The sequence below is a fragment of the Pogoniulus pusillus genome, chromosome 17, assembly GCF_015220805.1.
Source record: "Pogoniulus pusillus isolate bPogPus1 chromosome 17, bPogPus1.pri, whole genome shotgun sequence".
NCBI lineage: Eukaryota > Metazoa > Chordata > Aves > Piciformes > Lybiidae > Pogoniulus > Pogoniulus pusillus.
In genome coordinates this window covers 18,531,065-19,107,780 of record NC_087280.1, presented here as the reverse complement: position 1 = coordinate 19,107,780, position 576,716 = coordinate 18,531,065, and the positions used below count along the sequence as shown (strand labels likewise).

Here is a 576,716-nt window from a genome sequence, read left to right as displayed (position 1 = left end):
GACCGGAGCCGGCAGCAATCCCTCCAGCTCCTTCAGCTGCACTTTACTCCCCTCTTCCCCAGACAACTGCGCTATCACCGTTACCTTGGCTACATTACTGCGACAATGCCGAAGCAAAGATCAGCACTTCTATTGCAGCCCTCGACTGTTAACCCATCCCTTCCCCTTCACACCTAAATTGCATTGATCTTAAAATCCCTGCACAGAAGGGTGGCGAACGAGGAGAAGGAAGGCAGGGGACAAAGCTTCCTGTGCTCACAACACAAGCATTTACAGTCACAGCTCTCCTTGCCAGCTCAAGGAGTTTGAGCCAACGGCTCAATGAAATTAATAAGGCTCTGTCCCAGTACCTGCTACGCTAAGTGAGAAGCAATCCTGCCATCGCTGGCACACGTTCCTGGCTCTTTGGCAGACAGAGCTGGCGGGAGGCATTGTGGGATGCCAGGAGATGCCCCTTCTTGGGTTACCAAGCACTCTATCAGCAGCAGGGCAGCCCTTCTGCCTGGGGTCTGGCACCATGACACACAGCTTGCATGGCACGGCAACTGCTCCTGTGCCAACACTTGTTTGAATAATGATATTTTCAAGCTGACGCCTGCAGAGATGTTTGCATTTTGCTCACATGCACCTCGGGAGTGTTTTCTTTTAATTGCTCTCACAGCCTGAGACTTTCCTAAAATACTTAATAGTTTCACTGCTCCGCTTCCAGGAGGACTTCTCTTGAAGATCTTGGACTTTCTGAGCTCTAGAAATACAGATGCTAGTTTTCCTGCTCTCGTCCCCTGGCATTCTTTTCCTGCTCTCATCTTTTGGCAATCAGATGAAGCCCATTTGCAGGAATCTACTGCAGACGTTGTTTTCAGCTGAGTAGAAACTCTCAGTTCCTTTTGCTGTTGCTAGCTTAGGAACATTTGTGGTTTCTGGCATGTCCCTAACAGGTATGAAACTCGTACTACTGCTGAATCATGAGCTGTGCAGGGATTGACACAACACATCACACAGTCAACTTTCAGAGGTGCCTTTGGCAGAACACTCAATGGGAGGAAGGAGAGGTGAAACCTCTGTGGGGATGCAGGGGGTGGGGACCACAGGTCAGCGGCAGCTGGGAAGGGGTGGCCCTAACCAGAAATGGGTGTGGAACTTGTGGCTCTGCCCATGAAGGATGGGGCAGAGCTCCTAGGAAGCACAGCTCAATTGTAACACTGCTCTTGCCCTGCGCGATGACTGCAAGTGAGGGGAGCGGCGTCATGCTTGTCTGATAGCCAACAGGCAATGCCACTCCTCCTTACCTAGACACATCTAACCTCCTGTCCAGCACCTCAGGTTACTTTTAGTACATTAATGAGGAATATAATTAGAAACACTCTCTATTAAGGAAAAAGACAGGGTGAGCAAGGTTTAATCCTGAGCAGACACACTCGTAAGGAGTTTGCTTTTCTGCGTCAGTTCTCTAACTGCCAGAAGGATCTGCTCCATCAAAAGCATCTGAAATCAACAGCTGCAAGTCTCTCTACATCTTTTAAAGAAGAAAGGAAGAGGTTGCTGCAGACAGACCCTACCATTGCTTGGTAGTAAGGAAAAAAGCTGGGCTGTTCCTGTTTGGAAGCCCATGCAGAGATACTCCGTTGCATGCGCAAAGCTGCTGTCTTTTGAAAGGATGGTTTCATACAAAACGATCAGCGCCTTAAGAACTTCCTGGCCACAGTGAACTGTTGGTAATGGCCCACAAGTATGTGGTGGAGTTTGCATTAGAATAAACAGCCTAGTAAAGTATGCTGTTAGTCATGACAAGAGCAGTCACAGCCTATTGTAACACAACGCGAATTCATTAGGTGCTTCCCTGTCATCCACATGAGTAATAATAACAACAACAATTAATACTTCAAACGCGAACGAGTTCGTCCTGCTTTTTAAAAGCAAAATATATTGCTGCCCTTATTTTAAGGATGTGAATCCGAGATAAGCAAGAAGGGTGACCTAATCACTGTTATTCTTCGGAGCGCACCATCACTTATGGTGTGTTGGCGCCTGGTTCATTTAGGTAATTATTTTTGTGATCCACCCATACATAGGAAAACAGAGACAAAGATTTGGAAATGGAGAACAGACGTAAGACCGTGCTGTTTTTTGTAGGATACTGGGTACTTATTACGTCTGGCTGGAGGCAACAGATAAACGAAGTTTCGGGAAGAAAGGCGTAGTATGATAGGTGAATGCATTCTGCTTAGATCTTGGCTCCAGAGCCAGTAAGCATCACAAGATTCATGCACATTTGCACTTTATCCTAAACACTTTGGTGTCAGAGACAGACTTCAAAAGAGAGCAAAGACTTAAAAATCTATCAGTCTCTTGGGTCCAGAACCAGACCTGGTATCACTAGGGCTAGATTCAACACAATCTGGAAAGGACAGAGAGCCTCTGTTCCTACAACCAGCATGCAAAAGCGTGTCCCACCAGGCAGGGCTGAGGTGGTAGTTAGTAATCACTACATAATTCTAGTAAGCCTGTCCTGGACAACTCTGAACATTGCTTATTGGTTGGCCTTTCCTACATCCTGGTCTTTGTGCTGAATTCACCAAGCACACAAGTCTATTACTGCTTTTACCTACCTCAAGAGCTGTTTATTTCAGGTATCAGAAACTTCAGCTTTTGATTTTAGACACCCCAGATCAATCCTTTTATAAGAGTAAAAGTTTAAGCTTCAATCCTTTTATAAGAGTAAAAGTTTAAGCTTTTTTACCAAAGTCTCTGAATTCTTAATAAGTTGTAGAATAATAAAATTCATCTATCCTAGAGTTGGTCTACTGCATATATCAGAGCAATTTTCCTGGGGGATGCAGAAGTCAGTGACTCCTGAATCTGTCTTGCTCTCACACCAGAGCAGGACAGGGCACAGGTCAGGAGCTGTGTCCCGGGTTTGGGCTGATCCCTCCCCTGGGAAGAAAATTCACAACACAAACCCCCCTACTTTTTGAAAGTCAGGGAAAGATGAAAGTGTATTTTCTTATAGTATAAGTATAACAATATAAAGAGAGATAATAACTAGAGAAGGAGGGAAGGGAAAAAAAAACAATACAATAACCTTACGGGAGATGGGGGAGGGGTCAAGCGGCGGCGAAGCAGCAGAAGCAGCAGTAGCCAAAACAGCAGCCGGGGAAGATAGGCGAAGCTGCAGCAGCAGAAGCCAGCGGGAGAAGGGGGGAGAACAAACTGTGCTTCTAGACATTAAGTTCTTGATGCTCCAATGAAATTATATTAATTTATCTATTGTTGCCATTTATGTGGCCTGTCCCTGGAATGTTCATCTCTCCCCTATGTCTGAGCTAGAGGATCAGCTCAAACGGCCACAAGCTGCATCAATTCCTCTGCAGTGAAGGAACCATTTCTCTCTATGCCTGTATCAGTCACATTTCAATGACACTGGAGGCTGAGAAAACCACGGTGAAAGAAATACTCAGAAAGCTCTTGACTCAAATCAACATAATGCTGACTCTGCTGGCAAGGCAACTGCCCCTCACCATACCCAGACCACCACATCCAGATCTAAGTCAAGATACCACCAGAGTTCATCAGTACACTTCTCACACTGAGTTTAGCAGGAGGATGAAACTGCCTTTCTCAGACGTCACAGCAGAGACTTTTGATGCTAGTGTATGACTGGCAACAGTTTGCGGGAAGATCCACCCTCTCTCAGTCTGCAACCTCTCCCATTCACGCCTATGTGCTTGCTTCAGCCTCAGGTTTGGCAGGCAGGCAGAGAGCTGCTTGGTTATCTAAACAGGTGATACAGGCAGCAGAACAGCTTTGGCACATGCTGCTCCAAGCTTTGTGCAACCATATCCAGGAGTTTTCAAAGCTCTTGGATTTTGCAAAAGAGTTTGCAAAGCTGCAAGAGGCCTTTGAGACATCAGCTCAAACACATCTCTGCTGCTTGCTGACAAAAACACAAAGCATCACCACTGTCACCCACATGCATGTTGAACTGCAGAACAAATGGGCTGCTTTCTTCACCTTCCTGCCCTGTTAACTTAATTGACAGATGCTGAGGAGGATCCTGTGCTTTCCTGCAGGTTGGGACTGGTGGACAGAGCAAGGGAGGATGGTAGAATTTCAGATTCAGTTTGGACATGCAGTTTAGGCAATACCAAGTACAGAAATATCATTGGGCTTGAGCAATGAATGCATCTGACAGGGAACCATGAGAAAGGGAAACCCCAGAGGGAATTGGGAATATATCCAAGCTTCATCAAAACCAAGCAGATCTTTTCCAGAGTCCAACAAGTTGAATCAGTGGTCTCAAGGCCATTCCTACTCTGACCCTTGCCTCATTACATTGTATGTGTTGTGATTTGCCCACTGTTTTTCCTGAGCCAGCCACTCTGAAGCAAAGGTGGGTGGTAATGACTACATCTGACTGCAACATCCTTCCAATCTTGGGAGCCCACAAGCCTGGCATATCCCCAGAACATTACCAACCTCACCTAATTCCCAGGAAAGATATTCTAATGGAATGGCAGATGCATCTTTCCACCACACTCAGGTTCCTTAACTCACCACTGTACCTCCCTCTTTCCTTTTTCTCTCTTTCCACACTACAATCCATCAGTAAGGCTTTGGAGAGCAGAGAGAAGTATAGCACTTCATAAAGGAGGGTGTAGTGATCTTCCACTCTAAAACACTTGCCAGTTTCCACCTTGACACTATTCACTTTGTTCACCTATGTCTGGTGACTGACTTCACCTCTCTGAGACACGTTAAAAAATATTTTGAGGGTATTTGTACTTAAATAATCCATTTTTTTCAGAACTGGTAACCATGGGGTTGAATGAATCCTGTCAACATCCAGAAAACAAACTATTAATTTAATGCTTAAAGAATTATCACTGCATTGCATCATGCACCCTGTTCACAACCTGCAGAGACCCTTTTTCCCCCCAGCAGCCCTGGCCAACAGCAGACCTCTTTGCCCAGCACTGGGTTTGGTGCAGCAGGAGGTCATTAATCATCTCTGCCCTGCACACATGTGACCCTGGTGGCCTCGCTTTGGCCACCAGCTGAATCAAGCTGTGATTTTGCCATGTAAATGACATAAAAGAGCAGCCCTGTGCAGCAGAGGACTCTGATGGATCAGATTGAAATAGCAAACTAATGCTGGTCTATCCAGGCCACTAAGAATCAGAAATCAGATTACAGAGAAGTCACTCACTGCACTGTCCTGCAAGCAGACACTATTCAAGGGACATAATGGAGATGGCAAGACTATTAGAAATGAAATGAGCAAACAATGCTGAAACACAAAGTGAAGTCTCCACTAACATACATCATGCAAAGGGTTCATTGCTGGGTGAGGACTGAGAGTAAAAAACCCTTAATTACTTCCAAATATGACACCTCACTTCAAGTACTGGAGCAGGCAAGGGTGTGATACTCTGCTACACAATGATGGAGCTGCTGAAGGGTGGGCAGAAAGGAGGGGAACTGAGGCTTTCTTGAAAATGAAGTACCTCTTGCAAAGAAAAAGGATCTTTCTTCCAATTTAAAAGATGAGTTTTTCTTTTTGCTCTGAAAGATATTTGCTCTTCACTTGAAGTTGATCTTAATCATCTAATAAAGACACAGGAAGGGCAAGAACACACTGCAGAGAATGCTGTGCTAACATGCAAAATGTGTTTTAAAGCTTAGATAACACTGCCTGTGAGGCAGGAGGTACCCATACTTCTTATCTTGGTACAACACCTTGTATATGGAGTCCTGGCTCCCTCCTAACTGGAATAATCCTGAGGTTCCAAGTACAGAGGTAGAATATGACCCTACATGTAAGATTAAACTGTTTATGGATGTGACCATCTGGACAAAACCAAATCTACTGCAAGGGAAAAAAGGCTAAAGGTTGCTGTGAGGACAAGTGGCAAGGAGAGAAAAGTGTCTGAGACAGCTGTCTGGGTTTTAAAAGTGGTGACCAGAATCATAGATTGGATGGGACCCTTCAAGACTGGACCTGAGTAAGGCATTTGACTCTGTCCCACATGACAACCTGGTCACCAAACTGGAAAAACACACACTTGCTGGGTGGAGCACTGCTGGATAAGGAATTGGCTGGATGATCGCATGCAGAGAGTGGTGATCAACAGCACAGTGTCCACCTGGAGACCAGTGACAAGTGGCGTCCCCCAGGGGTCAGTGCTGGCACCAGTGCTGTTTAACATCTTTGTCAGTGACATGGACAGAGCAACTGAGTGCACCCTCAGCAAGTTTGAAGATGACACCAAGCTGTGTGCCACAGTCACTTGCTAGAGGGCAGGAATCCATCCAGAGGAACCTGGACAGACTGAAGAGGTAGACCCAGGCCAACCTCATGAAATTCAACAAGGCCAAGTGTAAGGTCCTGCACCTGGGTCAGTGCAATTCTAAGCACAAATCCAAGCTGGGTGGTGAATGGCTGAGTGCAGCCCTGAGGAAAAGAACCTGGGGGTCTGGGGTGATGAAAAGTTCAACATGAGCTGGCAGTGTGTGCGTGTAAACCAGGCAACAACCCTGTGCTGGGCTGCAGCAAGAGCAGTGTGGCCAGCAGGGCAAGGGAGGGGATTCTCCCCCTGTACTCTGCTCTTGTCAGACCCTACCTGGGGTACTGTGTGCAGTTCTGGAGCCCCCAGCATAAGAAGGACATGGAACTGTTGGAGAGAGTCCAGAGGAGGCCACAAAGATGCTCGGAGGGCTGCAACAGCTCTGCTATGAGGACAAGGTACAAGAGTGGGAGCTCTTCAGCCTGGAGAAGAGAAGGCTTCAAGGAGACCTTGTAGTGGCCTTCCAGTATATGAACGAGACCTACAGGAAGGCTGAGGAGGGACTATTGACAAGGTCTTGTAAAGACAAGACAAAGAGTAATGGGTTTAAACTGGCAGAGGGGAGATCCAAACTAGAGGTTAGGAGAGGGTTCTTTACAGTGAGGATGGTGAAACACTGGCACAGGTTGCCCAGGGAGATTGTGGCTGCTCCCTCCCTGGAGGTGTTCAAGGCCAGGTTGGATGAGGCCTTGAGCAACCTGTTCTAGTGGGAGGTGTCCCTGCCTATGGCAGGGGGTTGGAACTGGATGATCCTTGAAGCCCTTTCCAACCTAAACCATTCTATGATTCTGTAAGAGCCGGAGCTAATCTGCAAAGCAGACCATGAACAAAAGAAGAGGGAGAAAACCATCCCACCTGACCTCAGCCTTTCTGTCCCAGTCATCCCACTGATGGGAGAGCAGCAGGTGACTTTCTGGGGGAGACAGACCCTGTAAGTGCCTCTGACGAATGTCCTGCTGGTTAACGAGAAGTCAGGGAACACTGTTGTTGTGTATATTGCTATGGAGAGGGCTTGTGTCCCTGTTATTTGTAGCCTGGTAAACAGCTACAAAACTCTTTTCTAGAAACAAGTATGAAGGGCATTTGGCACTCTCTAAGCTTGCATGAACACTGAATCACAGTAGAAACATCTCAGGGACAGATGGAGAAGGCATTGTTTATGTGAGCACACATATATATACGTTACTGTGGGTGTATAACTGCAGGTCCCAAGGGGAACCAGGAAACCTACCCAGCAGTGAAGCCTCTTGTATTATGCAAGCTTCAACCTACTCCCTAAACTAGAAGTGAATGTTAATTTAAAAAAAAAAAAAAAAAAAACAAAAAGGGGAAGCTGGTTTTGGTGGTTTGGGCTTTTAGCCCCACAACCCTAGCTGTCCAAAAATATTCAAACAGTCAATTTGCAATATAATCAGAAATCATGTCAGAAAAGTTCAGAAGATACCTATTTTAAGTGTTCCAGAACTCAAGCCCCCAGTCCTTGCAAGATCACTCTCCTTCATGTTCAGCACACTCTGTTCACAATCCTGCTGGCCAGGAGGCTCCTCTGCATGCCTCAGACGTGTGAGAATCACCCATGGCTCCCTGTCCAGAACAGAAATTTGCTCTCTGTGGGAGAGCCTTTGCTGTGCTCTTGTATGAAACGCTAAGAAAATTCACACTTGCAGGTTGTTGCTCTGCCCAGCTGACAGCATTGGGGCACACAGAGAGCTGAACTGGGAGAGGATCTGGACTGGGAGAGGATCCAGCTCAGCAGGCAGCTGGCCTTGTGTGCAGCAGGCTTAGACTGGAAAAGCACCTTGTGAGGCACCTTGAGTCAAAGATAATGATGCTCACTGCCTATAAATAGCTGAACTAAACAAAAAATCCAACCCCCACATGAACTGTTGAAGCTCTCCTCCCTTTGCCATCAGCTGTACTTTGTCTTACAGTATGGGAGACCACAAAGCTAAGGACTGAGGGGAGCAAAACAGAGTCCTTGATCAAAATCCAATCCTATTATTTTCCAGCTTGTGAAACAGAAGACAAAAAAAACATTTAAGTGTCCATCGTTTACTAGTGACCTTTGAACTGACATTTTCTGGCAGCCTTTGTTTGTGTTCCCGTTGGCAGTGGCCTGTTTCAGATTGCCGGATGTGTGCTCCAGACGTGGTGAAGCATATCTGAGCCCACAGAGGTTTCAGTTTTTACAGCCACCTGGATCCTAAAGTAGTTGAAATATGGCTTAACTCCCCACTGTGTTAATTCTTTGGGAGGCACCCAGGCCAGCTGAGAAGATACAAGTATTTCACAGGTTGAAGTGGTCATTGCCCTGTGCAAAGTGACGGAGTCCAGTCCCTTTTGGTCCCACAGAGCTTAGAGTATGAACCCAGCAGGATTAATCCTCCCAGTGAACGATCAGAGTCAGTGGTGCTTTCTGCATGTGCCAAACACACCTTTGAAAAACAAGAACTTTACCCCAAGTAATTAAAAGTGAATATTATCATTATTAATCGCAGTCAGCTGAAATCACAAGGACCTGACAGAGCAGTATAATAATGAGTGTCCCAGCTCTGACACTGTTCAGTGCTAAGCATTTCCTAACTGGCTGAAAATAGCATGACAAAATATTGGAAAGGATAAGAAATGTAGTAATAACACTGTTTGGTGAAAATGTTGTTTGGAATTTAGATAAAATTTAATAGAATCACCTTTTGTAAAACACTTTAAAGACTATTTATCAGATATAATCCTAGGAAAGACCTTAGTTATGTCTCAAACTCCACTTAGCAGTCCTGTCGCTTCATACTGGCTCACATAAGCTTTCCTTAACAATCTCATTTGTGAGGATGCAGCAAGTCAAGAATTTGTGAAAGAACAGCTTTGTATAAAAAGGAAAAAGAACCTCCCCAAACCCATGAGACTCAGAGATGTGGTGCTTACATCAGCTTCACATGTCAAGGATGTCCTGTTCATTCATGCTGCCTCTGTGTGTGTGTGCCTGCATCCCAGCCACACACTCAGCCTCAGCCACAGCTGCATGGCTGGTACTCACTGGGGTGCTGGTCTTGGATGTGCCATGGTCACACAGCTTCTGAGCCCCAGAATTTTATGGGTTTCACACAAACTTCTAGAGTGTCTACAGTGCCTACAGCAGTGACTCAGTGCTGCAGGTTCTCAAAGTGCAAGGGGAATTGAACATGGCTTTTTGGAGAAAAGTATTTCTTCTTTCAAGGAACATCTGTGAGGTTTAGGTTACCTCACAAAAGATTTTCTGGGTGGTACCTTGGCAGCCCCAGCAAGGCAACTGTGTCAGTCACTGAAAATAAAAGCCTGACTTATGGCAAACTCAAAATCTTCACTCCTGGAAAGAGCTACGACATGTAAGATGCATCCACAGGAACATGCTTTGAATCCCCTCCTTTCCAAGCCTACTAGCCACTTTGAACATAAAGCCATCTGAGCATTCCAGAAACAAGTAAGGACTAGCTCTTTCTTTTCTCAAATAAAGCAGACCAAAGACACAGAAGAGACTTTCTCTGGGAAACCCATGAGCCCAATCCCACCAACTGCCTCAGCCATGCTCATCTCTTTTTAGATCTCCTGCTTCCAGCAGGAATGGCAACTGCAACACTCCTTCACAGCATGCATGTCTCATCCTTCTAATAGAGCCTTTGAAGCCACAACCCTTGTCCATTCTCTTCAGCCTGTGTTTAGAAACTTGCAGAGACTTCAAGCTTCCCTCAGAAGTGCAGCAGAAGTGAAGTGCCCGTTTCAAACACAGGCTTGCCTGCTCTGCCAGGGGTATTGCAACTCTTAAGTATCAAAACTGCAGCTGCAAAAAGCTGTCCCTGAGCTACTGTTTTTGTCAAGCTGGAAGCCTGTTGCCACCCCTGCAGCTGCTACAAGTGATATTTTCTAGGATTATTTCTCTTCCTTCTCTCTCCTCCCTGTCTTTGAAGTATTTGCTCCAAACTCTCAAGACCCACCCCCAGGGTGCCAAAGAATGAGTTGTGTTCCTGCTGGCCTATGGATCATTTTTCATCATGTCCAGTGTGGCCACATAGAGTAGATGTGCAGTGTCCTGAGTTGCAGTACAGACACAATAACCAGTCTGGTCTGTGAAGAAACTCCTGGTCTTTCAAAACATTCACATGGTTTCCATCACCAGATTATATTGCAATAGGAGTATGTGTTTTGTTTTTTAATTTCTTCATCCTATGACACTACTGGGGAATAAAACCCAACAAAAATCACATTTCATGAGCTCAGGGTAAAGGAGGAAGGAAATTTTTTAAATAGTGCAATAAACAAATGACAGCCTCCCATCTGCTTTAGGATTCTCCTTCCCTCATTCTCTGTTTCACTTCCAGTATTTACATTTGGATGTGCTCATATCTCTCTAGTGAGCTCAAAGGTCACTGTGCCAGGCAAGCAGCTTGGTAAAGCCTCATTTTCAGCCTGGATACCAATCCAGCTCTCAGCAGACATGAAGATGGTTGCCCAGGATGACCACTGACTGCAAGGTATCTGTGAAGGCAGAAACAATCTTTCTTTCCCTGTTTACTGACAGTAAACAAGACAGAGAAGTATTAAATGTGTTTTCTTTTCAGAGAGGAGACGCTGCCTGGTAAAAGCAGAAGCTCTCAGCAAAGCAGTTTTCAAGGGCTCTCATCCTAGCTGACCGTATTTTGTCAACATTGCTGAGAAACCTCAAGCCAATGCTGAAAGGTCACAGCAGGTTTTATGCCTTGCATGAATTTTGAAGAGCAGTGCACAAGTGCAGATAGCTCCAGCTGTCATTCAGGAGAGCTGGCTCAATAGCCACAGCCCCACAAAGCCTACAGTTAGAAACCTCCATACCTACTCCTGAGAGTCTCACAGCTATGAATTTATCACACAGAAGCAGAACACTGTTTGTTTATGCCTTCATATGCAAAGACACAGACAGAAGTGAGAAGTAAAACTGGATGACAGATCCTGAGAGAAGAATATGTCCTGACCAGGAGCAATTATATCTCAACCATCCTGTAACACAGCACTGTGGCAAGGCAGAGCCACTTAGCAATTTTTAGATGTCATTTAAAACAATCTTTCCACATAAGATAAACAGGATTTTGTATTCCAAAAATACATTAGTGAAACATTCCTGCCAGTTCAGCTCCTGCTCTCAGTGTAGGAAGATGTTGTAGGCTCATTTCCTGACAGCGCACTAAAACAGACCAGGAAACCAGCAGATAGCTCTGATTGGTTTTATCTGTAGGAAAGGAATTTCTGTGTTGCCATCACTGTTTTCCAGTACAACTTCTAGAAACTCAGGCACTTAGCTCCTGCAGACACTGCAAGCAGGTGAGCACTAAAAGGCAACTTAGATGCTTCAGAAATATGCATTTAGACTCACAGAAGCCTAACTTCCCAAGTCACCTTTGAGGAGTTTACCCTTGCTAGCAAGCTCTTCAAGTGTATCTCAACCTGGACACTGGGGCTGAACCAAACTGACGGGAAGAGAAGGAAAGAGAAGCAGTGCATGGAGCACGTAAAGTACCAGAGAGAGTAATGTAATCCAGCAGGCAGATGTGATGGGTGCAGGAAAAAGACAGAGGGATGAGGGGAGAAACACAGCCCTGCACACTTTTAGTCACAAATACAATCCTTACTTGCCTGAGAAAAGGATTCTATCTTGCAAATCATATGAGGACTGTAAATAGGCTTCCAAGCTTCCCTTTACCCAGCACTACTAACATGTAGCATTCTTTTCCACATTGTACTGGGACTACTGTGCATTTTCCAAATGCATTCAGGATTATCAATAAACCTTGGATTCAAAAGCAGAGGAAAAATCTACTTTGGTTTTCCTTTCCATAGATGCCCAGTGCTTTGATCCTAGCAAATGACCTAGATTCAATGAAGAAGAAATCTAATCACTCAGAGAGAGCCCATGCTGAACAGATCACAATATTTGTTCTCTGATCCTGTCACAAAGACGTCATCAAGCTTACAGCATGCTGACTTCTCTTGACTAATCTGCACAGAAATATCATCCAGGAAGCTCTTTGCAGGGACCAGAAAACTGCAGATACTATGCTCAGGTTTTCAGCTAAATGGGCATGTGACACTGTGTTTTAATTTTATCTTAAATGTCCTAGCCAGAAATCTCATGTGGCAGCCAGTCCTGAGAATTCTGTAATATGATAATTAAATGTCTGCCTACAAACAAGTATTTGTATTACAAGTGCTCTCCCAGGGCATTCAGCTATGCAGCATCAATTGGAGGCAGGCACGGAAGCAGTTTTTCTTGGGTCTAAGTCTCCTGCTCTGTCCCAAGAGAAGTAGAATAGCAGTATGTGATCCTCCCCCAGCAGTGTTGCCCAGCACAGCCCTAGCAATAAAAAAAAAAAAAAATCTCTCACATTTAGACACTATGTGTGTCTTTTATTCCAAAGATTTCTAAAAGCCATTTACTGGCTGTGTATCTATCTCAGCATATGAGAGTGCTTCTATCTAGCCAGCAACTGAGAGGAGCACAACCACTCGCTCATTTTCCTCATCCAGTGGGATGGGGGAGAGAATCAGAAAAACAAAAGTGAAACTCATGGGTTGAGAAAAAGACAGCTTAATATGACAGAAAGTGAAGACCATAACAACTATCAGAATAATAACAATGACATAACAATAATAAGTGTTAATTAACTTGCAATAATAAAATTGGAATACACAAAACAAGTAATGATGGTTGCTCACCACTCATGCACTGCTGCCCAGCCAGTTTTCAAGCAGCAACCTCAGTTTATATATTAGATATATATCCTAGGGAATATCCCTTTGCTAGTTAGAGTTAGTTGTCTTGGCTGTGTCCCCTCCCAACTTTTTGTGTACCTCCAAGGATCTTGCTGGTGGGGCAGGAGAAAATGAAAAGTCCTTGACTTCATATAAACACTAGCTAGGAAGAACTGAAAACATCAGTACGTTATCAATATCTCTCTCACACTAAATCCAAAACACAGCATCATACCAGCTTCTAGGAAGAAAATTAATTCTATCCTAGACAAAGTAACAGTGAAGTCTCAAGTGAACTCTGCAGAGTCTGTTTCTCTTCCTTAGGAAAGGAATGCAAAGGCTGGTACTAAAACTGTCAGGAGGTGAAAAAGCCCATGCCGCTAAATGCACCCATTTCTGAAAGTCAGCTGTGCAGAGAAACACAGCAGTGCAGGACAGATCATGAGAAAAAGTGCTGCAGCCAGCTGGAAACGCATACTGAATTTGGGTGGCTGAGATATTACCTCCAAGGAGATGTCCACACTAGATAATTAATACAAGAAGCTCCTCCTGCTCTCCTAACCCACACCAGCCAAAGGCTTGCACAGGAATCTACTAGCATTAGCATTTTGCATTCTGTAAGTATTGAAAGGTTGGGATAAACCTGGCAGCAAAAAGCAGTAATGCAGGGAGTCTGACTGCCAGCTCTGAAAACATCTTTCCTCTACTACTTCCACAGACCACCTCGTGTGGATGCAGCACAGAGTGACTGTGGGCTTAGACACTAGTGCCAGGCTAATAAGTCCTCTTCAAAAGAGCAAAGCAGTGCAGAGGATGTGACTGACTCTCTGCAATTCCCCCGCTAGCTGGCTGACCTGGTGTCAAGCCCGAGCTGACCCAGACGAGCAATGTACTTGTGCTCACATAACCCCACATGTGAGCTAACACACTCTGACAGATAGTATGTAACTCAGATAACCAGGGGCCTGACTCTGATCTATCCACACCAGCCTCACTGCAGCACAGTGCCACTGATTTCTGCTGAAAACCTGCCAAGGTTAGACTGATTCAGGGAAGTCCAGATGTAATTTGCCTGCTGAAGCTAGGACTGCATTTTAAGTGAGACCAGATTTAATTAGCGCTATTTTAACATGATGAGTTGAAGAATTAGGAAAGGAGGGAAATAAAGACAGAGGTCCATCAAGTATGGATTCCACTTTCTCCACTGCAAGCTTACAAAATGTGGGAGAGCTGGGGAAGGGAAGAGAAATTACCAAAGGGGAATAACGTTTCTCCTAACAAGATAATGCAGGGTTTGGAAATAAAACCAAATAGAAAAAGCCTGGAGTTAAGAACCCTGCTGCTTAAAATCAGCACTGAATTTCCATCACTGCAGGTTGTAATGGAGCGGTTCTGCTCTGCTTTGTATTTAACATTCTACATTCCACTCCTGTTCACAGACCTCTGTGGAAAGCCAAGTTTTGATGTGGGATTACGGTGCAACGGCTGATGACCACATTAGCCATCTGGTCTCTTGCAGGTCCAAACACAAGTCTAGGTCTTTCTCAGCCAAGAGTCATTGGCTAAATGAAGTGACATTCCTGATTTGCGCGTCAGGACTGTTTCCACTACTGCACACACGTGAGCGTAGCTGCGGTTTGCTGCTTAGCAGGGTTGAATTACGTTCAAGATCTGCAGGAAGAAGACTTCCAGCCGAGACCAGCCACTAATGGCTCACCTGGCAGAGCTGCTGCCCATGGCCTAGGCAACACTTGCCAAGTTCAGGCATGGCTCGTGATGAATGAAGAACACATGCAACAAGTCTAGCCACAGCTAGACAGACTCAAACAGCTGGCCAGGAGCCAGCAGATGCAACACCACACGTTTTACAGCGCACAGGGAAAAGGAGCGTGATCGTATATCTCCAACAACAGACAAGGCTCAGCATCTTTGCTCTCTTATTTATGGCAAGCCTGGTCTGCCCAAGGTTCATGCTCCAAAGAACTAAATATTCCCTGACAAACTCCAAATGGAACCTGAAATTAGGCTGAAACACGTTCTAGTAATTGACAACAGACAAGAACTTTTATCTGCTTTAAATCAGAGCAGAATGAAGCAGTTCAAGGAGGATTGGCTATGTGGTGGAAATGCTTTAAATGCCCAGAGGAGCACAGTATAAAAATGGAAACAGCCTGATATAAAGCCTCTGACGTCAGAGGGGCTGTTTCCTCCAGCCTCAGCCAGCTCTAATAAAAATCTACTGAGAAGAAGCATTTACTTTGGAGTCTGAAAAACTTACTCAATGTCTGCTACAAAACCAATGTTGAGAACTTATTTGTAGGAGCTGTGGTGGCCCTGGTGTGCTTCCTAACGTCTCCTGTTGCAGCAGACAGACCCACAGGCAACGGATGGATGCCCGGCTGGTAACCAGCAGTCAGCTGTGCACTTGCTCTCAGTCTCTTGCTTGTGGGTAAAAAGCAGTAAAATAAATGAATAAAGGGAATTTCCTGGAGGCTGCAGCATTTCTCTTACAGCAGCAGGAGGTAGATCCCATATACAAGGCTAACTTCTGTTGTACCACATCGCTCTGCAGAGCTTCCCCATGCATTTCTCTGTGCACTGCCAGGCAGGTTCAGTGACATGATGACTGTTACATCTCTCAGCTCTCCCCAGGTGCTGGATATTTTCATCTTCACACCCACAGTCCTCCTCCAAAAGACTCAGCTTGGTTCTATCTGATCCAGGTATGGACATTTTCCTCTCCATCTGATGGAAAGACACCCACTAGGGAAGAGAGGAGCCATTTAATGGCCTCCTGACATTTTTGTAGGGTATGTCAAAGGTGAAAGAGTAAATAAAATAAAACCATCCTGTACTGGGCAACTGCCTCTTTCTCTCTGTGACATTTTCCACCATCTCTTTAGGAAAGAAAACTGTCTGACTGCAGGCTCTGGACCAGGAGAGGAGTCCCCTGCAGAGCACACGTGTACACACACCCAGCCTGCACCATGCCCACAGTCGTCACTAAGAAATCAGGCCAACTTCCAGAGTATTTATAGACCTTGAGAAAGAGCCAGAACACTCTCTCCAAGAGGATGCACAATTTAACACTGTACAAAGTCATTAAGCCTTATAACACTGCCTGTACAGCCCTGCACTGGTAACAGGGCATGTTACCAGACATGGTAATGGGCTAATGAAGCCCACCAGACTTCACTGGGTAGTTCATACACTTGCAGGCACACTAAAATACCCCTGCAATCCTACTGTGAGCAGAAACACAAGCCCAAACAATTGCTGACAATAGTACAGACACAAGTGTACTCTTAAAGTTTAGCATAGGACTTTGCTGATGGCAAAGAAGTCTGATGCAGAGATATGAATTTGCATTTTGCATTGCATAACAGCTCTTCTCTGCTCCTCCCTTTACTTAGCTGAAGTAAATATTTTACAGTTTCTCTATTTTGTTTTTAGCCCATTTTGAAGGAACCCCAAGTTTTAGCCCTCCAACACATGCTATCCTCCCTGCAGAAGGCCTTTGCAAACAGTCCCAGCTATTTATGTGGATGAGGTTGGTGGTCCAATTAAAATAGTTCTCTTGCACCCTTGAACTTTCTTTAGCCTCTCTGATGGAGGAGATTAAGGCAATGCAAGAGGAAGTAAAAGTTCACAAAGGGATGATTTGTCAAGGGATTTCCACAGGTTAGCTTTTATTTAAAGCTTTCTCAATCATCTTATCTTACTGGGCTTTAAAGCTGGAACAGTCACCTTGGCACCTACATCTATTCCCTGAAGTGTAGTTATAAAAATGGCTGAGGAGGCCACTTGAGTTACCAGGACACTGACAGCCATCTGCTGTGCTAAGGCAGGCAGATAAGCAGCAGGCAGCTGAGGCAGCCATCACGACCAGCCTGAAATAAAGTCTATGCACTGCAACCTTTCTTCCAAGAGCCACTGCTTCTCAAAAGTGGTTTTACCAATCTCTAGACTGTAAGATAACCTTAAAACATGAATTAAGCATAAAAGGCAATATCTGGTTGGCTCTGCCAAGAGTCTGAGTTACAAGCTCCAAACCCTGAATTCCCTAAAGCCCCTTCTGAGCAGATCTGCATTCTGTCACATGGGAGTGTGCATGCAGCAAGGTGAGTGGTTTTTAGAATTTGACCAAGGATGTCAGTGCCCAGAGTTATTTGCACTCTATTTCCCTACTCCAGTCCCATGTACATGTTTATAGAGCATCCAAAATTCCTGGCTGAAGAGCATTATTTCAGTTCCAAGGAGTATTACTGCTGGTTGTGTTAGTTCAGCGGTCTGGGAGTTTCACTGAAGTCACTGGAGATCGAATAGAGAAGAACCTGATCTGGAATCTCCCACCTGGGCTTGTGAGTAAAGCCATTTATATAGCTTCATTCAGCCAGACCATAGCTGTCTAACTTCAGATCCTCTATAGCACCCTAAAGCCTAGGAGAACCTTTGTGAACAACTTATAAAAAGCAATGCCAAACCCTGACACGACTAGAAGGCTTGCTGGGAGCAACTTCTATGCAAACCACGTTAGCACTCTAACAAATCTTATTTGTTCTTTTTCCTTAACATCTTTACTGCAGTCTTAGCAAAGTGCATTTCATTGCTGCCCACTGCTGCTTTAACAAAACCAAGTTCTTTTAATTAAAAAGTAGATATAAAGCCTGCAACCCCAAGCAACGGATAGACAGATAGACATATTGACTGAAGGCTCCTCAGCTGTTTGAGTGCTATGCCATTTTCTGACTCTGCAGCAAAGATCTGTCTCCTAAGCAGCAAGCAGTGAAACGTATTTGATGTCTGTAGTTATCTGCTGCTCAGATTCAAGTCATTCCAAATCATTCCCAGTACCACACTACAGCGATCTCTCTCTGCCACAAGGGGCTATACGCATCCAATCTCCATGCATTTACAGTTTGTAACTGTAGCTGTCTAGTAATGCTCTGCATATGGGCTTGAAAGAACATTATTGACAGCATATTGCTTAAACTAGGTGAGAAACTACTTCTCAACCTGTTTTCAACCTCATAATTCAGCAATGTCCAAATTAATTTTATGATAATCTCATGCATCAATAAATTCAACTCACAGGTGGCTGACAGAACCCAAGATTTTGAAAATTATGTGCATTCCCCTTCAGGGAGCAGACAGAGGCAGAAGCAAAGGCTTGATTGCAGCCTGTGTATTTTTAGACACGTTAATTAAATCTGCCACATCATTTTAGATAGGTGGCTCTGCAACTTTAATCCCAAGGTGCTGCCTTTCAGAGGGATTCCTGCGGGAGTCAATTATATTTTGTTTGCATAGTGTTAACAGGTGGTACCTGCAACTCTCAACTCTGGGCATGGAAATGAAAACCCAAAGAGCAAATTCTGTTCACTTTGCTAAAACAAATGTAATGGCAAGCAAATAACCAAATGCACCCCTGGGAGAATTTGCCTTTCTCAAACTCATCAGAAATATAGTTTGCCCACCCAAAGTGAACTACTGGTCAAGCCTGGCCCCTTGCTCAAAGAAAACTTGGATTGTTTCTCCTTCTTCTTCCCGAATTTTGCTGCTTTCTCTGTCTTCCCCAGTACTGGTTTGCCAACACCCCAGTCTTCCCTTGTAGGCATAGGAAACTGATGAGTTCTCTCTTTCAGCAAAACCTCAGTGAGGTTGAGGGAAAACTAAAATAGAAGGGAACAACTCAGGCATGATGATTTACACTGATGATTTAGCTCTGAGTCTGCTAAGCTAGCATATAAGCGTGGGAACCAAGGCAGCAATTGGAAGGAGTATTTCTGCATTGGTTGGGATTTTTGAAGCACCCATTGGAGTCTGACCACACTCACAAATCATCCAATTAAAAACCCCTTAATATCCAAGGCCCTGTAACAGTGATGACAATCCACTGCTACCCACAATAACAGATGATTAGTAGAAGGCGGGTACACAACCACAAGAGTCAGCAGGATTGACTGGGCTAGGCTCAAGTCCTCTCAGAATAACTTGACATGATTTATGCTGCTGGTTGGACAGATTTTAGGCTGACTTGATCTGACAATGAGCATCTCACAGTCATCTCCTTTGATTTCCTTTTTGGCCTAATCTTCCCACAGATTTCATATGTAAACCTGGACAAGCCTACAGCCCTTACAGCTGAAGAAGGTCCTGTTTGTGGACACACACCAGCAGTTCTCTAGTGTAAGAATGAGCCCATAATTTGGCCATTTCTAAATTGTGATGGGGAAAGATTCCTCCCTTGTTTTTCCATAGTTTGCTGTTTCTGCACTTTATGAGCACATTGCTTACTTCTGATGCTTGGGTTTTGGTTCCTGCATACCACACTTGTGGTTTCCTCTCTGATCAACAAGCACTCTGTCCAAGCTTTTAAACATTATTATTAATCTTGATTTATGTGCACCTTCCAAGTCCACAGGTCTTCTGCTAATCTCTGTTAAAAGCAATGAGTTTTCATCCTAAGTTTGCTGGCAAAGAAGTTTGTTTGCCTGTACAAGGCTGACTAGGCTGGGATTTTTTCCATTAGATGGTAAAAAGGTTTGATATAAAACCAGGCACAAGTTAATAGCACAGTCATATCTCCCCAAGTCTTACTGATTGGGAAGACCTGACAGGCAAGACAGGGCTGTTCTCTGATAAGGGAACTGTCAAAACAGGCCAGACACTATCACAGAAACGAACAGGAAAAAGACCACTGAGGTTACAGAGCCCATCCCTTGGAGGAAGGGCAATGCTCTCATGCACTGCTGCACATATTTTACTGCACAGAAGTTCAGTCCAGCATCATTACAAGAGACTTAGTGAGGCATCCCCCACATCCTATGGAACAATATTCCAGTATCTGCTAAAAAGTTCAGCCTAATTTCAACTTTTTCTTAGCTTTATCTTTGCTACTACTTGCTCTTTAGGTTGCTGTGAGGAAAGCTGCTCTCCTCCTGCTTAGGCAAAATAGGCGAGAAACATTTAGCATTTTCTTCACAGTCATAAATAAATCTCCTCAAAATATTACTTGGTGTTTACCTCTGCTACTTATACATAAAAAGTCATTCTTATTCATGTGATCAAGGTCAAGGAATGCAGTAAACCATGCTTGATAAAAAAGATGTCCTTGTGGTAATTTCAACATAGCTAAATAGGAAGAATCACTGTCTCGATACAGCTTTAACTTTCAATCACGCATCAAAGAGACTCAACCACATTGTCTGGTGACCTCAGAAAAAAGTAGCCTACATGAAGTCAGTAGAAGTTTTATCACTGATTTCAATGAAAGCAGGATTTTTCAAACGAGGATTTCATTTAATAAACTTTCTGTTGTTCTCTATCCTCTAGAGGTGAGTTAGATTTGGAACACACGGACAGAGTTAAGTTGATCCCCAGGAAAATCAAAAGCATGAACACAGTCTGCAATTTAAAGTGAAGAAAACCCAGCTCCCCAGTAACTGTGGTAGGATAAAGGTGGGTGTGTGATTGCAGAGAATATCTGGTTTTGATGTCAGGTAAGATGCACTTCCCTCTCACTTTGCACCTAAGCACATGGCATCTGCTCCCAGTTTCTCAAGTGGGAATCAGATGCCTTATGGTTCCTCAGGTTTCTTCATATAGGTCCACTGAAGGGCACATCATCCATCATGACCATTGACTGCTCCAGGTACATTTGTGGATATTGCCTTCCTCATCTGACCATTATACAGCTTCCATGCTGCTTGCCCACTACCACCAAAAAACAAGGTAAGAGAACATATGTGAAGATCACTGAACTAGAGATAGTCTTCCTCTCCAGAGCTCTCTTTCACCCATCTAAAGATTGCTTAGCTTATCAGGTCTATCAGAAAGCTGCCCAAGGTCATGCATATCAGCAAGTTATCTGGGCTGATTTTTCAAATGGTGTTAAGCAACCCTTTCTGACCCAGAATCCAAACACCCCAAGAGACTGGTTCAGGAAGGAAAGGGAGACTGGAGCACAGGGATCATTATCTTATCAGCTCTTCTGTCACTCTTTAGGGTTTCTTTACTAAACGTTTCTTCAAACTTAGGCCTCAATTCTACATCACTTTGCTTACATATCAAAGGGGGAGTTTAAAGGTTTCATCAAGTGGGAAAGCAGATGCATACATCCAAACACAAATGGCAAGTCCTCTGCACTTTTGACTTTGGGATTTGATTTGCATGAAAAAGCAGAAGAAAATCAAGAGAGTGAAGTGTCCAGCCAGATGACATCTTCACATTAAGGTTCCCACAGACACAGCTGAAAACCTCGGGAGAAATGTCATCCTAACACATTTAATTCTTTAAAGAAGAATGAGAATGGAACCATAAATCTGTTTCACTCCAGTATGATTTCAGGCCACTTCCAAGCTCATGTTTATCACCAACTGAAAAACAAGGTTCAAATCTTTGAGATTCATCCTATTGAATCTGAATTTCTATTCCCATTCCCTCTGCCACTGGAGCTGGATCTAAAGTTTGATTCATTAGAGACAGGTGATTCGAGGTGATCTGGCTTAGACTTCAAGGTCTGAGTCACTTCTTTATCCTGCATTGTAACTGAAACAAGAATATCATCTGATAGATGCTCCCTTTGACTTGCTTTCTCTGCCTTCAGTGGAAGGGCACACACACTATTAACGGATGGAGCTTATTTAATTTAATAAAGGCTGGTTTTAATCAGACTTAGAGTCCATAGCAATTAACAATGAAGTCCTCAGTTTCTGCAGAGGTCATCAGTCATTTCTCTCCCAGACAGCTGGGAGAGATAAGGAGGGGTGCAAGAGGATGACAGCCAACCCACACTAGCCTATACACCTGGATCAGGGCACAGGCACAAACTCCTCACATGCTGTTTGAGGAGAGCAAACCTCAGTGATAGACCAGTGAGGAGTGCTGCCCTCACTCAAAGCCACTCGGTATCCAGATGAGGCTTTTTCCTCACACATCTGACAACCTGCACAGAAAGCTAATGCAGAAAGGCCTTGCTGTGCCAATGCAACTTCCCGAGCATTTCTGAGCCTTGGCTATTTATATGTTTATCTATAGCACCCTGCAAGCAGGTTTATGTTTGAGGGGCAGTGGATACCTGAGGCCAGGCTTGGAAACCTTTTAGATGTCACACTTCACCCATGTGTGACCAGCAGACAACTCAGTGAAAGGCAGAATCAAACATGGTCAGGAAGCAAAGGAAGCACAAGAGCCACGTTTCTGCACTGAAAAATCACAACCTGTTTTGCAGAACTGTTAAAAAACCCCACAAGCTACAGCTGCTTTCAGAAGCTGAGCAACTCAAACCCCTCAGGTCATTCTGAGATGACTTAGCAGGAGTACATATGCTCACAAAGTGACCTGCCTAAATCATAGCAGCAGTTATTATCCTGCCTGGTCCCCTGGCACTCACTCTTCTCTGTTTTGAATAACTTTCCTTCCCAATAATTCCACTGTTATAGTCAATGAAAAAAAAAAACCCCAATATTCAAGACCACAAAGGCAGCTTTTGAAGTAACAAGTGAGAGAAATTACTGTCCCAAAGAGGATATGAAAAAAACCAACAGTGAGAACTGCAAATACTATAAATTTGCTCCCTGTTTTCCCACTACATTAATAATGTTAGGATTAATGTCCACAAATCTGTGTATTTCAAATGCCTGAGAACAAGAGGGATTGTAAAGCTGACCTGTTCCTTTGCCAAGCCTTTGATTTCTGCATTATGCCTCCAACAGCTTATGAAAAATGTAATATAAAACCCTAGATGGCAAACCAAACTCTACTTTTTTTTCCCCAGCATTCAGCACAATTCAAAGCATAAAAACAAAGCACGAGGTGGCATTTCCCCCTTCTGTAGAGGTGCACATCTTTTCCTCTAAAACAGCAAAAGAAAACCTTTTATTTCTTCTGCCTTTCTCCCCTTCTGGGAAGAAAAGGAGAGGTGCTGTTGTCCCATTAAACAGCATGTCCACCTGCTCAGATAAGGCAGGCTCTCCTCTTGAATTTGCATGTGAAAATTACCCTGCTTCAGCTCTGGAAATTGTGCTTGTAGGTGTAAAGAGAGTAGCTTTTCTGCTTTGAAGTTTGCAAGGCAGCAACGATGAAGGCAGGAATTAACTCAATGCTCTTGGTCTCCTCCACATCAGACTTTTGAACACAGAACAGAAACACAGCGAACAGCCAGGTTACGTTTCTTTTTGTGATCCGCAGCCCTCAAAGAGAGGAAACGAAAGCTGTATTTGTTCCTGGAGCCCAGCCTTTCCTCTGAGCTGTCTGTTACTGACTCAGGCTTGTGTTGGAAAAATACATCTTCAGAGAAGTGCCAACATCAAACACACCAGAGATTTCACAGGTACGCATATTGAGGCCTCTCTGAAGTGATATTTCCCAATGAAAGTATGACCAAGGGAATGCACTGGAATGTTTTAAGAGTAAGAGAGTCACTCACACTCTTCTCTGAGCTTCTAACAAAACTGGGACAATCTTTTCTTATTTTTTTTCTTTTTGTGCTAATGGCCCCTTCATTATCAACACAAAGTTCTAATTTGGATCCTCCTCCAGGAAATCTCTTAAGCATGCACTTAACTCCATCGTCATTTAAACAAGGAAACAAACAAGAGAAGTTTTTGCTTCACATACTGCAAGCGTTACCAAGACCGAATTAGCTATTTCTACAGTTCCCTGAAAAGGGGATGAGTGCTAAAGCCAATCTCAAAATCCACCATCTCTGGAGCAAATGGCTGATAAGTCTGCAATAGCTCTGACCAGCAGTGAGGAGGGCAAAGCACATGCCAAGGCTGCTGCTGGTTGGATACAGTCTCACGGTGGGCAGCTGGGAGCTTCAGAGGTTTCCAAACCTTGCTGGTCCACTAGCGTACTTCATGCAAAGAGCCCTGGCCAGGATGTGCCTTGTTCTCTGTAGCTGCTGTCTTAATTCTCTGAGGACTTCTGCACTGCTCTGTAAAGAATATCAGTCTTCCTAGTGCTCTCTGAACAGGATAAATGGCACTCAAATGAAGACTACCTAGAAAACAGCTGAGAAAGCCTTGATGTTTTCATCCCTGGGTCCCTGTGCACTCTTTAGCTGTTACTTACTCTTCAGCTGCTACTTACAACACACAAATGATGGTTTCAAACATTCAGAAAAGAAATAAATGAAGAAAAAATGTAATTATTTCTTGATATTTTAATAATGATCCCTGGAAGACAAAGCATTAGATTGGTGCCTCTGTACCCACCTCCGTTTGTGAAATTAAAACCTTTGCAAGATTTAATAATTAGAGGCAGAAGAGATTTTTAGGGGAAAAGATATGCCTCTGGTCTTTAATTTTACTCTTTGTCATTTTATAATAGCCTCAAGCTAAAAAGGAAAAATACAATAAAATAGATAATTCTGTAACTTGAAGGTGTATGCTCAGGGGTTCAGTCCTGCCAACAAGCAGTGCTTTCCCTACCAGTATACATAACACTAGTCTGGAAAATGTAGCAATTAGAGTTAGATAACCTCATCAAATGAGAAATGTGCAGAGAGGCTGCCAAAAGCTGGAATAAACTGCCATGAACTGATTGCTGCCTTCTACCTTTCACAATGTTTGCTTTCCCCCACCCCAGTGTTCTCTCTGAAGGCTGTTATTGAATACCGTTCCCTGAAGATTAGGCAGCCTCTCACTGGCAGCCCACCTTTCTTCTTGGCCATTATTTGTCTATTTATTCTTGTGTTTACCTTTGATGTACTCCTGACAGCAATCAGAGTTAGGCCCAAATGCTGATGGGCTGAACGAGATTAAGTCTTTTGAACTACCCGTGCAGCCCCAGCAACTCCTGCCAGATAAGGATGTTGAAGGTCACACCAGGATGGATGTGAAGTATCTCACCCTGTGCCTCATCCAGATATGTGGCTCTGTTGTAGTCCCCAGCTACACAGGCAAGATATTTGGGTCATTGTTTTGTAGAACTTTACATGTACAAGAGCAAAGACCCCTCAGTCCTGCTTCTGAGTAAGTTAGTGGCCATCTATCACCAGCAGTCTTTGATCACAGTGTGGAAAGAGGACATTAAATTGAACCAAGAGCTGATAACTGAGAACAGGACTGTGATAAATTCACAAAGAACCTAAATACTGAGGCTGAGCATCCAGCTTAAAATCCACACTGACACCTACTGAAATTCTGACAGCAGACAGTCTTTTCCCTGTGCCTGCAGAATGGCATGTATTCAGAGAGCTCTCAAGGCCAAAATTCACTTCTTCAGATTGGCTAATTTGAGTTGCCCCATTAAGTATTCCTGAAACGGTCTTAGACAGTCAAACGTAATCTAGAAATGTTCTGTAGATAGGGCTTCAGCAGGAATCCTTGAAATAAACTACAGTAAAAAGAGAAAATGATAGTCCATAATAGAATCACTCCATTCAACATAATAGAAAATAAAGCATAATCAGTGATTTGAAGAGCCACACACTGTACTGAGCACTGCACATTACTCATTCTCTTCAAATGATCAAAATTGCCAGGATTTTCTCATGTCTAGAGACCAAACAACCTCATAAAGAAACTGCTGAATATCAAGAGGAAGATTTTTCTCTACCAAGAAAAACACTTTGGTGGCATTAAAGTCTTGCAGTCTACATCTTAAAGGCTGCAGACAATATTCAAAGGAACCGTTTTAAGTTTTATGATAGCCAGAAGTCCTATTACACCTCTAAGCCAGCTTGCCAGCCTCCAGACCTCACCAAAGGATCATTTCTAGAACATAAGAGAATGAGAAACATTAAGCTCAAAGTGAGAGTAAATCTACCTGATGTCTAGTGAACCCTGCCAAGCCTTTGTGATAAATCACAACCTAGTATCTAACCTAGAGCAAGTTGCCATTGTCGGAGAACAGCACTTGTTGCACCGTGTGGTCTTTTGCTGCCTCTAGCACAGTGCACACATAAATCTTGTAAGCGAACTAAGCATAACTAATGCTTTGTGTAAGCAATTGTGTCGATGAGTACTTAGGAACTCAACCTTCCAGAACAAACTGGCTTCCAAAACTACCGGTGGTAGTTACTTAGTCCAGCCAGTAGCCACTAAGTCTTCTCATGATGTCAGTTTTTAAGCAGAATTCCCCTGATGTCATGCAGGTACAGAAGTACAAAAAGAGGTCTCATTGTTCTGAAATGCTTCATGCTCCAAGCTCTGAAGGTTTACAATCATTGTGCAGAACAGTCAGACCCTGTGTGACTGTTCACTTTTTCCCTGTGTGTTCACCTGGGAAAAAGTGGAGGTCTGGTGTTCCCAAAAAGCTATTTAAAGTGGGTGTGAAGAGGCAGCGAAATCATCTTCCCTCCCGACAAAGCCTTCTCCTCCTGAGAGCAAATCAAACAGCTAATGGAGAGCATCACAGAGCAACCGGCCTCCTTCAGTGCTGGGCAAGTGCCCACTCTAGCATCAAAGCCACTGTATATGAGCCAGACATTGGCAATCTGGTATCACAAGAAACTGTCAGCAGTAAGCAACATGGGACACAAGGTCTGCAGGACCTCTGATATTAGTTGTGAGAATCTGCAGGATTTACTGTCAGAGCTAACTTAGTGCCTGATTTCCCCACTGCATGGATTCCTTCACAAGTGTAAGCCATCAGCACATCTCCATGGTTTCTTCCTAATGCAATAAATAATTTTGCAGCACATGTGAAAACTTGCACTGGAGACACTTTACCATGTTATTACAGAAAATGCTTGAAGGGTTTAGAGCTCCTGCCAAAACAGACAGTTCTGCAAGCCAAATACATGCTTCCACCAGAGCTTTGATGTCCATCTAACTGTCTTTTAGTCAAATACGCCCAGTTCATCTTGTCTAATGCACTGCAAAGCAGTCTCTATTTGTTTAAGCCACCTGTATGAGAATCTCATAATCTTCAACACATGAATTGCCACAGCACTCCTGTAAGGTAGGGAGAAATCATGTTTTGCAAACAAGAAAATGAGGTCCAGAGATGATCTGTGCCAGACTTGTACCAAAAGCAAAGTATATCTATGCCACAGGACAGGAAGGAGAACTGGAAAGTGAAATTCTGTTCATTTGCTCAGCTGGTCCCCAAAGAAGGAACCATTCTTGCTCCTACCTGTAAAGTAACATGGGTTATTTTGTTCTGCCGAAGCGAAGTTGCATTTATTTATTGCCAGGTCAGAAGCTGACAGCAAAACAAAGATGAGAAACCCTAAAGCTATTCCTCTGCTGGTCTTCTGTCCCGTTCGGTGCTGAGGAGTCCTCTGCTCTGCCTGTGCTGTGACATCTGACAGGCCCAGAACCCTGCATTGTGATTTAGATCAAGAAGGGGATGTTTGTGTTTCACATCAGTGTCGAAATGAGTCCCCGCTTTCTCCTCCTTCTAATGCAGGGCACGGCTCTTCAATCGATGCGCTCCGCCCTGGGAGGCGGCAGGTACATGCTCCAAGTTCCGCTTCGCTGTGTGCCATTGTGTGGTGAAACCAGAGTCTGTCACCCTCTTGTCATGTTAAGAGAATAATATAATTTAATCTTTCCAGGCAGTATAAATGAAGCTGCTCTACCCTGAAATAGATACATGAGCGTACAACATGCAAAAGACAGCTCCTTCGATAAACATGTTACGCTGTCTCTACCACACTTGGGGACGTTAAAGATGTCCAGGGTCATGGTCCCCTCCCAGCACAGAAAGCTGTCACCACGTATCAAGGGGACCAAACTACTACTTCTTTGTGCCACCTCTGGAGGTCAGGCTGACCTGCAGGTTTCCCCTTCAAATAGTTTAATTTTAGCAGAGTGTTAGCTTCACTGCATGAGACCTCCCTCACACAGGGGTGCCTGTGTCACCAAACACCACTCCTCTCTCACTCCCTTCCCTCCACACTCTCACGCAAGATGTTTTTCACTCTCACTTCTTCCTGTATGACACCAGCCATTCAAAAGTCTCCCCATTAGAGTAATTCCACTCATTTAAACATGGGAGATTTTTTTCTGATTTGCTTTCATCACACAGCATCTGCTCATCCTAGGCCTGTGTGATTTCCTGCTCCCCCTCTTTGTTTTGTATGCTGGGAACAGTGAGCACAGCCTCACCATGGAGTAAGAATGCTCACAGTGTGCAGTCCTTAGCAATAGAGAAATAAAAGCCGTAAAACATTGCCTAACAGTAATATGGAGCGTAGAAAGATTAGTCATAGTCAGCATACAGCCTTTTACATACAAAAAAATGAGCAGAGCAACCCACCTTTTTGAAACCCTGCTCCTTTCATACAAACTTTACTTCTGGTGCTACAAGCATCCACACTTTTCTGTTGTTACAAGCACTCAATATGGTATATCCCCCATGTCAGACAGCAGGTTGGGGTTCCCAGTGGGGAAGGAGAATTTTGCAGAGCCAGTGAGCCCTGATCATTCCTTGCAGTAACATATTTGCTGCCTAGAGACATTGTTCAAACATCATCAGAAACCCCTTACTCCAATTTCCTTCCACTTCATCTTAAAGCCAGAAACCACACTTGTCCTCTCTGGAAAAAGAGAGAGATGCAATTAGTTTGAAAAACCTTAGACATCTTTGATCTGGAAAGCGTAATCCCTCTTTAAACAAATGCTTGCTTTCTACTGCTCTAACATACTCCTGGAGACAGCACTTAGATTTGGATACAAACTCTTCCTTGCCACCTGAGAGACATAGTTTGTGTATTTGGTTACAAAAGGCCAACAAATGGCAGGTTTTCAACGCCAGAGAGACCTTTGAAACGATCAGTGGCTTGTAAAAGAGTGTTTCTGCCTAGTGCTCAGTGGTTTGGGGGCTTTTATACATTCATAAGTGATTTTTGCATTTATGGTCTTGTGGGACAAATAACATTGCTGGAACCAAGCAGCATGACCGAGTATAACACAAACTTCTTTGCAAGCCTTTTCTGGCACAGATGAAAATTCACCTCCAACAAAGCAGCTGTTACAGCAAGCACTTGTGCAGCTCAGAAATGAAGGCCAGGCACAGGCTCAGCCGTTAGAGAGCAAATAAACTCTCTAGGGATTAAAACAGATTGCTAACTGCAGAAAGCCTCCAGAGGCAGTTTTAGGGACAAGTGGTCAGGGCAATTGCCCAGAGCCAGGGTCTAGGAAAAGTGCAGGCAAGCCACATTAAACACAAGCCAGCAGGAGTGGGACCTGTCTTTCACTGCAGCTCGGCATCGTCTCAAGCCTACAGACAACTCTATCAAGACACATTCCTTGTTTTCTTCTAACGCAGGTTTCCTAATCATGGACACTTCTGGTAAACTGTGGCCCCTGCTAAAGGAATGACACTTGCAGTACTTCTCTCCTTTGTGGAGTTCACAAAGTTCAAGCCCTCAGCAGACCATTATAGCATTTACTCTGACATCTTGTATATCACCACCTCCTAAAAATCACTCATACTCTTGTGTAGAGGCCAAAGCTTGTGTGTGGGAAAGCTCCTTTGTAAGAGCAGCCCCAAGTGTTAGAAGTCCTGTTCACATCGCTGACATTTGGCAGGCTTGGAAGTGATTCATGAAGTCAGTTCTTGAGACAGAAGGGTCTGTTGAAGTGGTTTGTGATCTCACTCCTTTGAAGAATGAAAAGTGACAGCAAGACTGAATAAACAGCTTAACAAGTGTCTTAGGCTTTGCTCTGCAAAGCCCAAGACTTGTAGGTGTGGAGCATGCTGAGTCCTGGGACCCACATTTCCAAACGTCTTTGAGGTGCAGAAATACACACACATATCTCTGACCCATGCAAGGAATGGCAATCAAGAAAGGAAAGAAAAGTAAAGAATGAAAGAATAAGTGCAGCTCCAGAGCTGTCAGTCTTTTGAGACTGGAGCACATATCTCAGGCTCAGACAGTGCATAGGGAGACACAACCTTAATGGCTGGAGCCTGGCCCTGAAGTGATCTGTATAATACTCAAGGCCATGTTCAAATATGCTTTCTCTGCTCACCCAGCAGAGTCCTTACTAGCCACAGAGCAGGCACACTGTGAGAATACAGCTTGTTGCACAATGGAAGGGGATGGTAAGCCAACCTAACATCCAAGAGATGTTCACACAGTCAAGGGCAACTTAATTACAGCAGCTCTGTGCTTCACCTACTCAGCTGCAAGCTCTTTGTCTGCCCTGGTCACACTGAACTCTGTTAGAAAAACCTCAACAAAAAAAGATTCTCAGAAAAAAACAGTAAATGCTGTTTCAGTTCCTAAACACTACAAGAACTGTGAGCTGCTAATGGGGGAGATTCTCCATGACTTTCTGGTATTCACTGAATATTTCCCCAGATTCCACAGCAATCAGTGCAGCACCGAATTTCCTGAGCACACACTGCTTAAGTACAAGATGCTCTCCTGCTGATTTAAAACATTCTGTCAGGAATGCCCTGCAAGCTTCCAACGCATCACAGTGGCTTTCTGGACATGGATTCCAAGAGGGCTACTGGATGAGAATCCTGTTTTCTTCAAGTTTTGCTAGCATAGTTGGGCTTTCAGGCCCTGTTTCAGGAAGCTGTCTGGAATAGCACCAGGCAGTGCTGGTGCCACAGCAGCATACAGGAGCTGACAGCACTCCAGACATGACCATAGTGAGGCAGCACAGCTGTGGAGCCATGTAGAGTGCAGGCTGATATGGCCTGGGCATCCCCACAACCTTTTCTCTTAGAAACATCATGTGCCAGGAGTTATGGGGTTTTTTCCCTTCTCGATCCCAGTATTTCTGGCTTGGAGACATTTGTAAAGTTTTGGCTTCATTTTATGATAAAATCAGCTTTCAGGAAAAAAACAATGGGGGGAGGTGGGGAGGTGTGTGTGCAGTGAATGCATCATTCAGAAGAACATTTCAGAGGATGGGTATTTTTAATGACAGGACATATGCAAGATTTCCCTTGGACTTCGGAGCAAGCACTGGTGCTGGACATCTCAGAGGAGAGGGAATTCCTTATTTCAGTCAGCCCTGGCTGCAGGACTTGACCCTGAAAGACTAGACAGGTACTAAAGAAGCAAATATAGTTAATGATGGATAGAGCCACTGAGACATTGATTTTCAGAAGGAAAATGACGTCCAATTCTCTAGTCTTATCTTGCTGACATACAAGAAGCTATATTAACTCTCGATAAAACTAAGAAAAGAATGATGTGCCTTTTATATGGAAAAGCCTGTAACTACAATAGACACTGACCATGAATATAAATGGGAATACATACAAAATTAGGCCAGGCAAATTAGCCAGTGCTAAAAGCCTAGATATAGCCTGCACATGCCAAATGTTACTCTGGAGAAATCTTGTAATTGCTTTAAGGATAGGCTTAAGACTGTAAGTAAAAGCTATTCAATAAGCAAGCAGAGCACAGAGCAGGCAGCTATCAGGAATATCAAAACCGCTTCTTTGCATCTCCATCTAGTGGGTCAAACGAGTTATTGCTTTATCTCACCGCGCCTCGGTGGCATCGCACGCCGAGATTTACCCTCCTTACGTAACAAGCCTTTTGCTTCCCTAATTCTTTCCCCACGGCTTTCTGCTATTCCCTCAGCTGCATCTCTCTCTTTTTGTAACACGAGAGCGATTCTCTACGTTTCTCCGCTTTGCTTAACGGAACTCAACGCACATTAGGGTCATTTTACAGTGAGATTTACAGCAACATCACAAAGAGAGAAAATTGTTGTAAAATAACCACGGACAACATTATGAACTAGCAATGAAATCAGCAGCAGTGCACAGCTGGGTATTTATGTCTGCCACCTGTTCACTTTCACATCCTCTTTCTTTTTTTCAGGCCACCTCTAATCAGATCAGCCAATTCAGCAAAGAAATGATTTGGTAATGGTTCACATGAAAAAAACAAAAAGTCCAAACTTCACACAGCCCTCCCAGACACCGAGACTGAGCATGTAGGGGTGTGCCAGGCACGGATATAGAGAAGATGCATCACCCACATTGCTGATGTGTGACAGTTACCAAATAACCATCTCTACATGCAATACATGCACAAAACCATGCATCCAAGCAGAGATAGAAATGGTAAATATATATCTGCTCACTAGGCACATACATCCATCAGCTTTGGCATTCAGAGTTGCAATCTCCTGTTCACATGCTGCAAGCTACGGGTCCCACACAGTACAAGAATTTCCTTGCAGAGCTGGCTGGTCATTGGGATAATTCCTCTGTGTAAAAAGAGGTCACCTTGAGATCACATCAGGCACTGTCAGTGGGTATCCCAGCCACAAGATGATAACCGATGCTCAAGTAGGGCTCAGCCCAGCAGCCCTCATGTTGGGTGACAAGGACCAAAGAATGCTTAAATCAGGGGTCCTCAAACTACGGCCCACGGGCTGGATACAGCCCCCCAGGGTCCTCAATCTGGCCCACTGGTATTTATAGAACCTCCCCCGCCAGGGGCTGGGGGGGGAACCAAGCAGCCACTTCCTGCCACTTAATCTGCTCGCCTGCCTCCGCAGCCCCCAGGCACCTGCCGGGACTGGGCTGGAACCAAACTATAGTCTGGCCCCCAACAAACTATATTTGGGCCCCGACAGCGTCTGAGGGACAGTGAACCAGCCCCCTGTTTAAAAAGTTTGAGGACCCCTGGCTTAAATAGTGAGGATGAAGAAAATAGTTTTGTTCTTTAGTCCAACTTCCAAGCTGCACCAACCATGTTGGATTACACTCAACATTTCAGCTCCAAATATGCTTTCTATTTAGCGCTGAGATCGTTCACCAAGACCACCCTTGTCCTCAAGCAAAAGCAGACTGAGACCAGCCACTTCTTGCAAAGAATTTTCAACTTTCTTTCCACCTCTGGCAAATATTCCTACATCCAACAGTCCAAAATAATTGCTGTGGGATCTGTGAACAGCCTGGTGCATTTAGATATCTCAATTTGCTTTATGGATCATTTTGTGACAAACAAGGGCAGAACAGCCACCTTGGGTAACATCCAACCAACAGTGATAAAAAGCAGCCCTGTGTGCTGCACCACCTAGGAGAAATGTGTGAAAGGGCCTGTCAAAAAACATTTGGATAAAGTATCAATAACCCTTATTGTGCAAACCACAAAACTCTCTGGAATGGAAAGCACATGGGCTGAATTTTTAATGTCTTGTCTTGACACAGTCAGTGCTGTCACAAACCTTTAATTGTTACACTCAAAGCAGTTTTGCTTGGATGCTGCAGCTCTGCCTGTAAACAAAGCTGCCTGGCTAACACACACTTGCAATGGGCACCTGCGATCAGGAGGCTTTTCTCTTTGCACACAGACCCAGTGAGCAAAACGTTAGAAAGCAAGTGTAGAGCTGGTGAGATGTTTCAACTGAAATGTAGTTTTAAGTGAACATTCCTCACAACGAGTTGCTGTTTTCTGTGAAAGATGCCACAAATAGGAATGCAGTGATCAGGTCTGGTGCCCTCGTCCCTTTTCCACTGCCAGGTTTTCCAATTCCAGTTCCATCTTCCATATTCTATCAAAACCAGGTATGTAAACTGTGACTTTGAGTGTGTCATGGGAAAGCAGGTCCTCACACAGAAGATTATGGAAAATGCAGTGCCTGAATTACAACTCTTAAGAAATTCTGTCTTAATCATCTAAATACCCAAACATTCTGGGTTTCCTCCTAAATATTTGGTGTATTTTCCCTTTTACCAGAAAACTCTAAATTGTCCACGCTTAGACAAACTCAAACTCTTTCAGCCAAGAACTACAAAACAACTCTGTCTTAAACAACTGCTTGGAGCTGTGTTAGCCCTGCTTTCGTTCACTGAGTCACACATGGAGGAACGAGACACAACTTCAGCTCCAGGACCATTAGCAAATGCTTTCCTTTCTCTGTTTCTCAATCCACCCACCCCTGCCCTAGGCATAATGAAGTTTTCTCTAACTCACAGGCTTCAAGGCTAAACAGATTAATAATTGTAAACCACTCTTCCCTCAGTAACTAGATGAAAAGGATATAGAAATTAAAACAATGCATACACAATTCTTATAATAAAGACAATATGAAAACCCTTGTGAGAGTGCTTGAAGGCCATTGGGTAAAGTCATTCAGTGATGACCCTAAAACTATAATAAGCTTTTCATCTTGTACAGCTTCTCCAACCAATATGATGTGATGGTTAAAAAAAAGAATATCAGGCTTTTTTAGCCCAAAGCCTGAAGGCAAATCTATCCTTATTAGAAGTTCTGCAGGCCAAAATGGGATCAAGAAACTTCATCACTTGCAAGAAAATAATTATCCAAAAGGTGAAAGACAAGGTACTGAGGACCTATCCAAATTGCACAGAGATAGCACAGCACAAAGCAAAAACAAATCTAATATTGTGATCTTTCTCATGGTCATTGGTCACAAGTACTCCTTTATCCCACGGTTTCTGAGGAAAAGAGAAGGAACAGTTCTGGCAAAGAAATCTCTGCCTTGCAGCTGAATTTTCAGAACTACAATAGTTCATATGGACATTGTATAGAAATTAAAAGATCAGGAAATATAAGCAGCCTACAAGTTGTTGTTGCATTTGAGACGCATGAAGGATCAAGCAATAGTAAGTCAGATACTGTGCTGAAGTTAATAGGAAAGTACACAAGGCGAGAATGACACATATGCTTCAAAAGCATGACCCCACTCCTGTCCACAAAGGCACACAAAAGAAAACTGAAGGTTGCAGTAAAACTCGTGAAGAGTGTATGTGTGCAAGAAGGAGAATACACAGATTAAACTCCATCAATATCTACTATTTAAATGTCACTATTCAAAACTCTGTTAAGAGACAAGAGCTAAAATCACCTCATTGCTTCTAACAAGAGCTTCTGTAACCTTGGATTTCTATTTTGCTTTCAAAATTAGAATTCTTATAGCATCTTAACTATCAGACATTGCTTTACTGAACAAAAATAGCTTTTGGGGGCATGGGGGTGGGTAGGTGTGTGTGCTACAATATGCCTTAAAAGAAAATCACTTCACAGTATCACAGTATCATCAGGGTTGGAAGAGACCTCACAGATCATCAAGTCCAACCCTTTACCACAGAGCTCAAGGCTAGACCATGGCACCTTGCCTTGAACAGCCCCAGGGACGGCGACTCCACCACCTCCCCGGGCAGCCCATTCCAGTGTCCAATGACTCTCTCAGTGAAGAACTTTCTCCTCACCTCGAGCCTAAATCTCCCCTGGCGCAGCCTGAGGCTGTGTCCTCTCCTTCTGGCGCTGGCCACCTGAGAGAAGAGAGCAACCTCCCCCTGGCCACAACCACCCCTCAGGTGTCCCTAGTCCTTAAACACTATTCCTTAGGCAAACAGCAAGCAACCTGACCAGCTTCAGCCACCTAATAATATACATGACTCCTGCTCTTTGGTGCTACATATTGTGCACATTAGACCACAGAAGCACAGTACTGGGGTGGTAGGGACAGAGCATTGCAAGGTGGCCTAACTATCCACAAAGCATAGGAGAATTAGGAAACAATGCTGAGTTACACAGCCTGCTAGCACCAGTGGTAAAGTGCTGCTTGTGACAATGTGCTGCTCTGAGTTAGCAAATCACAGTTTTATTGCTATTTTATTTGGCTGCTGCAGAGGGAGGCATTTAAAAGCTTAGGTCAATATCAACCATTTTTAGAAGCGACAGACATCCGCAGTTAAAAGGAGCTTCAGCTGCAAACTCAGCTCTTCGGAGTCAGGCCACAAACGCGCTTCTCCGGACAGACATCCAAAAGCGGAGGCACTCGAACCCAAGAGCTACAGCTGGGACAGTTGGGCAGGTGTTTAATTCTCCCTGACTCTTTCAATTTTATTTACTGAGACCAAAAGATGGACTGGCCAAGTACAGATGAGCAAATATAGCACTCTGGGCGTTTTGTCATTCTGATCATGCTCTCAGTGAGCATGACATCACTCCTTATCACAGCAGGCGAGACCCTGAGGGAAGGGAAAAAACTAACAACTTTGACACATACCATGGACCTGATTCACCCTTGCTTTACATCAGCTTTATGTGCCACGGCAATTCAGTGAAAACCTTGGTGAATTAGACCTGATCATTATCAGGTATCTAGCTGGCTGGTTATATCTAAAACTAAAGAAAGAATGGTGTTTGCAGTAGCGTTCCTGCCACCAGAAAGAAAACTCAAAGCTGTCTACAGACCAGGTCTGAAAGGGGCACATTTCTCTCTGGTGCGAAGTCACTATACTGCTGAAAGCAATGGAGTCTGGATCTGCCTTCAGGACTGCAGGGATGACTTAATTTAGTCCACCTTGATCCTACTGCTTAAGCAGCTCCTCCTCCACTATATTTATTCCCACTCTGTCAAAAGCTACAGATTTCATCTTGCAAGCACAAGTCAAAGGTCATAGCTCCCCTCATGGGCTCAGCTACTGCAAGGGTAAGTTTTTTTCTCCTCTTTTTTCCTCTAGTAACTACTCGTCACACATTGGCGTGTCTCCAAGGTCCTCAGCTGACTGCTACATGTTGTGCACATGAGATCACAGCAGCACAGTACTGGGGTGGTAGGGACAGGGCACTGCAAGGTGGCCTCAACTGACTATCATTTGCTTCTGTGTCAGAAATGCAAGAAGTACCTGCAACCGTCTTGTGGCAAGAAGTGAGCCTAACAAATTTCAATGAATCTCTTGTGTACCTATCACCAGGGTTGGAACAGGGACACAGAATCATCAGGCCAGTAGAGCTGAAGGTAAATTGGTGTAGACACATGTCAAAAAAGGAAAAGAGGAAGAGGAAGGGAGTGGACCACTCAGCAAAGAGATGGAAATACATTTATCTGAGAACTACTGTAAAAGCCACCACACACCTTGCAACCTACCACATGCACCACAATATCACTAGTAGCATGGGCCTGTCTTGTTTTCCTTCTAGCTGTAACTGCAGCTCTGACTCTAGAAAGCCTCTCTCCTCCTTTTCTCCTTAATCAGGATCCTTAACCACATGGAGTAAACAATGATCTTGGCCTAATTTGCAATGCTTAGCTAAGATCTATCTGTAAGTGCTATGTCAGTGTATTTGCTGGATGTATTAAGGCAGTTAGTCATCTCTGCTGCTGAGCCTACAGCAGTATTTCTACAACTTCAAAGGCCCTTACAGAGAATAATATCTTTTGGCTAATTAAATCAGGATATAATGTAACAAAGATTTTTTTTCCTTCTCTTCCTTGAGTTTCTGCTTTCATAACCTAATCAGGCATTTTGCTGGGTGAAATATCTCTATTAAGTCTCTCATTTCTCAGCCACATGATACAAAAACAGGATGATAATTGAGGCTGCATAATTGATGTGGGCAATGACAGAATATAGAAAAGGGCTCCATTAGCCAGGTCACATCATTAGCATACATTACGTTCAACAAGATTGCTCTCTTCACCTCCTATTTATTAATGGGTTAATCCAGTCCCATCAGCCTGAATACATCATTGTTTAGGTGCTTTCCTGTAAGATAGAGTAGCTCAGTTTTACATTAGGAAAGAATTGCTGCTAAGGGCAATAAAATCCCGTAAGTGTCAGCGTTGCAGTGGTGCTGTCTGCAGAAACTCTCAGCTCCTCTAAGAGCCAAAGCTGCAAAAGGTCTGCAGCAGCAACAAGCCTTTGGCAGCACAGGCCTAAACAGAGAGGGGACTCCTGCAAGTATACAAGCCATTTCCTGCCAGATCAGATCACACATGGACTCTTCGAATGATCCCAGCAGCTACTCTGTCTTTGAATTCCTGTCTTGGTTACAGGATGTTTCTCAGCAAGAACTGCTGGAGCATGTTCAGAGGTGGGCCAGGAAGATGACCAGAGGGCTGAGAAGACCTCCCCTATGGGGAAAGGCTGTGGGAGTTTGGGCTTCTCAGCCTGGAGAGAGGAAGGCTCTGGGGAGACCTTACAGCAGCCTTACAGTACCTGAAGAGGGCCTACAAATAAAGGCAAGCTCTTTTTAAAAGAGCGTGCAGTGATAGGATGAGGGGGAATGGATTTAAGCTTGAGGAGGGGAGATGTAGACTAGAGGCTAGAAATAAATCCTTACAGTGAGGGTAGTGAGACATTGGAATGGGTTGCCCAGGGAGGTCATGGATCCTGCCTCCCTGGAGGTGTTCAAGGCCAGGTCAGATGAGGCCTTGAGCAACCTGGGCTAGTGGAAGGTCTCCCTGCCTTTGGAAGAAGGATTTGAAATGGATTTTTAAGGTCTCTTCCAACCCAAATCATTCTATGGATCTACGAGGAAGAGTGAGTTTATTTCCTCTCCCACTGTCACTGACATACATGTTAGCTTCTGTATCAAAAAGAAAATTCAAAGCTAAAATAATGTTTGAGTCTTACATGTGCTCTGCCTCCCTGCAGTGGTGAGGATATCTGTTTCCTGCACTGACTGCCTCTTTGGGTGAATCTGCCTGAAGAATTTGCTAGAGGGTTGAATGCAGGTGCTCACCATCCCAAAAGCTCTGGAAAAGTCCACTTCTGCTAGCACCAATGCAAAGGTCTCTCACAGCGCTCTGGTAGCTCCTGGAGATAAAAACTGATCCTGAAGACAAGTCAGAACAACCTTTATGTGCTGCAGAGGAGCTCTCTACTTTGATTATATTGTGATGCCAGAGAAATTTACCCAATAAACTGGTATTTACTTAGGTGCCTTAACTTAACCTGTATGAATATCTATGGTTAATTCACTAAGTTTAGGATTAGTGGCATAGTTCAATTGCCACAGGCGAAAAATTAAATGGGATACATAATCCAGGACTGACTGCTACTTTCCTCATCTGAACCTCAGTGCTTGCTTACAAAAACCCCTTGGGACTCCAAACCTGAGATTTCAGAGTTGTCCTGGACAACTTAGATGTTCGTTTTTGTGTTGTCATTTTGCAATACATCGACCATGATGTCATGAACTGCTATTATTACTATTCCCTTTCAGCTGATTGCTTTACCCAACTGAACTCGGAGCTTCCTTGTGCTAGACACAGCCTCTAGTCTAAATCTCCCTTGGCTAGTGGGTGGCCAGTTAAAGGACAGAAGAAAAGATGCATTGTTATTCCTATTTTACACCCAGGTTGAAAAAACCCTATGTGACTTGTCTAGTTACACATAAAATCTAGGGAAAAAAGGAAGCAGGTATTTTTGACCGTAGCCATGCTCTTTACCTGTGTTAATTAACCTGCCTCAAGGCAACAATTATCCACTTCCTTTCCTGGCCTAACCATGCTCCCCTCCACCAGAAAGAGAACAGAACCAGAGAGGTTGATCTCTCAGCTTAAGTGTGATTCACTTATTGTTCCTTTAGGAAGAAAACAGTCTTTGTAAATTGACTTCTTGTTCTGGGAATCTGCAGATCAAGCTGCTGCGCTACAGCACAGACACCACCAAGACCACACAGTTAATCATCACTGCTAGGTGCACTTCTGCCTAACAGTGCAGCCTTCTCCACTTAGCTACTTGAGCAGAGTAAAAGCACAAAGTGTTCTCATTTTCATATCTCATTCAGAAAATGTCACAGATAGACTTCTGCACTCAAAGCCAGTGATGCATTGATATATTTACTAGCATATCATCATCGGTACTGTGGCTGAGACATGAACATAATCAATCTGCTGTGTTTGGTTTCTCAGACATGTTCAAGTTACTTTAATAAGACAGCAGGTTGTCAGATTTTCTAGTGACGTGCCAGAACAACTTATTTAACACTTAATAGTAGCAAGTTAAAGTTCAGAAGCTCTGGAATAAAATGAATGCTTGTGTCTATTAGCCAGCCTTTCACTCGTACTCCTCATCAACGACACGGGTGAAGGAACACAGTGTACGCTCAGTGAGTTTGCTGATAACACAAAACTGGGACACTGTGTGGCTGTTACCCCCTCAGGCTGTGGTACAATTCAGCCAGACTTGGACAGACTGGAGGGCTGGGCAGAGGTGAAACTCATGAAGCTCAACAAGAGTCCTACACCTGGGGAGAAATAACCCCCTGCACCAGTACAGGTTAGGGGTTGAGCTGCTGGAAAGCAGCTCTGCAGAGAAGGACCAGTGAGTGCTGGTTGACAAGATCATGGTGAACCAGTAATGTGCCCGCGTGGTGTATCTGCATTAGCAGGGATGCTGGACAAGATAATTTTCAGAGGTCCCTTCCAACCCCTACCATTCAGTAATGCTGTGAGCTAGTATAGAATGCAGCACAAAATAATTACTGTGAAGACCTCCACAAGAGTACAGTTCTCATAACAACAAGAAAATGGATCTTTCCACCTATCCAAGACTCTGAATTAAACAATATATAGTCCTTAAAAGTCTTCAAGTGCCATTTTAAAGTGAAAAAGAACATTTTTAGTCTTCTCTTAAATTAAGTAGGCATTTCCATTCCAGCTGGTATAAACAGAGAAAGGAGGATCAAACATTCCTTTTCTTGATAGACCCCTTCCCCAGTCCTCCATCACAAAACAGATATAGCTGTTCTGCTACAAAAATATTCTCCTATGTTCAGCTGGCATAAAGTATTTGCCTACTTTCTATTTCTCTTTAATGTATTTAATTTAAATAATCTTCATTCTGGTTTCGATAAAATATAGTTCATATACCTAAAGACAAATAAATCCTCTCTGAAACTATTTCCCCTGTGAAAACACACTCATTATCAGACCTGAAATTGCAACCAGGATGAAATGGCACTACCTGATGATTTCACTCTCCAACTTGCATATCTTGATTCAGATTTCCACATCAGCCAGCTGACAGTAAGAGAATTGACCCGGGGCTACCGAGCACCGTCCCAGTTTGAACCTCTACAGCACTGCCTTGACTGAGGACTCCATTGACATTCAAACAACAGACCCTGCTCTGGTTTAAGGCAGGATTTAGTCAGCAAATTCTGTCTGACTTGCATGGCAGGTGGCTCAGGGACAGACTGAAAAAAAAGTCAGAATCTAGAGATTTGGATTGTCCTATAAAGAGTAGATTGGAGTGCTAACTGCCAGTCCTGACTAAATAACCCTATCACCAACAGAAATGTATGCAGCAGAAATACAGGCAGGCTAGGAGCGCAGCTCCATCTGCCTTCTCCCCTCTTCTGAAAGGAGTAAGCAACCAAGCCTATTAATTTTCCCATGCATGCAAGACCCCATGTACTCACACTCTGCAGAGGGCTATAAAGAGCTGGGATTTCTTACTCCCACACTAAGTCAGATTTTAGTCCCGAGGAGAGTGGCTTTAATCTCCAGTAAGGTCAGCATAGCTTACCCAGACAAAAAGAGAGAGAGGAAAGGGCTCTTTTAATTGCATTAATTATGATACATTCTCTTTTGTTTCTGATGACTGTTGCATTTTAGGATCCAGGAATGGTATCACTGAATTTTAATCAGAGATCTGAACAAGCTACTGAAATATGATTAGTTTTTCTATCTGACACTGTGATTACTGCTTAGGAGACATCTGCTGTTGCATAAAATCAAATCTTCCTTTTCTATCTTCCATTGTGTCATCGCAGGAGCTTTTCTCTTTATTTAAAATAAGTGGAGACAACCTCAAGAAACACCCCAGCAAGGAGGCAGGGCTCAGCCTTTAGCACTGCATGCCCTCCAAGAGCATTCTGATGCACCCCTCTGATGTTTTTTTTGCCTTTTGCAAGACCTGTAGACTGACAGATTGCCCACTTTTACAGTGAAGAAGAAAGCTTTGTCGCTGTGCATTTGCATGCATGGGATGTGGCCTTTCTCTGTATTGCAGTGAGGCTGCCAACTCTTCCCATTCTCATGGCTCAACTCTTCTCATTGTCCTTGTGACACCTGGTTACAGGAATTGCTTGAACAGGCTACAGCTGAGTCTCCACTCCTACTAGCATGTGCTGTTGAAACGCTGCTTCAAAACAAAGCATGTTGCTCTCATCTATGCAGGTGAAAAGGCCTTTTTCAAGATGACTTCATCAGAGGCGGCTTTAGGCTACACATTAAAAGAGTGATCTTGTGAGGTGCTGATCTCAACCAGGGTTGAGGGCAGCACTCAGCACCTCGCAGACAGGATCCAGAAACTAAAGGTAGCAGCAAAGGGAGAAGACAGGGGGGAAAAAAAGAGACAGAAGGAAGGAAGGAAGGAAGGAAGGAAGGAAGGAAGGAAGGAAGGAAGGAAGGAAGGAAGGAAGGAAGGAAGGAAGGAAGGAAGGAAGGAAGGAAGGAAGGAAGGAAGGAAGGAAGGAAGGAAGGAAGGAAGGAAGGAAGGCAGGCAACCAAAACAAGAAAGAAATAAAGACAAAGGTAATATTTTTCACATCTGACCTCAAAGCTGCTGGGACTGCTGTGAGGTATTTTTTGCACTCAGGTTAGTCTGTTCTAAAAGGCTGTGGGCATCAAAGAGAAAACATTATAAAATATCTGTCTTCCACTCGCCTGCATTTTGCCTGTAATAGGTCTCCCACTCACACTGTTATTCCCCCCGCCCCGTCTCATCTCACTATAGCACAGAGGAGGGCTGCTCACAAGGCTCATTAATATGCATAAAGTGCAGTATAATTAGTTGCCACAGGTAACCCTTCTATAACTGTGTGAATTGAGCTAATGTGCAAATATATGAAGCACTCTAAGTAGGATGGTGTAAGTAAAAGTCCCCCATTTCATAAAAGGAAATATTTGAATAATATGCAAATGCACTGGATGTTATTAACAGGATGTCAAGGTTTGACAGTCCATGTTATTGTGGAAATAAATGAGTTTTGACACAAATAACTTAGATATGCATTGATTTTTTGAGCAAACGTTGTAATGAGATGTTATGTATTGTAGTGCAGGTTTATACAGATTTTGATGACTATTAGGGGAAAACATAACAGTGGATCAATTATTAATGCATTCATTAATATGCTGCAATGTGTAACAATAATTATTTTCTTTCTTTTCTTGCAACCCCCCTCCCCTTCAAAATGCAGTTCCTCTTGCATTTTTAATATACCTGCTTGAAAGTCTACAGAGCAGAGTCAATAGAGCATTCAAATCGTAGGCATCAGGAAAGATGAAATTGTTTCAAAAATAAAAGAGACTATCTAACAGCCCTTGACAAACACTACACAAATGCTCCTTACACTCTGAATTTCTTCATTATAACTCTCTGGAGGAGCCATTAGCTTCTGTTCTTTCAAGGAACCCAGTTCACATGCTGAAACTCATCACCAGGTCAACACTTCCTAATGCTGGTCAGTGAGCTTATGTGAATTTCCATTGCGCTGGCATTTGCTCCTGAGAGGCAGAGGAGAGATGCATCCAGAAAGCATTCAATGCCTAAGGACAAACATCTGCTGAAATAGCTTTTTGGCCAAGTTCACCAACAGGGGAATCTGCAGTTGATCCATTCTGCTGAACCTGCCAGCTGTCCCTGTTCTCTGCCATCCCATTTCGATTTCTAAAATGATTGTCACAGAGTCTCAGTAGGTGTTTTGGAGTCCTGCATGGAAGCCCTCACAGAACCCTGTTCATTGGACTGACTACCACGTTTCAAAGAGTGCTCCAAAGAGCATCAGTGTGTGGAAGGGGATAGGCATGGGCAGCCCGCAGCTAGAAATCCTGAGCTGATGGAAAGTAGTACAGATTCAGCTTGACTGATTTCAGCTTCCCTGCAATGCTGTTTCCACAGAGCTCAACTTGCACAGTCAGTTGCACTGGTGCAAAGTTGATACAGTAGGCATAAAACACTCCTTCACTACAATGGCCACAGCAAAGTGTCCCATAGTCCTAATTCATTTTTAAGGATGAAGATAAATGACTGAGCTTTCATATCATTAAGATACTAATTTATATGTCACTTAAAAAAAAACTATCTGTGCAATACATGTTACTAATTTGTAAGATCTTCTCTAATATTCTCAAGATGTTCTGGCCTAAAAATGTTACTCCATAATAGGATCAGACAGAGAAGTGAAACAGTATTTGTGAACACATTTTTTCCCAGTCATTTCATAAAGAGTACCAAAGCAGCAGCTGTTCTGGAAGGTGGCCATCTGAAGAGAAGTCATCAAGTTTTGTCCTTGGCAACTGTGTCAAGAGAAACTGGATTATCTGGGGCTGGTCAAGAGAGGTTTTTCTCTCAATATAGGAGAGTAAGTATGGCTGAGGGGTTTTTGGCTTCTTGTGAAAAATGGGCCCTATCCACTTTGTGAATCAGCCAAAGAGAGTGCAGATTTTCCCAACTCTGCAGAAATACAGAATACTCAAAGCTTAGTCCTCCAGTGAACTTCCTTCTACATAGGAGAGAAAGCTCCTTACTGCTTGGAATTAGGTTTGTTAAAAGATATTAGGAAATGCATTCTGGCTGGTAGAGTGTGGAGGCAGAAGAAGATGTTCTGTTGACCTTTCTCCATAATAAATGGGATTCATCTCACTTAACTTTAGCTCAGTTTAATGGCCTCTTGTCTATGATGATTCAACCTAAACAACTAAACACATCTCCAAACAGCCCTCTCCCTCCTTCTCAGTTGTCAATACCTAAAGTCTGGATGAACAGCTCAAACCCAATGCCAACTTTCAGACAAGTTTTGTGTATGGCTGCTGACTTCAATGACTCAGCAACTTCCAAGAGCCCTGAAATACTTGGGAATTGTAGCATTTAAGCATCTCTAAGATGAAGAAATATGATTTAAAAATACTGTGTGGTTACATGTGGTTCTTCACAGAGAGAGTGATTTGCCATTGGAATGGGCTGCCCAGGGAGGTGGTGGAGGCACCGTCCCTGGAGGTGTTCAAGCAAAGACTGGATGATGCACTTAGTGCCATGGTCTAGTTGATTGGATAGGGCTGGGTGATAGGTTGGACTGGATGATCTTGGAGGTCTCTTCCAACCTGGTTGATTCTATTCATTAGGAACTTTTTATCACACCTCAGACCCTAATCCAGGACAGAAGTTGCCTTTGGAATACCTAAAGTTTTGCCATGATGCTGGAAAAGCAGACATACTGCGTATTTAGTCCTCTACTATGGACCACCATGACTAGGTTTAGTTGCCTTTCAACTGTGACATGAACAAATAAACAATACCCCAGGTCCTGAGAGAGAAAAAGGGAATCTAACACTAGATTTAAAACTGTGGTTGGAATCACAGGTCTAGTAGAAGTAAGCAGCACATTTGCTAATCATGTGCATGTTGTAAGTACCAGGCTAGCTAGAGATATACTGCCCAAAGCACTCATTTTATACAGCCAATTAGCATGCTACCTAAACCATTATCTAGTATTACTGTGGGTATCATAGTGCACAATGAAGAGGTTCATGCAATTATAACACAGTCCAGATGACCTTTTGTACCGCAGGTAATACACTGCACCTCTTGCACTGTCTAATACTGGCCGGTGGACCTGAGACAACCCTGAGTAGTTAAGCTACAGAGAAGATTTCAAAAGTGTTTCCAGCCTTCAAGCATCCAAAATAATAAGTCATTTGAGATCTTGTGTTTTCAAGAACAGGTACTGATTTTCAGGGGCAGATTAGATGCCTGAACATTTGAGGCTTTTGCTTTGGAGATAATAACTCTCTGATGGATTTTGCTCACAGACAGTCATCATCACTGGGTAAGTGAATCTGAAAGCAGCATGAGTGTATAATTGACTGCACACTGGGGTCTGTAGCTCAGCACGGCGACACAACCGAAGAACAGTGAAAAGCTTAACTGCCAAGAAAAGGAAATATTTTCCTTAGCCCATAAAAACCAGTCCCCATAATGGCAGGCTTTAAAACTCAAAGCCAAGTTTTCACACATGACTTCCAAAGCTAACAGACTCCCTACTAATTATTCCCCCTTTTCTCTTAGAGATTTAAAAAATATTCCAATTTTTACATTTTTAAATTTCCAATCTTAAGAGTTTCAACACAGATGAAAGCAAAGACATCAACTCCTACTAATACCAATACTTTTTCTAAGCACAGCTTTTAGTGCTACAGGCCATGTCCTGCGTTTATCATTTGCATTTATTTATAAAGCTGTGGTCTCCCATCGCTGGGTAGCATCACATGTTGCGTATTTGTGTAATGCAGCAGAAGGGAATAACTGGGATTCCTGCTAGAAAACCTAAAGAAGTCATTTTGTGTTGGTTATTTCCAAGCGAATAATAACACCGTGCAAAAATACAGCGCTCTTCCTGCTGCAGTATTAGGAAGTCTGCAAGAGATCATCTCACGAGGGAAGGACTGACAGCTCAGAATTAACCCAGGCAATGCCAATCAGAAACAGAAAATACTTTTCTGCACAGTAACTTCTACTTACGACTCTGGACTTTTTGGAGAGAAATTTTGGAGTCTTTTTTCAAAGGAGAGATGATGTGAAGTGCCATTGACCATGCACCTGCAAAAAAAGAGACAGATCCAAGTCTTCTGCTCATCCCTAAACTGAGCAGTGAGTGCTGCTGCAGCACACTGGAGGCCTCTGGTTCCCACTGCTCCTGTTAGGGCACCTGACTAGGGTGTGTGACAGTTTTTATTACTCCTGCATCCACATTATTTTTGTTCAGTAGAAAGCAAAGTACGGGTAGCAACAGAAGACCTAGGGAGAGATGCACAGCTGGTTTTTAACCCACATGCAGCTTGGAAGCATATCTAAGTCTGGCTGCTCAGAGGACCTCCCAGGTCTCTAGTCAGGATGATGCCTCTCTGTGCAGCTTATGGGCCAACAATATAACCCATAAGCTGCTTTGTTTAGTTTGAAGAGACATCTGACTCTGCCTGCTTCACCTGAGGCATCACTCTTCCTACTTGGCATACAAAATTTTCCCACTCAGTGTTATCATTAAGACCACTACAGCTCCAGCATGTATAGAAATAATATTCCTTCATCCTAGGAGAGACTGGTCCACAGAGAGCAACATATTTTGTCCCCTTCTGACTCACTCTAATCTTCTGTGTCTGAGGATGAATAAAGAGGAACATGATCACTGTATTTCCAACATCCCAGTCAAGTCAGTAGCTCCTAGGCTGTTTCAGATCTCAGGTCAAATAACATCCATGAGCAGACCCTCAGTTATCACTGTGGCTTGTGTCAAGGTACACCAAGGCAACTATGTGTGCTCCAGAAAGGGTGAAAATGCTGGAAACAAGATTTCTCTGTGGAAGGGTTTCCAGAAGAGCACAGATTAATTGAGAGCATCAAGAAATATGACAAGATTCTCACTCTCTCTTCCTTTCCCATTGTAGCTGCAGTATAGTTACAATAGACAGAGCTTCACTCTACAGAAATCAACACAGGACTAAGAACCTTGCCAAGGTCTTTCTGCTGCCTTGATAGTTTCCTACATAAGGGTCATGGATAGACAATCAGACAACTAAGGAAAAACTTTGGTCCATAAGCAGACCTGAGATGGATTTTTTTTCCTCCTTTTACTCTTTCCATCCTTCAGTCCAGAATCATAATAGTGACAGAAAAAAATAATTAATACATGTCCAGAGCCAGTGTACAGGGAGAAAAGAAGAGGAATGAGGAATTTAAAACTAGGCCAGAAACACACAACTTTTATATTCAAAATTTCTTTCTTATTTTTAAGCAAGCACCCAGTATGTTTTGATCATTTTCTACAGTTTGATTTATTTTTTTTTCACAAAACAGATTTACTTTTTATGCCAGCTCCAACAGACAAGCAGGCAAACAGGCAGATAGCTGCAATCATCTATTTGAAAAGCTTTGCTCAGGTTCTTGCCCTCTCTAATGTGATTGCCAACAAGGACTGACAGTTGGTACCATCTGCAGTGCTGGTTTTTCTGATTTCAGTAACTTCTCAGACTTCCATGAGACAAACAGGTCATTTCAGATTAGACATCAAACTTCACTGGCTTTTGATCTCTTCTGCCCAGGGCCACATTTGACTACAATCTGTCACTTGCAAGTCATCTATCAACAGGTTGTTCCTACTTCCAAAATCAGTGAGTTCATGTGGGAAACCACAGATTGAGCTCCTGCATATTTTGAAACACTTATTTAACAGAAGGAGGATATTTAAGAAAACTTTTTAGGGCCCTTCATATTAGTCTATCAATTAAACTTTTTTTGTTCATTAGCAGGGGAGGGGAAATTCTAAAATATTGCCTACTACAACCAAAAGGAAACTATTGAAAAGGATGCTAAAATTCATTGTCATGGATACCAACACATGGTTCTGTAGTGCTGAAGAGCAGTTCAGACAATTCTTTTTCCTCTTGCTTATCAGATGGATGATATATTGCCCTCTATTAGAAGAGCTTGCACAGACAAGCCTCCCAAGATCTTGGCCCTGGCTCATTCAGTAAGTGTAAAACAAGGGAATCAAAACCACCAGAGCGCCACAGACGAATACTTGAGAGATGTGATGCTGCACATGTCATGAAGTGCCTGCACTGTGCACAACAAATGGCACAAATTTAAGAACACAGAAGTAGTATTATACAGTTAAATAATTCAAGAGTTATTCCTATTTAGAAATTGATAAACTCAGAAAACATTGACAACACAGTAGAAATATGATGTCTGCAATGTCCTGTTGGCTCAGCATTGATTCATGACCATATAAATAGAGTAACCAAAAGTTAGTGTGATGATGATGGGACAACTTGCCTTGTTTTCATGACTGACTGATCTAGGCTGCATTTGTAGGACTGGCTATGAACATAAAATCTCTCCACTTCTGCACCTTTAAGTCACATGTCTTCTTTAACAACACAATTTGTCTTGGTTCAGCATCTCACCCTGCTATTCTACCTCATGTCAGACTATTTCCTTTTTATTTCTAAAATGAAAAGTAATTCAGTCATCTGAAGACACTTCATATGCCAATGGCTGCTTAATTATATTATAAAGATATCTTAATTGTTTAGGCCAAAGTTTTCAGAGGTGTTTCAATATCATCAACATCCAATTCCACATTCTTTTTGTGGACTCAGGTCTAAAACACTTGAAAGCCTGGACAATGAAAGAAGAGATAGGAGAATGACTACTTAAGCCTGTATAATATGTGGGGCTCCTCTCTTCCATACTTAACAAGAAAACAACAAGGAATAAGTATGTTTTTCAGAAAAGCTTCTTGTCTTCATATGAGGGCAAGAAAAAAAATATTACCATTACTCTTAACTCACCACTGCTTATTTATACCCTTGATGAGATAAACTTATGCCTGAGTCACTTCACTTCAGCAACCAAACACTGCTTCCTGTTATAACTTCACTGCTAGATTAAAGAACCTCTTACAAACTAGCGTTTTCCTGCTGTGGAAGCACTTAACACTGAAGACAAGTCATCTCTCAATCTTCTTTTTCATAGGCTAAGAAGATTGAGAGTTTCTCATAGCAAAGCATTTTCCTTAGCTCTTGTATTACTCCAAGCATCTCTTTTCTGCATCCTCTGCAACCTCTCCAATTTACCAGTATATTTTGCAGAATGTGAGCATTACAAGTATTAGGTAAAGTGCAGCACCGCTGGCTTCCTAAAGACAGAAGTGAAGCTGCCTTCCTACTTCACTGCCACCCTGATTAAATATCCATGAATCATGTAGCCCCTGTGGAATTTGCAGAGAAACAGGGGGTGGTTCTGCAGCCACAGCATGGAGCAGCACAACTGAAAGCTAGATGGTGCCACATATTCTCATGGATTCTTTTCAGCTTACTAAAAGCAATATATGTTCTTATGGATGGGATCTGCTTTGCTCCAATAAGCACGCTGCAAGCCCATGAAGGAATCTGCTCCACAAGTTTATTGCTCCAAACAGTTTTGCTGGAACTATATGCTGACTTTTTTTTGTACTGCCATTGTTACATTTCCTTTTCTAGTGATGGGCTGACAAACATGTATCTTAATCGTGTTTTCATGGCTGCTTTTACAGTTTAATGGCATGTTATAGCCTAAATGGTCACCAATTGAATGGGCCTTGTTGGTTTATGAAATAGCTGTTAATATTAGATTGCACAGTTGGGAATATTACGGCGTGCACTTGTGCATGAAATATTAATTTGTCTGGTGAGAGCTAAGACTATTTGAAGTGTAAGAATTGAAATTTGGGCAGGGCTTCAGAACGTTGTTGCCAGTGGCTTAATGATGTATGCAGCATGCACAAGCCTGAGTCTTTGGGGTAGCACAGCCTTCAGTCAAGGCCCTTGGCCTGTACTTTCCATTTTGTCCTTGTTCATGAGGAATGCTGCAAGAGAAGCACACAGATTTCTATTGCATGCTCTTTCATTTAGCCAGTCCAGGACGTTTTCCAGATGATCAGTATATCCTGATCAAAGTGGGTCATGCAGTGCAGTGGCAAACATCATCTTTGCTGCCAGTTCACAGTAAATTTTGGATTCCTGAGGATAGTCTGTCACTAGTGTGTGCTCCTCTGGGGTGTAATTCTTATTAGAAGAGACAATATAAGGTTGCATTTATCTCTCAAGTATCATCAAATGAGATATAGGAAAAAGAAACCCAAACACATTCAAAGAGTTTGTTGCATGTGTAGAAGTTGAGCACAAATGGGATGGATGCATGTGAATAACTCATGAACTAGAAATGTCTAACTTTAGTGATTCCAGATATCATGTTAGCACAAAAGCAAAATTAAAGACTGAAACTTTTCAGAGTTCACTGAAGTTAAAATCGTATTTGGTGCCTTGACTAATCCATGAGTTATTTCCTATCCCTTCTCCTGATGTTTACCTGTTCAGGTAAAATTCAAAACTTACCAATGTCTATTAAACTGTAAAACACTTGAGACATTGTCCTTTACCACATCAAAGTTCTGCCTGGCTACCAAAGTTCTTTCAGGGTTGTTTTATTATTGCTATTTCTTATTTACTTATATTGTTTAGTAATGGTTCTGTTTGCATTTCACACAAATACACACCAGGAGAATCAGACCATATTATCCTGGTGATTGCAGGGGAGTGGGGTATTCCTTCAACTCAAACTGCTATTTAAAAGCTTCATAACATTTCACTCCTAGGACACTCAGCACAGCCTCTCTAGATATAGCTAGCAAACTTTACAATGTATGTTTGAAAAGCAGTTTGCAAAACTGCGCGAAGCAATACTGCTAGTGAACTTCTGGAATTTGCTGCCACAGGAGGCTGTGGAGGCAGAGAGTATCTGCAGAGTTTAAAGGGATTAGAGAAAGTCACAGGCAAGAGGTCCACAGAGGGGTAACAGGGATGTACCCTCTAACATCTTTAATCCAACGATTACAAGATGCTGGAGGCACATAAAGGGAAAGGGCTGCAGAAGGTGGCTAGAGTCACATTATTCCTCCTGGACAAAAACGTTTGAGGGCAGGCAAGACACCCAGGCTGGATGAATGTTTGGTCTGACCCAAACTGTATTTCTGAAGTTGGTTATTTATCTCACAGCCTTTTTTTTTTTTCCCTTGCAGTTGAAGGCATTTTCAAGGCACTCAGACCTGACTGTAGGAATAGTGTGCTCCTGCCAGTAACAGAGGGAGCCTCCTTACGGTGAATGATCCCAGCATGGCTGCAGGTAGCTCAAATATCAAAAATGAGATAGCATTAACCATAGCAACACTTCCACTTCATCCAGTTTTGTGCCACTTCTGGGGATTCTGATAGAGTTCAGGAGACACACAGAATATGTAGGGACCTCATACAGCTGCTCTGATTTCTCTCTCCATCTGATGAATCAAAGTCTCTCTCAGAGGAGACCTCTCAAGGACTACTACTTCTCTGATATTTCTTGATTAGCATTTCCAGGAGTAATTTTGCTTTATAAGGAAATTCAATGAATAGAGTTACTGATAAGCCTGAAACTTGCTTCCCATATTTTCAAGTGGCTGATGATTTTGAGTACCTCCATTTGCAGCTGGACACTTAGGATGTTTTAAAGGGTCCCTAGTTTTAGAAGCCAGAAGTTCCGCAGAGTGAGAAATTTTTGCTTCTTTCCAGCACCTCAAATTGTGCACTGCTCTCTGCAGAGAAAGGAAATCAAAATCATCAGCCTTTGGAAAAATCTAAACCTCAGATTTTGAGATGAAGAAGAATTAAAAGGGTAATTATAGTTGCCAAGAGAGAAAAAGACTTCAATACATGCCTTCAGGTGAGCAGATACTTCAGCCCTGATGAAATGCATGGCTTTATCTCAAACACACCTTTGACATTTCTAGTGTATGTGTTTGGGTGGAGATGGGTGTAAAACAGAACACGGTTCCCAGAAAAAAAATGAAAGCAGACTTCAGAGCTCGATGGGAAACATATGGTGACACCAGATAAAAGAGACAGACAGAAAATAAAAAGAGCAAAAAATCTGCCAAAGGGGAAAATCACAACTCACATCCTCTGCTTTGGAGATGGCTTTGTATGATTACAAGCGTGCCGTGAATATGGCTGTTCTGATAAAAAAAGCCTGCACCATCCACACAGGGAAGTATTTCTTTGGGAGGTAAACTGCTCTTCACTTGGTTTTGCTTTTGCTTTCCCCCTCAGTTAAAGCAGCTTTTGGGTACAACCAGCCACGCAACACGCAAAGCCCTGCCTACAAGCTAATACCCAAATGTGCGCCCTGATTCCTAAGCGCATATTCATTTGAACCACAGTGACAGCCTCATTTAGAAACAAATTAGGGGTTAACTAAGAAGTCCATGACGGAGGCAGAATCGAGTTTCCCTTTTCCCCTCACTGTCTCTTAGAATTAGAAAGTGTCTATGAGCAGTGTGTGTCAAGAATATGAACATGCGATGTCATTTCTCCTGCCTCTAATTGAAGCCAAGATAAATGAAGTGGAAAGGCGGCGTCCAATCCAATCAAAACATGAAAAAGGTATTTTGACATGTAAATTACAAACTTCCTGTGTATTTTGTCTCCCCAATTACACCCTCCCCTGTCATGTTTTTTAAAATTATATCTTAATCTCCCAGTCTCCTAATAATTATGTCATCATTCTTGGGCCTTGAACACTGTGTAATGGTATTTTATAGGATGTGCCATTCATTATTAACTAAACTCACTCTCTGTCCCCGGTGATGCTATTTCTCATGGTGTTCAAATATGCATTGTGTCAGTTCTCCCTTTGTAAATGTTAGGCCAGTTCCACTCACTGCTTCTTGATTAAATGGTATGGAGTAGGCAAGATACTTTCAGACAGTTTTTCTGCCCATCATTATTTCATAGGGAAGCATGCTCCCTAGTATTTTTTTAATGGAATGGGTGAACAGTTTCAAACATAACTTCCCAGTCAGTTCAGATCACTAAAAGAGCTTTATGACTTTCATGGTGTAATTGACTGTGTTTTCTCTCCACCTCTTGAAAGAGGAGACATTATTGGCTCAAATTAAAATGCACAGTAAGGGATCGGGGATGAGATCAATGCGGTAAGTAACTACACCTACGTGACAGTATTTCCATCGACTGTAGCAGTCTTTACATCAGATCTAACATAAGGACACCAAGGATCAAATTCATCATGTCTATATTTAGACGTTGTGAATGCTACATCTAAGGTAGTTGGCAAGACCAAAAATAAGCACTCCTGGAATGCTATTCATCTCATTCCTTTAAACTTCTACTGTAGGATGAGATTAATCACACCTTAGAAGTACCTTTTTCTCTCACAAGAGTAGAGGAGGAGAGGACTCCTCATGGCTTGTTCGAGCTGTAGAAGTCTACTAGAAGAGGAATCCCACCCCAAATGGAAAGGATCCTGTCCCTGGAGTTAAGGGCTGCCATGGTAAGGGGGAACAGAATACTCCAGTAAGTTTTGTGATACTTCATCTTTCTATCAATGGTTACAGTTCCAGGTTACTGAGGAACAGCACTCAAACCACAGTCATTCAGGTTTCTAAGCAGAGTCTATCTAGAATATCAGCCAAACCATCAAAGATTCAACAATATCAGACATTGCATAAACCTGCCATTATTTTTCTGTTCTCGTGATTACGAGACAGAAAATTTGGTGGTCTTTATGATGCAAAAGCAAATATACAGTTAAATGCAGCTACTTGAGCAACTTAACTCCTGGTTTTGAAAGTTCAGAAAGTGCTCTCCAGAGGTGACTTGCACATAAACAGCTGGAAAAACTGCAAAGAAAATTATTAATCTGGCTGAATTTAAAAGTGATGTTAAACAACTTCTCTCCACACCTACAGTTTAATGTTCTCAGTCAATCCCTCAGTGAGGCAGAGAAGCCTGTGAAATGCTTTTCTCCCAGGCTTCCTGTTATTGAACACAGCATACACACGAGTCAGTCCTGTTTTTCAGCATGCATCTGCACCATAGGAATTTTGCCCTGGATTTGAACCCCTCCTCACCTTTGTCTAAGTTCTCTATGACTGAATAATGATCCTAGTATCAGAGATGGTTTGCAGAAGGAAGTTTGGCTTTGGATACACCTGGGTGATCTTTTGTTATTTATTACTGTAGCCCGTGAGTGCAACAGAGGAGCTGTGCAAACTCCTTAGCGACACAAGCTCAGAAGTGAAGGAAATGGAAACCTCTCCTGTGTTTCAGCATCATCCCTCTCTGCAAGAAGAGCTCGATTGCTGGAAGACCTCTGGTCTACAGCTGTGCAAATAAAAACCAAGAACCCTGTCTTCCTCCCTCAGCAAATGGGCTGCCAGAGCTGGGTCCCACCTCATTAGGCCTGGGAACTGCCTTATCCTGGTGCCTCCAGGTATGGACACCTCCTCTTTATCAAGGACAAAAAAAGTATCCAGATCAATAAAAACTATCAGTCACTCCACACTGTCTTCTTCCTGGTGTGTTTTGTCATTTTCCCCAAACTTGTTGAGAAATATTTGACCTGTGGTGAGACTGCTGGAAACAAAGTAATCTCCTCCTACTTCACACAGACTGTGGATGGTCCCTATATCTCTCTTCTACTCTCCTCTCCAATATCCTTCTAAATTGCTTTTCTTGATCCTGATCTCTCTGCTCCAAAAGCCTACACTTCTGCTCCTCTGTCTAAAAAGCACTCAAACAGTAACTTTTGTTAAATTAACCTGCCGAGGAGCTCTGTTCTCAACCTGCTCTTTGCAGCCAAGCCTACAGAGACACCAAGCCTCAGAAGGGCCTCCTTAACCATCCATCCCCAGCTGGAAACTGGCTTTATATATATTCACAGCACAGTGTTGCTGCTCTGCTCATTCCCTGACACCTTGTACACAAAGCCTGGCTTCCCTAGAGATGAGAAAGGCTTCATGTGCTACTGTAAAACACCTTCTCCAGCCTCTGTCACAAAGCTTGGGCCATCTCCTGACAGGCATATCCAGAGACATATACACCTTTCAGTTCCTCAGAGAAGAATTCATCTTTCACAGCACTAGGAAGTTGCTTTTACTGGAACAGAATTGAGACAGCAGCTCAGAATTGTTTTAGCCATCCTGTCATCTGAAGGTTCCCCTGCTTGAAGAGGAAGCAAGATTTATTGCATCTCCTCCACCTGAGCTCCCGCAAGTAGTCATCCTGCTTTCTACCCCACTGCAGTTTCCTAGCACAGGCTGGCCAAGCTGTGTTAGTGTCGGTCCCAGATGTGCATGCTTGTGCTTTGGAAAGCAACGGTGAGATTCCTGCCAAGCTGGATTTAATCCATTAGCACAAGATGGTCCACGTTCATGTAGTTGGCCTCCTAGCACCAGATATAAACAACAGGCACTCAGGTATGGTCATGCCAGTATCATCTTAGTTATAGCCACCTAAAATTACTGAGTCTTTTTCCCCAGCTGCCCCACTCCTTCTGCACAGGGTTCATCTCCCTATCCAGGAAGGTTCCTACACAGACAAACTTCATCCATCTCTTGGAGTTCTCCTTTACGTACAACACACATCTCTACCCAAATGAGGTTGCAAATGGGGTATCATCTCTCCTCTCAGTACACACAATAACACAAAGGTATCTCCAGTCAGAATAAGCTGGGTTAGTATGTCTCTGTCCAGACAGTTTGCAATGCTTTTGGTTTAGCAGGAGAGTTTTGCAGAGTTTGGGGGGCTTTTTTCCCCTGTTTTCCCTTTTTTGTTGTTGTTTTCTTTAAGTTAAGACATAAAGACAATCCACTCAGAAAATTATTTACCCAGCTGACGTTCAGATATGGCAGCAAAACTCTTCACTGGTGTGCTGCCCCTTAGATGGATATGTTTAAAGGGAAAGTTTCCTCTAACAGTTCTTGTGGCACAGCCAGAAAGCATTTGCAGCATAAGTTGTGGTGTTGCTCTATTACCTACACAGCCCGAGTGACCCCACAAAAGCACTGCATGTACCAATGTACCAGCACTGACTTTTTTATGCACTCTAGTATTCTGAAATGCCTTCATGTGTCCTTCTCCCTTTCCATGTGCTCTGAATTTATCTGAGCTTTAATAGCTTTTGTCATGTGCAGCCTAAAGTGCTAAGCTCGCTCAGTAGCAGTTACCAGACCCCTTCCTGAGCAGCTCTCATGTATCGATCACAGCGAGGCGGGCAGGCCACCGGCACCGAGCCACTGCGCTGCCAAATGGCTTCTCGCCATCTGGACCCAAGGCCAGCAACGCTACACGGAACACAAAACAGGTCCTCCTGGGCATGCAGAAAGATACTGCTCGTGAAAGACCTCTGCTGCCTCTCCCTCTGGCTCTCTACTGCTCCTGCAATCACATCCTGTGTCTGGCAGCAAAGCCTCAGCATAGCCTCTCTGAGTAAGAGAACCACACAAGGGAGGACTGAGCAAAACAAATGCAGTAAGAACTTGTACAGAACTTTCCTCACAGAATTTCTTTCAGGGATACTAAACGTGCAAATGGGATATGTACACACATCCATACAGGTACACAGATATCCACACTCACATACACACGCACTGACCTCAGCCCCTAAAGTAACTGAGGATAAAGAACCTTTTTTGGTTGCATCTGGGCCCACCACAGCCTCCAAAAGCCCAATTACCCCTGCTGCAGAGATGTTCACCAGTACAAAACAAAGTAAAAATGCCATTGTAAAGCAGTGTCCAACAGTGGCTCCAGCTTCAAACAGACACCCTCATGGCTGGAAGTCCAGGTCCACCACAAAGATCCACCCTGACATTGAAGAACCACCAAGGCCTTTTGTCCGAAGCACCTCCAGCCCTGGGCACTACTGAAAGGGGCTCCACCTGCTCTGAAACTGCAGGTCTCACTGAGTAAGTGTAAAAAAGTGCAGTTTTAATACCTCAACAAATTCTCAACCCTCAACAGAAGGTCACACTCCCCCATATCAGCAGCCAAGAGCACTCAGAATGGATCCCAAGCCTGAGGTAGCTCCCCAGCCCCACAGTGTGAAGGAAAAGCCTTTTCTGGCTCTTCTTCATGTGATCTCTGATTCTAGGCCACAAAGATCCTAACCTTGTTTTAAATTGCAAAAGCACATAAACATGCAATAAAACAATGCAGGAACTCATGCTTCAGACTTCTGATAATGCACCCTTCCTTCTTGTGGATCCATTACTAGTAACTTTCTTCTATTGCTAATTCATACATTCGTATTGCAGCACTGATTTAATTCAGGGGTACATTTACTAGAATGGACATAAACCAGGTAATACTTTCAATACATTTTTAGTGGTAAGGGATTTGAGAGAGAGAGAGAAAATGGTGAGGAAAAATACAACCACTCTTCAATGAGCTACAGATCAAGTCAGCATATGTGTGAAATCTGAAATTCTCATAGATTCTTTTCCTCCTCAAAATTTTGTAAAGAAAAGCTGTCATTTGTCAACCATTACCAAGTACATGGAGTTTGGATCAGAATCCAGTTGTAACCAAAAAGCCCTTTACCTGCATCAACATCATCCCTACAACGGTGCTTTTGCTAACAAGATATGGAGTGAAAACAGTGGATGCCAATATCCCTGCAAATCCCTCCTTTCCTCTTTTCTTGCTATCAAATCCTTGATTTTAATTCCAAAGCACAGAATTAAACACATACAAATTTAATACCACATGCTAAAGCAGAGTTTGTTCCTACTGGGCCAGATCCTCCACTGCTACGAATCGATACAGATCTCTTTAGTCTAAGTGCATTTAGATTGTGAATCCAGCCCTTGGGATCCTTGAGCTCACATATAGGAAAAGTCTGCTTTTAATTAAAATAAAAATAAAAGGCTTTGTAAATGTGGGCTTACAGAAGGATGAGGCCCCTCTACAGGTGTATTTTGGTTTAGTTGTAGTTTCAGAGATGGAAATTCAGGGCGAAAACAAGAATCTGAATGGCTGTTGCCTTGGTTAAAACATTCTCAGGCTAATTTCAGTTTTGCCAGTACCTATCTTCTGAGAAGCCTGTCCCAGTTTCACCAAACTCTTTGCCTTTGAGATAGGAAAGGAAACTATGTTTAAAACCCACTGTTTTGATATATACAAGCCAGAACTGAACTACAACTGTTTTGTTTGGCAATTTCCTTTAATTTTATGTTAAATGATTCAAACCATCCTCAAAGGCAAAGCATTTATGGAACAAAACAGTTGTTTTGGAGAGAAATAAAACATTTATTTTGACACAAAAGAGTCTGCTCCTTCCCTTTCACTGTTTGATTTCCTAACTTTTTTCTATTTTGCTTCAAAAGAAACATATTTATTTTAATTTTTTTTGCACTGCCAGAGAACAAAAATTATCAATTATTTACACTGCTCTAGATAAACCATGCATAAATCATGAATAAAAACATACATTAATTCTCTCCACTGTAAACTACTATCTGGTGAAAAATAAAACACAACAAGAGTCTAAACTTATTCTCTGTCTCTCTTTGTCTTGTTTTTCCCTTAAGATTCCAGTGTAACAGCTTAGATCTTGGGACAACCTTAGAGCAGCCACACTCCTTCCATGTTGTTATACTACCATCTACTGATAAAAGGATGCTACTTCTCTGGGATCTTACCTCCCGTCTTCGTCACCTTGGTGCAGCAAACAATATTTCAACTCAATCAGAGCTCGAAAATGAGCATTAGCTGCTAGTTCAAGCGTTATCACCTGAATGCTCTCTTCTGCAATGCGAACATATTCACAGAGTAATCAGCTGCACTTCAGACCCCTTGTAGAAAATGAGGTATTGAGGGATTTATATTTGTTACTTCCTTTGTTTCTTTCAAGGGAAAAAAAAAAAGAAGGGGAGGGAAATGATCATCAAAAGCCTTTTGTCAACTTGAAGGAAGGAGGCTGGGTTAGTCTTTTGCTAAAGTGAGGTAACATCAAATTGCTAGTTTAAAGAAGCTTAAAAATTCACTCCATTTAAAAACAAAACAATAACAAGTTTTGCCCTATAAAATATTAATTGTTCCCATTATTAACAGCAGGAAAGGCAGTGGCTTGGCTTTTTGCAGTGTTCCCACACCCCTCTAGAGGGTTCTCAGTGCTTCCAGCGAGATGTCCCTGGTCAACATCCAGAAAAATAATCTCATCTGGGATTACTATTCCGTTTTACAGAATGGAAGAGAATAGAGAGAAGATCTGAGGACTCTTTGCAAGATCTCTGGATGAAACAATTGGAAGTGCCAGTTAATTTCATATCCTTTGCCCTTCTCAGACATACCCAAAATAGAAAGAGTGGCAGGCACCTTTTATTTTAATCAGTGTGCTACAGTGATTTGGGGCTAATTAGATGTTAGTAATTAAGAAAAGACTGCTGTGACGGATGCCTTTGCAGGTTGCATTGTTGATTCAAGAAATAAGACTGTTCACCTTTAAGTATTGTCAGTCACATTACTTTAGCTGGGAAGAATTAAATGTCAATTTTATCTTGCTTCATCACTGCTCTTTAATCAATGTCGATGCATCACTTCCCCCTATCATTCCTCCATCAAACACTGACCTGGAAATCTGACACGGAGCTTTCCAACACCAGCTCAGCTAATTAAGAACTTTGTTATTCCACCCTCCATCTTTTAGAGAAAAGTAAGAAAAGTACCAAAGACATTCTTGCTTTCATGTGAAAAAGCATCAGCAGGGGGTTAATAATAATTATTAAAATGACTGACAGCTCAGGCTATGCTGTGATTTGGCCCAGCCCTGTAGTCCTGTAGTCATGGAAAGGTAAAGGATAAGAAAAGTCAAGTCCTGAATTACTACAGTGAATAAATGGGATTTTAGAGAAGAAAACAGCTTCCCACCCTCGGACTACAGGAACAAACCAAGATTGCCTTGTAGCCTAGAAAGGTGCTGCTATTTATCTTTGCATTTAATCCTTTCAGCGTGGTAGCCATATCCACATTAAATCACTGGGTGTGCTAAAGATCAGAAGGACCAAAGGCTCAGGAGTGCTAAAGAAAGGGCACTTAGAGCTGTTCCAAAGCATCAACCACAGACAGTGTGGATGACCAGTGAGGAATTAAAAGGAGGGATGCGCTATATACATATAGGTTTACTGGAGACAGAGGAGGCTGTTTGATGCTTCTATCATCACAAATTCGGGGAGTCCAAAGCACAGAGTACAGTGCCAGTATTCTGAGGGTTGAGAAAATGATTGCCCCAGTACCACAGACCTCACAGCCTGAGCATGATAATAAGAAATGCCACATGCAAGCCACCTGTATGTGGTAGTACATGAAAAAAAATGAGGCAAGGTAAAAGAATAAAGAATTCTTGATCACGACCATGTCACTGCTCCACTCTTTTCAGCAGGCATTTAGTGGGAAAGCAAGTGAGTAAGCAGTTTAAATGTTAAAAAAAACAGTTACTTTTGAAGATGGTCTCTACCTTTCCCTGAGTCCATGGGGAACTCATAAGGCCAGATACTGCAAAAGTGTCTGCTGGAAAACTTGGCTGGTAGAGAATCAATTAGCTGTGGCCTGTCAGAAGCGGGCATAGATTTGTCAATACTGAGTAAGAGTGATAAGCAGGATGGATATGGACTGTGAAGGCTCTTCAATAAAGAGACAGTTAAGACTAGCAATGAGGACTCAAGAGGCAGAGGCAGGTCAACACTTCATGGACATAGAATCCAGCAGCAAGGCAAATCTGGGCAAGAAATCTGTTTGTTTCTGCTGTGTGTGAAAGAAATCTTGGGTTGCATTTTCTGAACATAAGCAAGAGGAACAGCTAAGGCATATATTTGGCTGGTGTCAGTGTTTTCTTATTCAACTGCAAACAGTATCAGAAGGTTCAAATTTGGTTGGTCTAACTCTTTAGAGGTGAGGGAACAAAAGCACAAGCACTTGGCACAAACTGTTGCTTATATTATCTCACCCAAAAGACCTGCAGACTTAACAATTTAAGTAGATTCTGAAGGCTTTCACAGGATTACTCATGTGAGAAAGACATTTTTGTTGCATAAGAATGAAGAATCAGAACTCCAAATACATTTTAGGGGACTGATTTCCAGTGAAAGATGCAGAAAAGACTCAAGTGATACTTTTAATCTCCCTTTTTAAGGCAAATATTTTTCTTTTGAGAACCTTTTTCAGGTGAAAAAAACTGCTGTTGAGTAAGTCAGGCTTCTTAGAAAATTCATCACCCATCTCAAAGTCATCTCCTACTTTCAAAAGCAGATACGTGCAGCAGCTTTATCCTGACACAGAACTTGTCCTAAGGATTCCAAGCCATTCTAGGTCTGGAAGCTCTCAATTCCCCAAACCAACTCCTAACCCACAGCAAGATGCAGCTCTAGTTAAAACTCATTGACTTACAATACACCCACAAGACCCTTCAGATTCCCCAAGTTTTGAACCTTTTTGGTTTTTTCAGTCCATAAGTGGGATACCCCAGGGACAAAAACACTCAATGGGGGCAGCGCTGAGAGAGTAGGTTTTAAGTCTTGGCACTGCCTCAGCTTCTGAGGCTGCAAGTAAATCAATTTGTCTCTCAGGACCTCACACTCTCATCTGGCAAATGAAGGTCCCTAAATGCATAGATTTTGTGAAGATCAATTCTTTAGTATCAGTGAACAGCAGCATTAGAGTATCTACAAATGGACCTTGGTAATACTGTTGTGTCTTTGGTACCATCTTATGGATTGCACTTGTGCTGGAGCACAGTGACCTTGATTCTGCAGGCTGTGTAAGCATATACTTAAAGTTTTGCTGTTTTTCAATGGCTTGCAGACCCAGTGCTGATCCATCCATCACACCCAATGCTGATCCATCCAAACACACAGCTGAAGAAATAAATATCTTCTCAGTGTTCATATTATCATCCAGTGTTTTGGGGCCATCTCATAAAGGCGCTTATGTGCAACAATGCCTAAGCAAAATGAGTTGATTTAAGAGGGCTGAGGGAACACTTAGCTGAGAATTTCCTGGCTTCAGTTAGTAGCAGTCAGAGCATTAAGATTATATTTCAGTGTCAGTATATTGCTTTTATCTGCTTTATTAAATTTGCTTTAACTTGCATTGACATTTTCTTTCCCTTGTTACTCAATCTCTCAGCTGTAAAGATTCCGGTTTCTGACTTGTTTTGCCATTTGTATCAAAACCAAATATTAATGCAATAGGAATTCTTAAGGGTTTTTTTCCCACCAAGATTTTAAATCAAGCACCACCTGCTTCTGTGGCTGCCTAATTTCCAGTCCCATCCAGGTCAGGAGCTTTTGATTCAAAAGCAGCTATACCACCAATATACAGAACTGGTTCCTCCAGAACATGCAGCTGGGCACCACTGGCTGTCACCAAAGTCCTGTTTACATTCATCATCTCCTCTCTTACAGATGGAGCAGCAGTACTGTTAGCAACAACCCTGCTATTACCAATTGTGGCTGCAGACAATGTCACATAGTGCCAAGTTTCTGGAAGGTAACTTGGATTTCAGCACACTCAGTATGCCACCTCTAAGGATTTTTGGGTGGCTAAGTGACAGTGTCATGGGGTTTGCTTACTGGAAGTTCACTTGGCAAAAATCAGTGCACATTTAAGCCATGTATTGGTGTGCAGTGGTACAACTCTGCTTTATGCACAAGACACAAAATCTGATTCAACTAAAACCACTTAATTCAGCTTTTCAAAAGCAAAAGCAATTAATGTTTCAGATTTGATTGTAAACAAAGTCCAAAGAACAGAGAGAAAATATCCAGATCAACCAGAGCTTTACGCCAAGCATACAACTGTTCTAAAGTATCTAGAATCTGTACAAATAAGTCAGACCAGCACACTGACCTTAAACATGCTTCTGAGACACTGTGTGAGGCTTTGCAGAGTCCCAGGAGCTGATCCTGTAATGTAGGAGGAGTTGTAATGCAGGCCTATAGCAAGGGTTACTCAACTTCCTATCAGAGCTTTTTTGCAGTCAGGATTCCTTTGGGGTCCAGTCCCCAGCTATAGACTTGCACAGGTGAACCACTGAGCAGAGAAGACACAGCATAAGGCATGAAACGCTGTGCTGCCACTGAGAACAAAACAAAAAGCTAAATTTTGGCATAACCTCTAAAATAGAGCACAGTGACACAAAGCCAGTATGAGCAGAAGTAAGACCTTCATCCTTTCCGTGACAGGGGACAAGATTTTAGGTTTAGACTCTCCAGTACTGAGGGAAGGATATGACTCCCTGGCAAAATTCCCTGGAACAGGAAGGTGGAGAGAGAAATCATTTTGCCTGTGCAAAAGGAGAGAAGAAATTGGTCTCATGCTCCTGGGTTGACCCAGGTCATCTGCAGGTCTCACCAGGATATTCCCACCTCAGTGACAGAGGAATAAACCATCTGGCAATACTACTGTTCATGCAGTGACCTAATTTCAAAACACCAAGCTCCAGAGACCTGTGGAGATGTAACTTCTCTCCAGAGAGAAAATCCCAAATGGTCCTTGCTTTATATCAGAGCCTTGCTGTACATGTGAATAACAAACCACTGATGCAAGCAAAAATCTTCACAGCAAAACTGTCAATACTTCTCTCCTTTCTTTGTGTACAGGGGCTGCTTAGCTCCCAGGGAGCTGATGATCTTCTGCACTATCGATGCCAAAGTGCAGCCCAGAGACATAGTGGATGAGCACTGAACAAGCCACAGCTTCCAGGTCTTTGGAGATACTTAGCAAATTGGACCTGTGGCTTTGTTCCCAGTGTGCAAAGATCCACATAGAATCCACATAGAATCCACACATAGAATCACACAATTTACTTAGCCCACTGTACAGTTCAGGAGTTCTTCAGTTCAACCCAATCCACCAGCAACACATCTGACGGTAATCACTACTCGAGACACTGTGGTGGGAGAGGTCTGAACTTTTGAGGACAGAAAGACTGACAAAGTTAAATGTCTATTTTCTGTGGATATTTTCTGGTTTGGGGGGCTAGGGGAAGGAAGTGATATAACTAAAGCATGGCCAGGATTTCAAAAGGCTGCTACAGAATAGGCCCTACGAATGGGCACCAGTGCTGCGGAGCACAAAACTCTGTGAGCATTAAGTGTTTCATCAGGTTTTAAGCCACAGTTGAAACACACAGTATGTTTCAGGCACAGCATTTCTCCACCACATTTGCCTGGGACCGTGCTCAGATGAGCAAACCACAGCACCAGCTCCTGCTCTTTGTTCTGTGAATGCTGGCACCAGGTCTATGGATGCAAAAGTCTTGACACCAGTGTCAGAAAGTCACACGAGTAGGGCAACCATCAAGTGACAATTCTAAAAGAAATCACTGCAGGTGTCTTTTGTGTAACCTTCTGCTTCCTGAACCTTGAGGGCACACTTACTTTATGTTGCTCAGCTTTCTCAGCTCTAGAAACCTGTGCTTTTTAAAATGAAAACTGCAACTCAAGCTTCTTCTTTTCCTTCCAGCAGCTACAGCTTTAAGAGAAAGACCAAAAGTTGCAGTGAAATTGCCAGGGCTGGCAGTGATTTGTCTCTGGCCTGAGGCTGTCCAGGCAATCACCAATCTGCCAGCCACAGGGATCTACCTGCGCAGAAGCTACACATGTAAATACAACGTTCCTTTTGGCCTGCAGTTGAAGACACCTGGGTCCACACCATCTTAAGGATATAGTTTTCTTTTCCACCCCCCTAAGAGGGTTTCTTTATAAAGTGTTTGTTTTTCCAGGAAGGCCTGCCAAGAGGGATTGATGGTCTTTTTATGTCAGGGTCTAAAGTGCTGATCAGATTGTCACAGACCCAGGTCATCCACCCCTTTGGAAAAGGACTCCTGCCATGTGTATGGCAATAAATACCCACAAATACTGCAGCAGAGCAGTGTCAAATTTACTAGGAGGACAAAACTGTCAATGTGCCTGCTAGGCTACTGCTGCATGTTCTCTGCACTGAAGACTGTTTCCAACTCATTACAGACATTTTAAGAGCCTGATTCATACCCAGCATAACCCTGTGCAGCCCTAAGCCATGCTCAACACCTGTTGCCCTAACTCTCCCTCAGACAGTGCTGGGAGAACTGCAGCCAAAGAATGGAATTGAATTTACTGTTTGAAGGGAGTGCTGGTACCCCTGCTCTGGAACATCTCTTTATAAAGGCCACAAAATCCCTCCCAGTCAGTGCTGAACTGAGCCCAGTAACTGGCGTGGGGCTCTCCAGACTCACACTGCCAGTTGTAGGCCAGCCTATGGTAACATCCAGCTTTGTTTTCCCCCTTAAGAGGTACTGATAGGAAAAAAAAATACATATATATATTTTAAATCAAGTTCTCAAGCAGCCTGAGCAAACAGGCCCACCTCTTCTTTGTAGAGTACCCCAAAAAGGGGCAGCCTGGCTCAAGCTCTGTTTGCAGCCTGTCCTGTAGGGTTGTTAGCAAATTTGGGCATGGGGATAGCCTCTAGCTGCCAAATCAAACACCACATAGACCCACCCAGAGCATCCCAGCACTGTACCATGGACATTCAGCTCAGACCAGTCTACAGCATCCTGCTTGGTCTAGACATTGCAAGTACAACATGTCACTTTTTCTACACTAATAAACCCATAAGGGCAGGGAAGGCTGCAGGAAAAATGAGAACTACCGGAGCAGAACAGCCCCTGAGTTTTTGTTTATTGCAGACTAATTAAAACAAAAAGTATACCATAACTCAACCCTTAATAATAGGTAACTGGATGTGTCATTACCTGACCATGTTATATTGCAGCAGATATGTAAAGGTTATAAGATCATTTTTCAAAGCAGTGCCCCACAGCTAAGGGTTTCCTGGCACTTCTATAACAAACTTAGCAACTGAAGCAATTTTACCTACTAAGGCTAAAGCGAGAGATTGCTGTATCTAATGCAATCTAACACACACTGTCCCTGAACCCAGGAGTGAAATTGTTGGCATATGACATCATTGCACAGGACACTAAGATACCATTATGACTAAGAGGTGATACTTCCTCAAAAGATCATTTTTCTCCTGAATTATATGAAATGTCCACACTAGTGGTGGGCATTTTTTTTGTTTCTTTTGTGCACAGAGTTTATTCAGTCCCACCCAAAGCACAAACAAAACCTCAGTGTTTAGAGAAGTAATAAAATACTGTGGCGTGAGTAATCTACCTGGTTGCCAAAAGGATTTGGAGCAAAAATAAAAGGAGAGCAGGACAGGAAAAAAAAGTCCTAGGCCTAAATGTAATAAAGCCTGTAGGCTTCCAACACCCCACGGAAATCACTGTTCATTACGTATCTCCAGCGAAGGGTACGTCGCCCATGTCTGAAACCATGCAGCTGAACAACCCAAGATCCACAGGTTATTAATTTCAACCCACTGTCAATCACTTTCCAATCCATCCAACTGATGTTTTCCACCCTGATCTGCAATATCTCCACCGTGGATTGAATTTTCAAACGTCCAGCATTGATTGAACTCTCTCCATTAAAGCCATCATGGGCATCAGGAGGAGCCACACTGAGTGCGCTTTGGACTGACAGGCAGGAACCACCAAAGGCTGCAGCTGGGCAACATGCCTTTTAGCATGGGCGTAGCAGAAACACAGCTGGGGACAAGCCACTCTCTTCAGTGGCCTTATCTCTGCTTTACAATGCTACTTCTGACCCAGAAAGCAGCCTTGCCAGCTGGGCAGACAGAAGCACAAGGCTGTGGGCAACTGAATGACTCCAGTACTCGAAACGTGAGGTTTTGTGGGTCTGTCCTGTGCAGCATGGATGCACACAAAGTGATCCCTGCAGATAACTTTATTTTTGGCTTAGTGGTTTATTTTAGAAAGTAAATAAACCAAACACATACATAGGCTTGGCCTAGAACCAAATGAAAAAACCCACAATGGTGCACACAAAAACTGTTCTGACTGTTGTGCCCTGCCCAGAATCTCCTGCAGATTGAAATGCAGGCTTTTCTTTCTGAACCATAATTAACGTTTTTGCAATATTGCCTCAGAGTTCACCCAGGCTATCTGATGAATCTGACTAATAGGAGAAGATGCTTTTAACCTGTGGGCTGCCAGACAGCTGGGTACTTCCTTGGTCACATATATTTGGCTGTCAGATTGAAAGAAAGGCAGCAGATTCAGGGTTAAGCACTATTCCTGTCATGATTGCCCTGAACTTGCCCAGTTAAATTGCAACAGCATGGGTCTCCATAATTATCTAATTGTTAGTGTTGTGCCTTTATGTAATTTATGATGTAGCATTAAAACCTGACCTCTGGTTTGAGATGAAGTGCAGTACTGCTGACATCCAAGCTCAAATTAGTAGGTAAGTAAGCACCCAATTAACGATTATGCCACTGAGCTTTCATTTCAATCTGACCACACTGCTACACTAATCAGTTTTCTAAGCCTTTCACCTTCCCCATAACTAATAAGCATTTCTCCTGCTTTTTATGTCTGCAAAAGCCTTGTTATCCTCATAAAAAGCACTCCAAGATTGCTGTTACCAGTAATTCCTGCATTAAGCCACAGGCCATATTACCAGATCTCTAGCCACCTGATCAGTAAAACCCAAGGATAAAGCACAGGCAAGTCAGAACTCTGCAGCAGGGCAGAGAAGGAACAAGTTGCCTTAGACTCTCAATTTAGATGAGAATTTGGACCTCCAAATGATCACAGTTGCAAAGGAGTTTAAGGATGCAGAACAAAGGGGACTGAACATCAAATCATACTCTGCAGCTGACTCAGTTCTGTCATATTAACAAAATAGTGACAAAATCTGGAGCATGAAGGATCTGAAGCTTTAATCTGAGATTCTTTAATTACCTTTCATTTGTCATGATTCAGAGAATGGAGAGGCATTGCCTACAAGGATGACTCAAGCTGCATGTTAGACATTGTATCACAGCTTGCATCACTGATAAAAGTGCTCCTTCTCTGGAAAATCTGAGCTGCAGAGCTGAAGATCACTTCCTGAAGTCATATAGATACAAGAAGCAGCCAGGACTTGAGGCCTGGAAAACAACATCTGCAACTCTGTATGACTGAAGTCTGCTGGAACACAAGCCTATGGGGAGAAAGAAACTGCACTGCAGTCCCATCCTCTCTCAAACTGCAGTTTGCCAGTGCTCTTCTAATCTCTAGAATTGTTAAGACAGTTGGAACCTCTTCTCAGAAACCATCTCTTCAAATCTGATCTCAACAGTACAAAGGACAGCTTTGAAAGGTCCATGTTTTCACAGCTGAACACTGATTGAAACACTGAAGTGTGCAGCAAAACATGATTTCAAAACAAGTGCAAGGAACCACCATGTTTTGAATGGAATCACATGGAGTTTAAAGCACTAAGGCATAAACAGGTGCAGTAAGAAGTGTCAGGAGAAAGGGGAAAAAAAACCAGCAAAACCACAAATGTAATTGGTGTTTTGCTTAAGATTTGAATATTCCATCAGGGATTCCCACATAAAAATAATCTTAAACACATACACACAAAAAAAAAAGGTAGAAAAATCTGCACGTCACAGGAAATTAGTGATGTGAAATGTGTAGAAGAGCTGACAGAGTCATACAGCTATAGTCTAATTTCCTGTTCCACCATAGAGACAGCCATGATCAGCTGGACTTAATATAGCCTTTTCCATGGCAGCTGGGTCAAATAGTGGCCTAAGCACTGGAAAATTGCCTGCCATGTGGATGAGTTTAATGCACAATAAGCTGTGTGGTAAATAAACACGTTTAACATGATCAAAAATAGACAGCACACTCAAGAGTTTTATGACATATCCAGATAGATGCAGCCAGAGACTCACTGCAAATTGGCTGATTCAGGATAACTCATTCATGTGACCCAGTTTCAGGGGCCCACAAGCAATTTTCTGCATGACACCAAAGTGTTCCAGTAAGAGCCATGCGTGTGATGAACAAAACACCATCACTTCTCCAAACCCCACCTATATATGGCAATGCTTTCAAAATAAGAAGTTCCAATTTAGAAGGCATCACTACAAACTCTCCTTGGCTGCTGATGCCCCCAAGTCACGCCACGGTTTCCAGCAGCATTGAAAAGCTGCTGCCCCTTTCCAGGTCTTGCTCACCTACACTATGGTGCTGATTCTCCAACCTGTTTTCTGTTAGCAACTGCATCCACCAGCTTACGCAATCACCCATGTGTTTTTTCAGTGGCACTAATGAGCACCTCGGTGGATTAGGGACTGGACTGCCCACTCATCTCTTACAAATTACCACAGATTTAAGGAAGAAAAACTATTAAGGAATCTATAAGGACTTAAGCCTGGGTTTTATAGCCACCCTTGCCCTGGCTGAGTCAACAAGAAAGCACTCTACCTAACTAATTGGGAGTCACTCTGCCTTCTGACATCCGTGCCTTCAGCTCTTATTTTGAGCTACTCGGAGGAGAGTTGGGAATGTTTTAAATTATTGATGAAAATAGGAAACCTATCTCTGAAACGCCTTTGGCAAACTCTTAATATTCTGGGATTTGGCATCACAACAATGCCTCTGCCTCACTCGTGCTGTTGATGTCTCTCACCCATTTACCCGCACTATAAAATTGCAGTTTCTGATTAAGTCCATACAGTGTGGAGAGGCAAAAGCAAAGTGCATTGTTTATAGCTCTGAAAGCTTCCAGGTAATTCATCTCTGGCGCCAGAGTCTGCAAACCCTTCCATTTGCAGAGTTTTCATTGATGACAGCAGTCCTCAGAGAAGCCAGCCCAAAGCAGTCAGTTGTCATAAACATATTGGGTAATTATCTTAATTATTTATAATAGCACCAGTAAGCAAGCCAGCACTGAATGCACAGGTCCTGCCCTGGACAGCTCACGTTTTAATCAGTCGTGAACACAGCGTGCGAGACGCAAAGCAGGGATGACATACAGGATGCCAGGTGAGTTTATTAATGTAGTAGGAAAAAGGTTCATCAGCAAAGAAGTATTAATGTTTTCAGACCCTTTGACACGAGAGTGTTAAACCTGACCAAGCTTCACATGGCAGAGATTTCCCCCTCACATGTATTTAAAGGTAATATATTAAAACATGATGAAGCCCTACAGAAATCTTCTCATTATTTTCTTACAACTCACATGGTTTCAGTTTAACTGCTTTGGCTCAGGCTGTACTAACTATCTTCAAAGTTAGCAGAGCTGAGTGAAATCTTTGATTCTTTGAGAGAGTTTGGGACCAAGTTGTCATATCCAGAAATGATAGGGCACTGCTCAATTTCAGCTTTGGTGGCTCAAGAGAGCATTCCTCACAAATAACACTAAGGTTGATTCAAAGGTATGAATTACACCATCCTTTCAGAAAGAACACCAGCTACATTTCTCTGTATCAAGAAGGCAGGAAAGCAGCTTATAACTACTAATGGACAACGTTTCATCACCACCTTTGAGGAAAGAAAAAGAAAAATCTCAAGGCAAGAGCATGAACCTGTCTGCAGTCAGATGGCAGCTTGGATGTTGCCAGGAATTGAACCAAACTCTCCCAAGTTTGAGAGCTGCTCCCTTTTTGTCAGACACTGCTTTGCTACTCAATCAAGTTTCTTCAAGTGTAACACTGAAATATAAGTCTAACAAAATCTCTCAAAAGATGTGGTCAACAATGTGTGTATATGGACACATAAGGACATATATCTATTGTTTATTATACATGTAACTATTATATATATAAAAAATATATAGTATAAACAAAGTCTGGCCTTTCCTCATAAAAACATTTCTACCTGGATCAGGGCAACTGATTTTACTGGGAGCAGTGACGGAGGTTGGATTTGTGTTTAACCTATGGATTTTGCAAATGCTGACTGCCAAAATGTGTTTTCTCAGCTGGTTGGCGTGCTGGTCATTCATTAATCAACCATCTTTTATTATCCATTAGTCTACATTAAGCTAAAAAAATGGATTTGGAGCAGGGATCCCATTCTTCTTCTTCTTGTCTTATCTAATTTTCTCTTCTCAGAGGAAGTTTATATTTTTCCATTTGAAAGAGATAGAATTACAGCAAAAGGGTCTGCCTGCACTGACAGATCTAGCTTTCTTTTCCTCCTCAACAGCTGGGTTATTATTAGAACTGGCAGAATAATTCATAATGAATAATCTGACACCTCTTTTTCCATCCATCTATCACAAGTTGCCCACATTTATTTGTTACTCCAAATTATTAACCACAGACTTTCTGCCAATACCTCTCGAAGGGGCATTACTGATAAAATACAGTCTTTGTCACCCCCCACCCCCACCAGGAAACCCTTTCATTAAAGTTAGAGCGGAAAGCATTAATTACCCTTTATTTAAAGGTAATAACTCATCTTCTACAATCATTCCTCAGAGATAGATGCTACTGTGATGACCCAAACTACTGCAGTTTGAATTTAGCATTGAATGTGGATGAAAACTCACCAAGAACACTAGGAAAAGCAGTTTTAGCCGAGTCTTAGCCTTGCAGAGTTTTCTGGTGGACTACAGTTTTATCAGAACTACTTGTGTCCATAAGAGAATATTTGTGTCCTGTTTAAAAGACTTGGGAGTCATCAGTCTTTAAGCCATTGAGTGTGATCATCACAATCTGTAGGCTATGTTTTGAAAGATTGAGGCTTTAGGAGCAAATAAACCTCATTTTGGTGCCCAAAACATGGGTGAACATGTTTCTATGCCAGGATGTGCCCTTCTGTGACCGTTTGCGTTTGTTACAGTTCAAGTCCAATACAGTTCTGGGGCATGTTTCTGCTAAGCCTCTAGGTAAATCAGTACATGACTAGAGAAATGGGCAGCCCAGGAACACATCCATTGAGCCTCCAAACTTGTTTCTCCTTCTGTTGAGAAGACACAAACATTTCTCATTTCCTTAAAGGATAGGGCTCATTCCAAGGCCACGTTGGTGGTGCATATGAAGAAGAACCAGCCAAGACAACCTCTACCTAGAGCAGAAGCATTTCCTTTTCAGCTTTGAACAGCCTCAGCTACCTCCTGACAGTAATGTAAGTTGAAACAATTTATAAAATACCCCAGAAGGCTTGCAAACTAAAGACAAGAACCAGCAAACATAACAGAACTGTTTGGTGCAAGCTCAAGTAAGTCTATAGCATGTGGGTACAAATACAATAACCAGGGAGCCAGTCTAGAGACATAGAAACTACAACAGCTCACATAATCTGCTGTTACCTGGCCCTGACTATATAAAGGCTTTCAGTTACTTTAAGTTCAACAGGTGAGTTTAAACAACCTGTTTAACATAAGACATAAGGCTAAAAACCAGAAGTAAGCTAAACATATTGGCATTCTGGCACCTTATGCTGAGTAACTTATACATAAGGTACTGCCGAAATGGAACATATGGTTTCGGTCCACAGTGACTTCTTAAACAGAACATTCAAGAACCAACCTCAAATGTATATGTCCAGCAAAAACTTTCCTGTGCAGAGTGTAAAGAGTGCAGTCTACCTCCACCATTTTCCATAATGATTTATATTTCCCTATTGGATTTTGCTCTGAAACAAAGCAGGAACACTTACAAGATCTCGCCTAACAGCACATTTAGGGTGATAGCCCTGTTTCAACACAACTGGGCTTACTTCATTTTGACATGCTAACAGCAGATGCAACTTTGATGGATTAACAATCTCTCAGGATAAAGGCCTCCCTTCCAAAACGAGCACCAGTTGAGGTTCAAATTGTCTACAGAGGAGTTGCTGCACTACAGTCATCAGTGCATCAATTCTCTCCTTGGTTGTTCTGAATACGATCTCCGACTGAGCACCATATGCATGCCTGATAGCTGCCATTAAAAATCATCATTGCACACACCAGTCCCTCAAATACAGTTGGTGGAAAATAAACTCAGAATTCCAGCATGGTAACTGCTGGCAGATGATGACTTTTAGTACTATTCTCAGCCAAAGTACACAGCTACTTTACTCTTGGCTAATGCTGCATCCTTTCTAAGACACCTAAACCTATGTGCAGCATGACAGCATTGCTGCACTTACATCTTTAATCACAGCAGTGGTTAAAAGCCAAAAGTAAGCTAAACATATTGGCACTCTGGCACCTTATGCTGAATAATTCGTACGTAAAGTGCTGCAGAAAAGAAACATCTGCTCTTGGTCCATAGTGCCTTTGCTGTAAAGTATTTAAAAGTTAGCCTGGGATGTATACATTCAATAGTAGCCCAGCTGTATGGTGTCACAAAGTCTGCCTGTACCTGCATGTGCTTATTGTTCACTGCACTGATACAGCACGTATGTACTTACAGCAAAGATTCAAACCCATCTAGCAAACAACTCGTTCAAGTTATTCAAGCATTTTGAGCACCTCTTTGCAGTGGAGGTGGATAGTAACCCACACTTGTGAGTACTATGTGAAACAACATCCAAATCTGCTCTTCCTCTGCACACACACAGCACTCAGGGTGTCAAAGTTTACAGCCTCTTTATAGCATCCAATCTAACTCGTATTGCTTTACATTTATATGTAAGGCCTTGAATCTTGTCTCATCGCATCGCTGAGACTGGAATCAGGTCCAGTGTATCTGGAAACATGCCCAGGCACACATAGGCACAGAAGAAACCTTTTGGCATATCTATGAAGAATAGGCCTTCCAAAAAACATCCAGTATACAGATGAGCCCTCAAATTAGTAGAGAAAGCATGACGACTTCAGCAGTGGTGGCTGATGAAGAGACACACACATATACACCTCTGCCACCAATCGTGCTGCTAGGGCATTCATCAAATTAAGTACCAAGAGGAACAACACCTCTGATATCTCTTCATTTGGGGCTCCAGTAAATGAGGCACTAGATTAGGCCTGACAGAGGCCTAATGCAGCTTGAGCTTTTCCTGGTGTAATTAATTGGAACTTCGCCAGCTTGACAAATTGGAATGATGAATCTATCTTGTATGAATAGAAAAAAAATGCATAATCAGTCAAAGATTTAGTTAAGACAGCTTCTCTCTGACTCCCTGCCATAGCTAAATCCATTAAGGCGAGGAAACATCACTTTAAGAAAAGGCACTGCTCTCTCTACCTTCAATTTATAACTTTTTGTTCTTGAATTTAATGGAGCAGTCAACCTGGACAGATTTGACTTTGGAGGGGTGAGGAAGGAGGAGGTGGAAAAGGTTGGTTTATTTTTAGCATTCTAATCTTCCCTGCGCTTAGGTAGTCTGGGAAAGCAAATAGTCACTTTGGTTTGAACATGTATTCCTGGCTTTGGGGTTTAAATCTTTGGGGTTGCACGAGGCAATCTAATGAGAGTGCCCCACATACTTTGCCACCAAGATGATCCTGTGATAAAACTTGCTTGTCAAGTTTTTCCCCTGCTAACTTGTTTAATTGCTGGTAACATTTAGGCTTTAGAGGATGTGATAGATTGACTGCTCTGCCAGCACTGCTTTTTCCTCTCTAATTACCACCTAGTTGTAAAGGCCTTTTCCTGACAAATGTAATGGAGAGGCAGAGGGAAAACAGGTTTGCTTACTTTGAAAATATATTTTTATCATTCAGCAGTTATTTTCCATATATTTAATTTAAACCATGTGCCTCTCTCCGCCTTGCTTGTTGAACCATTAGACCTGAATTTTGAAGAATCAATTAGGTAGCCAATATCCCCATGTTTACTGAATGCTTAGAGAAATGCTACATTTCCTCTTCCAGGCTGTGGGTTGCAAAATAAGTTACTTACACACTACAGAAGAAATGCTTAGTGGTTAAGTGAGAGTTGACAAAGATGGTTTTCATTTCAAACAACCCAGAATTCCTCCTTGGCTCGCACACACGAAAGCACCAGGCAAATGTTTAGCTGACATCATGCAAATGACTGACCATAGATTTATTTGACAAAGACTTGAGCAGACAGCCTTATATTGCACTCACTTGTACCCCACACAACCCCACTGGAGCCAAGAGGATTTTGCTGGCAGAAATGAGAGCAGAATTAAGCCCAAACACTGTGGTTCATGCATTGAGCCATTCGCTTTTGGCCCCTGGCCAACCTGACAGCCACATTTAAATAAGCCACCTGCTGAGTAGGGAGTTTAAAGAGCTAAGTGCTCGGGAGAGCTTTAGCTGGAAAGTATATTGAACTTATGCAATAAGGCGTGAAGTGAAAGGTTTTAAGTGACAAGGAGTACTGGAGGCCATATTATGGTCCTGACCTCTTGTTCTAGGTCAGATACAGAATACTTTTTGGGATCCTCTCCTTCCTTGCCTATACTACCTAAAATATACCAGGCAGAAGCTCTGTCCAGAGAACAACATTTCATATGTGTCCAGAAAGTGAACTCTACACAGCAGACATTCAAATACCTTTGCACTACCTCTACTAATGCTACAGAACAGAGATGCTTATGCAGCACACATTTGTTTAGGTATTGTTGTGACTTTATTATTCAGAGCTGTATCAGCTGTGATAGGAGCAGAAGTCCTTTTCCAGGAGAGCCATGAGATCCCTCACTTCCCATGTGCTACCTTTACGACTAGGCATTGTCTAAGTCACCTCACAAGCTCTTTCTTTTTCATTCTTACCCTCTTTGACAATTTTAACAACTATGTCTTTAAGCGCCTAGACACTGACACAGGACCACAGTCTTTCTGCTGCTGATTAAGTGCAAAACTTCCTCTATTACCAATCCAGTGACAAAAAAAAACTCTCCAAAGAGAGACTGAACAAAGTGACCAAAAGGGAAGCAATTCTGCTGTTGCAGCCTGTCCCAATAACAGACCGCAAAAGTGTTATCTGCCTCTCTCTTAGCCCCAAATTGTTCTAAACAGGTCTAGCCAAAGACCTTTGGAAGAAGGACCTACTCAGCATCAGTAAGGACAGACCCTCCAGCAGTCAGACTCTTATATTGCTTTCCCTTTGAACTTCAGAGGGGTAAACCTGATACATTACATCTGTGTAGGTGATTCAAACATACCCACACACTTTCCCAGTTTGCACTATTATTACTTAACTTCTCTCCATCTTACTATTTGTTCAGAAAGCCCTGATACAGCCTTCTACCAATAGATTTTTTTATTTGTTTACCCTCAAACTGTCACACAAATGCGGTCTGACTTGGTGGCTACAAGCAGATTGTCAAGTTCAGCCATTGACTCATAGGCCATTATTCATGCAACTGCCATTCCCCTTTTAACCTCTCCAGTCTGTGTTTAAAACCAAGTATCTCCTTAGCTATGCTGCCAGTAAACACTTTAAGAACTTAAATCAAATTTTAAAAATGTTATTTGGGGGGCAGAAAAGCTCCTATTCAGACACAGCACATGAGAAGCATAGAATTCTAGAGGCAAAGGACTTGAACCTTTACTCATTAGAATGCAATATGTACCTCTATATGAGCACTTAAGGGTTAATGATTTGCCAGTTAAAAAGGTGTAGCCATAATGTCCAAGAAACATTACAGAAACCTACTTACCACAATATCTCAGACTCTCTAAAGTGGTTTTGCAAACCCTTTCCAGGAGTGATTTGAACATCGGATCATTTATATCTGATCCCAGCTCAGCTCCTGCCCTGACAGTGGGAATGATGTGCCCAGTGCTTACTGTATTATGCTATTTGCCAGCTGTGATTTGCCCTTTGCTTAACAGGCAGAACAACTGAGATCAGCAGTGGGCTGCTGCACCATAACGCAGGCTGTGGTTGCTACCTTGCAGAGGACCACAGGAGGCTGTGGAGACTATAGGAGTAATCTGTGAGTCATTTGTGAATACACAGAGCCCGACTCTGCACAGCACCTCCCTGCAAACCCCCATGCACTGCCAGCATCTGCCTTTGTCCTTTGCTCTTTCTAGATGCAGAGAAACAGACTAAAGTATACAACCTGCAAAGCAGAGGTCTGAGTTTGAAATGGCTCTGAGTATTTTGTTTTAAAGACTATTTCAGAAATGCAGAAATTTCAATCCCATTTCAGTTAGTTTTTTTTTTTTAAGGGCCCCAGCCCTCACAGCCCTGACCTGATCCTTTATGCACATACCTGCTCCTTGCACAAAAGGTTTAACTTTGACTGTGGAGTTTTCTACTCAAGCTTTGAGTTTAGTTTTTCTCTGTATCCAGTTGCTCATGCATGTGTGCACACCTGCCCCTTGTACAGAAGGTTTCTTTTTTTGTTTGTTTTGGTTTTTTTTTAAACTATCCTTTCCTCACAAGGATGATCAATCGCCTCTGTCTCTTCCCAGTCATGTCCCTATTACAGAAGATCCTGTTCCAATAAATGATTAGTACGTGCAGAATGCATTAAAATGAATTATAATAGCAATCTGATCCCCAGTGCCTTGGCAGAACCTTTCCATCACAGGTGACAGCTGGTTCCCTTGGGCTTAGGTCTGAAGAGAGAGTGCCAGACCTCAAAACTCAATCCAATAACTTTCCATGAACCCAACCAAGTACACGGAGCGTGTAGCTCTTCCATTGTCTCCACACTAGGATACACCTACCTCAAAGGCTATTCAACAAGCTGGCATATACAACCCATCCCAAATAAACCTGAATGCACTTTTCCATATATTATGTGATTACAGCCTCTCTCTGCCTGTGCTGCCATGTTTTATTACAGGCCACCAAAAATAATTAGCTGCTGACCCAGAAAACTGATATATAAAATCCTTTTAATCACCAATATGGCTTTCAATTATATAGTGTAAACTTATTAACCTTTTTACTGCTGAGATTTGATTTATGGAATTCCAGCTGCATTAACATTACAAGAGGAGATAGAAAGTGTCTGTGTGGCATGTTGGGATTAACAACTGATAGCTGGCTTTGCCATTTTAGAGTCTCACAGAGCAAAGGCAGCATCCTGCAAGTCCCCAGGGGCTCACTTCTATCAGAGCTGCGTGAAAAGTTTGGTCTGTGGAGTGAGGCTGTGTAATTCTTGTCATTTGGTATACAAACCAGAAGACACAGGCCAGTTATGGCTTTCAGAAGGAGCAGAGGTTGTGTGAGCACTCGTTGCATTAATAAACAATAACAGCAAAGATAGGGCTGCATTTGTACCTCTCCTTACTCACATGGTCAGAAATACTCAGGTATGAATGGGGACACTTTGTGGAATGCTGTTGCACGGGAATCCTTAACAGCAGCTTTATTCAAACAAAGGTTGAACAGAAAGAGAAGGGTCATTTGCAAGGGCCTGTTTTCATTTTAACTGGACCAATGTTTCCCCTTTTTTCATTTTCCCTCCCCTGGAAATCTGAAAGTTAGCAGAAACATACAGATCATTATAAGAAGCTTGTTCAGTTTTTCCTTGTACAGAAAGAGCATTTACTGCTTTAGAGGTCTCAGACATACCTGGTCATCTTCCCACAGGGCTGTGTTTCTACAGCTAATGCGCAGTAGCAGAGACAAACAGGCCACAGTGAAGCTCTGTTAATTAAAAAAGCCAAATTACTAATCTGAGCCAGTTGATGCATCAAAAGCCAATGTAAGTCACAGGAACCTCAAAGTTAAGTACTACCACATCAGACCTGAGTCAGCCAAGGCTAGGAAGACTTGTATTTCTAGCACAGGCACATCATCCCATTCAGGCCTCAAGAACATGCACAGAAATTACTCTTGTCATAACTTCCATTCACAAGTTCCCTCCCTATTTCTTGGTGGCTCATTATTTGTTATTTAATGGCAATAAAATAGCAATGTTCTTTCTTCTGTGACCACCTAATTACCTCTTTAGCAGTCTCAAGAAGACTAAAATAAGTAATAGACTTGAGTCAAATTTTACAAATAAGTATCAGGCTTCAATTTTTAAATCTTACCCTTCTTCAGTCTTAAAAGCCATTTCACAGTTAACCTAGTTCTTCCAGGAATTTTTAATGTGTAAGCATCCCTAAATGACACAAAATAGGAATGTGAAATACCAACATTCCCCACATATTGAGCCACACCTTCATCATTCACTTCAGTTTTTGTTCTTCAGACTTGAAAAGCTTTGAAAACTGCAGCGTAGAGTGGCTACACAGTAGGTGTTTTGATAACCTGGGCAAAAGTCCTCATCTTTACAGACAGGAAATGCCACTATTTGCTATCTTTTTCTCTAAGGATTAAATGTTATTGAATGTGACACCATTTCCCTCCCCAGCATTGCCTTGCCTGCAAAATGGGCAGTCCAGTTCCCCTTGCTCAGTCCTCAGGTCACTGTTTTCTTTCCAGATAAAGATTTATAATGTTTCACTGCAATCCATGCACTGGGCAAAGACCTCCAAATCCTGACTGTCTGGGTCAGATCTGAACATCCAGCTGATTTATCCCAAGGTCAGCTTTGGCATGTCCTTCTCCATGAGCTGAAACCTCTAGTGCGGCACAGCAGCATGCATTGCTGCCATCCAACTCGCATCAGCTCCTCCAAGTGCTAATAAGGCTCATCACAGAGACAGCAAGACTTTGAACTGTATTCTGTGAAACAAGGAGAATAAAAATCAATGGCACTACATAATCCAGTCAGTGCTTTTCTTTGCTCACAAATCTTCATTTGTTCAGCTGGGAAAATTATTAACTGTCTAGAAATAATACAGTAAAGGCGGTCAATGACCATTATAATGGAAAGACTAATAGAGGTGGTAGGATGAATCTGGTATATTCTGTTCTGCCAAAGCCCATTTGTAATTTTTAATAAAAACAGTAACACTTTACAATAAATGGACATCATTTAATGCTCAATTACTATGAAATTTCTTTGGAAACATATATTAAAGGCAGCAGCTCTGTATTTATACCAGGAGAGTTCCTTGAGATTGATGTTATCGCAGCAAATACTAAGGGAACGTCAAGCCCAACACCAGTGCATTCAATATTCTTGCCCTTTGGGTCAGGCATCCTTTCCTCCCCCAGCCTGACATTTGAGACAAGTCTTTATCTATGTGGAGAGGAACCACATGAATTATGTACGTGCTGCATTTTTTAAAGAAGGAATTTGCCACACAGGCTGGCAAGGCCTTTAGCAATGATTAACTGAGACATTTTTGAATAACAATACTAAAAGGTACAGCTCTTAAACAGGCAGCTTTCTCTTGAAGGGCAAGAGGTTTCTAAACCCCTACATTTATAAAACAAGCATTACTTCACATAAAGCACAAAACCTTTAGAGCAAAACTAACCTAAACTTACTGAACATTTCTCAGAGTGAAATTTAAAAAGCAACACACAAACCCACCACACTAAACCTTCTTCCTCTACTTGCAGAAACTCTTATGCTGTGACATCCACAGCCCTACCACACCACCAGACTTCACCAAAAAGATCTAAGCCCTCGAACTTCCTCAGTACAGGTGTTATTAGTTACCCTGAAAAGCAAAGCAGGGTCTCCTCAGTCACCTACACCTGCCTGCATCTACGCTCCCGGCCACAGATGCTTGTGTTGTGACTCACCACTGCTCTTTCTTGGCAGACTGTGGGAGAACTTGTTGGTCTCAGAGGTATTTGCGAGGGAAAGCAAGGGTATGTGATCAGCGAAGCAGCAAATTGAACCCTAACAGGGTATGGCTGAAGCTTGCTGAAGAAGCCTTAAACCAGAGGCTCCCATATTTTTTTCAGTACGACCACTATTAGCAGCTGCTAGCAACAGACACAATGAAAACGGCTGGACTTGGCTTGAGTCTGGGAAGGTGAATCCCAGGCCATCCTTTCTCCCTAGATGTACCTACAGCCAGGGCTCTTATTAGGAATGCTTATTAGGAAATGCAGTCCCTGGCTGACTTTGTACACAAAATTTATCACCCAAGGCTGGTAGTTACCTGCTTCTATAGGGTGAGGGTGCTGCCCCACTTGTTTTGCGGTGAAGACTGACAACATGAGACTGAAAAGGTCTGAAAGGTGGCAGGTACTGCAGATGGGTTGTGAGAGTCTTCAGTTTGCAACGCTGCTAGGATCAAAAGACAAATTTAAAGGAATATCTCACTTCCCAGACAATAAATACTATCAATAGCTACTTAGCAGCTTATGAAAAGGAAAGCTGCTGGAGGAAGGGGGGCATCCTAAGTGCTCTGCCAGAAGAAACATTATTCTATTTAATCTTAAATCATATTTTGCATCCTCTGCTGGAACACTATTTATCCCAGACCTCCAGGCAGCTTAGACACCTGGCATAACAGCCCATTAATTACTCCAGCATGGGAAATAAATTTTAATATCCTTCTCTTTGATGCTCATTACTAAACACTTCACACATTCCTAAATAACCATCCTTGGTTCATCCTTCTTCCTTTTAGATATAACAGACTTTATTTCACAGTTTGACTTTAATCAGCATCTTCCTCAGCTCTGGGTGTCATGCAATAATGTTTATACTCTCATCTGGGGTCAGCAGTTCATTTATGAACTCAGGAGAAGTTGTTCGCATTATGCTGCACTTGTGTTCTCATCCTGTTAAAGGTGATTACAACATCAAGTCTTGTCCACTGTTTCAGTATCTGAAGATGAAAGGTGGTATGAAGTGTAATGGCAGCAGGTCAGCACTTTCAATAAGCATCCATCTGTAAGTAAGTCCTTAAAATACTGCAGCAGTGTGAAAGGAAACTGCATCCTAATTGGGTAGAGTGAAAAGCCACAGGGCTTATAAACATAACGTGTAGGTGATCTGTCTTGTCAAAAAAGAGGAGGTTTGTTATATGAAGGACACATTATCCTTTTCCCTTCCTATGATTCAGCATGGTAAGTAGTCATTCCTAATTGGCTTACAGCTTAGTATGAAATATTAGGATGCCACACAATGTGATGACACAGCTGGATTCCTAAGGGAAGCCAAAGAGTGATCTGAGAACAGAAGAGGGACAAGAGCAGATGTGGGTCTGAAAAAAAACCAACTAGTTGTAGCTTAGAGAGTAGCATGTCATCCTTCATCCTTCTCCTCCCGTGTACAGCATGCTGTGTGCAGCACACCGTTCTCCTGGTAGAAAGGCAAGAGACCTGTCACTTCAGAGTTCCCAAATAAAACGTCGTGGGGGAATGTGATTGCTGGGAGTATTGAAACAGGAAGAGCCAAACAGGCTGAATAAATCTGGGCAGTAGCTGCCTCATCATGAAAAATACTCTACCAATTTCTCTTTGTGCACTGGAGGATGATTTCCTCAAATTCATTCTTGACTGCAAAGTATTTGCCAAATTACCCAGTCAAGCAGTCTGTGGGTCACTCACACAAGTTCGGCAGTTGAGAGACAAGTGGACACCCAAGTCGTTGTTTCCTGGTCCTGGCCTTGATTCAGGAAGGTAATTAAACAGCTGCCCACCTTAAGTCAATAGGGCTATTCACATGCACTTAAGTGCTGCTGACGCCAGGCTGCAGGGAATAGGCTTCTCAGGGGGAGATTTTTGCTGCAAATACTAGCGTTAATTCAAAATTCACTTTCTACAAAGGCCTTCTCCTGCAGTCAGCTGAAATTAGCTATATCCACTGTTGTGCTTGCCAGGAAACTTGATAGAATATTGCCCAAAGTGAATATAAAGGAGAAATAAACACAGCAGAAATTAATAACAGGAGTTCAGACCACTAGGTTGCAGAGGATGTGTTATAAATTTCATCCAGCTGTAATGCAAATTCTGCCAAATGATTGGGAACATCTCCCTTTTTTATATCGCTGTTTCACTACATATTAATAGCAACCAGTTACTGATGCGGTACTAAAATATTAATGATACGGTCATAAACCTGAATCAGTGCCTAACTTGGCAGAACAACGTAGGGCAACTTTTCAGTCACGTGTGAACAAAACCAGTTTTCAGAAACCATTTTGTTACTGCAGAGCCATGTGAGCAGAAGTAATTGCATGGCTGTTTTAGGCAAAGAATTGTTAGCCTTCCTCAGAAAATCAACAGCTCCATTGAGATACACAGTATGGGTACCCAGATATTTATGCAAGGCTGAGAGAATCTCAAATCAGGCAGAAACAAAGTTCATGCAATTAATTAGTAAGATTTCATCTGCAGCTGGTATGACTGACTTTTATAGGTATGTTAGACAATAGCCTCAAGCCCCTGGGGATTGACAGTTTCAGCAGGATTTAGTTCTTTGTTCTGGACTGAGTTGGAATATGCTTACCAAGTAAGGCAAGAAATTCAAAGCAAAAGCCAGAGCTTTTGGCCCTGCCTGGTATCAGAGCAAGTAAATTTATCGAATTTGTGTTGTATCACCTGAGACCACAACAGAAATTTGGGGATGTTAAGAAGACCTAAAAGTCAGAGACTTCTCTTGTCCCCTTCATCTAATTCTGAGGCTACCCAAGGCACCCTACTCAAAACAACCAGGGGCAGCTGCCAGCTAAACAAGGTAGCCTATGTAATGCTTAACTGGATCAACAGAAGAGAAGCAGGTCTTGAAATCTCCTTGCTTGTCACTTCAGCTATGCTCCAATAGAACTGGGCTGGTTCATTTTATTACTCACATATATCTCCTTCTATGAAGATGAGGCCATATATCTAAACTCCTTTCAAACACCTCTAATCGAAGGTACATTTTAATACACAGAAAGATTTTGCATACTCTGCACAATTCCCAACAGCAGGTAGCAGTCCAGTAAAAGCAGGAATACTAAAATAACATTTTATTTCTACATTTCCACAGGCCACAGCAAATGGCTCACACTCGAGGCTACTAGCATCACTTTCTCTCCACTCCTGATCAGTATCCAAAGGAATCTCATAGAGAGATGACATTTTTATATAGGTTTATCAATACAAACCCAAGGTCTTCACTTTAAAGATCTTTCACTGCTTCATCTCTGAGTCACTGGTGCACAAATAAGCTCACTTTGGTCATGACTACATTCTGAGTTTAAAAGTGCAGGGAAAGGAATGAAAGTAATTCTGTGAGAACAAAGAAGAGTCTTTTTATTCTGTCTTGGTGATGGTGGTTTGGGGGTTTTGTGGAGTTTATATGGTTTTGTTTGTTTGGGGTTTTTTGTTTGTTTTTACTACAGTCACATAAGGGAGGATGCAAAATACCACCAAGATTTCACTTAACATTGGTAGCACCTGGGAGGCAGGTCCAATCACTGCCACAGGGTCCTTGTTATTTGCTGACCAGAGCTGCTGCAGTCACTTGCAGCAATGATAATCTTTCTTCATTATATCTGCAAGCAGATGCCATCGAGGTGTAACTGACAATCATCCCTTTCAGAGTAAGTGATCATAAAGCTTCCATTGCTCTCACATCCCCTGGCTTCTTGTTTATTAATGACACACTTGAAATTTTAGTGTTGTTTCTGCTCAGGTGGGAGATAGCAAACCTTTACTTGATGGACACCTGTCATTAGGAAAGTTTCTTGTGCACCTCAAGTGGTAAATAATGCAGTCTTACTGCAAATCCAAACAGAGAAATGGATTTGATTTACAAATCACCACAGAAGGACAAAAACTGCCTGTGTTTTGAAACTTGTTCTAGCAAGACACTGGAACTACTTCAAGCAGCACAAGAACCTCTAGGCAGCCATTCATTTCCAGCCTCAGACAATCAGCTTTTCAGTTTCTAACAGAATAAATGGCCAATGCAATTTTTCAGGGTTCCTTCATATGTCAATGCTGTCAGCATCAGTGAAATGTCAGGAAGAAAATTATACCTCTTAAACATACCTTTGACAAAGTCTGTGGGCAGTTCACCTCTTAGATCTTCCTTTTCTCTCTTTTTTTGCTATTACAAAGACCAATGGAAGACAATGAGGATAAAGGTAAGCTCCTCTCAGACTTTCCCCACTATGTGACACAAGGTGCATGTGACTCTAGATGGGTCTGCAGAGGCCACAGGACCTGCAGAGGTGCCATGACAAAACTTCATCTTCAAAATGTACAGGACAGTTCCCACAACATCTCCTACAACTAGCCTACCCTAAAAAATACAAAATACAAAAAGAATCACCTCTTGGAAGAAGTCAAACATAACTTGTTCCTTTACTCTTCTTCTCTTACCATGCTTTGCAGATGAATGTTTCATCTCATTCTTCTGTTTCCAAAAAAGACCTTTCTAAATCTTCAGGCAATATTCAGAGCAAGCAGATTTTTCTTTGAGAGTTCAAGGCTGATCTGAGCAATTTAAAAAAAAAAAAAGAAAAGAGAAAAAAGGAAGGTTATAGTACATTTTAAGCCAAATACCCCATAGTATAAAATCTCAGAGGTTATTCTATAAGAAAATATTTTCTGCTAGCAAGTAATTGCAAAGAAATAGTAACAGAGATTCAGCACAATCCCCTTTCTCATGTGTTCTGTGGGATTTTCTGCATTGTTCTCTCTGTTTAAAGGGTTTAAAATGCAAGGGCAAGGCTGCTGAAGTCCTGGGCATATGAGTTCTTTTCTGTGGTAGGAAACAAAGTCCTGTGGATCACATGAAATTCTTCCCAGCTGTTTTGCTTCCCCCATATTTTTGTCCTTTTTTCCTTATGAAAACTATGAATTCTTTCCAGGCACAGATTTTGTCCTAGTGTGTGACAGATCACAGGGTATTACAATCTTATCTGAGGCTGTTTGGGTCCAGCTACAATGCAGGGAGTCCTCATCACTGGGACTCCCTCACAGGGTTTAGAGTCTCCCTTTGCAAAGTTCCAGTGAAGTACAACCACTTCCTTAAGGTGAGTGTTCTCTAAGGCCTCGGGAATCAGAGCTGACATGACGTGAAATTTGCTTCCCCCTTTACCAAGTCTGGTAAATAAACTCAATCTTCTGTACAGTAGCACACACTTCACTTTCCTGTCCTTCATTTTCTTCTCCCTCTTGTGGATTCCAAAAGGAGACCACATAGAGCAACCATCACAACCAATCTGATTTCCAATTTTCTGGGCTGCTCTGCAATCACACTCCATTTGTCACCCGAATGCAGTATCGAATTTGCAGCCTTGGCGCGAATGACTTCTGGAATTATCTCCCTTGGACAAGACACCAAAGCAATTCAAAAGCAAGTAAACAGAATGCAGAAATACCCCTGAATAGGATTATGTCAGGTTTCTAAATCCTAATCCTGTTACTTCAGCAGCTATCTATTTCTCTGTTCCTTCTTCCCTTCTGGCTAATATTTTCCTACCCAGAACTCAGTTCAGCACCACCACAACAATCAAATATATTCTGTAAAGTTATCAGGACTGCATGAGCATTTAGAGCTTGCCAAGACATACTGTAGCAACAAAATAAGTTCTTGACAGCTACTGACCCCAAAAGCTGATGTGATCAAACACATCCCTCCATGAAAGAAAGAATGAGTGTAGTCAGTTTTACCATTTTAAGGCAAATAAATCCTAATCCTTTGCCTTCTGTGGTATTCCTCTAATGACTGTTTCCTTACACATTCAAACATCTACAGCTTGGTGCTATTGTGCGAACGTCACTTGGAATCAAACCAGTGTTGTGGATACAACGTCTCTGAACCTTTTAGTCCAGCTGTGAACTCTGGGCTTAATCCTTTAGGGCGCCCTTGTCTAGCAAGCTTTAATGTCTATTAAATTTTCTACAAGGAGAGCGAAAGTGGTCAAAGCAAGATAGTGCAAGATTCTGTGTTTCATAAATTAATAAGCATCACCAACTGCATTGCTTGACCCTTTAAACCCTGTGAAATTAATATAAGTAGACAACCAAAGTGCACTTGGCCCCTGAAGAGCCTTGGAAGTTCACTTAAGCAATCCAAGTTTCCTTAAAGTTTTATAAGCCAGCTTTTAAAGCAAGTCCTTTGTACTTATTACTGGTGACAGTGAGCATTACAACAGCCAATGAACCTTTGCTGACTTCCGACCCCAATATGGTAGAGCACAGTTATCAAGGGAAATATCAGAATCAAAGCTTGTATATTACATTGAGGTCCTGACTCTTGAAAGAGCCCCCCATAGACTCTTCAGAGTACATCAGTGAAATAAACAGCTAATATTCTCAGACATCTACTTGTGATGTAGGTATATTATTGTTTACTTACGCACTTTTGGCATAGAACACCCTTATCCCCCCAGTAAAACGTGAAGCCTTTCAGGAAGGAAACTGTGGTACTCTCAGTTCCCTTGCAAGAAGATAAAATGTTAAGATCTTTTATTTATCCTGGAAAAACCTTCCACTTGGCAGTGGTGAGTCAAGCAACACTAAGTCTTCATCTTAACCGATTAATGGATTTAAATTATTCAATGGCACTAGGTAGGCATGGTGAGGAATACACAGTCCTCTCTCAGCCCTCTGCAGGGTAAGAATGAGGAAAATGTGTATCCACACCTGCTGCGTTCTGGCATTAATCTTGCAGTGTCTTGTAATACTTGAGTTAGCATCCTGTAGCAATAAGATATTTCACCCTTGCCAGCTGATTATATTTTTCATAATGTAAAAGGCTCTTGCTGAATTATTCAGGTGTTTTTCCCACTGCTAAAGACATGTGACAGAAAAGCTAAGGCAAGGAATCGAGGAATAAACAGGCTGACTGGCAGTGGTGCCCAGGATTAGTAATTATTATTGAACTGTCAAACCCAATGAACAACAAAGTTTAAGCTAAACTTTTCAAAAGGGCAGGCAGAATTTCAAAGAACAGGTGATGAGAAATCACAAGATTATCTGCCAAAGGATATCAAACTCCTACCCCCCCCAGCAATAAAGCCAGGGGGCATGCATTATCTCTTCTCTCCAGCTGTTTAGAACATTTGGGTGAAGTTTCAGGGATATTTTATGACACTGGCTTCCATTTGTTCATCTCATTTGTCATTTGATCTGGACACTGACTGAGATAATATCACAGCGTGGAGAGATTTACTACATAAGCATACGTACGTGTCTTATACACAGACAATACACAATCATACACAATAACAGCATCCAAACAGAAACCACAACTCAATTAGTAGGAAATAAATGATGATATTTCTTACCAGAATATTGTTATTCTCTTCCATTTTCTGGGATCACAGCTTATTAAGCTAGTGCCTGGCTGATATTGCTCTCTTTCCATTCTCCTCTCCTCCCTTCACACCTCTCTCCAGGAAGATTCCTTCTTACCTCATGGTTTGTGTAGGGCAGATGGCTGCTAGCTGGCAGGGAATTTTGAGCTATATCTTGCCACAAAGATGCTCTGAGGGCTGGAGCATCTCTGCTATGAGGACAGGCTACAAGAGTTGGGGCTCTTCAGCCTGGAGAAGAGAAGGCTTTGAGGAGACCTTGTAACGGCCTTCCAGTATCTGAAGGGGGCCTAGAGGAAGGCTGTGGAGGGACTATTTACAAGGTCTTGTAATTACAGTAAAAGGGGGAATGGGTTTAACCTGGCAGAGGGGAGATTTAAACTAGATGCTAGGAAGAAGATCTTTACAGAGAGGGTGGTGAGACACTGGCACAGGCTGCCCAGGGAGGTTGTGGCTGCTCCCTCCCTGAAGGTGTTCAAGGCCAGGTTGGATGAGGCCTTGAGCGACCTGTTCTAGTGGGAGGTGTCCCTGTCTGTGGCAGGGGGTTGGAACTGGATGAGCTTTGAGGTCCCTTCCAACCTAAACCATTCTATGATTCTGCACGGCCTACTGAGGCCTTGTAGGCCTCAAATGGAGATGAGAAGGGGGAAGCAGTTATGGCTTACTCTCAGGCCTGCCGCAGGAAGAACGGATGGAGGATTCCAGACGGGTTCTGTCCAAGAGACTTGGCTTTGCTTGTGGAGGTATCCATTCGACCTGACTGCCTTTAGCATATCACAGTATCACAGTATCATCAGGGTTGGAAGAGACCTCACAGATCATCAAGTCCAACCCTTTACCACAGAGCTCAAGGCTAGACCATGCCACCAAGTGCCACGTCCAGTCCTGCCTTGAACAGCTCCAGGGACGGCGACTCCACCACCTCCCCGGGCAGCCCATTCCAGTGTCCAATGACTCTCACAGTATCACAGTATCATCAGTTGTAGACAGCCATGAGGTCTCCCCTCAGCCTCCTCTTTAAATATATAGATATTTAAGATATTAGATATGATATTTAAATATAGAGATATTTAAAAAGCTATATTTATCTATATTTATCCAAATATATAGAGATATATAACCATATATATCTACAGCCAGCTGCAGTGGAATTAGTGCTTTAATTGCACAAAACAATATAGAGAGGAAAAAACCCACATATAAATGATTGCCATGCACTGACTGCCCACATTGTCTAAGGGAACAATTAGAGCAGCATGAGCAAATCGTTGACATGAGAGAAAACAATTTCTATGTTCAAGACTCTTCCATTTGAAAACTCATGGGTCTGCTGATTGCTGCTTTTCCTCAGTCTTCTTGTTTGAAGGCTGATCAACAGCTGCAGGCAATGTCCAGAAGGTAGAGAACAGGGCACACTTTAAGGAAGGTGACTAAAGAGGTCTGTGTTTCCTCCCAGGGAAAGAAAGGGAATTTTGTAAATTTCACATCTTCAACACCAACTTTAGAAGGTGGCTCTGGAAAAATATCATTTAGCACTGGTAAAACAGGATTTACATAAGAAAGGAAAACGGAAACTCCTCACTAGCTGCCTTTCTGAGTAAATCATCTGTGTAACTCTACCTGGAGTGGAAGAGAGACAAATGTCTTCCAACTATACAAGCTGGTTTCCTTCCTTGGAAGAGTTCAATATTAGAGAACCCACAGGAGCTTGGAGATGGGATATTAATTTGTTCTCCACCTTTCCTCAGGAGATTTCCAGGCTTACAGAACTAATGAATGAGCTCCAGCTACACAGCTCCCATATTCAGGCAGGCCTATGACACATCTTCATTTTTTGGTTCTTTGGATCTGAAAAATTTGCTGGGTCTGGGGGAGTCTCAGAACTGTCATCCAAGTCACTAAGGTCTTCAGCAGACTACAATTCATTAGCCAGCCAGAAAAGAAAGAAAAGCCCTTTTCATCCAATACCCAAGGGCTAATTCGTATTGAAAACAATTTGTTCTTAGTGCTTTTCAAAGCACTAAGGTGAACAAAGAAGAATATTCTCTGTGACAGGGTTTTCTTTGTTTTACAGGTCCTTAGAGTGAGTTTGTGATCTTTGAAACTTTGGTGCTAAGAGCAGTGTCATTTTCCACTGAACTCACCTCTGTGCCCTTCTACAGAAAGCTGACTATGTATGTCTTGCAAGAGAAAAGTGGACATGCAGTTGTTTAGCCTGGAAGTACACAGTGAGAGCATTTCTGTAACTGAGGTAATGAACTTACAACCATAGAATCAACCAGGTTGGAAAAGACCTCCAAGCTCATCCAGTCAACCTATCACTCAGCCCTATCCAACCAACTAGACCATGGCACTAAGTGCCTCGTCCAGGCTTTTCTTGGATACCTCCAGGGATGGTGACTCCACAACCTCCTTGGATAGCCCATTCCAACAGCAAATCATTCTCTCTGTGAAGAACTTGAGGTGAAGGTGTGCATTTTTTTTCTGTTGTTGGACAGCATCTAGTACCAAATGCTGCAATGTTGACTGTTCATGAACACTCCTGCCATAAAATGGCTTTTATTATAATGTGAAATAGCCCAAATATTCATGGTCTGATTTTCTGTTGTCTTTCAAATTGCTGATGCAGTTTCTCTCTGAAATGTTGGGCAGGAGGTATTTTTTCTCAAGGATTTGGGGTGGGGTTTTCCCTTCTCTTTCAGTTTAGCAAAGTTTCAACTGCATTTAGTTATTTCCCAGGAAGAAAAGAATCGGTTTCTAAACAAATTTCCTCAAATACAAAACAATTAAAATGGAGACATGAAAACATGTTTTGATCGAGTACTCAACATTTTTCAGTGGCTAAAAATTGCCAATGAGAGCTTCAAAGTATTCAAAATTTTTCAACAGAAGCCAGGGCAATTTTTATGAAACAACAAACCCTTTCCTGACAATTTTGTCAGTGAAGCTTACAAAGCAAAGAATCTGACAGACAATGCGTAGGAAAATGCTCTAGCAAGACTAACAATTTGCACCACAAGTGCTGTTCTTGGATCAGAAAATTCCATTTCTACAGTAAGTGAATATTAATTTCAAGGACACAACATAGTAACTGGAACCAGTGTTAAATGTATAGGCTGTTGGACACATGTGTTTTAATGAGAACAAATCCTGCTGGTCCAGTCCCATGAAGACAGCCAGACATAAAACCCTAAGTGACTTCCCTTGAATAATTTACATGCAGGCACAACTTTCTTGTTTACAGTTAGCTCAGCTGCCTCTGTGAAGCACTTTCTTGCCATACTGAAATACACTTTGGTCATTCCAGCCCACTGTGTATTGAGACCGTGGGTTGTTTAGGGTTAATAACAATCACCCTAGCTCTGGAGTTCTACCTTCCTGCCCTGAAGCTAGAGGAAGCCATGCTCCATCTCCTCTACTTATCAGTAATGACCTTCATTTCCAGGCTCCTGCCTCCAGAAGGGCCAAAAGGGGAACTCCTACCTAGTCACCACAATGAAAAGCAGAGGCCATCTTCCACTCTTGAAACATACATGAAGACTAATATTTCTCTTCGTGTCACTTTCTGCTTCGGTCTGGGTGTATATTTGCCTGAACATCAACCTCCCTCTGTGAGGCAGAAATGGCACCGAGGTAACCCAGGTAATTATTTTCCAGACAGGAAGGGAAGGTTTAAAATGGGAAACATTGGGATGAGACCTTGACACATTCCTAACTATTGACCTTAAAGCAAAAGAGGTACACAGGCATTGAGGGTCTTAAACTTCAACCACTAGAAAAAGGTCTGTTATCAGCTCTAAGTTCTGACAAATAACATCCTATTCCCATTCTTCCCAGGTAGGCATTCAGCCCAGTGCTCCATTTGGACTATGAACACTGCAGCAAATTCAAATATTGAGTTAGCCCCTAAAAGAAACCCCTCCTGCGCAGACCAAACACACTCTTCATCCCCAACAAAGGATGAAGACTTTCCCATAGCTCCAGAAATATTCATTTGACAGTTTCTCCTTCTTTGGCTACAGCTCTAGTAATTGATCTGCTCTATTATTTTTCCCCATTCTTTCTCTTAGATTTAAATACGTCCTTCATATTTCTGGAGCTTTTTTTCCCCCAGCCTGTATCTCCACTGTTACATTATTTTTTATCTCTCTTCTCTATTCTTCAAGTGTGAAAAGGGTGCTCTGTTCTCTAATATTCATTTTTCTTTTTTTTTTATTCTCCAAGTACTTTCTTTCCCATCTGTAACAGCCCCTAATATGCACCTCCATTCGATTTTACTTACCCAGCTTGAAACCCTCTCATTCTAATTACCTTTTCAGTTTTCTTCTATTTCCTCCCTTGAGATGTCTCAATTAGTGTACTTTTTCTTACTGGCTGTCACCTCTGAGCTACAAGGTGGGTCTAACTCCAACTTAAACCATGCAGAAAATAAATGAGGAGCCATTCTTGGCAGCCCTGCTGAAGGTGGTGTTACTTTACAAACTAGTGCACCTTTAATAGATGATAAATGGGCAGAAAAGTGGCCTTGTTAATGCAGCAGCCCTTGATTTGGTTGCCATGCCGTGTCCTTTCATTACTCAAAGACACAGGAAAGGCAACCTGTGCTAAGTCCTAGGTGAGGTACTTCCATACAAAGAGAGTGAGTGGAGGCTAATTAACATAGTTCTGGTCAAAGCCTGAAATTAACTCTTGTCTTTATAGACCAAAGCTAAAAATGTCATTTGTCTTGCCTATAATTATGTTTAGAGGTAATTATGGTAGCAGAATAACAGCAAGCAATATGAGTCTAGGAGTGGGTTTTCTGCCCTTTCTATCTCTAGCAGAGCTCTAAATTCTATTTCTGTCAAAGAGAACTGCATGAAAATGCAGGTGACATCCACAGTACATTTCTTTGATTAAAATTGGCACTGTGGTATTGAAGTTCACACAGAGCTTTCAGAACTTGAGGAGTAAATTCTCTCTCTGCATGCTCCCATCTAATGGGGAAAAGAGCACCCTCCCCACCACAGCCTACACTGCACAGCAAAGAGGAGATGGGTGCCCAGCTGATTAAAGTGCCAGGCTTGGATCTGACAACCATATCCACAGGAACATGTCCTGCCACATACATACATCTTAGGTGACTTCAAATGAGCCAAGATATCTACCCAGCACAGAGAGCAGGTCTTGTCCTGTTATTAGCACACCATTATCTCCAAATTAAAGCATTTGCCTCCTGGGGTAATTAATCTGTCATGCAGGTCTGACCATACTGCATCCAGCTTTCAGCCTCATTTGTCCAGAGCCAGGATAGCTACCTCTGTGTTTTGCAGAGCAGATATACTCCAGGAGTTTGAACTCACTCATTTATTTTGTTATTTAAATAAATACATTCTTGTTAATATCACTGCTTTTATTGCTAAAATCCCAATGGCATGTGCTGCTGTCACTGTTCAGTTGTGCTGAGATCCATCTCCCCACAGTACCTATTTCACCACCATCACTGAAATTTGTAAGCACATCAGCCATTACCAGGTTGGGGTTTTATCTGTGAGGCAGTGCTAATTGAAAGATTCCAAACTAAACTTTTGTAAAGTCAGTATGTATTTGAGTCAAAGACTAAACTTCTAAAGGAGCTAAACTTCTCCGAAGGGTTTATTACTAAAAGAAGTTTCAAATCACTCACATACCCAGGTTTGTCTAAATGTACATTCATTTTTCCAGTCACTACATTCACCTAAAGCAGCAAAAGCACTGGGCCTGAAGGTCTCCATGTGATACAAAATGCATATATCTTTCTCACTGGAGTTTCTGGGACACACAGTACAGGATCAGCTGCTGGCAAATCCCAAAGTGTGTGACATAAAGGTATGCAGAGTGTATCCACATGGTCCAAGCTTGACTGTTTCTGAAATTATTACACTTTACAATGTAAATTCAGTGAACCCACATAAGGGCCCATAAGATCATTTCTGGCATGAGTAAAAGCTCAGACATAACCATAAGTGTGTCCAGAGAAGGGCCAAAAAGATGATCGAGAGGGCTGGAGCACCTCTCCTATTGAGGACAGACTGAGGGAGTTGAGGCTGATCAGTCTGGAGAAGAGGAGGCTCCTAGGTGACCTTATTGTGGCCTTTCAGTATCTGAAGGGGGCCTACAAAAAAGCTGGGGAGGGACTTTTTAGGCTATCAGGTAGTGACAGGACTAGGGGGAATGGAGCAAAGCTGGAGGTGGGTAGGTTCAGACTGGAGGTGAGGAGGAAGTTGTTCAGCATGAGAGTGGTGAGAGTCTGGAGTGGGTTGCCCACAGAGGTGGTTGAGGCCTCATCCCTGGAGCTGTTTAAGGCCAGGCTGGATGCAGCTCTGGCCAGCATGATTTAGGGCAGGGTGGGTGGAACTAGATGATCCCTGTGGTCCTTTCCAACCCTGACTGATTCTATGATTTCACTGAGATGATGATACTGAGCAAAACATTCTAACTAGTTTCTGGAAGTACTAGAGGAGAGAAAATCACTTGTGCTGACTTTTCCAATGCTTCCAATAGAGCTACCACTGACATTTTCACCATCGTCCTTCATGGTGAGCAGCAAGGCAGAGCAAAATGCGCTCTGAAGGGATCAGCCCTAATGATCCCAAATCCATTGTCATGTCATGCCATGCCCCAAACAGACTTTAGTCACTCTTCAGAGATCAAACCCTCTGGAGCACCCATTCAAGCACAGGGCATAGGAGTCCTGTTTCAAAAATAAAACCCACTCAAAACTATGGCCTCCTTTTGGAAGTTCCATTGTGCTATCCTCCATTGTATATCCCTTGAATTGTGACTTTCCAGAGCTCCAGAGAGCTTCTAGGAAGTGTCTCAAAAGTATTTTTGTTTTCCCAGCTCTATCAGTTCTCTAGTAAAGTGGATTCCTTCTCCCTATAGGTGTTGCCTCACATACCTTTTTAGACCTTTGTAGCTCTTGTGTTACTCCTACTACCTTTACAATTGGTGAAAATGTATTTAAGATGACATCTTCCAGAATCCCCTGACAGATACAAGCACCAAAGCCCATCTGGAAAAGCTGCCTTTTCCCATCATATTTTTGCATCCTTCAGGAGTTTTTCTTGCAAAATTTTGTAATGATTTGCCTAAACAAAAAAAAAAAAACTTTCGAGTTATACATCACTCTGACATCTGTTGTATTCAAACTGTCTTTGGGGTCCTTTTAATTGAGTTTCATCCCTAACTAGGTGGAACTCTAAAGCTGCGTATCTTGCAATGTTGCCATTGATGGCACCTTCACCAGTGTTGCAGGGTACATCTCTCAGCTCATAAGAGCAAAGACACTTTTCTGCAGCACACACAGCCCAGCTTGTACTCCTGGGAGAAGTGCAAAGCGCACAGAGTACAAAACAGCAAAACCATATTGTGACCGAAGTGATCAACAAACAACAACCCTGAAACTCAGCCACACACAATACAGAACTGGCAGAACAAAACATGTGATTTGAAAATAAAAAGCTTTCGAGTTCACAGCTAGCTGCCAGTCATCAGGATCACATCTGACACTCTTCTGACCTGCAACTGCTCCACACTGCTCCAGAAGCTGAAAACTGTGGAACTAGTGCTGGGAGATGGCTGTCTCAGCAAGTTCACATGGCCCCAACCACCACCATGAGATTTGCCACTGTTTAGCCCAGGACTGACAAGCAGAATTTCTTTACATGGTGGACACTGCATCAGGCTCTGAGATGGCTTGCACGTAGCTACTCAAGAACAGGTCCCAGCTGTGCAGTTGCTGGCAGACTACCCTATCCTTTGAGATCAATAGGTTTGTGTCAGCAAGGCCACTTGACAAACAGCAACACCTAGACCCACGGTTCCCAACTCATACTAAACTTGTCACTGTATAAAGCCATTGCAAGGCAGCTTGCTGCCACAAAAGGGCTCACTCTCATTTCTTCCATGTTGTTAAGGCCTGACTGAAAGCAGCTCTTGACCCTGAGCTCATAGGATCATGGTATTTATCTCTTAACATCAATGAGTTATCTAAAATGCTAAAATACTTTTACTGAACAACTTCTACTGAAGACAAAGATGCGTACAGCAGGTTGAAAGAGAAGCTAGAAGGAGAGCTCCTAGTGTGTGCTCAGCATCCAGCAGGATGAAATCTGTCAATGCTATTTGGTTTCCAGTGGCTAATGTAAGTGAAGGAACTCCCTTCCTCTGTGGAAATCTTCTTAAATCAGCAGGAACTCATTTGTTACAATTGCTTCTCTACTTCCACTGCTTTTTGAGAGCACCTTAGTGTTTCTTTGCAGAGCGGCGCAAACCAACGCAGGCAACTCTAAAATGTCTTGCATGCCAGCTCCAAATGCTTACAGTTTATGTAATGCCATGGAGCCAGCACGATAAGATCTAATTACCAAGTGAATTAGTAAAAAAAAACAGGTGCAAGGTTTGCAGAAACGTCTGGAAGTGCAGAGTAAATGGCCACAATTGATAGAGTTATTGCACAGGCATCCTGAGGGCACAGTCTGCAGCGCTTGGGTCCTAACCAAAATCACTGTCAACGGTTGTTGTTTTCTCCATTCTGTTAAATGAAAAGAGCGTGAAAATGATCCTGCACACAGCCATTTAATATTCTCTTGCACATGAACTGCAATTATCAGCAGCAGCAGCAACAACAAACTCTGCTGTAATGTGTTCATGGTTAATCAATTCAATTGATCACTGTTTATTAAATAAAAACCTGCTCTCTAAACAGTTCTTCTCCAAGTGGCATGTTTTGGGGCTTGGGGTTTTTGGTTTTTCTTTTTTAAACAAGCTGCTTGGAAAATCAGGAGACCAATTAAAGCTTTTAATTTAAATCTAATCTAAGAGAAATGCTAGCAATATGTAGTGCCTTCACGAAAGCATTAATGTAGAAGAGGTTTGAATCAGCCTAGCCACTCCCTGCAAAAGCTACACTGCTCCTGATTTTTTTGGATTTTAAAGGCTTTCTAGCCATGTTAGCAACAGCCAACGTATTTATCTGTGTAAGAGACAGTCATGACCAGGTCAGCTCAGGATATCAGGAAGTGGGCTGTTGATAATGCAGATTAGGAGGCATGCTTTATTCACATCAGCACTGTAGCATTGATCATCCCTATTCTGCACCTTTAGAGAGTAGATCGGAAATCAATGAATTCCAGGCTGGAGAGATGCTGTAGATAACAGAAATCCTCTATAGCCAGTTATCTCCCTACAAGGAATAACGATCTTGTACAGAATTGAATGCTCTAAATGTATGAAGAATACACACTACATTACAAGTTCAATGCAAGATTGATGCCAGACCAGATAAGTGTCTGGGTGTATCCCCAGCCCCGAGTGCTGCACTGAGAACTTCCACCTACCGTGCTGGAGTCCTCCTTGCCCTTCCACTGCTCCAAACGGTGCAGAAGGGAGGAGAAGGGGAGTGTTGACACACGAAAATAACCTCGTGCGATTTAATTAAGAGTGCTGAACCTGTGTCACTCGTAATTTATGGCAGATTTGAACCCGTGCCTCCAGAGGGAGAAAATGAAGGCATTTCCAGTACATTAGCTGACTTCAATGGCAAAGTCAAAGCTGACGTCCAGTGACCCTCGAGTGAACGAGCACTAAGGAGTCCCTGTTATCCCAATTATTTCTGACTAGATTTGTGAGATGTTTGCACTACCATGGAATCCAGACACAACCAGGTACCTGCCATAACAGGGGAAGTGCAAAGCCTCCTCATGCCATGAAAGCCTTGTGAGAGAATTAGGAACCTCCACCAAAATCGCGTCATTAATGGTACGTATCATGGAAAAAAAGGGAATGTGGGACATATTACTTTCCCTGTTAGCAGACACCTGGCCTTCACAGGAACTAAGAGAAGGCTTACAAATAAAGCTGTGCCTTTTACAGACAAAGTGAAAAAATAAAACTTAGCAAAAATTCCTCAGGCCAAAGTGAAAACAATAAACTTAGCAAAAACTCTTCAGGTCAACCAAAATATTTCGTTCAGTCTCATCTCAGCGGTTTCACCTTTGATCCTTTGGGAGACTGGAGGAAGGGTAAGAGTGTGCTTTATTTGTGGGTCAAAATGAGACATATTTTGCAATGGAAAATATTAACTTTCTTAACTCTCTCTTTTATTTTTTCAACCAGAATTAAGTGCTACCTATGCAACCAGGTTTCAAATAAGTTCAACTGAACCCAAAATATCCATCTCTTCAGAGGTAGGTGAAGAAATCATTGAAGTGTTTCACTCAGAATTACTTCTACAGAGGTATTTCAGTGAACAGAAAAGCACAGGTTTTGTTCTGGAGATGTTGTTTTTAACAACAGTAAACAAGTTCAATAAAATAATATTGAAAGGAAAACTTTTGACCAAGAGGAGACAAACATCTTGCGTGACTGTCCAGCCCTGAAACCAATAACAACACCACCAGTGAGGCTGAAAGCTGCACCAGCAGCAGCAGCCTCTCTAGTCTGACCTGTTTGAGAGAAAAGAGATTATTAGAGAATAAAATTAAATCCTTTTGATATAGGTTCTGCAGCCAGTGAGTTTAGCACGCAGATGTCTAGTGACTGTGTTAAATCCATATTTACCCCTAGGCATGCCAGCCAGCATCAGCTAAATGGATCCCTGACCATGCTGATAAGACAGCTGACAGTGTGCCGAGGAGAGGAGGCAGGCAGGTAGATTCATCTCAGAAAGATGCCATGGGGAACACTGCCCAGACCAGCACTTGCAAAGCTGTCCCTAGCTTGTGACTAAATCACCAGCCTTGTCTTGGGTGCTCTTTTGAACGCCTCGCTTAAGGGTTGGGGTTTTTTTCCTGTAGGAAATTTGCACTCCGAAGCTAGGACAGCAGCAATGCTGCATCAAAGTGGTTCATAATTAGGTACAAATTTTGCTTGTAGTTCAGCAATTTATACGGATTAGCAGCCGCTGACCTTCCCAAGGCCCCCAAATGCCAGTCTTCATCCTTGGTCACAGAGTGACCTCTAGTGTTACCGATAGCGGTGCCGCCAAGTGCTGGTCTCGTTGCTGAGCATCGTCCTCACCGCCGAGCACCAGCTTCACTGCTGAACATCAGTCTCACTGCCGAGCACCAGCCTCACCACCAGGTGCTGGCTCTCGCTGCAGGCAGCAGCCCTCACTGCTGAGCACTGCTGCCCCTCATAGGCACCAATCCTCACTGCAGGCACTGGACTCTCACTGCTGAGCACTGGCACTCACCACCAAGCACCATCCCTTGCCACAGAGCACTGGCTGGCAACACAGAGCACTAGGTCTCTCTGCAGGCACCAGGTGTGAGCACCAGCTTTCACTGACAAAGCACAGTTCTTCCAACTATCCTGCATTTTGTACCACTGCAGGACAGACATACCCAAAAGCCTGATATGCTGACTTTGCTCCTTCCTATGTCTTCTGCTTCCCCACTTGTGAAAGCAGTTTTCTGCTTCTACTGATTTTCAAACAGAAGTGTTAATGAATTTTTCAAACCCTGATGCATGTTGGTATGGAAAGGTAGAAGAGGGAGAAGTGACCAAACGTAAGTTTGAATCTATTTGCTACAGAGCTCAGGGGTCTATGACCAACTAAATAGACCTGCTGTTCAACAGGATAGCAAACCAGTGCCATCCTCCAAAGGCTACTTCCACATCTTTCCAATTTATGTCTGGAAACTCAGGAGTTCCAGCACGCTGTCAAGAGGGGACAGACATATGGTACTTCTTAATCCTGGCTTTCCGTTTGAGTCTGGGTACACACCAAGCACACACAAACTGAAGCAATCCTACTTCAAGATGTGAAGGGCAGTGAATCACTGCACAGTAGCCAGTGATGAAAATTGATATCACTGTAAGGCAGCTTCTGACAATCAGTCCTGCAGCAGATTTTCTTTTACCCCACAGCTTCCTCAGAGCTAGTTGCTTCAGTTCTGATTAGAAGAGAAAGAACCACTGAGTTTTTTTGCTTGTCCATCACTGGCCCCAGTAACAGTACATACTGGACATCCATGGACAAGGGTCAAAACTACACCGTAGACAAATTCTTCAGATCTTTTCGGTAGGGTCATAAGTACAACATAGTAAACATAACAAAAGCAAAGTTCAATCAGGTCTTACTGAGCTAACCAGAAAATGATTCTTAAAGTCCACCGAAGACCACTGTCAGAGGAGAGGTCTACCTGGAGAGGTAGAAGGCCCATGTATGCCAGGGGTGCAAGTCTAGCACATGATCTCCTTGTACAACATTTTAGCAATACACAGTAAGACTTCACCTCTCTAGTCTCATGATGTTCACATGCCTCTGCCCTAAAGCAACAGCCTGAACTGATGAAAGCTAAACAAGTTGTAAGTGAGGTTCCATGGCAGAGCTGCTTTAGTTGAACTGCTGCTAGCCCACCTGGTGCACTTCAGTGCCGGTGGGTCCCTGTCCTTTGTGAGAGATTAAATTAAAGGATGGGAAAAGTTACTAGAAACGAGAGGAACTGTGTGGGCCACATATGGAACTCAAAAGCCAGAAGGCAAATGGAAAGAGTTAGTATAAGGATGGGAGCACAGAGGTACAAAAAGCTCACAGGAGAAGAGGAAAATTCTGGAGAGCAGCAGTCAGGATGTTGCCAAACTGCCTATTACTGTGATCATGTCATCTTACAACTTCAGTTTTCCTAGTAACAAAAGTTATTGCAAGTATTTTGACAGGGATGGGGGGCCGAGATAAGCAGATTTTCACTGCTGGAATGCAGTCAGAGTTTACAGATGCTTCTTTGGCATTTCTGATTCCTCTTTGCTTTTAGCTACTTCCTTTTCTCTCTCTTTTACATTTATCTGTAAGTACATCTCAAGACTATTCTGAGTTCTGACAGTCTACTTGAATTCATAGGCAGGCTTCTACCCCCTACAGACTAAAACCAGCCTTTGGCACACATTTCTTCTGCCAGATCATAGCATGAAGAGAACATTGCAAAGACTTAATAAATATTTTTTTTAAATCACAATTAATTTAAAATCCTTGTATGATCTCTTTCATCTACACAAAAGGGTTGAAGAGACAAGTGCCTGTTTTAAGACGGAAAGAGGGGAAAGTCCACTAGTAACTGACACAGTAGCTTTTCCAGATGAAATAAAGGCATGGACTGGAATGGCATGAACAGGGTTAGCGTTTCTTGCAGGCCACGATTATCACTTATCAAATTACCCATGAGCAGAGCAAGCCAAGTGGAGCAGCACATCACACAGACACACACCGAACCAAGGCCTGCAGGAAGCTTCAGAACTCATTGTCCTCAGCTATTCTCAGAGGGAGAAATGTAAATTAGGCATGAGAGAGGGACTCTGTTCTGAAAATTACCTGTTCTCATCTTTCTCATCTCAGAATCTTAACAGCTAGAAAGGAACCCACTGCTCAGAAGGGGGAAAAAATAATAATTCTGATAATATACAGGGATGGTGAATATAATAAGAGAAGGGCTAAGGAAGTGGCAGGCTGGAACACATCTGGTTATTGTTTGGTTCAATGTTCTCAGATATTGAGCCAATAATCCTGAGAGTCATTGGAGCAGTTTCCATCAACTTCAGCAAGTACTTAACACACAACCAGTATGACAGACCTATCTACAGCACACCTCGGGTACCACTGCACCAGGAAGCAATCTCAGCTAAAAGGGAAAGCAGATTTGATGAAGGTTGAAATTAAAGCTTGTTCAACACAGGGTACTGAGTTCAAATAAAAGGGAGAAAAACTGAAGGATGCCTAAAGACTCCCTGGCAAGACACAGACTCTGGAACAAGAGCACAAATGATCCACATTCATTTCCAAGGGGCAATGAGCCCTAAATGTTAGCTTCCACAGGGTTATTCCTGAGTGATATCTCTTCCTGCAGACAAACACTCATTAAAAGTGAACCACAGTGCACTGACAGGAATAAGCTAGAATTCAGATACACTTGTTAGGGATCGGAAAAGTGTAACCCTCAAAGATAAAATTAGGGAAAGTTTCTATGTGTAACTTGTTGAGGAATCGAGGGAGAAAGCTAAAATCAAACACCACCAGACAGACAACTATCAGTAACCCAAACAACAAAGAGAGGTACAAAAGGCCAGAGAAATAGCAGCCCAGATGGTGGTCATGTGAAAAAAAACTACATTCCACAGATTGCAAAGCACTTAACTTATTTATGATTACATGAGACGGACAAGGATGGCAAAGTTAAAAAAGAAATGTGCTTGGGCCACAGTCATCACAGGCATATGCCACTTGTGAACCTCACCAGTTCTGACCCCTTGCTTCTTCACTCATGTCTCCAGCAAAATACCTTTGATGTTTCAGAGACATTTAGAAGGGGAAAAAAAATCTCATTAGATAATTTACAATATTGAATACCAAAGTACTTCAGGAATTGATGATCTCGTTGAGAGACAGAATGTCTAGGGAATGTTAAGGCGGCCACAGATCTCCCCAAGAAAAAGAGTAACGTTATTGTAACGAGAGAAGTGAAAATATTGCAGCTTCTCCCAGTACTGCCTGAGCATCAGTGCCCTAACAAGAGAGAAGAATAACCATGTCAGGAACATCTCCCCTCTTTGTCTTCATTAATTTACATTTTTGGCTGCACGCCCCAGAGGTGTGCAGCAGAGAGGAATGTGCAGGCTCAAAAGGGCTCAGCTGGTATCGCAGTCCAGTTCTGCCATGAAATGACTCAAACTTCATTAAATAAAATAGACCTGTTGTAGTCCAAGGATTGACTGACTTGCAGTTTCCCTTGCTCCTGGGTTAATACAGCAAAGTTGGCACATTGATAGAACACTCAGCAGGACAATGGGGTGTGCTGAATTCAAATGAGTCTTCATAGCTTGTAGGACTGTACCTGGGTACTTTGTACGCAGCCTGCTGCTTAGAGGAAGGGAACAGAAAGCAGCTAAAGAAAGAAATCTGCAGTTGCACAGTGGCATAGATTCAGCACAGGAAATCAAGAGTTGTGCAGGTCTCAAAGTGACTGAAAACTAGAGGAGACCATAAATTGCACACTGGAGTCTACATTAGGAGGACATTCTGAGTAGTCAGACTACAGAACAGATCATTATGAAAACTAACAGTGCATCCCCAGGGGATGTTGTCAGAAATTCTAAAACAGGTACAGCCCATGTAGTATACCCAACCTACAGTGCACATCAACTGAATCATGTAGCAAGCCAGTAACTACTAGAATCCATGAGCTGCCTTGGATTAGTTCACATGCTTAACTGTGATCATGCTACATAGGAGATGTCAGGTATCAACCATGCAGAGTTGATGATGTGAAAGATGATGCTCATGAGATCCTAGTGCCAATCTGCTGGAGGTTTCCACTTGTAGAACAACCTAGCAAGAGTTACTGCTCCAGGAGTGCTGCCAGACATCTAGCCTGTTAAACCCAAAGCCCTTTACCAAAAGAAATGTCTTTCCAAATCTTGATTCTGGTTCCAAATTACTCAGTACTCAAGAAAGGGCTGTAGGCATTAGCCTATCCAGGCTTGAGAAAAAAAGGCAGGACGTAGAGCATGGCCCATGTCCACACACACTACTGGCAAAGATCTCCTGGGGAGACATCAGAGCCAGCACAACAGGGAACACCAAGCAAAAACACACATTTGAAACATGGTCTTTGCACACTCAAACTTCAGTCTTCTGCCAACAGTAAGGCATCTCTGTAAAACCATAACTCAGGCTTGAAGCTGATTCCAACCATCAACAAAATAGACAGGTGAGGCTGTGACCCCTCAGAGGACTGCACAATTACTGCCAAGTGTAAAGCAGCAGAGCTTGCAGGAGTCCAAACTGGCTTCCAGGAGGTGTTGAGGAAAAGATTAGTTCATTTTGGCACAAATTATATACAGAAGGGCAGGAAAGAGAGTCTGGAAGCAACATTCAGGCTCCAGGAAAGGCAATTGCAGACAATGAATATTCTCCAAAAACATTCCTCTAACCACATGCAGGATTGTAAAGAGAGGCAGAAAAGCCAGGCGTTAATACTGGGCTGAGAAAATGGTTGAAAGAGCAGATTCATCAGGAACTGGGGACACTTCTGGAAAGGAAAGGCCACATGCCAGCGAGGCAGATGTCTCTGACTCATAACACAATATTCTTATGGGCACTTAGAATCAGGAAGGTTGTGAGCAGGCTTTTCAATTGGAGAGCAGAGGAAAGCAAATAAGTGCAGCGGCATAAACAGCTTTGACCATTGCTTCTCTAAGGACAAAGCCATGGAGATCCTGCCACAGCAGGCAACAGAACAAGCCAGAAAGAAGGACAGAAAATACAGTGGGTGCCGTTTGTTTAGAGAGAAGCAGAACAATGATGGAAAATACCAGAAATCTAATAAGTGAGAAAACTGGCAAGTCCAGAGGAGGGCCATCAAGATGAGCAGAGAGCTGGAGCACCTCTCCTGTGAAGACAGGCTATGAGAGTTGGGGCTCTGCAGCCTGGAGAGGAGAAGGCTTTGAGGAGACCTTGTAACGGCCTTCCAGTATCTGAAGGGGGCCTACAGGAAGGCTGGGGAGGGACTATTTACAAGGTCTTGTAATGACAGGATGAGGAGTAGTGGGTTTAAACTAGAAAAGGGGAGACTCAAACTAGATGTGAGGAAAGGGTTCTTTATAGTGAGGGTGGTGAGACACCGAATCAGGTTGCCACGGGAGGTTGTGGATGCTCCCTCCCTGCTGGTGTTCAAGACCAGGCTGGATGAAGCCTTCAGCAACCTGTTCTAGTGGGAGGTGTCCCTGCCTATGGTGGGGGGTTGGAAATGGATGATCTTTGAGATCCTTTCCAACCTAAACCATTCTACAATTCTATGATTCCTTATTAGGTGAGGACATCAACTAAGTGCATATTTCAGACACTTGGAGAACAGAAGACAACCTCTGTGACTCTCCCCACATACCACCTCCTCCATTTATGGACAAATCAGACAAACACAGGGTGATTTCCACCATCTACCAGAGAAGATGTTCTGTGAGGAATGCCTAGTGGCTGATATTTGTTCCATACTAGAGGCATCAGCAGTGTTCTGACAACAATGTTACAGCACAGAAACAGAGTTTGTGCCTGGGTGCACTCAGTATCTCCCTTGGGAGATGCTGCCACCTTTACCATTTGGGTCACATTCAGCCTGCACAGCTTATCACTGCTGAGCACAACACATTTTTGTATGCTATCAGAAGAACAAAGGCTAAATAGTGTTTTGAGCTGGAGAAGAGACTGTGACAGTTTTGGAAATACATTAATTCCATAAATCAGTAATAATACATTAGGTAAGAAGTTACCACACCAAGGTGAGCAATATATTATTGTATGGTTCAGTCAGCAGGTGTCTTGCCCCAGGAGATGAGGAAGCAATACTTGAAATGGTGACTGACAAGGGGAACTGAGAGTCTACAACTTCACACCTCTGCACAGGCTTGTCTTCACACCTCTCCTCACACTGACAGGAAAAACTGTTATCTTTTGAGGAGCTTCTCCACTTTGTTTCCTTGGTTTCTGCATCCCCTTCTGTCCAGCAGCTCATCATTTGGGGCTATGCTGCCCCTATTTGGTTCCTCTGGGAGGAGACATTGCAAATGCTTCATTAACCACAGCACCTGCGCTGTGAGCTGAGACTGGCCTGTGTCTCAAAGGCATGAAACTGTGGGGCAATAATCTGGCCTCTGTTAGGACACCTCAGCTTTTTGTGTGCTTAAAATTACAAATTCACGGGCTTGAAGGGACCTTATGTGAGGTCATCTAGTTCCTCCAGGCCCGAGACAGGACCTACATCACTCTTGAGAAGCTAATTATCAGGAGAAAACATTCTGAAAGCAGAAAAGCAATTACCTAAACATTGCTTCATTTGAATGCCTCTCAGCTTTCAATCTATACCTGTATCAGTGAGGGGGTGTTTAACGTAGGATTGTGTGATTCCTAGAGTAATTTCAAGAACAAATTGTACCAGAGCCAGAGAAAGAAGGTGATATCCCTAGGAGGTATGTGGGTAACATAATCAATTCATACAGAGAGAGCGGGTGTGTGAGTACGCGTGCGAGCACGGAAACGCACATGCATGCACACACACGCCCACACAGCACACCAGGATGCTGCAGGATCCCACAGGCATCAGCACTACAAAACCCTGCCTTCTGCATGCATTACTTCTGAAATTCCTCAAGCCCTCCTGCTTTGCAAAACTGAATTATTTCAAACCATCATGGAGAAGTGGGATTGAACTTTTAAAGGGGAGGAAAAGCACCCCAGCATTACCTGTATCCAAGCAAACCAGATTGTGTTTCATCCTCAATTGCTCGAAGAATGTTTATAACCCTGATTTCACCTCACTTAGACCTGTTATTTTCCAACTCAGAGAGTGACAAAACCAAGTTGAGGCATTTATCTGAATATACCAACAGCAGTCTGACCCTAGCTTGAGTTAAACTGATTTTTACATCTGAAGACAACAATCACTTTTTGCGTTGTCAGAAGTAACACAGAGGGACAACAATGCAAGGAATGTCACAATATGGGGTGCTACAGACTGGAAAAGCAGCACCCTTGGTCTCTGGTGTGCCCCTGGTAAAATGATCTAAGTGATTCTGGCCCATGGCCACAAGTCCCCTTCTCTGCTGTGTGTGCAGAGAAATGTGTTATGGCATTATGAACATGTCACTGGCACTGCTAGCAGAGCAAGATAAAACCTCACTCATCTTCAGTGCAGTGAGTAGGAAAGCACACAATTCCTTTAACTATTAAACAGAAGTGAGCAATGCTCAGCTCTCCAAAGCTGCTGTAAACTGAATTGTGCCCTGCAGATTCATCACTTATGAACTCACACTGCAGAGCTTTAAAAATATTTTGCTCTCTGCTTTAGGCCTTTTTCACACCTTTATTTATGTGGATTTTTTTCCCCTCTCTTGAACTTCCAAGCCCTCTGAATCCAACCACAACTGAACTCTGAACAAAGCTGGCAGCTATCCTGCCTCACTGATCACCATTCTGCTAGCACAAAGCCCCAGCTCTACCTGCAGTCACCCCTGCCCAGACACTCACAGGGGAAGGGTTTAAGCCTCCTGTACCTCTTAACCTAAGCTCAATTCTGGCACAGCTCAATGGAAGGAAGGACCTGGCTGCAGCAAGCAGTGTGACCATTACTCTTCCAAGAAAGGGAATGTTTTATGTCACGCAGGAAACCATTGCTGAATAACCATTTTTCCAGCAAACACATCTATGCTACTACATCAGCTTCTACAACCTAATCCAGAAGGAGCCATATCTGCAAAATTAAAGGGACAAGATCTGAGTTTGGGGTGAAAAAAACCCTTAAAGTTTTCAATGCAACATAATGTTTCCATCTTACGCCCTGGGCTGCCAGCTGTAAAGATCTGCCTTTGCTACTTAGCTCCTATGGGCTGTTCCTCCACCAGGAATGGAGCTACTGACTCGTTGAAAGTCAGAAGGAATGGCATTTTACTGAAGAAGGCCAGATTCAAAGTAAAGAGTAAACCAGAATGAATCTTTGTAATGGAGGCCCAGCTAAATCTTGGCATTTGGATAATGAATTGGTCCATGTCAGCTACAGCAAAAGAATATTCAGGGCTCTGGGTTTGCACCTCTGACTGGGTGTGAAACCCTGTGTTTCTTCCAGATCAAATGTTGCCATCTGTCTCTGCTTCTCACCAGCTCCATTTGGCCATGTGCCGCTCTTTAGGGCATACGGAGGAATCAACCAGTAAAGATCACTACCTGAGAAGTTCTTTTCCCTGTGCTCTTTATGTGCTTCCTGAAGGTAACCAAGTCTGACCTCCCCCTGCACCTCATAAACATGGCATTGAGTCTGAATGACCTCCAAGTTCAGGGTAGTTCAGATTGCAGATCTGATTTCATTTCACGGATGCCTCATTGTGAGTGTCTTGAAAGTAGGCAAGGGATAGAAGAAGAAAAGATAGACAAGAAACAGCTAGAGTGCAGGCAGTGTGTGACAAGACAACTTTTAACCATTTTAGGAGAGATAACCTGTGATGAAGAGGTAATTAACTGATGCAAGTTGGTAGTTTTTTGAAAATTAATATTGTTTATTAATTTTCAATATTCAGGAGTCTTGTCCCCTCAACCCCTAATTTTAATCATAATTTGATTCTCTAGCAATGGTCATGGAAACCTTATACAAAGGAATAACTAGATCTAGAAATAACTAGCAATAACACAACATTAACTGAACTGGAAGAGAAGGTTCTTGTGGTTAATGATACTGCTTGTCCAGTAGATCTTAGAATCATTGAATCGCCTGGGTTGGAAGAGACCTCCAAGATCATCCAGTCCAATCTTGTCCAACCATCACCCAGCCTTGTCCAATCAACTAGACCATGGCACTAAGTGCCTCATCCAGTCTTCTCTTGAACACCTCCAGGTACAGCAATTGCACCATCTCCCTGGGCAGCCCATTCCAGTGGGAAATCACTCTCTCTGAGAAGAACTTCCTCCTAATATCCAGCCTGTACCTCTCCCAGCACAACTTGAGACTGTGTCCCCTCATTCTGTTGCTGGTTGCCTGGGAGAAAAGACCAATCCCCACCTGGCTACTCAAGGAGCTCCTTTCTGTTTAAGACAGAAGTGTAGGATTCAATTAGATTCAATTAGAGAGTTTGCTAAAGAGGCAAGTATCCACCTCCCAACTTGCAGGGCTAGCTACAGGTTCAGATAATACTCAAACACTTTCGGGGAGCTCTGTTAATACCTTGTCAGCCACTGAGGCTTCTGATTCTTCCCAGGGTGCTGGGGAAAGGAGGCACACAATCTCTGACCTGGTCCTGATTTCTCTGGACAATCTGTGTGTCCCTTCCAGGACTCATCTTGGAAGGAGACTTTCAGGTGTAGCCAGGATGTCTTGGCAGATGTGCACGCTTGGTACAGATGTCACGCTAGCTACGCAGGGCTATTGCATGGAGGCAATTGTGTCTATTCCTGGTAAACTCGAAGCAGTCTCCAGGCAAGCTAGCCCAAAGCACAGGGCTTATTGTTCAGCAGAGCTAACTTACAGCTTAGCAAGGCATAATGCTGTAAAGCATGGCAGGATGCAATGAGGCAGTAACACTGCCAGGAGCAGAGAGAGTACGATAGGAAGAGGCAATGGCAGTAACAGTAGCTAGCAAGCAAGCAAGCATGAATATGATGTCAGAGCACACTGTATTATCTGCTCATCTCCTTTTATCAATACAGCCCAAGACTAATGGACCTTTGGATGCAGAATAGCTAATCAGAATGGCAGTTAGCCAAGCTTAACCATATTAGGTGAAAACATAGGCTTGCTTTACCCAAATCTGGGAAAAATATGGGCCTTGTACAAAACAGGCACAAGCCAGGTGCATGCACCTTGTTTACCACAGGATGTAAACAGGAGTAAAACAAGTCTGGGCAAGCCAGAGTGCTTAGACCCAGGGGCTCCAGGTTCTTTGTCCTCTTTCCTGTGGTTGCTTCTTCCCACAACAGAAGGAAGGACAACAGAAAAACATGCCTAGGCAAGCCAGGACATGTCCAGGCCTATTTTGCCCTATTCAGGCCTACCATGCAGTAACCATGGAAAAAGTGGAGAAACAAATTCATCAACATCTGGCAGGTTAAGTGAATGTTGATTAAAGTACAAGTGGTGCAACTGGGCAGATACAAACAACCATCACTAGAAGACAGAAGAACACCCTGAATCTAAGTAGACATCAATGTTCACTTTCCAAAATACAGCTCAATGTCACATAAGTATGGAGTACAAACAGAGTAACAGCTACGCAAGCTTCTGCGGCTTTGAATGACAGCTGAATCCCAGGAACTCCAGAAGGTCAGATCAGACTCTACATACTACAGAAGCTCTTCCTGGTAGGGCTTTCCTCTTGCTTACCTCCAGAATATTAGCCATCTTGCAAATGTAAAGCTGAGCCCAAGACACAGAATTCCCTACAAACCTTACCCTCTCCACACAGCCCACCAACATCTCCTCACATCTCCTTTCCCTCTCAGTTCCTACCTGGCCCATTAGTTGCACGTTTTCCCTCTGTGCCCACCCTATACCACTGTCTCCCCTGCCAGGCAGGACATCACACATCTGGTCCACATTGCCCAAGGCCGCAGGGAAGATGCTGTAAGCTGTGGGCACAGAAAAGCCACATAGTGGGTTTGTAGCTGATCCTTGTCAACTTGCATCATTTCAGCCACTGAGTTATCTGCGACTGCAAACAACACTTAGAGATCTCTGCATGCCATCTTCACTGCCAGCCATAGCACAGCCTCTGTTTATTGCAACCCACAGCCAGATCTGGAACCCAGCTTGTGAAATCACAGTGCTGGTCCAAGATAATCCATGGCTTGGAATAAACCAGCATATGCACATCCCTTTTGTTATTCTTTCTAAGCTCAGTTCTGGGGGTTTCTGCATACTGGAGAGTGAAGAGAAAGATCAACATAGTGCCTGCACCAGACTGTTTTTCCACCCTCTCAAATTGTGCTGAAAGAAGAAGGAAGCCAGATCCTTAACTCGCAGCAGGAGTGCACTGTTAAAGCTAGCTTTGCAATCTTCTCTTCCTTGCCAATGTTCCTGTGAAGATCCTCCAGGTAATCTGCATGGAGCAGGCTTTGGCTCACGTGCAGTCACTTGTATCTGAGACATCAGCTGCCTGCTGGTATCTCCTGGCTGTGAAGAGCTAGAGCTGCTTCATCGCAGCTCCTGCTGAGTTCTGAGGTTAGCAGAAGTTGAGTGTCTGCTACATGGGGAAGCAGAACACTGCTCTGCAAGTAGCAGGGTCTCCTCTGCAAGTAGCAGGGTCTCACAGCCTCTGCTTATCTGAGAATGCAGCCTGAGATGTAAGGCAGTAACATCTATTAGCAGAAATAGGATTTTGCTTACATGAAAGACGGACACTCCTCCTTCCCATCTCCTGCTTCGCTAGGAACCATATTGCCTTCTTTCTGTAGTGCTTATACCTACAGCCTTTTCACTGCCTTCTAATTATGTTCATAGCTACCAGGCTGTGCTACTTATGCTGAACCCCACTGAACATTAACCACATTGTACAGGGTTGAGCAAAAAGTGTAGGAAGCATCTTACATATCATGGATACTACTTGCAAGAGGAGAAACAAAGTGAGGACCAAACTCAGCTTTCAGGATTTCAGTCAGTGCACTGACAAAAAAGGCTCTGAATCAACTTTTGCACTCTAGAAAGGTTTTCTTTGCAACCAAAAGAGCTTTTTAGAGCCTGTACGAGAGGTACATTGCCCCATGATTTTTTTCAAGAGGAGAACTGTGCTTCAAGATATTTCTTTATATTTCTGAGGCAAAGCACATCTGCCTTTTATTGATCTACTGTGCAACTGGAAGAGAGCCAACATACTCCCACAGAGCAAGCCCCCACCAGAGCAGCATGATGCTCCATCAAACACCAGCCACCTATCCATTGTCATGTATCCTGTATTTGTCACTAGCCAGATCAATCCCATGCTGTTCAGCACATTTTAGGAACTCAGGCTAATAAATCATTTAAGTGCCTCTCACTTCACAGATGGTAAGTGCAGTTCAATGAAGGTAATTATAAAAAAAATTACTTCTGGAGCAAAAAAATCAAAACATGGGAATATCTGTCTAATAGAAAAGGCCTGCAAAGAGATTTGGGATTTCTAATAATTCTGAAGAGCAGGTTAAAGGTCTGAGAGTCTGACAGTAGGTTTTCCCACTGATTGACTGAATCGATCCCGTCCTCATGTAACAGCTCTGGGCTCCTGTATCTGTGAGATTTCAGGTCTTGAAAACAGTGGTGAAGGGAAAAAAACTATACTGAGCCTCCTTCTCTCATGATAATGTGGTGCTTTTTTTTCTTTTTACAAACACAATATCCATCATTAAGAAGAGAAGATGATGGAAAGGTGGAAGTCCTGCAAGGAGCAGGGCAAATACTAAAGCAAGACCTGAACTCTGCTAGCATTGGCAGACTCAAAGTGAACTCCCAATTTTCCATTTGATTTTTGTTCTTGGATTTCAATACAACATGCTGTGACTGTGTCATTTCAAACTATCACCTACATTGATTTTTCTAACATGCCAGAATAAAACTCCTTGGGTTTTAGATGATATGTACAAAAAGAAGAGGCCCTTCTCAGCCAATGTCACCAAAGGTATATTTACAAATGGCCAAACCACTCTCTCCAGCTAAGAAACCACAACCAGGAAAATTACCTTATGCAGCCACTGAGGCCACAGCTGCTTCCACCTCTGCAATGCAAAACTAAGGGAGAGAAGCAAGATAAATTGGTGAAAACAGTTGTTCTGAAACATCTTGGCCACAACAACCCCATGCGGAGATACAGGCTAGGGTCGGAGTGGCTGGAGAGCAGCCAGACAGAGAGGGATCTGGGGGTACTGATTGATACCCGCCTGAACATGAGCCAGCAGTGTGCCCAGGTGGCCAAGAGAGCCAGTGGCATCCTGGCCTGCATCAGGAATGGTGTGGTCAGCAGGAGCAGGGAGGTCATTCTGCCCCTGTACTCTGCACTGGTCAGACCACACCTCGAGTACTGCGTTCAGTTCTGGGCCCCCCAGTTTAGGAAGGACATTGAGATGCTTGAGCGTGTCCAGAGAAGGGCGACGAGGCTGGTGAGAGGCCTCGAGCACAAGCCCTACGAGGAGAGGCTTAGGGAGCTGGGGTTGTTTAGCCTGGAGAAGAGGAGGCTCAGGGGTGACCTTATTGCTGTCTACAACTACCTGAAGGGTGGTTGTGACCAGGAGGAGGTTGCTCTCTTCTCTCAGGTGGCCAGCTCCAGAACAAGAGGACACAGCCTCAGGCTGCGCCAGGGGAAATTTCGGCTCGAGGTGAGGAGAAAGTTCTTCACTGAGAGAGTCATTGGGCACTGGAATGGGCTGCCTGGGGAGGTGGTGGAGTCGTCGTCCCTGGGGCAGTTCAAGGCAAGGTTGGATGTGGCACTTGGTGCCATGGTCTAGCCTTGGGCACTGTGGTAAAGGGTTGGACTTGATGATCTGTGAGGTCTCTTCCAACCTTGGTGATACTGTGATACTGTGATCTTTTGCTCCAGTAGAAGCTGACATCTGTGACTGTTCAGACCCTTGTCCTGATACCTCATTTCTGTTCTGATTTGCATCTCTAACTTCTGACCACCTCTTCATGTCTCCTAGTTCCAGCTCCAGCTCTAGGCACAGATATGGCCTGCCCCATCTTTTCCAGTCTCCTTTACATAGCAGAACTAGTTCAGCTGAATATTCAGTGACTGGCAAATATCCTGCAGAGTTCGCAGCAAATTCAAAACAACGATCTGGAGTAATCTGTTCGCTATTTCCTTTCTTGTTCACTTCAGTGAAAGATAAATTCACATCCCTCAAGCAATTTACAAAGTTAGTTTTCAAACTCCACCTAGTTTTGCATTAAACTTTACACTCAATTTTAGCAAACCCACTCATCTAAAAAAATAATCATACAAGGCCTTCACAAAAAGCCTTCAGAGCTTAGTGTGTTTACCTGAATCTCTTAGTACCTAGTAAATTATGATCTCCATCCTGACCTAAAGGCATTATGATGACTATCCCAAGGGTATAGCTTTGTTTACAAAGCACTAGCTAAGTATAAGTGGCTGTGTCTCCTCACATCTTTCAGAACAAATAAGACTTTTTTTACTGCCATTACAATTTGAGGAGCATGACACTTAGTCATGCATTCTAAGTGATCTTACATTGTAACATAAAGTAAGAGGTACAGATCAAATGTGAAATAAGATTCCAGGAACTGCCAGGAGATTAGACATATGCATAAAGAAATTTGTTGAATGAATACCTTCCAAGGACCTTAGAATCTCAGCTCTATCTTTCTAATAGCCAACCTCAAGATCCTGCTTACTATGAAGAGTCCTAAGAGCAGCATAAAACATGTGATGCAACCACACAAAAGATGCACACAGTTTGTGTGAATTTTGTCACTGTGCTGAAGGCTGGAAGAACTAGCTCTGTCTCCCAGACCTTGGAACTGCTAGGGTTTTGACACACTCTTAGAGACTTAAGAGATCTTACCTCAGATCCATCCCTGACATTTGAGTACACATCCAAACTGAATCAATACAGTTTAGAGAGCTATCTAAGTTAGCATAAGTTTTGTGATTTCTTGGCTGAAGCTTTCCAGTTTAGTTTCACTAAAGACATCAACTAAACTACTGCATAAACTGGGTAGCCTTGAACTCTTAATCCTTTTCCCACTTTGACAACTTCCATTTAATTAGCACCTTATCAGGCTGAGACATCTCAAGGCACTTCATGCAAGATGTACAGTCCTATAATCTGCAGTGTCAAGGTAACAAATGAAATCAAGAAAGAAAAAAACAAGAAAAGCCTCAATTTAGATTTATAGAGCAAAGGACAAAAGAGGCTGGATTCTCAGCAGGCATATGTCAGTGCCTGGGTTCTGTTCTCCATCTGCTTATACTCAAGTACACTAACATTAGGAAAAAGCTGTCTTTTAAAGTAATGTTTCCTATTCACATTTCCACACATCTTTTTATTTTCTTTTCTTTTCTTTTTTTAAGTATTCAAAAAATAAAATCTGGAAACAAAGTTTTTATACTGCTGAGTTCCTCACTCCACTTTAAAGTGAGATCCAGAAGACTGCATGTGTAGTTAAAATCATTTAGCTTTGCTCACATTGCTTCTATTTAATGTATCCCCTGTGAGTCAAAGTAAACTGTGTCACATCCCACAGCAAGGTGTATGCAGATGCTTATATCTGATGAAGCATTATGATAACTGGCACCCTTCAAATGAGAAATTAAACACTCAAGCAGTCTGGATTTCTCCTGGTTGTCCAGATGGATATTAAAGATTGCATGACACTCTTCACAAAGCATGGGGGACAATGCTGGTATCATGAGCATTGTTGATTCTCAAAGCAGCAGAGCCTTGTGCCTCAAGCTGGGACAGTCCTAGACCATCAGTAGCCACAAAATAGATGCTGGTTTCCTTTAAAGCATTATTAACATAATTAATCTGGATCATGGGTACATTTTGATGTTCCTGTTCAGGTTTTGTTCAGCTAAAATGCCCAGTAAATGTTAAGGTTTTCCCTTTGCCCTTGCCTGATTCATTATCTAACTAAAAGTCCTGTTTCTGGAGGCTATGACAATCAGAACATGCTCAAGCAGTGTCTTCAGGACGGTAGCTAAAGCTAATATTAAAAAATATTAGGACTGAGGTTTAAATTCAGGAGTCCACTCAAGTTCATCTGCTGTGCCAAAGTGTTATTAGAAACACTGGTAAGTAAATAAACAGACACTTCTAAAAATCACATTTCAAATGCCTTCTCTCATAAAGTTATTTGCTAGCCATTGATCTCACTGCATTTTATTATACTCTGCACCCAGCTACATTAACAGAAGTGATGTCTAATACAGTAAAATCATGCAAAACGTAAGTGGTAACTTTAGGAAAATCTTGTTCTAAGGGAAGGGAGAAATTAAATTTTAATGACATCAAAGCACAGATTTGTAAAAGATCTTGTGTTGTTGTTGGCTTGAAAAAAAAGAGAAAACTCAAAAGCTCAGGCATCTTCCTGATTTACAACAATGAGCCAAATAAATTATACATTTGAAAAACAGAACAAAACCAAACCAAACCAAAACAACCACAAAACAAAAAGGAAGACAGAGATTAGAAAATTAAAAACACAATCTAATCTCACTAGTCTGAATAGTCAAGGTTAGTGAGTGCACACCAGTGGGAAAGATTTCAAGGCAACAGAGAAATAACAGCTGAAAAGCAATGAATAAGAATCTCTTAGCTTTCAATATATGGAATATGCATAAAACAAAAAAGTGTCACAAAGCAAAACTACACAAAAAGGCCAGATCAGGTTATGTTTTCAACTGGTGTTATCTGAAGAACTATGCTTTTAAACCCAGATCTCCAAAGATAATATGGAAACACTCAAGAGTTTGTTGCTGTAGAAAAATATCCTTGAACATGATTTCACATTATTCCCTTATTTTCCTCTTGGTTTATGTGATGCTGCTAAATCTAGAATGTATTTTAGTTCAGAAAGATCTACTGACTTGTCAACTTTCAAAATATCCATCAAGCCATTTTTGGAACACACTGGGCCAAGGAAAGGGGAAACCAAATTTGAAGGACTTGTCAAAGCTCATAGTAATTTATGGAGTGAATGGAGACTGCATTTGACAGTAAGAAACTACTTGCCATGACATTACTTTGCTGTGAAATAAATACTACAAACTATACTGGGATGCCAAACTTCTTGCTCATGTCCTACCAGGCAGCTGTGGAATGTGTGGCCCTCTTTGAACTTCATTTACACCACATCTGAAAGGAGACTTCAAGAATCCTGTGAAAACTTTATCAACATTAATGAGTAGAAGTCCCAAGGAAAGGTAAGAGCCATCTTCACTTTCATCCTCTACTGAATGCACACCATGCCCTACCTTATGTAAGTATTGCTCAGGTTATTATAGCACACAGAAGCACCAAGAGAGATCCTGTTAAATCTGGCACCACACACACATATAATGAGATACGTGAGTGGTAAAGCCTTGAGAAATTATGCTCTGGTCTCACAAGATGACACAGGAAGTGCTTCTGTCCCTCTCTTTCAAGGTCAGGAACTGAGAGCACTCAACATTTCTAGCAAAGGTGGAAGTTCAGTCCAACTCTCCCAAGTGCCTTAATTATAATTTGAACTAAGTCTAAAATGTCACACAGAGCAACAACTACTAGCAGGTAAATAAAGGCCACAGAAATCAAGAAAAACTAAGTCTGGCTGAAAATGTCTCATGTTGTCTAGCAGTGAAAAAGGTCTATGGAGATCTAGGTTTTAATAAAACAAGGCTTTGATAGAAATGGTCTTTTTCTGGAGGGGGGAAAAATCAAAACAAAACAAAACAAAAAGCCCCTGCAGAGTACATATTATTGTACTACTGTTACTATTTTATTTCTACAGAAAGATCTTTGCACCAGTATTGTCATGCAGCAGCCTAATCTTCCCCAAATTTTTGGGTCAGAAGTGAGTATATGGTACAGATGTCTCAGCAAGTACTGCTGGGCAAGTCGGTGAAGTGATGCAGTAGAAACACAAGGCTAAGATGCAAGGTGAGGGTACTTCAAAGATACAGGTAAAGACAAGTCACAGAATCACACAGAAATATCCAGGTTGGCAAAGCCCCTCACGATCACCAAGTCCAACCTATAACCTTATTCTACAAGACTCACCTTAAACCATATCCCTAATAACCATGTCCATACAACCCTTAAACACATCCAGGGTGGGTGACGCCATCACCTCCCTGGGCAGCTCATTCCAGTGACTGACCACTCTCTCCATGAAAAACTTTATTCCTAATGTCCATTCTGAACCTCCCCAGTCTCAGTTTGAGGCCATTCCCCCTAGTTCTACCTCCAGTTCCCTGTGAGAAGAGACCAGCACCAGCCTCTCCACAACGTACCTTAGAACAACTCAGCAACTTAGAGCCAGTCTGGTGAGATAATTGAGAGTGGTGAGCTCTGAAGAAGCACTCTTGTGAGCAGGCACACACTGAAAAGGGCAATTGAACACAGTGTTTTGGGGACTCACACCTCACAGAGTTTCTAATAACAAGCAATCATTTTAGCACAACGTTTAGAGCATTTAGAACAAACGAGACAGCTGATGCATTTTGCACTCTTACACTGAGATGGAAGAATGTTTGAGGAAACTGAACACCTCCAAGCCCACTGAAGTGGAAAAAAGGTTACAAGTAGCTGCTATAGCTCAATGCAAGCATTATCCTGCTAGCATTGAATAGAATTCAGAAGAGTCAAGATTAGGTGGCTCACAGAGCCGCTTGAATCACCAGTTTGTGGATTGTTCCCAAACACAGAAGACTGGAAAAAAAAAAGTCAGCTGTAAGAAAAGAGTCAGAGATTCCTTTTCTAAGGTCAGTGGCATGTGCCTGATTAGAATTGCAGGCAGCAGTTTTGGTCATTGTTTGCTCATGTTTTGTCTGTACATCTGAAAACTGCAATAACATTTCATACTCCCAATGAAGATTCAGAAGAGTGAAAAAAAGGGTTTGAAAGGCCCATTTACAATGACCTCCATTTCTGAATCTCTTTATTCCTTATCACTCTCCTTTAATCAGTGAAGGCTATTAATGGAAACAACCCCATGTTTTATTGGGCCTTAATGTCAGGGTTGCTTCTTCAAATGATTCAAGAGATGCCAGTATGCAAGTTTTCTTATGCAGCTAACTAACAGTGAGACTGACTTCCAGTGCTAGCAGTGAAGCTAAAAAACTGTCTTCATCATGAAAACTCTGAGGGTTTCAAATCAGTTGCAGAGACCTCAGGCTATGTTTTTATTTTCAAGCTTCAGCTATTTATCTTTGTAATTGTTCCAAAATTTGATGTTTAAACTGAGGTTTGATGTGGTTTGGACTGTATTTTTTTATTTGCCAGCCTGAGGTCAGAGTTTGCATGAGTGCCTTTATTAGCTTATAGGTTTTTAAAAGGCACATAGGAACAGGGGATTCCATTAGTAGCAGGCAAACCAGTCTTTTAATATTTAGAATGCTGTTTGGGATCCAATTGTGTTTTGGTTTCTATGGAATGAAGTCCCCTACAGGGGAAAAAACCATCAGGGCACTGGGTTCACATTCTGGGGACATACTGGCAGCAAAAAAATAACATTGTGCCAGTTGCAGGCTTTTGCATTTTTAGTGTTTTGCATGCAAAGTGAAGAAACCAAGAGAAATGGTTACAGATGGTTGCAAATAGACTTCAGAAAACAAACTGAATTTACCTAGTGCATCATATATCTCTGCTGCAGATGTTTGCTTGGTTAGTGGGTCCTGCTGAAGCATTTCAGAATGGACTGTTTGGAGATGAAACCTGCTAAGGTCATTAGTAAATCCCACTTTAAAAAAAAACAACCAAGAAACATTATCATTTGCAGCTTATGTTCAAGGACCTGTGATCATGAGGTAGTTGGAGATTTTTCCTTCATCTTCCCTTAGGTTTGCTCTGTTTCTTAAAATACTGTTGAAGAACAATTTAATGAGGAAAATAGGCAGCTCACCTTCACATCCTCAGCATAGCACACTCTCAAGAAGAATGCTGAAATGTAGCATTAGAAGGAACTATTCTGCATCCTTAGAATTTAAACCCATATGGTCTAGTTTCTAATTCCACTTATTTTTTTCCAGTGAGGACAGGAAGGTGTCTGTTAGAACAGAAGAGATTCAGAGACACTATGGAACACTTTTCTTTAAGTAACACTAAATCCAGACTCTTTAGGACTTGAACTTCAAAAAGAGATGACACAGAAATACTTCAGGGGCCTGTAAAATCATGACTGGTCTGGAGGGGTTGGACAGAAATTAACTGTTTGCCATCTCTTCCAATGTAAAAATGAGAGGTTATTAGATAAAGTTATGTGTAAACAAGAAAAATTAGGTTTTTCACATAAAGAGAACAGACCTGTGGAACTCCACCAAGGGCATTGTAAATGCAAATTTACATGACTTCAAAAGGAGGCTGGACCAGGACTGGGAAAAGAGATCCAAGTACAGAGATTCTGAATTGATCCACCTCTTTCCATGACTTTTCAGATCTACTGCCTGCCAATGCACCTTTCCAGTATGTAGCATATCACCTGACTCCAAACAGCTTCTGACTTTTAAGTGCAACCTCTGTTCCCTGTCTGCCCAAAATGCCCAAGCCTGTGGTTATCAAGGAAAGGGTTCAGATAAAGATCTCTTGTAAGTAGCCTCAACGCTTGCAATGTATGAAGATGCTGCACACTGGTAAAATAATTAAGGAGATCAAAATTAATTTCAGCAACTTTGAGTAGATTAGTAGTATTCAACCACAAGAAGGAGGCTTAAACAAAGCAAAAATGACCTGGGAGACAAATCAGTTCTCTGAGAAGTGCATAGAAGTGGCATGTTTAGGAAGCAACACACAAATATTAGAAGAAGGAATCCTGAAGTCTCATAAATTATTGCCCATTTCTAATAGAAGCCCCTGTTTACAAGCTAAGAGACAATTCAGGTAATATAACAAATAGGTAGAATTCTCTGCTAGGCTTAAGATTTATCCCTGTAAATCCAGAACACAGAAATGATGGGTCTTGTATTTCTCACATACACACACTCAAAGCAGCCATTCCCTGGGCAATTTCGTGTACAGGCGTTCATGATCAAAATGGTGCATAACCCAGTACTGCTCATCACTGTGAGACCTGAGTCAGGTTACTCAAGGCTTTCTATGATAAGATTAATAACAGGGATCACACTGAGCCTGAAGCAATGCAGTGTCCAGGTCATAGCAGAATAACTTCCAGTCTACCACAATAGCTTCACGAACTTTGGAAAAACTGAACTAGACGCAGAGAGGTACTGAAAATGTCAAAGTTGTCAGCAGTTCATCAACACAGCATGTATTTTCAAGTGTTTAGGAATCCACAAGGCCATTTCCATTATGGGGCTCAGGGAAAATGGCTTATTGTTCACTTCTAGTAGCTGCAAGAGGAACATTGTGCACTGATTATTGAAAGGTACCTATTGTTGCACAGAATTTCTCAGTAATGCAGGGGCAGAGAGGAGATATTTTGTAGATCACAGAAGGGGAAAAAAAAATCTTCTTTCACTAAAGAAATGCCAGTAGGTTTTGGATAGCCTATCATTCCTCCCACTTCGTGCTCTTGGAGGGGCATGGAGTCTGTTGACCTGCCTTCCAGAGCAACTCATGCCTCAAGTTTCAGAACAAAATTAATGACTCCTCGTATATGTTGTGCTACACAATACAGGAAATGTAGTAAGAAAAGAGGTAAGATCAAGAAGCAGCAGCAGCAGAGATGGAGATATTCCTTTAGGCAAAACTTTTTCCAAAGTCAGCGCTCTCATTAAACAGTTCAGTCAGGATATTCACTCACAGCATTTGGTTCTGTACCCTCTAATGAGAACAAGTTCCTGTGTTGCACAAGAAAACATCTATTTTCTGCCCAATATTCATTGCCACTGATTTCTTGATTAACCCCCTTTAAATCAGTGAGTGAAAAAATATCAAGGGCATTGGATAGGGTTCCAGAGTGAAATAACTTGACATAATCATAGAATCATAGAACCATCAGCCTGATGTGACAAGGTACTGAAGTCTGAAGGAGATGATACTCCCAATTCCAGGCAGCTATCAAGGATGAATTGAGACAAACTCAGGTTCTCCATTAACACCTCTGTGACACAGCACCACCCTGTCAATTCATCTTCATTCCTGTCCTTTGGTATCAGTAACTTCTCAGTACAAGATGAATGAGGGAATTGATCACTTTAATATTTAATAATCAATATTTAATACTCCTGCTGAAAACATGCAGTGAGAGAGTTACAACACGACAGAGTTTGCACTCAGCTTTCTCCTGTGGCATTCACATCAAGAAGCTGAAGGACATTAAATGGTTACATTTGCTATCACAGTAGAGGTGTAACAATCACTGGGTTATAAGCACAAGCACATGATGCTCTATGGATTTTCACATCCCCTCCAGCATATGGAGCATGTGCTGTTGCTCTCTCCAAGCTGCACTTGCTGACAGGAGCTGATGTTTTCACAGGTTGCTTTCTTCCTGGAACAAGGTCAAGATTTGAGGGGCTGCCAGGAAATAAGAAAGATCCTGCCTTTCATGCAGAACTCCTAATGCCTTTCTTAAATATCATGTCATACATTACAGCTCATCAGAGCCTGTGATTGCATGTGCAAAGGTGGCTTCATTATTTGACACAGTGTACTCAGCAAGGCAGATAGTGAGAAGCACACTGCTGTGCTGCACCACTGTGAGAGCTTAGCAACTTCAAACAAAGCCCAATGCTCATTCTTCACTGAACCTCCTAATTCCCTTCACAGGATCCTCTTCATAATTAGATGAATGTTTCAGTCTCATCAGATGAATATGGAGGGGATAGCTACAACTGAAAGTTACAGGGTCATGCATACCACTTAAATCTAGCATGAATATAGGTATTTCACTTGGGAGATCAGAATTCATTACCCAACAGTGGAAAGGCATAGGATTCTCTAAAGAGTGACTCAAAACCTGATATTAAGAGGGAGTTCAGGTTTCTCCATAGATTATGTAGGAAGCAAAAAGGAACTGGCCTTCTAACCTGTGCATTTACGGGCCATATAGATAGTCATAATCAAAGAATGGCTTGAATTGGAAGCAAAGAACTTCCTCCTAATAGCCAGTTTAAATCTACCCTGCTCTAGTTTCAAACCACTGCCCCTTTTCCTATCACCACACGCTCTTATAAATAGTCCCTCCTCAGCTTTCCCATAGGCCCCTTTCAGCTACAGGAAGACCACTTTAAGGTCTCCCTGTAGACTTCTCCAGGCAGAACAAACCTGACTCCCTCAGACTGTCCTAGGAGAACTACTGCAGCCTTCTGATTTTGGCCCTTCTCTGGACCCTTTCCAACAAATCCTTATAATGTTTCACAATATTATAGTAGCAATTTGTGTCTGTTCATAAGAGTGATTTCCTGCACAGAAAAGAAAGAGGTAGGTGTGGAACTGTTTGCATAACACAAGTTTAGAGGTTGCAATGGATTATCACAGGTTGCATGCACTCATACAGCACTGTATGACAAAGTGAGGACAAGGGAAAACAGGTTTTATCACCTTGCCAAAAGTTGGAAGACATTTCTTTATGTCAGGGAGAAGTGCATACCTACAACTTATGTTTTAGTAACACTTAAGGATGAAGACATGAAAGAAATAATTAGAAAGCAAGTTCAAGTAAGCACCAAGTCAGACAGCTTCTTTTAAATAATCTGTACAGGTTGTCAAGGTTCCTAGAAAAATCCTCATATGAAAACTTCAGATGAATGAAAAGACACAGGTAGACAATCCTACTGATTCAGGGGATAAAGCAGTTCAGTATTTCTGAAAGCAAATCTCCATGTAAGAGAATGAAATTCACTATGTGAAATCCCTTTCCCATCTTCAGGGAAGCAGGAGAGTGGAGAGACCATTCTATTTGACACATCTTATCCTTCCTGCATTAACACATACAGAGCACACTCTAATACCCTTCCCTCCTTGGGGTTTCTAGTCTTGGAATTAAGCCTGCAATTGTAGCACTCCAACAACAAAAGGGAACCCAATCTCTTTCCTACTCATTTGTAACACACATTACAAGAATGAAACTTGTCCTTCACCCTCATTCATTTACAGCCATATGAAAAACTTCCCCAACACCCAAGCATACACACAGGTACTTCCAAAGTGTGTAAAAGGAAATGCAGATAAGGTGTTACATTTGCCCTGTAGGTGCCCAGCTGAGCTGGAATCTATTCCAGTCCATATGCTCAGGGCTTTTCTGTATGTGACACATAAGGTTACAAGATGAAAGACCATCTTTTTGTTTTTTATGATAGAGAATGCTACTTGAGATCAGCTGGGATGAAATGTACCAGACCTTTATGTACCTATGCAGACAAGCACAGTAAAATCTGCAAGAAAGGGGAAGAAAAACAGGATTGCATCTAGAAGCAATTAATTACATCCCAACAGCATTATTTTTCTTTCTTCCCAGAACTCACTACAGAAGCTCCAGTTTGCTCTTGCTTTTAATGTTCTGGTAGCAGAACACCCATGACTCACTGTCTCCATTAAAAGATCCATTTGTGTGATGGCTGCCCTTCACATTTCAGGAAAACTCATATTTTGAAATGTCAAATGCTTCACTGTCTTTCATCAAGGCACACAGTTGGGCTTTTTTTGTGTATCTAGGTCTTCTCAAACCTTGCTTCTATGACCCTTTTCAAGCCTTGGACTTCGCTACAAGCTGTATCATTGTGCCAGCAAAGCTGATTGAAAACTCCCTTCAGAGCTTTTTCCATCAGACCCAGAAATCTTTGCTGTGCAAGATCACCCTTCCAAACAGGACCTAATCCAGATACATCACTAAAATCTGGTTGATAATAGACTTGTCATCCAAAATGAACTGACCACAATTTTACCTGCTATTTTTTCCCTTTCCCATGCTACCCATAACCTCTACGTCCCTACACTGAAAACCACGGACCCATATATCCACCTGGCTCCAAAATTTCAATTTTGCATATCTGAACCACTGAAAAATACATCTTGAACTCCAGTAAAGAAAATGCTATAGAAGTATTTGTGATGATTAGTCTCATGCTCCCACAGCAGCTCTCCATTTCTACTTACCTTATGATCAGCTAGACAAAGGTATGACCTTTGCCAAGCCTGGCACAGAGGCACACCACCAGGTAGATAATTCTACATGTATCTTGTAAGCCAGGTGCTGTTTTCAGGGACTTTTGGAGACTAAGATTTTTTCCTTTAAATTGTAAAATTATGATTCTGTTGCCATGTGCTTTGCACACATATAACTTCTTGGGGTTTGACTGTAGCCAGAAGAGAGAGCATATACTGAGTTTCATGTAAATGGTTTCCTTTTCAAACCCCCAACCCCTTCTGTCTAGGAGAGGGGCTAAATTCTCCCCTTCAGAATAAACAAGCCTTGAAACTTTCATTTCTTTCTGACTTATCTCTGATCTGTTTGAAAAACCTGACCAGATCTTTCTTCTAGTCTCACAAAAATTCACGCCAAGAGAAGTAACATCATCACAGCCTGTCAACACATAGAGGCTAAACAAAGAATGAAACAGATCAAGAGAACAGAGATGAAAAGCTTTTGTGCCCCTCTTCCCAAACTATTACTCCCAAAATCTGTTTAGAGAGAGGGGAAAGGAACCATTGTTTAAGCTAACACATCAGCCAATGTGATTATTTAACTAACTATCTGCATCCCCAGACATATCAAATGGAATGCAATGCCAGCTGAAAGTATTATGTAGCCTTCAGTGATGTGAAACATACAAGCTCTAAGGCATACAGTTTGGCTGAAGACTCCAGCTGGCACTGGTAGTTTTATTGTACTGTGAAAAACACTGAAGTCCTCAGATGCCCTGCTGATCATGGGATCTGAGAAACTTTGCTGTCTGTCTGACATGTATCACACTGCAATTAACACACTCCTCTCTCTTTCTGTTTCCCTCTCTGCAGACAGACACAAGTACACACACACTGCCTGCATGATTTCAGCCCAGAACGCTTGGGTCAGGAGCCCATGTGCTGTTGTGCTCGGAAGGGGGAGGCATTCTTTGTCCAAGTGCTAAAAAATCTGGTACCTCAACTTTCACTTCAAGGTGGCTGCAGCACATGTCGAGACCATTAAAGGCTATGTTTTGCTTCCTAACTTTTCACACTTTTTCCTCTCTTTATGACATGTTTATTGGCCTTGAAGGCTGAGGAGGGATAACACAGGAAACCAAAGTCCTCCATCCAGCCCTGACTCAACTATTGTGCACCTCAGCCTCATTTAAAGGCCAGTTGCACTTGACAGGGTGGCTAGCCAGTGTGAGCAAGTAGAACCATTAATCCCTGTTCACATCTGATTTTTGGCAAAATCTAAGCCACTGGGTCCAGGGTAGTTAAATGTGCAGCTTGGGCTATTAAAAAAAAAAACAACAGGTTACAGATGAATATTATTTGTTCTGAAAACAAATCTGCAAGGGGTTTTGGAGACTAGAGCCTGGAGAATTACAGCTTATTTGTGGAACTTTAGCAGGAAACTGCTAATTATGACACCTGCACAACTTTCCTTGCACTAGACCCTGGGGATACATTGCCTTACCTATAGAAGTAGCCAAAGCCTCAGGCTCTTAATGCACAGCCATCACCTAAAGTGAGAACAGAACAGCCATAGGGCATCTGCACTCAGATGAGAAAGGGTATCACATGGTTTAAGCAGGAGTTTTCCTTCCAAGGCAAACTACTTGAGTTTTGAATACCCTTCCAAGGAGTTTTACCCTTCAGGCTGTTGCGAAATCACCAATGTGATTCATTAAAATGGCTTCCACTTGAAGTTAATCCATATGCAGCACTACAAAATTGTTGGGAAAACAGATTCACACTTCAGGAATCAAAGCCAATCATCAAATAGCTGTGACTAAAACAAGGGAATTTCACACAGAACCATTTCAGGTTAATTTTGCACAGAATCAGAGAATCATAGAATCAACCAGGTTGGAAGAGACCTCCAAGATCATCCAGTCCAACCTAGCACCCAGTCCTATCCAGTCAACTAGACCACAGCACTAAGTGCCTCAGACTGTTTCAGGTTAAACTGGATATGTGTTGCCCAAGTCTTGCCTTGGTCCTCCAGATGAGATGAATATTCATCTCCAGACCTTAATAAATATCTTGTTAGAGGTATGTTCTAAAGCTGCCAGGTTTGCACAGTCCATGCTTTCCACTACAGTGTTCACTTTGTCAACAAAAAAGTCAGGATTTTGTTCAAGAAAGCTGCACTTGAGGGTTTAAGTCAGGCAGTGGTTTAATTAAGATGGTCTTGCAAAATCAGAGAAGTTTAAATGTCTTGCAAAACCTAAGGTTCTAAAAATTGCATAGACAGGTATATCCTGGGTGAGACTTTAGGAACAATCTGCCTCAGCAGTTTTTTCTATGCTGCCCACTGGTTATGTGGTAATGAAGCTGGTGCTGAACACTGGTGTGTCTGCTTAGCATGATTGGTACCTCCTGAGCCATGTTAATGTACCAGCCCTCCTCCTCCCCAGCAGTTATCCCTTTAGCCTGTGTATGGGTTTTGAATACAGCAACAGGCTGATTTGGCTGTGTGTTCCTGTTCCAGTGCTGCACTGGGTATTTCTGCATGGTACTTTATAACACAGAAAGACACTCTGACCACCAGCATCAAGCATGCAATATAGAATCATAGGATAGTTTAGGTTGGAAGGGACCTCAAAGATCATCTTGTTCCAAGCAATCTCCAAGAGCTGCATTACAAATTCCATTGTGGCACATTCCCCACAGCACTGAGAAAGCCTCCTTCACAGTTCTCCAGCAACCTTCCTCTCTTAAGGACAGCTCACACACAAAAGCTACCCTGATGGCAGATAACAACTACGCTTGCTTTGGTTGGTTTGTTTGTGGTTTTTTGGTTGGTTTTGGTTTGGGGTTTTTTTCTGGGGGGGGTGGTTTTGGTTTTTTTTTCAGGGTGTTTGGGTGGGTTATTTTCAGAGGGAGGGGGATATTTATTTATTTGTTTGAACCAAACTGGTCAGTGGCAAAGACCACTGACACTGCCCTCATCTGGGAGAGCACAGCATGCACTCTTTGAAGCCTCTGAGGTGGGCTCTCATTTTATTAACAGAAACATGTCCAAGGTAATAACTGGTCCTTCGGTCTTGCACTGCACCATGTTCAGCAGAATGTGTAGGTGCCTCCAAAGAAAACCTGCCAATGCCATGCACAGACAGTAAAGTCTGAGCCACAACCAAAACTCTCGTCTCCTGAGGTCCTGATGCTCTTGTGTAACATCATAAGGTGCCTCACTCTCTGACTAGTGGATTTGCTGCAAGTCTGCTCTGACCTTATTGAAAGAGCAGTATTCAAACAATGACAAAGCAGGGCAGCATTTTTTTCTAGCTAGAGCAGCCAGGGTTGACAAACAAGTGGCAGGACAAGGTTAAGCAATGCATTCATAGAAGAAAGCCATTATGGGTTTACTTCCTTGCCCCTATCAATGACTTTTTGCAAATGCCTTAGCTCCTTCTTATCTCAAAGTGCTTAAAACATGGGAGCTTTCCAAGTAATAATAAATTCTCCATCTTCAGTTTATACCTCTTAAAATTGACAGAAGCCCAAAGCACTTTTTTAAGCCTGAAAAGGTGGCAGAGACACATACTGTGTTCTCAGCTCAAGAATTTCTGTGGCTGCAAGAAGAGGGAGCTGCCAATGCGCTAGCAGAAATAGCAGCAGTATTTTATTTATCCCTGGAAAGCTTGGCCAGTGTATTTTGCACTGAAGGAACCAATTTATCATGAGAAGAAGAAACTGCTACCTCCATCCCTTTTAACACAGCCCATTGCAGAGCATGCCCCAGCCTGAGGCAGTGAGCCCTGCCTTCCCAGCATCTATCCAACTCATGGCCACATCTGCAGGAGGAGCAGAGGGAAGGGCTCTAAATCCTCCAGCTCAAGGTTACAGAGCCTGTACCTCCATTTCCCAGCGTTCCTATGACAAAATCTAGGAGCCAAATATCAGTCAGTCTCATTGCACCCATTTGTTCTACCAAAATGTGCAGTCACTGGGCTTCTGAGCACCTATGTTGTAAGAGAGGTTTGGAAAGTGGGGATTACAGAAAATGTGTGTGCCAAACTCCTCATCTGCAGCCCAAAATAACAACGCTGGGTGGGGGGGGGGGGGGGGGGGGGGGCGGGGAGAGGGAGTGTGGTGCACACAGCAATACAAAAAGTAGTTTTTGTGCCAGGCTCATCAGTGTGGCAGGGTAATAAGGTCAATGTGAAAACAACTGGAAGGCACATTCCCCAGTAAACATGTGCTGAGTGAAAACGGCCCGACCTTATGTTGTAGAATCCAAACCCATTGAGTCAATTGCCAGAAAACATGACATGACCTTTCAGATTCAGTGAGCATCAGTTCCAAGAGCAGGCTGCCGTGCTCTTTTCCATTTCACTGCTGCCCCCGGAGGGCCTCAAGTCACCTGAAATAATAGCTTGGGCTCAAAATCTGCACTCCTTTAATGAAAAAAAAAAATGCACATGGCATCAAGTTTGACCCTGGTGGCAGATTTTTTTTATATGCTTAGCTCAATTTCTTTAAACTTAACAACCGTGGGGGGGTTATTTATTTATTTTGGGCTTTAACATCTTGCCAGAGCTCAGCTTTTCCCACAGACGAGCCACTTTTGGCAACTGGCAGAAAACTTCTTGGTTTTGTGAATGAGGAGAATGATTAACAGCTAATGAGGTGCTCGTTCCAACCCACAGCCTTCCCTCCCCAGACAAGTAAAGGAAAAAGCTATTCCAGTTGGAACATAATTCGCTTCGCTTTCAAAACTGAGAAAAGCATAAAGATGTATTTTTGCCCACGAACCTCCAACAGAACTTAGCTGCCTCTGAAGGCAGTGAAGCTGTACAACGCTCCAAGCACTAGCAAGATGAGAGGCTTGTGATATTAAGTGCAATTCAAAACACACTTTCCCTCCCACAACTGAATTACTTTCCTTGCTAAACCCTGATTATCATTTTTCTCCCTTTTTTACTGTCTCCCTGACAGACTGGTGGGGCTGAGATCTGAAATCAACTTCAGCTTTTAGGCGAAATATTTATTTTGGGGGCCAAACAAGAAGCTTTTTTGGCTACTATTCAGATTTCCCCCTCTTCTGTCAAAAAAGCAGAAAGGAGAGGCAAGGATCTGTGCCGTCTGGAAATTGTATTTATTTTGACTTGAGCTGTGCCAACCTGCAGTATACAAATACTCAGTCAAAACTGCCTACCATCTGTGTTTATTGTAGAGGAATAGCAACATCCAATGGCCAGTTAAATGCAGGTTAATTGCAGGATGTGTTGAATTCCCTGGAGAGCCAAGTACACAGTTAGCTCCCCTAGTGTAATCGCTTTCTGTTACATGAAGGAAATCAAAAAGAGAAAGAACAACAATGCCAACCCACAGAAGAGCTGGATGCCTCTCTGCACAGAGGGGAGGAATCTGCAGGGAACAATAAGGGTCTATTAAATTCTTCCATTGGCAGACGAGAAGTAAAATTAATCAGCTACAAAAGGTGGGACAAGTGTTGCTGCAACTCTATTGAAGTTCATGGAATTGTGGAAGGGATAGAATTTAAGCCAGGATCTTTCAGTGCCTGCATATTTGAAAGTGGCTTGTTGAAAAAAACTGGGCATTCTTAGAAAAGAAAAAAGGGATGCGAGAGACTCCCTGTGAAATGCCATCCTTTTAATATCCCTCACACTTTCACCACAGCCATATTGACATTCATCATTCTATTTCCTTGCATTTATAAAGCCATCTGGCCAAGATTTTTAAAGCACTGACAAACTGTGGACATCAAACTTTTGAGCTTAAAAGGCCCAGACTGACAAAAGCAGCATTAAAATCAGTGCCCTGCAGAGGTGTATCAGCCTGGGCAAGACAAGATGCAGATGCCGTAGTTCATTTTGGAAGAAGGAGAGGAACAGCCTCTGGCCCACGTGAGCCAGAGCAAACACAGCAGATCTGGAGAAGGGGCAAGGAAAAGGGGTCTGCAGCTTCCTTACAGTCACAGCCTGGGATATCCAGATCAAAAAAGGCACACAAAGTTTAAGGTCCTTAGGTCAACCTTAGTCTCCTCACAGCTGCCATTCTATACTCTGGATTGCACGTGGCCTAAAAAAGAGCCACAAAACCATGTGAAAAAATAATAAGAATTAAAAATAGGGGGTATGTGGTGCATGCAGAAGACACAAACTTTGGGTGGTGTCAGGAGGGGGCACCAGCCCCCGAGGCCTTTACAGAAAAAGGTCTTCTCAGGTGCCAGCTCCCAGTGCCTGCACCACATGGTGTGATGCCACGTGGGGATGTGGATCTCTCTCAAACTACCAAATCACAAAGTAGATTCAGCAATTGGAATCTAGGACCAGATTTAACTGGAAGGGTGAAGAAAAAAGAAAGGAGGAACTCAAGGGACTGCAGCAACATATACAACAGAGAGAAGGCTGAGCTTTGGCACAGCTTCCCCATAAATGCTGCAGCCACATTCAGCCCTGAAAGGCAGCAGCCTGCTTCCATATGGACCAGGTCATAGTTAGCCAGAGCTCCAGAGCAAAGCCTTGGATGGAATAAGGGCACACAATACCTCATCTGTGCTCTGCAGGAGACTGGTATCACAAAGAGCCACATTATTTCCTTGGCATCCCTTTTCCCTCTGGAAGAAGTAATTCACTTTAGCCTTAATGCACCTACTTCCCACCTCTCTTGCAAGCTCTGCAGCTGGCACACTGGACTGGCAGAAGTGTGACCCCTTCCTTCTGCTGAAGGAGAAGCTATGCACCACAAGAGAACTAGAGAGGTTTAACGGGGCAGTCAGTCCCTGTTCCCCCCACCTACTTGTGTGAGCTCAAAATTTCAGCCTCTGAACTGTTACCCTTGGGGGGGATTAATGTGTTTTCTCCTTCCTTTCCACATTGCCAGTGGCGATGTCCTTCTCTCAGACTCCTATTCTTAGGGGCATTTTTAGCTCTTCCTCCCTCTTCTCCCAGATGTCAAAGCTGCCATTAAATCTGCCTGCCCAATTTATAATGCTGAAGGCCTTTCAGCCAAGGCTTAGTCATCTCACGCCTCATCTCACTGAAGCTTTCTCCCCTCCAGGCTTCTGCCCTCATCCCCTCCAGTGCATTTATCCAGAGTCACCTACCTTCTCTGCCATCCTCAGATCCTTCAGCTTCTCAGCCAATGCTCATCACATCAAAGCTTATTGTTTTCACATTCAGCACCTTGCATTTCTGTTTTTTTCTCTCTCCACTTTCCCCTCTTTTCACTTTCATCCTGGCTCTCCTCAGCTTTTCCAGAGGGCAATTTGCTCATGACTTTCTTCCCATCTCATACCAAAGTTGCTTCTATATGCCAGCAACCTGACCAGACTCTACCGGGTTAGATAGTTCTTCCTCACTTTGAAACGTTAAAATAACCATTACCACCATGAAAAATAAAATTAATGCTACATTTCTTTGGTTCAGTTACATCCCTGCCTCACATGTTCCTCTCAGGCTTCAGGTCTTTTGGGTATAACATTATGATTATACACAATAGTATGAAATAGTGGCAGTGCATGGTCTCTCTGAAAACTCTTTTCCCCTATATTTCACCCAAAAACATTCTAGCTCCCTATTTCAAAACCAAATCTTAATATAACTTTCAATATTATACTATTTATTATTAAATATATGTAGGAGGTGTGGGGCTGGATTCTTAAAAAGTATAAACCAGTATGACTTTGTTGAATATGGCTTTAGTAAGTATGTTGAGTAGCATCAGCTGGAGAGTTGGCCCTACAATCTAACATTTGAACAGAATCAAGTCACTCATTCTGAGTTTAATTCAAAAAGCAGCACTGCACCTTTGGGATTTTACATTGTCAAATCTATTTCAGAAGCTAAAGAGAAAATGTTTCTCTTCATATCAGTTTCTCTGTTCAGAACAAGCAATAAGGACATGCTGTTGCTTAAACTGCTGAGCCAACCAACAAGCTGGACATTTCAGCCTGAAGCTGACACCTATCACCATGACCTGTGGTACCCTCATTTATCTCTTGAATTAAAATCATAGAATCAACCAGGTTGGAAGAGACCTCCAAGATCATCCAGTCCAACCTATCACCCTGCCCTATCCAGTCAACCAGACCATGGCACTAAGTGCCTCATCCAGGCTTTTCTTGAACACCTCCAGGGACGGTGACTCCACCACCTCCCTGGGCAGCCCATTCCAATGGGAAATCACTCTCTCTGGGAAGAACTTCCTCCTAACATCCAGTCTATACTTCCCCAGGCACAACTTGAGACTGTCCCCCCTTGTTCTGTTGCTGGTTGCCTGAGAGAAGAGACCAACCCTCACCTGGCTACAACCTCCCTTCAGGTAGTTGTAGACAGCAATGAGGTCTGCCCTGAGCCTCCTCTTCTCCAGGCTAAACACCCCCAGCTGCCTCAGTCTCTCCTCACAGGGCTGTGCTCCAGGCCCCTCACCAGCTTCGTTGCCCTTCTCTGGACACAGTCCAGTACCTCAACATCTCTCTTGAATTGAGGAGCCCAGAACTGGACACAATACTCAAGGTGCTGAGTACAGGGGAAGAATAACCTCCCTTGTCCTACTGGCCACACTGTTCCTGATCCAGGCCAGGATATCATTGGCTCTCCTGGCCACCTGGGCACACTGCTGGCTCATCTTCAGCTACTATCTGCCAGTACCCCCAGGTCTCTTTCTTCCTGGCTGCTCTCCAGCCACTCTGTCCCCAGCCTGTAGCGCTGCTTGGGGTTTTGGCCAAAGTGTAGAACCCTGCACTTGGCCTTGTAAAATCTCATCTCATTGGCCTCTGCCCAGCCATCCAGGCTGACAAGGTTCCTTGTTGATATGGAGCATATCAATGTTTCCTGTCTGACTCCATGGGTCTCTTACACAAGGTTTCCAACCACGAAGTTCATCATTAAGTGCAGATTTTCACCCTCAGGAAGTTCCAGTGGCCCAGAGAAAGATGCTACAGGCTTGAGTTCCTACAGTGGATTCAACTGCAGTATGCAAAGGACACTTAAACAAGGATCCCCAGGATAAATGAGAGAAAAAGACCAGCACACTCAGCATGAGTAAAATAAAAAGCAATCTTCAGCTAGCACCAAGCATGCATATTTTGAAAACCACCCCCTTCAGCCATTACCCACAAAAAGTCAGCAAAAACTTATTTTAGAGTCAGAAAACACAGAAATTTAAAGCATTTGGTGGCACAATCTGTTACTTAAGGACAAGCTCATTAAAAATGCAACACTATTTACTGAAGGCAAAATGCAGACATGCACTTTTGCATGTAAAGCAAGCACTTACTGAATGATAGGAACACCTTTCCTCCTGACTGGAATGGGAAGGAGAGTGGGTTTAATTGTGCTGATGGATGGCTCTCTGAAAAAAAGGTAATAATTGGAGAAATCAGTCCAAAACCTCACACAAACCCATAAGACCAATGACTAACAGATTGAATTCATCAAGCTATAAGGGAGTTAAAAGAACTATAAAATGGACCCTAGGCTGCAGACATCCCAGGGGAGAATGAGGGTGGATATTCTCTAGGTAGCAATCTGAGCAGCACAACTCTTGTGTCTTTAGGAAGCAGCAAACTTGTGAAGGGAGAAGAGAGGACAGACAAATTGGTAAAGGCCAATGTCAAGAAATACAGAAACAGGAGCAGGGAAAATCAGAAATCAAGAGAGGCAACATAGTGGGAAGATGAGACTGAGGAAGCATACTATGATTGTCAGTCCAAATCAGATGGAAAGGAAGGGAGAAGGACCTGGAGCAGAGAAGGTTCATTATGCTCCTTTTTTCCACTGAAACTACTTATTTTGCCTGACCAGCTGCTTCAGACTACAGTTGAAATGTGACAGGGGAACTCAGCTATGTGAGCCAGCAACTGATCTTGCCATGAATTTATACTGCAAATAAATCTGTGTCTTAAAGTAGTTATCCTTCATTTTGATAGATCAGGAGCAAGCCCTTAGAAATGAAAAGCGCTACAGGAGCATGAAACATTTTCTTAAAACACAAAGAACAGACCCTGAACACAAACACTTGAAGCTCACAATAATCAATTGCCTGGCTACAAAAAGCCATATACCAAGTTACTTGAAACGTACTACACATACTGTATACATTCTGTAACATGTCTGAAAGTAAATGCAATAACCAATAAAATAATAATTACCAGGTTAATATGCTCTGTACCTTCCTAGCTCGTTTGTATGATGGTTTTAGTCTGCTCTTCAGAGCCCTGGGTGTCCATGGCTCCCTCTGAAATGAGGCTCTGAAATTTAACCATGAAAAAATAAAATCAAGAGACCTTTCAAAAGGCTTAAATTCAAGCATGCCTGTCCAAGATGAAAAAGGGGAAGAGGCAGACTGGTAAGTTGAAAAGGGTTGAAAGTTTGAGAGGCTTGCAGAAGGGAGTCGTCCAGCCCTGCTACAACTCCATGGCAACACCATACAAGCACTGCAGGCATGGAAAAGAAGGAAGGGCATAGGACAGCTTCTTAGTCACCTAATATAATTTTCTGATCAAAGAATTTATTGCACAGTATCTCCAACATCCCACAAGATTCAACAGACTGAACATCATTCCTCGTTGCTCTGGCTTTGCCAAAAACATCGCCAGAAAGAAACAAATCTGCAACCCCAAGACCTCACTCACTTGACTACTTAACAGTGCTTCCAAGCTTCACACCTGGCAGCTAGAGAAGCATCCCCTCCATTGGCTAACTAGAGACACATACTGACATTAATTCATTCAATGTAAACCTATAAATAAAGCAGAGGTTTATAAAGAAGTCACAATCTCTTCCAGATTGTTTTGCTCCTTTAAATTTTCCTGATGTAGCAAGTATAAGGCAACAACAAAGTTAATAAAGGGAAGAAAAACTGTTCTATTTCAATGCAAAAAATAATCAGAATTACATTTTAAAGATAATTGAAGAGGCCCATATTTCTGTTTCTTCATTTTGTGTCTTATCCCCCACTCCCTGCTCTGCTTCCCTTACATTAAAAAAAAAAAGAAAAAGTGTTTAACACAGACTGTGTGGAAAGGGAATGGAAAGGAAATAAAAGAATCAGTATTCCTGGTGAATAATTTGGCTAGAGGAAAAAGACAGATACAGATCAGATTCTTTTGATATGTTAAAAGCATCCCAAAATGCCTATGCTCTGGATGCTTTTACACAAATTATCTTTCATCATAAAAGTACAAAATACATATAATGGACAGCTCATCTCTCTCCAATGAATATATAGCCACTAGCTGATAAGATAATAGACTAAACAGTGACCTATCAGACTTGACAATCATAAAAGTAGAGTTTAAGAAGTTGGTTCTCACATCTGAGGCATTTAATGGGCAGGCAGTAAGATATTCTTCCAGTCTTCAAATTCTATTCATACCATTCTCCCTTAACTACAGCCACAGCCCTCAAACCTGTCATATTTGGAGAAAGACACTGTTAGTGCATACACTACTCCTGCAGCCTCAGTTTCCAGGAATGACTTCTTGCTTAACCTTAGAATGACACAAGCACCACACAGTTACTCTGAAAAAGAAAAGCAACACAGATTGAAACTCTTTTTGTTGAGTGCAGCAACCCAATTTGTTTTATACTCTCATCACGAGAGGTACCCTGTCATCAGTTGATTAATTGGTTCCTAATAAACAATAATCATTAATGCAATGTGCAAACCAGATGAACTATTAAGAGCTTCAGAGCTGGAAACTGATACCCTTCTCTGAGTCACCCCTGGAATCCAGCCCCCATGGGATCCACATCTCTTCACTGTGACATGGTACCAGTGAGGACTATGCGTATTCCTACATCTCCTTCCTCAAGCACTGTCTTCCAGACAGGAAAGACAATGCACTTTGGGCCTTAATAATTAATCTAGAAGCATCTTCATTCTTGTACATGCATCAACATTTGTGCTACTTTCCCCCCGTTAACTGCAAAAGAGCCTGTATCTGATAGCTGGTTCCTTTCTCTTCTCAGCATCTGCCTTTGGGATCTGGCAGAGTTTATGTACAGATAGGAAATCCTTCTGTAACCAGTACAGCAGGTGACTTCTTTTGAACACTACAGCCTGTATTTCCATAGCTCACTGTCCTACAAGATGCCACACTAACATCGTGTAGTTATTATCTTTCAAATTAACTGCCAGCCTGAAAATGAACAGCACATGGTGCTCAGTCCTCAGAACTGATGGGTCTGAGTCCTTTCTACAGGCTTCTACTAACCAACTGTGGGATCTGGAAAAGTCACTGGCCCTTGCTGTTGCTATTTTAAACCCTGAAAAACAGGACATTTACCTTATTTATATTACCTTACTAATGAGGTTCTAGCAGCAGCCTCTTACAGGTAGTAGCATCTCTTCTTATTAAATGTAAATCCTTTAAAGGGATTTACATACTCATTTCCATTACAGAAGCTAACAGTAAGGAAAATGAGTACACTTGGGGGTACAGACCTCTCAAGCCTTGTCGTTTTCTCCCCAGTCCACACAATGACTGCCTTCCATGAGGACATTGCCAGGCAGATGGATGCTGGTAGTGCAGTGGATGTGGTTTATCTTGATCTCTGCAAAGCATCTGACACCGTCTCGCTCAGCATCCTCACAGCTAAACTGAGCAAGTGTTGTCTGGAACGGTAGAGAAGTGTGCATGAGTTAAGGTGTGCAGTCCGGTGCGATGTCTCCATCGGCTTTTGTGTGGCGCTGTTGTTTTATAGCGGGACTTTCTGCCTCTTGTCATTGTTAAGCCATCCAGTCAAACCAGCAGCTCTCCTCGAAAGCTATTGAGGGCTACCAAGGCCATTACCCTGCCTATTCAGACCAGCTATTGTCACAGGTTGTTCTGAGACAACAGAGTCACTGGGCCCTCACACACCCTGGGAGTGCAAAACCAATGTTTTAACTCTGTCGTGGCAAATTATCTGACACCACTATATGACTGAAATCACCTTTTAGCAGCCTTCTGGAATATATAAGAACCTGGTCAAGCTCAGGCTGACTGGAAGCCAGGTAAGAGCTTATATGATCACAACTCTGGCTTGTTAAGACACTTTCACAAAGGCTTTTTGATGTCACTTGCACCAGCAGCCTCATGCTGAAAGGTTACTTTTACAATCAAAGAGAATCTACCAGCTCAATGCAACGTGAGCCATTTCTTAGTCACTGAAGGAAAAAGCCACAGATTTCCCCCCAGAACCAGCAGGCTATCATTCAACACAGAATCAGGACCAGAACACAGCATTAAAGAGTACCAGGTACATTGGCCTATGGTTGGGTTTGTGGAGCTGTATGAAGCCCTGACTGAAAAGGAATAAAAAGGCAGACAAAGGGATGAAGCTGCAGCCTTTCTGCAGCTGAATATGCAGAGGTATATTCATCCTTGGGAACTAGTGTGTTGGAAGAACAGAGGATTTGCTAGACGTTGTGCAAGAACTTAGGGCTGAGGCAGAAGGTGCCTCTATCTCCTACAACTGTAGCTGGTGCTGCTTATTCCTATCACAGAGCCATGGCAGGGGCCACTTTCCTGGTGTTCTTCACTGCTCAGGGACATTATTCCAGCAAACCAGTCCACCTGGCTCAATTCTGATGGCTCTACAGATGAATTAACACAATCCAGAGGTTTCTACAACTGGAGATTATGAGAGAAGAAGTCCAGTCTAGAAATGCAGCACTTTCTCTTTAAATGGTGCTAGGCAGGCTGGACAGTGCCACCAGTGACTGTTAATCTGAAGTGGCTTAAAAGGATGAAGTTCTACTGGTAGGTACTTTGGAATTCATTCCTTCCGTTTTTTGCTGCCAGACCCTTGATTGCCTGACTTTCTGTCAGTCCTGAAATGTCAATCATTCCCACTCATCAATGTAAGCAGGGATGGGGATGTGGAACCTGTGTGTTTTGCCACAGGGTTAATTATGGTGGCTCATGCATTAGTGTCACGAAAAGTAGGCTGACACTTCATGCTTTCTATTGTATAATTCAACTATCATCAAACATCAAATCCCCACAATATAACACAGCCCTGTATGGAAAGGGAATTAAATGATACATGAAACATATTTCAATGCTCAAGAAAGTATAAATAAAAGCCCAAGAGGTACAATCTTCCAGCAAGGCCTAAAACCCACACTATGTAGCAATCCAAAGTAGTTACTCAAAGAAAGAACAGAAGCTTGTCAGGCCTAGAGTGATGCTTCTTCCAGCTTCTGGCAATCTGCCATTTAGGGATTTCCTGAGCAAAAGGTTGCCTCTGCACCAGTATGTTTAATAGCCCCTGCTGGACCTATTTTCCCTGAATTTGTCTAATTGCTTCTTGAATCCATATCTGTCAGCAATGAGTTCCACAACTGAATTAAGCACTGCATGAAAAACCACTTCTATTTGTTCTGGGCTGAAGTAGCTACCTGAAAATTCCCTTCCTTACCCCTTTAGTCCTGTGTTATATCAGGGGACAGTCATTCCTGATTCATTTTTCCTGTACCATTTATGACATTGCACACACCTGTGTTACTTGTCTCTCTTCCGAGATGAACTGCTCTGTTTTATTTAACCTCTTCTAGGAAAGTAATTTTATACTCTGCACATCCTTGTTGCCTTCCTCAGCATGTTCTCTTTTCCTGTCAGCTCCTTTTTAGGAGAGGATGATCAAGACTGTAAGCTGAAAACATGGGTGGATCATAAGTTTGTCAGTTCCATAACACCATTTTCTGTTTTATCTCACTTAACCATACCTTATGGCTTTTCCCTTTTGTTCTCTGCCTTCAGGCAGGTCACATCTCTTTTCTCTAGCTATGCTGTAAGCTCTTTGGGCTAAAACTAGCTTCTGATCATGTGTTTGTACAGGACCTGCTGCACAACTGAGAGCTACATAACAGCCCTTCTCAAGGTAGACATTTGTAAGTAATTTTTATGCAGGTTGTCAGACAAACCTAAAGCAGCTAACCTCAGTGCTTGCTGCTGGTGACTTACAGGAGATGGCCACACTGACCATGTACCTGTGGGCTTAGTCTCCAAACAGCATTCCACATGACAAATGGTGGGTAGGTAATACAAATGGCACAGATCATAGAGGCAATAGTAAACACTTCTGGTTTAGTGAAGTGCTAAAGTGCTCAGCAATGTACAGGAAAAATCCATGGTGAGCAATTAATATGCTCCAAATACATGTTTTGCTTGTTATGGAACTGCACTCACCAGAGCTATACTTCTCCTAAACTTCCTGGTCAACATGCCCCAGCCAAGCATGGTGTCTTACATTCAAGTCAAGAATCTTTGTGGGCCAAAACTCAACCTTTTACACCCAAATGTTCTCAAATGCTTTCAGAGAAAGCACTGTCTCTCCCCCTTACTCCTTTCCTCCACCATCCACAGGCTCTGTATCTGTACTTCAGAGAACACTTGCAATGAGACTATGAATAAATTTCCAGTACAGATTAGCTGTTGAGTATCTGTGTGGACATACTTATTTGAAATTAAAGTTGCCCTAATTCAATTTAACTTACTTCACTTCTGAAGTGAAATAAGGCAAACGTAATTGAGGCTACTTAAATTCTGATTAAGAGTCTTGACATCTGCTGCAAGTGAAGCTATATTATCCACAGGGAGCTAATTCACCACCATAAGTGTAGAAACACAACCAACTGCATAGTAGGAAAGTCAGAGAAAAAGGAAATCATTAGTCTCTGAATTGCAATAATCACCACAGTGTATTTATGTTAAATGTGCAGTTAATTTGGGAGACAATGTTCTTGCATAGCAAAAAAGAAGAGACCTGTCTTGCTTAGAAGAACAATCCTATAATATTTTCCAGTCAAATTTGTATCTGTTTGTAACAGAGTTACAATTGTGTCAGAATTCCAGAGAAGCTGGCTAAGAAAAAGAAGTGATAAAATTTCATCGCAGTAAGTGCAACACCAATTGATTTTTCCTTGCTAACTCACAGTTGTGTGAGGGTCCATCTTTATGTGGGCATTGTAGAAAATGGTTTAGGAATTATCCTTGTTCACATAAACAGATCACAGAAAAGCCACGTGTGTCCTGCTGTGCTTTTCTTCTCCCTGTCAATCTCCTGGTTAATACACTTGTTTTCACCAGATTGCAGAGCCAGAGAAACCTCAGACTTTGCTGTCTTGACTCTGTACCTGTTCCAGACCACCTCTATGAATAACTGTACTGCTAGTGACAGTAAGAAGCAAAAGCAGCAAAATGTTGCCTGAGAGTGAAACAACATAGTTGTGACCAAGGGTACCTTCTTCAGACTGTTACACAGCCTAGAAATCCTCCTCAGCTCTTTCCCCATACTTGCAGTGAAGTTCTTGTGATCTCCGGCCAAGGCTTTCATTGTCCAAGTCTTGTTCTGTATTCAGACTGGAGAGGTATATGCATGGTTCTAGAGATAAATGAGAAGGAAAGGTGTTTAAGACATTTAAGACCTTTTCAGCATTAGGTTTGAATCCAGTAATGAAAGACCAAAGTGCACTTTCTGCCCCATGCATTTTTCTAACTATATCTTCTAAAATGTTATGAGGTTTGACACTTATTCCTTCCTGTGCATCTCATTCCAACAACTGCACTGCCACTGGAAATTTCTATAGTCTTTAATATTTATGCTGTAAAAGCTGAGAACATGGGCTCTGGCCAAGAAATGTGCCTTTTCTCACTTCCTTCTTCTAGATCTCAGTCAGTTTGAATTGCATTGTAGAATCAAAGGTAATTTCAGAGGGTTTCTAAGAAATTTTCAGAGAAATCTGAAGGTTCCTCATCTTCCCTGCAGAATTTCTCCTCAGAACAACACTACAAATTTCCCAACTCTTCAGCTCATTTTCAGGTAGTTCTGGAACCTCCCAACTTGTTAGCTCATTTAACTGCATTTTTCTAATAGGGTTTTTTTTCAATTAAAACCAAATTAAACAAACCAAACAACAAAAAGGCAAAAAATCCCAGGTCTTTTTAAAATAGAAATGTACAGAAGGAAGAAACAAATCCACGTCTGAAACCCAAGCATTTCATACTGATAATTCCTTTAACAATCTGTGTTCAGTTTTGGGCTTCCCAGTTTAAGAGGGACAGAGATCTGCTCAAGAAATTCCAACATAGGGCTACAAGGATGATTAGGGGACTGGAGCACTGCCTGATGAGAGACTGAGGGACCTGGGGCTTTTCAGTCTGGAGAAGACTGAGAAAGGATTTAATCAATGTTTATAAATATTTGAGGACTAGGGGTCAGGAGTGGAGGGACAGGCTCTGCTCATTTGCTCCCTGGGATAGGACAAGGATCACTGGATATAAGCTGCAGCACAGGAGGTTCCACCTCAGCACAAGGGTGAATTTCTTTACTGTAATGGTCACAGAGCACTGGCACAGGCTCCCCAGAGAGGTTGTGGAGTATCCTCTGGAGACTTTCAAGGCCTGTCTGGATGTGTTCCTCTGTGACCTAAGACATTGTATTGTCCTGCTCTGGCAAGAGGGTTGGACTTCATGATCTCTTGGGGTCCCTTTCAACCCTTAACATCCTGTGATCAAAGTCCACTTTAACAGCAGGTGAGAAGAGAGAACAAGATGTTACATGAGATTTCTGAGGTATTTGCTCCTCTGAGATAATGTTTGCTTATAAAGACAGGGAAGGGGATTTAATTAAAAAAAGGGGGAGGGGGGAGGGGAAAAGGGGAAAAAACCCACACAAAACCCAGAAAGAAATGAGGGAGGATACTAAAGCAACCTAAATATGTAAGTGATACAAGACCTTCCTACTTCATCCCCACAACATTTCAGAGAAAGGCTAAGAATATGATTTTAATGATACCCATGTAGGAGTCAGTTTTCCTACCTGGAATTCCTTGCCTGACAAAGTGATCAAGGCCTCAGCCTCAGGTAACTCATAAAGAAATAATATGTGAGAAAAAAATAATTTCGATGTCTTGTACCACAAAATAATGACCAGCTGTGCCCTCTATACTGGCGTTCTTAGTTCATTACTTTCAGATAATGGGGAAGCAGCTTTGCTCTGTGGTTGTGAGTGAAGTAGACTGGAGTAGTGAGTTCAAAAGTGAATTTAAAAAAAATTTCCTAGAACTCAACTGAGAAGCCTACTGGAAAAGCAGGGCTGAGGAGCTAAATGCAGGAGGTGGACGATTCGGTAATGAATGGAAGGTTCATTTTAACAGCTTGGGCTGCCATCCAAGCTAATTTGTTTCCAAGCCTTCAGTTTGCCAAGTGAAGTGGCTGAGAAATAATAGGGCCCCAAAAATATTTCTAAGGAAACACAATGCCCATTATCACTGAAGGAGAAAGGATCCACACGTTTCAAAGAGGAAAAAGAAATTTGAGACCTACCAACTTCGGCCAGTTCCAAGTGACACAGGAAGGAGCAGTTACAATGTAGTCAAAGGAAAGAAGAGTACTGTTAAATAAAATAAACTCAAAGTCATCATAAAAAATAGGCACAATAAATAGAAGGATGCTTCTTTCATAGAGAGATGATTTTATAGGTGAGCCCATGCAAGCAGCTTGTGACAAGGAAAAAAATTTAGGGACATAGGGAGAAATGGAAAAAGAGACTGGTAAAGAGGTAGTACACAATAAAATGAAAAACAATGACAGAATCTCTTTATGTTCGACTTGGTCAGCATAGGACTTTGTATAAACTGGTTTGGATATTTACTAAACATGAGAGACTTAAAGAATTCACACACACAAACATTTTGTAGCTCTCACTAAAGTCAACAACAGCAAGGAAGGTCTTGTCATTGTGGCTGGAGGTTAAGCCTGGGCTTTCTTGTCCCTCCAGTCACACAGCACCTGTCTGGTCCCAGCCGAGGCATTTAAACATGTCTACATCAAGTACTGGGCAGAAATCCCCAACTTACCAGTAAGGCCACATGGCACAGCACAGTGGTGTGTTGGTTTAACACCTCGAGTCAGGAAATGGAAAAGCCACATTCTGTCCATGGATCAGCCAGATGCAAAGACCAGGCCTGCTGAACAGAAGCTGCCTGTCTGTACATCAGAGTTAAAAGTACATCTGCAGCTGCTTTCTGCCATCATATTCTGTTTCTTCAAATTTATTAAGGTGACACCTTGTCTGGAAACAGAAGAGAGGTAGGGGATTTGATAAACACTTTGCAAAAAGTGAAAGGGTTTTGTAGAGTGGAGCAACGAAGGAGCTAGTTTTATGTGCAGTTAATCAGAGTAAGAGATTTTAAAGTGTTGAGAAACCACTTCATGGCTACAAGAAACACTTGTGGAAGTTGCATACTCTTTATCACCACAGACTTTTATGAAGAGGTTAGACATGGCCAGCATATATAAAGCTTTTGTTGTTGTTGATTTATGAGAACACATTAAAAAATGTTATCATTTGGAAAAAAATCCTAGTTTTTTTTCTATCCAACAACACAACATTCCCATTTTCTGGAATAGTGGGGTCTTAGCTGCTTCAAGTCCTGCTCAGTGAAATACTGAAGTTGCCTTTAGCCCTTAACTTTGGTATTCCTAACATTCAGCTACTGTAAAATGCAGCTTTCTCACTTGTTACACACTTGATGCTATGAACATCCTCTCTTTTTGCCAGCATTGTGCACAAAAGCAAACTAACATTTTGCTAGGAGACCTGCCAGCCTTTTGCATGATACCATCTCAGTGATGTCTCAATAACAGATGAGTACAGAAATGGTTTTCTTGGCCTCCTAAACATCTTCCTGGCTTGAAACCTCCCTTTTAAAGTAAGATCCTGATTTTAAACCTCCTTTTTAAGGTACGCTCAGCCTATATTTTGAAGGAAGAACAAAACTACTAAACTAGTGAAATTCTTTCACTAGACACTGTCCCTGGAGGTGTTCAAGAAAAGACTGGATGAGGCATTTCGTGCCATGGTCTAGATGACTGGATAGGGCTGGGTGCTAGGCTGGACTGGATGATCTTGGAGGTCTCTTCCAACCTGGTTGATGCTATGATTCTATGAAATGGTAGATGGTATTAGGGACCATTCCTAACATTATACAAGTGCCCACTATCTCTATTTCCACTGAGAAGGACATCTAGCACTACAGGATATTTTTTCTGTCTCTAATACAACTGCACTATGAAGTTAATTAAATGGGCACTCAAAGCTTACATGTTCCCTCAAGGTAAACCTGAACTGCAAAGGGAAGGTATGACTGAAGCTTCTGTAGGCACACCAAGCCAAGCTTCCACCTCATGAGCATTAGTAGCAACAAAGCTACACCTGAGCAGGCTTCATTGCAGACTGTGTCATTGCACATATATTCATACAACTGTGTCATCTCTGTGTTTTTCACAGCAGCTACATTAGTTACAGCAGAATCAGGGCTAGCATGGGACTACATTAAACATTTGAGAAGATAGAAAGCCTCTTACCCTCCCAATCACTCAGCAGATTTCTACCTAAAGATCTCAAAGCCTTTGTAACTGCCCCATTGCTTGCCCCTAGAGCCAGCAGCACATTTGTGTGCTCACTGGCAGCAGAGGTGTGCAGTTAGTAAGTGTGCACTATCATACCTTCCATTTTTTCCATGTCAGTTGTTTCCAACGTGGTCACCCCTCCACAGCAGAGCCCAAGGGTTTATTCAGTGCCTTGCAAATTGATTCTTCCTCATGAAAAGGTACTGGCTGGATGCTAGTGACAAAGAAATAATGTGTTTCCAGAAGTGAGACCATTTGTGTTTATTCAATAGGCTGCATCTTAACAATATTCTGTTATTGGAAATCCAAGAACATTAAGAAATTAACCTTTTGGCAGAATTCTGACTGGGTAGGGTATTTTGCTGATAAATGAACAGTACCCTGGCACACTTAAACAGATTAATATTTGTGAATTTTGACATAATTACTGATTTCCTCAACAGATTTAAAGTCTAAGTTTACCTTCATGTTAATCCAATTTCATGCCTAGAACAGAGCAAGCACAACAGAATGTCTTTTATAACCTTCTGATATCATTAATTATTGCAACATTGGGAGTTACAGCATGGAACAAACAGGTTTTTAAATGGAAATCATTTGTCTCTCAGCAGGGAGACTCAACAGTTTTATTTCCTTCAACACCAAGCTGCATTCAAGTAATCTTGTTTCATGGTGATCCTCCCTCGACAACCTGCGAGTCAACGGTGAAATCTCATCTATTTGGTCTCTGGATTGGTCAAGTATGCTACTCATAAGGAGAGGTGTCTATTTCCTCTCCTAATTGTGGAGGAAGGGTTTTCTATATGTTAAGGCCACGCTTTCCCCAAGCTGTGGGCATTTGGTCAGGTTTCCTGGTGATTTTCCACAAAAGGAAATCCCCTAACTCATTAAAAAAAAAAAAATAGATTAATTGACCGGTTCAGTAACAAGCTGCCCCAGGACCCAATAAACTTTACAAAGGGTACATTCCAATTATGACTGGGCTCAGCATGAACCTGATAAGTAAGCCAGCATAATCTTTCTCCAGCATTAAGATTTTTTTTTCTTTTGCCCCATTAATTTAACTCTTTCTCAGCATCTGTGGACTGACCGACTTCTGATTTTCCCTTCCCAATGTATTTTGACCCTACCAAGCATCTCCCAGCAATGTGATCTAACAAGTTCACTAAAACTGACCACTGGCCTACAGTTACTTTCTTGGCACTGCAGTGGCCTTGTAAGAAGAGTTAGCACAGTGCTGCTTTCTTCCACAATTTGCCTGGTGTGATGAAATTAATCCAGACCACAGACTAGAACAGGGAAGTGGAAAACTGATCATCTCACAGCAGAAACATTTAATGGAGCAAGTGGAATGGCTTGCTAGCAGAGTACAGCTACAAGCCTGCCTTCATTGAGTGAGACAGGATTTTTTGGTGACAAGCATAACTGTAACAGCAGCAGAAGGAAATAGAAGGCAGACAAGTTAGGGAGACAAAACCAAAAGTTACTGGCTACAACACATTTGTTGTTTTATATTCTCATACGTTAGTCCACCACAGCATTAGACATAGACATGTGCATCTAAGACTCAAGTACTCCTTTCCCTTTCACACTCATCCCTTTTCAAAGGCACCATCTAGAAAATCCTGATGTTTGGTAACATATACTTGTCAGATGCCACTAAGCCTGGTTAGCCAAAAAGAAGACCTCCTAGTTTTAGGTCTCTGCACCAGTTCCCCACCTGAGGCAGTAAGCTGCATGCAGAGACAAAAGGCCATAAGCTTTGGCTCTACCTCCTCTTTGCCCACAAGAAATATTGTGGAAGCTCAGGCTGAGCACTGGGTTGTCCTTGGCTACAAAAGGAATCATTTAACCACTCTGGCAAAGTCTGGATGTGGCCCAAAAAAATCATCAAGTGTCTCCTCCAAAGACAGGACACAAAGGCTAGGTGGAAGCATGCTACGAACTGCATTGGCTCTGCAGCCTGACCCTGCTGCCTCTCAGCCTGGCTTTGGTACTGAATCCAAAGTGGTTGCCCAGCAGCCTGAAGACTACTGATACAAGACAGCCTTTATTCAGAGAGGCTTATTTGGAGAACACTCAGTGACTCGCTGGCCGGTCACGTAAAGCAAATTTCCACACTTGCCTGTTAACTACTGCTACTCTTAACACCTAAAAAAAGCACTGAATTCTGCACAGAAGACACTTAAAACTGTTTGGATCGACATCTATTTCTGCTGAGATTTAGAATAACATTTTCATAGATTTATTATGCCTAGCCTGCACTGTATTTCTTATAGGAACAAGAATAGCTGTAATTATTGTTGTCAATCAAAGTTCCTCTGAAGTCCTAAGCTTTACTGTTTCAATAACTCTTTTTTACCAGTGGCAAACATCTCCAACACACACTGGGGCCTAATTCGCAGTTTGGTTCCCTTGTCATTTTCTGAGTCATCTTGGTGGAATGCTGTGAGGCAAGAGATTAGTTTTTAGGACTTTGTTTATCTTCCCTTTCTTTACATCTGAGAGCTGTTAGGAAGTTTGATTTCAATAGCTCAGGCATATCCAAGGTGTACTACAGGTACCGAAGGTGCTACGAAATACAAAGTTTGTTCTTCTTCACTACAAAGAGAATACCTGACAAACTGTTCCAAAGTCAGCCTTAGCACATGCAGGTGCAGCTGTTATTGGCTTCGCTGGAATTATAGCTGCTTACAACTGGCACTAGATGTAGCCACTTACAAGTAAATTCCATCTTAGAGGGCTCAACTGTGATTGCACACCCACTGGTGTAAATCAGAAGTAATTCTACCAACGATGCACAAACCTCAAGGTAAACATTAGCCTCCTAAAATAGCTAAGGTGCCAAAAATAAACATGATACAATGCTGATGGATTTATAGGCAACTGACAGATTCCTCCTCAGATTCTTAATCAGATGTCACAAAGAGGTGCTAATATAATTAAGGATGAGATATGGATTAATAGGAAGGAAATATCATAACCTCACTCCCACAATAAAAGAGTCCATGCACTATACTTACCCACAAACAGCACCATTCTTCTGGTAGCATGACATTTGCTAAAGCAAAAGCCTGTTGATAATCCTCTATAGTCCTATAGAGCACTCTGCCATGACTGCTCTTCAAAAGGCCATATTTATCCCCTGGGAAATATAGCTGTATTAATATGACATTTTGTCACAAATTAATCTTAAACAGGGGTAATATTTTTGACACTGAGTTGAAACTGGAACTGAAAAGCAGTTCAGGTGGTTAAAGTGGCAATATCCTGTAGCAGACTTATATTCCCTGAGATAATACTGTTATGGTGTAAGTACCAATGTACTGAGATGGACCAAGAGGGAAAACTGCAAAAGTCTTCCTTCATTTTAACAACAGACATTCAGGATCATTGGCCTTCTACTCTTTATTACAGCTGATAGTACAGTAATGTCCACTGATCCCAAACGTCAGAGCCTGTGGTGCCAGGTGCAGGACAGAAGAACAAATCTTGTGCTCAAAAAAAAGCAGCCAACAGAGATAATTAGCATCTCATCTACCACCATGGTGGGCTGCACTGTTCAACAGTAGACAAACAGTTTAATTCTTTTTTTCTTTATTTTTTTAAAGTAATTTCTCATTAAAGCAATTCGAAGTGGCCTGGTCTGGTTTTTAATTGAAGTCCCATGGCACAAGTCAGTTGTGACGAAAGGGAATCTCTGTGATGTGCTCTCTTTCCTGCTGTGGAAGTTCCCAGGCTTTGTACAGTTCATTAGTGCCAGGCTAATTAACACAATGTAATCTCACCACTTACACCCATTTCCCAACTCATTTGCACGTAGCTTCCACTCTTAGAGAAATCAGGGTAAGCTCATCATACGGATTTCCTCAGGAGCTGTCATACAAAGGATGCTGTTAACCTTCTCTACCCCATTCCTCCAAACTACAGGATGCTGATGGTCAAGGAAGATGGTTGGTGATTTGGTTTACCCAGATATTACCTTATGGGAACTTCAATGTACATCTCAGCTGCTCTCACCAACTGCATATCATTTGCCTTTAATGGGATCATTTTCATTAAGACTAATGTCTCTTCCCTGGCTGTTTGACTTAATTCCCTCTTGAACCTGAAGGCTACAGCCAGAGGCCATCCAGAAATATTTGTGTGATAGGAAAGACTGAAATACCTACACTTTTGATCTGGTTAATATCTGTCTCTGAGATGTGATGTGAAGCCTGCTGACCACTAGTAGTCATTAAAGATCTTACAGCACTTTTTGCAAGAGCAGAGGGTATTATTAACTCTAGGATCCTGGCCATATTCCAGTTGGGATAATTACATTCTACCACACTAAATTTCCCCCTGCAGTTTCAGATGGGGAACTTCTGTTCTTCACTTCCTCTTTTAACAGCCAGTCACTCACGATGAATTGCCAACACGTTCCAGCCCTGAGCTGGGCTGTGGGACTCAGCCCACGGGTACACACTCTGGAAAATGCTCTGGGACTCGTTAGTAAGGAGGTACACACTGTGTGACCTAGAAAACCATAAAAACACAGCTCCAACCTTGGTGTTTCTGCAGGTTGATCATAACACATGTTGCTGGATTTTATTTCTGGCAAATGCAATCAACAAGAAAGGTCTGGGTATCTATCTGTGTCGCCCTCAAACTCCCTGGGCTAGACAAAGAGGTTTTGCTGCTGAGCATTTTATCAGCTGCTCAAGCGAGTGCAAGAATTGATCTGTCTGAGATCTAACATCCAGGCCTTTCCACGCCTGAGTAAGCACTTGGCTGTGTGGAGCATCTCTCAGTTTTTTAGTAACAAATAGATCTTCTGGAAATAGATAGTAAATACAATCACCCCTCATTTCTGTACTGGGAAACAGCAGAAAATATTGACCTGAGGGAAGGGGTTTTCACTTGAACAGGGAGCCATGCTTGTTTATCCAGCTGAGTTGCTTGCTCCCTCTAAGTGCTACTAGCTAAGAATGAAATGCATCTGTAGCAAGGCAATGAGGGAGTCACAGGGGTACCATTTTAATGTCCTAAAGAGACAGAGGGACCAGAAAGAGACAACATAAGAGTGAGAAGCACTTGTACAACTTTGTTGAGAGTCAACCCACCACATAGTTAGTTTCAAAGGTTGGTTTGATTGATTTTCATATCAAAAACATTCCCAGGAAACTTAAGTCTGGGACTCAGAAATTGATGGCTAAATGGACCAACTCACCAAACTATTAAAGAAACCTTGAAAATACGATTTCTGTATTCATTTGAGAGCAACCATACAAAATTCTCTTCTCTGAATTCCTCCAGCTTTAGCATAAGAAAGATAATACGCTGTAGATTCTGTTGCTCCAGGCAACTGATGAGGAACCACTTTGATGTGCTTTGATTAATGCTGGCTTCTTTGATTCAATGATATTTAGTTCCAGCTGCACTTTAAAAAAATATAAATCCTTACTACCACAGGGAAAAACATTAAGGACACTGGCTTGGAAAACACTTGGGCTTATGTTAAGGCTTCTTATTCAAGATTAGAAAGTTTTGCTGCCTGTGTTGTTCTCTCTCCTTTGAGCTGGTCACCTTGACTGCAAACCTGGACACCAGGTATATTCTCCTAGGCTAGTATTTTCCTTCTTTTAGAATGGTAGAAAAACCAAAGTGAAATGAACTTACCCTCCCAAACCACCTGACTGTATCTAGTAGACACCTCTCTCTCTCTCTCTCCCCCTCTCCCTTTCCCTCTCTTTATTTATGTATCTATTTCTTTATCTATTTACCTATCTCTGTGATGGAGGTTTCATGCTCCCTAGAATGATTTATTTTGGAATTTGGCTATCCTAACCACTTCCACTGTCAGGCAAAGAGATCCCTCAGGAAACATAAGGCCTCCAGAGAAATACAACCACTTCTGTACTAAGCTGTGCAAGTTGTATAAAAATATATAGAACCTATCCAATTAGTAATGTTTGACTAAAAAATGATAATGGATTATGTACCCAGCTGCTGTGGAAAGGGGATCAGCTTTAGTCAGAGCAGCTGGAACCCAGCAGGATTCCCAGGCTACTGCACAGCTTTGGGACTTTATCATTTAATATCAAGTCCAGCAGTTTTGTACTAATCAGAGCAGACCACAATATCAAGGTATTTTAGTCTGGTGTCCACTTAAGAGTAGAAGAAACAGAGCCAGCAATCAGAAGGAGGAAAAGAGAGCCACCTATCATGTTTCATTCACAGGCCAGGCGTGCTTAAGTTCTCAATCCAAGAAAACTCCCACATGTTTTTGAATTAGCTGTTGCAAAGTAGCATTTTCCTGAATGGATCAGTACAGCTCATAGATTAAAGGCTACTCTAGAATGAGCTCTGCACTGCTCTGGGTTGTTCTCAGTCTACACTGCAATGTGTATATTGATAGTGGTTTCAGCTATGATTTTTTTTTTTTACATTTTTGTGGAGAAATATGAATTCCCCTATGCCCTACTTTGGTAGCTTAAAGATTGTAGGAGGTCAAAAAAAAATAGGTCAGTGAAAATAACATTGCAACAAGAAATTAATTGCAAAGAACGTTTAATATGACAGGGGACTACATAAAATCCTATTATATTTCTTCACTATCCTACTCAGTAGTCTGTACTATTGCTATACTCAAAGGCCAGGGCAGTCTCCCAGGGTAAATTGCTACATTAGTTTGACATTTCTGGCTCCAATTAACCTTATATTTGAGCTATTTTCCAAGGGTTTAAAAAAAAATCTGTGATAAGGTTATGTTTTTCTATTAAGAGTTTCAATTGCTTAATGGCCTGCTCCTGACGCCAAATCCTCTTTAAACACACCCAAGGTAAGAAAATGAGGCCATAGTTTGACAATCCATTGCTTTTGACAGCAGGACCAGCCTAAGGTGTTCCAAATTCTCCTTCCTTACCCCTGTGCTCACAATAGCACCCTGGTCTTTCCTTTGCACCCACTCAACTAACCACTGCACTGCAATCCAGGAACTAATCTGGCTTCCAAAGTGTGCCAAAACCCCTATTTAGTAAGCCTGGATTGTGAAGGAAACAGAAGAACAGACAGAATCTCTGATTTGACAAGGAAAGCAGAAAAACATCCCAGTCTTGCCCTTAGACACTGCTATTAGTCTGGCTGTAAATGTTGAGTATGGACATCACAAAGGAAGGTACAGAGAGGACATGTAGCCAAGTAGGGGCAGGTGCAGAGAGGACATGTAGCCAGGTAGGGGCAGGTACAGAGAGGACATGTAGCCAGGTGGGGGCAGGTGCAGAGAGGACGAGTAGCCAAGTAGGGGCAGGTACAGAGAGGACGTGTAGCCAGGCAGGGGCAGGTGCAGAGAGGACATGTAGCCAGCTGGGGGCAGGTGCAGAGAGGACATGTAGCCAGGTGGGGGCAGGTGCAGAGAGGACATGTAGCCAGGTAGGGGCAGGTGCAGAGAGGACGTGTAGCCAGGTGGAGGAGGTTCCTGAGCAGGATCTCATAGCACCATTCCACAGAAGAGAACAAGGCCACCAAACGACAGCTGCTGTGGTTCTCATCTCACTTTTTGTTTAGAGCAGTACAGAGACCCACATAAATAGAATATGGCAGCTTTCTCTGTGGATGGGCACTGGCAGAGCCTCCTCTGTTTCCTTGAGCTTTAAGGTGCAGTTTCACTACACTGCTGATGTTACACCAGTTTACTGTGAAGGAGGAAGACTGCCACTCATTCCTAACATAACAACGTTTGCATTCCAGGGGATTGTGCAGGAATGGCATAAACTCACTTAAAGGACTTCCATGTGCAAAGTAATCCTGATCAAGAAGAAATTAAATGTATCTGCCAGTCCACATATTAGTTCACAATAACACAGAAACAAGCAATGCAAAGAACTGTCTCAACAAGGAAGGAGCAGGACAAAGGTCTTTCTTATACCTTGAGCATGGAGTATAAGCATGCTGAGTCTGATACTACCTGCATTACTGGCATTTTGAATACATATCTCCAATTCAGAAAATACTGCCAAGAACATGCAAAAATTTGTTTGGAACCAATGAACCCTCTCCACAGCTGCAGACCAAAAGAGACTGATACCTTCTGGGGGCAAATCAAAGAGAAACAAGAAGAAATTCAATACAGCTTTCTCTATGGCCACTTGCCCAAATGATGTCAGTCAGAAACACTAGCAGTGAAATTAGCTTCCTCCCTCTCTACAGACACAAGCATATATTCATTATTTCTACTTCACCAGAAAGTAGTTCTTGGGAACAAGTCTTGGTCTGTAATTTGCTGGCAAGCAGTTCACTCCAAGTACGAAATTTTCAAAAGATAAAATTCAAGCTATATGACCCTACAATTTGGCAGAAGAGTCAGTGTTAATGCTTTAATCACAATTCTGATAGAAATGCTTACATTTATGAATGCAAATTCATTAGTGACGAGCATTTGCCCAAACCCCATCTCTTTGAAAAATTCCCAATGTCAAGTCTGTTTATTTTAATGTTTCTGGAATAGAATTGCTCAAAAAGTGAAAGATCTTAGATTTTATTTTTATTTTCATATGGATGTATTTCAAATGGAAAGAATAATAGCTAGATTTTGCAGATCCACCCAGCTCCAGTACAAGGCAAGGGGTAATAATACTGCGCAAAGCATCATAGAGACAACTACAGAAGTGTGAGAGCTGAGATATGGTTGGCAAGGAAACCACAATTTACAATAGCCTGGATTTTCATATGCAGAACCCACAGCACTGTAATGTTAATTACCTACAGCAAGGCAACGCTCTGCTTCTGAAGTCACTCCATTGACTACTACATGAGCCAGACTAGGCAAATACCATGTACTTCATCATCACCACACAGAATTTCTCTGATAGATCCAATGGCAAAATCCTCCTCCTTTATTTCAATGGACAAAGATCAGGACCTTGAGCCTTATTCTATTTATTTTAATCCATTCTTAACACAACCTACCATTCAAAGCTAAACACTATGGTAAAATCCACATTATCCAATACAGTACTCTATTAAAAATCAGATTTTCAAGATGCACAGCAAGAAAATAATCATTGCAAAATACTTAAGTTAGGTAACTTAGTAAGTCACAATGTGGTCTTTAAAAATACGGGAGCTCTTGAAATCATGTAATAAAAATGAGGACACTTACTAAGGTGCCTAGAGAAAGTTCGAGTTGGAAGTGAAATGTTAGTAGTCGTCAAAAATCCCAACACTAAAATGATACTTCCAAGCTACAAAGATTATTCACTCCAATCCTGAAATCCTGATCAATATCACATTAAAATAAGGCATACAGAGAAAGTATTAAATCAAACTAAAGCTATTGCTGAAACCTGAAGCACAAGTGTGACTCACAGCCTATGTGGAGATGTGCAGACTCCCAGTAGCCTGCAGGCAAATTTCAGCTTCAGTTGCTCCGAGCAATTGGCCGTTGCTCTCTCCCTTCCTCTCAGGACCTCAGAATCAGAGAGCTGAATCCCAAAATAAGTAAGTTCAAATCTGGGGAAACCTTTCCAGAACTTCACTCTACACCACATACCAACAGTGTGCATTTTGAACCTAGCAGCCTGAGACAGAGATCCTGCCAGCAGACCTAAAGTAACCTGAAGTGCCCTCCGTGTAAACTTGCTGCCGCTAACCCCTGACTGACTCAGTCGTTCCTGCTAGGACGCAAGGACTTTGCTGGGGTGTGAAGCCCAGCACCAGACCCAGAAGGCTCCCTGGCCCTCTCTGCACACCACTGCCCAAGATCAACAGAGCCAACCATTATGTAATCTTCAGCTAATTTGCATTGTAAATGCATGAGCACCACTTCATCCATCTGGAGGTTACTGGCATATCATTTATTTATTGTGGTGTCGAAAAACTACCTTTAGAAATATAAATGCTAATTTGACTGTAAAAAGATTGCATCGATGCAAAGATTCAGACTGGGGGATGTTCGCTACATTCATTAATGCAAAAGAAACGGCTGTGTTTTTTTAAGAGCTAAGGATCAAGGACTGTCTTTTACATAATTAAAACTCTGAAATTTCAATATTATCTTCTCTGCACAAGATTCAGAATTCAAGAAACACCTCTGTGAGTATTAATTGTGCAGCACAATACGGCTGTCCGCTTGTATGATCTCTCCATCCTTTGATGTTTAAATTGATCCTAGTATTCTGAAGACGGTTTCTGCAGAACTGATTTCCTTGTCTTTATTTTAGCTAGGTTCATTCAAAGGGCAAAATATCTAAGCATTCAGCTTTTGACCCTACTGGCAAATATTTAATGTCTGAATTAAACTGGACAGGGCTTTGCCAGAAGCTCTCTTCATGTTTTATTTCTGAAGCTATTTTTACCAACATTTAATCGCTTAAATGTAAGGAGATAAAGACATCTCTGACAAACTGTGTTTATTGAGCTAAATGCCATCAAGGGAAGCCCTTTTATTTTTTTATAAGGGGTTCAGTGCACTTTGCATCTCTGACTTTATTCTGAAACACACGGTTACAACTCTAAAGGATGATACAGTAGCTAACATTACCACTAAATAAATGTACAAGTGTATGGACACAGGAGGCAACGTGACAAAGAGATGGATTGATAAATGGGAAACTACCTTTAATAGGCTCTGAGGAAATAAAAGAGTGGTCTACACTCTCCAGTTACTCTCCTGCCCTTTCTGTATATATTTACAAAGGGCCATTCTGTAAAATCCATCAGCAAGCAAACAACAGCCAGACACCTGATTAAAGGTCGAGCCAGAAGCAACAAAACACAAACTCAAAGTGAAGCCCTTGAGTTTCAGTCCCTCTTCCCTGCTCCCACCAGCCCGTTGGCATTGGAGACCAGATTGCTGGGAGTCAGCAAAATCCAACAAATTGTGGATATCCAAAATACCCAAATCATTTGAAATATTAATGAGGAACTTTAAGAAGAGGAGGAAGGTAGTGAGGAGAGGATTTTAAGAACAAGTAGCCAAAGCCTGAAGATGGCAGCAGCAGAATGACAAAACCAGGCGACCACTAGGTGGAAAGGGCATTGGGAGACACGATCAAGTAATTAGCAGGTGGAAGGGGAAGTTAAGGGTCAAAATCAATCTATCAGGGGGCAGCAAGGAGGTATTACCATTCTTTATTAATCAGTGCAAGAGGAAACCCACAGGCTGCTATGAGAAAATTGCTGTGAAACCCTACACTAGCTGCAGCACACTCCAGAATGGCCCAAAATTTCACTGTGTGCCAACCACTGCTGGTGCTTCTGCTGCACTTAGACATTTTTGAAGGAGAAACAGGACTTTGCTTTGCCCTCAGTGGGTGGACAACAAACAGGCAGACTGCTGTGATAACTGCCTTTTTGTTTATCTAAATGGAGGAACAGACATTCCCAAACTAATTTCAGTCTGCAGACCATTTCAATGCAAGTCATTAAACAAAATAGAACTTTCACTTCCCTGCATCTTGGACAACTACAACTTCTTTCCTTTAAATTGTTTTTATCCTAACTTGTCAAGGCAAAAGGAGCAACATAATACAAACAGTAAGCTTGAACTATACCCACAGGGCAGGAGTTTTCCCAAAAAAAGATAAGAGGAATTTATACAGGCTCTGATTTTAAGAGCACAACTGTGTCTCTGTCTTTCTGAACTACCCATCCTTTGATGTTCAAATCCATCCTCAAGTACTGGACAGTACTGGATTTTCGTGTCTTTATTTTTTGTGGGGTTCATTCAAAGGTCAAACCCCCAAGTATTCAGCTTTTGACCCTAACTAATCTGACAGGCAGTACCACAGCCAGGAAACCTCTCGCTATAGTGAAAAGACAGAACAGCATGTGCTCAGCTAAACTTCTCCACTGCACGTCCTACAAAACAGACTGCTGTCAAATTTCTATATACTATCAGGGAGAGAGCAGTGTTGTAGCAGGTGAATTCCCCCACCACTGCCCAGCCACCCTTTGGTGCCCCTGTGGAGGCCAATAATACTGGTGATTTTTGTTATGGGTTAGTGATCTGTAATTTAACTGGAGACGTTCATCATTCACAAGTCACAGTTGAACAAGCTTCTTGGTGATGACCTGATTGCCCTCCCAGTCATGAAACCAGACTCAGACAGCAGGCTGGAGATATAAACACCCATGTTTAGGGATGAGAGTTTACATCCTGTCTCTCTCTCTCACTACTTCTATTGTTTAATAAATAGGTTGAGAACTCATGCAATGTCCTTCAAGAATCTATAAAGAGCTACATGAGTCCCAGCCATCAAAAAAAAACCCCTCTATTAAGAGTGCACACTGATGATCCACTCACATACATCATAAATAGACCCAAAAAAAAAGTGTGTCCAAAAATCTGAAGACCAAATACAGTGCTTTATTGCACAGTGCTGCATTAATCAACTGTTCTCCTGCCTCCTTAACAACAAAGTTCTCAAATACTACCATTTCTATAGCAATTGCAGAGCTATGTGCTTTCTCCAGCAAAAAAGAAAGGGAGAAAAAAAGAGGTGGGGAGAAGCAAAATCTTTTCCCCAAGGGGCCTCTAAATCCATTTTCAGGCAGGGCTCAGCAAGAATGCTGAGATTTTTCATGGAGAAGGGCTGAAAGTCAATAAAATTCTGAGAACATTTCATTGCCATCACACCATACGAGAGACTTTTGTGAGTAGATGATCAGGCATCTTTATGACTATCTAGTTACTGTGCCCAGCTAATTACCTATTGGAAAAATTCAATCCATCATCTGCTGTCTACCTTCAGCGAGAACAATGCTACTGCCCGCTCCAGTTTCCCAGTCAGAGCAGGCTGCCAGGAACAGTAGCAATAATGACATCCCCTTCTGTCCTCACAGGAACAGAACACAGAAATATAGCTGCTGGGATTCTTCTGCACACTTTTGCCAGTTCTTTTGCCAAGATCTAGCTGTAAGACAGACTGGATCCAGAGATGGCTTCATAAAGTGACAAAAAATCCAACCGGAAACATCACCAAAAAACCCCAACAACCAGATGTGCCCTTTCCCTCACGCAGCTGTGTGAAACTTGCAGCACTATGCCAGAAAAAGCTTTAGCTAAAATACAAAGTAAGGCATCACAAGTCTTAGGATTACGCTCCTGCCACTGATCCTTGTGCAATTCACTCATCTATGCCTTGGTATCCCTTGTCTAAATGGGGATGACAGTACTTTCCCATGCCTTGGTGGTTTTGTGAGGTTCAAGCCTTATTAACATTTGCAAAGCAGATTGGGATCGTTGAATGGAAGCCTGACAAGAACTTTCAAAGCTTTCTTACTGGAAATAAAAATATTGGGAGGAAAAAATACCTGGGTTAGGAGCAGAAGATTTTGTTCTCCTTCTTGATGTGGCACTATTCGACTTGCTGGGACCAGTTTAACCCTGTTCTGCAAGGCCATTCTCTGGCTCAGCTGACTGAACAATCATGCCCTACAACCACCTCTTTTCATACCCATTACAAAAGGTGAGCAATATTTATTGGTTCAAGCAGGGCCAAGGGCTGACATTAAGCAAATTTCAAGGGTTATTTGAAGTTAATTGAATTTAATCATGTAATGATTTTGTAATTAGTCATAGTTCCCAGTCTTGTACTGAAAAAGTCACACTTAAAAATTATTTAAAAGAAAATTAAAGCCAATTTAGAATAAGCAGAAGGAAAGTACATCAGTGATTGGTGGGACTGAGTGAGGGGATCAGAAAGTGTGCTGGCTAAATACACTAACTGCTTAGTGCACTGAACCTCTCTGCCTTTAAGTGCAGCGAGCTGAAGTCCCAGCTAGGTACTTGCACTAAGTAAGGACAGCAGTGAGTTTCCAAAAGTTAGTCATGCTGACTTGGTGGTATTTCTCATGGGCAATGAGTTGGAGGAATCTTGCCCCAGAGGAAAAGAAGTTTCAGAGTCTTTCCACCTCGCCACAGCCAGGTTCACCTAGTTGATCTAAAAGCAAAGGGCAGGGAATTGTGTTTACACTTCCTTAACACAGGACTTACCAGTGGAAAAGCATATTCCTGAGTTACATAGGAGAAGGTAAGTTCTACAATGTAGTTACTCTAGAATTTCAAACAGGTGCTTGGAAGTTGAACCTGAAATTCTGTTGGTTTTTTTTTTACTGATCCTCACTTACTGCTCATCCAGGACACCCCTTACAGCAGCATTACCTGGTCTTGGTGAGCTAGATTTCACCATATGATATTAAAGCACAGCATGTAATGCTGGGAGTTTGCTGGGAGGTTTAAACACCATGTGTTACTCTCCAGGGTAGAGGCAACATGCAAGTCAGCCTCATATATTGTCATTGTGTGTCTAATTCTCTGCATGCCATGTGTCCTGGTAGGCCTGATAGGCCCAAAATAGGCTTATACATGTCCTGGCTTACCCAGGCATGTTTTTCTGCTCTCCCTCCTTCTGTTATAGGGAGAAGCAACTGCAGGAAAGAAGACAAAAGAACCTGGAGCCAGTAAGTCTAAGAACTCTGGCCTGCCCAAACTTGTCTTAGTCCTATGGTAAACACGGTACACACAATTAGCTTGTGCCTGCCTTGTGCAAGGCCTATGCTTCTCCTAAATTTGGGTAAAGCAAGCCTATGGCTTAACCTAATATGGTCGAGCTTGGCTAACTCCCATTCTGATTGGCTGTTCTGTGTCCAAAGGCCCATTAGTCTCAGCCCACTTTGATAAAAGGAAATACACAGGTAAATGCAGTGTGCTCTGTTGTGCTCTGCCATTCTATTCATGCCTGCCCTTGTCTGCTGCCATTCCTTACTGCCTTATTGTTTGCCTGGAAACTCCACCATTGTGAGTTTACCAGGGACAGGCTCTAAATGCCTCCACACGATCAGCATGCATAGCCAGCATGACATCATGCTAAGACTGTACATTGCAAGACACTGCCTGCACCTGAAAGTCTTCTGCCAAGATGAGAAGTCGTGAGATACACAGATTGTCCAGAGAAGTCAGGAGACAAAGTCAGAGATTGTCTGCCTCCTTTTCCCAGAAGCCTGGGACCAACAAGACAGTAACAGAAATCCTTGAAAGCATCTGGGTAATGTCTGAAGCTGTAGCTAGCCCTGTGAGTCAGGAGATAATATTCTGTGAGTAAAAGCTTAGAGTCTCTGTGATTCACCGTTGCTTTCTGCCATAGGCAGAAAGGAGCTCCTTGAGTCCATCTAGTGGGCAAGCAGCATATTGACCACAAGCAGTATATTGACTACAAGAACATTCTCTTGCAGTTCAATTAATGTTTATATATTTTGCTGGTTATTACTAGATCTAGTTATTATCTGTAAAATGTTTCCATGATCACACAAAGAACCCATTATTATTAAAATTAGCAGTCAGAGGTGGTGAGAGTTCTGAGTATCAAAATTAATAAACAATATTAAGTCTGGAAAAAATATAATCTCACATTAATTAATTTCCCTTTCATAACACCATGAAAACCCAGACACGGAAAGGTAGTGCATTCCTAGAAGAAAAAGCTCATTGCTTCCAGGGAATTCATATGGTTCACACCAAAGTGGGCCTAAAGGGCACAAAAAGTAGGCAGCAGCATGAGAACCACCTGCATATGTGACTTTTGAGGTTCAGCAGAAGGTCAAAATGTAACACCTTAAAGAAGCAATAAAGTCTATCCCAACAACAGAAACTGTGCTCTGGCCAACCTCACCTCACCATGGCAAAAGCCTCCTCCTAATGTCCCTTCTGGTTCTGCACTACTTCTGTCTCAAACCCTCCAGAGCAACCAGCACTTTCCCTTGGTCTTGTCTCTTAAGATTAAAAGGCACCCAAAGTCTTACCTGTGCAACTGAGCAGTCTGATAGGGATGCTGACGAGCTTTGTCTTGTCCCACTGCAAGCAAGGAGCTGCCAGGTTTCACTGCAGGCTTTGCCTTTCAGTGCTGTGTTGAATGTCACAATTGCCATGCACTGGGCTTCCCACACAGCAGCATGGCCATGCTCAAGGCAGGCCTCAAAACAGTTGCTTTCATGACCTGGACTGAATGTCTTTGTGGAGCTGATGTCACATGGGAGCAAGGGTCATTCTGCTTCTCCACTTCTTCTCTCAGACTGCTTGAGGCATCTTATATGGTTTAGAGAAACTCAAGTATGAGACATATCAGTAATGAGCATGTGAAGATGCTGAACCAAGTCTTTGTGATAAACATGTGCCAGGTAGCTCAGTTCTCATTAGTTTCTAATCAGTGAAGTTATTAGAGGTTCACTTCAGGATGGACAGCCTGTGGCCCAGAACTTGCTGCTGGTCTTCTATGGGTCCTGTTGGAAGGCAGGGTACAGGAGTATGGCATCTGATTTGCTCTAGTTGCAAGGAACTGTAATCTCAGACACTCCTCAGTAACAGAGGCAGCAACGAAGCCTTCTTGGAGTCTGAGGTCTCCATAGGTGAGCTCTGACAGGAATGCCACAAACTGTCCAAGTGGCTCATCTGGATTTAAGAAGTCCTCCTGCAAAACAGTCAGGCATTTATAGGTACCAGTTAAACAAAGATGAAATTATACTTCTCCTCATCCTTGATAATTCTTCTGAAAGAATTATTTCTACCAAATTACAGAACTGATGTCCCCCCCAGCTGCTTGGCAACGATGAGCCACAAGCAAGACTACCTAGGGTACTTTTTTTCTTTCAACTACTTAAATCGTGTGGAAAATTCAGCCAAGGAAAAATAATCAGACAAAAATTCAGAGCAAAACCAAAAACTAAGTAGACCACTGTCTAATTACAGGATATTAATTTTTCACTTTAGGAATATGATTTTTAAGGGATGGTTTCTTAACATTGTTTACAAATAAAATACTACCAATGTGAATATATTCCAACTTGAAGTAACTGGGATTGGTTATACTGAGGGAGAGGGAATTTCAGTGATAAAACTGGGACAAGACTTTTAGAGTACAGTGCATATCAGGTCTTCATGCTCTTGAGCAAAGGAATAACTTAGAGGCCATGCTCTCCGTGTGCTGCCATGAGCAGTTTTAAAGCCTGACAGCACTGCTGTGTCTACCCAGGACAGCATCACCATGCCAAACACCACAATGCCATGGTACAGATGACGGGTGGCAGAATCACAGACAGTCAACTTGGTGGCTAATTCTTTCAGAGCAAATCCACCTCCCAGGACAGCTTCCAAAAGCCAGTGTCTCAACTGCAGAAGGCAGTGTTTAAAATGATGCGGCTAACAAAGGCATCTTTTCATATTAAACACAATCTTATCCACTCCACAGTGTTCTTCATCTCTCCCTACAGCCATAAATAATATCACTGTATTACTTAATGATATAACTTATTCATTATTTATTTAAATGATTCATGTAGAGCTTATAGCCTTAACAACTATTGCAACAATGATTCAAAAACCAGAAGCAACATGAAAAGGAGATGCTTAAATAATTAAAAGCCTTCTTCCTTTCCTCAGAATGTGTTTTTCTTTCTTTAGGTTTTTTGTTCTCCTACAAGTGAAAGGGCAGAGTGCCATTGGCTAAATGCTGGCTTAGCAAAGGAAAAACAGTAAATCAGAATAATCAGTGTTGCTAAAGCTCTTGTCTAGCCTTTCCCATCCATGCATCTCTCAGGAGGTTAAGTACCAGAGGACCTATTTTACAGAAGGTGAAACTGAGGACAAGAAGGTGATGCAAATGGTCTATGGTCACCCAGAAGTTCACTTGCAAAGTTGGGCATGAATCTCTTCTTCCATCTGCTAGGCCAGACTTCATCCACCAAGCCACGCAACTTTCATTTTTTTTCCCCCTGATTTTTCTTGTTTTGTGTTTCTCTGCCTTTTCAGTATTTACTTTTACATTTATCTCTCTTCCAATGCTTCTGTTCTCAACTTCAAGCATTCCTCCTCCCTCCTAGCCTTTCCCTCCAGGTTTACTTCTCCTGGCATTCACTTTTTACCCACTTTTTCCAATGGGTTTTATCCTCTACAACTAGGCAAATACTTGTCACAGCATCAGTGGGTAATTGAGCAGTTTTAAGTGGATTATCATTGAAATGACTGATTCTACACAATGCAGAAAGCTCAAGGCAGCAACAGGGTGCTTTGCAATTTAAACATTGTAAAGAGAGAGAAAATATTTTCAGATTTCATTTTAAAACTTTCTAAATGCAGAAATGGGAACTGATTCCCCAATGGCAAGGCATAAATACATGCTGTAAACTCAAATCACCAATGCTTGCCTAGTTCTATTAAGAGGAACAGATGAATTATCAGAAACAGGCTTTACAGAGCAGCTGGAGCAATAAAAAGATCATATAAAATTTTAAAAGATGTTCTGGACTACTCGAGAAGTTGAGGTACTGGAATATGCTCAGAGAAGGGTGACAAAGGTGGTGAGGGGCCTGGAGCACAACCTTGTGAAGAGAAGCTGAGGGAGCTGCAGTTGTTTAGCCTGGAGAAGAGGAGGCTCAGGGGTGACCTCATTGCTGTCTACAACTACCTGAAAGGAGGCTGTAGCCAGGTGGGGGCTGGTCTCCTCTATCAGGCAACCAGCAACAGAACAAGGGGGGACAGTCTCAAGTTGTGCTGGCGGAGGTATAGGCTGGATATTAGGAGGAAGTTCTTTCCAGGGAGAGTGATTTGCCATTGGAATGTGCTGCCCAGGGAGGTGGTGGAGTAGACATCTCTGAAGGTGTTGAAGAAAAGCCTGGATTAGGCACTTAGTGCCATAGTCTAGTTGATTGGCTAGGGCTGGGTGCTAGGTTGGACTGGATGATCTTGGAGATCTCTTCCAATCTGGTTGATTCTATGATTCATACAAGCCAAAAAGACAGAAGTTCTTCGACATCACTTGTAAAGTGCAACAAATGAAGTAGATGGACAAGTATCTCCAAGAGAAAACATTAAATACTTAAACTCTGAGATCTCCACGTTTACACTCATATTGTGGAGTATTCACAGTTATAGCACTGAGAACTCATGGTCTTGACTGGAAATTCCTAAAGCCAAACCAACCAGCTCCTTAATCTAGGGATCCTCTCTCTCAATTTAATGCAATTTAAAACAGTCTTTCCAAAAAGAGTTTTAAACTTGTCACTGATTTTGTTGGGAGCGCAGAAAGTTAAATGCCTGTGGATGTTTCAAAGGCTTCTTAAAAATCATATATATTCAGGACACTTGACTGAGATTTGGTAAACATTCAATATCCAGCTCTGCCACAAACTTTGTGTGACCTTGGAAAAGGCATTTAGAGCTAAGCATCTACATTAGGAAGCCAATCCAGCTAGATAATGCAGAGAGACAGAGACAGGCATCAAACAAGTGGCGATGCAGACCACCTAAATAATACATAAAGATATTATTTTCTCCTACTCTTTGTCTCCTCTATTGAGTATTGCTCATTCGATGCTGCATTATCTTTACGGCACAGACCTTTCTTCCACCCCCAACAAGATCCCAGTTTCATATACCATCTTCAAGTATTGCATTAACACAAATAAAAATAAGAATACAAACTCCAAATTGTTGTATTTATCTCATCAGAGCTGCTTACATTTAAAAGATGTAACTGTCACAGTGAACAGCTCGCAAGCAATCTGCAAATTGAAAAGGCAAACAAATGTTTTGTTAAAAGTTACTTGAAGAATGATTCTAAAAACCACAATCAACACAAGAAAACCACAGTCTGCTCAATGACCCATTGAGAACATAAAGATAAGAAGTTTGAACAAAGAAATTCACAACTTAATCTGCCAAACTACCTTCTTTATCCTCAGAAATAGCAAATAAAGGAAAGCCTTTGTGAATAAGGACTGTTCATGACTGGAAGCAGGTGCATTAGATATGGTGGACTGAGAAAGTAGATTCAGTCTGCTGGAGACAGACAGTCGCAACAATTTCCAGTGTCAAAGAAAAATCTGGCACCTTGTTAAATATTAATAAGCTGTCGGGGTCAAAATGTTTAGGTCCTCCCAACTCAATCACTTTCATTTCTACTTCTCAGAAGCCATTCAATTGGAAATACTCTTTCCTGTCTTGCCCCTCCCCATCCAGCCTTCTTACCAAGAACCATGCAGAATCAGATGAAAATGGACAGTAAATGAGCTGGCAACCAAACGATGTTTTTGTCTCCCCTGCCTTGTTGGTATGCATCCTGTTAGAGAGGGACAGAAAACTTAAATACAAGAAAAAGAACAATGTGAAGAGTTGGGTTAGCAAATCTGTGCTGCATTTTCTGCAGGTTAGTGTTATTGATTACTGACACCTAAGGGTCTGACACATAATCGATAGACCTCGTGACCCACATATGTGACATGGCCTGTGGGGGCTTTAGAAACAAGAATGAACATGGCAGCTCCATCCAAAGCTTTTCATATAATATTTATTTATTTGCAGGCAAAGCTGTTTCTACTCAAATTACTGTCATGGTGAAAACTCGTGTCAGAGGGGTTTGCTCATTTCTTCTCCGGGAACCTGAAGACTGGGAGGGGGGAACAACAAAGAAACAAAACAACAACAAAAAAAACCCATCCCAAACCCACTGTTAGAAAAACAAAAATCTAACTCTCTATCAGCAATCTGGAAGCTGAAAACTCCTCTCACAAACTTAGATACAATAAGAACCAGCCATCTGAAGGAGAAAGAACTACTTGAATAAGAGAAAGAGGCAGAAGGTGTTTCATTAGCTTACCATTATCTTTCTGCAAGGTGATCGGCATGGAAAACACCAGCTTGACTTCAGAAGACTGAAGGGACTCTTCTCTGGTGCACGGTCCTCAAAGGTAGATGGCATAAAAAGCTTTTGTACTTCAGTTTGCAGACCAAAGTCTTCTTCAAACATAATTTCCTTGTTTCATTGCTGTTTTCTCTCAATACACACTAGTCACTCAGAATTACCACTGGGTCTCAAGTTGCTGCACCAGACACTCATTCCCTTGACTGCAGCATTTTATTTTTGCTGAGATTTTACAGTCCCAGAGCTTTCCTTTTTCTTGCAGGTCACTATCTTTGCAGTTTCCATACAAGTATTGTCTCCTCTCAGCATTGTTTATTTTGTTTGAAGAGTCTCTGTGCTGAATTTCTACCTATGCCGTATTCAAACAAAGGCAAACATCTGAAATTCTCCATCTGGATTTTCAGACATTGCTAGTTTTTTCATCCCATTTCTCCAGTCTATTGCCTCTGCAAATCTTTTAGTTCTTTTTTTTTTTTTGCTGCCTGAGGGGCACTTGCTATAAATTAGCCATTGCATTGTTGTTGTAACATTTTAAGACCAGTCCATACACATAGGCCATATGCAGGCTACTTTTGACAGTACCTACAGTAAACGGAGGTATGCGACTTCATGAGCACAACGAACAATAGGAAGCACTCCTTACATAATTGGTGAAACCTGGCTAGAAGAAGACAGGAAACCAAGGGAAGATGAACATGATCAGATGGCCTGACTGTGGCTTTGGGTATGCATCTTCATAAACATAAACTGATACTGTCACGTAGCAGGGCTGACACCACGGCAAAAGATCAGCAGTAAGGCTTAGTCTAGTCTCACGTTACTGAGGTGCTCTGCCGCGCAAGGGCCTGATTCTTCACTGCTTTGAAAACTTCAGCATGTAGAGCAGATAACATCCTACTACAACTAGGCACCCTGCCCAATCACAGAAAATTAATTCTTCCCTGGATATGCAAATCCATGCCAGAATAGCCTAGAGTTTTTCACAAGTGAGCAATGGCTTTCCTGCAGTATCTGTTTGCAAGCCAGGACCCAGAAATCACTTGCTGGGGTTCTGAGGCCACAGAAGGCATCCTGCTGTTCTATTCCGTGTAGACTTTTCACCCCACTTCTGTCACATTGACACTTTCCTGGCATATTTTGAAGGAAAATACATTTCTGACTCAAAGCTTTGTGGGCTTTCAATTTTTCTTCCAAATCACATAGAGCCAAGCTTCTGGATCCAAAGAGTTTCCACCAACAGCAAATAGCCAGGACAGAAGCTATGATGCCACAGCAATCCTTTCTTACATTAGATGGCCTACAGTAGCACCTAATCTTGAAATATCAGTCAGCAAAAGTCAATTGAGAGGCTGTTGACAGGTCTTTCCACAACCCTGTTCTCTGTGCCAGCTTCTCTGTAATGCTGGAAAGATTTCAGTTCTAATAAATTCTTTGTCAACATGAGCAAAGTATTTATTGGGCATGTGAAGCATGTGTTCTGCAGAGTTTGTGGTGTACTGCACTGTGTTGCAGAGGAGTAAATGCAGCTTAAGATAAAAGGTAGAAATGAAGCGTGGGGAGTGGGACACACAACTCACTCTCACCTGGTGGCCTTAGGGCAGCTACAGTCATACAGCCATTAACTACAGCTCTGGATTCTCAGGATAGTAGTCATTCCAAATGCCCACCAGAGAGCAAAGCTTAGCCGTTCAACCCTTTCCACTGAGATCCTTTCCTAAACATCCAACTCCAGTGCTTTTCTGTCCCCCATTAACAAAAACAGCAATTTTTGATGCTGCACAGCTTCACCTCTGTGTTGTTCTCTGCTCCAAGCTGGCCACATTTAAGGGAGGGTGGCATGTAGCATTCAGCACTCTTAGTCTGTGAAGTGTTCTGAGTCCTTCAGGATAGAGAATACTAGACAATTTAGCCCCACACATCTCACATGCCAACTATCTAGCGGTTTTCTTCCTCTAGTTTTCAATTTCTTGCTAGACATTGTTATTTTATGGAGAGATGAAAAATATCAATAAGTCAGAGGCAAATAATAACACCCATTCAGTTCACCACCAGAAACTTGGTGAAGATTTTCTCTTTCCACAAGACCCAGCAAGATCCTGCATGAGAGATGGCCTGCTGCTATCATTTTAGAGGTGCAACCCCTTTGCTGGTTTGAGTTTTAGGGTTTTGGGGAGTTTTTTTCATCCTTCCTGATGTAGAAAATTCTTCATCAGCTCCTGGTAAACACTATTTCTGTTTTACCCTGTTGTGCCACATGGGGAAACACACTGCTGGATGCAGGATCTTCCTGGTATCTATTTTATGCCTTCAGGAGTTTTCCAGCAGCCAGCAATAATATAAAAGATCACCATGGACTGTGATGTGACCAATTACAGCAGACAGCAGTTATTTATAGAAGAGTCAGCAGCACTGAAGCTTTAACACCAACCAGCACACCCCTCTGCTTCCTATCACTTAATGTGTGTGCTAGCATCCTGCAACGCCCTGTGTAGCAAGGAGTTTTAAGGCAATTACCTTGGTACCTCACAAAACTGTGGAGACATGTGGCATATGCCCACAGGACAAGGAAGCAGTAGCACTTTACATACATCGTCTCTTCGAGCTGCCACAGCATATTTCATTTTCATAAATCGCTGACCCCAGATGTCACTTCCATTCTGAAATCCTTGTCCGCCTACTCAGCAGCATAGCACATTAGGGCACGGCACAGTCGATGTGTGTAAGACCCTGTAACACACAGCTTCTTGATTTCTAGCTTTGTGCAAAGTGTCTCTTCTTGTCTTCTCCAAGGCCAGTCCAAATATTACAGTGCAAAGAAGACACCCTGTTAGCTGGGTGCCTTTCTGAACTTCACCAGCCAAACAGAAACTAGTTAATGCATCTTTCACTCTGGAAAATTCACAATGGCCAAGCAGATGTTACTTCCAAGTCCTCTATTGCCTCAGCGAATCCCTGATACAAGCCAGGTAGTGCTGACAGTCCCCATCATGCAAATGCCCATTTTCAGAGTTGACATGGAGGATTAGGACTGTTTGGGTCCTGCAGTTTGTAACTCTGGCACCTGACACCAGACAATGAAGAAACTTGGATTTGAAATGGAATTTTGAATTATTTTGCTTGTGGAATATTTAATACACTATGTGAGTGCAAACCCACACTTGGAAGCTGAGGGAAAAAGTTCACGGCCCCTTTCTGAGGTGAGCATTTATAGCAGAGCACACTGCAGAATGAAATGCAATATTGCCATCTACTGCCAGACATGACAGCATCCCCTCTGCATCTGATACATTCAGCTGAAGATGAGATCAATGTTTCAGGACAAGGAATCTTTTAATCATAATGAAAATGTGATCTTGACTGATCCAAGGTCACATTACATTAATACAGTCTTCAAAGCTTTTTTAATAATACAATTAACGATTTCTGCCTTACCATTAAGAGAATTAAAGACCAAAAAGCTTAAGGGGTATTGACCTATTCAGTTTCAGTTTTTAAAATAACCTCAAAGCAACATGGACTTTTTTCCTTTCTTTTTTTTAACACCACCACCACCACCCACTATAAACTCTCAGAAACATAATTCTTGGATCTGTTGTTCTATTTGTGTCCATGAATATCACACTTTTAGAAAAGACTTGGATAAGCCAGCAGAGGGGATCTCCATTCTGATTAGCCAACCCCTTTTATCTTGTGACCCAATAGGTCAGGCTAGGACAGCTCACACTACAGCAAGAAGAAAAAAAACAACATTAATTAGGAAGAGTGAAACTACAGTTTGATGCAGAAAGAGACTTGCTTCCACAAAGACACTTAAATTCCTCTACTTCCCTTTCTCCAAGCCAACAGCCTCATTCTCATCCTTAACTTATCATCTCGCTTAAGCTCTCATCCATGCCTCTGCAAATTACTTGGAAAGCTTTGAAAGAATTTTAATAAAGCCCAGAATACAACCTGGCTAATCTTTGCTTGGAGCACTGGAACAGGCTGCCCAGGGAGGTTGTGGAGTCTCTCTCTCTGGAGATATTCAAGAACTGTCTGGAGGTATTCCAATGTGATCTGCTGTAGGTGATCCTGCTCTGGTAGGGGGGCTGGACCAGATGATCTTTCCAGATCCCTTCCAGCACCTGACATTCTATGATTCTGTGAACTCCTCAGCACCAGAAGCCACAGATTCAAATGGCATTTCTCAACAAGTCATGCTATTAGTTGGCCACTATCCTCAACCTAAGCATCGCTGGCTTTAAGCTGCTCCCTCTGCAGCAGCACACAGCTTGGGATGCTGGCTCCTATTACCACCCACCATCAGGACACAGCATGGATCACACTAAGCAGAGGCTGTGGCCAGAAAGGCAGGACCGATGGGCACTGAAATGGCTGTTGTATGAGAGAAGTCAGCGTCAGAAACCAGTAACTTGGTGAGTTTCACACTGGATGAGTCCCAGTGCTCAGGAAATATTTTAGCCAAACTGGCATTATACCATGTGTCTCTGTATTAGCCAAGTTCTCTGCTCTGCTTGGTTACTTTATTCCTTTTTCCTTGCCTTTTTTCAGGCATTATATATATAATCTGGCAGTTCATATTTATTTTTAAGAAAGGACTCAGCAATCCAGGGTAAGTTGTTTGGAATTGATCCTGTCAGGATTTTGTGAAGGAAGGCACAGTGGTCTGCGGATCCATTCTGCTCCTGGACAAGATGCAAGAGGAGAGGAGCAGAACTGTGTCTGTGCATGGAAAACTGCAGATGAAACCAGGGGACTCTGAAAAATCTGTAACAATGAAGAACACAACTCAGTCCATGTCACCCCACATGAGCCTACTGTCCTGGCCAGGGCTTCCACTATGGGATTTGGCAAAGATGATTCTTCCTGATCAGCTACGCCAGTTTGCTGCTACAAACAAAGAGAGTAAGGGCAACTGTAGCATTTCTGGGTCCTGAGCAGCAGAATACAGGCTGCCTCCTGGTCTTCCAGCACTAGTGCCTTTTTCCCCTTGGCGAGGGCAGGAGACCCTGCTTATCCTGATCTTGCTAAGTTGAGAGGTGAATTATCAGAACAGGTCTTAGCTCCCCTCCAGATCCCATTGCTAGATGGGGAGGGAACCGGGAATCACTGCTGTCATTGTAATTATGCTGAATCAAAGAGACTGGCTGCATGAGGCTGTGACCAGGCAAAACTCCAGAAGCAAAAATCAAGCACATCTATATGTTGTAACTGGTGTTAGCTCTGTCTGTGGTAGAAATCTGCCTTTCCGTTCCTCTGCAGGACTGCAGCACACTCCGTAAGCTTAGGCCTGCAAGTCAAAAGCCAGGCAAGGACAGAGCACAGCATGGTACATGCATCTGTTGGAAGCCAAAGGCTCTCTGAAGCTCTTGGTCTCGGTGAGTAGAAAGACCTGAGGTCCCTCCCTCCCATCCCCAGCATGGCAGAGCAGTGTGCTTTGCTATCTGTTTGACAGCTCACAAGGATATTACATATCGAAGTCCTGGTGTCTTTGATGCCTTAACTGTTCGGGCAGGACATGCTAAATATCATCTTGCAGAAACTTCTGATGTCTACAGGGAGCAAGACCCCTTCTTGACCTTTTCTCTTGCTATTTTACTGGTTTTGTTCTGTGCTTCTCAGAGCTGTTCTTCCATTCCACATGCACAAAAGAGGTCAAACTAGCAGAGGTGGCTTGTGCCAAAGGCTTTGGCTTCTACCAAGAGACACTTTAAAAGAAAGATATTTGTGCTTGTGACATAGAGCAAAGAGGGACAATACGTCTTTCACTCCAATTGATTTACCCACCAACCTTCTACGCAAACAAGGATAAAAGCAGCATTTCAGTCTGTATGACAGCAGATGGGCTCTGCATGCAGCACAAGAGAAATAGATTTTTAAAAGATTGAACCAGCCCCAAGATCTGGAAAGAGTGGGGAAATCAGAAGGCTCTTTTATATCACTGGGCTTGAAGGCAGCATTTACCTAAAATGCCATCTTAGTTAAGACACTTATCAAAGGCTTGGAGGAGAGGGGACATGCCAAGCGAGGAGAAACTCAGACAATTAGTCAGCCAAACTAATCCTTTCAGGAAGGCTTTTTCTCTTCTCCCTCCCCACTTCTTGCAGAAAGCTGAGACAGAATTATTGTTTTCAGGTAGGAGGGTTGAAGTTGTGCTGCACATCTGTATCTTTTAAAAGCAGCATGAAATTAATGCTGTTAAGCCAAGACCATTCCTGTTGACCAGAGGGCACATGTAGCTCTGAAGTGTTTCTTCTCTCACAATCACTGACCTATAACAAAGTCCAGAGAGGGTGAGCTATTAATTTACAAATCAGATGCTGGTGAATGAATACTAACATCCCCAAATGTACTCATCAACCTCTGATCTCCTCCTTGAGAAATAAAGACAAATGAAAAAAAAAATTCTAAGTGGCTGAAACTTCTAAGTGTCAGATGGCTGGGAGAAAAGAATTTAAGAATTCTTTCAGACAGAGTTTCTTGATCTCCTTAAAATGAAGCCTTCAGTTTAACCTAAAACAAAAAAGATTTTTTTTTAAAATGCACTACAAAAAAAAACAACAACAACAAAAAAAAACCCTACCACAAACAAACAACAAAACAAAAAAACAAAGCCCAGACTTCAAGAGCGAAAAAAATCAATAAAGCAAAGATAAAGCCCAAGACAAATACAGAAGATTAAGTGGAGATTTTACCATCAAGTTAGATTGCAAGAGGAAACAAAGTGAAAAGCAGGCTAACTACAAACTCATAATTTTGTCTCCTGTGGACTTAAATTTTACTGCATGCTCACCTGTAACAAGGAATACATAAAGGGAGCCCTGTGCTAATACCAAACAACCATAGCTGGATACATTCTTTGTTTATGCAGTCAAGCCATAAATTGAACAAATCAGAAGTTCTATTTGGACATGTTAATTTTGTCTTTTTCTGGAAAAGCCTTGACATGCAAATGTTAAGACTCTAACTGGGTACTAAGGTTTAGACTGTTCAGTACTGAGGTTTAGACTGTTCCCTTCTTCACTAAAATGAGGATTTGAACACCTCTAAATGATTCCAAATCACCTCTTGTGCTTTACTGACCTGCTAAGGCTTTCTATATGAACACTGGTCACTCAGAATCAACCCCAATTATGTCAGCTAAGCACTCAGCTCTAAGGATATCACTGAGCCTTTGTTTTGGACACAGTCAATGCAAAGGTGCCAAGTTAGTCTGGTTTTCAAACTAATGAGTTCAGACAAGTTAGCTGTTACTCCTACTTTGCCTTCTACTTATAAGCAGCCTTTTGGATGGCTCACTTCTTGTAATCAATTAATACAAAAGAAAATTGGTTATTTAGAAATGTTTGATTTGTACTTCTAAACTTCTACAAATTTTCCCTAAGTACCATAGTAGAAAGAAGACATCAGAAGTTTCATAATGTGCCTTCTAGTAGATACTCCAAGACCTGTCTATGAGTGTCCAAACTCATTCCACAATGCATTGAAGTCATCACAAAGATAAAGGGAAGGATACTGGCCCAAATTACTTATGTCATAACTTCCAAGAGTTGCACAGAGCTCCTATCATTTAGCAGACAGATGTATTGTGTCACACAAATCATGGAGTGTGATACTGCAGGCTTGGAGAACTGGGAAACCACCCCAAAACCAGAGTTATCATTGGGCTTTCAAAGAACAAGTGACAGTACAGACAATTACTGTCATTGCATCAGGAATGGTGTGGTCAGCAGGAGCAGGGAGGTCATTCTGCCCCTGTACTCTGCACTGGTCAGACCACACCTCGAGTACTGTGTTCAGTTCTGGGCCCCCCAGTTTAGGAAGGACACTGAGATGCTTGAGCGTGTCCAGAGAAGGGCGACGAGGCTGGGGAGAGGCCTCGAGCACAAGCCCTACGAGGTGAGGCTGAGGGAGCTGGGGTTGTTTAGCCTGGAGAAGAGGAGGCTCAGGGGTGACCTTATTACTGTCTACAACTACCTGAGGGGTGGTTGTGGCCAGGAGGAGGTTGCTCTCTTCTCTCAGGTGGCCAGCTCCAGAACAAGAGGACACAGCCTCAGGCTGCGCCAGGGGAAATTTCGGCTCGAGGTGAGGAGAAAGTTCTTCACTGAGAGAGTCATTGGGCACTGGAATGGGCTGCCTGGGGAGGTGGTGGAGTCGTCATCCCTGGGGCAGTTCAAGGCAAGGTTGGATGTGGCACTTGGTGCCATGGTCTAGCCTTGGGCACTGTGGTAAAGGGTTGGACTTGATGATCTGTGAGGTCTCTTCCAACCTTGGTGATACTGTGATACTGTGATTACTTCTTTGAAATGTTTGCATCACAATCTTTGACTAGGCTGAAGAGTTCCCTTTAACGTACAACTTTATCTTTGCAATGAAGTCTTATTTTATGAATGAAACATTAAGCATTTCATTTATAAATGAAACATTGAGCATTAAAAAAAACTTTAAAGTAAAAATTAGATCCTTAAATCACCTGCATACTTAATGTGCTCTTCTCTCCTTTGGAATGGTCACATATAAAACACAGTAGCAATGGAAGAAGCTCAGCTTCAATGCCAAGTATAGATCACCTTTGCTTTTCTGATGCTGAGAATACTAAGGGTATATTACAGTACATAAAAAAGAGTCAAAAAACGCCCACAGGAGTACTCTGAAGCAAAGTATGTAATAGGCAGGGAAGGGACAGAAATGGAAAATTAGATGCTCAAGTTATCTGTTGAACAATTGCAACAGAATCATATGACACTGGCAAGCTGTGAAATGTGGAAAAACCTCACCCAGGATTCCTGATGAGACAAGAGAGCATGAGCATGAAGAAGCAATCTGGGTGCAGTTTGCACTTTGTGCAATTCTATGGTTTCAACTTGGCCTCACAAATACTTGAAAAAAAAAATCAAGCCAGGGCCCACTGGAGAGAAACTGCACAGATGCAATGAGACTGAACGGCAAACACAAGACAAGCTTTACCACATCCTCATCCTCCTTTCAGTGAATTGGTAACCTTTCTCTGAAGAAGCCAGCTAACCAGTAACCTTTCACCGAAGAAGTCAAACCAGCCAGGGATGTATTTAAAAGCCGGGCACAGCCCCAAGTATCCAGGAGATGACGACAACGTTCAGCTATGTAATGGTGCCATCTCGTGGAAATCGTAAAGATGACGCTGGATCAACATTTTCAATAGTACCCTGAAACCATTGCGGCCATTAAAGACAACACATTAAACCAGATATCAATCAATTGCTCCATGTCGTTTGAGTTTTACAGTGTGTGTTCACCATTAAGATGCCCACAAGCATCCTGTGATGATTTACAACCACAGGTCATAGCAGCTAACCTGTAATGATCAGTGTGATTGTAACTGCAACTGAATCCCTGATGATGTTCCATTCTTAGAGGAATGTGGACAAGAGAAAATCTCTGAAAGGACAAGAACAGTAAATCAAGGTCAGGAAAATCTGCCTCACTGAGACAGATCCAAAAAACAGTGCTGTTCACTGATGTTGGGATGGACCACAAGGTATTTATCCCCCCCACTGAAAGAACGTTGACTGTACCAGAGCAATAGCTCAGCATTAAACAGAAAAGCAAAACCCATCACAGGAGACTAGAACAAAATTAATTCAGACTAAAAAAAGTGGGTGCAATTGTAAACACAGAACTTCAGAACAACTTGCCAATGAATGTGGCAGATTTCCCACTGCCCAACATCTGAAAAGCAAAACTGTCAAATCAAAACAATCTTTCTAAAACACGAGTTGTTTTAACCAAAACCAATAGCTTGTGATACAGCAACCAAGCATGAAATTGTCTGGCTTACATTACATGTGAAACATCATGACAGATTAATGTAATGAAGTTTCTTGTCTTAAAATCCATATGTTTACTTGTCTTGAGAGCAATTCAAATATTTTCTTCAGTTGGCACACACCCAGATCACTGCTAGCACTAATGCTGATGTCTAACATCTTGCTGGTAGGCCAGACTTCAGTGTCTGTGCTTATGAGAACAATAGGTACAGATTTCCTTTCAGCAGGTCTACCATCTCTCATGCACACACACTCACCTCCTTGTCTCCTGAGCAGAAACACCATTGCATCGAGCCACAGCCACCAGAGTGGAGATTCAGAGATTAAATCAAAGGCTTTAAAAACTTCTCTTCAGAAATTGGAATGCTCTTTCAAGCTTTTGCCAACTTTTCCAGCAGTCTGAAACCATCTTATCCTTGAGTAAATGCAGATTTCTTTTACATAAAAGATCTTCCACTGTGAGACAAAAAAAGTCTGTGCTGTTGGGTAGGGTTTTTTAGATTATGTTCTATTAGGACAGTGAAGATATGGATCTGTTTCTGCTTCAGATCCTCTCAGGATTCTTGTGATCTCATATAAGCAGCACTTCAGGCTGCCAAGAATGAGCTGGAGGTTCAAGCTTCAAAATTAATTACCTACTTTAAAGCACTAATATAAAAACAACAACAACAAATAAAAAGAAAATAAATCACTGTTCAGACTAATGCTGTAAGTCAGCATTTCTGAACTAATAGAGAGTGAACTTGTGTCTTCCTGCAATATGTAGCCCAGGAGTTTAATAGTATTAAGCAGGACCTCAGAACTTCTGGTTCTGGCTCTTCACTGGATATTTATCATGGGCAAATGATTGTATCCTCTTATTCCACTGTTTCTGCTCAGTGTGTTTCATGTGACAGGTAGGGCAGACGAACTGAATGTAAAAAAATTGTCACAAGTTCTGATTAGAAGCATGATGTGATCACTTTTTTTTGATTAGAAGTACCAAGCCATCTGCCAACACCACCTTGTCTGTACCTTGGCTTACTTCTAGAATATGCCCAGTTGCTATCACGAGCATTTTTGATGAAAAAGCATTACCTAGAAACCAAAAAGCTAAACATAGTCGAACAATTCTTATATAGAGGAAGAGGAAAGAAGCAACTTTTCTATGAGAACAGCACATAAAGTGGCTGTTAATGCAGCCAGTGGTTTGCTGGATAATAGAGAGGTGAAACAGAAATGTAGTCTGAGGATATGGAAAAATAGCTGGTTTTCCCTCTGACACAAAGTGTGCCCAGATATAGAATCAATTTAATCAAACTGGGTATCTGCCCACTGCACACACAGTACCTATCCACCTTTTTTATTCCAACACAAAGACATGCAGAGTTTTCTGAGGCCTTCTTAGATAAAAATTTGCTGAAAGACTTAAATCAGATTAAACTACTTAATAGTTTCCACTTGCTGGAACAACTCCAGTTTACCTTACCCTGACAATCACAAAGCAGGCTGTTATGAGGAAACTAGACATAAGGCTAGTTTGCTAGACTGCTGCAGCTCAGGAATCAGCTTTCCTGAGGAGAGATACAATCACTTTCTGTCATACTTAGGAGCTGCTGGTATTACAACTATTCATAAATATTGTGGTTTTTTTTTAAAGTAAGACTTGAACAGAACACACAGTTCCCAGCTTTCCCATTGTGACTTGATTAAACAACAACCTGAAGATAACTGATTATAAAGTTAGTCCTAAACGCATTCTCTTTGAGACAAGAGAACCATAGCAACATGATTAAGGCTGGCACACGATTCCGTGTTCTAATTCTCTTGGCAAAATCTTGCAAGTTCCAATTATAGCTTTTTCTTTTTTTTTTCTTTTTGTTATTTAAAAGAGATGCCTAGAAAGGTCTGACTTCAATGTGTCTCAGGCATATGGTTTACTGAGCAGCTCAACAGGGGAGGAGTTACTTGGATACACGAGTAAATGCTATGCTAAATCACAACCTTAAACAAAACGAGGGTGACAGGGCTACATGTGAACCATTATGCCAAACAGAGGGGGAAATATACATCCCTACAGTGTACCTATAATGCCTGCCCACAGAACTGTCTCCTTGGAAATGCTGGATTCATTTCTGAAAAGAAATAGCTACCTCTCCTTGTTCCAAGGTATCCACTTAAGGATTACAGGCTGCTGGATCTCTTCAGATTCACCAAGACTGCTGCTGTTCGCTGCTGAGCCTTCCTCCTTGCAAAGTCTCCTCTGCCCTACAGTGTATCACCTGTTATCATTAATACAAAATTACAGCTTTAAAAATTCTCCACTTCAAAAAAAACAAACCAAAACCAACATCTAATACAGGACTAGCCTGTGGTGAAATAACAAAATTTCTTTACCAAACCATATAAGGAACAATCTAGTGAAATCTGTTATACACCCAAGCTAATTAAATGCAAAACATTAGGAAAGAGCCTACAGAAAATAAAACATGCAATATGTAATCTACACAAAGTTCTACACCCCAAATTTGCACACAGCATGATCACAGTGCCTGAATTTAAAAGCTGTTTAAAGCCTGTAGCTTGTTCACTCTTCTTCTCAGTATCAAACTTCTGTGTTAATGGAGTTTATATGTCAGCCTGTCCACCACAGGGTTTAAGGCAGATTTTTCTGCTAGAAAAACTCAAATGAAAGCAATTCATGATCAATTGTTCTCTTTGAAAGGAAGGTTACAGCTGTCATTCTGATACCAAGGCGTGTTGCAGTATCACTCTTCCATAATGCAGGATGTGGTTTCCATAGAAATCTCTTCATACATCAGTATCTACAAGCTCTCCAATTATTCCCTTTTGGACATCTCATGCAATCCAATAAAATCTTTTCAGAGCAGGGAAATAACTATGCTCAACTACGACTTAATTGCTTGCTGAGAAGAAAAAGAAAAGACCAATTAGGAAACAAAAGCTTTATTTAAAACAAAACACAAGATGGATGTCTCCAGTATTACAAGTTATGAACAGTCACAGTTTTTAAGACCACACTGAGATTTTGCTTGGTTTTGAATGTACAGTTATGGTATCATTCTAACTTGTTTGGCAGCCTTATCTCCCACTGAGCCCCCAGGGCCTGCTCTTTTTCTGAATCCTTTGCATTGCTGAGTGTTGCCTGCACCATATTCTAAGTCCTCTTGTTCAGGACACGGTGAGTTCAGAGTCTGTGCTGCTGCTGTGTCACCTTTTTTTTCTGCAGCATCTCTTGCCACTTTCCCAACACCATGAATGTATTCAATCCCCTGAAATAAGAACCAAGACAGAGGGAACACCAAATTACAAGCAAACAACATAACCAGTGGCTTGATCCTAACAGAAAATGCTTCTGTCAATCAAGGCCACCATAAGCATACAAGGCAAGAAACGGAGCTGCATTGTTTGTATAGAACAGCTTCTTTCCCGCTGCTCCGCCCGAGTTCCCAGAAGTGTCAGCATAAAGAAAACTGGGAGTATACAGAGCCTTGATCTGGCTGGGTGGGCTCTGCAGCCATGACCACAGCACATAACGCAAGAGCGTGCACCACAGGGGCCAGTCCTGTCACAGCTTCCCCAGGAGACCTATGTCTGAAGAAAACAAACTGATTTAATTGTGTGGCAACCCAAATGCGCTGGGGAAACAACCCCTACAGCTCTTTGTTTTGCTTCCACTCGTCTCTCCCTTTGTTACTTGAAAAATCTTCATTACTGTGATTTGTTTTCTCAGATTCACATATCCCTAACTAGATTTAGGCTACATCAAACCTCTTGGCCTGTTTTAGGCCTCCACCCTGCAAAAAAGCTAAGTATAGTCAGATCTGCAGCTGAGTAGAGGGATGAAAAGTTAGAACCATAAAGATCTTGGTTTACTCATTCTAAAGGTGTCACACTCCAGCCCCTGTAGAGGCGCAAGAAAAGCCACAGTTCTGTTGAGAAAGTTACTGCATAGGTAAACCTTTGAATTTGTTCTATGCCAGCTTGGTTACAGTTCCCTCATCTCAGTCAGGATCATACTAAAACATTAAGCAAAAACTATCCTGCAGTCTTTAACCTCTCGAACAACTGTAGCTATACAAATGAGTTACACAAACCAATTATTTGTGTATGTATAAATATTGTCTTCATAAATTTGTGTGCAGTAAAACAAAATCAGCTACAGTTGTCTGTGATGGTCTCATATTTAAACCTCATCGATGCCTAAAAAGGAAAAAGGTCACCAGTGAAAGTCACAAAATAGCAAATTAATCACTTTACCTTATTCACCTGGTCCACAGCTGGTTCTCTGGGCTTATTGCTCTCAGCATTCCCCATCTGAGAACCTTCTTCAGCCTCTGGAGAAATGGGGTGAATAATTTTGTCCCAGAAGAGGTAAAAGGTAAAAAATGTTAGCAGACTTCCATGAGAATTTTCACTTAAGAAACACAGCCTAAAATAGCTCTTGTCTTTCTCAATTAACCAAACCAGGGTGCCCAGTGACACCACCACAAAAGACTAACATGAACAACTTCACTATAAACTAAATGCCTCTGGGTCTTTATTAGCCTGAGTGTTCTGCTAAATTGATCATCTATTCATCTCTCACACCCAGAAAACAAGTTATCTCTTCCTGCCTTGCAGAAAATACAGATACTCTGATGAATTCAGGTAGAGGATTATGAGCAATCATTTGAAATTGATTCTAATTCTTGTGCAGTCTGGTTTTTTTGGCATTAGTTCACATTTCCATGCTTCATATATATGACTAAACTACTTCAAAACAGCTTACTTTACTTCTTCGTCTATTTAGCACCTAGTACCAAAGTAGTTAAATGATTTCTGCTCCCAGAAGAGAATTGTCACTGTGTTCCTGTGACTTTTTGCTGTTAATAAATCTCTCCATTTTTCAAACAAGAAGAATTAATTCAGAATGGATAATCACAGCAATGTGTGACAAAATGCTTGATTTTTACAGCCCTGGAATGTGTCCAGAGAAGGGCAACAAAGCTGGTGAGGGGCCTGGAACTCAGCCCTGTGAAGAGAGGCTGAAGGAGCTGGGGCTGTTTAGCCAGGAGAAGAGGAGGTTCATGGCAGACCTCATTGCTGTCTACAACTACCTGAAGGAAGGCTGTAGCTAGGTGGGTGTTGGTCTCTTCTCTCAGGCAACCAGCAACAGAACAAACGGCCACAGTCTCAAGTTGTGCCGGGGGAGATAAAGGCTGGATGTTAGGAGGAAATTCTTCCCAGAGAGAATGATTTGCCATTGGAATGGGCTGCCCAGGGAGGTGGTGGAGTAGCCATCTCTGGAGGTGTTCAAGAAAAGCCTGGATGAGGCACTTAGTGCCATGGTCTAGTTGACTGGACAGGGCTGGGGGATAGGTTGGACTGGATGATCTTGGAGGTCTCTTCCAACCTGGTTGATTCTATGATTCTATGTATGCATGCAGGCAGAAATATATGTTCAACACCCAAAGATCTTGATTTTTACAGCCCTAAGCATATATGCAGGCAGAAGTGTATGTGCATCTCTATGTCTCTGTATTAAGATCAGCTGCAGCAAACAATGCTGCAGTTTAGCTGTGCTGCCACTAGATGCAGCCACATAACCTTGTGAAATCTAAAATTCTGACCTCAGGGTTACAGAAACCTTTTCTGGAACGTTCATGATTGCAGAAATCTTGAGCAACATTAATAGTATTAAATCCTGAATACTGGCCCAAAAAAAAGTTATATAAGCAAAATTTTCAATTTTTCTTCTCATTAATTTTGTTCCAAAACATAGCATTGCACATGTCAACGGGGATCTAAGAAATCAGAGCAGAGTAAGGCTTGTCTGTTTTTATGGTGGTTGCCATAGATCAGACTGGAGCTGACAATATTGAATTACATTGTGTTTTAATTTCTACATAACAGGGCAAGTAGGAATGAAGCATGTGACCCACTAAAGATAGAATCCTAGATGGGTTTGAGTTGGAAGAGACCTTTAAAAGGCCATCTAGCAGGGACATCTTCAACTAGAGCAAGTTGTTCAAAGTCCCATCCAATCTGGCCTTGAATGCTTCCAGGGATGGGGACATCTACCATCTCTCTGGGTAACCTATGGCCATGTTTCACTATTCTCAGTGAAAAACATTTCTCCTTATATCTACTCTAAATTTCTCCTCTTTTAGTCTAAGCCCATTGTTTCTTGTGTTATTGCAACAGGCCCTACTAAAACCTCTTTCCTCATCTCTCTCATGGCCCCCTTTCAAGTACTGAAAGGCTGCAATAAGGTCTCCCTGGAGCCTTCTCTTCTCCAGGACAAAGAATCACAACTCTCTCAGCCTGTCCTCATAGGAGAGGTGTTCCAGCCCTCTGATTCTTTTTATGGCCTCTTCTGTACTCACTCTAACAGGCCTATGTCCTTTCTGTGTGGAGGACCCCAGAGCTGGACACAGTACTCTAGGTGAGGTCTCACCAGATCAGAGCAGAGGGGCAGAAGCACGTCCCTCGACCTAGTGGGCATGCTGCTTTTGATGCAGCCCAGGATACAGTCGGCCTTCTAAGCTGCTAACACACATTGCCAGCTCAAGTCCAACTTTTCATGCACCAATATCCTCAAGTCCTTCTCAATAGAGCTGCTCACAATCCTTTAGCACTTCATTCTGCATTGATACCAAATATTGTCCTGACACAGGTGCAAGAGCTTGCTCTTGGCCTTGCTGACCCTGATGGGCCCATTTCTCTAGTTTGCCCAGGTGCCCCTGGACAGCCATGTCTTAGTGTCATCTGCAAACTTGCCGCAGATCCACATGGCTGTGTTTGTTGGAACATGTAAGTGCACAACTCCAGTGGTTTCTATTCAGTGCCACATCCTTTTCCTCTCTGTGTCCCCACACCACAGCTCTAGAACACAAACTCCTTTACATGTATGGGAAGCAGCACACTAGGTCAGATGACAGAAGATTCCTGCACTCAGAAAATGTTTACTCTTTATGAATTATTAAGAAATAGCACAAAACCTTGGAAAATTATCTTGTTTCCTCATCAGCTATCAGACAGAGCCACGCAGGAGTGATGCTGTCTCTAGGTCAAAGCAAAACCAGGAAAAGTCCCCAGTTTTAGCAGGCATTATCTGTTTTGTACTCTCCCTTGGTATTTCCCTGGATGCACAATACACACAAGTAGATATCATTTGTAAAAAAGATATAATAAAGGTATTACAAACTGTTTTAAATACTGAATTTATAGTGGGTTGATTTTCAAGTGAAGATGAATGAAAAATAGCCTGTTCAGTACACTCAGTGTAAACGAAAGTGATACCCAGCGAGTTGTGCATCAAAAGGGAGAATATAACTTAAAAAGCAAGTTTTTTTATTATATATTTGAGTGCCAAATAAACTTGGTTCTGCTCCCTTCCACTGTTAGGACCACACTACAATTAACAATTCATATAAATAGAAAAAAACACACATGCCCATTTCTGGCTGATACTTTCTCTCCCTCCTCTTTTTGTAGGGAGATATCTCATTCCCATGAACAACTGGCCAAGGCAGTTGCCAGGCCTCATGCAGAGTTTTTACTGACAGCCATTCTGGTGAAATTGTATTTACCCACAAATTGGGTTGTTTCTCTTTGCTTATTTTTGTAGAAGATGGCAAAAAGAAGAAAGAAAAAGAGGAAGGCTATTCTCCTCCAGGACCACATTCTGATTGCTGATCTGATCACAGTTTTCTTCAATTGCCATTAACAAGCTGAACTTTGGAAGATGGATTAAAGGAAAGAGCAACACACCAGTTTCTGTTGGTTTAAAGCACAGGGAAGATAAATATAACAGCATCAGAGGAACCCAGCCTAGAGCTAAACTCTGACTAAACTCTCCTGTGGGGTGTTGCAGAGAAGATGAAAGAAAGTGTCTCAACTGAAGGTCCCCAAGCCAATACAAAGGAGGACAGATGTGGGAAGGCATGGCAGCAATTTGCACTGCAGCACTCCTTGCTGCCCTTCGAATAAGAGACAATTTGTCCCCTTCTTTAGGAACCTAGTGCTTGTTAGGGCTTGTGTGCATGCAGCAGAGGGACCAGCCTGCATCCCCAGGCTGGCTGAACAGATTACATCAACGAGATCCCCATGTGAACTGTCAAAAGGTTTTCTTACTCTATTGCTGCCTTTCATGAATCAGGTTCCCAGCAAGAAGGATCTACCCCATAGGAGAGTACTTTAAATCTTCCAAAAAACATAATGAAAGTGTTTGTGTTTCCATCCAAGCACTGGCAGCAAACTGAAGGTCATTAAACACATTGCTCATTGGCTATACACATTTCTTCTTTGTAACTATTTCAGAGAAACAATCCCCTCTGTATTACCCAGACATTGTTGTGCAACAGGAATTTCTGGGGCTAACTTCTATCCTGATAAAAGTGCACTGTAATGGGAGTTATGGCCACTTTAAGCCAAGACTCTTCAGTATCTCTCAGATGCTCTGTAGTTCAGTTTCATTACCTCATAATTTCTAAGCATTGTCCTGTTTAAAGGGAAGAAAGCCATGAACTGGACTGCAGACTCAGTAGTTTCACCATGGGCAAAGAAACCACCTAGGTACTATCACCCCAATTCCATTCCTTGTCTTTATATAACTTACATGGCCAAGTTCATACTGTTTATTTTAACTCACTTTGTGAAGGGAATGACTCCATCTGAATTTTTAACCAGATATTCATTCGCTGGCTCCAGTTTCCTGGTGCTTCCACCTCCCACAGTCGCTTCTGCTCCTCAGGGTAAGTCTGCAAGAATTTCTGACAAACTGAATAGGAGAAACCAAGGAGTAAAGGCATGAATGAATGAAAAGCACAGCAGAAGAGTGAATTCTAGCCTGGAAGTTCTCTCAGAAATATTTTCATTAGTTGCCTTAGGAAGTCTTTTAATCTCTTTTCTCATCTCCTCCTGTCTCACTCTCCTTTTTTTTTTCTTTTTCTTTCTTTTTTCTTTAGCTGGGGCTTTCAGGAAAAGTCCATTTCCTTCAGTCTAGATAACTTCCTTGTGAGCACAGAAATACAGGACTTGAAATTACTTACTGAGCCCTCTTCTTCTGACACTGCATTACAGGACTATCTCCAGACACTAAGCAGGTTTTAGACTACCAGCAGTGGAGGTTTTTTTCACCCTCCTACTCTGAAATGAAAGGTCTTTCAGTATTTTCCAGCTTGAACCATTAAGAATGCTCCTCTAATTTCTAGTTACAATCAAAACTTTTGTATCGGTTTGTTCTTAGGCAAATATCCCCCTCCATTTTACTACCCCTACCCTAGACTCCATTGTTGGAGGTTCTTTACCTCTTTGGGTGTGCCAAACAGAAAACAGGAAGAACTAAGAGAGAAGTAACAGGAGTACCTACTTCAGATGTGTGATGATCTTCAGAAAACATATTCCCATGGATTCTTATCACTGTCAGTACAGGTTAAACTTTAATATCATAAATTATCAAATTTAAGTTAGCTTACATTCTCAAACTGAAATCTGTCTTATTTAGGGTTTTTCTTAGGATGTCTGCAGAGCCAAAAGGAGGCATAGATTTAGAACATACAGTTTAAAAAAATGAAAGGGGATACTTGCATTTTCCTTAACCATCATTCTACCAGTTCCATCAACTACAATAAGACACTGATCTGTACACAATAAAGTTGTTTTCATGCTCTCTTCTATCCATTGTAGCTCATTATAGTATAGAATGGGCAATTTGTCCTCAACATTCTGGTGAGTTTACCAGTGGGATATCAAAACAAAACCCCCAATTTTGGTACACAAACAGCTGCCTTACAGTACTGAGGAGACCACCATCATTGATCTTATCCAAGAAAATACAAACTCAATTATTTCAATAAAAGCCACTGATAGTAACATATATACCAAACTAGAAGTATCTGATAAATAGGGGTTTGCTTCCTTTTAAGCCTCTATAGCACATACTAGTGAAAAATGTGCACATTTAGTAGACAGATACAGAGAAAAAGGTCGCTTGCTTTTGTCAAAGCATGAGATGGTGGTTGAAATGCAATTAAAACCAGGCAGTGATTTCACTACACTCAAAATCTAACTTGCAATATGAGCATTTTATAAAAGTAGGACCCAGAAAACCTAAATGGAACATGTTACAAGTCAAATTTATTCACTCTAAACTCAACTGTGATAACAGCAGTCTTGCAATGTATTGCTAGTGCTAAGTTATAAACAATGCAGTTTTCTGATCCAGAGTGTCTAAACCATTGATGCCTACCATAAGGAAAATGGAAATTATCAAGGGAAGAGAAAGCCTGTTGTCAGTACTATTCCTTCCTGAATTTAGAAGTAGCAGTACCTTAGAAAGTCCTAGGCTACATCTGTATGCATTGGGGTACATCCGTGTACATTCAATGGCACACACTGAACAAGACTAAAAGCAGACACAAGCCAAATTTTGCTGACACCTGCTAGGAAAAGGCTGTGAAGTCATAAATCAATAGAAACACCTCCCAAGAAATGATTGTAAATACTGTATGCCATGCAGAGAGCAACTTTAGCTTAAAATGGTTTTATAAATAGAGCAGGTTTATAAGTAATATGAGCACAGATATTTTCTGTGAATTTTACCAACAAGACCAAAACTTCCACCTGAACACAGAGAAGATAGAAAACTACTCAGTGATCTTTCAGAAGTGCCAAATGCTCAGACAGTCAGTACAAAACAAGTGCCTGGATGACTGAGCAGAGCCTAAGTATTCAGCTTATTGAACAGAATTTCTTACAGATGGAGTACCTACAAGAGCATTATGTGCATAGTGCAGGTTTGACAACATCTTTTGAGCCTTTTCCCTCTGGTGTCATATAAAACGGGCAAGTCACTCTCTATGGCAATGACATAGTTCTGTTTCTAAGAGAGTGAGATAAGAAGGCAAAGTGTCAGGCAGTTTGAGGTTTATGCTTCTCACTGTCTTACATAAATATTGGCCTACCTTTCCATAGGATATTCCAGGCGGCTCAAGAAAGGTAACTGGTTGCATGCTAACAAAGGTCCAGTTCAGATGAGTGCACTGAACTCTTACACAGTTAAGAAAATCCTACCAAGACCATATTGAAATTTATATATTATACATGACCCTTACCTAACGTTTCCACATCAAATGATTTACCTTGATACATGGCAGCAGAAATAGGGCAGCTGATCCCCAAGGCATCCTCAGCCATGAAAGATTGGCAGAAATCATGCAGCATTTTCATCCCTAGGCCACTTCTTCTGTACTTTCTCCGGACAAATATAGTATCCAAAACTGGCAGCAAGTAACACTGACTGGTTATTCCATCGCAAAGACTCCCTGAAAGCAGACAAGTGAAAAACAGATGAATTTGGAAACACAATTGGTATTGTTGCACTAACTGCTGTGTGACTCTAGCCACAAATAGTGTCCTGACATCTTTCCCCAGACTATGAGGATGACCTCAGTTTAGACAGTAAAACACTTTGCAGGAGGATGATTTGAGCAGTTAAACTGAGAGGATATGCATAATAATGTGGCTGCCAGGATTCACCATAGTATTGTCTAGACTCCAATTCTTCATAATCAGACCATCTAGGTACACAGGCAAGTTCACTAGAAAGATGTAACTGGGATACAGCCAATGAGGCATAAATATTCCAAATGTAAACTCAGTATATTCTTTTAGCTTTTGGCTATTCTGGCAAATCATCCCACAAAGTCTTTTTATGAAATACACTGAACTACACAATGTAGTATGAGCTAAACCTCAGAAGATCCAAACTGTCTGATGCAGCCGGATGGTGGGGAAGACTTCCCAGTAACGTTTGAGCTACCAATTTCATATAACGACTGCAGGGAGAGAAGAGAAGCCCTCTTGGTCTCTGCATATATTGCTGTCATGCCTTTTCAAATAGTATGATAACAGTCTTAAAAGAATAAGACTTGTCTGGCCCCATCAATTACACCTCCTTTTGACTTTTACTGGTTAGAAAGTTATACAGTCCTTGTGCTGCATATTCAGTCTTTGATCTCCTAGTTCAGTAAATTCTGTAGACAACTGTATAGAAGAATATTTCTCTCCTTCAATTACCTGTCAACACATACTCAGGAGTCATCTTCAAACCTTTATTGGTGAAAGAATCACACAAAGTGCTTGGGTTGCTGCACCTGAAACTGAAAACAAATCCCTAACTGCTCACACTCATAGGGACTCTGGGCTAGAAAAAAAAAAGTTGCTTCAAAAATCAGAGCAAAAACTGGGCAGCCGCAACAAATCAGCATGGAACAGGAAGGCAAATGACCACCCAGAGGAAGAACTGTATCTGAGAAGGTACCAAGCAGAATTCAGGTGACAGCTAAACTCATGGCAGCAACTTAGGTTCAGATTTACACTGCAGCATCCAAAAGTCACACCTCCATAGGAAGATGAGTATAGACATTAATTAAGGCATTTCAGCAAAATGCCCAAAACTACTCAGTGGTTCATTTTAAGGAAGTACTGTCAGTGCTCCCGTGTAAGTTGCTTAGTTTCTACTGAGTGATAATTTATCTCACTGTTAACACGATTCTACTCCATCCCTTGGAACTACTGCTGTCAATGATAAACTCAGATTTTTCACTCAGAGATGGTCCCTGCTAGTAAACACATTCAGTCACTCGAAATTATAGGGACATGACATAATGCTCAACATGTGGACAAAATACAGACTCAAGTATAAACCTCCAAAGTGTTCAAATTCAGTTCTCAGTGAAAACTGTCAAAAGAAAAAAATTAGAACCAAGGGATTTATTTTGCAGTCATGTATGGTAAACTCAAACTGGAGTCAAGAAAAGTTGAGTAAGAACAGATATTCAGGGTCCAAAAATGTTCTAAAGAGCTCAGGTTCCTATGGCAGAAGGAACATTAGTAATTCCCTGTACGACTTCCATTCAGTGCAGAATACCCTGAAAACAGAACCTCACACTACTTGACAGCATAAGCATTCAGCCCTGAAACGAATGACCAACATCACTTTGCCAACTGCCTACATATAGAATAAGGTCACTATGACAACATCTGATTTATTTTCATTTCTAGAAAATGTTTATTTTACCAGCATATGCTGCTTCTATCTGGTTATTTGGCTGGTTAAATAGAAATGGGTAGCCAGGCCTTTATAACAGAAAAAAGATTACATTTTCTTACTTTGTTGCTTAAATCTCACCAAGACCTTCTCACTTTTCCTCCTTACCACTTACTACTCAGTCCAGATTTCAGTGTCTTGAGACATGAAACTTCCATCATTTCACTTAGACCTGTTTCACAGATCTCTCACTGAATGGCTCTTCCTGAATTCCAGTATAAGACTTTTACTTAATAGGTTCTTTTTTTTCTTTCTTTTTAACATCCTCATGGCTATCTTAAACTGAGGGCTACTTCCTTTCTTTGAGTTAGTGTCTAGTACATTCTATGGATAGTTGCCAGGCCTGATTTCTATTACTCTTTTTTCTGGGTTGCCAATTCAGCAAAGTGTACATGACTGTGCTTAATTCTAGACCCTGATTTGTCAAGGCTGGAGCCCTCCATTTAGCAAGAATCCACATCACACATATTCGGCCAATGCATTCAGATCCAGGCTCGGTCTGCTCCTGCTTAATCAAAATGCATGCTTAACTTCAAACACATGTTCAAGCACATTGTTGGAACAGGACAGTTTGTGGTGGTGTTTATAACCTTTCAATATTTGTAACACATGATATGCAGTTACTTTCTTTTCATGAGCCAAAAAAATGAGTATATCCCCGGTCCCAGCGCTAGCTGCCAGCCCAACAGGGATGTTGGATTCCAGCAGTGTTGCGCCATACATTCTAAGAAAGGGACAAACTCATGAAGTCAATAGCTTTAAGGATTCCTGCATGCTGCAAGTGTCCTTGTAAGTTTATTATTATCTCATATAGTCTATCTCCTATAAATCCTGATGAGACTGCTGTGCAGCAATCCCAGGGGCTGAGTGATTTATGTTTGTACTCCTAATTTTGTGTTGGGAAGATGACAAAAGCTGGTAATGTCTAAAGGCACTGTAAATAAAAAAACACCATGAAGCCATTCTTCACCTTATCCCTGGGAAACATATTAGAGGAGTCATAGCCTAGAGCCATTTGAAATAAATAAAATAAACAAACCAACCTTTGAAACAAAGGCCACTTTGTCTCTGGTTCCCACCCAATAGCAAAGAAGTTACCGTAAGCTAATGGTGGCCCAGAATTGACCACTAGGCTCTCGCACATTTGGTTCAGAGGTTTGGTTCATTGTTGAAACACACAAATAGACTGAGTTTGAGGTGAAGGAGGAGACAGGGAAAATAAGGGCATTGGCAATGGAGATGGAAGTACTCATACAGTCTGCCCTTTGAAAGCCTTTGATCTGTTTGGTTAGGTCACGAGTGCCAAATGACCAACTTATGAGCCAGCAAAATGGTAAACAGATATTACAAGGGCAGGAAAGCAGACAGCCATTAGCATTCCCAAAGAGCCACAAACCAGAAAAAAAACAACAATTCAGTCCCCACATCCAACAGACCCAAACAAAACAAGGTTGTGCATACTGACTATTTCCCTGCTGAACAAGTTGGCTTGGCACACACATGTTTGGACAGGCCTTGAGCAGGCTGAGTGCTTGTGTAAAGGGTGGGGAATATTTCTGCTGAATAGATCCCAAGGTCAACCCATTGTGTGAGCTTGTATGTGAGAAGGGGAACAAAGGTTCTGGCTTCAATAAAATTTAATGAATTCATGTCTTGACTGGTATGTAGTCATTTAATTTTTATTACAGCCAGAACCTTCACTCTGCCTCAGAAATGCACACTAAAAATATTATTGCTAGAAAACAGAGAGACAAAAGCAATTATCCAACAAGATTTCAGCTAATTGTCTGTCAAGTTAGCTTCAATGTGGATTTTTTTTCTCAAATAAATGTATATAATCAGTGAAAAATAAAATCCTATTATGTTTGAGTGATTATTTGTAGAGAATACCACCAGGCCTACTAAGGAATTAAAAGAAATTTGAAAAGACTTGTATTAAGAAAGGTGTGAAATGGATTATAGTTTGGGCAGCCACTTCCAAACACCATCTCTCTAAGGCTTTGGCAGGAAGCAGAGACTGGGCCAGGACTGCTTTGCTGCCTCCTTTGTATCAGCTTTGAAGTTTCGCAGTCAAATCATGTTATGGAGCATCCCTGAAGAGCAAATGAGAAGCCAAGTATGCATCTATTTTTGGTTCAACTCCATGTTTTACAGCCTTCTCAGGCCCTAATTTTGTTAAGGCTGGTTTGACCCACAGCACAAAGAAAACCACTTTCCTCCACACTTTGACTACTTAAGCTTGACAAAAAGGACACAACCTTGGGAAGGGACAGGCCTTGACAATCTGACTCTTGCTTTTTATACCACAGACAGCTTGGTCTGCAAGTGGGAAGCTCCTCTGTGTTACAAAAACAGTAACAGAACAGAAACTGTAGGATAATAAAGTTGTACATAAAAGAGGGAGGTTGTCCTATTTTGTTCTTGAAGGAATTAAGACATTCTTGGCTCGTATTATCCTCCAACTTCTTTACTGATTTATTTGCGTTATGAATCTTCTACATTCTCCTGACATTTTTGTGCAGGTGCTAGAAGTCCACTTTCAGTAATTACTAGTCCTCAGTAAATAAAAAAGAAAAACTTTCAGGGAATTACATGGTCTCATTGTATAAAAAATAGCGTCAGTAACTGTGGTCATTAATCCTACATGACTACACAAAAGACATTCTTTTGAGGTTTTCTCACAGATTTAGAGCATGCCAAGAAAAAGAAATCTGAAAGAAACTCTCAAAACTCAAAAATAAAGTATCTATATGAAGGTTTTCTGCCAAATATTTCATTTTCAAGTTGATGTCTGCAAAGAAAGGGACAGGGAACTGTCATTTCCTGTGGTACCTTTAAGTAGCTACATTCAGTGAGGTCTCACTCCTCAGCTGTCTAATATGGAAGCCGCTGACATAGATAAAATTGGAGACATTTATCTTGCCACATGACAAAGTGTCTTATCAGCCTCATTAGTGGCTTAGTACATCTCATCAATCTTTAGTATACCCAGTGGTAAATGCTGCATGCCTGTCATTGGACAGGAACAGGCACATACCAAAGCGCCCAGGTTGATGATCTGTGTAGTCATGAATAAATTTTAGTTTAATAAAGGTGTCTAATGCTCATGAAAATGATAGCCTTGAAGAATGAGTCTTCTGTTTATCTACACAACAGGTGCAGGATGGCCAGTGTCAGTAGTTGCCAAATTGTCTCGACACCTTGACTTGCAGTTACTGCATCTCCAAGCAAAGCGGGTGCACAAGACCATCTGTCCTTCTTTAACTAGACAATCAGAAGAGATCCAGCTAAGAATGTTCATAAGATAGATATGTTGAGCTGGACCAGAATTACCAAGTTCACTTTGTACAGGCCACCTAGGAACTGGCAAATGGAAATGACTTTACAATATTGCCAAGATAGTTAATTGGAATCACTGAGGTCCATTGAAAATCGAGTTTGCGTAACGGCACACTAAATCTGTAGCAAAGCTAGAACAGACTCTCTCCACCTTGGTCACCAACTCTATGATTCACCCAGATGACTTATGTTTGAAATAGCCACGCTCCACAGAGCAGTTCTGGCTTATTTGGCTCCACTGAAGCATGTTTATTGTCATACTGCAGATAATGGAAAATTCACAGATGAGAAATACAGTTGAATACAACATCAGCATGAGAGTCTCAATTACCTAGTGAAGAAAATAAAACTATAAAGAATGGCCAGGTAATTGCAGAGCGTGGAAATAGACAGCCAGAATCACATAGTAGGCACAGGGGAAAATAATTTCTTCCTAGGACCAGAAGCTGTAACAGCACAATATAAAGTGCTGTACTTAAAGTTGCCCTTACTACATGTTCTGACCAGGACAGTGAGACGTAAAAAAGAACTTATATTAGGATAAAAAATAAGCTAAAAAAATATCAAGAACAACTATGCAAAATACAACTTCTAAGAGAAGATCTTTATCTCATTCTGTTTGACGTCCAATAAATCCATGGCTCTCCCAGAACACAGAGAGAAACAGAGCATGGTTGTCATGAAACTGATCACTAAACTTCAGAAGGAGGAATTATTTTCTAAAAGCATACAGAAAATATCAAAAAGAGGCAAACCCATCAGTTTCAAGCTTCCCGAAAAGGTTCTGGCACAGGATTGCAGTAATTTGTGACCCAAGCCAAAAACTAACAAATATAGCTGCCCAGAGAAGAAAACCACTGGCAAGAAAAGACAGATGCTGACAGAGCTGGACTTGAAGAATTTCTATTTTATGTGGACCTGGTTTAAAACCAAACTGTGACTCTCAGCTCACTCAAAAAGTTTCAACTTGGCTAATACTCCACCTATAACAGGCTACTGTGCAAATTTATTTTACTGAAGCATGAATCATTAGGAGCCCATATGAGTGCTTCTTTCCAAAGGCTTTGCTCAGAAATATTTATGGACTTAAAGGAAAATGTACTACGGCAATTAAGTGTTTGCCAGTTACAGACCAACTCATCAGCATATTCATAGATATATATAGACTCCTCTGTCATTGGCTGAGACTTGACAGTAGAGTAGCACTGTACAGTGGTGTGCAAGCTACATCTTAGCACAAACAAGGATTTGCACATGCCAAGGTAGCAAAAGAGCAGAATGTCTCTTATTGCTACTGGCCTTTGAGATCCATTAGAAAAGGCACTATCAGACTGTCCCCTGGAATCCAAGGTGATCTGTATCTGTACAAGCTGTTTCTTTATCTGTCCTTCATCTGCCCTTTTTGGACAGGCGACAGTTCATAGCTGACTTCAACTATACATTTACCTCCAAAGATACAACCTTCTCTACATTTAAGTCGCTGGAATCAACATCCATAGATCTGAAACACAGATACTATACAGGAGTATGTACTCAGCTGCATACCTGGAGGTATTCTAAGGAAGCCTTTTCCACTCTGGACTGGTTAACAGCAATGTACCTGTATTAATACAAACCTGTAGTGGCACAGGTGTTTCTAAAGAATCAAATAGATTTTGTTTCTTTTCTGTGATATGTTAATCAATTAATAATGAAATCAATTAATTATCATCCTTTAAACTAGGAGTGCCACAAGTGGACACCACATGCCAGGACTGTCCTAGTGCATACACCTTCCTCTACACAATACAGCCACTGCTCCTCACACATCCAGGGATATCATCACTTCTCACCACCAGCCTCTCCTGATAAAATGCTTTTTCACTGTGATCTGCTCTCCTTTTTTCAGGTATCATTCATTCCAAGATGCAGCCCTCCATTCTGTGGGTATGCCCTATATTCTTTGTCCCTAGATCTGTGATCTTCCCCCTTGGCTGCATTAAAACACTTCATTGTAACAAATCAGTACTTCAGATCATTCAGTGTAACCAAGAATATAGAGTTTGGAGCCAGTGTATTTAAATGAAAATAATATGGATGGCTTCCAGATTCTGGGAAGGTTTGTCCCCCAGATTCATTCTGAGACAGATTTGATATAAAAGTGTAAATTAGAGCCAGGATTACTTATATTGAAAGATAAACAAAAGCATTAAATTTCTAGCTATTACCAACCAATGGAAACGTGTCTCTAAAATTACCTTACCTTTCATCTTGACCGAGTAAAAGGCTACAGCCTCACCATTTCTCCAGAGTATCTTGGCACACTCGGTGGCTGAATGAGGTAGAAAGAATGCATCATTAGCTGAACTCCCTTCAAGCATTCCAAAAATAATGTAGTTCAGGACAAAGAGGATGATCCTTTCTCCAAATGTCTGGACCTTAGAGAACAAACCAAAACAGACCATATAAAAATGAAAGCAGAGAACAGTATTTTGTGTTTCATAAAAGGCTTCAAAATTAAAAAGGGCTGGGAAGGAGGAGGTCAGGAAACACATACATTTAATTTGGGGAAAATGCCTCATGAATTAGTTCAGACAGAACAGCAAAACCAGGTTTCCCCAGTATTCCATCCTGTATCCAGAAAGCATAGAATAACTTAGAAACAATTTATAAAGCTCCTGTTGTTCCAGAGAAATTCTAAAGCAGCAGGAAGCACCTTGATTGCAAGTCACAGTAAACTAGCCACAGGTTTGCAAAAAGGATCAAGGCAATTTAATCCTCCCCAAAAGTGAAGAGAGTATTCACTACATTATGTTGATCATCTCTCCTGTTACCTCTCTTGCCACAGTATCAAAGAACTTCAGTGGGCATACCAAGACACTATAAGAAGAATAAATACTGTCTGTCCCAAACAGACTCATAATCTTCGCGTAGGACAACAAACTAACTTTTATGCTGTGTTTCTTTACCAGATGACCAACAAGACAGGGAGATGTAAGAATATAAAGGAACAAGACTATCCTAGTCATCAAGTTGGAAAGTGGAGCCAAAAAGCTATAATACAAATGATGAAAAGGAAATTGAGTTTCCACACATAATGACAACTTACCTCTTAGTAATGAGTTAGAAGGGGCAAGTTTTCTGTTTTCAGATGTTTTTTCATTCCATGTTGTTACAACAGATGCTTGAAAGACTGAAAGCCTATGTTTCTGCTCTAAGTTCTATCTTGCAAGCATTTGTACTTCGAAATTCCTCCAGTTTAATTATTCATAAAAAAATCTAGTTAATCTAATGACTTATTAAACTCAATGTGTGGCAGATACTTGGGAAAGGTAAAGGAACAGAATAATTAAGGACCAAGGTGGACATAGAACAGAGGGTTGGGTGGGAGACAGAAATGACATGAGTCTCACATCAACACAAAGCCCACATGTAGTAGACACCTGAATTCTCAGTTGAAAACAAACTACAGGCTACCTAGATCCCTCACATTATGAAAAAGTAGTTGTTATCCTATAATTTTTCTGAAAAAAGAATTGCAGATATATAAACTATTACTGAATAATTTCATTAAATGAACAGACTACCATACCTAGTTAGATAAGCTACTGGTCCAAAGGATGCTAACAACCTCCCATCAGACAATCAAGCAACATTACTATGAAGAGTTATTGCAAGTGCAGTAATGTGGTTTATCTGATTGTTCCTTTAGTAGGCAGTGAGGGTAAACTAAAAACAAAGCAAAATAAATCCCACAGGTGAATCATAAATTGCACACAGAAAACTGTTTAGAGAGGGTTAATGTGCATGTCATTGAGCAATGAGAGACATGTGAAGCACTTGGCAAGCCATGTAGGCCTGAACCCACAGGTTGTAAAGCATGAGCTGTAAGAGACCAGAGGCAATTCCATAGGATTGTTCTAGCTGGGTAGTTCTAGGGTAAAGGTAACAGTTTAAAATAGCATCCTTACCGAAACCAGCCCATCTCTAGATGGATCAGCTGTCTTTACAACATCTTCAACAGGCCACCAACGCTGGTTCAAATAAACTGCCAAAACTATAACAAAAAAGAGGGGAACACATTACCTGCAAATAAATACAAACTTGGTTCCCAATCTTGCTACAAGCAGCCTCAGATCTACTTCTCCCTCCAGCTGACTACAGTGTGAGCTGCTGTGAGACGGTAGAACAATAACTGTATTACAATGTTACTTCTGTGTCCCTTGATATTCATTTTCAGTACCATAGGAGGCATCAAATGAAAGCAATTTTTCTCAGCAGTTAATGTGACTTTGGTGTGACAACCTGTGTGCCACATGAACAAAGCACTTCCTGCATAGCATCTGTTCAGTAGCACAGTAAGTTTGAGTGGCATTTGGGACAGAGAATGCTACAGGCCTCCCCTCGTTCCCATGCACATATGCCTGTATTTGCACCCATGCAAATCAAACAAAAATTTTTTCATATCTGCTTTACGAAAGCACTTTTCAGCTGTCTTTGTGATTGATTTTCTAGATACCTGTACCTTTAGAGTACAGATTCCTAAATCCCTGTATGGACAGATACTCATAGAAGTTCAAATGCAGAGAGGCTTTTATCAACAAAGGACAGACATATGCCCACATAAGTAAGATATACTTCATCCTGAAGCAAAAATGTATGATAAGCCTACACATAAGTCAAGTCCTTGTGTAGGTGCTATGCAAAACTTGCACCCCACTTCTTCCCATCCTTCCTGACTTTTTTGCATATGCAGAAACAAGTATTTAAGCCCTACTCCTACATGTTCATCTACAGAATTCATTGCTTGCCATTAGATTTACAAGGGAAAGACTGAAGTAGCTACAATGACACTAAAATTCCTCCCAAGACGTGTTCTGAAAGAAAATTTTTACACAGAGGTCGTTTCGAAGGCTACAGAACAGATTTCAAGGATTTAGGTTCTGGTTTTGAATAAACACAGAAATCTGATCATTTATGACCATCAATGCATCAAGCAGCAAAATATTCCAGCAAAAAGAACTTTCATTATCTGTACAATGTTGACTTTCACCTAAAAAAGTACATGACCACAATTTCAGGACTGCTTAACACCAAAGACTTTACTATCTTCAAATAGGGCAGCTAGTACCCCCATTTTTAGACAGAAAGGGAAGTGTGAGGCAAAGAACAGCATGAAGATCATGACTCTTGAATGCTAAGAGAGCTCACAGTCTACTGGTTTTCTAAGCTACCTAACTAGGGACAAACCTAAGTTAAAAACCATCTATGAGTTAGAGACAAATTCACACACAAGGAAGTGAAATGGCTTTAACAGGATTCATCATTTACTTGCCTTAGCCTCAGGTTACATAAATGACACTGGTATGCATAGGATAGTTTCCCTTTTTGTTTGAGCCTCAACCAGCTCCCACTGGCTTTGAGGCTGGAGATTCTGCTTAGCTAACTTATATTCCAAATAAATTATTAAAGCATGTGCCAAAAAGCTTTGTGTACTAGGTTAACAATGAAGAAAGCACTGCACGCAAGGGCAGATGCCTGTTTATAGCACCAGATTCAATTCATTAAATGTGATGCACTTATTTGCATGGGAGTTTCATACTCTTTCTGTGATGGATTCAATTTGTTCCCTCATTCCCTTCTCTCTGCTTTCAAACTAGCAGTGACTTCTCTGTTACACATCCGTGAAACACACAGTGACAAAGGGAGCTGGGTCAGACAAAGGAGGCATAATGGGCCAAACACTGACTTTCATGGGAGCCACAGAGAGGTTTGGCACATAGATCAGGCACATATAACACACACAGTAAAGGTCAGAAAAGTTTGTTAAATCTTTGAGGAAAACTGGAAGATTCACAATCATCTTCTAAGGAGCTACTTTTATAGAACATTTACTGTGCTATTCAATAATTTAAATGTGTGGAAGGGAACACTAGTTGACATAGCAACAGTCACATCACATTACTTGAGCAACCTTATCTATATGGATGCCTTCCTTGAGGGAAAAACATTCCTCCAGATATCACACAAACATATGTACTTTGCTTTTTGTTATAATTTTTTAAGTCAACATCTGGTCTGCAGTTAAACCCATCCATGCTTCCTTCCCCATATTCTCATTTTCATTTTGTAATCAACTTTGAGGAACACTTTTTCAAACGCAAACATATTTTGTGAGACCACATGTTCCTTCACTCTCCTTACACGGTCTTGTTGTTTCCAAGACATTCAGTTTTGTTCACCTCATAAGAGATCAAGTTATTGCCAGGAGTGAGTTACACACATCACCTAAACCCTGTGAATCATGTAGATGTAGATGATTACAACAATCATGGGATTGCAAGACTTGATGTGCTTGATCTTGTGATTGCACGACTGGGTGAAACGGATTAAGTCCAACATATTTCAGTTCACAATGAATGGTGTACATCCATGCTGAGTTGGGTGGTTTGCCCTGGAAGCACTAGCTTGCTAAACCTCAGCACTTTGATTGCTTGCAGTCAGGCAAATGTTCAGAGTGTTGCAAGAAGCTGAGAGGCTGTGAAGCACACGATTCCATACCGCTATGGGTATTTGGAATGCAGCACTGAGAAACGCTGAGTTGAATCAGGCACTGAGCATAATGCAATTGTGATTATGAAATGTCTCCTTTTGCTAGGCAAACATGGATCCCTTCCCAGCACAGGTCTGGATTACATTTGTGTTTTCTAGGCTCTGCTGGCCAAATGTTCCCACACTGGTGTGCAATTATTTGAATGAAATGTGCACATCATGACTCTACACATAAAGAAAAGAAAAAAAAAGAGCATCAAGCTTGGTACTTCCTCCCCAGCCTTTGTCTGAATCACTGGAATGGCATCCCTCAGACCCAAACTAAAGGCAGTGCTATACAAGAGAGATGCCATCTAAGTTTGTTTCATAAATACAGAATGTACTAGGTTCTTCACCTTAGAAAAAGTCGCCTTTACCTTAATTATAGCAACATTTCAGATGGATGACACACTCACAGAGGCTGCTTTTGCCAGATTTCCATCTTGGAAGGAGAGAATGGTAAATTACTCCAACAAGCAGTTCCATGTAACAGAGCCTAGGTTAGCTCTGGTAACAGGGCAGGCTCAGAGATCTCACACTGAACTGCATTCTGCAGCACTGGCATTCTCTGAATAGTTGTGTTGCCCACATTCCTGTCTTTAAGATGGAATAGGAGCATTTCTATCTCCTAAGAGTCATATCAAAATAAATACATTAAAGATGGGGAAGCATGCAGATGCTGCAGCAATGGCAGCCATTTAAGTATTTAAGACAGATATCTTTCCTGCAGCCAATTACATTTCCTTCTACAATTTGAGTTTTACTCAGTGATTTGTAGCAAATGTCTTGTAATAAATGTTCCATGGCACCTAACAGTTATTGTAAATTATTATATAGAGCACACAGAAAGTGGCACAATAGGGTATGTTTATTTAGTGTTATAAAGATGTTAATCACCCACGTTATGCTCTGTAAGCCCTTACAACACAATTTACATACTCATAAAAATATCTGTACAGACATACTAACAGAACAGAATAGTCAGCCCATCAAAAATAAATTAAATATGCACCCAACCAAGACCAAGTCCCACAGAAAAGCTACCATATCTATTTTCTCTTTGAAATATGCAGGTCATTTCAAAGTACAAGCTACACATTACTTCTGGACAGACCATCTGATCAAGAGGACTAGATATAAATCTCAGTACTGGAATCAACCCCCCCTTTAACCTATATTAAATAATAATGAAATACCATCAAACTTTAAAGCTCTTCACAGGCAAACTAAACTGCTAAATTCAGTATTTTTCCAGAGTCTCTATTATTAGAATTTTGAACAGAATCCTAGACAGTATTTTCTTTAGGAATTGAGGGGGAAATAAATACATTACAGTGGATATTATTTCATAAGTATTACATACATCATTTTATCTATGTAAGACTTAACCATTACAGGTGCAAATAGAATTGAGGCTGAAAGGGGAAATCCCATCATATGAACAGAAGACATAAAAGGTATAGAGCTTTCTCACTGAGATTAAGGTACTTCCCAGGCATGTTGTTAACCCCTGCAACTCTCAAGGCTTTGTACAGAGTTCATTTCAGGGGGTCTGGGGAGCAAAAGTAGAGATGTTGGACCACAGCTGAAGGAACTGATAGTGTCAGGGATAGAACTGGAGAACTAAACTGAAAAAGCTCTAGCCAGGATTTTTGGCACTGACCGGACAGCAGAACAATGGGAGCCAAGAAAGGTTGCAGCTCTTCAGAGCAGCAAGATATGGTCCGAGAGCATCATGTGAGCTGTGGCAAAACCAAGCAATGAGGATTCTAATGCTTCTTGCTGCTTCACTATTACGGAAGGACCTGAGAATTATACAACTGAAAATATCCTACAAACTTAGTAGCTACATTTCCACTGTTTTCAATTGCCTCTCAATAAAACACCTGTACTCGTATCCTGGGACACCTTTGGCTGCCTTCCTCGAGTGGACTTCAGAAATGTCCAAAAGAATTGCAAGATGTTAAATCTGTGGGCAGTCTTTGTGACAAGACTAACACAAACTGAATTCACAAAGCAAAACCTCTAGGACAGTGAACCTGATATTCACAGATTCTAGCCTGGTGTTGAAAACTAAAAGCCCATTAGAGGTTGGAGCAGATCAGTATGTTTCTGGAGTGCTCCTAATTTCATTTTGGCACAAAGTCATCTGGCCCATCCACTCTGAGACCACCCCTTAATATGAACTGATGCACAGTACATGGGGACAACCAGAAGATTCGCTCCTAAGAGCACCACTGGTGTGAAGTAAAACTAAAATAGAGATGCCTCTGGGAGTGCAGGAGAAAAAGAAGAGATCAACTACAGCAAGATTGTTTGCCTCTCCTGTCTGCATGGAACTTGTGTTCACATGAGAAGTTTTTCCTCAAGGGAGGAAAAAATAAAACATGCAGCCTACTCAGTGTTATAACTTTCTGCCCATCTCCTTCAGCAACAATGAGTAAGTTAATAAATATTGTTTTTTCTGTGAAGGAACCAGTTTGGAAACAATCTGATCTGTTCCACTAATCAGAACAAAAGGTCATATAGGTAAGCCAATTTAGGCAGACTTGCCACACTAAGACAGCCTACTGCCTCAAGAGTCAATTCCCAATCTGTTGAACTGTGGGAAAACTATTTTGACAAAATTCTTCAAATATATATAACCATGTGTCTAGGTATGCACACACACACACCAGCAGCCTTTAGAGAACTAATACAAATGATTAAAGCTGATCTGAAGAAAAAAATCACATCAGTCAAACTCAATGTGTGTAGGAAGGCTGACCACGTGTTTACAGCACATAAAATGCAGAACAAAGGACTTCCAGTAATCCCCTTTCAATCATACCTTTAAAAGAAAATATTAAAAGCCAGGTGATGTAGGCCTTACTTAACTAACTAGACTCGTTCATCTCTGTGACTGCTCCTGTGACCATTGGCTGGTGACTCAAACTGAAGTTTTGCAAGGGGGTCATAGCAGTCAGTCAGTCTGTTGCTTCTAACATAATAAGGTGTTTATTCTGCTAGGTTTAAGCTTCTAATGGAGACAGCTATCATATAATTTAGGCTCCAATGTGGACTTGCTTGAGATGTTCCTGTGGGAAATTATTTTCTCCTTGTGTACATGTATCTCATTAATTCTCATTGTTCCTAATACTATTAGACCATTTAACTGGAGTTGTGTGCTAAATGCATTGCTTTCACATGTATTTATTTCATAGTATCATAGTATCATCAGGGTTGGAAGAGACCTCACAGATCATCAAGTCCAACCCTTTACCACAGAGCTCAAGGCTAGACCATGGCACCAAGTGCCACGTCCAATCTTGCCTTGAACAGCCCCAGGGACGGTGACTCCACCACCTCCCCGGGCAGCCCATTCCAGTGTCCAATGACTCTCTCAGTGAAGAACTTTCTCCTCACCTCCAGCCTAAATCTCCCCTGGCGCAGCCTGAGGCTGTGTCCTCTCGTTCTGGTGCTGGCCACCTGAGAGAAGAGAGCAACCTCCTCCTGGCCACAACCACCCCTCAGGTAGTTGTAGACAGCAATAAGGTCACCCCTGAGCCTCCTCTTCTCCAGGCTAAACAATCCCAGGTCCCTCAGCCTCTCCTCGTAGGGCTGTGCTCGAGGCCTCTCCCCAGCCTCGTTGCCCTTCTCTGGACACGCTCAAGCATCTCAGTGTCCCTCCTAAACTGGGGGGTCCAGAACTGAACACAGTACTCAAGGTGTGGTCTAACCAGTGCAGAGTACAGGGGCAGAATGACCTCCCTGCTCCTGCTGACCACACCATTCCTGATGCAGGCCAGGATGCCATTGGCTCTCTTTAATAATTCTTTCTTTTTGCATTGCAGTTGTCACAGATTTCCATTCTTGTCATGTAGTTTAAACTAATTTAATGCTGTTTTCAACCACATTTTTGCATGAATCAGCAGGTATGAACAGCTGCACTCAGAGAGTAAGTCTGTTGTCCTGCACAGACACATCTCTCCTTTACCACACCAGTGACTACCTCTCTTCAGAAATATGTTAATGGAATATATAAATTAATGGCAGGAAACTAATTCACTATCAATAGTTTTAGAGGGACAAAAAACTCTTTTGACTAGATTTATAATGTGGAAAGGTCTCCTACCTTCAGCTATGTGAATCACAATCCATTAGCAAATGTCCAATTGAAATCATATGTAAAAGGAGCTGGAAAACATTGTAGAAACTACCTCTAACCACAGATAATTTGAATCTGGGTTTTGTCCTTATGAAGAAATTTCCTGTTTACAGGGTTTGGACTGAACAATGACTACCTACTGATTTTAACAGTACCTATTCAAGGAGTGTAAAGATTGTTACATGACACATTTCAGAACTTCACAGAGAGTACTAAACATGTTTGCTTTGCCTTTGTTGGATTAAGAATAGTGGCTAATAAAGTCTTTCAGGCACAGTTTATAGCTTATCCTTTTAGAAAAGAAAAAACAAGTGTGCTTTTAATGACAGACATTGTAAGTTTGCTGCCACATTAGCTGAAAGTTTAAGAGGCTTTGTGTGTTCTGTACTCCCTAAATGACACAATGGGTCAATGCATAGGTTCATGTCTTTGCTATAGATGTTTCAAAAGTTCTATACCTTGTTGCTTCAAGACAGCTCCAATGCTTCTCATTTAATCTAGGTGGGTCATAACCTGGGCCTTAGGTACTATGCAACTTGGAGTCAAGTTCTCTGTTAATGACAGTGGTATAAAGAGTTGTTACTTACTTTACATTTCCATTTTTTCACATTCCATACTCAAAGACATTTGCATATGAGAATAAGTAGAAAGAAATCAGGCTGTGTCTGAAGATACTCTTGATACCGTGAAGAAAAGCATGAAGAACTCTTAAATATGTAACTAAGGGTGCTTCTAGAGATGCTTGCTAGGCTGAACAGATAAGGATTGCTGAGCTCAGCAAGGTATGAGCGTTCAAGAACATAAAGACAGGCAGATACAGGGAAGCAAATTGGTCATGGCTGGCCTTAGGGCTGATGAGGTACGAGAATCACGCCAAATAACCCAAGGAACCCAACGAGGCATCAGTTGCATATATTAGTAAGCTCTGGGAAAATGTATAATAAGTTCTTGGAACATGAGTGAATATGCATAAAATGTCAACACACATTATCTGTACAATGCTCGTTCGATACACACTTGGGTGGATCGATCCCCCTGTGTGTCCAGTGATGAATTCAAAGGAATGCTGCTTTCTGGCACCAGTGTCAGTCTTAGAGAGTTTCTTTGCTATATTTGGTAACACTGTGACCCCGATAACAGCAAGATAAAGCTTAGTTGCAGTTACTGATCAAATCTTAATAACCTGTTGATAATCTAAGCAATGACTCATGAAACACCAGTAAGCACATACTAACTTCTACTGCCTACCACAGATGCAGTGTATTCCTGTCCAGCTGACACAGGGCTGTAACAGGAAAACAACAGCATTATTAGCACTGAGCAAGGCAAGCTGGTAGAGTTTGAAGACCACAGCCAAATAAAATTCATTTAACTCAATTCCTCAACATGGTTTCACTCCCAATTTAGTCCTCACACATCAGTACTGGTAACAGAAGTCAATTCAACCTAGGATTGAAGATACCATGAAGTGAAGACACCACAAAGTAAAAATAATATGATTAAGAATCAGTAAGACCTCTGCTTGGTCTTGCTTAAGGACTTCAGAATTCCATGCAAACTATAATGCACTGAATTTCACATTCAGTAAAATTAGAATTAGAAAAATATCACAAACCTAGAAAGAATAATATTTACCTAGGGTGGTTTTTCACCTACCAATAGTTATGCAGAGAATTTAAAAGCCCTGATTGTCAGTGTAACCAGCAGCCAACCAACATAGACCCCTCACAGGTAACTAGAATCTATTTTGTATTCAAAATAAACCCAAACAATATATAAACAAGCAGACCATCTTTAAAATAAATTAAGTACAGCTACTCAAATTTTAAAATATTTTGACCAATTCTAACCTGTCTCTTTATCCTTTGGATCAGTTAACAGCAACACTTTGCAAGTAGGATTATTTCGGTAGAGAGGGACAAAACACACACAGGAATCTTCAAGTTTAACCTACAAAACAAACAAGCCTTGTAGCCGTTTGTATTGCAAAGCTCCCAAGACGTATTTCATGTGTCAGAATCCACTTAGAACACGTTTTACTCATATTTATGGTATAAACTCAGCACTACAGCCTCTTAATCCTGAACTTCAAGGCGCTGAAACATGCATAATATGTTAACATAAGTAAGGCTCGTTTAAAAGAAATCAAGCTACCCAAGCTAGGGAAGACCTTAATCCTGACTTATTATGACTAGTTCACAACCTGGCTTTGAACAATGTTACATGCAGACAAATGGTGTTATGAAAGACCAGACACATCAAATAAAAGCAAATACAACTTGCACTTCTTACAGCATCGTCCAGCTGAGTACTTGTGGTGTTTTGCAAACAATGAATTAAGCCTCAGGGTACAGGGAGTATCAAAGCATTAAGGCAGTGCCTGGGCAGTTTATCTTCGAGGCACAGGGAGGATAGATAATTGGCACAAGGTGGTTATGTTGCAGGCAAAGCTAAAATCAAAATGCAGCTCTCAAGCTCTCAGTCTTAGACTAAACTTCTAAATGATGTGGCACATAAACACAAAATTACTGTGCTCAAACAGCTCTATATGCATGGAGATGACGATTTCCATATGAATATTGCAAATGCTCTCATGTAAGTTTAGGTGCAGGCAAAGAGCGTGTATAATTTCGCACAGTATGTACTGTACTTTCAAAAATCTGGTCCATTGTGTGTGTGTGGGTGTGCCTCTCTCTAATTGCACCCATTTGTCAGTTTGCTATGAAACTCAAATCAGTCACGTGACACATTTAATATTTCTCAGTGCATGGAAGGAGTACTATGAATATGGATTATTCAAGATAACAACTTCAAGCTGAAAGCAATGTTCACTAGTTTGTGAGTGCCAGAATCCTGGGATCGTCTATGCAAACACTGGACTCCAAGAAAAAAAATCTGAAAACTGCCTGAAATCTGTATTTATGAGTTTTCTGAAATCTCAGACTGTTCTGGAGGTTCAGCCATTCTTTACATGTCTCAACTATAACAGCATCAATGTCATCGTGGCACCTGGGAGCACTGCTGGAACAAAAGGGCCAGTACTATTTCCAATACTGCTATGATTGTTATTTTGGTTTGTAAGGTAAAGTGCTCTTTCACAGGTGCTAACACCACCAGCATGTGCCAAGCATAGCTTTCTGTGTATGAAAGCTGCCAAAAGGCTTCCACTCTGACCTGCAATAATCCTTGCTATTTGTGTACTTTGGTCACAAAGACCATGCCATACCAAAAAGAAGTTCTGTGACCTGAGCAAGTGGGCTGACAGCCACTTAACAGTTGCTAAATAATTATTCATGGTTGCCACTCCTGCCACTTGAAACCTGCTTTAATTCAGATACACAGAGAGATAAAAAAAAACACCCTGGTAACTGCAGCCATTATTCAGACACCAAAATCATCCTCCTTCAGGTTGTTGTAGTTATATAATAGAGATTGTTAGCTGAGATGCTCACTGGGGATAGAAGCTTTACTTTATTTAATTTAATTTATTTTTAATGGCAAAATATCAACATTCTTTGAACTATTTATCATACAGTCTAAGGAAAAAAAATACAGAAAGAACATTACCATTACTCTGTTGACTAGCTGTCGGACTGCAGATTAGATTAGACCTGAATTAAATGAATGCAAAGAGAAATGTGTTGCTATGAGACTCGAAGCAGTCATGTGATCTATTTAAGGTCTGATGGCATGCCACAAAATCAAGACAGTTCTGAATCAAAAAAAAAGAAGTCCATCTTTAACTGATCTCACTATGCTACTATTGCAAGAACACATGCAGCACTGCCTGGGATTTTAACTCACCCTCACTTCTAACAGAACAGCAAATGAGCCTCTAAAAGTACAACCAAGCAAGAAAGGCTGGAGTAAGGACATAGAAGTCCTAAACTGAGGGATCTGAAATCTATGCATGTTCAGGTTTGTTTGTATTTAACCCTACACGGTCCACTAGAGGGCATTAAAAGAGTATTAAAAGCTGGTTACAATCATTCTCAAAGATGAAGCCGCCCACCTCAGTGTTCTTCTGGAAAGTACTGCATATTATTTTCCTAAATTGTAGAAAAGCAAACATATTCCAAACAATTATTTTAACTTATCCACTTATTGGTTTGACAGCTCAGTAACAGTTAGATCAGAACATCTTTTATGCTCTAGAAAACGTCCAGAATGAGAGTCTGAAGTCAGAATTTTCAACAGGTGTCTCAGCCCCCTCCAGTTCACTTCCCTCAGGTGGCTCAGGAACGGAGCTTAAAGCACTGGCACCTACACTATTTATGCCATCTATCAAAGATCAGAAGTCCTTTGGAAAAAAAGTATTATCCATATAAGTATTGGAAAGACTGGAAACAAAAGCTGTGCTGTACCACAACACCACTGTAAGTTGGACAGTGGAGGCAGAGCACAAAGCTGTGCCATGGTGTAAACATCTACTAAATACACTTTTGATTCAGACCTTCAGGTCAAGATGCAAAGCTCAGCTAAGTTCTTTGAACTCTCAGTCACACTCAGAGAGTTTTAGACTTGTAGTTTAAGCTTTGATCTCATTTGCAGCATGCAAACACCTTGAAATAATGCAGAATTTACTGACTTTAAGAGATCTGTAGTCCAGTCACATCAGTTTACCCCTATTCACAGACAGACTCTGAGTACAACCAACAAACTAGTTTGCAAGCACTTAATTTGTAGTATGAAGAACACCAGCCTACTACCTCTTCTCCTCCAGGGATCGAAAAAACATCATGAGTGGATGATGATTTCTTCAAGAGTTTCTCATAGTAGATTTCAGCATCTGCTTGCAGAACCTCTGGGTCTCCTGCTAACGTATCTACCAAGTAAAGGCAACCTGTAGTTAAAATAAAATGCAAGGTATTTTTACTTTTTAAATGAACCAAGAAACATGCATCTTAAAAATCTGTTTTCTCAGCAGCTGATTGGTGTAGCTGGGCCCTTATTGTTCCCATTGGAGCCCTTTGTATAAAACAGTAATGATGGTAAAAACTTGTCTATGTGTTATTTACCTCTTGACAAACAGTTTTGCATAGTAGAACCATAGCAGCATCAAACCACATTTGTTTCCTTTGAATTCAACAAGTACAGCCTCAAATTACTCTAGAGGTAAGTTACTTTAAAGCCGAAAGAGAAAAAAATATTCTTCGAAATACAGCCTGAGTTTTATTACTGTCCAAAAATATAACAGGAAAAGAATTCCAAAGCTTCCACTCTTTCTTGGAAGCCTGCCCCTTTATGGGTCAGTCCATGAACTGTTCTTTATCATTAGTTCTCTCTTTCTCTTTTTTTAGTGCTTCATTTAGGCATTTACACAACAATGAAATAAACTCAAAAAATATTTACTTGCATAAGAGTTCCCAAAATAGTAACCATCATCTTTTGTGCAGCATAACTTTTAATTCATGTGACTCAATGTTAAAGGGTATTCATGCAAGGTATTTGCTAATTGCATGCAAACAAAAACTATGTGCATCTGACGCCTGTTAGCTAAAGGCAAGATCCAACTTGGTGTTCCTGAGAAACAAACCAGACTGATAGGTCACCAGTCCAAGATAAAGAACATCAGAAGATGAGTAATAGTATTCTGCCAGCCGCAGGAAGGTAATAGTTTCAATTTAAGAGGCTTTCAATCACCAAGCTACATATGCAACTGTTGTGAGCCCCAAAGTGAGGATAAAACTTTCTATCACACTGGTATAGTTGGAGTCTTCGTTCTGAATGCTCCATTGTTAATCATGGTTTGCTCTCCCATGGCAGCTCCTGTGACCCAAGTTTAATGTGAAATAACCGCACTGATAGTAAGTGCAAAGTAAACAACTGCAACAATGAACAGTCTTACAGGGGCTGTTGCAAGAACTGTCTCTATTAAGATTCAGAAACTATGAATCATGGAAGTACCATGTTGAAAATGATACCTTTCCATGTAAAAGTGGGAGCACGGGATTTGCAGTACTAAGTCAGACTATTCACCCACACTCCCACCATCCTCCCTCCGGTAGTGATCCAGCAAAAAGGTAAGAAACTACAACTGATCATTCACCACCACCACCCAGCATTGCTTAAAATACTTTAAGCACTATTTTCCTGCCCTTTGCAAGCAATCAGCTTACATCTTGAAGCTTGACAGCAAAGCTATGTAGTCAGAATGCTGAACAGAAGCTACTCTGTAAATGGTTTTCATAGTAGGTTTGTATGTGACAAAATGGGAAAGAAACCAGCATTGCTACACTGGCAAGTTGAGTCACATTATAAAATCCCAGCCAGTACTTAGCAGTGGCAATTTCCTTCTGCAGCAGTCTTCTCCAGTGCTCTGTGTAACACTATCAAGCAAAGCAGCCACAGAAGGCAAAGAAATTAAAGACTATTATTTAACATTTTAGTAATTTTCTGGAGTAAATTTACCAGTAAATTAGTTCTTTGCCAAAGAGCAGCATGTAAGGCTTCAGTTTAGCACAAAGAAAAATATTAGTTGTGCTAATAAATACTATTCATGAGATGCTGCTCACAAGGCTACACCCTGCCAAAGCAACTTATTAATCACAATAATGTTTTCTCCTCACTGAACAAAACAACTAATACCTTCAAAGTTACACTAACTTTCTGGTTGCATTCTAAGCTAATAGCGACCATTTGAAGGATAAAATAATGTACAGATTAAATAATGATGTATCAGGGAAAACTACTGAGCAATTCCAGCTTTCCTATTTAAAAAAACAAAAAAGGCAAGCTTTTAGACTTCTATTGAACTTGTCTAAAACTGAATATTTTTCACGAAGAAAACAAATCTCTCTTCATTTCTGTATATAAGGGACCCTTGGAGTGTCCTTGAGGAGCCAGTTGTGCTGAGGCTGGTGATTGTGAACATCCTCCCCAAACCTGTACACGCATGCACATACTACTAATGCTGCTCAAATGCAACAGGCAGGGGAAAAATCACAAGTTCGAGTTGTTTTTTTTTAGTTTGCCTTTTTTTTTTCAGTTAACTAATGTGTTTCTCAGGTTTTTCCAGTATGAAGGAACTGGATTCACCCAGGAAATTGTATTTGCCGTCCTGTCCTTTTGTGCTTTTTGTTTATAGCATAAACAAACAAACAAACCAAACTCTTGGCAAAATCTAATCCTAACTGTTTCTATTAGACATTTGAAGATGAAAATTATTGCTGGCTAACAAAGGTTCCAAAATCAAAGGTGAAATAATTTAACGTTGCTTTAAAAGCAAAGCAGCACTAGTGTCCTGTGACCGCTTCAGTCTGAGACCCCTTAGCAGCAGCTTGGGAATCTGAAATTGTGACGTTCCAAGGACAGCCTTTTAACCTCATTTGAATTACAGGATTTCTTTCGAACTCGATCTTACCTAGCAGCAACAAAAGAGCACATTGTGGCAGGCAATATGCTAGGCACCCAGCAAGCCCTTCTTTCAGACAGGCGACGTGCACAAAGAGTTACCATCTGGGAAGGGAGGGAGCAAGGAAAGGGAGAGCGAAGGGGGGCAGAAGGGGCAGTCATAAAAAAAGAGGCCCCTTGCTGCAGCCACAGAGGAGGGACCATAAACCATAAGGAAAGTAAATTTAGACCCCAAGGCTTGCTGAGCTAGAGGGATTCCTGCCATCCGTGCTGAAGTGGCTTCCATCTTATATAGCCAAAGCTAGCAAACAAGGTCAAGGCGGGTTCTACACTGCACTGACAGCGAAGGTTTAAAGACAGGTACCAGATCTTGGCTTTTATAGGGCACTATCACTGAGAGCAAAGGAGGAGGAAGTGCATGCAATTCCACTGAAAAGAAAAACTCATCTAGAGAAAAATAAATGAGAAATCTGAATGGGCATATTTCCATTTCAAGCACAGAAAACAGATTTTAAAGCAAAAGCTAACGCTGCTGCTGCTGCTTCTCCTCTCTGTTGTTTCCATGGAGCAGTCTGGGCCACATTCTCAAGTGAGGATGTGTAAGCGCATCTTCTCTCACTCTACTGATCTGTCATCAGTTTTCACTAAGAATTTGATTTTTAAAGTGAAAAGCTACAGCTAAAACCAGCCATAGCACCGAACAGGCAATGCCCATACAACTCATCATCTTTATGAGATATTAACCTCCAGCAACTATAGGTACCTCAGACTAAAACATCAGCAGCTCTGCCAGTGAGGCATAAACTAAGGCCCTTGCTTCAGTCCTGACCCCTGAACTCAGCTTTTTCTAACCTCATTGCTACTCCATCCCTGATTTTCTTCAGAAGACAGACAAATTTTATGATAGTTTCATGAAGTGGACAAATACCCTTCTTGAGAGGTTAAAGTTCAGTTCACTTATAATCCTAAAAGATCAATATGTGGGAATCCAGCCAGGTAAGATTAAGGTGCTTATGCTCTGCATCAAATAGATAAATAACAAATGAAATCATAAAATGTTCTACCTTAAAATGGAAATTAATTTTTGCAAATTATAGACCCTCCTCATTATATACTAAGCAAAAATTTCACTCTATCAGTTAAAGTAAGCAGGAAATATTTTTCCATGGGCAAAAGGATTTATTCTCAATACAACAGAAAACACATGGTGCACATGCACTTGTATGTGGAATTCCACAAGTGAGTACAGATTGCTCTAATGCCTGAAGGTAAATTACATGCTTTGACTTAATCAGATATTCTGAAGATTCTTTATGATGATCCTTCTATATCCTCTGAAACTAAATCTTGTGCCACAATAGAAATAATTTAACTAGAATACAGATAACCACAGACCTATTGATATAATACTACAGCAATTTAAATAATCTCTATGCCCCTCAAACTCTCTTTCATTAGACCAGTCATTTTTAGTAAATATGTATTAATTGTACCATTTTGCCATTACCTAACAAATCAGCCATAGCTTGGGGCAATCAACTCGATCTCTTTGTAAAGATGTTTTAAGTTTCCATTAGTACGTATTGCCAATATATTTAAGTCCTTTTTGACCATGATTAGGTATTTGCTTTCATTTTTGAGAAGTTTCTATGCCTGCATTCATATGTGGCTTATTAATATTGTTTCCTTAAGCCAACAAAGTTCATGATGCAGATTTTTTCAGCCTAGACACACCACTGGGTTAAGATGCATTAAGGTATCGCTGGTACTCCCAGGAAAGACTTACTTGTTGAAAAGCCCATTTCAGAGATTTGTAAGAGCATTTAGGATGCAGCCAGATTGTAAAGCAAAATACATCAACCTCACCGTAGATGAAGCATGAAAAGTGTTATGTCTGAAGTGAATTAATCATTTATCCTACAACTACTTTTTCGTGTTCTACAAATACTGAGGATGATACTACATGCATCCATTAAGAATTGTCTGTTTACAGAAGAGCCATCACTCACTCCAGGGTTTGTCTTTGGACTGTGAATCTTTGCAGATGTGTATAAAATTTTACACGAAAAAAAATATGATAAACACTTAAGTCTGACTTCTAGTGGTGCAGAAACAAGATAGATAAAATAGAACTTAGCATTTCCAACTTCCAAATTTTACTGCTTTGTATCTATTTTTGCCATTTCTAATTCTTGTAGTAGCAGTATTGGTTTAATTCTTTTTTACTTTATTTTCAATTTCTTTTACAACTGAAAAAAAAAAAAAAGTGTAAAACTCCTCAGCAAGTTTTAAGTGTTTCTGACAGTTTTGTCCAAGAAGTATTTTCCTTTTTTTTTTTTTTAACCACTTTGTAGTATGAGACAAATGTGCACAAACAATATATCACGTCAATATTTAGGAATGAATGTTCTTGTAATTAAACCAGGGAACCGAGACCAGAAATCGGAAGATTTATTCTTAAGACAGGTGTGTTTCTGCAGCCCCCAACAAATCACTTCACCTTCTCTCTGGCTTCTTATCAGTTAAGTGTATGTCTTATCTACCACTTCAAAAGGGTGTTTTTCTTATCAGTGCCTCTGAAGTCACAACATAAAAAGACAAAGAACTCATATAACATAAATTGCTCTCTGTTCTCCTGTGCCTGTCACTGCCACACTACAGCAGCATAACCATGACAGTGTCTGGGAAATAAAAAGAACTTTTTTTTTGCCTAAATCATGTACATACACAAAACTGCTTTCCTGACTCTCACAGGAGTCAGAGTTCTGTATCAAAAAGCAGTGCTTGACATCAACTCTTCTCCTATCCTTCCAATGAGCTTGAACTACTCTATGCATGTGGTTATCATTAGACAATCTTATTTGTTTAACCTTTCAAAGGAAGGAAGAGGTCTTTGGCACATTCCTGTGTGCACAGACAGAACCTGATTCTCATATCCTGAATGCAATTGAGCAAGTATATGTCAAAAACCCGGGTTCTAGTGTAAGCGAAACTTCAGTATCATAACAACATGTGGTGGCAACGGAACTAGTGGGCAAGCACCATGGTATGATGTCTGTCCAAAATGGCAAGGCAGCTCTTAACCATATGCTGTATATCACTAAAGAAAACAATGTCCTTCCCCAGTGTACTGCTTTCCACCATTACTAATAGAGCAATCACTCCTGGAATATTCCAGAAAGAAAAAAAATCCATTTACACTAACAGGTCTCTATGTTTCAATTCCAAAATACCATTTATATGTTATAGTTGCTCTTCTATCACAATGGAAAGTGATAATGGCAAGAAGGGCTTCAGAAGACAAACTAAACACAAGTTTCTGTCTGTAAATAATTTTCTGCTGTGGAAACAATAAATGAAAGCAGAAGGGAGGGAAATAAATATTTTAATTTTATTCCCAGTTAAGTAACCAAATAGATGAAGTAGATGAGTTCACCTGTAGCCATACATGTCTTTACTGCAACCTGTCACTCGACTGCAGGGCATGGTGAATGCAGAATGCTGTCATATTTGCCATGCCTGTCATGATAGCACATTTTTACTACTGGTTTCAGAAAAAGGGAGAGAAAAGCTTTAAGTATATACATATATATAGCAGACTGTAGATAAGCCAAGTCAGAGACTAAACAAACCTAACTGAAAAATACCAAACATCTTCAATTTCCAATCACTTCAGTGAGCTATGAAGGCTCTCAGAACCTCATGCCACCAGGGTCTATTAAACACATTTTACATACCAAAACTTAAAGAAATCTGCACAATTTATGAAATAGGGAACAGATAGGTAAAGGAATTAAACAATTAGTTTAATTGTTTAGCTCTTTTTGAAAAAATACTCAGATGAAACAACCTTAAGATGTTTGCAAAGCTAGAAAAGCAAGCACATATTGAAGGGATCACATAATGGCCAAGTGCATACCAAAAGAATATTTGCTCTGCTGTAATCTGCAGCTCTCCCATACTAAAAGTTCCAGCAAAGAAGCTCAAGCAATATCTATTTTTCCTCAAATGGATCTTCAGCTGTGTTATCAAAAGAAAGCCACACCCAGCTCATAGTACAGATAAACTAAAATACATCTGCATAATCAGGCTCCTGTCTGTCCTACTACACACAGAATGCACACCTAGACAGGCACGACTTGCACGAAGTTCTAATCTAATGTAATTGCAAAAAAAGCTGAGATATTATGGCCCAGAAACAGGTTTTATAAATAAAAACTGTAGCATGCTGTTAAATCATGGAAGTGCTACCAGCTCTGAGTATCACTTATCAAGGAATTCATACTGCTGCACATTTAACGCTCTCCTTCACAGAGCTTAAACAAAAAAAAACAAAACTAAAACACCCACCCAACTCAGGGAAGATTTGTCCTGAAGAAAAGGGACATTCAGGATCGCAGTTAATTAAGGTTTGTGGTCACATCAGGTTTTCCTCAAGGAAATTCCATAGATTCAGTGGGAATGCTGCTAATATCTCTGAAGCTATAAACATCTGAATCGAGTTCTTACTACATGCAGTTTATCACATGAAGAAGAAATGGGCAGAAATCTTCCTGAAAAGTCTTACTTCAACTATCAAAGGCAGTGGCATATGTAAGAAAAAAAATACATCTCTATTTGTCAACTTAATTATTTGTCTAGTCCCAAACATGAAATAAAATACACAAGAAAAATAAACAAGTTTTCCATATCAGTGACTTTTTTTCTAGCAGTTATAGCAGTACTATATCTCACTTAATCATATCCATAGCCAAAGTAACTTTGTCAGCAGAAGTTCAAAGTCCAGGCCTGACCACAAATTAAGGTCTGATACTTGCAACTGAAGCAAAGAAATGGGAATGACACTGAAAGGCATTCAAAGAGGCTGATTTGAAAGGAAAACGACAGAAAAGATTCTGTGACCAGCACTAGAACTTTCATGAGTGACAAGTCCAAACGTAGGTAGTAACAACAGAATCTTCTACAAAGATGGAAGACAGAAAGGAGGATGCATTGGTCAAAAATCATTCTGTAACTGAAGGGAAAAGAGGAAGATAATGTCTTCCATAACGATAAACAAGGAATAGCGAAATGGCAGGAAAAGACAACTCAAGATGGCAAATGGATGCTTCACCTCTGATCTAAAGCAAAGATCACTCAGATCCTCATGAAGATGATTTCATCCCAGAGGGAGAAGCCAGACTGATAGGAAACAGCCATATTTTAAGACCAGATAACATACAGAATTGTTACTGAAACACCTACTGTCACAATCAGGGTTACTATTGAAACTCCACATTAAATACATTTCCCTATTATCAACATTATTCAAAGCAGGTGTGGGAAACTTAAGGCCACCCGATACACATCTTCGTGTCATATCAACTATGGCAGTATGTGTGGCATACCAAAAGTACCTGGAAACCTTGGTTTGATATCAGAAAGGACACCGTTCCCCAAAACAAAGTAGCGATGAAAATAGGAGACAACTGCCTAGATTTTCAGGAATACCAGTTTCAGATACCACATAATTTGAGTTGCTAATGCATTCCATCTGCCAAATATACTGCTCCCATCAGTAGAGAGTGTAAGTCTGCCTAAGAAAGCCCAGTAGCCTTTCTCCAATTTACTTGCAAGAAGCAATTTATACAACCAGAATAGTCTCAAAATAATGCAATTAATTTGAGGGGGGAAAAGGAAAGAAGGGGGGGGGGGGGGAGGGGAAATCCTTTGCTCCATTAATTTCCATTCTGCTAAATTTATTATATGGCTGCAAATTAATACATCACTTGCCCTAGCTATCACAAGCCTCTTAGGCTGTCTCAGAACTTGCTTTAATAAACAGCTGTAAAAAGTGGGGGAAATATGCAAACGTCTTTCTTGTTTCTCTGTGCCATTGTGTCAGCTATTCTACATGCCTTTGAAGGTGCTCCAAAATCAGCATGGCTCTGCTTTTCCCTTTTTCTCCTTTTGGGAGGAGGAAGAAGCAGAGAAGGAAAAAAACGGCTGGCAACAGAGGGCTAACTCTGCGCTTGCTGTGCTCCTGACAGTAAGGCTGAGAGTGTTCAAATTCAGTTTACACAGGCTCTTCTGTAAGAACAAAAGAAACCACTGCTGGTGGTTAAAAATTCAAAAGGTTTTGATTGTAATGGCTTGACAATCAGCCAAAGATATGACTAGGGGGAAAAACACAGCAAGGCAGCTATGACCAGAATGGAAGAAACAAGGAAAAACACATGGCTTGACTTCAGAGCAGAAAATTGACTTAGGCTTTGCATAAACGACAGCATACCTCCAAGCTTGCCTGATCCACAGTCTGCCTGGAATGAGAACATGCAGTCTAAAAGCAGAGCCTATTAAAAGGCATAATGTTTCTAAACGGCATCTGTTACGTACTAATAAGCATTACTTAAAGGACACAGGCCTTAAATTGCTACCAAACATGCATTTATCTGGAACTGCTGCAAGGCAATCACTACCAAAACGTCACATGACACCATGGGAATTTGAATAATATAAAATGGTTTTATTTCATTTGGCTTGAAATCATTACACAGAAAAAATATGGAGGCACTTTCTGAGATTCTGAAACTGTGCAACTTCACAGGAATGAAACACTAGCAAGAATTACATCAGCGAAGCCATTTGCCATCTGTTGTCAGTAATACTATAAAGACCAAGCCACCAGCCAGCAGTTCCAAAGGTTACAAACACAACATTTTTAAGCATCTACAGACCTCTCAGTAACTGAGCAGGACAGAGTTTACTTCAGCTATGTGCAACGTGAAGGTCTGCCAATCACTTTTCAAGGACAACACACACCAACTGAGAACCGCCACCGAAAGCGTTTGGGAGTCTGTCAGTACACAACCATTACACTATGCAGAAAATACACACCAGCCTCTTCTACATAGGTTCTTACAACATGCCCACAATCTCAGCATCTGCACACCTCCCACTTGCAAATTTAAACCAGCTAGACTTTCTCTTGTGTTCTTTGTTTTCTCTTAACATTCCCACAGGGGAAGGAGTGTATTCTATGCAGTGCTATTATGGAAAGGGACTCGGGTTTGTTTGATGGGTTTTGGAATGACTTTTTTCTTCAAGGAAGGCAGTCAGGATTTTGTTTCCTTTTTTCTTTACTTCTAGACCTTCTACATATTTATGTTATGTAACTTGCCTTACCTGTGGCATGGAAAGCATAGAGGTTATGACAGACATTACATCTTAAATAGAATCACAGAATCAGCCAAGTTGGAAGAGACCTCCAAGAACATCCAGTCCAACCTAATACCCAGCCCTATCCACTCAACTAGACCATGGCACTAAGTGCCTCATCCAGGCTTTGCTTCAACACCTCCAGGGACAGTGACTCCACCACCTCCCTGGGCAGCCCATTCCAATGCCAATCTCTCTCTCTGGGAAGAACTTCCTCCTAACATCCAGCCTAGACTTCCCCCGGCAGAACTTGAGACTGTGTCCCCTTGTTCTGTTGCTGGTTGCCTGAGAGAAGAGACCAACCCCACCAGGCTACAACCTCCCTTCAGGTAGTTGTAGACAGCAATGAGGTCACCCCTGAGCCTCCTCTTCTCCAGGCTAAACAACCCCAGCTCCATTAGCTTCTCCTCATAGGGTTTGTGTTCCAGGCCTTCTGGTCTGAGTAAAATTCTACCTGTTCCACACATGAGATTTTAGTTGCACTTGAAGGAGTATCATTGTTGATTGGTCTCATCTTTGAGCTTTGAGTAGCTTTTCTAGCTGTAGGGGCCACATTCATAATATGTAGTGCCTGCATACTACATGAATATCAGAGTTTCACCTTCTAGGCTGCTGATCTACTGCCTGCAAACTGATTAGTATGGCTTTAATGGTAGGTAGGGAAGATTTCCATCTTCCTAGAGAGACAGATGTAATTGTTAAACTAGACATACAAGTTTCTCACCCAGTAAGTTACTATTTCTCAGGCTCCAGAGTTGTAGATTTATATATACGTTTTTACTCATAGGATCACAGGATGTTAGGGGTTGAAAGGGACCCAAGGAGATCATTGAGTCCAACCCCCCTGCCAGAGCAGGACCACACAACCTAGCACAGACCACAGAAGAACACACCCAGACAGGCCTTGAAAGTCTCCAGAGAAGGAGATTCCACAGTCTCTCTGAGGAGCGTGTTCCAATGCTCTGTGACCCTTACAGTAAAGAAGTTCCCCCTTGTGTTGAGGTGGAACCCCTTGTGCTGCAACCTACACCCACTGCTCCTTGTCCTATCCCAGGGAGCAAGTGAGCAGAGCCTGTTCCCGCCCTCCTAACCAGCCCTCAGGTGTTTATAAACATTTATTAAATCCCCTCTCAGTCTTCTCCAGACTAAAAAGGCCCAGGTTCCTCAGCCTCTCCTTATAAGGCATGCCCTCCAGTCCCCTCATCATCCTTGTAGCCCTCCACTGGACCCTCTCCAGAGGATCCCTGTCCCTCTTAAACTGGGAAGCCCAAAACTGAGTGCAGCACTCAAGATGAGGTCTCACCAGGCAGAGTAGAGGGGAAGGAGAACCTCCCTTGATCTGCTGTACAGACTCCTCTTAATACACCCCAGGATCCCATTGGCCCTCTTGGGCATAAGGGCACATTGCTGTCCCACTGATAACTTGTTATCCAGCAGCACTCCCAGGTCCCTCTCCACAGGACTCTCTCCAGCAGATCACCTCCCAGCCTGTACAGGTGCAATTTATTGTTCCCAGGTGCAGGACTCTGCACTTGTCCTCACTGAACTCACTGAATATCCTGCCCAGTCTTGCTGTTACATGGCTAATACAAAGAAACCTGACTTTCACAGTGTTCTAAAATGAAAAGATTTGTTGACAAGGCTTGAATACTGTGTTCAGTTTTGGCTCATCTTGAATACTGTGTTCAGTTGAAGAGGGACAGGGAGGGCTACGAGGATGATTAGGGAACTGGAGGGCATGTCTTATGAAGAGAGGCTGAGGGACTTAGAGCTTTTTAGGATGGAGAAGAGAAGACTTAGAGGGGATTTAATAAATGTTTACAAGTATCTGAAGGCTGGCCAGGATAGGGGGGACAGGGTCTTCTCACTTGCTCCCTGTGTTAGGACATGGGGCAATGAGTGTAAATTGCAGCAAAAGAGATTCCGCCTCAACACAAGGGGGAACTTCTTTACTGTAAGGGTCACAGAGCACTGAACAGGCTTCCCAAGAGGTTGTGCAGTCTCCTTCTATGGAGCCTTTCAAGGCCTGTCTGGATGTGTTCCTCTGTGATCTGTGTTAGACAGTATTGTCCTGCTCTGGCAGGGGGTTGGACTCGATCTCCCTGAGTCCCTTCCAACCCCTAACATCCTGTGATCCTGTGAATTCAAAACAAAAGCCTCAGGTTCTAGGTCAACAGCTGGCCTGTTTCAGAATGGTAGGGTCTGCCTAGGATCTGTACATGGGCTTAGAAACCTTGAAGTATGAGCAATCTTACCCTGTGAAAAACAGGAACAGTTCTAGAGACCTAATTGTAGCATCTTAATTACAGCACAACATAAACTGAAAAGCACCATTTGCACAAGAAGAGCTAATGGCTGACTTCATTATGCTCTTACAGTGTGTTGTACACTCAGCCTATCGCCAATTATTTTAAACACAGGTATATACAATTAAGTCAAAACTCAGATGATGCCTAAAATTAGTAACTGTCCCAAAGGAGGAAAAAGGTGGAAGAAGAAGTATCCTAAATACTCATTCTGAACTTAAAAAGCATGGGGGGAAATGTAAACATCAGCTGAAGTACCCAGCAGTCTATTTGCTTAGACATGAAAACCCAAATCCCATTAATCTAAAGATATTTCATTTTAAAACATAAGCAGAATTGAGTCTTAAAAAAAAAAAATCAAGAAACACCCAGACCCATAACACTATTACAAATATTTGACTTTCATAAGTGGCTGATAGAAGGGAGAAAATAGAGCAATCTGACTATGGTGCATTTAGCCATGAGCAGCTAGAGGAACTAATGAACAACATCATTATTTTACTGAAGGGGATGAAGTAGGTGCTTTAGATAAATGGCAGCAACTCAAAGCACGTTTCAGAAGATAAATTCACTTTCTCTCCATTTACCTGCTAGCGTGACAAATTAAGAAAGAGGAGTATAAAAACAGAGCAGGAGGGAAAGCAATGCAAAAGCTAACTGAGGTGATGCAATGGGCTCTCATCCAAACAAGTGCATGAACGGAGATTCCTGGAAGTGCTCCTAGTCAAATATAAATCAAGAACAGTACACACACCAGATTCCTTTGGAAATAGATGGGGGAGCATGTGTAGTAGATCCACCTGTCCTAAAATCGGCTTCCTTACCGAGCACTAAGAGCACTCCCATTTGGGAACCAACATAATGTTTGTTCATTTTGAAGTCCACCATGTACTGAAGAGCTGAGTAATCTCTACTGGCCTCTGCTAAGCAGAGCAGCTCTTTGCCTACTGCCACAAACAAGTAAATTAACTCTTGCTGAAAGGAGATGAGGATTGAGTTGCCTTCCTCCCTGCCCCCCAAAAAAATCATCATTAGAGGCCATGTATTTCCTATTCTAAAGCCAGTTCATGGCCAGCACATAAAAGTTTTTACTGAATACGTGTAGAGAAAGGGTAAATAGTCTGCAGTATAGAAAGCCTTTATATCGCATCTCCACACCAAAATAACCCAATTACTCTTCTGTGGCCTAGAAGCAGCATGTTTATTGCTCCTTTTCTCCCCATTACACCAGGCTTCTTTTGTTTAACCACGCTTTTGCTCCACCTGGGTAAACGCTTGCTGTTGCTGCCTGAGATTTGCCATTAAAATGCAGTGTTTTCACACGGTATTCCTTCTGCTCTTCAACAGGTCTCCACCAGTTAGCCATTAAAGCCCTCAACTCGGGCACCTGTGCTGAGACGTCTTAAGCACATACTGGAAACAGGAGTCTGGAGATGAGCCTGTCACCAGCACCCCGTGTGGCACTAAAGCTGGCCAGTTCTACTCTGCTGCAGAGCAGGTATGGACTAACCTAAAACTTCTAAAAGTTCCCTGTAGGCTTGGGGAAAGGGTGAGAAACCCTGCAGCACGGGTGTTTACCCTGTGCAGCAGCGGAGCCACACCGAACCGCCTCCCTCAAGCGATCGTGTGAAAGCAGGGCGCTGGGAGCACGGCCATGAAGAGCCGGGGATCGTCCTGTCACGACCGCAGGCGACCAAGCAAAGTGTTCCCAGAAAGGGCCGAGTGTTTGGCAGCGCTCTGGCCGCCTTCGGAAAGCCTGCCCGCGGGGCGCCGGCCATTTCGCGCGGCGGGCCCCTCACGGGAGGGCAGAGTTGGCGCCGGCGGCGCCCCCGGACAGGACGGCCCGGGCGGGCGGTGCGTCAGCCAGGCACCACCGTCCAGCCTCTGCGGGCGGGCAGCCGGCCCGGCATGAGGGCAGAAACCGGAGGGAGGAGAAGCTAGCGGGGCGGCCGCAGGGAAGGGAGAGACGGGGCGGGGGCAAAGGAGGCCAGGCCGCAGGGGAGCTCCCGAGCGCTCTCCCTCCCCTCTTACCAGCGGCGGCTTTCCCTCCTCCTCCCTCGGCCTCCATCACTTCCTCTGAGGCGGGCAGCTCCCGCCGCGGCCCGCCCACGCCCCGGAGCGGTGGCGGAGCGGCGCAGCCCGCGCCCGCCGCGAGCAGCCGTGGAAGGCGGCCCGGGAGGGGCGGGGAGCAGCTGCTGGGTGGGCCGGGGCTCGGCCGGCAGGAAAAGCGGCCGTCGGGAGGCGGGGAGGGCGGTCGTGAGCTGCCTGGGGAAACAAAAGGACGGGGGAGGTGACAGTAAACAATCTGGCGAAGTTTATGTAGGAGCGAAGGCGAGAGAGGCAAAGGAAAGCCACTGCAAGCTCCCGGCAGAGCTCTCGTCCGCAGCCATCGCGGGCCGGCCTACGGCAAGTGCTAGCCCAGGACTACAACTTCACTTGTCCGAGTCCAAACATAAGTTCCAGATTCTTCATTTAAAAGGCACAGAGTGACAAACTGTAGAACTGGGTTCTTTTTTTTAACTCGGATGGCAGAGGCACAAGATAGACGAGGGAAAACGAGCACGAACCCGGCATTTCTGTAGTATTCTGCAGCCACATACAGTAGTGAGCATTGTCAACGTGAAGGAGGCTTTTAAAACACCTGGGAGAGAAACGTGCTGTTCCTTATTGCAAATCGTAAAAACAAAGCAGAGAACAAGCACACAGAGTTCAAAACTAGAAAGTAGAATGCAGGTGCTTGTCCCCTGGAAACTTCCTACCTCGGCTGTATGGTTCCCTTAATTTTAAAACAGCAGATACAAGTGCCGAGTCAAAGAGGTGAAAAGTTGGTGGACATAACAGCACATTTGCAGGGAAACAAACTGACCTGTGCACTTTGGCCGCCCAGGAACTCTCAAGTGCTTCAAATTCGTTAGGCACTGCTCTCTCTGTCAGCACAGTGGTCAAATACTCCCTAGGGTTGCTCCTCGTTTCAAAAGGTTTGAAACATACACTGAAGTAAATGTGTATTTTCTTACACTAGCGGATTTCTCGTGATCATCTGAAGCTTTGTTATTTTCCACCACTCCAGATAGCCCTCTCACCCACTTGTTTAGCTGTGCCAGGCCTGGTTTGATGCAGCATTGCTGTGTACAATTGTCTGGGTTTTACTGGGAAAATTGTTAAGCTGTGAGCTAAAACCATGAAAGGCAAGAAGCTAAAGTGACAAAATGCTGATGTTGGGATGACACTAGTTAGATGGTGAAAGACTTAAGATAAAAGATAGAGAAGGAAAGAAAAATAGAAACTGGAAAGATAACTCAGTAACACTGTGGATCAGCTCATGTGACAAAGGGCAGAGACCAGTTTTCCCCAGCATATTGGAAACTTCCTGAACAACTAAGACTCATCAGTTTTCTTATCAGGAGCTGTAAGCATGTTACTGTTCAGTCTAGTAATCTAGCTATCTATTTTGCATATTAAGTGATAAATAATTACTTACATTGTGTGAATCAAGCTTGCGGCACCTGTTTGTGCATGGTAAGCAACACTTGAACAAAAGCAATCCATTGATCCTGAGTTACATGCTCTCCTGCTCAAGTACTTTCTACCTGTTTTAACTATAAACAGATGAAAATAAAACATGAAAAACGCTGTCCATACACTGCAGTGTATTGCTAATACTGTAAGACAACCAGAACTGAAATGATAACAGCCACCCAGCAGCTTGGCTACGTTTAAATTATATACAGTTTGGCTGTTTTTTTTTCCCCCCATTATTGCTAAGCTTTGTTACACAACAGTGGTATAAATTGTAGAAGAACTAATACAAATAAGGCAATGACATAAAATATAGAACACTTTCTCACCCCTCACTCCCCTCAAAATAAAGGTAAGTGAAACTGCTGTAAGATTTTTCCATTTACCGTTTCAATGGAGTTTGTTGCAGAAGAGGGATTGGTCCAGAGGGAACAGTGAGCTTTATAGGGAAATGTTTGTCTCCTCTCTTTGTGACATTGCACTCCATTTACCTAAAGACCAGCTTCAGTCTTTACTGAGGATCATTTATTTTTATTAGAATGGAAAAGAAATACAGTGTTAGATACTGAAATTTCTATTTAAAATCCCATTACAGTTAAATGTTAAATAGCATAACAGCTTGATTTCTCCCTCCTCTCAATAAATGTTGAACAGCTGAGATAAAAATTGGAATATATTAAACACTTCCACTTAACAGTTTAAAACATTGGCCAGTGCCTGCCAATAACAAGAAATAAAAAATCTATATGTAAGTAATAATAAAGAAGATAAAAATTAAAGAGCCATTGCTAAATGAAGGCTATATTCAGTTCTTGTTGCTGTCAGTACTAAGAAGCTATTCAAGCATTGTTCTGGCAGTTCTGCAATGTGGTCAGAATGCATTTGCAGAAAATCTATTTTTCTCTTGCTCAGCAGTTCAGATGATTTTTAAATGTATCAGACAACTGTACAGAAAAAATATTCTAGGTGATAACTAGGGCTTTCATAGCTGACTTGTTTCCATTTCTTCTTTACCTCAAGACAAGTGCCATGCCAATCATGTTTGTATATAGCAAGAAGAAAAACAACTGGTGTTTAGCTGAGTCAGCTGTATCTGTGACTTGCCTTCAACCATTCAGGGCTTGGTTTCTTAATTATGGATGGGGAGATTAATTTACACAGACCTCAAATATTCAGTGACTTGAGCATCTATTGTTATGGGCACACATGCACATGGGAGTGCTAATATTAAACCCACAACCACACCATCACAAAATTTTCAATGAGTAATTTCAACTTCAGCTGAAGAAATGTTAGAGGAAATAAAAAGTTTCAGAATTTATGCCTAGTCAGAAGACTTTTTGTTTTCTTTCTTCAACTACTTTAACCTTTATTTTCTGCTTGTTGCAAAAATGCAACAGAGCTGCAATATGTGCATTATTCCTGCAAGTGTAATACCATAAAGCTTGGAAACAGAAACCATCAACTAAATCAGTGCAAAATATTAATTTCAGTGCACTTTGTCAAATTCCTGATTTACTCAAACCACCTGCACTTACACAAGCATATAGCAACTCTGGAAAAGTCTTGGAATCATTACTGTCACTTCAACAAACCTCTGCTTTTGGACAGGGACTAATTTAACTGAGGACAGTTATCTGAAGACTAACTTAACTGACGTTAAAGACAATACTTAATAAGCCATTAAAAAGTGTTTTGGGGTGTTTCCCTCTCCTTCTCCAGCCCCACCCCCATTTCTATTAGCTTCTTCATAAAAGGTTAGTCAAATAATCTTCCTATATCTATATTTTTTCCTACTCTTTTGCCGGCTGTGGAAACTTTGAAAACTAATGCTACAGTTCAAGTAGTTGTTTCAGAGAGAATGGATCTAGCATTTAGATCTACAATATGCAAGAATATCTAAGAAAATAACTAGCACTTTATTCAAGCATTCAAGCAATATGCTTCATATATTTATCTATTCATATATCATCACATATTATTTATCATATATCTATGAAGCAGCTGTAATGTCTCAAACAAAACTCATAATTTCTCATGCAAGAAATTAAGTAAATACAGATCTTAAATCTTGCTTTATCCTTTGCATATGCCTTCTTCACTAGACCACCTTGTTCAATGGAGTACAAACTGGAAATTACTGTGAGAATGCTGGTGTGGTATTGTCCAGTATCACAGGAGTTTTACTAACTGGTCACATGGAAAAATTAGTAAATAAAAATCTTAAGTTACACAGAATAAATTATTGTAAAATTTTAGATCTAATTCACTGATATCAGTGGCAAATTTTGCCTTATTGAAGTCTGCAGAGGGTTACTGTATTAGCTGCTCCTTCAGGAGCTAGCAGAGGTTAGTTTTACAAGTTGTATTCATCAGGAAGAGAAATGGATGGTGGAATGACTGTCTTTTCATTATATAAAAAAAAAATCCAGAAATGTCTGTTTTAGCACAGGAGGATTTAAACATCAGACACAGGCCGTTGCTCCCAACCTCATTCAGCTGCCACCCCATCCAAGAGATTTCTTCAGAGGGGTTTTTTTTTCCCTCCTTAAGGTCTCACAATCACCAGCTCTCTTGAGATTATATAGTAGCTTTCTATTCTTAGCATATTACTCCCCTTCCTCCCTCATACACACACACATACACTTCCTACTCAAAACAAGACCCAGCAAAACCCTCTGCCCACATAGTTATAATTCTCAAGAGAACCTTCATATGCTTTTGTTTTGGCCAGTGACAATGTGCATATGTTTTGATTTCAGGGCCCCCCTGTTGGTTCTCATGCTTCAGTTTAATGAAGACAGACCAGCTATTGAACTTGCCAGTTCTGGCATGCTATAACCCAGCTTTTAGAGTCCCTTTGACCTTGCAAGTTGGAGTGAGATTTTTTCCTAATGTGCTGCTTATTCAAGGGTATCGCTGAGTAAATGTTTTGGTTTAGCAAATACACACATTTTCCTGCTGGTGTTTGGTTTTAAATTGGAAGGTGCTTGGACACTTCTACAAAGAGTGTAAGGTAAAGATCAGTAGATCAGATAACTACTCAGGCAGTTACCCCAGAGCAGAGTTACCACTGAGTATTTTAAGTCAGTAAGAAAAAGTCTAAGAACAGAGGAAATGGACAGCTCTATTTTTCCCTCATGATTAAAGTGAATTACACTGTGCTAAAAATAGAACATCTACAGAGATAAAAAAATAAATTAATTTTCTGTTTATTTGTACATAAACAGGTTTAAGATGCAAAACATTGCTACATATTTTGCAAGAAGTTTCTTTAAGCTTTACTTGTTCTATCTAAATACTATTACATGCCTGAAGAAAGGATAAGAAGTTTGGGGCAGGCCCAGCCAGTTGGCCAGTCAGTCAGCCTTCTATCTTCAATACAGATACATGACAACTTTTGCTTTGAAAGTTTCATTATTCACAAATCATCTTTGTCATGTAAATCTAGGCACAACACAGTCTGAAGAAAAAAAGGTGCCTCCAGTGAATTAGTCTGCCACAGATATAAGAATTGTAATACTGGTTGGAACTGAAAGATAAGAATTCACCTTCTGGAGCGCAAATTTCATGGATTCAAATTCCAGCACTGTGGTTGTGACTGGTAAGATTTTTGTTTTATTCTTCTTTTAGCTGGAGATGGTATGCACACATGCTTGATCTTGGTCACAAACAGTTCCCTGGAGAGAAAACCAGTAGCAAATGGTCATACTATCAATTCCAAATGGAAAATAACTTGCCACTCTGCCTTCCTAAGAAAAATCAGATGAATGTCAGAGGAAACAGACTGCTGCCATCCATTTTTGGTTTGTTGTTCATTCTCTCCATGTTTTAATCTTTGTTGACATTCTCTCTGATCCAAACCACATAGCTTAAGGCAGTGCAGGCTAGTATTAGATAAAGTTCACCCAAAAGGAGCTCTGAAGCAAGAAAACCAGGTTGCATCACAATGTCACATAGTCAGTGTCCAGAATTAGAGCAACACATGACAAGTTTCAGGGTCTCAGTTTCATGGCAAGGTAAGGCAGATTTAAACAGGAGATGCTGCCTCATCACTGCTTAACTAGACCATTCAATTTAAACATAGCAAAGGAGCCTGCCTGAACACGCAGTACAAGGGACCAAATTTGGAGTTTCTCTTGTGGCTAAATCTACTGCTGAATCACAGCGGCAGAAGCACCAGCTAGAGACTCCTGAGCTTTAGAAGGTTAAAGCTCTTAAGGAATGCTGCTACTCGCAATTCCTCTTGTTGCCACTGCCTCATCTGAAGGCAATCATTACACATATCTTGATATGCAAGTCGTTGGATAATTTTCCACTGAAGGTCATCTGAGGACGGAAGAATGAGGGTGAAGCTACATCAAAGACATTTGCATTTTACTGCTTTCAATTAAACACTTTTTTTTAATAGCTGCAAGATGGGCAGAACTAGTTTGGCTTGCTCTAGACAGAACTGCAGATGAGCTGAATGGGAGTGCAGAAGAGAGCCAGAGCTGTTTTCTAACCTCTTAAACGGCTGACAGTCTGGTTCTTTCCTGTGATATTTATGGCACATACCCTTGATGGGCAACATTTCTTAGCACCCTATTAGCTTTTTCCTCTCCTTAGATAGCCATTTAGGTGCAGGAATCTACTTGTTCAAACAGTTTCAGACTGGTGTGTCCCATTAAAGACATAGGTGCATCTTTAAGATATTACAGATTATCACAGCATGCCTCCATCACATTTTCACCTGCTCATAATATAAACCCACTGGCAGTAGGCCCAGTTTATTATGTAGTGCTTAATGATATTCAGCCAGTTAGCTTTGCAAGTTGCTGCAGGTATTTCAGTACTGTAAATCTCTTTTACATTTAGTCATCTCTTCTCACAGAACAATTTCATCCTAAGAGGTACTTTCTTATGGGCACCATGGAGGTGCATTTATTTCACTGTAAGCTATTGAATAACTTCATTATAATTCTGCAGTTCTGCACACAGAGGTAAACCAACATACACAGCAACTCCAGTTTCAAAATGGAGTAGGTGTCACCCTGGGTTTATTCTGAAAGCAGTGAGACTAGTGAGGTTTTATGTTCCCTGTTAATGTAGTTAAGTAAAGTACCATTTCCCTTGTTCTCTGCCCATAATACAAACTTAAACCTGGGGAAAACATTGTCAAAAATATTAGCATCACCAGGCTTTTCATGATATTAAAAAGATTAAACAGTTATGAAGTATTAGCACATTAAGAAATGCTTAAAGTCTAGCATTAATTAGCTGTCATAAATCTGCATGTAGATTTAATTCTCCCCACATACAAGTGCCTCTCACTGTGCAAACTAGCAATCTTATGTTGTCAAGTATTAATTTATCCATTTAAGGTTTTTTAAATAATTAAAAGTTAGAGCATTAAAACCCTTCACAAACTTGTTTTTCTGCCATCCAGTATCTAAGGCTCAGCAACAGTCTGGGTTAAGAACAACATTTGAGATTAATAAAGGTGGTGGGAGGTTGCAATCAATTTTTTTCATGACAAAATGCCCATCTAGCTCAGAATGAAAATGTTTCCTTTCTATTTAAAAAGGGTCTTTGACCAAAAAAACACATACATAAAATTCAATTTAGTACTTTGGATTCAAAGAGACCTTTCCTCCTCCTCTCTTTTTCCCATGGGGAAAAGGTAATGGAAGAGATTTAGCCCAACTCCTGAAAAAAATCCACACCTTCCCTGACATAAAACTTCTGTTTCCATTATTTGATAATTAAAACCCAAAAAATTACAGGTGGAATGAAATGTTACTGTTTCAAACATTCTCATTAAATATGCATACTGTCATGAGCTCTAACAATAAGGGTGGTACACTGCCTGCAACCTGGGAGTATTTTACACCAGAGCTTTTAGTCATTGTATTTCTATGGATGATGATCCTTGCCCAAAATCGTTATTTACATGACCTGTCCTCTTGGCTCCAGTACATTTAACAGCTTCAGTTAAAGTTAGCTCATAAGTAAGTCTTAGCATGAATTCAGGATCAGTTCTTACGTCAGTGCATGTACAAGATACTTTTCCCTTAACTGTGATAAAGGCGAAATCCTGTCTTAAAAATCTCAACCTCCATAACTAACAATATGATGATAAGGAATAAATATATCTGTGCACATATGTCTGCACCTATCTACACCTTTCTTTCTTTCTTTCTTTTCAGGTTTTGGGCCCTTCAGACAATACCTGGTTAATTCCAGCTGGGAAGCAGTGAAGGTAAGAACACCAAAATAAAAAAGAGTGAAATGTGTTTTAATGTGTGGAGATCCAGACACAACCTGGTTTCAGGCTTTCCATTGCCCTTTAAAAAGTTATTTTTCCTGACTCATTAAAGTTATGCTTCATGGAGCAGACTCTTCATATGGAAGAAAGAGGATAATTAGGGTGCAAACCAGTATTTGCCAGTGTTGTGTGTGTGTGATATTTAATCGCTTTTCAAAATATTATCCTTGATTTTAAAAAAGGCTATTTTTTACCCATGGTGCCTTCTCTGCCACTTGGCACAGGTTAGCTCTCTCTTCAGTAAACAGACCATCTCATGCCACAACTCATTTTATCATGTCTGTGTGAAGTGTAGCTTATTGACTTCATATACACTTACAAAACAAACACACCGCCACTGAATGCAAAAGGATGTCTGCTACAATGAAATAATGTCTTAATTTGGTGCCATAGGATTCTATCTCAATCTAAAGGGCAAAATATCCCCAAGCTACGCCAGGGGAGATTTAGGCTCGAGGTGAGGAGAAAGTTCTTCACTGAGAGAGTCACTGGACACTGGAATGGGCTGCCTGGGGAGGTGGTGGAGTCGCCGTCCCTGGGGCTGTTCAAGGCAGGATTGGACGTGGCACTTGGTGCCATGGCCTAGCCTTGAGCTCTGTGGTAAAGGGTTGGACTTGATGATCTGTGAGATCTCTTCCAATCCCAATAATACTGTGATCACTATATACACAAACAGAAAACAGTAAAAACAGCTGCAGAGATTTGCCAAGTCTATCTACAAGTTGCATGCAAGGTTCATTCATCCTCCCTAGCACAGACAACAGCTTTTCCTTGAGTTCAGTTACTCTTATAAGGTATTTATGAACAGAGTTATTTTGAGAAGGTCTTCCACACAAGTTCTTAGCACGTCCGAGTTATAAGGAAGGTTTACACAATGAAACTGGAGACTTGTTGGGGACCAGTCAAGATAGTAAAACTAAACTGAAAAACTAGTTCAATATCTGCTGGAAATGACAGATAATACTGGTAAAAATGAAAAGCAAGACATGTTTAAAAACCTCAGAGTGCTATGTTCTGTTATGGTGACAAAAATAAGCACATAAATATTCAAATTCTTCTGGACACTGAAATGAAAAAGGTAGTTGTGAGAAAGTAGTCATAGTAATAGAAAGACAATGACTTCAAGACTATAACCATATTATAAGTTTGGTGACAGCTGCTGATGACCTGTCTTGACAATGAAGAGCAGTAAGGCCAAGATGATTGGAAAACAAGGCACTAGTACATTTTTTCAAAGACCAAAGCTATAGCAACGCCACCAACCCATGCATGTCATCTCTGCTAGCATTGTTAGGTGAAGAATGCCAAGTGTATCTTGGTGCTTGGTGGAATAAATCTATTATGCACTCAAAGTCACGAGGGATGTTAGTCCTCTAGGCTAACGAGGAGCAAAAATACTTTTGTGATACCTTCACATGAGACTCATAAATTACCTTAACTCCAACTTGACACGTACACTAAACCACAAATATTCATCTGTTCACAATGTTCTTGCTCATTATTTCCTGATTTCTATTGGTTCTAATTTTGGGTGTAAGATCATCCTCTTCTGGCTGAAAATAAAACATGTTTTTTATCTGCAAGCAAAACAGCCTAAAGTGAAAAAAACACCAATGAGATGAGTTTGCTGTGAAACACCATGTGCTGGCTACACCAGGAAGTTATATAACAAGGGATACCGCATTCCATACTGAAACAGATGTCAGTCCTTCTCTATGGAGAACAAATCCATCTTCCCCTGGTGTGACACCCTCTGCATGGAATTCATTTGTAATCATACTGGGGGATGCTGCTTTGGTTTCCTATTCCCTGGCAAAGGTGGCTAATGCAGGCAATTTAGAGAAATTGTTGTAAATCTGGAAGTACTTTGAATTTTATAGGCTTTGCCATGCTAAATAGCAGTCTTGTGGCCTTGTTCACCAGAGTAGCCCTATGGTCTTTGGTGAGCTCATGCACATGTATTAAAGATAGCAAAATTTAGTATTTACATCTGGAAGTAATCTTAGCTTGGCTTGGGGCTCCTGCGTGGATCACTGAAGTGACATAAAGCCCTCCTGCCAAGAGCCAAGCAAAAGCACACTCAAACTCATCCTCAGGAAAGTTTTGAGCAGCCAGAGCTGTTCAAACATGATTGCACAGGTTTAATGCCTTGACAGTATTATCCACAACCATCCCAATTGCTGCCTCAAAGTGAACCAGCCTGGATGCCATAGTACCCTCGGTGATAGTGTAAAACTGATACATGATTCAGAAACGTCTGAATGCATCAAAAATCCTATGAAAAGTCAAGTAAGAGAAGTTCCTGAGTCCTGATTCTCAAAGCATAGCCTTCTCTTCATGCTTTTTGAAATCAATTCCTTGCCAAAGAGCAATGGCTTTGTGAGCAGTACTTGCTCTTACACACAAATGCTTCCTTAAAATCCCTGTTACCAGCCCCTCTGTAAGATGCTGTTGCACTCTGCCGAGCTGATGGGCTCAGCTGTTTTCCTGAACCTCTGCTCTTGCCATAGGGAGGATGAGAGATTGATCCAGTGAGCACACAACCCATCCCAGTAGTTGCATCCCTTCTGTGCCTTCTTTGGGCACTCAGAAAAATGGATGTGTGATATTATTTCTCTTACAAATTAACTATTCACTACTTTTTTTGGGTGAACGAGTCAACTGCCATTTTCTGAAATCTCCAATTCAGATGGCAAATGTTAATAAAACTTTCCAATTCTCTCTTTCTGCTGGTTCAGGGAGAGTTTTTGTTCTGGATTCTCATATTTCTTGCTGATACTATGCAGCAGTGCATAGTCCTGTGTTGCCTTGGTTTATACTATGAAAAGATAATTTTCCAAGAACAAGAGTAGCACCTTGCTATTTGCATCAAGTTCTCATCACAGCACAGGAGGACTCACATATAAGGCATTCATCAGCAATTGCATCCACGAAGTTCTCATCCCTCATCAAGTGCAGCTTGAGTGTTGAGGGAGGACAGTCAAATGGATCTGAAAGTACAGGTGAGCCTGTCAATTCAGGGTCATTGAGAAAAGCTTCAAAGCTTTTATAGGCACTGTCACATGGCCTGACATGGTTGTCTAGCACTAGAAAGACAGCTTCTCCTTTAGAAACCTGTCTCACTAAGTTTTTCATGGTCCTCATAACTCCATTCACCTGAAACACCCTCCTAAAATATGCATGAAAGCTCCACCAACAGCACTTTTAACTGTGGAAGTGCAGGGCATTCTTTCTAAAGCAAAACACCAAGTGTTTACCTCCCATGTGCTGACAGATCACATTGAGTTTCCATGATGTGTTAACTCCTCAGCACCACATGGGACTCTCCGAATCCCAGATCCTCTGAATTATTTATCCCATATTATAGATTGATGGCCCCACCCAATAACTCTTGATCTCATCCTGGTTCTGTCTCCTCTAGAAATTCCTGTCTGCAGCTTGGCAGCTTAATAACCTATCAAGTCAGTCTACCACCAAGGTCAAAGTCCCCAGTTAATAGGTCACAAATGTAAGTTGAGTGACAACATTCATAGCAATTAAACCGTTAGTGAAAAGAACAGGTCACATTTCCAACTGCTTCTGGGAACTATGTTTGCTATCAGGAGATGAGGATCAGATCTCTAGGTGCAGTTTTTCATCCTGCCACTGACCAGTCTGTGGAAATTTGTCATTCAATCTCTCTGTCTCTCTCACTCTCTGCTTTAGTTTCATCATCTGTGGAAGTAAGAAGACATTGTTATTTACTGCCTTCATTTCTGTTCTGAAACTTCCTTACATCCCTACAGCTCTGAAAAGGTATCTGCAGGATTCAAAACAAAACACCTGAAAGTACCAAGCAAATAACCAAACAAAAAAAATCTTCATTTGCAACATATCTGCAGACTGATGGACTAACTAACTTTGGCTTTTCTTTCTGCACCAAGACAACTGAGCACATGCTTGGGCCTGTGTCCTTCCCCAGCAAGCCAAATCAGTGAGTTTGTCTGAGTTTTCAACAATGCTTTCTGGAGTTTTCTAGAAGTTCTAGGTGCTTCTAACCTTATGAGACATAAGCACCACAGCTCACAAACAACTCAAAGTCATCTGCCAATAGTGTTAGATTTCATTTCCCTTTTAGAAGAACTTCCTAACAGAGACTCTTCACATTTCCTTTTGAATCACTTCCACAAAAAAATGCCTCCAAAACTATTGTCCTCTTTCAAAGCTTCTTTTGCTGTTTCAAGATGGGGACTTACTACTGAATTAGCTCACCACTGAGAGCTCCAGTTTCCAGAGGCAGTAATTCTTCTCTAACCATCTTCAGTCTCTTACCTTAAATGCAAAAATGGTTTTGGTTAAGACTGAGACAAGGCACAATGGTTTGGGGTTTTTTGTTGTTGTTCCATGGTTGCACATCATCTGATCCAACAGGATATAAACCCATGGTTAGGATTCTTAGATAACAAAGTAACATATATTACTGATAGCATGCTGAAATCACTTAGAACATAGTGAACTATCTTCCTCTGACACACGTTCTCAGCCCTTGACTACTGGCCAGATTCTGCTTTTGTCCTGCATGAGAATACTCCATGACAGGTGGTGACAACAGAACTGTCACTTCAGACAACACAGGAGAATGGTGTAACAACTTACTTTGGGTCTCCACATTCTGTACCAAAGTTCTGTGTAGCCGTCGAGCCCTCTAATCCTTACAGTTACAAAGGAAGAATCTCATTAAACGTTAAAGATGCATCAGAACAGAAAAAGCTAATTGTGAACCAGCTGGGCTTTTCTCTTTTGGAAGCCAATACACAGGCCTGCATTCTTTTGCAAGATGATGCAATGGTCTCTCAAAGACTGCCAGCGCCCAGAGGCAAAAAGGCTGGCACTGTTCTCTAAATGTGTTTACTTCCCTGCAGCCATTGTTTCCTTGCTTGTGTCAAATAGTTTATTGAGCACAGCTAATCAATGTTTCCGCTGACAAGAAAATTGGAACAGTTTATATAGGAAGCCAGTGTTGAAGGGCAAATTTCCCAGTTAGCATGGCACAGAACTGTAAGTCTCATCTGCACAAGCATCCTTAGTGAGAAAGGAGAACTTGAGAAGACAATGACCTTTAACAAAACATTACAGGTTTCTTGGGCTAATCAGATACCTTCTGCTGCTGTTCCCCTCGGAAACTTCATCTATACCTTCTTCTAGTAATGGTCTATTCAAATGCAACAGGCATTTTCCACTGCTATTCTGCTTTCCATGAGCACCTTTGTACCTTTGATGAATTCTTTCTGCATCTTACCATTGCAGCTGCCTACCTTCCACTTAAAAGGCTTATGCCTTGTTTGTTAGCAGCGTTCCACTGACAAAACAATTTCAACTGCTTTCCACATGACATTTATTCTCCAGACCATCTTCCAACCATCTGGCCAATCTGCTGCTTTGAAGGGTGTCTTTGTTTCTTTCACCTCAATTCTGGGCATCATTTTTGTTTCCTTTGGGAGAAGGTCCCACATGGAAATGTATCTCTGCATAAATGACAGAGAAGCAGCTTCCCGGTAAGTGACATTTCCTCTTACTAGAAAAGCACATTCTAGACCAAAACCCAAGCAAATAAAAACCCAAACCAAAACAAAAAAATAAAATGCATGCAAAATGAGACTTTCCTCATACTGACAGTCACCTCTTGCAGAGCTCACATGAACCAGTTCAAGCCAGTAGATCATGTGTCAGTTGAGTGGACAGCTAATGCAAATTCTCCTTCATTTGTGCCTTTTCACAGTGCATGTTTATCTCCTAGATCTTTCAGAGGAATGGCTCTCACCTATACCAAAGTCAGCACAGACCTCTTCTGAGACATTGCATTCCATGGTTCTCCACAACCCAGTCTCTAAGCAATAACCTCTCCTACCCACTGGAGACTGAGTGTCTCTTTGGAAACATGACAGCTCCACATGGATGAGATGTTAGGAAATTCTTTAGCACATTTTCATCTCCTCCAGTTTAAAAAAGGAGAGGTGTCACAAATTAATCTTACTGCAGACCAGTGGTGAGGAATCATGGGGCTTAGACAGCACTACACAGCTCTGTCAGCTGGATCAGCCCAATTTCTTTACCACAGTCTTAGAAAATCTATGGTTTGGGTTTGTTTGTTTTTTTTAATAAACACAGGAACTGTCCAAGAGAGGCCTTGGTGAAAACATCAGCCTCCATATCATGCAGCTGCCAGTGGTTTACCAGAAAGCAAAAGAGCAAGTTTTCAAGATATGGACAACTCTTCAGCCACTGGTGAGTAATTACAAAGTTACACAACATTCCCCTTCATTTATGAGTATTATTATTCTGAATGGATCTTTAAATTACATCTCCATAAGAATATTGCACAATCTGTGCATCAGACAAGACTAGAAAGTGGCTATTAGAAATGTGATAAAGGTTTCAAGCTCCACAGAGGAGCCCACTGCAATTAGCACACTGAACCCTGTGCCACTTACCCAGAGTAACTTCATGCTGAACAAAGGGAACAAAATAACGTAGCAGAAACTGCTAAAAAGGCACTGCAGCTCTGCAGTCCTGAACTGAGAAGACACCACAAAACCAAACTAAAGCACAGTTTGGTTCCCATTTATAATCCCTTATGGAAGTGTTCTTTAGGCATAAGCTGCAGCAAGACTCCCTACCTTGAAGCCAGCATTTCACATGCTGCTTGGCACTATTGCACGCCGTGTTATAAAAACAGGTCTCATTTTTAATTTCCTGTTATTCACTCTGGTGGGAAAATACAGCTTACTGTTCATGTTGGGCTGGCTTCATCTGCCAAAGCACTCATCATCCTTGAGCAGTGTGGGAAGAACAAAGGCTACCAAGAGATGGATGCTTGTGGGTTTCACCCAGAAGGTGGCTGTTGCATGCTAGATGGCCCAGAAAAGATTGAATCTACAATTAATATGAAGACTCTCTGGAAAAACATCTCACTGGAAGGGATTGATATCATCTTCTCCAGAGATGCAGGAAGGTAAACATTGCATATCGGGGTCTTGCAGCAAGAGCAGAATGAACTCAATCAGCTCATTTAACCTTGAGGAATCTTTGCAATGAATTGTCTTTACCCCAGCCAAAATCACCTTGAAGCAAAGTCTTCAGAGGGGCACAAGTATGAAACTAGATCAATTTAAATGTTATGTAAAGCAGCCTTCATGAAAAACTACAGCCAGTAGATACTTTTCCATGGATTTGTGAATTCCAAAAGAAACAAGTTTCAACACCACACCCTGTGCTTAACAGCTCCAGTAAACCTTGGCTATTAAGAGAGTCTGAAAGCAACACTGACTAGTAGCAGATTTTAATCTGTTTCTCCCAACTGGGAGGGATACAAAATGTAAATACACACTGAAGAGCAGAGCAATTATAGGTACCTTTAGAAGGATGTCTGTGATCTCATTATGCGTTTCAGCAGTACTGCAGCAATTTTCTATTGGCCTTCATTTTAAAGCAAAGAAAACAGTAAATGACCTTGTTCTTAAAAAAAATAAAAACCAGCTAACCTTGGCCTTTCCTTTCAGGATTGGCACCTGCAAGTTAAAAGGTTGGGTGGCAAGATAAAAAAACCCTCCAAGTGGTGCGATGGTGTGACTGGCACCAAAAACTGCCTTAAGTGCTTGTAGATCCAGTGGGCTGTGCCACCTTTCCCAGCTCACACAGCTTCCAGCAGCCTAGAAAAGAACTCATATTGTGATTTTACTTTTATTTAAAGTTCCTCCTGGGTGAGTGTCTGAGAAACCAAACCATCAGATAAGGAACAGTTGCTTCTCAGACCTGGTTTACTTCAGCATTTCCTTTATTCGCTAAGCAAATATGTTTTAAATAATTTAATAAACCAGACCTGGTTTGGCTACTTAAAGAATATTTACATTTAATCAAAGCTGACTGTCTCTGAATCCAGGTCTCTGGCTTTGTTTTGTTCTGGATATTGCAGGTACATCTGTGATTACACCTACTACACCTCTCTGTACTATGGCAATGGCAGAGCTGCTTTCATCCATGTGCCTCCATTATCCACGTTGGTAACAGCAGACTTTCTAGGAAAAGCATTACAGACAATTATCTTAGAAATGCTAAAGCAGTGTGGGGAACAGAGAAAGATGGATCATGTAGGGAAAAACATGAGGATTTCTTAGAACACAATTACCTCTTAAATGAAGTAAAGATTATTTAAGAAGGCTACAAAAAGTACTTTATATTCCATGTTATTTTCAATGAGCTCTCCTTACAAAACTGAAGAACTGTTTACATCTCTCAGTGTAAAAAGCTTGAGAGAAAATCCGAGTGACTGGCAGGCTGGATTACTAACAGTGATAAGGCTGCTTCAGATTTAAGAAGCCTGAAATTGGAATTAAAACATTTTCAACGTTTAACCCCAGTTCTGATGGTTAAGACAACATTAAGGAAGACTTGCTAAACCAAGGCTGTAAGGCCATTCGTAACTGGACAGATGTATCAAAGGTTCCCCTTAGTTCCTGTCCAAGTCCAGAGAGAGTTCAGCCACACAAAATGCCCACAGGGAAAACACATACATATATATATCTGGGAAACACACAAGGGGATCCTGTTAATATAATGTTTTACAATTATCAGAGTGACCTACTATAAATGCTGGTTTCCTCATCAGAAACAGGTTATGAGGCCAGGGTGACTTAAAAGAAAGTAAAGGCTGGAATCCAGCAGGAAGCCCCAGAGCAAGGCAGAATAAAGGACAAGTTTGCCTTGGTTGATGAGGACTGGGTTAGGGATCAGTTAAGCAATCTGGACATCCATAAATCCATGGGTCCTGACAGAATGCACCTGTGGGTGCTGATTGAGCTGGCAAAGTCATCACTAGGCCACTCTCCATCATCTTTGGCAAGCTGTGTTGAACAGGAGAGGTGCCTGTGGACTGGAGAAAAGCAAATGCCACTCATCTTCAACAAGAACAAGGAGAACCCACATAACTACAGACTGGGTCAGCCCCACCTCCATCCCTGGAAAGGTGACGGCACAACTTATCTTAGGCATACCAACAATAAGGTCAAAGGGAGCAGTCCACAGTTTTACCATGGAGAAGTCATGTTTAGGCAACCTGATAGCCTTTGATAAGAACATTAAGCAGGTGGATAGATGATGGTAGTGCAATGTGGTTTACCTTGATCTCAAGGAAAGTGTCTGACACTGTCTCCCACAGCATCCCTGCAGATGAACTGATGAAGTGTGATCTGGATGATCAGGTAGCACTCTGACCTGGAGAGGCAACATCTGCAATATCGTGTCCAGTTCTGGGTCCCTCAGGGAACTGCTTGAGAGTCCAGCATAGAGACACAAAGATGATGGAGTGGAACATCTCCTTTATGAGGAAAGGCTGAGGCAGCTGGAGCTCTTTAGCTTGGAGAAAACTAAGTATGTGAAAGCTGCGTGTTGGGAAGACAGAGCCAGGCTCTGCTCAGGACAACAGGCAACAGGTGCAAGCTGGAGCAGAGGAGGTTCCACACGAACACAAGGGAAAACTTTCTAACTCTGAAGGTGACAGAGAGCTGGAACAGGCTGCCCAGAGAGGTTGTGAACTCTCCTCCTTTGGAGACATTCAAAACCTACCTGGATGTGTTCCTGTGTGACCTACTCTAGGCAATCCTGCTTTGGCAGGGGGTTAGACTAGATCTTTTGAGGTCCCTTCCAATCCCTAACATTCTGTGACTGTGATATCAATGTTTTGCTGACAAGAGTCAGAAGAATTGAAAACACCAAGGTTAATTCTAGTTTTCCTGCCACTGTCTTTTGCAGCAGCTATGAAAGAGAACTGGTAACTGCTGGGCAGCTGAATGCCCCACCTGTGCATGGTGGTGAGGGAAATGAGCAGGTTTCCTTCAAATAACGACATAAATAAAAATGCTTACCTCCTTCAACTACTTACTGCAAAACAGGCCTCAAAGGCCCACTGAGAAAGGGTCCCCGAGCTCAGTGTCAGTGGATGAAAACACTTCAGGTTTCAACACAAGGCAGTAGTGACCTCTGCTAAGATTTCCTCATAGTAGCTTACTGAAATGCAGCCAAAAAGGGCAGAAGAAAAACCGAGATTGACTCAAAGTTTTCAAACCTGTGCTTGCTGTGCAGAAGGAGCAACACATTCAGAAACAGGCAAATGCATACAGAATTCTTTTATTTAACTTAAATCACGTAGTACTGAAACTACTAGAAAAAAGCAGAGTAAGAGAAACTAAAGGAGCCTTAGCTTCAGCCATTCAAAATAGACAAAGTTTCTTCTTTTCATAATGTAAAGAATCCCGAGTATATCGCAATAACAGGAATAAATTCTTACAACAGAATATACAAAAACATTTTGAATTTTTTTCCTTTTTTTTTTTTTTTTTTTTAATCTACTGATTCATTTTAATATAAACACAGGAATTTCTTTAGGAATAATTTATACACAGCAAGTCTTTTTTTATGTAATAAATTGGCCATGTTGTTGTTTAATTTTTTCTCTTAAAAAAATTGAAACAAGAAAAATTGGAAAATGTTGTATTTGCAACTGCATCCATTCCTTAGCACTTCCTAGTTTTGTTTTTGTCCCAGAGGTAGACAAACTCTGGCCAATCATTTCATCTCAAACCTCACTGGTTCAGAAAACAGAAGAGCTGGTTTTAAAACAGTATCTAAATCATCAGAACCCTTCAGCAATGTGGTTGGTCAAATAAGGGGAAGGGGAAATAGTGAAGGGAAAGGAAGGGACTGTTAATATTGTTAAATAAAAATAAATAGGGACCCTGCCTTGCTCGTCTCAACAAAGCTCCAAATGGTGCTCAATGTCTTCAGAGGCTGCACACAAACTTTTAGTGTGATGAGAAATCTGCAAATAGTTCAACAGTCATTACAGAAACCATCTTCCCTCTTCCTCCTACGCAGTCGCATCCTTCAAACCACATGGCCACCGCGAAGCAGGTACTGAACAGCACAAGGGAGACTGGGTAGCAGCAAAACCTGTTCTGTTTCCCTGACCAGTGAGGTTCTTGTAATCCATTAAGGTAACTGCCCTAGACAGCAAAGTGAAATGACCAGTTAAGATGATCCCACCCCAACCAGAGGGCTCTGGAAGACCAGGATACTGAAGATACAGAACATTTCCCCAACTTCTTTACTGGTTGGCTGTATACTGGGACACAAAGCTCGGGCGGGTAGGGAAGAGGGACAGGCCGTGACTTGGACAAGTTAGCGATCCTTTTTGGCATATTGTAAAGCTAGCTAGTAAACTGGTACCATCGAAAAACCCTGATGACAGACAGACACACTCATACACAGAGACAGAAAAGTGCCCTTAAATTATATTTTAGGCATTTACAATCTACAAACATTTTATAAAATTATTCTATGTACTTACAAAATGCAATGAAACATTTAATTAGTTCTTGTAAACCAGATCTTCGTCAACTGACTACCCGTAATCTACTGGACTTAAAGCCCTATGGAGAATGCTAATGGGTTACTAACCAAGGGAATGCACACAAAGAAAAGGATGAGCACACACTCACGCACACCAGCTAGGGATGGTCTTAAGGTACTTGCAAAGCAGAGCAGCTCTTGAGACTGATTCATACAGACTGATGGCAACGACCGCTCAGCCAGTGATGGATGTACCACTCCAGCTGCAAACTGGAAAGCTTCGCTTACAAGTACCAACGATCAGAATTGTGATACCTGAGCTCTGATGCTGTCCCATGTTTTATGCTCAGGAAACTACCTCAAGCTTCTGCCAAGCCCTGTGTCTCTATAAATATCCACTGCCACGTCCTTGTTTTTCACATGTCTCCACACAAACGCTTCCCAGTCTGATTTACCTGGCTGCCTTCAATTTCAGAGGCAATTCTTTGTCTCTGAGCAACCAGATTCTGACCTGAGGCATCCTTTGAAGCCTTTCTATTTATAGTTCTGTATCTTCAGCACCCCCAGCCACTAGTGTTGTTTCTACACATCATTCTTAAATTCTTGTCTGCACAACTACTCACGGGTTAAGTTGCAATACCTGGCTTTTATCACTGGTTAGTAAGGAGTGAATCCCTTGCACCTTCCTCCACTGTTGTTCAGCCCAGTGATTAAATACACGGTTGACAAACAAAATAAGAATAACAGGAAACAAGTGTTACTTTTACTAATGGAATGAAAAGGGTTTAAATATATATATCTATATTATAGATATACATATGCACATATATATATATGTATATATAGATATATATGTATGGAGTTATACTGTGTAACAACAGGAGTGTTGTTCACTTAGACTCGGATTGTACCAAACACCCCTTGGCAGTTCCCAGAGGACCTGACAGCAGTTCCACCTGGTGACCAGTTGTCCTGGGCAAACTGGGCTTTCCTTCCTTCGTTTACAAAGGCCAGTAAGTGCCATCAGTACGCACATGCCTAGAATCATACATCACTTAGAACCAGCTTTAAAGAGCAGAGGCATCATGCTGAGAAAGACTTGGTGCACACAGGCCGGCCTCACATTTTCATCACGCTCAGCTTCTGTGTCAAGTTTATCACTCCCCCAAAAGAACATCTTATTTAGTACCAGGCAGATGACACTTCTGTGTTTACACACAGGAGCCCCAGTCCTGTGGGACCAAACCACCTTCTGGGCCACTGAGTAGCCTTCCAATGTCAGGTGAGAACAATGGCCAAGTGCTACCAGCAGAGCTGCCTGCTCCCTGCAGTGACGCCAGTTTGTGATCCTACTGCATTAGAACACCTTGGTACCATTTGTCAAAATGCCGGTTCGCAGGGCTGGGTGGGCTTTTGTTTTCAATTTATAAACAAAGTGGATTACTTTAACTTTATTCAAACATAGCTGAAGTTCTAAATAAATTTTCCATACCAGACAAGCCAGTGGTCTCAGAGAAGAACAACATTACAAACCATATTATGACTCTATCAAGCCAACATTCTCAGTTGTTCACATGCACAAACAACTCAATTTACTGTCCAAGGGAAGTCTGCATGAAAAAACCCATGTGAATAAAGCTATTCAAAATGCACAAAACACAACAACAACAACAACAAAAGCTATGGAAATAAACAGAACAAAAAAAAGGAATTAAGCTTGAATTGCAAACACAGAACGCAATGGTATCATGAAGGTGGTTTGGTCCAGGAGAGCTGACTGTCATCACACACGTGATGTCTCACGACTGTCTTCTACCCAAGTGCTTTTTGAAATGTCTATCATGATGGGCGCTACATCGTTAGTGTTTCTTCCTAATGCATCTGAAAACCACCTACCTACAATTATAACCACCAGTAACTTGGACAGTTTGAACAAAACCCTCCTAGCCAGCTGAAAGATCTGAGGATCTCCAGTTGTGGTAATCAATATGTGCAAGGGAGGGGAAGAGCCACTGCAGCAAAAGGTCACTGGAATCCAATAAAAAAAAAAAGGAAACTCAAATCAAGCAAGAAAAATCTTACATCTTGCTGGTTTCTCAGCGCTGGACAGAAATGCTCCCTCCAAAGACAAACTCTGTAGGTCTTAACCACAGCGCTGTGTGTTCAAGAGGCCATGTACAACTCCAAGTAGCCAAGCACCACATTATTCAGATACCACAACCAACACCTGCACGAACAGCTGCCAGAGCTGGAAAAAGAGAAACATTATACATCAAGTTGATGGCAAGGCTGTGTTAGTCCTGTGTGCTTGTAAACCAGTTACACACTGTCAGAGGGCAGTTAAATTTTGATGGTTGGTGCATCAGAACCCACAGTTATGAAGCATATAAACAGGGGAAGAAGAGGGAAGTGAATTTTTACTGGCACATTAAAATAAATCAATTCAATGTTAGTTTTGAAACGTAAAAAAAAAATCAAATCAGTGCTCTTATTAAACAGAAGCAGCAAAGAACTCGAGCTGTGAACCCAGCGTAGCAGTATCATCAGGCAGCCTGCGACAGGTTTGTCCCTAGTGTTTTTTTGGTGGAGGAAGCGATGCTATTGCTGTGTGAGCCAATTTATTTTTAGGTGCTGATTCAGCCAAACTTCTTATTGGTGCTTGTGGCATCTGATAAAAAAGTGGCAAGAATGACTTAGCCCATTTACAGGAGGAAGAGAAAGATCATTCCCTTCTTCTGGACCTTCAAACACTGTAAGTAATGGATTTCTGATCTCAGTAAATGCTCAGCATTTGAAGTTCTCTTATCAGGCCAGCTTTGTCCCCAACTCAGCTAAACATGCAGCATTCTGTTGCTGACCTGAAGACTGCCATGACAGCACATCAAAAAGCCTTCGCATTTCCTTACAGAATGAACACCTTAAGTCCTTGGATTTCTCCTCACAATAGTGAATTTGAGCAAAAAAAATAGGAGAAAGTCTTTGGAATCGAGGCAAACACTCTGAAGTGACCCTTTGTGACAGACAGTGACTGTTCCCCTCCAGACCCTAGAGCATGTGGTATATGGAGTGAGAGGTTACCAGTATCAACGGCATTAATTGGCTGCTGAGAAATGTGAGATGTATTTTTTTTATATATACACACATATAAAAAATAAGAGTGAGGTAGATAAATGTTTGAAAAAAAAAATCAAAAACTGTCCCCCTGTCATACTCAAAAACCCTTATCTCAGTATTTAAATTTATTATGGGGCATCTCTACAGTGATTTAAACTGATATCACAAAAATAAATAAAAAACTCCTACATAGAATACCTTCTTAATCAACTTTTTTGCCTTTTTCATTTTTTAAAGGGAAAAATAACTATGGGACAGAGGCAAGAGAAGATAATGGGACCTAAACTACCCAAGCAAAAAGCACTACAAACTTCTTAAAATCTCCAGTCAAAACTAGCAATCAGTATACTTTAATTCTTTGTTCTTACTCAAAGATTTAAACATTTCCATCCCAGAACCACCTCTTCACTGCCATCATTTGGTTTGATCAGTGCTAAACAAAGGCTTCGGTGCTGTGACTAATGTAAGATAAGCAACTGGTGCGACTCCCTGGTTGTAGACTTTCTGATGGCCCCCTCCTTCCCCTTTTACCAAGGCTTCTGCAACTGAACAAACAAGCTTACTCATTTTCTTTTGTTCTGAGGTTTGGTCTAGGATTTAAGCAACAAGCTTGTACTTGCACAGGTTTCCATAGCTGCCAACGCTTAACTGTTTATTATCTTCATCGATGACCTGGATGAGGGAATTGAGTCCACCATTAGTAAGTTTGCAGATGACACCAAATTGGGAGCAAGTGTCGATCTGTTAGTGGGTAGGAGGGGCTCTGCAAAGGGACCTTGACAGGCTGGATAGATGGGCAGAGTCCAACAGCATGAGATTTAACAAGGCTAAGTGCCGGGCTCTGCACTTTGGCTACAACAACCCCATGCAGCACTACAGGCTGGGGAGAGAACGGCTGGAGAGCAGCCAAGCAGAGAGGGACCTGTGGGTACTGGTTAACAGTGTGCTCAGGCAGCCAAGAAGGCCGGTGGCATCCTGGCTTGTGTTAGAAATAGCGTGGCCAGCAGGGGCAGAGAAGTCATTCTTTCCCTGTACTCAATACTAGTCAGGCCACACCTTGAGAACTGTGTCCAGTCCTGGGCCCCTCAATTCAAGAGAGATGTTGAGATGCTCAAATGTGTCCAGAGAAGGGCACCAAGACTGGTGAGGGGTCTGGAGCACAGCCCTACAAGGAGCAGCTGAGGGAGCTGAGGAGGCTCAGGGGGACCTCATCGCTATCTACAACTACCTGAAAGGAGGCTGGGGCCAGGTAGGGGTTGGTCTTTTCTCCCAAGCAACCAGTGACAGAAGGAGGGGACATAGTCTCAAGCTGCACCAGGGGAGGTTTGGCCTGGGTGTTAGGAAGTAGTTCTTCACAGAAAGAGCGGTTAGCATTGGAATGAGCTGCCCAGGGAGGTGGTGGAGTCACCTGGAACTGTTTAAAAAGAGACTGGACGAGGCACCTGGTGCCACAACTGAGTTGATTAATGTTAGGCAATAGGTTGGATTTGATGATCTCAAAGGTCTTTTCCAACCTGACTGATTCTGTGATTCTGGTTGCTGGCCCAGCCCCTGGCTCCAGCTACATGGTTTTCAGCTAGCCCCACACAAATGATGGGGGGGAGGGGGTGGTGTTTTGGTTCTGTTGTTGACTTTTTCTTCAACAAGGGTGTAAAGCACAGCCTGGGGTGCCCTCCCTGAGGGCTTCCTCATCAGGAAGGCAAAGAGCTGCAGTGTGCTGGAGCCAGTTGTACAGTTGCCACCCCAGGAATGCCTGGCATCAGCACCTGCAACTGGTATAGCTCTTGCTCATGGGCTGGAAAGGTAAAAATAGTCTTTTTAAAAATCAGTGACCCAAAAGCCTGGTGGCTGCTGTTGTACCCAGCAAGGGAAAAAAAAGATATGTGTGTGCCTGTATGGATGTGTGCTGGGAGCGTATGTGGGGATGAGTGGGTGGATGTGTGCCACAACCAAAACAAGCAGGGAGGGAAAGGAGGGGTAGGACCCTGGTACAACAATGAATATAAACACTGAACAAGAATGTACTAAATATTTAACCTTTTTTTTTCTGACCTGAGTTTGTATCATGCCTTGCACTGTAAAGAGACTCGCGTGCTGTCTGGGCAGAGGTTAGTTGGAAGGAAGGAAAACTGGGGCTTAAAAACACCACAGCGCTGCTAGAGTGTTTCTGTGCTGGGTGTCCCTTCTTTCTCCTTCTCTCCCCTCCAAAGCTCTGTAGCCCACACAGCCAAGATGTTGTAAAACAACTAATGGGAAAAAAAAAAAAAAACCAAAAGAAAGGAAAAAAAAAAAGGGGGGGAAAAAAAAGGAAGAAATGTATTTATAAAAAGGCATTAAACAGTTCATGGCAAATCATATGAAAGGTATCAGTTACTGGGAAGGAGGAAGTAAAAGTTACACACTATAGTACAAAGCATAAGAAAATTTGTGGGAGTAGGAGGGAAGGGAAGGAGGGCAGACCTGAAGGTTTTCATAGATTAAATCCACAAAGATAAAGAACAAAAAAAATAGCAGCTTTTTTCTGTACAGACATATAGATGAGTATCTGAACCGTAAAAAAGTTATAAAAGTGACACAAAAGACAATGTGTATGCAAATGATCCATGGTCTAACATAGAACTGCAAGACCCTTCGAGAAGTCTTAATAATAAAGAGAAAAGGTCAACAAAGCATCATAGACTTGAATCCGGTTACTGCTTTTTTTTGTCTTCTCCAATTTAGGACTCTAGGAGGTTTTTTCCTTGCAAGCCTGTGGAGGAAGGCAGGCTGCAACGGTGGAGATCTCTGCCGCTTAGTTTCGTGTTGCGTTTTTGGCGCGCGGTTGACTTTGTATGTTTTTGTACGCAATGCACGCGTTTGTTTAGCTCACCACTGCCAGTTTTGTCCAGAACTCATTGGGGTGGGGACAGGGCTGCAGGGAGGGGCTGGTTCTTTACCCCATCCCTTTCATCTTCTCCATCACAAGGAAAAAAAAAATCATAATAAACCAAACCAATCACATTTTGTCCAGTTTTGGGAAAAAAAAAAGCTCTAGACAATTGGCTTTTTAATGTTTTGTTTTTCAGTGCCAGTGTATGGTTTGAACAGAACATATTGGTCAGGATCTCTTTTAAACAGAGCAGTTGATTACTGTGCTCCTTCCATGCTTACAAAAAAAAAAACCAACCCAAAAACAAACCCAAACCAAAATGAAAACAAAGAGTTCTTTTTTTTTTTTTTTTTCTTTTTTTTGGCAAAATTTGGCAGCGTTGAAAATGGTAACAGCCTTGGACAAGTGATGGCCCTTTTTGATTCTTTTGTGTGTTCCTAAAAAGATTCAAGAGAGACCTTAAAAATCCAGTCCTTTTTAGGTTGGTTGTTGGTTTTTTGTGTGTGTGTGGTTTTTGTTTGTTTGCTTTTATAAAGACCTACAGCGTTAGGCAGGTGCTTGCAAGGGTACCGGGGAGCCACCTGGCCTGCGATATCTTTGATCTGATAAAAGTGCCGCACGGTTGAATTTGCACACAGATATGTTTCCCATTATGAAGCAAAGAGAGAGACAGAAAGAGAAAGAAGACAGAGAGGAGAGAAGAGAGAGAGAGAGGGAGAGACATCAGATCTCAAGTTTTCTGTTGCTATTAAGTGTTAACATTAGAGTTTTAAAAGGCCGACTGTGTGCCCCATGAATGGAGTCCTTTGCTGACACAAACATCTGCTTGCATATTGGAAAAAGAAAAAGACGGGAACTCGTTTACTGAAAAAAAGGTTCTCCCAAGTGCAGCTATGGCAGTTCTGAAGATCCACTGAGGTACAGTAGGCTTTTGAATCTATTGTAATCTGCTTGCTTTCTTCCCCCACTGCAGGTGTTTCTCTGTGTTTTGTTTCTGTGAGATTCTGGTTCTAAGGATCAGCAGGCCGAAGACTGGGGCAAAGGTAAGGCCCTCTCATTCTTGCGTCCCCCGTTCATGTGTGCGTACGGCTGTCTCTCCTCGAAGCTGGCCCGAAGCACCACCACGCCTGGGCCGTTCTCGGCTTTGTGTCCTGAGTGCTTGTCAGTGGGTTGGAGGGTGGAGGAGGGATCTAAAGGAATGCTCTCCATGTTTTCAGTCTCCAGGTCAAGTTCCTCTGTATCTGGAGGCTTGTTCTCTTCACTGTAGAAGAAGGAGACCTCTTTGAAGGCTGGGTCCAGCTCATCTTTGATGCTACCAATGATTTCCAGGAAGGAGGGCCTCATTTTCGGATTGTACTGCCAGCACATGCGCATCAGTTCAAACCTGGACAGGAAACACAGAGCAGAGACATTCACTGAGGGGTTTTACGAGCCCTGGCTGCAGCCCAACCAATTGTGGATGAACTGAGCCACACATTGTAGGAAATCACTCAGTGCTGATGGAAGATGAAGTGACAGAATTTTTCCAGGCTGAGATCCCCATGTCACATTTTGACCTTCTTTCTAATCACTGATTCATGTCTATAGCTCCTACCTCAGGCTCCTCCACTCCCTTCCACCTACTGGCCTATAGCACACTTGACATCCAGAAGCACTCCCCATTTTTGTTCTAACTGGGCAGTTCTCATTTTCCTGCCCTGTGCTTACTCAGGTGTACAACTGCCTGGAGTACCTTTTCCAACCAACTAATCCTTACTCTATCAGTGCTGCACTCAAGAAAGCTGAAATAGGCAATACACACCAAGTAAAGCACTACTTTCTTCCCATGAAAGAAGGAAATTACATTAAAGGTAATCATAATCCCCAGAAGACATTTGCCAATCTCAGAGACATTCTCTAATCCTTTCTTTTCAAATTGTGTTGTTTTCATTTACAGCCAGGGAAGCATTAATATTTTATGGAGTGTGAGATCATCTGTTTAAGCACATCCATGATTAGATCTGTACAACGTCCCATGCTGGCAAAACAAAACCACAAAATGAAACAGTAATACACACATAATGAAAACGGCATTTTCATGACACAGCAAAACTGGATATTCCTGAGAGATCGCCCTGAGCTTTAAACACAACACAAGAAAGGATTTCGCTCTCGGTGAAGGTGGAAGAGGGATGTCTTCTGTTAACACAGCACAAATTTAAATGAGAAAAGGAAGATTAACGTTAATTCTTCCAGCCAGTCCTCTGTGTACACAGCACTCAAAGAAACAGGCTGTGTGTTGGAAGCACCACTGGCCAAAACTACTTTCTGTGCTAGAGTAAGAATGGATCTAAAAAAACCACCCAAAACCAAGTCCAACAAAAATCTTTCAGTTAGCATAACGTACTGGAGAGGCTCTCACATCTCTGACTTACCTTTCAGCACTGTCACCTGCAATCCCAGTTAAGACCCCTTTTTCCTTGGCCTGGTCCAGTTTCTTCACCTCTGCCAGCCTTCCCATGTAGGGTTAAGCCAGGAGTTTTAGCTGTGATTCTATAACACAACAATACTACTTTCCAAAGTTCCAGAGATTTTCAGAAAGTGAGCAAGCAGTTCCATTTTATGCTTTAGTTAGCTCTCATTGCCTTGTCCCCAAGATCTCTACGGCAGTGCCTAGAATTGTTTTGTTTTTTAATTGAAGACAAAGCCAAACAAAAATTCACTCATTTTTTTGAGCAGCACCCAAGTCCATCAGAGACTAATGTCTTAACATCTCTTGAGTCCCAGCTCAAGAATAAAGCTTTCCACAGGGCTGTCACACAGCTGGAAATCCCTGCGTTGCTGTGCCTTACTGTCTACAGTGGGGTCTGCATAGTCTGGGAACCCCGGCCTGAAACAAAACCGAAGTGAAGAAACCCCCTCCCTCAGAAACCTGCTCCTTGAGAAAGTCTCTTGGTTCTCAGCTGAGGTGACCCAGCGGGAAAGCTGCTGTGTTTGGGATGCAAACACTGCTGAGAGTGCTTCAACCAAAACAAAAGCAAATCTTAATTGAAGTGCATTTGAAATTACAAATATTCCTGGTAGAGCTCAGCTGGCACAACTCCACATGAGCAGTCAGCCACCTGAGCACGGCCCTGTGACACCCGAAAAGAAGCTGGCAAAACCAGTCTGTGCCGGGAGAACAGCAGGCACGCAAAGACACAAACACTACGGAACTATTGCTTGGGTTTGAGACCTTTAAAAGCCTTTCACAGAGAAAGTGAAGCCAAACTATAAAACTGCTCTATACCCCTCACCCACAAACGGGGAGGAGAGCTTGAGACATAAATATATAAAATCCATTTCTGTTACTTCATTGCTGTTTCCTTTCCAGCTGACTGCTGTGTCCCTGAATAGAAGCCCCGGCTGGAGCCAAGAACACTGGATATTCGCTGGCACTTTGCCCTGAGGCCTAAGGGCAAGCTAAGGAGATACCACAAGCAGTGGAGTAATGCATGTGACATCAGCACAAACAAGGACATGTGATGTTTCTTTTAAACCATTCCAGATTCAAAAACCCTACAGAGTTCCCATAAAAGGATGTGTTTTTTTCTTTTTACCTCTGTGGGTTCGAAGACCTTGTTCACACTATTTTAAACAAACAAACCAAACACCAACCCCCCCCCCCAGTCCTTTCCAGTAGACAATGGAAGATTTCACAGGCCGAGCAGTTCTATAGAGTATGTTCCTGACTGGTGGCAAGTGAGATGAAGGAAGTTAAAAGCAATCCTGGTGAGACAGAGGAATAGTCAGTGTGTGTCTCCTGCATGCTTTGCTCAAAGGAGTGAGTATAAACTGAGTAACTTTTTGCACTGTGACAGTTAAAATAACCAAAATGGAAAGCTACTCCAGAAGCCACATTCCATCTGAGTGTTTGTGCTTTGCATCAGACTGAGTTTGGTGGGGAAAAGTGAAAGGCCCTGTCCTACTCGGCTGTTGCCACATGCTGGCATTGCCTCTGCACAGCAGACCCTGGTTTCTAACCAAGCACTTGCCAGGAACAAAGGGAAAAATCAGCGATGCGTAAACAGTCATCTACAACACATATGGGAGAAGCAATTCTGCTTCAAAACCAGAATGGCATTCCAGCTTCCACAACTTTGAAAAGCTCCACAGGAACACACTGTCTGAGAGCTTCAGCTGTAAGGAATCTTCTTGCCACGCAGCCATCACCTGATGAACGCTGCCCTAACAATGGCAGTACATAAAAACACAACTTATTACACAGGAAGAGAAGAAAAGCAGCAAAGCTTCTACTGGCACCATCTCATTGAACCATCTGTCTTATTGCATAGCTCTGTCTGTAAAACCATGCAAACTATGCCAAGAGGGTGTAGCATAAACAGAACTGCGTCTTGTTTCACCCTATGCAAGAGTAAAAAGTCTCCAGAAATACCATCCCCTTCTGTGCTTAGCCCTTTCATGGGGATTCACCACTCCGAACCACAAGACAACCATGCTGTAAAATCCCCTTTGCATGAGCACCTGATACAACCAAGCTGCAGAACAGAACCTCTTCAGTTCTCAAGTGTTCTTGGTCTCTGTCCATCCAAACTGTACTGCCTCACTGCTACCAGGGCCTAGCAAAGCAGTCATTAACAAGTGTTACCAGCACTGAAGTCCTAGGAGAGACAGGACGTGCAACACTGTCTGCACCATGCAGCATTGATGCAGGGGGGCCAAGGAGAGGCCCTTATGACAACTACTGCACTGTGGGGAAGGCATGTGTGGCTGTGCCCACGCTCACATCATCTGCAAGGTTAAAAATAGATTTGGTGACCATTGCAGCAAGATTCTTCTCTCTATTCTCATCTACACTTCCCCATAGCAGTCTACCACCTCTACCTGTTCTCAAGGTTTCTGTGTGTCAGTGTACTCCCTCTACAGGAAGGTAAACTTGTGTTCTGTTAGATGTTTCCATGCCAAACTAATTGAAAAAGTGTATCCTGCCACATGAGACAGAAGTGCAGCTCCTGGCTCTCCTCCTCACTAGCTTTCACGCAGCACCAAGCACAAGAAGTGTACTGACTTCCCTGCAGCAGGTAGACTGAGTTATCACAGACCAGTCAGTCTCCACCAGTCTCTCAAACCACCTTTCACCAGCAGAGACATACCAAGAGATCTGTCTTGAAACAGAATCTTCTATCAAACTCCACAAAAAAGAGCCCAGTGTTTTACAAAAGGCTTCACAAAGCACTTGTAAGGGCAGCTGCCTGAAACATGCAGGCGATGCGCAGCAAGGCCCATGTGCAACTGCAGGGCTCCTGGCAGCTCTGTTACAAGCACCTTTCGGTCCATTCAGTGACACTTTTCTCACCTCCTGTGCCAAGAGGCAGGTTATCAGACAGCTGGAGGGGAGAGGAACTCTGCCTACTCACCAGGTCTGCGCCTGCCAGCAGCCACACATGTACGGTTCTGGCAGCAGCTGTCAGGTTGCAGAGTGCTGCAAAGCATCTTTACAGCATATTGAGCAAAGGGGTGGAAGACAGGGAAAGAAGCAAATACATGCAAAGGAAAAAAGCAGCAGTGACACAAAATAAGTTCTGAGTGCCAAACGCATGTGCATGGAACAAAGGTGAAAATTATTCCTGCAGCTCCCTGCTGTTATTCCTGCAACAGCCTATTTGAACGGCAGCAGACTTGGTTGTCTGTCCTAATACAAAGACAAAACAAAAAGCTGAAAGGGAGCTGAAAGCAAGTAATGAGAAGCTTCTAAGGTCATTCTTGTTTCTTTCTGCATTTTGGATACAGTCAGGATGTTTTATAAACAGCATCACAAACCATTAAAAGATGCCACTAAACTGGCTGTGCTTTAGTTCTAAGTTCAGCCCCACTCCTTGCTCTGATGAAGAGAATTATTTGCTAACGTCAAAAAGTTTTACCATTCTGTACCTCTGCAACATCAGGATGAGTCTTGGTGGCCACAATTAATGTGTTAGCAGCTTCCTTATTAAAATCAGCACAGACAAGGCCCTTGCTATCATACACTGGTGCAGAGATTTGACCTGCCAGACATGAACCAAATTTTCCCACCTCACAAGACAGTCAGTCCTGAAAGCAGATTGATCCAGTAGCAACACTCAGCAAGTAAAGAAGTATTGAGGAGGAAGGAGAACAGGCCAGGTGGGCTACAGTTAGGAGAGTTGTTTGCTTTGACACTCCTCCCATGCCCCTGTTCATACCACATATGACCCAGATTAATGGGGAATGTCTAACTGAATTTCTTGCCGAGTTTGTTCTCACTGCACAGGTATTTTCTCCCTACAGCTGACCCCTTCACACACCCTGTTCTCCCCCCATTTCTGCCTGTTCATTCCCCTCCATTACACAGCTCTGACCATGTTAAACAATCTCCAGTCAATCTGACTGCCAGAAATTCTCCCCAGCATCGTGGAAGGGAAAGAATGTGCAACTGAGGAATCACATGGCAGCTACACCTCCCCCTGCGTGTACCACCCACCCCCCTCAAACAACAAAACAACACTGCCTGTCATCTGAAACCAAAGCCAGCGCTCCAGCCAAAAAAGCTCTTTTCCTAAGAATCCCAAGCAGCTGAGGCCCTTAAGTGATTGTATCCCCTCTGTGGGCCTCCAACTAATTTCAATAACTGCAAGATGCAGTATTTCCTTCCCAAAAGCCAGTTTGGGAAGTATATCAAAGCAATAAAGTCTGAACAACTGAAACCGCTGTACACAAAAGGCAGCAGAAGTATTTCAACAATGTAAAGCTAAAAGCTGGAGCCTGCTGCACTGCACTCCCTCCTCTGCTGCAAGGCTTTGTGTTGATTCCAGGGGTAGGCAAAGGTTTCTCTGCCTGCTTCCCTCGGTGCTTACAGGGAAGGAAGCTGTTAGCAGGGGAGATTTGTTTATCTCGATGTGATGAGTGCTGCAACTGAAACAGCAGCTCCAGCACTGCTTCAAAGGAACGACAGAGTAATTTCTCTACGTGGTGAACTAAAACGTCCAATTCCACAGATTGTGCACAATACTTTTCAGCTCATCTTATGCTCTTTTTTCTCTCTGTGCTCAGCAGAACTACTTTAAGCAGAAGTGACAAGATCGAGGCACAAAGTCTCCTGCTGTAGCTAATGTCACTTAGGAGTTTTTTTGTCAAGCTTAATTTTATTGAGGAACAGAGATTTTGTTCCCTTCTTAGAGAAAATAGATCAATGCAAGATTCTGGCCATAAGCAAATGTGTTTTATCTAAAATATTAGCTTGACAGAGGTGTTTTGAGCGGCACCTCACGTTCCTATCACTCTTTAATAACCCCCGCTGTGGCGGATAGGGCAAAAGCAGACACTGAAGGGCTCAGAAGAATAACCTGTGCACAGAAAAGAGAGGTAACTGTTGGCACTTACAGCATATCAGGACAGTTGTCTGGCTTTTCCAGGAGGCCTCCTTCCATCACGAAGCGGAGCACTTGTTCATTGGTCATGCCTTGGTATGGCTGCTCTGCTAACGTTGCAATCTCCCAGAGGACAACACCAAAAGACCTGCAGGACAAATGAGACTTTTAGGAAGGCAAACGATCTTCACAAGGGTATTGTTCTTAGATGCTGCTGAGCAGGTAGGTGTCTGTGGGGATTCTACTGTACCAAATATTCCCATTGCTCACAAAGCATGCAGCCACGGTGATAGCCACACCACCTAGCAGAAGAGGCTGTTGACTTCAAATGCCTCTAGTCAACAGTGAGAAAGAGGCACCCAGTTCTGAATGGCTCTTCAGAATGGCCTCTAAGAACCAGTTGTTAGCATTACAGCTCCACTTTTCATACCATCAACCACAGCTCAGTAATGATTATGGTCACTCAGTGATCCAACATGGTTTTATTACACTGGTTTTGTACAAGTCAATCAGTTAAAAAGCCACCACAAGCTCACTGCACTGATGAGAAGCCTCCTAATTCAGAGGAGGTTTAATAAGCTGTGAGCAACACCCGGAGAAACAGCTTGCATCTCGCCTAACCCTTTCCCACGGCTTTGAGTTCAGACATGAGGTAGACTGTGACATAGGAGGAACAGTGGAGAGGAGAAAACAAACAATGCAGGCAAGTAAAAAAAAACCCAAAACCCTGTTCCTATCCCTATGCTTCCAGTACAGAGGACCTTGGGCTGGATAGACACCTGATCATTAGATTCTGCAAGAAGATCCATTGGTGGCTGAGTGTAGGGAATCGAACCTAAGCAGCTGCAGAAATTTCAAAGACTGGTTACTTAATGTGAGCTCAACAAGCCCCCTTCAGCTGCAGAGACAGCCAAAAAATCCAAACCAAAATAATCTGTGTATTTGAAAAATTAAACTCAAAATCTTCATGTGACACATCTCAGGTACTCCCGATAGCAGCTGAGAAGGCATTAATGCAGAACTGTAAGCTCCCATTCCAGTGCAAGCTGCTTTTCACCAGAAATACTTGTCACTCAAATCTGATTTAAGAGCTGTATTTTCCCCTATCGCTCCAGGAAGCTGAGAGCTTGACAGCAAATGCACAAACCACACCTATGCATCTCCTCTGCCTCACCACTCAGAGTAAGCAAACCAACTAACCTACCTCTGTTCTCCACACACACTTTCCATTTAATCTTCTGCTTTGGCTCCCTCAACATTCTAAGTCAAAAGTGTAAAGTCGAAAGGCACTTGACACAGCAGCAAGCAGCAAAATGCACATAGAAGAAATGTGAATGTTCTCCATCTCCTTGTACCAAGACTAATTTGCTGTTTCATCAACAATACATCCAAGTTCTCAGAAGAAAATCAGTTATCCCTTTTTCAAGAAGGGTGCAAATATTTTCTTGAAACAGCGCTTCCAGCACCTTCCAACCAACTACAAAGGGCAGCAGAAGTCAAAAAAAAGAAGTCTAATAATAGGAATTGATTACAGGCGAAGGAAGATAAGCATAGTTATGTAATTGGGCAGTTGGGATGTAAATATTGACACTTTCTAAAAATATCTCCATTTAAAATTAGTTTATTGAGCAGACATGGCTTAAATTGTCTGCCCTGCACTGAAGAGTCCTCTACTTTTAGAGCTGCTGTGCAAGGCAATAAAATCTAGATGCCGTCCTGCCTTCTGTGGCTGAAGTGCTGAGTCAAGCTTAGAGAAAGAAAGCGCAGTTTGAATAGGGAACTGTTGTGAAAACAGGAGTCCAGTATTATTAGCTGGTTATGGTAGAGTGGTTTTATCTTCCAGTTATCCACTGGATCTAAAATGGTTTGCGTCTGGAGTCAGAAGCCACAGACAGACTTGGAATTGTTTGCCTTTTAGGGAAGGCAGGGACAGAGGGTCAGCTCAACATTTTGGTGCCTTTGAAGCCACTTTGATCACTGCAGGAATAATGAGAACAAGTCTTGCACACCTACCAGTCATATTACCATAACAAATAAACTGACACTGCTCCTTCAAGGCAACTACCAGCTCTGCAGAATGCAAGATGCTGGAGACTTATTTATAGAAACACACACTCACCCTCTGCTGTACTCCATTAATTTTAAAATGCTCTCCGTCTCTAACTACAACAAAAACAGTCTTGCCTAATTACCTCATTCTGCAGTCTGAAAGGCAATAAAAGAATGAATTGCTAAAATCAAGCTCCACCCTTCAAAACCTCCAGATTCTGTTTCTGCAGTTTGCCATTTCACCTTACAGCTTATAAATCTTGGACTCTGACCACTCACACAGTTTTGTCTTTTTGACATTTTGGCTTCTAAAACTCATCTCAAAGAACATGGAACCAGATGTCACAATATCCTACTAAAAAGGCTGGAAAACACAAAGCTCAACATTTGTTACTGGTTGATGAAAATAAATGGCCCCCCAAAGAGCCCGGCTACATGGTTTATCTGAAGCAACTTCAAAACCTGAACCAGTACAAGGAGTCAGGTCATTTTTCTTGGAATGAAGAGACCTTTGTTGTAGAGTGTTTGGTCTGAAGGCTATTGAGAAGTGAACTGGGATGGTCCTTTCAATCATAAGCAGACCAAGTAAACAGACACTGTTTCACAATCAGTGATAAGTGAAGCTCCGTCACACTTGGGATTCAGACCGGAACGCCTGAATCTCTAGCTGTGGATACATGAGGCAAAGGCAAACACACATGTTTTCTAACAAAGCATACTGCCCATGCTAGACCAGCTGTTCTGTACCTCAAGATAGCACACCTATGTGAACCATGCTTGGCAGCAAGGCATCCTAAAAAACTAAGATGACAGCCAGCCCAAGGAGGAAGTGTTTGAAATACTGATGGGAGTTGTGGAGCTCCTCTCCATTAAGCAGCTTCCTCTATGCTTTCAACTAAAAATCTGTCAGAGTTTACTACTCCTTCTCTCAAGCTTTCCAACCTTACAACCCAGTCAGCTCCTTTCCTTGACGTGACTCCTGGCTGGGATATTTAGCTCAGCCTGTCCTGCTGATAAACTGCAATATTGTTTGCTCAACCCTGCTTTGGACCGAGTGACTGCCAAGTGCCAAATCGTAGCACTGAAGGTACAACTCACGTCCTTCCTGCAGTAACTACAGCACTGATTTACTTCTGACGTTTGCTTTGGTGTCACATCTGTGTGGCTTTTCTGTTTGGAATTTGAGTTATGTTTAAACAACGTCACTCAGCAGTTCCAGGTTCAAAGCTGCGTGTGTATGGAACCAGCTCGGTGCGTCAAAGCCTGGCACCCCACCCGCTCTAGCCCACTGATGATAGCACGGCTGGGGATGACGGCTGGGCCTTAGAGTTACTGCTGTGCTGTAAGAACAGACAGCTTTGCCAGCTCTTCACTCCAGGCTCCTTCAAGTTCTACATCTGGGGACTTTCTGGTGATATATTCCAAATTTCTGTCTGCTTTGTGAAGCCAATACAGGCCCCCAAAATTCTTTTACTGCCAAAACCATGGCTGCGCTGTTCCATTAGATAAATGGTTGATACAGGGCTTCCCCTTCGATCCAAGTGGTCATTTTCATCTGCTTCCAAGTTTGAGGATAACTGGATTCATAAATAAGTTGCTAGCCATATGTGAAAAAAAATATGTAAGTGACATTCTGGTGCTTTCCTTTTTCACTTGCTACATAATTCCTCTTATGAACCTTTCACTCAAAGCTGATGCTGTGGATTACAGTTCACTGACTCCGAAATCCTCAAGCTGTTTAAAGAAAATGCCATTTACTACTAAAATACCATCCCTACTGACTTCTAGACATTTGGAGGCAATCAGCTGCCAATTCTGTAACAGATCAGCAGTAAAAACATCTTGTTAGGAAGGCAGAGAAACCATAAAAGACAGAGTAGAGGTTTTGCCAGAACATGCTCGTCTTCTGCCAAGCCCTCCCTACCTATCTGCAGAAGTTTGTGGGGGGGGTGTGTGGGGAATTGTTCCAGAGTATTATTTCCTCTAAGAAGGAGATTTTGAAATGGCCTGAATGCCTCTATTAATAACCTCACAGATACAGCAACTAGACAGCGTGCTTTTAAAGAAAAAACTATTTCTGCATCTTGTGGGATACAAAACAAGCAAACAAAGCTCCAAATGGAGCAGGATATACACAAGGGAGAACTCTCAAGAAAAACCTGCTAGTGTACACAAACTGTCTGCGGGAAAGTAGAGTTATTTACACAGAAGGTTTTGATAGAAAAGCAGGTCAGCACTAGGAACCTTTCTACATTCTTGGCAACTTCTAATGCTTTTCTTGAAGGAGGGCAATTTGAAAAATGACAACTTGCTCTTCCAGGCGAAGGTAATGTTTTTCACTGCACAACTGATCTTACAAGCCACAGCAGGAAACATGCTGCCACCTCCAGTTTTGGAAATCCATTTAATTCTGCCCTCTGTGAGAGCAGAATTTAACCTCCAGAGATGTTGCTTTTGCTATGGAAATATGAAGTACAAAGCAGAATGCCTCACAGAGGAAAGAGTGTTGCCTTTGAAGGGACAGGAGAAGCAGTACACTTAGTTAAGTCTACTAAAGCACGAGCAGAGGCCAGAAAGAATTGGGGCCAAACTAGTTTTTTAGAGCCCCTTTTTTGTTACCAGACGTCGGAGTGTGTTGTGAAGACTCCATCTTTCAGCGATTCTGGGGACATCCAGCGGACAGGCAGCAAACCTTTCCCTCCTTTGCGGTAATAATCTGTCTCGTAGATATCTCTTGTCATGCCAAAATCTAGAAGCAGAAACGTTGAGTTTGCATGATGAAGGGATGAACGTTTCCCCTCACTACAAGCCATTGAAGCCAGCAAACAACCTGCAATTTGTTCCCAGGAAACCGCTTTGCAGGCATCTGAGTGGCTGCCATGGGGCTGGTTAGCTTCCCTCTCAGCAAACCAACAGGCCTTTTCACCACTGACTTCAGCAGCTGACAAGTCTGAATGATTTAAATACATCAATATGAAAAGTTCTAGGATTTATGCTCAAGCTTTGCAGCAAGCTAAGCCTTCTGAAAGTCACAGAATTCACCAATCTGTTCTCCAAATGCTCTCATTTTCTTTTCTTTTTGAAGAGTGTCAAGAGCTCCTTTAGCACTTAATAGCATTGTCTTTAACTCCAGAATCCCACATTGAGAGAAACACTTCTCTCTCTTTTTTTCTCCCCACTCTCCAAAGGTAATTTCCAGTTCTGCAATAAGACTCTATCCCAAATGCTACAGAGGATTAGACTACTCATTTGTGACTACCACAGACCAATACTGAAGACATACTTCAGGTTGTAGGCATGTCCTTAGCTGTAAACAAACAAGCATTTGCAAGACTTGGATCTAGTAATGCTCACTTCACTCAGGCTTATTCTGGCATTTAATTTTTTTCCCTACAGTCAGCTTTATGCAGACAAACCTGATGGATCTACCAGTTGCCATGTTTTCAGACACTAACCAGGAAGATAATAAATCAAGCGGCATCAAATCTCTCATTAATATTAAATGCTGCCTGCTAACATAGCAGATGTGGGGCACAACCCATTTTACCAATGCAAACCTCTAGTTGCCCCTTTTTTTAATTGGAGAAGTGGAGTGAAAAGAGGCTAGAACTCCTTCAGCTCTCTCTGTTGTTATTACCAATCTACGGATGTCACTGTTACCAGGCTTGGATGAGTGACCAACCACTGAGCCTTCTTGTTCCCTGTCTGCCAGGGACACTGGTACCCTCAGTGATTATTACTAAGAAGCCCATCTGTGCAGCTATTCCATCACTCCCACACAACAGGGTGACTTTATCCTGGCTGAATGGAAAATTCTTTCAAAATGTAATGCAAATAAGCAGCAGATAAACAATAAGCACAGGCCAGGGTAGCATAAAGCTCTTCCTCTGAGATCTAAACAGTCTGAACTGGCACGTTCCAGGCAAGATGCTCTCAAATTGTCTTTCCACGAAGGGATTTTCATAACAGTACATCAGTGAGTGCAGTGCAGCCTGTTTCATGGAATGCTTTTGGGGTAAGCATCTACCCTGATAAAGGGAAGCAAAGTATCATCCTCATATCAAGGAATTGTTAAACATGCTGGTGGGGGAAGGAGGAGTGAGAAAACTGGAAGGATTCAGGCTGTCTTCCACCAAACCTGCAGAAAATGCACAAAATCCCCCAAAGATCTTATTTCCTAATTAACTGACTCAAAATGAAATAATTTTTTCTTTCTCCCAAATGACAGGATTACTTACACAAATTATCAAAATAGCTGAGTTAAGCTCAGAGAAAAAGAATTAGTTTTCTGCAGCAGAAGGCTGTTGCTATACATGTTATTTTAATATGCACAACTCAAAACCAGCCAAAAGCTTAAAATCATTCTCTCTGGAGAGAAGTCTGAAAAAATTCATCTGACACTGCTTTGGAGGGATGGTGAAGGGGAAAATAAAGAAGAAAAAAAAAGAAGTAGTGTTCTAACAGCAGTGCAGAAGAAAAGCCATTCTGTTCTGTTGTTTGGAGAGCAGAGCTCCAGTTCAGACTGGAAAGCACCCAACTGAAGTCAAGCCTTACATTCAACTTCCAAATCATATATGCTTTAAAATAATTCTAAAATTCTTATTCTTTAATCAATAAACAGGAGGTGGAATTATTTTTGTGCACTGAAACAAAATGCCAATGACACTCCAGTGGTAACTACACCATCTACCCAGATATCTGCAGCATCTGCATCTCAAAGCACCGCTCTTTTTAAACCCACACACTGCACTATTTCCTCATTGGAACAACTGCAAGTAGAGGTATTCCAAGAGTTTCAACTCAATGTTGACTGCTCACAGGTCTTAAATCACAGCAAGGCTTCATCAGAAATGTAGTTCTAGATGAAATTTCTGCAGAGTGAAGTAAGTTTTAAAAGGTCTTTTGAAAGAAACTAAGAAGCCTTCAAAGGTGTTTTACGTTTGTGTGGCAGCCAAGACAACATACCTCCGATTTTCACTGTGAAGTCTTCTGCTACCATGCAGTTTCTTGCAGCAAGGTCTCTGTGAACAAACTTGTTGGCATTGAGGTATGCCATCCCATCAGCAATCTCTCCTGCCATCTGAATCATCTTCTTCAGAGTTGGAGGTGCCTGGCTAGGATTCTTCTAAGCAAGATTAAGAAGATTAAACAGGTAAGGGAGAAAGGAAAAAAAAAGACCTATTTCTACACTTGCATTATGTTGCAATAAGAAGCCATACCTACCACTCCCAGGCTCCCAACAGCTGGGTGCAACAAACCCTATGGGAGCCAGGAAGATACAACCAAGAAAGTCCAGAAGGACCAACACAAGTTGAAGCCCAGGAGGAAGAGATAGGTATGGGAAATGAATGGTTAAATGACTGAAACCAGTGACCAGGTAAGCCCTCCATTGACACCTTACAGGAGAATCCTCTTTACACTGATCCTCAGAAGACTTTGCTCAAGTCTTTACATTACACATCAAGGAAGTCAGGGAATTTAGGCACAGGCATATCAGACTGCTTTGGAGAGCACCAGCATACAGCAAAGCCAAGCCCAGAGCTCAAAATTTTGGTGATTTCTATAAATTATCACTGCCCTTTTTCAGGAACTTTGTTGTATTCAACCAAAACTACTTGGTAGAAGCTGAAACATTACACAAATGCCAGTGAAGCCCTTACTCCACAGTCCTACTGGCATTTGCTGAATGCTGTCTTTAAAAGTGTGATTGTTTTCTGTACCCAGTCTGCTCTTGCTGCATGCAGTGGCCTTCATTTACACCAATCTCTTGTGCACAAACACTGCTCATGTTCTCTTCTGTTAAGCTATTCACATCAGAATCTCTGGATCAAGGGCAAGGGGCTGCTGAGCTCATTTTCCACATGGTCTACTATGACTTCAGTGGCAAGTGACCTATGTGTCATCTTTACCCCTCAGACCTTGTATATGGCAATGATAGCTGTTAGACTGATGGTCTACACATCAGAGTAAGCACATTAGTAAGCATACTAGACTTCTACTTTCCAGCAGAGCCAACAGGCAGGATTTACAATTACCCTAACACACATGCCTGAGCTAGCCAATCTTTTGTTTAATATCCTGATAAATCTCCAATTTCTCAATTCCAAATTGGAAAACAGAACTTGGTAACACAAGAAGGGACCCTATTCTGTGCTGTATGCTGAGCTACTTGCAATAGCTACCTCATGAATAAAAGGTGTTGCAGATCACAGAGCAGCTCTTAGAGCTTAAGGAGAAGGGCAGGAAAGGCTAATTGTCTGCTGCTTCCAACGTGACACTGCTTTGTTCGGGATGATTTTAACTGAAGGAATAAAAAAACATTCAGCAACTCATGACTCACTTCTGTGTCTGGCCTCAATGATCTCAGGTAACTTTTGAGGTCCCCACGCGTCATCAGCTCCATGATAACCAGTGTAGGCTGGCCCTGAGAAACAACACCAAGCAGCCGAACCTGAAAGAGGAGAAACAAAGGTTTCAGTTACAAATAGAGCTAACTAAATTGTAGCATCATTTATCTCTGTCAATATGTAACCCCAAACACTTGTGAACTTGTGGGAAAGGTCTGAAAGTACATTTGGTTCCACTCTTTGACTCCTGTGTCAAATAACATTATGAAAGCAGTGTGGAGCTGGAGCAAAAATACCAGGTTCCCACCTCAGTCAGCGAAGTCGTGCCCTGAACACCCTCAAGCCCGTAAGCACCAGGGGTGTATGAATCACAACCTGTTACTGTTTCATGACTTACCACATGGTGACAATTGAACTCCTTCATCACTGATGCCTCATTTAAGAACTCAATCCTCTCTCGCATGCTTGCAGACTCATTGACTGTCTTGATGGCCACCCTGGTCTCTGGCTCATCCTTGACCACTCCCTTGGCTATTCCCTCATACACCATTCCAAAGGAGCCTTGCCCGAGCTCCCGACACATGGTGATCTTCTCACGGGGCACTTCCCATTCATCTGGAACATACACTAAGGACAGAGAGAACAGGCCATGGTGTCCCAGTTCTGCAAGGAGCATGATCATTCACTGCTGTATCATACCAAACTGATTGACTGTAAAAAACACTGGACACAAAGCTGAGACCTTGCACAAGTATGCAAACAGTCCACAGCCTTTTCCATACAGATAGGTAGAGGCTTGGCACACAAATAAATCTTAAAGAAGGTACAGATGCACCTGAAGTGGCCTCACTACAGTACTGACATAATGGGATAGAAATAAGGAACCTCAAAGCACAAAACCAGGGTGGGATGAGCCCTGAATCAATACTTCAGGCTTGAGCTTTTCTTGGGACCCTTGATTTTCTAATTCTTTCAGACAGCATCAAACACACTTGATCATCTGTATCAGTTTAGTGTTTTCTGTCTTCTCTATTAACAGATTGATTTTACAACTAGAGGAAAAGAGACCCTCTGATCTGGTAGTCTCTTTGCATGAAACATTCTGATTGCTTGCACACACACCATTGCACCAGCAAAGGCAGAACTTGCTGCTGCAAGACTTTGATTTGAGGCAGAAGAGAGATCTCAGAAGGTGACTGCCAGGAGGGAGGACTGCCTCAGGCAAGAAGACATCTGAGTAGTCACTGATGCTGCTGCCTATCAGTCACCAAGAGAGGGGACACTAGTGTCACACACCCTGGATGGGTGAAATCACAGGGTGCAAAAATAGAAGATTATAGCATGAACACTGACAGACCTTTAACCCTAATGGTGCTGCTGTAAAAATAACAGTAGAATACTCCACTGCCACTCTGGCTAAACTCAGTAGCCTCCTGGGGAATTCTGGAAATGTTATTCTGGCAAGGAGTCTACAGCAGCAGCAACAAAGTACACCATAAAAAGGACTGAAGCCTCGCAGAAATTCATCTGATGTTCTGATTTCCTCCTTCACTTTATGTCCATGAACCACACAGCATGGGCACATTTGCTACAACCACACCTGGGAGGGAGGTGGGTGGATAAGCCAATTATCTAACAAGTAGGGTTCCAATGGGAATATCATTGATTTTGGGGTGGGGTTTTGGGGGGGTCTTTTTGGGTTTTGTTTTTCACATAATTCATCTATCCAGAAAGCTGAGGTTCTCACTACATGGTACTCAATGCACATAGGCCTTCTAGAGATGAGGATTCCAGAATTGCCAGGTTCATTCAGCTCCTGCTGCTGCTCAGGGACAGCCAACACAAGAATTGGCAAGTTTTTCATCTACATCATTAGCAGCCATAACCTCCTGTGACAGTGAAGTACAGTAAAATAATACAGACAGCAAAACCAAACTCAGCTGTTCTAGGAACACCAATTTTCCTTCAAAGAATTTGTATTTCCTGTAGGGTTTTAAACACTTTACCATCATCCACATTGTGTCTACCACAGAAGAGTGTAAGAAATTAAAGATGTCCCGAAGCCCCCACATCTGACTTTAGAACTACAATTATCTCACTGTTAGCAGAGCACTCAGCACAAATACACCAGGGCAATCCAAACACTGCCACAGTCTAAAACCTCTAAGCATTGCCATGGCCAAATAGATTTGTCAAGTCACAAATATATTAACATCAAATTGGAGCTAGCTTAAAACAACTTGTTTTGCCAGCTCATCTGCACTCTAGATATTAAGAGAAACAAATATGGATAACATTAAACATCTGTGCTCCTCTTAACACACAATTTCTGCGTGTGATATATCTGGAATCCTGCAGCGTTGCTTTGCTCTTCCTTGTAACTGTGAAAAGTAATTGCAGAGTTTTACTGGGATGGGAAGTGAGGAGACAGAATTGATTTTCCTAAATGTTACTATTTCCCATGTGAGAACTACACAGAAACAAGCAGTGGGTTTGTTCTGATTGGTCAGAACAGGGCTTGAAAGGGCAAATGTGAAAGATGATGAATTCTAGTATTCATGCTCTATTCCAGTGAAAACATAACTGGACGAGTAGATGGCAATCTGACAGTGAAACCAATGCACCCAAATCTGCCTCAACTCAGCTACTGGGGAAAAAAAAAAGAACCCCACCCCAGTTTCAATGGTTGGGTGGCATTTATCAATTAGCAATGTTGGATTCCATGGTTGTGCTGACAAAATTAAGGGAGAAGGCAGTTTAGCAACATCTTTCATAGAGTTCATACCTTTCCAAGTCAGTCAGAAAAAGTAAAAGCTCCAGAAGGGAGGCTACACTTACCATCTGAAGCACTGAAGTACTCAGGGTTCACAGAAGCATAAAGTACTCCATTGCCCAGTCTGTCACTGTTCCTGTGGAAAGATTTTGTTTCCTTTGTTAATCTTCAAGCCTAAGTTAATTCCTGATTACCTCTTCCATATCTTTTCTACTGTTTGCTTATTTACTGCATGTGGTGAGCTTTTCAGACAAAGGGGAAGTTCTCAATCTACCTCATATACCCAAAAGGAAAACAGCCCAAAATAGCTTTCCCAGGAAACCTGCAGTCTTCTCTATACTAGACAAGCACCAGAACAGCATAAACATTGCTGCTGGGTGAACTTCCTTTAAGAAAAGCAGCTGTGTGGTGATACACCCAGCAGACCTGTGGCTGAGAACACAATTGAACATCATCTGCTTCACTGTGGGAGAGCAAAGAACAGGATTGTTTTTCTTGGGGAATTCTATTCAACTATTTTGTAACCGTTTCTGTTCTTTTCAAAACACATGCACCCCTCCACACACTATTTTATTGGGGTGACTTTAAAAATAAGGCATATTTGTTAAGCACTGTAAGAGCTCTCACAGGAGGCAGGCTCTGGAAATAAAATTATCGATCAGTCCCCAAACAAATCCAAGACAAAACATTGTTGTGGGCTAGAAGAAGAGTTTAAAGGAGGATGAGTTATGAGGCTTTTCACCTAGGAGAGCCCCCCAGAGAAGGCCAAGTGGGTGCTGCACTTCACTAGATACAAAGCTCTTTTTGGAGTGCTTGAGAAGCAGTAGAACTGTCTGCACACAAATGAAACAGAGGTGGAAAGAATGGAATATTTGATGAAAATAATTTGTGTAAGTGTAATGAAAAACCCAGGTAGTTGCAAGGCTGAACACCTGCACTGACTTCTACAAAAGTCACATTAAATATTTCAGTGAAACTTGAAAAAAAATTAAAATCACTGGTTACAAAAAGTTGAGGGAAACAAATCAACCGAACAGCTTCCTGCACTGCTCTCTCCAATGATGTAATCCTTAAGTGGATGCAAGGACTTCAAAAAACACTCTGGAATTTGTAAGAAATAAAGTTTACCTAAGTAGAATTAAGTTTTCATGATTTACACTGACCCAAGTTCCTGTCAAATCTTCAGATCACATAAGTTCAGTATTTACCATTCTTGTCCCAGTAGATATGCTCCTGACAAACCTTCCTCCTCCTCCCTCTTGAACACGATACTATAATAAAAAGCCTTTTCATATCTCAGGCAGCAGCCAGATGCTTGCTGGTAACTCTAAACTACCTCCCTCCTTTTATAGAGCAACAAGACAGAATCTGCTTTAGCTTTTTACTCTTCTGAATGCCATTTCTCTTTTTAACTTTTGACTTGCTCCATGGGCACAGATTTGAAAATAAACTTCCCTCTCTTGCAGATTTAACCACAGGTATAAGCAACTCACCTCTTTTTGTTGAAGACATACAGCATTACCAGAAATCCCCCAATGATGAGCAAGAAAACAATAGGGAGCACAATTACCAAGTGCAGGAAGTTTCCATAGTGTGCTGCTGCAACCAACAAGAAAACAATTGTATCAGGCTTTCTATAAAACCTCCAGTAACAAAGAAACATTCAAAACCCACTCAGTGTATTTCCACACAGGGAAGAAATCAAAGTGCTCATTTTCTTGTCTGATGTGGAAAAATGTACTCAGAAACACTCCCTGACTGCAGATGAGTAGAACAAGAAAACAGACAGTGAAAAGAATTAATTTCGTGCAGAACAGTGTCTGTCTGGGGTTTGCTTTTACAAGTTATGCTTAAGGACCTGCATACCTCAGTGAACAATATGTAATTGTTCACTTGCATATTCACCTTTTTTCCACCTTTTATGCACCCTTTTTCCACCTTTTATGCACCTTTTTTCCACCTTTTATGCACCTTTTTTCCACCTTTTATGCACCTTTTTTCCACCTTTTATGCACCTTGCAATTGCTCATACATATATTTGTAACACATACACACTGCTCTTTACTTCAAGTTCTTCACAGTTCAACAATTAGCAAACTGAAAAAGAATAAAAGATGGAGCTCCAGTTTGCTGGGAACGCATCTACTCTACACCTTAATGCAGAACTTCTTGAGAGGGTCTCTGTGGACATTACAGTGGTGTTCTTCCAAAAATGATATACTCCCATTGCCAGGAGCAGCATCACCCTCTCATCAGGATGTTATCTGATGTCACTTGGAAATGTCAACTGGAAAAATCACCTTGACAGATGAAAATCTAATCATATTTGTTTCTTGTACTATTCTGCCATTTGAAGCAGGTTTTCCTTACTGCCACAGGTTCTGCACAATCAAACTCCATGTTGCATGGCCAGCATTACATTCCATGACCAGAAACCACAGTAGCATGTTCTGCACACTCCCCAACTAGCTGCACCTCTCATATATATACATACACACATATGTATTTACATATATATACACACAGTGCACACCAGGAAAAGACTACATCTCAGATACTCCCCTTGGTTGTCAACTCTTACCAAAAAAATGGATCAGACAAGTGTTTCCAAAGAAGTTTCAGCAACTAAGAGGAGTAGAGCCAAGAGGCTCACACACCCAGCTACATACAGTTTCCCCAGGTTGGCACAGCCAACAAACATTCATCTTACGTTTGGGTTGCACATAAAAAGACACTGGCTCAGTCCATGACCCATTTCCAGCTAATGATGTGGCCTGAACTCTAGCAGAATAGTTTCCAGGGTTCAGGTGAGTTAGTTTAGCTCCTCCAAGCTTCTTGTACTCCTGTCTGGACACACATTCCCGCTTTTCCTAAAGGAAAAAACAAAGCTATTTACAGTTCATGTTGATACATTTCCATTCCTTCCCTCTTGAGGAAACTGTATAGCTGCAGGATAAATTGATGTTTAGAACTAAAACCCCCACCTGATCAGTTTTTCTGCAACTACCTTAGGGAGATATGTGGAATTCAAAAACCGTCAAATAAACTGAACAAAGCAATAGCTTGATGCCTGGTGTTGGGTATCTGAAATCACAGCTTCTGTGTTTGGTCTGCAGCTCTTTAGAAGAGCCCATTTTGTGTATTAAGAGTTACAAGGAGTAACTCTGAACAGAGAAGTGCCCAATTCTCACCTCTCCATGCTGGCCATACTTGATTTCATACATTAGAATCAGCCCATTTGGGTTAGCAGGCTCTGACCACTTCAGGTGGACGGTATTTTCTTCTTTTGTTTCCCATGTTACCGTTCCTGGAATGTTATCTGCTCCCTCTGTAAAATATTTACAGGTGATGTGAGAAGACCTATTACTGAAAAAGCAACTTAGGCAACAATTGAGGAAAACAAAAAGGTTTGCACTGTTCTTTAGGTACCAAACAGTTTCACTAAGTGCTATTCAAAGATCGAGAGACAAAATTTATTGGCCAGGGGCCTGCTGGAAGGATTAGCAACTACTGGTTGCCAGAAGAGCAGTGTATGCAGACAGCTTCACCAGGTATGGGCTCCATGTTAGTCACTATGCACTGTATGCCAAAAAAGCTGTTTATCAGCATCTGGTTCTTCCTTCCAGACTTCCCACTATACCATAACAGTGCTGACAGCTATTCCCACCAAAATCCTGTGAACAGCAACCAGTCTGCAAATGGCTGTGAACGCACAAGATCTGCCCCACTGACATCCCTTCCTCAAAACATCCACTCTTAGAGAAATCTGTTGCAGAGTCCAAGTCCCATAGGCAATTCAGGAACTGCTTTATCCCTAGTTCATTCCTGGTAATTGTGTGTTTCATTCAAAAATTAACAGGAATACGAAGACTGTTTCAGTTCAAGAGAGATCACTTTCTAAAAAACCAGAGTTGTTAGGTTTAGAAGGAAACAGAGTTGTTATGCCTTTAATTTTCAGATCCATGTGCTAAAACCTGGGAACACTTATTTCCTTTTTCCTATCTCAGAGATTTCCTTGAAGCATTTCCTTGAAGTAAGCAATACTTTTTGCTTTCTTTACTGACACAGCTGGATTTGTATTGTAGTAGCCTTTCCTTCCAGAAACAAAACAAAACTGCTACCATTCTGCATTCAAATATTCACAACCCTTTGCTAAAGACTGATATGCTGAATGCATACAAGCTTACACTAAAAACATCTCTCTACTTCTCAGAAGAAATACTGTGTAAGTCCCAAGCATGAGGACAACACTGAATGCTTTTTATTTGAAATACTCTTAGATGGGACACAAAGCAACACAGCATCTCTCCTGTTTCCAGGCTGGACAAATGCATGGTCATTCTGTCACAGAAGAAACATTTGGCAAACATTCCCACCAGCAAAACTCTTAACGTCTGCAAACAGTTCAGAGTGAACACAGCAAAGCTAAACATTAGCAGAGAAATGTTCCCCTGTCTCCATTCGGCATACAGGGAACTGAAGAATAAAACCTTTCAATCCCCATGTCTGCGGGTCTCACCTACATGGCTGGGAAACAGATTCTCTCATAATGACCTCTGTAGTCAGCACACACACTGCAACCCTCTTCCAGATCACAGGGCAGACTCACACACATGGGGGATGAGCCAAGGACATTCAAATACTGTAGCAAACTTTATATAGCTCCGACATATTTTCTTGCACAGAGTTTTTACTATCCCCCAATGTTTTTTGAAGTGTTTTTGGAGACTTTGTCCCCCCTGAGACTAGTCTCTCCCCAGAAAATATAACCAAGCTTTATACTTGTGAGAGCATTACCTGAAGGCATGGTTCTTGCAAAGACAAAGTTGGAAGCACTACAACCAAGCGTGTCAGCTTCGTGGTTGCAGCTGTGAATATCAATGCGGTAAAGAGTAAAAGGCTGGAGATGGGAGATGACAGTTCTCTCCTTGCCATCCACTTTGGTCTCAAAGAATGGGTATTCCACCTCATTCTCCTCTGCATCAGAAACATTGGTGAAATGATCTGTCCCAGTTGCATTCCTGTTTCGAGTGGCCAAAGTGGCATTTGCGATTCGGAACACATCCCTGCGCTTCCGATCCGGTCTGTGGAGCAAACAGGCACAGAAAAGGTCTCTTTAGAGAAAATCCACGTTTCCTTCAGCTCTGGAAAAATGTGCAAAAACTCCACTAAAACATGTCACTCTGCTAGTAAAAAGGCTAAAGAAAACTGCAAAGCACAAGCAAAGTTTCCTCTTAATCTGAATCTGCCGTTTCTCTTAATCTGAACCTGCCGCAGGTCTGCACATCTAATTGCTCTCTCTTTTGGTCAGAAACCTAACCAAACACTGAAGCTCTCACTGAACCCCAAGATAAATGTTCAAACTCCTGACCTCATGCAATAAACCAAACAACAAACAATGGCTTCATTGTTACTCAAGAAGCATTCCAGATTTGTATTTAGGGTCAGTAATGTTGACATTTACAATTAAAATCTGATGTTAAGGGTTGAAAAGGTTAGGGGAAAATCTGTTTGGAAGGTTGCTCCATTAGCAAAGCAAAGGTAGCTCTGAGCAGGCCTAACTTTCTCTTCAGTTACCTAACAAGTTTTGCCTAACAAGTGCATGGCTGCCATACATTAGCCTTGTCACTTGGTCTTGTATCAGCTCCAAGGCTGCTTTGCACAAGAGCACCAATGACACAGGACAAGCTTGGCTTTCCCATCTACTGCTGTCCCAGTCTCTGAAGCCTGCAGGACCACTCATGTCTGGAATGCAACACACCAGAGGGAGTTAAAGAAGAATGTAAGGATAGTCACACTACAAAACCAGCTTTGGTTCAAATTCTGTCCCACCTGAAACTACTTTGCCAGTGCTCATTTAACATCTGGACAGCCCAAGAGTTACTGAGGCCAAAGGAGAAATCTAACACATTTCTATCAGAGACAAAGCTACAGACCAGGCAAATAAGGCCTCCTTCAAACACACAACAGCAGGAAAATATATGACTCAACGGGAGAATGTAATTTGCTGTCAAATATACTGCCTTAGTACATTCAGCCACAAAACAGTATGCTGCAGAGACACAGAACCAGGCTGATTTGGCTTTGAGATCTTCTGGCAGAGTTTGGATGATTTTTTTTTTTAATTTAGAAGCTCACCACAAAATTTTCAAAAATTCTTTTACTATGTCTTGACAATCTCAGACACCATGTAAAGCCCAGCACAGAAATAAATGAATATAAGGATAAAAATCCCTAAGTCACCAAGAAACCGTTTAAAGCAACATACAGGCAAATGTCTTAATTTGTCCATGGGGCATGGAGAAATTTCCTAGAGAGGTAAGCACATGTGCCTCCTCTGTGTGGTAGTTTGGAAGTTACTAAACTTATTTATCTTGTATTTAGTGCTTTAACTCATTGGAAACAAACTTTTGGGCTCTAACAGCACACAGGATGCCTAAGCATAAACTCATGAACAGATTTCATGATGAAAGCAGTGAAAATAAGTTTGTTTTTAAATCAACCACAAAAGCACATGTCAATGCAATGACCCAGAAGGCACCATTTCATCTATCACTGCTGTTACAGGATGTACCAAGTGTCAACCCTTTGCTGGTATCTGGTGGAGTGACTACAGTCTCAGCCCTTCCCTTTGGGGAAGATGATAAGGCAACACAAAATTTGGTAGTGAAAACTACAGTTCTATCAGGAAGAGATAAAAGACCTCCAGGATAATCACAAGGCAAACACAATTAAAACATCAGGAGAGTTGACACCATTGCCTCTCGGTCAAGCAGCTTCCTGCTTTCACAAAAGGCACAGATAAAGGCAAAAAAGAAGCATCCAAGGAAGTAAGGAACGTTCCAGAGAGAAAAACAAGACAATTCATCTATTATGTGACAGAAAGAAAGAGAACTACAAGAATTAAAAATAAAGCTGTATTTATATCAAACTGAAATGTGAAAGAAACTATAAGTGTGGGTCATTTAACATAAAAGCTAACTCTTCTCATATTTCATGGCAATTATAACATCACTTCTCAGGTAACTCCTACTACACACAAAGCCCATCTCATCCTGCTTATTAGACAACCAAAACTTGAAGAACAAATCATCCTCCGTGATTGTGAGCGTCTCTTCAGGAGTAAGCAGAGTCCTAAGGTTTGAAATCCACCTCACCACTGCAGTAATACACAGGGAGTCATTCAGAAGTTTCACACATGATTACTTCAAGAGGCTTTTATAACAACCTTAAAACTACCCAGTCAAATTTTCCAGCTGTACTACATGCTGCATCTCTTTCATAGTATCCCAGACACATGTAGAACACTAGAAACAAATGCTACTATTGAGGCTTGAATTAACATATTAATTAACTTCTCCCTTGGGAAAGAGAAAGAGAAAAGACATCGACAAGTAATGAGGTGCTTAGATTTGTCCTCTAATGATGAGATGTCTCACTAGCTCAAAATCTTTAATTTCCCTGACATAGAGTCTCTATTTAAAATTGCTTAGCTATGCAGCTGTTTCTGAGCTTTGTGCCTTATCTGCCCTTGCTGTTACAAAACACACCCTTAGGACAGTGAGTTGAGAAAAAAGGGAAACATGCAAGCTTTCAGGAAATCCTTTGTGAACTGGTCAGTTTGTTACTGAGTTCAAAGTTCTGTGAATTTCCTTTGGGTGGAGAGAAGTAGAAGAAAATCTGGGAGAAGATAACACATTCTAAACGCCAAAGCTCTGGTGAAATAAAGTCCTTTGCAACAGAACTGCAGGTGGTTTAGACCAGATCCATGCCTTTCAAAACTCTTTGCTTCACTATTTCATACAGTCCAGAATCTGATGACATTGAGAAGATTTCACACTCCTCAGGAATTACACCCTGGCCAGCCATGGTAGCTCTATCTTCTCTGTACCTCATCTTCACTGATAGTTCTTATCATCAAGCTGCCCAGAGAGGTTGCGGAGTCTCCCTCTCTGGAGATATTCAAGACCCGCCTAGAATGGTTCCTGTGTGATCTGGCAAAGGTGATGTGATCCTGCTCTGGCAGTGGGGTTGGACTAGCTGATCTTCCAAGGTCCCTTCCAGTCCCTAACACTCTGTGATGCTGTGATCCGTAGGGAAACACTGCACAAGTTCAACTACAAATGCTTGATGTCTCAGATACAATACTTGGCGCTTCCAAAGAGAGGCAGTATTTAGTTCTTCATTTTTTGGTTAAAGCTACAAAGCTCTGCAAATACCACAGCCTCAGCCTCAAACAACTCAATCCAATGCATTCCTGAACAAAGTCACTACAAAAAGTACAATGGAGAGTGATATGAACCAATGTTAATGAGCAACAATGACACAAATCAGAGTTCTCAAACGCAGGACTTCACCATAAACTTCACCTGCCATTAGAGAAGATCAGATAACATGCACAATTGAAATCTGATTGCTTATAGACTGTGACACAACAGCTATACACTGTGTGCTGGGCCTCTGGATCCAATTATCTAAAGGAAGAGCAGCTTACATGAAGGATAAATTGGAAACTCAAGGATCAAAATCACCAATTAATTCAGTAGTATCTACTCTATGTTGCAGCATAAAATCGTTACTATTCCACTTAATGTGCAAGCGGCAGTGTTTATCATGGAAGAGTAGGCATATTTAATACTTCTCTGCAGCACAGACCCAGGAAACCAATATGCCCTTTGCAATTAGTGCAAGGGGAAAGGCAGACCAGTTTCAATTCTGTGAGGTGACTAAGCCCTCAATTTCAAAGGTAAATACATCTTCAGATTAGGAACACAAGTACTTAATGGCTATTTAGGGAAAGATCACATGAGAAACCCTTTGTCTGCCACATGTTGCTCATCTCTGAAACCCTTATAGACAAAGAGCTCCTCAAGTGACTCTTGACTCTGAAAAGAAACCATCGCTGAAGTCCTTGAACGATATAGGTAAGAACCCTTACTATTAGCTAAAACTGAAAAGTAAAAATCAGAAAAACTGCAAAGGCAGGCAGCAGATTGTCTCTCAGAGAAGAAAAGGCAAAATGTCTGCATTGCAGGTGTTATCTACACATGTTTTCATGTTCAGATCTAGGAAGCGTTAAAGAATGAAAATATTACACTCATTTGCAATGAGAAAGTATTCAAAATCCATTACCTGGGAACAAAGATCGAGTTGTGAAGGAAGTTCTCAAAGACTTTCCGGTATTCTGCTTCCTCCTTCTCAGCTTGCTTTTCTGCCTCTGTCTTGGGACAAGCACAACAAGGTCCTTTTTCTCCTCCACAGCCCTCTGGTTTGGTGGGTTCAGTAGCTTCTTCTGTATCAATGGTCCCATCAGCATATCTTCGAATTGGGACTTTATCTTAAAAGAAAAGAAGAGAGACAGCTTGTTTCTTTTCTCTCTGTATTCTAAATGCAACACGTTTACCTATTCTCTCCTGCTCGTTGTTACTCACAAAAAAAGAGTTGTGAAGCAGAGCACAGGCTTTAACTCTTATCAATGAAGCACACTGGCAGGTAGGAGTCAGAGCCCTGTTCAACACAGTTACAGCCTCGTTTCCTACCTTTGGAGCAGTAATTGTGTCTGTAAAGGTAACTGTCCTGAGGTTGCTGCTGCCATCGCACAATGTAGTAAGAGAGGTTGCCATTGGGAAGAGAGGGAGGATTCCATTTCACAATCAGTTGGGATGAAGAGTTGGATGCTGAAATAACATCTAAGGGAATGGATGGCACTGGAGGAGGAAAAAAAAGAGAAAAAACAGAAGAAAGGTTTTTAAATCTAGAGCATATTTTGGTGTAAGCTTTTGAAGCTGATCCAAATCCACTTCCACACTGCATGGGAAAACATCCTGTATCAAAGATAAGATTTCATACTTAAGCCTCACTAACAACAGCTATTAAGGGTTCAACTGCAACCACATCCAGTCCTAACTGGGAACTGTACTTAAATTTACATTCACCAATGGGATCAGGTCTGAAATTAAAAAAAACTCCCTTATTTCCCATTTAAAACAATTCTAACCAGCCAAAGAGTTTTCATTTAAATCTTAATGTTGCTTTCATCATCACTGAAACTTTCTAGCTTTATGCACATCATCTGCACATCATTTCAATTTCTGTACCAACAGCAGAACTTGCTTAATAATTTAATTAAACCTGATGCATTATCAACCTCTTGCCAAGACTCCAGCATCTCACCTGCAGCATTGGTTCGTATATACACAATTTCACTTTTTGCTCCGTGAATATGATGGTTTTCCATCATTGTGAGAGTAACAGCCTTGACATAGATGGCATACTGAGTCCAAGGTTTCAATCCTTGCAGGAGAATTCCAGGATTGTTCTCTTTGTTTGGTGGCAGGTCAACATCGACCATGTTCCAGCTATTGGAGCCACACGCATCTTGCCCATCGTACTCTGTCACATTTTTGAACGGCCTGAAATAGTAAAAGAAAAATACAGTACCAGCTGTTTATTTTCACCTAAAAACTGTCATTTTAAGACAGTGTCTCACTTCAATCTTGCTCAACTAAACAAATAGAATTTTCTTTTTCCCGTAGTAGAATTAGATTTATATTTATTTTCAAGCACTACAAAAGTTCAGCTTTAGCTGCAGGTCTTACCTTCAGTCAATTGCAACAAGGCAAACTTCTCCAAGAAAAGACTACATTTACCTTTTTAAACCCAAAACATACAGTGCAATGCTTCATACTTATTTAGAATTTAGCTACACATGTATGAAACAGAAACAACTCAAAACAGTTGATAGTGGCTGCACATTTTACTATAAAGAAACCAACTTCCACTGCTGGTCATGACCAGTCCAACAAGCTTTTGCAGAGTCAAATAATTCTGTTGCAATGCTGGCACATGGACATATGAAGTACTGTTCTTGTTATTAATTACTACAGGCTCATTAGCACAAAGTTTCTTGCAGCACAGTACACTGTCACAATGATACTCTCATTCAAGCAATGTTGGCCACAAAGACTTGTCTCAGAGCCTTACTCTGTATGTCATTACCAGCACTCTGAACCTCCCCAGACTGATTGCAGAGTTATCAATCCACTTGCTTCTACCTTTTCCTTTCTTTTACTCTGAGGCACTAAAAGGATGTGCAAAGGCACAGACACCTCCCACGAAATGAGGATCTCTGCAGTAACTGCCCCACTCCTTCATTATCAAGATGTACTAACACAGAAGACTACCAGTGGCATATCAAACCAAATAACCCCAATCCCTGAGCAGCCAAGTCATGAAGGTGATAGGACAAACTCCTGATCTATGATTCTCTGCAGTCCTTACTATGACAAGGAAAAGACCTCTGCAAACACAGCATAACTTACAAATAGCTCCAAATTAGAGCCCTGAGAACAGCCAAGCCACCCATCTCATTTTAATTTCACATCTGAAATTTCCTGAAGGATTTGGAATCCATTTGTAGGCGCCAGTCAAAAGAATTCTTTTTTTTAACAGGGGCTTGTGCTCTACCAAGAAAATAATGTGAACAGACATGAGACTTGAGGGTGAAGTAAGTAAACTGGATGAGATATCCACTGATCAGAACAGAACTGTCTACCTCTTGGACTGCCCCAATTAGTCTCTGACGACATCTACTTACGCTTCTTTGTAGTAAACAGTGAAGCTAATGAGATCTCTATAATCTGGAGGGCGATACCGCTCCCATGTTAGCTTAATCCGATTCTTGAGAGTAGTGTTGGAAACAAAACGCAGAATGTGGCTTTCACCTGCAACACAAAAGGACAGGACATGACAGTTAGCATCACATCACCCATTAGTTCTGCTGTTTCTTGGGTATCAGTTTTAGCTAATTAGTCTTTCCCACAGGGCTTGTGATACCACAGCATGCCAACAGCCTTTTGTCTCTGTAGAGCTTCATATTTCATCCTACTACATCCGAATGCTTAAGAGTAAGCAGTGACCTTGGCGATCATTTTAGAATACACAGGAGCTACTTATTATTTTTTTCTGAAGCAGATTTTCTTTCAATGCATCATCAGAAAGCTCTTGAAAACTACTTCAGACTCTCCCTGAGCAAGGAGTGGAAGTTCTGTTTATTCACAAGACTGATTTAGAAGCACTAAATTCATCGTTCAACTGCAACATGTGCAGAGCAGTAACTGGCCTCTGCATTCTCACTTGCCAGGACAACTTTGGACAACTTTTATGTTTCAGGGGAATGGACAAGATGGAAAGTACAAAAGAGTTCACACTTCTATTCATGAGGGGCTAGACCAAGAACTCCAAAACTCAGCTCATATACGGCACAGCCATTTGATGGCAGCAGTTTCCAGCTACTCTTCTGAACAGAGCTGGATGGAAGCCGGCAGCTTTGAAATGAATGGCTTCCCACTACCAACTCACTGAGCTTTCCAACCCAAAATAAAACAGCCCTTAAAAACTTAATTCTTGGATAAGGAAACTGTGTTCTAAGTCTAAACTGTGCATTAGTTTCTAACATTGCACAGAAGGCTCTGAAAACAAAGGGGTTTTCACCCTCATGTACACTGGCACTATTGGTGCTATCGTTCCAAAGGCAGTTTAGCTTTTGTTGATTCTTTCCCTCATCTCAGTCAGACAGCTCTCTGTAATGGTGTTTTAAAAACACAGGCAGCGGCTGGCACTGGCCTCAGTAGTAGTAAGGACTGGCTGTGTCTGTAACTCCTCCAGGACTGCTAGCCTGCACTCTATTGAATGTGCAAAGAATGGAGTGTGCCTACAACAAGGATCTATGCCATCTGCATTTATGCATCATGCCTAAAGAGACATTCAGCAGAGTATGTGTCCCAGTTTTGTAAACACCATCCAGAACAAGGGGACTTGACTTATACACAAGCTCCATTTTATTTACTCAGCTCCAAGAACACCACAAACAGACCAAAGCAAAATGCCTTGTCAGCTCTAAGACAAGGTCAAATTAGTAAGCATTCTGTTGTCTTAATTCCTAGATGAGATATTCATTTCAATGTGTTGGTTACACCTGGAGTTCTGATGTGCAGACCACTGAAGCCAAAAAAGGGCTTCCAACAACTGCAGAATCCGAAACTAAATGAAGAGACATTGAAGTTTAGGAATACTGTAGAACACTGCAAGGTGATCTCAATTCACAAGTGAGTAATTTGGAAATAAAGCACAGAAAAACAAGCTTACAACAAGCATTTCTAGCAACAAGGTACAATATTTGGCACGAGCTGAAAAGAAGCTTGGACAGATCAGAAACAGTTTGTTGTGGTCTCCATGGAATCATTAGTCAGTAGCCTTCTTAGCATCAAGGAAGAGTAGACATCTGAGTGAGGAAAACACCTGTAATGATGTATGCACATTTGTGAAGGAAACAGAGGAACTGCTCCTTGTTGGATACACGGAAACAGCAGATTTTCTCTCATGTTCCAGGTCTGTTTCTATTATTATACACTGCTACTGTCACCAAAAAAAGAGGCTATTTGGAAAGCAGTCATCTTCATCAAATGGTTTTTGCAGATGAGATAGTGACTATGTAACCACATCATTTTCCACACAAGTGAAGATACTTTCACAGCTACCTCTTAGAAATTGAACAAGGATAACTTCTGAGAGCCTACTGTAATTTCTAAACACCAATACTATAATGGTCACCAACATGGCAGTGTGTTGGGGGATTTTTTGTGACACCCTCTTAAACTGTTTGCCTCAAGGTTTTTTGTTTGTTTACTTACAAGAGGCTCTCTCCCCATTGTTCCTTGGATTTATATCTCCTTTGCTCTGTCGCCCCTTGGTTCCTGAAACTTCCTCCATACGGTAAATCTCAGAAACACACAGTTTAGGATTAAATGCAAAGTACATTTTCCCCTCCTTGATTGTCAAGTTATGATGATTCCAGTCCCAAAGCTGCTGAAGATTGTGGTTGTCAAGCACGTAGAAGGAGTAATTCCTAGAAGGAAAAATATTAGTTTTAATTCATAGCCAATTCCAACCAAGAATACTTTCATATAAGAAAACTTTAGAAGCTGTTTCCTCTTATTAGTATAAACTGGTGTTCAGCAGTGTAAAGGACTTTCTTCTCTCCCATGGATCAAGCTTTTCCTGAAAGCTCACTTTGGTCAAAGAGCAGGGAAATGACTGTTACACAGGACTCCAAGGTTGACATCACCATGTAAAGCCCACTCCAACATGTGTTTTAATAATTGTATAGACGCTGCTAGGAGGAATCTAAATTCACATCCCTTGAACAGTGAGTCTCTAATGCTGGATTTTCCATTTTGTGGCAAATGGGAGGCAATAACCTCACACACCCTATGAGAGGAAAAGCAGAGTGCTTTTATTCTGACAACAAACCAGAATCATGAGTGCAGCTGTCTTGCTTACCACTACAAAACAACTCTAAGTTCACACGGTGAGGTTTCCTCGCCTCTGTGTCTTAGTTTACCTCTTGGCCCAACAAAGGTTTTCTACACAGTGCCAAGTACAGTTGTGCCTCTATACCAGAACCTGACAGTAAACAGCTGCACCAGCTTCACAGCACAGGATCCACGCTTCAACTTACAGAAGGGATTTGACAGACACCACCAAAATCTGTTGATTTGAGACACCTATTACTTTTACAGACGACTAAAATCCCTGCAGCTCCTTGTGCGCTCTGAAAAGATGACACTTCACCATAATTAGCTGTGTGATTAAGTGATGGCAACTAAGCTTTTCAGGAGAGACCCAAAAAGCTGGACTCAGATTGAACACAACAGAGGTGTGAACACACCTTAAACATTTAATAACAGCATAGTCTGTCTCCTGCTCACAACTGTGACAATTATGCTTTTTAGACACTAGAGGTAATTCTTGTACTAAAGCCACATGGCTAAGCATTCAAGAATGTCAATAAATGAGGCAAACCAAGCACACACTGGTGCTTTACACCACTGCACAGCAACTGGGCCTAACTGGAGCTCCTGGAGGTAATACATTAAAGCCATCTGCACAGGTTTGAGCAGCCACCTGAGGCAAGGCAAACAGGTCCTGACGATTCCTATATACACTGAAAGCATAAATTAGTGGAAGTTACTCTTGTACTGTTCAAAGCACCAGGGAAACCACATTTGGAGGGCTACACACAGCCTCAGACACGGGAGAGGGGCAGTGCTGCGCAGACTGAAAGGTGGAGCAGGAGGCAACCAGAGTGCACTTAGGCTTAGTTTATAAAGAAAGTTATAAATAAGGATTATATCAGACTTTGGCTCTAACAGCTGTGGAAAAAAATCAGGACGCCAAGGAAGATAGCACAGAAAGAGTAAAATAATCACTGTAGGAAAACAAAGCACTGCCAATCAAATCCTGGAGACAGTAACTAGAGGAAAGAATGGAGATACTGGCCTGAAGGACAGGCTAAACCCCCAAACAGGAGTAGGAGGCATATCTGGTCTCAGGCTTGCCAGAAAAAGCCTCAAGGCAACCTACACAACCCAAGTACACCCACAGGAGACAATTCCCACAACATGTGGGGATGTGTCCCCAATTGCAGAGCACCCACAGCCATTTAGTTATTAACTGCATGCATTGAAAACCTTTTCCTGCAAAGGGATATTTTTTGCCATTGAAGCACGTTTGCTGCAGACTTGGTGCTATAAAGAGACAACCAATATTCTGCAAACAAAGTAAATTTCCTCTGAACTTTCCATTTTCTGTGACAACCAAGGCAAGCACCAGTGACTGAACAGGAAGAAATGCTCAAGTACTGTTTTGTTAGTCCAGTTCAATAAAAAAGGGACGGTAGTTCTGGGGTCAGTTGTGTAATGAACAACTCTTACAATGGATCTCAAGTTAACCTCCCTCTCACTCCCCAAGGCAAAAGGTAGCATAAAGAGCTATTGTTCCAGTAGCCCAGTGCTTCCTGGGTTACGACCCCCCTCCCTCTTGCTCACAACTCTGCCAAGGTAATTGTGCAAGCTCGGTTCTTCCTTGTCAGGTGCCTACTTCCATCTATAGAGTTTTAGAAATGTTAGACTGTGGTAATGCCTAAACTATGCTAAGCTTTTTCCAAAGGAAGACTGGCCCTTTTTCCAAGGTATGCAACTGCAGAAACTTCCTAGCATATGTGAATTTTTGCACAAGTAGGTCTTTACCTCTTCTACTCAGTCCATTTCTTCTTCTTCAAAGCTGTACTTATTTACTTTTCTGTTTGAGAATCAAATTTAAAAACTGCCATCTCACTTCATATCAGTTCTTCTTGCTGACATACAATTATATAAACATAATTACTACTTAAAATACAAAGCTTAACTCAAATTTCAAGAGAGCAAGAGAGAGAAGAAAAGACAAATCAATAACTGGAGTATCTGTGAGAGCACACCACATCCTAAGTGGGCTAAAAGAGCCTTGTGCTCAGTAAAGTGACAAGCCTCTAGGATTTGCAATTAGAAACAAGGTTTTCTGCAGAGCCCGTGTTCTTGCTGAAAAAGACAGCAAGCTCCTCAAGTGCAGCATGAAGAGCTGCCCTTTAAACCCACTCTGTCGGATGGTGGAATTCTAAGAATTTAAGGCTGACCAAGACTAGCCTGAGAGAAAGAGGGAGGTTGGGAAGGATCCCTCATGCTGTAACTTTATCCTGTAGGGGCAGATAAATCGGACACGAGCAACCTCTCCCATGACCCTCCTATTACATTTTCTTATATGACTCCCCAAAATTCTTCTTCTAATAGTTCTATTATTACTGGGGAAGTCTTATTTCTCCCAGAGAATGCTAGTTTATAATTGGGATGGCTACTTGATTCAGGATTAGAAAGAGCAAAGCAGTTTGCTGAAGGACTATCACACTGGGGGTTGGACTAGATGACCTTTGAAGTCCCTTCCAATCCAAACCACTCTATGATTCTATTATCTCAGCACTCCACATTCTGCAGAGATAAAAACCTCTTACTATCTTTTACCATCACAAGGAAGCATACAGCAAAATGTATCACACGTTGCATAATTACAGAAGCAACATAATCCATAACAAACATTTCAAGGGATCAGCTTTACTGCTCCTGATCAGTTTTCTACCAGCTCAATATGTAATTCATTTAACATTAGCATTTTGAGGAGCTGCAAAGAATTACAACTTGCAATCTATTTCATACAGGTTGAGCGACTTCCAGCTGCACTTCTTAGCTAGTCATGTTCAGCTTCTCTTTCAGCTAACATTGTCCATAAAACTCTGCTAAGAGCCAACAGTAAGAACTGTGAGAAAATTCAACTGCTTCTCAAGATGCTCTTTTCTCAGAGGAAAAAGCATAAAAGATGTTTCACCAATGCAGGTTTTTCTAGGGAGATTCTCTGAAGTGAAAAACAGCAGCAAAGTTATCATTAAAATACTTCTAATATACTCCATCTGATAGGCTGATTTGGACAGTGATCCAACCAAGCAATGCCTATGCGAGGGAGTTCATTAGGATAAAATCGATGCCTATTAGCAGAAGAGAAGATTCTAGAAATGCTATGTGAATGTTTGTTAGTAGACTCATTCTCTGCAGCTATCTACTGAAGTGAAAATGCATCTGTAAGTATATGAACACTTACCCATCCACCTGTTCCTCTCCCAGAATATACCTCAGGTTCTTCAAGAAAGACAAGGAGACCAATGCATGGGAGTGACGGATCTTCACATAGCCTGTGACTGTCTCAATGAGACCCATAAAATTCTCCAGTTCTGAGGCAATGTTATCTGCAGGAAGAAATATGTGATTTCATTATTGCAGAATTCAGAGCTTTACTTGCTGTTCTGCTTAATGTAGAAATAAATGCTTGAAAGGTCTGAATATGAGAGACACTGGTATTGCTCCCCCAGTAACAGCTGCCTGTGTGGATGGATGGCTGAAGGGCAAAATAAAGCCACAGAGCAACAGTGGAAAACCAGTTTTGCTTTTCCATACTGGGATACCTGCTTTTTCCATGGGCACTGCACTCTGAAGCCAACATTCTGGCAGGGATGAAAAGACCTTTGTGTAAATCTACACATCCATGAGATTGGAACTACTCTTCAGTGAGAGAGAAAAGCTCATGCAGGAAGTTCCATTGGAAAAAAGAATGAGACTGAAGATGTAGAGGTGCAAAGAAGTGGAGTTGTGCTATTGGTCTTCCCTGGGGCATAGAGAAATGTTCTCAGTGACCTAAAAAGCTCTGACTACAACACTGAGAACTCTTTGACAAACTGACAAAAATAAAACCATACAGATGTCCTCATGCCATGCAGCATGTCCCACACAGTAAACAATTTAACCACAAAGCAAGCTCTACTCTTCTGTACTGCTCCTGACTAGGTCTGCAACATCCCATCCTTCACAGTCCTTATCTCCAGCAATCCCTGACCAAGGCCCATTGACTAGTGTTAGTATCCTACGAAGATACACTGCAGCTGTGAGAAGTTTTTAAGCACTCAGGATGGGAGAAGCTGCTACAGTATGTGTTTGCTGCCATAAACAATGCAAAGTCCTAATAGATGTCTGGGAAGCCCAGCTACCAAATGCCAGTGGTTAGTTCCCATACCAGCTAAACTGAGAGGAAGTAGATGCTTCTCAGCACACTAAGGTAATACTTAAAAACCACCCTGCCAACATTTGCCCATGTAGCTGTACCATCTGCCATGAAAGAAAACTTAACCTACAGCAGTGAGATCACAAGTGAAATAATCCACATGCTGCTCTTCCTAAACCCTGAAGTTTTCATTCAGGAGAAGGAAGACAACCAAATGTATCTAAATCTTTCAACCCTATTCATGAAACCAAAAGGAACCTTCCAAAGAGAGATGCTTTTCCAATAAAAACCTAACAGTGATTTTTACTCTGCTTTTAAGAGCTCATCAACTGTCAACACTTCCTCAGCTGATGAATCACTGCTCTGACAAATTTAATCCAGAGCCTGTTCAAGACATGTGACAAAGGTGGCCAGCTTACTATTGGTGACCATCCACAGGCACAGTGCTAGGTTTTATGAGCTCTCAACACTTTGGATCCCATGCTTCAGCAAAACACCACACTTTGCCTTAAAAAGTGAGGATAGACAGTCTTACAGTGCCATGCTTTACTTGTAGACAAGTTATTTACCAACCCAGATGAAAGGATTTTCAACTTTTCCACCTTCTTGGGCCCTTACTATTCCTTTGGGACTACTGTTCATCTCCCTGCTAATCCTGGTTCCCTGGCCTGCCAAAAAAGCTAACAAAAATACCAGCTTTCACTGTCTCACAACGTGGTAGCCAAACACCTACTCCATCTGCACAGTGGAGAATACTGCTACAGTGGGCCAAATCAAACAGGAACGCTGCTGCGGACTGGAAAGCAGTCTGCAGAGATTTTAGAGTTCTTATCATTCTGCTGACAGACAAAAGGAAAAATATAAAACCCAGCCTTATCTGAGGGTTCATAAAGAGAGGGCAACCACTTACTCCCACGGCGGATGTTAATCAGCAGATTTCCCTTGAGAATCGTGCATCCCTGCAGCATTTGTGCTGATGTGACGGAGTCGATGGTCTTCGTTTTCTCATCCTCACAAATTTTGGGGCAAGGCCCTTCGCAAGGACTGCAGAACATGCTGTCAGAAAAGAAGGGAGACTCAAAATAAGCAATGACATGCAACTCCGAGTCTACAGACTGCTTTGAGTTAAAATCTGAAAGACATTTCCCTCCAAAGTTTAAACAAATCCTCCCTGCTAGAATCAAAGCTGCCATACTTCTGGCGAGGGCTGCAAAGAACTCAGCACATGGCTGAAGCATTGTACCTTCTGCAGACATTAACACAGGAATGAAAGAATGGATCCACACCTGCTGCCTGCGTACTTCTGAAAGGCTCTGTAGCCCTTCCAGAGTCAAAGGTACTTCAGGTAAAGCCTAGTGCCCTGTGTTTGTGCACTTCCTCTAACTTAATTATATCCAGAAAGATCACCCTTCTCATGTATGCAGGCAGCCTCACAGTGCTGTGAAGTTCTGTGCTAATCCAGGCCCAACCTCCAAAAATAGGCCAGTCAGGAACTGGAGATGGGAAAACAAAGTTCAAGTCTTATAAAGCTGTCTGTCTTCATGCCCTTAAAGCAACATTTGAAGCTCAGCACTAGGGAATTCCATGCTCCTGGCCGTGTTAACTTGGGATGCACAAGTATGGGAGCATACAGTCATAAGTTACGTGGAGAAAGCAAGTAGTGAATTACTCAGTATTTCTTAAAGCTTATAAAAGCAGTAAGTTTAAACAAACAGAAGAATGGATCTTGATACAAGGCAAACCTAATGTGTGACAAGATTTGGGAGAGACTGCTGAGAAGTATAAGCAGGTTCAAAACAGATTATACAGATGGAAGGAGTACACGTCCATCAGTGACTATGCAGCACCAACACACAGCTCTGAACTTGGGAGAACTGGGACTGGCAGAAGCTGGGAGGAAACACTGAAGCAGAGGCTCATGTCTCCTGCTTCTTACACTCAGAAGCATTCATAAGCAGTTTTTAGTGGCCAGACTCAAGGAACAAGAACTGAGGCCAGGCAGCCTTTGGCTACAGCTGCTACAGCAGCTTTTTTAAGGCTCCATGTAATACTGTCTGCACATTCATCTCAAAATTGAACACTTCATGAGCACACAAAACATACCCTCTGATGACTCCTCCTGACAAATATCTTCTGTAGTTCACAGACATTTTTATTTTTCAATTTATTCTAGCGCTTTCCTGCATATTTCATTCTAACTTATACCACCTTATGGCTTTAAAATGGAAAAATTAGAAAGAACAAGCCCAGCTCCAAAGACAAAGGCTTCTGATGACAGCATTGATGAACACGGGCTTACTATTTAAAAGAAACTGAACCCACTTTTTTCTGAGGCTTGAAGAAACATGTAAATTGATAACAACAGTTTTTCATGCGTAAACAATAGAAGAAAGAAGCTTCAGTTTCTTAGGGGTAAGTATCTATTTCAAAATCCTGCCCTGTAACACGCCACAAACCACTAAAAGCTGCAGACACAAGCAAGAGACATTCAGCTCAATGTACATGAATGCTGGAAACGTTTTCTTTCCATTTGCAACTATTTGTTAACACCACCTCTGGGGAACAAAGCATTCACTAGCCTTGAGTTACAGCTCCTTTCAATCTCAGCAGCAGAGCAGGACACTGAGATAAGATAGGAGGGCCATGCTCTGCTCTGTTAGTTCAAACAGCTGGCACTACAAGCTCAAATAGGTAACAAAAGAAACATTGCTCAGCTGGACTCAAGCAAAGGCTGTGTTAAGTTGCTTACAGCCAAATATCAATTGTAGATGTCTTTCGTATTTGATCCAACAGCCAGATGACACACAAGCATGCACACAGACAACTGGGGCAAGTAGCATCATAACCACCTTTCAAAAAACCTCAGCATCTTAGAAGTACTCAGAAAGACATCTTTTTAGCATAGTACTGAAGCACTAGGAGTTCTGGCACACTGACTATCCTCCACTCGAAGCCCACGACTTCCAAGGGCCCAAAAGCAATTAAGGCTGCTTGCTTAAACCATCAGCAAAACAAGATAACTATAAACACACACCACTCCAACTGCTAGAATCAAAGAAAAGCAGGTAAGTGACATCCTTGCAAGAAACGAATCTGCATAATACTGTTAGCTGCTGCATTATTTTTATTACAATCTACATGCTTGCTGCCTTATAAAATACCATTGTCATCTTCTGCAAACAGTGAAAAAAGGGAAATAAAATTAAATACATCCAACAATACATCTGCCTAAAATCCAAGCACCTATAAGGCAAATAATATGTAGAGTATGGTAACTCCTATGTGACAGGAGTGACCTGCGATAATGGTCACCAGGCAACCTTGTGTTCCTAGGTTTTCACTTCCATTTTGTTACTTGAAGATCTGGTTCTGCATTGCACTAACCTCCTCAAGTCCTTCAGAAGAATCAGTACCAACTGACAACACACAGGTCCACAAGCAGTCAGACGTTTCAATGGTGAATTCATCTAAGAAAGCCTTTAACCAGGAAGTCACACACTTCTCTGTCATATGTTCTCATTTCCATCTCATCATTTGCAGCACACACTCAGACCAGGGGGTGAAAAACGTGAATGTGACAATTCTGCTGGCCTTTGCAGAAGCTGCATTACCTTTGGCTGCCGTTGCGTATGAATCCAGAGGGGCATTCTGCCATGCACTCGTCGTTGTGAATCACAAACCTCTCATATTCACTGGTTTCAGTGGCAGGGACTTTGGAGCAGAACTCTTTAGTCACACAGCGCCAGCCTTCAAACTTGTAGGTGTTGGGAGGACAGGTGGGCAAGCAGACTCCCTCGTAGTAGTAGTTGCGGCAGGCCACGCAGGCGGTGTTGTTGTCAGGTGCCGTGCAGCTCCCCAAGCACTCAGGATGGCAACACTCATTTTGGTCTGTACAGGCTCGCTTGCCACATGAGCTGGGGCACACTGCAACACAGAGAGAAAGGCAGCATGAGCATGTGGTACCAAAGAGAATGCCCTTATGCATATGACTCCATGCTCTCTCTCGTTCCCTGGGCTCTGGAGCACTTCTACAAATGAACCAACTCCTGTGAAAATGACAAATAGAATTCTGCTTTTCTCAGCTTTAGTTGCCTGAGAATATTTTTTTCCTCAAATAAAATTTATACCACGAACCCATTAAATAACAAGAGAAACTGCTGAAAGCAAAATCAACATAAGGATAATAGAAACAGGCAAGTACTGGAACCTATTCCATAGCCCAAACATTATTGGGTTTTGTGGGTTTTTTGAGAGCTTATTGTCTTTATAAGCATTTCTTGTCTTTCCTATTTGTACTTCAAACTGCTCTTATACTGACAAGAAAAAAGAGCTTCCTTTAAACAACTTAATTACACTTGTACAACAAAGCATTCTGTATTGTAGCACACATGGTTAGGTTGACCTCAATGTAGCATCCCAGTGTTGCTTATGTATGCAAAATGAGGTTTAATAAAGTACAGATGGTAGACATCAAATACTGTGCAATCACAGAGCTACTATTTCCTCCTGAAAAGCATTACAGAATTCTGCTGTATCCCCAAATTCTGGGTTCAGAGAATAAAATATAAAAAAAAAGGGGGGGGAAGGAATTCAGGGTGTAAAATTATGGAGACATTAATTTTATATGAAAGCATTTCAGCTTGGAAAGACAGAAACAAAGAGCAGAATCATCAGTAGAGAAGCTCACCACTGTTACATCAAAGAAGTGGCAGCATCGTATTTAAGTAACAACAACATTTTGATTACAGCATTGTATGGCCTTTTGGTCATGCGAGTTGCGTGCCAGAGGCTCTGTAAACAAACAGAGATAGGAAATCTGGTTTGCATTAACTGCTTTCCACTTCCTAACTTAACTAAAACACAGCACCGATAATAACAGCACAACCCAAAACTTAGGTACTACGACTAGAGTGAGATCCAGGCAAAGCATCACAAGACATTAAAATTGAACAATCTGAGCGAAAAGCACATAACCAGCACAGAAGGCAACATCCCAAAATGAACATGAGAGCAACAGGGTCCAGCCTGTTGAGAAAGACTGATGCTGATGAAAATAGAACAGCTCCACAGAAGTTCTGCATTGCAACTTACTTTTCAGTTTGCAATGGTACTGTTGTTTTAATGAAGGACTGAGCATATTAAAACCTCAACCATTTCCTCTTCCGATAGGCTTTACAGCATGTTCTATGATGCTACTGAGCAGAGCACCACAGTGATAACACAGGACCAGAAACATGACAGTGCTATTAAGCAGTCATTAAAAAAATAAATAACCACACAAAACCCCACTAACAAACAAACCCCAGACAACACCACCACCCCCCAAAACACGTTCACAGCTCTGCATCCTATGTCAAGTTTTGCTTATAAGCAATTTTCTGCCAGCTTTAATGTAGTGTCTAGCTTGAAGAGGACTCCATCAGAGAATTCCATGGCTTTTATCAATGTGGTCCTAGACTGATATTGTTCAATTTTTAATTTCTTCTTTGGTGGGTGTTTTTTTGAGTTTGTGGGGTTTTTTTGTAAAATGCCCCTAACCGCCAACTCCGTAAGTTTAACCATCTGGTTGTGAAGCTGGTTTCTCCTTGTACAACTAAAGCTAAGAAATCTGTGAAGAAAACTTCACCTGATACTCTCCAACAGCCTGAACAGATATTAGCAGGTATCTCTGAAGGATCATCAGCAGATCTGCTTACAGTACCCGACAGTGCTATTACTTGGACACAAGCAGCCACATACCACAGACATAAGCAGGTAGCATTCAAGGTAGCTGGCATACACCAAACTCAATCAGCAGGTCTGAGTGAAAAGGTACTACTGAAGTTGCCCAAGAGTTTATCTGTCTTCTCGAATTAGAAAAGAGCAACCCTTTCCCTGCTCAGTGGCCTGAAATTGTGCCAGAGGAAGTTTAGATCACATAATAGGGAAAAATTCTTCACTGAAATCATGGTCAGGCATCAGAACAGGATGCCCAGGGAGGTGGCAGAGTCACTGTCCTTGGAGGTGTTCAGAAAACATGTAGACACTTCAGGAAGTAGTTTAATGATCATGGTGGTGTTAGGCCAATGGCGGATCTTAAGTCTTTTCCAACCAAAATTCTTCTACGATTCCATGACACCTCAGTATCATTGCTGTTACCACCACTGCTCCACACCTGTGTTTTCCAGTGAAGCCACAAAGAGAAGTAGAAGATGGTCAAAGTAGGAAAACTATGAGCATAAGCAGGTGGGAGCATGAAGATGGCTGATGCCTACCCAGGTAACACAGCTTATAGCACACATGCCACATGAAGAAACTTTTTGCAGAGCCAGTTACTTCTGAGAACACTGAGAGCAGGAATGCAGAGGAAATCACTGCTAAATAATGAATAGCAGAAAGATGTTGGTGTTTGGCTTTTGTTTGTAGGTTTGTTCTCCACCCTCCACTTTTAAAAGGAAAAACCAGACACAGCAAATCTTTATGCAAAAGTAAATAAGCACATAGCTCTCTGTGTGTGTGTGTATATATATATATAAAATTATTTTGTTGGTAACCTGCACCAGTGTGAAAGAAGTAAAATCTGCCCAGATGCCACCTTAGGCATCAGAAATGGTCTCTCCCCTTACTCTGTACAGTACTACACGTGTTTGTGACTACTAAGGGATTAAAAAAACTTCAGTGTGTCTTGCTAGCAGATGGACTGCTGTTCTGAGTGGGTGCCAGAACTCAGGATTTTGTATGGTAGCTACATTTCCAGTTCAAAGCCCTACTAAACAAAAAAAAGAAACCAAACCACACACACACATACACTCCCCATGCCTCCATGAAGTTCATTACCAGCTGTATTGATTAACCACACTGTTTTGGTTGGTTGGTTGGTTGTTTTTTTTAAATTGAAAACAAAACAGTTTGCAAAAAAATACAATGCTGCTACATTAAGTATTCAGATAAACAGAGTAGAAATAAAGATTGAGTTTATTTCATCCTCGGGAAAGACTTCTGTATTCCCTTAATGCCTCTGCCATTCATGAACAGTCTGCTACATAAATAGGATTCTGACATCTCCTGGTAAATCTGCTGACTCTCGTCTACAGAAATACAGATTGAAGTGCACAAGGAGACACAAGTTCACATGAAGAAGGCAATCAGCGAAGCAGGTTTTCAAAACTCCAGTCATATCTTAATCAGGACCATTTTAACAGGAACCCCTGATTTATTTTTTTTAAGATAATTTTTCAAAAGCTCAGCAACCTCTTATTTCCCTCAGTCCTATTTTTCACTTGATCTTGCTAATACTGGCAGAGTTCTCAGCCTGGAGACAATGTGGGCATCCTGTTTCTTTGTAGAGACAGAACAAGAACCTTCATGTGTGTGCAGGATACACTATGATGAACAAAAAACTCTAATCTGCCTTACATGTCAGGTTCTCTCAGATATCCCTGTTACAAAAATCTTACTAAACAGCACCTGGTGGCCTTACAATTCAGCCCCATCTATCCTTCCCCCAACCCTGCACTCCTGAGACTGTGGTGCTAGCTTTACACCACAACACTCGAAATGCAGGTTCCAAAATAGTTATGACAAAAAAAAAACCAAACCAAAGAACCAACAAGTCAACTGTGAAATACACGTAAACTGTTGACATTAGTCCACAAGAACGTTAAGAGAGACAAACATACACAGACAGTGGGCTGACATTTGGGGACAGAATTTGCCAGCCAGGTACAATAGTGCCTTGGATCATGAAGGCTGATGACTGTATATAAAAAACTCTAAACAAATCCTTGCTGACAAGCACAAGGTCAAAAGAAAGCTTAATTGTCATCATGTGGAAATGGAAAATTTCTAAGACCTTGGAGGGCTGCCATGGAAGAAGGAAGTCAAAGTAAGACCTGGAGAAGGGCAGACCCTTAAGCAGTTCATGATTTTATTAAAGAGATGATGGCAGCTTGACTAGACCAGACTGTCTGTTTACCTTTAGGGAGCCAAAGTACTGAATAATCATCAGATCTTCAGAGAAGGACATTACAAGAGTACCAGCAGCCACAAATCAAATTTACTGGAGCATACTCAACAACAGTAGTTTCTTTGACTATCTACACTTTACCTTCTCTCCAGTTTCTGACAAGTTTTTCTTGTTAACAAAACTCAGCAAACTTTCCAAATACCATTATGATACTATGATCAGTCGCAAAAAATGTGAAGTATTTCACTCCAAGATGTCCCCTTACTGAACAAATCAGATTCACACCTGACATGCAGATACTTTCAAATTAAATGGAAAGATTTAACACATAGGAGCAGGTCCAAGAGACTCCAAGAGTCAAGATGCTAAACCAAACTTGCAAACACAAACCAAGGTTGCAAAATCCTCAAACACAACTGTCCAAAAAAAGCAAGAAGCAAATCACCTCTCTGTAGTTGCAGCAGATTCTTTTTGGACAGTCTCACACTAAGGGGGTGGTAGTAAGTTTCTCTGACATCTAACACCTCCCTGCTATTTGCAGTGTGCACACAGCTAAAGCTGGCTGCAAACACTCTGAGTCTACATCATGTCCATTGTACAGCTTGGACAGACAAAGTGTTCTTATCATCTCCAAGACGCCATGACTTCAGCAATGCTGAAACAGAAAAATCAGGTGAATAAACAATCAGTCACAGGGAGTGAAAATGAAGCCAGAAGAGGAAGACTCCTGGCAAGCTGAGGCACTGGCCTCTGCCAAGCATGGCACTGTGCCAGTCACATGCGGGCAAGCAAAAGGTTGCCAAGTGTGGGATAAATATTTTTTTAAAGATTCTTTCTCTCCTTGTAAAACGATATTCGATCCTTCATTTGTTTATGCTGTTTCTGGTTTTTTAGAGCATCCTTCCTGTAAAATCATGTTTCAGAATGAAAAAGGGGAGAAAAAGTCTAGTTTTGAGTAGAAATCAAAGGACTAAGAGAGTGTTTTCTGCTAGCCAACTACTGAAAAAAATAGCTGTCTAAATTTATCCACAAAGACCCCATCATTTTTGGAATGTTAATCCCTCTACATGACAGAATTTTAAAAATACTGCATTTTAATGGTTTAAATTTTGCTGTGGTCTTTCAAACAGCTGACTTCAAATGCTCAAGCAGCCTAAACAAGACCTGGTTTCTTTTGCCCAGTACATTATGAGAATAGAGAGACTGAAGAGACATTACTCAGAAAATCCAGCTCCAGTGATTCATGGCCAGGGCTGGAATCAAATACCTACAGCATAAAGGCTGCAATAGGAAATACACATATTAAATACATGCAATAATGTGCTCTGATCACAGAAATACTAGCACAAGCCACCTCCAAAGAACTGTGGGCATTTAGAGCAGTTGTACTTTGCTACAAAAACAGCTACTTGCGATATATTAACAATGGCATGCTTTCTGTCTTGTCTTTTCTTCCCCCCAGCACTCCAAAACTGGTTATCTCACTCAGAGAACATCATGAAGGCAAACATGCTGCCCTATCAAACTACTTTCTAGTAGTTAAGACAAGCTTTGGCACACAAAGAAACTAAATGCTAGGTCTCAAAAGTTCGCTTCAATCGAGCAGTAACACAGGACTTGGAAGTGATCATCTCCTGCCCCTTTAAACCTCTAGTATGTACAAAGTTATGCTCACCAGTAAAATAGTTAGATAGGTCTACATGAACTTGCACCAAGAAGAAAGAAGCGGGCATGTAGTTCACAGCCTGCAAGAAAGCCTGCAAGTCAGAACTCAAGATAATGTCATTAGTCATGTGTTTCCATATTTACATCCCAGCCATTACCAGCCCTTTTTTACATAACAGACCTTTCCAACAATCACAACATACTTCTGAAGCTGTTCTGTGAATTATTTTCCACTCAATATACAAATCCAGCTGACTTTTAACAGTATCTGGTCAGCTTCCACACAATACTTTTTGATCTCTTGCTGCTTGGTGTTTCGGTTTGTCACATGCCCTAAATGAAGGATGAAGTGTGATGAAGCACCTAGAACTCCAAAATAACCCCAAAGGATTTGTCCAACCTGACGTCAGCCCACTAACTACTCAAGTTTTAAACATATGAAAGACGGATGAAGGAACCTATTGTTGTATCCTCATCCTCAGGATTTTATGGTTGAAAAACAACACCACCCTAAATATTTGCGCAGCCAGTTGTGCAGCAGTTGGATCCAACTGCTCAGATGGAAGCAGCTGTAGATGATTCTAGAGCACAGGAAGTAGAAGAAAGGAGAGAAGTTAGGAAAAGAAAGCCAGCATCACTCAGCACATGGAGACTCAGAAGCCACTGGCTGCTGTAAGGTCTATGAAAACAGAAAATGTTCATCAATCAATGACACAAACACTCTGGTAGAACATATTGTTGTGGTGAAGTATTCAATGCCACCCAATTCTGCAATTTTTTTCTTCAACACAGTATTTCCCCTTCCCCTCCAAACAGTTTTAGCACATAAAGCATTTCAGACTAGCACACACCAGCACAGCCCCGAAAAGCCAGAGACCCATGGCATGTTTTTTAACCACCAAACATACAAATGCCTCAAGCCAACATATCTGTAGCTCTCCCTCCCAGCTGAAAAGAGTGGAGCAGGCTATTCAAAACGATGATGAAAACAGCCAAGTGGATATACTGGAGTTCTGTGACCCACCATCACCACCCCCTTGGCCATCTACCACTCATTCTTTGCCCTAAAAGTTACCTCAGAACGGCTTTCAGGCTTCCCAGCTGTGACACATAACAACAAGTGTGCTAAAACCACTTTATTTAGAGTGACTAAAGGACTTGGGGACATTATTTGGCACTGTAAAACCTCCCATCCCTCCAGGTTTTCTGCAAGTGAAGCAATCAACCCTGCTAAAAGCTCCAGCTGCGTTACAGCTACTGGCGTCACATCGAAATGAGAGCAAATGGAAACCCAAGTGAAGAAAACAACTACCTTAGACCACAGTCAACAGGAACAGATAGATAGTACAGTTACTCCATTTGCTTCTAAGTGCGTAATACTAATGACCAAGAAGGTGCAAATAAACACAACTTATTGACAAACCCAGGCAGCATGAATTGCATTCTCTTTCAAAACAGTTTATGTTGCCCAGCACAACCCAGACTGGCATCATTGCAGCTGGCACTCAAGAGGAAGAGGGGAAAAAACAAGTCCACTTTGTCCCTCTACACCAGTATGAATTCAGTACATAAACAAACTCAGCTGAGGCATATACACAAGCATCTATCAGGCTTTCAGGTCAGTTTTACTCTATCTTCAACACTAGGTAAACAAATTGGCAGGGAATGTTTTCCCATCAGTACTGCACTGTTCTAGAAATATTTCCTCTACGAAAAGGGAAATTTCCCATTGGAAGATGCAAATCAGAACAGTAACACTGATGCCAGTGGGGATGAAAGCGGGAAAATGAGGCTCACCCAGCAGCAGTGAACACTACTCCCCATCCACTGCCATCGTGCAGGATTGCAAATTTGTATGTATTTCTAAAGGAGCAACTGAAGCTCCTGAACTCTTCACTGACAAAGAAAGGAAAGGGCTGCTGCAGCAGAACAGCTCTAAAGCAAATTGTTTTTCTTTTTGCTTCAGATTAAGAGCAATACATTGGTTGTTGGTGCTTAAAGCTAGATTTAATCTGCCTATATTCCAAATGCTGCAAGTGTAAGGCAACAAGATTTACAGGATTTAATTAACATACTGCAAACTAGGAGTGCTGGTCAGTCATCTCCTGGCAAGACACCAGCTGGAGAATGAATACCATTCACATTCCAGATTTATTCTGAAGAAGGAAGACAGTTTGATAATATTATCATGTAGGCCTAGAGTAGGTAGTTCTTTTAATGCTGAAGGATAATGGCAGTTTAATCTCAGGCAAAAAAAATCACTAGTTTGGAAGGACTCAACTCCTGCTCTGTTTCAGGAATGCCCTTTGCATTTATACATTAAGTCCATCAATAGGCTTAACCATTCTGGCACAAGCAATGATGAGCAAATGCTCATCTTAGAGACAGACATCAACACCACTCCAGTTGAAAGCTAATTATGTTAGACATTAAAAAAGCAAGCTTCAGTAAAACTGATGTTTACAACACATGCAGCAGGGCAAACCAAGAAAGGTTCTGCTCACCTCTAACTTGGATACCTGCATTAAAAGCTAAGAACAAAACACACTGGGGTTTAACCATTGAAAAGACTAAAATTCGGGAAAACAGCCAGAAAGAGCAAGATCAAATTGGTTTACTACAAAGCAAGCTCTTTCAAACTGTTCACCTGCTAGTGAGACCAAATCCAGGATTAAGATTCAAGCATATAGAAACTTGAGAAAATACAAGGGAATAGTAAAATCAAGATACAATAATACTGATGGTTTAGCAAGTTATCACAGACATAAAGCTGCATTTATTCTCAATAATGCTTTCTGGTCTGGGAGTACATCACCACGATATTTGCACAATGCAAGTGAAAGCACACTGCTAAGATCAACATCACTTCAAGTATTAAGACCATTATGTTCAAAATGATTCAAAGCATTTTCCTTGTAACACGGAAGTAAATCTGAGAGCAACTGAAGGTTGTGTTCTTGGACCTGCAATAAGCAAAAGGCAGGCTCTTTCTTTGGTTTTATTAACCAAAGGGTGGGGTTTTTTTTTCATTCTAAATCTTTCTTTTACTACAAACACAGAGGGAATACAGACAGAGTCAGATTTGTAGGATCCCAAAGCAGATCACATGCTAACTTATCCCTTAATGTATTTTACATTTACAGGCAACACGGACAGTGGAAAAGACACAACTGACTTCAAATCTGTATTAAAATTAATTTCTCCTCCTCCAACAGGACTGTGGATGGAAGCATTTCAGAAGGAAAGGATAAGTGTTAAGGATCTTTTCAGACCTGATGCAAACTGCCCTCATAGTCTCTAAATCATCTCAAATTGTTTGAACGTGATCTTTTATTTTAACTCCACCCTACAAGGTTTGATCTCCAAAGAACAAAAGTGCTGCAACAATTGCATGTGTGTTTGCAGTTTACTGAATGGCTCTGCTTGCAGCTAGAAACTGCTGAGTCAGGATGCAGAGCCTGCTCTGAGAATGACAAGGATGCTCCTCAACACAGAGGCAGCACTGGACACAACTGCAACCTCAAAGGAAGTTCCAAGCAAACCTCTCTAAGTTCAGCAGCCCTCGATCCCCATTTGTTCAAGCCAAGCAAAGCACTGGAGCATCTGGATTAGAAGATATTGGAAAGAAGCAACCTAGATCAGTGGGAGACGCCGATGGGAGCAGCATACGAGTTTGCTCAGTGTTTGACATTATGACATTCAGCCTGCCCTTAGTCCACCACCTTTACAAACATCTTCCGTTATGAGACGGAATTATCTCGGTTCTTTCAACGGACTGGTAAAATCAATTGAAAGAAGGAAAGCAGGCCTGAGTGTGTGAATCTCCTGGACACTGAGAGCACAGATCACACACTGGCAGGACAAACTGCACATGCCCCACTGCTGGCCACCTAGCAAACACACAGGTAGAGGTGGCTGTTGTCGCTGCTTATACACATGCTTTTGAGGAATGCCCGTTAGATGACTGGAAAAAAATAATAATGACATTGCTTTGGACTTCCTAAATCCTTTCCTGTAGTAAGGATTTGTGATCAGATTAGAGAGAACCAGACAGTTTTATTTATTTATTTACAGGAAGGACAGTCAAGGTGAGCTGTACCACAGGATCTGACAGGGGCTCCCGGCTGCAGCGAAGCCAGCTCAGCGATACTGCCCGGCCACCCTGAAGCTGAGACTGCATCAGACAGCACTTATTAAAGAAAAAGGGGGGGATTCATGTTTTTGATGCCGATACAAAGTGGGAAGCACGCTGCTTCCCACTCTGTTTCTGCTAGTTTGGCACGTTTGAGCTATGCTTTTCTCCTCCAGTACCTTTTTTTGTCATCTCCAGTCACATTCACATGAACATATAAATACACAGATCCTTACGCTCTGCGTATAGCAGATACTTACATGGATGGTCTCAAAAAAGAATATTCTTTTCACACACTAAAAAAATTATACAGAGTTATTTTAAATTCAGAACTGTTTGTATATTCCTTATAAGTTTATAAAACTCTCACTGTCCTCCCATGACTAACGAAACTGGAATTGAGAGAGTATTCTATATTTATAACTCGTCTGGTTGCTCATGCCTATGGCCCTATTTCCACCCTCCGTTACTGTACACAGAGCTATGTGAGGTATTGTGGGTTCCCAAACTTCACCGATTTCCTAACAAGGCAGGCCTGTGTCCCAGAGGAACAAGCTGGGGGCTGTTTCATTTGAGCACTGGCCGAACTCAGAGGGAGAGGCCTTGAGCACTGTGGGTTTGGCAGCTCCTCTTGAAGCTGGTATCAGAGGCCATTTCTGTGCAATTACATTGCCTAACTGGCACTGGTTTGTGTATCAATGCTACTGATGCACTGCAGCCCAAACCCCACTGCTATGGCTGCACACTTACCCTATTTATTTTAACAGACCCGGCAAGACGAAGCACTTCAATGCTCAGCTGAGCTGCTCTGCCACTCCCCCACCTTACAGACACACCGCAAGTACCGGACCAATCCAAGCCATTTCAACCTAGTCCAACAGACTGTTCAGTGGCCTCTTAAAAACTGAAGGAGACAAAAGCCTCAAACTTTATCGGAAACCCCTTGAGACCATGCTCTGTTCAGTGAAGCTGGCATGCTGCAGACCTCAGACAGGTGGCACAGAGAACATAGCAGGTATCGAAATGCAGCAAAATTAGGAAAAAGAGACATTTTCTACAAAGGAGAGCTGGATGACATTCATAATCCATACAAATACCTTATGGTCTGTCCAAGAAACACACAACCACATCTCATCTTTTAAAGAAAACCACTTCACCTGTTCATAAATCCCAGAGAGAAGTCCAAGTCTTTGCTGTGACAGAGGTATCTCATATTTGGTGGATTTTTAACAGGTATTAGGCACAAAAACTGTTTCTAATTTGCAAATCCTAGATAAGTTCAATATAAATAAATACTCATACAAAAAGCAGATGTGGAAAAAGACATGGGCAGATTTTTCAAATTCAGAATGTCTTGTGGTAGCTGGGGATCAGGGTCTGACTCTCATGGAGTCATTACAGTATTTGAGATATAAAACCCCACAAAAATCAAGAAACCCACAACTCCTATGAGGCTTTGCAGTCTGGAGACACAAGAGCACTGAAGGAACTAAAAGGAAGCAGAAAGTGTACTGCCCAGCATCAAGGGAGAAACCTAGCATGGAAAACATTTTTCTCTTCCCAAATAATTGCTGCTTTGAAAGGTAAGCAGAGCAACCCAGCACATCTGAAGACACAGGTAGGTGCAACACAAAAACACTACCTTAAACCCCCATGGCACTGGGCGTCTGGTTTGTTTGTGTATTCTGTGTGCTCAGAACAAGTACCAGCATGGGCAGAGCCCCTGAACGCATCTTGCAAACAATTACAACAACCCAAAACAATGCACCGTGGTTGCAGTCATCTCCGACAAGGCCCAGCCTTATGAAGTGACACCATCTGAAACTCCAGTTCTGGTCAGAAGCGAAGGGAAGGGAGACACCCACCTCTCCTTCCCTTTCCACTCAGGGTCAGTCTTCACTGCAGGTAGGCAGTAGCGCTGTGCTTTTTATTACAGTTTATTCAACTGCATGCTTTGCAATAAAGCTGTCAAGACTACCAGGCAACCCTGCCGAGTCAGATGTAAAAAAAACAAAACAAAAAACAAAACAAACAAATTGAAACAAACAACAAAAACCCGAACCCAACAAAAACCCCACCACAAAACAAAACAAACAAAAAAAACCACCAACCCACAAACAAAAAAAACCCAACCAAACCAAAACAGAAAAAAAATCATCTGTACTCCTCACCATCTAAACAGTAATGCTACCAGTGCCACTGTTTTCCATCACTTGGCACAGCTAGAACACAAGACAAACTTTTAAAAGCTATTAAAAACTCCTACTTAGCAGGAAGAAAAATTACCTGAATTTATCCTAAGAAGCTAAAGTTCACTTCACTTTGAGGGAAGGATTTAAATATGGGATTTTATTTTCTTCCATCCAAATCATGGAGTACAATTATTAAACAGTCTTTGAATAACCAAGTACAGTCAAGCTTAGTATTACCTTTTGATATTATTAAAAAACCCACAACAACAACAACAAAACCCACACCAAACCAATCAAAAGACCCAAGTTCCACATATTTACACCCATACAAAGTTTATGTTGCATTAACTAAAGCACAGCCATTCTCCCACAAAAGCCTTCTGACTGACACTTTTTTAGAGATTACATTATTATCTTGTAATGTTAACAATGTAAAAATGTTTAATTTATTCTGTAAAGGGTTAGTATTGAGTATGGAAGATGGAGGCTCCCAAACCAAACAAGCACTATATGATTCACTTCTGTAAATATTTATAGCCTCCCCAATCCAGAACAGGCAAACTTCAGACAGTCTGCGAAGACTTCTCACAACCTCATTCACTCTAGAAATAATTAGATTCACAGGACACCTACAAATAGAAAAATTAATTCATTCCAAGCTTTGTTTCTCTGTAACACTACAATAAAAAGAGCCAGCAGTGTGCCCAGGTGGCCAAGAGAGCCAATGGCATCCTGGCCTGCATCAGGAACAGTGTAGCCAGTAGGACAAGGGAGGTTATTCTTCCCCTGTACTCAACACTGGTCAGACCACACCTTGAGTACTGGGCCCCTCAATTCAAGAGGGATGTTGAGGTGCTGGAGCATGTCCAGAGAAGGGCAACAAAGCTGGTGAGGGGCCTGGAGCACAAATCCTATGAGGAGAGGTTGAGGGAGCTGGGCCTGTTTAGCCTGGAGAAGAGGAAGCTCAGGGGTGATCTTATTACTGTCTACAACTTACCTGAAGGGACATTGTAGCCAGGTGGGGGGCGGCCTCTTCTCCCAAGTAACCAGCAATAGAACAAGGGGACACAGTCTCAAGTTGTGCCAGCATAGGTATAGGCTGGATGTTAGGAAGAAGTTCTTCACAGAGAGAGTGATTTCCCATTGGAATGGGCTGCCCAGGGAGGTGGTGGAGGCACCGTCCCTGGAGGTCTTCAAGAAAAGGCTGGATGAGGCACTTAGTGCCATGGTCTAGTTGACTGGATAGGGCTGGGTGATAGGTTGGACTGGATGATCTTGGAGGTCTCTTCCAACCTGGCTGATTCTATGATTCTACGATTCTAAGAGCACAACTGCCTTTTCTTCCAGTTACAGGTCTCCTTGAGCCAATTACTGCAGGTATCTTTGTTTACAGAGGTCCAAGGGGCAAAAGCATCATCACACTTCCCATTTTCATACTCTTCATGACATTACACTATTCAAAAGTGCATCCTTCACGTGATCTGTTCCGAACATGCCAGCCACAGCATTCACTAAGTTCTCTTGGCATATATTCACAACACACAGTGCAGCTCAAGAATGAAGTATTTCTGGCTATTCTGGAGTTATCAGTACTGTATCTTCCCCACAAACATTTAATGCTGACATTCAGAAACGTTGTGCCGGAGTTATCCATCACTCTGGTTCAGACACTTGTGACTACGAGAAGAGCCGAGTGGCTACCACTGGCCAGCTGCATGAGGACAGTGCAGTCCTGCCACTAGCCCATGCTGCATTTGAGAAACACTCTCCAATTCCATCATTAAAAATGACATTTCTACTCCAACGTTTGTGACTGAAATATGAAACAATGAATGAATCTGTCTGCATCAAGCAGGGAAGGCCCTGCCCTCTCTCTGTTATATGAACCTACACTTCCTTACACGTTAAAGTTTTGTGTAATTATGCAAAGACCTGCCTGAACACTCTGTTTAAAATTCACACTGATTAAAAGAAAAATAAAACAGAGAATTCCAAATATGCATACAGAGCCCTGGCTGAAACACAATAAAAAGGAACTACCAAACAACAGCAGATCCTGCTTGTTGACTGTTATGAAACAAGAAACAGGGAGGGAAAAAAAAAATAATTAGTATTCCAGGATGTCCCAACCCCCGAAAACTAAACGCCTTAAATTGGATGGGAATAGAATAGCTGATTTAGCCTGCAGTCAAACACTGAGAAATATAATTTAAATTGCAAATTACATAGCAACAGATTTTTGCACAAAGTTCAAGGGGTTTTTACGGTTTGTTTTTATGAATTAGAAAAGATGTGGGGGAAAAAGTACGTGGGTTGGGCTAAGTGCTACCTTTAAAACACATTTTGGCTTACGTATTTCTCAGATTCACTTGATGCACTTTATCTAGGCACAATGGCTTGTTCAAGAGATGACAGAAAGTAAAGCAGCTTCTCAGAGATCATCCCCTAAGGATGTAGTATCCGCTGGTGGCCACGCTGGCGCTGGAGGATTAACTGCTACGGAAGGCTCTCCAAACTGACTGATTACTCGCCCCCCTCCCTACATCATGTCCTTCCCCATTTTTAATCCATTTATATGTTTCCTGGGAAGTGCTTTTCAACCAATAGTTCGTACAATAAACCTTCTGCTTCCCCTTTCCAGGTTTTAAGGGGCTTGTTCCTACTAACACCAGCTTTTTGGCATCGGTTCCTACAAATTAAACTTTGTTAATGCTTATTAACAGAAGAAGACATACTTTCTATTTGTGCTGTATGTTTTAACAAGGTGTTCTCAAAATTACAGAATGCTTTACAAAGTATGAAATCTAATCAAGTGGTTATTTTTAGTGTGTATTTTAAAGCAGGGGCAGGGAGGGCAATAGATGCAGTAAAAAAAGACAAGTTACTCAAGGTTACAGCAAAATATTTGGGAACAGAAGCAGCTGTTTGTCTTGACATGCAAAAGCCCCTGACACTACATGACATAATTTTCTTTTTCAAATGTATCAAGCCCTGAATTACAGACTTCAGTACCAGAGAACACTATTCAGAGGCCAAGGGGGGTTCAAATATTTTCTTGCCAGGCTGCCAGTATATAACAGAGAAAAGACAAAGCAGAAGCCAGATTATCTTCTCACACTTAATTTAGAAATCAGCTTGTCTGGGGGATATTTGCAAACAGCTCTACCAGTGGATACATCAGTAACTACAAAGAAACAGATACTTTAACAGCAGACCACAACCTCATCTGAAATGTGAAATATCTTTGTAATATCAGGCTTGGGTCCTTTGTGACTAAGATTCTATAGACGTTGAAGAATGACAAATGTCACCATCTGCAGCATGGAAAGAACTGAGGCTTGTCTGATGAAACGGCACTGAGCCAATGGCTTTACAGTGGTCCATGATGGACTCAAAGAAGTCAGCAACACATCGCTTAACTGCAAGATTTAGCTGAAGGAGTACTATAAACTGCCCTAGTAAAAAGGATGTAAGCCAGAATCTTGAGATCCTCCTGAGAAAATGTGACCAAGGTATCTTTTCTAGAAGTTTCTATCTTTGATATTTTGACTGAAAGGTTGTTGGAGGCTTTTAAAGCGGTAAACTAAATGTCTTTACAAACTGATTTCATTTTTTAAACTGCATTGTGTCTTTTGTTTTGTCCTCCTGGGCTGTTTTCAATCACAGATGCAGATGGTGCCACCCTGACAAGTTTAGATGCTTGCACCACTGTGTGTCTTTGAACTACCTTAATGCCAATAACTGTTTTTAAAAGCCATCACTGCCACATTTGGCACTTAGAAAAAGAACGATTAATCTGCTTCTGCCTTTCATGTTCATATTGAGAGCCTTGGTTGCCACTTCAGGACACACCTGACGCCCATCATCTAAGTCTCATCTTTTTACCTCTGGTCCCCACTTAAGTGCATTGTTCAACAACAGTCAGAACCTCTCCCATGCAATCAGTGTCCATCATGACTGAAGCTTCTCAGCCACAGCATTCAAGTATCCCACAGCCACTGGTAGGTTTATCTGCCTCACTCAACACACAAGTAAGGAAGCAACAGGATTTCATCACCCATGGTGCAAATAAAGAACCTAGAGTCTACGTGACCTACTCACAGCTGCACAGTTTGGGACATGATCCAAACTGTCTGCATCTTAACTAGAGAGATTTCGCCAAACTGTTTCTTTTAAGATTAACAAATGTATCTGGCTTAAAAATTCTCATTTAGAGAATAAGAAGGTCAATGTGTTCCTGAGCATTAAGTAACTCTGAGAAAAGATATTTTTAAAAAGCACTTTGTGGTTCCTGGTGCAATGGATCACCAAAAAAAAAAAAAAAAAGAAAAGAACAGGCTCAGCACAAATAACTTAATAGTAATGTCTTTGGAAACCAAAAATCTTTTAAAATGCAGCTTGAAATCTGCCAAACTAAACTTAAAAGGAACTCTACAAGCCCACAAGCCCCTTGGCTGGTTTCTCATTCCCTCAGATGTCATCTTACTTCCATGGCAGTGCAGAGCTTTACTCACATCTGCCTCATCTCTGGGTAGATGAAGACAGCATCCTGAGAACAGGTTCATTCCACCAGCTCCTGCTGTACATTAGCTTTTCCCCCTGCTCTCCTGTTGGCCTAAATTATGCTTCAGGAGCTTTTAAACTCTGTATCCTCTTCCTTAAGCTCTTAAATCACTCCTTAAGCCTCCTCTCTACCATAGACTCCTAGAATTGCAACCTCATGAGTTATTCTCTACACACCGTTAACGAAGCACCATCGTGAATGTAGTAGCTCCCCAATAGCAATACAGTCTACTGGCAACATTTATCAATAACCAGAAGCTACAAAGTTTCTGCTAGTTTAGATGAGGGCTAGTTTGATGTAGTGTGATGCTCATCCAACACATTAAAGGATTGCTGAGCTCCAGTATCTGAAGATGAAGATTACAACTAAGAAGTACTCAGCTGGACGTCTGATCTCATGATCTACATTATGTTCTTAGGGAAGCAGCATGTATTGTTTTACAGGCAGCATCCTAGTAGATTATTATGTGCAACCAGTAAAGCAAAAGACTCAACACAGAGAAATTGAGCTGTAATTACATTTAGAGTTAGATGCTTTTGAAGGCTAATCATTCGCAATCAAGTGTTAGCAGACCGGTTAGCATTCAGGGCACTGCAGCTTCGACCTGAGTAGAAGCCAAACGAACTACACCACAGCCAGGTACATGGTGGGTCTAAGAAACTACATGCCAGCAAATGAGAGACCCATTTTTAATAGCACTTCTATTGGTTAAATGGAGAAAAAAGAATACACAGAACAGAGCTCTTAGAAATCTCAAGTCTGATGTCATTTTATCTGCAGCTATACATTTTCTCACAGGACAGTAAGCATACAGAGCTTGCTCAAACTAACATTTTTGCCAAAAAAGAAGAACAGGTTGCATTACAAGCACCTGTGTTTACAGAAGCTTCGTACAGGTTCAGGAACTGTTTGTGCATCCTAAGCCCTGCAGCTGAAAAAGGGAGGGGAAAGGGGGGATGGGGGGGGGGGGAGGAAGAATCACACCACAAAGAACGAAAAAGAAAAGGAGAAGGAGGAAAGAGGAGAAGAAAAAAAAGACGGAGGAGAATAAAAAAAAAGACGAAGAAGAAAAGGTGCCTAATGTTGTTTCATTCAACACTGGCTCCAAAACACTCAAATCAGCCCCAGCTCGGCAGGGCAATCCAATAAGGCTAATGCCCGGGCTGTCTATCCCTGCCCGCACGATGCTCCGGAGGGCTGCACAGCCACGTGATGGTTTGTTTATGAGTCTGGAGCAGCATCACGCGGCACGTCCCCCGCTGCGCCCCACGGGGACCTGTGCCGTGGGCAGGGGACAGCCACCGCCCCCACACCCAATCAAACCAGGGCAGCACAGCAGAGCGTCACCAAAAATGTCTTTTCAGACCTCCGCACGTGTACCAACAGCATTACACACAGGGCAGCACATTTTGATGCTGTTAATACTTCAGCATGCGTTGCTTGACTTCATACTGAACACTATAGGAAGCAGAAGCAGCCATTCAAGACACAGAGGAAAAGAAAAACGGCACATTTAAATGCACAAAACAAAGCAAAATTTAAAGGCAGATCTTACCACAGCCTCGGTTTGATTCTGCAGGTATAGATTTCTTTCCATAAAAATCAATAAAAGATTATTTTAAGCCATTTGATTTCATTACCCTGTATCAAATCTCTGCTCTGAATGGAACAACTGAATCAATTTGTAAAGCTCCTACAGGCTACGCTGTCGCAGGCTTTCAAGTGCCTTTTCTCTACCTCTCTTACCACAAAGACAGCGAGATAAAAATCCCACACTGGAGGTTATTTGATACTTCTAAACAAGTACCAGCACATTTTTTTTTTCTTCCCCTTCAGCCCTCTGATTCTTCACACTGATGTTTCAGATGGGAAGGAAAAACCAACCACAAACTGCACACAAGAGAGGGGCCAGTTCAGAACTGCAGATATCAGTTTCCTTGGGTGTGATTTCTTCAAGACACACCGAGCTGTGAGAGCTGTTCAGAAAAAGCACATGGGCTTTGTGCGTCTAGATCCAGGAGATCGAGAGCACGTACCTGTGAGCCACACATGCTCTCAGAAACGCATCACTTTGCTGTGGTGGTAACTGAAGAACAAAAATGCCCTGTTTCAGTACTGAGGGAGCAAAACATGTTGCATTAAACAAAGACACATGGACACTGTGCACACTTCATGCTGAGGCAATGGGGTTTCACCACAAAAGAAACACTCTGTAGGTCGTTTAATGCATTAAAAAAAGATGGCACAGAGGATTTCTATGCAGTGCTCTGAATCATAATGAGAGGCTTATTGAACCGAGCAGACACAAAAACAAGTTTCACAGCAATAGGATTATTTTTGATACCTGTTTTAGTTAATGTGTTACAATATAAAAGCCCTGGAGTTTCCATCTCTGGGTTTCTCTAATTTTCTTGACATCCTCGCTGTATGTCCCTTTAGTTAAATTGCTGTACTCACAATACAGCCAAAACATCTCAAGCTCCACATTCGGAAAGGTGACGATCTCATTTGTTCCCTGTCCACGCCGGTGAGAGGGAACGAGCAGCACAGCCTCCCACACCCATCCCAAACAATCCCAATCCACACAGGAGTCGCCCCACCACCCAGCTCTGCACCACAAAGGTAGCACTTGCAGAACTTTAAACAAGTCTCCAATTCCTCGCTTCTGCGCTGCTGTGAACATTACTTGACAAGTAAAAAATGCAACTCACTTCTTTTGTACACAGGCTGCTCCTGATAGACCAGTACGAACAAGTGTCAATTTTGAGAAAAAAGGTAACAATTCCGCAAAAACAGTGAGTAAAAAAAGCATTTATAACCTGTTTTAAGTAATTGCTACAAAAGCTACTGCTGGTGTTTTTATTGTTTTTACGAGGGCTGCTCTGGATTACTGTTGAAGCTGCTTTGTTTCACAGAACATAGGCACTTGCATTCCCCCCTTGGGAAGCTGATGCATGCACCACACCATCGCCCGGCACTCAAACCCATGTATCGGCACATGTCTTTATGTCGGGGGAGGCAGGACTCGGTGGGACTGCAGGGGGGTTATTTGTTTTTTTTGGTTTGTTTTTTTTTTAATTCAGAATAAGAAAGTGAAAATGAATGCAAATACCTCCTTTCTTGGCAGCAGGCAGCGCATTGTTAGCATCTCAGCCTACTAGACTGAGCACTGCAGCTGCCTAGAGGAAGAAATAAATAAATAAGAGCCCAACCCTAACAGCCTGGCGTTTCAAAGGACAAAAGGATATAAAAAGAAGAGCTGCAGTGCAGCCAGATAACCTGAATTCCTGCAAGTTATAGCCACTCTCAGATTAGTCCTTTTTTTAAAGCTCCTTACAGTAAGTGCTACTTATCAGTCATAGGCTATCCGCCCCTCACTTCCCACCCTGACTTGATTTGCTGCACAGGCCAAGCGCCATCCATCAGCTCCTGGCTGTTATTTATTTCTCTTTCAGTGAAAAGACATCCAATGAATCTAGAGCTGCAGGTAGCAAACCCAATGGGCTTTAGATCCACTTTAAATGCACTGAATAATAATTTACTCCAGTGCTTCTCAGAGCTGATGCTGTGGTGATGGACTGAAAGGGATTCTCTCTGGTCTTTCACATCTGAGAAGCAAAGGCCCCAGGGTAACTAGGCAAGCCATGCAGGAGCATCAACCACCAACCACCATGGTCTCCTGCTCCAGGCTACAAAACCAGGAGAGACCTAGAGAGAAGCTACTCCAGTATTTTCGAAGTCTGTATTTGTTTTACTTGGGTTGTCCCAAGTAAAAAAAGCCAGGTCTGCTCAACTTCGAACCATCAGTGAACACTGCCTGAACAACACCAACAGGAAAGCAGTGCTGGGTGCAGTCACACGAGTCAAGCATAGGAAGCATGTAAAGAGGTAGTGAGGATGAGGGGCAGGGAAGACAGCACACACTGCACAGAGCATCATACTGGCTTTTTGCTTCATTTCACCCACGTAGGCTTGAGTGAAGGGAAATTATTAAAGAAAGGAGATGATTTAATAGCATACAGTTACATTTAAAAGCTTTTTAAAAGAATCTACCTATTTCATTTTAAAGGCCATGGAAACTGTGCTAGCTCACGAATTACGAGGCTGGTTAATTGCAACAGAAACTAAGTGAAATTTACCTGAAATGCAAGGTATCTTACTGACAGAAATTCGATAACACAAAGCAGAAAACGTTTTTAAGCTTCTTATTCAACTTTCTCTTCCTTTTTTTTTTTTTTTTAAAGCAGCACTTAATTCATGACTTTTCAAAAGTAAAAGTTTGGCTTGGAAATCATGATGATCAGAATGATCACCTAGGGTAGAAATGCTCCATCTGTGGGGGATTAAGAATGGGGGGCAGCATGGGGGAATATGAATGGAGTAAAAAAAAAATATTTTCTAAAGAGTTTTTACTTCTTATTTTGAAAGCCAGAAACACAACCATAGACAAACACTAGCTGTGCCTCTTTACAATCTATGCAAAGATCTGATGCTTTACATACAAGAACCACACAGTATAGGAAAACCTTTTTTTTTTCACTTGTAAAAGAATAAATTACTTAAGTGTAGTTTTTATTCTGAAGTGAGTTTGGAGGGGGGAGGGGGAAAGGAGATTAACCTTAAGGATTTAAAACTGCTTACTATAGCCATACAGATCTTAACCACTGAGTTCAGTTCCTTAAAAGTGATTGTATCAGATCCACAATACAGCGCACATTTGAGGAGGACTGCTACAAAATATATTAGACCACAAGTCAGAGGGATAAACACTAACATAATTCTTCAGCTTATATCTAAAGACCTGTCAGGTTTGCTCATTGATAAATATATGAAGTAACTCTTCATGCTCTGACTGCTGCTCAAAGCAGCACACCTCACTCTTTATGGAAAAAAACATTTCAAAAGCCACTGGTAAACTACCTCCCTGCACTACCCAAGACTGGCATGGCATTAGAAAAAATAGTTAAGTATAGCTGTCCTAGAAATTAGTGGGATCACAGCAGAGCAAGATTTCTCCAGATACATACTGCCTCTGGAATCTGCTGCTTCCCCTGAAGCACATGCATCTTATGTGTAACACAATGAAATTCAGCGTAAACACATAATGCCAGCAGAAGCTCCGTGGAAGTTTCACAAAAGGCAGGTAGTTTTCTGAAAAGCAAACCCTACTTATGAAGTTGATCTGAATCACAGAATCTGAACTGCCAGGAAGGTGGTGGAGTCGCCGTCCCTGGGGCTGTTCAAGGCAAGACTGGACGTGGCACTTGGTGCCATGGTCTAGCCTTGAGCTCTGTGGTAAAGGGTCGGACTTGATGATCTGTGAGGTCTCTTCCAACCCTGATGATACTATGATACTGTGATAATTTCAGCATATCTGGACTTAGAAGTGGCTAGGCTGCAGGGTTTAGTAACTTCTCTGGTCTAAGGATATAAGCATGAGATTTCGATAGTAGAAAAATTAGCTTTTTTCAAATGCTGTTAGAGGTGGGCAGGGGGAGGGAGGAAGTAAATTTTGGAGCATACTCATAATTTTTCAGGTCAAATACGTTTGTCATATTTAAGGGATTTCAGCAGGAATGGATTTCAGCACAGTTTTTTCTTTAGACAGAAGGTAATGCTTGTCCCATTTGACCCTGGAATAGAGCAGACAGTAAAATATTTAGAACCAGCTGATAAAAGTGGTAACAAGAAGTATTCAAAACGAGAGGGCGGAATTAAAACACCGGTAAACTAGGTCAAATTACTGAAGGGAGGAGTATCCTGAAATACAGCAGAAAGTCACCACTGCAGTTGTAATTTCCATCTCAGATAATTTAAATGATTAATAGCACGAGTTAGCAAAAATGAATTAATTCTTGCAACTAATTCAATTTTGTTTTATTTCCTTAGGGTGTCTGGATTTTTAAATGTAGTACCCAAAGTCCCTCATGCTTTTACTGCAATACCCCAATGGACCTGGATTTTTACCTTTTTCTGTTTTATTTTGGGGAGGGGGGGGGGGGGGTACCTAAATCTCTTACATAATTGTTCATATTTATCAACATCTTCCCCAAAACTACTTTCATCAGGACCTGCACAGTGGTACCTAAAGGATCCAGCCACACTGTGCATGCTGCTACAACTGGAAGTAATTACTGCAAATCATCAATTGCACAGATTCAAAGGTCTCTGCCGGTCACGCCATCAAAGCTGGATGTGAGCAGCAGCCTAGGTCACTAGGACACTGCCAGACAATACCACCAGGCCCTTCAGTCTCCCCAGTGCACACAGCAACGTTCACATCCACTGCCATCCACATTCTGACTGCAACCCTGTCACAAAAGTGAGCTAGTTTATAAATATCTCTGGCACTCAAGACGAGGCACCTAAACATACAAGGAACCTGGCAAAGGCTGGTGTACCAGCACGGTGCAACAGAACACAGTAGCTTGGCTTCCCTGGCTGGTGGCTGGGCAAGGAGCCGGGCAGGCGAGAGGCACCAGCTCCCACGCACGCCTCCACTCCATGCGTTCCAGCAGCCCTGACACAAACAATTCCCCTCCACTGCTGCTCCATCACACCCACTGCAGGCACATCGTGCTGCTGCACAGGGGAAACCCGATTCGGGTCACAACAAAAGCTAGAGAAACACTTATTTTAACAGCAGAAAGCTGCCATGCTTTCTGCTCCACGCTCCCTGATCCAGAGATAACCACCTCCCTATGGAAAATCCAAAGGCTGCTTTGCCCAGGGAAAGGGAGATGGAATCGACAATGTTCAGACCCCTCTCTCACAACACAGACTCTGCACGTCTCCACAGCCATGCCTCTCCCAACGCCTCTATTAGTAAACAAAGCACTGCCTCCCTACTCCAGCGCCCCCCACCCCCGGCCCCATGGGAGGTGAAGAGGGAAAAGCAGGGAAAAGCAGGGAAAAGCAGGGAAAAGCAGGGAAAGGCGGCACTCCTCGCCACACACAGGCGCTCACAAGACCAGACCCTCCCTCCCGCTCTCCACCCCTTTCCTCCACCTTCCCTCCAGCCCTCCAGAACAGACCTTGGCCTTTTTTAAAAGGTGGAAAAAAAGCCCCAGAGGAAGCCACTCTACAGCAAGCCCATGTTTTCCCCTGCAGGACCATTAAAACAGCTCCTGTTTTAATGAAGAGAAACCAAATTTAGCAAGAGGTGCAGCATCCAAATATAGGCTTGAACACACCTCACTCCTGAAAAGGGGATCACTGTTTTCTTCACCCCCTCCAGAGGAGACGTGAGCTGAATGCTAAATTCACGCTGCTGGGGGCTCGGCTGCTCAGCAGTATCCCACATCCCACCGACATTCTGCTGCCACATGGGCACCAGACCCACAGCCAGAGCCTCATCATTCCCATCAACAACATTCCCAAGGGCATCATGCTGCCACCACCAGCCCTGCAGCCAGGCTGGGCACCAAGGTGGTATTTTGGCAGAAGTCAATAACCCTGCTCCCCTGGGAGGATCCCTGGGACTAGCCTGTTATTCGAGGCAGAAAGTAGTAAACAACCTCCCAGGGGCTGGAGACAGAGGTAAACCCCAAAGATGCCATGTCATTGCTTAGGTGAGTGTTACTGCAGGACAAAAACAACGTGGAGCTTCTGAGGCTGCACTAAATAACCTCTTAAAACAAAGTTAAGAATGCTGCTCCTGTAAGAGAAGGGGAAAAAAATAAAATTGAAGACATATGTTTCTCCAAAAGGACTTCATGAACTTTTTTACAACAAACTATGGTCACAAATGCTCTGAATTTCAGAAAATAATTTCACTTACTTTCTCTGCAGGTAGACTTTTATAAAGGGTTTTGTCTCCTCTTTTACTAACAGTTTTGCTCCTAAGACAAAAAAAACCAAGGCTTGGAGGGAAATTATCAATGCATAGAAATCAGCAGGGATGTGGGTTTTTTTTTACCCCCTACAAGTACAGAAACATACTAGCAAAACCAAGAGTTGGTATTTAGCTTGATAACATACAGATGAAGGAAGAACATTCCCAATACAACCGCCCCATGAGGGAGGATTTACAATTTTGTTTTAACTGGTATTCGACCACATTCTGGTGCTATATTCATGTGATGTCACGCTTGCTGCAAGACAGAAAATGTGCTGCTCAGACTTAAAGTCTAAGGCAGCCCTAACCAGGATGGGAGGATTAGTTTGGCCTCTTTCAAGAGAATAAATTATTGCTGAAGATGTTTACACAATGCAGCTTCATAAGCCTGAAAGGTTGCTTTCAAAAGAGGCCCGGGGCCCCCGGACTAAGGAATGCGAGCGCAGCCCATGTGGGGAGACGGCCTGAAACCCAGCAGCTCCAGTTCATCCTCTGGTTTCACTTCAGGTGACTATTTTTGGGAGGCACAAAGTTAGGTGTGTGTTGGTGCTGTAACTAGCTAGCTTTGAAAACATTTGGAGTATTTTACACAGGATGGACCCAGTATCATGTTCTAAAAGCGATTTGCATTGTAGGAACTGTTAAGAGAGGGGGAAAAAGGAGAAAAAAGTCCACCACCAGTAGCCTGCAGCATTAAAAAAAAAAAATCTAAGAATCAGATCACCAGGAAAAAATTATCCTCCTTTATAACACTGCACAGCTACACACGGGAAAAAAAGCCTAGCTGCTCTAAGTCAATGGCAACATGCAGAGTATCATAAAGCAGCAAAAATTTGGCCTCGATGGATTCTTCAAGAGCTCTCAAAGAACACAGCATATCCTAATTTTCACACAGCTGTATGCAGACATCACTGCCACCACTGCCTACATATCACACATCAGGAAGCACTAAATTAAACACAAATTTAAATGAAACATCATTGACATTCCTCTCAAGACAGAGGAAAACCAGACCAAACCCTTTTGTGACACTCAAAAATCCATGTATTAAAAAAAACCCAACCAAACCCAAAACACCAAAAAACAGGAGAGAGGGGTGCAGGGAAGGAGAAAAAGGTGCTTTCAGATTTGTGCCCAGCTGCTCACTACTGAATCTTTTGTTCTTTTGTTCAAATACACAGGCGGTTGTCAGGGTGCCGAGATTCAAAACACAGGGGCTTACAAGAAGGACCAAAAAAACCTAGTGTAAAGCATCTGCAAAGTATGAACTGAAATCAACATAATACTTTAGAGTCCTGTCCATTACTTCCCGGGTACAATTAAAAGAAAACCTCTGACTTCAAGATTACAAAGAACCTACATTAGAACTCACAGCATTACTTGTGCTGAAAATTGGGAAATTAGTTTGGGATCTTGTCAAACAGAAGCCCAAGTTACCAGGCTGCAGCCTTAAAACTCCAGAGCAGGGAACTTCTACCTGGGATGCATGGCCTCTGGGGAAAAATAGTCTTAAAAGCTGAGCAGTTAACAAAAGCAAACTTTTGTTGGACTTAGCAATGCTAGGTTTACAAATGGACTTGGTGATCTTAAATGTCCTTTTCTAATCTAAATGATTCTGTGATTCAGAAATCATCTGCTTCCTGGAGACACCTTCCTGAGTCCCCACACAGCACTGCCTTCATGAGCTAACATCTTCCACTCCAAAGGCCAAAGCTATTGTAACTGCTGTCCTAACAGGTTCTTCCACAAGGAAGCTTGGGAAAGTGGCAGGATAATTTCTGGGGATCAGGCAAGGTTAGACATGCACAGTCACTCGGGAGGAATGGCATTGTGTCAAGTGAAAAAATACCTACAGAGCAGCATTTCACACATCCACCTGGTTGTGAGGAGAGTAGCAACCTACTACACCTGACTTTCAGCTGTAGTCTTCCATTATGCACCTCACACCAGTCCTCTCCCTCATCTCCACATCTCCTTCTTTCTCTCCTTGAAAATAAGGGGAATGTGGAGGGTGAAGAAAGATTTGTCTCCTTTTGCAAGAGAAAAAGTCCTTTTAGAAAAATTAAAATACTAAGCCTCCTTCTAGCATGAGAATATTCTGGATTTATGTCTTAAATGTGAAACTCTGCAGACAAGTCAGAGGCATCAATTGTGCAATTCTTATCTCCTTTAGACAAATAAACATCTCCAACAAACGTAAGGATCATCAACGTGCCTCTTGGAAGGGACAAGAGAGATTAGGCACCAGCAGTTATACAAGCTGCACTTTACAAATCCCGTGTCAATTAGAAGATTTTGTGTATTCTGAAACTCCCACACTCCTCATGCCTACACATCTTCTGTAGGCTTTATTGGCAGCAAAAGCAGTGGCATTTGGCCCAATAACTGAGAGGATGCAAAAGCTTAATTCAATCCTCTTCCCTGCACTCCAAGTGCAAACAAAACTAACAAACAGAACAAGTCAAAGCTGGCCAAAAAGTTTTTCCAAGTACTACTACATCATTTGCGCATTACAAATGGTTCAGCACTTTTTTAATCACATAACAGGAAGCCACAGTACCCAAGCATACCAGAACACTTCTCATTCTTACCACCGCTGTGTCCTCCCTCTGGGACCCAGAGAGGTGACCTCACCAAAAAAGTCCACCTCAGTGAGGACTTCACCTTGCAGATACTGCACACCACCAGCAAACTGGTTTGAAACAGTGGGAGAAAAAAAATTCCATTATACTGCTGTAATTGAGTGATCACATCTCGACTACAGACCACAACTCTGATCCCTTTAGCTCAAAAAGGATGAAATAAAATTGGAAAAGGTACAGAGAAGCACCACAAAGACTGAGAACTATTCACTTATGCATGAAAACAAAGGCTTTAATTCTTAGAGAACCTCAGCCTAAAGAAAAAAAAACCCGGGGAATTAAAAATAATTAAAATCACAATTATTGGCAGACTAATTGCAAGTTAAATGCTTAACTCCACATTTGATTCTTACAAATAACTGGACTGTAGCTGCACATCCCTTCTACTACCCAAAGATACTCTTAGTATGTAGAAATTAATTTTGCTTTTTATAGCCTTTCCAAAGCTATAAAAATGAAAAAAAAAAAAAAAAATAACAGACTCCAACCCAGGGTTTTTTTCTATGCCAGCTGCGAGGCAGTCTGAGAGGCCAACAGGTTTGTTGATCTTATTCTCAAGTGATGTAAATTTGCATCACTATACTGAAGTCAACTATAGCTCTCAAAATAAATCTTAGATGCTCATAAAAGCATCAACGGCAACCCTCTCTGCTTCTGGCAGGCAATCAGCCATCAGGGTACCTCCCCAGTACTGTCACAGTTTAAATGAAAACTGAGTATCAAAGTCTTCATTGGAGTACATGTGACTTTTCCATCAACAGACTCAAAGGACTGAGGAAGCATGAGCACTTAGAACCACTCAGCATTTGAGATCAATACTGTAATAAAGAAATACACAAGATGAACTAGCATTTCTAATTGCAATCAAAACAAGAAAAGATGTTATTTAGTCTCAAAAGGATGCAGTATGTGTGTGAGGTGATCCCAAAGCAATCTTGGGATATGTGGGGTAATCCAGAAACATCAGGAAGGCAGAAAGTGTGTAAAAAGCTAGGAGTGAAGTGGTTGCTTTGCTGCTTCTTCTGCATGGAGCCTGACCAGCACCTGAGGTAATCCTCACATCTTTTCACCCTTCCTCAATTTGTCTCTCACAGTCACTTAGGGAAAGCAAACAGTGCTGCTTTAAAAGGTTTGATCCCCAAGCCTCTTTTTGCCAAATGTAAATACACAGTAATTTTTTCCAACAATTAAGACTTCCCAAAGGAAAGTGGTATATTAAAAAAAGTGACAAGAACAATCTTAATTATAGCTCTGTTAACACATTATGATAATGAGCACTTGTTCTTTATCAGGCACTGAAAAAAATTATTATTGTTCTGAATTATACAAAGACTGGTCTAAAGAATAAGGATCTTTGTCTCTTGCTGCCAGAAGAAACAGCATTTCCTGAGGCCTGTTTCTGCCTTCAACTAACAGTTTTGATTTTGGCTTTAAAAAAAAATAACTCCATGGTTTCAGCTGGAAGAAAAAAAAAAAATTGTTCCCTTATTGCCTTTCTCCCAAATGTTCACAGGAGAGCAGCATCACCACTTGTAGCAACGCCGTTTCATTATTAGCCTTCGAGGTCTTGTTCAGGTAAAAACCAGGAGACCATTACAGAGTTAATACTTGGTTTTGTTCATATTCCTTTTCCTCCTTTTCACCTCCCTTTGGAGCCCCACACTAGAATTACAGCCCAACAATAGCCCAATTGTTGCCCTCCGGCAGCGACTTCCATCCAAACAATACATCTTTCCCTTTTCTCTCCACCCAAAGTAAAATTAATAAGGAAAAAAATCTCTGATTACAGGGTAAAGAAAAACATTTTTAAGGGGGAAGACAGAGGCACCCATGTATATACCATGGGATTCTGAGCTTCCTTTGTACAAAAGAATGTGCATTCCCTTTCCCAGGCGCCTTTGTATCCCACAGCCCCTCCTATGCAGGGGAAGAGATGGGGAGGAAGGTTATGTGCTCTGGCATGCATGGCATTTCCTAAGAAGGTCATTTTAACCACTACACAGGGGTCTTTTTTTAAAGAAGTCTCACCTATTCTTACAAACATCAAGGGGAGAGCAGTGAGCCCCTTTATTTGGGCACCGGGATAACCTGAAAGTGCATGTCCCTGCCCTTTGAAACAGAGCTCCCAGGAATTCACACTATGAGAAGAAAACCAGGCTGGATTTACAAAGCAAACATTTTTTTTTTGTGGGAGAAGGGTATTTACATATAGGAACAAAATATGTTTTATTTCCCACTTTCAAGATGAAAGAATACATGTTACTGGTCCACAAATATTTTGGTAACATGTGCCAAAAGTCAAAAATGAACAGAGAAGTCCCTCCTTTCAAGGGAGGAAAGAAAAAAAAATCCCCACTTACTACAGCCATGGTTAAAAAAAGTCCAGCATTGGGCTCACCACTCTTTTCTGCCTGCTAAGGAGCCTAACGTTTATTTAGGAAACAAAGCAATAAATAGTCAAAGTTGCCTTCCAAAGAAGTTATCAACTATGTCAAGAATTTTCTTGTGCTTTGCCAAATATTAGTCTGCTTCTCAGAAGGCTCCACCACTACAACCAAGGCAACATCTGTTGGTTGTGGGGTGACAAGAGAAGGAAACAGGATATTTTGTGATTTTGCAGTAACTGCAGAAACTGCCCAATGTGAAATTCAGCTTTTGCCTGCATAGCATTCAGTCATGCCACAGCCAGTTTAAAGTTCTTTCCAAGTGTCTTTAAGTATCCGAGATTTGTCTCCACTAATCCAGGTTTCTTCTTTAGGTTTATGTGCATACTGCTCTCAGCAGACCTGACATCTGATTTCTCCTCACTAAAACTATTTTAGAAGGTTCTATCATCTGGCCATTGCAGCTGGGAACATGTACTGAAGTAACTTATTTCTTACTGATTTCAGAGAGAAAAATCTTGGTGACTTTCAGTACTAATACAAAGCAAAACCCACTACTATAAAGGGGCACAGTGGCTGCCTCAACAGCAGGACTCCTATGTTAGTTGAAGTTCTCACCCCAGTCCCATGCGGCATGCTCTAACAGCTAAGCTTGAGCTCTATTAGAAACTTGCAGCTCACCAAGAACTTGTCCACCCCCATGAATCTCCATCTGTCGATTGGGTCAGAATTTTTCAGCCTTGCTCAGGACACACCTGCAGCTCAGCAGGAGCTGGACATCAGCAGCATGCAGCTCTCAGCATGCAGCAGTGCAAGAATCCTGTTAAGCATCCTGCACAGCACCTGAGATGCTTCACAGGCTCTCAGGTGAATGGTGCCCAAAACCAGAAACACAACCAGATCACGAGCCATCACATTCTAAGGAAAAACACAGCTGCTTCTTTATAATCCTGACCTTGTAAGAGGTACAATAACTGAAAACCTAAAGTTTGTCAATACAACCTATTTTACTGCTTAGAATTTGAGCTATGGAAGTTTTGTCCCTGTGGCTGCCATGCAAGCAGAGCTACATGTGGAGCCAACACAAGGAAATCTAACCTGCTCCTGCTCCTAGGGTCCACCAAGAGACTTCAGGACCCTGAAGGCTTCCTAGCAGTGCTACTGGGCATGCATTGCACTGCTCAGTGAAGCGGCATGGCTATTTTTAGCAACAGTGTGAAGTTTTATAAGTCACAGTGCTGCGGTGTGTGCACTGCTCGGGCCCTGTTGGGGCCCTGTTGCGACCTTCATCTCTGGGAGCTCTCATTTCTCCTGAGGACCTGCCATCTCTGCTACCTGCCATCACTGCTGCTCCTGAACTGCCCTTTCTAATGGCTGCTGACCCTTGTTCCTGCTTGCTGCTGCCACTCATTATGCTCCCACTCATTGTTCCCACTTGCGGCGCAGTGCTCCGTACAGATCAGACTATTGTGGTGTTGGCTATACCTTGTCGCCTGTTAAATAAGGTGCTTTGGCACTTGACTCCATTTTGAGTATCAATTCTGTTCCTGAGAATGTAAACCTAATTGCAGTACAAGATCCAACTGGATTTATACTAGGAGGAAGTTCTTCACAGAGAGAGTGATTTGCCATTGGAAGGGGCTGCCCAGGGAGGTGGTGGAGTTGCCATCCCTGGAGGTTTTCAAGAAAAGCCTGGATGAGGCACTTAGTGCCATGGTCTGGTTGAGTGGATAGGGCTGGGTGACAGGTTGGACAGGATGATCTTGGAGGTCTTTTCCAACCTGGCTGATTCTACAACCAAACTGAGTACATAAGTTGACTCACTGAACAGAAGGCAAAGATGCTTTCCTGCCTGGAAAAGCTGAGAGGCCATCACTATTACACATGTGTAGAGAACAGAATGATGCTAAAGATACCGCAGTTCACTGTAGGTTTGGCATAAGAATGTACTCGATGAGAAGTATGGGGCTGTAGCACTGTCCCAAACTCGGAGGTCAGTGCATCAACAGATGATCAAAACATTTTTGCTATGGTTGTTCCTCATTCTGCCCTCCACAGAGTATATCATAAAGTTCCACAGAACTACCCAAGACCTACAGCATCAGAAGGTTGTCCATGTATTACTTTCCAAGCACACTTTACCTGTTCTCTTAAAGCAATTTCTCTAACAATGTGTACATCCTGACACTGTGATTTAGGTCCTAAATTCTGATGAACTGGCTTATTTAAAAAATGTCAAAGCTGTGCTGTACCAACAACCTGCAGGTGTACTCCCTGTGTAGGAATTCTGTGGTGTTCATGAAACTCTGCATGCACCAGAAAAACATTTTAACAGGCAGAGAATGTGTTTTTTCAGAAAGAACCAACACTGACATTGTTACTTACACTCCTTAAGGAGGATTACTAACATTTCCTTGCTTCATTTCCTTTTTGGTTTATGTTTAAAGACAAATATTTTGTTTATAGTTAACTGAGCACACATCCAGCTGATCTGTCTCAGAGTACTTCCTGCAAGTTCACTTCACAAAAATCTCCAGACTGCCAAAGGCTGCCCCACACTCAAGTCAGATAATCAGGGTACATCTGTGGGAGTTGGAGGATTGGAGAATGAAACACACCAGCTCCTCTTCTTTCTCCAACAAGGCATTTATGAAGTGAAGATGTCATGCAGAAGTCCAGTATCTGCAACAGCTTGTAAATAATGTGTAGTTTGAACACTCCTCTCAATGACACTGTGAAAAGAAGAAAAATCCCCTACCACCCGTGGTCTGTTTATGTAGGTAAATTTTAAGGTCACCTCAAATACCGTTCTGTTTTATGGTTGCAAATAATCCTCACCTCCATCCATCCTTTCCAGACTTGTGACTATAAAGAAACACATGGGAAAAAAATGTTCCTACAGCTTTCCAGTGCTTAACCTTCATTCCCAGCTTCTCTAACCTCCCAAGATAGGTAAGTGAAATGCTGTGACTACATGGTGCCTCTCAAAGTTAGAGTATTTGTCCACAAGAATGGGATTTGCTTACAATTTGGCCTTCTGCTTTCTGGAATAGATTGAACTATTGCCCAGGCAGAAGTGTACAAAAAGCAGATTAAATTCAATTAGTACAACAGTTAGCTACGGTATCTCTCGAGTCTTTTAGACAGCTGAGGTCATTCAAGACCATCCAGCGCATTTCTTAACTAGTATCTGCAATTTTATAGTCAAACAAAATGCATGGACTCTTCCTGTAGTTGTTTGCAAAGGTGGTTCAGAAGATTAAATTGAAGCATGAACTAAAAAATACTTGCCTAAGATTCCCACAGGCCCCAAGGGCCTCCCAATGTCCTACACCCTTTCTGCAAAATCTTTACGTGGAAATCACTTCGGATCACTGGCGGAAATTCAAGAAACCTGTATTTTGTGCCATGCCTTCAGCAGACAAGAGATCTTCAACTACTCTCTAAAGCTTCACAGTATTTTAGCACTTAACGTAGCCACCCTAAGCTCATGGAGCATGCAAATCCAGAAAAAATGAGTAAGGCAGAGCAGAGGAATATAATTGATGAGAAGCCCTGAGAAACCTCAACATGGCTCTCACAAGAGGGAGAAAAGACAGAAACAACTATATCTTCTCCTGAATAATGTCATTAATATTCTGAAAGGTGGTAATGCAGAGTTGTTTTTAAAACAGTTGAAAAAAAATATATTCTTTTATATATATCTTGCAGCCATTAAGTGCTCACAGTCAGCTTCTCCCTGCCTTTACTGATAACCTTTCAGGCACACAAATTTCCAGGTAGCCCTCAGCATTTAGAGGCACCCTTCAACTAAAGTTGTTTGACTAAAAATCACTGAAAGCAGAGACATTTTCCACAAAGCTTAATGGGTCTTGGTCCAGCCCAACAGAGCCCAGATTCCGACCCAACATACATGCACTGCCCAGAGGTAAATGAAGCCTTCAACAGTGGATGCTGCAAAAGGCAAAAGGGAAACATAGTAAAAGACAATGAATAGAATATCCCTCACAGTAGTAAGTTTGGCTCAGGTGCAACAGTCTGTAATGGCCTTCCCTCCAGTTCCCTCAAGTTAAGATACTTCAGTTTCTAGGCTAAAGCACCAATCCCCTTCAATTTCACTGCTGAAGCATCTTCCTCACATTCCTCCAGAATAATTAACACTGAAGGAGAAGTGACCAGGAATCCCTGCATACCTCTCAAGTCTCCACTGGTGAACTTCCCTCCTGACTCACACTTAGCTACACCTACAATTTTTAGCAGTCTACTTGAGCAGTTATGATTCCTCAATTCGGTTCATTTAAGGACCATAACTGTTTGTTTTGGCTCCAACCAGCAACCATGTTTATTAAAAACAGGTTAAGCTATTGGCATCAAGTTGTTTTCAAAAAACCACAGCCTTTGAAATAGTACCTACTACTTTAAAAAAAAAATTGTTTTGCTACCTTTAGACACTGCATTTTCTCTGCAAAAAGACATTTCACCTCCACTTCTCACTACACTGATGTTAGCTTTTAGCATTCCCATTAATAAATCATTTTCCTCAACAGTTTATAACTTGATCTAAAAGATTCAGTCTAAGCTAACATGCAACACATGACACTGCAGAGAAATCTAAAGTTATTATTTCTAAATAAAAAGATGCTCCTGTCCCATACAACCATTTGTGGATTTCAAAATGTCCTGGCAGATTTTGCATAAAAAAGGCTGAATTTGTACCCTGTGAGCACCTTAAAGTGGAGGCTCTATGAAAGTATAGTCAGAAACGAGATGAAGAAAAGTCTTGTCACTGTAAAATTGCCCAAGGTTATATTAAAACAAAACCTACTATTTTTTCCACCAAAAAAACCAAGTGAAAACAGTATCAACACTGAGTCTCACTGAGCCATACTAAGATTGTCAGTGGTCCAATGTCATTTTTTGCCCATTTGAAATGGTTTTTGCGTCCAGCATGATCATATCCAGGAAGACATTTCAAATAGACCAATGCTAATATAGTCACCCTCTTTTTAGGTTCAGAATTGGTACATGCTACAGGATTGAAAAGCCACAAAATGTTCCAAAACAGCCTCAAGTCACTGGGGCTGTACTCTCTTGGCATGAAAAAAACTCTTCAGTATTCTTTGGAGTCTATTTACCAGAGTAACAAAACGAATTTAAATAGCCATCATCCCTCTACAGACAAGCATCTCAAAGTGCAGCACTAGAATGAAACGCAGCCCCAAAAGCAGTACACACATCCAAAACAAACTGCCTGTTTGTCACCTGATTTGAAGGATACACTTTAATTATCTATTTGCCCAACACCAAAAGAATTAAAAGTATTTTGAGGGTGGAAAAGGGAGAGAGGGAACCAACAATCAGCATCTCAGAAAACCATTTAAAATAACTCTTCCATCACATGCTGCTGGTTGGCAGCAACATAAAGCATGCTCAGGGTGCTTTCAAATAAACATTTGAACCCTGGACCATTATTGCTGACGTCCTGTGTGCTGTCTTGCTCATTGCTCTCTCCATAGATGTTTTGAAGCAAGCAGAACTAAGACCACAAGGCTCCCTACAAAGCATTTCCACCCTAGGGAAAGACAAAGTTTAGAGAGCAGCTGAGCCATCTTGTAGCACTCAGCTAAGGCACTAAGGGCTTGGGGAACAGTAAGCTGCACCACTTGTGGAGATGTCTGCAGAGCTGTCACTTCAGCTGCCAACAACAAAAGTGGGAAAGAGGCAGAAGAGAACAAAAAGCACAAATATATCCAAACCCTTTTGGTAACTCCGTCTATCAATTTAAACTTAATATCAGCTTACTCAAAAGTGAAGTTCAACCTCAGAATACAGCTTTGGTCAAACTACTGACATATAAAATTAGAGTTCATGCAACATGCCAGAAGACTCTAATAGAAAGAGAAGCTGCATGATTTCAACTCCTACACTAGCATCAGCCAACATTTTCTAACCAACTGCCTACAGGATCCCCACCTCCTTTATCTGGCCTCTTAAACAACGCCAGTTCATGTTTTAAAAGATGAAAAAAATCACCACCACTTCATTCTTCTACTGAAGCATCCTTGGATCATTCAAGATTTAGTGTACAAGCTGAACTGGGATGTCCAAATCATCAGGCAAAAACAGTTATCTCCACCTACCAGTTGGGTAAACGCTATATCCTCTAACCTTGATGTTAGAGTAGGTAATCTTCACTCTACAAATCACATTTAATTATTTAAACAAAACCCATCAGCAAGTCAGCACAAGCAAAACACTCCAGAAACAGTTCAGAAACTCCTGACTCATAACCCAAAAAAGCAGACCTAGCATCCAAATGTAGATTTAGAGCAGTATCCACAGACTTTCCAGCTCACACTACTCACAAATCCAACATGGGAACATAAAGCTGTTTTAACAGGACCTCAGCAGCTTTGTCCAAATTCAGCACATCAACATTCCAGCAGTTTTATTTTACAGATAAACCATTTCCTATGTCAGATTATTATTTCTGTTGCCACAAGCAATCAGAAAACTGTTGACTGTTTATACTCACAAAACATAACAAAGGAGCATGGATACATGCTCATGCACTTACTGTGGCCAGGCCACACTGGCTGGTGCATTTTTATATCACGCTTTCACAAATGACAGCATCTGCAGTGTTTATGTTGGCAAATTGAGCCCCACAAACATCTCCAACTGGTGTTACAATACAAAATCTACCATTTCATTGCAACAGGAATGACAGAGTTACAGTTGCATGTACCAAAAAGATCATTATGTCTAGTCTTCAGTTTTCAACTCAGCTATATAAGACTTTTCCAGAATTAGACAGGCTAAAACTAGAAACACTCAAGCTCTACTGGTTTTGCTTTCGACTAACAAGCTTTCCTCTAGGAAGCCATGTATGAGAGATGCCCTATAAATTAAGATTAAAAAAATAATTAGTTGCTATTTTTCGGCAATGCCCTATTAAGAGTGGCTGTCCCATACAGAAAGCTGCAACTCCTCTTTAAAAGGGACTCAGATCTGTTTGAGCTTCATCTTGCTTGTTGCAGAAGCACTAAAGCACCAACCCCAGCCTCCCGTGAGCACAGGAAACAGTAAAGAGCATAGTGGTGACAATGGCTCCTCTCAAAGCATCTTCTCCTGCTTATCTCATGTGAAAAAAATCAATGTTTTCACACCTTTCATCCTCATTAGAATGGGAAATCCATGCTCTATATCTCTATACACACCACATATACATATAAGCATCTACACCAAGAGCCATTCATCAGCTGGAGTCTTTTAGAGGCTCTTCAGGTGTTTTAAGCTGGTTTACAACATGCTGATAGTTGCATGATATGATGAACAACTTCCTGCCCTTGTCATCAATCCTACTAAACCACCCAAGCTAAACTTACCACATTATTATAAGTATTTTTCTAAAGCAGTTTATTCTGATGGCAATGCCTGCCAGTATGGTGGGATTCTTAGCAAGAAAAGAAGAAAATGATGAGGAGGACTGAAATCTTAAATCTTCTCTCCCATGGGCCTAATGATAGAGAGTTCTCCATTATACCTGGCAGTGAAGAGAAAAGTAAATTCAAAGATGCCTTCTGATTTAGAGCTCCAGTGCGGCTGCTTAATAAACCAGCTATCTTATGCTGGTACATACATGTAAAAAAATCCTGACTCCTTCAGAGATTAATTACATCAGCTGCTGCAGCTTTAACTGAAGCTCACAAAAATATCATTCTTGCTCCAAGAAAACAACTACAAGACATTAAATCACTTCTATTCTGCACTACAAAAACAAGAAAGTTTCATTAGGGTCATGATGTGACCAGTTTCCGCCACCACCAGAGGACATGCAGGCTGCTTCCCTGCTTAGCTTCCTGCCTTCAGCAACTCTTGACTAACCAAGCACTTGCTAAGTGCCAGGACAAAACAGCTGTTTGCAGCTTTTCACCTTGTGATCTCTCAGTTCATGAAACACCACACCTCTTTCTACCTTCTCATCCTCACCAGTGGTCTAAAGCACAACGGTAACACCACCTTTGTACTGTTTTCTAAGCCTCATGCTTAACACTCATTCCAACAATAGTTTGTGTATCCCAGTTTGAGTCATGTGGCTATGCTTAAAGTTGCTCAAACATCTCTTGCACATACCACATAGAATCCAATGTAGACTAAAATAGGAAATAAATTCCAGTACCTGGACTGGAGAAGATTAGCTACCCCTGGAAACCTAAAATCATCAGTGCCCACAAACATTACTCCTCCTTAACCCAAATGCAAACAAAACCCGTGTGACAAATGCTATAGTCTTTCTTTCTCCTTTACTTCTCCTCTGTTTCTGCACACAAAATAAGATTCAAAAAACAAGTAGTAACAGAAATACTAATAAAGGACTCTGTGTATCCCCTAAGACTAAGTGCTTGTTCTGGATTTGTTTGCTCACATCTTTTTTCTCTGCCTGGTGCCAGTGATGTCCTCACAATACAACAACTGGATGTGGGTTTTCTTGGGGGTTTCTTAGTTTTCTCGATTTTTCCCCCACATCTACCTCAAACTGTGCATACAGTCATTATTTTAAGTATCAGAAAGGGTGCCTCAGCTCCCTAGTTTAAAAACATATTAAACTTCACCCAAAAATAATAAACAGCTCTTACAACCTCCAACAGCTTGAACCAAGACGCTCAAATCAGCCTTTGCTAAACCAGATAGGAGGGAACTGAAACAATGTGAAGTAATGTAGAGCTTATCTATGGGATTTGCTAAGGAAAAATAAGACTCAAATGTGCAGGGCAAAATAAATCAGGAAGTAGAAGCAGTGTACCATGCAAATCCAAAGCAGAAAAAGCATACCAACGTATATCCTACCCAGCACACTCAGGGCAGAACAACAAGTGCAGGGGAAAAAAAAAAAAAGAAAAGAAAGAAAAAAATTGGTTTGCCTGCTTGTCATGTGGTTCCTGAAAGGGCTGTAAGAGCTCCCACACAGCTCTACGGTCTTGGGAAACTTCTCTTGAACTGTAGGAGTGATGAATTGTGTTTTATGTGCACTTAACTCTCAAATAATAAACTTCAAAAGGTTTGATCCCAGTAGTTCCTGGTTGTTAGAAAGGGACAACTGGTGTGAAGAGGCTGCTGCTCTTGTTCTGTGGGCACAGGGGCTGCCAGGCATGTGACATCACCTCTCCTGATTGGCTGCCAGTGACATCATTTTTTATTATTCAGCTTCATGTTTGCATTTCAGCTTCCCCCTTTCAGGGACCTCCAGACCTCACACAGCTCAGCCAAGTTGAGAGTAGCAAGGCAGCACACCCTGCTCTGAGCAGCACAAGGGAGCCCAGACCTGCCTTCCCCACCTTGGGGCTGCCCTGCACAAAGGCAGGGAAATGGAGAGGCCTCTTGTTCCTCTGTTTCAGCTGGCTTTCTGAGCTATGGAAAAGGGAGAGCACTAGGAGAATAGCCAGGGGTCACAGGCTTAGCAAAAGGCAGCAAGAGCTAAAACAAACTCTTCAGAAATTTGCTGCAGAAAAAGACCTGAAGACTGAAAAATGGAAACCATCTGCAGTTAACAACACCTGTAAATACGTAATTAAGCATGGATACCGAGCATGTACAACAGCAAGGCAAATTCCTCCAAAGACTGCTCAAAAGCACCCGAATCTCCCTTCTTTTGTTACCAATCCACCAGAAGAGATCTAACGCAAAGCAGTACCACCTCCTGTTTACCCCTCTGCAACATGAGGCTGCCTTTGTTCCAACTTCACATCCTGCTTCCCCTCATGTGCTCTCGCCCCTTCTGAACTCGGATGCCTGTAACCTGATACAAAAGAATGTTACTTTCTCAAGTGATTTTATAAAAGCACAGAATAAAAGCAACTTGATATTTTCCCCATCTTGAAAAATATTATTTTATAGCACATACAACCATAGGAAAATATATCTGGTCTGCAACAATGCTGTGGAAAAATAAACTGAAGAATGGATTGCTCAGCTGCTGTCACCTACTAACCCGTACGATTTCCATGTAGCACACACACGAGCACTAGGATGCAAGTGTGAGGATGGATAAATACATATCTGTATGAATTATTCATGTGCACATAAACAGAGATCAATCAGGCAGAAGATCAGTTTCAAGCAAGTACAAAAATCTGTTAGTTAATGCTGAGCTTGAGTTCAGCACATGGCATGGAGAGTAACTCATCTCAGACCCAGCATACTGCATTCGCCTATCAACATCTCAAACTGTACCTGCAGCACTCCAGTTGAAAACTGGTTTATGAACACTTCACACAAAATCAATTCAGCAAACACAACTGTGCTCCTGAAACCACCATCTCTATTTACAGAATGCATTTTCTGCACACTCCTACCACCATCCATTTGAAGTGTATTTCCCACACCATCCATGTATCCTATGCAACAAGCACAATCCCAAAGGACTCTCACGCTGCAAATCCTGAGGCTCTGGCCCACAGCATTGCACCACGCAGGAGCGCAGCTTTTGGCCAGGCTATCCCCTAAGACAGCCTGTGAAGAAAGCTTTTTAGAGAAAAACCTATTACTCAAAAAAGGCAGTACTCTAAATAAATTCTATATACACACTACATAAATTCAAGCCAAAGTAACTGCCTTTCTACCTAAATTCATGTAGAGCATCACTAGCCTAATCATTTCCACGTTATGATACCACTATTTCTTCACTATTAAGAGAGCAAAAGTATTTCAGGACACTAAATTAGTGTAGTTAGTTTCATTTCAAAAGTATCCCCCAAACCCCAGAACTACTTTTTAAGACTGACTTAACGGCTTAAATTTTAATATATACTGCTTCCTACCTCAGCATTATTTTGCCAGGACAGTAACTCAGCCCTCCTCAGACATGAGGAAACTGAATGCTTTTGTGTGCAAATGAAATAAAAATGCTATAAATGCTAGGAAACTGTTCCAGCTTCAAGAGAGTAACAAGGTGGGGGAGAAACCCTGGCAAAATGAAGCAAATGCAGAAGTGACAGTCTCTTTTGTTTACCTGGTGTGGTTTGGAATATGGTATTTCATAGAAGTATTCTCCACCAACCATGATCTCAGCAATCAAAGGTCCCTTGCTGCCACATGAGGAATGGCTTGAACACACAGAATCTGTTCTCACCAATGCGTGTCGATCGGGGTTAACAGGGTAAGCCCCACATGCATCAAGGACAACACAGGTACAGTTTCGTCTGTCTGATCTTCCGCAGAGACATGAGACAGCTGCTAGAAGATAGATATGCTCTTTGCTACTATCACAAGGGAGTAGGTCATGCTTAGAGCACCTTCTGGCTCAGCAAGCTTTTCCTGACTTCAGCAAAACAGGCTGCAATCGTTAAGCAGGACCTGAAACATAACAATCTCTCCATTTATCACCCACTTGACAGAATGCTCTAGAAATCCAAGTAATCCACTTTGCACAAAGCAATGTATTTTCATCCTTCACAAGAACAAACATTAATTGCCCTGAAGTTTTGCCAAGAAACAACCCCAGTAAAATCCCACACTTCACCTGAGCATAACTTGCAGCAAAAGCAGGCTTAGGGAATTGTCCTACAGCTTCCAAGAAGCACAAAGTTCTCAAATGCACCAGCAAAACCAAAGTATTACCCTACAGCACACATGACACCAAGCTAGAAGCAGGTGTCAATCTGTTGGAGGGTAGGAGAGCCCTGCAGAGGGACCTTGACAGGCTGAATGGGTGGGCAGAAGCCAATGAGATGAGATTTAACAAGGTCAAGTGCAGGGTCCTACACTTTGGCCACAACAACAACAAGCAGCTTCACAGGCTGGGGACAGAGTGGCTAGAGAGCAGCCAGACAGAAAGGGGGCTGGGGGTACTGGTAGATAGTAGCTGAACATGAGCCAGCAGTGTGGCCAGGAGAGCCAACATCATCCTGGCCTAGATCAGGAACAGTGTGGCCAGCAGGACAAGGGAGGATATTTGACCCCTGTACTCAGCACTGGTCAGGCCACATCTTGTGTACTGTGTCCAGTTCTGGGCTTCTCAATTCAAGAGAGATGTTGAGGTACCAGAACATGTCCAGAGAAGGGTGATGAAGCTGGTGAGAGACCTGGAACACAGCCCTGTGAGGAGAGGCTGAGGGAGCTGAGGGTGTGCAGCCTGGAGAAGAGGAGGCTCAGAGGTGACCTCATTGCTGTCTACGACTACCTGAAGGGAGGTTGTAGCCAGGTGGGGTTGGTCTCTTCTCCCAGGCAACCAGCAACACAAGGAGGAGACACAGTCTGAAGTTGTGCTGGGGGAGGTATAGGCTGGATGTTAGGAGGAAGTTCTTGACAGAGAGAGTGATTTGCCATTGGAATGGGCTGCCCAGGGAGGTGGTGGAGTCACCATCTCTGGAGGTGTTTAAGAAAAGCCTGGATGAGGCACTTAGTGCCATGGTCTAGTTGGTTGGATAGGGCTGGGTAATAGGTTGGACTGGATGATCTTGGAGGTCTCTTCCAACCGGGTTCATTCTATGATTCTATGAATCAAGTTCCCACAATTCATGTGATGAAATTGCTGAGTGCTAGTCCCAGGAAGATTTCTTTTGGAAACCACTTTAGAGAAGCCTATCGGTCACCTATAAGAGAGAATCTCAAGTTTAGTCCAAACAAACCTGGAAGAGCCACTTGAAAACTGTTCTGAGATTTGTTTTGCACAGCAGCCTCACAAAGTGAAAGGTCTTCTAAGTGCTTGGTGTTTACTCATCATTTTTAGCATTTCCTAATTAATCTCTCTTTTGGATGTAAAGACTTGTCAGTGTTAGTATTACTTTTTACCTGCACTCTTGAGGTCTTCTATTTCACCTGTGGAGAGGACCCCAAGCTCAGAAAAACTGCTTTAAGTTGTATCATTTATTTTGAGCCTTTCCATCAGTACCATAGTCTTCTGAAGCCTACTTAGACCTTTCCTTCTCTCACTACGCCCACACTTCCAGGGAAAACTGAGGAAGATTTAACACTTCCAAATGTTACCAGTGTAAAACATACTAGACAAAAGCTCAAAGGCCATGAACAAATCCCTAGAAGGAGCTTGTGGATATCTTCACTTACGACACCAAATGAAGTTGTGCAGAATCTGTGCATGTTTTCTGTTTTAACAGCAAGATTTCCACAGCAGCAAAGACTACAGGCATGGGCATTCTTCACTGGTCACAAAAAAAATTGGAACAACTGGACAGGAAGAACAAGAGGAAGAAATACTACTCCCAAACAAGAAGAGAGGTAAAATCAGCTTCCCCCACCCACCTTCCACAAAAACATCAAATATTTTCTTTCAAAAATAATTGCAATAGGATGCCATAGACGTTTCCAAGCAAACAATAGCTGGATTGTGTAATGTTTTGCCGTCGGCAAGGCCCGGGGGAGGGGGACACAAAGGCCGGCTTTCAGGGCTCGGGGCCTCTCGCTCCTGCTCTGCCGGGCATTGCTCTCTTCCTACTCCCTCGCCTTCCCATGCCTTTCCTCACTGGGCCTCTTCAGGCTGCCATCCGAAGGCTACAGCTACAAAATAAATAAATAACAAAGCCAAAACAAACAAACAAAAGCTTGTTATGAAGCCCCTCAGGCCGGCCAGAGACATCACAGGGAGCATCCCTCCAGAAGGGGACCCTAGTGAGCACTGTGCACTGTTTTTGGAGCGCTGGTGATCCGCACCAGCCATCGGTGTGCAGCCACCGCTGCGCTTCTGCCCTGCCCCGCTGCTCTCCGGCTGAGCGAGCGCTCTCTCGCTCTTCTGCAGATAAACGCTGACCACGGACGGCCGCTACAGGCCAGGCAGGGCTGCTCCAGGTATATTAAAAGAAAACAATGAAAAGACCTTTTCTGCCTGTAAGTGTTTTGAAAGTCATCCGTGTAAGCTGGGAAACCTGAGAGCTGTAATTCACCTTCCTCCTTCACGTCAGGAATCATAAAACAACCCGCCCCAGCAACATCAAAGCAGCAGCAGTGCTTCCCAGTACACTCAGGCAGCCATCGCCCGCACTCCTGCCCGCCTTTCATGTCCCAGACAGTGCCGCCGGTACACAGCTAGCTGTGAGCCCAAACCCCAGTCACAGGACGAGGGCAAAACACCCTTTCCAAACAGATTATTCAGCTGGTTACCCCACCTCACAGATACGCGCACTAAAAAACAATTTATACACCTACTTATGTCAGCTGCATCAGGAAGTACCGAGGCTGGGGAAAGAGCAAGACAGAGTAACAGGCGTGCCTAACCCTGTCTGCCTGCAATGGGCACTAATTCCACTCTTGTACTAGAAGCCTGCACTAGTATCACCTTAGAACTGCCATCTATCTCCCCAGAGCCAAGGGTTTACCAGAGGACACTATTTAGAAGCGACACCACGTATTATTCTGTGTATACTGAATACACAAGTCAGCTGTAAGATCAAACAGCAGAAGGAACACAACAGACAGGTGATAACCACAGCAATGAAATCAAATTCATGACTCATTTAAGCAAAATACCTGCTTCAAAACTTCCAGAAAAACACAGAATAAAAATATATGGTCAAAAAATCTTCCAAGACGCCCGTACAGATAGAGATACTGCCTTCTAGTCTATAGGCTAAGGAATAACGAGGTATCCAGAAAAATGGAAAAAGGCTAATGGAGCAAAACCACCTTGTCACTGACCTTACCTGGCCATGCCTTTAAAAACATGCTTTTAAAATATGACAATGTATTTGAAATGCATTCTTTGCTGCAAAAGGAGTATTTCTATCAGTCACTTAACAGCCACAGAGCATACTCAAGCATCTGAAGCCCCAGATGTCCCTCTCCTCCATCCAGCATGACAGCTGCCTGGCTTGGGTGCCCATCCCAAGCATTACCTTAACCCCCTCAGGAAAAAACACACAAAGCAGAAACACTTCAGGTTTCAGGCGCTTCAATTTTTAGTTGAGTAAGATGATGTAGGTATGCATGGAAAAAAAAAAAACCACAAAAATTATGTATGTCTGGTGTATTTTATAAAAGCACCTTGGAAAAAGATTGATTGCACTTCAAATGGCTGACAAAGAAAATCTCCACAAATTACTAAGAAAGCGTTTACACCCATTCCTACTGCTGTTTTACATGTGCATTCGACTTGAAAATAGATCCAGGAAAATCACAAGCAGTCAGAGGGAAACATTCAGTTAGTAAAACATTCAGGGTTCGATACAAAAGTGCCTAAAAACCTTTATCCAGGCACCCTAACTGTAATATTTAAATGCAAGGCACACCTTACACCACCTGAGCCCAGCACAAGGATTCAATCTTTTAAATGAAAAGCTAAGCGTGTGCTGTTCTCGACGAGTGGGAGTCTGGGCTTTACAAGGCATCTTATCGTGAGAACAGGCTCTCTCAAAGTTCCCAAACTCAATTTCTAAACCAAAAAGATTCAGATAAGTATCTGAGCATTTGCAATGCTTATCTGCTAGCTGCTCCTCTGCTCATTTCTGCCTTGATGTTTTGTAGGCCTCCACAATGAATGTTTGCCTAAACTCTAAAGAGAATTTCATGGTTATACAAGTTAAAATTCCTCCATGCATACAGATCATTCAGAGGGAAATCTCCAGTGTTTTTTCTGGAGGATGCAGAAACTGTGTTTCGCTTCTTTGCATGTGGTACAGTCCTTTGACAACGCTGACCAGCATCTCCTGCATACCCATATGACCAGTGTTGTGGTCTCCATGAAGTTTGCCCTTATATCACAATTTGCCAGAAACAAAAGTAACTTTCCCTTGTAACTTTGCTTTTTAATTCACCTATTAAAGCGCTAATTCGTTGGCATGCTTTACTTCTGTGGACTTGTAGGACGAGCTAGTTGCTTACCATAGCAAGGAGCTTCTTACCATGCTCAATCAAGCACAGCCCCTTATGTAGCATTATTTGACCTCATAACTTCATCTTTCCCCCATGGTCCCGATGTTTTTCCAACTTGTCGCATTTTGCTTCACTAACACAACTCCCCGTTTCCAAAAGCAAAAAAAACTATTTGGCCTAGGTTAGGATCATGTGTTTAGGGTTATATAAATGTGGAAAGCTTGTTTTGCAATGCAAAGTGTATTTCATAACATAGTGAGGTGCTCTCCTTCAGAGGCAGGTGCCTTGCTAACAAAAATACCTGGGGTACAAAACCAGAAGGACAATGCAGCAGCTTCTCACCAATCCACAGTATGTTCTGTGCAAGCCAAGGCTCTTAAAACCACTTCAGACCCACAAATACAGTGCCAGCTGAGAGAGGGCAGATCGCATGTTGAAGCTTTATAACGAAGTGAGAAGGTAAGATACAGCAACTTCTGCAAAACACGTCCTAATGACAGCCCACACAGCCATTACAGAGGCCAAACATATCAGCTTCCCACTCGGCAGAGCTGCCAGAACTCAGCTCAAAGCAGAATTTATATAAACGGAACAAACAGTATCATATTCAGCTATCGCTTGTGACTGCCTTCATTTGCAGAACAAGTAAAGTAAAGCATTTTGAATTACCAAAAGAGGGGGGGAAATGTCCTTTCCCACCCTCACAAGCAGAGCAATCCTTCTGTTACACCATTTTGAAACTTATCAATACTCCAAAGCAGCTCTGCAGCCATAAGGACTTGCAGCTTTTAAAGATAGTAGTTTCTTATCCTAAAAACAAATCAAAGCACATAACTGAACACTCCTCACAGGGATTCTCTTTTCTTTCACAGCCCAAATATCACCAACTTCATTAGCATCTTAGTGTCTGTATTCCTCTTACTCCCCCTATTCATTAGATCAGAAGATTTTACTTCAATAGTATTACAACGGCAACTGAGGATCTTTAGGTTCATAAATGGAGAACACCCTGGAAACCCACCATGCCCTCCCAAATTCAAACTAAACCCCTCCAGCAGCAACAAAAACAGTATTAGCTCCCCAACTGCCGCATGAAAGGGAGCAACACGAGGATCACTATCTGGATGTTCTCCAGTGTTACATGTAGCAGGTGCTCATACTCTAAAATTGAAGATTGGGGAAGAAAAGTTTCTGTGCGCATGGAAGCAGGGTGTTTATACATCGGATGTTAGTCAGATGGAAAAGGCTAGCACATTTAACGCTATTTATTTTTTACTTTGAGGAATGGACAAGCTGACAGAACTCAGGATTTCTAGTACTTGGCTTTTAAATTACATGGTATTACTGGAGTCAGCACAGAAGATCACACCAGTCTTGCACCCTGAACACATCAAAAGGTACCAGGATGAAATAAGAGGGTGGTGCAAACGAAAACAAATGCTCCATGAATAAAAGCATTACCTAAGAGACACCTTCCCCCTTCAGTACTTTCAAGAAATTTCTAAGAGGATTTGCAGAGTTAAAGATAAGAGCCAGAAGAGAGGTAACAGATGGCAATGGAAGGAAAACAGCATGTAATAACTTGATATGGTACAGGCAGTACTCCAGTACATCAGAAGAAATACAGAGACAATTTCCACGTGCATGTTGCTTGGTTCCCTGTTTATGAACAGTAGCATCACCATAGGCTTATCACATAAGTATGACCAGTCTGTTTTAGCACCAAGAAACATATTACTCACATCCTGACATTCAGAGCTTTATTTTTCTGAAGAGGTAGCACCCTGAGCCTTACTGGAAGAGGTCCTACTTTAAGTGACAAAAGTGGTGACAAAAAAGGAGCATGGAAAAAAAAGCTGTGTAGTGTGGTAGGATTTCACAGGCTTTATGCTATGGGACTGAGCTTCACTCCGATTCCCCTCTCTCGGCTGCCAGGATACGTGCACAAGGCCACTATCCACTAAACTTTTATTTACTTCAAGCAAAGTTCCCAGGATCAATCTCTCTTTCCCTGATACAGTAGAAAGTGTCCCTGCCCATGGTGAGGGAGTTGGAACTAGTGATACTTGAAGTCCCTTCCAACCCTGACAATTGTCTCTATGAAGATACTTCATTATTTCCAAAAATGTTCAACCACTTAGTGGTACTACAGCAAGAACTCATAAGCCAGCTTTCTCAGCCAATCCCCTATCAAACAGGGCCTCCCTGACAGACAAGGCTCTCTAAGGATAGACGACTTTGAGCAGCTCTGTCTTAACATCACCTTGCCACCAGTCTGGGCTCCTTGTCCCTCACAGAAGCCATGCAAACACAAGCTCTGCCTTCAGAAAGAGATACCTGAGGTAATAACTGAGAGCTTGCAAATGTTCAGTGCTGAACACAGGGTTGTTTGCTCGTTTAGGGGATTTTGCTGGGTTTTCTGCTGGGCTTCGTTTTTTTTCCAAGCCTGCAATTCAGAGCTCCATGTCTTCTGAGAAGCACCAGACAGCCTCCCAGTCCTGCCAAGCAACCAAAATATTGCTGGTCAACAATCTTCTCTGCTATCACACAATGACTTTTTTGTTTTGCTTAAATCTCCCAGACTACAGGCCAAGGCTTTCATAAGCGATGCACTGCTTTAACGTAAAGGGTGGTGATCTTGTATTTTCCTTTATGTGACCAGCCTCCCTACTCTGGCAGGAGCACTACTGAAAAACACAGCTACTTCTGCCCAACTGGTTTGTCCCAGTTCACTCAAAGGATAGGTCAGTCACAGCAGGCACCTACAACCTCTATTCTTGGGCGCCCATGGTTGTCAGGTCCAAAGCTGGAGGCACATTAGTAGCTACCCTGAAAAACAGCAGTGAGTAGAAGTATTTTGATTCCAGCATCAGTACTGCAGAGGGAAATGGAATCAGTCTGAACATAGAGAGCTGAAACATGAAGATACTTTGCATGGATATGGCAAGAATTCCAGCACACACAGAGGCAGGGCTGCTAGCTGTGAGCTGCCTGTGTGCGTGGATTGCGGAGGAAGACTACATACAAGGGAGTCAGAACTGCCATAAACTTTTGCTGAAAACAGAATTTCTTTTTTTCTGAACAGAACTCTGTCAAGACCACATTACAGGAGCAAATACCTAAACAGTTCTGAAAAACTATGTAAACTGTACAACCCAAGGCTAACAAGGCAATTTGTACTGCCCTCCCAATGAGTCTGCTTCATAGAGTTTTGTCTTCAGTGAAGTCAGGGTGCTCAAATTATGATAAAAGACTCTCATCCCTGGCCATGAGATGTCAAGCCTGCAGCACAGAGTTCTTATTTGAGAAGGACAAACTGCAAGTCGCCCCCCGTTGGTAATCAGTTACAGTTCTGACCCACATCCAAGTCTATCATGGAATCAACCAGGTTAGAAAAGACCTCCAAGATCATCCAGTCAAACCTATCCAACCTACCCATCCAGTGCAACTTATCCAACCAAGATCACCCAGTCCAGCCCTATCCAATCAATTAGACCATGGCACTAAGAGACTCATCCAGGCTTTTCTTGAACTCCTCCAGGGATAGCGACTCCACCACCTCCCTGGGCAGCCCATTCCAATGGCAAATCACTCTCTCTGTCAAGAACTTCCTCCTAACATCCAGCCTATACCTCCCCCAGCACAACTTCAGACTGTGTCTCCTCCTTGTGTTGCTGGTTGCCTGGGAGAAGAGACCAGCCCCCACCAGGCTACAACCTCCCTTCAGGTAGTCATAGACAGCAATGAGGTCACCCCTGAGCCTCCTCTTCTCCAGGCTGCACACCCTCAGCTCCCTCAGCCTCTCCTCACAGGGCTGTGTTCCAGGTCTCTCACCAGCTTCATCACCCTTCTCTGGACATGTTCTGGTACCTCAACATCTCTCTTGAATTGAGGAGCCCAGAACTGGACACAGTACACAAGATGTGGCCTGACCAGTGCTGAGTACAGGGGTCAAATATCCTCCCTTGTCCTGCTGGCCACACTGTTCCTGATCTAGGCCAGGACGATGTTGGCTCTCCTGGCCACACTGCTGGCTCATGTTCAGCTACTATCTACCAGTACCCCCAGGCCCCTTTCTGTCTGGCTGCTCTCCAGCCACTCTGTCCCCAGCCTGTGATGCTGCTTGTTGTTGTTGTGGCCAAAGTGTAGGACCCTGCACTTGACCTTGTTAAATCTCATCTCATTGGCTTCTGCCCACCCATTCAGCCTGCCAAGGTCCCTCTGCAGGGCTCTCCTACCCTCCAACAGATCAATATCTGCTCCTAACTTGGTGTCATCTGCAAACTCACTGATGCTGGACTCAATCCCCTGGTCCAGATTGTCAATGAAGATATTGAAAAGGACTGCACCCAACACTGATACTTAGGGCACACCACTAGTGACAGCTGCCAACCAGATGTGGCACCATTCTCCACCACTCTCTGGGCCCGCCCCTCCAGCCAGTTCTTGACCCATATCACAGTGAATCTGTCCAAGTCATGAGCTGCCAGCTTGGCCAGGAGCTTGTTGTGGCAGATGGTGTCCAAGGCCTTGCTGAAGTCCAGATAGACTACATCCACAGCCTTACTCGCATTGACCAGGCAGGTAACCTGATCATAAAAGGAGTTCAGGTTGGTCAGGCAGGACCTGCCCTTACTAAACCCGTGCTGGCTGGGCCTGATCCGTTGGCCAATCTTTAAGTGCTTTGTGGGTAACACAGGGACATGGAAACAAACTACTGTAGTCTAAAACACACTTCCACAGCTTACATGAGCAAATAATACCCATGTCCTCCCTGACCAGCAACTACAACAGGTGTATGACCAGAGGACACAGATGAGCTTCTCATGACAAGCCAAGCCAGCAGCTCCCTAAATGCACTTGTGCTTTCCAAGGTCACTTCAAAAAACTCTCTGGACTACTTGGTTTAACTGAAGCTGCTGTAGAGGATCTACCTTTGAATAAATAAATATACACACACACACATACACTTAAGAACCTCTGAGTACAATGCTAGCCATTTCTCATGTTTGTTATGTTTCTGTTTCACCAGCTGCACCCAGACATGCTTGGTAAAAATACAGCTGTATAGAAACCCCATTAAGGAGAACAGTTACATTTTTAATTACCTCCGAGGCAAGGATTCCAGCCGACAAAAACAGAGAAGACTCATGTTTTGCTTTGGTGGTGTGTTTTGTTTTCTTGTGTTTTGGGTTGGGTTTTTTTCAGTTTGTTTAAAGAAGTGCTCAAGTCAGCGGCAATTAAAAAATTCCTGCAGTAGCTCAGAATCAACTAAACTCCACAGCAATCCGCAACATCATCATGCACTATCACCTTATTTATCAGCCCACTGCTGCTGAACCCTAGATAAAGTTCTGTCCCAGACATAAATATATGAGGGCAAATTTACGTCACACAAGAGAAGCTCTGCAATGAAAAAAAATTGGTGAGACAAACAGAGACACAGATAACATGTCCTTTATGTTCAAAACACCACAGTTCTGGAAGCACTGCACACCAAGTAGGTACGCCACAGGAAAAAGAACTCACGTGGAGATCACAGAGATACTTTAAAACCAGATACAGTCAAAATATGCAAGGACGGTTTCTTCTGATGTGTGAAAGGAAAATTGTACCCAGTAGTTCGTGCGTAATTTTAACCTGCTCTAAGGTGACAGCTCCACATACCTAGGCAGAGCTCTGCACGCAGCTAGCTTTGGCCTCCCTCCACATGGTTTCTCTCTGAAGAATGGGAATAGTCCATTCATCAGTTTACCCCACAGGCTCATTTTGAATCTTTAATTTTATTGTGTTCAAGCTGCTCAAATGGAAATCACCTAACAAGCACAGAACAGAGGCTTAGATCATACTAGATATAAAGATTAGGAAATCCAGGATTTCCCCTATCTCCTTTCAGGCTTCTTTTTGTCTGCCACTGGCAACAGATTAATTTAATTTCCCAAAAAAAGATAACCACAAAATAAAATAATATATATTTCCCAGGAAACAAAAATAACTCACAATTGTTATGGTTTTGTTTGTTTAATAATATATTAATATGAGAAAGCTATGAGGTATTTTCCTTCTTTGTTTCAGCTCAGTTTCGCTAAAGAGCTTATAAAACCCCCAAAGAACATGTCTAAAACTGCAAAGCCACAAACACATCCCTCCCCACTTCCCAAATCCTAGTCCCTAATGTGCAAGTAGGTAAAGTCTCAGAGAAGGAGAAAGAAGTTTTATTAGCAGAGGGCTCTGAATTGGAGGGCAACCGCTGAACGTTGCCTGGAGCTAAACCTCTAAAGTTACGGGCTGGCTAAGTGTGCCTGCCTTTGATCGCTGGAGTTCAGAGTCCGCTTACTTAACCTCGACAGGAAGAGCTCACTTATGTGGTGCAAGATGAGCTCTTTCCTACACTTTCTTCAACAGTTTCATAAAACTGGCACGCTGACAGGCTTTGCACATTTCCAAATATTAAAAATAGCTAGCAAGAATTTACAAGCAGCAATATCACTGACAACAACTCACAAACCACTAGCCCCCAAACTGCTTTCTTCTGAGCCAGGTCTACTCAAGATCACAAGTTCCAGCATCAAGGTTATCTCCTGAACTAAACCAAATAAGCCAACTATCTCTAAGTAGTGTGTGCTTGGGTGAGCACCCTACCAACATAAACGATAGAGAACTGCAAGGAGAGAGAAACAGGGAAGGTCTCTCCAGAAAGAAACCCAAAACACACGAGTATCTTCCTTGTTTATAGAATACTTCAATAAAAAATGGCCCAAACAAACTCCCTGAAACATTCAGAAACAGAATTTTGCAGATGACTCTGCACCACTTTCATGAGGTTATATGAAACATGTCTGCAGCCAACACTTACATGGAATCAAACTGTTGATTTGGTTGACCTTCAGGGAGGGGGGGAAAAAAAAGACTATATGCAGCCTGAAGTGAAAGAAAAGCTATGTCTGCCTGGTTCTACTGTTCAAAAGTTTTCAGTCTGGTGGGAGCAACTCCTATGCCAATACTATGTCCCAAGTACTTAATTCTTTACATGAACGCTGATTACTGCACTGTGTCAATTACTGTTTGTCATCAAAGAGCTAACAAACTGTTTGGATCTTCTATGACAACTTGAAGTCTCAATGCCACTTGCTGTTAGCCAGTCTTTCATAGCCCAAAAGCCTCTCAAGTCACCTCAGCTTACTCATCCCTTAAGGCTTTTCTTCAGAGACTTCTCTCTATATTAATGGATATGAGTCACAAAGAAGCCCTCAACTCCAACACCAAAAAGGATATCGATCTTAGGGAAATAGAGTACTTAGTTTTGTATCAGTAGAAATTTATTACTGTTTACTTTGGTGTCACCAGAACAAGAATTAGTTTGGCCAAGTTTTACTCTATCCAACTAAACAAATAGTGGCGTTTCTGCCTTTCCCTCACTCCACAACGACAGCTATAAGAAATTGGAGCTGCTCAACAACATCTTAAAGCAGCAATCTCTGTTTTATCTCAAAAAATGTAAAATGCCTAGCTAGTTTAAAAATCATAGTATTAACAGATTACAAGCAAAATGATCCTTCTCCCTCCCATCCCTGGTACAGTTTGTTCCCACTAGATACAATCCCCAAAGGATCACACGAAAATCCCAGGAAATTAGTTTCCCTCACCATACTTCCCAATCTTTTCCCATATCTGGCCAAATCAGCCTTTAAAAAAGTCTTTCTGAAGTCACAGGCCAGCTTGGGGATCCCTGCTCTTTACTGAGATTTTCTGTAGTGGAACATCTGCTCCCCTACATGTATCAGCCACACCAGAAGATGCACACTTATAAGTATCTCTTAGATGTTACCATTTCCTTAGCACAGAGATTAAATCCTAGCATTTCCTCTGATGGTCAAAATACCAACTTATTTGGAAACAATAATGGGGGTGTGTGTGTGTGTGTGTGTGTGTGTGTTAGTAGTTTAACCCTGTGTGCACTACCCTTTACTTAAGGACGACCAGAAAAGAGACTGGGTTTTCAGTGAGGAGGATAATGAGCAGTAGCATCCCCTTTCCACTAACTGGCACAAACATTTTCACTCTCCTACAGCTGATAAATGATCCACTACAGTGGAAATGACTTGTAAAGATTCCCACTCAGACCAAGGAAAATGAACTGACATAAGGGGTATTTTTTGGGCACTTCATGGCAGTTCTTATAAGGCTGGTTACAGAAAAAATGCTACACTTAGTGTAGTAGAGTGGAAAACGACTAATTCTGCTTTGAGACCTCAAAAGACAGGAAGAACAACAGCTAAGACCATCACTTCACCGGGGCTAATGGAAGCTGCAAGGCAATATAAACTCCACCTAGCAGAGGCTGCTTCAGTACTTCTTGAAACTAGTGGCTTGGCTGCCTCTGCTGAGGTGACATTCTTGAAGCCAGTATCAGGATTGTGATCTCCTGTGGACACGACCTGGGTTTTTAAACAAAAAGTTCTAAAAGTCAAATCTAGGAAGTAGGTGTTTTGTGAGGTGTTATGAATGGTATCACTACTTGTAAATAAAATTCAATATCTCAAAAAAAGAGAAACATTAACTTGCACACCTCGAATGAAAAAGGGATGCTGCACTGGTTTTAAAAAGCTTACTGTTGGTAATTAGGTTTCTAGTCCTAAACGGCCTCCACTGTTACAGCTCAAACAAGCAGCTTTAACTGAGTTGCCCATCTCTTTGTGGTTTTGTTTTGATAGAAGCTCAATTATGCTTAGGACAATGGCCTGTCTCTTCATTTCGCTGTGAATAGGAAGCAAGGGTGCCATTGTCGCCCGACTTCAATTCAGTCACAACAAAGGGGTCTGAAGTGCTGAAAATAATGGGCTACCTAAAGTAGCTAGAAGGAGGAAGAGCTTTGCATTAGCCACAGTCCTTCTTCATCCAGACCTCCTTGTGCCTCTAACAGGCCTGATGCTTCCTATGACAACAGCCATGTCAGGGCTGGTGACGCAGGAAAGATGCAGAGTGCGGCTGCTGCAGAGAGCAGCTAGGGGAGCCAAAAGGTGCAGGGCTCTGCCCAGGCTTCCTGACTGAGGTAGAAGAGAAAGGGAGTCGCTGCGTGATTTGTTAGGTTTTTTCCAAAGAAAAGGCAGAACCAGGAGCTGGGACCTTCAACATATGAGTGGGCTTCAAGTGAAAAAGGGGAAAATACGCAGGAAGGCAATGGCATGAAATGGAAGTAAACCACGGAACAGACCGGTAGAAAAAGAAGGAATGTATTTTGTTTTAAAAAGACAGTAGACCATAGTATTAAAACAGAGCACCGATTACACCGCGATTGCAAGCAGTGAATGAAAGCTAGTAGCAGGCTGTTGTTGTAGCTGAAATCCCTCCTCCCCCTTCTGGTGCCTCATTCATAAATGGCTGCTCCAGCTGCAGCCCCAGCACCGTATGCGCACGCAGCCCTGCCCCTCGCCAGCACACTGCCAGAGGGACAAAACCTGCTTTAAGAAGTATTCCAGTACTTTTCCGGAGCCATCCGCTCTGCCTCTCCTCTCTCAAACCTCTTTCTCAACTTGAAATGTGGGGCAGCAGGAAGACTCTGCAGGCTTCTTTACCAAGAGTGGCTTTGTGTAGATAGTGGTGCCTGTGCCTGAGACCAGGGGAGCTCCAGCAGGCGCAGCCTGGGCTTCAGCCGCACCACTCCTGTCAGCCTGACCTGGCAAAACTTGCCTTGGTCCTTGCACTGCTAAGGAAAGAATCTATAGATGTGTGGATACAGAGAAATGAACACATAAAACAACACTTCAGGAAGTTATTGCCTCAAATACAGCCAGCTTGAAAAGCTCTGCTAAGCATCCCCAGCTTACATCCATTGCTCCTTACCTTTCTCTCCACATTATTTGTAGCTCAGAATTCCTTCAGAACATTTTAATTGGGTAGAACAATTAGAAGTGCATTCTTTGTAGCTACAAAGGGGAATTTCCAAAATTATTTTTAAAAATAAGTGAAATTAAGTTGAAAGTGTGCACAGGAGTGAGAAAGAGGCATGAGGGAGGGTGAAGAACCCACCTGTTTATGGTCAGGATTTGCACAGATGTAGGAATACCAAGAAAAACATGTATGAGCATTGCCCAAAAACCTGAGTAATTACTGAGGGATGGTACAAAGGGCCAAGGCCTGACCAAATACCTTGTTTCGTTATCAGAAAATGAATTAACTTACTTAAATTATCACCACCAGTATGAGTTACTAGTTTCTGATTATCCTGCTAAACAAACATAAATTCCTGCTGAACAATGAACAATTCTCCTGCTAAACAATAAATCAGGAAGTTTTAATCCACTTCTTACAAAGACATTTAATAACAGCCTTACTTTTACAGCCAACTTTCCAAGAAGATAAGTAATTCTCTTAAGAAAGCAGTTCCTTATTCCAAAATTAGAATAATTTGACAATGTAGAAAATGACAAATAACATCTCCCTTCCTTTTTGCTAGATGTCCAGAGGGGGCCCCCAGCCCAAACAACATGCAAGAGCAGGCACTTGAACTCCCGAGCAGGAAAAGAAGGCTTGCCCTGCTGATTTGTTTGGTTTGCACTGTATAGGAAGAAAGGAAGCATCACGTTTAAAGTAGTGGAAAAACAGGCATTGGAGAACTAACTCAAGATCCATGCTACATCTTTATCACCAACAATTTTTGCCCTGAACCAAAGAAAAGCAAAAAATAAAAAAAGGCCTTAAGACAAGTTCAAACTTGAATCACATGGATTAAAGGTGCAGGTATTTCACTGTCAAAATTTCATAAAAGTGCCCACAGAGTACTACTGTAAGGTGGTGCAAGATCCTCAGCAGTGATCCATCATCTCACAAGCATTTCAAAAGAAAAGAGGGTTTCCAAACTCACACCCAGACAACTGATACCACATATGACCCACCTGCATTTATTCAGTTACCAAAAAGAGGCATTAGATCTCCTGAGAGAGGACTTCTTACTCCACTCATATATCAACCAGCTCAGATTCAGAAAAATGGCACTCAAAAAAATGCAGGAGGCATCCCCCCCACCCCCCCCTACCTCTCAGGTTCCATTCTTTCTTGTCACACATCCATAAAACCTGGAAGACAATTTTTTACCCATAGTCACAGCCTGTGAAGAGCAGACACATAATTATCAGATCCAAAAATCTTAAACCACAGCTGGCACCTCTCCCCAAAAGAACTATTTGTAAAGTATTTCGAGAGTGGCCTATGTAACTCTAAAGCATATCTCTAGGGAGTAATTCCCACTGGCATTTGATGAAAATCATTTGCAACTGTTGTTCCCCACAGGTGCATTTACCAAAGATTTTATGCCCCAATAGAAATGGTTGAACCAACAAGTTCTGCAGGAGAACACTTTCTTGATAAATAATCCATTTTCTATGGGCATGGTTTCCATTTACAATAGTGGAACTGTTCTAATTAAAAAAGCACCAGCAAGACCAGAAAATTCTCAGAGGAGAAACTGTAACACCAAACTCTTCTGCACATCATCTTCAACTCCCACAACTTCGGGCACTTCAACAGCAAAAGGGGAAGTGGGGCAAAGGGGGAAATAAATAAAAAATGCACAATTTGCTAAGCAGAACACATTCCTGCATTGTTATTTTCAACAGAATAAGAGATAAATTGGGGAGTAGAGTCCACTCAGCTGCTTGTTTGGCCTGATTTGTCTAGACTGCATTTTTTGTTTAGCCAAGACACACAAACAGTTACAGTTTGTCAATGAACAAGGCCACATGCCTTGAGCTAAACTATTGTGCACTGGCCACATTTGAAAAGTACCAACTGAAGTTAGTACTGATGTTTGTGTTTATAAGTATGTACATAGACACATGTAAGACCCACACAGTGCATATGTATGTGTATGGAGCATGTCCAGAGAAGGGCAACAAAGCTGGTGAGGGGCCTGGAACACAGCCCTGTGAGGAGAGGCTGAGGGAGCTGGGGGTGTGCAGCCTGCAGAAGAGGAGGCTCAGGGCAGAGCTCATTGCTGTCTACAACTACCTGAAGGGAGGCTGTAGCCAGGTGGGGTTGGTCTCTTCTCCCAGGCAACCAGCAATAGAACAAGGGGACACAGTCTCAAGTTGTGCCAGCATAGGTATAGTCTGGATATTAGGAAGAAGTTCTTCACAGAGAGAGTGATTTCCCATTGGAATGGGCTGCCCAGGGAGGTGGTGGAGGCACCGTCCCTGGGGGTCTTCAAGAAAAGACTGGAAGAGGCACTTAATGCCATGGTCTAGTTGACTGGATGGGGCTGGGTGATAGGTTGGACTGGATGATCTTGGAGGTCTCTTCCAACCTGGTTGATTCTATGATTCTATGTATCCCAGCACTGCTTCAATGAATAAAGCAACATCACAACCTTTAAGATGAACACAAAAGAGCCACTTTTGAGAGAACACAATGATCAACCTTTTCTGCAGCACTGTCTTCAAGCTCTGTTGTATGCAAACCTCTGACCATTCCCCACAGCACAGTGCTTTAGTGAACAACCTAATACCAAAGCACTTGTGTGACATTCCTTAACTTTTGTGCATCTGCCCCTACCCTAAATCCTTTGGCAGAGGTATTGTGTGATGAGCTTAAATCCCTGGACAGCCTCATAGGTAACCCACTTAGGTTACAAACACCTTCCAAACTTTACAGCATATTATCCTATAAAGTTCTGTAATGCCCTTTTCTTCAGTACCAAAAGCAGATCAAGCTTTTCAGAAAAACACCACACTGGGCTCTTTTCACAGCTCTTCCTCTAGCTCATGAATCAGATTTTCAGTGTGGAAAACATGAAAATCTAAGACTTAGAGTCACTCTCTGTCTTAACCTCGATCCTCCACAACCTCAGGCAGCACAGAGATAGAGGGTCCACAGAAGATCCACATCATGTGTGCTCAAATACCACAACCCACAAAACATTCAACACCCTATGGCTAACATAAAGCTTCTAGTACAAACAACAAAAACAAAACAATCAGAAAAACAGAAGCCACTAACTGCAAGTGCCAGTGATCATTATCTCTCAAGAGGAAACCTGGTCTCAAATCTACAAAGATCCAAGACAACATTTAGTGATGGAAGTAACCAGAAACTCGAGGAGACAGCTTAATATTTAGTATTCGGTACTCATTTAGACCTATTAATTTTGCATCCATTCACAAAGCCCACATTTTTCTACTTTTTTTCTTGTGGGTGGCAGCTCAAAGTCTCTTTCTTACAGAGGCTGAGCACTGGCTTATGACTAGTAAAACAGCTTTTATACATTCCTCTTCCACTTAAACATCAGTATGTACTTTCTTGCAACTTCACCATGATCAAAGTCCTCACAAGACAGCAAAAGAAAGTAACAAACAGGATGTACACTTAGAACTCCAGTTGTGCTGGCAAAATACATAGTGTCATTTACATTTCATTTCAGAACAGTTTGTCCAAGAATAACCACCACAAATCATATTGTGTGCATTTAGGCAGGAAAAAAGATAAGATACACACAAAAAAAAAGGCAGAACAAATGATTTTCCATCTCTGTCACAAAACAAGAACAAACTGTTTCTGTTAGCAAAGATACACCAACTAAAGACAAAAGTAAGGAATTAACACTTCCTGTCACACTGGCAACAGTTGCATCAGAAGGTGTTCGATTAAAGCACCAAGAAATGTCTGAGAAATACTCTAGAGAGCCCATGCAAAGATCAAGCCAGTATGTACTGCATCCTGTGTCCTAACACTGAACCCCTGTGCACAGTCCTTGAGTCACAGCTAGAACAGAAACTCCACTTACCTCCATTTTATCTCAGCAAGGACACCCTTTTCACTGCTGCATGGCCTCTGTGATACTTTCGTACTTCCAATGTCTTCACTCACCTGTCAGTATGCTCCTCATCACCTAGAGCTGACAGTCCAATGCTGTACTAAGAACTCGGACTACAGGTGTCACCACTTGATCTAAAAGCATCTGTGTGAGGCTCAGTTAGAAATTCACTGAAGTGTCTCAGTAGTTACCACAGAAGATACTGGGGAAAAAAGCAGGATACTTTACAGAGCACCTTACATAGCACCCACTTGCTTTGACGTGGAAAGAAACAGTGCGGACCAAAGTCAGTTTTCACTTCCCTGAAGTTCTCAGTCAATACCAACAGGACTATTCACCAGTCTGCAGCATAGCACACTCTTGAAGCATTTGCTGACAACAAACATTCACAGATTGGTTCCCTTGTTATTGTTTGGTAATTTTAATTTATGTTCTCAACTAGATGATTTTGTTGTGTCTGACAATGAAAGACCAGACGCAGTGGGCGAACTGAGGTTGTTTCCATGTGTCATTTTCTAACATTGCTACCAGACAGCTGCTCCATAGCACAATTACATTTACCTATCAGACGACTCCTTTTTTTTTTGTGCAGTCAGGTTAAGAACTTCTCTGGCATCCTTTTTTCTTACATTCCACCACCATGGAAGATGTTCACTTCTATGTTATCCTCTCATTTTATAAAGTCCTCCTCCAGATTCTCTTTTTTTCACGTTGACCACAAGTCACCCATCATAACATGCACAGTGTACATGCAGATAGCTCACCATTGCTGTACTAGCAAGACCTGGATGTACCTACAGGAGGGAGATCATGTTACTGGTGTAATACTTAATCTTACTTTCTCACTGCAGCTCAGTACCTCAAATTGCTGTGGTAATAACAGCTATCAAAACTGAAAACTCACCAAGGCACAGATCCTGTTTTCCTATTTAGCTCTCGAATTACCCAATGCAGACAATAGTTTTAGTATTATCATAAACCAGGTTTACCCTAAACCATCAGCTCTAGCAAGAGTACATCCACAGTGGGAGAACCTCCCAAAACTTCTTTGGGCACAATATTTAGCTGACTTAATTTGAAGCTGCTTTTTCCTTCAAAACATGCACGCCTACTCAGCAAACCATAACCACAGCTGACTCAGAGGAGGAGGACAGGCTCCTCAGCTTTTTCCTTCCTGTACAAGTGAAAAACAAGAGGGCACAACATTCATTGCCTCCCTCCTTCCTCCCAATCACAGCCAGCTCAAACAGCACTGGCTCATAAACACAGCCAGGAGAAAGCTCTTTCTGGGATACAAGCAACAACAAAACCTCTGGTCTAATGGCAAACAAGCATCCTCAGTTCAAGCCTGGGGAGACTATGGGTATAAAAAGCCGTGTGGAAAGCCAAACTCCATGTCATTCCTCTTCCCACACACAAAGGGCAGAAACAGGCCACCCTCTCCTTTCCCCCTTTCGAGGTGCCTCACGCTGACACGCTTGCTGAGACTAGGTTGCAGTGCCTGGAGCAGCTTAAAACAGACACAGGGCCTCGCAAAAGCAGGAGAAAGAGGCACCGAGTTACCCTCCTAATCACCACTTTGAAAAGCACAAACTCCCTCGCTCCTCAGCACTTTATTTGCTTCACAAACTGCTTCTCTCGTTGCTGTTTGTTTTCATGACTTCAAGCATAGAAAAAGCTGGCCTGCTATAACCATACCCTGATATACATAAAAATAAATCAATAACAAACTGATTTCCACACAACACGCTGCTCTGAGAAAAAAAAACAACATCTGTGGCACATAAAAATCCTCTGGTACAAGGAAACACCACCTCTACTCAGAAAGCTGCAGTGTAGAGAACTCAACTGCTCACTTGGCCACCTCCAGCAGAAACTGCACTTCAGCTTCTCAGTATTATGAAGCAAGAATTCTCCCCAGGTACGTGTGGAAACGACAATTACAAGCCTTTTAGAGGCAACTCTTGCTGATCTTTATGTCGAAAAAGAAAGCCAAGAAAAAAACATACAAGTAACAAGCACAGAAACCTGTTCTCCAGATCATGAAACCGAATTTTCAGTCAAGAACATAATTACTTTCCTTCCTAAAGAACCAAGACTGCAAATGACTCACAGAACAACCTTCGCTGAGGGTATGGAAGCATTTGCTGTGTGCAAGTTTCAAAACACTCCTGACACGGGCGAAATGGAAATACAGATAGGACATGCGACCACGGAATTTTAAGCCATCAAAACAAGCATGAGTGAGGAACAGTTCCTGCAGACTCTGTCTCCATCTCTCTAACCCCACATATTAAACTTGAACAAAGTGCAAGAACAAGATTTCCATGCATATGATTATTGATTGGACTCAGGAAAAGCACCTTACAAAGCTCTGATAGCCCTGTCACACCAGACTCTGATGCCCCTGTCACACTAGATTCATTCCTCATTCCTTCTGCACTGTTGTGTATTAGACACAAGCTTTTGAACCTACCACCTCATGACAGGACCAATTTACAAAAGACAAGAGTGATGGAAGCATGTTCACATCCCATCAATACTTCCATGCTTCTGGAACATCTCAAACCTGGCACTTCTGACTTTGCAGAGCTTTGAAATCCACACAGGAAATACAACAGAAGCACGCCATTCCTGTACAGAGTGCAAATCCATTTCAACGCCACTTGGCTACTCCTCTAAAGGATTCTTGGGTTTTAATAACCATCAAAATATGTACTGCTACTACTGACAGCTATACTTAGATCACTGTTTAGAGAAGAGTAAGCAGCACAGTCCTCTCATCAGGGGCTACACAAGGAGGATTTGCAGAGAGGAACTTGTCATTTTGCCCTTGCAAGACAATGAGACACTGTGCCAGGCTGCGATAAAGGTTCCATTTGGTCAGACACTCAGCTCCCAAGCCACAATAAATAACTTATTTCAGCAGCATAAGGTTGCATGTTATCACCAATGCACTGTCTTACAGATTTTCTTCCAAACTCTCAAATGTGGTTATGTTCTTCGAGCCAAGTACAGCATCAGGGAAACAAGCCAGCTTCAGGAAATGAAAGAAAATAGAGTCCAATTTAATCAATTGGGCTAATATCAACCAGCCTGTTTTGCAAAACTCCATTTCAGTTTAACAACCACCATTAATACTGCTACAGTTAAAATTTGCATTATGAACCCTATTTAAGATTTTTTATGGTTAGATTTCACAGGACTTCCTCTGGGCTACATATTACTCTGAAATCTTAGCCTAGAAGCATTTGTCAAACAAAACTCTTTGGTTTAATGATCTGTAAGTTACATCACGTACAAAAGCAGCTCTTGGAACAGCTTAAAATTATGATGGTGTTATTCTTTTACAGGTTAGAAACTCAATGCAGGAAAGTAACCACAGCTGACATTTGGAGATGTACCTACCAACTGGAGACAATAGCTCCTCCAAGGACATGGCACTAGCTAGAGTGAGTCCTGTGAATTGAAAATGAAGCAAACAAACATCCCTAAAGCACACCTATAACACATGCAGTTTTACTTCATGCACTTACTCTGTGTTCCTCAAACACCTTCCTGATTTTGAACAGAGCATTATTTTTCTTTGAATGACATGCTCTATGTTGTCAGCACTTACTGACACTATTTTTCTGATAGGTTTCATAAATCACACCTCAAAAGGTCTGGAAAAAACACCAAGGCTGGAAGGAATCTCCTGCATCTCTAAACCTTTCTCACCCACATTCTCCACCACGGTGCAGGCTAGATGACAGCTTATACAGGATCTTCCTCCAGTTTCAACAGCAATAAAACCTTTCCAGCTAGCTACCCTTAGGAAACTTCTAGTACAGCACAGGGTTCTGTGTGCTGCGGATGGGTTGCCGAAGAAGCACCTCCAGCAATGTGACGTGAAAGATGTCTGAAACCAAACAACGTTTGTATGCAACATTCCTCTACAGGCCATTTAGATCTCTCTGCACTTTCTTTGGTTTTTCAATACAAGGATCTAGAGCTCCCTGCCCAACAGGACCCAGCCCTGAACCGTTCTCCTGCATGATGCACTTCCTGGATTTTTATGTTTAAGGTAGGAGGAGCTACTGGAGTTACTATGACCTTAATTACACTCCTGAGCCACTCACCATTATCAGCTCAATTTCTGGCAGCAGCAGGTCCCTGCTGAGCAGACGCTTGCAGCTGTTTGTCTTGCTGCTACTCAGAGAAGCTGAGATTATGAAAACCAGTTTCAGTTCCACACACATAAATAAGTACTATGCTATGGTGAAGGGAAAGGGTGTGTGCGTGTCTGCAAACAACAAAACATCACAAAACAAACAAATAAACGCCCAACCCTGCTATCTGATGCTCTACTTTTCCCCTTCTCTCCTGCTGCAAGTTCTTACCAGCAAGGACTTGTGTGGACTACTGAAAGCTAGAGAAAATAGTGTCCTCACCAGGTAACAAAAATAACAGGCTACCCACTCATTTCAGCTACAGAAAGAACTCGTTCACAGAAAAAGGAACAAATACAGAGCAGTACAAGTTTTGAGTAACTAGTGGCTCAAAGACACACAACCATGTGTTCAAGGTCAAGCTCTTCAAAAGCCAAAGATGTGCAGAGCTCAGATCTCAGCCTTTCAAAGGAGCTTCTGTGTACAAGAGACAGGAATTAGTAACAAGAGACAGGAATTAGTAACCTGTCTAACAGGTACGAAAGCACATTGGTCCTACACCTAATCACTGCTATCTGATCACACAGGCATTGCTGTGTGCGGATGTCCACGTACTAAAACACAAGTTGCTTCTATGCTATCAGCAATCCCTAAATTACATGAAATGTATAAAACAGGCTACTGATGGCTCTGGAAAGATGGCATCCCTAACACAGGTTCAAGCGAGGGTGGGCGTGTGAAATCAAACTGCCTTCAGTAACTGAACACAAAGCAGCTTAGCAAGCAAGTCTTCAAGTCCTGCACTTCAAATCAAATCCTCAAACTTCTCTCAGATGATTTTTCCCAAATTTAAATGAGTAAATGGGGGTCAAACAGAACTCAGTACATAAGCAGAAGTCATACAGTCTCTTACAGACACATAAAAATGAAACATTTAGGTCTGCATTTCCTCTACAGAAATGGAAAAATGAGACAACTAAAACCCACAAGTTCCCATTTCATCAGTTTTCCAAACCCAAGCTCTCACTTCCACACAGCTGAACAGTTAAGCAGCAGATATACACTACTCATTACACACCTCTTCTCTGAGAACCATACCCCTAAAGAGGGCAATGCAATTACAGAATCAGAGTTCAGGTGTCTGGAGTGGTAACAAGAACTTGTGTTAATTAAATTACAATCTTGATAATGTATTTTGTTATTTCTAAATGCAAAATGAGAATTAAGCCCTCCATAAAACAATTAACTTTTAATGCAAAAACTATAAGTACTTTTCAATAAGCAGTGACTGCTAGTGTTAAATAGCTTCCTTGCGGGACTTTTAACTCCTATCCAAAAGGAAAAAGACAGTTAAAATTTTAAGATTGTTTCCTGCAGCTAATTAGGCTAAATATGTAGTGAAATGTCTCCATCTCCTAAAGGAGGAAGTGCAGGAGCTAGGGAGTTCAGTAATTCCTGAACTACCATCTAGGCTGTTGTTAGCTCTGACAAAAACTCTGTTTTTTCCTTTCTTCTTCAAGATTTATTCATGAGTAACAGATTGACTGTCCTGAAAATTTTTTCCACATGTTGCACTTTATTGTCCTTCACTTCAAAGCTCTGGAAATTCAGAAGCCTGAAATATACTGCAGGTAATAATACTTCAAGTTTCTGAGATCTAATTACAGCCTGAATTGCAAGTTAGCTTCTACTAAGTTTTGGCTCTTCCACCACCCAAAATAAAGTTCACATTTGCGTTCTTAAATCACTGCCTCTACATGGGCTTATTTTTAAACAGCAGAAATTATTTTTATTGTTAAAAATAACCAGTTAGGAGTTGCAGTTAAAATACCACTGGACTGGATGACAACTAGACAGTAAGAAAAGCAGATGATACAGACTGCAACTAGACACAGCAGAATGAGCATCTATTGATGTCTTTCTCTTTTCTGAAGTATGGATCCAGAAAAACTCCTTACAGATAACAAATGCATTATCTATTTACAGGTAACACTGCACACGTATAAACCACACTTTATATTTGTACATGATCACAGCAGTTTCGTCTATCTATACATCAGCCTAACCCTTTGAGTACCTTGGATTTTGAACTGGTCAGTAACACAAACAGCAGCAAGCGAACTGCAAAGATGAGGCTATTTTCACTCTGCTGAATGGAAAAGCTCTGATTACAAATTGTCACTGTATCTACCAAATGCAAGAGCCAATTCATATATCTCAACTATTAGAAAAGTTCTCAAGTTAAAGGTTGAAGGGTGCAAACACCAACTGCTCTGGTAGCAGTGAGAGGGATCCCAAAGAGAGACGTCTGCTAGAAGGGTGGGGGGGGAGAGCTTACTGGGTGGATTTGAGGCCAGCAAGAACTTACCAACTGCAGCACTGCAGGAAGGAAGGACTTGACAATTCTGTGTCTGACCCCACTTTGAAGCATGTACAAATAATCCTATGGCCACCAGAGGTTTGGCAAAATTTAAACACTTCACTTTAAGCTTTTTGGATGAGGAAAAAAACAACAAAACTAGCATGAGAAAGGGTATAAGAAAGGTAAAACACAGCTATCGCAAAAGAACAGACAAACCAACATGCTCTAAGTGTGACTGGCTAGTCAAATGGGTGGAGAAGGAAAACTTGCCCCCCTGCTTCGAAACAGGAAAAGTTGTACTGTAAACCAGTCATGAGGAAACCGTAGAGGAAACAAGCAGGTTTATCTCACTGAGCCCCTAAAGACTTTTCAGGAAGTAGTCCAGGAAGTAATGAAAGGCTTCCCAAGCCAGCCGTGGCTGCCAGGAAAGATCCAACAGCCAAGCGAGGTCTAAGAGAGGGGCAGGGCTCCAGGTGGTACATCTGAAGCCTCCTTCCCCTCCAGGGAGCAATAAAGAAGCTTTACCATGTCGGATGTACTTCAGCCCCTTCCTAACCAGCTGATTTGGCCAAGCACAAAAACCTGCCACTGATTACAGACAAGAATCTTAGCCAACAAACAAAGGCATCAAACTTGAAGAGAAGAAGAGAAGCTAACACATTTACAGTCTATATCCATCTCTTCTAGTATCATGAAACACTGCTGATTACAACGGCAAGAAAAAGCTTTCAACAGAGTGCAGGACATATTAACATTTTCTGCTGTATGGATTTCAAAAGCCTGCTACTGCCTTCATGCAAATTCCAAACCACTGGTCAGATCCTGCATGGCTCGTGAGCCATCCTGATCCTCCGCTCTCCTCTCCAGGACCACTGACAAAAATGCGATGTTCAGATGACTAAAGCCATCAGGTATGCTTCCAAGCTTCACCAACTGTTGCTCCAACTGCTGCTCTGGCAAAGTGCTGAGATGGCACCTGACATATTTAGAGACATTTACTAGGCTCTGGAAATGAAACAAACCAAACCTTGCTGCTCTAAATGTAGAGCATTACATTTCATACACCCTCTTTTCAAGCAGTATCAGGACACCAGTGAACAAGGTACAAAAGGCAAGTGGCTTGTCTTAGCATTGCAGGGAGCTGCAATGCAGCTCTTCAAACCTGGCACTGAGTGCCAGAACACCTGTATTGTTAAAAACATTCAAGCCCATTTTCAAAATCCTTTGCTATTGATTATTTATTAAGTTTAGAAAGACCAAAATGCATAGAGGGCATGTTAAAACTGTACCCTGGGCTGCATCCAAAGCAACACGGCCAGCAGGTCAAAGGAGGGGATTCTGATTATTGAGGTTATTAAATAGCTGAATAAAAGTGCACTGTACCCACTGTCCCTGCCTCTAATACAGCAACAATGCAAGCTACAATTCTTGGGAAGAACTCCAGATGTAACAGCTATGCAGGAAGCTGTGCCATCCACACAACCCAGACTGAAAGCATTTGGGCTATCAAACTGTCCAAAGTACAACCATTTCTATGAACTTCTGAAACTGCAGCTGAATCCCTCCTACTCCCTTCCTCTCACTGCATCTTTTTCCCAGAATGAGCTGAAAAATCTTCTGCACACCCAGGGAAGATGGAACAAAATCCTATAAAGAAAAAAACGTTTATATTCATCTCATGCATTTGCTTTTTACAAGCCCTGTTACAAGCTGTCCACACAGCAATGAAAATTTACCCTTTAACCTTAACTCCTAGCAACATATTAAAATTCTGGTAGCAGCATTACTGAAGCTTTAAAGATTCCTAAGAGTCTGTGAAAAACATATCTTTGCATTGCAAGACAGTATTTTTTCAGTTCTTCTGTTCAAAATCTGAAACTGTTTCTGTAGTAGAAAGTTTAGCTAAGCAAAACAATAAAAGCTTTGCAACACCTCAATGAAAAAACCCAACAGGCAGACTGCAGACAGCCAGGTACCACAATAAAGCTTTGATGAAGTTTACCTATGTTCAGGTGATTCATCAAAAGCAGAAAGAATTTGAGGAATACTTGCTTGACAGATCAAAATTCAAGTAAAATGATAGCAGAAACATTTAACTGTTTACATTCACCTCAGTTTCAGATTGTCTACAGTAAGAAACCTGCAATTCCTCACCCTAATGCTTTTAATATGGATCATACTCTGAACAGACATTCAGTAATTCCTACTCCTTCACCTGAGTGTATGCTGCGTTTTCATATGCCAAACACGCTCTGTGTATGGAAAAACTAAACCCTTGCCTGCTGAAAGCTCCATCATTCCTTCTCCAAGCAGCTTTTTCATGTTCTCAAGTTAGGAGTAGTCATCATAGCTCTAGAATGCACTTGGGAGAAGCATGCCTGGTGGTTATGTCAGAGGACAGCAGTCTAGCATTGGACTTCTATTTCAAGCAAGGCCAAGGGCTGTGACCTTGAACAACTCACTTCACCAGACATTAAGGTACAGACTTCAGTGTGCAAGGAGGAGCTGTGATACTTGGAAGTTTCAGATTTTCTTTTTCAAAACAAGGCAGTTTTTTGAAGAATGGAGTGTTTTCAAGCACCGAATTAATCATACTGTAGGTGATTTTTTCTTAGCTTATATTGAGGTATTAACCCAGGAGAATAAAAATTATGCATCCCTCATTACTAGAAAACATCAAAATCTTAAATGCAAGTGTTTAGAACTATTGTTTGCAATTATTCACCTATTTTTAACCAATTATCACAAAAGAGACTCAAAATTTATTTAATCTCTTTTCACCACTTACTGTTTTCTCCTGCCTCTCAAAAAGTTTCACTGCTCAGTTTCACTTTTCAGTTGCAAAAGCAAACCAGATCAGATCAGTGCTGCTGGCTGGGGCTGATCCTCCACAGAAAAGGACAAGCATCAACGATTTTTGATTGAAGTAGAAAACATTCATACTCATATTAAACAACTCCACTGCATTGTTTCTTTAATTACTTTTTAAGCAAACAAGACTTTAATGTTAGAGATAAAATTAAATTGACAGTGACCCTGTTAAAACAACAGTACTTCAAATGCTCTGCAGGGCAGTGCCAGTTCAAAGTTTAGATTGTGGCCAACTGACCATTGGAGAAATAAATTAACATTTTGTTACCAAAATAAATTTTTAAATAAACTATTCTAGCTTGAACTCCACATCTTTATCAGAAACATGAGGCAAAGCAAACATACTTTTACCAGAAAAAGAACATCCATGAGTTCAAAAGCAAATGGTAGGTTTCCATGAGGGAAAAATATTATTCAGCATCCCAGCCAACCACAGAACGTGACCGGCTGGGAACAGCTCTCAGCACACCGGCAGAGAGGTACTTAATTCTGAGAAGCATTGGTTTCAGCCCTTTTACACTACATAGACTGGAGCTGCCAAATCATTAGATACAGGTTTCACCAAACACAGCACTTTATTTGCCCCCCACCCCCCATCCTGATCAATCCACAATTTTAATTGCTCTTAACCACAGAAGTGCAGAACATGCTAGGTCTTAAAACCAAGGCTGCAATTGCAAGCCTCTGAGAATACTTAGAGGGAAAAGGCTGCCCTGTTCTTGGGCAGATTAATCTGTCATGCCAGACAAGGCTCTCTTATTTACAAAATGTGCGTAGTGAGACACATCTTCACTCTGGGATTACTTTCTATTTCCAGGTAGCAAAGCCGTCCCCAAACCAACTGCACTATTTCACAGCTATCTATAGCACATAGCAAGCAGCAAGTAATTGTAATCCCAAATCCTCTTCCCCCTTCATTATCCCCAAACTCACACCAGCAGCCTTCCAAAAAAAAAATGTCTAGAACTGAGAAACTTGGATGAAACAGAGTCCTCAGATAAAAACTACTAGATTAGAATGTTCAGAACATTAACCACACAGGCTCTAATCATAGTCTCGCTACTTCTCCTCTTGCCATCAGTTAGAAAGTGCATACCTCTAAAGCAGCACCTCTTGTTTGAATCTGGAAAGCTTGAGTCACTAAACCCCAGAAGAGCTTTACATAAATACCTCAGGCAGTGATATAAATGTTAAAATCTAGTCTTTATAATGCACATAAAAGTAATTCTGCCTGCTCACCTAAAACTGACAGAGCATCCTGCCATCTTCTTCAGCTTGTTGGTGCCCTTTCAGATTTCATTGTTTGCATAGCACTGCTGGTTACAAGTGTCAATGGCAGCTCAATCACAGGAAGCTGTTTTGGTGGAGTCATCTTACAAAGACTGACTTCCACACAACTTCCACATCTTCTTTTCTTAGTTTCATACCAGCTCCCTCTCAGCAAATCTCCCAAAAGGAAAATAAGGTGTGGGCAGATTTATTTGCCAAGTTAAGTATCCATAACTTATTCCACTTTACTAAGAGCTGCTCAGAAAACATATCCTTCATAAGTGAGAATGAAATTTATGCAAGAACATAAGCCAGTGGAAAAACCTGCCTCTAATATGTGATATCCAACTCATAGTAAACTAATCAAGCCTATTAATCTATAAAAAATATTTCAGCCACTTCACTTTGAAGAGGTTTCTTGCATTAAGTCCTGACTAAGTTTTATTAAAGTTTTCCCCTTCTTAGTAAAAGCTAATGAAAAGTATTGTTGGGGTTTAAGTTAATAGGAACATTTAGGGAGCTGAGAGTTGTCCAAGAACAAGACTGACAAAATGAAGTGATGCTGCTTACAGATAAATTCTTTCTCTTATTTTGAAGAGTTCTGTAAGTTCATTTTATTGACTAGCCAGTGAGTGCCAGTCCTCACAGAGCTCAGCAATGGTCTATTTTCCTGTACCAATTACTAAGGAATTCTCAACTGAGAACTGAGCTTTACATCACAAGTTCTCACACTCCCACTGAGCAGCTACTACAACTGAAAATCCACAGAATCTCTCTACTACAGTGCAAGCAGGGAGAGTGGTAGGGTTGAGGGGGAGATAGGAAGAGAGGAGAGGAAAAAAAAAGAAATCGTGCAGACCACACACAACAAGCTACTCTGTCCACAGAGTGGCAGAAGTAACACTGAAATCAGTGCCACCAGCCTTAACCTATGTTACTAAAATTAGAGCTGACTGAGGAGGAAGATTTCTTTGGAGAGGGAAAGAGATTAGTTCTTCTCTACTTTTCCTTCAGGACTCGAAAAAAACCCACTGGTATTCTGAGAGATTTCTGACCAAGTCCACTCTCATCCCAGCAAAACTTAGAGTATTTCACGACTAATAGCGAGTGATGGATAGAGAGATGCTCTACGGATGGCTGCATTTAAGTAACACAAACACAAAACATATTCAGGCTTCTGAGTTGCAATCAGAGCAAGTTTGTGTTCCACATCATCCAGCCAAACCTAACTGAATGCAGCCTTAGAGACTTCTCTCTATTCTGGGCAAAAAAAAGGTCATATACAAATAACTTAAGACCTCCAAACATTTGGGACCATAGACCAGGTTTCAGCTCTGCCTCTCAAGTCCTCGTATTCAAAAGTGAATCACAACATAACCCCCTAAATACTTTGTTTCCTAAGGCCGTGTTTGTTAAAAAACAGAGCACTACAAGGACTTCCTAAGGATTTTGTCCCTGTACTTTAGCTACCTCTAAATTAGTAAAAACATTCTGTCTTCAAAAAGACTCCATCAGAAGACTTTTACTGAATCAGAGGGACAAAACAATTGAAAAAGACAAACAGTTTTCAGTCCACGACAAATAATTTGCAGACCATGTGGATTCTCTTTCAAAGAACAGGGAAAAAGATAAATCTGAACACCTTCTGTAATGTATCAGTTCTGTAGAACTGTTTTGAATGTACAGGTCATTACTGATATTACAGAACTGATCTTCACAAAGCTAAATCATTCTCCTCTATCAATATGATAGGGCAGAGAACTTTAACCTGGACAGCACAACCAATATATTGGAAAAAAGAACAGAAACTGCAACTAACATTTCCTCTTGCCTGGAAATCTGCACCCTCTGGGATAAACTCCTATTTAATATTCTCCTTTATTAGTAATAGTCTTCCTGCAACTACATGCAAAAGCTCTGTTTCACAGAGATTTAAACATTTCCATGACATTCTCGTCCCTTACTGCCTCCAGGAAATCTGAGCAATTTGCAGAAGGCACTCCTGCTGTTTTCCTCCTCCTCCTCCTCTACTACAGGCAAGCTGCTACAGCACCAGAATTAGTGCATTTAAGTGTATACTAAAGACAAATGTTCCCAAGGATATCAAAATCACTTCTCCAAATGCAGCTAATGGCAAAACCAGAAGCCACTGCCACCTGAGCTGCAAAGATGAAGAACTGCAGGAGCACTCCCAGCCCAGTGCAGAAGCCTAAGCCAGCCCAGCTCTTTCCATCACTTAGGAGGTTTAGGCAAACCTGACTTACTTTGCCTGGAGGAAGTTAGCACTCAGATTATTCCACCAGCTCTTGAGAGAAGGTGGAGCAACTGCTGGCACATAAGCAATAGAAACCAGCTGGGAATCAGCAAAGTCTCAACAAGCACAGGATGTAGATGGACAACAGCTAAATTCATTTACTGAAATGACTTAAGCTCTTTTGTAAGCTTTAGCACTGGCCTCAGATATGCCAGACAATACCCCGGTTACTCAATCTCAAGTGTTCCAGGCAAGGGAGAGGCAAAACACTAAACAGCCTCCTCTTCTGCAGCTCCTCCCACCCAAACCCCAAATACGCCCTCTCACAGACTCAAGGCAGGTTTAGGATTTCTCCAATGAAAAAAAGTGTATTGGCAGCTCCCTCATACTGCTACTTAAGATAAAAGCCTTAAAAAACCCGTCAGCTATTACATCAGGGAGAGGTAACTCATTATCTCGTGTAGTGAAGTCAGAAGCAGCCAAAATTTCCATTGACAGTTAACCCTCGGTTCCACAGCCTTTGGAGGGAAACAGTATCTGTGCCAGACAGCAGGAGTTGCAAGGAGGTAATCCAAGACGGGTGTACAATCTATCGTAGTGAGAACTCTGTGCAGAAGCTGAGACAACTTGAATTTCCTCCAGCTCAGCTGCAACCTGTCATCCTTTTTACCAATACACTCACTTGACCTTGACAACACAGTCATTATTTAAAAAAGCTGCAGGAAGCCTTAAAGTGACAGCTTCATCTGATGTATGTTACTGATTTATTTGCAAACAAGCCTGTTTCCCGATTAGGACAGACAATGTGACAACAACAACCCTATCTCAGTACAGTTTAGAAGTTTCCAGTATCACAGTACCTGTTCCACCTTAAACGACTCAAACTTCAAAAATTCCCCCTCTAAAGCAGGCCTGTGCTTGGGAAGTGTCAGCAAGAAGATTACTCTAAGATGGTATTTCAGTAAGGGCAGCATTTTTACTACACTTATCTCCTGCTTCTGCCTGACATGTCTTAACTAAATTTAACCCACTAATCCTAACACACCTGAGAAAGACAGCAGCAGCTAACACTATCAATCCTACCTTAAACAGGAACGCAAACCACAAAGTAAGATTACTCAGATTAAGTGATTGACTTGGGGTCACAGGAAGTATATTGTCTGTCCCAAATTTGAGCTTTGGATGTGCTAACCTCCAGCCCTAAGCTTGAGCCAACAGACAGCTCCAGCTTTCAGCAAGCAGCTGTAGTAACTGGACATAGCCATCGCTGTTTCATCTCAGCACTACCAATACTCATGCATACTTGCCTCTGCATTTCAGCACAGCAGATTTAGGGCCTACAGTATGCTCTGAGAAAGAGCCACACAGCTGTACAGACCCACTTGACACACTGCACAGAGCTAAGGGCTCTAACACTCTGCAGCACCACATTAATTGACTTTGCAGACACTGAGACTTGATTTCACCTCCTCAAAACAGATTTTTCACCACGCACCAGCCCGAGGCACTGAACCCTCACTGCCAGCCACTTTCACCAGGAACCACCTAGTAGCCAAAGAAGAGAAACGATGAAACATCAGTGAGCCCACTTAATGTAGTTTGAAGTAACTCGCTGAACTTTCTACCTAGCAAGCAGATTTCAGGGGTTTTAACTATTAGGGGGAAATGGTATTGGCAACATCTTACAGAGCAAAGGAAAAGGAAACTATTGGACACTGTCTCCCACAGCATCCTTTTGGCTAAACTGAGGCAGCATGGTCTTGATGATCAGGTATTGAGGTGGATTGGGAACTGGTTGAAGAAAAGAAGTCAGAAAGTTGTGGTCAATGGGATAGAGTCTAGTTGGAGGCCTGTTGAATATATTCATCAGTGACCTGGATGAGGGGCACAGAGTGAACTATCAGCAAGTTTGCTGGTGACACCAAACTGGGTTGAGGGGCTGCCACACCAGAAGGCTATGCTTTCATTCAGTGAGACTTGGGCAGGCTGGAGAGCTGGGCAGGGCAAAATGAATGAAATTCAACAAGGACAAGTGTATAGAGGTTTGCACCTGGGAAAGAACAACCTCAGATATCAGTATAGGTTGGGGACTGCTGTTGGAAGGCAGCAAAGGGGAAAAGAATTTGGGAGTCCAAGTTGATGGAAGGTTGACCATGAGCCAGCAATGTGCTCTTGTGGCCAGGACGGGCAATGCCATTCTGGGGTGTATAAGAAGGGGTGTGGCTAGTAGGTCAAGAGAGGTTCTCCCGCACCTTTACTCTGCCCTGGTGAGGCCACATCTGGAGTACTCTGTTAAGTTAAGGGTTGGACTTGATGATCTGTGAGGTCTCTTCCAACCTTGGTGATATTATGATACTGTTATGGGCCCTCCAGTTCAAGAGGGACATAGAACTGCTTAAGAGAGTCCAGCACAGAGCCACAAAGATTATTAAGGTAATGGAACATCTCTCTTACGAGGAGAGACTGAGGGAGTTTGGGTTCTTTAGCTTGGAGAAGAGGAGACTGAGAGGTGACCTCATCAATGTTTATAAATGAGTAAAGGTAAGTACCAAGAGGCTGGAGCCAGGCTCTTCTCTGTGATGCCCAATAACAGGACAAGGGGCAATGGGTGGAAGCTGAGGTACAGGAATTTTCATTTAAACATGTGGAGGAAGTTTTTCCCTGTGAGGGTAACAGGATCCTGGAACAGGCTGCCCAGGAAGATTGTGGAGTCTCCCTCTATGGAGATACTTAAAACCTGCCTGGATGTGTTCCTAGGTGATCCTGCTCTGGCAAGGGGGTTGGACTAGATGATCTTCTGAGGTGCCTTCCAGTCCTTGACATTCTGCAATTCTATGAAAGACTTCACAGTCCAGAGAGCACTTGGTGAAATGTGGCTGAACACATAACCAGCATTTCTACTCACTCTGGAAAAGGCAAGAGACTTCTACATCCACCACAGTATTTCAGCACCTGGACCACTGCAACTAAATAGCACCTGGGCATTGTGGGTTGACCACACCAGTCTCTGGCTAAGACTAGAAATGAAGTATAAGCAACAATTACAACAGAGTAATACCAGGCATGATCAGTGACTACTAGCCTGGAATTACTCAGTCTTGTAAATTAGTAGTCTTTAGGGTGACAGAGGATAATTAAAGTACAAAAGATCCATTAGATTAATCACCTTACAGATGATACCAAAACATTTAAGTGTGTGTGGATATTATGTGTATACTTCTTTTCAAATACACAGAATGAAAGTGCCTGCATACGTTACACAAACCTCCCCTACACAGCATATAGAACCACAGAACTGTTTCAGCTGGAAAAGATCTCCAAGACTGAGTCCAACCATTGGTCTGGCACCACCATGGCCATTAAAATACATCCTGAAGTGCCATGTCTACACATTTCTTGAGCATCTCCAGGGACAGTGACTCCACTACCTCCCTGGGCACACTGTTCCAATGCCTGATCACCTTTTCAGTAAAAAAATTTTTCCTAACACCTAATCTAAACTTCCCCTGGTGCAATTTCAGGCCACTTCCTCTTATTCTGTCTCTTGATACTTGGGAATATGGTATATCCAAAAACACGAATATAAGTTACTGCGTGGTCAGCTCCACAAGGTATGTTGAAATTCTTCACACTCAGAAGGCTGCAAAAGAGGTTATGCTTTAAAACAGACTCCAGCTCATTTTTTGCCTGACAACAATGTCGCTCTTCCCTGCAAGGCTGCCAGGCAAGACCTGTTCCTCAGGCACAGCTGCAATTGGAGAGATACCCCAAAGCCCTCATTCAAAGGCAGTACTGTAAGAATATAGCCATTTGGGCCAGTGAAACACTGGGAAGGTTTTGCTGGACAAGATTCATAGCGAAAACAGACTTTTAGAAGACCCTTCTTAATTCTGCTTGAACTCAAGGGAATAAAGACTTCAAAAAATTTCCTCAAGAGACAGACCACATATATTGTATTCCTAAAGGAAAAGGCTATATATTTTGTTTGCCAGCAACCCTTTTTCTCTCATGTCTTTTCCTCTCCCTTCTCTGCCAAAGCATCAATCACAGTAAAAATAAGTCCCTAATGCTGAGTTTCATCAAGTAGTCATCTGAGCAACACCACAGTGCCAGATGCCTTTGAGATATTGTGCTCTTTACAAGGAATAAGCCAAATTACTGAGATTAGACAAAGTAATAAAGAAATCATGGCTCTGAACACCACCAGAGATATAAATATTTTTTCATTACTTGTTCCCCTTTTACTTTTCATAGAACACTACAAATATGGCATAAGAAAGAATTATTTAAAACCCTTGAATTTAGTATTGTCTCATTTGTAGTTGCCATGGATGCAGTATTTTGTTCTACTCGGATGCTAATCGTTTGACTGTTAACTCTTACCTGACTCATGGCTCCCAAAAACATGTTGCTGTTGGCAGCCCTTGTCCTTCAGCACAGGGACCACACAGGATTCAGCACTAATTCTAAAAATTAGTGGTCCATCTTCGACAAGTTCTGGTGCAGATACTCTTGGCGTAGAATTTTAAACATGAGGAAGAAGTACATCTCAGTATTAAAACTTCAAAGATCTAACACTTTCCCAGAAACTTTTAACTCAAATCTGCCGGAAAAAGTTAAAAAAAACCCAAACACAAACAGCTTTTCTCTTGCCTGATGCATCTTGGTCCAACAGCTTCCTGCTGATTTCTGTAGTTAAATGTTTGACCCTTGCCAGGAATGAGACCCAAAGTAAAAATAGGCATAGTTTACCAAGCGAAGTAGAATCTACAGACAAGCATCTGACATTGGCTACACATTGCTTCCTTTGAGAGATGAAAGAGGGAGAAGGGAAAGAAGCCATACTGTGCTAGGTCTGTGCATTCTCACAAAATGTATTATTTATAAAATACAAATTAAGGCACCAAAATGTATTAGTAAAGAGAGGAAGACACTCCACTTACTCTTCAAAGGCTAGCATGTGTTTTCATCTCATCTATCCCCAATTCCACAAAGACACATTCCCTCCCTAACAAGCCTAGTATAATGCTTGCTTATCTTGTAGTGAGTGTGTTTCCACTGCTGGACACTGTCTAAGCAGAGAAAGTTGCCATAAAAAAAACCAACATCAGTTTCTCAAAATAAAGTCTCTTCTTTGTGTACACACTGTTGAGCTGTATGAGACCACTGGAAAATAATGTGCATTATTTATTATACATAACACTAGGAAATCTGTAACACTTACAAAGACCATTATGATGCCATTAAAAATATTTCATATTCAGCTTTCTAGGCATCTTGGGCACGCAGCCATTGCTACAATAATTATTATATTTATCACTATGTAAACTAACTGTAATGCTTCATTAAGATAGAGAAAAAATGATATCACTGAGGTCCCTGCAAAAAGTCACTAACATTCTCCTCAGTTATATGTAGACTTCCTATCTGCAAATACTCCCAGCATCTACTGGACTGCTCAAGATTTTATTGTGGCATGACAACACAGCAACTCACGCTACAGAGAGTCCTGAGCTACCATTTGTGGCCTCCACAGGCACTCATGGATTAACCACTCATACTGGACTCTTCTGAACACCATGGTATACAGTTTTAAGCCTGGGCGGTGTGCTGTTCATACAAAAGGCCTCATTCTATTATAGACAAATGTCTTTTAATACTAAAAATCCTTGACAGAATCTTTTTAAGATCCATCCAAGAAGTGAGAGAAGTCTCAATGCTATTAATATATTCTGTAACAGCCACACTGCACCAAGAAGAAAAGGCAAAGTTTCTGGCCCCCAGTGGGTTAAAAATTAGATGGTGGGCATGGAAAGCCACAGCTTCCTGCTATCTATTTGACTAACAGCCTGGCAGGCACAGGCAACTATTGTAAACTACAGTGTCCTGACACATGCATCTAGTTTGAATCAGAAGGATTCCTTCTAACATGGAAAACTACTGACGTGGACTTCGACGTCAGCTCCAAGCCTTGGAGAGATTTCAAACACGTTTGACACTGTCACGGTACTAATTGTTCAAAACTCTTAAGAACCACAAGGACAGAAATGCTGCCGGCAAAGCCTCACTCTACCTCCTGCATTTGTGCAACTGTACCTTGAAATGCAATGACATCTTCCAAGAAAAACCTCACTGGTGTGCTTCCCTTTTCCCCTCTGCCTCCTCAGAAGACAGTGGTGTCTCCCGGACAGCAGATGAAGCACTTGGCTGATGGATTTTCAGAGCCACTTAACACAGGGTCTTTATCATTCCTTGCTAAGCAAAAGGGACAGTCACTAAACTCAGCTGCAAGACACTGAGGCCTCGGTGCCTGCCCTTACAGAACCCTCAACACAGGTCCTACTTTTTTATTAAATCAATCAATCAAAGAGCATAGCTTCTAAACAAAAATGTACAGATGTGCTGCCTTAGGAATTTTATATGATTAAAGGGGAGGTGGTGAACAAAGCTATGGGAGTCCAGGGCTGAATCACACCAGCTACTCATGTCCTCTGCACTGACTAATATAACATCTATCAGCACAACCACCAGAGTACTAGATCTGCTTGAATTTCTGTTAGAGGTGTACCCTTTCCCCCACCAGAAAAGCATATTGTCCGAAAGACCCAAAACTGGTTTTAAATCTTTTTCCTAAGGGTTCTTACCTAAAAACTGTTATCCAGCTTCTAAAGCAGGATTCAGACAGCCAGAGACTCAGCAAGAACTGTAGTAATTTCCATTTATGACCATCAGAATTTGCTCTCAAAATAAAGTCAGTGTGGCAAGATACAAAAGAGTGGCTACCCAGATCTAGATCAACTGGTCACTAAAGCCCTGTCACTACAGATAAGGGTCATGTAGGAAAACACGAGCACACAAGAAAAATGGGGACTTGCAGCATGGGGAATTCCTGAGAGGCAACAGTTTTAAGCTTCTGAAGACAGGAAAAACAGGAGGGGTGATAAGTGCTATTCTTCCCTGCCTGCATACAGTAAACCCTTCTAACCAGGCCACAGTGATTAAGCTTTTCCAAGATGACTACGTTATCAGAGAAGGATGGGAAGATGCTGCCCGCCTCGAGTCAACCCCTCTCATTACTGTCAGCGAGCAGAAAGGATCAACTTCAGTGTATTCTGTTACAGCAAGTATTCCAGGCAGAACACAGAGCAACCACCCTAATAAAAATCCCAGATTTACTTAGAGGGGTGTCTCTTTCCTAAAGGGACAGGAAGGAAGTACACTTCAAATACTCGATAGACAATGAATAGCTGAAGTACAACCTCACAAGCTGATTTCACAGCCTGTTCTCCCTGCTCAGAACACAGACACAATTGCTGTGCAGGCCACAGAACGAAAGCATCCTGAATTTGGGTCTCTCATGCATTTCCTTACACAAACCCCAGATGGTATTTTACAGACAAATACTGTTATTTACTGAGGAATGCAAGACCTAAAGAGTAAGACCAAGATCCCATAAACATTCTTGCTTTCAAGAGCAGCAGCAACATTATGGGTATTTCTACACTCTCTCCATCAAGAGGTATCTGCATAGTAACTGAAATGCAGTCACCACAGGAGCACAACACATACTAGGCAGCAGATTTCTTGTACAGAGAGAATACTTCCATGAAAAGGAGCACTGCAATGTCAGCCACAGGTACTGGAGTTGTGTAAGAAAGCAGTGTTCAGTTCTTACAGACAAAAAATGCAAACACTCAGGGCACAGATATGATGGTCACACTTCAGGCTAGAGGGCAGCGCACAACTAGCTTGGGGACAGAAAATACCACGTGTCTCTGCTCTAAATCCTGCTGCCTAGTGCAACACGCTGTTTTCTAAGCAAAGTACATGATGCTAACACCGTATGATTACCCTCAGCATTCCCCTGGCTTTGATTACTGGTAAAAATAAAGCAGAAACCCTGAAAGCTGTAGATAACTTTTTATTGCCATCAAAGCCTCTTCTGGCCTGATCCCACAGGGATGGGGACATGAAAACACAGACATACATGCTACACCACTCTCCAACTGTGCTGCTTTCTTCAAGGTGAAAAAACAACCTCAGTGACATGGAGTTACTGCCTACATGCTTCCAACCACATATGTATTTCAAAAAATTTGGCTTATCAGTGCTAAACTATCAGTGTTCAACAGCTACACTGTTAGATCACCAAAGCAGTGAAGGTGATGGAGTCTTCCCCTCCCTGCCACAGAGACTTGCCACAAAGCAGAGACACCTCCAGCTTTGCAGTCAATGAAAGCAGCAGGACCTTGAGACTTAAAGGAAGCCCAGAGTAATCAATAATTCATGGAATTCTGTGCAAAACTACTCCTGCATCGGTAAATGCATGAGTGGGAAGGCAATTTGGTTCAATTCTTCATTCAAACACATAAGTAGATTAATTTAATTGGCACACAGTCTAACCCTATGAATCTTGGCTGAGGAAGGCAAGGCAGCACTTCAGCAGGCAGGACAGGCAGCAGAGCTTATTGCCTGCTGTGCCGCAGCAGCCAGCACCAAGTGCTGCAGTACAGCAGATGAAGGCCTCCACCTTCTCTGTTTGTGACACAGGGAGCCCAGTCTACTTGCAGGAGTGATGTTCAGCATGGCCTGTGCCTGGAGGAAGGTGCAGAAGATCAGTTCTACTGCTCTGGGCAGTAGTTGTCCACACTGGTAAGAGTCAAAGCAGTTTCTCAGTCCTTGGTGACTCCAGGGTAGATGACAAGGTTCATGTACAACAAGAAAAGGGAATTATCAGCAGTTGCAGCCAATCAAGCAGAAGAAAACTGCTGCACAAAAGGAAGCTACACATTTCTAAATAAGCTGTGCCATTAAAACATCCCAGGAGTTCACAAATTCTGACTTTATTAATCTCAAGTAAAAATAAGCATTTATCAGGGTGCTGTGTGTTTCATCTGCAACAGTGATACTCTCTATTCCTAACACAAAATGCTCTTCTTGTATGCAACATAAATGAAACAACTGCCACAACTGAGAAAGCCTTTGACTCATCCCAGTGCACTGAAGGGGCAAAGCAATGCTGATCTCAGAGATGCAGGACAAAGAAGAAAATGGAACTCACAACTGAAGTTTGTATTTATTGCCCTTTCTCCATTCAATATGAAAATTAACAACAACAAAGAAGCCTGGAAAATGCAGTGTCTTTATGATAAAGAAATTCAAAGATGGCCTGTTATCCTAATCCAGCCTACAAACCTAGGCATTACACGGAGCAGAAGGCATTACACTACCTCCACATCCCTACCTACTCACCACACAAACCCTTTGCAGGAAACTTGACAAACATGTTACAAACATCCATATATACACACACATATATGCAAAACACAACATATTTTTTAAATAAGCATTTTAAAATTACTCAAATGACTCTAATAATGTACCTTACCAGCTCTCATGTCACAACAGTTTAAAGTATTGAAACAGGTTGCAAGCCTGACCACAATGCCAAAGGGTACACAACACAAAAAGGAGCATCCAACAGTGACATCCAGTCTGCTGCAGTTAAGTAAGAAACATTAACAAGTGTCAGAGCACAGATTACAGGATGAATTTAAAACAAACTCCAGAAAATGAAACGTTTGCAAATGAAACACTAAATCTTGTAGAATTTCCCCACGCTAGAAAGAGAATGATGAAGAAGGAATTCTCTCTTGATTACTGGTATTCAAAAGGCTACATACATCAGTCACAAAGAAAGCAAAAAATCTGCTTAGAATAATAGAAAATAAAACCACTTGTTGAGTGCCCTTAATATAAACCCATACAGGTCAATCTCCAGCAGAAACTAGCCCCCCAAGGAACCACACTAATTAGAAAGACACAAACAAAACTACACTAAAGAAGGACTTTATTTACTCTGATACTATCACAATAAATTTCTTCTCCAGGGTGCACTGATCTTCAAACAAACATTATTCTCCCCACCTCCTCCACTTCTGCCCTCTGAAGTTTTTTGTCAAACATTTGTGTCTAATGTTTAACACACTTTTTCCTTTCAGTAGCAGACATGCACAAGTATTTAGATGTTTAAACATGAAAACTTACAGAAATTGAAATTTATTCTTACCTAAAATTTAAAAGGGGGTGTAAAATGAACATGCCTCTGAGAATCATACACCTCTACACAAATCTGACAAGTGATTACTTCAACTTATGCTCATGACACAGCCAAGAAAACAGTCACTTTCTGATTATAGCAAAGTAGGATAAATTATTTAACAGGATAAAAAAAATATTATTTAAACTTAGGCAAGCAATAGTAGTTACATTAAAAAAAAAAAAAATCAAGCCCTGAAGAATCAGATCATATTCAGTTACTGGAAAAGAGAAACTCCAGAAAGTCCCTTCACTTGGAGCACTCTACTGTTTAGCACTGCAGATAAACTTTCTGTAAAACAACCTTCTCATGTTTCACCCTAAAACCAGTAAAACCCAGGCTCAAGCTGGTATCGTGCAAAACAGACTTCCAGGCTAAGTGTTGCCAAGAGAGCTCCCCATAACCCACAGATAGTATCACTTTAAGCCCTATCCTCTTGGAGACCCTGATTACTCTCTTATTCTGGACCACAGACTGAAATGGCCTCTAAAATATCTAAGGCCAGTTCCACAAGGGCTTTGCAGATTACAGCCCAGACCTAAAACAGGTCTGATAACATACAGGAAGCAGATGTATTACCTGCCGTATTAGGAATCAAGGTATTCCATCACCAGTTCCCTAACCAAATAAAAGTACATTTACCATGCCAGAGGAATTTTTTGAAGTGCAAAGGTGAAAAAAAGTTTTACTCTCACTCTCCACTTCTAACATCTTTAAATGACATTTTCAAACAATAATAAAAAATAAATTTCAAAAACCCACACACAGAAAAAAAAAGGAAAGCCAAAAACCACCTAGACCAATTCTCCACTCCTTCAGAAATCCAACCTTATTTCATAAATGGGTCATTGGTTTATAAAATTAGATGATCCTAACTCCTCAACATTCATCCCTCCATCCTAACATTCAGCCAGAAGCAAAGTCTCACGAGGGCAGAAAACTGACCCAAGACAGATTCAACCAACTTGTCTGAACAAGATGCATTTTCAAGACCACAAGAACAAAATCCTACAGACCCATGGCATGTACCTCCATCCTCCTACCCACAACCTGAAACAAGGCATCAATTTAAGCTATTGGAAAGGCCTATTAAAAAGACTGACATTCTCAGCCCTCTTATAGAGCTTACAGATGAAACACAAGATACAGCTCACTCCTTCCAAACTGCTCATTTTTTCCCAAGTGTAAGATACACTGGACTTTTATTTTTGCTAGAACTGAAAACGGAATCTTTCTGAAGCAAAAATGTTTCAATTTTTACCTGCTAAAACAAGTCAAATAGACCTGGGATGTTTCTGTAATACTAGTGGGACTAGACGACGGCTTACCACATTTTCTTCTAGGGAGTGGAAGACACGTGAATGAGGCCACCTAGGGTAGGTGACAGGAGACAATAGACAGACAGCTCATGCACTGGCACATCCCATCAAGTGGACGACACACACTTACACCAAAGGTCTCCACTGAGTGACACAGAGATCACGGCAGCCCTTCGACATCTCTAAAAGGTATGGCATTCTGCTCCCACTTCATGAGCCTTGAAAACCATCCTACCTCCTCAGCAGAGCCCCACCAAGCACAAGGGGAAACACAATGTGTAGAACTGCACTTCACTAGCCTCTAGATTTCACTATCTCTCTCTCCTATCACATGCTAGATGCTTCCAAATAATTCTGCTGAAGTATTTCAGTATTAAGAAAGACGATTTTTTTTTTACAATTATTATTGCTGAAAAATATGCTGCATGAGTTACACAACAATGTAAAACATGCTAGCAGAATATTTAGCACTCAGAATGGCTCCGAACACCAGCAAAGCACATCCCTCAGCTGCAGGTGGGAAATGCAGGAACTGCTTTCTGTATCTGGTTGCCAAGCCTATTGCACTTGGAGTATGAGGTAAAACCTGCATCCAAGGACTGCTACAGCACCTTCGCACTGGTGTCACTACAAGTTTTTGCTGGGCTGCACAGTGTTCTTCATTAGGAAACTTGATCCAGGTTAAAAATACAGTTTATTTTTTGGGACCAAGTTATTTTTAACTCAGATGAAGTCCTCTGCTTCTAGTCAGTGCTTGAGCCCATAAACAATTGTACCAGCACAGAGGTTGGTACAGGACAAGGAAGCACTTAAGGCAGCCATGCTACTGAGGAAAATAACTGAAAAAAGGCATCTCTGTTTCTGGACAGCTGTGCTTGCGCTTGTTGACCGGCATCCTTGGGGCAGTTTCCTTTAATACCTATGAAATATCCATACCCCTGCAGTGGCCTTCATACAATCCCTGTATTCCTAGACCCTCCTAGAGAATTGTCAGATGTTCTAGAAACCCTGCATCTCTCTGAACATTCACTCCCCTTCCGCAATCATAAATAGCCACGTCTTAGTTTAAAACAAGATCCTTGGAATTCAAATTAGGACTCAAGACGGGGGAAAATAAACCAAAAAGCCAAGCTCAAACACTTATTTCCCCACTGCCCCTTTTTTTTCAAAGGTATTCTTCAGTGGTAACAGCTAGAAGCTTTTTGGTACATCAGCCTGAGTCTGCACAACTGACAAGAAACTCATCCTAGCCCCTCACTGTGAACCATCAGCTATTTATTTCCCAGCCATGCGAAGGAACATCATCTTCAGTGAGGAGGTAATGATGCAAGCTGTATCCTCCAGTTTGATACTATATTGATGTAATCACAGGCCTAAAATGTTTTCACTACTACTTCAAACTTCTACTGGTAGAGAAATATGTCAGTCAGGCCCTAAATCAGCACCAAGTGTTACTTACCAGCCCTTCCAGCACAGACTGTTTTCTTTTAAAGGAATTAAGCATCATCTTTTTGCAGGTGTTGATGTGGCAAGCACAAGGAAAACATTTCCCTTCTTCATTTGAAACAAACAAGATTAAGTTATGATTCTTCAAACAAACACAACACCGCACACATCTTTACTCTTACAAACATTAAATGTTTCTAACCTTGCAGCTCACTGCTCTGGTGCTTAAAATGCAGAATTGCACAGAACGAGAGGCTTGGAGCCCTTTGAGCATGCATTATAAATAAAAATAATGCCCAAAGTTTCGTTACTTCCAACACAAACTGGAAAAATTCATGTCCAACACTGACTTACGTAGGTGTGGTCACAAATAGCAACTGAATGCCTGCAGCTGCTGGAGCACACTTCCTTGTGATTGTGCTGCAACCCAGCACAACATGCAGGAATTTATCATTTTGTAGAGGGTGGGGCAAAGTAATAAAAACAACACAATGCTTTCTTTAATAAACAAAATTGCTCCCAAGTACACGGTTGAAACTTACTTGTGCATTTCAAAGTTTAAGAAATTCTTAAAGCAACTAGAGGCAGATGCATCAGAATAGCTAATATGCATTACAGCTGAAACAACAAAAGATTTTTTTTCAGCTCAATAAATGCTTTTATGTTTACTTCAAAAAATTACCAGGTTAGGCAGGACTAATTTGTAAAATATTTAATTGTCTGAAATAATTTATTGTTTTCATGCAAATCTGAAATCCAAATACTTCACATGTCTTCTACTCAAATGCATAAGCACAGATATTTGTTTCTTTATACTTGCTTGATTTGAAATGACTTTAAGCTTAAAAAATCCCCAAGCACAAATCCGGGCTGGGCAGCAAATGGCTAGAGAGCCGTTCTGGGGAAAAGGACCTGGGGATCTTGGTTTACATAAAGCAGTGTGCACATGCACCCCACACAGCAACCGTGTCCTGGGCTGCGAGAAGTGTGGCCAGCAGAGCAAGGGAGGGAATTCTCCCCCTTTACTCGGCTGAGATCTCACCTGGAGTACTGTGTGCAGTTCTGGAGCCCTCAACACAAGAAGGACATATAACTGTTGGAACAAGTCCAGAGAAGGGCCACGAAGGTGATCAGAGGGCTGGAACACCTCTCCTGTGAGGACAGGCTGAGAGAGTTGGGGCTCTGCAGACTGGAGAAGAGAAGGCTTCAAGGAGACCTTGGAGTGGCCTTCCAGTATCTGAAAGGGGCCTACAGGAAGGCTGTGGAGGGACTATTTACAAGGTCTTGTAATGACAGGACAAGGAGTAAAGGGTTTAAACTGGCAGAGGGAAGATTTAGACTAGGTGTTAGGAAGTTCTTTACAGTGAGGATAGTAAGATACTGGAAGAGGTTGCCCAGGGAGGCTGTGGATGCTCCCTCCCTGGAGGTGTTCAAGGCTAGGGTGGATGAGGCTTTGAGTAATCTGTTCTAGTCCCCGCTTATGGTGGAGGGTTGGAACTAGATGATCTCTAAGGTCCCTTCCAACCAAACCATTCTATGATTCTAAGAAAACTCAAGCAACTCCAGATACAAGTTAAAGCACTTCAGGGTTGCAGCTTAGGCAATACGCAAAGACAAACATTTACAGAATTTTGACATGATCCTCATGTAAAAACACTCTCCAACATTATGTCGTTGGGTTTTATGGGATGAGGACAATACTTCTCCCTGCAAGATTATCATCCCCACCCTAAGTGCCTGTCTCAGGACACCATCCTGTAGCACAGGACTCAAATATTTAATAAATAAGACTGTCTGCTCTAAATAATGTTTAGTAAGTGTTTTTCATTTCAAAACATCCCAACATGCTTTGTAAACAGTATCACTGTTTTCATTCATTTCTTGGAAGCAAGGTAGCAGCTGCTTCTGATGTGATCACAGTTAAGTCCACAAAGCCACAATGACAATCTTACGTTAAAGCAAGGAAAACACCAAATAGTTGCATACTCTGAACTACTTCTACTTAGCCTGTGTAATTCTAGGGGAAAATGTACCTTCAAGAAGTACTGGTTCAGGTAGTGAGGAACTCCACTGAACGCCTCCAGTACTAAGCTGCAGATCAGTAACTGCAGATCAGTAATTAAGCATAGAATATCAGTTTCAATCAGTTGAGTTCTTCTAGCATTTCCACTTTCTATGAAGCTGTCCCTTCCAGTATTGACTAGGCCTGACCCTCTTTCACGTACCAGATATGACAAGGTAGCAGCTGCCAAAGGCAACATATCTGCAGAACAAGAACACAGACAGGCCCACAGCACAGATAGAATGGTACCCTTCAAATGCAGAAAGTTGGTAGCTCAGCACACTGGTACTCAAAAGCTTTGCATATTTTTACTTCTTCACTATTTTTGGATGAGGGGAACTTTGCAGTCTCGAGTAGAGTTCTGCAAGTGTTGACTAAAGAAGTTTGCAACCTTCATATTGCTGGAGCATAGAAATGGTAACACTCTCTTCTACCCAATTTAGAGTAAGGAGGAGCAACTAAAATAGTGAAATAGCTTATTCCTCATTATCCAGATTTTTTCTTTCATGTAAGTCTCATTCAAAAAGCAAAACATGCCAAACGAAATGAATTAATTTACAGAACTCTGCCAGTAATTCTCAAATTGGCCCAGTTCTAGTAAACATAACTACTTGCAACAACCAATCATCTCCAATCCCTTTTCTCCTTTAGGCATTTCCAGGAGAGTTTTCCACATAAAACAGGGACAAGGAAGATTACTATGCTTGCAGGTCACAGTTCAATACTGCCCAGCCCTAGACTTTGGCAGAGCAGTCATGTTAGACCAAAGAGCTTAGTCCATGTTTGTCAGACAAGAAGAAAGCACCAAGTTACAACACAAGAACAGCAACCCTGATGCCTCTGAAAGCCACAGCAAAACAGAGAACTGTTTGCCACCTGTGAGCCACAAAAGCAGCCCATTGCTTCTCCACTTGTTTGGATTCACTTTCGTTGCACTGATATAAATGTTGCCGGCTGACCTCCTCAGCTGCACAGCTAACGCAGACTTTCTTTGTGAGTAAACTAAAGGATGATGCTCAGAGAGTGGATTACGAGCCGCACAAAGGCGATGTGCTTTCCAGCCGTACAGACCCAGCTACAGGGAATCCAAACAGAGCAAAGAGACCACTTACAGTGCTCCAGTCAACTCGCAGGGAAAAGAGCCTTTATAAACAAAGCATTATGAATTGTAACTGGGGTCTTGGAAAACATGTTTGTTTCTACAACTGGAACCTGACAAAGCCAGGCCAACCTGACCAAGCTCCTTTCTCAGTCAATGCAGTACACTGAGATGACTCCCCAGAGGATTTACTTCAAAGACTTAAGTTTCTTTAATTTTAAAAGTTTATTGCATCTTCCAGTTTCAGCAACTCATATGCTCACCCCATCCACTCACACTTCAGTAAGACCCTAGTTCTAGGAGGTGAAAAAGAGAGCAACAAAAACAAATCCATGTTGCCTTCTCAAGTTAATCTTCAGACAGTAGTTACACATAAAACAGAAGCATAGCAAGCTTTTTTAGTTTAAAAATTTGCATATATGGCAAATTCATGGAGGGAACTCTCAGAGAGCCATGTCCTTGTCTCTTCTACTAAACTAGCAAAGCACAACCTTCTAGCTGGATTACCAAGACAAGCAGCACATGATTGTCCTTCGGCTATTACTGTCTCAGGTGTATGCATCTGATCAAGTCACTTAAGTCTTCTGTATCTCCTTTTCCTCATACACAACCATAAACTCCCTCCTGTCCCTCCAATGTGATACTGTGATACTGTAATGGCATCATCCCCAGTTAAATGCTTCACAGAATCAGGACATTTCCCATGATGCACAAGATCTAAGCCTCACTCATTTTAGTTCACTTCACCTTTTCAAGCTATATCACATTTCCTGGGAAAGGATTCTACAGGAAGAATTTGGTAAGGTTACTCTCAGAAACGTGCACTTACCTTCCTAACACTGTCCCTGCCACAACATTAAAATTTCTGTATTTGTTACCCACAAACCAGTTATTCCTGAGTTAAACTGTTCCATATAAAACAAACAAAATCCCCTCCCAAAAACCTTTTTGCTTGGTAAAGGCTTGGTTTGCTACAGAAAAACCTTTCCCAATTCTTCTGCACTCCAAAGAATAGTCACATTTCAAGAAGACTACCAAAGGCTGCTCCTAAGTACCAGGTAAGGAATACATGGACCAAGTTGGCCATATTTGGTTTTTTTTTCATGTCCAATGATGCTTTTTCTGTGCTTCTGGAGTGGCCTCTCTTCACAATCAACAATAAATCAGATAGCAAGCCAGACTTGCAGGACTGTGGCGTGGCTGACACGTTTATGAAACAACAGAAGTCACTCTTCCTTTTTGCAGGCTATCCACTAACTACCACTTAAAGAGACACTTTAAGTACAGAATTGACTTATTTTCTTAGGCCAAATATATATTACTCTTTCATAGCTTAATTTGGTTGGATAAAGGTACTCAGAGCTTTTATGCCGCTGTTAATAAAACCCAAAAAAGCAGAGACATTTCAACCACAAATGCAAGCGAGAGAGGGAGGGGTTTGGGCAGTCACAGCAGGTGCTTTTTTTAAAATGTCTGTTCCCCCTCATAATGAGGAAAAAGTGGTGTCAGGATGCAGACATACTGCAGGCTTCTTGGCAAACATCAGAACAGCAGCTCATGTTCCCAAAGACATACCTGCACTTATATTTTAGCAGATAATTGATTTCACCTTCCCGTTCACCTTGACTATGCCTTCCTAGATTCACATGGCTTACATACTTTTTATGCCTAACTCAGCCAGGCTTGGAGATGAGGAAGTGTCTGAAACTAGTCTCAGTTTTAATGAAGGCAGCATTAAGTAAAACACAATTTCCTAATAGAGCTGGATCATGAATTAATTATATATTAAAATGCTTCTCTTATTTTCAACCTTTTAGAACAGCCAGAGTTTGATTCATACAGTGTTTCATTCACACTACTCACAGGTAACACTCCCATCTGCTGCCAAGATGCTTTTTTTTTTTAATTAAAAAGTTCCCTTCCCCTGCAGTATCTCAAGTCTTGAAGAAGGCAGCAGGAACTAAAACATGTAAGCTCTCCTGTTGGGTCTTTACGCTCAAGTGATAAATGTAAGTTTCTTCTGCTTAACATCCTATGATGCTATGAACGTGCTTCATGTATTGTGCTCTCAAAGGAACTCCAGCATACTTGCCCAAACAGATTTCTTTTCCAGAAGCAGCAAGCTGCATAACTGTAACAGTCCTGCACACCACTGGTCCAGTGCAATAAAATAGGGTTATTTTAACAAAAATGCATTTAACAATGAAATTTCCAGCCAAGAGCCTCATCAATTCTTTGTGTTGTCTGTGGGTGGTTACAAGTACTTCAAAAACACATTAATTAGTGCACTATAATATTCACATTAAATAAGATAATCCTCATTATTGGACAGATGGAACACTGCACCGTAAGTGATTACGCCATAAAGCAAGCATAGGACAGAGAAATTAAACTGAGCCGAGTCTAAAATCTTGCCCACACACAGGCAAGTAAGACAGAGCAGACACAAATACAACACATCAAGCACAAGACAGGCAGACACCTTCAAAATTCAGACACACCAAAACAAGCTCAGATTAATCTAAATACCATAGCATAATTAAAGAGTTTAAAATACTGAAATACTGAACAAAAAAGATCAGTTTGAAGATTATTCAAAGTATTTTATGCAGAGAACAATAGCAATAAATTACTTCTCCTACCAGGCAAAGACTCTACAATCTTAAACCCATAACTATGTAAATTTCTGTATACAGAAAACATTAAATATCAAACTAGCTGACATGTTTCAAATCATTATCAACAGTGTTTAGCATATAAATTAACACAGACACAAAGTGTCTACAAATATTTCTTTTTAAACTGTCAGGAACACGCTAAATTATTAAGTATTTTTTCTCTTTACTCATAGGAAAAATGGAAGAATAGAAGGCATAAGGAGCATTGCTCAGCAGCTTTATAAAACTAGTGTAATGAGTACACACCAAATGTACTGGGAGAAAGGGCTTCATCTTGCAGAAAGGTATCTTAAAAACAAAACAAAAAATGGCAAGGCAAGACTACACATTCATCTATTTGTTCGTTGATATTTTAGTGGTACTAATGATCAAGCTTTTGAAAGGTAACAAGATGAAGTTATTCTTTAAACAGAAATGTATACAGCTTCTTTCCTAAGCTTCAAAATTAGCCACTCCAGCTTTCTGCATCTTTCTTTTAGATGCCTAAAAGCAAGCAGCCTTATTTTCCCCCTTCTCAAATCAAAAGTTTCCAAATGAGGCATGACAAAACAAGCTGAAGTCCCAAGTTAACTTAAACGGCAAGCTAGAGGCATGCAGGGGAATCTGCTGTGCCAGTACGGTTCTCAACACATCGTTATCAGAGAAAGCACTGACATCCAACATTTAATCTTCCATCAAAACTGAAGTCTACATTCTCTCTCAACAGTACCTCCAGAACTTGTTTGCAGTACAACTGATCCATGCTTTAACAAGACATATTAGAAAGTAATTAAATTTATTTTCTGGTTGATTTTTTGACTCAAATAAAACATGTCCCTAGGCTATAACAAGCAAGAGATTCTTCACTTAGAATTCAATTACTGCTTACTTTTCTGCACTCCTTGTTGGGGTTAAAAAAAAGTGCCTGAGGTTCCACAAGGCCTTTCTCCTGCCACAAAACAATCAAAGCTCCACGGCCATTTTCCCACCCAAACAATAAAAGCAATAAACACTAGTCAGACATTCCCAAAACTCATGGATTAACAAAAGAGGATGAAGGGCGTGGGGGGTAAAATGAGGTCTGACAACAACAAGCCCTGGGGAACACATAGCACTGGGGAGATTGCACAAACCAAATTACAGCCACGTGACCCAGGCATGGGGTGAAATTGCTCTCAAGCCCACATTAGAGGGTAGTTTACCCCTCTAATGGAAGACAGCCTACAACAGCTCTCCATTTTCACTGCATATCTTCGGAAGGCAACACAACAGACTTGGTTCAGGTGATGCTTTGGCTCTTATTAGGTAGATAGGGGAGGTGTAAGGAAAGGCAAAATCTTGTCACACTGACAAAAGACCACAACTCTTACAAGAGGACTGCACTAACTACACTGGCAATGGTTCCTTTCCCCCAGAACTGAAGGGGAGCAGCTCCAGCAAGGTGTGCTTCTGAACAGAGCAGCAGCGTTTCTGAGGAGGTTGCTCCACACTGGGACTTGAGTGCAGCATCTTTCCCAGCTCTCTGCTTCCAAGGCAGACCAGTGATCCAGATCCTGATTTCTGACCATCCACCATGAAACACTTGGAAACCAGAGTGTATATCCACCCACTGACTCTAGTAGGAGTTGAATGTGCCCCAGTTCGACAGTTAAGATAGGCTTTTACCAGTTACCTGCAGAAATAGCTGCAATAACCAAAGGCTCTATGCCTTTCAAGCTTTAAAACACCAAAACAAAAACAAACAAAAAACCAACACACACACAAAAGACATCGAAAGGCCCAGTGAAACTGCTCCTGAAGCCAAATATAAGCTTAGTTTCAAGGTGTCTGCTTAAAAAAATTAAATCCAGGGTAACTGAATAATCGAGGAATTACTACTGTAGCACTTAAGCCACATTTGGTTGGCTTGCTCTAAACTAATGAATTTAAAAATCAATGAGATATACCTGAGTTTTTATGCCATTTGTGGCAATGTCAAATACATTGTCTATCTTCAAGTAAATGTTATTAATGAACTAAAATAGTTTGTTTTTTTTTACAAAGAGACAATGCTTATATCTTGCAAAATCCTCTGGCCAACATTTTCAAGCAAGACTACTAGTTTCAGAAATCTTGTATCTGAGCTAATACACTGTCCAGAGAGCTGAGGACAAGAACACTTCTTAAGAGAAGTTAAATCAGACTTTATCACTGAAAAAACAAAATTTCACTTTTTTTTTTTAATAAGTATTATATCCAGAAAGAGCTCAACCTCCCTCCCAAGGAATGTTCATAACACACAAACTGTTAAAATGAGAATCCAAAGATCACATTATAGAATGACCTCACTGCTTCATATTAAAAAAACACAGATGACACAAGGAATAGGAAACAAGGCAAGAAATCAGTGACAAGGCTTTGGCACATTTCTGCCAATAATCAAAAGTTCATACATATTAAAAATCTTTCTACAGATTGTAGGAAGCCTTGTATTTTATCAGTAACGTCCAAGGAAGGAGCAAGACACAACATAATACATTCACAGAACATTAATTCAGAAGCTCTGGCTTGCAAACTGGTTTTGGCAGAATCTCTGAAGAGTAAGAATGACAGGATTTAAGAGATGCTTCCATTATGCAAGTTCCCTTCATGAGAACAGACCACTACAGACACATCTTAGTCTATGTTTTACCTGAAGTCACCAAAGAAAAGCCTGTCCACCCAAGGCACAGCCCAAAATAGCAGCAATAAGGGATGTAAGAAAAGGCTTGTGCATAATAATGTGCTTGTCATTTTCAGTTAGACAGTAGCTCACAAAAGCAATCTTCCTGAAGACTGCTTGCACTCTTTTGTGTTTTACCAGTATCTGCAAAAGCCTTTCACATCAGCTAACTGGAGATCAGTATTTCCTTTGTTTTGACAGGAAGCAACAAATTTCACAGAATGATAAATATTTTTTTAACTTACCCAACAATATGGAATACAACCATTACTCTATTCTGGAGGCTTTTCACAGCTGCAATTCACAAAGCACAATGCTGAAGACAAATCAAACGAGTCTCTATAATGTGTGCTACAACGCAGACCACCTGGCCTAGAGTATTTTTCTCTACAATTAATATTTTTTGGCTTAACCCTATAAAATAGGCAGTGAGAAAACATACTCAAACATGTCAACAGAGGTCTTCCAAAGGAAATGCATATAGAAGAACAGACCCTCAGGAATACTTTCCTCACCTGGAGACAGAACAGCTACAGATGTTAAGAGTCATTCAAGTACACATAATTATTTATCTGGAAGTCATTTTGAGGAGCAATTCCTTCATATAATTAAGGGAGCTTGGCTCAGGAAGCACTGAGGCAAAGTCAAACAAACAAGTTTGCAATCACTGTCTAACTTGCATTCACTGCCTGCATTCAGAATAGAAGGGCTTGTTAAACCAGAGTGCCTAGTCCCTGCTGAACTGGTTCATTCACTTGCCTCTGGCTGTCCCATTAGCTCTCACATCTGCAGCCACACAAACACTGTGTTTTTATTATTTCTGCTAATCTTATTTTCCATATATTACATACAACAAGCCTGAGTGTTCATTACTCTAGGTTCAACCACACCTGCTTCTCAAGAATGGAAAATTACTAGCATAACAAAGCACTTAGGAAAATAAAAAAAAAGAGTTCAATACCTACTTCACCTAATTTTACTCAAACACATATTACTATAATCACATTTGTAGACTCCTCCTCTATCGGTTTCTCCAATAACTAGACATCTTTGGATACCTTAGCCTGGAAAGCTGCTGTTTGCAGACTTGTCTTTCCGATGGTATGATGACTAGCTTCTGTACACATTCCTCTAGGAAATACAGCTCAGGGTCTCCTCTCAGATACTTCAAACTCTGCATGACACTGACCAAAGCTACCCAAGACAGACCACCTCTCACTGCTGTGACTACAATCTTCCACAGCAGCTGCATTTCACTAGACAGTAACTGAGAAACAAAAAATTAACTCTTTAAAGCATAAAAAGCAGAACCTTCATATGAACTGACTCCAGAACACACAATGATCAAAGACCTCAAAGATTCTAAACTACTGCAGAAACATATTCCTTTGACTCTAGCTCTCCTGCAATTACTTGTTCATTCACATGACACACCCTCTCACCCACACAAACCAAAACAAGCCTAACGCAAACCCTATACATTTAATCAAAGAAGGAAGAGCAAGTATGAGATGTTTATTTCTATTTTTAAATGCTTGGGAGGTGCCCCAATGCTCCCTGCCTAGAGAGATAACTAAGTAGGTGCTCCAGAACAGCGAGATCCAGTGCGTGATCTGGCACGAGCAGGCACATCCAAACAGCAAAACATCAGAGCAGCTCAAAAGGCTATTAAGAACACCATTAAAAAAGGCTCTTGTAATAATTGTTTCCTCTAAATCAGGACAGACAGTAACTTGTAGCACTGATGTAGAAAAAGTACACATACACATAAGCACACCAAAACGCTCTAAGCAGCACCACGGTTCATAGAGAACAAGGCAGTCTCCTCCTTGTTCCCACAGTTCATTTCTGTCTCCATCAAAGCTGGTTGCCATTCTGTTTGCTCTTTCCATCACCCAAATGGTTTGCATAGCAGATTTGCTGAAACATCAAGTTTTAACCAGACCCTAATCCTGCTGACTTTTCTCGCAAAACTGCTGGAAAGGAATTCCTCCTGGCAGCTGCGGTGCCTCTGCTCATTAGTCTACCAAACAGTAGTAGAATGAAATAGACAGGCACATCATTTCTGTGCTGCTGCAGGGAGCCGTGATAAGGACCAGGCAGGCAAAAGGAAGGCTCCCAGTTTCTCAAATATGTGTACGAAGGGGAAAACAGAAAAAGCAGGGTTCTCAACAGGAAGACAGAAGCACAGCTTGCAAGAGCCCAGGCAAGTTACTGCTACACTTGTTGGTCTGGCTGGAAACACAAGCTATAAGAAAATTTTTCTTCACTAGTAAAATTTGGAGTGAAGAGGTAATAGTTTTAGAGGTTTAATTCCTGCTTTAAGGCATTACATTTAACCAGGTATCGAACAGTTATTTGCACCCATTCCTGGATACTAGAAGAATGAGTAGGACAACTGTGCAAAATATCTGTCCACTTTCTCACGACATTCTTTGCCCTGACAGCTCCCTCACATACAGGTCAGACCATGCTGTCCCCTCAACATACAGACAAAAGCAAATGTTTTAATGTTTTACTTCTACCTGTGCAATTTCCCTGAAGTAACCTGATCACAGATACTGTTTGTTAAGCAGGTTTAATGTAAACCAAGTACATCTCTTGGAGGATCTGCACAGAGCTCTGCACCATTTATGGTGACTGGTAAGCTCTGTGTTGTTCAGTGTTTCCTCCTCCCTCATCCCAGGCCACCCACCATTTTAATAAATATTTAAGAGGCAGACGAGAAGAGCAAGAAAATCTCACAGCCTGATGCTTTCAAGCACTACACGTATGAAGTTGAATAGATCTAACCAGAAACCATGGAGACACAGCATCCAGAGCCCTAACAGCACACCACAGGTACAGCACACAGATCCCAGTATGACTGAATAGAGCAGCACCAGTTCACAGAGCACAGTATTCCTGACCAGGCAGTCCAGTTCTCAAGCAATAAGAAGTTAGAGGCTAGGACCTGAAATCACCACTGGTTTTAGTGGCCTACCACATTCACCAGACGCTGTCATACTGAAAGTTTTCCACTGCATTCTCAATTGTGGAGTTGCCCTCTCATTCTCTCACACCTGTATTTATATTTTTTCCTAAAAAGATTGATCTGCCACATACAGACACTTCTAACCATACCAAGAAGCTTCCCAAGGGTAGAAAACAATAACATCTTTGCCTAGGAAGAATATTAATTTTTCCATCTCTAGGATTCATTGTAGTTATTATTCTTCAGTTGGTCTCCTGTAAACAACTCTATCCTAAACCAGACCTTGAATTCAAAAAACTCTCCACAGCTGGTTTGCTGGAAGGGCTATTTGTTTTCCCTGCCACCATTCTCCATTTTCTAGACCAAGGTATTGCTGATTATTTTCTCCTCTACAAAAGAGAACTGGATGCACACAGATGAACAATTGCAGTGAGCAGAAGAGGAAGAACGCTTCACCTCTGAATTAAGGATTTGCATACTGGGTTTTCTCTCAAACACCCACTGCAGTATTTTATCCCAGACTCTCAGATCACAAAAGAGAGCAGACAGTGACTCACTGCAATTTCAGTTCTGCATGTAGGGTTTCACGTGGACCAGTCAATTCTTATTCTGCCAAACAGCACTTGAAAAGTAAAGCATCTTCTGTAAGAGAGAGTTCCTATTCATGTGCTGCCTTCATGAGCAAAGCTCCAGAGATGGAAGGGAATTTAGTTGATGTTTCTCCTTTGTGTTATAATGATTTAAAATTCAATTAATTGTACATGGTGAGACACTGATTCGGAAACACCTGCTGTAGCAATAGCCAGCTTAAGACCTCCAAGCCTGTTCTACTCCAAACAGCAAAAGTCTGTCAAATGATAGCAGTTGTCAATATCGACCAACTGCAGGCTAGGTTTTTCTGCTAAATCCTAGATCACTCTTTTAAAAGGATTACTCAAAAGCAGGAGGGGATTTTCCCCCCAATATTATATTAATAAATACAATCAATCACTTGATAGCACTGTATTTGTTTAGCTAGAAGTCTAAATTTGTTTAGCTCCTCCTCTGCATGCTTTGAAGGAAATCCTCCTATCAGATCCTTTCAAATCCCTTAAAGGAAAGAGATAAAGCCAAATAAATGCTACCACCACCCACAGAGGCAGAGCTGGTCTCACTAAGTGATACACTGTGTTCACTGGAGAGAATGGCTTCACAATAGATTTGGGGGCAAAAGTCTGGGCAGGATGAGGGAAGAAGAGCTGAGCAGTTGGCTCCATTATGACAAGAGTCACTAGGTTTGGATTGGGAAGCTTTTTTCCTCCTCCCAAAAAAGGGGTTTCTTTAGATTAGTTTGAGTAGCCTAAAATTTCCCAGATGAACACAAAATGCCTCAGAATTATAACCATGCTTGTCTGAAATCTAGAGAGAAATCGTTAGACCTATGTGCCAGCCCAGTAATTAATGAAGCAAAAGCCTTCCCCACCTTTTTAATGCCACAGAAACTATTTGAACCACAGAACAAGGAGCTGATTTATTTTTTTAAGCCTTTACACCCCTTCATCACACTCACATATTGTGACCTATTCGAACCACACTTAAAAGCTCGATCCGAGTGCTCAGTGATACATAACTTCCATTTTAGTGAAACAATCCATCTGCTCCATGTGACTCAGAGCCTGCTTTAAGAATGCAATACTGTTTAGGCCAACGGTTGCACCGCACAAAGTGTTTTGTTCACATGCATTCCTTTGGGATGACAGAGCCTATCCAGGGCTGTAACGGTTGGGGCCTGTGGTTTTTTTCCCCTCATCCGCTGAATGCTGCAGTGACTAAGCTGACAAAAATTCCTAGCCAATTATAAACCCACTTAAAGAGACAGGCAATCCCCTTGCAACCTTCTCTTGCGATCCTATACGGGAAGTTTCTATACATAGAAAAACATCTCCTCCTCCCAAGGCTTGCGTTGGTATAAAAGACTTTCTCTGCGCGCTCAGCACGTCAAACATGCTTCCTAAATGGCATCATTTCCCAAAACTATAAGCTTTAATCACCCATACATAACCCTCACACATCACCGGAAAAATAAAAGTGAAAAACATAAACAAAACAGGAGAAACAGATCCCCACAGCTGAATTATACTAGTGCAAAGTTAGTGAAGCCAGGCAGGTGATGAGTGTGCTGGGCAGAGATGAGTCTCAACAGCTACAGAGCACTGTTTACGACGAGGGGAACAATTAAAGAGTCTATAAACTCACTATGTTGCAACAAGTGAAAAACCTATCCAGAAGGTCACACTGGTGTACAAACTATAAGACTGATCCACCTAAGAGCATAAGCTGAACTGTAACTAGCAACAACAAGAACTTTGAGTTGCCTATCAAATTCCTGACATGCCAATCAGCAACTAAATTACAAAAAAAAACCCAAAAAAAACCCCCACACAAACAAAAAACAAACCACCCAACCAAAAACGACAAAAAAAAACCCAACACACCAGCCTTCCCAGGAGGGATCTTCAAGTCATGTGCTGAATTCCTCTTGCCCACACTGTCAAGGGCTACACAAATGAATTTAATAATTAGCCAGGGCACACAGAACTACACTTGAGGCAGGTAACTACAAGTTTACTTTGCCCAGCATGAAACAGTAAACATGCCAAAGACAGAGAACAGTGCATGATTTCTAGCTTTAAAACCCCCGTTATGGGCACCTCAGACCCTTACCATTTTGTGGTGGGCAAGCTATTTGCTAAATCATTTTTAGCACTCGGCTATAGCACATGCACATTCCATTCCAAACACTCAAAACTTAGCTGGGCAGGGGGGAGGAAGAGACAGTTGACAACTGAACCAGGCTGAGTTCACCTCTGAAGAAAAAGGCAATTCAACAATCTCTATTAACATACTATTATCCAAGCATCTTTTTATTACAAGTCAATTCTCAGAGCCATAAAGAGACTTGAGAAGGAAATCATATTATTAGTGGTAAGGAAAGTTAAACAAAGGCTGTTTCATTGCTGTTTAACACCGAAAAACTTGTTTGCTACATGAACACAATTTATGAAAATGCTTAAGGACAATTCATTCCTACATTTGTGTGCGCTCTGGGAACAAAAAAATGGAAAAAGGCACCCACTATGCAAAATTTTTTGGAGGCATGATTTCCAGCCAGGGTTGAACCAAAGTTTTACCTTTATTACAAAAATTTGGCTGGCAAGTTTGATGAGTTTGCTCCCACACCCACCTCCAAATCTCCTGCAGCCCATTTCAGCCAAATTCAATCACAGATCAGTCAGTCATCACGAAAGATGCATTTTGATACATTCCATGAAAATGGACAGCTGGGTAGAAGATAGATCTTTTTTAGGGCCTCCACCAAGATAAAAAGATTTTGGCTTAAGTTCACTCCTTGTTAGAAACCCATACAAAGCACCAACTGTCAAAACAGAAATCCCCAGGAAAGCCAGCAACCCACTACGAGGACTTCTTGCATGGATAAGAGCCACAGATAGAGAATTGCAGAAAATGCTACACCAAGCTGAGTTTGCTTTGTCCCTGCAACATTTGTAAGAGCACAGCAAAAGCAAGCTTTCTTCTGGTTTTATACTTGATACTTCCTTGATATTTTTCCTATAACGCTGTTAGCTATTCCCAGTTCCCAACCGGTCTGCAAAATCATCATAAAATTGAATTCTTCCATTACACATAATTAACTACCCAATAAAACTGTCTATTCTATTAATAAACATGTGTCTAATATATACCAATGAGAAGTCAATGTTAAGCAGATTAATCAAAGATTTAGTTCAAGTTTAGATGTATTTGGTTTCATAAATTTAACGTGGTGCTGCAGCACAGGAAGGTGAAACAAAAAAGTAATTCTCTAAACACTGCAGCATCCTCAGTCTCCTCTAGGACAAAAGCAAGAACAGCTAAGAAGTGTTGCAAGGGCTATCCAGCCAGATTTCCATCACAGCACCCTCCTTCCTGAAGATGCATTTGCATAAAGCATAGAGGTTCTGCCTCCACTTTCAACCTTCAGCAAATCTGTCATGGGGTAAACTCTAGAAATGCTAATCTGCACATTTCTTAAATCACAATGGCCTCTATGCCAAATGAGGCTTAGATTAGTCAGAATAAATGGGCATCTACATCCAAGCATCTAACATAAACACACTTCTGGACTGATGGAGACAAAGCAAGTGTTAAATACAATGTTTTCTAAGGAGAAAAGTGTGTTATGTACAGATGTGAGTGGAAAAGACACAAGGTATTTTCAAATGCCGTAAGAAAACTTTTTTTTAAATTTTTATTCTTTGTTACAAAAAGCAGAGAAAGGGTTTAAATTTTTGAAAGGATTTTTTAAAGCTTTTTTTAACCCATGGCAAAGTATCACCTAGTTAAGTGCATCAAGTCTTTTAACACTGGAAAACAAAGCTCCAAAAGTTAAATCCTTTCAAAAACACTACACATCTTTCTGCCAAAAAAACTAGGAAGCCAAGATGACTATTCAACGTTAGCACTTAATTTTTGGTGAGTAGTGCAGGCGGCAAGATTCACAGTGTTCTTCCCAGGTTATGGCATTTTGCAACAGAACAAAGGAAAATGGCAAGTATACATTTAATTTTAGCCCTTTTCTCAGAATATAAACCACTGCTACAGTAATTAACTGCAGATTGGCCTGAACTGCTCTGCGGCCATTCCAGCTTACTAATTAAATATGCTCTCACAGCCATAATAAAAATTCTGGGAAACCTCTGGCCAAAGAGCAGCCTTCTCAGGAGGGGGGCAAAAGTCAGGAAAAAAACCTTCATTTAGAACACAAACACTAACAAATTTTTTTCAACATGCTCCAGCTTTTTCTAACTCACTGACACCAACTGTGCTTTCTATGATTCTTGTCTCCTCTACCCTTCTGTTTATTCCGTTCAGAAGATGTTTATTTGCTCAGGAGTTTGTACATTGACTCAATGGACAAACAACCTGTAATTTTAATTACAAAGTATGTTCAGGTTTATAGGATACATTTCTTTTTTTTTTTTTTTTACAACCAGAGGTAGGATTGGTATTACACACAGTAGCTTCACTGAACATTATACCACATCAAACTTGGTTGCTAGAAGAACAACGCTTCCAGAATATGTTGTCCTCTGCTGACATAGTCAGTTTCTGCTATAATTCAGCATTTAAAAAAACCAAACACACAAGAATCCCTAAATGAAGTAGCAAAAAACATTCATCTGTCATTTAAAGCAAAATATGTGCAGTTAGATTCGGCACCTCTGTCTCTCTTCGCATCTACACAATTTGGTTATGTTCAATACTTCTGAAGAACCATGGTGACTACTTCTCAGAGGGGGAAACAATAAAGAGTGAAAGGGGAAAACAAATAATAATCCAAGCACATGGTTTTCACCACTACTCTGCTGAATCAACAGGGAGCACATTCCCAGATGGCATACACTGGTAAGTACTGCACAAGTCAATGAAGCTATGTCAAATGATACCACTCAACTGCATTATCTTTTGAGCTCCTTGTAAACAAACAGGAGCAGATTCCGAATATTTGTGATAATACATCATGTTACTGTCCCCATATGTTTAAACATTTTAGTAGAAGGTACATATGGACCACTCTTCCCACTCACTGTCATTCTCTCCCTCCTGTTCTTCATTCTTCACATGCACCATATCTTTTCAGGCCACTGTCAAGCCAATTCAGAACGGAATAAGGATACATTTTCATTAAAAACATTTTGTGCTTAGATGCCATCTGCTTCTTTATCAGTCTCCAAATCCTCATATGCCTTTTCTGTGGTTTTCAGTTTCACACATTCAGAAGCTGAAAGTTTTCTTCCGTTGTATTGTGAAGCGCAGTCTATGTGAACTATTGTTTTTCACACCAAATTTGCCGGCTTTGAAACAAGTGCTTAATGCTTATGGCCCTAATCCATGCTCTCTCTACAATGCTAGTTAAAACCTATTTTTTTTAACGCCAGTGACACATCTAATATTAAAGATCCTTCACACACTTCAGATCCTCACCTTCATCGTTTTTATAGGAGGCACAGATATATCATCCTCTTTGTGCAGCACTGTAATTTGCTCTCTCACAGAGGGAGAAACCAGACTTCCAGGCCATGCTCTTGTCCTCTGACACAGAAGCTGCAGTTCAAGCCATTAGCCCTTCATAGCAGGTATTAACAGCCTGTCCTCCCCACCATCAGACCCTGGTCTTTCTTTTATCCGAGTAAGAAAGAAAAGGTTTTAGCTAATACTTGACAGATAGTATTTCCACCTTAACTGGGAATGAATGGAAAGCAGAGGAATAACTAAGACATAGTTTAAACAAAACAACAAACGAATCAGCCATACACTACAGATCGTACCCCTATAGGTCACTGGTGGTTTTGCTATTGCTTTCCCACATGAACAGATTACCTAGTTCATTTCTTATGGCCCTAGAAAACGCCAACAGTCTGTTAGGAAGCATTATCTGGACTCGTTTGAAAGACAAAGGTTATGGCAGGCAAGAGGTGCTGAACTTCCAGACACGCTTTCAAGGCTCATATTCACTTTTGGGTTACACAGGCTTACAAAGGCACAGTGACTGTAACAGCTGACCTCCAAACTTAATCATCAACAAAAGGAATATAGAAAATAACAGAAGTTTTCTTGACATTAGACCAAAGGACAAGTGAATCAAGTGTGTCATCAGAGACTAGTCTTTCAACACGCACAGCAGAAACAGTGTTTCTGGTTCTCACATCAATCGCTAAGCAAGGTGGCAGGCAGCTCCCACAAACATTTCCAGCAGTCACAACTGCCAGAAGAAACAAAACAAAACAACACAAAAAAACCAAGAAGGCTGTAAAGTTATTTGTATGTCTGGACGCCCAGTTTTTATCTTTTCCATCTTTACCTATGCCCCAAAGCACAACCACTGATGCATATAACTTCAGTACTCTCCTTTTATCTTGAGGGATTCTTCCATGCAGAGCTGTACAGTTGGCATTTGATATGCCACAGGAAAAGTAGGTGCAAGTCAGAGAGATGACAGCATGCCAAACACAACGCAGCACACCACAGCTCCAAAGTGAGCAAACTTAGCGAGGCTGCTGCCTTGGGGCACTCGAAGGTAAAGGAATGTACACTACACAGAAACCAGGGCAACAACATTGGCAGAGAGGCTGCTGACACTTTATGCCGAATCTTTAAAAAAAATAACAACTTAACAGCTTCTGTACAGTTTATTCCACTATAGGAATGTCAGTGGATTATTCTAGGTCAAACACAGCATATCCTTCCCTCTCTCCTCCCTACACCCTCAGCACTGTTCCTGCACAAGTTATATGGAAGGAAGCACGGGGATTCCTTTGTGAGCAAGAAAAAGAAGAAAAAAGCCTTCCACTCAACAGAAAATCTCAACAAAAGCCAGGCTACTTAAGTACTAAGTATACCCACACAACATTCACCCACCAACCTTAGGTCTTTCAGCATAAAACCTAAACAAGGACAAGAGATTTAACACACAATCCTCTACAGACTCAGAGCAAAGAAAAAGGCACAAAGAGCTCCGAGTTGTAGACTGTTTTCAGTTTAACATTACTGTGACGCATAGAGGGCAAGTCAGGGTTAAACCAGACTACATTAGTAAAATATTTCCTGGAAAATAACATAGGTCTCATCTTTACTGGTAGGAAAATGCAGACTGAAACACTTGGTCACTCCAAAGTCCTCACTTGTATTCTTTTTCAGTTCTTGTGTCATTTTACACTGCAAGAGCCCTCTCCAGATCAGGAGTTCATTGCCAAAGTGTCCAAGCAATCTAGCAGGAAAGACAAAAAGCTTCCATTTTGAACAACTGCACATGTATACCTCCCTTGTTTTAATTCAAAACAGCAGTATATTGGGGTTGAGGTTTTTTTTAGGTGAATGGCTGGCAGATTTAAAGTCTTCTTCCTCAAAGTCAGTGGCTTATCAGGACAAACAGATTAAATAGGTCCAACCTTCTCACTCTTTCTATTGATTAGAACTTGATCACTTCTTTATACACTCTGCATCCTAAATTACTCTGAATCTCCACTGTTTCTCCACAGTGTAATGCTCTTACAAGCTTTTCAAGGCTCTTCCCCAATACTTCATTTCTTCATCACAATCTCCCAAGAAAGGAAGATGAAATCATATAGGAAAAGAAAACATCTACAGCTTTGCCTTAAAAGTATAGCATAACTATGACCTCATTTTATTTAAACAGACTTCTTCTCGTGTGTATTTTGGACACAAATTATTTCAGCATTCCCCTAGAACTCAATAGGCTTCTCTTGCACATTACTTTTGTCTACACTAAAGTGCCAGAGCATACAACAGAAGGCAAGTAAATTGTAGTATCTCATTAAATACACTCTAAGTTACATGTATTCAAACCACTGAAAGCGATGAGACTGCACAGGAATCCCTCAGGTCACCCTCTGTACGCAACAGTTACACTCTTAACGAAGACATAAATTTGGCCTGCGGAAGCCCAAGAACTCACAGCAACACCCAGTGAGAAAGCAAGGCAGCTTAATTCCCTCACATTGGACACATCAGTGCCTCCCATTATCAGGCTGAGGGGTTTTCTTTCCTGTTTCAAACCAAATTTTGACTTCATAGCATCATAGAACCATGGAATCAACCAGGCTGAAAGAGACCTCCAAGACCATCCAGTCCAACCTAGCACCCAGTCCTATCCAATCAACTAGACCATGGCACTAAGTGCCTCATCCAGACTTTTCTTGAACACCTCCAGGGACAGTGACTCCAGGGACACTTCCCTGAGCAGCCCACACCAATGGCAAATCCCTCTCTCAGTAAAGAACTTCTGTAAGAAGTACAAACCTACAAAATACTGTTTTCAGAGATGGTTTTGGCATGCATTGACTGGAACTGCCCTACAAGGTACTTTTACTTCAGTTCTAACTGAACATGAGGGCTCCACAAGAAACTGATGAACCACTTCAGGTATCCTGTTCCTGTTAGCCCTCACACTGTGGTGTTTCCTACCATTAGAGAAGCTTTGGGCCAGACAGCAAATAAAAGTCAGGAACTGTTCCTCCCACTGATGACTGCTTGAAAATAAGCCCTACTGATACTGCAGGGCTCAGCTTTCATGAAGTTACAGGATGAACTCATAAAGCCTGCCATGTAATCATGTTATCTGAGCAAACTATGTATTTGTTTACTCTATTTTTAAAACGTGAGAAGAGATCAGATTTGGGGTTTGCTAATACTCACTAGCAGAAAGACAGAAACCTTGTCATGCCAGATAAGAACAAAACTATGAAGAACAGTTTCAGAGTCCATATCCACTGACTCTTTAATACTACAGACTGTGCAGTATAAACTGATTTCAGTATTTTTACCATTACAGGTAAAATTCAGTAAATTTACCATTACAGGAATTTTGAAAGGTGCATGCCAAGGGAAGCAAAGAACAAAGGTCAACAGACGCCCAGTTGACAGATTCAGTATAGTAATGACCCTGGCACATTTGTAACCTCACTTCAGCAAGGATGGAGATGGCATTCGACAGCCATCTCCTGCCAAAGTCTTCAAGGGACGTAAAAGCAATTCCAGCTTTGCTGTAACAGCTTCAGTTCTACATTTACTACGCACCTTTTCCACGGAGCAGCAATTTGTGAGGGGTTATTTTGGTGGGGTCGAGTTTGGTTCTGTTTTTTTAAAACATATTTTTTAAAAAAAGGTGACATAATCCTTCACTGGTTGTGGAGGAATCTGATTGTGTGGCAACTGGGTAACATTATGTAGTCTACAAATAACTAGAACAAAAGTTTAGTTTGATGAAAAGCTCAAAGTAAACCACCAAATTTAACCTCTACTCATAAAGAGATAGTAAAAGCACTGTATCTATTCAAGTCTTACTTTTCTGGCAGTGGTTGGTGGTCCAGCAGCGGTAGTTGTATTCATTGTTAATAGATGTCTTCTCACACAATGGCTTCTCTTCCATTGTTCCAGGACACAAGTCCCCACATTCCTTTGGAGGTTTATTCCCAACGATGTAGTTATTGGACACTGCATCTAGGATAAGAGACCAGTCCACTGTGGAGAGGTAACACAGGTCAGAGTTCTTCTCAATCCGTATGGCCCCGCGGGTTATGTTCCTCAAGTTGTGAAGCCCAATCTCTTTAAGATTTGTCATTTCAAAGATGACCAAGGCATAATTGTAGAAGAGGTTCCTCCCACGAATGACTGTGAGGTTGGGGAAGAGATCACTGAGGCTTTCCAAGCCAGCCACACGGAACAGCAGCAAATAGTCAGTTATGACAGTGAGCTTTGGAAAGCGGAAGTTGCTGTAATCCTCTGCTTTAGAGATGAGCAGAATCCGAAGGAAACCCTCTATCACCGTACAGTTCTCCAGGCGTTTCAGCTCATGGATATCATTGCGAATGTCGACATTTGGCCCACAAACTGAAAATGTGAAAGGAGAAAGGTCAGTTACTATATGAATTCTCTTCAAGATTTTTTAAATTGAAGTTCAATTCTGATGGACATAAAACTTTCAAGTTCTGAATTAGGTTGCAGTTTTCAAAAGGGAAATGAGTACTTGATATACACCTGTACTGAACATGCCTCTCATTTAACCTATCACTATGAGCACTACCAGGACTAGCACACAGACACGCCTATGAATATCCTGTAGCAGACAAAGAAATACTGTTTTGTTACCGCAGCTGAAAAGAGCTGCATTAGATGGAGGAGCATGAAGATAAACGAAATACCTTTTGCAAACTCTACTTCAAATCACATCATGACTTTTGTGATGTGACCAGGGATTCAGCCACATGATTTCAGACTACTTAGAGGTAATACAGAGTGACCTTCCTTAAGACTGCAACTTGTTCTCACACGACTCTTTCTTCCCAAGGTCACAAACCAGACTAACCCTAACTCTTGAAAGCTGGTCTTGCAATAGTTCAGCAATAACACAAAATCCACCAACAACTGGTTGGCACTTCCTGCACTGTGACTGCAAATAAAGTGCTCAGACTTGTAGCTAAACAGTTCCTTATAACAAGTTCCACTAAACCAAGTTTCACTGATTTTGGTACTATGACATAAAAAAGATTCTGGAGTTCTAAGCAACTTGTAAATAAACTTGAATTCAATGAAGAAACAGCATCAGAGTGAAGAATCTCCAACAGGCTGAACTCAGTGCACTCAAGAAAACATAACCGAAAGGATTCACAGAAATTGCAGGAACATCCAGGTTGGAGAAGACCCTCAGAATCACCAAATCTCATCTACAACCCTACTCTGCAAGATCCACCTTAAACCATATCCCAAAGCACCACATCCAAACGACCCTTAAACACATCCAGGGTGGGTGACTCCACCTCCTCCCTGGGCAGCTCATTCCAGTGCCTGACCTAACAAATGTATATATTAAATACTTCCATATTAGACAGGTATCACAATAAAAAAATTAGAGATGCTGGAAGTGTACTAATAATTTAATAATTAAGCACATAAAAGGCACTTTGATGTAAAACAAAGAACTACAGAGCGTACAGAGCTGTTGTTCTTGGAAATCCTCAGAACTAGTCTTCTGTTGAAACCATGGAAAAAAGATTCCCCAGAACAGATAATAAGCTGCTTGTAAGCAAACAAAAGAAAAATGCCAATTTATTTAAGCAACCCGAAACTTAAATAAACCTCAAGCAATTCAGTTTTGTGGAAAGGTTCTCTTTTTATGCATGCTAGGCTTAATTATTTTAACAACATCTTTTCCTCAGACACAGAAAAGGTCTAAACAAACACTGGAGCCAAAAAAATTAAATTCTAGCCTAGACAAATTGTCCAGAGATTCAGAAATTGCACTGACAATAGAAAGCAGCCCTTCCATCCCACAATACTTATCTAAGATTAATAACTTCACAAATAATCCAGAACAGGATCATGCTTAAACCACAGCAACTGTAATATCCAAAAGAGACTTAAAGACTTTGAAGTCTTTAGAAGACTACAGGACTTTCTTGTTAGATGGACAACATGAAAAAAACAACAGGGTGAGATCTTTGTTAAGAAACAGATGTTTTCTACACAAACTATTACCTAATCTTCCTTCTGTAAAGATCCAAGCTGAAAACAGAAGCTATTAAAACGTGACCTGCTGCACTCAAAGTGCAGGAAAGTTAATTCCCTACACATTTTAAAAACAAAGACAATGACAAAGAAAACAAAAATGCAATGAAAAAACACCCCACACCACCAAAGTTAAGACCACACCACACTTGACCATCATGACCAGTGCAGCAGGGAAGTTCTAATATACAGCGACTACAGAACAACTGCATACGAGTGCATGGAATATACGTCAATACTTTAACTACAAGAAAATGTTTTTTAGTCTCTGAGTTGGTATCACCTGGCTGTAGCAGCCAGATGGGAGAGGGAACAGTAAGGAGTTTCAAGATAGTAGATAGGATAATAGATGCTCTAGGCACGTGCAACAGAAGTGTGGGCTTCGCTCCTTAACCCATAGGAAAAACAACATCGAGCCCAATTAAATTCCTTTAAAGCTGGTACGCACGTCTTGCTCTCATTGTCTGAACATTTCTTCTGGAGAACCATCCCTCCACCCACCCTCAAGGGACACTGCCCTCTGCTCAAAGCGCAGCTCAACAGTAACTTGAGTATGTTTACACTTTGATGTTGGGCTTCTCTTTTTTAAAAAAAGGCAAGTCAGAAGACAGCATTTTCCCAATTAAACTGTTTCCATTTCTGTCTCTACCAGCTAGTAGAAGAAGGTGAGCAGTATGGTTCCTGTTACAGCAAAGCAGAAGTAGCAAAATTTATTTTACTGCTGTAAAATTTTAGAAAGCCTAACTGCTCCAAGCCCTTTATTTTGTGAAAGAAATAAAATTTGCACTTGTGCTGACATTTTGTAGGCAAGGTTCCAGAGTGATGGGTTTAAAAACAGCTGAGTTACAATACCCTAAAGAACAATTTGTAAGAGAAATGGCAGCAGCCGTTAACTAAAGCATTATATATCTGTCCATGTTTCTATTCTGAGGTTGGGCTTCAAAAAGTCATCTTGCTTTTAGCTTTATCTTTGTTTCAGCTTGAAAGTTACTTAATTTTAGCTATTCAATGCTTTTATAAATCAATGAGATTTTTAGAACTTTGTGGCAAAAGTATGCACTCACTTGCCTCAATTATGAAACATCATCCCCTCAATATGGAAAAGGATAAAGTCCACTGGGCTCTAATGTTAGAAAGTGATTTCAGCTGAGCATGCTGCTGACGGTTTTCAGAACTTAGTAGTTCATCTAGTGAGTTATGTTTTTTAGGATTTCATGCATATAATGAGAACTACAGAGACCCAAACATGAAATTGGACAAGCATCTTGGTCCAGACCAATATTTGGAAAAAAGCAGTTCCAATTACAGTGGATTTTTCTTTTCCTTTAAAATTCACATTGTTCATGGGAGTTAATTACAGCACAATGCATCATCTTTTTCTCACTGCTCTGAAAAGGATTATATGAAACACAAATTAATCAGAGCCCAAAGTCAACTAAAATTTCCATTTGGCTGTGTTGTGTTTTTTTTGGATCCCATTTTAGTGAAAGCGTATCTGGACTTAAAATCTAAACTAGTCTGTCAGGCACAATGAAGTGCACATAAAATGCTCTTTAGAGCATTTATACTCCATTTAACAGTTTTCAATATTCCAGTTTACAGAGCTTTTTAAATATGACTATTACAATTTACCTTTGGTTCATGTTCAATTCAGAACTGGAAGGCAACTAATATCTATTTCTTTTGCTCACTAACAGAAAAGAAAAATACAACATTTGTTTATTGCCCTGCCACAATAGTTCTGGGTAGATTATAAACACCCAGGATAATTACCAGTAGTCAGATTCATGCTGTTTCCATTCAGCTGCTTACAAATCTCCAAGCCTTTTCTTAAACTGCCTATCACTTCGCAGACTTATTCTATAAGAAGTACCTGATTCTGAGTATGACATCAGCTCTTTAAAGAAATATGTATGTATTTGTTTAAAAGATAACTTCCTGATACAGTAAAATACCAAAGATAAGCACAGAATTCTTTACCTAGATGAATACAAATGCCTCCCTGGAAGGAGCACTTCAGTCCAAAAGCACTGAGTTTCACCTACTATCCAACAAGAACTTCACTTGCTCCTTTTTTTCCCAGAGCACCCAAGCAGCAAGCCTCAGGGCATGTTCACTTCCAGATATGACAGAAAAATCCACTGCACACCACAACCTTTCTGAGTACTTGCAGCCCATTCCCAGCCAGAGAGAGATCCAAGCCTGATCATGTAACTGAGAAGGGGTCAATGAACTATAAGGAAAAGTGATTGCACGTAACAGGTTCATAAGATGAAAGTAACTAATGCGACCTGAAGTCTATTCCTTGATCTGGCAATATCTCCTAGCAGGTCTTCTTCCCAAGTGCTGCTCCAGGCCAGGGCACCAAAAAGCAGAACAGAGGCTGTAAACACACACACTGCACAGCACACAGGTAGAGAGCTGATACAACCAAGTACACGCAGACTGGACAGGCTAAAGCAAGGGCTGGGTGTGATAGAAAGATCTTGGACTACTACAGTGATACAGTAGTTTCTTCTTGACTGTAACTACGATTTGCTAATGGTCACATAACAAATTAATTGCTATAAGGTGTTAGAAGGCAGGAATGACAGTTCACACATTGATTGGTGTCCACAAGAGAAGAATTAATTTCTATTAAAAAAAAAACCAAACCACGATTTCATCATGGCATAGTTCTTGCTTTCAAATGTTGCACTCTTCCCAGATAACCCCTTTAGAAGTTCTAAAGAAACACAATGGTTTAAGGGTTTCTTGGTTTTAAAAAAAAAAGGGGGGTGCAAAAAAAAAATCCCAAAACAAACAACTTGCAAGGAAAAAACTGAAACAAACAAACTACACACATTCACACATTAAGCCCTTCTTTTTACTTTTTTTGGGCAATGTTAAACGGTTATACTACACTGAGTGGTCTCAATATCCTGTGAACTAGACAGAAGTTAAAAATGGAGCAGTCACCACCATCTGGCTCTCTCAACACCAGAAAGTCTTCGACAAAGCACCACCAAGGCAGTTCTGAGTCATCGAGTCAATCCAGCACAACCCTTTCGAAAGTCTAAGGCCTCTTCAACCTAAGCCTGTTCCAGCTGGGTCAGGCTTTCCCTAGCAACAGACTTGCTCAGCCTGTGCAGGTATTTACATTTCTGAAATGAGAATCAGGACTGACTGCTTGCTATTAACACCTAACAACTCCCGTTCACCTTTCCTTTGTTGTGTATACTCATGGCATGTTATCAAAGCAAGTTAGGATTTCCCTTTGTTTCCCCTCTTCTGATTTCCTTTCGGTAAAAGTTGTTTCCTTCACTTTAGAGCAGAGACAGGAAAGCTTTCTCTTAAATGAGAAGCCTGGATACCTTCAGCTTTTCCATGAAGAAAAAAAAAAAGTATGCCCTTACACTGGTTGCTGAAATAAAGTACTGAAAGTGCAAAATTTGCTCTAACTCCATATTGTCTTCCTGCCCAGGGGTTAAAACAGCCATTCCAAGGACAGTCTGTGAGCCACAAAGTTCAGAAGGGTTTTTTCAAGAGAGGGAATAAGGTTGCTCAACTTGTCATCTACCCTGAAATTCTGTACAGCAGTAATAAGTACAGTATGTTACCAACAGTACTGGCTTAATTAAAAACAAACAAACAAAATCCAACAACACACACCAATCGGTTGTGGCTAGGTCTACTTTTAAAGAATAGCCTACTCGTGCAACCAAAAGAAAAACTTCATTTCACTAGTAAGCACTCCACTTAATCAGGAGGTCTGCTTTCCCAGACAGCTACTGTTACTCTCTGGTCAACCAAGAGCTAATGCTACTGAAGACAGCGACACTGCTCTCTCCCAGACTCCTCTAATAATGAGGCTTGACCACACCACCCTGCAGCAACATCAGCTCAGAGCTGTGGGCCTTTCTGGAAGATCTGCACATCTTCTGAACAGTATTGTTATTTATTCCCAACAGAGCCACTTCCTTTCCATCATGTGTTTTTTAGTTTTAATCTACGGCAGGTCCCTTTCAAAAAAAAAGAAGTTCAAAGCAGCTACCCGATGTGGCTGTAAGCCAGCAGTCTTCATCCCAGATCCACTGCATGCTGCCTTCTTTTGAAGGCGAGCATCTCCAGAGTTATCATCCCTCTCTCCTAACAACAAAGAACAATTTTAGTGCATTGAGTGGCTTTAGATCTGCATACTGACATGTTTACTATCTACTGTATCAGCTCAATTGAGGGGTTGTCTGGCACACTGGAAAAAGAGAAAAAAAAGGCTCAAAAACACTCCACACAGATCCTGAAAGGTTAAAGAACAACTGACCAATGACAGAATCCTCATCTCCAGGTTATCTGAAAAACTGTAGAATCAGGTTAGGAAAAAGGATCTAAACATACACCAAAGCCCCTCAGCAGATAAGGAGCCTCTTGTCCACACAACTGCAATTGCTCAGAAAAGAAGCAGCAGTGTTCATTAATGGAAACAGAGAGTGACTAATCTGAAAGCGTTAACCTATATAGATTATAAACAGGGAGAAGTAAAACTTGACCCTAACTTCTCTCTTCATTCTTACCATTAAGTATTATGCTTTTTTTAAGAAAACCATCAGGATTGCCATACAGCCCTGAAGAAAACCCTGTAATTGTTCTTATTCAGTCGTCGCTGACCAGCGAGATACTGCAGTCCACGGCCTGGTCTTAAGCCTAATTTGTTGCTGTCGTTTCTCTCCAAGACTTGGAAGGTAGAAATTCTGAGAAGAAATTGATTAGCAACCACAATTTCCTTTTCAGCCCATGAAAAGTTCCAGCGTAGCTGCACCATCTGCAGATGCAGGGGGGAGGGAAAAAAAATTACTACGGAAGTCTAAAGATTCTTTAATTGCATACTATGCAAAGAAGAAATTAAATGTGGAGTTCACAGAAATCAGTGGTTGAAGAGATTGCTTATGACACTTTACATTAACACAGAATTCCACCACCCACTGAGCTCTTGGTTTTGCCTTCATAGTGACACTATGAATGAAATATATATTTTAGTGTCTTTAATGTACTTACACAGCCTCCCACAAAATTTCTGTACTCTCTAAGCTCACCTATCCTGCATGTGTCACATCAATCACTAGATCTCTTCCCCGGGAAGCCAGCTTCTGTATTACTTCTTGGAATGTCAGAATCGGTAACAAGAAGGGAACTATATCTGCACATGATTCAAGCTGTCTCCCTAACCACTAAACTACTCCTTTTCATCAAACACACCACAGAAACTCCTTTTTATTTACCAAGCCTTTACGAAGTTCTCTCTCTGCATGTGAGAGGAAAGAGAACAGATAAAAGACACCCTAACATCCAGAAAAGTCAACCATTTTAGATTTAGCCAAAGAAATCCACAATTTAATTTTAGCTTCTGCATTTCTAGCACTAGCACAACGCTGCCATCTTTGGCTTGCAAACCATGAAAGCAAATACTCTAACCCAAACAAAAAACAACTGTTTCCATTTGAATGTAAGTCTTGAGAACATTCTTGTTTACACATCTAAGGCCTGGGAAGAGAACTTGAAGGTTTTTTTCATTTAATTAAAAGTTAAGGACAAAGCCAGCCCACTGTGATCTTCTAAACACTCAAGGGACTGGAGGTAGTATTGCAATGTATATTTCTCAGAAATGACACAGTAATTGATTAATTTACCTTGTGTCACTCTTGCTCCTGACCACCTTTCACCAAATTCCTCTTCCCCAGATTTGGAAGCAAAAAGTGATGTCACAGGAAGCCAATCAAATTTGGACCAAATACCTTAAAAAGCAACTGAAGTTCCCCTCTCTGCATATGTTCTCATCTCCCATGGCCCTCATAAAAATATACACATCCTACTTGCATTTTCTTCTGCAACTCTACTAACTATATACCAAATTCAAGGGTTACCATGTTACCAAGCTAACCAGAACAAGACACTCACAAAAATAACAAACAGAAGGACTACAACCCACATCACAAAGTCAAACCGGCTCTGCCTTTTTGCTCTTGCAATTTCAGCTGTCATTGGCTAAAGATATCTCTCGCATTGCTGCTTTCCATGAACTTCCTCCAACTTCCCCATAACTTTACATTTTTTAAAAATTCAAAATAAATCACATTTCTGTCCCTTATCTCATCTGCTTTCTCTCTGCCAACATTTTACTTTGAATGTCAACAGGAACAGCAGCTTAGCAAAACATGGAGCCAACAAAATGAACTGAATCCCTTTAATAATACTGATTGATGCCTCCTCTACACAGCTCACTAGAGCAAGTGGCTCTAGATTTAGCCTAGCTCACGTGAAAGCATCCTCATGACAAAGTCATCCCCCCAAATTAATCCTCTCTCGCCAGGACTGCACTGACACAACACATCCCTCAGGGGTTCCTCTGAAGCCACATCTATTACCTCCTGCTACTGAAATAGCATAATGCAAGTGGCTTGGTTGGCATGGATTTCTGTTCATCCTCATGCATATCCAGGGCAGAAATGGAAGAATGTCTTATAGAGCTAGTAAGATCCAAGTAGCAGAGCTTACATGATCACCCCTGAACCCCTCACTATCAAACTGAGTCAAAGCAGTATCAAACTTCTGTGCACCACAAATCAGAATTAGGTTATGGATAATGTCTACAAGATTTTCTTCAACCCAACAAGAAAAAAAAATTAAAAAAATCAAACCCTGAGTAAATTCCTTATCCATTAATGCCCAGTGAAAGTCAAACACTGAAAGCCAAAGCCTGAGCATTACAATTGGAATTGAATACTCAAAACCTCTGGCAAGATGCCTATGTGTATTTACAAGAAAAGGAAAGCATTCTGAAGCACCTGCTGAATGCAACTCCACAGTAATGCCACAACCAACCTTGCAACACTTCAGAGTCACAGTATGGTCAAGTGTGCCAGCTTGTGAGAAAATCATTTGCGTCCAACAAAAAAAAATCCTGCACAAGCAAGCAGGTAATGCTTAAATCACTGAAGAGAAGTGCCATCCTCACAGGAAGAAAGGCACTTCAGACCCCTGCACTCTTACCCTGCATTATTACTTTTCTAACACCATCACAAAACAAGAATATGCCATTCTATAAAAAATACATAACAAAGGAGTATAGGTGGGGTGTTATGATCAATAACTAAGAGAGTAAAACATTTCTAAACTGTATTAGTAATGTTTCAACCCTATTCCAGTAGCTTCAGTCTAATGCCTGCTAAAGCAGAAAAGGAAGACTGAAATTACAAGCTGTTTATAACACTGAATTTATGTTTCACAATCTGTGATGACAATAGAGCTTAACAGAAATTGTCTCTCCTGGGGACTGTTCTTCTCCACCTTTACAAAAAAAAACCTGCAGGGTTGTATGTATGATTTTATTTATTTTTAAGAGATGTCTACACATCCAAGTGACTCAGCAGCTGGCTGACAGAAGCCTATGGGATGTACACTTAGGTAGCTGGGATAAGCAGCCAATTCTTCCAGAGCAAAAATTCATGTGGCTGGGCTCAGCAGATCACATTTAGGGAGGCTTTACTATGCTTTTAGCTGCCTGCTGAGTTGCCATCCTGCAGTAATCTAGGAAAGCCACTGCTCTTTCAAAGGTTTGGGAAAAATTTTCTTTAATTTTGGGGTTTTCTTAATGGCTGACCAACCAGGCCAGATCATTTAACCTTCATTAGAAACAAGCCGACCAAACAGTATGATAATGTATAATTGCATGTAAAATGGTCAGCAAAAGGATTTAATAGAGAGTCATCAGGAAGTTATACTTACGTGCACAGAAAAATTAGAGCTCTGATGCAATTACTCTTCACAATATGCAACACATGGCCCTACTATCCTGTACTAACCATCTCGTACGTGATCAAAAATAAATCCTGCATTCTCTGGTCTTCCGCAGTCATGTTTGTTTTCACAAACAAAACAAAGACTTGCATTAATCCTGTACTTGTACCTGAACAGAAACTTAAGATAGGATAAAAAAATAGATAAAAATCACCTAACTGCACAGAAGCAGGGAAAAAAAAGGAAGAAAAAACAAACAACAGTGCCATCAAACTTCCTTTAACAGAACAGGAGAACATCCCACTACTCCCTTCACATGGCAGCTATGCAGCTTAAAATCACATAGTCGTGCTGTAACCTGCTTTCTCAAGGCAGTTAAGATATGTCCAATTTACAATCTCTGAAAAGGTCTTTAAAGGTATTATGTTACATGTATGCAGGTGCTGTGGGGCTTTCCAGTTATGAGCTAACTATACTGAAAAAAGAACCTTTCTCTCCAAATACCAGGTAAAACACGAGTTGGCACCAGAGAAAATATGACTGGTAGTTCTGGTCTTAACAACCAAAACCAGTTGCACCAGAACACAATTTAAGGAAAATACAAACCGAAGTAGCTACACCAGTAAAGTTCTTGCGTTCTTCTGGCCAATCAGATGCTTTCAACTCACTTTTAGTGTCACAAATAAGGCTCAGTCAAGGAAAATTTGCTGTCCTTTAAGCTTAAAGCAACAGCCTTCACACAGGGTGCTTACTGTCTCAGGAATCTCAGTACAACAACCAGGAAATATTCAAGAAAAAAACCTACAGCTCTGTGACAGCCATGCAGGTGAATCTTGCCACAAAGCACCCTCAATACACACAGTTGAGAAGCAACCTGATAGACAGTGCTAAGCATGGAAGACTTGAACCTCTTTATGAACAGTTATCTACCAAAATGCCAGGATTTTTGTTCTCTGAAGATGGAAAAAGCTTCCAATCCTGAATATATTATTTTCAGTATATCTCTGCAGATCTTGTGTTCAGCAACTAATTGATCTTCACTGTGAAACAGTGAAAATAATGGGGTTTTTGGAAATAATAAAATCAATATACGGCTTGTTAAAAAACTGTCAACAGTGGTTTACTCCCAAATGCTTGTCCACACTTGGCTTTTAAGTTCAAGGTGACATTTCAGCCCATATTCTCCACTTTGCATTTAAATATTGCCCAAGACCTTGCATTTCCAACCCTACATACAGTATTCAGAGACTGCCTGTAAGCAATGTGGGTGATGCACAATGTGACAGATCTAGTTAACTCAAGGGTTTAGGTATTTAATCAGCCTAGCTCCACTGAGCTCCAGTGTTAGCAACTGCAATTACTGTCACAACACCCACTTTTATTAGAAGAAGGTTGGAATTACAGAGTAAGCTGGAGAATTACTATCCGTTCTCTGGCAGGTACTTCTGGACAACCTAGGATGCAAAAGGATACACTAATGCATTTCTTTAAAATCCTCCCATGAGAAAACAGTGGGTCCAACTTGATGAGAGAACACAGCACAGTTCATTCAGCAACTCATCAGACCTTATCTGCTCTACTCCCCTTCTGAGACAAAACTGTGCAGAAAGGCATTGGAAGAAAGGGATGCAAGAAGTTACAGATGGGACATAGAGGCAAACCAAATAGCAGTATCAAATCTGGATGCATGAGAGATTCCCAACTTCAGACATCTTTCTGCTGAGATCCAGAAATACCTATAGCATTGTGCACCTTTCTCCCAATCTCCACCAATGTATAGTAAAACCAGCTGTCAGTCCTGTAAAGGAAAACCTAAACTCTACACCAAAGCCATTCAACTCCCAAAAAAGGAATTCTTCTGCCCACATTTATGATCTCCCTGCCCAAACTGCATGAAGTCACACAAGCCAAATGGCCCCTGCCAACATAAACTGCACCTATGGGACAGGTGTTCAATGGCATAACTGCACTGAGTAACAGTGCCACATATATATTTAGACATGACCTACACTAAAGAGCCTTAAACCAAGTCTAATCTGAGAAAAAATATGCATTAACAGTAAACAAAAGGTAAAAAGGATCTGAACAGGAAGAAAAAAAAAAATCATCTTTCCCAAATGCTAGCTTGAAGGAAAAAAATCCCTCTGGATAACACAGCTGAGGGACAGCCCTTGGCCTCGCTTCACTTGTCTGACAGCTCTACTGGACTCTCGCTTCTGTTGTGAAATAAAACCACGGTATTTGTGCAAGGCTAGTTGGTTCCATGTTAAGAAAACATATCTGAACACGCTGTGCTTTGCTTTACCACATGCCAGCTTCATTCAACTTCAGATTCAGAAACCAGGACTTAGGCTCATTCCTGCCACAGTTAACCAGCAATTCAGGACACAAAGAGAAAGTTCTGAACTCAAAAGGCGCCCCCACATCTGTGAATGGTCGCCTACTGTCTTTAACAGAAAGTGTTCTACTCGGATCTGGAAAAGGTGACCACTCAAAACAGGGAGTCTCCCCAGTGACAGGAATAACTGTGTGGGATGGCACCTCAGCCACAGTCATCTCTGGTGCCTTCTGTGGACAACAAAAGCAGATTTGCCCCTACTGTCACCCTCCTCAGACTAACAGAAGACACCTACTTACCCATCCTTCTTAGTCTTCTTTCTACTTGTCCAAGACACCAGCTCACCTTAATACAGTCAGCAGCTGCCAGTGTAAATTGCTTTTGTGGATACCTGCATTAGAACTTAACTGCCCCAGCTGTTCTAGTTCCATCCAGCATCTTTCTTTGTAAAAGCCCACACCTACTACCCACTTCAGCTGAGAAAAGCTGCAATCTACAAAATTAATATACAGACATATTTCCAATCTACATTTCATAGAGAACACAGGAAGGCAGCATTCTGCAAATAACACTGAAGAGTCATGCTTGAATCTCAGTTCAAATAGCCAAAGTTGAGTTAAACCAAAGAGGAAAGTAAAAGACAGTTCTGCCATGACTAATTTGTGCTACGTGTTGAAATAGTCACTTCAGTTACACTGCCAAAGTCTGAACAATCTCATCTCCAACTCCAAATGATAATTTCATATTCCCAAATTAATCAAAAAATCCCAACTGGGACAAGTTACGCAGGAAAATGAATAAATAAAGAAAAGAGAGGATATCTGAAGTAACCCACGGGTGAGTGTTTCTCCATAAAATGCAATGCATGGCACAGATTAAAACCAAGTAATCTCTGATTTGGTGTATGTACACACCCATGCCAGGGAAAGCGAGACAAGAATCTACTTTGTGGAAAATATTAACATTAAATATCTTAAGAAAAAAACAGAAGCTAATGAACTAACAGATCAAGCAAGCTCCAACCATGTTAACCAAATCAAAGGATGGCATTTATCTGAGTAGAAAGGCTGGTCAAAAGCAAGTAATGAAGAAGATACCCATGAAAGAATAAAAAGCAGGTCTGAGCAGAGAGCCAACAGCAAGACTGCACCACAACTTCCAAGCGTAAAATATCAGACTGAAAAGAATTTTTACCACATGATTATCAACATTAAAATGCGTATCTCTGTACATGTTGTATCTCAACCTCTGTTTGACCCAGTGGGAGCTAGAGACACTTTCTCACACTAATTCACATTCTTCAAGCGGAATCAAGATGGGAAAACCAACTTGTAAGCATTTTAGGTTCTATCCTCTTTCAGTCCATTTCCACCAAAGAGCACCAAACCTATCTTAGAGTTAACAGTTCAAATGAGAGCAACTCAGAACCTATTTGTGCTATTGTAGTACCTAGTCACTAAAACAAAATACCTCAGGATCATGGCAGGAAGTTTCATTCATGCAGTAACCCCAAACCCTGGTTGCTCTCCCAGTTCAAGTTGTTGCCTTTCTTTCAGCGCATCAAAATCCGAGTTATCTTTTTAAAATTCCTCTGAAAGGCCTGAACAAATGCCTAAACTTTCAAGATCTACTCTCTATAGCCTTAAGCAAGAGTGACAGGAAATAAACTTTTCTCCTCAATGGCTGCTTTTAAGTTAAAAAAAAAAAAAACAAGAGAAAAAAAGGCAATCAGTACTAGACAGATTATAAATGTGGAAACTGCAGATCAGGAAACGAGGAAGAAGGGGAAGGGAACAGACAGAAGGAAAAAAGGTTTGATTTTCAGACAACCAACTTGAAAAAATCCTTAGTTCAATGAACTGGTAAATAAGCAATTTCACATGTTTTGGAGATCTTGCATTACCTCCTGAAACATAACCAAGCAAAAGGGAAAAGGGTTAATTACATCCCCTATGCTCCAGACTATTTCAGCAGGCCAGGCATTACGTTCTTCTGAAGGGCAAGTTGTTCTTTAATTTATTGTTTAAAACACAAACAAACACAAAGTGTCCAATACTAACGTGGTGATTAGCAGTATTAGTACAACAGAAATAAAGAGCTGCAGACCTCATTTAAACCTGTTCTCTTTCTCTGATGTTTTTCCCCTCATTTTTCTCTGATACAGATTATAAAACTGACTAAGGAATCTGACATGCAGGAGAACATCCTGCTGATTAAGAGGAAACAAGAGCACGTTACTCACAAGGCTACAAAGCACCACATTCTAACATATTCTCCTTTGTCAGCACAAAAGGCTTCTTGTCATCTCAAAGGGAAACTGGCCATATTGATTTTTTCCAAAACAGAAGTTATTATAAAAATATTATGCATTTAATTGGTTTAACAAAGTGTTTTTGTACAGGGGCACATCAACAGACAAGGTGTAAGGTATCAAGGTGTGGCTTTCAGTATTTGAAGCAACAGCTCCGAGAACTGCCACTATAACTTCTAATTAAGCTTTCCTGCAGCAACTATAACCCTCACTAAGACCGAGACATCTTTTGAGTGTGGCAACTCAATTCTGAATTCTCAACACCCTGAAACATCTTGCTCTTCGGAAAACTAATGTCCCTTCCATGCTTCACCAAATATCAACCATGCAACTCAGTGCTCCATGTTTCCCAACTTTTTCCTGCAGGAAAGTTCTTTACATCCTCTCACAGTAATTTACTTCTCTAGTTGTTCCCTTGCAAACACTGGACAAACTTAATCAGTTTTTCTGAAGGTGAAAACCACTCATCTAGCATGCAAAGAAGCCTGGAAGGGTTTTGTCCTGTTTTGTTCATAAATTTGAAAATCAAGTTGTTCTCAGGCAACAAGATGAACCATCTTTTTCTGCCCCCTTCTCAGTTTTCAACAATCTAAATATGGCATTAGGAAAATCTTATACGCAATTTTCAAGGCAAAAGGCTCTTTCTCCTTCTCCTTTACCGAGGCACCCAGTGACAGAACAAGAGAATACAGTCTCAAAGGGTGCCAGGGAAGGTTTAGGCTGGACATTAATAAGTTCTACATGGAAAGAGTGATTGCCCATTGGAACGGGCTGCCCGGGGAAGTGGGGGACTCACCATCCCTGGAGGTGTTTAAAAGGAGGCTGAATGAGGCATTTAGTGCCATGGTTTAGTTGATTAGAAGGGTTAGGTGAGATAAGTTGGACTCCATGATCCTAGAGTTCTTTTCCAATCTGGTTAACTCTGTGATTTGTTTTAACACAGCATATTGTAACACACATCCATGAGACGTTTACAGGATTCATCTGAGTACTCATAAGACAGAACATGGAGTCTTTTGCCTTCCCAATTACTTTAGAAAACTAATAATTTAAATCCAAATTTTGTGAGGTATACAATAAACACAGAAAGGACATCCTTACCTCACACCTCCTCTTACTCCTCCATGAAACTTAACTAAGCTTTCCTAAAGTGAAACTTCAAAGATAGCTTGCTTCAATATAACTCAGAACAATGTATATCCTCCCTTAAATTTCTGCCAACAAACCCCCCTTTCAGCAGAGTTTACTCTCACATGTGCAATATGGGCAGAGTTCAGTAATGCAACTTAGTAAGTTCTAGGAGGAGGGGAAAGAAATTTTATATTTTACCTGCACAGGTTACCACAGTGTTTCTAATTAGTATCTACCAAAAATGCAATAATTCATCAAAAGAAAAGAACAAAGCTACAAAATAACAAGACCAATGATTCATCAACAGAAAACCACTCACAAGCAATAACTGAGAAATGCAAGAATTTCTCTGTGACACAAAGGCTGCTGTCCCTAACACGTTGTTTCCTGTGCAGTCTGATAGTCATTCTGAGTGTCACGCTGCAAAAGAGCAGGAGACTTTCGAGGTAAACAGTACCTGAGAGCAGAGGATGTCAAGATAAAAATCTTCTGAGCTCAATGACAGAAACACAGGTCAATCAGAAGATATCTCCAATACCAAGACAATAAATGACAAGTTTAATCTTAAACTTCTGGCAGTAGCAACTCCGCCATTCACCCTGTTGCACAGCATATTTTAGTGCCCGGATTATCATTCCCTGTAGGTAATCCAACTCAGACCATCACACTTTCTTCAGAGCCCCCATCTCAGACACACACCTGTCTTTATAGACATTTTTGTACTAACACCCAGAGCAGCATTGAATTACTTCAGATGGAGTCACTTCCACATTCCACCCTCCAACTCCCCTCCAAGAAGTCATCCGTCACTCTTGGCTTTCACACTTCAGTAATTTTGGAATCAACAGGAAATGGAGATCAATTGTGATTTTGCTAACTCAATAATGACTCATCATTCAGCTCCCTTTAGCCTTCAAATTCATCTGTGAAGAGACACGATAGCGAGGCCAAATTAAAAATAGCCAATCTGGCTCACACACATTTAACACTCACTTGTCCTTTGGATTTGCTAAGAATTGCAATGTATTCAGGTATCTTGAGATATCACCACGCTATGACCACCTTTCTTATCTGCCTGTCAGATTCCAAACATAGTTACAATGGGACTTGCTTATCTTAATCATGGAGAATAATTGAAAAATATAATTACATAAACCTACTGTACACATTCTGCAACATCTGTCACTTGATTTGAACATGTATAGGTAAGAGTTAACTCTGCCTACAGTGCCCCTAGCAAGTGACAATTAATCTTCTATGTGAATACTCCCTAATCATTAATTTCTTTCTGCTTACATAACTTCCATGCCAAAAGAACACATTTGCATGAAATTAAAAGTCAATAAAAGACAATTATTTCATTTACAAAAATAGAAAATAATTTTCTATAAACCATTTAAATGCATTCTCCTAAAAATAAACTTAATTACAAATCTAACATGAAATTATATCAGCATATATTAGGGTAAATGCCTACTGTAATTTAAATAAAAATAGTAAGCGTATAATTTACAGGAAAAAAAGTTTGGACTGGTGAATTTAGCACTTAGTGCTCTCTTGGAGCCCTTTGCTGAAATGCTAAAACACATTTTATATTCAACAGCTGCTTCTGCAAGTACCTCATTTCAGTTTACTCAAATGGTTTAGTTCAAGAAACACTTCATCCCAAATTAAAAAGGGCTCTTGCACACAAACCTGTGACATAGTCAGTGGGCAAGGTCTATTAGCTCTACAATTTTGGTAAACAATCACAAACTATTTTTCTGATGATTGAATATTAAGAATCTGAATAAACATATCATAGAATGGTTTAGGTTGGAAGGGATCTCAAAGATCATCCAGTTCTAAGGCCTCGCCATCAGTAGGGGCACCTCCCACTAGAACAGATTGCTCAAGGCCTCATCCAATCTGGCCTTGAACACCTCCACAACCTCCTCAGGCAACCTGTTCCAGCGTCTCACCACCCTCACTGTAAAAAACCCTTTCCTAGCATCTAGTTTGAATCTCCCCTCCTCCCATTTAAATCCATTACCTCTCATCCTGTCATTACAAGACCTTGTAAATAGTTGTTCCCCCAGCCTTCCTGTAGAGCCAATTATTTAGATGAAGGCACAGAAATGGCAAATGCTATTCTTTGGCCCCATAACCTCTACTTTCCAAAAAACATTATCTTTCTCAAATCAAGGTGTTCTGACAGCTGCCAACCAATAAAAAAAAAAACTACCTAAAATTATGCAAAACCAAAGCTATGCATTTAAAGCAAGCTCTTCCAGCTTGCTCTTTTAAGTCGCTATGAAAATCATGCCGGCTCCATGAAAGAAAAAAAAAAAAGTCTAAGATGCCAGTAGTAATAAGCAAATTTTGAAGGACAAATTGGACCAAAATTCATAACATTTCCACCAGAAAGTTGCAAAGCTACACAGGGTTGTAATGTCCTCTGGAAGAATTGTCTAGTTCCCTAAAACTATTATCAAGCCCTCTACAGCTTTCACTGAAGCCTGTCTTTGCTAAACAAACTCCTCGTATTTCCGTACAAATACTCCAGATGCTTTGAGAAGAAGGATGGATGGTAACACACAAACCCTCATCTTCAAATTTGCAGCCATGACAAGAGGAAGCTCCAGCTTTTGCTGATAGCTGTCCCTTGCCAGCAAGGGGTGAACTGCAACGCTGGAATTGGGTCGATGCAGAGAGGCTTTCATTCATGTACCAAATGCTCCCTAAGCCAGAGGAAATGCTTCCCCTTCCAGTCCCAGAGTCTTGCATGATGCATGCCTATGCCATCAAAGACACCTTCCTTGGCACACAGACGAAGAGCACAGAGTACTGCTCACTGGAGAACTGTGTTGAAGCAACAAATTTATTTCTTTCTCCCTTGCCTTGTTCTCAACCACACAACCCCATCCCCTCAGGCTTCCATCACACCCAGTGTAACTCACTCGTTAAATCAGCTGAGAGAAAAATGAACTCTTCCACTCTCTGAACATCTCAGAAGTTACAATGGTGCACAGCATCTCACAGACACGCTGCTTAAAACACTGGTCATCACTTTCCAGACACCAGGCTCAACACCAATAAATCTGGCCCTCTTTAGCCAAGGCATCAAGAAGCCACAGAGCGAGCATATGACACTACAAGAAGGTCAATTATTGATGCAGAAGAGAGTAAAACATAATCCAACTAGGGTATGCAGACTTGTTAAATGAAGCATTCTTTCCTCTCCCTGAAAAAATCTGTGCATGTGGCAAGTGCACCCTTGGCCCCGCTGTTCTTCACTTCCCTTCCCATTTCCCTTTGTAAAAGTAGACTCACATGTCATCTCATCTCAGGATGCCTGGGCAAAGTTGCAAGGATGCTAAAGATGAACTTAAGGCAGGAGACACTATGAGCAGTGACAGTCATGCTTAAGTCAGAACAGTATTTTGATACCACAGTAAACATAGTCTGTGGCCTTGGAACAAGCACACATGCAACAAGCAAGAAACACTGTACAGCTGCATACTTCCATAAGCAGTTGCTCCTGAAGAAAGAGAAGGCCCAGACAACAACACAACACATCACTTTAGAAAGGCCAAACAATGCTCTAACAACCACAGCTTTTGTTTCATTCTAACTTCATGTGACACCATGTAATCACAGGCCAGTGAAGATCTGAGGTTTATTTTCAGCCTAATAAACTATCTCTGACAGCCAGCTGATTCCAACGCCCCCATCCTCATACTTGTGCTAAGAGTACAGTTTCTGAATGTCTGACGACACACAGCTTCCAAGTGAAAGTGCCTTCACCTGGATGACAGAGTCACACAAACAACTGCAGTCACATCAGTGTTCTAAAACTAAAGGCCTTTAGACACCCACCAAGTACAGCATTTCTCCGTATTTTACAAATGGAGTAGGAAATACAAGCACTTGGAGGAGGAATACAATTTCTTCCCAACCCCTGCATACTGTCAGCTTCTGAAGCACGAGATGTGATCACTCCCTATTTTAGCATTCATGACTACCAATGCTGTTGCTCACAAAAATCTCCCAGTCCCTTTTTAAAATCCAGTTACAGTATTTAGCTTCAGTAGGTTTTATGCCAAACTTGTGGACGGATAGAAGTGAATCCACTGGTAACATTTTTCTGTGTTTTATTTGCTATTCACTTCAAAAAATTACTCTTGTTCTCAATTTATACTTGTCAAATCAGTTCTTTAAACAAAACCAAATCTGGAAAGCAAAACAGATGTGAACACAACTATGCAGCATTACAATACAATATCTGATTCCTGCAACTCTGATTCCTGATCTCAAACACTGCAACATACTGCAGACAAATTTAAAAATGAAGTCACTGATATCAACTACAAAACCACCAAGAAAATCCTCAGACATTGCTGGCTTATCCAGTGGAATGTGTAATTCCTTCTTCATACTATCACTTTCTTTCATGAAAAATACTGGAAATATCTTTTTGCCAGGTTAACCAACTCTGACTTCAATCTTGCTGACATTTAAGTACAGCTGAATAATTCAATTCATATGCAAATGATACAATAAGCCCTGTGTAGCAGCACTCGCAGAGACTTCCTCACAGAGATGAGCATTTACTCTGCACAAGTCTAATCTGCAGTGACGTATCCAATAAGAAATGAGGCCCAAAAAGTACAGCCCAAACAATTTACAGAAGGCATATTTCCAGCCTTGACACTGGTTTGGTGTTTTTTTTTCCTGTTACTTTGTGAGGTATTTTTAAATATTAAAGAGATGAAAGAATTGAGAACTGAGATTGCATCTGTTGCCATCACAATTTAACCACAGACCATGTATTTATACAGTGGAATCTCCAAAATAACACTGCATCTGTTAAGATGACAGTTTTTTTCCATGGGCTGCACTGCCTTATAGCAGTTAGTCCAAAGCTATTGCTTTTGAAGCGTGGACGGTGATCATGATCCACTCCAAATTCTTTCTATAATCTTCCTCAATTGTAAAGCTGTTGTTTCTCAGTATGGCTTGGGAATAACAAAACCTAATACATCTCATCAGTGGGCATTTGGCACTAAAGCCTTAAGGCTAAGGGAACATGTTTATTTAAACAATGAACTACCAAACAAAAAAGATATACAAAACACAAACCATGTAAAAGCAGATGGCCATTTCACATGTGTTTCTGCAGAAGTCTGGAACCATACAGACACACTCAAACGCATTTCTCCCTCTGTGCCTTGTTTCTGTAGGGTAACAACTGAACCAACCTGAAAGGCTTTGTGCTCATTTACTGGCAACCCTGGCCATATATTAAAGCCACAATTCACTGAAGCACACAAAAGTGCAAATTTTAAAAGGTACCCTCAAAGCCTCATTTAAGTATTAAATAGATGTCACGTGCCTCTTGCTGAGACATAGTATCAATGAAAAATTTTGCCCAGGTCATCAGCCTACTCAAATGTGACGGAAGTACAAACACTTGATTAGCACACACACACTACAGAAGGAAACAGGCAAGCAATCAAAAACGTCAGTCATCCCCAGACAGGACGCGGGCAGGCTGAAGTCAGAGCCTCAAACTAAGGCAATATTCAAGTGTGGACAAACGTGTTTTCCTCAAATCCCATTTCTGGTCCTCTGACAATGACGACTGCAAAGATTCAACCTCCGTATCATGGCTGTAGCCGTTTGAAGAATGGCACACAAATAGTAATATACATTAAGGTATTGAAGGAAAACCTTTGTATCCAAGATAGATAAGCCACAAGGTTTCCCTTAACCTTTGGATTCCTCCTGCACATAAAAATAAACAGTCATATGTCCTACTGGTTTGCAACTTCCCCCACTCCCTGTGCCTCCTGACTCCGATGAAAAAGAGCAGGGGACACACAATAACAGCAACTTATATGCTTATATCAGCACAGCTGGATGTTCAGTCTCTCCACACTTCCAAGACACCATGGCATTTGCAAGTGACCAATAAAACGCCAATACAAAGAAGAAAAATCTTCAGTCACAATGAACTGAAAGATGTTAACTGCAATCAATATAGAACTGCTGCTGCTTCCACTTGCTGGGGATGCAGAACCATAAAGCAGCAGCAGCAGCTAAAAATCCTGTCCTGGCAGAGAGGCATCATCACGATTCCATTGGGCTCCCCACTCCACCCCAGTGGATCAGCGGATGTGTTAACTCTCAACAAAATCTGCACCATCATCATGTTAAGTGTCTCTTAACACTTGTTCTTAGCTAGAAGAAAAATACATATACCTGAAATATTAACAAGAACAATCATCTCCATCAGTATTTTGAAAAACAAACTAAATCCCTAGTGGGATACATTAAATTTGACTGAAGATGGCAAAATGTCCTATTTGTAAAAGGACAAACTGTGGAGACTACTCTAACCTGAAGCCAATGCAAATAATGAGGAAATCAGTTCAGTGAGATTCAGATAAAGCCCTTTTAAAGACCAAGCCAATTCTCTTCTAAAAGCTTGGTTATAGACTGTTTCTAGGAACAGCTGTCATTAGATCTTCCTACAGAATGCTGTATCCACTTGATTATGACTCAAGATTTGAATTATCATCTCTGTAAGGGGCAGGTCTTCTTTCAGAGGAACTTCATGTTCTTTACGAGGTCTGCTCTAACACATCATTTCAGGGTTTTTTTACTACATCATCAATTACTTTGGAAGGTTGCTACTCAAATATAATGAGCTGTCTACAAAAGTCAGGAAAACCAGCACTGTATCTAATCATGTTTGGAAAAGCAGGTTTTGCATTCAAGAGATCTAGAACTATCTTTCTTCACCTCTTTCTAACACAACAGTTCAGGTCTTGTGAAGTTTTGCTGTGCCTAAGAATCAGGAAGACTTCTCCATCTGAGTACCATGATCCACAAGCAAACCAAATAGTGTCCCGCTAAGTACAAGGGAAAATCTCCTACTACCCTGCTGAAACACTTCTTACAAACCCACAGCAATGCTAACACAAAAGAGTAAATAAAACTATGTGCTCCTATCCACAGCTACTAACAGTCCCTTTCCACTTGCTGAGCTTAGAGAAGTTTCAGCCCATAAATACTCTCCATGTTTCAACAAAAATGTGTAACTACATACAACATGAGCATCTTAGTCCTTCCCACCACTATCTCATCTGTCTTACATAAGACCTGTCACTATAGCACAGTTTGAAGATAATGATGCACTCCATACCCAAGAATCACACATTCAGCTGCAGCTACCTACTGTATTCCAGTAGTAACAAATGGAAGAGATACTTCAAAGAGCACATTATCCTAGCTCTAATTTATGCGTGCTCCCTCTTACCATTGAGCCATTTATTTTAAACCTGTCAAATATACTTGTAATGTAGCATCATGAATAATTTAAAAAGTAATCTGTATAAACCAAGTTTATAAACTTAACAGCAGGTACAGTACCTTCCATTCAAGCAGACTGCTCTCTGATAAAGTACAAGGGATCTTTGACTACTTCAGCATGTATTAATTTCACGTGCTCTGAACTTCAAGTAATTCTTTGTTTCTTCCAATCAAGCCCTCTGCTACCTGAACAGTATTGTCTAAGTAGCTACTTAAATGAGTAGTGCACTATATGTATGAACTCTTCAAAAAACTATGGAGTTTCTGGAAATAATCAGTAAAAATGACCTAGTACCCATGAAACAGCAGAGAAAAAAAAGTGAAGTTTGCATCTCTCACTAAGAACTCTTAATATTCCCTGAATTTGCCTGATGTTGTCCCTTTCTAACACTGTTCCTCCTCCACAGGGAAAAGGCATTTTGAGCAAAGAACGCCAAAAAAAGTCCCCCTGTTAAGAGAAAGTGTTTTGATCAAAGCTGATGCTCACACTTCCAAGTAAACAGAACTATCTTTACAGCAGGTAATGGCACCAATAAGAGGTTTACAGATAACACTGGCCCTGACTGCTCAGAGAGCTATTTCAGCAACATGTGCCTCACCGGCAACCTCGCAAACGAACTCATTAGGTCACTGGACTTGCCCAAAACACACATCTTCACAAAACAGGACACACATCGATTTTTTAAACCATTAAAACTCATACACACTTAGTCCATCTATTTATTGCTTAATAACTTTCTCATTTGCATAGGATATATAAATCAACAGCATAGCATCAAGCTTTGAAAGCATAATCTGGTTGGCACTTTCCTTCCATGACAATGTGAGTTACTGCTCCTAATTTTTAGTCCGTATTGCTACAAAAACATACATTTAATGTTCTACCAAAATATTTACTACTGGATTTGCTCCTCAAGACCAATAATCTCAGTTTTTGCAAGTGGACTGATTTGACCCACCCAGTGAGAAGGGATCTTACCCCTCAAGAAAGTACTAAGGAGGCACTGTAATAGATGCTTCTTTCTGCTCCTACCATGAAGTTCACACAAAAAAAAGGAAAACCAAAAAACACCACCACAAAACAGAGCAACAACATGTCTGGATATTCCAAAATTAATTAATAAATTACAGTAAAGCTTACAAGTCACATGCAAATCAATATGTAAATAACGAAAACTTTGCCTTTCAGCACATTTTAAATAATCTTGTGCCACAACAGCAACCTTTTGAGGATATCAACACTGAAGAATTTAATTGGTGTCTTGAAAGATATCCTAAGGGAACTGCTCATAATCAGCATTTGCAAAGGTTAAAAAGAAAAACTTTCAGTGATAGATGCAAGTTAAACCTTCACAATACACCACCATGCTAACATCAGTTTTGCCAGAATGCACCTCCTTAACAAGGCATACTATTAGCAAACTCATTTAGCAAAAACAACAAGCCCTGCCTAAAAGAACTAGAGTCCATTTTAAGTCTGAGGACTAAATACAGCTCTGTTTGCAGAGCACAGAAATATATGAATGAATGCTCTCAGTTGCTAATCATGTGCTGGCCCTCAAAGTTTGTCTCAGACAGTTCTGGACACAAAAAAGACAAATATAGTACTACAGAAATCAGTCCAGATTGTACCTGTCATGACTTGGCTAACAGGGAAAAAAAACAACCCAAAAAAGCCACATACAAGACAGGCTGGCTAACAACCACAAATGTGTCTTCATCAACTCCTGTTTGTTGAGTTCTGATTTTCTATAATAAAAAAAAAAAAGAAATTGAAACTATTCCTTTTTAAGTGGCTTTCATAAATCATAAAAAACTAATCCAACTAACCTACACGAAGAAGCTGTCTATACAATTTACAGTGATAGAAAAATTATACATGTCAAATATATCAAAATACTAAAACAGTATTTCTACCTTTCAAACACATCATTGCACTCCTGAAATCTTTCTGAATGTGGAACTCTCAAAAGCAGCATGTTCCATTACCACCCAAGCCCAGAAACCTTAAAAGCTCAACTTTGTCATAAAGATGTTAAATAAACTGAAACAAATCTGCAACGACTTTAATTATGAGACTCCTGAGACAATTACTCAAACTGCAGCTTTTTTTAAGAATTTAGCATACACAGTGGTTTACAATAATGAACTGCAGTTTACCCATTCCTATGTGTGCACTCACACATGAAACTAAAAAACAGCTGCAATTTGATAACACCACAAAGCTTTTCCAAACGTCAAAGCTTTATGCTGAAATCTGGAAAATAATCTATTTAATTTAATAAACTAAAGTTTAAAGAACTTTTTCACAAAATGGTCACTGCTCCTCAATCATCACCTTATAAAGAAAGTAATGTTCCTGAAGTTCATTCCTTTAATTACACCCCAAAAAAATTAAGATAATTTCTCTAGATTACAAAATGTAATTCAGTACATTTGGTAAATTATGAACTATAGGTCCATCACAGATGATGAGCTAGAAGTTTTCTATGTGGGATCATAACATTAACATGTGAGAAAAATAGGTTTCCTGCAGGTATTATTTCCTCTTTCTCAAAGTTCAGGACCATAAACAAACTTCCCTCCAATCAAGTCTGCAGTAGCTCACAATTTGTACAGATGGAACATATACACAATATAATTAATCATTTAACAGAACTGCCTCTTCTGGTCTCACTGAGTTAATAGCTTCAGTGATCACTAGTAAAATCTACTTCAGAGTAGTAAAAAGGAAACAAAAAATACAGGGGGCAGAGAAGAAAGTTTCAGTTAAACATGAATTGAAATTGTCCTTTCAAGATAACAGTGTCAGTCCTGAAGTGCATTTCAATTCCAAATGTTAGATGGTTAAAAAAAAATAATGAGAATCTCCTCAATGAAAACATTTTCCTCCAAGATTTTCTAAGTAAATACTAGTTTAGCAGAAAATTAAACAGGATTTGAAACAACTTTTCCCAAGGTAACATATACTGATAGAAATTAATTATTTATTAGTGAAAACAGATTCAAAAATCATCACATGGAAATTCCTCAACACCAGATTTTGCATGTATATTTCAAGATTAAAACAATTTCAGTGTCAGTGGAGTTGTGCTTTAATTCTAGAGTTAGGCTGAAAGAACAACAGGTCAGGGAAAAGCTGACGCAGAAACTAACATAGGAGTTTACCCAACCTGAGCAATTTTCCTACTAAACCAAATAAATCATGGCTTCTCTTGTACTGAAACTAAACCCATCTCTTTCTTCCAATCTTTACAGCCCCTTCATTTCTTCACTTTTCACAACATACTAAATTAAATTTCCTTCACGCAGAGAAGAGTATCTCTCGCTCAAATGTTGATTCAGCACTGAAACTCCCAACACTCATCTTATTCCCACACCCATTGCTTTGCCCTCTCACGTTCTCAACACATTCTGTCTGATATTAGCTAAGTCACTACCATTTCCTCACCCTTTCAGTCTCTGAGTCATGCAAGCCTTTGCTCCAGTTCTGCTATGGAAATGCTCAGAAAGCACAATCTAACACCATCAAACAGTCAAAGTACACCACTCTTTCCTAGGGACTCCAATCACCATCACTCCCTGAACATTTTCCTCCTTTCCCTCCTTCTGCTGAGCCCAGCTGACATCAGTTCCTTAAACACTCTGGCATTTTCTATTCACTACCTCAATGAAAGAATGAATTACCCAACTCCTATTTAACAACGCTCACTAACCACTAGGCATATATGAAAACTCAGATGTAAAGGCTAGGTGTGTGTAATGCTGACACTCAGGAGGTCATGAGGACTTTTACTAAGCAACCCGGGAGAGAGATTACACATCAAGCATGAGCTACTGTTTATTAACACCAGAAACATAACATAGAGCCTGGATAGACAAACAAAATCTCACAGCTGACATGAACAGATCCATCTGAAATACTACCAGAACTAAACTCATTATTTTTTTCTGAATGTCTGACCTTCTCCCTTTGTATGCACGCAGTGTGTTCACAGATGTACACAAAGGCGAAAATCAAAACCCTATCACGCTCAAGGTAGAAAAGGAGGAAACCGCCATGTTTATGCTTCATCTTAAACCCACCTCTAGGATGAAAGTCTCCAACAGTTGCAGCTTTACACATCAAAAGCACTGTTAGACTAGCACATACTTCATCTTAATGAAGGGTCTTATTTTCATTTTTGGACTGTTGTAACAGAATCTCAGGAAATTCCCAGAAGATTTTAATGATCACTTTTGAATCGGAAGCTTCCCACTGAAGCTACCTTGCATTTTGAAGAGGTTTCTGCCGTATAACCACAAACAGATTTTATATAATTTAACACTAAAGGGATGGGTCTCTCCCCTCCAGTTGTAACTCCTTTGTATTCCTATTTAGGAATGCCTTGCTTGTTTGACCGAAAATGGAAGTGCCTTTTAGCTATGACACAGTATATATGAAAAACAAATAAAAATTAAGATTAATCTTCCTTCCACTATTGTGGGGAGAGAGAAGAATACGCCGAGATGCAAAACATCTGCTCTGGAGATCATTTTTCCCCCTAACAGCAAAATTCTTTCAGCAATAACTCGTGAAAACAAAGGCTATTAAACTGTAAACTACAAAGACAATCGATTAGAGGCAGTATTCAGCTAAGACAAGTTTTTCAGCATATCTTCCCCTATTTAAATGACTAGACCTTCAGAAGAAGAGATTTCATTTGGGAGATTCTTCAATGGGTCATTTTAGCTAAGTGGCAACCACAAACACTTAGGACTGGAATATAAAATGCTAGCATACTGTTCCTGTGCTGTTTTATTGACAGAGCTGGGAATGCAGTTTTATTTCAAAGTGTTCTGTACCAGGTAAGACAAGAAAAAAAAAACAAACAAACCTGCGAGCGTGTATCCTAGCAGCTTAAGAACACACCGTATCTCCTCCTCCTCTCCTGTTACTTCGTGCTACTCAATCCTTTGTAAGCCTTTCCCTGAAGAAGGGCACTGCGATTTGGTTTTTAAACTTAGAGATAAATCTTCTCTCTCGAAAACAACTCTAACCAAAAAGTTCATCTCCTGGAAGTAAGATTGTGGCTCTGCAGCCCTAGCTGGCCTTGCTACTACAACATGAAAGCGTAAATTTGGCCTTAATTTGCAAGGAGTTAATTGGCATTCACTGGCCAATGAAACACGTTATTACTCAACACGCATTACAGACTCGATCTATGAGCTTCTTGCACACTTTATTTTTGCAGTTAGCCTCATAGTCAGTACATCCAAAGAACTTCTCTCTCTTTCCAGCCCGAAACTACTTATACAAAGACTTTCTAGCTCCTAAGTTCTTTACATTTAAAATGGAGACAACTGATTCCTCCGTTTCTTCCCTCCAACAACAGGTATCTTTTTGAAAGTGCACACAACCGCAGCTCAAGGAGTAAGCTGAAAAACACACGGTGGACAAAATTGAAGCGTCAAGATGCAGTAAAGAAACATCTCTGCTTCTGCAGACACTGAAGGACAGGGAGCACTTTTTAAAATGGTTGGGCTCCAAGGCACATTTACATTTCCTTGTCTACAGAGATTCTCCAGAAAACAAGGGGAAGGATAATTTCAAGCAAGATATCCTCAGTGCAGCGTGAGCCCGACATAGTAAAAGAAAACCCATCAACATCGGGATGATACGGTGATGACTGCAGTCCAGTCAATCGCAGCGCCAGCCATCCCTGCCGTCTTTATTCCCCCCTTGTGCCCAAAGGGGGCGGGCACTGCAATATCACCACAGCTTTGAAAAGCACGAAAACAAAACTCGCGACTTTGGCAACTCCGAGGCAAGACAGACAGACAGACAGTCATAGCGATCCGCCAGCGATGAACGGCAAGCAGGACTCGGGCGCCTGCGTGCGCTGGGGACAGCGCGGCCGCGCACAATGAAGCACGCTGCTCGCGGTGCTGCGCTCGCATGCACAGTGGAAGCTGCCCGCACGCTGCTAACTGCACAAACCTTGCTGCTGGATGCAACGCAGCTGCTTAAAAAACAAAAATCACCTCTAAGAACACAGCACATCCGAGCATCAAACATTCTATTTACGCACAAACGTTAAATATTAACTTATACATTAATTAAAAAAAATAGTAACAGCAGACTGTGACCTTTAGCTTGTGGGATGCCACCGTAATTCTGCACCCTGAGCAGGGCGAGTGAAACCCTTTCATGGCAGTAAAGAAGCAATAAAAAGCAAGGCGCTTATTTCCAGGAAACCTTCACTCACTATGGCAGGTTATTGCATACAGCCTCCAAATATTGACAAAGATCAAGCTCCTTCCATGCGGGGAAAGCAAGCACAGCTCTTCCCAGCCTGCAAGTGTTTACTACGTAGCTCGCAGCCCTGGCTGCAGAGGTCTAAACACTGCGCCGGGCTAAGGAGGGGGAGTCAGGAGTAGTATGAGGGTCAGGTGGGGAAACACAAAAGAACGGACGGGTGGGCAACGCGGCTGCCCGCTTCCAGGTTGGGGCTGAGGCTCTGTCGACCCCGTTTGTCAGACCATCTCGGGGAAACAAGGGATAGAAAGGAAGGAGACGTGCAGCCCGGGTTGATAAAGGTGCTGGAAGAGCAGACGCGTAACAGGAGGAAAACACGCACATCCCCGCGGGCTGGGGTGAATCCCGCTCACCGCGGCGGGAAACGGCGCGCCTGCCGGGAGCCCCTCACACACACACCCAAACACACACACACAGGGAGCCCCGCACAAACACCCCCCCAAACACAAACGGGGAGCCCCTCACAAACACACCCCCAAACACATATATAGGGAGCCCCTCACAAACACACCCCCCTCACACACAGAGCCACTCACACACATAATACACACCCCAGACACAGGGAGCCCCTCGCCGACCCCCTCACACACACCTCCGAACACACAGGCAGCCGACGCCCTCCCACCCTCCGGGAAGCAACTCCTCATGCCCACCCTGGGAACCCCTCCGCGTCTCCCTCACACACCCCAGGGGCCCCATACCGATCTGCCCCCCACCCCCGACCGAAACGCACCGTACTCACTTTCCCCATTTGTTGGCCACAGACAAAGTGCGGCGAAGATGAGCAGAAACCCCCAGACAACGGCGAGGGACCCTCCTCCAGCGCCAGACTTCATTCCTCTTTTTTTAATTGGACAAAATTCTCCTTATCGAAAACAAAACAAAACAAAAAAGTCCAAAACTGTTCGTTTTCTTTTCTCTTCCCGTTCTCTAAAAATAACGACGGAGGCAAAAGCCGGACGAGAAGCTGGATAAATAAATCCACGTTGTCTCAAGAAATGAAAAAAACAAGACCCTTCGGACTAGTAAACCGGAGGGTTTCTGAGGTCCCTGGGTGTTGATCTTCCGGAGCAACCACACCAAAAATACACAGATATTCAAGATGTATTAACGGCAACAACAACAAGGCATGAAAGCCCCGGGGCGACGCTGTCTCCGGGGCGGTGGGGCGGGCTCCGGGGCAGGGGGCGCCGCCGTCTCCCCTCAGCGCTGGCTGCAGTGGTACATCGTGCACAGGAGTCGCAAACATGAGGCACATCGGGGCTGGCAGTCTGCATCTTCAACCTCCATTTTCAAACACCGCACACAGCGGCAGCGCGGACACAGACACAAAAACTGGGAGGGCCGCGGGGGGGAAAAGGGGGGCGGGGGGGGCCGCGACCCAGACAATCTTATTACAAAACAACAACAGCTTCCACGTCCCTCGGCGCGGGGCCGGGGCTGCCCTGGCGGGATCCCCCCAGCTCCTCTCCCCGCTCAGCGAGGAGGGGGGGTGGAAAAAAAAAACCACCCTACGCACAAACACCACCCACAACAACAACACCACAAGTCCGGCCGGCTGCAGGGAGTCGAAATGCGGAATTTGGAACGAAAATGAATTAAAAAGGCTTCACCCCCCCTACTCCCTCCTCTTCCTCTCCTCGGCGCCGCTGCCACAGGCTCCTCCAAAAAGAAAAAAAAAAAAAGAAAAAAAAAATCCAGGACACACACACAAAGCAGCAGCAGCAGCAGCAGCAGGGCGAGCGGAGCGGCTCAGTACCCCGCCTCCTCCCCCCGCAGCTCTCCTCCCCGCATCCCTCCGAGCCGCCTTGCCATCGCGCCGGGGGCGGGCGGGGGGGAAAAGGAGGAGGACGACAACAACAACAAAAACTACCCAGCGAATTTGTAAATCCTTCTCCTTTTTTTTCCCCCTTCTCTTTTCCCTCCTCCTCTGGGTGTGCGCGCGCTGCAAACCTTCCCCTCACGCTGCCCAGCCCAAGGAAGGGGGAGGGGGCGCCGGGAAGAAGTGTGTGTGTGCGTGTGGCGTGTGTAAGCAGGGGGGGCGGCGGGGTGACGAGGAAGGCGATCCGGTTTGCTGAAGGTCAAAGCCCAGGAACGCTTGTTGCGAAGGGTCTGTAATTCCTCCGGGGAGGGAAGGCGGCGGGTGTGTTGGGGGGGAAGGGTCTGCTGCTCCTCCCAATTAATTCGCCGCTCGCTTGCAGCAGGGCTCGCAGCGCTCTGCTGCCGCGTCCTCCCCCCTTTCTCCTCCTCCTTCGCGCTGTCTCCCTGTGCACGACGGAGAAGGAACGCTGGTAAACAAGAGCCTCGGCGTCGCTCCGCCGCGCCTGCCGCCGCTGCTTCTCCTCTGCGGCCGCACGGGGACGGGGCTCGCGCCCGCCCTCTCGCGCTCTCTGTCGCGCGCGCACGCGCTCTCCCGGTGTCGCGCAGAGGCGCGCGCCTCCCCCCCCCCCCCCCCCGCGCGCGGGCTGCCCTGGCCCAGGCGGCGGCGGCCGCGGCGCGCGCGGAGGCGGCGGCGGGGCGCGAGCGGGCGTGAAGTAAAAGGCGGAGAGGTGGCGGCAGCACGGAGCGGGGAGGGGAGCCTGCAGCGGCTGCGGTGGCAGTCTGGGGTGCTGTGGGCGAGGGACCCGTACCGGGCCAGGCCTATTGAACCTTCTGCTGCTGTTCCGGTGTCCGAGCTGAGAGAGAAAGGCCCTCGGGGCTGGACACGCCGAAGGAAAGCACGGCTGGAGAGCCAACGAACGACCCCTTGCTAGAAACAACACCCCTGTCTCTTTCCTGAAATCAAACATGTAGCGCAGTATGTATGTGTGCAGAGGAAGGGGCCGGTTAGGAGCGCGGATAAACACGGAGCTTTGGTTTCACGTGGTCTATCCATTTATTTACTCCGTTTAAATCCAGTCGCTCTGGGCTGATCACCGGAGAGCACAGGCAGAGGCTGAGCCGAGCATGCTCCGCTTATGTAGATTGGAGGGGAGGGAATGCCAGGGCATGGCTCACCTGAGGGAGCAACCATCAGAGCACATCCCCTTCCATGCCCACAGCCTTTAGTGAACGCTCCAGTCTTGCCTATTCCACACGCATTTCCCCCCTCTGCCCAGGCCCCAGGCGGAGAGCGACTGGATCAGCTAAAGCAGAAAAGGTTTGGGATTTTCGGGATCGGAAAACGTGGGCCGTGTTCCCACCTCTTCACCCAAGCTGCTAGTAGCCGTGCTGCGAGGCATATGGGTGTCCTGAGTAATCAATACTTTGGCATGGGGAGGTATCAAAATGATGCTGAGGTAGAAGACAGCAGACATCTGTGAGCATTAGCTATATATATATATATTTTTTTTTAAGCTACATTAAGAAATATGCAAATGCCACAGCACTAATGCCAATGTAAAAATTATGTTCAATTCTTCCTGAGCATCATGCACTACAATAACCTTGAATTATGTTTCTACCTCATTTTACACAACCTTATACATGTTTTTCTTCATTCTTACACCATTTGCCTCATCAGAATAGCCAAGGATTGTTGTCTTAGTTACACAGTAGCTCTCATAACCCTCAGGAAAGATGAAAAGGCTTTAGTCTGTATCTCAGATGTTAGAGGGGAGTATGATCACAGAGTGCAACAGGGCAGAGCTGTTACACGTGCATATGTCCAGGAGCATGTCAATAATTCAATAATAATAAGAGCACAGGTGCCAGGTCCATTTGGTTGGCAGCACAACCCTTTTGAGATTCAGTACAGGAAGATAGGTGAATGCACATACAGAACTGCCGTGCATGTGTCTACCATATACTATATCAACTGCACACAGGCTTAAAGGGCTTGAGTTAAATTTGACCAGAAAGATCTTCATGTCCAGTAAATTTGCACTCTTGCTGTGTACAGCTGTGATTAATGCTAGTGCTGCACCCTCAGCAGAGCAAGTGTCCTCTGTGTATATGTTACGGTGTTGGTGCAGCATAAGTTGTAATGGGTTATTTACAAATTAATATGTTATTGTGGAAAGACAGAGCTGAAGTGGGAACTGAGTATCAGTCATTTAGCATTCTGTGTCATAAAGAACTTTTATTGTTGTAAAATAGCCTTTCTTTAATATACTTTCACTAATAGGGTAAGTCATGGGCAAGCACATTGGACTGGATACCATACAAGCAGAGAACAGTAAGATGTGTTGTGTCTTTGAAGACCTTACAATCTTGTAAATGCAGTTCTACAGGTGTCATGACACATTTTTTTTTGTGGAATCTGTCAGATTTTTTTAAAAGGAAAACAAAACCTATAATAACAGGCCAGTGTTGAACCGGAGACACTCACAGTGCTTCCCATCCTCCTGAGCTGCCAGTGTGAAATTCATAAATTGGAATTATTTGGCTGCATTCTGCTAGGATGCCTTTACCTTTTATGCTCTGGAGGTACTTGGGAAAAGCCCTTTATCTGTGAATGCTGAGATGCCCGTAGCTCTGTAGTCTTAAAAGGAGAGCTCTGTGCAGTGTTCAGCTTTCCTTATTCTTCACATTTTCGGCAGCTTTCAGTGCCAGCCAGAGTTCCCATAAATTATGGTTTCCCCAAATCCATCTGAACACGTTAAGGGTGTGTTAGAAGGCTTCTCAAGCTTTGGGCATTTGCAATCTTCACTAAGATTTGGCAAAACAACCTCTCAGTTGTTTCCCTAACCTGTTTATTTTGTCAGTCATTCTCCCAACTTGGACCTCATTGCCCTTGTTCTGCCTGCTGCATCTTGCCCAACAGCTCATCCATAAGCTGAAGCAGTCCCTATTCTTTTGTTACTGTCCTAGCAATTCACTGGGCTCCCAATTCTCTGTAATGTGTCCTTCATGAGGCCACCAATACGAAATAAAACGTTTTAACAATAAAGCAAGCTCTGTTCAATATGTATCTTGCATCTAGATTTGTGCAAAGGTTCCCCCTCTTTCCTTTTGTACTTTAAAGTCTATAATTTTCATTAGTGTAAGAAATTGTTTTGTCATGACTTGATCTTCCCTGGTGGCAGAAAATTACTTTCTTCTCTGTCCCACTGGTTCTACAGTCATTCCTCCTCTCTGCTTGTGCTGGGCTTCATGCCTCCACTTTTTCCACTGCTGTTTTATGGTCCTTAGGATAGACAAATGGACAGAAAGAAACATATGAACACACGGACACACATTTTACCTTCTAGGGTGTGATGCCAAATGCCACTATCGTACCTGTGACCTGTTTAAAATGTCACTTAAGTGGAAAATTCAGGAAGTGTGGCAGTAGGGGTGAAACAACACAGTTAAAACAGCCACTGACCCTGGTCTCTCAAAACATGTATCTGCCCAAGGCAAATATCCTAATGCTCATTCATATTTTACCTTTAACAGCAGCCTCACCACTGCTTTCAAGGGCCACCAGTGGGGAGATAGAGGCCTCACTATTTTCCCTGCCTCAGTACTCATACTCCACATAGGCTTGACTAGACTTTATTTTGGCTTCTGCAATGCTTTCAGGGCAGACTGACCTCTTTACCAGACATGAGTTTGTCATAACCTTTCAGCATCTGAACATTTTGTATTACTGGAATAAGGGAGTAGTTGAAATTTATTCTCCTGCCTTCTCCAGCCATGTCAGCTCCCTGGGACGAAGGTCAGCCTGTGTCTACTTGAGGTGCTGTTTCTTTGAAGGTCCTCTGCAGCTCTTTGTGTAGCCTTTGCTATGCTCCCAGCAGTAGAAAGCACCTACCTCCAGCCACCTCCTCTTCTAATATTGCCAGCTCACGTTGTTCATGCTCTGTTTCAGGCTGAACGTTTTTGTTGTAGGTAGGTGTGGGAAGGTAAGTGCAGTGGGTAGGAATTCTGTCTGGGTGACTGATACATCTTTTACACAGCTTGGGTGGGATTTGTGCACCTGAAGGTCACATGCAGTCTTCAGGCATTGCTTCTTTTCCACAAAAATCTCTACTTAAAAAGTGTGTTTCATAGGCTCATAACAAGCCTTTCCATATTAGGCAAAGTGCAGGTTGCCCGTTTTTACCATCTTTTCCACTTTTGCCCACTTTTTGCTCTGCTGTAAATTGTATCACATACCAATGACCTTCACAAGCTCCCAACTGCAGGAAAATACTGTCTCCTTTTGGCAAGAGGACAGGAGTGCAGCACATACTTGCATGGACACTGGGTGGGCAGAATAATGTTAACCCCTCTGCAGTGGTCGAAGTGTCTGTGGAGCCTTCCTATCCACCAGCCATCTTTTCTTTTCCAGATCTGCATCACTGGGCAGGATTTAGACATAAGGAAGTAATTGTTTTACGATGAGTGTGGTGAAACAGTGACACAGGTTGCCTAGAGAGGTGGTAAGATGCCACATCCCTGGAAGCATTTAAGGTCAGGTTGGGTGGGGCTCTGAGCAACTGGATCTAGCTAAAGATGTCCCTGATCACTGCAGAGGGATTTTACTAGATGGCCTTTAAAAGTCCTTTCCAACCTGAACCATTCTCTGATGCTACAATTTGGGTAGAAGGAACCACCATAACAGTGAGATGGCTGAGCAGAATCCTCGCAGCTGCAGGAGATCAAACTCTTAAGCCAATTGGGGGGGGGGGGGGGGGGGGAAGGGAAGGGGAAAAAAAAAGGGGATATGTTTGATGTGTACAAGACTTAAATACCAAATTCCTGATCAGACAGACCCAAGTGAAGTATATTTCTCTGGATGTGAGTGATTTCTAATTCCCCTGGCCCTAATACTACTGCAAATAGTGGTTCTAGGTTGATCCCTTCTGGAGCAAATAAAAAGCAAAAGGGAGATGGGGATTGTTTATTACTTCTTTCCCACACACGTTTCTCTTTCAAACAAAGAAGTGTGCAGTTACATGGACGATTTAGGGGCAGCAGCTGAGCAGGAATAACTATAAAATTCATGTTTTAATAACAACAATAATAAGCACACAACAGCATTTATAACCCTAGTTACAGGCTTGAGCTATCATATCCATAGCAACCGCGGCAAGCGGTGAATGCCATATATTTAGAGTTCCCATGCACCTGCCTAAAATAGCCACCAATAAATTATGCTGATGTTTGTGCCTTCCTGACAGGGCTTTAGAAGGCTGTTGGTGCACTCACTCTGCCATCGCACCAAGCTTCCACCTCGTGGCACAGCAACAGCAGTTTCACTTCCCTCCTAAACCTCCACGTCCTCACCTTTGGCTCCCTGTTGGTCTTTCCGAATGTGATAAATTAGTCAGAAAAGATACCTTGAAGGTGAGTGCAGCAGCATGAGCCAGCGATAGGTGCAGGGGAACAGCTGCCACTTGCTTCCAGCATCTGTGTGCTTCTGCACTCCGGCACCGCGGCTGTGGAAACGTGCCTACCATTAATGTATTGAATTAATAAACTGTTGCCAGTAATTAGGGCTCTGTCCTGCTCCTGTTGCAGATGGTGGCAACATGATCATGCTGTATATTAATGGCGTGTGTGTAAATAGTTTACAAAGAGTTAATGAATGACTGAGAGGTGTTTGAATACATGGCTAGTCAGTTGTGGAGATTGTTACAGAGTCCAACAGGTCAATCGTGTGCTCGTAACCGTGGCTTATAAGCATCTACCAGACCATCTGTTGGTGTGCTTATTACATTTTATAACACAAACTACTGATATCTGCAACGTGCTTTTAACAGCTATTAATCTTGGGCTATTAACTCTTTCAAAGCAACATACATTTTTAAACTTTAATATGTAATATTACCAGCAAGACTTACACCTACTTGACTGAAGAAGGTGTCACAGAATGTGACCCCTTGTATTGGGCAGAAAGGATCTATCCCTACTATATGAATATTTTTTTCTTTGAGCACTTTGCATTTTCACCTCTAAAACTCTGAATTTACATGAATCTGATAGAACATAAACCAGGCCTACCCAGACGCCCTGTAGGACAACATGATGTTGACCCATGGCAAAAGAATGGCTGTAATCAGAGCAACACTTGGAAGAAACTTGCTGCATTTTCCAATTGAATAGTGACATCCGTCCTCAGATCTTAAAATGTGTTTATAGGCAATTAAATGTCACAGTTCATTCCTAAAGAGGATAATTATTGCTACCAGGAAGAAACACAGGTGCAGATTGACTCCAGTGACTTTAAGATCATCTCTTTTACTTGCAGAATTAAATGGACCATAAATGCTTCTAGGTTGCTTAGATTCATAGAATAGTTTACATTGGGAAGGATCTTAAAGATCATCTATTTCCAACCCCTCTGCTATGGACAGGGACACCTTCCACTAGGCCTCATCCAAACTGGCCTTGAGCATCTCCAGGGTGAGGTTAAACAAAACCTCCCTGGGCAACTTATCCCAATGTCTCACCACCTTTACTACGGTTTGGAGTTCTTTTAAACCTCAGGGGTTTTCAAGGTTTGGGGGTCTTAACCATTTCTTGGGGTTTTTGTTTAATTTTTAAGCCTCAGGTGTACAATAATTTATTTTAAATAGATTTAATAGATTTCAAAATAACAGATTTCAGAATAAACTTCTTGTTTCTCTTTGCATTTGCAGTTGACTCCAGATGGAGCTGCATAAATGAAAATTAACATTTGTTCTAGTTTGACACAACATATAAATGGAACCCAAAATAAAGTCAGTAGTGGGTTAAATCATGGGCAGTGTGTAATCAATGATACCAAATCCTTGACAGAATTCTGCATATCAAAATGTTTTATAATATATTTTAGTTAAATATGTTTTAAAATATTTTGATTATATTTTCATTTATTCACTTTTCCCATGATATGGTAGCATCAAAACTCTTTCAAACTTAATGCAATCCAAACCACCTTAAAGTTGCAAGAAGGCAGAAAAAAATGTTTCTTTTGGGAGATTATGAAAAAGCACAGCCTTAAAGCTATTAAATTTGATCTCCAGCATAAAAAGCAAAAGAAAATGTTCTGAAAATGTTTTCAAAAGTTGTTGAAGGAAAAAAAAAAAACACTGACTCCTCCTTCTTGGTGGAAATTGGACTTTTTTACTTCCTATAAAAGTGAGAATTGGGCCAGGTGTTTTTTTTTCCTAAGAACTCAAATTATCATTAGGTTTTAGGGTAATTTAATGTACAACTGTGACTAGCTGCATATACATTTAAGTGATAGTGAAAATGTTTTAAAGCAGTTGGAACGTATTTCCAGGTGGTTTGGGAATGTGTAAATATTAGCACATTCTGAAGGTTGGTTTTTAAAAGGCCCTTCATACTCGATAGGTCTTGACATCAATTTTCCCCTAATTTACCCTGTGTGTGTGTGTGTGCCCATTAGTGTACTGCATGGCCGCCACCTCTTTTGCAGTAGATGACTCACATAGATTCAGTGGCAGCAGAAGGAGTATTGGTCTAGAGATGAAGGACGTGGAAAGGAGGTTGTTAATCATAAGCAGCTTGGAAAAGAAATGTCTAACCAGTCTTTTCCAGGGCATGCCAAATACAAAACCTGCTGTATTCCTCTGAAAGATGGCTTTCCATCAGCACTGGGCACTCGCTGCCGTTACCCCATTCCTCTGCCCTCACTTTTTATACCACGTAGGAGGGTTCAGAGTGAGTACAATGCCCAAGCTATGAGGTGTCCTCCTCAATATGTTGTTTAGAAAACTACTGCATTAAAACAAGTAACTCAAAGATACAGAAGTCTCTTGTGTTGTGTATTTATGAAATGAACTTGAACTAGAAATATCAGCTTCAAATAATTTCAAGCTGTAGGTCAAATCAGAATCAAGGATGTGGGACTAATGCTGGCTTTGTTTAGAATTTAAAAATAATTAAAACTGCTTTTTTTTTTTTTTTTAAACGTGGGGGCTCCAGAGTTATTTCTTATATTGCAGTCTTAATTGTCTTCATTTTCTCTTTCTGTACTTCCACTACCTACAAACAAGTTGCCAAGAAGATATGTGCTGTGTGAGTAGACTGATTCTGTAGTAGAGAAATTGCTCCCAAAATTGACTTTGAATCTCAGTTGTTTAAACCCCAGTTACCAGCCAGTTATAACCCCCAACAGAGACAAACTGTCTCCTTCACACAATGCTTTTGTTAACTCCTCTCTATTCAACACCACGTGGATATGTTCAAGCTACTGCTTTTTCCTGGATGGGCTCCTCCAGCCCTGTCTGTACTTCTATTCTGCTCTTGGAGACAGACACAGCTAAAATTCAGTCCAAATTGGGAAGACGTAGTGTAGCAGCTCTTGAGACCAGCCACCAAATAGCTTTATGTCTGTATTTATTGTATGTTTTTATATATTTATGTAAAGTATACATAGATGATACTTTCCTCACTGCCTTTGGACCACTGTTCCTGCCAGTTAACAACTATTTGGGATGCTGAAAATATTTATCCAAATAATTTGGACAAACCAATCAAAGCATTTCTCCTTGTGTCATGCCCAGCTACACACTCCCCATTTTCTCCTCTCAGAGCATTTCTCAAACTGGTATTCATGCAAATGAATTGGAGGAACACTGACAATTTGTCCTTCAGCATCGTGTGGGCTTCTGGATTTGTTTTATGTGAGAGAGTTGTCATTTGTCTGGAAGTTCCCATAGTGTATTTACTGGTCTCCTGACGTTCCTGGCGCCAGGTCTGCATTCCCAGAAAACAAGCCAGAAGCAACTTTGGAAACAGAACCTTTATAGTATCCACATATTGGGCCATATTCAACTCCAAAGTCAGCAGGTGCAACTCCCATTGATTTCAGTGGGAATTCTGTCTGCTTGCGCTGGAGCTGAACTTGGTCCATAGTATCTGGGCATCTTTCCCAAAAACTTTCTTCACTGAATGCAGGGAATGAACCAAAGAATAATACACTTCTCTGCTGTCCCTAGGAAAGGAATCAGTCTGTCTTTTCAAGAGATTGTAGGGGAAAAAAATACCTGCTAGTCTTGCAAAGCTGCTTTTGCCATTGTGCCTTGGTGTGAATATCTGAAATATTCTCATGAGCTCACACTTTCCCTTGTTTAAAGGTTGCCTGCTCAAGATCACCTCTCTTTTTGAGGCTTAAAAGAAAGGATTCATTTAGTCTCCTTTTTTCCCCTCATTGCCCAGTATTTGTTATGCAATGATTTTTAAACATCACTGAAAAAAAAAAAACCAAAACCACCAAAAAACTTGTATTGCCAGTAATTTAAGGAAGAATCTCTCCTGCAAAGGCATGTGATTTTGTCTGAAGAAATGCTCTTTCTGCTAAGTCATCTTACAGAGAAAAATGCTCAGCTTCATTAGAGAATATTTTACTTAAATCTTTGAGAGGAGAGGAAAACTCTCAGATATGTTTTTAAGACTCTCACTCTTTAGGATGTGTCATTGAAACTGAACATATGCTTAAGTGCATTATTAAATAAGAGACTTTTGAACGAGGTCTTACATAACTGTATCTTCATATCAGAGGATTTGCATTCTGTAGTATTTGCTACAGTAAGTGTAAAAAAATTAAAATAGCATTATCATCTCCAGGCAAAATTTCTGTGTGGGTTAAGGCATGGGATTCCAATTCGTCAGCAAAATCTGTTGAGAGCAGATTTTTCAGAGGGGTGTCCATCATCACAGGGGCATGATCTTATCAGAGAAGGCCGTTCTCACCAGAGTTTGGCATAGATTTGTTTACATAAATTCAAGATAAACTGCCAAGTGAGATAGAAAGATGTCTGGCTACTTTCTCCACCTTCCTGATCCAGATAGAGGCCATGTTATTACCAACTCAAGTTCTCCAAACATTCTTCCAAATCATTTAGCTGTACCAAATTCACTGTCAAATATGCCTTTGAAAAAATCCTCTCGTTGGCTTCTAGTTGGCATAAATCTGCCTCTGCATGTTTATGACATGTTATTTTCACTCTCCAACACACAAGATTGCAGGAATTTTTCCTGAGGAGGCAGTGGGGGCAGTTCCATCAGACAGCTGTCCTGGTGAGAAAGCAAGCTGCGTGGCAAGGGTGCCAGGAAGATTCAAGCTGTTTTCTCCCATTTTCTCTTCCTAGGTGGTAGTTTCTCCTTTGCTCCACTCCAGATACTCATAGTAGCAACTATTACTCACAATTTAAACAAAACTGTGCCACAATTGTAGGTTCTTTTAAATCCAGGCTATTCTCTTTTGTAGGTAGACTCCTCAGAGCAGTTTTCCGATGCCTGAAAGATCAAGAACAAGTGCGTAGAAGATGCACTCTTGTCCATTGTCTTGAGGATAAACCATGGCAGAGGACTGATTACCCTGAGCTCAAGAGAGGATTTCTACAAAGTGTCTTCCTACAGCAGGACTGTGTCATTCAGCAGTGCCACTTGGTGTGTTATGCACCTTAAATATACCATTTAATTGATAAAGAATATCAAAGATCTATCAGCTTCTTAGATAAAGCCAAAACCATGAATACAATTGAACACAATGCCCAGGGGAGAAAAAAAACAGTCCTCAGTTTTTCTGAGTCAAAAGATGGAAAGGCAATGCTGGAAGATGTGGTCTGTAGAGGAGCCCTTTTCTCTTTAAACCTTTTCTGCTGTGGTCCAAAACACCATTCTGCATCAGGTGAAGCTAAAGATTTTTCTCACTATAAATATTTGTGCAAAGCCTGGCATAAAAAGATTTTATAAACCACGGAGAGGCATCTTCTGACTTCACCAGGTCTGAAGAACCTCATGAAGAAGCTTTGAAGAATGCTAGCTTTCCAGAGGGTGGCATTGCTCCTGAAGAACAAGAAGAGAAGCCATGTACAGTCACATTTTTCCCCCTGAATCCTATGTGTTACTCCTGGCATTTAAACATTGAAGCCTCCTGGCTTCCACACATGTCTCTATCCCCAAGGAGCACAGCATGAGCCACTCTGGCTGTAGTGATACAGTATTTTATCACATGTACTGTAATATTATCCCTTGTAAAGCATAACGCTCTCGAGTAGGCATAGTAAACTGAAGACAATCGACATCTTAAAGGGTAATACATTTTTATGTGTTTAGTCTCTTATGGCACTATATAACTTCAGAGCCCAAATGCAGCAGTGGCTTCTCCAAATCACACTATTAATATTGTATAATGAGCAGTGCTGCTGCTCCTGAATTCTGGCACACCAGAGGGTGATTGCCAGCACTTCCAGTCCCTTGTAAAAATGTTATTCTCTTTGCTGTGTATGTGTTTGGCTTCTGCTGGGCAATGCAGCTCGGGATTGTTGTGGTGCTACTGTGATTGAAGGTGAATTTTCCACACAGATGCAGGTGAAATGAAGGATGATTTCAGCCTTTTGCTGCCTAGGGATCACCTAGATTGCGGTTAGAAAAGTTTTCAACTGCAGAATAAGATTTGGTCCCTCCTGGGGACCCCTCCCCACTTTAGGATTTTAGGATTTCTTCTCTAAGAAACAGCTCTCCTCCCCTCCCAAATCAGACCATGAAGCATCTCCGGTGCTGTCCAGTGTAACCTAACATGTCCTCATAGTGTGAATGAAGCTTTGAGCATTGTACCCAGCCCTTCAGATGGAACCAACGTTCTTGATAACTTCTTTCCATTCTGCACCAATGAGAGCAGTCATGGAAGTCAGTTTGTCCATGTTCACACAGAAAAACTTGGAGCTGTACTATAATTTAGCCAACAGCCCTTCCCCGACAAATATAGATGTGAATGATGCTTCCCCCAGCTTTGGCATTCAGCATTTCTGCAGCCTCTGGAATTTTATGATGATCCAGAGAACAGAACATGTCTCCATCTTCCCATCTATTCTCTGAGAATAGCTGGAAAGTAAGATTAAATATTGCCTTGCTCTTGGGCTTTGTATTCCTCTGCCTCTATGTAGGAGTCACAGGAGCGTCATGCCTAGAGCAGCCTCCTGGCATTACACAAAACCACACAGGTTTGTGTGCCCTGAAGTCTTTTCTGAGACTCCATGTGAAGATAACCTGTAGAAAAAAATCACTAAAGTCCACAAGCAAACAAAATCTGAGAAAGACCAAAACCAATCAACCCCCCAAAAACCTGCTGGAGAATGTTTCCAAGATCACTACAGCAAAGCAGAACCAAGCTCAGCTTGAATTACTCATCCAGTTTTATAGAGCACTATTGTACCTAAGAAAAGTGGGTTTGAAATTACTCTTTTGTGGAAGGATGGCTGAGCAAGAAGCAGCACTGTGACTGTAACACATCCTTTACTTGCCAGCAGGAAGAGGGATGTGAAGGGCAGTGGAAAATTATGGTAACTGTGTTTGTACAATGCATTGCCACTTCAGAAAATTTTGAGTTCTGGTAATAAACTGTCACATATGCAAGGCTAACACAAATTAAGTCTGTGATACACTAAATGTCATCACATTTTCAAATTGAGAGTGTCTTGCCCAGAAAATCTCCTTCATTTTTGGGTTCCCAATCCTTAAGTCAGCTCTCTCATAGCAAATATGCCCCAGCACCTGGGCAATGAGCACAGGACAGAAGAGAATAGCAAAGAACAGGGTTTTTTTTCCCCATTAGTGGTATTTTGCTGCTTCCCACAGTAATTGGAATTCAGATAACGTTAATGTTCCCATTCTTATGTTAAAAATAATAGTAGACTGCTGGTATTTCAGCTAGACATTAATTGTATAATACTCATACGACAAATGCTATTAGTTTTAGAAATCTTCCAGATAAACTTATATAAATTTGTCACCACAAACCCATGAAAAAGCCTCCATGCATATTGATTAGGCCTTTTCTATAGTAACACCAGATCCCTGAATAGTCCAACAGGAGCTGCCTGCTTCCCAGTGAAGGAAGATCCAGCTGTAGCGCTCCGTTCTTGCAGCCTTTCTTCTTTTCATTTGCAGCCTGCCGTCTCTCACCAGTACACAACACTGGAGAAATTGCCTTCATACCAGGACTCACTTCCACAGAACGTGTTGTACAACAGGTTAATATTTTACAGCTATTATCTGAATATTATTTGAGTGTAAGTGATTAGAGAAGGGGAACATGTACAGCTCTGCTGGAGGGACTTGGTGAGCAACTGGCACATGCTTTCCCAAAAGAGGGCTCTGCAGAAGGAACTTTTGAAGCCTCTTCAGTCACAGGAAAATCCATGAGCCCAGTTCATCCCCAATTAAACCTTATTGGAAGCAGTGTAACAGCCATTTTCCAGGGGTCAAAACCCGAGCTGAGCTACAAGGCCCCATGTCAGGAGGAAAACAAACGAAATTGCAGACATGTGCCAGGGAAGAAGAGGCAGCTTTACATTAAGTCCCAGCTCTGTCCCGCCAGTCATGTCCTCACTCATCCTTGTCAAGGCTGTCTCTTCTGCAGCCTCAGCTACCATTCACATTCACCATGAAACAAAAGTTGTCACCTTAGGCATCCTCTGTAGCTCTCATAGTTCAGACCTAGACAGCAATACAACCTGCTTCCCTCCTTTATCACACATATGCTGATCTACTCTTCTTTCCTCCTGCTCATGCATCTAGCCTGGTTTCCTCCACATCATCCACACCTGCATGCCATCTCCATAAACCCCTCCCTGTGTTGCAAACAAGAGGAGAACTCCAGATGGCATAAACTACTAGAGATCAATTGAAGTCACCTGCCTGATGATCTTTCTGGGTATTCTATTGTAAACACTTGATGGCATGGTTTATTGTTGTGCTATTTGCATTAGACTTACAAACCAAATGTTAGGGTCATTATTCTGTTGTTCATTGAAGATTTTACCAGCTATTCTGTTCTTCCAGACCTCCACTGTCTCCCCAGTTCGTCCACGACACACCCAAAATAGTGTTTGGAGGGTCAACTTCTTTTCAAGACAATCATGAAGTTTTAATTCAACCCTCTTCTCCTATGAAAGGGTGCCTCAGCCTGGCTACAAAGTGCAAAATGACTGGGGAGAAAACACACTTAGGAAAGCTTTGAAAAAGAAAACAAAGCAAAAACAAAACAATGGAGAGGTGAAACTACTTCTCTTAGTAACTGAAACGTTGAATATTTATGCAAATCAGTACCTAGCAGTGCACAAAATCCCAGGAACTCATGCACCTCAACTCCTTGCTCATAACCGCTAGAAAATGACTTTCACAAATGCTCTGCAGCGCTTTGTGTAACCTGAGTTTGCTCAGTTCCCTTCATTGTATTCCTCTGTGCAATCCAGATTTGTAAATCATTCCAGGAAACTTTTTATTAACTCACAGGAGCCCTCCCAGACAATACTCTGTAATTTCCACTGCTCTGAGTCAGACACAGTCATATCAGCTGAGAAATATCCATGACCTTTTTGTGTCATTTTTCTTCTGGTGATCACAGGCAGTCAAAGCAACTTCTGGATGAAGTTCTTCTCCAGGATTTGGAAGGGGAAGGTTTTTGCCTGCTCACAGCCCAGCTGAATTCACACTGAATATTTTCATTATGCCTCTGTAAATTCCCCTTACAGCTTAAAAGGCACTGAGTATTTTTCTTTCATTGATTACAGCTGAGCAGTCTAACGCAGCTGCATTTCAATGGAAGTGAAGTGATTCCTTTATGCTATCGCTATTTTGCCAAGAGCATATGGTGTGAGGTGGATAAAAAGGACAATATTGCAGGCAGCCACAGCAGAACCTCATTTATCATACTCTGAACCTCCCATAGCACAGTTTTCATGTCTCTCCATCACCAGCTGACTCCTCCTTGCCAGGATGTGCAGTGACAGGATCATTTGTGGTGTTCTCCAAGCAGCTCAGCCATCAGATCTTCTGCTTCATTTCAATCCTAGTTCAGCACAAACCATTTCCTCTCCAAGAGCAAGAAACGCCAATAAATTATGGCTGCAGGGGAAACATTAATGAGGGTGGCTGTGTTTTCTCATCCCCTGTTTGTGTGGTGTTACAACCAAGCAGCCAAGGTACCCAATTGGGGAGCTGCTGTTGATTTCAGAGGGATTGGTGGCACGGGGATGTGTGGACTTCTGTCCCACCAGGCTGTCAGATGAATTCTTTGCTGTGAGTATGGACTGAGCAATGAAATACAGGCTTCAGGGCTGCCCTCTGCACAGTGGGCTCATGTTTTATTTCTGGCAGTCTCCACTGGAGAATATTCACTAATGCATTGAAACTTTCTCCTGACAAACACTCTGCTTCCCAAGAAAGACAGCAACTCATCCTCTTTTGTTTTCATCCGTTTTCACAGTGTACTTCTGCTAAGCTGACTGACATTTGAATAAGCCCCAGGAGAATTATACCTAGGACATTTCTACTAAATATTGCCGCTGTAGTAGGAGGGTGCAAACGCAAGGGAGGCATTTGGAAGAGACTTGTAAACAGTTGCCTTGGTACTACCTAATTAGAATGTTACATTGTCTGGTGGGATCTGCACCCAGGAATGTGCATAGCCTGGATTAACTTTTCCAGAGCCAGGGTGGTAGACTGTAAGCAGTCAAAATCAGGAAATCATTTGGAAATGGGAGCTGGGTTGCTTTGGAATCTCTTTTCCTGGTTGTTGGTTTTTTTTTTTTACTGGTGAACAGAAAAGAAGTTGTCTTGCTTCAATCTGTGGCAGCTGTGCTGCAAAATTGAGGGGTCCAGGTTCTTTAATAAAAAAAAAAAAAATGTAATTTCTCCTCTCTCTGTGGGGTTGCTCATGTGGAAAGCAGAGTGGTCCAAGGAACCATCTCTGGAGGAGCATTTCAAAGTCCTGGATTTTATTGCTAAATTTCCTTTTGACCTGTTTGGCAACCTTGGCCAAGAAACTTCTGCCCTTGCTCGTTCTCTCTAAATTTAATTTCCCTGGTTCTGAGGCTGTGCAGGTGCATTTATCTGTACAGGAGCCAAGGCACAGTGAGGCGCTGCAGCAGCTCAGGGTAAAACAAGCACATGGTAACATATCTAAGGAGAATTCAGGAGTGTATCATCTGGGTACCATTTGAAGCATCCTTCTCTCAGTGCTGCCCTGGATTCTTCCTCAGACCATATCTACAGTCAAAATAAGCTTGTGTTTTTGGGCTCTTTTCCCCCTGTTCCTATATTCACATGATCTCTGACACTTGCTTATTTCAGCACCCATTATTCCCCCCAGATTTTTCACATACAGCTATGGCAGAGCCATCAGCTGATTATGGTCAGAACTGCTTCCTTCTTCAGTACTAGTCAATGGCTTGGCTCTTGAACACAGAAATCAGGTGCTCAGCAGCTATACTACCAGGGAATATGGAAGTCCTTCACCTTGGAATGCTCTAAGGTAAAAAGCATCTTGATTTTCTCCTCAGTCAGAATTTCCAGGAACTTTCTGGAAGTCTTTCCTTTGTGAAGGACTGCTGAGAACACAAATTCTAGTACTTGAGGCTGGCTAGATGTTGTGCATGCAGGAGATGTCACAGAAAAGGAAAGGAAGTGTTCTCATCCCTCAGCAGAAAAGCAACACCACTCAATCATCTTTCCCGGGCAAAGAATCAGACCCAACTTGGGATATATGAGGGATCTCATTAACACAGTCTGGCCATTTATTGCCCATACTAATTGCTTACTTAATGGTACTGCTATTTGATTATTTAATGGCTATAGCATCCCTTTGAATCACCCTTTTTGTACACAATTAAGTGCAACAATTTCCAATTAGTTGTATGGCTTTGGGTTTCATTTTGCTGTTTTAAATCAAACAAAGAAGGGATTGAGATAGCTGAACAAATTCTGGGATTCCAGAGATTCTTTTTTTTTTAAGGCTATTTGCTCAGTTGCAAAGGAGAAGTATTTCCAGGTTCTGAATTCTGAATGAACAGAGTAGAAAGTGCAGGGAACCAGCTCAGCCCACAGAACTAAGAGAAGTGTTTCTATGGGGCTTCTGACAACCATCTTTGTGGAAAGTTCTGAATGATGCAATATCAGCAACTTGCCCTATCATGACTTTTTTCCTCTACTCTGTCAAACTGAATTGTTGCTCTGTGTCTCGAAAGTGATTTTAAAATGTCAAAACTATCCTAAAAAATCAAAATGCAAACTAAATACCTTGCAAACTTGACACCACAGATCAGGACTGCAAGCTCATCTAGCATAATGTCCACTGGAAATTTAATCAATTCCACAATAAATCCTTCTTTTATTAATGAGCATCTGATTGGATTTGGTTTCTCCAAATGGACATGTGTGAGTCCACCTGCCAGTTTTGGTGGCTCTAACCATCATATTTTAAAAGGTTTCTCCTCTCACTCTCTTTACATCATAATGAAAAACAAACAAACAAAACCAAAGAAACAAGAAAAAACACCCACCACATGAAGAACAAGAGGAAACTACCAAAGTGACCACACAGTGGAAACACTGAAACCAAATACCCGTTCCTCAGAGCAATATCAAATGAACCAAGTAAACAACCTGGAAAGAATGAGATAAAACTATTCTCCTCATCTCTTTCAATTTTAGTCATCTTAGACGTTATTTTTGACCACAGGGGGAAAAGGGCGGGGGGGGAGGGAAGCCTCCACAAAAACCCAGACAGAAAGACAGTTTTAAGAAGCTTTTTACAAAATGTGACAGGACTCCAGAAGTGTCTCTCCCAGTTCATGCCAGCTAGAGCCGAGCCGGGCAGGCTATGCCCCTTCTTGTTCCTGGGAGTCCGAGATGGCAAAATTCAGGCTGTTTACTTGCTCGGTCTGAAACGATTTCTTTATATTGGTGTTGAGTGAGTCACTAGCCAGGAACTGCATATCATGCGGACCATATGCAGGGAGCTGCAAAGATCTGACTCAGAGATGTAAATCTGTGTCGTGGTGAGGCACCGAGGGGTTTAGTGACACTTTATTCTTTCCGCCTTTATTGCTGGTGTGGGGGCGGTAAAAAAACACCCTTTTGTCATTGTGGGGATGTTTACGCTGAGAGAAATCAATTTCTTCTTTGTGGTTGTGATCAGAGGTGCGTGGCAAACGTGCTGGAGCTCGGATGCTCCCCGGGTCAATCGCCTACAGAAAAATCCCCGGAGGTCTCCGCGCTGCGCTGAGCGGCAGCGAGATGATACGTGGATCCCATTGCTCGCATTCCTCTCGCCGGGACCACCCACAGCTGATGGCAGCCGTGGAGACATGGAAATCATTTTGCTTGCGTGTGTGTCTGAACGTGCGACCTCAGAACTAGGAGAGCCTGGCTGTTCGGGGCACCAAAAGCTAACGCCCAGCCACCCACCCCTGGCTGGTCCTCGGTTATTCGGGGATAGCTCAAGGTGGGGAGGTGCTGCTGAGAGGCGCCCGGTGCCGCCCGTCTTCCACGGGGTGCCAGGGGATTGGCAGTGGGAACCACCTGGGTGGTTTTCTCCAGCACGTTGCTCTAGGGCTGCCCTGGATTCACATCACCCACAGGTCTCCCTGCAAGTCCCGATCCCACCCGCGTGAAGCTCCACTCCGGTTTTTAGGGCTCTACATATTTTGGTCATGACATATGGACTGTCTGCGAGTGCACGCCAAGAGGTGGGGTGGATTTTGCTTCAGCAAACCTGGATCCTCACTGAGAAACCCTCATTCATCCAGGGCAAAGTGAGGAAAACAAACAACCAACCAAAACATCTGCAACGCCTGCAGGCAGGCTCAGCTCTTCTATAACTAGAGGCTGTTCACTTCACACCAATATACTTCACTGTACCACCAAAAAGGCAAAGCAGATTTTGCTGGGTGCTGGCTATCTCCACCTGGGCTACCTATGCTGATGCCAGCAGGTTTTGCCTAAGTTCCTTTGTTTTGCTTTGATACCTGGAATTATGGCCTGATAAAATCTTCCCAACTAGGATGCTGAGGGAGGAGGAAATTAATTCTGCAGGCTGTTAATGGGGTTAGTCCAAAAGAGTGGTCTCTTCATGGCATTTAAGTGGTAAAGGCTTGAGACAAGACCACAAGTGGGCATCCTGTTGACAAAGAGCCTTTCTTAACATGAGCAAAATGTTGTTCAGGGACTTTCCTCATACAAAATTGCCCTTTTAATCAGACAGAGCAGGCTTTGGCTGGACAGAAGAAACATAAAATAAAGAATTTGCTTGCCTTTTAAATTTAAACCATTAAAATCAGACTGAGGGAGCAAAGACATTCTAAAAGAAATCAGTATTTCCAGTGCCTTTTGTCTGACTCCTGAGGGCTGACAGGGCTGATGAAGGTCCCCTTATGTTGCTTAAGGTTGGCTCCTTGGTATTGCAACTGCTGCAAAAACCTGTGCAAGAGCTGCTTGAGGCTGGACCATTGCATCACACCTGTAAGTAACACATGGATTTTGCATAACTCTGGTTGTAATTCTGTTGTTATGGCACGCTCTAGATGTCTGCAATGTCTCCTCTGAGGAGTGCATATTCAGAAGCTTTCCAGGGGCTGGGGCAGACAGGAGATCTTGATCTCAGTGGTGCTTGTCCTGAGGTTGTGCTCTGGGGCTGTGCAGAAACTTACTTGGGGTTTGCTTTTAGCCTAGAGAATTTCAGTACCATCTTAATTGTTTTCCTGCTTCTTTCTAGGTCTTGAAAGATGAGCAGATGCTAATAGAGGGAATTCAGGCTTCACATCAGTCTTCTCTGCCAGGGAAGCCCATTAGTAGGGAATGCACTCAGACGGCCATTTCTTTGCAGAAATCATGACAAGAAGATGTTAGGGGAAGGCTGAAAATCAGGTGGTGACTGCCATGTCCTGGGAGATGCACAAGAGTCATTACAGCAGACACATCATGCACAGGGCAAGAGGAGTTTGCAATGCCCATACACCTCATTAATCCCATCTGCTGCTGTCCCTGCTAGGTAAACAGGCATTTTGTTTTGCCACTCTTGAGACAAACAACTGTGGATGCTTCCAGGCAGACAGGACTCAGTATGGGTAGGTTAAGACAGAAACAATGTGCAATGGCAGAAAGAAGGAGCATGGGGGGAAGAGCAGGAGCTACAGGTCTGGGCACAGTCATGCCTTCAGTAGGAATTTTGCAAGTCCCTGTCTGCATAGTGTTGTTGATTTTGCCATCTTTGATCCAGGTAAACAGGACTTGTGTGCACAATGAAAACAAACAAGTTAGGCTGGAAAATATCATGAGTCAATATGGCTCTTTTGGAGCCTCCACCTTCCTTAACCCCAAGTCAGCAAATGCTTAAGTGCTTGGCAAATCAAGGGAAGAGCCCAGGACTCCAAGCCTGGGGCAGCCCAGCCTCCACACTTGGCTCTAGCTACTTTCTCCTGGTTAATTAAGAGACCATCAATGAAATGTTAAAATATTGGCTGCCAGCATTGTTACAAATAATTGCACTGACACTACTGGAAAGCAGGTTTCTTCTGAGCCTTACACTGATGGTGAAGAATCCTCCCAAACTAAACCTGTGGATCAGCAATATATTATTTTGCCCTTGCTGCACAGTGCCAGATCACTCCCTCTGCTCCTTCTCACCTCTTCCATATAGGTACCATTGGCCAGAACTTCATTACTGTTGCCCACAATTACAGTGCAGATCTTCCCCTTCATCTGGAGCCATCTCTTGGGATGATGTAAAGTTTGGTTATTTCTTAAATCTAATTAAAAAACAAATCAACAAAACTGAAAGTCTTTTTTTTTCTTTGTATTTTACTTTGGCTGCATTGTTTCCTATGTTATTTTTATGACAAAGCACTCATGCTTTTTGACATCAAGACAAATGCTTCCCAGGAGCCCAGGAAATGCAGCGCATGTTAAAAGCTTCTCTGGCTATCTTCTGGTCTGAAAGGAAGTTAGTTAGAGTGGAAAGAGTTTTTCCATGAGCACCGACTCTATGCCTTCTAATTTGTTCTCCCAACTCTGACCCTCAGTACATCACTCAGCTCTGCAGCCTGGGATACTCAGAAAATGAAGCACGTAATATTAACACAGCACAGCCCTGTTGCTCACCATGTGAGTGCTTTAAATTTAGTTCTTGCAGTCTTGTTCCCTTCTCAAAAAGTGCTCACCTTCTTCTTGATTAAGACAGAGGGCCTGGCATCTCTGAGCAGTATTTGATTGCTCACCAATGTCCTTTTTATTTATTTTTATTTTTATCTCTGAGGACAGTAAGAGTCAAACATACAGGTATTGTTGTTAACCCTTTTCTGTTTTATCTGTAGATGAAAACTCTTACAATTTCCCACTGACTGGTGAGGCAGCAGTGACTTCTGGATTGCTCTGAACTCACACAGTACCATAGGTCATGGTTGAGGGGAAAATCCTAACACATCACTGACACAGAACAGTTGTTTCCCCATGAGTTCCCAGCAACATCCTTCCCTTTGGGGATCCCATATACTCAACTTTTCAAAAGCAAAGTTGTGAACTACTGGGAGCAGCTTGCCCTTTCTGACATGGCCTCTGACACTTCCAGACCTTCTCCTTTGTACCTCCCTTCTCTCTCTCTCCCTGTAAACATGGCTATCTTGTCCTTACAGACCATGGATCAGCAACACATCCCAGTCATAGTTTATCATCCCTGTTCCTTAGCAGGCTGGTTTTAATGCCCTGATACCTTAATAATGTCTGCTCTAGAAAGAGCACAAAACCTGCACCTGTCATGTGGCAATACCACCATGCTCTTCACTAACAAAAGTGAGGCCAAACTTTCTGATCCTCTTGAGTTTACCTGCACAGAACATGGTGTCACTGGCAGCCACCAGACACAACCAGCAGCAGAGGCAAGAGGATTGCAGAGTCATTCTGTCACACCCAAAAGAGCATCTGTGCTGGGGCACTGGCGAGAAAGGGACTATTAAAATGGAGATTCAGGATGCCAGTGGGAAAAAGACATGGCAACTACTCCAAGAAATCAGAGGTGAATTGTCACCTCAACAGGTGGCTCACCTCCCTATGACACTCAACAGGCACTTAAATTATTTCATTCAAAGAGAGTTGCTGGCATCTAAATGGCTTAATGGCATTTAATTTTTTTTTATTACTTCAAACTAATAATGAGTATTGGGTATTTGGAACCTACAAAGAAAATTCAGCCCCTGCATATACTTTAAGTTACAAGCTTTTTAAAATAAGTGAGTGCAAGAGCCTGAATGATTTAACATTTCTGGGTGGTTTTGAATTGACAGTAAAACCCTCTGAGATAATAGCTAACATTTTATTGCAGAATATAAATCAATCTGTTTATCTAAGCAGAGAATAAAATTAACTACTGGACTTTTTATAAGTAAATTATTAGATAACCAATATTAAAGATGTTCCAGAGAGTTATCTCTCTTTTCATCATATATAGTCCTTAGATGGACTTCTGATTATTCATCTATTTTATCCTAATTTGAAAACAAACAACAAAATTTACTTAGCTGTTTTCACATTAAAAAACCTTACCCACAAATTGAATTATTAATTTGTTATTGCATGGCTGAAATTAAGTAACATTATTTCTGCTCCCAAAGTACCATGTGTAAAAGTATGCAGACTCTAATGGAAAGAGAACAATAGGACTGGTCTTGTTGGCAATGTTTGATTTAGCCATCAGAACAGTTCTACTGTTTTCAACAGAAATATTTTTCTGTCAATTTAATGAAAAGCTACAAACTGCAACTGTGTCCAGTTCTGGGCTCCTCAATTCAAGAGAGATATTGAGGTGCTGGAGCGTGTCCAGAGAAGGGTGACGAGGCTGGCGAAAGGCCTGGAGCACAGCCCTGTGAGGAGAGGCTGAGGGAGCTGGGGGTGTGCAGCCTGGAGAAGAGGAGGCCTAGGGCTGACCTCGTTGCTATCTACAGCTACCTGAAGGGAGGTTGTAGCCAGGTGAGGGTTCGTCTCTTCTCCCAGATAACCAGCAACAGAACCAGGGGACAGAGGCTGAAGTTGTGCTGGGGGAGGTCTAGGCTGGATGTTAGGAGGAAGTTGTTGTCAGAGAGAGTGATTGGCATTGGAATGGGCTGCCCAGGGAGGTGGTGGAGTCACCATCCCTGGAGGTGTTCAAGAAAAGCCTGGATGAGGCACTTAGTGCCATGGTCTAGTTGACTGGATAGGGCTGGGTGCTAGATTGGAGTGGATGATCCTGGAGGTCTCTTCCAACCTGGTTGATTCTATAATTATATGATTCTATAGTTTAATATTTTTCATAGATTATTTCATAGTTAATTTCATTCATTCATTAAAGTTTCCCTAGCCCACCACCATTTTCTGTACTTAAACCAGCTTAGAAATTACACCAGTCAGTTGACCAGACAACTGTACAGATGTTTTTGTTTTTCTTTCAAATTGGTGTTTTCTTTGATTTCTCAAGAAATTTTTTTGTTGTTTTTGTTGTTTTTTTTTTTTTTTTCCCAGTTTAGGATTTTGAAGTGGAATTAAACATATTATATTTTCCTGTAGACTTCAGCAGAAGCTTTGTGAAAAATGGTTTTGTACCTGGGCTGTTCACAAAGCACATTCCCCACTGAGTGTGACAGGAATTTTTTTGAAGATAAGCATCAAACTTTGCTTTGAATTATATCTGAGTTCTACCTCGGCACTAGGAGACTAAGTCAGGTTTAGCTCTGCTGCACCCAGTAGAGTTGTGTTTGTGTAAAAAAATAGCTGTTTTCTTCACAACCTGTGAATCTGATTTTCTCTGCCAATCTTCAAATCTGTTGAACTGGTCCCCCTTGTCCTGAAGCTGGACTTCTCTAATTTCTCTTTTGCACCCTGTCTTTCATTTACTTGCCTTTAAAGATATCTAATACCAGTCAAGTCAGTGACAGGGAACAGTTGAAAAGAAAAAAGTCTGGCCTTCCTTATTTGTCCCATGGGTAACCAGGGACATGGTAAAAGAACCTAAAAGTTGAGATTTTGAACATGTTACAAAAGACTGGTTGTTAAAGAGCGGTGGTGGTTCTTGTGGTGACAGGGGTCTACCCCACTCTCAGAGAAGTCAATCCTGGAGTAATGCATCTGCCTACTTCACTTGAAAAAATCCAGGAAGATGTAGCAGATGCCACTGGAATAGTTTTATCAGTATAGTTATTTTTAAATTGCATAAATTGAGCTGTGAGGAGTCCTAAAAACTTCACTTCTGATGCATGTATGCAGACCTTCCATGGCATTAGCAGCCATCATTAGGATTATTAGAATAATGTCTGGAAAACCCAGCTATGAAATGTGATGCCAGTGTCCCAGAAGCTGTACAGACTCTGAACCAAAAGGATAATCCTCAAATTCCCCAACCTAAATAAATCACAGAGGTTTGCAGGATTGAAAAGATTTGCTTAAACTGTTATTCTAAATTGGTAATAGGAAAACTACTGGCTCAAATGAAATTAAAACAAAATTATACCTTCCTGTACAGACAGTCAAAATTCCCTCATCACACTTTTATTACATGCATTTTATATATTTTTGTCTACATTTGGCCCTCATATATGGGGCTAAACTGGAGCAGTTGCTCTATCACCTGGTGACCCTTTCCTAGCAGAGAAAAGGACTTGAGAAAAGGACTTAAGAAAATGAGAGAAGACCTGGGACTGAAATAAAACCAGATTTAACAAAACAGCCAAACTGATCCCCATGCTAATACAGAGTGCATAAAGTTACACTAGGCCCAGGAAATGCAGTGTGGTCACACTACACAGGAAGGCTGGAGCTCCTCAAGAGCAGGAGAAAGAAGAGGAGCAACATTAGCAGAAGCCCAAGCAAGAGCTTGAGCCAAAGGAACGAAGCCCAGCTCCTTCAAACTTCCCTCTTTACACTGAGCAGGACCTTTCTGGTCTGGGATACACCTGTGGCAAACACAGGTCAGCTGCTCTGGCTGACTCCAAATTGCTAACACCCAGTAGCTGGTAGGTGGTCTGAGATTCTGTCCCAGCAAAACCAGGACAATAGCTTACATATTCTGTTTCATACACTGACAATAGTCAGTACAATAGATATATTATCTAGGCTTGCATCAAACCAGGAACTGTGGCTACTAACATTTTGCATTGCAAGCAATTCTAATAATCTAAAAAAAAAACCAAAAAATAGAAATGTGAAACTGGTAGGGTTTAATTATTTGGGTTTGGCTTTGGGGTTTTTTTTCAAGTTAATTGTGACTTTTCAATCTGCTATGCATTTTTCCCATTGACTCCTGCATTTGCTGGCTGCTGCCATGACCAGGGTGAGAAAAAATAAAATCCAATGAGAAAGGAGAATTCCCAGAGCTTTCTGAACCAATATTAGCTGCCTCAGAGGTTGGGATTGTTCAAAGAAAGACCTGCACAACATCAGAACTTTTGGTTCTTTATCCAAACAGCTGAGTCTTTTCCAGCTGGCCCATCACAGCTCAATAATCATATAGAGTTATGTCAGTGATGCTCATTCGTACTTCACAGGCTATAATAAACACAGCAAAAATTAGATGAGGTTCCATTTGAGGTTAAGTGTTTCCATGAGATAATAATTTCTGTTTATAACAAGGAAAGGAAAAAAAATAAAAGAAAGAAAAAAGACTACTGGTCTATTTTTAAAACCTAATTTAGACCCCATATCCAAAATATCAGTTCACAACAGACCATGAATGAGACAGGATTACGCTCTCTTCTCCACAGTTGTAAATGAAAACGAGGGCACCGGGAGCCCTGCTGAGCGGAGGCTGAGCAAGGGGGAGCACAAGCCTTTGTCTGCCCACATTGCAGGTGGTTTTCATTGTGTCATTCCCAACGATTCTCACGATAACAGATCCTCCTGCCCTATCCAGGGCAGACCCTTTGCAGCCCTGTGCTGCCTTCTGGTTTATCTGTAAAACTTAAAATCATCCAAAGGAAAGTGCACCACATCGCTTTTCAATCTCTTGCAGCTGTTTAAGAGTTCAGCCCTAGGTCCTCCTGCCTATGCCAGGGGAAGAGTGGCTGAGACATCACCATCACATGCAAGCATGGAAGGAAAAACAGAGGAAAGTGATAACACAAAGCCAACGTTGGGAGGGATGCAGCCTTTGCTGTCAGAGAGCTCACGCTGGGTGGTGGGCACATGGAAATGGGCAACATCTGCCAAGGAGTGAAGACTCAGAACCCAGGAGTGTCCTCTGCAAGAGTATATTTCACAAGTTATCAGTGGAAACCTTCACACAAGCACTTAAAAACACCCAACACACACACTCATTACGCTAACACATGTGGCTGTTTGGAGATGTAGGTAAGCAGGAAGCTGTAGGGAGGGCAATGCTGCTGCCTAGCTAAAGGAAAGCAGAACCAAACTGTACCTCACCAGGGCGCTGAAGTCTTAGCTGGAATGGGAGCTGCAAAGCACTGCGTGCTGAGCAAATGCACCAGCAAAACACAGTCCCTTGTCGTGAAGAGCTTTCCAGTGAGATCAGAGGGTGAGAGGTAAATGCATTAGTCTTGTTTTTCGGTTTGGAAACAGCAGCAGCAAAACATTTGCAGGTGGTTTTCCCCAAGGTCCTACTAAAAGTCCAAGATAAAGGTTGAGCAGACCTCTGCGGCTGTGCACAGCACTGCTGTCACCTGGCTTTTCTCCCTACCTTGAGCTTTAGGCTGCATTTCCTGCCCTCTCCTTGACCTCAGTAGATTTTTGGGGCATGCAGAGAGTAGCACTTCGGTAATTAGAGGCACTGGTGTGTTAAAGAGCACTCCAAATGCTCTTCCCTGGTTTTGCATCAAAGCAAGAAGCCATAGTTTCTTTCTTCCTAAATCATGTGGTTATTTAGGTATTCCTGCCTTCGGAATTATACACTCTGGTGTTGTGCCCTGTTGTTTCTGAGGTGTAAGCTGCAGCCTTTTATCAATGAGAAAACAATAAAACAACTTGCTTTTGTTTCTCTTCAGACGTGGAACATTATAGCAGCTAAAAAGTGCCTCTCAGAAACACAGCTTCACTTGTGGAAAAGGGCTATTAACATGTTACTCCATCACCCAGCAGCTATAATTCATTGTGCCATTAAGATGGTGTCGTGGGCTGACAGTGAAATAAACAGCCCTGAGAAACTGTTCACTGAATTATTTTGCAACTTGAGCTTGTTAAAAGTGTGTCTGTCCTTTAGCCTGCCCGCTTTAGGAAATTATCCTAGGCAACAATGGCTGATCCTGTTCTTCCTGGGGGGGACAGAAAGATGTCCTAGGAAACCAAGCAGGTCCCCACCAAGAGGAAGAAGATCTGCTGATGCAAATAAACCCATGAGATGAAGCCCAGGCCATAAGAGGCAAGTTCCCTCACTACTGTGCATGCAGCTCAGACTTGAGGTTTAAATTCATGCTCTACAGAACAAGCCTGCATTAGTACAGGCAGAAACAAGAAATCTCAGGTAACTCCAGCAACCTGACCATGCAAAAGCCTCCAGCAAAGGGTCCCAGAGGGGAATGTAAGGAGAAGGCATAATGCCTCAAACTGTTGCTCTCAGGCACGAGTGTTTTTTGATGACTGCTTTTTGGAAAACCACAGAGCCCGTTATTGAATGTAAAGTTCCAGTTCTAGAAGTTTGGATATGATAGAGAGAGAAAAGCTCAGAAATGTGAAGTCAAGGTTTCAAAATAAGATAGCCAGGAAGTGCTTTTAGAGAGTTCATAGTCTTGAAGCCCTGTCTCAAGAGACAAATTATGAAGCTCCTATCCACTGAGGATCAGGAGCGATAGGCTCATGCTTAGGGGTATGGTTAGGGTTAGATTTAGGGTTAGGATTATGGTCAGGGTCAGGGCTAGTGTTAGGGTTAGGGTCAGAGTCAGGTTTAGTGTCAGGGTTAGGGGTTAGCGTTAGGGTTTGACATGCAGATAGAAAATGATCTGTTGCACACTCAAATACCAAGCCTGCAGGTGATTTGCAAAACTACTTGAATTAACAAAACATCAAGGAACACCTAAGTGTTGCTTTTAGTAAAGGCTACTTTCAGGGTCTGGAGAGAGGCTGAGACTGCCCACTGGCACATAGCAATGACTAGCAGTGAATCTGAGGAGGAAAGCTCACCAGCATCTCACATAAAGGCACTCTGAAGAAGTAAGAACCATTCTGAAATACTTTAGCAGTCCCCTGAATCAAAACCACATCATTTTAATGTTTGAGAACATGGGCTGTATTGAAAAAATCCCACTGATGCAGCAGGTGTGAAATTATAAACCAGCAAAGACAATCTCCTGCTGGACATCTTTTTGTGACAAGGGCTTCCAAGGGAGCCCTTGGGTCACACATCTCCTGCCCTTCAGGCTCATAGAGTACACAGTGATTGGTGCTCATCCCTGTGTCTACTGGTACTTTGTGCTGTAAAGCAACCTGGTAATTGCTGATTGTGGAAGTGCTGAATGAGTCTTTACTCATTAGCAAAAAAAGCAGGACACCACACTTCTCCTTCTTCTATTGCCACACGCACACCCAGCAACATCGAGGCAGAGAAGACTTTTTACAACAGCCCCAACAGTGACTCATTTGTTGGCTTCCTGTTATTTAGTGGTGCAGATCCACTTGACAGAGCAAGCACAGTGCATCCTTGGGCCTGGGCAGCTTCATCCTCTCCATGGTCCCTTTCTACAGATTCCAAACAACTGCAAACAGGGCAGCATTCTCCAGAGCTGGCACCCACAATTTGCAATTTCAAACTACCGTGTGAAAGATGGAGAGAGAGAGAGAGAGAGAGAGAGAGAGAGAGAGAGAGAGCGCAAAGGGAATAGAATGAAAGAGAGTCACAACCATCCCAGTAGGATTGCACATGGATTTGATAGGTGCCCAGCTTACAGGGTGGCAACCTGCCGCTGCCAGGGGTATGTGGAACAATAAAAAAGCCTGACCATGTTCATGGCACAGGTCAGTCTTGTGTTGAGGTATTAGGAGTAACTATAAGCAGGCTTGTGTGATGGGTAATTCATCCCACTTCTCAGAAAGGGGTGTCAGTCCAAACAGCATCCCATAATTTTCAAGAGGGATATTGCTGTAGGTCAGCATTGCAAAACCAGTAACCAGACTGAAAAATATCTAGTCAAGAGTAAGAGAGTTGCTCTCCAGCTCTGTCTCGGAGGTGATGGTTCCCTATCACATGCTGTGGCACAGAGGCTCCTTCAGAGCAGTGCACAGTCCTGTGTGCAAAGCCCCACACGACGTCCTGTGACAAAACAACTGTGATGCATGGCTGTAGTGAGCCTCAGAGTGCTCCTGCTGTCATGTCAATAGTCTCTGGGCAAAAGGAGTTCAGGAGCTGCTGGTTTAGGTCAGAGAGGTTAACAGTCATTGATTTAATACTACTTCTGCTTCTTCAAGGTTGAGGCACTGCTAAGCAGATTCGCTCTCTGGCTTTTTCCCCTGACTATACAAAGGACAGGTTTGAGAACAAAAATCCACTGGTGGCTGCTAACAAAACCTGACAAGCATTTGCAGAAAGCCTGATCACAACCAGGCTCTGTGGCTGGAGCATTTGCTGAGTGATGGTTAGATTATATGGAAAAACAATCTCTTTCCATCTGGCAGTGGAAACATCACTTGAAGAAAGAGATGGGTCCAAGCCTGTTAAGACCTCCAGAGTGCATGGCTGCTGCAGGGGTCCCCAAATACAGAGAGTGAGAGTATCTCTATCATCATGGTTTGAGACCCTGAAGGTAAGAAATGTGAGTTGGAGGGAATGGGATGTCCTGAATTTTACAGGTTTGATGCCAAGATCCAAGAGACTGAAGGTACTCCTCATCTTGATGCCCAGGGGCACGAGGCCACTTCTGAACCAAGGCTCATAACAGGACAGGTGGATCACAAGCCTGTGCAAACGGGAACTCTACAAGTCACTTTGTCCCTCAACTCACTCTCCTTCTGTATAGGAAGCTGCAGATGAAGGTGGATTATATCTTATGAGTTTTACAGAACAAGAGCAAAGCTGTGAGGAATTAGGCCCTTACTGTACTAAGCACTGCAAATATGCAAAGTAAAGGATAATATCTCTCTCCAGCTACTTATGATTTGTGCAAAGAAAGGATGGGATTTCAACAGGAGACTGGAAACACAGATATGTTCAGCGATTTTTTTCACTGTGATACACACAACAGAGGGTTTTCTTTGCTCAGCCTATTTACTGGTGTGAAAACCAAAATTTTGTGTGCCAAGCCAGGCATACACTTCTTGGAAAAGTGCTTTGTAAGAGTTAAATCTGGTCGAAGTCCTGAGACAGTCTTTGCAGAGACTAATGCATCAGATGCAGGAGGATAGGTTTAGTTTCAGGACAGGTCTGTGGGATTACAAGGAGCCTTCTGATGTTTCTTCAGTGATGATTTATTCCAAGGAACAACCTGGGCTATCTTAGCCTGTGTTATGGTGGCAGGGTGACAGAGGAAGACTTTTAAATGCTAATTAGCAAGGAAGAGCTGTCTTGAAAACTAACCACAATGATCTCCGGTGATGGCAGGAGGCAAAGGAGAGCAGTGGAGCATTTCATTTGCAATGCATGTTTTTATGTCACCTTGGAGATCCACTCACTGATGGATTTGGCATGCAGATAATGAAACTGTATTGCTGTAGGGTTCCTGACTGCAAGGTGCTTAAGCACAAAAAAGCCCCAAAGAAATCTCCTGGCAGGGGGCAGAAAGCATGGCACTTGGCAGGGATTATGGGAAAGGACAGCAGGAAAGAGTTGTACCTGTGAGCAGGTGAGGAACAGCAGAAGCTGAAGATATGCAGTCCCCAACCAGGTGAGGAGAGGGTGAAATGGCAGAGGGACGCTGCAGCAGTCGCACACAAGACAAAAAAAGATGAGCTGGGCAATGGGGCCAGCTCAAGCTCAGGTGCTTTCTTTTGCTTCCTTTCTCATGTGGAGGTCTCTTAATCAAATCCCACTTGCACACTATTGCCAGCAAGCTCGAAGCAGTTCCCAGTTGTCCAGCTTTGATTACCATCACAGACATCCTTCTCATGAAGTGGACAAGAGAGCTGTGGCTCAGGCATATGCAGTTTTTGAAACAGAGCCAAACTGGGGGCACACTTCTCCACTCTGTCTTGTACTTTGCACTGGGGAGAAGTGGGAGGGGAATGCTGCCACATCAGACCAGTTGTGGCTTTTAGGCTACCTGTGGTTTTGCTGGAATGGTGATGTGCCAAATGGCACACCAATGGCCATCTGCTCAGAGTAGACTTCCATCCTACCAATCTGTTTTGGGCTTCTCCAGTGAGGTCAAATAGACGCTGCCATGAGGGTCACCTCTGCCACAGGCTGTCCCATAAAGAACACTGGTGGGGTGATGCCATTCTCCACCCTAAGCTAGAGGACACAGTTCAGCCATTGCTTGAGTTACAACAAGAACAACCTACAGACCCTAAACTGGTGTAAATCAGGAATGACTTCATTGATGTTATGAGGGCAGACAGGTGTCGTACAAGAACAAAGCCAAATGTTCATGCTTGAATCCTTCCCTCTAATTAAACTGAAATAAATACTATGAAATGGACAGAATAATCAGCTGATAGCATGTGCTGGGCTGCTGCGACCAGCAGCTGCATCTTGCCTCAGGGGTGCTTGGCTTCAGTGGCTGCATTTTGTTCAGTTGCACAGATTAAAAGTGCTTTTTGATCCTGGGATAAGAAGTCCTGTATCAATGAACCATTCCCTTATACAGTTGTCTATCTGTTCATCCCCAGAGCACAGATTGCAGCTCGCTTCTTTTGAATGGTGCAGAGGTACCACAGTTACATCATTCTTTCGTGTTTAACACAGTTTCCAAGTCCTCTCAACTTCCCTTTCCATCCTTCAGGGCTATGTTTAGACTCCAATTTCCAATCTCCAGGACTGAGATTGTTATTAAAATGCAGTACTTGTAATGCTCTTGCATCCCAACCCATTACCAGCCACTGCAGGCCACCACAGTACTGCGGAGATGAATGGGGGGACTCTTGAGTGACCACAGTGGTTTAGACTCTAAAACCAGTCAAATTTGCTTTGTTTATGCTGATCTAAAGACTATTCCTATCTACTATACACAAATATGGCAATGAGGAAAGTGGTGGGGAAAGGAAGGATAAGAGTGTAATCCGCAGAACCAAATGCAAGGGCTACAATTTATCAGGTAATTGCAGTATTTGCATGGAGTGCCTGCAAATATTACCTCTGTTTCTAAGTACAGTACTTTGGACCACATATCTTATCATGAAACAAGCCATCAAACAGAAAACACATCCACTTGACTGGAATACAGCTAAAATGCAAACTGACTAAATTAATTTGTATCTGTGTACAAGCAATGTTGGTGTGATAATCTAATGAAACCCTCCCAGTAAATATCTGCTGGGGGAGCGACGCAGAGGAGTAGAGGGAGGATGACAGGGAGGTTGTGTGATGAAAGAAGGACAGCCCAGGGAGCAAACAGAAATGAGGGGTGATGTTGCAGAGTGCAGGGGAGGAAGCAAGCATTGAATGGGGGACGCTGGTGCTGCTAAGCAGAGAACCTCAGACCTCAGAGCTGCCCCTGAAGGACCTCAGCTGGGACACCCACGGCTGGACACAGCCCTGCAGAGTGAGCGTGACGCAGGCAGAGGCTCTGTGGGTGGCCTGCAGCTCACGCGGGGTTCTGGCTGCCCTGACACAGCATCGTGCTGCTCGCCAGTAAAGCTGCTGGTTGATGTGACAGCAATTTGGAACCGTTTGAGAAATGCTGTCTTGGTCTCATGAGAACTGCAGAATGGGTTTGGATCCTGCTTTAAATGCTTTGGTCCCTCAGTCAGATGATTTGGAGGTTCTGAAAACCAAAACTCTCTATTTCTGTCCTTTTCATATCCGTTTGTTTCCTTTTTCATTTGGGTAAGATCAAAACAATCACTGAAATAGTTCATTTGAGGAGCCACATTCATCCCTATGGGAATCTAGGGGAACAAGCCCTTTTTGGAGGAGGAGCATGTCTGACCTCTGATGTGGGGAAATGCTGCCATCACTCCAGCACACACTGGAGTGGATGCTCTTTCCACAGATGAGGAACAGGGTGCTCAGTGCAGCAAGGCTCAGGGCCACCCTCTCACAATAGCACTACAGCCTCCAGAGCAGAGCACAGGACACACAGGGCTCCTGCTGGGAAATCCTCCCAGAGCACCTGCAGTCACTATGGGTCTCACACTATCTTGGTCACAGCACAGGAGCTGTGCAAATCTGAGCAGCATGGATGAGTGACACATGAGAAATGACAGACCTGATGGTGCCATTCTCCCCAAGTAGGTGGGATGGCCAATCCTACAAGAACCAGATCCCTGAGTTGGAAACCAATCTGCTTTTGAGCTCCCAGATCTTTCAAAGCAAACTTGATTTCTGTAGTGCCATGGCCAATCCAAGAGTGGTTACAAGGCATGAGGTTCCTCCTTTTGGGTGTGTCTGTTCACATAGGGAAGGCACTTGAAGTACTGAAACTCTATTTCAATTTAGGCAGCACAAAGAAAGAAATTAGTGAGTTAATTTGTGCTACTCCAGCTATTGAGCAGAAATTTTCCCCTAAGAAGCAATGCATCTCCTTTTCATCTCAGCCTAGAGTGGAGTGTTTCACTGTGGTCCAAGCTGCTGCCCCATGGTCACAGTGGTGAAAGAGGAATCCCTCTGACCTGAAAAGTTCCAGTGCTGTGTTCCCAGGGGAGCACAGTAGCTAACTTAGTGATGTTGATAGAAGAGATGCCCTTGAAGTGGGATTATAGGACACATGCTGAATTTACTGGGGGGTCTATTAATTTGCCTACATGGCATGTCATACGACTGTCTGCTAAGTTTACATCAGCTATTCACAGTCATATCAGGTGCACTTTATCAGATTTAGCATTAGTCACCTCGAGTGGAAGAGCACAGGACCAGCTGTGAAGGGCTCCTAAAGCAGCAGCTGCGATGATAACGAATAGCGGTGGATGAGTTGTATTTGGGGTGCTCAACGTGAGCCCAAATCCAGGCAGGGTGGAGTCAGACAAACAAGCAATGGAATGCTCAGGCATGGTCATGCCATCACAGGCCAGGCAGGAGCTGCTTTAGGGGTTGCAGTCATTCACACTGATGACCCAGTGCATATCCCATCAGTGGAGCCTGAAGCAGAGACCAGAGGGCCTTTGCTCCCACTGAGGAGTTACCTCTGCTTCTCCAGGATGCAGAGGATGTTTGTGTAGATCAGTGCTGAAGAGGTTGTACAGGGTACTTCCTGCAGCCAACACGTAAGAAAGCAGACGACCGCAGGCAGAAAGGAGGAGATACGTTAAAGGTTTAGGAGCAAACATCACTCTGGAGCAATGAGCTACAGCAGGAGAGAAGGCGTAGCTGCAAGTCTGCTCTAAATGCACCTTTAGCCACAAACCAGAGGACCCAATATTAACTCTCAAACTCATCATGGTGAGAACTCCTCTCCCATATCACCACGGGGATGCGATAAACATCAGCACAGGATTAAAAAACAAATGAACAAAAAGATTAAGTGCATGAAGACAGAGATAGAAGGAACTGAGGAGCTTTCTCAGTGTCAGCGCAGTTACCATACACGATGTAGGTGTTACTATCCCCATACAGCCTAAGGCACCACCAACTCCTGATGCTGCTGCTTTTGGCTGGTAGCTGTAGATAGTCTTGACAGCCCCAGCCTATACATTTACCCCATTTGGCAGAGATTTGTTGGGTAGGTGCTGTAACTGCATTCCCAAGGTGGCTCAGGGTGTGTGCCGTGGGCTCTCCTTTCCCCCAGGCAATTCAGTTGCTGCCCAATAAGGTCCTGGGGCACTTCTCGGTGGCCAGCTCACTCTGCCGGCTCTGCCAGTAGCATTGTCCTGACTTGAAGAACAGGAGGAAGGAAGATCTCCTCCTCACCTTGCTGCTTGGCTGTGGGGGCAGGGAAGGGAGGATGCTGTGTAAAGGCTCTCCAAAAACTGCCTGGGAGGCAGAGAGAACCACCTCTGTACAGAAGCCTGCCTGTGCCAGTCTGGGCAGAGCCTCCCATGACATCAGCTCACAACTGGATTCACAACATGCTGGAAGAGACCCTGGCATACATCACAGAGAGAACCTGCTCCCAGCCATGGAGGAGGCATGCTGCAAACTAGAGACAGCTTGGCCCTAGTGAAGCTTGGAGAGACTCTATGCTTTGTCCCAAAGTGTCTAGGACTTTGCCTGTTGTCCAGTTCCATGCTAGGTGTGCAGGTGATGTTCCTCTGTGTATGGAGGTGGGCTTCTTATGCAGTTCTGCCCTAGTGTAAGCATGAAGTACCATGGAAGTGCCCTTTTGATAGCTGGGCATTTTATGTCAGCTTAACCAACTAAATAAGGATATGTCCTGGAGTCCTGGATACCCCAAAAGTCCTCTTCCTCCATGGTTTGGATGGGAGAGGAAAGGCACAAAAAACCTGTCTTCCCCCCTTGCCCTGCAAGTGTGAACTGGGGGGGGAGCAAAGGGTCCTTCTGGCACGCAGGACACCCAGTACATGCCAGCACTGGAATCGGGCTGGTGATTGGCTGTGGTCTTCACGCCTAGGAAATGCTAAATCAACTCTTTTTCTGCCTTGGGGTTCCCGCCATAGAGTTCTCCTCCACCTGGATAGCTCCTGCAGAGAGAGTCCCCTGGTGCTGCGAAGGACAAGCTCCTGAGGGACTGGACCGTCCCTGGCTAGGAAGGCTCCCCACAGTAAGCACCCTTTAGTGCAAGCTTAACAGGCCTGAGGAGCCTCAGATGCCTTTTGAAAGAGAGAGCTGACAAGCATCAGGACTGCCCTTTCTCTCAGACAGCCTGGCTCACCTGGGAGTAATCTTTCTGCTCATCCTGATTAATAGTGGAGAAAAGCTGTGTTTATAACTTAGCCTTTTCCATTTCCTGACTTCTAAAATAGGCAAATTTGTCTATAGTATCCTTTGTAAGATATTCTCAATGAAACTGAGTCTGCTAATAAATTTCTGTATATAGTTTTGGGGCCGAGGCTTTAGGAAACAAAATAATTCTATTTTTATATATATTCCTGACTCAGCCATGTTAATTCCCTGCCTCCACAACACAAGGTGCAAGCTTTCACTCATTAGCCCTTGCACTACCAGACACTCTCTTTGTCCTTATGTAAACGACAAGGGAAAAGACAGAAAAGAAAGAAAAAAAGGTGAAGCAAGACACCCAGAGGTGACTTTAGTGACTGCAGAGCTCAAAGGAGGCCTGGGCTGTTCCTGTTTGCCTGCTTGGATTTGTTCCTGCCTCTGAACATAGAGCAGTAAAGAAAGTGAAAGGTTCCCATATTCACTTTCAGTTTTCTTCATCTGATTCCATTCTGTTGTGTGCACAGACACACAGTTCTTAATGGACAGTTTTAAGACCAGCTTGACAGGGAGCTGGGCCATCTTATTTAAATTATACTGTTACCTAGAAAGGTTGGACCACATGGTCCTTGAGGTGCCTTATAACCTGGTAAACCTGGTATTCTATGATTCTATTATATGATTCTTACCACTCTGCATTAAAACCTCTCATTTTCATCTCTTTTTTTCTTTCCAAAGCATTCCCTGTAGTTCAGAGAGGCTCATACCAGGCTTCCAAATTCAGAGATATCATCTGGAAATCAGATCCTCTACTCCCTGCATTTTGGTTTGCCTCCCACAGGGTAGAGCAGCAGGGCTCCATGGGGTGCTTGCTAATATGTGTAAAGCACTTGGAGAGGTTAACGATTTTCAAGTAATGAGTATTAGTTATGCACATTGTTTCAGCACTGCCTAGCATCTCGGCATATTTATTTAAGTAATAGATTTGTATCCTCTGCTTTAGAGGCAACGTTCTTGTTTGTCACCTGCAGGCTCAGCAATGCTTTCCATTCACCCTTCTGCAGTCTGATTCTCCACCTGCACTCCTTATTAGTGCAGACTTCCCCCTGACTAGCACACATGTCTTCACACCTCAGCTTAGTACATGCACATTGGTGATGAGGTGTGTGGAAAGCAGCTGTGTGCACCACAGGCACTCTGGGCAGGTTTCCTACACCTACTTGGGAGTTTGGAGCTCTGGGGACAAAGGAATGATCTCACTGCTCCACCAAATCCCTCAGTGATGGTAGTCACAGACAATGTTCCTGTGCTTTTTAGAGTGTATTTAGCTTTGAAGAAAAATAAAAAAGCCATTTTCATCTGTGACTTTGTGAAGAGTAAGGAGAGGAGGTTGTTGGTCACTTTCCTAGGAGGGTGACTTACCCTGTGACTATTGCCAAGCAGTCTCCAGTGGTCTCTCGGCCTTTTCCCGAGAGCTATGGGAGCTTGACTGAAGTTCATTCCCACAGACTTATGACAAGAGTGCTGAATTATACCTTTAGCTACCTGAGTTTTCCTTGCTGAAGCTGGCTGTCCCAAGTTTGAAAGTCCATCATTCTCCCTCTTATCATAACTCACAGAGCCAACAGGCTGTTTCCTCCAGAATAATAAATATACCTAGAAACAGAGGTTGAAACAGGGGCAGGGAGTGCTGGGAGCACCAGAGCAGGCAATGACATGTTCACATTGCTCCTTCTCCTCCTGTGTCAGTGACAGCTCTTCCTGCCCTAGTGCTGCCCCAGGCCTTACATGGAGATGAGAGGATAAATGGTTTTAGTCCTTTTTAGGTGAAGGGAGCATGAGGTGACAGTAGGGCAGGAGAATGTCTTCCCTGACCTGGTAAGGAAACCAAAAAAGATGGGTTGCAGCTAACTATGACCATCTAAGGAACCCGAAGGTGCAAAAGTCTATGGGGCCCAATAAAATCCACCCTCGGGTCCAGAGAGAACTGGCAGATGAGGCTGCCAAACCACCATCCATCATATTCAAAAAGTTATGGCAGTCTAGTGAAGTCCCTGCTGACTGGAAAAGGGGAAACATAGCCCTGAGCTTCAAAAGGGAAAAAAAGTAAGACCCTGAAAACTATAGCCAAATCAGTCTGACCTCTGTGCCTGGCAGGATCATGAAGCAGATCCTCCTGAAGGCCTTGCTAAGGCATGTGGAAAATGAAGAAGAGGTGACTATTGTTAACCAACATGGCTTTGGCAAGGGCAAATCAAGCCTGATGAATTTGGTGGCTTTCTATGGTGGAGTTACAGCGTCAGCAGATAAGGGAAGAGCAACTGGCGTCATCTACCTGGACTTGTGTAAAGCATTTGATACTATCCTGCCTAACATTCTGGTTGCCAAATTGGATACCTATGGACCATTCACTTAAGGAGCAATTGGCTGGATGGCCACACTCAGAGAGTTGCAATCAATGGCTCAATGTCCAAATGGAGACCAGTGACAAGTGGGTCAGTACTGGGACCAGTGCTGTTTAACATTGTTGTCAGCAACATGGTCAGTGGGATTGAGGCACTCCCAGCAGGTTTGTTGATAATGCTAAGCCATGTGGTCTGGTTGACACACTGGAGGGAGAAGATGTCATAGAGAGAGACTTGGACAAGCTGGAGAGGTGGGCTTGAGCCAACCTCATGAAGTTCAATAAGGCTGAGTGCAAGGTCCTACACCTGGGTCAAAGCAATATAAAGCACAAATACAGGGTGGTTGAGGAGTGGCTCAAGAGTAGTCTCAAGGAGAAGGGCTTGGGGGTGTCAGTTGATGACATACTCAAAAATAACTGGGGGAGGAGTGACGCTGATAGACAGGCAAAAGAACTTTCCATGTGTGACCACAGAAAAGAGTAACAGCTTGCAGGAGGCAGGTGAAAATATTGTGTGAGCAATGGTGAATTCTGCCTCTATGCCAGCTGTGCCAGTTGTGCCTTTTTGCCATTCCTGTATGGCTCTTTATTACACCCAGTACATGAAAAAAAAATAAATCTGAGCTTGCATTTCCCCCTAGTCCAGGTATGAGCACTTCAGACTAGTTAATTGTAAGAAATAGCAGGAAAGCTGGGAGACATTGATGTTTCTTAGTGGAGCATGATTGTAACAAGGTCATCTCATAGATAAATACAACGCTTTCCCTGTCATAGCTAGCTTTGTCTTTCACTGCATTTGTGAGAGCGGAGCAGCAGGTCTGAGCCTCCTGCCTGGGTGTAACTCTATTGATACGAGTTGTGAGACTCGCACGAGAAAGAGCAGAGTTCAGCCTCTGGCTTTGAAGTATCCTTGTCCCAACAGATTTATCACTGGGGCCACACGAAGGCCTTGAAAGAAAGGAAGCCGTTCTGGTTTTCAGCCTTTTCTTCCCACAAGTTTGTTTGCAGATGTCCTTTTATTATTATTTTAGCTCCAGCGATTACACATGTGGGGCCCTTCCTGCTTTGAGGTCTTTTTGCTTTGTTGGAATCTCAGGGCTGTTAATACAAAAAGAGTCTTTTAAAATGAAAATCACTTGTTAAGTGGGTTTACCTCATTCGGACCTGGTATCAGATTTGACTTGGAGAGTCATAATTAGTCATTGCACGAGGACAGGCGAGTGGGAGGCAAAGGGTTACGAGCAGATGCTGGAGAAGGGAAAGATACGTATCATTAAATAAAAATGTGACCACCCATGATTACAAGTGTTGTAGTCCTCCTTTTAACAAGCACACACCGTACTTTGATTAACCCGGGCCTGCCTGAATAGCAGCCTGTCTGGCAGAGCAGGCACTGATTTTGTATAAGCTGTCCCTAATGACAAAGACAGGCCACCTACCCTGAACTTTTCTCTATGACTTTATTCTTCAGCAGTGCTCAAGTGTAAATAAACTTGTTTACTCCCATCAGGATGGTAATGATAATGAAGCCTTATTTGTTTCACCACAATGACAAAGTAATTTGTGCCTAGCCCAAGTGGAGAAAGGGGATGGGGAGGGCAAGGGGGTGTGTGTGAGAGTGCAGTTCTGCTTTATGGTTTCTCCATAAGCAAAGTTGCTGCAGTCAGTGTTTTCCTTTGCTCTTCAACTGTGTGCAACGGGTCAATGAGAGAGAACTTCACATCCTGAAGCTCTCCTGTAGAGCAAGGGCTGGAGAGAGAATGGCAAAGAAAACAGAGTAATTATAAGCCAGGAGTGGAGTGAGGAGTCAGACAAGCCTATCTGGGAGGGAGAGAGTGACTAAGTGAGGGGGGAGTTATCTGGTCAGACTTATGAATCACTAGAGAGAATGTACAGAGCAGCACAACCTGATGTTTGGTTAGTTTTTTTCTATTCACTGGTATGTCTGAAGCATTAATGAATCACAGCAACAACAGCAAGAGCATGTACAGAAGGGAGAAGGGGAACCTGAGACTGAACAAGCATTTAAGTGCAGCCTGGTGCCTGCTTTGCAGGAGCAAGGCAAGAGGCTGGAAGGGGATGGGACAGCCCCAGGGAAGAGGACTATGAAGTGATGGTGTACTTGTGGGTGACTCAATCTGACCTAAAACTGCTGTAAAAGAAAGGGCCCCTCCTAGTTGCATCCACTCTGCTTGTGTCCCACTTCTTCTCCCTTGCCTGGGGCCTGAGCAGCCTTGCAGGCAAGGACCAAAGACAGAAATCAATCCCTTCATTTTTCTGGTATGGTTGGTTTCCAGCTGATTACTCCAAACTGCAGAAAGTATGTATGGGAAGATATTTGTTTTAAATGTTAAACAGTTTAGAAGTGGCTCCTCTTTGAAAGCTGGAGAGGCCAATGGGTCTAGAAGCAGAAGATGATTTTGCATGAAACCCAGCCTATGGAGTTTCCCAAAAAGGAGCAGAGAGAAGAGTAAGGGATGGGGAAACTGCAGCCCCATCCATCATTACAGACGTACCCAGAGCTGTACAGTGATTCCCAAGTGCAAATGGGTTTAGCAGGAGTTTAGCTGGGGCTGGACAGCATCAGATATCTGAAAAGTGCTGAGACATTTGGTGGGGAACAGAAATGTAAAATCCCTTAGGCTGTAGCTTGTTACATTCCTGAATTACAGATGAGTACTCTGCCAGAGCATCGGGGTGCAATCTGCTCCAAGCCAAAGAGCTCTGCATTCCACCACTACAGTCAGGAGAAGGAACTGGCCTCCTAATTGCAGCTGGATTAAGGTGGATATACACCACTGAAGTGACAAAATATTCTAGTAACAGAGAATAGTGTTTTCTAACAGCTTTTGGGGGTGACTCTCACATCCAAGGCAGTAGTGGCTCTCCATTTCCTTTGCTGTGAGCTTTCATTCAATCTATCCTCATGGCTGCCATATCTAGATATGCATCAGAGCAAAGGAACCAGGCAGTGCCATTTCTTCTCATGAATTCTGTCTATTTTGCCCACGTGAATCAGGCTGCTGAGCTTTTCAGAATGTATTCCCTGTCTGACTGCAACTGCAGAAGTTTCACTCAGACTTCCCATCGATGTCGAGGTGACTTTGTGCAGCACAGACCATGCTGGCAGAGAGCTCTCCAGGAGGCCAGCGTTACTAGAAGACCTCTCTCCTTTATTCTGGCTTCCACCAAGCACAGGAGCACTCACAGCTGTGACTCCAGGGAAAAACAGAAACAGTTAATCTGAGGTAATAACACTTTGCTGCTCTGTAGCACCTTCTTCAAGGACCTCAAAGTGCTTTTCAAACATTAATGAATTAAAGCTTTGCAGCCCTCCTGATGAAAGTGAAAAGGAAGGCAAAACACAGCACATCAACGCTACACAAGCTCGAAAACTCTCCAAATTGTTTCCATGGGGACTGAAGCACAGCCCTCTCCCCTAACCACCGCAGGATTCAGCCCACCAAAATGCCAAGGGAGCGGCAGCACAGTGCTCGCCTGGTAAGACATGGAGACCAAGGAAGGTGAAAGGAAGTCTGGCTGGAAAAGACCTCTCTGCTGAGGAATGTACCTGCATAACTCTCTTTCTGGTCAAAGATGCCTAAAAACTAAATTACTGAATCATCCTGAGCAAGCACCTGATCCTCTGAGAAATGATGCACAAAGCTTCTTAATTGGTAAGAACGAGAAAGTCCAGGCAAGGCTGAGGAGATGTGCATGCAGCTTAGCTTTAAAACCTTCCTTGTGCTGCAATACACAGCTACACAGCTCTGCTCTAGCACCAAGCCACAAGGCATCTCTAATGACCTTGTTTTCTCAACTCATTTGAGAGAGCACAACACAACGCCCTTCCTGGCACCACCTCCACTCTTGCTCAGAAATAACAAGAGTCACCTGTGAAACCTCTGGCACCACCTCACACGCTTCTTCAAGGACTTTCACCCCACGCCTGCCTCATTTTGACATTGTCTAGTGAGGAAAGCCTGATGGGAACCCTATCACAGGGAAATAGACCAACCACATTCCCTGCACAAGCCTTCTTGGCTTCATGACTAAGGATGCAGATACCCTCAGGCTGTAGGAGCAACTGCATCTACACCCAAATATCACAATATCTTCATGCTTCTTCCCTTTCCAGCGGTCTGTCCAGAGTCAAATGCTCTGCTTGTCCTCACATCTGCTGCAAACAGGGCTGAGTTTCTGTGTTTCCAGTTCTGCACCTTTTGACCACAACACTGCAGGCTTCACCTGCAAAGCTGAGATTCCTCTCCAGGGGAGAGGGAGGTTGAGAGCTCTGGTGTTAGAAAAGAACCTAGCGCAGAACCCAGGTGATTAGAATTTTGGTTCCTAATGTAACCTATGAAGGTAAGGGCCAGATGACTTTTCATCTGTGACCAACTTGATATAGGAGAAAAACGTTCCAGGGCAAAAACTATCATTTGTACTGGGACAACAAAACTAGAAAAGACGAAATAACTACATATATAAATTCCTCTAAATAACAAGAATCTATCACTCTGATGCAGCTAAATGTTAGTTCCTAATTCAAGTTTGTTTGGTTAATCTATTGAATTGGAGTAATTGGAATGCTAGATCCAGCCTGCTTCATGGACTTTCCAAGTACAAAACCAGAGCTAAATCTGTAAGAATCAGTAGGTAAATGAATAGGGCAGAAAGATCACTAGAAATGAGTTTAACACAGAATATGTACTGAGATCAAGAAAAATATCCCAATACAATTCAATGGTAGGGGTCTATTACAAATTACTGAGTTGTTTGTGTTTTGGAATTGATTGCTAGCGTAGCTGTCTTACCGATGTTCCTGTGCTTGACTCCCGAGGCCTTGAGTGGGACAAGTGGCTCAGATCATCACTGATAAAAATGATTCCTTTCATATCTTTTTAAAGCTTCTGTTTAAATATTGTCCTAAGTTAATGGTCAGTATTGCTGGAATAACAGATTAAACACACGTCCTTCATCTGACTGTCACAATAGGTGAGGGCACATAAGACAGAACATTACGATTTGTCCTGCAGATCTAGTTGCTTGAAATTTGTGCAAGCCTAAGATAAAACTGAGGTAGATCTGAGACAGTTTGTCCTACCACTGCTTTTTTAGAAAGCTGACAATAATTGCATGGCTTGGAAAATGCATTTCTTTGTGCATGAAGACACTTAAAATGTCTTCTATGTTAAAACAGATAATGTGTTCCCAGGCAGAATGATACAAAGGGCTGATGCGTGGAGAATCTGGGGGAGAAGATGTTGCATCAGCACTTGGGCTGAAAGCATCCATTTTAAAGGTTTAACCCAAGCTGACAGTGTTTTGAGGAGACATGAGGCCAGCCTGACCACTGCAAGTTGCCATTACTGAGCTCTCCTTGCCCTGTGTCACCAATGTGGGAGGTACCAACCCCTCCCAAGAGCACAGGGGCTTTTAATCTTAAACAACAATTATAGCTAATGCTAAGCCCATGGTCAAAAGATTGTGGGGACACAGGAAAGCAATATGATAAGGCTAATGTCAGAGGGGATGTATCTGTGTGAGCAGATCTACCACTTCTCCCCATGTTTGCCTGCACAGACATCCGGCTGACAGATGAGGAGAAGAATAATGCTGTTGCTGAGGCATTTCTGAATATTTTGGGCCTGATTAAATTCCAAATGCAAACGCTCTCAGCAGTTTCCTTGCAAACAACCTGCTGTTAAAAAATGTGATCAACAGCCTCTCAGGTGTGTTTTCCAGAATCTAAAATAGCCCAGCTGCAGTGCTGCCCTTCACAAAACCCCAAAACATGGGTGGGAGGCCAGAAGGAGGTTAGAATCCAAAAATCCAGAAGGATAGAAGGGGATGAGAGGATGAATAGGGGAGAGAGGATGGAATAAGGTCGAAATACGGATGGAAGAGAAGTGCCAGGCTGACAACAGGGTTGCAGGCAAAAAACCAAGATTGTAGACTGAAAACAAGAATTCAAGCCTGAAAAGGGAGAGGGAAGTTCAGAAAGGTATGGGAGGTTAGGAGAGGGGTGGCCAGATGAAAACAAAGGTGGCACGCCAAAAACAGGTGGGAGTTTAGAAGGAGTTGGCAGGCATAAGAGAGGTTGGAAAATGGAAGTGGTGGGTAGGAGACTGAATAGTAGGGTGAGAGGCCAGAAAAAGAGACTGGGATAGTAGAAAGCCAAAAAGAGGTGGGAGGCAAAAAAATAGTTGGAGGCCTGGAGGCATTGGGGGCTGCAAAGAGTTAGAGGCCAGAAGGGGTTCAGACCTCAAAGATCTGAACAAAAGGAGCAAAAGTGGAGGAGGCTGTTAGGGAGTGGGAGGGCAGCATAGAGTGGGAGGTGGATGAAGATCAGGAGGCCAAGAAGGAAGTGGAAGTGGCACGGAGTTACTCCCCAAGAAGGCTTTGAGTGGTTTTCCTGTGCTGTGGTAAGGAATGCCTGTCATCCATGCTAAAACTGGGGGATACCAAATGGAAAAAAGAAAAAATCCAAATGATACAAGAATGAATCTCAACACCAACCTCCAGCTTCTGAAACCAGTGAAGGAGAATACTGCATTAAATCAGGACCCAGCAATAATCATGGGGCTACTCGGCCCCACTCCCATCAAGCAAAACCAGAGAGGTGCTCTGCAGGAGAGGTACTTCTGATGGCATTTATGGGCCTCTCAGCAATCGGGGGGAGGAAAAATCTCCTAGTAAAAAGTGAAAGGAAACCCTCTAGCAACACCCTGTGATAACCACATGAAAGCCTAATTCCTATCTGGTGGCCTTTTGTCAGGGACCTGCCAGTGAAGTGCGAAATGTCTCATGCTGCAGCAAAGTAGCCCAGGTTGTGCCCGCACTCCTCCCTGGGCTGCTCCTGCACATAACAGGGCATTTAAGCAGACATAACAAAACTGTTTATATCCTAAAGTGTTCTTTCACGCTTGGGAACTGAGGCTGTAGCCTCAGCATCAAAGATAACTTCGTAATAGCCTTTTAGTGGAAATAACCCTTATTTACAAGGAAGTTCTATTGCTAAGCTGAGATGTAAAATAAAAGCAGGAGATATTACTCATAATGTGCAAGAGAGGTTGATTCCATATAAGGCCTTTCAAAAAACTTCAAAAAGCAGCAATTTCAGGTTAGAAATCATGGAGAAAATCTTGGATCCATTGAGGTCAATACAATCAATTTCCTTACCTGTGTTATGAAGAACATATTAGTTTATGAAAGCCCAGCAGATTTTTTGGATCTAATTTCATTGGCATGTATTCTATTTGATTACTTTCTGTACATTTTAGTTGGACAGGGAAAGCAGTTGTTTTTCTTTTCTGCTCCTAGGTAGTTTAATTGTACAATTCCTATGTCCAAAAATAGCAAAGACAATGAAATGTTCTTCCACTTTCCTTAAAAGAAACAAAAAGCCAAACACAAAACCCCAACCACTCAAACAAACAAACAAAACCCAAACCAAACCCTACATAAAAAAAAGAAGTAAAAAACCTAAAACCCCAACCCAAAAATCAGCAAAGCAACTTGCCCTTATCCATAGCTCCAAACTAGTGGTATTAATTATCTGTAGTCTCCTCGTCTCTTTTCTAAAGTGACAAAAATGGAGGGGTTAAATTATCTCATGTTGTTCCTTCAAGTAAGGAAATGCTGACCTTCAGAAGGAAACCTCTCTCTATGTCAAGTAAGTCACAAACTGTGTCTTGGTTGTTTGGTTGACCAGGACATATCAACTGCTTACACTTCTGGGCATCAGGAAATTAAATATTAGCGCATTAAAACACATTAACATCAACCATGATGCCCATTCTCAAGCAGACTATCAAAACCAGGTATAAAGTAAAAATCATGAGTCCAATGGTAGAGCAGATTTTTGATTCTTCCAAGACATTTCCACAGAGCAAATCTACATGTCTGTGGTACAGCTCAGTACAGCCCTACACACATGTAATGTGAAAATCCCTGGTTATTGCACATCCCATAGCAAAGTAAATCTCTGCCTCCTGTTTTCATACTATCAAAGTAAGAGCTGTGCCTGCTATGATAAAAATTTAGCCTGTAGGGAATTGTGATCTTCCTCCATGAAACAGATCATAGAATCATAGAATCAACCAGGTTGGAAACGACCTGCAACATCATCCAGTCCAACCAATCACCCAGTCCTGTCCAGTCAATTAGACCATGGCACTAAGTGCCTCATCCATTCATCCTCTTTGCTGTCTGCCTTAAACTGTCACACTACACATTTAGAGCAGCTGTGATGTCCTGAAAGGAGCCTCAGACATACAGACCATATCAGAATCACTTAATCTGCCTCATAGAAACTTTTAAATCTTAATTAATTAAGATTTGGAGAGAGTTCTTTATGGTTTTTGGCAATATGCCCCACAAAAACTATCTTAAACCACTCAGAAATCATCTGCTCAAACAGTCTGCAGCTCTCAAAGAGCTTGAGAAGTTTGTGGGAATGTTACACACTTACTAAAATACTTTTTGGTTTTTTCTCTCTCCAAATATTTCTTGCCCCATCTTGTGCTGTCCAGAGAAAAGAACTACTGTGGTTGGAGTAAGTTATTGCAACACCACTACCATTTCAGCCCTGTGGTACTACCCATCTTTGCTCCTTCCCTTTCTTTACACTCAAGTATGAGAGGGAGATATTGTATCAGAAAAAAAGATGGGATTCTGTTTTGATTTAGTTGCCAAGGGACTGGATCCAGACATGCAAATGCTATCAGTTACACAGTAGGTATGTTACATAGTAGACATCTCATATGTCCAACCACATGTGCCGTGTAATACACCCTTTTTTGGCATCTAAATAATGTATTTTCTATCATTTTTGCACCGCACTGCAGCTGGACTTTCATATTACGAAAACGTTAAACTCTGTGTGATTTGGTTGGAGAGTGTTAGTAACCTCAGACAAGTGAGCAGCAGTTATGTAAAGGGCCAGACATAAAGATCTGCTAAGTAAAACACACCACCTAGAGGTGGACACCACTTCTGCAAGTGCTCATAAAAAAAAATCTGCAGACAGACCATTCACAGAAAAGAAGAAAACTCACCTCAACAGAGGCAGCAGAAATACCTTAACATAGACCTTCAAATTCTTTGAAATATATATTTCTAGGGGAGTTTCTCTTAAAAAGGAACTTCTGTACCAGGTCAAGTAAGGCTTCTATTTTCAAAGGCCTTTTGAAAAGCAAACCAACTTACGGCTCAGGCAGTAACAAAGGTCACAAAAAGAGGGTGCCCACTTGGGAGCTGTGGCAAGTACGGACAGCACAAACACCTCTGCACATAGACTCACGCTTTCAGGTTATAGATCTGCAGAGATTTATCTAAAGGAGTGCAAATATGGCAGGATGACATAGAGGAAAATAATACTTCTAGGTGTCCCTTGGAGAAAAAAAATTCATAAACTCTGAAAGTCCTACTGTAGTCAGAGAGGACAGTGAAGACACTGCAAGGACTGTAAAAGCAGCAAAGTATCTCCGTGGTCTGGAAGCAGAGGGAGGATCCTCAGTTCCACCTCACGGAGAAACATTCCCTCCCCTAGTGACATTTTTAGCCCTTTATTCATGTTTTGCAAGCTTCGTGTAGCCCAATAATGGCATGCAGAAAGCTGAAGTCCAACTTTCCCTAGTACTGAAGAAGTGTCTGATATTCATTAAAATAATAAATGGTTGGTGTTTGCTTTATTAGGTCTATTTAAATGGAGGAAGCCTTGAAAGCCAGAAGGTGAAGATGGGAAATACCACACTTCACACTCCTCCGCCCACCATGGGGGAATGTTCCTACACTGATCTAATTGCAGGAACTGTCTGTAAACAAACATCTGTTTTTAAATTCCCATGCAAATAGGAATCACATCTTGCACCATTTAAATAAACTGTGTTTTCTTTGTGTCAATCTATCTCAAGAGTGTTGGAATCAGAACATTTCCCCAGTGACAGCTTCATCCTTAAAACTCTGCAGATGAGAGAGAACACAGAACAATCTGTGCTGAAGCAGGATTAAGAGTTACCAGGGTGACACTTTGTAGTTTGTAAGATGCTGACAATGAGCCTCTCAAAAGCACAAGACCTTCACTGGAGCTGAAGAGACCACAGACACCCAAATTACCTCTGCTATCACTGAAGCGGCAGTGAACATTGTAAATTCCTCCTGCACCCACCCTCCCTGCATATTTACTACTATTGCCTGTGAGTTGCAGCTGACTTCCAAGGGGCAGGATGTGTCCCTTGGCACCAGGAATTTACCTTGGGAAGATATATGCTCCATATATCATGCTTGTCTGAAAGTATGCTGCTTCCCTTTCGTTAGGCTCTCCTGCAGCCATCCTCAATGTCAATGATATCACAAAGTTGTGGCTCCACAATACTTCTTCCTACAAAGAAAGAGAAATAGCTATGGCAGTAAAAGCCTTTGGATGTTTTTCATTTGCCCATCATTAGTAGAGCACATCACATTTTCTGCAGGCGCAGGTCAATTCTTTAAAGTCTTTAGGGAGAAGAGCTCAAATGACTCATTTGTATTTCAGGTCTCCACATAACTACATTGGTCAGGAAATTCTTAATGGTCTATTGAGTGTGGGAACTCAGTTAACAAGACCTCCTGCTCTGGGAGGGCAGTTGGGCTAGGTGATCTTTGGAGGTCCCTCCAACTCCTAACATTCTGTGATTCTGTGATCTATTTGATAAAGGGCTTGCCTAGAATTTGTGCATTTCAGGCATTCCCTATCCTAGATCATAAATTCCTTGCTCAGGGCCAGGAATTAACTGCAGGCTGTTTAGCAGACATCAGCATAAACAACTTTAATGGAAAGGTAGACCCTCACAGCCTGGAAAGCCACCCAACATCTAGAGAGAGAGGTTTATGGTGGTTTTTCAAGTGAGATAAAAGCAGAGGTTGACTACCTATTGTGTTTTCAACAATTACATCATAACAACTTCTGAATACAGTTCCAGCATAAAATTAGTGAAACTGTCAGCAGCAAAAGACAAGTGACTGCTGGCTTGATGTTTGGCAGGACACACACAGTGAAGCCCAGAAATCTTGTTCTTACCAGCTGCCCTGCTCTATGCAGAACACTCATTGTCAATGCACTCTTTCCTTGGGTTGGTAAGGATAACAGTGATGTCAGAGGTAGAAAAAGGCTTGCAAACCACAGGAACGTACCTTTTCCCAGAAGCATAGTGGTTTCCCTCATAAAAGAACAGCAGGTGTTAGAGTGTCACCCAGGGACTTTATTTTGACCACAAAGCCAAGAAAAAGCAAGTGTCTTTAGTAAATCTCAGCTTCTCAGTGACCTCTAAGGGAGAAAATCTGCCAAGGCTAAATTGGCTGACTTGTAGGCCAAAGCCAATGATTTATCTGTGCTGGTTGTGCTCAAATCCTGGAAGCCTCATTGAGATTAGAAGGAAACTTACTCAGCAGAGGGCAAAGATACAGCCAAAATTTGACCTTTCTGACAATGGGGAGACAAGTGCTGAGGTGAAAGGTTTTGGGAAGGGTGTGACAGAGCAGAGAAAGGTATGCAGTACCCAGAGCAGACTGATGTGGTAGAGCTATGGTTGGGTCCCAGCTTTGCAGGTCTCATGCCAAATTTCAGTCCTTTCCCTGTATAAGCTGTGGTTGGGAATGGTTCTGAGGAGCAAATGCAGAGGAGGGAGCTGTGCGGCCTCACACAAATCTCTGCAAAACTCCCAATGCTGGGTGAAATTTAAATGTGTGTGTGTGTCTGAGAGAGGGAGGGAGAGAAAGAATGCCTGGGGAGATGAAAAAGGTTGAAATGAGTCACTCCTCGTCTTTTTGTCTAATTTGGTAGATAATACAGGGTGTGATGCTTCACTGCCTCCTTGCCAAGTAGCTCATGCAGAGGCAGAGCCAGTTCCAGTGCAGTCAATGAAAGGACTTCTCTGGATCCAGCCCATATATGGTGCAAAACGAGGCAGAAGAGAAGCAGGCACAGGGATGCAGTGGCTGCAGGCATTCCTGCTGTGCATTAAGCCTGGGAGGTGGGATGTGTTTCTGTTCTGCAAAGATGTGATGAGTTATGACACAAGCTCAATTGTAGGCATCTCAGTGGCTTTCTCAACTTAAAAGTGGCATTTTAAAATGGCATTTGACACTTTGTATTAACTGAAGCTTGGCCATGGTACAATAACAGCAGCTGAAGGATCATAAACTGAGTAAATGCCTCATGGGGAGCAAAGTTCACACAGCACAGTGCTGGGAAAGTGGGCTGAGCCTCACCCAGCAGAGCCCCACGCTGGGGCATGGGAGGACAGGGATGCCATGGAAAGGGTATGGCAAGAGTGGTGGTAAGTGATTTTGACACCTGTTTCGGAAGGGCCAACATTTCTCTTACAAAGATCACAGGGTTTTGTCCCCATGCTGATAACACTCAATGCCTGGCATGCTGCAGCTGTCTCTATTGGCAGTCTAGGGGGACACTTCTCGAGGAACTACCTGAAGACACAAAAGGCCTGCAGCAATCACTGGACATTTAAGGATGGCTACCTGAAGCCTGCATGTGGAACATCTGTGCTGCACCTCAGTTACTCATAGTCGTAGAATGGTTTGAGCTGAGACCTCCAAAGGTCGTCTAGCCCAAGCCCCCTGCACTGAGCAGGGATATCTTCCATTAGATCAAGTTGCCCACATCCCATCAAGCCTGATCTTGAATATTTGCAAGGATGGGGCCTCAACTACCTCCCTGCACAACCTACTCCACAATCTCCTCCTAACACCCAACCTAAATCTGCCATTGCCCCTCATCCTGTCACTGCAGGCCTTTGTAAACAGTCCCTCTTCAGCCTTCTTGCAGCTCCCCCTTCAGCTACTGGAAGGCTGCTATTAGGTCTCCCCCGAGCCTCCTCTCCTCCAGACAGAACAGCCCCAGCTCCCTCAGCCTGTCCTCACAGCAGAGGGGTTTCGTTCTCCTGATCATTTTTGTGGCCTGCCTCTGGACCTGCTCCATCAGGTCCCTGTCTGCCTGATATTGAGGGCCCCAGACCTGGATACACTACTCCAGGTGAGGTCTTACCAGAGCAGAGCAACTTGGCAGGATCACCTCCCTCAGTCTGCTGGCCATGCTTCTTTTGAAGCAGCCTACAACGTGATTTGGCTTCTGGGCTGCAAGCACACGCTGCTGGCTTGTGGCCACTTTCTCGCCCAAGTCCTTTTCCACAGGCTGCTTTCTGTCGCCTCATCCCCCAGCCTCTATTGATGAGGAGGATTATTTGTCTTTTTCTCAACCAACGTGCTGCCAGCTCACAGCTTTCCCCCTGGGATTTACGGGAGTTGTGTTCAGTGATGGGTTCCTTCTAACTCCAGATATTCTGTGATCTGTGGCTCTGCTCCTCTAAGCAGAGCTTTTGCTCCCTGGGCCGGGTTTTGCTCCTTAAGCGGGAGTATGCTCCCTGGGCAGGGCTGTACCCCCAGGCCGGGCTCCATTCCTAGGCGGGTCTGTCTTGCCCGCTCGCAGCAGCTTGGCGGGAAGCGCCACAATCCCGTCAGGGGGCGCCGCAGGGCAGCGGTGTGGGCGCGGGGGCGGGACCGCGGCCCGCTGGGGCGGGGCCGGCGGCGGTTGCGGCGCGCAGAACGTTGCGCAGGGTCCCGCGTAGAGTCCTGCGGGCAGGCGGCAGCTGCGTAGGGACCACCTCGGTCCCGACCCTGGTGTCCCGGGCAAGATGTGGCGGCGCTGGGAAGTGGAATATGACGAGAAAAGGGAGCTGCGGGACCTTAACTCCCGGCTGCGGGTGTTCGTGTCCCGCGTGCGGGAGTTGGAGGAGGAGAACCGCTTTCTGGCGAGGGAGCTGGCGGAGCTCCGGGAGCAGGAGCTGATCGGGCTGCGGGTGCCCGAACAGGAGCTGGCCTGGCTGCGGATGCAGCTGGAGGAGTTGAGTCGGGCGAAGCTGGAAGCTGAGATGGAGCGGGACGGGCTGCGGCGTGAGCTGGAGCAGTTGCAGCTGCTGGGCGCCGAGGTGCTGGCGATGCGGCGCCGGCTGGAGCCCGAGCTGGCCGGGCAACGTCAGCTGCTGGAGCGGCTGAGGGTCGAGTGTGTCGACCTGGAGGAGCTGCTGCTGCAGCTGCAGGCTGAGCACGGGCACCTGGCGGAGCGGCAGAGGCAGGAGGTTGTGGAGATGCGGGAGTTACGGATGGACCTGGCCGCTTTGCCACCGCCCTTGGCCGGGCTGAGCCTGGAGGAGCTTGAGGAGACCTATGAGATGCTGCTCAGCCAGAGCTGCCGGGAGACTCTCCTGCGCTATCAGGAGCAGCTGCAGGTGCTGCAGGAGCAGGAAGCTCAGCGGAACCAGGAGAACCTAGAGCTCCTGCGGGAGGAGAGCCGGCAGTGTCGCCAGCACCTGGAGGACCTCCATCGCCAGGGCCAGGAGCTGTGTGAGCTCCGGGAGCGGCTGGAGCAGGAGCTGCTCGCCTTGCAGGACCGCCACGGTGCCGAGGTGGAGGAGTACCAGGTGCGTACCGGGGCCAGCCTCCGCGTAGGGTCGGTCCCGGGGCTCTCTGGCCGTGCCATTTTTTTTCCTGCCCCTCGGTTCTTGTTTTGGCGCTCCTCTTGCACCCTGCTAACTGGCTTTCCCCCTTGCTTTCCGGCCCATTGTGAGATGTGAGCCCATTTCCCGTGACCCTGGCACTGCACTCCCTTAAACTTCCTTCTCTCTCGCTCCCTTTGCTGCGGGATGGACATTTGACTTCTCACCCTACTTCACCTTCCTGCGGTAGGATTTCCCTAGGCTAGAAGAACAGGTAGCCCAGCAAAGGCTGGTTGCTGCTGAGCTGTTTGAGGAGAGCTAGGTGTGAAGGGTGGGGATCAAAAAGGAGAGGGTGACCCTGAGGATATCTCTCTGGTGACAGGTGGTCCTTTCCCGAAGGAGCATGGAGCTGGCACGCAGGCTTGCCAGGACTCCTGCTTGGGCTGGCACGAGCACATAGGTCGTGAAGCAGTCCCTGGGAGCAGGTGAACCGAGTCCCTGTGTGATGGGACATGAAGTTTCCCTCCTAGTCTGAGGCCTGAGGCTGACCTGTCTTGATCAGAGAAATGATGTTTCTTGCTGTTCTACACTTCTGCCTAGAGAGCAGCTCATAGCCCTAGAGTAGCTAAGGAAACTTGTAGTTGTTTAAAGGCAGGAAGGGTCCTGACTGTACTACAGGTAGCTGAGTAGAGTGGGAGTAAAACTTCAAGGATTTAGGTGACTGGTGTCTGTTCAAGGTGGCTGTTTGGTGTCATTGAATTAGAAGGTTATAGCATCTGTAGCTGAGGATTTGCTTGTTGTCAGGATAACGTTTGGTTCAGTGGTGTGTAATCACCCTGCACCTGTGAACAGATCAGCAACCGCCAGAACAGCAGAATATCAGTTCATCACATTTAGAGCGGAGAGCACATATTAGATCATCCAGACCATCGATCGATTTCCTGAGGGCAACATTTCTTTTGTTCATTGTTAGACCTTTTATTAACACTCTGCTGGAGCTTGGTGTTTGTCTGAACCCCGTGTGCTAATGATCACATTGTGTCCGACAGCCCTGTTAATTATGGAGATGCTGTCAGCTGGGAAAGGACCAGGACCTGTTGCTCTGTGTGTGTCTGGCTTTTGTACTTGGCTGGATTGTTTGCAAGTTGCATAGTTTGCAGGTGCTGTGAACTGAAGCAGATTTGGTATGTAAGAAGTAATCAGAAAGGCTTTTAACTTGTAGATAAACATTTTGTTTTTATTTTTGACAGGACAATTCATTCTTCCAATCATGTGTGTAAATGTTTCCAAAGCTTTTGAAAAGGTTATGTGTAGATGTCATTAATCTGTCCATCAGTCAAGGCCAGGTGACAACATAAAGAAGAAAAAAATCCTTCTTAATTTATTTTACCTGTTCTTAAAGTGTCTAAGTTTATATAAATGTACTTAAGCCTTAAGTAACTTATTTAGTTACGTTGGCTTCCAAATTATCTTCTGTGCTGTCTATATTTGTTATTTGGCATTTGTAATGAAAACATCATTGATCTTCCATCATCACTGCTCAAATGGAAAGCCTTTAAATAAGGTGATACTTTAATTGAAGAGCAGTGTGTAGAGCTCATTATCAGTGTTACAAGTTTTTTCCTCTAAAGCCAGTTAGAATGGGTGTCTTCAGACACCTCACTCTAGGACTCAGCAAGGTGTTTTTGTACCAGTGTGTGTCTCTGAGTCAGGTTGTACTTGTGAAGAATTTTATTCAGAAGAGCAAGTGTGACCTGTTGTGTAGGTCAGATGATCAAAATCAATGCATATCTTTGAATTACCCTGGTTCAATACTTAAAAATGGATTGTTACTTTGATACCAGTGTGACAAACTTGTTTTACTCTCATGAGCGATTGGCATGCTTTGGATTTTACAGGAACAAATCTTAGTAGTACAAGAAGAAAAAAGTGCTTTGATAGCCATCCTGAAACCAAGTTCAATCTTTGAACATATATCTAAAGAATATTTGAGTTCTGGTGGAAACTATATCATGGTTTGTAGCTTCTGAAGTTTAGTATTTTGAATGTTTTTTTTTAATGGGAAAGGTCTTTTACAGTATCCTGTCTGCACTATATGGGAAATAAAATACCTTCTGCTCACATTCAGAAAGAAACATGACAGAATGTGTAGAAGTAGCTATTTCAGGTTTTGTTCTTGTGATTGAAGTCAGTTTTCCTCACTATTTCTTTTATTGGTGAAAGTATGTTCAGCATGGGTTTTAAACTACTTTTAAAGAGCATCTTTTTCATGCTTATTTACTGTGAAGTGTCACATAGAAATTATATGTGTGTACAGATTTAAGTCAAGTGATTATTGTTCATTGCAGCTGCTATGGCAATTAGATTTATTCATATTTTCCATATATCATCTAGTCTCCTTTTATGTCCATCTTTGCCTCCTGCACTCTTCTCATCATCACTAGAGCTTTCAGCAGTGTTACCCAGAATTACGTATTAGGAGTTATAATCCAGCTGAACCATGCAAGCTGTAAATCATGCATTGTTTGGAAAATTTTCACTGATCCTGAATTCAGCAGGTCTTCTGCTTCCCTTATTTTAGGTGTGTGTGCTGTCACAATCCTTGTGCAAAAAACTATCAGTGATTGGAGAAAGCCTTGGTATTTTTTTTGTGTGTGTGTAAAAGTGGCCATAGCTCATCCTGCTGCTTTGAAACGAGGCAGATACTTTTCATTAATGCAGTGGATTTAGGATCTGTTCCTTTGCCATTTTTGTGCATGTGTACCAGTTTCTAACTGGCAAAATGCAGAAGAGTGTCAGTTCTCCACCTGCTGAGCCATGGAGGAACTATGGGATTGGTAAATAGTACCATATGGAAAGGGCTGAAGACTGGATTCCCCTCTTTACTCCCAGAGTAGGTGCACCTTGGACAGCCCAAGTAAATTCCTTTCCTTTTACTGCTCTCCTAAAACTTCCCACTGCTGCCTGGAAAGCCACATCTAAAGAGTGAGAGTATCACTTCTATTTAGTTAGTTCTAGCAGGACATCACTGGGATCTGGGAGGCATGGGATTGATGTGGATGAGAACAAATCTTTCCAAGAAAGCATTATGTGAAGCAAGCCCAGCTGCACCACTATGGGTTACCTTCTGCAAAATGTGAGTTTGTCAGCTTGCAATCTCCTGAACTTTACCAAAATGGTTTAACTACTTTTGGTATGCTCGGAAATGGGACTTCAGACCAATTGTCCTCTGCATAATGTTTAAGCATCAGTGACTGGAAGGCCAGACGAGTGGCTGCCATCCAGCCTATATAGTGTCTGCTCCTGTTGGAATGAATTCCTTTGGAGCTATTACACAGCTGGCTGAGTTATGTAGCCCCTTATGGTAATCATTAACTCAGACTTTTGGATATTGAGTGCACTCCAAATCCACTGGGTAGAATCATGGTGGCTTTTTAAACTCAGATTGCAGAAGCTGGAGATGACAGGCTGAAGTTCCCCTGCCTTTAGACAGGTGTCATAGACGTGTGGTCTTCAGAGCTCCACACACTCTGTAGTCTACTGTATGGGTTCTTCTGGGACTGCAGCAAGACTTTTTTTGTTGTAAAGCTCTCTAACATACGCATGCACACATATAAATTAGTTTCTGTATTTAATCAAGGAGGTAGCAGACACCTGAATCACCTCATGTTTTGTGTCAGAACTTAGCACCCTTAGGGGTTGGTCCCATACAGATCCAGTCTTTCTTGGCTTTTGCTCCTCTTGCTGACTTCTCTGATTCTGTCAACACCCTGTCCACTCTTGCTTGACAGGCTCTTTCTTTTAAAAGCAAGGCCTGGCACTTTGCTTCTCACCTTGGTGTTTTTCTACAACTGCTGTCTACAACTACCTGAAGGGACATTGTAGCCAGGTGGGGGTGGCCTCTTCTCCCAGGCAACCACCAATAGAACAAGGGGACACAGTCTCAAGTTGTGCCGGGGGAAGTATAGGCTGGATGTTAGGAAGAAGTTCTTCCCAGAGAGAGTGATTGGCATTGGAATGGGCTGCCCAGGGAGGTGGTGGAGTCACCATCCCTGGAGGTCTTCAAGAAAAGACTGGACGAGGCACTTAGTGCAATGGTCTAGTTGACTGGATAGGGCTGGGTGCTAGGTTGGAGTGGATGATCTTGGAGGTCTCTTCCAACCTGGTTGATTCTATGATTCATTGTGCCAGCTCTTAACAGTGTTGTTGTTTCAGAGCTGCTAAAGGTCAGTGGTTCTGCTTGCTGCTGTGTGTGACCATACAGAATGGTCTGGAGGTGGCTGTTGGATGACTGGTAGTGCTTTTACAGATGTGATTTGGCTTCTGCCATAAACCAGGAATTTTAGATATACTTAAGGCTATAGGTAAGAATTGTTAGGTCAAAGAAGATATCAGCTGCAAATCAAGAAATAATGTGTTATTCAGAGACATATACTTGCATGTCTGTGAAGATACAGGCAGCCTACTTCATAAAGCTCACTTTTTACTTCAACTTAGGGGGAAAAATGCTATTGATATTTGACATGTCAGCACTTTATATTCTTAGTTCTTAACCCTTACTCCTGCCTAGGATCTCATCCTGGCATTAAGTAACCTGGGGAGTCCCCTGCTCTATCTTAATTTTTGTACTACTGCTCATACTGTGATACCTGAACACTTGCTGCATATAAATGAAGCATGTTGAATTCTTTAAAACTATACCACCAGTGTCTTGATTTTCCAGTTTGTATTGCAGAGCATAAGCAGGATGCAAGCTAAAATAGGCTGTCATGAATTCCTGTTCAGTGTTGTGCATGTGTATGAAGTTTTTGCTCTCTAAGTGACAGTTCAGTGTCCTTGCACAGTGCAGTGATGTAAACAAATTAGAATCAGGCCTCTGCTGAGTTTAATTTCTGTCTTCCTAGCCCTCAGAACAGAGTCATCTACAGCATTTTGGTTAGCATTAATCTGCTGGTGGAGGAGGATTGATCTGAGTTAGTAGATTCTATTGACAGCAAGGAAACCATTAAGGGCCATACCGAACAGCTAATGCTGATGCTTGCAGTCTGTGTCTGTACTGAACAAGCTCTTCTCAGTTGTCAGGGGAGAGCTTATTTTCCAGAAGATGGCAGTTTGCCCTCCCTGTCAGAGGTAACACCAGTGACTGAGGCACTTGCTTTCTGTGGTGTTCTTTTTGAGAACGTGAGAGTTGGTTGTATTCATTTAAATGAAATCACAGAATGTTTGGGTTTGGAAGGGGCCTCTAGAGATCATTGTGTCAAACCTCTCTGCCAAAGCAGGATCGCTTAGGGCAGGCTGCACAGGAATACATCCAGGTGGGTTTTGAAAGTCTCCAGAGAAAAACTATTTCAGAGTATGTTCAACTTTGGATCATTTTGGACTTAGGCATTTTTCTGATCCTCAGTCCCTTTCTCTGTTTCTAAACCCAGTTAAATAAAGGCAGGCAGGCATTAGCTTTGCCTACTGTCTCACCAGTGCTGCTGCTCTCAAGTCCTTTGTGAATGTCATATAAATGATGTCCCTCCCATACACACACATATGAAGGTACGGAGTTATGTACCCCTTGTATACCTTCTAAAGAGCAGTTAGGACAAAGCTGAGTGGACTACAAAACATACGTCCAAATATTGTAGAAAACTTGAAAGAAGCATCAGGGGTTCATCCTTCACCTTCCAGACACAATAAATATCTCCAGATGCTGGAACTGAAAAACTGCTTTGGACTCAGGCCACTCAAAACACTGATAAAGTATGGATCTCATGGTAATGGGATTACCAAAATTTCACCACTCAAATGTGATTGAAGCATAGAATCATAGAATGGTTTAGGTTGGAAAGGACTTGAGAGATCATCTAGTTCCAAACCCCTGCCATAGGCAGGGACACCTCCCACTAGAACAAGTCACTCAAGGCCTCATCCAGCCTGGCCTTGAACACCTCCAGGGAGGGAGCAGCCACAACCTCCTTGGGCAACCTGTGCCAGTGTCTCACCACCCTCACTGGAAAGAACTTCTTCCTAACATCCAGTTTAAATCTCTCCTCCTCAAGTTTAAGCACATCACTCATTGTCCTGTCATTACAAGACCTTGTAAATAGTCTCTCCCCAGCCTTCCTGTAGGCCTTCTTCAGATACTGGAAGGCTACTACAAAGTCTCTTCAAAGCCTTCTCTTCTCCAGGCTGAAAAGCCTCATCTCTTGTAGCCTGTCCTCATAGCAGAGCTGCTCCAGCCCTCTGAGGATCTTTGTGACCTCCTTTGGACTCGCTCCAACAGTTCCATGTCCTCCTTGTGCTGGAGGTTCCAGAACTGCAGACAGTACTCCAGATGGGGTCTCAGGAGAGCAGAGGGAGAGAGAGTTCCTATATACAAGAGAGAGCATATGTCTGTGCTCTCAGAATGGCTCTGAGTCCTATTTCATACGTAACAATATTGATTTATGGTCCTCAGATATTTTTTTTAATCCAAAGTGTTAAGCTATTAAACTGTGAAGTGTACATATTTGCATGTGACTTCCAAACTAAAATTCAGTATTTCTGTTTAGAGGATAATTGATGCCCTAGAAGAAGAAAAGCAGTTCCTGACCATGTCAATCACAGATTACTTGAAGGACTACCAAGAACTACTGCAGGTGAAAGCAGGCCTCATCCTTGAAATTGAAACATACAGGTAAGAATTGCTGTTGCGCTCGGTTGTCTAATCAGTGAGTAACTTAAATCCCTTTTTATGTATACAGGAGCTCTTTTCACTCTCTTTTCAGCATTTAAAATACAGAAGGCTAATTTCAGAGTCTTGGATCAAGACTCCTTGTGTCTATTGCCATTTGTTAGAGCAACTGGACCTCTAATATCAGTTATTAGCTTGTTCTGTGACATGGGTCACCATGTCATTCTATGCTTGACTGTGCTGTGCTGGGAAGATAGCAACCCTTCAGAGGGCTGTTAATATGTGTGGAGTTGTCTGACATCTCTGGGAGAACTCTGAGACCAGTAAAACACTGTTATTAATTAATAACAGTGATAAGAATTGCTAGAACTTTAACTGACTGAAACTTGATCATGTGAGCAAAACTCACAGTGATTCTGTTCCTCTGTCCCCAGAAGAAGGTGTTAGAGAAGCCAATATAATCCATAGGAATCCTATTAACTTGGTTTGAATCTGTGTTCACTTGCAGCACTGACATAAGTAGTAAGTTCCCCATTCTTGTTTCAGATGTATGATAGTGGGAAGATAATAGAGAAGTCTATCTGATTCAATACTGGCTTCCTCTATCCTTAATTTGCTATGGAAACATGCTTGGGTCAAATATGAGATAACAGCAAACAACTATCTCTGCTAATGAATCTTCAGGAATGTGTATCTGCAGCCACTTGGTAGCTGTGGGGTTGAAAAGCCAGAGTAATTCTCCTGTCTGAGAAATCAAGATGTGTCAGTTGGTACGAGGCATAAAAGCAATTTAGAAGGAAAAAAAAAAACCAACAACCCAACAAATCAAATCCTTTGAACTGGAGGAAGATACTACCTTATTGTAAAGATCATATTTTTCTCCTGCAACTAGCACGATATTTTCAATAAATGTCACTGAGATATTGATCTTCCAATGCAGAGAAGTGCAATTCTTATTGACCAAAGTAATGATTTGTAAAAGTGGAATGTCAGCCTCCCTTTGTATCCTTTTTAAGGAGTATGTCTCAGTCATTAGCTTGTCTATATTGTGTGCATTATTTATATCCCACCTGCCTAAACAGACAGTGGTATTACCAGTTGTGTATGATATATACTTCAGTGTCCTAAAGCATTAATGGTGTGTTGTAAGGTTCTCATGTTGCTGTGAGCCAATAAGCATCTAAGTCTGGATGAAGGTGGCAGCAGATGAATTATGAGTGAAATGTGTAGACTGAAGCAATCTGCTGAGAAATATTGAATTTAATTGTAGTTGCATAGCTGAAAATTAGAAGCTTGAAAGACTAACTTCTCAAGTAGCTTGATAACAGACTAGTGAGCAAAGGATGCCTGTAGTTCATCAAAGAGGAAAAACGATCTGTTTGGGATTCTTTGAGTGTTGTGTGCTATAAGATACAGACCAAGGATGGCTTTTGGATGAGATAAAACAACAAGCCGTATGTGACAAATAATTTGCCGTCAACTGGTGAACAACAGTGCTGGGATGTTTGCTGGTGGAGAGGGATCCCTGTGATCTTTGGAAAGATCAGTAGTGTCTGGAGCAGTGCTAGTAGAAGAGAAGCTGGGGAGTTGTGATTCTTACCCATGTGTGTAAATTCTGTGAACTTCGGATCATAAAACATATGATTCTTCTAAATTGAATCCTAGCTCTGATGTTGACTTTTACTGTTGTCACTTAAAGTTTCTCCCTAGGTTGGGATTAGCACAGCCACAATAACAGAATTACCAGATAATTTTCAGTGATTGGTACTTATCCAAGAGTAGGAATGATAATGCCCAGATATTTAGTAGTTTGGACATGCTCTTGGTAAGCAACCATCAGTGCTTCTGCTCTGTAAAAGCTTGTAAACCCATTCATTCTGGAACTTCCCCAGAGGTCATATCACTGGTTATCTAAGCATTGATCTTTTGCCTAAGGATTCCCTGCCCTCATTGATGAAGGAAGAACAATTCAGCATCACTTGTACCATGTTTTTGTTGTCCAGTTAAGAAGCTCCTTAACCTATAAGGTTTCTTGATCTGATTGTAGTGAATGCCACTTGTAACCCTGATTCTGCTGGCAAGGCACACTTCAGTGGACAAAGGAGCAACTACCTACTGTAAAGATCTACAGATGGAAACAGGGCGATGTGCCTTGCTACAGATCAGAAAACATCCTAGCTAGTGCCTGTAGAAAATAATTCTTTTGAATGTCTGAAGCTGAAAAGTGTTTGGATTTGTGGGTTTACATTTATACAGTTTTACCTATTCCTCTTTTGTTAAATTCTCCTTTCACTTCTGAGAATGCTTCCTCTTGGGTATGCCATTAACAGCACTGCCTGGGGAGGGAATCACTCTGCATCCAGTCAGTAAGCTATTAAAAGAACTCTGCACTGCTCATCTATGTACTTTCTCAAATGCACTTCCTCTCCCAGATCTTTATGTCTGTGATAACTAGGGCATGTGAAAGCCATCTTTTCAGGAAGGATGATGGCATATGCCCTTCTTTATGCATATTGGAAACAGAAGGCACCTATCCACACTTGATTCAGCATCTTAAACTTTGCACTGAGAAGTTTCCATGAGGGCCTTGGCACTTCCTCTCTTCCTGACCTTATAGGTTAAGGGTGTGGTATCAGGTCTGCTTTTTTTGAGCTTTCACTGTATCTCCCAAACTGTATTTTGTTTGTTTTACAACTCTTACTGTCCTGTTTTAAAGCCAGCTCTTTCCATTAGTCAATGCTGCTCTTGGACTAGGAGGAGGATCATTGTTGCAAGGAACACCCTTTCCTAAGGACCAAGTGTACTTCCTCTCTGGTTTTGCTCACCCTTCCTGCTGTGGGAGCTGAGGCTCACTCGAGAAGTGGAATATATGTCTTATGTGGCTTTATGAAGTTATATCTCATGGGAATCGTCATTCCCAGTTCTTTGTCACCAGTGTGGAAATAAATATTTATCCAGTGTCCTGCAGTTTTGTTCTGTGTTCTTAGAACCCTGCAAACCCACAACACTTAGACTGTGCTTGTTTCCAGTGAGTAGTGATGAATAATTCACTGTGTCAGACTCTTAAATTCAAAAGGAGATGGAAATCTGCCTAGGCTCAGAATTGCTAACAAGCGTTTCTCCTTTTTTATTAGAAGCTTCCTATCTTCAAGTAGTAGGGACTGCCCAGATCCTTGGCATAGTTTTCCTGTCCTCTCTAAACTATGTTATTGTTGAAGGGTAGAAAATTTTGCTTTGAAATCCAAGTGCCATAGAATTTCTTTTCTGGGTTACCACTATGTATTTTGAAGCAGTGGAAACTACACAGTTCTTTTTTAATATTATTGTTGTGGTCATTGTTAGGATTTCATAGCACACTTCCTAATATTCCTTCCACTGGTTTCTTCTGTTAGGACTTCTGACCCTCTCCATGCCTTCCTCTCAAGAAATCATTACCAGTGTTAAGGCCTTTCCAGGTTCCCACCACAGCTTTTCCAGTCAGTTTCTTAGTTCCTCTTTAGAGCTTATACTATCCAGTACCATTTCCACCATTTGATTTATTTTGGGAACATTCTGAGTTTTCTACATATAGGGAATTTAACACACAGTTAGTTACCTGTTATTCTTGACACAGTCATTGTCCTGCAATCCTGTGGTGGAGTGGCCTGTACTCCTTAAAGTGCTTCCTTCATGAACTATTTTCTGCCAAGAGCATTGTTAGGGTTTTCTTGTTTGTGTATTTGGTATTTAACTCCTTAGCCAAAATAAAGAGGATGATTTTGTCTCCATAGTTGAAACAAAGTCACCGCCATTCTGAACGACCATGGTAATATTTGCACTGCATCTTTTCCTTTGATAACTTCTATCTCCTCGCCCCAACTAGTTTATCTCATCCCTGTGCTTTCATAGACTAGTTATTTCTGTTGTCATCTGACACACTGCTGGGCTTCAGGCTGACTAGCATGTCACTGCTAACTTTAGATAAATGACATTATTAATGAGATGAGTTAAAGGCATAGGGGAGCAGTTGGAGTGTGTTCTGGCAACGCTTAAGCCAAGTATTTAGACAATGTCTGTATATGCCATTTGGGATCTGATTTCCAAGAAGTAGCTGACATGGCTATTTTTTTTTTTTTTATAAGAGTGCTGCCTGGATGAATGCTTTTTGTTATTGCTGTGAATACTTGAGAGTTCATACAGTTGAGATGAACACCCTATTCTTCAGGCAGGTTAAGTTTAAAAACAGTCCTCACCTCAAGGAAGTTATGCTTTAAATGCTTAGTAATAGGAAAGGATGTAAAGGAATAGGGCAGCAAAAGAAGCTGCGTAAAGCGAAGTTGTAGTCAAGCTGAGGAACATCAACTGAGTTTGCTGACTTCCAAGCCAGCTCAGCACATTAGTTTCTCATGCTAATTTATTAAGCCAAAGTCAGCATCACATTTTCTGATAAGTCTAAGGTCATACATACCATACAGCTCTGTACAGTAAAACACTGATTCAGTTTCACAGAGGTTCCACCAAGCTTTGCCTTTCATTTCCCAATAGTGTATTTTCAGTAGTAATATTTCAGGTCCAGCTTTTCTGTGTGCTGTTGCCCTTTGCCATATACAGTTACCTCTTGGAACTTATTTTTAGTGACTTCATATGTTGCTGCAGCAACTGAACAACTGTTGTTTTAACTGCAGCCAGAAATCCTTAGTCAGACTTCCCACATTCCTGATTTCCTTCATCATGCTTAACACTTCCCTTGCCAGCTCCTTGATAAGTTTCTGCAGTGTCACCAACAGTTTCTCTAGAGCATGTCTGTCACAGCAATTTGTGTGGTACTCCAAAACTTCATCAGATCAGATACTTGGTTTTGGGACCAATTGTATATTTTGTAGTCATCTTATTCCTGTAAAGCCTCTTCTAACCGGGAGCAAGATGAATTGCTTTTGTTAGTCAAAACAAATCAAGTAAAGGTTCCCATCTTAGCCTGTTTTAAGTAGGATAGTGACCTGTAAATATGTTAGGCAATTCTAACCTGTTCAGTCTGGAGCGGAGGAGGCTCTGAGGTGACCTTATTGTGGCTTTCCAGTATCTGAAGGGGGCCTACAAGAAAGCTGGGGAGGGACTTCTTAGGCTATCAGGTAGTGACAGGACTAGAGGGAATGGAGCAAAGCTGGAGGTGGGGAGATTCAGACTGAATGTGAGGAGCAAGTTCTTGAGCATGAGAGTGGTGAGAGGCTGGAATGGGTTGCCCAGGGAGGTGGTTGAGGCCCCATCCCTGGAGGTGTTTAAGGCCAGGCTGGATGAGGCTGTGGGCAGCCTGATCTAGGATGAGGTGTCCCTGTCCATGGCAGGGTGGTTGGAACTGGCTGATCCTTGTGGTCTCTTCCAACCCTGACTGATTCTGTGATTCTAACCTGGCTTTTCTTCTGAACCTAGGCAAATCCATGATCCCAAAGAAAACCTTACTAATGATCTTTTGCTGATAGCATTGTGATAGTGAATCTAGAGCTAGTTGGAAATTGAAAGAGGCGTAAAATCCTCCCAGGTGTTTGGCTATGTGAAGTGTTAAATCTACAGGTGGCATTTAAAATGCCTGCTTTGTTAACTTGGATAGAAATGCCCAGCCAAATATGTTTATACCACAATCCCAAATTGCTTTCAACTCTTCCCCTAGGGGAGTCAGGAGCCTTGGTTATCATAATCCTCCAGCTTTACTCTTCACAACTTTCATGTTGCAGCTGCACATTATCAGTGCAAAACATCTGCTTTCTCCAAAAGGGGAAATGATGAAGTGGGTATCTCACTAGCAAAAGTGAGTATAAGCCTGACAAAGTCACTGTATGGATTCTAGTGTTCCCTTGCATGTGGAAGAACCTGTCAGAATTTCTAGGCTGTTGCACCAGAATGCTGCAGTTGAGCAGCATATTTTGGGATAACACAGATTATCCCTGTGAAAGTAGAAAAAGAATAAACTGGGTTTTTTTTCTGTTTTGATAAAAGGCTGAGCATGTTTGATGTCAGACAGTACAAGCACATAGAGAGCAGAGGGGAAGGAGAGCACACAAAGGTTTCCAAAGAACTTATCAGTAATTTGGATGACTGTCTTTAAAACCTCTAAGATTGATTAAGCTCACCCTAATGTCTCCTTTTTGTAGTTGGTATATGGAAAAGCCAATAATTTTGATTTATTTGTTTGTAGTGCAGTCGAATCATCCTAGAGAATGCACTTTCTCCCTTCCCTTCCAAGGACAGAAGTATGCTCTGTGTATTTGAATATTCTGAATGCAGAGCAATCACTCCTGAAAGTGGTTTGCCCTTGAGTGATGCTAATCTCTTGTGGGAAATGTACTGTGGGAGTCTCTTCCAGCACTACAATGAAAAGCAAGAATGGAAGGCTGAGGAACAGGAGAGACAAACAGAGATGTCATTAAAAGAAACTAAGCAGCTTCTGTCACAAAGACTTTTCCCAGTCTGCTGTTGTAAACTATGTTGTCTTGATTACCAGCTGAATAGGAACTTGGAATAGTTATTTAATACCGTAAGGTTTTTCCTCCAGCGTTAGCCCCTGTTTGACAGTAGAAGTAATAATTAACTTCAGTTTTCATTTGAAAAGGCTAGAACTTGGAAATCCTGGCTGTCACAGCTCTCTCATGCCATAATCCCAGCAGGAAAGCTGATGACTGTTTGCTTGCAAGTATTTTATTTTAATTTTGGCCTTTTCTTTATGAAAACATCTCCATGTGTTTCTCTGAAAAAGCTTTCCTGAATATCTGTTTGCATGTCTTTGTTTTACATTTTTTTTTAATAGAATTAGGAAAATTCTGGAGTACTCCTAGTTGTATAGTTGTGAGTCCATAGCAGGGTGATGCAGAGGATTTCATCTGAACATGAGCCAGCAGTGTGCCCAGGTGGCCAAGAGAGCCAGTGGCATCCTGACCTGCATCAGGAATGGTGTGGCCAGCAGGAGCACGGAAGTCATTCTGCCCCTGTACTCTGCACTGGTTAGACCACACCTTGAGTACTGTGTTCAGTTCTGGGCCCCCCAATTTAGGAGGAACATTGAGATGCTTGAGCGTGTCCAGAGAAGGGCGACGAGGCTGGGGAGAGGCCTTGAGCACAGCCCTAAGAGGAGAGGCTGAGGGAGCTGGGATTGGTTAGCCTGGAGAAGAGGAGGCTCAGGGGAGACCTTATTGCTGTCTACAACTACCTGAGGGGTGGTTGTGGCCAGGAGGAGGTTGCTCTTTTCTCTCAGGTGGCCAGCACCAGAACAAGAGGACACAGCCTCAGGCTGCACCAGGGGAGATTTAGGCTGGAGGTGAGGAGAAAGTTCTTCACTGAGAGAGTCATTGGACACTGGAATGGGCTGCCCGGGGAGGTGGTGGAGTCACCATCCCTGGGGCTGTTCAAGGCAAGATTGGACGTGGCACTTGGTGCCATGGTCTAGCCTTGAGCTCTGTGGTAAAGGGTTGGACTTGATGGTCTGTGAGGTCTCTTCCAACCCTGATGATACTGTGATCTCAAACTGTTCTGTGTCTGCTGCTATCAGCTCCTGTAAGGTTACTGCCTTGATCTCCCAAGCTGGGTTCTGCAAAGCCTGGAAGATGCTAAGGGTTTCTTGTTCTCACTGATTAAAAAAAAAACATGGAGTGTGACAATCACTCAGGATCTGACCCAGCTGCAGGATAATTATTTCAGTTTTGAAGGCTTTTGAATGTCAAATATTATCATTATTCTTCCCAATATTTTAATGGAATGCCTTTTTATGTGTTTTACAGAGCTTTGTTAGAAGGGGAGAGCAACCAGTGGATTATTACATGGAGAGATCAGTATAAAGGGAAATTGCCTCAAGGTAAAATGTTAATATTAAAATATGGATGTTGAATGAAATTAAATATAACTGGAAACTATTGTGTTATAAGTACTCCCGAAGACTACTTTTTATAAGTGTATTACAAAGTGAATATTGACTTGGTTTGAGTGCTAATATTTTAAATCAACATAGTGCTATTTTGTGCAAGGTGATTATAAAATCCATGACTCAAGTGGAGAAGGTAAGTAGGGATGTTTTGTAGCTCTGATACTGCAAGAACTTTTAGATGCCCATGGATATTAACAGAGTTTTGGAGTATAAAGCATGAGGTATTTAAGAAAACTTGTAGTTAAAACCATGAAATTCATGATGAGCCATTGTGAGTGTTAAAAAGCTTACCTGGGTTTTAAAAAGAACTTTTAGCAGAGTGATGAAAGAAAAAAGCAAAGACTTACTAAACATACAGATACCATTTCTATCTTAGGAGCTGCAAATCTCTGGAGGCTGTGAGAGTATACCAGGGAAGTATCACTATTTACTTGCCCTGTTCTTATATACTCTTCCCTATGTATCTATGTTGGTTACTGTAAACAGGATGCTAGAAAGGATGGGCCTTTGATCTGACTGCTAGGGCCATTGTTACGAATAACAGAATTGATCTCAATAATTCTTTTGAGTTTAACAATGTGTGGTTACCACAGACCAGGAAACATTACCAGAAGCCAGAGGAGATGTGGCTGGCTTTTTTTGATTGAAGTTGTGCAGTGCTGGTTGGTCTGAGAGACAATGATTCTGGGGGCAATTTATTAAGATAGCCTAATATTTATTTTGATCCTTTGTTGTATCTTGTGGTTATGAAGGGTTGCCTTTGTGCTTGCAGTTTCCAGTACGTGGTGGCATGTATGCCTCTGGTTCTCAGTAGGAACTGAGAAACATCAGGTCACTTTGACTAATGAAGCAAAAACCCAAGCCTAGGACACTAGCATATTTTATTTAATAAGTTGTCAATGTAAATGAACTTCAATATAAATACAAAAGGTGTAATTCTGAAGTGAAGGCTGTAGTAGCCAGGAACTCAAAATTTGCAAGAACTTGCAACTTAGCATAAAGCTTACCTTTTAGTTTTAATGTAATTTATGCATGGACTTAATTATCATGTGTAACCTGCAGGAATGCCTTTACAAAGCTCCACTGAAAATGAAGCCATTATTTCCTTCAGACACTTAGTATAAAATTTCTTTCTTTGTGCCCTCTATTTCATAATATTTGCTGCAGTACAAGCCATTATTTTAATGTTACCTGTGCTCTTTCTGCAGATATTGTAAACACTTCATATAACTACACTGATATTTACTCTACTTATCAAGAAAGAAATAGAAATAAAGCTTCACCAGCTATCAGGATCACTGATACAAGACATAGAATGCCTGTGACAAACACCAGCAGTTCTGCACGTTATTCAATTCAATCGACACAGACTGGATCCCAGACATCAGCTAGTGGAAGAGCTCCTGGAAGAGATCTACTTGGTTCAGGATATCGTCCTTCCACGACTATTACAAAGGATGAAAGGATTGTAACAGACCACAAAGAATTTAGAACATTTACTCCAGCCTCCAGCAGCTGGAGAAGCACTGAAATGCAGCAAAAGACAATTCCAGAAAGAAAGAAAACAGAAATCACAACTTCATCCACAGTATCTTTTTCAAAGGAATCTGCTGAAAGATCAGCCAAGGACCACAAGGCTGACACAAAGCCAGGGATTTCAGAAAGTACAACAACAAAACCAAACTTGACTAGATTTCCAGCTTATGAGCTGAATACTGGTTTTAAACCATCTAAATATGAAGAAACCATAACTGAAACTCGGACCACAGTCAGAGAAAAAAGAGGAGGCAGCAAACCATCTGAAGAGAAAACATTTCTGTTGAAAGAAAAAGATAAGCTAGAGAAACAAACAAAAGAAGAGAAAAAGAAAACAGATGAGAAACCTTTGATTGAAGAAAGAAGTGCTGATTTTGGAGGGAAGACTGAGCAGAAAACATATATCCATGAGGAAGTCATTAACCAGAAGTTAACCGAGGGTGGTGTTTCTAACGCTAGAACTTCGAGAAGTGAATCAACCAAAAAAGATACAAATGTAGCCTTGGACACAAGAAGCAAAGATGTCATTGAGATACCCATCAGTCTTGAAAAGCCTGCTTCCCACCAAGAATCTCAGAGTAGTAAAGAAACAAGGGTACGAGTGGTTAAAACTTCCATAGGAAGAGAAACAGATGACCATGTAACTAAGCCTGCTGAAGTTCCCAAAGTGAGTCTTTCAGAAGCAGAAGCTAGTCTGAAAGATGAAGAGCAAATTGATGACAGCAGTTATAAAATAGGAACTCAGACAACTGAAAACATAGCAGAGAATATTGTTGCTGACATTCTTAAAAGTTTTACACAGTCTTCTAATTCACAAGTCTCAACAGACACGAAAGTGACCTATTTTAATAAAGAAGAACAAGCAGATGATGGGAAAATGAAAACTGAGATCACAGTGCAATCTCAAGTTCAAGAAAATATAGATATTTCTGACCAAGGTGATGCAGGAGGTCTATCAAACCAAGATGTTAGAAAGGTGATTCGAGAGGGTGTTGCAGGAACTCCTTCCAAAGAGGAGATAGAAGATATAGTACATCATGGCCTGAAAGGAAATGAGGGTGGAAAGAACGTGTCTGTTAACGTTGAGATTGTAGAGGAGCTACTAGATGATGCCACTGATGAAAGGACGGAATTTTCAACACCTTTTGAAGTAGAAGAAGTGGAAGATACGTACCCTGAGAGAGAGAGGCGTTACGGTGATGAGGAGGAAGTAACGTTCACATATGAGGATGTTAAGAAGAAGAAACAAGGCCGAGAGAGTTTCACTCATGTGGAAGAAGTAACCGAGGAAGATGACTCACCTATTGAACAAAAGTATTTTGTATCAGTTCCAGATGATCATCCTATTGCTGATGAAAAAGATGATGACTCAGTATATGGGCAAATTCATATAGAAGAAGAGTCAACTATTAAATATTCTTGGCAAGATGAATTTTTGCAAGGTACACAAAGTAAGAGAGACGAAGGTGTAAGCTCTCCAGAGGAAACATACCAAGTAGTAGGGGAGGAAGCAAGTGCCCATATTTTAAAAGAGCATCCTGAAGGTGAATCATCCCATGTTGAATCTGTTGTTATTGAAAAAGAAATTAAAATTCCCCACGAATTTCAGACTTCAATAAAAGGGCTTCTATCAAAGGAAACCAAAGACCCTAAACATCAATTGAAGGAAGCTTTGGAGCAGCTGGAGGGCAGTCTCCCAGAAAGTGTGAAAGAAGAGTTGTCTGCATTAACAAAACAAAATCAAGCTGACTCTAGCAGCTTAGAATTCGATATCAAAAAAGTTGATCAAAAGAAGGAAGGTGGTGTGGTGACAATTGTTGCTGAAGTCAATCTGTCACAGACCCTTAATGCCAAAGAATTTGATGCAGCTCAGCTTGATGAAGTGATTGCGGGTGAGAAGGAGAAGGCAACGCTGCACTCCATGACAAAAGAGAGCTCGGAGAGAGTTGTGGATGGCAGAAGTGACTTAGATATTTCTTCCCATAGCAGTAAATACACTCCTTTGGCTGATCAAGAAATCTATAACTCATCTACCGTGAGGAGGAGTGGTGGTGCAGGGTATCACACCACTGAAGAAGTCATTTATGACGGTTCTGTTTTGGGAACTGCAGATTTTGGAGAAGTCTCTCGCTCGGCACAATCAGCTGATGGGACCACATCTGTGAGGCACATTCAGGTTGGTCCAGCAGAAGTTCAGAGATTTGAGCAGATCATGTATGAAGGGCCTGGTTCTGAAACTCTGGAGCTCAGAGCTGCTGAAGATCTTGTCCAGACCGAGGGATCGTCAGAGTTTAGCCGATCTGTAAGGCATTATAAACTGGGTCCTAAAGAAATCCAAACCACGGAAGAAGTAATTTATACAGGCCCTATTACTACTACTGTAGAAGAGATTGATTCTGGAAATCTTTCCCAGAAGTTTTCAACAGACTTCAACAGGTCCACAAGACGTGTCACAGTAGGATCAAGACAAATAACTGAAGAAGTTTCTTTTGGAGGGCCTGTTTCGGGCTCTGTGGAGCTCAGTAGCTCAGGTAACCTTTCTCAGGCAGAAGGGTCTGTAGATGTCAGCAGATCAACGAGGCACTTCAGATTAGGTCCAACAGAGGTTCGTACTGAGCAAGTTATCTTTCAAGGACCAATTTCTGGCAAAGTGGAAGTCAGTGATGCTAGAGACTTCTCACAGACAGAAAGTTCAATCAAACACATTCAGCTGGGTCCCCAAGAGTTTATGACAGCTGAAAAAATCATCTACCATGGCCCCATCTCTGAACACACAGAACTTGCACAAATAGGAGAGTCATCTGAGAGCAGTCAGTCTGTAAAGCATATTAAAGTAGGATCCGAGGAAGCATCTTTTACTTTTCAAATGGATGTTTCCAATATGGGTGGAATATCCACAGTAAGAAGTGGAGAACAAGCAACAATGCTGGTATCTCAGAAGCAAGACCCTTCTGTTGGTCAGCCACAGATCATAGCTGAAAGTGACCAGATTGTAGAACATGAAAATAAAAGTGGTGGCTATGTTCTCTCCAGTTTCTCTCAAGACCATGGTGAAAATGTAGTGGAAAAGTCATTTTTTGATCAAACTGTACAGATGCAAAGAATGGTAGACCAAAGGTCAGTCATTTCTGATGAAAAGAAAGTTGCTCTTCTCTATCTGGACCACGAAGAAGAAGAAGATGATGATAATGATGGACAGTGGTTCTGAAAGGACTTTCTAATGAAATCTACTTAGTATACTATTTATGCATCCTTTTGATTATCCTTTAAAAAAAAACAAAGAGGAAAAAATGAGGAAGCGCTCAACACTATTGAGATTATTAATAGTGGACTGAGAAGTAGTGAATCTGAGCTTCTACCTATTGAGCACACTTTTCACTTTATTGGAAATTTTATCTGGGGGAGAAAACATATTATTGGTATGTTTTCCTCAGAGACCTGTGTCCAGTAATTTGAGCTTTTCCCACCCGCAGAGCTGGGAATTTGCTACTGGGTAATTCAGAGGATTGTATTTTTTCATTTGTTCTGTAGCAGGTCTGTTAGTGTGTACCTGAATAGGGCTTTTCCATTTATTTTTTATTTAAATACTGTATTGCACTTGGTTACTAAAATATTCAGCAATCTCAAGCTACTGACCAGAGTATAACAGGCTAGGGAGAGTGGTAAGTAGCTGATTTTCAGTTCTCATCTGCAATACCTAATGAGAACATTTAAAGATACAGTTATTACAGCTATGACAAATAAATGCAATTCTGTGGGATGAAACTAAGCCTAGCAAGAATTGACAAAAATTATATTGTTTGTATAGCTAGAATGCAGTGAAAAAAAAGAGATAAAAGTGAAGCAAAAATTTTTCACAGTGTTCTTAATAAGAAATAGAGGTTTTTATGGTTAGAGAGTAGCCCATTTAATGTCTTCTAAAAGAGAACAAATTTAAATAGGCTGGATAGTATTTCCCTTGAAGTAAGGAGAAATCATGATAACTTCAGTGACTATGAACATTAGTAACATCAACTTATTTTGGAGTATATGGGTTACCTTGATACTAGGTGTTGCTAAAGGTAAGAGTGAGGTGTCAAGCATTATTATATAATGCTTAATTTCATAACACAGTGAAATTAGCTCATACGTGCTCTGTTCTGAAGAAAACCTGTACAAATGGCATCAATGACATACATGATCATTGTGTGCCAAGTAATTTCCAGATAATCCTTTCTTTGTTTACAAATGTGAAGATGCCTTTTTCCATTACTAGCCCTGCAAATGCAACCTCAGATTTTAGTGTTTTGGGTTTTTTTTCCTGGTTGTAACATTTGCCTGAGGCAAAAGTTGGTTTCTACTTAAATAATTACAGAATAAGCCAATTTCACTTGGGTTGCACCTTGGTTAAATGAAAGACATACTTTAACTTTACAATGATAATTCAGACTTCAAAGTCAGGTCAGAAGCCAGCACCGCTAATTGCACTGAACTGTGCAATGCTAGCAGAAGCAAAAATAGCAGCTGAAGTATTTTTGTCACTGGGATAGGAAAGATGCCCTATTTGACACATAAGAGAAATGAGATACACAAATGAGAAGCTGCTGTTTTTCCATGCACACACACGCACATTCACTCTCGCTCTCTCACACCTTCTCTGCAGAGTAAAACACACCTGTGTCCGGGTGGCTGTTGTTATGCCAGCCTGGTGGTTGCTGACTCAGAACTTTTTTCCTGTGGTTATGTAAGCCTCGTTTTGTGTGTGCTAAGCCATTCTAGAATCCAGCTTAAACTGTCTTAGTCTGGCATGGCTAGTCACTTTTCAGATTCCTTAATATTAACAGAAGCTGGGTTTTTCCAAACTGATTGCTGCTTTCTACCATGAATGTAAACACAAAACTAAAGAGAAGCTCCATGCTGACTGACATATCCTGCTGTTTCAGACAGGAGATAGAATAATGGTTGTGTCCCTTAGTAACTAAGTTTGAAACTGTACAAAGCTCTTAATGTGCCAAAGATTAACTCTTGAGTTCTGTCTGCACTGCAAAATTTCCTCATCTTGCCTAAGTGTGAGCACCAACGTACATGGAATTGGTTCTTTTTTGACTATGTACTATGAAATCATTTGTTGCAGTTGGAAGTGTTAACCAACAGTTGGAAAATGAATAGGAAACTGAGCTCTGTGGAAGCACTAAAGGCACATATGCTAAGCTTTTTTATACTGCTTACTGTGCAATGGGTAATCTTTTGTCAAAAAAAGCTCAGAAAAAGTCCTGTGCTTCCATTTACAAATAGGATGGTATTAGTTGTAATACCTTTATACTTCTGTTTCCTTAGCTGACCTTATGATTTTGAAGATGATAATACCTCTGTGTTCAGTTGTGTGTCAGTCAAAATTTTCCAGCGAGGTGCCCAACTGCCAGCAATCAGATTCTATACTTCAGGTATTAACTGCATAATAAAGGAAGAAATCAAGTCTATAATAAGCAACAGAGTTAAAAAAATAATTAGCGTTAGTTTTCTCCAAGTTTTATTCTAAGCTGACACTTAAACATTCTCTGTAAAACAGACTGAAGAATTACTACAGAAAACTTCTTTTTAACTCACAAAAAGCTCCTTACAAGGCTTAACCCATTTATTGGTACAGGTTCACAGATTGCATGGGGTTGGAAGGGACCTTCAGATGTCATCTTGTCCAATCCCAGTGCCTTACGGAATCTGACAGTTTTCCTCAGGAACGACTAGACCAACATTATTGCATTTATCTTCACCTGCTTAGTGAATTATAATGTCAGAAGAAGGAATAAACAAATAAGGAGCAAGTGAATCATAAAGTGTAGATGGCCTTAGCATTGAAAGGGGGGGGAGGGAATCAGTATTGTTTCTACTGAGGCAGCAACAGCTCTTTTAAAGTTCCTTTACACATCACTGTCAGGTATAGTAGGTTATACCAAGATAGATTTCTGGTTTGATTGTCTGGAGGGAAAATATTGTCCTGTGTACTTCAGTTATATTTAAAACCAGGGCTTTTATCAACTGTTGGAAACTTAGCTTACTGCAGGGAGCTGGGAACGTGCATTGGCCTGAAATTTAAAGACATGCACAGTTCCTTCACATGAGTACTTTTGGGCTGTAAAAACAAAGCTATCTCATGTGAAAAGGGTTCAAGTTTTAAAAACTCTTGGTGTAAGCAGCCTATTTTCCATTTAGTTCTCATTAACTCTGGGGACATTTTGACACAGTACTATCCAACAGCTACAATTACCTTCAGGCAGCAAAATGTAGTTAGGAGAACAGTTGCATCCTGCTGGCCTAATAGTTGCATTTGCAGAGTCAGGGCCATAGGTTACTAGTAAGAGCAAATACAGCCTAATGCCTGATGTGCTTACCTTGTACAATCACTTTCTACCTAAGTACTATAACCTGTGTCTGAAAGGATTGGTATAACCTCAATAAGCATGTGCTTCTGAAGCTTACTCATTTAAGTTGTGCTTGTCATTAAATACAAATAAGAACTTTACTGCTGAGTTTGGATTAAACAAAGTGCTTTTGAAATATGATTAGTATTTGGGGAGGAGGCGTGTTAAAAACAATGTATTTATGTGCTGATATAGATCAGAAGTGGGGCACTGTTTTCCAAATGTGTGAACTGCTGGTCTAGAAAGCAAATACAGCATAGAATAGAAAGAGGTGTGAGAGACCTGGAACTCTGTATTGAGTTGTGTTTGTGAATAGCAGGTGTTTAAAGAGACGGTAAGAATGTTGAAACTGGGCTTGTTGATGTCAGCTTGGGTGAAGCTTTGCAGGCAGCTTGTGTTTTGGTCATTTGCAATGAAACAGCATTTTTGTGGTGGTATAAGCTTTGTGATTTTACACTTTTTCACTCTTGAGTATTAAACAAATCAAAATCAATGCAGATGTTGCTCTTTATTCCTGTCTGATGGTTTTAAGGCTGTGTTATCCAAAAAAAGAGGTGTTGTGTCTGTAAAGCTCATCCTTTAAGGCCTCTCAAACTGAGGAGTTAATTTTGGTTCAAAGAATGAACATAGCTTTTTATTCCAGCAAAGGCTTATCTCTTTCACATGGGTAATAGGAAATGATGGTAAAGCAGCCTGTTCTTGATTGCAACTACATATAACATGGGTGGACATGCAGTGGTTCTTGAATTCAACAGCAGGTGGTGGGAGAGGCAGAATATAAACAACAAAGATGGTGAGACTCCTGAATTTGCCAGCGTCATAGTCTTCCTTGGATCCTGGGATTTGCCCAAGGTAAGTCTCAACTTTGGCTATTTTCTAGCAAATAAAACCATTTCCTGCACATTTATACCTCTAATGGAAAATATATCTAACTTCTTGTAATGGTACTTCTCCCTATGTTGTGAAGTTTATTTTTCTCTTTAACTGCATACTTTAATGAAGAAAATATCATGCCTTTATCTCAGCTTTCTTTTGCTTGAAGAAATGAGTCACAAGTATTCTGTGTGAAGAAGAGAGACTTTCAGAAGGAATTAACCATTTTTAATACACTGAGGAAAAAGGTAGTTTTCCCTTTCCAAACAATGTCTGAAGCTACTGACTGAATCACAGTATATTGTGAGAATAAAGTGAAGTCAGCAGCACAATAAATTCCACTGACACTGGCCTCCATCAGAAAAACCTTTTTTCCAGCCTTGATCTACTAAGTTTGCTAGCATTGCTGTTTAAACTATCCATGGTGCAGATCTGGTTTCTCTGAAACTTGAAGCATGTCTCTGAATAGTAAGGGATGGGACTTGCAGTGGACTGTGTTTAACATACTAAGATGTCTTTTCACTTTCCTGGTTTTGACACACTTGTCAGTTGTGATAACATTTTAAAGATGTGATGAAAATTGTGGAGGGATCTCTCTAAGTTCCAGGAAGGGATGCTTCAAGTTAAATAGCAGGGGTGGGAAGCCCAGGTGTTTATTCATACTCCAAATTTCAAGTTTCAAAGGAAAAAGTGTGATTCCTGATGTATCCCTGCAACCAAACGTGAGCAAAACAACGAACATGCCAAATGAACAAGGAAAAGTTTTTTTTCTTCAAGGCAAACTGTGACTTTTGAAAGATGTTATCTCCACGTGTTGGCTTATTGCAGACCACTGGTATTGGTTTGGGTTTTCAGTTCCAAATCAGTGTGAAGTTGGTGTGGCAGGAATTCACAGCTGGAATCAAGCTTTCTTAGTTGAACTACAAACAGTTTTCTTCTGATTTTTTAACAGGTGAGGAAGTTTAAACAGATGCTGAACCCTAATACTGGTTAGAGTTTGCTTCAGGTTTTAGAGACCCAATAGGAAGAGCAACATATTTTAATCAAAATGCTTCTTATAGTCTAAACTTTTTCCTTTCCCTTTACTTACAGTAAAAAAAAAAAATACATTTAAGAGACTAGAAAACTAAAATCTATCTGGATACAGGAAGTTAACAACTTGACTTGTAATGCACCAGCAGATGTGGATGTCTGGATTCTCTTTATTTTACAGCGTCTGTACTGAATTTCAGTGACTTTTCTTCCTTGACTAAAGGCAATAAAAAGGCAGTGACTAATATTGTGAAAAGGCAAAGTGTAAGAAATACGCTTATCTGTATTAAATTTTCTTGAAGATAAACAGGTTAGATAGATGAGCACAGGAATAAAATTATTTTTGAGTATTTCATGCAATGAAAGAGACACTGGATCCTCATGATGGATAGGAACATGAGACAAAGTGATTCATCTTGGTCGAGAATGAGAAGCCTGACATACTGGCCTTGTTTACTAACAGCTTTGGGACAATAGTCAGAAGGAGACTCATGATGGATGGATGTTGAGCGTGTTGGTCTATTTTATGTGATCTTTGTTTTGTCATCTCTCCTTGGGCTCTGAAAAACAGGCAGGGAGATAGATGTTACAGTTTATTATCAGGTCAACATTGCCATTTTAATTTTGCATTGCAGGGAAAATAGTCCTGCAAGATATGCAGCTATTTCTTGCAACTCTATAAAAAGGCAAATTGTCTTTTTAATTGGAAACTGCTGCTTACACTTGGTTGACCTTTCTCATAATTCTGGCTTTTCTTTCACTTAATGTTATTGTACCATCCTGTGGAAACAATGAGATACTGTACGATCGCCTCTGTTGCTATTTGCTATTGTCACTTAAGAAGAGAATTTAACAAAGGGAATTATTGAGCTTCCTGTAAGTTAGGAATAAAATTGAAGGTGAACATATTCTCCTCTTCTTTTCCACTTGCTGCTCTGATTAATTAAGAGGGCTGGTGGTGGCACATAATCAAATCTGTCCAGGCAATGGCTGTTAAATCAGTGACACATCTGACATTTAGCAGAGGAAAAAGTCTGAAGAGTTAGCGATCTGAACTGCTGCCCTGGGACCTTTCCAGCCGTTTGACTCATCTGTCTTTTCCATCAGGCATTTGTGTGACTCTTGTGCCTAAGTATCTCTGAGAAGTGCAAAGGAACACAGATTCTAACAAGATGCAAAAAGAAGCTCAGCCAAGAAGAGATCTAATTAAAAACTCACTCAGAATGTGTCAGCAGTTTCTTGAATTGCTATCAATCCTTTTTTTTAATTGTGGGTGCCAAACGAGATTTGTAAGTGAAGGTAGTACAGCATTTAATTCAATGACACACTTGTATTAGACTTTCCCTGGGGATGAAGGCAGCTTCTATTTTCCACTAGTATATACAGATGTATTGAAGAATGCTGTTAATGTGGGTAAACCAGTCCTGTGACAGTCAAACTCAATAAGGGTATGTCCTGGATACCCCAAAAGTCCTCTTCCTCCGTGGTTTGAATGGGAGAGGAAAGGCGTGAAAAATCTGTTTTCCCCTGGCACTGCGAAGGACAAGCTCCTGAGGGACTGGACCGTGCTCGGTTAGGAAGGCTCCCCATAGTAAGCACCCTTTAGTGCAAGCTTAATGGGCCTGAGGAGCCTCGGATGCCTTTCGAAAGAGAGAACTGACAAGCATCAGGACTGCCCTTTCTCTCAGCCAGCCTGGCTCAACTGTGAGTAATCTTTCTGCTCAGCCTGATTAATAGTACAAGAAATTGAATTTTTGTTAATAATTATTTAATAACTATGTGGTTCATTATAAATGCAGTATTATAAATTAGTACCCTTTTTTTCTTCTGTTACCAGTTAGATAAAAACTAAGGTCCCTCCCAAGCTAAGCCAGCCTGGGAGTTTTCAGAGATCCAGCGTTCAGATGCCAGTGATACTTCATACAATAGTAGATCCTGTTCCTGTAGCAGGAGGAGATCTGAATGGTTTCAGCCCAGTAGCTCTAAATGTCAAGATTTAATTTTGCAACTCACTATATTTAAAATGAATTATTTCCAAGTATCTCCACCAACTTTGAGTGGCAGTAACTGAGAGATGGACATTAATAGGTGGTAACTGTCACTGCATCTGAAAAATTAGCCAGGTTTTCACTTGTCTGTTCATGGTACAATGTACATCTAAGGATCCTGCAGTGGTTTGGAGGGGGAGGAGAGAGTAAGCAGGAAGAGGAAAAAAGAAGGTCTAGAAATTGGTATGGTAAAAATATGATAGAGAACACTACAGAATGTGTATATCCTCCTCCTTGCAAATCATCTTCCAAGAAAATCGTCTGAATCCTGGATTAGGGCAAAGCATTGAAAAAGATGTAGCTTTTCCAATTCATTATTTTAAACTACTCCAATTCAGCAGTAGGAAGTGTTACACTGGACACAGCCCAGGTATACTGCTGAGATACTGAGACAGAATAATATACAAAGCTTCAGATAATACCCAGGCATTGATTTTTATTAAACATCAGTGGGTTTTTTGAAAGGGGGAAGAGCTAAAACTTAGAATTCGTATAACTCTAAAACCCAGCAGTGGTACCAAGATGCTTTTCTTACAGTTACGTTGTGCCTTTACAGAGTTTTGGGGGGTTTGTCCATAAGATTCCATCTTGTTATGTGGAAAATAATTTGATTGGTTGGATAGCTGCTCATCTATCTTGCTTTGTATGAGAGAGTAATTACATATACAGCACTAGCAGGTGGTTCATTATGTATTATGGGCATAAATTCAATTTTCTGAAGGCTGAACAGTAATCCTTCTAACATTATGTAGTTTACAGACAATTTGTATTACTGGGAGGGAAAAAATACAAACTTGAGGGGGGAGGGGGCTTTGACTTGGGTTTTGTAGCACTCTCTAAATCAAGCCCTGCAGAATGATTACAGTTTTTAAGAGCAGGCAGGTTCTTTGAGCTGGGCATTGATCAAAGCTGCTTGCTGCTGAAGCACCATAGTCTCAACTTCTGATTTGCTTTTTATACTGAAGAGCCAGACCATTTGGCACACTCGAACCTACATCTGGAAAAACTTCTCTTGAAATGGTTTCCAAACAGCTATGCTGGAAACTACCCCTGCAGCTGCTGTTATAATGCAGAATGGGCGGTTAAAACAGTCCAGAAAACCAGCCTGTGCTGAGAGACTGCTGGCCTTGCTTTTTGAATCATGAATTGGGCAACTTCTGTGGCTTGGATTCAGCTTTGTAAGTTTTGTCTTTTTGTTAGATGCTGCTATTCAGTATTTGAGTGGTTATCACAAAGAAACAGCTTGCACAGTTGTTATTGAAAAACCTCTCTCTGGAATGTTGCTCAAGTTTCATTCAAAGGCACATGGATGTGGTGGCTAAGGGATGTGGTTTAGCATCAGACTTGGTAGAGTTAGATAATGGTTGGACTTTGTGCTCCAAAGGTCTTTTTCAACTAGAAGTGTTCTATGACTACTGTGCAGAACAGTGGAATTTTCCTGCAGAAATAAAAGAGCAAAGTAATGTGGGGGAAAAGTAGTATTAGTGTCTGTGTTCTCTTTCTCTACATGAAGTGAGCCACAGTTTCTCTGCTAGGCTGCTATAGATGCGTTTGAGCTGAAGTAAAAGGCTGCACTGTGGTAAAATCCACCAAGCTACTTTTATTTTTCCTGGGAAGTCTTTGCAACAAGTGATTGTTACTTTGAATGCTGAATTTGCCAATGCAAGGAGGCCCAGCAGGCTAATTTCTTGCCATCTCTTAGAGAAGATGAACAAAATAGAAAACTTCAATTCCCTGCAGGGAAGTGTGACAGCCTGTTGTTTCTTTAATAACTGTACGTGGTATTTGGTGCCACAGGTCAATTAAGTAACATAGCAAGAGGTTAAACTGACATAATAAAATGTAAATGAGAGATCTGCTCTTGATTCTGTGTGACACCAAATACGGTTTTGTTTACTCGTGGCTGAAAATAGACTAACCTCATTTAAAGCATGGGAATTCACTTTGTGTGCATTAACACCAGGGAAAAACAAAAAGATAAGTAAAGACCTCGTGCTAGCATTCCTAAGTAGATATAACTGTCAGAAGAAAAGCATAATGTCCTGTAATAATGATGTTAGCTTTCCCTTTTCTGGAAACTTACAAAGGGTGTGCTCATTATTAACATCACTGAATTCCTCAATCATGATTGTTTCATGTAAAGCAGTAGCTGGCAAGCCATTCAATGAATTGTTCACTTGCTGATCCCTCTCTTCTGGCACAAATAACCTTCAGTGGGGGGGGAGGAAGAAGAAAAAGTATTTCTTAGCAGTTACTTAAGTATGGTATGGCTGAGAGTTGGGCCCTCATTCCACACCATTAAAGCAAATAGTAAGTGCGACATGAATTCCATGCAAGAGATGATCAAACCCACAGCAACGCAACCTGGTGACTCCCTTTCAGGACTTCTTTTCTATGGAGTGGGGTTGAAAAGATTATTTTTGGGAAGCCAGCAGTAACAGCTCCTTTTGTCTTGAAGCAGAGCAAATATTTGGTGATATCATAAATAAAACACTTCCTGCCAGCAGAAGCAGAGGGGAGGAAACTCCCATTAGCTCTGCTTGTGAACCACCAGCCAAATTCCCAAGAGTGTAGGAGGGCTCTGGCAGATGGGGTCTGTCACTTGAGGAGATTATAGCCCCCAGTTATCTGCCAACAATTGCCTGGCACTGTATCAAGGACAACAGAAGAGGATATGCAGCTTCTTCAGCTTCTGCAGTTTACAGAGATGAGTGTCAGTGTCCACTTAGGCTGAAATGGGTAATGGTCACATTTCTGTGTAAACCATATAGCAAACTATGACTTCTGCAGATGAACATTCTTCTATGTCTGGTGTCTTTCAGTCTTGTACACTGATGTTCTAAGTGATGGCTGCTTCTTGTCACCATGCATGATCCACAACAGGGGAAGAAGGGAACTGAGCAGAGTTTACGATGAAGTCCAGTGTCCCTACTGGAGAGAAGTATCTGCCTGCTGCCACAGCAAGCTTTTCAGAAGTGCTGACAGGCTAAGAAATAAGTTGGATACAGATTAACAGTAAGTGGCCCAGAAGAAAAGTGTAATTTTTTCCATGAGTTTTGGAGTGCAGATGCCAGTGTCAGATTCTCCAGCAGGATCAGTCAGCAGCAACTACAAATATGGGACTTATCTTCACTGCTTGCTTTTGTACTTGCCTAGCTCTGTGGGTGATTTGGATGAGCCAAGTTCCTGTTACTGCAATGAAGAACCCTGGTTCATTACAGAGAGGCAGCCAGAGTAAGATCTGCCAGGGTATGAATTGCCTATCTGAAAAACATTGCCAGCTCTTAAGCTAACGACTGTACCTGCTTAGGTTTCATGCAGACTGTATTTGCGTGCCCTTTTACCCATTCTGTCACTTCCAGGCGCCTCTCTGTCTTGGTTACTTCTGGGCTAAGATCCCTGCATGTAGCCATTCCAATTCCTGACCCTTTGAACAGCACAGTTGTTTTTTTGTGAGAGAAACAGTGACTAAAAGGCTTAGGAACTGGTGGTTAGAGAAAGGAGGGAAATATGTTTTCTTTGGTATGTTAAATGCTTTATGTATCTTTCAGCACACTTTAGACAAGCTTTCCACTTGCTTCCAGGGGAGGTTTGAAATGCCACTTGGCATGAAGTATGGGTAGCCTATGCATTTTGTCTGCTCAATTGCATACAAAAAAAGTTTGTAATTAATCTATTTGTGCATGTACATCTGATACCCTATTTTTCCAACTGAAAATGAAGCTAAGAAACATTTAACTTGGTCCTGATCAAAAGCAAAGAATCACTTTGTTACTGTGTACTCTGTTCATGTTACTGAGCAGCATCAAATTCTGTTCTCGACTCACAAGTTACCCAATATATTTAATCTTGTTTAGAGCATTAGCTCACTTTCTAAACCCTTGGCATTTGGGCTAGTCTGTAACTGGTACCTCAGTGGTAGCTATTTCAGTCTTTCTCATGATCAGTAGTTGCTACCTGGTGAAGTTAAGGAGCTCTTTCCCTAATTTTGTTCAGGCTCCCCCCAGGTGGAATGAAGCATTACTCCTACAGATTCTTATAGCGACTTCAATTCTGTGCCTGGCAATTCAGCCCTGCAAAGAAGGGATTAGTTGCTATTCTGAGATACTGTGTTTCTGACATTTGCTTGTACACACAAATATATACATCAGAGGTGCTTTTCTAGTTTGTTGTACTCAAGCACATACTATTTTAGGCTGACATTTTCCCACCAAGCCTGAGGGAGTTGGATGTCTAAATTAAATTCAGTTTGACTGATAGGGACATTGAACATCTCCGAACTAAAATCCTAGTAATAGGCAGTGGGTCTCTGCTAAGATGACATTATTAACTCTTCAATAATGCAAAAAAAAAAAGTACATACACATTTTTTTTCCCCAGCAAAATGGCCAAATAATTGAATTGTGGATGCAAATACAGGACTTAGAAACAGGACTAATATTCTATTAAGTGAAGATGCAAAATCTATACACTGAAAGTGAAGCTGTCAAACCACTGAGCTCTTTTGAATTGGAGATGATAGAAGTGCTTCCTATGCACACACTAAATTTTTGTTAATTTGAATATATATGTATTGTGAGTGACAGGCAAGTGATTCATTAGAGCTAATTTATAGTTTTCATGCTTGACTTCTGATGATAGAGATGGAAAATCAATGGCATTTAAAGCGATCCACATTAAACCTCTGATCGTTGCCTTTATTACCCAATACTATCTCCAGGCAGAAGCGTGAACAAGAATTTGAGGTCTGTTCCCAAATCTTCCTTATTAGGAACACTTTTTGCACAATTCTGCATCTCAGTTTAATCATCTCTCAAATGATTTTTAAAAACTCAACAGGCAGAGCAGTCTTTATGAAATGTCATTAGATTGTCATATCAAAGGTGCCATAAAATTGTGATACTATTGTTTATGTAATAAATTGCAAGGAAAGTGCTGATGTGTTTTGCATAGCATAAAGTATGACATACATAAGCATGAAATATAAATGGGGAAAGCTTGCAGCAAATAGAACCAATTCCCAAATAACTCTGAACACGGCCCAGACCTGCTATTGAAATTCAGGACAGTTAGAACTGTGACAACTGCAACCTGAGGAAGAACAGCAGAGCTGAAGAAATGTCTCCTCTGCCTGGTGCCTGCTGTGTTATGCAGACTCTGTATTCAAATGCTCTTTAAAGAACACAGTCTGGAAGAGGCTCAAGCATTAAAAAGCAAAGAGGGAAACAATTCCAAAGAAGGCTGCCTGTGTGCAGCTATGTTTCTGGTATCACCCTTTGAAGGTTTACAGTGAAGTACTCTGCCTCCCAAGCTACTTCAGATTAATATCATTTATGGAAAGAGCTATAAACACAAGACAAAAGTCTTGAATGCCTTTCAGTGCTGGAAAGTAATGTCATCATGTACGTCTGACAGCAGCTGACCCTGGCTGCTCGGGTAAGGCCAGGCTGCCTCAGGTTAGCAGCACTTTCCAGGCCAGCATAATAGAAAATAACAAGACTGTAATCCATTGACTTCCCTTTTCTAAATCACCTGTGCATCCAGGTGAGTTGTAGCAAAAAAAAAGAGTGAAGTTTTGTCTGATAGAGTTTTTTCTGCAGTCATTTAAAGTGTATGAGCTGTCAGCCAAGAGCTTCTGAAACCTTGAACTGGGAGAAAATACAGTTGTATTCTAAGGGCTTAAAGAAGAGGATTGTGATGATGTGAGTATCTTGGAAAGTAACCTCCAAAGGGATGTGTGTGCCTTTCTTTGCACTACAACCATATAGAAGCATTAAAACTTCTTTAGAAAAGAAGTGAAATTCAGCATGGATGAAGCTGCCAACACATTCTACCAAAATGTGCACTACTGAATTACTTTAGATGCAATTCAATTGCAATTCATGAGCCCTGAATGTTCTGAAAGCTGGTTTACTTGTGTGATCTCATCAGTAGCATTAATTGAAGTGGGGACATGCCTTTTCATATAATCTACAAGTGATTGGTTTTAAGTTTTAATCAACCTCATAACAGAAGGATGATCGGACTGCACAAACTTTTCTCCCTGCAGTAAGAGCAGTGGCTTTTCTTACCCTTTTAAGGCAGTTCCCTCTGTGTCTCTAAGATTTGTAAATAACTCCAGGAAATTAAAGCACTTAAAAAATCTCAAGTGGACAATTTACATGTACAGTTGCAGTTTGCTGGGAAAAGAGCTGACTTGTACTCTGTGGCTGGAAACCCTGTGGCACTGCAGTCATCAAATGTTGCTGGCCTTATCAGCTGCACTGCTCAATCTGACTTTGGGTTGTATGGCATTTTAAAATGTTTATCCAGTTTATCCAGTCCCAGCAGTGCTATAGAGCTAATCCTGGGTTTATCTGTATTGCTGTGTGAGTCTGGCGCCCAAATGTTGATCACCACATTGGCGATATATGGAGTCATTCCTGCCTGTCTTGGGAGGATTAGACTTGTTCCCAAGTCCAATAGTTAAGGGTACAGCTAGAGCTATATAGAGCCATCAGCAAGAGCTCTCCTGCAGACTTCACAGTATCATCAGGGTTGGAAGAGACCTCACAGATCATCAAGTCCAACCCTTTACCACAGAGCTCAAGGCTAGACCATGGCACCAAGTGCCACGTCCAACCTTGCCTTGAACAGCCCCAGGGATGGCGACTCCACCACCTCCCCGGGCAGCCCATTCCAGTGTCCAATGACTCTCTCAGTGAAGAACTTTCTCCTCACCTCCAGCCTAAATCTCCCCTGGCGCAGCCTGAGGCTGTGTCCTCTCGTTCTGGTGCTGGCCACCTGAGAGAAGAGAGCAACCTCCTCCTGGCCACAACCACCCCTCAGGTAGTTGTAGACAGCAATAAGGTCTCCCCTGAGCCTCCTCTTCTCCAGGCTAACCAATCCCAGCTCCCTCAGCCTCTCCTCGTAGGGCTGTGCTCAAGGCCTCTCCCCAGCCTCATCGCCCTTCTCTGGACACACTCAAGCATCTCAATGTCCCTCCTAAACTGGGGGGCCCAGAACTGAACACAGTACTCAAGGTGTGGTCTAACCAGTGCAGAGTACAGGGGCAGAATGACCTCCCTGCTCCTGCTGACCACACCATTCCTGATGCAGGCCAGGATGCCACTGGCTCTCTTGGCCACCTGGGCACACTGCTGGCTCATGTTCAGGCAGGTATCAATCAGCACCCCCAGATCCCTCTCTGTTTGGCTGCTCTCCAGCCACTCCGACCCCAGCTTGTATTTCTGCATGGAAATACATGCTGGAACTGAAGTCAAAGGGTGTTACCTGATGAAGAAACAGCCCCAGTTACAAACCAACCAATTAAAAAACCCACAAAAAAACCCACCCCAAACCAAAACAAAATAAAACCCCAAACCTAAAGGAAAGCTTTAGTCTGCAATAGAAGATTAGATACTAAAAATGAGACGGAGATATTGTTGCTTCATTCACTGTGAGCTTGGGGCTGACTCAGGCCTTTAGTATCCTGACATAATCAAAGCTCTTTGCCACAATACTCAGCAAAAATGGAGATGTTGCCATCTGTTTTCTGAAGTTTTTTAAGCAAGAGAGCAGAGCAAACCACCGAAGGGCCAAGTCAAAAGAAGGTGGCCAATACAAAGAGAAGAACAAGGGAAATATGTTTTTTTCTTGGCTAAAAGACTGGTAGGATTAATCCCAGCTTAGATGTGATAGTAAATTTGCTTTCCTACGTAGGGCATATTTCTGCTTCTGTAATTTCAGTGGAGTTAATATCTAAGCCTTCTGAAGATAACTTCTTTTTGCCAAGGGATGGGAAAGAAGGAAAGTCCAAGGAATATGAAGACAGTGGGGAACATGGCAAAGTGTCATGAACAATATGCTAGAAGTTTGTTTATGTCCAATAGAGAGACTGGGGAAGTCAAATACTGCTGGAGAAGGCTTTTATTTCCCTTACAGCTATTTGCCTTTTATAAACTTGCTGTCCACAAATCTTTCATGGCCTTCTGTCTCTGGTCACTTGAAATAGCCTTTGAAGCTATGTGTGAAGCTACTCTGCTAGCACCACTTTTATAAGTGAATGACTATTGAGCATAGCTCATTCTGTAGATCACACAGGGGTAAGATAATGTTTGAAGGGGATAGCTGGTGTGTGTAGGAAGGTTAAAGGATATGGGCTGCCCAGGGAGGTGGTGGAGGCACCATCCCTGGAGGTGTTCAAGAAAAGACTGGATAAGGCACTTAGTGCCATAGTCTAGTTGACTGGATAGGGCTGGGTGATAGGTTGGACTGGATGATCTTGGAGGTCTCTTCCAACCTGGTTGATTCTATGACCTAGCTTTACCTGGGAGTGACCCTCTGGCTGCAGCAAATGTGTTAGAAATACTTTAACACTGTTTACCAAGTTTTGCAGAATCACTGTTTTATACTGGTTCCTCCTTGATGCCATTTCCTAGTAGATAAGCATAAGTTCTTCCTTGCTATAACTTTTACTGCAGTTAGCTCTCAGTGAACCTGGAGAGATGAGAGCCTGTACAACCCCTGGGACTCTTTGTATTACAGCGCTTAGAGCTGTAATGTAGAACGCAATATTCCGAAGTGAATAGCACACTTCTGTGTCACTTTCCCTTTTTGGTTTTATCTTTCCACTTCAGTTTTACTGCCTGAAGGGGTTTTTGGGGTAGTTTTTTCTTGAGGGGAAAAAAAATTCTCCCCTAGTCTAGCTTTGTATCAGGGCATGCAGAAATACCACCCTGTCTTATTGCAATATTTGCATCTTTCTGAGATCTGTGCCACAGATAGAATTTGAGATAGAAAGAAAAACCTTAAATTCCAACAAAATAAGTCAAATACCTCAGCATGCTAGGTGTGGGAAAATCCTAAACAAGCTTCACTTAAGATGGGGAAAAAACTATCATGCTGCCCCTGAGATCAATGTTGTTCAGCTTCAGCAAAGTTTTCTAGTGCCTTACTCAAATTTAGGGTTAGTTTGATGTTACACAATCCTAAGCCTTATCAATATTTTATTACCAGTCACAAAGTAGCTCTTCATGTTACTTCAAGCCTCTCTGTAGCTCCAGCTGCTTACTCAGAGAGTGTTCATAAAAGCCTTGGATTAGACAGAGTAATACAGAGCACTGAAAACTGCCACAATGCCATGAGAAAAACCAGTATTGCATCAGAACTACAACACAAAATGAAATAGGAAATTCAAACAATGCAGATCTTTGACTTAATGACACAAAGATGATTGTCTTCTGTGGGGTAAGGAAAGATGTCAGTACTAAGAATATCCTTTTTGAGGGAATCCAAGTCATAAATGCAACATTCCATGCATAACTGATGTTGTTTTTCTCATTGCCTTATGATTTGCAGCAAAGACACAAAAATACAACTTGAAGAAAGGGAAGGAAAGTATCTCTGTATCTTAACGTGGAACTTTGACACTGCCTGTGACTACATCTGCCCTAAAACATGCTCCTTGCTTGTGCTCTGAAAGATGGTGCTTCTGTCTGAATAGGACTGCCTCCTGTGGCATAACTTCCATCCTTACTCAACAAGAAAATTCTTCTCTATGTGCTACACCTTCCATGTGTCTGACACTCTTTTTCTGGTAAGTATTTAATACACTCAAACATTTTATAACAGCAGTAGAGGTTAGGACACTGAGACTCATCTAAGCACTTATGTTGTGAGGCTTTCATCTACCTAACTTTGCTCTTTCCCTTTTTGCCATTATCTTTCAATGTTGCTGTTATGCATTTGTCCTTGACTTAGGAAAAAAAAGTCTCTATTGTAGTTGTTTTCATGCTGTTTCTGTATGGGCCTTCCTTTAAGGAACTGAAGGAAAAGGACATGATAGTTTTCATGCACAAAGCATTTGCCATTCCCCCTGTATTGCTTTGAAAATCACATCTGTGTGGTGAAGAGGTCAGAGAGGGAACACCTGCACATGGAAGTAAGGAAAAATGATTTACTTCACCAGCAGTTTTCTCTGATTCAGGGATTGCCAAGCCACTGAGAGCTGAGCCCCCCTCTTCAGCGACACAAAATTTACCCTGTCATCAACCCATACAAACTTGACATATGCTGCTACATGCTGGCATACTGTACCACATAAATCTTCCATGGAAGGGTGGTCATAACATCACAACATGTTATCAGTTTTCTCTCTTTCACCACTTATTGAAGGCTATATTAAGGCTATTTAAACTATTTTTTTTTAAAACACTAAGTAGAGGCCAAACTGTGGTGCATTTATCCACCTCTTTCCCAAATTCAGGTTGATCTATTCCTTGCCACACTAACTATTCTCCAGCTAGAATAAGGAAACTACCTCAAATTAAAAACAAAGAAATAATAGCTGTTTGGAGGCAATGGGGGTAAAACAGTGGCAAAATCCAAACCAAATCACATTGCATCTAAGTTACCTGCATTCTTTGCACTTTTGCTAGAACAAGCTAATTAGCAACCTGGCTTTAAGAAGTTACTGAGCTTTGTCTAAAAAGTCTCCACCAGGCAAAGGCAGTCTAAATTGCTCATGGAAGGACTTCTGGAGAGAGAAGGAGGACATCTAAAACTGCTTTTGCTAAAACTAAAGTGGCTACCAGTCTATTGCTCTCCCTGCAGTCCCTCATACTCCTCAACCTTTCCAACTTCTCTTCCAGCTCTGGCACCCAGCCAAGCAGACCACTGACCTGCCCCGACCTCACACAGGTGTCCTTTCTGCTGTCCTCTGGTATGAATGCCAGACTCAGAGATCCCTGCAACCAGACACTTGGACAGCTACATGTTTATGGGGAAACTCCTTTTGGGGCCCTACATTTCTCTTGCACTACTGCAAGCCTGTTAATTTCTCACAAGCTAAGAGCCTCCTCAAGCCAAATTATGGTTTGACTTTTTAACTCAAATTTTGACTGTTGTACTCTTCAGCAATGAAGCAGTCAGGAATTCACTTGGAACTTTTCTGAGAGGGCACAGAAAGCCTAGCAAGAAAGCAAATGTCTCTGACTTTCCTGATTTGCTCTCAAAACCTAAAAATCCTGCATTTAACAGGAAGTAGTCTCCTGAGTGTCTCCCCAAGATGTGGCACATCCAGGCATATATTTAAGCTATTGCTAGTGTGTTCAATAAAAATCAAGGTCAGACCCTAGCTGGAGCCAAAGGGATAGTTTATGTGAAAAGGAGAAGCCCTGCAAGCTCTCTAAAATCTCTCCCACCGGTCTCAGGAGCAGCAGATTTCTATATCTGACTTCCCTTAAACCAGGTTCTACAATATGCTTGCATAAATCAAAGAGCTGTGTATACACCACACTTCCCCCCTTGACTATTTATATTCACTTGGAATGAAAAATAGCTCACCACCTGCCTCAGTTCTATCATAATGTAACAGGCCACAAAATTAACACCCTTCTGATGTGAATGGCAGAATAAAATGACAAAAAAGGTCACTCTTACACAACCAAGGTATTTGGGACCTCGCTTGGAATCTTTCCATAAGAGACACAAGCATCCTATAAATACATAAGAATATGTTATTTCAAGTGTGTGTGTTGTCACCAAGAACCAAATGCAGCACATTTCCATTTCAAAATTACAGGTACTTAAATGACAGAACTGTGCAGACAACAGTATTAGGGTCTAGTACTTTATCCAAAAAGTCTAAGTATGCTTATGAGAATGATGGACCATGTAGAGTCTTTGTTCTGACTCACAGAATAGCATGGAGCTTCTCCTTTGGAAAAATAAATGACTAAGATAGGAGAAAAGTAATTGTATTAGGCAGAATTAGACATATAGTGTGGCCAGCAAGTCGAGGGAGGTGATCCTCCCCCTCTACTCTGCTCTGGTGTGACCCCATCTGGAATACTGCATCCAGTTCTGGAGCCCCTATTACAAGAGGGATGTGGCGATGCTGGAGTGTGTCTAGAGAAGGGCTACGAGGGCTGCAGCACCTCTGCTATGAGGACAGACTGAAAGAGTTGGGGTTGTTCAGTCTGGAGAAGAGGAAGCTTCAAGGTGACCTTATTGTGGCCTTCCAGAATCTGAAGGGGGCCTACAAAAAATGCTGAGGAGGGACTTTTTAGGCTATCAGGGAGTGACAGGACATGGGGGAATGGAGCAAAGCTGGAAGTGGGGAGATTCAGCCTGGATGTGAGGAGGAGGCTGTTCAGCATTAGAGTGGTGAGAGCCTGGAATGGGTTGCCCAGGCAGGTGGCTGAGGCCCCATCCCTGGAGGTGTTTAAAGCCAGGCTGGATGAGGCTGTGGGCAGCCTGATCTAGGGTAGAGTGTCCCCGGCCATGGAAGGGGAGTTAGAATTAGATGATTCTTGTGCTTCCTTCCAACCCTGACTGAGTCTATGATTCTATATCAGGTTAAAGAATGAGAGTAAGTTTGGTCTCTGGAAGTAGAAATTGCTTCAGAATAAGCTTCCAGAAAAAGTTTTCAGGGGAATGAATAACAACTTTTGCTCTGATTAGATCCAATGAATCATTAGGAATACTCAGGAATGTTTTAACCATTATTGCAAACTCAGCAAATCTGTGCGCTGGATTTAAGGCAAGTGCAGTCAAGGTAGAAAGAAAGGAGGTCTTGGGCTGGGCAAAGAGATGAGGACATAACCACAAGTGAGCCTCAAAGACAGAAGAGGGAGGTGGTAAGAATTAATACTGTTGAGGTCATGTAAAAATAGACTGAAGAATGTTTCACACCATTTGTTGCCTGAAACTAATATTCATGTGCTGCCTAAATTTGCTATTTCCATTTTACTACTTTCCCAGCTCAAAGCCAGCTGAAAGTGGAGATCATAGTCTCATTTGCTTTAGGCAAACCACATCAGTCAGGATTAAGGTCATAAAGTGAATTCCAGAAGATGAGGAAAACTTTATGCATGCAGCAATGTTGATAAGTTGAAAAGTAATACTTAGTTAACTGAAGTAACTGTGAAAGCTGTGATTGTCTTACCAACAAGAGGTAACAGAAAATACATCCATGTCAGCTGTGTGCACCTTCAGAACCCATGAAAGATGGACTAACAGGTGAATAATCTGTGAGGAGATGGCTGATTTGTTACCTCTGTGATGATCCCACATTGAGATTTCCCAACGGAGCAGAGGCAGAAATGTTGACTCTGCCTATTGTTGCATTTGCTTAGCGCATTAACAGAGGAATTTGGTTTCTGGGGCAGTCAGGGAAGCATTGTTCTTTTTTCCAGTAGAGATTAATTAGATCAGTGGGAATTTAGAATGAGCAGAAACTGCATGATCAGGAAGGGCCAAAACCCACTACTTGCTTATTCTATGCTAGGGTTGGTTCCATTCAAAGTTCAGTTCGTCCAAATTACTAGTACTCTCCATTACTTAGGAAATCTCTTCCACAGCACAATGATTACCAGGAACTTTCCCTCCAAAACTGAATTCAGCCCTAACTGGTGACAGGATGCTTTAAGAGCTTGTCTTTTGTGCATTGATTTGAACCGTACCAGGCAGCGTGAGTAACTTTTGTTCTAATTAGCTTTTTCATTACCATCACTGTGCTGTTCAAAAAGGAATTAATTCAAGTTTAACAAATGCAGTAAGGAATTGCAAGTCAAGCATTGGAATGGGCTGCCCAGGGAGGTGGTGGAGGCACCGTCCCTTGAGGTCTTCAAGAAAAGACTGGATGAGGCACTCGGTGCCATGGTCTGGTTGAGTGGCTAGGGCTGGGTGATGGGTTGGACTGGATGATGTTGAAGGTCTCTTCCAACCTGGCTGATTCTATGATTCTAAGAGACTTAAGGCAAAGGCGGATGGCTGAACTTTGAGTGCTGTGCTGTTGTCACTCAGTATGCAAGAGCTGCATCTACTGTCCAGTGCCGGTACTGCTGCAGGAGCCAGAGTGAAGGAAGAGGCTTGGGGAAAGCAAGCAGCACTGCGATGAGTCACTGCAACGTTGTCCCGCTCAAAGAAGACAGCTTTGTCACCACACCAAAATTACTAACTGGAAACCAGGAAAAAACTAAGAAGAGCCAGGACTTTTTGGGTTTTTCTCCTTCGGTAAACTCAGTGCTTTTTACTGAGTGTCCTTTTTGGTATGAGAGAAAAATGAGTAAATGTATGTGCAGTGCAAGAAGTCCCTCTACGGAAAGGACAGATGGTAAATGATGGACATTTTTTCCAGTGGAGATCTTGCATCATTGTGTATATCAAAGCTGTATATACTGAAAAAGCATTATGTAAGCCACTGTGAAGTGGAAACAAGGGTAACTAGAACGAATAGATCTGAAATCCTAGAAGGAAGTAAGCCAGATGAAAAAATGCTTCACAGTGACAATCACACCATGGCATACATTGTCTCTCCAGTGAAGCAGGAAAGTGTGCTTCTGAAAGTCTCTGCATACTCTGGTGGTGACATGAGCCCCTCAGCTCTTGTCAGGAGAAAAAATTATGCCGGTGGTCCTCATAGATGGAGAAGAAAGCCACCTTCAGTGTCTGCAAGAGCAGAAGAATGAAATTGTGTGCTGAACTTGCACAATTCTAGGCAATGTACCTTTCCTAGGAACAAACAGGAGACAAAAGGACAGCACAAACCATTAAACCCCCATAACAAAATCCTGCCTCATAAAGGGAGACCTCTGTCATTTTGCTAGACCATTTCAAATATGCCAAGCTTGTGTTGGGCAAAGGGAAAGATGTTCACTGGCTGTGAGACCGGGCAGATGCTCTGGGCAGTCCACTGGCTTACAACTGCTTTCCACACTTGTGCATGTCATATGTTGACACTGCAGTGGACACCAACCCTTCATCAGCAGAACCTAAAGAGGGCTGAAACTGCATGTGTGGATCATTGGATTGATCTGTTGATTCTTTGTGCCTAGAAGATTCCTTCAACCCACGGTGCCTCTCTGTACCAGGTATAACTACATGATCATAGCGTTTAGTGATGGGGGTTTGTGTCATTGTAATTCTCAGAACACAGCAGTGTCCAAGAAAGCCCATCTTGCACTGCTAGTTAACATGCTAAAGAGAGAAGGTTAAAAATACTTATTAATTATATCACCTTAAAGGACTCTCTTCCTGTCATGCGTCAGTCACACTGTAGTCTCCTGCTGCTAAACGCTGACCTTCAATTGCTCAGTGAATATTTTGATCATAATCCAAACTTACAATAGCTAATTTAATACATATGATTCAATATAAGTGGTGTCCTCAGTACTGGGTGGGAAAGACTCACCCAGAATTATTAAGGAGGCTGAGACTCAATGTTTGCACTGCAAATTCAAAAGTTGTATGAAATTGAGAGCAAGGTCCCAAAAAACTCAGTTAAAAATAATCTCTTCATGTTTCACTCACCAAAACAAAAGAAAACTGTTTCATAAAGCTTTACCCCAAAAGATATTTATATTTCCAGTTGCATGTTCTCAAAGTCATTAGTCTTAAATTGTAACTTTGTGTAATAAATCCGATCACAAATCATCATCTCTTTTTTATCCACACCACGGTCAGCTGCCTCCTGTAAGTCTGGCACAAACAAGGGATCACTGGTGGAGCTGTGCCCACTTGTTTCAGTTATTGGATTCGTTCCAGTAAACTGACTGATGCAGGTGGGTCTTCAAGACAAAATTTAGAATTAAACAGGATAAAGAAAGAGTAGAAATCCACTTAACAAAGGGTGTCCCCCTAGCCTCACTTGTTAAATGGGAATGACTCGTCAACCATGAGGCAAGCACTCTCCTTGTAGAAGATCAGATTCCAATGCCCCCTGCTCTGCTCATCATTTTTAGCCTTGTGACTACACAGGCAAGACCGTACACCTGTGCTGTGCAGGATCAGAGCTTCAGAGATCAGCTTTCGGATCTGAGACAGCAGTGCTTTGCAGAAGCACTGCACAGAAATGGATGACACAAGCCTGGGAGACTGTGACGGTATTGGTTAAGGGGCAAAAAAAAATCAGGCTGAGAATGAATGAGTGTGATGACTGCAGATTATGCAAGACAATAAAGTGATAAGCCTTGAGTGACTGCTTCAGGAAAAGAGACACAAGATAAAGTGGTGTGTAAACACTTAAATCACACTACAGATCTTGTGGATACCATAGAGCTAACCAACACTGCTGTTTGCTGGTATGAACCTGGTACAGCTCAGCAACAAAGAAAAACACAGTGCAGTTGAAGTTGGTTTGTCTTGGCAAAGTAGAGCTCATCTCAGCTTGTGCTGAATCCATGTGTATGGTGTAATTTATAATCACTTAAGGCACACCTCTAAAGTTGACTTTTTTTCCTTTTCCATGTAAGGGCACAACCAAAGGAATTTTAGCATCGCTTTAAATTCTGTTGGTGTGAACAAAAGATATCTGAAAGATACGAGACTGTAATAATCTTATCTCCTCCATGATACTGTCTCAAAAAAATACCCAACCAAAAGAGCAAAACTGCTGCAACATAGGAGCAAATAAACACATTAAATGCCCTGGCTGTGTTAAGAGCAAGGTCTCCCAAGAATAAAGCTTCACCTTTCCTGTTTGTACTTCAGTGGAAGAAGGCAGGAACACAGTTCCTTTCCTGATCAATGACTCAATATCCTGGAAAACATTTGGTTTGACACATCATTGAATTCCCTCTGAGGAATGCATTGCTAACTGTGCTCATATTCAGCTTCTACTTTGGTCTGAAGTATGCTTATCTTCTCATTTCTCAGTTATTTATAATGTGGGACCGAAGAGACATTAAGACATGTGATGTAATTGCTGTTTTTAAAACTCTGGTGGTACACAAGCAGGCCACTTCCTGGAATTTAACATCCAGCCAAGACATGTATTATCAACCACAGTAAAAAATACAGTGTGCAGTGTGATGTGATATGATAAATATGTAAGACATTGAACCTTGAAAGGCAAATTAGTTAATCTCGAACTATTTCAACAAAACCTAATTATTTGACTGGAAAAAAAAAACAACTTCAGAAAGACTGCAAGTGGCAAGTAAGGCTGAGCAAGTATACCTGTCAGAAACAATTATTGCCTTTCAAGTGAAGGAAAATGACAAATGAGCAATTATAAGGATTACTATGCTTTAATTAGAACTGAAAAAAAAGACAGAAATGAGTCTTCAGGCAGAGAAAAATCTCAAGTTTTTTCTGAGTGTTACTTCTCTTCAAATGGAAGTTCTGTGAATATACAGAGAAAATAAATGCCTTCTGTAAGGTATTAATCTTCTACTTTCAGCTTCTGGTTCCCCTGCAGACCTGCTATGTGAATCTTGTTAAGACAAGTTTATGTTAATTAGTCAGTGGGAATTAGAAAGGCAGCTGGTAGGGCTAATCTTCAGTGAAGAAGAACATCTAATACCCATCAACATCAAATATTTTGAGTATGAGGGAATTAGTACTGACATAACACAAACAAAACCTTCCCTAAGACAGGATTTATGTATCAGGTCATCTCAGTATGTGAGAACATACAGAAAATTAAAATCAGGTGAACAGTACATAGGTAAATTGAGCTTCCATAATTCTCTTGCCTGTTTCAACAGGCAAACCTATCATGGATGATAGTGCAGGTTGGAGATGTAGGCAGGATTACTTAAGGGTCTCTTAAGGGTGCTGCTAACAAAGAAATAAAAGGTACTTCATTCTCCCCTAATTTGGCTGGGAAGATGATATCTGGCCACAACTTCTACCTGCACATGACTTTCTTCTTCAGTGCTCAGCAGGATGAGGTTTAACAAGATGAAGTGCCAGGTCCTGCACTTTAGTCACAACGCCAAGCAATGCCACAGGCTTGGGAAAGAGTGGCAGCTGGGTGGAAAAGGGTCTAGGGCAGCTGGTGGATGGCCGACTGAACATGAGCCAGCAGCGTGTCCAGATGGGCAAGAAGATAAACAGCATCTTGGCCTGTATCAAAGACACTATGTCTGGCCAGAGCAGGGAAGTCATTGTACTCCTGTACTCAGTCCTGGTGAGGCTCGAGTACTGTGTTCAGCTCTGTGCACCACAGTACAGGAAAGACATCGAGGTCCTGGAACACACTCAGAAAGAAGCAGTGAGGCTTGTGGGGGGTTTGGAGGGCATGTCATTGGAGGGCGTGTCACACAAGGGACGGCTGAGGGAGCTGCGGTGGTTTAGTCTGGAGAGAAGATTACACAGAGATCTTACTGCTCTCTGCAGCTCCCTGAAAGGAGATTGGTCTCTTGTCCCAAGAAACTAGCGATAGGATAAGAGGAAATCAGTTTAAGTTGTGCCAGGGGAGGTTTAGATTGGACATAAGGAAAAACTTCACTGAGAGAGGCGAGGCATTGGAACAGGCTGCCCAGAGAGGTGACGGAGTCGCCATCCCCGGAGCAGTCCCAGAAGTGCGTAGCTGTGACGCTTCAGGACATGGTTTAGTGGTCACGGTAGTTGCGTTACGGCTGGACCTGATCACCCCGAAAGAGCTTCCCACCCTTACCCATTCGAGGTCCCTACGATCCGACGGCGCCAGGGCGGGGGAGCGCAGGCTGCAGGGGAGGGGCACTCGTGATTGGACGGGGCCTGCGGAGCGCCTTCTGATTGGGTGGGAGGCGGAGCGCGCGGGGCGGGGCGGTGTTGTGGCGGGACTCGCGGCAGGGCGGCTCTCGCGAGAGCCGCGCGGTGGCGGCGGTCTCGCGTGGCTGAGGCAGCTCCGCCTCCGGGCGCTTGGGCCGGCGCCGAGCGAAGCGGGGCTGAGCGCTGCCCGCAGCCGCTCCCCGCACCGGCGGCAGCCCTGCCGGTGAGTGGCTTTCCCCGCGGCGGGAGGGAGATAGTGGGACAGTGCGTGTCGGGTTCTAAGAGAGTGTGTGGGTGCCTTCGCTGCCTTTACCCTCTGTCTTCTGTTGTCTGCCCACCGGGGCACAACGGCTTCTCCGTGAGGGGGTGTGATTTTTCACCGGGCCGAGGCCCTTCTTCCTTGCCTCAGCCGTGGGGCGGCTTCCCGCCGCTTCCTTAACCGTCACAAGCCTTTACCTGTGGCGGTCTCCACGCACACCCCCGCCCCGTCGGGGCAGGCCGGTTCGTCTGCACCCACCACTCCCCAGGGCCTGAGGGGAGCAGAGTCGGGCGGCTCTGTGCAGCTTCAGAGCCTCGTTCTCTCGTGCCCTGCGGCTTCTACAAGTTTTCAGTGGCTTTCCCCACCAGTCAGTCCCGTTCGGCGGCCTGGAGGTCTCCTAAGCCTCCCAGTGTTGTCCCTGCACATCCCGATACAGTCTCCACTTCCTGACCTGTGCTCAATGGGAGCTTATTTGTCCATACTCTGTGCAGTGTCGTTTTTCTGCCCAATCACTTGACTCTTCCCAGGGCCGTCATCACTGGCTGTTACCTGCCCTCACGCCTTTTTCCTCTGCTTAAAGACCATGATTGTGTCCTTTTTTGTATCACTGTGTGTTATCTCTGTAAAAAGTATGTTCAGAAAGTTTGGCTTCTGGTGGAAAGGAGTCAAAGTTTTCCACTGAAATAAGAGCCAAAATAGAGGAGGTTATGACTGGACTTTGCACTTGTGGGCTTGTGTGTCGCTGCCTTCCTGTGTGCACTCCGAAGTGTGGCCCAGTTGGTATATAGAATCAACTCTGAAGAAAAGTCTGTGAGTGCAGAATATGTAAACAGCATCCCTGGACAAACTGTAATGCCCTGAATTCCTTAATCTGCTGAACTAAGGAATTTATAATGTTGCTAGTGCGGAGGCCAGACAGGTACATACCCAGTCTCCTGAAGACAGCTGGAGAAGGTAAATGTTGTAGCAATGGTTCTCCCATGAACACTGCTTAAGCAAAGCTGAGCTGATGTTTTCTGGTCTTATATAGGAGTCTCAAAAGGGTAATCGTCTGCTCCTAGAAGTGATCATTGCATTTCTTGACCTGGGGATAACTCAAGACTAGAGGAGGTGTACAGGGTATTACACCCAAGTTGTGACTAGTAATGTGGAAATGTAAGAAAATAAATGCTGTGTTCTTCTAGGAGGATGTAGATCACTGATAAAAGCAGTTCATTGGCAAGTTGAGGAAATTTGTGAAACTCATAAAGGAGTTGGATTTACATGTGTCATCCTGTTGTCTGACTGCAGCTCCTTCAGTAAAGGAAAGAACTAAACCAGAATATGTTACTAATGTAAACCAGTTACAATGCCTTGCCTTTCATTAATGGAAGTTAATTTATGCAGAGAGTTTGTAGAAAATGGTTAGCTTTTAATTTATAAATAGTCTGGATTCATTATGTTCTCATGACTTCTGAGAAAATTGGGAAGATGTAGCCAGCATTGCTGTTGCTGCCTAAATAGAGATGACCTAAGAATCTAGAATTTTGGATATACCTGAAAAGCAAGCAAAGTAAAATCTGGTTCCAGGTAGGAGTTAATTTGTAATTTGTCTTGCCTTTGTTTTTGCATTTTGAAATTGTCAGTTAAAGCTTCACATTTAAGTCTTTTTAGTTTTATTTTTAGGAATCAGTTGAAAATCTACTCTGATATTTACCTCTTTATAAATTTGCTTGCTTTAAATTTCAGATTTCTCCTTTATTAGTTTACTGGCTGCCCATCCCCAGTAGCTCTTCCAACTGCTACATTCTTATCCTTTTATGTGGAAAAGCTTCACAAACTTTCCTTGCTTTTTGTCATTCTGGATTAAAAGGCATTTTAGTCATCTGAAGATAAGAAGTCCTCCAATAAATTGTGTACTTTTCTTGTCATCTGTGGATTCTTCTAGCATACTTCACAGGATAAGTGTAGGATATCAACAGTGGTTAATAAAGACTGATTTTTTTTATTTTTCTGTGTTTTTTTTTTTTGTGGTGGCAACTTTGACAGAAGGACCTGAAGGGTCCATGGGAAGTGGATGAAAAAACGCATTATATGTACCTTAAGATTTTGTTATTGCCGTTCCAAAACCACTAAAACTTCATCCAGAAAACAGTCAAAGGCAGGCTTCTAACACACTTTATTGTGTGAATGTTCTGGGTACTTGATTTCTAGATTAAATAGAACAAGTTTGATCAGACAGTATGTTTTAACTAATTCTTTCTTCGAAAGAGTGCATGGTATACACCTTGGTAATTTCTTGTTTGGATTTGCTTTTTTTCTTCCTCTTTTTGTCTCCTAGAAATGGGGCTGGTTTCAGAAGATGCAGTGCACTAGATGTGGTGTTTGGAACAGCATTAGTCATGGCATCAGAACTATGTAAAACAATCTCTGAGGCAAAGTTGGAAAGGCACAAGAACTTGTTCTTAAATTACCGAAACCTCCATCACTTCCCTTTGGAGTTACTGAAAGATGAGGGACTGCAGTACCTGGAGAGGCTTTATATGAAAAGAAATTCCCTGACCACATTGGTATGACAATTTCTTTATTGTAATGTTTACTGTCTATATGTTTAGGAATTCTGATTTATGGAATGCAAAAACCCAATATAATTTGAAACAACAGTAATAAGTCTTCTAGCAGACCTGATGCTGAATGATGTAATGTGTTGTGAAATAAGAGTATTTGGTTGTATTATTGATTGAATTTTCATCGGTAACTTAGAGTATAATAAATGAACATTTATGACATAATTGGTTGCTGCCTTGAAGCTCTTTAAAGATCTGCTGGGAGTTTATCATGAGATTTGGTGTTTGGTTTTTTTTAACTGCTATAAATCTTGCTCATGTCAGTGGTCAGGCCTTTCAACTGTTGGGTGATGCTATGCAAGTCAAGTCTACTTTCCCTCATTACCCTAACAACTTTGACCTTGGTTGTGCCCTATTTTAAAGGTATTGTCAATCCCAGGGTCTAATTCAAAGCGTGCTGTTAAGATGCCAGCAAAAATGTGTGTCTGTGGGCAGCTGCTGCTAGGTGAACAGTTGGTTTCAGGATTATGAGAGGTTTGTGCCCTATTTGGGTTTGGGTTTTTTGACCTAAACTGAACAGTTTCTCACCCTGAATGACTGTGACCTTAGAATTTGGTGTGACCTAGTTACATAACCAAAATTTCCTACAGAGTTGAAACTTGCCACTGTCAATAGGCTCAAATCTCCAACTAATTCAGTTGTTTATATTTGTTTTGGTTTAGTTATTTTCTTGGGGTCTTCTATGGTAAAATAACTAAAATATCAGCCAGGGAAGAGGAGTTTGAGGGTTTGACTGCTAAAATTATAGTGTTGTAGTATTATGTATAGTCTATTTATTGTAAAATTGTATACTTTTCAGTGCCTCCTAGAAAAAGTTAAGTACTTCAGTTTAAAGAAAAATGTTTAAAGCTTTGACAAGGGTACATTGGATTTCCTCAAAGTTCCAGTTCTTGGGCTCAAAGCCAAAATTAATCCGAAGATTTAATGCTTTTTCTTCATGTTGAATGACTCACTTAAGTTTTCATGTCTTGTAGAGAAGTATTTTGGCACTTTTTTGTTTTGGTCAAGTGCTTTGCTTAATAACTTAATGGGAGGATAGGATTTATGATTACAAGTTAAAGGTGCTTTAAAAATTGAACCAAAGACCATAAACAGTCCTGCTTTGACACTGAAATTCAGTAATTATTTAGTGATGTGAAGTTTATGAAGATTGTACTGCTCAAGAGAGAAAGCAATAATAAGGAGAGTTTTGAAGGTCTGTTTTCTTTGTGCGTGTGAGTCTGGTTTTGTTTTTCTCAAAGCAATACTTAAAATACTTAAACCATAGCTAGGTTAAGTGACTTGTAAACAGTGTGAAGTAGAGCAGTAGGATTCGAAATGATCAGGATAACTGATCGAATTTCCTTCAAGTGCACAGCACTGTAGCTGGGACCTAGGCAAACAAAATTGGGTTGAATTCACTGGGCATTTCTTCAGCAGAATAGATGTTGGAAGTTTCAGTGGACAGAAATAGATCAAGGCAGCAGCATGTTACAAACAGGCAGATGTCTTTTTGGAACATAGAAAGTTTCATGATCTCTGTTAAAAGTGAAGGGAAATAATTACTGGATACTGTTAAATCACAAGCTGGAGAAGAGATTGAATCTGAGGTTTCATGCTTATGAACAACCCAGGTAAAATGGAAAGAAGTTGGAAGGCAGCAACGAGGGAAATTTAGGGGATGTGCCTGGTGAGAGAAGGTGGAGAGATATAGATTAATTCCACTTGTGAAAAGAAAAGACAGCGCAGAAAAAAAAATAGAAGAGTGAGAGAAATGAAGGAGTACAGAAGTCAACAGTATATTTACTGAGCAGTATTTTCATAATGGTTTTTTAAGCTGGTAGGACAAGTAATGCTCAATTTCAGTAAAGACATAGTAAGTTATTTATATGGAAGAGGCAGAGGAGGGAATCTCATCTGAGATTAGCTAAAAAAAAAAAACAGGCTATCATAGGAATCTGTTTTCTGTTCTCTGATGCTTTTGAAAGAGAACATGTACCAGTTTCTCTGAATCATAGAATCAACCAGGTTGGAAGAGACCTCCAAGATCATCCAGTACAACCTATCACCCAGCCCTAACCAATCAACTAGATCATGGCACTGTCTGAGAAGAGTAGTTCTAATGTCTAGATCAGCCTTGTGCTCCTTTTATTCCATGCAGGATGATGAGCATTAGCTCATCAATAAATACTTTAAATTACATACAATTATTAGCAGTCATCAAAGCTGAATCTATAAGGTGCTGCTTCCATCCCACTGGCTTATTCCTTCAGAGTTATGAAAAGTCATGGCTAAATCAACTTTTTTTTTCTTTTTTTTTTTGCTCTTCTCAAACTACTCTAGTCCTTGACAGATGGCTCCTATGAAAATGTCTGGAGTAGTTGCACTGACAGAATTTACACATACCTTGCCTAAGAATAGTTTAACTTTTGTCTTCGTTGACAAAATGGAAATGCTAGAGGATTCTGACATAATGGATCAAGAAGCTGTATAGCACACATCTATCCCAGCATGGAGTCTTCCAGCTTCTCCTCATGTAATATTTGATTGATTAACACTGGCCTTACAGTAATCCTGTTTCCCCATATATTAAAGGAAATAGCAGCCTGCTGTGATGGCACTGTCAGAAGCATGAGCTAGCCATGTGAAAGGACAGTTGTTGATTGCTAACTCAGACTATGCAATGCTGTCCTGTCCAGACAGACCAGCAGGGTCATGTTTGGGAAAATGCCCAGTGGGTGTGAGGGGAAGGCAAGATTCAGCTGATCGCAGAATTGATGATTCAGTTGTCATTGTCTGCTGTCATGGCACCAGCAGAGACCAGAGTTAGCTTTATCTCTTTGTAGGATGTTGTGTTAAACAACTTTGACTCTGGCACGTTGTGGTACTCAAGAGAATAAACAAAATTTCTACTCTAGACCTGTTAAACTGTGAAAGTGTCTCTCCTGGGTTTCATTTTCTTAACATATAAAGCAATTAAAGCAAGAAGAAGAGTACAACCTTCATGTATAACGTGAAAATAGTTCATGGTTCAGTGTTCCCATTCTAACAAAGGGTATAGGATAACAGCAGCAGGTGGTTTGTTGGTTTTGGTTTTTTTTGTTTCACATTCCCTTCTAGGTATATTTTTATTAAAGCTTGGAAGTTTTTTGGTGCTTGGGCATGTTGCAGCTTTTGCATATTTTCCCAGCGTCATTTTTTTTCCACTTCGACCAAAAATTTGTGTCGAGAAGATAGCTGTACTGTAGGTAACCTTCCAGCAGGTGGCAGCAACGGATTAATTATGGCAGTTTGGTCGGGTCATGACGTCACCAGTTCGCTTATTGAGCCATCATTTGCTGCGCCCCAGTTAAAACCGAAAGCTTTCTTTCACTCAGATCTGTGATGTGATGTCTTTGCTGCATAATTATATTACGTAGTTAGTTTTTCAGGTTAGCATATTCCTTCATAATGCATTTATAAACACAAAGTTAAGAAAAGACTGGATGAGGCACTTAGTGCCATGCTCTAGTTGATTGGATGGGGCAGGGTGCTAGGTTGGACTGGATGATCTTGGAGGTCTCTTCCAACCTGGTTGATTCTATGATTTAGATAATGATACCTTAAATTTACACGACAGTGAACATTGTGGGATTGTTTTTGAACAGGGAATTGTCCATGCGACTGAGCAGTTTTTAAAATTAATGTATGCATCTATATGTGTTGTAAAACCTTTTTTCAGTCAGACCTACCTATTTAAAGTAGATATTTTAAGGAATAAAACTGTCTTAACCTTGAATAATTCTGAATACAGTTACCAACATGACATCTGAAGCTTGTGAAGCCAATTTTGTGATGGTTATAAATGGCATCAGGAAACAGAATTGCAACTAGGGATCAGTTAGCATTTACAAAATTATATGCATGTTAATATGGAAATATGGAAATCTAGTTTGATGGATTCAGCACTTCTGGCTTAGTGGTAATTGATTACAGTACCCAAAGTTTGTAGGTCATTTCTCAGTTTAGCAGCATTACAGAATAAATTGCACTATGGATAGACATCTCGTGTAGTTCTTGTTCTTATATCTGTAAAGGCTGCAGCTTCATAGCAGTCTCTTGACTTCAGCTAACTCAGTTGTATTTGAATATATCTTCAAAGTAAAGTTTTAGTAATCTATCTTTTTAGGCTCAGAAGTCTGACTGCCATTTGGTTGAGGACACACTAATGTCACTTCTAGGCTGTAGTTCTGTTTCAGTGGAGAACTGCTCACCCTTAATATATCCCGGACTGCACGTTCTCCATCAGTGGAGATGGAAATAGGGTATTGTATATGAGCTCTGTGTTGATGTTATTTTTCTGTGGCTTAACTGCAGACACGTTTTAGTGTGGTTGTTAAAATGACTTGGGTACACAGTATGTGTGTCTGTTTTTTGTTTAGAAACTTAAAAAATCTCTAACTCTTTTTCAGCCAGAAAACCTTGCACAGAAGCTTCCAAACCTCGTGGAATTGTGAGTTTGTGTAGGAGTTCTAATATATTTTTATAATGCTGATCCATTTTATCTTAAAATAATTGTAGAATACATTGCTTGCACATAACCTGCCTCTTAAATGTGAAGGGTTTTCTTGTAAGGCAAGAAAGGGTCTTCTTCTAAAGGAGCTATATTATGTTGTAATCAATCTCATGCTAATAAACAAGAAATTATAAATATATATTGTGTAGCTTTCCAACTCCTGTGCCAACTGTTCTCACCCTGATAAAACACTGGAGCCTCCAAATGCTCAGATGGTTGTGACAGAGCCAGAGTACCAAGTTACTGCCTCCAGCCCATCCCTAGTTGCTCATTTCTACCTCACTTACAGTTACTATTATCTCAGTCTTTCTGATTATAGTTATAAGATTTTTTGGAACCAAGTCAGAGATTGTCAAACAGGAGCAGGAATGAGCAAGCAGGGGTAGTAACTGTTTAATGATGTTTGCTATAGGCAGAGTAGTTTATACAGTCTTGTCCAAAGAATGAACATCACATGAACTGTTATTGTTTTGGCAATCAGTTTTAAGCTGTAAGCTTCAGAATCAGTGTTTTCTTCCTTCTACTTCAGTTATGATTTCCTTGGGTGTTGTATTTCATATACTTAGTGTTTAATGTTTTGTCATGGGGCATCAGGAAATCTCCATGTCATCTGATGGTGCCGTTAGGAAAACTTGTGTAAGTTACTCCTTAAAATAATCTCTTACAAACACTGAACTGCAGGAGTCAAACCTAATTATTTGAGATTCAGCAAGCTTAGTTGCACCGCCATTATTTGATACATCCTGCTGGTCCAGAGAGAGCTGCAGTGAGCCTGTGATTTGTGCAGCTCCAATAGTACAAGTTAATTTTGATCAGAAAGTTTGATCAGTGTTGAAAGAGACCACAAAATAAAGATTGGTTGAAAGAATAATTTGTTATTTACTTCACGTTTTCAATGAAAAACTTAACTGATTTTCATGTTCCCAAAAGTTACATTCTTAGGCATTTGTTTCACTATGTGTTTTTAAAAACTTTACTGTTTTCGGTGTTTCTTCATACATTGTGTATCCCTCATGCTGGGATACTGGCTGTAGTGCCTCATAGTAGACATTTTTTTAGCTTGAGTGAAATATTTCACATCTATTTAACTATTTTCAGGAGCTGCAGCTGAAAGAGGTAGAATCCTCACCTTGAAATCATATATGTATACACATATATATATATTTCTACAAATGTATCCACTATCTTTGCTTAAATTTTTAGTAAACTTTAAATGTTTGAAATTCTTAAATAATTAATCCATGCAGTTGAAATGTTCATATGTCTTTTTCCTTATTTTACCTCTCTCTTCCCCAAAAGACAGGCTCCTCCTTTAGGGAATGTTGTTTAAATAGAATACACTAGAAATAAATATGCTGTGCAAAATATTTTCATGTATTCCTGAGCAGTTGGACATTGAATATTCAGTATTCCTGTACAATTAGATAAACCAGTATTTGAAAATGTTGTCTACAAGACCTGATGGTTCATTTGCAGCAGTGCTTACTAAAAAATGTGTCAAGTCTGTTGTTATGTCACTATCAGTACTAGGAGTGCAGCAGCAGAGGGTGCTGAATATTCTCAGTGAGAAATCTGGCCACCCTCACTAAGTGTCTATATAACCACGTGTAAGATTGAGTTTTTCTTCTGAAAATGAGCTCTAGGTTTGAAAAACCCACTTATAGGAACTAGATCATGTGCTTTTTTCTTCAGTCCATAAAAGTGCAAGATTTTATGTGCAGGGGAGAATGTTTGTAATTGTATAACTTATGTGGGTTTGGGATTTTTTTTTTCTTTTCTTGACTGTCATTTATTGTGGAATAACCTGCTGATCAAAAATGGCTCATTTTGGTTATTCCATCTGCTTTATTATTGTTCCTTTTTGCTTTCCTCTTGTGACTCTCAGAAATAAAGCCCATCATTACTGTAATTGTGAATGTTTGTTTTGAATTATTGTTTGTAATTCTCTTTCATTTTTATGTTAGTTTTGCAGTAGTCTGAATGAAACTTAAGTACATATCTATTGTCAGTTTGTACAGTTTCCACAGCTTTTATGGTCATAGAGAGGAGTGGCTTTGAGGGTGCTCTTTCAGTCTGAAATTGGATATTTTGCAAACTGATTATGGAGCAGAAGTCCTTGAGGGTAACAGGTGGTGTCCTCTGCTTTTTTTTCTCCTCCCTCCAGGTACCTTCATTCAAATAACATAGTTGTTGTACCTGAAGGTAAGTAATCTACCATCTCATAATAAGTGACAGGAATCATAAAATAATAATTTTTCTTTGAAGAGGCCTATTTTTCCTTTATTTTCCCATAAAACATTTAAGATTTTCATACAAAATATACCAGTGTTTCTCTTAGTCAATAGTATCCTTGTTTATGCTGTCTTTAATTCTTTTAATGAATCAAATGCAGCTTAATGCTATTTGCTCCAGTTCTAATGGCAGAAAGCAAACCGGCTAAATGGTACTCGATTCCCAATGTCTTCTACTTTCAGTCAGTTACCTTACAGAGTACTCTGCTGATTTAAATCCTGACAGAATCAAAACCTGAAGTATCAAGAAGTCATACAGGTTTCTGTTCCTTGACTAAATAGTAGAGTTTTGTGCCCAACTTCAGGAAAGTAAACTCTTTCTGAATGTATGAATGGAATAGACTCAATACAAGGAATAGAAAAAGCAATTTCAGAGCAGAATCATCTGAGGGGAATCCAGGAGCGGGAGTGCTCTGTACATCACTCTGTTTTCTTCCCTGTCTCACTGCCAGCAGTACTGTTTGTTAGATAGATAAGCATTTGCACAAATTAAGTCATTCAGTTGTGAGACTGCCTTTAATACACCAAAATGTGCTCAGACATAGGTGTTAGGTACCATGGCTTTTTATCCTCTCAGTGTCCTGTTAAGATTTTAACTGTTGGGTCACATTCATGTTTTAATCTCTTCTCTCACAAGCCATTGGCTCCCTCGTTAAACTGCAGTTTCTGGACCTAAGTGATAATGCCCTCGAAATTGTGTGTCCAGAGATTGGCCGCCTGAGATCTTTACGTCATCTTCGCTTGGCTAACAACCAGCTGAAATATTTACCTGCAGGTAAGTACAAGTGCCTGAGGGATTACAGTAATGACAAATGCCAGCTGAACTGAATTTGCATAGCGATCTGCTCTAGGTTTATTTGTATCTTACAGCTGAAGCATGGTACGACCTGCATTTAAATACCACGCAGGGATTGCCATTGTGTATATTGTACTCTGTAGTGAGAAAAAAGCCAATCTGTGTGTACTCAAGGTGAGGAAAAGTCTTGAAAAATGCTTCTGAAGTGGAAAAAAATGTATTCATTTAACAGACTTTGCCATTGTATGAAGAAAATATTGAACTTCCTTTAGAAGACACAAAATGCCAATGACAAGTGTCATTGTGATGAAGTTATGTTTCTTCCTGTTTTCCAGGCTCTGAAGGACTCCAATCCTTCCATGCTTTTTATTTGCCCAACAGCCCCATTCTTGTATTTTCTAAAAAGACACATGTCTAGTAGGTTTGCCTATGGCAGTTCTACCTCACTATGACAGTAAATAACAAATATTTGTCTGGCTAGTTTATACCAAAACCCCAAAATTTATTCAAAGTAAATGCGACACAAAGTCAGCAAATTTGGCCAGAGGCAGATTTTCAATAATTTTTTTTTCTCCTTCTAAATACTTTGATAAGCAGACATAACTGATTATTCTTTTTCCATTGCCTTTATATTTTTCCAGATAAGGTGATAGTGATTTTAAGATTTATTTTATTTTATTTTTGCATCTTTCTTTGGTGTTTTTGCATTTTCTGATCTGCAGAGATGATAAAAATCTAAGGCCAGCATTTTGAAAGAATGGGTCTAACTTAATCTATCAGGACTAGCTTTTGGCTCTAATTTTAACCAACTTCTCAATGTGACCTTCATGTGTTTTTAAGGTCATATTGCCTAGTTTTGAGAAATATATTCGAGTTGTTCCTTAAAGTTTCAGGTGCAGGAATCTAGCTGTCCTTTCCTTGTCTTTTTCTAGGCATAATAAGCTTAATAAGAGCATGTCAAAGGATGATTATGATTAGAAAGAAAAAAAATTGTACAAGTATGTAAATGCTCTGGAATGAAATTAGATAAACCTGTTAAACATTGTGACCCAAGGCCAATAAAATTTCCATCAATTTTCAAATGTCCTACATTCAAAAGAAAGGAGTGACTTGAGTGTGCTTTATGTTCCTCAAAGATAATTTACCTTATGGTGCTGTACCATGAAAGAAAGACTTGTTCAAAGAAAAAGTGACACATTTTCTGCAGAACTTCACACATTAACTTAAAAAGGTTCCAAAAAAGACTTTCAAAAGGATAATTTACATTACTGAAGAGTTGATTTTGAGTCTACCACATTTGATTAGGAGCTGGTATCAGCTGCATAGGCACACTGCATTGCATTTCTCCTGAAGCTTACAGAATTTGGTACTGAGCAATGTCCCAGAAAGCATTTGGTTTTGTGTGTGTGAAACTTTTGCATGCTTGAGAGCAGTGCTGTTGTTGCCTGGTCTTGAGTTAGAGAATCCAGGGGTGTCTGGTCTTCCTGATTTTGCTGATAATGTACCGTCAGTTTGTGCATACACCATTACTGCTATCATTGCTAATCCTGTCTGTTTGGATGCTGTCACTAGCAACATGACTGGATGTCATACAATTTTGAGTGTTAGCAGTCCCAGCAAGATCAGCCTTTAACTTTACTGGAGAGTGCCCACTGCAGAGTTAATTTAGTGCACTGGGTGTTTCCTAAACTGGTAAGAGAGCTTCCAGACATGTTTTCAGAGGTTTTCTTTGTGAAGTGGTGAAAATGTTGAAGATAACTTTGTAGCAAAATCTTTGAGTTTGAAAACGACATTTACGTTCAACAATTGAACAGAACAAAAGAGTAAGTTTCACAGAATCACAGAATGTTAGGGGCTGGAAGAGACCTCAAAAAAGCAGGATCACCTATACCAGTTTAGATTAATTTTTTAATCCTTACTTATATTGGTCACACGAATCTTCATGGTATTGTTAAGTAGCTTTCTGCAGGGAGAGCTAGCAGAGTTAATAAAATGAACTAGGATGAAATGTGATTTCACTGTAGTATGTCATTTTACTGTGCATTAGCAGCTACACAGCAGATACTGCATTGCAATACGCTGCTAGAGAAAGACAGCTCTTAATTGCTCTTGTCTTAAACGCTTACTTATTACAAATTATGATTTAACTTCTGGTGCAGCTTGTGCAGAATTTAAAGATCTGCCTCACAAAATACCTTTTGGGTATAAGTGATGGTCATTTATGGAAATAACTTTTCAAAACTCATGACCGTTTTCTTCCAGAGTTTGTCCTGCATGTATCACACAAATGGCAGTAAGCCTTTTATCACAACAGGGGATCCAGTGAGGAAAGGCTGATCAGTATTCACCTTGTGCAGTCAGATAGGCCAACTTGCAGTGTAATGATGTCATCACATAAAAAGCTTACTTTAGAGCTGCTGACCTGTCATTCTTCTTGTCTCTCCCTTCCCAGTGTCTGGTGTGATAACCACCCTCAGTTTTTATTAAAACTACCTGGATATCTAGGAGGGTACACTTAGTAATATCCTTAATCAGTTGCTACAAACTGTTTTCATTACTACTACAGAACAGTTGGATGGTGAATGTTTGCCATTAAGTGTCTGAACACCCACATTTTTTATTGCATTTTGTATTTTAAGAATTATTTAGAACTGAAAAAAAAACCCAATGCCATTAATAACATATGTTGATTCATTGTTAATTTATAGTGGTTTTGTTCAAATGCTCTTAACACTAATTTTTTTGTGTTTATGATTTGCCTTATATGAATCTAGCATAACTAATAAAAATTGAAATGGTATGGGTGGTGAAGCCCTATAAAGATTTATGTCTTCAGTCTGACTGTAGACATTTGGACTCTAATATAAAGGTTGAGCCTCTGCTGTGGTTTATCTTCAATGTGATAGGCAAGATGTTTGTCTCTAAGCAGCTGTTTTCATTAGACTTGTGAGAATGTAATAGCAAAGAGCTCTCTTCTTTTTTGGGTTTGGTGATTATTGTCCACCTAGTTTTAAAAAGCTAATTTAAGGGAGGAGGTGGGAAGAATGTATTCATACTCTCTGCATGGATTTTCATCATAAGCCTTGGTTTCCTGAAAAAGTTGGTCAATACAGGACTGATGAGGGGGGAAAAATGGTGAATAAAGGAAACTCTGTACCTTGGAGATTAGAAAGAACTTTCTATGCTATGCCACTTTTGTGTAAATGGGCATCCTACTTTCATGTTTAGCATGCACTACCAGCTCAGTATCACCCGTGGATAAGATCATGTACTTGGCTGCAGAGGATTTTGATTAATTGTGCACCACCTCTGAAACAATGGAACATCTACCATGGATCATTAAATTGTGAGAATTGTTGAAAGATGGCTGGGCAAAACTTCATAAGAAGTAAAGGCAAAAATTTGTTCAGAATAAGGTGTTGAAATTAAAATAGATTATACAATAGCTGGAGGAAAAAGCTTTGTCAAATTTTATTGAAGTCGTGTTTTGGAAATAATTTGGAGAGGGCTTAATAAGTGGACTGTGTTCTGCCTAATTTAGTCATCATTATCTAGATTCTCTGGTAAGCAGAATCAGTAACTGAGGGACTGTCTTTGGAAGGAGAGCTGATGAAGACAGTAAGAAGATGAGATTATGAGATTTAACATTATACAGTTCTCTTGAGCACTTTTTTTTTCATTGACACGCACAGGCTTTTTTGTTCTGTAAATCTTGTAGCTTCTGTCTTTGACAACTTTTTGGTTCTTATATTTGGCTCTGGTATATGTAGTTCTTTAAGTGTAGCACTTAATTTAAATTCTCGAGGGCCATTTGGAAATATTTAACACCAGAGGTCTCATTTGAAAAACTCTTTAGAGTTGCAACATAAACACAAGATAGTTTTGTTTCATATCATTGTGTTAGTTCATGTGTAAGCTTGACTTAGACTTGACATGACATTTGCATAGCAGTTTATTTTTTAGAGATTTCCTTTTATTCAGAGAACTGCTGTCTAATTTAGAACTGTAGAGTTAGTTCTATCTGAATGTGCTGTGAGAAGTAATTCAATCTTCTCACTCATGAATGACTAACTGGAAAGTTCTCTGTTGTTTCTGATCTTTATACTGCATATGATACTTCAACTCCTTTCATTTTTGAGAAATTATGTTTACTTTGTCTAAGAGTTATCATTTGAAAAAGAAAAGCAGTGTACTAGATACACTACAAAAATTATTCTTCCGTTTTGGAGTCCTGAAGTCAAAGTTATCTCTAATTTTTGCTGCGCTACCATTTAGACTTGATTTTACTTCAGCCTTGGGAACATCTTGTGTGAAATGCTGGCTCTTCAGGTTTACATTTTGGTCATGTAGTTGGTTAGTGCATGTTTGGACAGCAAATGACATAAAAGATTCGAGTGGGGTATACTCAAAAAGTTGGATTTAAGTTTTGTGTTTGACAAGGATTAGATTTTTTGGTAATGCACATTACTTGAGAGTCCTCCTTAGAAATGGCAAGTTGCAGCATCTTGTTCTAAGATTTAATTAAAAATGAGGTTATGTTTACTCAGCACATGTTGGAGTTAATTATAGATATACTGAAATGAAAAGCTTAATGCTTTGCCAAGTCAAGAGCAAAAGCTAAGTAATTAAACAAAGAATAGGGTATGGTGCATGATCTCAGTCTGTCTTTTGGCAAAGATCACAGAATATAAGGGGCTGGAAGGGACCTCAAAAGATCACCTAGTCCAACCCCCCTGCCAGAGCAGGATCACCTAGAGCAGATCACACAGGACTACATCCAGGCAGGTCTTGAATATCTCCAGAGAGGGAGACACCACAACCCCCCTGGGCAGCCTGTTCCAGTGTTCTGTCACCCTCAGTGAAAAGTTTTCCTCATGTTTACATGGGGCTTCTTATGCCTCAGCTTCCTCCCGTTACCCCGTGTTCTGTCACTGGGCATCACTGAGAAGAGACTGAGTCCACCCTTTTCAAGAAGGAAAAGAAGAATCAGTTGTCTCTACGTAGGCTACACCAGGTTTCCCTTTGTGTTTGTTCTCATGGAACTTTTAAAAAGCAAGAGTAGAGCACATTGATAAGTCAAATCGTACCAAACCTCATATAAACTGTGTGATGCTGCTTCTTTAATCTGTAAAGTGAAAGTGCAAGTGGCTGGGGGGCACCAGCAGCTGCTGTTGCTGGAGTACAGATCTCTGCAACAGTCCAAGGCAGGCTCAGGTTTAGCAAATGCTCTTTCTTCCCCATAGGGGGAAATGCATGGCTTCCATTTCAGACTGACATTTCTGTGTTGTCTCTTGAGACTTCTGCTTATTGCATCTACTTGTTGCCATTTTGCTTTGCTTAAGGAGAATTCGAAGGAAAATTTATTCGTCTGCCTTTGGTGTTTTTTAAAGGGCAAACTGCAACCATATTTAGGGGAGGTTAACAGCACATGTACTCTTTAATTTCATTTCTGTTCAAATCTTTTTCCTTTTTAAGGCAAAATGTTTTAGAAATATAGTCTGTTTAAGCCTCATTAAAATACATTCGTAGGCTTATAAAACTTTATCTTCAAAGCATTTGAGAAAGATCCTGTGAAGCTGATAAGGGAGTGTTATCCTCATTTTACAGGATGGAAAAAAGTGTTTTTAACAGAAGTGATTTGCTCCAGGCCACAGCAGGAGTCAGTGTTAGCCAGAAATAGAACTTGGGTGTTCCCATTCCGTTTGTTAAGACCACACCTTTTTGAGGTTGATCTTATTTAATATTGGGGAGGATCTAGTCTTTCCACCTATTATTAGCAAATTAATAATTATCTCTCCATAATTAATAGCCTGCTAAGTTAATAGGAAATTAATAGCAGTAAGATCAGTGAGGTTTTCATAAGTGAAACAACTTGTGCTTCCAGAAGGCTGGGAAAGTTCATGGAGATGGATTTTGAAAAACATAAATGCTAGATCATGCTCTCTTGCATAGGTAACTTCAGCAGTAATGACAAAAAAGGTTCAGTTGTTACTAGCATTATAAATCAAACTACATGTTGATTACTGCTTTGTCTATTTATAAAGTAACCCTCAGAATGTCAGTTCATTATTGCTAAGTCTGTTCTACTTAGGAATGTGCTTTGCTAATTGGGGGCAAGAGAAACCGAGACATGAAAACTGCATATTCATTTCTCTCACTTTTTTTTAAGTTGCCATAAAATACAATATCTGTATTTACTATTCATACCAGCATCTCACTGCTAAAGACTTCTTGAATACACAGCTTAGTAATTCTGAACAGAGCTCAATATAAGGTATTTCAGTAAGTCTTAATTAAAGGCATATAAACACGACTTCTTCCCTGCCTCCTTTTCACGGTAGATTTCCACTGATCTTGGGGACAGCATGCTAATAATTCTATTCTAATTCTAGACCCTGGCATTCAAATATGTAGTCCTAACTCATTTTTTAAACTTGTTTTCCATGTTTTGATTTAGAGCCTTCAAAATGGGGGGTGGGGGTAAATTTGGCTGCACTTTTCCCCCCTCATTTATTTCTTTTCTGCTCTTATTACTATCTTAATAGAGTAGATCAAATTTGACATTTAAATAAAGATCCAAAATTTTTTTTTGTAATGATTGTGACTTTAAAAGTGAAGGCACAAACTGATGCAGACCCTGTTCTTTTTTTTTTTCAGAGTTGGCATAACCTTAGTCCACTCTGCTTTCCTAATTTAGTAACACGTATAAAAATATGCACGACGGGACAGGTTTGGTACGCCAGGCACCCATCCAGGAGTGTGGTGTTTTTAAGTAAATGGACTTGTGGGGATTTGAGGAAAACATAGATTAGGTTACATGAGCTTTGCGCTCTGTAAGTAGGTGAATATTTAAAGGCACATAGACTCCAAAATAAATATCTCTTTTAATTATTATCATAACGCATCGTTTTCCTTGAAGTAGCTTCGTGCCTAAGTATTAAAACTAAGTTTTTCTTTGCACAGATCTGTGAAGTATATTCTTTAATAATTAATGTCTATGTACAGTTTACAGAATAAAACCAGGAGTCAGCATATTTAAGGTTTACCTTAGCTCTTAGGTTCAGCAACAACAAATATGTGTTTTATTTATTGTTCACCAGTGTTGATGCAAAACTTAGTAGTGCTTACTTGATAAAATGTTGGATTGTTTTTTACATTGGGACTAGTAAAGCTTCAATAATTCTGTTCTATTGATGTGGAAGAATATGAAAAAATACCTGATAGCATCTTTAAGACATTCTTTGGATTTCCAGGAGGAAAAGATTTTTGCATGTTTTGATCTTGTATACACTTTAATGCAGCCATGTCCTGACAGCCATTAAGGAGTGAATTTTTTAGTAAGGACAGTTTCCCTTATGAACTCACAGCAGAGAGTCATTTCTGAAGAGTTAGAAGGCGGTGGTGTGGATGTTTACTGCTTGTTGTTGAAATTTGTGACCTAAATAGAGGTGACCGAAGCCTGAGGTAGTCTATTGTACAGGTGGTGTTCCTTACAGATCAGCTTTCATGCATGTCCAAACACAGTGTACCTATTTGATTAAAAGATGTTGGTTCTGTGATATTTTATAACAGTCTGCCTTGCTCAAACATTTGGTTTGTGTTAAATTCTCAGGAGGACTACCAGTACTTCTGAGTGCTTTAAATTTATAGGGAGGGAAGTGAGGGCAAAGAATAAGAAAAAAATTAAATTCCTGGAAATATTTGTTAACTGAAGTTTTTCCTATATACCTTCACCTGTGTACTCTGTCAGAATAAGTCATCTCTCCTATACAGAGCTGCTCACTAGTCTTTCTTTGTCTTTTTACTCCTCCTTACACTTACTTTTTTCCACTTCTCCCCCTGTGGAGGGGCTTCTAAAAGCCTCTCTGTTGGTACCATACAGCATTTTTTATTTATACCATGGAAGGTTTATAATGTCACTGGATGCTGGTAGCAAAAATCATCGTTTAAACATAGAAAAAAAAAATCTAGAGCTATATTGCAAGCTTAAAATATTGTTCTAATATATGCTTTTGTTCCAACATTTCTTCCACATAGGCTTCTATTGGGTATGCTGGAACTGAAATATTTCTGTAGCAGAGATGACGTTAAGAAACAAACCAACTCAACATAACTATCTCTTTCAACAATGGCCTGTGGTATTCCTCATTATGGTGTTGCACAGCAGGTTCTCAAAAATGCATGTGCTGAGTATGTTTGTGTTGTAATTCATTAATCTGAGAACTAATAGGAAACAGTTGGAGAAAGCCATCAGTGTCTTTCATTGTAACACTGAAATTCCATATTCAAATACTGCTTTGTCTCCTGCATTTATTGGACTAGAAAATTCCGTCTTAAAATGTGCTGTTCTCATTTATTGCAATCACTGGGAAAAGTATTTGGAAATGAAGCTATTTTAATGAGCATGGTTTTAGTTCAAAAAAATAATTGTGATATGGCTCAGTGTATCCTATTTCCAAGTACCTGCATTTTTATAAAGTGCAGGTCTTAAAACAAATTTTGTGGTCATTAGCTATCTGGAAAAATGATCCAGGACAAACTGAAACTGGCACTGATGATTCATGTCAGTAAATTGAAGGCTAAAATCCTATTGAGGCAAAAACTTAACAACCAAGTGTTTTGAGTTTTCTAATATTAGTCTTAAATACTGTGAAAGTTTCTCACAATTCTAACATAAACTTTACTGATTTCAAAATTTCCCTTGTATTTTTGCAAGATAATAGTGATTTTGGATCAATCACACCTTTTCCTTGGTCCCGAATTTGATTGTTGGGGGTTTAATTTGAAGTGTTTAAGGGTTCTCTACATCAGCGTTTCAGACCCTGTTAATTTCATTGGAATTCTTTGCATGGTCTGGGCAGAAGTTGACCTTTAAAGGTCCCCCTTTAATGTGCTGTTTTTGCTGGCCACAGAGTCTTGGTGAAAGTAATGTTGCAATCACATGTCTAGAAAGAGGCATCTCACTACATTCTCACTATAAGAAAGGCTTTGAGAGCACCTCGAAGAGTGTGTCTAGAGAAAAACAACAAAGCTGGTCAAAGACCTGGAGAACAGGTCTTCTAAGAATCAGCTGAGAGAACTGGGGTTGTTCACCCTGGAGAAAAGGAGACTGAGAGGAGACCATCTCACTCTATACAATTCCTTGAAAGGAAGTTGCATCCCGGTAGTAACAAGTGATAGGATGAGAGGAAATGACCTCATATTGTGCCAGGGAAAGTTTAGATTAGATATTAGAAGAAACTTTTTTGTTGAAAGGGCTCTCAAAGATTGAAACAGGTTCCCCCGGGAGGTGGTAGGATTGCCATCCCTGGAGGTGCTTAAAAGATGCCTGGATGTAGTGCTGAGTGACATGGTTTATCACCAGACTTGGCAGAGTTGGGTGGTTATTGCACTTGACGTCTTCTCCAACTGAAACAATTGTATGATTCTGTCTCTGAGTGACACCATGTGGGTTCTAATCACTGAAATGCTTTTCTTTAATTATAGTGTATTTCTGGTAGAGCAAACATGCTTTAAAGGGTCAGAATATTTCAGTGCAAGACTTTCTGCAAGCTGCTCTTGCCCATTTTTTTATTTTCAATCCTGATCTCCTTTGAAGCATCCAAGTCCTATATACCTGGTTTGAGTGCTTTGAAACATATTTCTGAGAATGGGTCCGTGTTAGCATTTGTTCCCTGCTATTTCACCCTTGTGCAAGTAACATCAAAATTGCAGGAGTCTCACTGGCCCCATGCTCTTAGTCTCCACCCCCTCTAGCTGTTCCTTTCCTTATCTGAGAAGAAATTTCTAAGAAACCCGCTGAGCTGTGGGTGAAATCGGGACAGAGCAGAGAAGAGCCAACCTAATTATTACCAGTGGTGCTCTCAAGCCTGTTGGGCTTCTGGCTTTGCTGTGCTCCACTTCTGAAAATCCGAGTCTCTGCAGGAACATGTATGTTGTGTAAGCTCTGGGCCATGGGCTTTCCCCTGGTAGCTGTACCCCTCAAGGGCTTTTAGATAGGGGATAAAGGAGCTTGTGCGCTGCTTCTAATGATGAGGTACTTGGACAATTTGTGCATTCCTGAGAGTACTCGAGCAGATTTAACTGGATTCTCTGTGGTGAAAAGACTTGGTAGTGCTTCTTGAATCCTGGCTCCTCTTTGGCAGTCCTTGAATTCTCAAGTCACTAAGCCTTGCTTCTCCGGGGAGTTTCCTCTTGTCTGTGGAGGCTGAACAAGAATTTTGAAGACGGTGAGAGTGCTTTAAGCAATCATGACAAGCAGTCATCTGAAGTTTAAAACTGTATGGAGATGTTGGAGCTCTTAAGTGTAACTGTAGAAGCATGGTAATTATGTTGCATGTTCTTAGGCCTTTTTATTAAATAAGGAATATGAAATACAACTCATTTCAGCTCTGTTATTAGAAATAAAGTTGCATAATATTTTTCTAGTAAATTCAATCAGATATTTCAGTAAAGTATTAAAATACAGATTATATATATATATATATCTCAAGGAAGTCTTGCATGCCCAAGTAACTTCCAAACTTTGCGTTAAAAACTCAGCCAGTACCATGGGATGTGCAAAATGTTAAACTGAAAGGATTTGAAAATGAGATATTGAAGTCAGTACTGGAGTGAGAAGAGATCTTCAGATGATAATAAAATCAGGAACAGGGTAAGGTGGAAATGCTACTGCCACATACAAATAGTTCATACAGTAAGGTACAAAGTAGTCTTTCAAACATCTGACAGGAAGAATTACAACCTGAATTTGCTAAGGTGTATGAGAACAGAGCCCTGATGGAACTAATCTGCCCTGCTCTACTCTCCACTCCTGCAATCATTAGAGCTGCCACTTGGGAACAGAGGGCTTCTGAAACAAAGTCTCTTGACCTTTGAATATACTCCCAATGACATGCTGAGCCGGAGGCCACGAGACAAAAGTGGGAAGTTTATGCAGCAATATATAACTTTAAAGAGCATTAAGTTGTCATTGCTGCTTTGATCAGTGATAGAGTATACTTTGATAAAACTCGGATAAAGGGCTTCAGGCTGTAGCATCAAAACAATGCATTCAGTTCCTTTTCATTTGAAAAATGTATTTCTACAGTCTGTTTTTTAAAGAGTGGAATGTGCTTGTGAGAACTGATTAGACCTGGCACGCAGACCTAAATAATGAAGGTCAACTAGAATTATTTGGGGTTTATGTTTTGATTTTTTGAAATCTTGGCTTTGAGATTTATGGAGGGGACTGGTTGTGACACAGTTATGTACCGCAGAAAAAAATAACTCCAGAAGTGGCCACAGTTGTGTTTGAATTCAGATAATTATTCCATTTGTGGTGTTTGATTTATGTGAGCTTATTGACTGCATAGCAGGGGAGAGGAAGGTGAAGTGGAGAGTCTTTTGTTGCTTTTGGTCAGCCTTATTCCTGTGAGGTTGAATCTAAGCTGTAGAAAAGCAGACAACCAGGGGTTTAATTTTGTAGGTATGTAATTCTGTGTTGTAGTCTGGCTCTGAGTGCTTGAATATGTTTTTTATACGAAGGTATCTGAAAATCCACAAAAACTATTAAAAAAAACATTCCTAGTTGCTTTCATTTTATATTTTACCTTTGAGGGCTCCAAAGCTCTACAGATCCATTCATAGCTCTGGTAAATCCCCTCCACCCTCCACATTCTTGGTGGCGACTCTGATAATTTTCCTAAGTGAGAAAGTATGGTGCTTCATTTCTTGTCTGACTATTTACTGTGCAACTGTCTTCAGTACTGTTGAAAATTAATGTAATCACTCTTGTGTTTATTACAATAGATTGCCTGGGTTTATGCTTAGATATTGTGGGACTTTTTTCCTTGCCTTTGTGCTGTAAAAAACCCACAAAATTAAACCAAGAAGGAATCTTTTTCAATTTTATTCTTACATAAGGAGAAAAGTACATGAAAATAAAAGTCATGGAAATGACTATAACTTTTGGACCTTCTTCTCTCAACATCCTGAATCCACTCCTGAGAGCACAGCAAAGCCTCTTCTTTGGTATTTGATAGGAGGGTTTTTCCATGTTACAGCTGGCAACAGTGGTGTTCTGACCAGCATAGCTTGGGGCTGTCATGAGGCGGATTCTCCTTCTTGCACAACGCATGTATTAGCCTGCCTTCATGAGGGGAAGAATTTGGGAGTTCTGGTAGGTCTGTTCACTTTGTTCTTTTTAAAAAAGTCACTTACCATTGAGAATTAGCATTTTCAAGAAATGAAATGAAACACAAATGAGCATAATGCCTAATATAGATGTTCCTAACTAGGTGTTAGGAAGAAGTTCTTTATGGTGAGGGTGGTAAAACACTGGAACAGGTTGCCCAGGGAGGTTGTGGCTGCTCCCTCCTTGGAGGTGTTCAAGGCCAGGTTGGATGAGGCCTTGAGCAACCTGTTCTATTGGGAGGTGTCTCTACGTATGGCAGGGGTTTGGAACAGGGTGATCCTTGAGATCCCTTCCAACCTAAACCGTTTTATCATTCTATATACTTCTGAGTAAAATAATGAAAGAAAAGGTTGGTGTATAACTCATCTGTCAGCACTGAATTCTTCTGTCTTTACTGGCTGCCTGGTTCAAGGCACATGTGATGTATATGAAGTTCACTACTGAAACTTCAGAACATATGCTCTTTAAAATACCTGTAAAAGTCCTTCTTTTTAGAATTGTTACCAAACGATTCAGCAAAACTGAACTCAAAGGGAATTTTAAGATGCTCGGGGCCTTTCTTGTAAACATTTGCCAATAGCTGTTCACATGGGTGAAGACTGATGTGTATGGATAAGGCTGGGACTAAACCTCCATGATGGAGACTTGGTTGTATGCTGAGAAAGATGTGTTTCATATAGAAATGGTGTTCGTGTTTCTGTAGTCTGAAAGCATCCTTAATACAGACAGTCTGTTCAATAGTGTTTAGTCATGGTTTCAGAGAACCCCTGATCTGTGCAGGTATTAAACTGTGGGTCTTTTATTCTTTGAAAATTTTCAGCAGTTTGTAAGTGCATGAAGAAGAAAATGGTAATAGTAACTGTTTTCTGAATTCAGGCTTACATTGGAAATGCCTTGCGGGTTTCAGTATGCTCCAAAGGGCTCTAACTTTGGTTTGTTGCACTGATTTGTTTCAGGAGGGTCCTCAGCAAAGATGCAGTAAGCCATACAAGCAAAATCAGCTTTTCAGGAGAATTGTGTCTGTGCTTACTGCCTTTACTGACATTATTTAAAAGTAAATAAATGTTGAAAATTGCAGTTCATTGGACCCTTCACTACCATAACAAGGTTGAAAAACAGTTTGTATGTGCTATGGACATGGCTGCAATCTCGTTCATGAAGTTCAGTAGTTGTTAGTTCATGGGATCTATTCAGTGTTTCAGTTTTCTAAAAAATTACCTGTTAATTAGGCTAAACTAACTTGCTACTCATTTTTCCTGTAAAACCTCTTACTAATTTGAAACTTTGAAGATCCCTTTTTGTTGCACCAAATTATCGTTTGTGGCAAGAAAAGAATAGTCTTGGTGCTTAGTTTTTATAATTTTTAGAGTGTAACTTATTTTCCCCTTATGTTTTTGTGTCTTTATGCACAGTTATCAGAAGGTACTTTTGTCTCTGTTTCCCTTAGTGTGCTTTTCTTTTCCTAAGCTCTCTGTAACTTAGGTACAGTGATTAGTGCTATTAATGGATAGTTGATTTTACTTGTGCGTTAAGCAAATACAATTAACTAGTAGAACTCCAACGCTCAGGGAAGGTTGGAGAACAAAGTCATTCAGTCTTTGAAAGTAAACAAACATGAATTGTTAGTGCTGTGTGATAGGAAGAAAAAACCCAGAATATCAGAATTTCCATTTTGCCTTTGCTGGCCAAATAGAATTTTCTTTTATGCATATGATTCTGAGAGTTAAAGTACTACATATTCTTAACAGTCTTGTTTTTACTCACCTAGGCTATTAAATAAATTGAGACAAAACAAAATGCCTCATTTACTGACACTAAACTTAAATGGAAAAAGCCTTCATAGAGAACGTGTAGGACTGGAGGTGTTCTGTGAGATTAACTTCCCTGTGGTTGATGTCACACACACAGAGTTTGATACCTGTGTTGCAGTTATCTTAATTTTATTGCAGTAGTATTTAAAATAAAACCACATGTTTAACTTGGCATTGTCCAAATCTGCATTAAATTGTTATTCTTTATGGAATACTTTGATACCAATTAACTGCAAGTATACTCCAGTTGGTAATTATTTAACGTTTGAGAGCTTTGTGGACTAAGACAACTTGAGTTGCTAAAGGAATACAGTTGGTAATGGCTGAGGGAGGAGTTTGGAGTGTAATTGCTAGCCTTACTTGTCTACTTTGTGCTGAGCAGCAGCATGGTCTTGCAGATCCTCTCAGTGTTGTGAGAATCAGGACATTGTTAGTGTTATTTGAAGTTGGATGTCTTCTTTTTCTGGTGATAGTCTTAGCTAGAAAATTTTACTGGTTGCTTCATGCTGGTTTTGACGTAGTAACCACATCATTATAGTAGTTCCTGCCTGCCCTTCTCAACTCCTGAATTAGCCAGCCAGCAGGGTGGCCACACAGACACTGATCGGTACAAATGAGCTGAGCAAGTAAGGAGAAGCAAGATAAGCTCCTGGTACTGCTGCTAAAGGGCGTCTGAATCCATAGTTCACATTTGAGAAAGGTGCACCTCTTATAGTGGAAACATTTTCTGTCAATGTTTAGCCAGTCCCTCCCCTGTAATTACTGTTGCAATTTGTAGTAACTCCAGTGGCCTGGAAGAATTCCTATTTTTGTAGGACTTCAGTTAAGACAATCCCATCCATTATAGCATTCCTTTGAAAAACAAATATGGTGACTCCGCTGCTGGAAGCATGGTTCCAAACTAAAGATCTTCCTTTCATTCTTTTCCTTTTCCTTGCTGCACTGAAATTTGAAGTTGAACTTTATTGTTATGGAGACAGTTGACCTTTAGGGAAGAGGGTTTTTTGGTATCCCCCCAGCAGGAAGAAAAGTGAGCATAACTTGGCTTGATGTAGTGTAATACTTTCCCACTGAAAGTAATCTAACCTAGACCTATTGCTTTTGTTACACATTTGCTTGCTTTTTGGACAGGAAGGGAAAAAAGCCCCAAACCACCAACCTCAAGAAAAGGAAGAAAGATGCGTCTGTTTCCAGTTGGTTGGAAACAGTTGATAGCAACAGTCACAACAGATAGGCCTTTGCTTGGATTATTTAGACAGTAGTGTAGTAACGGGTTAGGAGCTGCTAATCTGTGTTTGTCAGAGAGACCAGTCCTCATTGTGGATCTGAAGTTTTTCCTTTGAAGAAGAAAGGGAAAAGCTGACTTAGGATTTATAGCCAGGACTGGCCCTGTCTCTGTGGCTTCCTGAGCTATTCTTATTCTATCCTTAGGATGCTCATTTTGTTCACCTTAATTTTAGGCAATTACTGGCTTGTTGTACTTAGTCAAAGCAGAGTACTTAAGTAGCCATCTCTGTGTGGCTGACACCTTGAGTTCATATTATTAACACTTCATGCACTTTTTTTTTTGTGGGAAGCTTCTTCCCCCCCATCCTGGATAGGGCCCGGGGGATAGGTTGGACTGGATGATCTTGGAGGTCTCTTCCAACCTGGTTGATCCTATGATTCTGTGCTATTAGTGCACAGTGAACTGAAGATGATGTGCAACAGTAATCATAGAATCAACCAGGTTGGAAGAGACCTCCAAGATCATCCAGAGAAATAACAGGTCTCGTGCTTTATTTGTTCACTTCTGTTTATTTTCACATCACCCAGGAACACCTAGAGAAAGGAAAGCAGCTGCTCCTCAAAGGAAAGACAACAGCAAAAATACATCACTTCCTAAATAAAAGACTTTTCAGTAAAGTGCTAGCAGAATTTTTCCTGCAGTATACTTGACAAAGTACCATTCTGTCTTTTCACACTTTATTTTGGCTCATCTGCCCAAAATTTGGGATATCATTTCATAAAACCATAGAATAATATTAATATCTTAATTTCACATCTATTACTTATTTGTGTAGCAATAGTACCTTGTTGTGTGGCAATAAAGTACTAGGCAGAGTACACTAGAACAAAATGAAAGGGTAGATTGTCTTCTAAAAAAAAACCAAACCGACCAAACAAACAAAAAACCAAACCAAACCCCAGCGGACCTGATCATTGCATGGCCTCGAGTTACCTTTGAGCATAAAAAACTTTTCTCCCTCTCTATCCCTCTTGCTCTTGCACCCACCTCTAATGATTTGGTCTAATTGTTCTTATTGAGACCATCAAATTATGGAAGGAAATGGAATTCCAAACCTGCATTGACGGGAAGCAGGGAGCACAAGTTGTTAAATACTGTGGATCTGTGTTCCCTGTCTGATACTTCAGTGCTGGTGCCAAGGAAAGCACAGAGGACTGGACTCATGAGATACAGAAGGCTGCCAGTTTTGTTAATTTGAGCTCAGTTATGGTAAAAGATAGGGAACCACTGACCTTTAGAAGAGTTTGACTTAATGAGACCCTCATGTCTGATGTCTATTTTAAACTGCGTTTAGCTGCACTGAAATTACTGTGTCGCTGCAGTAGACTGTAGAAAGCCACTTTTCTCACCTTTATTTGTGAATGATGCTACAAAATAAATAAGATTGGGTACTAAATTTGCATGTGACATTTAGCAAGGTTGAGGGAAAATGATTATATTTGGGTATGTTCAGTAGTAGTAGAATTTGTTTTTCATTTTGTTTGGAGTTACATGTTTTAGAGAAGAGTCAATATAGATTGGCTGAAGTAGATGAAACTATGAAATGGGAACATCTTTAAGATACTCCTTGCATAACTGTTCATTCACAGAGATAATCCTGCCCCATAAAATCTTCTTCCCTCTTCCTTCCCTCATTTCACACAGGCTATGTGTGTGAAATGCAACCATAAGTATGAAGTAAAAGATCCAAGTTTGATCGTCTGAGATAGAGGCTGTTTTCATAGAAGTGTATGGGTTTGAACTAATATTCAGCACCTTATTTAAAAGCAGGTTATTGATAAAATAGTTACTGAAGTGTCACAATGTGTCTTCCAGTCACTCCTTTTTTTTTTTTTTAAATATATAGAGCAAATATTGGCGTCCATGGGGAAAAATACAAGGAAAAAAATCATTTTCAGGTCTGTTAGGCTGGAGAAACAGAACATTTTTTCAAGCCCTTTCACAATACAGTAAGAGATATGCATACAGCAGTGTTAAAATGTAAATGTGATTCAATTTGCCTCCTCCTTTCTTTGTCCTTAAACCTAATGATTCCAATTTTCAGTTATGGTCAAACTTCCTTGTTTGAAGATGGCACAGGTCTATCATAAGTGCCAATTTGTGCTAGAAAATTTAATTTTTATAGGCTATGAAATGTGAGCTGCATGGTAGGACACTAAATGTAATATAATATATAATAGGCTATTTAATTTGTTGTAACCATCTTAAAATCTATTTAAGTCCTCCTGAGACATCCTAGAGCAGACCTAAAGGGGATCTTTTCCATCAAGCTCTTAGTGATTTAAACTTACATTTCCTGTCCATTACAGTTTTAAACTGATAATAATATCACCATTTAAATTCACAGCTGTGTATACAGACTTTCCTGTTGGTTTTTTTTTTTCCAATGGGACAGGTAATAAGCTTTGTATATGAAAGACCTGAAACAGCTTTTACTCACTGTGTGGGTTTTGCAGGTCTGATAGGAAAATGCTTCTTGTACCTGGGTTCACAGAAGTTGATTAAAACAGTATTTCAAAGGTGAAGTACAGTAGCCAGTTTTAGCACTGTCTGTTCCTTTCCTGAAACAACAAACTTCCTTTTTTGACCCCAGGACAGAGAGGGATCACTGAGTGCATGAGGTTCAGTGCTTCACAATTACAGCCAATCATCACAACACTTGGATTCTGAAGGGATTCATAAGATTATGTCCCTCTGGTATCACATGCTGGAAAACATTGCTCCATGGTGTATGCTCATGATTTTCAGTATAAAGTGCTGCAGCCTTGGAACACAGATATGCTGCAAGCAGTGCAGAGTGGATGGCAGGCAACGGAGAGGATTACCTCCACCTTAGAACTCTTTGGTAGCAGCCTGGTAGATGTAAATGTTTCTATGATAATAGCAAGATCCTCATTATTGCCTGTGATACAGAGGTACAATAAGATGCTTTTTTGCTCCTAATACAGTGCTAGCTACATACAGGAGTTGCATTAGTTATTTTCAGTGGTGGCTCATTCTCTTTAGGTGGTGAACCAGTACAGCCAGTCCTTTGCTTCCTTCATTGTTTCAAGCCTTCATATGCAACACCTTCATATCATGCTGATTTTTCTGTTGCTTACGTTGTTTTTTTCATTCCCTTTCAATCACTTGAGAGTTTGTGTTCTTCCTGTTTGGTGATTTGGTTCTCTATCATGTTAACAGTGCTTTAAATGCTTGTGTTGACAGTAGACCAAAGCTATTTTGTTGTGTTATTTTTTTAAAACAGAGATAGGCATTCTAAGCAAGTAGACCCTTGACAAACACCACCACTAGTTTTGTTTTCTCCATTGCAGTAGTTAGCCATGAGATGTAATACTCATGTGTTGCCATGAACCAAGGATTTTCATCAAGGAAAGACAAGCCAGTATAACATGATTTACATTTGAAAAGATTTGGGTTGCCTTTTTATTCATGCCTCCTATTTATGTTCCAGTCACTGGTTACTCTTGGCTGCTCTTTACCCTTAGAACAGTTGTTATAGGACACTGAGGAGCGCTGAGTTCACATTAACAGGGCTTTTTTGAACACAGGTTCTACATTTCTTCAACTCTAGGCTGCTATCCCAGAAAATGTCTTACTTGTTGAGAATCCTCATGTCTGAGCTTGCAATTTTGATGTATAACTGATTTTTTTAGTATTCTGGGATGGAAATGTTTAAGCAGCCTCATTTCATTTTAGTAATGGATGTGGTAATTTTCAGTGCTTTGTCCTTGTTCCCATGAGGTACTCTGTCTCCCTCCCTCACACACAGCATTATTCTTACAGGAAAAAATGATGCAAAAAAACCTAATTTAGTATTTGGTCTGTCTTCCTAATTTCTACCCTTGTTGACATCAGTTCTTCATTTCTTGTTCTTTATTTCTTGTTGAGAAACCTTTTGTTTGTCTGTGAGTTCCCATTTTCCTGGCTTCCTGGCAGTTTTCATGTAACTTCTGCAGCCTGACTACTAAGTGCCAGCTCTCTTTGCTGATCAGTCCCTTTTTCCATTCCTTATAGGTTCTCTGCTTTCTCTTAATATCCTGCTTTGAGGTGCATTCTCATGCAGGTAGGTTTGTAGCCCTTTCCTGTGCCCTTTTTTGCTTTACTTGGATGGAAAGAGTCAGCGTTTGATTTAAAGTAAATCCATGCTTTCCATACACTCATATATAACTGTGTATGTGTTTCATATATCTTTGGAGGAGATTTTGGGTTAAAGCCCAACAGGGAAAGATGGGATTGGTCTTGAAATGTAGAGAAAACTGTTAGCCATTTTCAAGTTATGCATCTAGTGAGGCCTGTACCTCTAGAAGGTTAAGGAAGTTTGAATTGCCCTTGGCAATTATTATGTATTGTATAAGCTGCTTACTTCCAGATGGATTTTTTCCTTCATGTAAAACCATGGGAATTAATTTCCTAAACTGGCATTTCAACCACTTGAATCAGAAATAGATTTTTTTTCTTTCTTCCTGATGCAAGGTGTGTTTATACAAATACAGCCAGTTGTGAGAGGGTCAGTTATTTTGGAAATGTCCTGGAAGTCATTCAAGTTTGCACTTTCTATAAAAAAGAGGTACACACATGTTTTTATTTGTGTTGAAATAAACTTATTTGACAACCCAAACGTGTGTGATGACAGTTCACTTGTCCTTTCCTCCAAGTGCTTGGGGAAGCTGTTACTGTGCATTCAGAGGCTGCTTTCTGGAGCCACAGTAATCACTTCTGAGTCTTCGTATTATCAAGGATGAAAAAGGTGAATTAACTACTCAAGTGCTGGCAGTTTTAGCATACAGTCTGAAGTATTTGTTTATGTCTGTGTCACTGAAACCACCTTCAGTAGCTATAGGCAGGACTCTGGGTATAAGCCTGCATTTAAGTTCTTGTGAGGTAAGGCAGTGTGTTGATTTACAGTCTGTCAGCCACTTGGTGCATGAACATGTTTGGACCACATGGCCAAGCCACAGAATTGCTCAGCTACATATGAAGGCAGTAATGTGTGCAGATGGACATGGCTGAAACACTTGGGTCCAACAACCAGCACAGGAACTTCATGTTTGGACTCGGGTCTTTCAGAGTTAAAGGTTTGGCAAAGCTACTGAGGATATTTTTCTGGCTTCTGATATCAAAATAGGACTCAGTACTCTGCTGTGTTGAGTTTGGTAGCATTAATCCTAGAGCTAATATAAATTTTAAAGGATGCATTTATGAATTTCATTTAAATGTAATTGGAACTCCTCACTGTGGTTTAATGATGATGTCTAATACTTGTTGCTTTCTTATCCTTGGGGGCAGGGGGTTGAATCCCCAAATTAAAGTCTCTTCTCTGTCAGTTTTTATTTGGGAATAACAATTTCTGAAGTCCACCTCTCATATTTGGCTTAGTGGTTGATAAGGTGAGAGCAAGAGGGAGATTTGTGTCTTTCACTGCTTGTTAGCCAAGGTATCCTTCACTAGATACATGTTGCAAGGTTTTTAAAGCATGGATAATAGTCTTGAGTAACTGAAAGCTTGAAAAACTTATTAATGGACTGCTTATATCTTGTGTTATTTCTCTTCATGGTTTTCCTTTGCTTTAATGAGATAGTAACCAATTTAGTGTCATTAGTAAATGTCTGAGCATGTTCTTAAAAATGAGTTTTTAACACTATGGAGGGGAGTCTGAGGACTGCATCTTTGATTTGGTGGCACTTCAAGTTGTTTGGTTTACTTTTTAACTTTAACATGGATCAGTGGGTGTTTCTGCAACATATGGCAGTGTGTGTTGAAAGTGGATGTTTACATCTGGTATGCATTGGAAGATTAAGGTAGAGAGGATGAAATTTTGGGCAAGTATGTGTTTTTTGGATGAAGGATAAAGTGAGAATACTTTTATTTCCTCTTAGATTTGAAACATATCATTCTAGCAATGCCTTTGAAACTCTGCCAGCTTTGCCAACCGTAACATTTATGGGATTTTGGGCCTAAACTGAATTAGAAAACTGTTTTTAGTGGCAGAGAAAAAGGTTAGTGCATGAAAATAGCTAGGCCTGTTATTGACTGCATGTGGTCAGTGGTTTGGCCGAATGTAGGTGGCTCTTTTCCTGTCACTGTTTTCAAGCATATGGCTTTGTTTGTGATGAATATGAAACTCCTTAAAAACGAATTCTAGTGCAGCTCTTTTGCGCAGTGGTCTCTTACTATTTAGTAGTGATTATTTTGTTTTCCTCATTAATTTTCAATCCTGTAATAAAAGCAAAGCCAACTTAACAAAAAAAAAAAGGCTTATGAATCCTGTAGACATCAAAACTAGGAGGTTTGAAGAATGTCATCACCTGTGTATAGCAGTGTCTTCTGTCAGTAATATTCTGTAAGAAGCTGCATATCCTATGTTGTTGATTACTATAGTTAATTCTGGGATTGTTTGCAGTGGGCAGAAACACCTTCAAAATGTGCACACACAGTTTATGTCATTAGGACTTCTGTTAGAATCTGAATTATAATGTCCCTTTTTCTCTTTTCATGTTTTCAGTCTTGAAAGTAATATTTACAGCAGTTTTTCCCAAGGTCAACTTCAAATTTGCCATGTCTTTCTCCATTGTGTAGAAGACAGCTTGAAATGAACCTGGTGTTTTGTTTCCTTTTTTGGGTGTAGTGCACAAGGTGCTACCTCAGAGCTTGGGAAATGGTGAATTTTCTAGCTCCTGCTGCAGAGAGAGCTTCAGGACACAACAGGTTCTGTTTAATTTTAACTTAAACAGTGTAACCCTATTTATAGCTTTTTTAAAAGTCTGGGTGCTAGAGCTGTAAATTGTGCAGATTGTGGATTGTATAGATTGTCTGGTGTTTTCAGTGCAGAAAATTCTAGTGAATCTTGTTTTAGCAGCTCTCAGATGTGAGAGCTGGTTTCATTCAGCCGAGAGCAAAGTACATTTGGTTCTGCTAGATGCTGAGAACTCCAGTAGGAATTCACCAAGCACTTGATGAGTTGGTTCCATTGCTGTTGAGTATTGAAAAACAAAGCTGTTTAGTTTCTCCATGTTTGGGGGAAATAATTTATAGAGTTACCTAGTTACTAGACTAACTGTACAAGCATAAATAGTCAGAGAACCTGTAGAGATACTTCATGTAGTTGTCAGTCCTCACAGAAGTGCATTGTGATTGCACAGGCCACACACAACGTGATCTCTCTGTTGCACAAGTGAGGCTACTTCTGTAGCCTCATCTTGCAGATTTTTGAGAACTTAACTTACTTCATAAAAAAATAACGATATAATGATATTTAAAACACAAAATGTAGTTTTAAAACGCTTTAAATGTTCAGAAAATCTCTAGAAGCTGTAATTATAGCAGCTATAAGTTAGAACTTATTGTAATATCTTCCTACATTATAACCTAACCATGCAACTCACAGGTTATTATGAAATTCCATTTCTAATTTAAGCTAGGTCTTTTGAATTGTATTCTGAAGACAGGGCTGTTGTTCCTAAGCATGCTTGGTGAAAGGCTGTCACTAAGCAAGAAATGCTATGCATGTATTTGGAAGTCTCATTGCAAGCAAATCTAAGGTGGATGTAAGCATTGCACCCTCGTCTGTTTTAAAAAAAATGAGTAATTTGCATTTGCATGAGTTGAGGGCTATGTGAAACACCTTTCCTGACAATGAGCTGTGTAATGTGTTTTGTTTAGGGGTTTGAGGGTTTTTTCTCCTTTATTCTGATTTAGGAACATGAAACTGCATGATATTTTTCATAGCAGTAATTGTTACAGTTAACAAATTCTCTGTCTTGAGAGATCTCCTATTTAAACATACTACCTGAGAACCATTCCTCATCAGAAAGATTTGAAATGCAAAGATGATTGGTATCAGCTATGAACACAGATCGATAGCAACATATCTGAAGAGAAAAACAGCACAACTAACTAATGACCTTTGTTTTCAATTCATGTGAGATATTTTCTTGTGGTCCTATTAGTAAAATAGTTGTATTCATAATTCTCAATGTCTTCTGTTTGGATTGTAGAAGTTGGGGACCTGAGGGAGCTGCAGACGCTGGACATTTCAACCAACCGTTTGATAACGTTACCTGAAAGGCTGCACATGTGCCTTTCACTGCAGTACTTGACTGCAGACCGAAACCACCTGTGGTATGTGCCCCGCCACCTGTGCCAACTACCAAGCCTCAATGAGCTCTCCATGGCTGGAAACCGCCTTGCATTTTTGCCACTTGGTGAGTCACCGCTGACATTGGGCTGGGGGTGGGACAGAGAAGAGACAGGAAAACAAACTTGCTGTCTTAAAAAGGAAAAGAAAAAAAAAGGCATTTAAGAAATGCAACAAGTGATTTTCTTCAGTGGTTCCTACAAACTGTCTCTGGAGTTGTCACAGCAACAATGTTGTCAGAAAATAAGTCACTACATAAACCAAAAAAGCAGGCTAAGGTTTCATGTCTGTTTTAAAGCAATAGGTCAGCTATCAAATTTGCTTTATTTTTAGCTAACTGAGGGGCAAAAAAGTTTAAATGATGTTGGGTTTAAATATAGTACTATGTAATCTGAGTTCTACCACTTTGGGTAATGATCTGTTTCTGTTTGCTAGATCTGATGATTTAATGAAGATTCTTCAGCTAGGGTTTAAAACCTGCTGTGGAATCCCAGTAATTCCACATAAGTTATTTCTCATCATTAGGAATGTCAGTACTGCATATGCCAGGGTTAGTTTGTGCTGTGTATAGGCACCCATCAAAACTTCCACTTCAGTAGCCCAGGAGAGAGTTTGTCTGCCTTTATCTCAGCCCTTTCAGAATCTGGAAGTGATGAAACAGGTCTTCAAGAGTAGGAGGTGCAGTCAGTGGGTGGTAGTTTGTTGTGGGAAGCAGTTGTGTTGTTGGTATCTGTGGACTGTATATTCTTTTGGTGAAAAGCAAATCCTCTTCCCTGCCTTTGTTACCTTTTAGCCCTGCCAAGAGATAATCTCTCCTGAAATAGGCATGCAGATCTGTCATGTCAATTGAATAGCCAGTAATAGTTTTTCTAGAATACAATCAGGGTTTGGTGTTAATTAGGTGGAGATGAAGTTCTGATAATCACATTGAAAAGAGACTGAAAATTGAGGTGGCTAAAAATGAGATAGTAATTTCTTAATTAATTACATTTTTAGGTTTAACTTAAGGTTTTCAGTACTAGCAATTTGGACTTTAAAGAAGCTTATCATCTTTCTGATTTTTCTTAGCACTTTAGTTTATGTTACTGGAAAGTAAGTGCAAGTCTCTAGACACAGTAGTTCAGTGATGTCCCTACGTATGTCATTATATAAATGAGAAAACAAGGTTCCCAGACTGCACTATCCAGATCCCACCATACTAATGAAAAGCCCTCAAAGTAAATTCTCCTATTTTGTAGTCCATTTCAGGAGACAGGAAGTTGAATCTTTTTAATTTTGCAGAGATAGGATGCTGCTCACTAAGATGAGATGTGTAATATAAAAGGGTAAAAGTTTTTGCTGCTTTTGTGCTAATAGCTTATCTGTGAGCGAGCCATGACCTGGATGAGCCATAGATCTGCTGAAGTGTTTTAAGTTCAAAAGGAGGAAATAAATCTCTAATATAATGACACACCTTCTTTTTTCTTTATTTTTAGACTCAAATTCAAAACATTCAAAAGGAACTTTTTAAAATAACGGGAAACATCAAAGACTGTCAATTGACCTTGTTCAGTACTTCTTAATAGTGACTCACTGGTGAACATTTGGAGATAATTTGCTATCTCTGGATATGAAACTGAATCATAAATCCTAGAGTTCAGAGGAAAAGCAGCCCAGTATAAATGTAAATGTTTAATCCCTCCTCTGAAGAATCAGAAGGCTTCAGAATGGTCAAGATGTGATGAAATAAAGTAGAAGAGAGAGTTGGTGCACTGAAAAGCAAAAAGATTTAATCTATCTTAAGCTATATGGGAAAATATTTTTCTTGGAGCATTAGCGAAGTTAAGGCATAATTGTAGCATTATTTCTGCTAGCTGCAGGTGTTGACTAATGTGATTTTTGTGTTTGCACATCCAACTTCACTTTACTCGTTAATGAGTGAGTTGACATTGAGCAACAGTGGAAGATACTATAGAAATATCTGCAAGTGATATTGAAGCAAGAATTGTCCAATACGTTCAGCTAGGGAGTTAAGTTGAAAAGCAGACATTTTATTCATCTCGTGACAGCATGTGGAGGGTTTTTCTTTCTCTCCTTTCTTTTTTTTTTCCCCCTCAAACACATCTATGTTAGAATAAATATGTTTGGAACATATTGCTTAATGCTTTTTTAAAGTGTGATTTATTTATTTCATATCGTGCTTGAAACCTACTGCGCCAAGGAATCCATTCCTCAGCTAATTCTGTCCCTTATAGCTGCCAGTAGAGCCTCTTGTTAAGTGTAATGGAAATCTGCATCTTCCTGTTCCTAGATTGATAGGTGTAAGATTTATTCCAGCAATAGCACAGTGCTTTCACAGCACTGCTGGATAGGTGCTTCATAGATTTTGTCCTGGACATTCTTTTAAGTTTGTGTGCACTTGTGTCTTAAGGGGAAAAAGAAGTATGACACCAGTAATCAATTTTACAAAATACAGAAACAATACCTGATACCATTCTCTGACTTTCAGAGCTGGTTCATAAACAAGCAGATGGATAAACAATACTGCATTAGTTATTTGTTCTGCAGAGCACATTTAATTCTTGCATATGCCAGCATTAAAAAAACAACAGCTATCTTTTAGCTGTTTAATACAAGATTGTGGATCTGAGCCTTTGGGTCTTCCTAATAAATTTATTCTTTAAAAAGCCCCAAATTGTGTAAGGTGAACAGGAAACTGCATCGTGGACGACCCTGTACTTGTCAGTGTAGCTTTTGTGTTGCCCTAATAAATGATCTTAGGAATGTTGTTCTTCAATGGTGTATGGAGCTACCGATGATTTTGTACCAATCTGCTTACAGTATGAGTTATCCTTTGATAGAAATTTAACTTGAAATTGTTACTGTTAACAAATACTCCAGCGTCAGAAAATTACATTGCAAGCAGACATTTCCATCTGATCTGACATTGCAAAAATAAAAATCATTTATCTAATAAAGTACAAATATAATTAAGATAGGCCATAAATTCTTAAGTGTAGCAGTAGTACAGGGGATGTTGTGACAGCACATAGTTAGTGTTATATCACTTTATTGAGGGTTTATGTGCACTTTTTGTTTAGAAAATGGGTCTAGTAATTATCAATGTGCAGTAAACAAAGGTCTCATTCTGCCTCAGTATATGCTGCTTTTGTGTCCTTGCCCTCACAGTATGGTTAAAAGAGCATCAGTGCAGACACACAAGAGCTTTTGTTCCATCTTCAGCCATGTGGAATGCATATGCCAGGGCCCTGAGGTTAAGGAGAAAAAAATGAGAAAGAGAGAAAAAGGGAGAAAAAAAGTAGAATTGGGGTTTGTTCAGGACTCATGGCATTTGGGCATTTCTGGGAGAAAGGTCTTTGATCTAGGGGCCTAGAAGAAGGAAAGTGGAAATGTTTTAGCCACAGTACAGTGCTTGCAAAAGCCACATGAAAACCTTCTTTGTAGCTTTAGCCTTTTCATAGATGGACAGTATCCTTATTTTGCAAAGCTCTTCAGAAGCATAGGGTTTTCTGGAGAACTTTTTAACAATATTTGTTGACTGATATAAGGCAAAAAAATAATGTGGAGGGGATTACAAAGAGCTTTTTAAAGTGATTTATTTAATTTTAAACTTTACAGATAGTGTTTGAAACTGGGAAAAAATCTTTTGGGGACTGAAAGATGCTTGGTTATTTAATGCAAAGAAACTATATCAAAGGAACATTTATAGTTACAGGCTATTTGGCTTTGGGAATTGAATTTTTCCTACTGAGATATTTTGTCTAACATCCAAAAATTTGCTTTAATTACCTAGGAAATGCAGTCAACTCAGAACTTAGAATCTAAACATAGCATAAGATAAAGACAGAGGGAAGAGATGAGATGCAGCCGAACTCCCCCCTCAATGCATATGAAAAGAACAGCTTTAGGGCTTTTTTTGACTTGCTTGATTTTCAGCCCATTTGCATACATCTGTGTAGAAATGAGCAAGATGAGCTTCTTTTAAAAAAAAATCTTCCATTCTCTAAATTAATAAGCTAAACAGTAGCACATTCAAGCCACCCCAGAAACCTATACTTTTCTATTCTTCTTGGTATACCTTCTGCAACACGAGGTGACGTCCTCTCAGCCTTAGGTGTGCCACACACATGCTATCGGCCTTAACTTTCATTGGCTGATTCTTTTCCAGCCTTACAATGCTTTCTGCTGTTACAGTGCCTCAGTCTTGCCATAGTTTTATTCATTGTAGGGTAGCAGTGTTTTTGTTTAATCTAAAAATATCCCAGAATTTTACTAAACTATTTTCAGCCCTACAATACTGAGCCAAAATAAATCAGCTTTTTGAGGTGTTAAGAGTGTAACAATGCAGAGCAGCATCTAGCAGCAGTGACCATCAGTCAGCAGAGATTTTTGGACTTGTTTCTTGGGGTGGGACAGTTGATGGAAGCAGCAGACAGCTCTGTGAACTAGAATGCCTTTGGGACAGGGTCAAAGAAGCATGTGATGGTTGAATGTGTCCCCTGATGTCCAATTTGGACAAAGCCCAAATTGTGGTCCCCCGAAACCTCCAAAGACTGTTGCAGGGCAAGGATCTCTATTAAAAGAAAAGTACCCAAAGCTCAGGTTTCTCATGTTAGCATTTTTTTTTTTTCAGAAAAAGGAATCTAATTGTTTTCTGTTTGTATCATCACTTATTCTTTATAGGAAAGATTAGATAACGCGACACCCTCTGAAGCTCCTCTTCAGCATGAGCTTTTAATGTTTCTGGTGCTTACAGCTGCTATTCAAGTGGGTGACAGCTGAAGACATTCAGTATATTTTAAGACAGGCAAACATTTGGGAGGGGATCACTCAAAATATCGTTTGCTTTGTCTGCACTAAGTGGTGTCCAGAGCTCTTATCTGCAATAAAACTACTAAGTAATAACGAAGGGATTATATTACCTATTGTCATAGTGGGGGATGATAGGAGATCATTATTCCAAATAGAATTTATGAATAGAAATATCATGGAAATTGTTATAATTTTTATTCTGCTCTTGGCTATGATTGCAATGGGAATAGAAGCTATGTTAATTCCTTTGGTTATCCTTATCTTTATGCTAACCAAGGTAGCTGACAGCTGATAAATACGGGAAGTCAGAATTAGTCAATATTAGTATTGTCTTGCAATGTAGCTGATTCAGCCAAATGCTTGTTTATCTTGCTTAGATTCTATAACATGCTCATGAAACTTTAAGAAGTTAAGAAGGCAAATAGTCTTTTTTATTATTCGTGTTTCATACCGCAGTTGATGTGGGTTGCAGCCCTCCCCTCCCAGGCAGAGAGGCTTTCAGATGTTGTTTGCTTGATTTGTGTTCTGTAAAACACACATCTTTTCCTAATCCAGTATCTTCAGTGGCATAGGAGCTGCAGGTGGAATGAGCTACCCACATGATTCTATGTGGCACCTCTGCTTGCCAGTTCAAAACTCTTTTTAAGCTGTTAGTTTTAATTCACTGTTTGGTTTGTCTTTCTGTATGTCTCACATTTCACTTCTACTGATAGACAGTTTTACCCCTGACTAGATCTTGCTAATAAGCCAAACTCTTGTTTCAAAGAGGTCTTCCTGGAAGCCTAAAATTTCTCTTTTAATTTTTCTCACTTGAATTTTTGAAACAAAGTAAAATTATTCCATAGCTATATGGTCCTATTTGGAGGTATGTTAATAAGTATTTCTTGTCCAGGAAGGTATTGCTTAAACATGCTTTACTTGCTCCTTTTGACTGCCAGCCATGAATATTTTAACAGAAATCATTTAAAAAGCACATCTTCAGGTGTATTGATCCTTTCCTTGTAGCCACAACATTTGCTGTATGATATCCTGCAGTTTAATACTTGTATATTTTCTTGTGAGCTGTAATTTGCATCATCACAGAGGCTTGTTTCTGAGTGATTGCTGATTGTATTTGGTTATGGCTAATGTATTTAGACAAGTATCTCTTCGTGGAGAAAAGAAAGAGTGAGACAAGCCACATTCTTCTACGTCCTTACCACATTACCAAAGATAGCGGAGCAGTGTTTTCAGTGACGTGAGGTCACTTAGTGGAGGCAGATTTGACCTTATGAACCTGAAGTGTGGGCTACAGATCTGAAATCAATTGTCCCTTTGCTTCTTCAAACTGACTTGGGAGTTTGACAGTGTTTAATTATTTATAATGGAATTTTCAGTGTTACTTAAAAGGAGTTTTAGTTTGGGTTAGTTATTTGAAATGCTATTTTCTAAGCAGCTCACCCATAAGAAAACCATTGGCTGAAGTTTTACAACTGGGGACTACTAATTTATGTGTGCTTACATGGAGTCAGATTATTTTATTTGTGATTAAAAAAGAAATCTTTGCTTATGATTGTCACTATGTCATCCCTTCTCCTGACTGTTCTTGTTTTTCTAAATCCAGATTTAGGTCGTTCTCGGGAGCTGCAGTATGTGTATGTGGATAACAACATCCACCTGAAAGGCCTTCCGTCTTATCTGTATAATAAAGTCATCGGTTGCAGTGGGTAGGTATCAATTAATTCAGTGATCTCACATGCTTGTTCCTCGTAAAATTTCTCATAAATATCTTCATGTGTGATACAACTGATTATTTTTGCATGTTTGCCTTTGATCCAGAACTGATGTTATTTTTAAGGGATTATTGCAGCTCCCAGTTCTGTTTCATTTTTGCGCTGAGTTCTTCTGTATTAATTGCTGATTTGCAGTAGTTTAGTATTAAACTTTAACAGACAGTACACTTATTCTGAAGTAATTTGTAATGATAATGAAAGGCTTAAAGCTGAATCCTGACTGCATTTAAGGGTTGGCCAAAAATTCAGCTTCAGAGAATTTCCAGAACTAAAGAAGGAACGGAATATTTTTTCATGTGTAGCAGCATCTAGCTGTTTCATAAATTCTTACAGTAAATGATGGGTCATATCTTGAAATATCACATGCAGCCCTTTCACTTATTTTACATCCTAGTATCGGATTCTTTCAGGTCTTTGTACCTACTAACTGAAATAAGTAGCTTCTTTTAGGAATTATGGATTGACAGGTATATTTTTACATGTGGATTTTAAAAATATCCTAGGCTGCCTCATGTTTGTGGTTAGGATGTGAGAAAAAAGTGGTCTGTCTAGGACACTAGCTTAATTCTTTCTGCACTGACACTAGCATAAATTAGGATCAGTACCACTGATGAATGGAGCCTTACTGGTGTAAAACTGATCAGAAGAGGATTGTCCCCATTACCATCTAATTATAAATTTCTGGTATGCTCTCTCTCAGCAAATCTTGCATTAAATATAAATTCCCTCTCTGCAGCCTGCACTCTCCTGTAAAATGTGAGATGCTGAGTCTTGGCATTTTAAGGTTTTTCTGATATTCCCCTGTCAGCTGCTTGTGTGATATTTAAATACTTGCAGTTGGATTATAATTTTGCTGAACTGTGTGCAGCCTCCAAGTTCTACTGATTTTATTTTTCAGGGAAAATAATTCCTAATCTATGTTCTTTCAGAACTGATTGTAAATGGAATGACAGATATTAAATTGACCCTAATGGTAGTAGAACCATATTGTTTGTAACCAAAACTAGTCATAATGCAGGAAATACTCCCAACAAATTTGGTCCACCTGTCCTAACTGTTTCAGGTCATTTTGAACAACCATGTCTTGATTTTATTTGGTAATGGTAATTTTATTCTCACTTGAAAAGAATTTATCTTCACACTGACCTTTTGTGAAGATATTAGCAGTTCTTTTTGCTGTCATTACGTGCACACTGCTGGTTAGCATGTAGCTGCCAGTATTTCTGGTGGAGAGTATTATAGATCTGGTATAAGAGAGATGAAAAAGATTGTCGATGTTGGAATGAAATTAATTCTTGTAATGCTTCTGTAGATTAAAAAATAAATTCCCCTTAATGATAAAGAATAAATGAAATTATTTTTAGTAAGCAAAATGACATTTTTATACCAAACAGGTATTTGCCTTTATGTTGTGAAACCAAATTGAAACATCAAAGATAAAGCATTAGTGACCAATGTAAGGTTTTCATAGATGAGAAGTTGAAGATCCAGGCTTTAGCGCTCAGTGTGGTCATTCACTGGAGAATAAAATGTGACATGCTGCTGTTACTAACATAAAGCTAGATTTCTGAAAATAGAATATAAATTGCATTGTGTAAGTAATGAATCTCTGTCTGGGAATCCTGCAGTCAGACTGAAAAAATCTTTTATATAAGAGGTGATGATCTCATCACTCAAAATAAATTTTGATCTTATTTTTTGCCGATTAGATTTCACAGTCTCCAGCTAGGTATCTGTCAGTCCTGTTGAAGGCAGCCAATAGATAGTCACAGCTTTTTTTCCCCCGTTATTTATTCACCAGGGTTCTTCTGGAGCTCTGTTTTTTCCAGCTAGTTAGCTCATCCTCTATTCCACTTTTTAACCCCCGTGGATTTTGTGTGGGGTTTTTTAATTGTTTGTTCTTGCACCTGGTATTACACACCGGTTGAGATTGATTCCCTTCATCCATTCTGATTTAAGGGTGCATATCTCTTAGATTACTCCTCTTGATGGCCTGTATTGCTTGTTTACTTTGGTTTTTAGTGTTATGGTCTGACATTAATAGACTCACTCTGTACATAAAGTAGACCACGTGGCTCAGCTCTGAACTGCAGAAACTGCAGTGAGCCAGTGAGTTCATGGGTGTGTCTCCTGACTGGATGAGGCACTTAGTGCCATGGTTTAGTTAATTAGAAGGGTTGGGTGACAGGTTGGACTTGATGATCCTAGAGGTCTTTTCCACGCTGGTTGGTTCTGTGATTCCAAGCTAGGCTGATAAGGGGTTAAAAACTGGAAAATACATCATTAGAGATTTATCTATTGTAATAGCTAATGCATGGGGTATGGATTGTTGGGGAATGGATTGTTGGAATATTTGATCTCTGAGTTCCAACAATATATATTCATCTCATTAATGATTTGTGGGGAAGTATTAAACAAGAAGCTTATTGACTTGCTCTTTGATGCTGCTCTTCTTTTCCTGTTTCTCTGGGCTGTTTTTCCTTTAATCAAAAGAGATGAGATTCTTCGTTATCAGAGGAGCACTCTGAGAGTTCTTTCACATCAGATAAGGTCGAGTGTAGTTACCTTAGTTTTAGGTCCAATATCTGGGAATGCTGGCATATCTGTATTTCTGTTCCATTTCTTAGGACTGGCCCTAACAAGTTGCTCTTGGCTTCAAATTGAATTTGTCATAAACAATTTCAGTTCCCCTGTTGAATTCCCCAACCTCTTAGTAGAATTTTCCTATGCGTGTCTCTCTGGTATGATAGCTTGCAACAGGGATCATGCAAAGAGTTATTACTTTTACAAAAGATAAGTTTCTCTCTTTGGGTCCAAGTAACCTTCCACTTCCGTATGTGATTTATAAAGGACAAGGCCAGTAGATGTACGAGAGTGTCTTCCTGCTACAGCTTAGGATGTTCTTTTTTTTCCCTTCACTTAATTTCCCGTACCCTCCAAGAGAGCTCTGTGCATGAGGACAGGTATGGTAAAGAACCACCCATATACTATAGTTGAGAAATCCTTTACTATTCTCAACTGTTTGATCTAAGACACATGAAGCCAACTGTTGGGTATGAAACCGCTCCACTTCATTAAATATTTAATAATAATGGCATTTAGAGGCTGAAAGATATCAGTTTGTTGACAAAGGAAGCAGCACACAGTGCACTTGCTTCACCTCCTTGGGATGTGTTCCCTTTTCTCCAGCTTTTGAAAGTAAAGACCCTCAGATGTCCCATGGTTAGCAGAGAAGGTGGGAATCTACAGAAAATGTGTCAAGATAGAGTCATAAAATAGTTTGGGTTTGAAAGGGACCTTTAAGGGTCATCTAGTCCAACTCCAGCATATTGTCCACTCTGCAAATAACCCTTGAAGAACAGTAGCAGTTGGGTTGGCCATCTGGATTTCCCCTTCAAGTTGTTTTTATTATTTTTATTCTAACCGCTTTCTAATTATCTTGTGTTCTCCTAGTTGTGGTTCTCCAATTCAAGTTTCAGAGGTGAAGCTACTCTCTTTTTCATCGGGCCAGTTAACTGTGTTCCTGCCAGCAGAGGTGAAGTCTATAGGGACAGAAACAGATCGTGTGCTGCCTTTGCAAGAGCTGGCCATGAGGACCCTATATAGCACCTACTACAGGTTTTTGAAAGGTAAGAAATTTCTGTGTTCTTCGGCCTACCGAAACAGTGGAAGTCCTTTTCTGGCAGCAATAGGAACAATTCAAGTAGCTCTTCCAAGATCTGGTCTAGGATTAATATTTTACAATAGTCATTTAATCAAATTATGTTTGAAATGCTATATTAGAACAAAAATGTCCAATATGAGCAAAAAAACCAAAACCAAAAAGCAACAGAAATCCAGTGACTATTTCTAAGGTCGAGAGGTGCTTACAAATGGTTTCTTTCTTGAGGACTGTATAAAGAAAGATGCATTTTGCAGGAGAAACTCTTTAATAGAAAATAGAGATGAGAAATACAGTTCCTGAGGCAAGATTCGATGCATCAGCCAACAATGCAGCTTCTTGCCAGGCAGCACACTCCTAAACTGGCAGACTTGTTATACATAAGGCAAAAGAAATGTTAGCAGCCCGTGGCCATGTCAGTACAGCATGACAGCTGAGCTGTTTTAGTTCTGCCCCAATTCAGACTCTTCATTCCAAAGTGGCCTTTGGCTCATCTGGTTATGCATCATGCAGTCACATGAGTTAGCAATATCTGATGATAACCTCCAGATTCAGGTTCTATCAGATTCAGATGTGTTGTGACTCCTGCCTATTCATGCCCGTTTGAGAGACCATCAGCTTTAGAGGTGAAAGTGGAAAGCAGAAAGGTAGAGAGATACATGAAAAGACTAAGAGGGTTTGTGATAAGGAGTCACTTGTACCATGGTCACTGGAGAAAATTGCAACTGCTGAACTATTGCTTTGCTAGGAAAAGCTTACAAGGAGGTCTGCAGAAAATACACTGTAGAAGAAGCTTCCTGTTGAGGAGTGGGATGACCATACAAGTGTTCAGAGGAAATGACACTGCTTTATGGACAATGCATTTGCTGGCATAGAGAACATACTAACTGACCAGTTGGTGGTGGTGTATTTTTTGGTTTTGTGCACATGGCAAGGAGAGGGAAGGCTTCTGCTTGTTTAGTATCAGTGTGCCAACTGCACTGAAGTTACACAATGGTAAATGTCGTTTCATTGTGATTTGCAAAGTTCTAACCTCCAGAAAAGAGTTTGTGAACCTTAGATGCAAGGTCTTTTAAACCATCAGTAACTACTTTTCTTACCTGGTTGTGACTTGCTCAGTAGTTGCTAGAATGTGACTGTGGATATGGTTTCTGAAGATGTTGGTGAAGTTTGGGGCTAGGAAGACAGCACTGAAAAATCAGTTTAAGAAATGGTTTAAGAAATGGTTCATACAAGGCTGTGAGGATTATATCTAGTTGCAGCCAAGATATAAAACCTGGAAAAGATGGTAAAACATGTTTTTAAATGTCTTGCCTGCTTCTACTTTGCTACACTCTACTCTGTAGATTTTGCTATATTTACATATATACAGATACAGATCTTACTCTGGATGACCTTATTAAAGACTATGTGCATTACCACTGGTAACACCCTCATTTCAGTGAGGCAGGAATAATGCACAGCTCAGACAGGTGTAAGATAATGGTGTGCTAGGGAAGCAGGTGGCACATATGATTAAAGTAGTAGATTTGATCTGCTGCTGCCTAAATTTGCAGATTCAAGCATGCTGTTTAATACTTGGTGGCTGCTAGGTAAGGATGACAGCAGCAACTGGACTACTTTTCCTCAGTCTTTGCTTGGCTACAGAATGTGACCTTTTCTTTCTGACGCAAATGTGCTGTTTCTTATGCTCATCATCTCAGCTGAAGCTGTTGTGGTACATTGTGTGAGGGGAGGGTTAAACCTTATAGCATTTGAAAGCTGAAACTAGTGTGATATGGCAAAACTCATTTATCAGGTACTGCATCTTGTCATGATTACTCAGCACCTAAACTCATTCACCTGTCTTGGCTGTCTCTCAGATTCCAGATGGAGATTAGCACGTTGATTTTAATTTATAAAAGACTATGTGGCTTGGGCCAAGCCTGAGAAAGTGATTGCTCTTGCCCAGGAAATGACCCTGGCACCTTGTAAAATGTAGGGGTACACTAGGAGATTATGAATGTGTTGATCTCTTTACAGGGGTCTCTCTGCTTAGACCCACGAGAGTTATGCTGGACTGGATTGTATTTCAAGTAATTCTCAATATTTCAGGTTGCTTTTTGCCGATGGTAAAATTTGGACTTTTCAGTGAACTTAGGTATCTGGTTGCTGAAATTACTCCTGCTGATGTCCTTTTGAAATTTTATTTATTAATAAACACCTGTCTAGCTCCTCTTCGAGTCTAAAAATGTTTTAATATATATTACTGTGGTTTATTTGTTTGTGCTATAATATCTTCACTTAAATATGCCTACAGATGCTAAACTTAGATACTTAACTTCAACATTTTGAGCTTTTATCATGGAAGCACCATATGTTTCACCCTCACTGAGGTGATTTGTGTTACCTTGCTTTCTTTTGACAAAGTCTTCAGAATATAAGACAGCAATTTTCTGACTTGTTCACAGATCATGCTTGTTGTGTTTGACTTGATCATGCAATTGTGTTACAAGCCTTTTTTGTTTCTTTTCTGCCCTAGATTTGAACTTTCTGACTCCAATCTCACTACCTAAAAGCCTCTTGGAATTGCTGCACTGTCCCTTGGGACACTGCCACCGCTGCAGTCAGCCTATGTTTACCATTGTCTACCCAAAGCTCTTTCCCTTGAGGGAAACTCCAATGGCAGGATTGCATCAAGGGTAATTATACAGGAAATTACACTGGGGTTTCATTTAAAAAGAAAAACACCTTTTGGAATGAAGGCTATTCTTAAGGGTTTATTTTTTTTAACCTACCAGTCTTTCAGATCTGTCCTGTGATTGCATGTAGAAGCTGACAAATCTTATGTCTACAAAACAACCACAGTATTGCTGTTGGACCATTTAACAAGGGCTGCCACACTCTCCTATTTCAAACTGCTGTAAGATAGTGAAGGGTTTTGATAGGATGGGATTGGCTTGTTTGTGGTACTGCAGCACACGCACAGCATTTCTGTGCCTTGGGAAGGAAATGTTAGCTAACATTTGAGACCAGTTCCTGATGGTCTCAACTCCAACTTCAGGAGAATGCCACCACCAAGTAAAAGTGCTGTAGGATGAAAGACGGAAAAAGCTCTAAAGCCAGAGCTTAATTTAAACGTTCTGCAGTAAAGTATTCTTGGTTTTCCTTTCCACGCTAATTAACTTGAGATATGCTGTGGAAGTAATTCTGCATTGTAACTTGCATTTTGTATTTCATGGCAATACATGGGTTTAAAAATATTTCAGTTTTTATGGTTGCAGCAGTTGTGAATGTGTCTGCAGTATTCATTAAGTAGGCAAGCCTACACAGACCGCCCAGCCTGCTGGACAGTACAGTCATAGAAGGGACTCAAAACTGGGGAAATATTGCCCTCAGGTAGACAGAGATTTAAAATACCTGTAAGTATAAGATTGCTTTGCAGTGGTACTTCCCTTAACCACTTTAAAGACAGTCTAGTGGATTTGATACTGTAGCCTATCACGAGCCATACCATCAATAAAGCCACATTCTGCAATGGGGAAGCAATGTCAAAGATATTTAAACTGGTTCAACTTGAACAAAAGTGCAGTACCATTTGAAGCCTAATAAGGAAGATTTAAAGAAAAATCACATGGAGTAAAAGAAGCAGATGTGAGGTTTGGGTTCTATTTAGAAAATCAAGGCACTAATGAGAAAGCATATGCCTGAAGGTGGGGAGCACAGAAGAAAGGTGCTCTGAAAACCACTGATTCTGAAATCACTTGGTGTGTATAATGCACAAGAATGCCACTTCGTTCTTGTCCTGCTGCAATCCATTGTTTTGATAGTTGTCTTCCATAACAAACTGCTTTACAGTATAAAGATTGTCAAGAAAAGGCAAGACTAAGTGGTGATTCAGGTCGATGGTACCTGTTTTCCACAGCTACATCGTAGGTTGTTTTGCTGTGAGTTCTTTGGGATAAGAATCTGATTTGTTGGCAATTCATCATTATGAAATGAAAACACTTCAGGTATGCCAAATCTGGACAGCAGCCAGAAGGCTAAATAAATGCTGTTTTGGAAAAGTCGTCTTTCTTAGAAAGATCTGATTGGAGAGATTGCATACTTCAAGTTGCCATTATGTCACACTTCAGTCATAGGTTGAAATTCAGTGGCTTTCATGTTTAGTAAAATAAATGACTTCCACATTACAGTCTTAATATTCAGAGTGGCATAAGGTGTTATAATCATGCTGTAAAGAGTTTATTTCAGGCATTGAACAGTGTCATTTTTTAAGAAAGTGATGGAAAACTAAATCCTTGTTTTATCTGAAATAAACCAACCGTGAATAGAGAACTTCTGCTTTCTATTTAATTGCTAAACATTGCTCATTGTAGAACTTAGGCTATGAGATGGTAGACACCTTTAAGAATTAATAAAGTTACAACTCAGTCAAAATGTACTATAGGGCAATTTTGAAAGAACACTATATTAACATTCTAAAATATACCAATAATTCTGCATGATTTTCAGTTGTTTTGGAAAGGGTTATCATTCCCTCCCTTAGATAAGAATGTACTGTGTTCTGGAAGATGCCTTAATAAATGCAGTCTTAAGTAGCTGACATTTGATGCAAATCCACGGAAAAGGAGATCTAAACAGGGCAGCCTGCCCTCCTTATCTCTGGAGCTCCTGCACTTGACATGGCAAGATTATGTGGAATTGTAGAGGTGTGATAGCTGGTTTAGAAAGATGTGAAGGGCAGAGTTTCTGTTCTAAAGAGCTTACAGTGACCATGAAAACACACAGGGTAGGGATCCTGAATGTTTGAATGGCACTGATTAGCACATGCCACATCCATGCCAGTAACTTCTGCCTGGCTTTCTGTATCCTGTTCCGTATCCTCTCAGAGGAAAGGATAGTTAAGTGTTGAACTGGATTTTTGTGTCTGAAAAAGCGCAGACAACACGAGCACTGAGCGAAGTATGATTTCTGGGTTAGCAAAAAGCCAGTTTTTAACGTCTTTTGAAGCAGATATCTAGGTCCCTGCCAGGAAGGGGGCAGGAGGAGGGTCACAGTGAGCACAGCAAGGTTGGTATCGAGCTTTCATGTTGCCACCCCTGCTGTAGTAACCTGCCATAATGTGACAGACAGCACTGCCTGTCAGTTGTCCTTTCAGAAGATCTGGACCCAGGTTCACTTGGCTGAACCAAAGGAGGACACTGGACTTCAGTCATTTCATGCCTACAAGCAGTAATTTAAGAAACACACAAGCAGAGCTGAAGCGAAGAATTACCGCTATTTGCCTTTTAGCTGTTAAACCTACTGGCTATAACACTCAGCCACACCCTCTGCAGAAAGAAAAACCACATGCTGCTGCTTTAAACTGAATACATGAGAAGCCAGGAAGGTTTTTGAGAACCCCTGCAGTGTTTCCCTGCCTTTGTATCAGGCACTCTTAGAGCAAATGAACCTTTTCTGAAGTGTTGAGATCGGCTAATCCTGTATTTTATGAACCAGGATATTGTCTGCTCTGGCATGGGGCCAGCAGCTTTAATCTTTACTGACAACTGTTCTCTCCCCCTCCCCTTTTTCTTTTCTAGGAGGACAACTGTTAGTTTTGTGGCATACTGCTGCTCCACCCAGTGTCTGCAGACTTTTGACCTACTGAGTTGATAAACATTTAGAACTACTCAGGAGTGCTGCCAGTTTAAAGCTGCATTAGACGTCGTATCCCATTGGTACTGGAATCCTGTGTGCGTGCCTGTGCCAAAGCAGCAGAAGTGCCTGGTTGGGAACACTAAGAGGCACTTAAATCCTGCCCTATCAAATTTGGATGAAGTGCACAAACTTTTCAGAAGTGTAAATACCAAGCTTTTAAAAAGCATTAACTTCTCTCTCTTCCAGGACAGCATGCAAACCAAACAAATTCACAAGCTCTGACTTCAGGATTTCCAGTATTCTTCAAATGTGGCTGTCTTCAGGTTGCATCATTCGAGGCCATTTTGATTCCTCTAATGGGGGAGGGGGAAAGTTCAATTATGACAAGTTTTCCCTTACTGCTTCCCCATCCTCTTCACCCCTGCTTCAGCTGGATTCAGGTCTAAAGATCAAGCCTGTGGGAGGTTTCAATGGATCCTAGTGACTTTCCCATAGAATTTATCTTTATTTTCTCCCTCCCATCTTAATAGTTTCCCTGGAAGAGTTACTGCAGTTGTATACCAAACCTTTCACACTTATCTGTGGTATTTAAATCCACGTATTACAAGCAGGTCTTTCTTTCTGGTATTATTAGAAACCACACTGATTTAACTGGAGTAACTGGGATATGTCTGGAAACTAAAGACCCTGTTTCAGTGAAGAAGGCTGGTGCCAGCACTGAGTGGTCTTGATCCAGCATGTTTGAGGGAGTGTTTTCTTTATTTTCATCACTCAAGATCTTTATTTTTAAAAGCACTTCCTCTTTTGCTTCTCTGAACTCTTCAGGAAGAGGATGACTTTAAGTATCAATTTCACTTGAACAAAACAAACCAGTATTATGGTAGCAAATATTTATCTATATTTATTTTTGCAGTTGCAGAGTGTAGATCTGGAAAGAGTTGGTCTTCATCTTTTTTCTAGATTCAGCATTGAGCTGGTTTTTGGAAGTGTCAGTGGAGGCTGGATGGAAATCCAGAGGGAGGTATGTGTATCACATTCACATATGCACACCTAGGTATCTTTACAGAAGGGCTGCAACACTTATTTTCCTCTGTTAAAGGCAGGTTTTGTGTAAATTCCCACTCACTGTTTTATTTGTGGGAATCCTTTTTTTCCTTAGATCTTCCTCATTTCAAATAAAGGACAAGGGATAGGGAAAAAGGGCCCAAAATTGCCTGCAGGACTTAAAATTCTAATTTTGTACCAAAACAGTTTATACAAAATTAGCCCCTCCTGACTTCTTTTAGAACATAGCATTTTTTTTTTCATATAATATGTTCATTTATTACATTCTATTTCTTAGTTGCAAACTACTTGTTGATTTAGCACAGTGTGTTGCTCTGTGCAGTAGGTAGTTACAAGCTGAAATAGATATGAATGAAACAGTTTGTTATAAAAATGGCAAGATAAAGAGACTTATTTGGTAGTGTATTAGCATATGTTGTGGTGAGGTGTGCTTACTTCGAAGGGAGCAGGCATTAAAATGTTTTCCTTTTGCCAAAGAAGCATTTGTTCCCGCTGCAGGCTTCCTGGCATCTCCTCAATAAATAGAATATCTTTAAGAGCTTATAAGAGTACCAAAAAGGCAGTTTTGAGGGTGGAATTTTTAGGTTGTGCTTGTTACTTGTAAAAGCTTTGCTGGTTTTATTGGGTTGGTTTTAGAGAGTTGAATTAGCATTAAGAAATGTAGAACTTAATCCTTCAGGAATGCAAGTATCATCTACTGTTTAAGAATTGTGAAACTTTCTAAAATAAATCCCATTTATTAAATCTGCTTTGCAGTAGGGGAAAGAGCCATGTCCAAGCAGGCTTTGTGCGATTGGATTTCTGACTCTTGTCATTGCACTCATTTGTTTCAGTGTTGGTATCCCCAACAGGCCTTCCTACCCAACAGGGTTTGCTGCTGAAACAGCGAAATCAATCTTCAGCTTTTTCTTTCCTTCAGTACTACACAATTGACATGTATTTGCTCATGTACAGTCATACCTTTGTCAGAAGTGTGCGAGTGTAGTGCAGACTCCCGTTTATTGAAATGGAAGATAAGAGAACTATGGTAGTGTTACAAATACTAATTTTTGATACAGTACACTGATCCAGAATTTTTGGTATTTTTACTGTGGCTTCCTCTGTTTTTGAAGGAGCTGTTTGGTTGGAAGTTTTTGTCTTCTTTCTATAGCAACTTATGGGCTTTAAAACACAGTTAAATCTCCAAATTAAATCTTTACATCAAGTAAAAGACATTGGTGTTTGTTTTACTGGGAGTCAGACAGTAAAATAGTATAAGCCAGTAAGAGTGGAGCTTGATTCTTTTCTTTTTTTAAAACTGTTTCTTTCTTATTTCCACAATCTATTTTCTACCAAGTGCATATCAGTCTCTTTATTATTGTCTACAAGTGCAGTTCAGACGAAATTCTAGTCTCTTCTATAAGTGGGTTGAATCTTAACTAACATTTTAATAGGTGATATTTCAAGAAAGGAATGTTTGATGAATAAATTTCTTACATAAGCAATTGATGCTGAAATGTCATACCCTATTTTTATAAAACAAGGAAGAGGAAAGCCAAGATACAGACTGAAAATGCAGCTTAAATTCCTGTTTCTCTGGTTTATTTTCTTTCTATGCGAACAGTGTTTGTATTCATCCCTATCATTGGCTGATATTGTTCAAGATTAAAATAACTCCATTCTCACTTGTCCAAAATTTTCTAAAGTTGTTGTACTGTTAAGAGTATTTCATAAGTAGCTAACATGAGAGCCAGCTGTGCAAGTTGCAGCGAGTAGAGGGAGCTTGTTCCTGATTGAACTGTGCATCACTTGTTTTTCAATAGGAGGTGTCACAATGCTTGGACTTCCTTTAGTATGTTTTATTTCTAGGTAGTTTTTGATTGCTTGCTTTTCTTCATCAGGTTCACACTGAGAGATTTTTTTCCTGCAAAAAGTTTGCTTCCAGCAGTTGAAAAAAAAATCACCGTTTTGAAACTGATTTTTGTCACAAAAGTAGATCTTTATTTTGCTTAGGGTGTGAAGAGAAGTTTCTGGTGAGGGGTTTTTTGTCATTGTTTTGGTGCTTTTTGTAGACATTATGAAGAAGACATTACAGGAAAGAAATGAGAGAAAGTCTTTAACCTATTGTTACTGTTATAAAATTTCTCAGAATATTGATTAATTGCTAATGTGATTAGGGAGCGTGGTTGTAATTTTTGCCTGTTGTGATGACATGCACCATGTTGATAAAATTGAGACCCTAGGACTTAGAGATAATTTTTTGTTCTGCCACAAAGGAAAGAGGAACCTCTGGCTTTGTTTAAAAATACTACTAGAGTGATTTCACTGTGGACACTTCCATTTGGAGCACTGTTCTTGGAAGCTTCCTGTTATTCCTCCAGAGGGTCAGAAATACAAATGCCTTCTTTCCTGTTCGAAGAACAAGGTCTAATATCAAGAAGTGTGTATTTTTCTGGTTTGGCCTGATGCTTCTCTTGGGCTCTTACTGAAGTTCATTACAAACCTTCTATTTACTTCATTGCGGTGAGGTTAAGATCTTACACTGAGTGGAGCGGAGCTGTTTATTGCCAAGTTGGCTTCAATTCTTATAGATCAAATTCTGCTGAATCCTTTTTTCTGGCATGAAAGCAGGACGAGACCGTCCTGAGACCCATGTGGTAACGGCGTGTCAGGTTTTACTGACATCACAGCCAAGCTGAAGACTGGACAGTGACAAACCTTTCACTAGAGAGGATGACATTTTAGGTTTTTTGAAGGCCACTGCAGCCCCATCAGAGTACCACTGATAACAGAAGAACATTTCTCTTGATATCAGGAGAGAATGGATCAAGTTTTAATTGCTGAGAGAAAAGAATGTGTTTCCCAGAACTTTTCTTGCAAGAACTGCAACATTGACACTGAAGTCCATACCTGCTGCTAGGCAGCCTCTGTATCTGCAGCTGAACTTACATAATTCCAAGACCTAACTATATCTTTGCCTCTTACCTCCCTCTTAGTACTACTCACATTGTTGCAAAATATTATAGTTAACCTGTGATGGAAGAGGCTGAGTAAATTTAATCCAGGGTTTTTACTACTTTTTGTATTACAGACCTATTTTGTAAGAGACCAAAGGTCTGTTGGGAAGAAATGGCCAAGGTTCATGTGAAGTCTTCATTGCTTTTGCTTTTATGTGCCCTTCTTTGGATTACAACTTGAACTTGGATTGCAATGGAGTTTGTTCTGTGTCTGTTGAGAGCATATGTGTATTGCTTTTCTGCTGTGCATTAACCAAGTGTCACTTAGTGTGAAGGTGAGCTCGGTAGATTTTTATTTCATGTTAGTGGTGCAATTTACTATACGTGCTTGTTAATAAACTATATTTTTGGATAGAATTACAGTCCATTAAATTTAACTAAATTCTTGCTCCTGGGGCTATTAAGAGGTATGTTAGGATGTAACTTTTAATTTACATTTCACTTCATTTGCATACTAATAACCTAGTAAGTCTCTTGTCCCAGGGCTGAAGAGGTTGAGGTGAAGACACTTCTTAAACATCACCAAGCCCAAAACACCAATTCACTTAATCCATTTGCTTCGGACAATGTAGCTCACCAGGTCTTGCATAATAGGAAGGGAACCCATATAGAAATGTTCCTCTAGACCCTTCCATGATTATCAAAAGAACTTTCAATTGGGCTGCATTAAGT

The 576,716-nt window shown here is 41.7% G+C and overlaps 6 protein-coding genes across 11 annotated transcripts; 3 read left to right on the top strand and 3 right to left on the bottom strand.

Annotated features, from left to right (window-relative positions):
- Positions 1–178,055: 178,055 nt before the first annotated feature.
- LOC135183151 (protein FAM169B-like) lies at positions 178,056–221,294 on the bottom strand. The gene is made up of 9 exons (XM_064158032.1): positions 221,165–221,294; positions 206,987–207,120; positions 204,128–204,227; positions 195,511–195,596; positions 193,803–193,977; positions 186,252–186,434; positions 183,761–183,889; positions 179,386–179,462; positions 178,056–178,397 (listed from the first exon to the last, which is right to left on the bottom strand). Exons 1-9 carry the CDS (start codon positions 221,199–221,201, stop codon positions 178,176–178,178), a joined length of 1,143 nt encoding a protein of 380 aa, XP_064014102.1. The 5' UTR covers positions 221,202–221,294; the 3' UTR covers positions 178,056–178,175.
- Positions 221,295–227,070: 5,776 nt separating this feature from the next.
- On the top strand, positions 227,071–237,112 carry PGPEP1L (pyroglutamyl-peptidase I like). The gene is given in 6 exon segments (XM_064157081.1): positions 227,071–227,100; positions 227,103–227,143; positions 228,839–228,893; positions 235,107–235,223; positions 235,721–235,950; positions 236,911–237,112. Coding segments are annotated over 6 exon segments (675 nt in total).
- Positions 237,113–239,104: 1,992 nt separating this feature from the next.
- IGF1R (insulin like growth factor 1 receptor) lies at positions 239,105–425,356 on the bottom strand. Of its 4 annotated transcripts, XR_010305425.1 has the most exons (22): positions 423,658–425,356; positions 393,492–394,037; positions 286,946–287,258; positions 284,245–284,390; positions 282,381–282,525; positions 278,549–278,763; positions 276,454–276,580; positions 275,031–275,269; positions 274,397–274,564; positions 273,990–274,194; positions 269,655–269,941; positions 268,049–268,185; positions 267,568–267,727; positions 266,351–266,456; positions 264,923–264,993; positions 262,482–262,711; positions 262,078–262,188; positions 260,703–260,862; positions 258,357–258,486; positions 253,702–253,836; positions 244,019–247,708; positions 241,778–242,589 (listed from the first exon to the last, which is right to left on the bottom strand). XR_010305425.1 is itself a non-coding variant. In XM_064158027.1 (21 exons), the coding sequence occupies exons 1-21, from the start codon at positions 423,749–423,751 to the stop codon at positions 247,342–247,344; spliced, it is 4,092 nt and encodes a 1,363-aa protein (XP_064014097.1). In that variant the 5' UTR covers positions 423,752–425,356; the 3' UTR covers positions 239,105–247,341. The 4 variants fall into 4 exon arrangements, 3 of the variants coding, with proteins under 3 accessions (XP_064014097.1, XP_064014100.1, XP_064014099.1); XM_064158027.1 differs by having other exon boundaries at positions 239,105–247,708; XM_064158030.1 differs by having other exon boundaries at positions 239,105–247,708; positions 260,703–260,859.
- On the bottom strand, positions 424,997–425,704 carry LOC135182676 (sterile alpha motif domain-containing protein 1-like). The gene has a single exon (XM_064157080.1). It carries the CDS (start codon positions 425,702–425,704, stop codon positions 424,997–424,999), a length of 708 nt encoding a protein of 235 aa, XP_064013150.1.
- Positions 425,705–476,448: 50,744 nt separating this feature from the next.
- On the top strand, positions 476,449–500,297 carry SYNM (synemin). The gene is made up of 4 exons (XM_064158026.1): positions 476,449–477,306; positions 483,861–483,985; positions 491,728–491,801; positions 493,079–500,297. Exons 1-4 carry the CDS (start codon positions 476,521–476,523, stop codon positions 496,612–496,614), a joined length of 4,521 nt encoding a protein of 1,506 aa, XP_064014096.1. The 5' UTR covers positions 476,449–476,520; the 3' UTR covers positions 496,615–500,297.
- A 22,061-nt stretch (positions 500,298–522,358) lies between these two features.
- On the top strand, positions 522,359–576,401 carry LRRC28 (leucine rich repeat containing 28). Of its 3 annotated transcripts, XR_010305424.1 has the most exons (11): positions 522,359–522,442; positions 524,799–525,027; positions 529,515–529,555; positions 531,783–531,820; positions 532,547–532,684; positions 555,977–556,183; positions 562,532–562,634; positions 566,154–566,329; positions 568,883–569,042; positions 571,926–572,063; positions 572,230–576,401. XR_010305424.1 is itself a non-coding variant. In XM_064158024.1 (10 exons), exons 2-10 carry the CDS (start codon positions 524,860–524,862, stop codon positions 571,996–571,998), a joined length of 1,104 nt encoding a protein of 367 aa, XP_064014094.1. In that variant the 5' UTR covers positions 522,359–522,442; positions 524,799–524,859; the 3' UTR covers positions 571,999–576,401. The 3 variants fall into 3 exon arrangements, 2 of the variants coding, with proteins under 2 accessions (XP_064014094.1, XP_064014095.1); XM_064158024.1 differs by having other exon boundaries at positions 571,926–576,401; XM_064158025.1 differs by lacking the exons at positions 522,359–522,442; positions 524,799–525,027; positions 529,515–529,555; positions 531,783–531,820; positions 532,547–532,684 and adding an exon at positions 552,024–552,045 and having other exon boundaries at positions 571,926–576,401.
- The last annotated feature ends 315 nt before the right edge of the window (positions 576,402–576,716 follow it).

Bases quoted from the DNA above. Each gene is read 5' to 3' on its own strand.
- LOC135182676 (XM_064157080.1), bottom strand. From the start codon at position 425,704: ATGTTTGATTTCAGGAAAGAGACAGGGGTGTTGTTTCTAGCAAGGGGT.
- IGF1R (XM_064158027.1), bottom strand. From the start codon at position 423,751: ATGAAGTCTGGCGCTGGAGGAGGGTCCCTCGCCGTTGTCTGGGGGTTT. The intron at 262,712-264,922 runs GTAAGTGTAGCC...CTCTGTCCTTAG, and splicing joins GTACTTCAGTGCTTCAGATG to TGTATGTTCCAGATGAATGG. The intron at 247,709-253,701 runs GTAAGTGCCAAC...TTTCCTGTCCAG, and splicing joins GACAACTGTCCTGATATGCT to GTTTGAACTGATGCGCATGT.
- SYNM (XM_064158026.1), top strand. From the start codon at position 476,521: ATGTGGCGGCGCTGGGAAGTGGAATATGACGAGAAAAGGGAGCTGCGG. The intron at 477,307-483,860 runs GTGCGTACCGGG...ATTTCTGTTTAG, and splicing joins CCGAGGTGGAGGAGTACCAG to AGGATAATTGATGCCCTAGA. The intron at 491,802-493,078 runs GTAAAATGTTAA...CTCTTTCTGCAG, and splicing joins TAAAGGGAAATTGCCTCAAG to ATATTGTAAACACTTCATAT.
- LRRC28 (XM_064158024.1), top strand. From the start codon at position 524,860: ATGGCATCAGAACTATGTAAAACAATCTCTGAGGCAAAGTTGGAAAGG. The intron at 531,821-532,546 runs GTAAGTAATCTA...TTCTCTCACAAG, and splicing joins CATAGTTGTTGTACCTGAAG to CCATTGGCTCCCTCGTTAAA. The intron at 569,043-571,925 runs GTAATTATACAG...TTTCTTTTCTAG, and splicing joins ATGGCAGGATTGCATCAAGG to GAGGACAACTGTTAGTTTTG.
- LOC135183151 (XM_064158032.1), bottom strand. From the start codon at position 221,201: ATGGAGGCCGAGGGAGGAGGAGGGAAAGCCGCCGCTG. The intron at 183,890-186,251 runs GTAAATCATTTG...TCTCCTATTCAG, and splicing joins TTCTGCTGCCATGTATCAAG to TTTGTCAGAAATTCTTGCAG. The intron at 178,398-179,385 runs GTAAAGTGATTA...TTCTTATTTCAG, and splicing joins CTGTGGACCAGGTGAATAAG to GGGATTGAATACATTCATGG.